Below are 566,874 nucleotides of genomic sequence, written 5' to 3'. Positions count from 1 at the left end.
GGAAGGAAAGGGCTCGCTTGTCTCCCACCCTCAGCAGCGCCCGGGGTCCTTGCTGACGGCCAGACCACACTCACAATCTCCCCGGGCCTTGTACAAAATTAAAGCAATGAAATTACAGGAACCAGGGTGCAGTGGGGTCAGTACACCTGGTCACCATGCTCTCCGCTTATGGTTTGTGCGTCCCCATCAGAGACGGCCTGTTACCTGAGCAGGTAAGCTGGTCAGCGTACCTGCCACAGGTACTGGAGAAGTCGCTGCCTGGGGAGAAACCCATCTCCTTGTAACATCCCTTTGCGTTACATTGTGCTAGACACTAATTTGGTCATTTAGGCAGAGGGGTGAGCTCCCATCTCTGGCAGGAGCCTGGCTGTTTATGAAGAAGTGCGGTTGCCCCCAGGGCGCTGACGACACGTGCGGTGCGGGAGCGGGGCCTTCATGACCTTGGCAGCGGCCCTGTGGGAGCTGGTTCGAGCCCAGCACCAGCTCCATTCCTGCCGCACGGGCGTCGTTTGCAGCCACTGCCCCCTGCATGCTCACCGCCTTTCTGCTCTGCTTACCCAACAGCCCAGAGCAGCTTCAAGACTGTGAACAGCAGCTCCACTCTAACGACGTACGAATTAACACGTAAGTGCACGCCGCCTGCAGCAGGAAGTCACTGTGACCCGGAGCAGGTCGAGCCGGGCCAGCTGGCCTGCAGTGGACCCAGTGCAAGCCAGCTGGGATTAATGGCTCTAACTTCTGGAATTCCCCTGCTCGTAACACCACCAGGGAGACAGGAAAGGAAAGTTCTAGAACCAGAGGCTGGGAAAGGGGGTGTACTGACCATCTGGTCTTCAAGTTTGGGACAGAAAGTCGGATTCAGCAAGATCTCCTCTCTGCTTCTGTCGACTTTTTTTTTTTAATGATAAAATATACATGACAGAATTTACCATTTTAACCATTTTTAAGTGTCCAGTTCAGTGGCATTAGGTAAATTTGCATTATTGTGCAGCCATCCCCACCATCCATCTCTAGAACTTTCTCATCTTCCCAAAGTGAAACGCTGTCCCCATTAAACATAACTCTCCCTCCCCTTTTCCCTCCCCCTCCCCCAGCCCCTGGCACCATCTGCTTCCTGTCTCTGTGAACTTGACTCCACTTCTACGAGTGGAATCACACCGCATGTGCCCTTCTGTGTCTGGCTCGTCTCCCTTCAGGGCTCACCCATGCCGTAGCGTGTGTACTGGTCCATCCGTGCCCCACTTCCTTATTCCTTCGTCCTCCCTTCCTCTTCAGCACGTCGTGTTGCTTCCCCATGGATTCCTAGCTAGGAGTAGGTTTCAGGAACCAGTGCAGGGCTGAGGGGCCCACAGTGGGATTCACGGCAGTGCAGAGAACTTTGTTGGAAAGGAAGGGGACAGGGAGGAGCTCGCTCTTTCCGAGGCCCTACTGTGTGCAGGCACTCTTGCAGGCTTGTCACCGCCACCCCATTCTGTCCCGCCACCACCCTGCAGGCAGCTGACCCAGCCTGGAGGGCTGGGCAGGATTCACGTGAGCCCTGTGTTGTCCCAAACATGGCTTTATCCACCAGTTGTTGCCCAGTCACCCCCTAACCCCTCACTCATGAGCCCATTTCCTCATTCTCCCGTGACCTCATTGAGGAGCAGCCAAAGAGTTAGTGGAGACCAGCTCCGGTGAGGAGGGCTCCCTCACAGCTCTCGCTCCAGGCCAGTTATGGGTTATGAAGAACGACGGGCTGGCCCAACCCTTGCATCTTGTGCACGGCCCCCTGGTTTGTCTCAGCTGACTCCCAGTGTCCCCTTCTCCTTCTGTGGACTCAGCAGCCACTCAAGCCCCGGGTTGAGACTAACAGGCCAGGCTGGTATGGGTCCCGAGGCCACTTCCAGTGGGTTCTCTGCAGGGCAGTACAGCTGCAGCAGTCCCTCTCAGCCACGTGGGCACAACCTTGTTGGCATTTCTGGGAGCGGCCGTGGGAGCACGGTTTCTGATTCATTGAACCTTCGCTGAGCTAGTAGCTTGCTAGGAGGCGAGACATACAGGCCCGGCCTGTCACCATTCACACTGTTCACCCAGGTGACCAGACAGGGGCCTCAGGAAAGCCAGCTACTGATGAAGCAATGTTAGCCAGTGGGAGAACCTTCCAGAATATTTCCTGGAAAAGTCAGCTACTTCTGGCACGTCTTTCACGCTTGGCCACCTGCCCCGTGTAATTCTATACCCGTGGCCTCACACACCCTTTCTTCCCAGGACACAGGCATTAAAAACACAAAGGATTTGGTTTGCCGAGACACATATTAAGTGCCAGGCTCTTCCTCCATCTGTTCTTACTTTTAAGGAGAGATTCTGCAGCAGAAGGCCAGCCCCCACCGCACCCTGTGGCCTACATGCTTCCACTTAGGAGAGGGCCGAGTGCAGGGCGGGGGGTCCCTGCTTCGTTGGGCGGCTGCTCATCACTGACCCGGAGACGGAGGGCAGGGGTGTGCAGGTGACATGGAGGCAGCCCCTCCCAGGCCTGTGGGAGCCCTGCCTCACTGTGCCCCCGGGAGCGTTCCCAGGGAGGGAGGTGGTCCTCACAAGCTGACCCGTGTCCGTCGCCTGCAGACCTGAAGAAGTACCGGCGCTACGAAGTGCTGCTGACGGCCTACAACATCATCGGCGAGAGCCCGGCCAGTGCGCCCGTGGAGGTCTTCGTCGGTGAGGCCGGTAAGCCCCAGCACCGCCACCCTGCAGCCGGCAGCCACGGCGAGTGGCACGGCCCAGTGCTCTCAGGGCCATGGCTCATGTGGGGTCTATGAGAGGGAGTGCTCCAGCCATGCTCTGGCATGTGGCCCTGTCTGGACACCGAGGGGGGAGGTGGTCATGTGGTGTGTTGAGGGGATCACACAGCCAGCCAGCCCAGACCTACAGACCCTGTGCTCTAGGGTTAGGACCCCGGCATCAGGGGGGCTCGGGGCACTTCAGGCAGGCGGCAGTCCCAGGAGCCAGGCTGACGTCCAGCGAAAGGACTAGGGCCTGGGAGGGAGACCAGGTGGCCCTGGGGGCCACATCGGGTCAGCCAGGTGACCATGGGCTTGAAGCCCAGCTCCCGGCTCTAGTTCTGCTTGGTTGGTTAGTTTCGTATTGTGGTAAAATACATACAACGTGACATTTGCTGTCCTCATGGTTTGTAAGTGTCCAGTACAGGGATCTTCAGCACATTCACACTGTTGTACAGCTGTCCCCACTGTCCATATCCAGAACTTTCCATCTTCCCAAACTGAAACCCATGCCCAGCAAGCAGTCTCTTTCCCCCCCTCCCCCGCCCCTGGCAGCTTCTGATGCACTTTCTGTCTGTGAATTTGCCCTGGACATTGTGTACACGTGGGCTCACGCGGTGTGTGTCCCTCTGTGTCTGGCTCCTCTCCCTCTGCATCATGTGCTCGGGTCCACACGCGCTGTGGCGGGCGTGGGCACTCCTCGTGGCTGGTTGGTGGTCCCGTGTTCCGTACACCACGTTTGTTTATTCCACTGTTGAGGGGCACTCGGTGTTCCCATCTTTGGAGTTTGTGAGTGAGGGTGGAGCAGGTCAGCTGCTGCGCTGAGCTGACCCTCAGCCCAAGTGGGGGGGGGTCTCCCCGACGTAGGACGCTGGCTTCTCCTGCTCCCTGGGCCACTCGTCTCCACCATCCTCCACAGGGGACCCTGCTCCAGCTCTTTCCTACAGGCCTGTCCTCCCAGACGTGCCCCTGCTCCCCCGGGGTGACTCACAGCCACTGTGTCCAGGTCCTTTCTAGTCCCCAGAGGGAAAGGGAGACCCTTCCCTTCATGGACAGGCTCCCAGGGCCTGTCCGACCCCAAACATGCAGGCTCCGAATAGCCAGCCACGTTGCTGATGCAGCTGAAAGGAGACGCTAAGAATCAGAGCCGAGCTGGTGCATGTGCTGGACACCCAGCGAGTGCCCTGTAGCGTCTTATGAAATTCACTTGTACACAAAGCACGTGGTGCTATTCACCATCGTCCCCGGGGTGAGTCTTGCTCGCGCTCTGGACCCAGGCCCGCTGGGGTCTCCTCCCTCGCGGCAGGCTTCCAGGTTCTGCTTTGGCACCCAGGTTCTTGGCCATTTCATGAAGACGTCTGCATGTCGCTATCAGATGGGACGGTCCTGTCTCTGTATGTCTGTCCTCCTCACTGGACCATGGCCATGCTCTCAAAACTCTCCTCATCCGGGGCTCAGGACCAAAGGGGCCCAGATGCCTTTGCCATCCTGCAGATGACAGTTTCAGAACTCTTCTGAGGACCAGGCAAGAGAGCAGCAGTGGGCAATCCGGGCCCAGGGATGTGCCTGGCACTTGGGCTGAGATAAAAGCCAAGGAATTCATGTCTCAGAGCAGGTGGTAGTCACGGGGTGACCCGGGGCCTTGGAAGGGAAGTTCAGCAGTTCAGGTCATGTGGCCGGTTTCGGGGACGGTGGCCCAGAAGAAACACTGTGTTTCACACCCCGTTGTTGCTGATGAGAAAAGTGAGGCTCAGAGGAGATGCGTCACTTTCCCAGGTTTGCACAGCGGGCAGAGCCCAGCTGGCCGGGCCAAGGTCTCCTGCCATCCGCAACTGCTCTGGCCGGCCGGCCGTGTGTCTAGAGGGCCTTCCCAAAGCACCTGGTTCTGGACTCTTCTCCATGGCTAGCGGGCAGGGGTACGCAGGGTCCCACAACTGTCCACATGCCTCTCCTCGCTCTGGTTTGCTTGGGGTCCCTGCACTCAGATCTCCTGCTCCCCACCCCTGGCCGCAGTGCCAGCCCTGCAGTTGGTCTTCTGGGCTGCTGTCAGCCTCTGCGTGTTTCTCTGTCATCTGTGTTTATACTGCAGAGAATGTTCTGGAATGAGGATGCCAGTGCTTCCAGCACTGCTGCCAGTGAGTCATTGCCACCCCAGGCTCTGCCTCTCGCAGGCCAAGCGCCCCCCTTGTAACGATTCCGTGTGACAGTGAGAGGCACTGCTAGCCAAGCCTTCAGAAAATGGTTAAATCGGGCCAGTTTCCCGTCACTCAGCTACGCACCCCAGCGTGTCACCCACCAGTCAGCTTACGTGGAAACTGAGACTGAGCTGGGAGCCAGACCAGGGATACTTTCAGCCCAGAAACTGATGAGTCTGTGCGCTACCTTACAAGTCTGGGTGTTGGCTCTACCAGTTTCCAGCTGTGTGACCATGGGCTTGTCACTTGCCCACCCTGAGCTCCGGCTTGAGGTGTTGTGGACGAGAGGGGAAGCTGGGAGCTGGGAGCTGAGAGTGAGGAAACCGGGTCCCGATGTCGTCCATCGGCTCACAGCACAAATGTCCAGAACATGCCCAGACCAGAGTGGCTGGTATTTGGTCAGCAAATGGCTGAGACCCCCCCAACTCCACTCTGCCCTCCCTCGCTCCAGACGGTCGCTGCCCTGAACTGTGGGCTCTAACCGAGTCCTCTTATTTGGGGCCAGGGGTGATGCTAGAGCCCCTGTGAACTAGGGTTGATTTCTGGGCCGGAGGGTCCCTGTCTCTCTGTCACAGGGTCGTGGGGGAGATTCAGGGAGGCTGAAGACATGTGAGGTGCTGGCACAGCGCCTGGCCTAGAGACACTCGGCCAGTTGTTAGCGGGCGTCCACCTGGACGTCAAGGGTGAGGCTGGGTGAGCCCCTGACTATGGCCACATCTGCTTCCCCTCTGAGCCTCAGCCCACTTTTAAAGGCAGAATGGACTCCCATCTAAATCCAAACGGCCCGTCTGTAGAGCCAGAATGACATGGCAGGGGAGAGGGAACCCCAACAGCCTGAGGCAGGTCTGGCCAGACCAGGGATACTTTCAGCCCAGAAAGTGACAAATCAGCCAAGCGCTGGGCCTGGACATGAACTGATGGCCCAGACACACCTGACACCAGAGGCTTCCCCTGGGGCCTGGGACCCTGGGTCTGGGTCTTAGGATGACAGGACATTCTGCATAATCAGTGTGGCTTCTATGGCCCAGGTGTGCCATTGGGTGGCCTTGCTGGGACTCCAGCTATTACTGGATGTGCAGGAAGGAGCGTATGGGGGCCAGTGGTCATGGGCGCCTGCGGGAAAGGTGGCTGCTGTCGGGGGTGGGGTGCATGTGCCTGGGCTTCATGGGGATGGGACACAACGTCGGTCTCATCCTTTAGCTTTCTGCCATGAAAAGTCATCATCTTAAAGATTCCCACCTGGGACTTCGACTGAGCACCCAGGTCACCGTTTCCAAGGGCGTGGCTGCCTGGGCAGGCGGACTCCTGCGGTCATGCCCCGTCTCTCATTAAGTCAAAGCATTCCCTCAGCCCTTTCCACACAAGCAGCAGAAGCTCCAACAGGGGCCCCCACCTGGCCCAGGACCCTCCTCCGCCTGTACGGCCCTCACTGCAGAGGCTCACCAAGTGTCACACCTGACTGCAGTGTCACTGCCTTGGACAGATGTTTCTCTGACAAGATCCAGGAGCAAAGTCCCCCCCCGCCCCCGTTCTCCCCGAAATCGTCTACTGCTTGAGTCTTTGTGGTGCACATTCATCACGTTTCAAATTCTTACACGGTCGAGTCTGACGACTCTTCTTAGTCCCATCGTCATCTGTCCTGTCCCCAAGCCTTTAATTCATATCACTTTATCGCGCATTTTTCATATTTAGTAGTGCTCGTCCTATTCTGTTCTGTTTTCTAAAACTTCTCAGACATTCTATGAACTTTACAATCATTTTGGCAAATTCTCAAAACAGCAAACTCTGCTGGGATTTGTATGGAAAGTGTATTCAATTCGAAAGTGATGGAGAAAATCTTGATGTCGTCACTGTGTCCCTACCTCCTCTCCAGGGACTGGCCTGTCTCCTGCGTGTGTGGCCGGAGTTGGTAGCTTTCCGGGCTCAGAACCGCGTGGCCTCCTGGGTCATTTCCCGCAGCCCCACTGTGCTTGTTCTGTGTGTCCCAGCACCAGGTGCCTGCTCCAGCCCCCGCGGGTCCAAGCCCGAGGCTGAGCTCCGCCTGGTTACTGAGGCACATGGAATGTCAGCCCAGCAATGAGCGGAACTTTATCGAGTCTCCAAACCAGGGAGCCGGGACTGCTCCTGTGTCCCGTGGGAGGTGCCCACAAGAGTGCAGCTCAGCAGCCAAATGTCTGGACCCATGGGCGTGGTGACAGGGAAGGGAAAACAGACCCGCAAACAGTATTGATAAGCAATCCATTGCTTTTGGTGGCATTTGGGTCGCTTTGGGCGTATGTGTTGCTTCAGAAGACAGAAAAGTATCTTGAAACCATTGGTTTGTTTTTTAAGAACGCAGGACTTATTGTAGAATGCAGGTTCTGCCTTTCTTATAAGTACTCCAAGTTTTTAATTACTGTTGGTTGAAGTGAGAAAAAAAGCACACAGCTTCTCGCTGTTTTAGCGCCCCCTAGTGACAAATAAAGCCAGGGCTGGAGCCTTTAGTGACATTGAAAGGATGCAGAACAGAGGGGGCTTGACAACGTGCGTGTAATGCAGAGTAAGTGGCAGTCGGCAGAGTAATTAGCGTGGCTGCCCTGCACGCCACACAACCATTCGGGGGGGACTCCGGGTAATTCTGAATGGAGCACACGGTCCTAAAGTTACGAAAACCTAGGCCGTTTCTTACTGTGTCAGTGGCAGTGCCCCCCCCCCCACCTCAGCCCCCTCCGGCGCAGTCAGTGCTGTGTAGGTGAGGTGTGGAATTACACCTAGGTGGTCACGAACTGTTGAATGGACGTCTGTTGACAGACTGCTGTGTGCCAGGTGGGAATAGCTGTCTCTGTTTCCCAGATGAGTAGGTGACGCTCAGAGATTCTCTGAATCTGAAGCTGAGGGCCCCTCAGGGGCTCCCTTGACGCAAACACTCTGTGAGCCAGTTGCCAAGGACTTCAGACCCGGACCCTGCAGTGGAGCCTCCACTGCGCTGTCGGTGGCCTGACCCGCGGGCAGCGCACACGTGAGAGCAGGTCTGCCGTCCCCTCGCAGCACCAGCCAGAGTTGTGGCCCTTTGCTGCCTCTGCCAGGCTCTCTCTCCAGCACCCCTTATCCCAGGACCCCCTCTCCGTGAGGCCTGCTGGGGAAGCCCTGTTGAGTTGAAAGCTCTCTACAAGCACACTTGGGGCGGGGTGCTGAGCGGGGTGAGGGGACGAGGCCTGAGGCAGGAGTGACAGGAGCGGATGCTCCAAGAACTCGGGTGCTCGCAGGGCTAAGTTCCCAGTACAGTCAGACATGTCCCCTGGGAGGCGCGAGAGAGAAAGAGAACGGCCCTGATGTGGCCTCATTAATGCTGGGACAGAAGGAGGGACAAGGGCCTCCCCCAGTGTGAGCTGAAACCCCAGCCCCTCTAGCAGAGGTTCATGGAAACCTCTAGAATCACCATCCCCACCCATCCTCACACTGCTGCCAGAGAGATTCTTCCTGTCGCTTTCTCTTTCAACCCCTCTGTGGATCCCCATTGTCTGTAGAGGGAAAAATAAAATCTGCACTCGACCCCTTCTGGGGTCACCTCCAGCCTCGCTCTGTACCCTCCCTGTGTTGTTCCAGCCACATGAGCATCCTGTCCCCAAGTCCGGCGTCCCTCTGGTGCCCTGTGTGTTCACCTGCCCCCTCATCTGGTTAATCACCTTTCCCAGCAGACATGGAAGCCAGGAAATGTGGGTCAATACATGACATTATTGATAAACTGTTTCCATCAACATAAGAAGGTTATGGAGAATATTTGGAAGGGACCCACATGTCACACAACCCAGTGTCCGAGTCCTATGCAAATCCTCTAGGGAGTCTGGTTTCCCGTACTGGCTATGGGCCAAGGGCTTGTCACGCAGCACCTAGTTGTTCAGCCTGCAGGCCCTGAAGGGGGAGAGACCCCTGAGGAGCGCACTCTGGTCATAGGGGTATGGCCTGGAATGAGACCCCAAAGGGGCTGAGCTCTCCAGGGCCAGCTCCACAGGGTGTGGGGCCTCCTGCAGAAGGCCAGGAGCTGAACTTTGCAGGATGAGCAGACAGGAATGTACAAGTCAGCTACTGCCGCATAACAAATTAGCCCAACTTAGCTGCTTAACACAACATACACTTGTGACCTCACAGTGTCTATGGAAATCAGGACACAGCTTAATTGGGCCTCTGCTTTGGGTCTGTCCCAAGGGGTCAGTGAGGGCTGCCATCTCCCTGAAGGCTGGACCAGGGAAGGGTCATTCCTAAGCTCACTGACATAGTATCTGGCAGGACTCAGTTTCCTGGGCTGTTGGACCGAGGCCTCCCTGAGTTCCTTGCCATGTGGGCCTCTCCATAGAGCATCCTGCAGCATGGCTTCCTTAGCAAGTGCGAAGGCAGGAGAGAGCCCGCTGGAGGGGGCACTACAAAGAAGGCTTGGTCTCCTGCGACCTAGTCACAGTGCTGCCACCCACCACGTTTGCCATACTCTACTGGTCAGAAGCCACTCACTTGTCTAGCCCATTCGGAGGAGGGGATTCCCCGGGGCTGTGAGTCCCAGGAGGTGGGTTGATGGAGCCCTCTCCACGATCCACGATGCCCACATCCAAGGCTGTGGCAGACAGAGTGCCCGTGCCTCCCCTTTGCTGCTCTTAGTTCATAAGGGAGCCTGTCAGCACGCAGTGATATAATTCCTTATACTCTCCATGAGTACAAGGCCCCCTGGGACTGGTGCCCACCCACCCCCCTGGGCAATTCACTGGCCAGTGAGCCCCCAACTCGTGTGCTGAACTCATCCCCTTGAGCGTCTGCTCCTTGCTCGCCACAACTCATTTCATCTCAGAAATCCTTCACCTTGGTGTTTTCTTCTCTTTAAAAACAATGAAGCTGAGGCTCAGAGCAATTGAACAGTGGCCTGAGGCCCACAGGCTGAACCCAGATCTTAGAAATTGCTGTCTAGGGCCTTTCCCAAGACCTCCCATCTACAGTGTCTATAGTCTGGAACACAAAGCATTTATTTAAAAAAAAACAAAAAAAAAAACGGTTTTTGTGACCAGTTTCCTGACTTTTCTTGTTAAGCTTCCTTAGAGTCGTTTTTGGTTCTGGCTCCACAGTGAGGTGGTGAGAGGCGAGACTGGGGGCTTGGAGCGCAAAGGAACGCACGGCAACAGGAGTGAGATGTGGTGGTCTGAGGCTGCTCCCTGAATCCACGACCATGGCCTTAAAGCCCCTGCCTGCCCCAGAATCTTGCTGTGAGGGAGGCTCTGCTGGGAGCCAGGCTGCTGGGTTGGAGTGTGAATCAAAAATCACATACTAGCTAAGTAACTTGGGCAGGTTACTTAATGCCTCTGGGCCTCAATCTTCCCGTCTGTGTAATGGAGGCAAAGACTAGCGTCCACCTTAGGGTTGTGAGGATAGTATGAACCCAGAGAATGGGTTGGAAGAGTTACCTGGTTACCTGGCATGAAGAAAGCACCCTCAATATCGTGGTCAGCACTGTCATTCACATCCCACTGGTGGGTCGCTAGGATTCCAGCAGCTGGCAAACTAGATATTACCACCACTTGCTTTTGCCTTCATAACTCCTGTAGGTTTCCAGAGAGATGGGCTTTAGCTTAGAGAAGGGTGACCATGTCCCTCAGGTTCATTACTGATTTGTCAGATATTTCTCACTCTGAACTGTCTGTTGTCAGCTCTGTTAAAAATTAGGGTCAGATTAATGGCTCATTTACAGACCCGGAGGTCCTGAGAATGGGGCTCAGGGTTGCCTGGCTGTCTGGGGTGCCTGGGCGTCAGATGTCCTGTTCGGAAGGGCAGTGACTCACTAGTCTTTCTTTCAGGGGACTGTGCGCCGGCCCAGAAGCCAGGCCTTAGTGTTTTCAGGCTCAGCTATTGAGATTCTGCCCCTCCTTGCTTTCCTGCACTGAGTCAGTGGTCGCTGTCTCCCCACTGACTTATGCCCTGCTAAGCTAAAGCCCTCTGATCCATTAAAGCTCCCGTGTGTATGGAGAAGGCCCCAGAGGCCACGTAATTACCCAGACCTGGAGTCTGCCTCCAGGTATCCTGCTTAGGGGAGCAGATGTGTTGGCAAAGTTTGCTGAGAAGGTAAATTACATTAGAGAATTCTATTTCCTGTTTACTTCAACAGGAGATCAGAAAGTGTTTGACCAGAGAAATGTTGATATAATTAAAGTGTACTGATGAATGTAGAATTTTTTTAATCATATAAAAAATATTATTTCATTATATTGAAACATAAACAATGATCCTCAGATTACTTGTTAAAAACTTGCTCTACCCAAATAATAAATCACTGGGTCACAAAAAGTGAAAGTGGAACCCTAACATGGTGTGTGTGTGGGTGCCCGGCGGGGCCTCCGTCAGCTCTGGCACCAGGACGACCACCTGTCTGATGTAACCCCACTGACATCCCGCTGGCTCACCCCTTCCCTTCCTGCCTCCTACTCTGCCCTCTCATTGTCACCTGCTACTTCTCCCGTTATTTAACCAACAGCCGGATGTACTATTTTCCGGGAAAAACCCCACATCCCCCAGCCAGAAATGACCTCTCCTGGCTCTTTGAACCCGTCCTCACATTCAACCCTGAATTGTGATTATTGTGATTTCTCTGTCATGTTAAACTTGTCTTTTACCTCTTCGTATCCACCCACCCCTCAGCCCGAAGCCTGGGGCCCTGTTGATACTCAGGAAAATTCCAGCAAAGTCATGCTGTGGCAACAGATGACTGCCGAATCCCAGTTGCTTAAACACCCAACGTGTATTTGCCCCTCACATTCCCTGTCCTGCAAGTTCAGCTACTACGTCTCTCCCGCTTCCTGTTGTCTTCTTTCCAAGACACGGACTGAGGGCCCAGCCCATGTGGGGCCCGCTGCTCTTGTGTAGTGGGAAGAGGAGGTAGCGGACCACGGAACCCTCTGGAAGCATCTGCCAGGAAGTGGCCCATGTCACTGCTGCCCACGTGTCACTACTGCTCCCCTGCTAAGGGCCAAACTAGGATGGGGGGAGGCGTGCGACTCTCCCTCAGGAGCGGGACTGTCTGCAGGTTGGATGGACGACCCTCCCACCGAGGGCAGTGGGTATTCTGAACGAGCAAGTGACGGGCTGAATGGATAAACACACACTGTCACTGCAGTTAACAAGTCCTGCAGCACAGAAAGTTTCCCACGCTCTCTCAAGCCGCTGCTTGTTTACCAGACGTCTTTATGGACATGTTTTCCTTTTCTTTCCATGGTTCGAGCGCACTGGCGCCTGTCCAGCTGCCTCACCTCATAGCAGAGGGTCTTACACTCGTGTGAGAAGGGCCACAGTGCAGGGCCCTGAGGAGGGGCCCAGGTTTGCAGGGTCATGAGACACGGAGCTGGGGGCCATGGAGGACCCTCCACTCACCAGCACAGTAAGACTGAGGCAGGCAGCCGTTGTGTGCCGACGGCTACTCAGTGACATGTGTGCTGGCCACGGCGGGGGCAGTAAACCTGTCCAGGGGGTCCAGCGACATGGACAAAGTGCTGCCCTTACTGCTATGTGGGGCTTGCCCACAAGCGACTAGCCCATAGCACCCCACTTTGCAGAATCCCAGAAGATTCCAGAAATCTCTGGAGTCCGCGAGCGCGGTCAGGCGCAGGGTGCCTGTACAAGTGCCCATAGTTTCTCTGTCCCTGCCTTGCAAGCTCTCTCCCACGACATGGCGGCGCCCGGCCAGGTGGCAGGAGTGGTCCCGCTGGGGACTGTGTGTAACCGCCATGTGACAGCATCGTCAGTGTTGACATTAGACACCCAGAGGGAATCCGCTTTGTGCCTTCACCTTTGAAGGCAGGCTGGGTATCAGCAAAGGCCAGTGATTGCTGGGCCAAATGCTTCTTAAAAATAATTTCATGCATTTTAAAAAGCATTTTTATCTGAAATTAGCGTTCTCCATACACCGCAAATGCTAAGGAAGGAAAACGAGAGATAATGGCTCATCAGACGCTCTTTCAGTTTCCAACCAAACACGCCTTACGACGGGCGAGAATTTGACCCAGGTTGTACACAGCGGTGCCTCCCTAAAAGTTCAGGCTCCTGCTGCCAGCGTAGACCCGGAGCCCAAAACAGAAGCCTTGAAACCGATATGCTTTGCTCCGTGTTTACTTATATTTTCCTCTTCCTTGCTTGTGTCATCATCAAAAAAGTCCTTGTCACCTGCAGGTTTTTTATGGCAAAAAAATGCCATGCTGCAGGATAGCTGGTGTGTACACCAAAGCATCGCAGCGTGGAGACAGCAGTGCTTGTGGCTCAGCCGCAAGGACGGGACCAGGGACTTCGCCCAGCACATGCCAAATGCAGTGCAGGGCACGTGGGCCCTGGATTCCGGGGGTGCCCCTGCCGCTCCTGGATGCCACTGGCTCCCATGGACGTGCCCGTCCGTCCGGAGCGTGTTTCTATTACAGCAGCACCTTTGAAAAGGAAACTTTGGGGTGGGGTTGGGGGACCATGCACAGACGGTTCTAACCCACTACCAGCGTAATGGCCGTGCTCAATTTTGCCTTTCACATTTTAATTGTACGACAGTAATTTTGGATAGACTTGCCGATGGCAAACATGCAAAAGACATTAACTTTATTTATGTTTTGGATTATTAATGTGGCTGTTAAAATTCCTCCAGTTAGTTTTGATTGAATTGTTTTTTTGTGTGATTCTGTTGTTTAATGGAGCGGTAAATAAGAGTTTCTGATAATGAGGCTGAGCATCTGTCACAACAACCTGGTGTGGGTTATTAGCATTTCCATTCACGGCGGGGTGGGCGGCCGTAATAGGGGAAGCACACAGTTAGAGCAAAATAAATAGTTGGTGTCAGGCCGAGTGGGTGTTAATTACTATTTTATTCTACGTTGGGGGGAGGGAGGGGAAAGTGGGGAGGGGGTGACTAAGAAGGTCATTCTCTCCAGAGAAGGCCTCCCAGAGAGCCGTGTGCTGGCCTGTCTCCCTCCATAGCGACTGTTTTATCGTTTCCATTCATGGCCTGTAAATAGACTCGAGTCAAAAGGCAGCGCTCCTGGGCCACAGGCCTGGCTGCAGGAGGTGAAGGCCCAGCTGATGCTCTGTCTGCTGCAGCCAGGCCCCCAGGACAGCCCTGATTTCAGCACAGATTTCAACAGGGAGTGCCCAGCAGGGAGGACGGAGGGGTCCCAGCAGGCAGAGCAGACTGTCTTTCGAGAGTACCCAGCGTGGAGAAATGCTCTGAAGTGCGCACATGCGTTCTCTCTCCTACGCCCCACCTCCCAGTGGCCACCTGGGGAGGCGACGGCCATGATGTCCTCGTCAGTGATATTTCACCCTTTTCATGCAGTGTGGCCCTGCTGACACCAACACAGCACCTAACAGTGTCCCCCGGGTGGAAGGGAAGGGGTAGGGACCTCACAGAGGAACGGGGATCAGCGAGGTCCGTGCTTCCGTCCCTCGTGGAGGGCCAGCCATGTGCCTGCAGACTCCTGCACTGGTGATGGAGACGCAGATGCTTCCTTCTCCCCACGCCCGTCAGAAACGTCATGCCTCCCTCAGTCTCCTGCGCGCGTGACCACGTCAGTGTCACCGCGCTCATTAGAGCAGCTCCTCAGGCTGGCTTTGTGTCTCATCACGAAGCATGTAGATGTGTGCAGCGTGCCTTTGTTTTCAGACCCTCTGCTGAGTCTCAGTATGATCAGTTTTCTTTGTAATTCTCCAAATTTTGTTTTATGCATTTAAAAACATGAGTCTGGGGAGGGTTTACAGTGTTCTCTGGCATAAGGCTGGGTGGTCCAGGCCACAGTGTCTCCATGTCAGGAGCCCCGCACGTGTCATCAGACTCCTCAGCTGCCCTCCTGTCCTGCTCTCTCCCCAGCCCCGGCCATGGCCCCGCAGAACGTGCAGGTGAGCCCGCTCACGGCCAGCCAGCTGGAGGTCACCTGGGACCCGCCGCCCCCCGAGAGCCAGAACGGGAACGTCCAGGGCTACAAGGCAATGCTCCCTCGCACGGTTTGGCTCTTTCTTCCAGGTCGCCATATGCCAGGATGAGTAGCCTGAATTCCCAGATGGAATCCAGGCCCCTCCATGCTGCCGCTCTCGGCTCACTGGGTCTTCCGGTTCCCACCACAGACACCCCACAGAGCTATGAGCCGTACTGAGAGGCTATAGCAGGCTTAGCCCAGCCTCTCCCCTTGGCCTGGAAGAGGGGGCCTGGTTCACTCTGCAGCGGCTTTGTGCCCCCTCCCTCCCAGGCCTGGCCAGGGAGCCCAGCCTCCTCCCACATCCGCTCTGGAAGTCTCCAGTATCTTTGCTGACAGTGAAACAGCACACTGAAGAAAATAGTTCCTCCATCCCAGCTCTGCCCTTGGGTCTCTATTGAACGTTGCGTGAATCTCTTGATTCAGTAGGTTCAGAGTAAGGCTCAAGAATGTGCATTTCTGACAAGTTTCCCTGGGGGTGGGGGGTTCTTAGGAACCTGACTTTGAGAAACACCACACTAAAATGTTATGATTTCACATTAGTTAAATATTCCAAAGATTCGATAAAAGAAAGGCAGCAGGCCAGACCAATAAGAGTATCAGGTGAGGAATAATCCGAGACTTGGTTTATCCCTTGCAGTGGTCTGTCTCTCAGATCAGAGCTGCAGAGTGAGCTCAGAAGCCCGTGAGATCCACTAAAACCATCCTGGAGAAAACAGCCCACTGCTATTTCATGAAAATCCCCCATCCTTCACCAGAATGAATTTCCTTGTCTGTTCTGTGGGAGCCCAAGTTGATCCGTCATCAAATTCTATGGGTTAACCCACCCTGACGACTATTGGACCAATTAAATGTCCATTTAAAAATTATTTTTGTAGGTGTTTTATGAAAATAAATACCTTCCTCCGTGGCAGGGCTGTTACAGTGATTAATGAGGTAATGGAAAGGCTCGTGAGCTCGGAGGCAAGGTGCCATTTATGTGTGTCCAAAATATGTTTTCTAATTTCCTTAATGATAAAGACACTGAACTTGGATATGGGTCTCAGGTGAGGAGGATTCGAGCAGAGGACCTCGCTTGGTCAGTTCAGAGAGCAGAGGCTGGACTGCCTCTGCCAGGTGGAAATAAGCCTCCCTCACCCAGCAGGGCAGCTCCAGCGTGTGCAACACACGCGTGTGAGAGGCAAGGAAGCTGGCGGATGCTCTGGGCACCTCTCACGCATGGGCGAGCTGCTCTGATGGCCTGGCCAGAGGGGATCCACGGATCAGGGTTGTCTTCGGGCAGCCTGGCTGGCACTGCCCGGGGCAGTGGTTCTCGGCCAGCTGATAGGGAAGCAGTTCTGGCAACTTCTGCAAACCTTCGTCCTGGACATAAAGCACATGAAAACTCAGTGAGAGGGAACGAGATCCAGGGGAAACGTGGGGCTGTCCCACCGGTGCCAAGCCCAGCGTGGTTTTTCTCCATGTTGTTTTTCCTCGTTTTAATGACCCACATTCACCAAAGACTGATGTCGGCCTTGACCCAAATGTGGGAGTTCAGGGGAAGCAGGGCGTCTGCCCGCAGGCTGGAGCAAGCTTGGACATGTGGTCTCCCCGCTCTCCAGAAGCCCGGGGAAAGGAGCAGAGGCCATGTGTGAAGGTGCCAACAGAGCTAGGTCTGCAAAAGAAAGGGGACTTTCCTAGAAGCTGAAGGGCAGTGTCACGTCCGTCCTCAGCCCTGCCCCCGAGCAGCGTTTTGTTCACTTCGGCCTTGCTCAGGCTCCACATGGACCACTCAGAGATGCGAATCGCCAGCCCCCCAAACCATATTAGCAGCCGTGGCTGTCGCTCCACCTGGCGCTGACCTCACTGCCCGCCCCCCACCCGCCACCCCTAATTCTGCAGGAGAAGGTTCCCCTCCACCCCCTCCCACCTCACAGCTCCACACATGGGCTCATCGCTCCTGGCAGCTGGGAACAGATGGGGGTGGGGGCACCCGAACCGTGGCCCGCCTGCAAGCTCCTGCTCTTTCTAACAGATTTACTACTGGGAGGCAGACAGCCAGAACGAGACGGAGAAGGTGAAGGTGCTGCTGCTGCCAGACACGGTGCTGAAGCTGAAGAACCTGACCAGCCACACCCGCTACCTGGTCAGCATCTCCGCCTTCAATGCCGCCGGGGACGGGCCCAAGAGCGGCCCCAGGCAGGGCCGCACCCATCAGGCTGGTAGGCGCCCCGGTTCCTTTTCCAAGGCCTCTGTCGCACACACTGTCTGAGAGCAGCCCCTGTTTCTCCCCATTTGCACAGCTCCTTGCTCTGCCTGCCCTGTGAGGCTCAGCCCACTGCGTCGCTGGGCACTTGTGCATAGGCAAGAATGTCCGAGTTTGCCTCACGTGGTCCCCCAGGGCCGTGCCTGGACCTGGTCCTACTCGGTAAATGTTAGCCGGGTGTGAGCAATGCACACTTTCCTCCAGAGCCCTCCCGGGTCGTGGGGGGCGGGGCAGGGACAAAGGGCTTTGCGTCTGCACCTGGGTCTCGTTCCAAACAAGCAGGACCCATTCTAGTTCCCTCCGGAACTTCTTCTTACCAGGGTTACCAGCTAGCATGCCCAGAGCCCTGGGCAGTGAGCTCCTGGTGGGCTGAGCCCAGGCCACGGTATTGGGCATTCCCCTGGGTTTGGGGGCCACAGACCACCCCTGGAAACAGCTCGCCAGCTGTCTCAAACACATGCCCACACCAGGTCCGAGAGCTGAATGGGCTATGCTGCCAGCCCTGGCGCAGCTGTGGCCTTGCTCCCATATGTAGGGCCCAGTGTATGTTCTGAGCGGGTCCCCCATTCTTCCAGTGCAGCCTGGAGGACGCTGTGAAGCTGATCAGGTATCCCAAGGAGTGGCCGCTTGGCCTGGGGTCCCGGGGCGCGCTAAGAGCTCTTAGTGGGGTCCTGGGAGTCTGGCCAGGCAAGTGAAGGTAGGGGGTCCGTGGGGTAAAGACCCACCTCACTCAGGTCTCCTTGACATTCTGTGTATTCAGCCAACTGACACCCTCCCGAATAATTCATCTCCTGTCTCCTGAGCTTCACCCTTGCCATGGATGTACCTGACCAGCGTGGGACTCGTCCAGCAGCCTGAGATGGGCCGTGTGTAGACTCTGAGCTGGAGGCACATGGGCAGGGGCCACAGCAGGGCCCGAGGGCCCCAGGACTCGAGGGAGGGCAGAGAGGGGCACAAGTGGGTACCAGTGCAGTGGTCGCTCCTGAGACCGAGAGGAGCTGGGGTGGAGGGGAGACAGTCCCCACGCAGGCCCCAACTCCCGCCCCAGCCTCGCGTGGTGCCCAGGCAGGAGCGGCAGCCTGAGCAGGGTCAGCGTGCTGCGCGGCCACAGGCCAGGCCTTCGGCGGCAGTGTTACCGTCCTCCCGCTCAGGACAGCTCCTTAGGGCCTCCCGCTCTCCAGACCACGAGAGGACACTCTGAGGCAGCAGAGTGCATGTGGGATTTCAGGTGAGGGCTGGGAAGGGGGCTCCCTCTGAGACCTCCATGCCCCCTGGGGCAGAGCCTGCCGCCATCCCAGAGCCCCCTCCCCAGACGAGGACACGCGCGTCCAGAACCCTCCAGCAGCCGCTAGAAAATGGAGCAATCTGCCTTTCATTGTCTGTTTCCATCTAGTATTCATTTTTATGCCTTTGTCATTGCGTCTCTCGGGCTCCTTTGTGTTGCCTGCGCTTCTCCAGAGGCCTGAGTTTCTGACTGAACCTGGGAAGTTCAGAGACGATCAATAAATCTCCTTTTCGTCAGACGGCAGGTAGACTTGTACCGAGTTGAAAACAGCTTCTAATGACATGTTTATTCCACAGGGGCAGAGGCGTGTGTAGATGGTCTACAAAGAGCTTTAGTGAAAGTTCCTTTATGTTCTGTTCTTGCAGCTCCTGGGATCCCCAGCTTTTTGGCGTTCTCAGAAATAACCTCCACCACACTTAATGTTTCATGGGGTGAGCCAGTGGCAGCGAACGGCATTCTACAGGGCTACCGAGTGGTGTACGAGCCCTTAGCACCTGTGCAAGGTAAGGCCAGAGCGAGCACGGGAGGGCGGCCTCACAGGTGCACAGCACTCCACAGGTACAGAGCCAGGAGCCGTCCGGAAGAGGCCTGCTGGACGGAAGCGAGCTGGGCGGGTCCAGAGCTCAGCCCCCAGCCCAGCACAGCCCTCTGTGGGCCTGGGAGGCATGTACCCCTTGGTCCAGTCTCTTTAATTCCTGAGATATCGCTGTCATGTGAGATTTTGGTCCTCGTGGGTGTGGCCAAGGCCACCTTGAGTGCCCCTTGGTGGGACCACATGCAGCAATGGCCCCCGGGGGAGGCGCTGATGGCCCACCGCATGCGTCTCATTCATTCGTTTGCTCAATGCATAAATATTAAGCCCCTGCTCTGTGCCAAGTGCAGTTCTGGATGCTGGAAACTGTGGATCTGAGAAAGCAAGGCTCTTACCTGTATGTCACGGTCCCGCTAAATCCGGTGAGGAGAGGAGCAACATACAATTAAACAAGCCAGAATCTGCTGGTGTCAGACCAGTGCTCTGAAGAAAAGAGCAGGGTCACAAGAGCACAGGGAGGAGCCGGATGACAGGAAGGAGCCAGGCGCAGGAATCGGAGGGAAGAGCTGCCTGCCCAGGTTACGCATGTGCATACCCTGAGGAGTCAGGGCCTTGGCCAGTCACAGGGGCCCAGGTGACGGGGCAGTGAGGGGCTGCCCCTGGCCAAACACCGCCCGCAATGCCATGGGACGGGAAAAGATGCGCGGATTACCTCGAAACTTCCCGGACGATCAGAAACAAAGACCCTCCAAGAAGAACAGAGAAAAGTTTAAACACAAAGAAGCCTGAGAGGAGAGACAACAAAGGCAAAAAAATGAATGAAGGGTGCAAACAGGACAGGAAATGCAGCCAGTTGGGGGATATGGGCGGCGGCCTAGCGCGGAGGCCTGGGCCCAAGGAGACCCGTGGGCACTGCTGCCCCTCCTGGGAGCTGGGGTGAGCAGTAGCCCCACTAGGGATGCGTTTGGGGGGAGGGGCCAAGGGGCTAGGCCAGGACTGGATGGGAAGTGAGAGATGGGGGCTGGGGAGTGGGGGGCACTGCTGTCATTCACGTGGCAAGTACTCGTGTCCTGCTGTATTACAGTGTCCCGGCTCTGGCATGATTTCACACATGGCCACCCTTCCTGTCTGCTTGACTCCTGGTCTGTTCACTGAGTTCACTGGGCATTTCTGTCTTGCCCACTGTGGACCAGGCATGGTGGTACCAAAGAAGGGAGACAAGCCCAGGGCAGGTTTTCCTGGTAACACACAGAGACAGGCTATAAAAATGGCAGGTGATTTAATGTCTGGGGGGGAATATAACCAGCACATCAAAACGTATCGGCTCTCACTAACAGCTATGATGAAAGTTTCCTTTTAAAGTAAGTGCAGTCAAGTAAAACAGGGAGTTGATTTGAAAAAGAAAATTTAAGCACTAGTTTTCATTTCATCGAATCTGAGATGCCACTGACTGTAAGATGCATTGTTATTTTATGAAGTGCTAAGAAAGAAAAAATGCTTCCACTAAACTGTGGCCCCGTACTTCTGTCATCAGTTCTGAGCCGCGTCCCAAATCAGAGATGTGAAAACGTGAGTGGAAAAACAGTGTCTCAGACGATCGATGCACGTTGGTAAATAACAGTGCAGGTGACGTGTGCGTGTGGTTTGTAAATGGCAGAGGGTCCGGCCCCAGCGCTGACTCAGCGCGGCCACACTCGCCTGCATTCGTTCTGGAACCGAGCGCCTGTCTGGGGACCAGGTGGCCCGGGTGTGGCCATGATGGAGAGCTCAGCAGCAGAGACCCAGAAGGGGACATGCACTGCCCTTGCTGATTCAGCAGCGAGAAAGGGCCAAGAGTTAACAGAGACCTTCCGCTTGGTATTTCTTGCACGCACGATATGCGTGCAGTCACACATGTTCCATGAGGCTGTGTCCCAAATACCTTTTCAAAGAGACTAACTAACCAGCACCACTCAAGTGAGAAAGGAGCGCCAACGCCATGCTTCTGTGCACCTGCAGAGCCCTTCTCCGTCGCAGACAGTGAGTTCTCCGCACTTCCGCAAATAAGTGGCTTATTCTGTTGGCCAGTACCTGTGTGTCAGTGGTTTGCAGAGTCCCTCTGGAAGCTCCATGGCGTGCGCCTCAGGGCCTGTCTCCTGGGCTGGTTCTCTTGTCTTGTAAGAAAGTACTTGCTCTCCAGGCGAGACCGTTGTCATGACCATTCCCCGTGGGATACGTGGGGCCTGATGTCCCCCTCTGCACGTCACTCCCCTTGGACTGTACCAGCTGGTGCAGAAGCCCCCCTGCCCCCACCTCATCTCCCAGAAGGTGACCCTGACATCTGGTTTCCCATGTCGTCAGGGCTGTGGTCACTTGTCCAGTTCACAACAACGTTGGTGCCATCCGAAGGACTGCGTTTTAGACTCATGTGCCCCGTGTGCAGCCCACACGTGGCTCTCTGCCCCTTGCAAACAGGACCCCACTAGGTGTGCCAACAATAGTGGGCAGCGTTCATCCGGCACTTACCACAAGCCAGCCATGTCCACGCATTCTCTCCAACCCTCACCACAGCCCCACGTGCAGGGGCCACGTTTATTCTCATTTTGCAGACAAAGCAACCAGGCTCAGAACCCGTAAGACGTGTGCCCAGGGCTTATAGTTCAAGAACGTTGGAGAGGGGTGAGATCTCAACCCAGGCAGTCCGGACCGAGAGCCAAGGTCTAAACCACTACGTGATGGGGAGAACATGTCTGGAGCGCGTGTGTTTCTGAAAGTATTTCAATGTGCTGCTCACTGAGTGGCGAGACGGAGCGTCAAGACCGGTCATCAGAGCGTTTCCCCGTCCTGACCCCCGGGTGCAGGTGGGGCTCGTCGCTCCCTCCAGAGACAACAGGTGGAGAGGCACTTCAGCCGCTGCCATTTTTGTGTCTTTTCACAAATAATAAGACGGTCTGTCACCACATCATCTGCCCGGCAGGAGGGGCTGGTTCTCTGACCCTGGATTTTCCCGGCTTTGGCATTGAACGCATTGTGCTGGGGAAGGTGAGCAGGAGAAAACCGGTGGCTCGTGCAGCCCTCGCAGTGCCATCTCCACACCTGGGCCCATCTCTCCCCAGCAGCCCGGACCCTCCGCTCACCCTGAGAAGCTGTTTGGTATGTATCCCCTCCCCTTCAGGTGGTTGCCAGTCCAATCCACCTGCAGGCTTTTTGAGTGGGTCTCTTGAAGAAACGCAATCCTCACCCTTCACCCCTGGGGCCGGGATCTGCAGTAGGGAACCACGAATGTTGTACCCGGCTGTCCGGACAAGTCTCACCCCTTCACTTGCCTCACAGAATCCATGCACGTCCAGAGACGTGGCTGCCAGGGGCAGGGAAAATGTCAAGCATCTTTATTCTTGGCCAGATTCTATTAACTCTGTAATAACACTGGAAGATTGCGAAGACACACTATATAGTTCATACACATACACGTGTGTGGTGAAGACAGAGAGAAGAACCACCTGGAAAACAGTATGTCCCCTGGGAGTGGCCCTCCTGGCCTTCCTCGTGCCTCCTCACCCAGGCCCGGGCAGTGGTGAGGCATGTGCTGGCTCCAGGCCAGGCCGAGGACTGCAGAACACATGTATCCGGGCACAGGACCCTGTGGTCACAGCAGTCCTGGCCCAGCCGGTGTCCTGAGGCAGGGCTTGCGCCCACCCCTGACCAGCCCCCGGTCATGGCGGGGGACACTGAGCCGTGTTCCCAGGAAGCTGATTTTGTGGCAGAGTCATTTGTATGTTTTTTAAATGTTTTAAGCTGTAGTATTTCATGTGATTGCACCCTGAGGCTTTGTGGTACAGGGCGTGGTTTAAAAATTGACTAAATAAAGAAAATTGTGGCATAACAGAGATGGGGCAGCCTCATTCTACCTCCTAGTGGGATAAAAGTCACAAAATTGGTGCATGGGTGTATCTCTCCTCTGGAGAGAAAGAAAGCACTTTTTAACCAAAAAAGGGGGCTGCTCTCCAGAATAACTTGGTCTCCAACAGAACCCCGTCCGTTCTGATGACCGTCACTGTGTGTGCAAGTTGCCACCCTCGAAACCTCTTTCTTGAGTGAAGTGAGGTGAGTGTGAGGCTCACCGGGCGGAAGTAGCCATTTCTTCACAGAAGAACTCAGACTAGGAGGACCCTCAAAAGCAGTCAGTGTTGTTCTGAAGCAATTTAGAAGAGAATAATTTAGCGGAGTTGGTGTTCCATAAAGGCAACATAGGAACACAGTGACCCAATGGGAGGCAGTTTGGAGACCTGCAGGACTGATGGCCTTAGAGGGTGGATCCACATCATGGTAAGAATGCACTTGGTGGGGCTCTTCTGCGGTCAGAGGGGTTAAAGGTGGGGGTGGCGCCGTGCCGCTGACCCCCAGGCGCCGTCCCTGTATATGGGACATGGTGGGGGCAGCTGGACCCAGGGCAGCAGTCGTGCAAGGTACAGCTCTTCTGAACAAGTGCTGGTGGCAAAGAAGTCTCCTCGGGAATGTGCACCCCCACATCCTCCTCCAGGAGACGCCCGGCAGGGTCCTGCGAGAAGCCTGCAGTCAAGAGCTTATGTGGCTTTTATTAAAACATGTCACTTTCAAACGTATTTAACCAAAGAACCCTATCTTCCCTTCTGGAAAATTCTGCATTTCTGTAATTTTGAGCATATGTCCTCCCTCGAACCGTTACATCTCGATTTCCTAATTATTATTAATAGAACCAGCAACACTTTCGCTCCGTTTACCCATTTATCAGTGAAAACTTTGTCTCTATGTCGTCGTAGTTCTCTGAATCGAGACAGCGATATTCACGGTGACAATTTTTATTCATCCTTGCTTCAAGTCTCCAGATAAAGTTGGCACGAGTTGCTTGAGGCCATTAGGCCACAGGTTGGCCAACCATGTCCGGCCGGAGACCCCTCCTGGGGGAGCCCCCCTTCTAACCACAGAGTCTTCCTGCATCTTCTCCCATGTCCTCCCCTCCCCCTATGACTCGGAGAGCCCGAGGTCACCTGTACTAGTGACACGGGCTTGGTACATTTCAGAGCCAAGTGGGAAGGGACCCGTCCAGCATGTCACCAGGAGGCCACCTGGACACAGCGATGGTGGCCTCCCGCAGTGTCCCCTGGCTGGGCGCAGCTCGTCCTGCCAATGGAAGTTGAGAACGTGGCTGCCTCCCCCATCCTGTTGTCGAGTTTGGTTCTTCCCTTTGTCAGCACCCACTTATCAAGCTTAAACTCTAATTACACTTATCTGTGCTGAAAATTGGCTGTTATCACCATTTAAGCACCTCCTAATTGTAAGAAATTCTTCCTTAGCAAACTAGGGCGGCTTTCCTCAGAATCGCAGCGCCTTCGCTCTAAACCGCGCCCTTCTTGCCTCTGCTCTTGCCGGTCTAGGGGTCAGCAAGGTGGTGACCGTGGACGTGAAGGGGGACTGGCAACGCTGGCTCAAGGTGCGCGACCTCACAAAAGGCGTGACCTACTTTTTCTGCGTCCAGGCACGAACCATCACCTACGGGCCCGAGCTGCGAGCCAATGTCACGGCCGGGCCAGCCGAGGGTGAGTGGACTCTGCCATCAGGCAGCTCCGCATCGACTGCCACTCGGGCTGTCACCTCACATCACATCGCCATTTAGGGACTATTCACACTCAGTAAGAGAAATCAATCAGTGAGTTCAGTTTTTGAAATAAGACACATAAGAAAATTTCAGTTTGTACTTGTCATAAAGGGATCATGCAGCTTCCCACTGAACAAACTGTGTTGGCCTTAAGTACTTACTAAACGGAGGACGGCAGACCAGGCTTACGCTGTGTACGGGCACAGCACTGGGTACCTTCAGTCTTCTGGGCAGCCCTGCCAGCTCAGTGTCAGCCCCCCACCCTTTTAAGGAGGGAACACCGAGCATAGGTGGGCCGGCCGCCTGGAGAACTAGAAACCCAGAGAGTGCAGGCCCCAGCCTGGGGGTGAGAAGCCCCCAAGGGCCAACGTCTACCCTTTCCTGCTTTACCCACAGGTTCCCCAGGGCCTCCTAGAGATGTTGTAGTCACCAAGTCCGCCTCTGAGCTGACCCTACAGTGGACCGAGGGGCACGCCGGCAGGGCGCCCACCACGGGCTACATCATAGAGGCCAGGCCGTCAGGTAAGGGCAGCGGGGCCCCAGAAATGGGGTCTCCGCCCAGCGAAAGTGCTGCTCTGAGGGGCTGAGGTCAGCGCTCTCAGCATTTGCCTGACAGCGCCAAGGTGGCGTGGCCACTGTGGACGTGAGAGGCTTTCTCGCCCTCCTCCTTTGGCTTTCTGTAATCATGGTGGTGCTGCTAACGGCAGCGACCGTGACCTTCTGGCCACGTTACAGCTCCCGCGGAGGACTATCATTGTCGTTCCCAGATACCTGTACGTCAGAGCTTAGGGACACTTCAGACATCGCCAACCCATCAGTAAGATCCGGAGCGTTCTCAGGGACTCGTCTCGGGGTTCTGAGTTTTGCTTCCTAGGTGGGAAGAGGCATGACCATTTCTGACCACTGTGAGCCTTCCTGTTAATGGTGAAACCCACCCACCATCTGCTCCACCTCCCTGGCTTCTGAAACCAAGGTCTCAGATCCTTTCCCTGCCCCACCCACCCTAAGAGACTTAGCCCTTCTTTCCGTTCAGCTTTAATAACTAAGGATGGATGTTAGTGGAAAATGGGCTTCTGACAGCTTGGTGCTAGGGGCTGTCACCAGATACAGAGAACGCTGTGTGTACTCACTGTGGCCCTTGGGTGTGGCACAGCTGAACAAGTATCTGAGCACGAAAATGCAGGACGTGCCGGGAACACGTCCAGAACGCAAATCAACAAAACCTGCTGCTGGGGAAAGTAGCACCCAGGGTCATCTCAGTCTGACAGGAGCTGTTAGAACAAGACGAAAGGCCCCAAAAGTTGCAGACAGCACTGTGCTAGGGACGTCCCCTACTCCCCCACCAAACTGCTTTTCTTTTTTTGTTGTTCGTTTTTTTTGTTTGTTTTTTAAAGTTTATTGGGGTGACAATTGTTAGTAAAGTTACATCGATTTCAGGTGTACAATTCTGTATTACATCATCTATATATCCCATTGTGTGTTCACCACCCAGAGTCAGTTCTCCTTCCATCACCATATATTGGTCCCCCGTTACCCTCATCTTCCACCCCCCACCCCCCTTACCCTCCGGTAACCACTAAACTATTGTCTGTGTCTATGAGTTTTTGTTTCTCATTTGTTTGTCTTGTTCTTTTGTTGTTTTGGGTTTATATACCACATATCAGTGAAATCATATGGTTCTCTGCTTTTTCTGTCTGACTTATTTCGCTTAGCATTATACTCTCAACATCTATTCATGTTGTCACAAATGGTCCTATTTCATCTTTACTTACTGCCGAATAGTATTCAATTGTGTATCTATACCACAACTTCTTTATCCATTCATCTATCGAAGGACATTTTGGTTGTTTCCATGTCTTGGCCACAGTAAATAAAGCTGCAATGAACATTGGAGCACACGTGTCTTTATGTATAAATGTGTTGAGATTTTTTGGGTAGATACCCAGGAGAGGGATTGCTGAGTCGTACGGTAATTATATTCATAATTTTTTGAGGAACCTCCACACTGCCTTCCATAGTGGCTGCACCAGTCTGCATTCCCACCAACAGTGTATGAGGGTCCTTTTTCTCCACAGCCTCTCCAACATTTGTTATTATTTGTCTTATTGATGATAGCCGTTCTGACTGGGGTGAGGTGATATCTCCTTGTGGTTTTTATTTACATTTCTCTGATGATTAATGATGTTGAGCTTTTTTTCATATGTCTATTTGCCATTTGTATGTCCTCTTTGGAGAAATGTCTCTTCAGGTCATCTGCCCATTTTTCAATGGTTGTTTTTTTGTTGTTGAGTCGCATGAGTTACTTGTATACTTTGGATATTAGCCCTTTATCGGAGGCACTGTTTGCAAAAATCTTCTCCCATTCAGTTGGTTGCCTCTTTATTTTGTCAATGGTTTCTTTTGCTATGCAGAAGCTTTTAAGTTTCATATAGTCCCATTCATTTATTTTAGCTTTTACTTCCCTTGCCTTTGGAGTCAAATTCATAAAATGCTCTTTGAACCCAAGGTCCATAAGTTTAGTACCTATGTTTTCTTCTATGCAGTTTATTGTGTCAGGTCTTATGCTTAAGTCTTTGATCCATTTTGAATTAATTTTGGTACATGGTGACAGATAGCAGTCCAGTTTCATTCTTTTGCACGTGGCTATCCAATTCTCCCAGCACCATTTATTGAAGAGACTGTCTTTTCTCCATTGTATGTTTTTAGCTTCTTTGTCAAAAATTATCTGTCCATATTTATGTGGTTTTATTTCTGGGTTCTCAATTCTATTCCATTGGTCTATGTGTCTGTTTTTCTGCCAATACCATGCTGTTTTGATTATTGTAGCCCTGTAGTACAAGCCAAAGTCAGGAAGTGTGATACCTCCAGTATTGTTCTTTTTTCTTAGGATTGCTTTGGCTATTTGGGGTCTTTTGTGGTTCCAAACAAATCTGATGATTTTTTTGTTCTACTTCTTTAAAAAATGCCATTGGGATTTTGATGGGGATTGCATTAAATCTGTATATTGCTTTGGGTAATATGGCCATTTTAACTATGTTGATTCTTCCAATCCATGAGCACGGAATGTCTTTCCATTTCTTTGTGTCTTCTTCAATTTCTTTTAAAAATGTCTTATAGTTTTCAGCATATAGGTCTCTCACATCCTTGGTTAAGTTTATTCCTAGGTATTTTATTATTTTTGCTGCAATTGCAAAAGGAATTGGTTTTGTATTGCTTTTTCTGAGATTTCATTGTTAGTATATAGGAAAGCAATGGATTTTTGTACGTTGATTTTGTAGCCGGCAACTTTACTGTATTCGTTGATTTTTTCTAATAGCTTTTTGGTGGAGTCTTTAGGGTTTTCTATATATAGCATCATGTCATCTGCAAAGATTGACAATTTAACTTCTTCATTCCCAATTTGGATGCCTTTTATTTCTTTCTCTTGCCTGATTGCTCTGGCAAGGACTTCCAACACTATGTTGAAAAACAGAGGTGATAGGGGACAGCCCTGTCGTGTTCCTGAATGTAGAGCAAAGGGCTTCAGTTTTTCACCATTAATTATGAGATTAGCTGAGGGTTTGTCATATATGGCCTTTAATATGTTAAGGTATTTTCCTTCTATACCTATTTTATTAAGTGTTTTAATCATAAACGGATATTGTATCTTGTCAAATGCTTTTTCTGCATCAATTGATATAATCATATGATTTTTGTCCTTTATTTTGTTTATGTGATGTATCACATTGATGGATTTGTGGATGTTGAACCATCCTTGTGCCCCAGGGATGAACCCCACTTGGTCGTGGTGAATAATCTTTGTAATGCATTGTTGTTTTCAATTTCCTAGAATTTTGTTTAGGTTTTTTGCATCTGTATTCATCAGAGATACTGGTCTGTAGGTTTCTTTTTTTGTGTTGTCCTTACCAGGTTTTGGTATCAGGGTAATGTTGGCCTCATAAAATGAGTTGGGGAATACTGTCTCTTCTTCAATTTTTTGGAAGAGTTTGAGCAGGATTGGTATTAGATCCTCTTTGAAGGTTTGGTAGAATTCACTAGTGAAGCCATCTGGTCCCGGACTTTTGCTTTTGGGAAGGTTTTGGATGACTGATTCAATTTTCTTACTGGTGATCGGTCTGTTTAGATTTTCCAATTCTTCATGGTTCAGCCTAGGAAGGCTATATGTTTCTAAGAACTTGTCCATTTCTTCTAAGTTATTGAATTTGGTGGCATATAGTCCTTCATAGTATTTTTGGATGATCCTTTGTATTTCTGTGGTGTCCGTGATAACTTCCCCTTTTTCATTTCTGATTTTGTTAATTAGTGTCTTCTCTCTTTTTATCTTAGTAAGTCTAGCCAAGGGTTCATCAATTTTGTTAATCTTTTCAAAGAACCAGCTCTTTGTCACATTAATTTTTTCTGTTGTCTTTCTGTTCTCTATTTAATTTAGTTCTGCTCTAATTTTTGTTATTTCCTTTCTTCTACTGACCTTGGGTTTCATTTGTTCTTCCTTTTCTAGTTCTTTAAGGTGTAACGTGAGGTTATTTATTTGAGATTTTTCTTGTTTCTTGAGATAGGCCTGTAATGATATAAATCTCCCTCTTAAAACTGCTTTCGCTGCATCCCAAAAATTTTGGTAGGATGTATTGTCATTGCATTTTGTTTCTATGTATCTTTTGATCTCTCCTCTCTAATTTCTTCTTTGACCCGGTCGTTCTTTAAAAGTATGTTGTTTAATCTCCATGTATTTGTGTTTTTTCCTTCTTTCTTTTTGCAGTTGATATCGAATTTCAAACCTTGTGATCAGAGAATATGCTTGGTATGATTTCAATCTTCTTAAATATGCGGAGGCTGATTTTATGTCCCAATATATGGTCTATCCTTGAGAATGTTCCGTGTACACTAGAAAAGAATGTATAGTCTGATGTTTTAGGATGAAGTGCTCTATATATATCAATTATGTCCATTTCATCTAATGTGTCATTTAGGGCTACTATTTCGTTATTTATTTTCTGTTTGGATGATGTATCCATAGCTGTCAATGATGTATTTAAGTCCCCTAGTATAATTGTGTTTTGGTCAATTTCTCCCTTTAGTTCTGTTAGTAGTTGCTTGGTATATTTCGGTGCTCCCTGATTGGGGGCATAAATATTGATGACTGTTATGTCTTCTTGTTGTATAGTCCCCTTTACCATTATGAAGTGTCCATCTTTGTCTCTTGTTACCTTTTTCACCCTGAAGTCTGTTTCATCTGATATCAGTGTGGCTACACCTGATTTTCTCTGGGTACCATTTGCTTGGAGTGTCAATTTCCACCCTTTCACTTTGAGTCTATGCTTGTCCTTGTAGCTGAGATGTGTCTCTTGGAGACAGCATATGGTTGGGTTTAGTTTTTTGATCCAATCTGCTACTCTGTGCCTTTTTATTGGTGAGTTCAGTCCATTTACAGTTAGGGTGATTATTGATATGCGAAGATTTCCTGTCATTACTTTTCTGGTAAGACTGTGTCTCCATTGTTTCTTTGCCTTTTTGTTGTTGTCTACTATTTCTGTGTGGTGGTATTCTATGATGTTTCGCTCTGTTTCTTCTTTTGTTACATTATATATTTCAGTTCTGGATTTTTTTTTGAGTGGTTACCCTTAAGTTTTTGTAAAAGAAAGATTGATATTTACAGTATTCCATTTTCTTCAGTACGCTCTCTTTCTCCATTCCCATATTCCAGTTCAGGCCTTTACTCTCCCCCTTTTTATGTTTCGGTTGCCACAAATTGTCCCTGTTAATGGTGGTTGAATAGCCTCATTTAGTATTTCTTGTAGTGCAGGTCGTGTATTAGAAAATTCCCTCAGCCTCTGTATGTCTGGAAAGGTCTTTATTCCTCCTTCATATCTAAAGGATATCCTTGCTGGATATATCATTCTTGGCTCATAATTTCTCTCTTTCAATAGTTTGAATATTTGATTCCACTCCCTCCTGGCTTGTAGAGTTTCTGCTGAAAAATCTGATGATAATCTAATGGGCTTTCCTTTGTAGGTTACCGTCTTCTTTTCCCTGGCTGCCTTGAGGATTCTTTCTTTGTCGTTGATTTTAGACAGCTTCAATACAATGTGCCTTGGAGAAGGCCTGTTGGGATTGAGGTAACTAGGTGTTCTATTTGTTTCTTGGATTCGAGGATCCAGTTCTGTCCACAAGTTTGGGAAGTTCTCATCGACTATATGTTTGAATATATTCTCTGTTTCCTTCTCTCTTTCTTCTCCTTCTGGTATGCCCATTTTTCTTATATTGCTCTTTCTGATGGAGTCAGAAAGTTCTTGTAGAGTTCTTTCATTTCTTTTAAGTCTCAAGTCTCTTTTTTCTTCCATCCATGTAATTTCCACGTTTCTATCTTCGATGTCACTGATTCTTTCCTCCATCTGGTCAACTCAACTACCTAAGCTGGCTATTTCATTCTTAATTTCTTCTATTGAGTTCTTAATCTCCAGAAATTCTATTTGGTTCTTTTTTAAAATTTCAATCTCTTTTGTAAAATGCTCATGTTGTTGTTTGATTGTGTTTCTGAGTTCATTAAACTGACTTTCTGTGTTTTCTTGCATCTCGTTGAGTTTTTTCAGAACTGCAATCTTGAATTTTCTGTCATTTAAGTCTCATATTTCCATATCTTTAAGTTCCTTTTCTGGCGACTCACACTTTCTTTCTGAGCTGTCTTATTGCCTTGGTTATTCATGGCAATTACTGATTTATTATTTCTCTTCCTAGACATCTACAGGAGTGGCTTCTGCAACAGGTTAATGGGAAGAGGTCTTTCTTTTGTTTTCCAGTACTTGTTGGTAGAATGCTTTATTTTCTCTCCGACTGCAGCCTTTTTTTTCTCTCTCTCACATGGTAGTGCTATGTTTTCTCTGCACTATCCCCTGTTGCCAGAGGGTCCATGACACCAAGAAAAGACTGGGAAGCCCTGCACCAGAGGGTACACAGAAGACCCTGGCCGAGTCACTTCCTTCTATCTGAATGCTTGTCTCCCCAACTAGAGTTAAAACTCCCTGTGATGTGTGTCCATATGTGGACCATGCGTGGGACCCTGGAGTGACGCAAATGCTCTGTATCTGGTATCAGTTTCCCACTTGTAATGTTCTGTAGTTTCTTACGCTGTCACCATTGGGGGGGGCCACACTGGAGAAAGGACACATGGGATCTCTGTTCTATTTCCCACCACTGCATGGAATTTACAATTAGCTCAAATTAAAAAGTTTAGCTTAAAATTAAACACACACACATCCCATGGATGGCCTCCTTAGCCTGTTCAGCGCGGTGCACAATACATCTTAGAGAGCATTTCTGTGTTGGAGCTCAGCCTGTGGGGGAGGAACACATCACCAGGCAGACGTGGGTGCACGGGCTTAGAATCCTAACACTGGTGAGCACATTTCCTGCACTTTCCGAGAAATGATAGGTATTGATCTCAGGCTTGCCTGGAGAGCCATTTAATTCCTCCTCGGGTTACCATATGCTCATCCATCCCCCTAAGGAAGGAAACGGGATGCCTATTGGTGAGAAGTACAGCTTCGGGGGCCTGGGTGGGGCTGTGAAGAAAATCAGGGCTGCAGCTCAGCTCTCACACTGAGCCCCTCACCTGGAGGGCCAAATGAAGCCCATTGGAGGAGTAAGCTGGGGGTCAGTACCAGAATGCAGAACCTCACCCACGGGGATTGAGACATAACAAGAAACAGACCTGGAAGAGCTGTCTGTTTCTATAAGCACCAAAGAATTTTCTTTCACTTCCGTTTTGCTGCTCAGCATCCGTGAGCAGTTGTCAGCGTCGCCCCTTCCAGATCAATGGCTGAACCTGCAGCTGGACGCGCCATCTTGCCATTGAAGGTTGAGAAAGTCACCCGCCCTGCTGTGACTGAGGCCAGCGGCAACGCAAGTCAAATGAAATGCTTTTATGGGATGTCAATATTTAAACACCTTGCCGGTGCCTTTCAGCTTTGGAGCTCAGCTGTCGTCTGTTACAGGCCTCATTACACAAGACATTAACCACCCTATCGTCTCATTTTCCCCACTGAAGCTCTGGCAGGACTTCCTCCTGCAGGGCGTGGTTTTCTGAGGGAACTTGCTTTGGGTAAATGGGCCCTGTGTTTCATCAGGAGGGGTTATTTTTGACAGGTGGCCATCCAGCAACCACGCAAGGGTCCCTTCACCACTGGATGTCTGGGAAGACTGAGCCACTTTGCGTTGGGTGGCCCCAGGGTGGCCCCAGGCTGTCTGCTCACCTGATATCTTTCCACCCACCCGAATCTCTGTCTTGCCCGCTTGGTGGCTGGTGTTGAGACGGTGGCCAGCAGGCGCGGGCAGCCAGGGCACATGGCAGTGCAGCCCTGCTCACCTGTGTCCTCACTTTCACCTCTGCAAATTCTACTGAGAAACCTCATTGCTGCCCTAGTGCAGAGACACAGAACTGAACAGCGGCTGATGAAATGAGCACCGAGCTTGATCACAGCCTCATCTGATACCTGGAGAAGGGGGTCAGCGAGGTGGGCCCAAGGTCGCCACCTGTGACCCCACAGGCCCACCTTGCCAAGGATTCGTCCACTGCCTCAGAACCGGGCTCGCCAGGCTCCGAGGAAGGCGGTGGACATCAGGCAGTGGACTTGCGCACACGATTTATTTACACAGATTACGGGGGCAAGTCCTGTGCAGCTCCCGAAGCCTAATTTACATATTGATACAATAGACTGGAATGGCACTAAGGACTATAAATAGATCTTCCCTCTGAAGCAACTCTGAGGTACACATTTGAATGTGCCCAGCGCAAGGTGTTGCTTTTCTCATAAATGATGTACTTACCCCAAAGGCGAGAGCTGCTTAGCTGGAGCGCAGGCCCTCACCCTGACTGGGACCCTCCCTCCTGGGATCCCCCCAGTTCCCTCCCCTCTCATCTTGTCCATTTGGGGTCTTGGGCCTTGGGATTTTCAGTTGAACAAAGAAGAAAATCGGTACTTTTCCGAAGGTATAAAAATCACAGAAGTGCCGAGTCAGCACTCAGCCAGCGGCTGCAGCCGTGGTTCTGATTGCGCCTCTGGCCTGGTCTTCGCTTCCTGTCTTTCTGGGAACCACATGTGTTGACAGCCTGTCATCCTTGCCTCCCACTGCTTTCTGGACTCGGGCTCCGTCACAGGCCATCCTTGACGTTTTGCCACTCATCTCACTTTGTGTCCTGCCTTAAACAAGGATTAGCTAAGAGGTAAATGTTTCGTCAGATCTGTTTTGCCTCATGTTTCAGCCTCGCCTGTTTCAGTTAAATTTCTGACCCAGGTTGACCATTTATGTGCAAAGAGAAATGGCAGTGTTTAGGAAACAAACAACTGACAGGCTTCCATTTGCTCAGAGCTACAGGCTGACTGTCATGTTGTGGGTTGTGTGAGTTAGTGGAACCAGAAATTTCAGGCCTTGAATGACAGTTTCATTCAGCGTGGAGACCCTGTTTAATTGTCCTTGAAATCAGACTCTGTATTGGCCTAGCATCTGCCTTCAATCCTACAACACCAGCTAGTTCTGGGCGTTCAAGGGGTAAATTGAGCTACAAATCCTCAGATGTGCCTGAGCTGGACTCTGTCTCAAGTCAGAAAAGAGGTGTTCATGTTCCCAGCTTTATCAGCGGATTGTCTGGGGACAGGTGTGCCTCCTACCTCTAGGGCAGGGGGGATGTTGGCGTTGAAAAAAAGCTGACTCATTCATTCTGTTCTCTGGAAACAAGTAGTATGTCTGGGACAGAAAACCGGCTCACACTGGAAAAGATGTCTTTCTTCGAGGCCTTCAATGGTGCCACTTCCCTGTTTTCAGTACAAATTCTGCAAAGACAGAGTTGATAGTCTTCAAAGAAAAGCCAACCAGTTGAGGACCCACACTTGTGCGTGTGGGTCCCACTCAGCCCTCCGTCTGAGGCTGGCAGGGTTTCAGGTGTGCAGTCAGAGTGTGATTTATTTAGGACTATTTCTCAGCAGTCCCCCACCCTCTCACCTTGCGTGGCATTTTTCTGACAATGTGTCAGTAGAGAGTCTGGGAAGGTGATCTCTCAGGTGTCCATTAATAGAGAGTGGACTGAGCAGACAGGCCTGGCCTGGGCTCGCTCCCCCACCATGGAACCCCCTCCCATAGACATCAAGTGGAGGACCCAGCCTGAAGGTCTCCATTACCCCCCAGGAGGTTCAGAGCCATCGTGCCAGCAGGGCTTCTCATCAGTCATCAGGGCATCAACCAACCACTCAGACATGTGGCTTTGGAAGACATGGCGACTGTTCTCTTTCAGCCAATCACGGTTTAGTAGGGTGACTTAGGAACTGCCTAAATGGGGAATGAAAGCCAGACTGGGGTCTCCTGAGCATCCCAGCAAGGCTGAGCCTCACCTGGGGCTAGAGCGCTGGCTGAATGGGATCCCAGAACCACCTTTTACAAGATACAAGGGCCCGCTCTCCTCTCGAGTGTTGGCTGAGAAGGAAATCCCAGCATGGGGATTACCCGGTGCGTGCAAAATCAGTGGCACAAATCTCATTATGGCTAATAGTTTCGTAATGTTACTTTCCCCCTAATTTGTAGATGCTTTTCTCCATCACTGATCTATGGCGATACTGAACAGCATAATACAAATGAGAAGAACGGCCCATGGCCAGGAAGCGGTGGGCTCTTTCACAGCTGCCAGTTGTTCTTACCCACTCACGACCATGGTACAAACATCAGCGTGGATAAATAGCCCCACGAACTCTAAGTGAAGTCCAAAATGCTGAGTGTGCTCGTTTTGGAAGAATTAAGCAGAATCAGAAAGTGAACATTTCCTTCTGTTGATTCAGAAGGAAAGCTCTGGTGTGACTCCTCAGCCCCGACATTCTCCAGTGTAAATGGATTGCTAAGTACATCATTCTGGGTTGAGGCTCTATCAATATTTTAAAATGTTTTTATGAAAAATGCACTCAATTCCTGTAGTTATGACAGAGTGCTTAAAATAAAATGTGGCCTTCAGGTGACAGTAGAGGAAGGGAAATAACTTTTTTCCTTCGGTAGCAGGAAAGTTTTACAGAAACATTAATGCAAAAGACATTCAGAGAAACGCCAGAGGTGCACACCTACCGAGAACAGTCTGAGAGTACCTCCCATACGCCTTGTCCCTTAATTTCAATGGTTTTAAGCAACATCCAGTTTAAGAGTCTTTAGTCCCTTTAACAGATAAAATTGTCTGTCTTTTTAGAGGAAAAATACTGCACAAATCATTCAACAGTTAAAGCCCTTAAAACAGTGATTTGCTCATAGTAAGTGCTAAATAAAATGGTGGTGGTTATTATTTACTGAAAGCCTGTTTGTGGAGGCCCTGCGAAGGGTATGGGGATACAAAGACAGGTGGATGGGAAGGAGGAAGAGAGGGAGGGAAGGAGGGAGGGAGAGAGGAAGGGGAGATGGATCATGTCAACATATATTTATTGAACTCTTGAAAACTCCGAGGCACAATGGTGTGAACACACAGGTGAAGTGTGAAGTGGCACACTGAAGCCCAGGGGCAGTCGCAGCCGTGTCTTCCGGGAGTGTAGGGGTGGGGTCAGGGTTGGCCTCCAAAGAGGAGTCAGAAAGGGTGACGTGACCTCATTGATTCCCCCCACCCCCTCCCCATAGACTAAATAGCTCACTAGGAACAGAAGTCTCGTCTGATGCCCTGTTGGGTGCAACAGAGTCTGACCAAAGAGTATGCACCTAAGTATTTGTGAAGGAAAGTGTGGGTGAATGGGGGTAGGGGAGGAAGGGACCCCAAGGCAGAGGGAGTGGCACGTGCAGAGAAAATGTTGTCCCCCGTTTGTTCTCGTGGGACATTCAGACTATGTCACACACGTGCCGAGGGTGCTCTCAGTGTTTTCAGGAGGGAAGAAGGGCTGACTCTGTGGCCTGCTGGCTTCACATCATTGGTGGTCAACGGTGTGTTGGTGGCGAATGAATGTAAGTGTGACTATTTAGAAAAAATACTCATGGTACTACCTTTCTGCTAGTACAGAGATTTGCACCTTTAAACTGCCCCCACGTCCGTCCCTTCATTAACCTGTAACTATAAGGACTTAATCGGTGCAAACGCTAAATCCTGTGCAAATATAGACTTACACACTAGCAATTTTCTTTCTGTTTACGGTTGGGCTAATCCCCTTGCTCGCATCTGGTGTTTGGAGGTGTGTGACGAGGTTGGTTTCCAGGTGACCTCAGCTCCCCGGGGGCTGCCAGCTCGTGAGCGTGCATATTCGAGCATGCTTTTTCTCCCCGGACCCTCTGCTCTTTTGAAAACAGTTCATCTGTGTGCCTAGAGGAGGAATTATAATTCGCAAAGGGTCACTACTTCAAACGAATATTCTGAGGGTTCTTTTTGCCCCTTTTTACCAACAACCTCCTTACAGGTTGGGTTTGTATTTGATTTTATGAACACTCGTGTGGTGTCGCACTGACTGTGCAGGAGGCATTGTTACAGCACTTTATAAATACTAACTTGTTTGATGCTCGCAACACACCTGGCGGTAGATGCCCTTGTCACCACCGTTCTATAGACGAGGCACAGAGAGGCTGAGTGCTGCGCCTAAGGTCACACAACCGATGTGTGCTGGGCTTCACACCGAGGCCGCCCTTCGTCAGGGCGTGTGCTGCCTCTGAGGGTCGTGAGGCCCGGCCACAGATCACACTCCCTGAGCCCCGGGGGTGGATGCTCAGAACCGGATCCATTTGCTTCCTCCATTCTCACAGCATCCAAATTTTCTGGCTTTAATTTCAATTTTAATGTTCTCCTGTATGTCAGGATTTAAGTAAATTCGATCTGTATTTTTATTGTGGTCACATACGCATACCATAAACTGTACCATTTAACCATTTTAACTGTACAATGCAGTGGCGTTAGGTACACTCACACTGTTGTGTGACCATCGTCACCGTCCATCTCCAGAACTTCCCATCTTCCCAAACTAACTCTGTCCCCATGAAACACTCACTCCCGTCCCCTCCCCCAGCCTCACCCACCTTCTACTCTCTGTCTCTGTGACTGTGACTCCCCTAGGTCCTCATGTCAGTGGGATCACACAGTGTGGCCTTTGTGACTGGCTGGTTTCATCAGCACAGTGTCCTCAGGGTCCGTCCACGCTGTAGCAGGTGTCAGTGTCCTTCCTTTTAAGGCTGAGTAATGCTCTGTGGTCCAGTGGACCCCATTTTGGCTGTCATTCACCCATCAGTGCACCCCACGGCTGCTTCCACTTGTTGGCTGCTGTGAATAGTGCTGCTGTGGACATGGGTGCAAGTCCCTGTTCAAATTCAATGTATATCTTTAATTTACATTTGTGCTTGGTAGCACCTGGGCACGGACTCAAAGCCAAGCTGGTCTCAGGAGCTGTGATGCTGCAGCTGCTCCAAAGAGCCTCCAGGGTGAGGGTGGCACTTGGCCAGTGTGGTCCTGAGGGTGAGGGAGCGCGGCCCTGGCCGGAGCCATGGAGACCCACGGTCCCAGCCTCGTAATGCCAGCTGCCACCCAACAACGCCACGTGGTACAGATGATTGAACGTGTGGGGGCACTGTGGCTACCAGCCAAGGCTGTGCAGAGACCACGTGACGGCGCCGCCACAGAGCTGGCAGCTGGCTGGTAGAAGAAGCTGCTGGTTAAAGTTGTGCTTGGCTCTTCATTTCCAGTTAGAACGGCGGTGGGACACAGTGGGAACTGGAAAGAACCAGGGCCAGGGCCCAGCGGTGGTGGCGGGTGGCTGGGTGGGCGTCATGTGGGTGGGTCAGGGAGGCACACAGCGGGGCCTGCCACCAGCAAGCGGGAGGGAGGGAGCCAGAAGTACTCCACCAGAGGAGCGATCCAGGCACAGAGCGGAGGGGAGGGCCAGGAACTGCCCCCCACCCCAGACGAATGTTCAGGAAAGTGCCCCCCACACCCCACACCCCACCCCACAGCCCTAGCAGAGCCTTGTCATGAGGGAGAGGACTCGGCTCCTGCCAGGCCCCAAACCTGTGCCGCGCACCCAGCCTCTGACACACATCACGACCATAGTGAGGGGACCGCAAGCTGACCAGCGGGCAAGTGCAGGGGCTCCCGTGTGGGGGAAAGCGGCCCTAACCTCTGCTCTCACTTCACGCCTCTTGCAGACGAAGGCCTGTGGGACATGTTTGTGAAGGACATTCCCCGGAGTGCCACCTCCTACACCGTCAGCCTGGACAGGCTCCGGCCAGGAGTGACCTACGAGTTCCGGGTGGTGGCTGTGAACCAGGTGGGCTATGGGGAGCCCAGCAGCCCCTCCACAGCCGTGTCAGGTAGGGACCCTCCCTGGATAGCTGCTTCTGAGGGAAGGGAGTATGTGACACCATCGCGGGAAGGAGGGGACCTCACCGTGCTACCTGCAGACTCTCCAGCAGCAATGGGGTTCGCCCAGCGAACACGGTGCTAGGAGGCTGGTGTGGGTAACCGGGCATCACCAGCGAGGCCTGTGTGCCCACTGGGAACAAAGGAGGGGTTGCTTTGGATAACATAACACCACCAAGTTCCTTAGGAGATGAAAGCCTGAAAGCTGGACTGTGGATTCAGACTGTTGTCATCTCGTCAGGAACCCAGAGGTGATACATGAACCAGAGCAACACCCCCCCCCCCTTGTTCCCAGTGGGCACACATTTTCGTCCATCCAGTGAGGTATTTATGGCAGGCAGCTGTGCTTTCTATCGCAGTGTCCCTGGGCCTCCCCTGTGACAGGCTTCCTGTTCATCCTGGCGTCCGGCCTCGGAGCTAGCTCCCCTGCAAGAGCATATGGGAGGTGCCGAGTGGGACCCCGGGGCCATCCGGCACCTTCCAAGAAACAATTTCCATTTCTTCTGTTCTTAGTAAGCGGAATAAAACATGAGAAGAAGCATATTCTCCTTTAAAGCAACTTTTAAATGAAACCTTTTCATTTGTCGAAAAGCACATCTAGGAATGGGGCCAGTTCCTCTCAGTTCTGCTGGAGGCATGAAATAAATAAATCACAGCCCACTTGTAGGGGACCGATGTGGTGGAGGACGCCAACAGGTAGCCAGCAACCACACCAGTGGGTGCTGCAACCAGAGGTTTCTGTGCAGGTGTGGGCGGGATCCAGGTGTGGCGCGAGCGGGAGTCAGATCGTGCAGCCTCGTGGACTTAGGCAGCACCCCACAGCTAGTGTGGGGCCTCTGAAGGCTTTTAGGGGGACCCCGTGTTTCCTTCTGAGAAAGAGCTCTCTGCTGGCAATGTGAAGAATTGGTTTGAATGGGAAAGTGGCTGTGCTGGCCAGCAGGAGATGACAAGGGCCCCGGGCAGGTGGTGGTGGTGATGGAGAGGGTGAGGACACTCGGAAGGAGGCCTGGCACTTGGAAAGAGGAGGACATCGGTCACTTCTGTCCCTTCCTCCCTCTAACCCGGACAGCATTTGTAAGCAGATGAAAGTAAGAAATCAGCGTGAAGGTAGTTTGAATGGACAAGGTCAGGACAAGCTCTGAGACAGACAAATCACCAGGGTGGGGGGCAGTGTGGGGGCCAGAGGAACCCTGAGCCTGGTTCCCATAGAAAAGCTGAAAAAGTGCTACTGCTTGATTCCTGACGAGGCCACCCAGCCGCAGTCACCTGGACCAGACAGTGGTTCCATCCTCCCTGTGACTCGGCGACCCCGTCAGAGCCTTACCCCAGCCCGGTCCATGGGCAGTTTCTATCAAATGTCTCTGTGTTCATGTCTGCCCTCAGCTCAAGTGGACACCCCGTTCTACGAGGAGTGGTGGTTCCTGCTGGTGGTGGCTCTCTCCAGCCTGATCGTCATCCTGCTGGTGGCATTTACCCTGGTCCTGCATGGGCAGAACAAGAAATACAAGAACTGTGGCACAGGTGGGCTGTCTGCCCTCGTTTCCCCCCTTCTGAGAGCGCCCTGGGCCCCCGAGCTCCAATGCTTCGTGTTTTCCCCTCCTGGATCTGCCGTGCCCATGTCCACTTTTCCATTTCACTTCCTATAGGTGACAAAACAGGTGCAACAGGCGTGTCTCTGGAGGCAGCCAGGCGTAGCCAGTCGGGAGCTCCGGACACACCTGGCTCTGCCCTCCAATTAGCCGTGTGTCTTGGGTGCGTCGTTTGGGTCCTCGGGCCTCTGAGCCCCAGTGTCCTCACCTGCACCGTTGCTCAGATGCACTAGTACTTTTGAATATGATTAGAAAGGGTAAAGCATTAAATGGGTAAAGTGTCATACGACTCGGTACCGTGAGAACAATGGGCCGAGCACTTGGCAGAGAGTCAGATGTGTCTCATGGAGGCAGAAACGGAGGGCACAGCCTGGCTCACTTGGAGTTTGTGCCTCGCCTGATGCCCCCTGTCCAACTCTGAGCCCTCTGAGAGCCAGCCACCCCGGTTCCCAGGGCAAGACCCACAATTGGTGCTCAGGGAGTGTTTGTTTCTGGATGAATCGCCATCATTAGAGAAAGGGACAAATGGACATGGGTACAGCCGGCCGGCCACAAAGGAGTACCAGAGAACAACTCTGTTGATAGGAAGATCAGGACCGGTGTTTCTGGAACACAGGACAGTGTTGCCTCTCGGTGAGAAGTATAAACAGAGAAGTTACCTGAAGGAAAAAGAACCTTCCGGGTGCTGGAAGCACTGTCCACCTTGGTGACGATGACACTCACGCCTGTAACCCCCGCGCTTAAGATTAGTGTACTTTATGCATTTCATTATCCTCAACTTTTTAAAAAATTCTCATAGTTCCCGGTAGATGACTTTTTCGCATAAACAGAATTAGCAAGCTCTGGAGCATGGCCTGCTCTCAGCCCACATTGCGGAACCAGGCTGCTGGAGCCGGGCCGCTGGAGCCCGCCAGGAGTGTGGGCAGACCCCTGGGACCCCTGGCCGGGACAGGCCCTGGCTGAGGCCGGCTCCCGCCCCTGCCCATCAGCTCGGCTGCCGTTCCTTCTTAGGAAGGCGGATCCCTGATGATGTCGCCTGCATTAGAGCTGCCACCCTAGCCCTCTGGGCCAAGGAGGGGGCCCGGTGGACCCCACCCCAGCCACCAGCACCACTGTCACTCTCCCAAAAGGGCTAATAAAATCAGGCACCCGAAATGCCTGGCCATTTGCTTTTGTAACTTTAAGCAATTCATCCCTCCAAGAAAGGATTTATTTTTTTTCTGTATAAATTCACTTCTAACAAGAGTTCCTAAATCAGATTTTATTCCTGTGCGATTTATAGTGTATGAATGGCATTTCATTTTACTGACTTCATGCTATTACAGAATCCTACGTCTGGCATGGAAAAATCTGCCCACTTTTCTGACCCTCAGCCTCACCCTGGAGTATTAATTTAACATCATAATTGAAGCCTAGGGAAAAAATACTTGTCTGTCTGCCAGAATGTCTGCCTCCCTGCGTAGAACACTCCCGCACCTGAAGCGTTGCTGCTGCTGCCGCATCCACACCCTCCTGCTTGCCCTCCCCACACGCCCGGCCTCCCGGGCTCCTCTCTGATCATGGGTTTCGCCCGCTCACCCCCCATCAACCCAGATCCCCCCTCACCAGCAACTTCATCTTTCGGTTGCCAGTTGCCGCTCTGTTCGGTTGGCTTTTTTGGTTGCACACAAACAGAGCATTAAGGCATGTTGAGGGGTGCAGGGACCCTGCAGAGGGGATTCTTGGGGCTTAGAAATGGGGATGAACTGAGCAAACAGCGTGGGGCCCTGGCAGGTGCTCAGACACTGACCTGGCGGCCGCCAGCGCAGGAGCCTAAGGGATAAAGTCCATTAGCTCTTGTTTCGCTCACAGAGCTTGTCGTCTAGTGGGGGAGACGAAGGCCAACGCTGAGAAGCAGGCAAATGTAAATGCACCAACAGTCCAGCAGGTGGGAGCCGCGTGCGAAACCACGCAGCGCGAAGGCCCTGGGAGTGAGGAGGCTGCAGGGGTGAGGCCGACCTTTGGGAGGCCCGGAAAGTTCCCTCTGGTCTCCTGACCTTTGAGCTGTGAGCTGAAGGAAGGGGGTAAGGAAGCCCGGAGGATGCCGGGGGCAGAGGGCAGACCAGCCGGAGCGTAGGCACAGCCGTGAGGACCTGGCTGTCATGCCGAGGATGTGGGAAGACATCGAAAATGTCATGTCCTTCGGCTTCTTATAGCGTTACTATTACTCATTTGCTCTGCTGATACATTTGAGCATGTGACTTCATAGGTACTTATAACGTTATTTTTTTAAAAGCGGCTTTCAGTACATGGACAGAGTTGTGTCACCATCACCACTCTCAGTTTGAGAACATTTTTATCACCCCAAAAAGAAGTCCTGTGCCCTTTGGCTGTCACCCCTCATAAATTTACTGTTTTGTTATACAAATATGAGGAGTTGTTTCGAAACTTATTAAACATTTAATTTCCCCGATTTTAAAAAAGTGTTCATCTAAGACTCTTTAATCAGAGACAGAGAAGAATCCTGGCCTTTTGTTGACAGTCAAAACAAACACAGAAATGCTAATATTGTAATTTTGCTCCAGCATTGAAATTAACATATAATTAACATATAGGAGCTTGTCTGCCCAGCTCCACTCCCGCTGTCTGGCCGGCCCTGGGTTTTACCTTCGGCAGGACTCAGTGGACACCCGTCTTGAGCCATGCTGGCTCGAAAGCTGCGGTGGGCACTTTACTAAGACGTCTGTGCTTGTTTTCCTGGCCTGACTTTAGGTAAAAGCATCTCCAACATGGAGGAGTCTGTGACCCTGGACAACGGAGGCTTTGCCGCCTTGGAGCTTAACAGCCGCCACCTCAATGTCAAGAACACCTTCTTAAAGAAGAACGGGACCAGGTAGGGACACAGCAGCTACAACCCCACGTGCCGCGTCTGCCCCGGGAACTGGGTGCTGGCCACAGACATGTCCCCTCGCCCACTGGTCCCCCCCAAACCCCAACAGGATGGCGTTGCGTCTAGGAGGGCAGGAAGGGCCAGTGGTGAGAGATCCCTAGAGATACCCAGAGGGCAGACCGCAGCTGTGCAGGAAGGGAAGTGACCTGGGAGACCTGCCAGCCCCGCGCGGATCCCCGGTCACCTGAGCACTCGCCTTAGAGAAGTGATGTGGCATTAACCTGTGGCAGGCTGGTGATTTGGGGCATCGGTTGCCAAAATGCTGTCAGAGGCTGTGGTTTTCTCTCACTCAGTCCTGACAAAGGCGGGGGGAGGGTCAGGAGGCCGGGGGCAGGTATCTTTGGCCCAGGCGGCCCTGAGCAGGTCATCGTCCCGGCCCAGGTCCCCACCCCGGCCCAGCCCTGGCGGGCTCCACTACTCAGATGAGGACGTCTGCAGCAAGTACAACGGCGCCGTGCTGACCGAGAGCATGAGCCTCCAGGACAAGTCGGCGGACGCCACGGAATCCGAGGTCAGTGCCTGCGGCCGTTCCCGCTTCCATAGTGAGCCCCCGCGTTCGCAAGAGCAGAGGCTTTGCCGCCTTGGAGCTTAACAGCCACCAGCTCATTGTCACCTTTGTAGCGCTCTCCTTTGAGTCTCACAGTGACACGTGGCTCCCGAGCTCACACCCGCAGGCCCTTCGGTCTGTCAGCTTCGACCAGAGTGGGCACTGAGACTGCTGCCACCTGTCAGCAAGTCGCTTCCTGTGTCCCGTCCCAGGCGAGAGGGAGAAACTGAGGCGGCCCCCTTGGGAGGGGCGGCTGCAGAGTGAGCTACATGCTGACCGTGCGCCCTGCAGGGCGTGCATTTGCTACTAAAAGCTTCCGCGTGCCCATCTCCTAGTCCTGGAGGTCACTGGTCCTGGGCCAGCTCTCAGTAACCTGCCCAAAGTCACTTCTCATCTGAAGGCCACGCTCGTTCCATTCGCTCTCAGAAATAAACCTAATGTGTTCTGGAGGTGACCACAGAACACGGTGGCCTCTGGACCCCAGGTGGAGAGGCAGAGGGCTTGAGCCTGCAAGACTGATAGAAACTGGGAGCCCCTCCCTGTTCCCCCACATCTGCTTTCCCTCCCACCAGCCTCCTGGTGCTGAAAAGAGGAATTTTGTCACAGCAGCTCTGGGTCACATAACAGGGTCTGGTGAGCTGCCCCTTCAGATGTGGCCTGGCCGCACTGAGCAGTTACACCAGGGAGGTCTTGCCCCAAGGGGGTATCAGCTTCCACCGTGACCCCCACCTGGTACCCATGGGCCTGTGTACTTCAGGCCGCCTTTGTGTCTAGGCATCAAGTTACAGAGCTGAGCAGCTCCCGTGGGGGCCGCGAGAAGGGGATTGGCACCCTCACCCAGGAAGTGCCTTTCCCCATAAGCGGACTGTCTCAGAATCTTACATCCATGAACAAAACCAGCTGAAACAACAACTAGAGAGGCGGTTCCCTGGGGTCAGACCTAAACTTCTGCATTTCAGATGTGCTGAGCCTTGGGAGGGGGGAAGTCACCAAGCCATTTGCTGGACATGTAGGCGTACCCCACCTCTTGGCATTAATTCTCTAAATCAATATTTAATCTAAAAAAAGTCTCACCTTCATTTTGACCTGAATTCAGGCTTATTGAGCCCTGAGGCTCAATAAAATGGCTTTTTGTAAATTGTGGTTTGTATAAGAACTCCCAGGGAGGCGGGACAGCAGGTGGGGCCAGTGTGACACCTGCTCTGCTGTGCTTCTGGGTTCTGTTTACAAAGGCCGCGGGTCCCCCTCTGGGCTGTAGCCCCAGGCCTGGTGAAAACCAGGAGCAGCACTGCAGATGTTCCAGAAGGTACATTTGTCTGAAATCGAGGGGCTGTCAAGTGAAATCCCACAAAAACTGACCCGCCGTTTTGTGATAAAGCAACAGCAGCCTTGTTCTAGCAGCTCACACCAAATGCAGCCTAGAGGAAGGACAGTCACTGCCCTCCAGCAGACGCTCTCTGTGCCAGCAGTTACACTCATTCTCACGCGCCTGCTGCCCTTAGAACGTACTGGCACCAGGATGACAGTCTCCGCGCACGTGCATTGGCAGGCTGAAATTAACACTTCAGTGTGTGCTGAGCACTAACTGAGCACCTACTATGCGCCAGGCATAGTATTGGGATTCTCATACCAGCCCAGGGCAGGGTGAGTCTCCCTGTTGTTCTGACGAAAGACCAAGGCTGGATCCTCCAGCCTTACGTGGGTCTCCAGAGCCTAGCTGACACCCGCCCCCTCCTCACCTCCTCCTCCAGCCCCCACCAGGGGTTGGTGGCCATGCCCAGTGCAGCCAGAATTGGATTCATGAATTCTGAACTATTTATTTGTAAAAGCATTCTCAAAACAGTTTAATGGGAAGCAACTGGTCTGTTTCTTCTCTCACGCATGGAGTGTTTTAAGATTCAAATTCAGCTGATTGTTGTGGAGGATTATTAAATGGACGCTGGCACTGACCGAGGCATACAAGGTCAGACAATTAAGTTCACGAACTCATCCTAAAAAAAGTGCTACATCCCTCATTGCTGAATACCACTACGATCACCTTTGAAGTTCTCCCCTTGGGAAGCTATGCACCGACTCCAGCACCTAGTCCACCCATAAAAGCAATTTTGGAACTGTTTTTCTGGTATGGCCATCAGAGCTGTCGTCATATTACCCTTGATGTCCTGAATGTCATCAAATTCTCTTCCTTTCAATATTTCCTTTATCTTCGGATAAAGAAAGTCATTGGGGGCCAGATCAGGAGAGTAGGGAGGGTGTTTCAATACAGCCAGTTATTTGTTTACTGGCTAAAAACTCCCTCACAGACGTGTCGTGAGAGCTGGTGCATTGTCACGATGCAAGAGCCATGAATTGTTGGCCAAAAGTTCAAGTTACCTAACTTTTTCATGCAGCCCTTTCAGCGCTTCCAAATAGTAAACTTGGTTAACTGTCCAGTTGTTATGAATTCATGATGAATAAACCCTTTGATATTGAAAAAGGTTAGCAACATCATTGCAACAAGTTCACGAACTTAATTATCAGACCTTGTATACAGAGGCACACGTGCACACATCCATGTACACCTAATTACAAACACACGCACAGGGATGGAGGAGGGAGGGAGGGGTGACGGGGGCAGAGAAGCAAGAAGGGAGGAGGGAAGAGGGATATGGAATCCACACAAAATCCCACAAGGATTTATATAACGAGTGAGAAAGCCAGGCTTTGTGATAGCTGCCTCCTGCCACGGCCCCATGGAGTTCAGGGTAAGTGCCTGGGTTCTCAGGTAGCAAACAAGACTTGTCTTCTTCCCAGAGTTCTTTGCTCTGTAATCTTTGCTAGGTCTCGACTCTGAACCTTATGGATTTGGGAGATTTGCTGGCACTAAATATGCATGGGATCCCAACAGAGGAACCTGGGTGATTCATCCTCCTAGAAGTGCCAACTCAGATTGAAATGTTTACTTTGAACCACATTTTTTAAACAGCTGGATTGAGATGTAATTCACATGCCACACAATTAAACCATTTGACATATTGGTTATTTAGGAGTGTGTTTTAATTTCTTCATACTTGTGAATTTTCCAAATTTTCTTCTGTAATTGATTTTTAACTTTATTCCATGTGGTCAGAGAACATACTTTGTATATTTTAAATCCTTTTCAATTTACCGAGTTTCGTTTTATGGCCCAGCATATGGTCTATGCTGGAAAAATGTTCCAAATCCATTTGAAAAGAATGTGTTATTCTGATGTTGTTATGTGGCGTGTTCTCTACGTGTCTGTTAGGTCTGGTTGATTTATAGTGTTAAGTCTTCTATATTTTTGATCTTCTGCCATCTGTTAATGTATTTCTCTCTCCAGCTTCTGTTGTTGAGTTATCTATTTCTCTCTTCATTTCTGTCAGCTTCAATTTCATGTGTTTTGGGGCTCTGTTTTTAGGCGCATATATATTTGTAATTGTTATATTGTCTTGATGGATTGACTCTTTTATCAGTATAGCAAGTCTTTCTTTGTCTCCAGTAACAATTTTTATTTTAAAGTCTATTTTGTCTGCTGTTAGTATGGCCACTCCAATTCTCTTTTGGTTACTGTTTACATGGTGTAACATTTCTATCCTTTTACTTTCAACCTATTTGAATCTTTGAATCTAAAATGTGTCTCTTGTAGGCAGTATATAGTTGGATCATGTCATTTTATTCATTCTGCCAATTTCTAACTTTTGACTACAGTGTTTAATCTCTTCACATTTAATATAATTGCAACTAAGATATAATAGAATTTACATCTGCCATTTGATATTTGCCTTCTGTATGTCGCATATCTTTATTCTTTTATTTTTCCATTACTGTCTTCTTTTTTGTGTGGCTATTTCCTAGTATACCGTTTTGATCCCCTTGTTTTTGTTTTTACTGTATTTCTTTCAATATTTTGTTACTTTAGGTTTATGCTAAATTTCAGTGACATGTAGAAACTTTAATCCTATACAGCTCTAGTCTCTCCTCCCCTTGTGTGCTATTATTAAACATGTCTATACATGTCTATACAATTCATTTTTATAGTTATCACTGTTCAGAATTGTATGTCTTTTAAAGAAGTTGAGAGAAGGAGAACAAGTATCTATTCAGAGTTTTTCATTTTACCCTACTTACTTACTCTTTCTGGTCCTCTTCATTTCTTCCTGTGGATTCAAGTTACTGTTGGGTATCACTTCCTTCCTACTGCCTCCTCTGTGCTCTTACTGTTAAATATGTTACGTTTCTATTTGTTATAGGCCTAAGAATACAATTATATACTTGTTGTTTTATGCAGTTGCTTTTTAAATCAGATAATTGAAGAAAGAAGAAATATGCAATTATACCATCTTTTATAATTACCCATGTAATTACCTTTGTTGGTACATTTTGTTTTTTCATGTGGATTTGAATTACTGTCTGGTGTCACTTGCTTTCAACCTGACAATCTTCCTTTAGTATTTCTTATCAGGCAGGTCTGCTAGCAATGAATTTTTCAATTTTTGTTTATCTCAGAATATCTTTATTTGCCTTCATTTTTCAAAGTAGTTTTGCGGAGTAGAAGATTCTTGGCCTTGATGGGGAAAAAAAAATAAGCCGCTTGGTTGACAGTTTTCTTTCATCACTTTCAATTGCCTTTTGTCCTCTTTTTTTTTTTTTTTTTTTTTTTTTGCTTGTTTCAAGAGCGTCTTTTTGTCTTTGTTCTTTCAAAATGTTGATGATAGTTTGTCTGGCTATGGATCTTGTTCCATTTCTCTTATTTGTGGTTTATTGAGCTTGTTGGGTGTATAGATTATTTTATCAAGTTTGGGGAGTTCCTTAACTCATCATTACTTCCAATATTTTTTTCTGCTTCTTTCTTTCTCTTCTCATCCTGGTTCTCTCATTACACATACGTTAATGCACTCAGTACTGTCTCACATTTATCTGGTGCTGTGTCTTTTTTTATTATTATTATTCTTTTTTTCTTGGTTTTTCAGATTGCATAATCTCCATCAGTCTATCTTCAAGTGCATTGATTCTGTCTTCTGCCAGCTCCAATCTACTGCTGAGTCCCTCTAGTGAATTTTTCATTTCACTTATTGTACTTTGCAATCCAGAACTTCTCATTTGGTTATTTTAAAACCATTTCTGTCTCTTTTTTGATAGTCTCTGCTTGGTGCGATATCGTCATCATACTTTCCTTTAATTCTTTAAACATGGTTTCCTTTACTTCTTTGAACATATTATTATAGCTGCTTTCAAACTCTTTGCTAACATTTGGGCCTCCTCAGAGGTTGCCTCTTTCTTTCCCAGTGTATGGGTCACATTTTTCTGTTGTTTTGAAAAACAGGCCGTTTTAAATAATACATTGTAACAAGTCTGAATACTGAAAGCCTCCTTGCTCCCAGGACTGTTGTTGCTGGCGTATTTGCTTATTTACGTGTTCCAGGAAGACTCAGTGTGCCCTCTGCTGTCGCCCCTCGGCAGGGCAGCCTGGGACACGCATGCGGTCTCCTGACCACCAGGGGTGACCAGACTTGGCCCCTTTTTCTCACCTGCCCTTTAAGATTCTGGATGGTCTACCACTATTGACATCACACTCAGCTGTTAACCTCCACTACTTGCTAGCTCTATTATTTTTGACAGGACCCCAGGGTATAAATTACTCCACAGTTAGTCCAGTTGAAGTCCAGTCCTTTGACTGTGGCAGGATGTTGTCAATCTTTAAATTTTGCTCTGACCCTAAGAGGGCTCTCCTTAGCGGCCTTCTCCCTGGTTCTCTCCATTAAACTTCTGACGGGTTTATTGCTTCATTTATTATAATCATAGAACTACCAGCTGCCTCTTACATTTCCCAGAAGGTCTGCACTGTTCTCGATAACAAGAGCGTGCTCAGTTGCAAACGTCCTCTTCAGCAGAGCTGGGGAGCTGTCTATTCTGGGGCACCATCCCTGCCCTGTGCAGGACCGCTCAGTCACAGCACCAAAGCTGCGGTGGGGACAGCAGCCCTCTTCTCCCATGGTGACACACCTGCTGTGCAGGGGGGTGCTGGTTTGAGATGGGAGTCCCTGGTCTTCTGGGCTTGCCCTGCCCACGTGGACTGTCTCCCCTACAAGCGAGCTGGGCTGAGGGCAACCAGGACTCAGGATTCTCGGTCTGCCACACCTGGTGTACACCATCCAGCCTATGAGTAAAGACTGGGTGATGGAAGGGTGCCCACTTCTCTTGGTCCCACCTGCCTGGACTGGAGTTCTGCAGCGTGGAGCTGAGGGCAGCACTTGTATGAGAGATGCTGGCAGCTTCCTCCCCCAGGTCAAACCAAGTTCCTAGAGAAGGAGCTGGGAGGACAGGGAGCCCGTCTTCCTGGCCACCTCTGAGTGGTGCTTTGGTCACTCTGAGCTGGGGACAGGGGAGCAGGTCATAGGTTAAGTGCCTCAACCTCTTGCTGTTCTTAGTGAAATTTTGATTTTCTGGAAAAAAGAATTCTCCATTTGCTATATGCCATTGCAACCATTTTCAGAGACTTTAAATGGTTGTTCATAAAATAATTGTCCCCAGTTAAGTCATTATTCCGCTGGGAAGAGGATCTCCTGCCCTCCTCACACAGCCTTTCTGGAGGTTTCCTCTGTACTCAGAGTTGATGGTGCTGATATTCAGAGGGGGCCTTGGATTAGGTTCTGACATTGGCTTTCCTAACGTAGCATTGACTTCTGGCCTGATCCCTTCACCCCCAATTACAGAAACAGTCAAGTTACAGGTAAGCAGGGGTCCAGGGAAAGCAGACCTGGGGGTGGCCCGCTGCAGAAGAGCCCCGGGAGCTGAAGCTCTCATTTCAAAGGGGGTGATCCATAGTGACTTAGAGCTGGATTTAGGTCCAAGATATTTATCCTCCCCTCAGACAGCAGCTTCTAGGCCTAAATACATTGTACAGGGAGAGGTTAGGGATGAAGAGTAAAGTACATTCTGAGCCCGGCTCAGTCAACGGTGTGACCCAGTGTGGACGCAGGAGTCAGGAGGGTGATGCAGTCACCAGGGGCAGAGTTCCCCGGTCCCCCCCCCCCCCCCGGAACTGGGGGAAGCACAGAATCAAAGCCCTTCCATGAAGCTGATATTTTGCTAAGAAAAGAGTGATGTCTTTTTTCTCCACGGCATCTTTTTTAACCATTTTCAGAAATACTGCTAAAGCGAATATTCTAAGAATCAGTTCACAGCTGCACAAGAACCTGCCTGATCAGAGCGGCTCTGAATTAGGCCATCAGTGTCACGTGACACAGGCTGCAGCTCTTTCTGTGTCTCCAGCTAGAACGAAGAGGGTTTGTCACCATTTTATCACCCGGCGGCTTATGAATTATATCAGGACTGCTGTTCAAATTGCATTTCCAAAACTGTTTTTGAAAACCACAGAAACAGTTCTCAAAATCTCTGCTGCTCCAACCAACTTAGACCAGCCCCTCGTACCTAATTAATTCCCTAATAATATTCGAGCCTTTCATCTTGCCAGTGTAATACCTAAAGTGTTGAGATTATCTCTATTAGCTGCTCGCCAGGCATCTGTGCGTCTTTAGAAACTCCCACAGTCGGCCTGCCACCACATCCAATCACACGCTGGCCTTCTCCGGTTTCCTAGGAAACCACACACATCTCTACTTCATATCACACGGGAAACTTTTTTAAAAATCCTGCGGCATTTCTTTTTTGTCAATAATTCTAACTCACTGAAATAGATCCCCATTAAAAAATAATAATGTCATGTAAACAATAAACAGAACGGGCAGCAGGAGGAAGAATGGCATTTTAATCCAGCACTTGCTGTGGAGCCAGTGACAGGGTCTGAGCGGGACCCAGGAGGCTGGCTTCCGTGTCACGTGGCCCCGGTAGCTCTCACTCCTCCTGCGCCCACTCTCAGTCTCCTCTCTCTCCTTCTGCACAGTGGTTTGCTTCTCCCAGAGTGGCTTTTGGAACCACGTGGGTGTATCCATGAGCCCTGGCCACTCAAGGCTCACAGCCGCCAGCTTTGTCCCCAAGTAAAGAACTCTGCTCTTCCAGGCATTGAGAGAAAAGCCCAGGGCACATTTCAATTGGTCCAGCTTATGTCGTGCGCCCACCCATTAACTAGCCAGTGCTTTCGTTCAGCCCATGGGAAAGGTGGAGAGGGCTCTCTTCCTGAACCACTCTTGACTGTCTCCTGCCAGGACCTCTTCTCAGTGCCCACATCTGTCACAGACCCCTCTGTTCATGCTATGGGACTTTGAGATCTTTGGTCTATACATATGATCTATAGCTACTGAGCAGTCTCAAATGAAACTATGTTTTATTAGCCACACAGCATGCATATGGGTGGGACATTTGGTGCCTGGGTTCTCTAAGCAGGGCTGGCATGCTGTTAGAAACGCCGGCTCCTGGGGGAACTAGAGGTCTCTCCAGCCTGCCCCTCTGTCCCACCCGGCCATCAGGAACCCGGCTTCTCTCCAGCATGGACAGCTGCAGGGACGGCTGGGTGAGGGCAGAGAGGGGGAGAGAAGTGCCCAAAGGGTCACCACCTGGGTGCTGGATGTTTTTACTGAAACGGGACCGCTAGCACAAATGACTGTGCTTTTGGTGATTTGCCTGCCATTCAGCGAGACTTGGTATGAAACCCACCCACATAAAGTGTTGCACTAACATTTTATAAAGCTGATGCAGCTGTCCCCAGAGTGTTACTGAAAGGCTTATTTCTGCTACTGTGGGCTGTGAAACCAGTGCTGGCTCTCGCCCCCACTCTGCCCCGAGCAAGTATGACCCTGAGAAGGCCACTTGCTTCTGTGGGTCTTGGTGCTTTCAGACACAAAGTGAGGGGATTGGGCCAATTGTTATCCTGACATTTTCTTCATGAGCGTCCTTGGCGGGGGGAGGGTGACTGCAGAGGCTCAGAGCCCCGGATGACGTGGCCGGAGAGGGTGCGAGGCTTGAACCTTGTATTCGGCCTCAGAGCATCGTGAGCTTGACCCGTTGTGAAACCTGGCTGTAAATTACTGTCGTCCAATCCTGGTGTTCTGTGAACTTCTCGTGAGAAAAGGGTGCAGTCGGCATGTTTCAGCTCTTCCCCCTAAGCTTCAGAAGCTTAGAACCCAAATCGGTGTCTGAAGAAGTGACAAACCCGCTCGAGGACTGAGAACAGACCCCTCCAGCTTCCCTGGATGGCCTCAGTTCCCTTTTCTCCCCGTGCAGCTTACCGCAGCCTTGTAAGCCCCCTCCAGGCCTCTGGAAAACATGATAGGAAATCCTACAGCGGCAAAGCCAGGTGCCTACCCTCCCATCTGACACCCTTAAGGCCATATGCTGCAGAATTCAGTGGATCACAGTATTTCTGCAGCAAAACCCAAGAATGTTCACACAAAACAGGCTCCCATCAGGTCAGGCTTTGCCACCCAACGAGCTGGAAAGGCAGCTTTTGGTTTCAGAGCATCGTGGGTTTGGGGTTGTCGACCCGTTTGGCTGATGGAAGGGGGCACCTGGAGTGGGGGGGCCACATCTGCTGAGGCAGCAGGAGTGTGGGGCTGCAAGGCTCAGACGTGGGCTCCCACCGCCCACGAGACCTGGGCAGCTTGCAGGTCCCTCTCTTCCTCTTGCTTCAGCCATAAAATAGCAACAGTTAACACCCACCTCTTAAGGTCACTGTGCAGTCAGACATTGTGGCCTGCTGTGCAGTAGCGACCGCTGAAAAGAAGCCGTCGTAGCCTGTAGTGCCGTCCTCATCGTCGTCACCTGATTATGGAGGAGCGGAAATTCTCTGCACCTTGGGGGCACGGGGGACATTCCGCGGCCCTGCGTCGGGGGTGGGGGGCTCTGACTCGGTGACAAGCAGAGCGACCACAGACGTGTGTAGCTGCCGACTGTTTACACTTAATACGCTGAAAAGCCCCAGATCTGTGACTTAACGTTACCTACAGGTAAATAGTCCAGTTAGAGTCAGATTTTCAGTCTGTGTGGGAAGAATCCCAGGAGACCCTGGCCCCACCTTCTATTTGAGGGATTACAGGACGAAATGCTGGCCGTCGGGGACAGTGTCAGTCCATGGATCAGAGCTTCCTGTGTGGGCAGGGGTGTGGGTCAGTCACTCTGACCATCAACTGAGGGGGAGTGGAGGCAGGCACGTCACTCACGGTGCTCTCTGCCGACTCCATGTAAAGCGGTGACAAGCAGGCAGCCTTCCCCTCTTCCCGCCCCCACCCCAGCTGCGGCTGATGAGAAATGCACATTCCCTGTCCCCACACCAGGCCCAGAATCAGGAGGGCAGGAGCTGCGCCCAGGAATCCGGGCTCTTGCCAAACTTCCCTGGTGATTCTGGACACCGTCTGGGGGTCTCTCACTCCTTTCTATTCCTCCTGACACCCTCTGGGAGGGGGGGAAGGGCAGGTGTGGCTGACCCCGCTTGGGCACGGGAGCCCAGAGAGGAGGCCAGGCCTGCGGCCCGGCAGCTGGAGTGAGAGGGACGGAGATGGACGGAGCCACAGGTTCCTGTTCCCTCCTTGAACTTTCACGCTGTCTGGCCTCCGCTGTGTCTATAGACCCATTCTTGGAATATCTGCCAGGTGCCCTGGGGCGGGAGGAGCCCACTGTGTTTCCAGGGTCTGGTGGCCTCACAGCATCCCAGCAGCTTGGTGGGCTCTGTACCCACCAGGTGGCAGGGCCCGAGGGTGAGGGTCCCAGACAGAGAGCCCTCCGTCCTCCAGGGAAACACTTCGGCCCCCACTGACCTTCAGCAGTCCTTCCAGTGACTTCTGGGTCACCCAAACCGTAAAATACAAGAAGCAGAGTTTTGCTTTACAAAAATGACCAGAAACTGTGGACTAAATGTTCTTAAAGAAACTGCAGATTTATTTTATAAGAAGAAAGGGGAAAAGTCCCTGAGGGACTAGTCTTCGCACACCAGGGGGCTGCCCAGGCCGCCCTCCAGCTGTTCTCTGCCCTGTGGTGCAGGCGGGCACTTTCAGTGCCCAGGGAGGGGGGGACACAGACAGGTGGACATCACGGGTCATTCAGGGCCCCATTTCCCGGTGACCTCCCATAGTGGCCTGCATGGGCGGGAGTCACGTGGAAATCCCTGTCCGTGGGGGACACGCCCCTCCTCACCTCCGCACCAGCTCAGGATGGGTTCCCTCCGGTCTGCAGCCGGCACCGTGGCCCCGACCTCCCCTGGCGCCCCTGCCGCCCCGTGTCCCCCAGGACCACTCTCCCTGGGGCTGCCCTCCCTGGTGCCCGCGCCCCTGCGTCCCGCTCACGCCTCCGTCTCCCGCAGGCCACCGACTCCGAGTCTGAGGACGCGCCCCCCCAGCACTCCTTCGTCAACCACTACCTGAGCGACCCCACCTACTACAACTCGTGGAAGCGCCGGGCGCCGCACAGGTACGAGGCCGTGGCGGGGGGCGAGGGCCCGCCGCTGCACACAGTGGTCACCACGCAGAGTGCGGTGTTCGCGCCCGCGGGCCCCAGCGCCCGGACTGCGCTCACCGGCTTCTCGTCCTTCGTGTGACGCGCCCGGCCAGGCCCCGCGGACCTCGGGAGTCCACTTCTGTTAAGACAATCAACTCCAATAACTGAGCTCAAGTGTTCGTTTCAAAAGGATTCTCATAGGAGATGGTTTTACCTACTTGTGGACACTACGTTTCAATTAGGGAGGTTTTTTTAATGGTTTTTTTGTAACATCACTGCAGGAAGCAGGTTTCTTTGTTTTTCTTTTCTTTTTACGAGAAGGTGTATTTCACTGGTGCAGTGGCTTGGCACCCCGGAACTCGGAAGACCTCAGATGTCCCAGGCTGGGCTTCTCCATCCTGGCGCCCAACTAGGAGGCTGGCGGGGGAGGAAGGGCGTGGGCGGCGGCCGGGGAGACCTCTGCCTGCCTCGAGCCTCGGCCTCACTCTACCTCCTGGGCCTCCAGAGGACCAGCAGCTCACCTGTGACAGCTCCGGCCGCACAGCCCCTCCCGGGGTTTGGAGAGGGAATTTCTGACCTGGGCCAAGGACTTCCTGACCCAGCTGTATCCGTCTCTGGAATGTCCTCACTCAGCAGTTTCTAGGTGGAATCAGCTTTACAGTTCCCGGCAGCCAGCAGGGCAGGAGGTCCTCAGGTGCTGTCCTCTGACCGTGATGGCTCAGAGCTTGCATTGTGTGTCATCCGCTGGTGAAATATCCGGGGCTTACTTCTTCTTTCCTTTCTTTAAACCTGGTAGTGGGGGAGCAGGAAACCACCTCAGTGGAAGCCCCCGGACAGCCCTTGCTTAGCAGACTAGCTCCTTCCCATGAACACACAGCACACGGCCAACCCGCTGACGCAGAGGGAAGACGGCGTTTTCCGAATTGCTTATTCTGTAAGAGGTGTGCATTGTTAACCAGAGTATTTTTTAAATCTTTTTATCTTTTTTTAAAATATGTCACATGAAATGAATGAGTCTCTGCTGTCTCCAGGTGCCTTTTTACTAATTGTTTGGCTTTGTACATGGGAAAGATGAAAAGCAACAGTGTCCACATAAAGCAAACGGCTCTGGGAGAACGAGGTCCCCACCACGCAGGCGGGCACAGCCCTGCTCTGAGCATGGCCTCCACAGGGCTCCCAACACCCGCTGCTGCCCACTGCTTCCTGACCACCCGGGGGCTGCTGTCCCTCCCCGCCCCGATCCCAGGCCAGCTTCTAGCCTGAATGAGTTTTCTGGATATATTTTTTTTTCCTTTGTTACAGTTTTGCTTTCATTTTTTAGCTAATGAGAATAGCATGAACTGGACTTTGGAGAGTCCAAACCACAGCTGGACGTCCAGCCATCACATTATTTTTGCAACAGGTGATGAAGTGGCTGAGGGGCAGGTAGCCCCCTCCCCACACCAGAGCCAGGTCTGGATGTCACAGGAGCGCTGCTGGTGCCAGGCTGTGTGTGCCCAGGGTCTGGGAGGGCCTCATGTCCCCACCGCACCCGCAGGAGTGTGGCACATGAAAGATGCACGGCCATTCTGTCGACACCCCCCCCCCCAAGACACAGGGGATCAAGGGTGTTGTCTTTCCAGGGGACCAGCCAGTGCTGTGAGGGTTTGGAAGGGCTGGGCCCAGCGGCTGGCCAGTGGGTCTCTACTCAGCATCTTCTCCTCCACCATGGGTGGGGGTGGGGGCGTCTTAACCCTCTGCTGTCAGAGGTGCTGGTGCGGCTCCTGGAGACCAAGGAGAGTTTTGTGTTGGGTGAAAAGCCCCTTTTCCAAACATAGAAAGTGCGGAAAGTGTCTCTCGCTCTCCTTCCTATGCCTCTTTTCCTTTCTTCCTTCCTTCCCTTCTTCCTTCTTTTTCTGAGTGGAGGGGGAAATATTCTAAACCAAAAATCCTAGATGCTCTGCCCAAAGGCACTTCTGCTGAGAATCACTCCCCACAGTTCCATGGACAGCCCCCCCCCTTGGAGCACAGCGACAGCGAAGGGGCCGGGAGCCGTCCAGGCTGCAGCCTGTTTCCTGAGAGAAACAACAGCAGAGAACACGACACACGGCCTCTCTGCCCTCTGCTGTCTAAGCTACATGGACTTCGCTTTAAATAGTGGGTGGACGTGTGGAAACATTTTAGGATGAGGACGATTTGGTTTGAGGTGTGTTTTTTGCTTTTGGGTTTTGTGACAACGTGACCCTTTTCTCAGGCTCGTTATAGTTCCTGTATTTTCTCTGCTTTTAGTAAACTTGTTTTGTACGGCATTGTCTGTCCGCGGCTGCGCTGGCCCTGTGACGGCGGATGGACCGTTCCACCCATCACTGGGGGCTCGGGCCCCTGAGGACACCTGCACCAAAGGACCAGAGCTGGGTGGCTCCACTGAGTGCTCAGCCTCCCAGAGAAACATGGGCTTGGGAAGCGTCAGTTCCTAACCTCTTGTCTTTAGGGAGGAAAGAAAAAACCACACACTAGGAAAATGGATATTGGATATTAATCTCAGCTCTAAAAGCAGGGCAAGCACCATTCCTCTAACCAAGACCAGATAAAGTGTCCCCTTCTGTGGAGATGTCAGGTGCCTCAGGACAAGTAGGAGTTGAGTCCCCACACAGGAGCCTCCAGGGGGTCATGGAGTATTTCACTGCCTTTGCTGGGTGAGGGTGATGCAGGGAAGCATCTGGGGCCATGCCCTGTGCCGGAGCGGCAGGGGCTCTGCAGGGGCCCCCTCTCCACGGGGCAGCTGGGCATAGGTTTCCACACAGGTTAGCAGCGGGGCGGGCTGTGGGCCGTCCCTGTGCCCCTCGGGCATTGAGCACATCAACTTGGCCTCCTGGGCTTCCTCCCTCTGAACAAATCGGTCCTCACTGAGCCCAGCCCCAGCCCGGCCTTCCCCTCAGCTCGTGCCATGCTTTTAAGGAGCACTCAGTTACATGTAGCGAGGGACACCGTGAAGGGGCAACGAGGGCTGGCCCTCCACCCAGGAGCCCCACATGCAGGAGGCCTGGTCATGCCTGGATGGCGCACAGCATTTGACTCGGTTCCCAGCACACTTTCCAGTTTCTCCGAGTCCTTGGCACATACTGTGTGTCTCCTCGGTCCACGTGTCCAGCTGTGGCTCTGAGTCAGCCTCCCCGTCGCATGGAGCCAGTCCGACAGGTGGGAACAATGTCGAAATCCATGAACTGCAGAGATACGCCTCATGTCTTCTCAGTGTCACCTCCTGGTCGACTGAGAGCTTGGGTCAGTCCTGAAGTTTCCCAACAGCATTTTCTGGAATTGTGTAGAAAGGCGGAACTCATTAAAAAAACAAACACAGAAACAAAAACAACATGTAGGAAGACAGGTGCTATGAGTATGATTTTTAATAAAAACGTCATTTTGTTCCTTTTGTGCTTGTGATTTTCTTCGTCAAGTTCTGATGAAACGACTCGTGGATCCCAGGGTTAGACAATGAACCTGTGCCCAGTGCCCTCCAGACCCCAGTCCTGGTGAAATGCAGGTGTGCATGGACCTCGGGGTTAAGGCCCGAGGAATGACAGCCTCCTAGGGACAGGCACAGCCCAGGGGAGCCCCGGCCACAGCCTTGGGGCCTGAGGCAGGCGGCATGGAGCCTGAGTGGACAGCAGCCATTCTCACCACCACCCCTGGCCATGCCCTGCCACAGACCTCACGGGTGACCGACGGCGTGCTGCTGCCCCCAGCTCTTAGCCATGGTGGGGGGAATGCCGGCCTGAGAGAGACTACCTCCCCTCCCCTTTCTTCCTCTCAGTGAAGGGGCGTGACAGAGCATGTGGGACAGGGCGTGTGTGACAGTATGTGGCACAGGCATGTGGGACAGGCGTGTGGGACAGGGGCGGGTGGGGCTGCAGTGCCAAGTCCACCAGGAGGGTCCCGCCAGCCTCAGAGTGTGGTTCTCAGCCATGGTGTGTTGTAGAATCACGGGGTGTTTATGAGTCTGGGTGCCCAGGCCACACCCAGACCAAAGCTCCCCCCAAGTGACTCCATGTGCAGCCACGGAGGACACAGGACACATGGGAAGAGGCAGCAGCACATCCGCAGGGAGGACAAGGGCCTGTGGTTCCAACTTCGCCTTTTTGCTCTGAAAGCAATCGCTTCCGGAGTTGCCGGAGGTAACACTTCCCTTTTCCCTCCCCACCACTGTGCCCACACATGAAGTCTACGTCTGCACGTTGCCACCGTCCCCGGTATCTCGGAAACTGCAGCTGTGTGTGGAGGCGGCTGACGGTCATTGAACCCACGCCCAGTGCCAGTGTCCTGTGCCATTGGCACCTGTGAGTCACACACACTGTGAGGCCAGTCGGCCAGGCTCCTGCTTTGCACGAGACATGCCAGAGAAGTGACACCGTCTGCCCGGTGCACAGCTGGCAACGGGTGTGTCATCCAGGGTCTCAGCTCCTGCTCCCCACATAAGAACGCAGGACATGGTGAAGCCAAAAAGGAACACCCATGGAGCCATAGATAGTGGAGTCACACCACTATAGTCTCGCTGGCGGCTGGGTTGGAGACACAGGAAGCAGGAGCCACACGATCCACAACCTGCCGTCGGCTTCTCTGTCAACCAACCCCACTTGCTAACTGCAACCCGCGTTTGCTAGTTCAGCCCTGGCAGTTATATCAGTGGTCAATGGCTAACTGGTTACAGCTGACAGCCATCTACTACCCGAGCCAGCACCTTTCCCCGTGAGGCTGAGCCTGGAAACTGCTCTCTGGGACTCTGTCCCCACAGGCAGAGACGGAGTGCAGACCTGGCAGTGGGGGCTGCCAACGGACCCCGGACCAGCCAGCACGCCCACCTTCCCCAGGCTGCCGGCCGTCACCGAGCTTTCCTCAGACCCGTGGGCAGCTCAGCCTGCGTCCTTCGGCCCCACCACAAGCTGGACCTGAGCTCAGGAGACTATTCCCCTCCTCATTCTCCGCTGTGTTAATACAGAGAAAATGTGAGTCACCGTGGCCTCATCTTTATTACCAGCATTGTTATTACTATTACTATTAAAAAGTTAATGGGAGAACTTGAAATGCAACCATTTGTCACAAAGAAAAACAGTCTTCTTGTTGGATGACAGATACCCCCACACACACAAAGAAGGAAAAAAGGGCTTAGGTGAGAACCCCAGCTGCCCCTGGTGAGTGGAGAGCAGAGGGGCCCTAGCTGTGTCCCCTGGGTTGGGGAGCCACCAGCTCGATGCCAGGCCTTCCTGGCGGAGCCTGTGCCGAGCCGAGCCCCCAAATTGTCTAAAGTGGTGTCTGCAGCAGTTCCAGTGGAGCCGCCAGGGCTGGTGGCACCTGCATCGCCACGAGTTCAGGTTTCTTCAGAAAGGAACGGGGGTCTGGGTCCTGTCCTTCACAGCCCAACCCTCGGGGGGGGGGGGAATGGGACGACCGCCCAGGTGACCGGCCGAGGGGGTAGTGCCCCAGCTCAGAATGTGGACCCAGCAGGACAAGAAGGAGCTGGAACCTCCAGGTTTCCCCTGTGGGATCGCCAGTGTCCAGAGCAGCCCTCCTTACGGCCAGTCTCCCAGTTCTGTGCCCATTCAGCGAGCTCCCGGCATCCTCTCGTTAAGTTCCTGGTGCTTAACTTAGCCTGAGATTGTTCACCTATGTGCAACGAGAGCGCGCACCTCTTGCACTGAAGGAGCCCCTCGTCCCCCTTGGCCCCTGTGGGGACAGAGCCCCAAAAAGCAGTTTCCAGGCTCTCGGCCTCACATAGAAAGGTGCTGGCTCAGGTAGTAAATGGCCATCAACTGTGACTGCATGGCCATCAGCTGTGGCTAGTTGGCCATCAGCTGTAACCAGTGAGCCATTGGCCACTAATATAACTGCTGTGGCTACGCTAGCAAAAAAATGGGGGCTAGCAAGAAGATGGTGGCTGAGCTAGCAAGAGCGGATTGCAGAGAGGCGGATGCTGCTAGTGAGAATATAGTGGTATGACTCCCCCATCTATGGCTCCGTGGGTGTTCCTTTTTGGCCTCACCTTATCCTGCGTTCTTATGTGGGGAGCGGGAGCAGAGACCCTGCAGGCTGCCCCACATGATAAATGGCCGCAGCAAGCAGGGTCTCCCTCACGACAGCCCCCCCTTCACCTCCCCACCCCCAGTCCCTCCTGGAGCCTTCACCCGCCCCCAGCACCCGCCAGCAGCAAAGCCCCAGGAGGGCGCTCTGCCTCCAGGACTCAGGGGAAATCAGCACAGCCTGGTTTCCAGCGAGAACAGACGTCCCAAATTACAGAAGATACTTGCCAGCCGGGTGAAGCCAAGGTCACAGTGTGTCACGGATGTAAGCCTCACGTGCTTCTCCACAAATGAGGCACTTCCAGGGCAAAAACACTACAATCATGAACTAATAAATATATTGTGTACCCCCAAAAATCATGCACTGCTTTTTTTTTGTTTTTAAAGATTTTATTGAGGAAGGAGAACAGAACTTATTGGGGAAGAGTAGTGTGTTTTTCCCAGGACTCATCAGCGCCATCCAAGTCAAGTTGTTGTCCTTTCAGTCTTAGTTGTGGAGGGCGCAGCTCAGCTCCAGGTCCAGTTGCCGTTGCTAGTTGCAGGGGGCACAGCCCACCATCCCTTGCGGGAGTCAGACCAGCAACCTTGTGGTTGAGAGGACGCGCTCCAACCAACTGAGCCACCTGGGAGCTCAGCTGCAGCTCATTGACTTCATTCTAGTTGCAGAGGGCACAGCTCGCTGGCCCATGTGGGAATTGACCCGGCAGCTCCGATGCCTAGAGCTCGTGCTCTAACCAACTGAGCCACCCGTCCGTCCCCAAGCACTGTTTTTAAATGGCCCCACCCTGTCAGGGGCCCTGCCCCCAACCAGAATATTGGAGGTTGACTCAGGTGAATGAGCCCTGCCTGTGCCCCTCCTCCACAGGCCTCATCCTGACCCTAACCAGGAGGGCTGTCCACTATTGGGAAAGAGGCACCAAGCGCTTCACCGCGGGGAGGATGGTTTGCGTGGAGCTGGCAGGGTGGAAAGGCGGCCCTGGCCCCCACGGCCTCCATGACATGGTTCTGGTGATTCTGCCAAGGTCCTGCTTTCCTGGTTCAGACGGAGGCATGCGACCCATCCCCCAGCGCCAAGGAAACGGCACAGCGGGCAGTGATTTTGAGGCTGGTGACAAGGCTTTACCATACTGCGCAACAAACCAAAATTCGACGTGGTGGTTGCCAATTTCTGTGACATTCACAGGTAGGCTGTCGAGGTTTGGCTTTGTCGTAAGGTGGAACCGTTGTCACACTTTATTTGGGCACCTGGGAGGCCCATGCGAACCTTCCGATTATACAGCCTGGTTTCCTGAAGTGAGTGGTTCCCCAGACCCTGTTTTAAGGTGATTTGACTGTTTCCATAGCTTTGCCTGTACAAGTACCGTGGGGTCGCCAAACCCTTTCCCTTAATGGCATGAGTCAGTTAGCAGCCAGCAGGGGCAAAAATTCCAAGCTGTTAATCTGGGGCTCTGTGCTCTTAAAACGTGCTGTTCCCCCGGATTGGACACTATTCCATGCTCATTAAGCAAACCACTATATTACGAGGGGTGGATTTCATCCAGACACAAATGTTTTAATAAAAAACTCGTATGTCTGAGTTTCTGTTTCTGTGGGAATCATCCCCCAGCAGTGGCATTGTTGGCCTGCTGACTTGGTGGGGTGGGGGGCGGGACATCCAGAGAGCCCCAGGTGCCCCGAATCGAGAACCCTGCCCAGTGGGCGGCCGAGTCTGCAGTGAGAGGCCCATGCCTCCCTCTGTCTTAGGGAACACCTTTGTGAGAACACTAAGGGCAAGAAAATTGGGGACTTGCTGCCCCAGAAGCCAGACGCAAACCCCCAGAAGTCTTCCAGGGGCATCTTTGTTGGGGAAAGGGGCCATGCAGCCTCACGGGGACCCCCAGCAAGGGGAGTCTCATCTGCCTCTCCCAGAGCCCCTCTTTCAGCATACACCTCAGTGGCACCCGGCCCCCCACAAAACCCAGAGATGAGACCTTCCTTACCCAGTGTCACCCAGTCCCCACATTGGAACCTAAGAATCAGATGGAATTACACATATGGGCACAATCTCCCCCGTACACCATTAAGTGCAAAAATAAGTATGCTGCCACTTATGTGTACATGTGTATGTGTACGTATGTGTATGTGACTGCGTACATACACACACAGCTGTGAAGAGGATGGGCCACCTCCTAGCTGTGTGGCCTTGGGAAAATCACTAACCCTCTCTGATTTTTTTCTATACTGTGATACTATACTATGACACTATGACACAGGTTATTTTGTGGCTTAAGTGAACACTCTCTGTGACCCTCTCTGTCCCCCAGAGGCACAACCTTTGCATGGCTGTCTTCCCAGCCTGTGGCTCCTCAGGAGCTAAAATCCTGCGTGAGACGCTGTCAAAACCCCAGCCGGTGTCCCTCCCAGCTGGCGCCAGCTGATCATGACTGTAGCATGTTCTATACATCATTTCCTTGCACTTCTCTGAATGAAGACGTGCCTGCATATTAATCTCTGTTTCCTGGGCCTATAGACATTCCCTTTCCATTAGGAGGTTCTAACCAGGCCAGCCATTCCCTTCAGGGAGTCGAAGAAGTGTCATGGCGGGGAGGTAAGGGGGTTCACAAAATATGTTCACTATTTCAAAAAGCCCAACAGGAAACTATGTTTCCTTACTTAGGCTATGCAGGTTTCTTTGCTTTGAGCTGACATAATCCCACAGGAGTGGCTGGCTGCACGGGGCAGGTCCCTGCTGAGGGTCCCTGCAGGGTGAGCTCCGGAGGTCCCCTCCCGGCTGCGTGACCTGGGTGACCTGGGGCAGGGTATTCATGAGGCCACGTCCAGCCTTCCCAGCTGTAAAACATGGACATTTAGAACACACAAGGCATGGTCGCTATGATCATTGTACCCGACTTTGAGAATAATAAAAAGGAAGCTGTTTTACTTAATAATCATTCCTTCATTCACCAGATCTCTGTGGAGCTCTTCACAGTGTTCCAGAACCTGGGGACACGTCAGTGAGCAAAACCAGACAAAACATGCCCTTGTGGAACGCCTTCCAAGCGAGAGGGGCCAGAAATAGACACCAGACATAATTAAGAAGTAAGTGGTGCAGGCTGCGTGGTGGTGACGCGTGTAAAAGGAACGGGCGGGGTGGCGGCACCGCAGTGATCACTTCCTGAGCTCCTTGGTGTAAGCCTGGGAAAAAGGGCCTCCCTCCACCAACAGGATTTCCCCATGCTAAGCAGAACGGTATGCAATTTAAACTTATGAATTGTTTAGTTCTGGAATTTTCCATTTAATAGTTTCAGACCACAGTTGACTGTGGGTAACTGACACTATGGAAAGTGAAATCAATAATTGGACTGAAACTGTGTGCGGGGCCCTGACTCAGGCACGGGGCAAGGATTCATCTTTCCAGAATCTTCTTGGATTGGGTAATGGTTGAGAGGGGTCCTAGAGTCCAGTGGGGGCGATGTAGACTGATGCTCTGGGTACAGAGGACACTGTGAGCCGGACACCACTGGCCCCAGGTGACCTCAAGGACACGAGTGCTCACCGTGAAGGTGGAGCAGAAGCGGCCGTTACCCTGCGGCCGACACAACCGCGTCCCAGTGTGCATGCCCGGGAGACGTGTCCTTATGAAGGCACGTTTTGTTCAAACGCTCGCACAGGAGAGCCAGTCCAGGCAGCATGTTGTGTGTGTCGGCCTGTGCTGCTCGGCTGTCACTTTGTCCGTCTAAGCAGCACATTTTAGTGCCGCTGCCCAATGTTTCCTGGTAAGAAATTTGAGGACAGGGTGATGGTATCAGACAACGTCAGTCAATATATTGATCACACTTTTATGCAGTTTAACCCCAATGTCTCTTGAAATTCACATTTTAAAAGAATCAGAAATGCCAAGGTCTCAAAATGAGAAACCAGCTTCAGATGCCATCTCTACTCCTCAAACATTCATCTGACTCTTTTTGGGGGGCGGGGGAACTCTTGCTATGGGTCAGGTGCATTGCTAGGCACAAGGGACAGAGACATATTGGCATGTCCGTCCCTCCCCCCGCCCCCGTCTCCAGGGAGCTTGTGGTTCTGCAAGAAAAAGGCATCGTTCACCAGAAAATTCAAAGTCCACAGTGCGACCATCCAGTCCTAAAGGGAACACAAAGGGAAGGCACACGGGAAAGACGGTATCTGAGTATTCCTGCCGGGTGAGGAGTTGGGCAATCAGAAGAGGAGGGGACCCATTTCTCACCCACTAGAATAACTAAAAACATCAAAGTTTGGCATCGCCACACGTGGTGAGGGTGGGGCAACCAGAGCGCTCACTCTGTTGGTGAAAGTAAACGGCCGTGGCACTTGGCACAGCCAGGGGTCTGGTCAAGTCGATCATACATGGATTTGCTCTGTAGCCCAGCTGCTCTTTACCTGGATGTTCACCCAAGAGAAATTAAAATGTGTCAGGAACAACCTGACATGCAAAGGAGGCTTTGTCGGGCAAGTGCATACATTCCATGCAGTGGAACCCCACTCAACAGTAAGAAGAAACACACCACGGATGTCCTGCAACATTGTGTCATGCAAAGGAGGCCAGACCCAAAAGAAGACACATAGCAGGACGTCATCCACAGGAAGTCCAACAACACACAGAAAACAGCTCTGTGCTGGGAGGAGTCAGAAGCTGGGTTCAGGGTGGGGAGCTGGGCTTCGAACTCATTTAACGTTGTAGGTTGTGGGCATATCGACACCTTAGGGATGGTGGTCACAGTTGTCAATGCTCTTAAAATTGAACCCTTAAGATTCCAAGTCCAGAATGAGGAAAAAACAGCCCTGGAATACCTTAGGTCCAGTAGAGACTAAATATTTCAGCATGGCTGGAGCCCACATGCTTGATAAAATGCGAGAGAGGGAGGTAGAAAGCAAGACAGTGAAAGAAAACTGATTAGGCTGCATCCTGAAACTTAAACGCTCAGATTTTTGTGTCATAGGGGGAAGCATAGGGGCTTGCGTGACAATCAAGTTCTCAGAGAGGAGATACCAGAACGCTGGGCTTGCTAACCAGGACACTTGGCTCGAGGAGTAGACTTGCCCGCTTTGCTTCCTTCTGGATCTTGGTGTCCGCCGCGGGATGTCTGAGGGCAGCAGCCCATCCGGTCACCCTGCTCCCGGTCCTCTTCACATCTGTTCTGGTGAAGGACTTGTACACCTTCTGACCAACCGAAGGGTGGGTTCCAACCACACGGTTGCCTCTCCCACTTGTGCTCCTGGCCAGAAGTGGGTTCAACCCGGGCGTTCTGCACTGGAGGTGTCCTTTCCCTCCATTGAAACCTGAAACGGGAGGTAATCGTCAGCTAATGCACTTGAAGCCCTTTGTCACGTTCATATGTTCATTGCATACTCGCGTGGCTTTGAAAATAAGGTTTAGCCCTTTGCAGTCGTGCCACCATCTCAGACGTGGACCAGTTGCCTGTGAATTTGCAGTCATTGTTGGAAAGTAAAGGCAGGTTAATGTGGAAATGACTGCACCTGATGGTGGCGTCCAAAGTAACATGATGTACCCTTTTGCTGAAGCTCAAATAGCCACATGTCAAGGCAGCTAGGTCCTGGCCGTGCACGGGTCTCCCATCCGGCCCCTGCACAGCCTCTCTCGCTTCCACTGGTCGGAATCACTAAATTTCTACCACTGGATAGTAATTTGTTGGGGTCTTTCAGGCTAAGCTCACGTTTTAAACACTTCCCGTGAAAAATGAATTCAAGGTGAGTGAAAGACAGGGAACCCAGCTTCTGAGCCTGGCCAAGCCGCAGAGAGCCCCGCTTCGAGGACAAGGGGCGGGATGAGTGTAAGTGACACTGTCCAGTCCAAACGCGCCTCTTAGAGAAATTTAAAACCCCAACCGCCACCATGAGCTTTTTTGGACAGTTTCCTATTCAATTAATAGCATCAGAAAGGAAAGGAAAGAGTCTGGACTGTCTCAGGTTTTTCTTAGCCAGAAACCAACTCAAAACCTCAGTTTGGTCTGAATGGGATGCCCCATGTGGGACTTTCTCATCCTTCAATTTTGTGTTTGCACTTGCCTTTTAGGCAAAATGGGCCAGATTGTAACAGAATAAATTTGTAGCTGAATTTGTTTTTTTGAAAAAAGGTCTTCTGGGAGTGGCATGCCCTGGCTTGTACCACCTGTGAGAGCCAGTTACGCATAGGTTGTCCGTGCTTCACGTCCAGAGCCGGTACCTCTAAACTGGGCATGGCAGGAATATTTATACCACGGACACAGGGAGACGCAGTCAGAGCTTTTCCCTTGGAGAGCCAGCTGTTAAACACTTACCAGCATGCCAACAGTACCCCTCCTTCCCAGCCACTTTCCTCTCCTGCATGGTGATTGCTTAAACTAAGGTGATCTTTAAGTCCTAGAAGGATTAATGTTTGTAGACTGGACTTACAAAAGCACAAAGATCAATTCAAGCTTCAGAATTATAAGGAGATAAACGTCTTTTTCTGGCTCAATCTAACTGATCAGACTATCTTGTCATGCAGGGTCTCAGCTCCCGCTCCCCACACAAGAACACAGGATATGGTGAGGCCAAACAGGAACACCCACGGAGCCATAGATGGGGGAGTCAGACCACTATGTTCTTGCTGGCGGCTGGGCTGGAGACAGAGGAAGCAGGAGCCACACGTGTAATCCACCGTCTGCTTCTCTGCCAACCAACGAACAACTTGCCAGTTGAAATCCACACCTCTCTTCTCTCCCAACCAACCAACACCCTAACTTAGCCACCGCAGTTATATTAGTGGCTAATGGCTAACTGGTAACAGCTGATGGCCACCCAGCCACAGCTAATGGCCATCTAATAACCAAGCCAGCACCTTTCCACATGAGGCCGAGAGCCTGGGAACTGCTCTCTGGGACTCTGTCCCCACAATCTCATGTCTCTTATTTCACCCGAATCCCCCTTTGCTTCCACCATTTGGATCAATGAGGAGTCACAGCAGACACATGCAACGGTCTTTTTCAACACCGGTTACACAGGTGACTGGATGCTGAGCGGAGGTGATGGCACTCCACGTTTCCTTTCATCCAACAAGAATGTCTGGTACAAAGCACTGGGCAGAGGCTGAGAATGAGTTCGTGAACGTAAAGGCGTGAGCGTGCCGGTCAGGGGAGAGGGTCAGCAGGTGTCCCTTTATGGCGCCAGGAATTCGAGCAAGATGGATGGAGGGGCTTTGGTCCAGGAGCCCGGGCATAAATATTCAGGATTTTCTTTCCTCCTTTTTATAGATGACAGTATGGAGCTAGACGAGCCCCATTTGCCTCCTTTCCGTCCTGCACGTTATTAGCAGGGCCTGAAAGGCCCTAGGCCCAAATGAATTTAGAGCAGGTATAAAAAATATATGAGGGTTTTACTAGAGCTAGAAATTACGACCCAAGGCCTCGGTCAGCTGCTAGCTCCACGCACCTGCAGGCCGGGCTGCGAAGCACAGAGTCCATCTAGCTGGCCTCCGTGCACAGCCTGCAAGGGACTGAAGTTCAGGGCCCAGCTCCAGCCCTGGTCCCTATTAAAATGCAAATCCCTGCTGTGTGTCACCCATCAGCTCCCTCCCCAACCAGCTCAGCATTTTAGGAAGGGTAAACATAAGGACCTGTCTTATAGGCAAAATCACAGGGAGACTAGGAAGGAATAGGGGTGCGGGGAGGGGGGTTGTGGGCGTCCTTGAGGGCGGCCAAGGGTGCAGAACCGAAAAGCCAGAGGAGCAATGACAAGTCTTCCAACCTGGAATGTGCCCAGTGCCGGCTCCGAGCTGCGGAGCAGAGAAGAGCAGGAAACCTGGATCTGCTTCATCTTCTTTCATTCGCTCAACCTCTGAGCACGTGCTGAGTGCTCGCACGGGTGTCAGGTCTCACACCACCAACCCACCGTGTTTCCTCTCTTCCGTGTGAAAAGCCTCACGAGGGAAGGTGCCAGCCCTGGCCCCCAGCCGGCCCTTTCAAAAGGGAGCATCAGTCTATCTCTGCCCACTGGACAGGGACCCTCAGGAGCTGACGGGTGCGTCCAGAAGCCGCTGCCCATGGTTTCCTGAAAGTTAAAAAAAAACAGCTGTAAACACTTCCCCCAGCTCAGCAGCCCTCAAGTACAGAGTGTTGTCTTTAGGAACTAAATAAATCCACATATTTCCAGTCTCCGAAACCCATCTTGTTCGATGAAACTTCAAGGAAAGGACAGTTTTGCTTGGGGTCCTGACGCATCTCAGAGCACTTCCCCTGCAGCCCAGGACAGATGACACATCACAGGCGTTGGTGCTGGGGACAGGGGCCGGGGGAGACAGGCCTCGCACACATGTTTTGGCAAAGGTGTGTATTTTTGCTGCAGGAAGCTGTCGTAAGGAGAAGAAAAACTCAAAGGATTAAACTTTGGTTTCCCCAGAAAGGTGGAAGGCATTTCCCCCAGTGAATTACTGGAACACGGTTCTTCTCATCGCCTGAATTGTCCTTTCTTTTTCTACTTTGGATTATTTTCAGTTATTTTGAAAACCACTTTTGAGCTATAACTCACATACAGCAACCACACAAACATGAAGTGTACAGGTCGGTAAATGTTTACACATGTTCCCATCTGAGTAACCCTCAGTGAGATCAAGATATACACCATTTCCAGCTTCCAGAAGCTTCCCTCATGCTCCATCCACCGTCGTCCACGCCCTGCCCTTGGCCTCCTGCTCGGTTGCTCCTTCTCTGTCTTTATCGTTCTAGAGGAGTTTTGCCTGTATTTGAACTTGAGACAAACACACACCAGTCGCCTTTTGTCGTTGTTCGGCCTCGTGTGCGCAGTGTGGGGTCTCTGAGACTCGCCTGTATTGCATGGTGTTGAAGCTCGTTCATTTTCACTGACATCAGTATTTCACTGTGTAGGGACAGGGCCAGGAGAGCAGTTCCCAGGCTCTCGGCCTCACGTGGAAAGGTGCTGGCTCGGGTAGTAGATGGCCGTCAACTGTAACCAGTTACCCATCATCTGTAACTAGTTGGCCATTAGCCACTACTGTTTTGTATATAACGGCCGTCCTTACGTTAGCAAGCATGGATTGCAGATTGCGGATGGTGCAGATTTTGTGGATCCTACTTCCTGTAGCTCACCTGACCGCTGGTGAGACTGAGGTGCAGAAAGACCCCTTGTTGAGGGGCTGGCGGATGTTTGCTGCCTGTGTCTCCACCAGCCACCATTGAGAATAGAACATAGTGGTATGAACCCCTATCTGTGGCTCCGTTGTTGTTCCTTTTCAGCCTCACCATATCCTGCATTCACCTGTCCGGAGCTGAGCCCCTGCATTACACACTCTGTGACTATTCTAGAATTTACTCCCTACTGCACTGTTGATGAATGAGAGTTTCCAGTTTGAGACTCTAATGATTACAACCACTACGAACATTCTTGTACATATCCTGTCATGGACAAGGCACCCATTTTTCTCAGATATCTACTAGAGGATTCATTGGGTCATAAGAGTGTGTGTGGGTGTGTGTTTAGCTTTAGTAGACACTGCATGATTGCTTTCCAAGTACCAAGTACGGTTTTGCATCACCAGAAGCAATGGCTGTGCCTTCTGCTCAGTCATCTGAGAGGGGGACGTCTGGACAGTGTCAGTAAAAAAACCACAGAACTCAATGGGGTGGCCATCCCAGGGAACACCCGTGACGAGCTCCATGTATGTTCTGCACAATGGTCCGAGCACATACTGGCCAGAGCCTGAGGACTTCCATCCTGAAAGGTAAGCAGACGGGACACCCTGATTTCCGGCAAGTCCCATCACATGTGGCTGTGTCATCACGGAATTTTTTTATGACAAAGGAACATTTCCATATAGCGAAATGCCCAGGTCATAAGTACACACTTGGATGTGCTGTGATAAACACGGGCACCTGTGCAGCCACCACACCAGTCCACACACGGGGGACTGGCATCAGCCCAGGACGCCCCCCTGGGCTCTGTCCCAGCCAGCTTGCACCCCACCAGGAGGAGCCCCTGGGACTATACATCAGCGTTGGTGGCTATTGAATTTCATGAAATGGAATCAGCCTGTATGTACTTTTTGTGTCATATGTTTCTTTTTCTTACTGACCCATCGTACGCATGTACCACAGTTTGGTTCTCCATTCTTCCAGTGACAGACATTTGAGTTGTCTCCGTTTGGGGGCTAAGACCAGTAATGCTGCTATCATTCTTGGGAACGCCTTTTGTGAGCATGTCTTCTTCTCTCTTGGGAAGGTACCTACACGTAGAAACAAGCACCATAGACTCCTTTTAAAAGCCCTTAGAAGCGCCACTTCCCGCCCAGTCCCACCCACACTGTGCTGACGCCGTTGTAAAAAAATATTCCGAATGTTCACCCAGACGCAACCAAGCCACTGTTTCCAGCCGAGGAGTTTTATAATCTTCGTTTGCGCACTGTGCTCAGAATTTAATTAACTGTATTGAGGAAAGTGACACGAGGACCAGCTTATGGTGCCTATAACACTGGGGTTTATGGCCACATATTAAAACAAAGCCATAGGGAGACTGGCTCGGAGCCAGACAAATCAGCCGCAAGAAGGGTAAAGATGTGCTGAAAATAAAATTTAATTTTCCAGCTGCACTTATGAGCAAGTCATATTCCTGCTTCACTGTGGGGTCACAGCCCAACAAACGAGACGGGCTCAAGGACGGCTTCCGGTGCCCAGGCGAGCTGCGAACCGAGGACGATTCAGCAGCCCCACGTGTGGACTGGATCAGCGACACGAGCGGCCTCAATGAAGGGTGTTAAATCTGTGTCCTTTTTTGCATAAATCCTCGTGGTCATAATCAAGAGAATCACCTGGAACCTATTTAACTAAATCGCTTCTCACAGCGGGTCAGGCATAGCAGGAGTTCATTCTGTATTCACCTGGAGTAAGAAAGTCCCCGCCCAACCAGGCCGAGCCAGGACCAGGCTTGTGTGGCCACTGCAAGTCCCGACCCGACCCCACTCCGGCCTGACTCCTGGACTCAGTATCCCCCTTCCGTTGGCTCTATAGTCCTGACCTGCCCCCATCTCATGCCTTGGCTGCTGTGCTCTGGCCGGCCTTCCCCTCCTCCCGTGACCTGAAACACCACCATTCTTTAAGTTCTGCCTGAGATGCCAAGTCCTCTACGTGCCCCTCGCCGGATCCCCCAGAGCACCCCACAGCCCCGTCTCCTGCTGCCCTCTGCCCTTGTTAGCACAGACAAGTCTTGCCCACCGTGCCCTTCTCAAGAGCAGCACCGATGTTTTATTCAAATCCATTCCCCATTGTAAGACTTCCTAGGGCTGTCGTAACAAAGTACCACCAACTGAGTGGCTTAAACATCAGAAATACCGACTCACAGGTCTAGAGGCTGGAAGTTCGAGACCAAGATGTACACTTGAAACTATAAAACATTTTTGAAAGAAATTAAAGATCTAAATACATGGAAAGAGATCCAGTAATGAAACAGAAGACAATGTTTTAAGATACCAGTGCCCCCCAAAGTGATCTATAGATTCTGCGCCATCCCCATCAAAATCCCAAGTGATTTCTTTGAAGCAAGTGACAAGCTGATTCTAAAACTCAGGTGGAAATTCAAGGAACACAGAACAGCAAAAACAATGCTGAAAAAAAAAGATGGAGAACTCACTTGTGCTGATTCCAAAGCAAGGATAAGCAGGAGCGTGTGGGATTGGCACAGAACAGACATAAAACTTAATGGGACAGAATCGAGAGTCCAGAAATACATCCACACGTCTATGTGCAGTTGAGTTTTGACAAGGGTGCCAAGACCATTCAATGGGGAAAAAAATAATCGCTTAAAAAAGAAATATATAGCCTCTTCAGTCAAAACCCTGCTAAATGGCATAGGAAAATGCAAGCAATAAGACATTGGGTTAAAAAACAAAACGAAAAAAAAACAAGATACAGAATTGAAAGTGCAGTACATGTTATTCTGAAATAAGTAATTACAGAGATATACATGCACAGGAAAATACTGCCAGGAACAGTGCTTTAGACAGTAGGCACTCAATAATATTGCAGAATATTTGGTCATGAGAACAAAACACACACTCCAAGGTAGGAACGCTGTCATTTGGGGTGATATTTGTTCTCTCCATGACTTTGCGCATTTTCCAGATTTTCTACAATCAACATAAATGATCTTTATGAGCAGAACACACGATGCTTTTTTATTTTAAATTTTAAAAGGCTGTTGAGATGGCAAGCAAAATAAAGACTGAAAACTCTCCTTGTATTGAACAAGGAGGTGGAAACAAACAGATAAAAATCCAAAAGTAGAACAGGGTTGCGGGGGTGGGGCTGGTGGACGAGAAAACAAGTCCTTTTGCGTCTTTACCCTTTAGATTTATAACAAATGAATTTAGGGTTCATTTTCAGTCCGTTGTGTCTGTGTGGAATAAAAACCAACACTATTAGCAACAACAAAAGCATTTCAATGGGTTATTTGGAATTTTTTTATTCCCAGTCCATAATTTTCTATCCCTTTCATCAGAACATGTTGTCACTCCAGGCTCAAAACAGGTGGAAAATTGTATTTGCTTTGCCAAAAGTCACAGGAGCATTTCGGAGGCAAGCACGTCCCTGGGTGGACAGCAGGCCTCTGGCCTTCGGGGAGGCCCTCTTCTCCACCTGTGAGTCGGGCTGTGCAGAATCCTGGGGTACTTCCCCTCCCCTTCTTTGGCCACCAGCATAACCACGCAAATGAACATGGAGAGTGAGAGTTTTTCACAAGGCACAAAATGACCCAAACAGAGAGTTGTTTCATTTAATCTAGTCGAACCAGCTCTAGCTCTGCCTTTTGATTATGTCACTTCACCCATTCACAGCCATGTTCTTACTGATGTGGTCGCATTTATTTCTGCCACCTTGAGTATTATTTGCTATGTATCTCAAGTGTTTATTGTTCCATTGATCTTCTTTCCTCCTTCCCGCCCCTCCCCTTTTTCTTGCATTAAGTGAATATTTTCAAACATAGCATTCTAATTTTTTTAAGTTATTTTATTGGTTTTTTCCCGGGTGCATGGAGTAGGGGCTACAGCGTCCCGCAAGAGCAGGGGTCTGTGTCTTTAAAATTGCCCCCGTTGCGCCTGCATACAATGACCACATGGTGTCCCGAGGTGTGGAACTCAGTCTGGACTCCCTGCTCCACCAAAGATCCTAGGCCCTCAAGCCTCGTTCGGAAGCAGCGAGAGAACTTCAGACTTCAAGGCTCCAGAAGAGCCAGCAATGGGTGTCTCTGTTGTCACCCATCTGTGACCCACCTGTATGCCCCACCTGCAAAACCTAGGGTCAATTTCTAGAAGAAGCGAGGGTGGAGAGTGCCATGAAAATGCCTTTTGTATTCGCACCAGCCAAGCAGGACGGGGTCTCAGAGAAAAGAATGAAGTTGATTTAAAGACGTTGAAGACAGAGGACCTTTCTGGCACACCCCAGTGTGCACTGAGCATCCCGTCCACCACACCCCCACCCCCAAACACGCCCCCACATGCACAATAATAAATAGTAAACAGAGACATTACCTTTGCAGAAGGAAGAATTTTTAGCAAATATACGAGGCTGCCAAAGCCAGGAAGTCTTACTCAGCCAAATGATTGCAGCTGGGTTTTATTTCTAAGTGTCTTTTTAGTATTATGGTGTCACCTAAAATAAGTAGTGCTTCTTGCACGAGTGGTACAAGGTCCTAATTGGCCCTGGGGAAGGGATTTTTCATTCATTTCAGGAGGAAGGATGAGCAGATATGCAGTTACACTAATGGTTTCATTTTTAAGACATTTTTTTACTACATGTTGTTTCTGTTCATATTTTATTGGGCGCAGATTAACAATTGCTCCTCCCAAGTAGGGAGCTGGTTTGGGGCCGGGTAGGGGAGGGTCCATTTCATTTACTGGTGGCTCTGAGCCTGCTCGATTGGTTTTCCTCTCCCCTGCTGAGGTCAATAACCAGCTTCAATGTGATTTCTGCTGAATCAGTTTGCTGTGATTTGTCCTCCCTCCTGACGTTAATTGTGTCTCCAAATGAGAGCTGGACTGAAGTATAGAGCTGATGGCAATAGCAGAAAAATGTATTTCTCCTTATTCAATGGTCCTTCATTTTGACTTTCAGCCCCCTCCCCACCCTGCCGAGAGGTCTGTGCTCAATAGCCACGGGCTCTGGCTCCTGTATCTGGGACGGATGGGGAGACACGTGGTCCTTCCTTGTCAGACTCAGCGTCCAGAGTTAACGTAGGGATAAAAGGACTTACTCTCCTTCCCCGCCCAGTGAAATGCACTCTCGACCCCTTCTTGTAAAGTAGCCCTCCCTCCTGGAAATCTGCTAAATTTCTCGCTTCTATCTATCTTCTGGGAATTTATATGGTTCATCTTATGGTAAGATAACTCTGCCTCCAGGTGACCAAAAGTGAAAGCCAAGTTCAAACAAATAATTTCAAAAAAAAACAACAACCTATCTCAAAGAGAAACTAATTTTTTGTTCAATTTAGAATGTGAATAGATGTCAGGTGCCTTCACCTTACCAGACCTTCAGGCCTCCATTCCACAAACCTCCTACGCGATGCTGTGAGCTCGTGGCCATATGAAAATGGGACGCTCTAGCTGCTAGCCGGGCACAAGCTTTGTCCCCCATTAATGGTCATCAGGATAAAACGAAGGCGAGTAAAAATGCTGATAAGGGACTCAGACCATGTGGGGAGGGAGGTGAGATAGGCCATCTGTTGTCTGTGGCCGTGGAGATAGAGTGGGCTGATGAAATCCACACGTGAACAGCACAAGTAGTCAAGACACGTCCCTCCCCCCCTCTTACAATCCTGTCTCCATCTTTTGAGGCCCACCTTATAAAAACTGTTAGGTGGGAGCACCCCTCAGCTATCCCCCAAACCTTCAGCCCCATAGCATCTTACCAACCTATCAGACCCTAGAAGCACCTGTGTAGATTGGCATCCCAGTAAGGACACTCTACAGAGTCACCGAGGACACCCAACACTGCTCCCAGGGGAGACACACGTTCCGGGCGAGACTCTGGTCACAGCATTCTGTAAACAGATCAATACGTCTCCTTGCTTACGTGTGTTTCTGTTTAAAGGCCCCTTGTGTAATCTACATACGTTGCTGATTCGTTCATGCTGAACTCAGGGCCCCCGGCACTGGGCCTTGGGCCGGGGCGGCGCTCACCTCCGACCGGCACATCAGAGAACCCTAAGCTCACTGAGGTCCCGGCATTTGAAACTGTCATCACCAACCAAAAGCACAAACTGCAAAACGCATGGCACCAAACGGCTGCAGAAAGGACACGTGTTCACAGGGTGGGCTTGTTCCCCCTCCACGCCCATCCGTGACTCACATCTGTCACTGCTCTGAGTAGGACCATGAGCGACCATGGAGGTGCCACAAGGAGTGATTTGGGGGTTACTGATAACTGTTAAGGAGCCGGCGAACTTGTAAACATGGAATCTGTGACTAACAAGGCTGTACCTACACACCTGTGTCCTAAACCTCTTCACACATTTCCTATCAGCATCTCTCCAGCTGTGTCCTTGAACCAGCCTTCTCGGGCCACAGACAGGGCGGCTTACACCACAGACACCTATTTCCTCACAGTCCTGGAGGCTGGACGTCCAAGACCAACGTATCGGCAGGCTGCTTCCTCCTGAGGCTTCTCTCCCTGGTCCTCACATGGCCGTCTCGCTGTGCGTGTCTGTGTCCTACTCTCTTCTTATGAGGACACCAGTCCCATGGGATCAGGGCCCACCCATCTGACCGCATTTTACCTTAATCACCTCTGTAAAGGCCCCGTCTCCAAATAGTCACGGTGTGAGATACTGGGGGGTTCAGACCATACAGTGTGGATTTGGGGGGACACAATTAAGCCCATAACAGTCCCATCCCCCGAAGTCCTACTAACTCATTTTGGGGACAGAGCCCCAAAATGCAGTTTCCAGGCTCTCAGCCTCACGCTAAAAGGTGCTGGCTCAGGTAGTAAATGGCCATCAACTGTGATTGGATGGCCGTCAGCTGTGGCTAGTTGGCCATCAGAGGTAACCAGTGAGCCATTGGCTGCTAATATAACTGCTGTGGCTACACTAGCAGAAAATGAGGGCCTAGCAAGAAGATGGTGGCTGAGCCTACAAGCAGCGGAGGGTTGTGGATCGTGTGGCTCCTGCTTCCTGTGTCTCCAACCCAGCCGCCAGCGAGAATATAGTGGTATGACTCCCCTACCTATGGCTCCGTGGGTGTTCCTTTTTGGCCTCACCATGTCCTGCATTCTTATGTGGGGAGTGGGAGTAGAGACCCCGCATGATACCTCGCACGACACATGGCGCAGCGAGCAGGGTACGGTGCCAGCCAAAGCTCTCCAAAGGACAGTGAAGCAGTTTGTGCGTATGAACACCCAGTCTCTGGAAGACCAGGAGGAGCAGCTGCCGGAGAGCTGGACCCCCGTGGAGAGGTGGGAGGACGTGGATGATTCCCCAACCAGCATAAGCTGGAGAAAGCGAAGGTCGTTGCGGCTCTGTGGACTGGGAAGTGCTTGCTGAGGCAGCCCGGATGCAGGACTTGTCCCAGGAGGAAATGCTTGCTGAGTCCTCCATGGGAAATGAGGGTGAGGTCAAGGTCATCCCTCACCCCCAGGACAGCCCTGGCGAATGACTATGGACTATGGGGAATTGCCTTCCATCCCTAATTTAATGGGCTGCTTGACTGTTTGCTTGGGAACATACCACCATGTAGTGGAACTGGGGGATATTTGCTTTTGTGTCTTAACCAGCCGCCGTGGAAAATATGTGAGAAAGACTGGCTGGGCCCAGAAAGACTAGTGGTACCTGCAAAACCCTGGCTGTGCCCAGAGAGAGTGGCAGTGCCCTGAGAGACCCTGGCTGTACCCAGGGAGACTGGTGGTACCCTAAGAAGCCCAGGAAGTCTGGCTGTGCCCAGAAGGACTGGTGGTGCCCTGAGAAACCCTGGCTGTGCCCAGAGAGCCTGGCTGTGTCCAGGATACTGCATTCACCTCCAGGCTCCTCGCACAGGGACCCTCGCGGAAGACGCTTGTCGCGTAGATTGTGAGGCGAGAGCCTGTAGGGGTTGAGTGTGGGGACACAGCCCCAAAGTGCAGTTTCCAGGCTCTCAGTCTCTCAGCACGTGGAAAGGTGCTGGCTCAGGTAGTAAATGGCCATCAACTGTGATTGGATGGCCATCAGCTGTGGCTAGTTGGCCATCAGCTGTAACCAGTGAGCCATTGGCCACTAATAATAACTGCTGTGGCTATGCTAGCAGAAAATGGGGGTTAGCAAGAAGATGGGGGCTGAGCTAGCAAGCGGCGGAGGGTTGCATATCGTGTGGTTCCTGTTTCCTGTGTCTCCAACCCAGCCGCCAGCAAGACTATAGCGGTATGACTCCCCTACCTATGGCTCCGTGGGTGTTCCTTTTGGGCCTCACCGTGTCCTGTGTTCTTATGTGGGGAGCGGGAGTAGAGACCCCGCATAACACCCCACACGACACATGGCGCAGTGAGCAGGGTACGGGGCCGGCCAAAGCTCTCCAGAGTGGTGGGGCAGTTTGTGCGTATGAACATTCAGTCTCAGGAAGACCAGGAGGAGCAGCTGCCGGAGAGCTGGACCCCCGTGGAGGGGTGGGAGGACGTGGATGGTTCCCCAACCAGCATAGGCAGGAGAAAGCAAAGGTCTTTGCAGCCCTGTAGGCTGCCCGGATGCGGGACTTGTCCCAGAAGGAAACGCTTGCTGAGTCCTCCATGGGAGCTGAGGGTGAGGTCAAGGTCGTCCCTCACCCCCAGGACAGCCCTGGCGAATGACTGTGGACTATGGGGAATGGGTTCCCTCCCTAATTTAATGGACCATTTGACTGTTTGGGAACATACCACCATGTAGTGGAACTGGTGGATGTGGGGGATATTTGCTTTTGTGTCTTGACCGGCCGCCATGGAGAATATGTAAGCACCTTGACTGTGAGGTGCTGTTGTTCCAGCACGGTGCCCTGAGAGGCCCAGAGAGAGTGGCAGTGCCCTGAGAGACCCTGGCTGTGCCCGGGGAGACAGGTGGTACCCTAAGAAGCCCAGGAAGTCTGGCTGTGCCCAGAAGGACTGGTGGTGCCCTGAGAAACCCTGGCTGTGACCAGAGAGCCTGGCTGTGTCCAGGAAATTGCATTCACCTCCAGGCTCCTCGCACAGGGCCCCTCGCGGAAGACGCTTGTCACGTAGATTGTGAGGCGAGAGCCTGTAGGGGTACCTGCAAAACCCTGGCTGTGCCCAGGAAATATGGCTGTGCCCAGAGAGACTGGCAGTGCCCTGAGAGGCCCTGGCTGTACCCAGGGAGACTGGCTATGCCCAGAAGAACCTGTAGTGCCCTGAGAAACCCTGGCTGTGTCCGGGGAGACTGGTGATACCCTAAGAAGCCCAGGAAGTCTGGTTGTGCCCAGAAGGACTGGTGGTGCCCTGAGAAATCCTGGCTGTGCCCAGAGAGCCTGGCTGTGTCCAGGATACTGCATTCACCTCCAGGCTCCTCGCACAGGGCCCCTCGCGGAAGACGCTTGTCGTGTAGATTGTGCGGCGAGAACCTGTAGGGGTTGAGTGTGGGGACAGAGCCCCAAAGTGCAGTTTCCAGGCTCTCAGTCTCTCAGCACGTGGAAAGGTGCTGGCTCAGGTAGTAAGTGGCCATCAACCGTGATTAGATGGCCGTCAGCTGTGGCTAGTTGGCCATCAGAGGTAACCAGTGAGCCATCGGCCACTAATAATAACTGCTGTGGCTATGCTAGCAGAAAATGGGGGTTAGCAAGAAGATGGGGGCTGAGCCTGCAAGTGGCGCAGTGAGGGTTGCGAACAGTGTGGCTCCTGCTTCCTGTGTCTCCAACCCAGCCGCCAGCGAGACTATAGCGGTATGACTCCCCTACCTATGGCTCCGTGGGTGTTCCTTTTGGGCCTCACCGTGTCCTGTGTTCTTATGTGGGGAGCGGGAGCTGACACCCCGCAGGCCGCCCCGCATGACAGTCATCTCTATTTGAGATGTCAGAATCTGAAATATTTCCCCTCTCAGAGCAGCTGCGTTGAATTTTAAGTGTGAATCTAAAATGTTTCCTTCTAATCGGAGTTGGGATCAGGGTAACAGCCTTCAGCTTATGAGGAAAACTAAGATCTCGAGCAAAGCAGAGTAAACACACCTCCAAGTTGGGTGTGGGTCGTCTGCTCCCAGGCAAGTCAGTTACTCCGGAGACCCGAGACGGCAGCCCCATCCACGGCCCAACCAGAACGAGGCCCCTGGACCCTGTGTCCTTGTGTGGCCTTGGAGGTGACTGGCACTCGGCTTGTCCCTGCTGACCTTTATGTGCTCTCTCCTCACTGAAGCCTCAGCACCTCAGGCTGGGGGTGCGGGCCCCTGTGGGGACACTGTCAGCCCCAGGTAGGGGCTCTGCATGCCCTGGGCCTCAGACCGTGGAGTATTCTATGAACAACGTCAGATGTCTGCCTTCCACTGTGGCTCCCAAACTAATCTAACCATTGAAAACATCAATGTTATGTGTCCCAACCGCCCCCCCCCCCCAAAAAAGATGTTGCAGTCCTGACCCCCAGAACCTGTGAACAGGACCTTATCTGGAAATAGGGTCTTTGCAAATGACCAAGTTAAAACGAGGTCACTGGGGTGAACCCTGACCCAATATGACCAGTGTCCTGATAAAAAGGGTAGCCGCGGACTCAGAGTCACGCACAGGGAGAACATCCTGTGAGGATGAAGGCAGACATTGGGGTGATCCGTCTGCGAGTTACAGATGCCAAAGACTGGCAGAAACCCCAAAAGCTCAAGGAGATGCCTGGAGCAGGTCTGCCCTCACCTTGCCAACACCTTGACCTTGGACTTCTGGCTCCAGAACTGTGAAAGCACAAATTCCTGTTGTTTAAGCCACATGGCTTGTGGTACTTCATTATGGCAGCCCTAACAAACTAGCAGACCCAGAGAAATAGTTTTTAAATCAGATCCCTCCTCTCCCTGCTTAAAACTCACCATCACACTTCAGATAAAGTTCACCCTTATTACCAAGAAAGACAAGCCCGGGGTAGTCCAGTCGTTGCTGGCGTCTACCCACTTTGTGCTTCTCCCTGAAATCCAACACACTCCAGACTCACAGGACAGCCTGCTTGTCCACAGACATGCCAGGTCCTTTGCTACTTCCGGGCCTTTGCACAGCCATCACTTTCACCTGGACTGTTTGTCCCCAAACCCTTTTGTCTTGTTGGTTTCAGTAAAAACATCACCTCCTCCAAGAGGCCTCTCTAAGGCAGAACACCCCAACACTCCAACCTGCTTCAGAGTCTCTTCCCAGGAGCAACGCTGGGAGAGTGCAAACCACAAGGACGTGACATCAGCTCTGAACACGTTCCAGCTCTGCTCTGCTGCTTTACCAGCTGTGCGATTGGCTGCAATTAAGAGAAAACTTGAATTTATTCAACAGGTTTTTTTTAAAGAGGGGATTATTTTTCTCATAGAAATCTGGAGGTAGATAGTTGCCGGCATTGATGCTTAAATAATGTCACCAGGGGCCCAGGCCATGTTAGCTCAGAGGTGCATTTTTTAATTTTTGCTTTTTTTTTTTTTTTTTTTTTTTTTGCCTCAGGGTCATAAGATGGTGCAGCAGCACCAGACATCACATCTGCTAACAGGGCACTGAGAAGGGAGGAAGCATGAAAAGTCATCTCATTTTTGTTTTCACAAAAAAGCAAAAGGTTTCCCAGAGCACCATGTAGCGGCATCCCCTTAGGTTTCATGAGTCAACTGGATCGCGTGGCTTCCCCTCGCTGCAGGAGAGGCTGGAAATCGGGAAACAGCTTTGTCATGGTTGTCTTAGATAGACGGAGCTCAGCACTGGGGGCGGGGGGCACTGCGCCTTACACTCGAGCTCTTCGCAGCGAAGAAGGGGGTGGTGAGTCCTCGGAACAACGCTAGCGACTCCACCAGGTTTAACGGCTGAGTGACGCTGAGCGTGACACTTGAGTCCCATTGGCCTCAGTTATTTATCTGTAAAGCAGAACAGTGCTGGGTTCCTGGGAATGTTCTGAGCGAAGGCGTTCTGGAAGAAAACCAGGCTGCCTCTTCTATTTGAATACATTGTGAAACGCCTAGAATGAACCTGGTGATGGGTTACATGTGGGAACACGGAAATGTTCACCATTCTGGCTCTGAGACCAGCTCTGCTTCAAAAGGAAAAAAAAACACAAAACTGGATGCTCTACAGAAATCTCTGTGCTGCAAGTCACAAGCGTGGGGGACCGCCGAGGTGAGCAGCGTGTCTGTCTCTTACTGGCCTAGAGACGCCAGATGAGGCAGAGTTATGGCCCTAACAGCATCTGCTCCCAGGTCATTTATGACCTGTGGTTACAAGGCCCAGCAGGGACACACGTGCCACAGAGGGCTCTCCTTTCATTTACTCAGTGGTCCTTAGACATTCATTTCCTGGGAGTTTTGACTTTTTTGTAGGATCATTACCTACCTCAGAGGTTTGTCTGGGTCCATTTCAGTGGCAGGGAAGCACCGACATTAGCCCATGGCAATATCCTCAAGGTTGTCCTGGGATGGCAGACAATAAGACACTGCTTCCATCTCTAAGCCACATGCATCCTCTCCGCCTTGTCTGATCTCCTTGTCGTTAATCAAGCTGATTTTCTGTCACCAGCCTAAATTGGTACTTGCTGCAGTCTCTTCGCCCTGCAGAGAAATTCCTTTCACCGCAGATCCCAAGACCAAGTCCTTGGTTCCTTCTCAGCAGAATAAAGTGACTTGTTAAACTGTTGCCTTTCAGAATGAACATGGCTACATAAGAACATTTTTCTACGTCTCCTCCTAGAAATCAAGCATAAGGAACAAGGAGAGTTTAAAATCACATAAACTCCATTTTCAGGGAAACCAGAAAATAGATCTAGTCCACAGACTTCAAAGTACGTGTACAGACTGACAAACAGCCAGGCAGGAGCAGAACTGTACGGGAGGAAAGGAAGTGATGATACAAGAGGAAACCAGGGGAGGCTGAAGGAGGCGCCAGTCAAATGCCTGTCCTGAAGAGGAGGGGTTCACCCTGAAACACAACAGATGCACCACCAATGAGTGTGGGAACGGGGGCAAGAGGCTGGTGGGAGAAGCTCGCTTAGAGCTGCTTTGGTTCAGAGAAGCAGAGGGGGCAGGGCTGCAGAGAACGGAGCCGCATCTACAAGTAGTCTGACTGGGCAGAGAAGGGCGTTAGACTCTGGGCAGATTCCCCAAACCTCAAGACCAGGCCCTGCCTGTAGTGGTCTAGGCGGTGAAGTGTGAAAACACATGTCGGGAGCCCTTGCTGCTTTTCCATGGTCCTGTCCAGAGAGCAGCATGCTCTGTGAGTTCTGCAAAATAGGAAAGGGAGAAACATCAAAGGTGGGTGACAGTGCAATGTGTTTACTGGGGAGGTTGTTGCAGAAAAAATATTTTGTTTTTCTGCACAGTTGGCACTTTCTGGGCAAATTTTTCTGAGACTTGAGATCCTGGGTTAAGAACAAGCTTTGGAAGTTAATTGGTAACTGTGTAAAGAGTGAAAGAACTCCAGAGAAATTCACCTAAGTAGGTTGGGTGAGGGGGAGGTGAGGGAGGAGACCCAGGTCCTGGAGACTCGGGGGCTTCCCTGGCCCCGGGAGAGGTCGATTTTCATACCAAAGGCCTGGAGTGGGGACTCAGGCTCAATCATTTCCATGAGCCCCTCACAGGCCCCTAAGCCTGTGATACTATTCTAGGTTTTTGTTATGACCACATCTCATTTCTGAGGGCAAATTTATATTAAGGACATGAAATATGGGATATTGGTCAAGGATATAGAAACCAATAGTTTATGTAAGAGAGAAGCTATCTTTATAACATAATAGTCCAGTGGTTCTCAACCCTGGCTGTTGGGTGGGGGTAACTCCATACTCCATGATGCCACCCAGGACCCAGGTTCCTTCCATTTTGTTGCTCCCTCATCCCCTACATTCCTGTCCACATCTAACACTGGAAGCAGCTTTGCTATGTCTGCGTTCTAGCCCGTGGAAAAGAAGGGAAAAGGGCAGAATCCCAAAACAAGGGGTTTGCCTTTAGACAAGAAGCTGTACACTTCCTTTCTGCTCACATCCCGTTGGTCCCTAGTAGTCACATAACCACGTCAAGCTGAAAGGGAGGCTAGGAGATGTAGTCTCCAGTGGGTGGCCATGTGTCTGGCTGAAACTCCATTAACATGGAAAAAGCAAAGAACTTGGGAAGACACCCAGCAATCTGCTGAGTGAGCCCTTTGCAGGACGTTCTTGATGGATGGCAGGAAGAAATGCGTCATCCTAGACTGGCTGAAAAGTGCCAGTTTCTTGCTTCTATGTGTCCCAGGCAGCTGGGTGAAGGCCCATAGCCTGGACTCCAGTTTCACTGGTCTTGAAATCAGAGCCAGTAGGCAGAGGAAAAGAGACCTCCTAAGTCTATTCTGCCACAGCAGAACAGCTGTGTCATCTCCTCCCTTGCAGCTGCTCAGCCTAACACATTGGAGACATTCCTGATGCTTCTCTTTCTCTTCCATTTCATTGTCAAACCATCAGGAATATTGTAGCCTCCACCTTGAAATTATGAACCCAGAATCTGAGTGCCCCCTATCACCTCCTCTGCTCCTGTATGCTGGATTATTGCGGGGGCCTCCAACTGGTCTCTCTCTCAGCCTTTTCCTCTTTTTCATTCATATGTTCTCATTCGTTCCATTCCAGCCTCCTTATTGTCCTTCTAATACCCCAAGGCCTCTGCACAAACAGTTTCATCTCCATGGAACACACTTCCCCTGACAGCTATATGGCTTAATGTCTCTCCTCTTTCAAATGTTTGCTCAAAGGCCACCTTCTCAGTAAGTTCTCTCTTGACCACTCATTCAAAATACCAACACCTCCCCCAAATATTCCCGATCTTTCTTATCCTGCTCTATTTTTTCCCAGAGCCCTTAACACCTTCTGTCACGCTGTGCCCTTTATTTACACACTGTGTTTGTTTATTGTCTGCCTCTCCCTGCTAGAATGTAAACTCTAGGCCAGCAGGAATTTTTATTTCCTCTGTTTCTTAAAGTATCACCCAGAAAAGTGCCTGACTTGGTGTAGGCATTCAATAAATATTTGTTGAATAAATTAGTGAAATTAAAAAAAAAGTGTTGGTTATTTCTTTCATCATAGAGTGCATTTGTTGAGATCACAAAATAAATGAAATCGTGTGATCATCAAAACATATTGTCTATGGTGCAGCATATTGAAATATAAAGATATTCAGCTCTGTTCAAATGGATGTCATTTTTTTTCATATTATCCGCTGCATTTAGCAGCCTTCCCACAGTGTAGAATGCAGTTGGTCACTTACCCTGGGGAACAGCAGCTTTTCTTTCTCGTCTGGACCAAGAGAGTAACTATCAAAGGGCACACTGAGAATATTTGAAACGCTGCTGCACGCACGCCCAAGGATAGGCAACGTTATGCGGCTGTAAGAAACAACCCCAAGATTTCAGTGGCTTAAAACAGGAAGGCTTTGTTTCCCACTCACATGCAGTCCCTGGTGGAACTCAGTGACTGTCCAGCAACTGCCGTCCATGTGCCAGCTCATTCGGGCACCTCTGTCCTGAATACGCCACCATGGCCACTTTTGGCAGGTGAAGAGAACACTGGAGCATCTTCTACAGGCAAGTGACATGTTTCACTTGTGCTTAATTTCATTGGCTGAAGCCAGTCACATGACCTCAAAGGTATATGGGCCCAAAAGAAGGGGAACTGGAAATACTGGCAAACAGCATCATATAAACCTCCATGAGGGAAGCTGAGTATCTTTTGTATATTTTTTTAACTCTTTGTTCATATCTTTTGTCAGCTTTTCTAATCAACAGTTGCTTTTTTTCTTATTAATTTGGAAGAACTCCTTATACCATCAGAGTCAATCCTTTGCTTCTGATATAAATTGCCAACATGTTCTGGCAATTTGTCTTTTGACTTTTGATTAGCTTATGGTGTTTTATGCCACTCAGAGTTTAACATTTTTAAAAACCCTCTTATTGTGAAATTAAACATGGGTGCAGAAAAACACACAAAGAGGTGCACAGCTTAATGAGTGGTTTCAAGGCAACCACCCAGGTCGGCAACACCCAAGTCAAAGTCAAGGAGAGCCTCCTCACACCCTGCCGTCTGTCTCTTCCGATGGCAGCGTCCTCTCTCTCCACAAAGTGACACGTCACTTCCTTGCCTTTCTTAATAAATTCATCACCCAGTGTGCATTCCTAGCACATTATAGTTCAGTCTTGCCCACTTTTTAAAAACTGTGCTATGTGTTTAAATCTCATTTAATCTCAAGCTAGCCCTTCCATCGTTTTTTTTTTCTTGCAATTTGTGGAAAAATCTGGGGTATTTTTGGTTGATGGCACCCCCACCGGGCCGTTCAGCGTGACACTCTGGTCTCCGAATTTTCTACAGATTGGCAACTGGACCCAGAGGCTGGCTCACCACTTGCTCCCTTTAGCAAGGTGGTGTGTCTTGTCTGCCTGCACGTGCGAGAATCTCCAGGGCACTGTTAACAGTGGTGCAAGCAGGTACCAAGGCGATGCCACTGATTGTAGTGAAAATACTTCTCGGGGATTTCCATTAAGACTGATACTGGATTTTGAGCTGGGACAGATATATTTTATCATGAATTCCTGGTGGACGAGGGAGTAGCCATCGATTCCTATTTCTTTGAGTGCTTTTTTATTAAAATTAGAATGGATATTGAAATCTTTCAAATGCCTTTTTAGCACAAAATGAAGATGATCTTTTCCTTTCCCTTTGAATTATGTTATTTTCTTAGATTTCCTCAGATTGAATTGTTCTTATATTCCTCACATAATTACCTACTGGGTCATGAAGTACTGGAAAATGTCACTGGATTTGTTCACTAATATGATATTTCATTTAGAATTTTTGCATCTATATTCATGAGTGAAGATGGCTGATAGCTTATTATTATTGTTACTATTATCAGTAGCAGTGGTGTCACGTCTAATACCACTGCAGTCTTTCAGGTATGAATACCAGGGTTATGCTCTTTTCATAAAAAGAACATGAAGCATTTCCTTCTTTTCTGGCCCCAGCTGCTTGCCTGGAGGAGACCGTCCAGTCATGGCCCAAACAAGGACTCCTGGAAGGCCGTTTCCTTAGTTCTTCCACGTTGAAAGCATTTTTTGTGGCCTTTACACTGTAAGGGTCTTTGGCTGGATGTAAAATCATGGCTCACTTCATCTTCCCATGAGAATATTGGAGGGATTTCTAATCTTTCTTGCTTGCGTTAAATGTTGCTGTGAAAGTGCCTGAGACCTGCTTGAATGTTTTTCTTCGAAGTGTCTTCCTTTCCTTGCATGGCCGCCCCTCTGCTGTAGCCATGGACAGGAGGGGGGACCTCGTGGGTGGAGGGAGACCTGTGGACATGGACTGGGAAGTTGAAGAAATTTCAAACTGGTGGCTTCTCTTTTCTCAGTGGTGAAGGGCACAAGGTCATTTTCTTACAATGAGGATGGGAGCTGGGCCGGGGTGTGGGTCTGGGGTTTGAGAAGAGATTTGAGATAACGAAGGGATAATGGACAATGGAGCTGAGGAGGGGAACCAAGAGCATGTGCTCTGAGCGTGGAGAGCCTTCCCTTCCTCGCTCGAAGCCTGGGGACGTGGTAAATCTAATTCTCATACCATCACGAAACAGGTATTTTTATCTGCATCTTAGAGATGCTTTCAGGCTCTCTGCTGCCGAGCACCCTTCTTCCCCCACAAGAGAGACCCACCTGGCAAAACTAAGGACCAGCCCAGCATTTGCTTCCGTTTAAAGCTTCCAAGGGAGTTAATAATTTCTTTCTTTGTGTTTTCCTTAAATAGTAAACATGGTTGGGGCCCTCGATTTATCACATAATTATTTGTTTATATGACTGTTTCTACACCTTGAGGCCTTACAAGCAAGGTCAATGCCTTCTTCAGATTTTTCTACCAAGCATTCCACAAAGTTGAATTATTACCTTGGTGTTTTATCAGGAGTCCAGGTATATATGCCTTTCATTAATAGGGTGAAAATGTCCCCGTGTCTTTGACAACAAGCAGGCACTTCGGGAAAGGCTCTCCCTCAGCTCTAGTTGTGGGAGAGTCATTTCTGAATGAAGAGATTCAGGCTGTGGGCCTCACAGCTGATTCCATCTCATTCTCACAATAAGCGGTGCTCTACTTTTTTTTTTTAGTTTCTTTTTATTGAGATGAAACTCACATAACATAAAGTAACCATTTTAAAGTGTACCATTCAGTGGCATTTAGTACATTCACAATGTTGTCCAACCACCACACCTCTGCCTGGTTCCTAAACACTTCATCCCCCAAAAGAAGACCCCACATCCATTACCAGTCACTTCCCACCCCCGTCTACCCACCAGACCATGGCACCCACCAGTCAGCTTTCTATCTCTCTAGATTTGCCTATTCTGGACATTTTGTGTAAATGGACCATAGAATACGTGGCCTTTTGCATCTGGCTTTTCCATTTAGCGTGATGTTTTCAAGGTCCATCCACACTGTAGCGTGTATCAGTGTTTCTTTCTGAGGCTGAATAATACTCCACTGTCTGGATGGACCACATCTTGTTCATCCATCATCCGTCGATGGGCACTTGGGTTGTTCCCACCTTCTGGCGATTGTGAATGAGTCTGCTGTGAACATGTGGACGACGCCCTGCTTCTGAGCCATCACTGGCCTGTGCTATGGTCCCGCACACCTTCCTCCTTCCTCCTCTTTCCCCACAGCCCTCGTCCTCTGCTTCTTAGATGTCTGCCACGTCTGCGAGAGGTGGGGCTCTCAAAGCCCCTCCTTCACCCTCAACCTCCACCCCATCCTTCTGCCCTCCCAGCAGTTACCACCACACCCTTGCCAGGCCCTAAGGGAAAGGAGACGGGGGTCACAGTGGCCCTGCCACCCCAAGGGGATGTTTCCAGGTCTTTTCCCATGTATTCGTACTTACAGACACAAACATGCAACTGAAGAAAACATCACGTTTGTGTGTGAGAAACATAAATGAAATTACTCTGTACCTTTCATTCTATTTGCTTCTCGTTTCCCTAATGCTGTGTACCGGTGTTCCATACCGTTGGTGTACACAGATGTACTTAATTATTTTCAGCTGCTGCAAAATAGTCCATAGCACCCATCACCACTGCTGAACTAGCTATTCTATTGATGGACACGTAGGTTTTCCATTCTTTACTATACCAAGCTATTTTGCAATGAACATTGTTTAAATGCTTCCTCATCTAAAACTGTCATTATTTCTCCTGGATTGATACTGAAAAGAGGCCTCTGTCATTGGATATGTGCCTTTTTCATTTTAATAGAAACTACCGACTGCCCCCCCCCAAAAAAAAACAAAAAACACTCACTCCAATACTCCTGCGAGGAACAGCCTGCTTCCTGTACTTCTGCCAACATTCTACATTATCCGACTTGACATTGTTGCAAACCTGATGGGAGAAACAGTATTTAATTCTTGTTTTAATCTGCATGTCCCTGATTACCAAGCACATAATTGTTTTTAGATCAGACTAAAGCAGTGGTTCTCAACTAGGGGCGATTTTGCTCCCTCAAGGAACAATTTGGCAGTGCCCGCGACATTTCTGGTTGTCATACTGGGTGAGCAGTGCTACTGGCATCTAGTGGTAGAGACCAGGGATGCTGCTGAACGCGACAGCCCTCACAACAAAGAACGTCCCCGGGGCCGGAGCTGAGAAACCCTGGACAAAAGCAATGGGTTTCTTAGAACCTAGTGCTGTAACGGCAGCGAGGTAGTAGAGATAAGGCCGCCACATGAATCGCGTGTTTATAGAGAATGGTGATAAAGAGACATTTCTCGGCAAAACCTCATCTCTCCACACCAACACTGGAGGGTTGCCCTTGAGAACGAAGTACAAGCCACACTGGCAGTGAGGACATCCTATCAGCAGTAATTAGCAGTGGGGTTGTCTCTGGGTTATTTCTCCTCTCCAGCCCCAAGTGATAGGAACTAAATAGCTGGTTTTGCAGCTCATGACCACTCATTGGTTCAATGATATTCCTTTGTCATTCCCTGTCTCTCTGTCCTTCCTGCTGGGCAGATAGCCCTCCCTGAACAACTCCAGACAACCTGCATGGTACGTGCCTCACCTTTATTGCACAAACAGGTATTCGGAAAGACCGATTAAATTATTCAACGTTTTCTGCTACATTATGAAAATGTATTCCCATCGACTTTCCCAAATCATTTTAAGAGTAAGAAGTAACTGTTTAGGAAATCAATGTTTATGCATATTATTCCTGACCTCCGCCTCACTACAAATTGTGAAGGGAAATTCTGCACCAATTTGACAACAACGAACCTTACAAACAAATTTCATTGCATGACAATCCCCAGGATTAGTGTCTGTGGGCAGGAATCTAGAAAGGGCCCCTCTGCCTCGGTTTCCTTTAATGGGATCCCACAAACAATCAAAAGGGGAAACATGAAGCAAAGAGCAACAAGCAGCCAAAATATTTGCTCCTTCACGAGCGTGTGACTAACTCCCATACATGCGCCAAAACCCATCATACAGCGATGGACAATTCCATCGATGGCCACACGGATCTAAGGTGGCTTCAGCCTTTTGCTGGCTTTGGATGCAGGAGTGAATGTTACCAGAGGACATGGTGATGTTGGCTGGAGGTGCCATTGCCCAGATGAGGTCATGCTGCATCGCTTCACGATGCGGCCGGACAATCCCAGCCAAGGTTGTAGTCAGGTGAGGACACTGAGCCCTGGGGTTCTAACCCTCCAGGTTGATTTGTGACAGTCAGTGCTCCTTTAGAAATGGGTGAGGTGAAGCCGAGGGACACATAAGCAGCTTCCCAAAATTTGGTCTCACGTGTGGGTAAATTGGCAGCTGCTGTATTCTATACAATAAATGAGGAATCTTTCTGAATCTCTTGAATGTTCTATATTTGTTGATACAATAAATATTTAAGTTCCTTGGGGTAGACTGAGTTCCTGAGATGATCTCTTCAGTCCCTGTACATCCCATCTTTGCCATGGCTTCATGGTGGGCAGAGCAGTCCCCCACCTCTGGATGCTGGGCTCTGCCATACGTCATGATTTGGCTAATAGGGTGTTCACAGGTGAGACGCAAAGGCCTAAACGTGCTCATCTGGTGGGACTAGCGCTCTTGCCTGTAGGCCATCACCATGAGAATGTGCTGTGGGTCGCCCCCTGATCCTGGAATGAGGGACACACAGAGTAGACATGAACTAAACTCACACCTGGGGCCGAGAAGAGCCAAACCCAGCCTGCCTCAGCCAAATCCAGCCAACCAGCACACACGTAGGCCAAAAACAAATGCTTGTTACTGTACACGAACATTTTGGGGGTGATTTGTTATGCAGCATTATTGTGGCAATAGCGACCAATACACTCCTCTAGCATTCTCAGACTCAGGGTGCAAAGATTTTAAAAGTTTAATAAAAGAAGGCCCCGGTGTTTAAGGAGCTCATAGTCGAGTGGGAGAGCAGACTTGAAAACAGATGGAAACACTCAGGTAGGTGCCATTACAGACATAAGAGCAGGGGCCATGGAGACCTGGAGACAGGGCCGACTGTCACTCTCATGAGGGTTTAGAAAAGGAAGTTATCAGACATGCAAGGACTCAGAAAAATAGGACTCGCGCACATGCTTTCCTTGTGAGCTCTGGAGGAAGTACGCCGGCCAAACCAGAAATTACACAGAGAGAGGAAGGCATGGATTAGCAGCTTCATGGCAGAAGGTTCATATAAAGAGATGAGAGTGACGGCTCACAGAGATTTGTTGTTTGTCAGGGGGACAGACAGGGAAGCTGGTGAGACCTCCGTTCAGCAGCAACAGGAAGCTGTTTCCACCCAGAGGGTGGAGGGACCAACAGATGAAGCCATGTCCCTGAGCGCAAAGGAAGGGCCACCAGGCGGAAGCCATACGGTGGGAAGAGACTGTGAGCAGAGTGTTCTCCTTAGGTCTGCGGTAAACACCTGGTAGTGGAAACCCGCTTACTAACTCCAATGTTGGGAGGCTGAGGGGCATGGAGAGGTGGATACGGAAGCAAAGTCATCTGACAGAGCAGAGAAGTAACGGAGACTCAAATTTAAAAATAAAACCATAGCTCTATAAGCATATTCTTTAGAGTTTTGGAGCAGATTGACCTGGGGGGAAAATGCCAAACGTTAAAAGTGGTTCTGGGTGTGTATACAAAAGGATTGAAAGTTGGAGCTCTAACAGAGGTTTGCACACTCATGTTCAAAGCAGCATTATTCACAATGGAAAAAAAGTAGAAGCAACCCAAGTGTCCATTGATGATGAAGAGACAAAATGTGGTCTCTATATTTTATATGTGGTATTTTTATAAGTATCTAGACAGTATATTCCACTTATACATAAATGGAGTATTACTCAGCCTGAAAAAGCAGTGAAATTCTGACACCTGCTATAACATGCATGGACTTTGAAAATATCATCCTAAGTGAAATAAGCCAGACACAAAAGATACATACAATACGATTCCATTTCTATGAGGACCTAGAGCTGTCAAGTTCTTAGATACAGAGAGTAGCAGGTGGGTGCCTGTGGCTGCGGGAGGGAGAGGGAGGGAGTGTTTGATGGGGACAGACTGTCAGTTTGGGAAGATGAGACAGTTCTGGAGACGGAGGGTTGTGACGGCTGCACGACAGGGTAAATGTCCCTAATGCCACTGAACTGGACATTCAAAAATGGTTAAGATGGTAAATTTTATATTACGTACATTTTACCCTAATAAAAAAAGTTAAAAGTGGTTACCTGTGAGGAGTAGGACTCATTTAGAAAATCACACACAAGTGACATCTTTTAGTTGGAAGACAAGGCAGTCTCTGTAAGACTATGAACTGTCATCTGTCCTCCACGTTTCCGATGTTGCCAGATAAGAAATAACATGCTTTTCTGCCCTGCTATCGCTGACGGAAAGTGAAGTGTTTGGGACGACTGAGTTTCTGTACCCAAGACCCTTTTCTTGTGAAAAGAGAACGTTTTGAGTTCACATTTTCAAAGCCTGTCCACAGACCTCTTCTTATTCAATATCACACCTCAGTATCATGAGCAGAAGTGCTCGTTGCCTTCGTTTTTTAAATAGGGAAACTGAACTCAGACAGATTAATTATGAGTCCTGGAGTGCGAGACTTTTCAACACGCAGCAAACGCATGCTGTGCTTCTCATTTCACAAAGTGGTAAATTTGCCAAATGTTGTTGGTCAGCTCAACAGCACAGTCGGCTCTGAAATTAATTGTCAGTTAGCAAAACTGTAAGTCTGTCTGTCTATCACCTTTGCATAATCTATGTGTCATCTATGTGTGATATATCAACTGTTTATGCACCTGTCACCTACCTAGTCGTCATCTATGCGTCTATCTACCATCACCAGGGTGACCAAACTTCCTGATTTGCCTGAGACAGTATCACTTTATATCTGTTGTCCCCGGTTAGGATTTGTCTTAGATTTCTCATTTCTAACAAGGCAGTGTTATCAGTAGCTGCCTTAGAATAGCCCTGATGGAAAGCATACTGGTGTACGCAAAGCTCTGGCCGCCATCTTGTCTGGTATGTGTGAGACATGGGAGCAGGGGACAGAGTTCTCTCCTAAATTGGAAAGCCAGTTAGCAAGTCCGCCCCCGGTTTCCTGGCCATTTCCAGCATGAACTGCTGCCCACCTTTCAACATCTCGCTGATAAGACAAAGCAGGTTGCTGGTGAAATGGAGTGAGCTCAGACAGCAGAGGCTAACCCCTTCCAGTCCTGGGGTGGGGGGTGCACTCAGGTTGACTGCCTGCACTTTCACCTGCAAAGTGTGTGAAACTGTGGGTGAGGCCCGTGAGAAACGCAGTGAAGGATACATGTATGCGTGTGAACTTATCTGAGAAGTGGAGAGCGAGGAGCCCTGCTGGTGAGCGTGGTAGAATAATCTGGATACTCCTGCTCCAGCATTGTGGGCCTTTACTGCACGGAGTAAAGCAACAATCAGTTCTGTGTTCTACCGTTTGGGAATGCCTTGTGTATTTTGCAAGAAGCCCTTACCGTAGGAAACTGAAAATGAAAAACAAAAGTACGTGTTTGATGAACAAACAAAACAGAAACAAACTCATAGATGCAGAGAACAAACTGATGAGCGGCACAGTTAGGAAGCTGGGTGAAACAGGGGAAGGGATTAAGAAGCACAAACTGGTAGTTACAAAATATTCATGGGGATGTAAAGTACAGCTTAGGGCATATAGTCCGTAGTATTGTAATAACTATGTATGGTGCCCGGTGGGTACTAGACCAATAGGGGCGGGGGGGGGGGGGTCACTGCATAAATTATGTCAATATCTAACCACTGTGCTGTACACCTGAAACTTATATAACTTTGAATGTTAACTGTAATTGAAAAATAATATATATATAAAATTTAAAAACATACTAAATTTAAAAAGTGCATGTTTAATAAAAATTAAGGATTGAATTTCTATCTCTCTAGAAAGTTGATGACAACTACCCAAGATCAACAAATTGCTTGTCAACATTTACCATCCACCTTGGGGGCCATGGTGATGGCATTCCCCACATGAAAACCAGAAAAAGTCACCCCTGCTGAAGAAGCTTCAGTATCTACTTCAAAAGTTAATTGTCACTTTAAGAAGACTGAGTTCACAGATGACAACGCAACATGAGCAGCTGCAGGAGGTGCACTTCCATCGTCCTCTGTGAAGCACGACTTTTCATTTCAATCAAATGACTGTTCTAAATTAACGTTGCCCGTTTTTACCCCAAAATTTTGTTGCACGCATACTAAAAGTGAAGCAATAGCTGTCGATTTATTAGCAGAAGAATCTCCTACAGTTAAAGGATGCCAGTTTTGTATCAAGGTCATGAGATGTTGCAAATAGAAAATCAGAAAATTCCAATAACAGTTTGGTTTTTTTCCCTCCAATTCACATTACCTAATATGAATATATCCCTTTGAAAATCCTTCCTGTTGAAGGTGAAACATCTGAAACTACTGTAAATGCTATGGGAAATTCAGTTTAAAAGTTCAACCCTGAAGATAAAATCATTTTGGGGCTGTGATAATACAATATAAATTTTGATGGAAAACTATGTCAAGGTAAAAAGAGCATTCTTACTAAATTGTAGAACCTATGGGACAAAAATGTACTTGGAACTGGTTGTGGTGCACACATAATTGTTTTCAAATATCCAGCACTATTCTACCCATAGAAACAGAAACTCTGCCTGTCACAGTTTACAGTATTTTATGTATACACTGAGTAACTGAGCTACAAAGTTATTTAAATGATGCAGATGCGAAATTTTTTTTTAATTCAATACTTTCTCTCTTTGCTTTCTATCATCGATGAATTTTAGAAATGTTTGAACCTTAGAGAAAACTATTTAAGTATTCTACAGTGTAGTGACTTTTTATATGTGTGTGTATATATATATATATATATCTTCCAAATTTTAGATGCCCTTTTTCTCAAATCACTTGGAAATTTTAATTAAAGTAATCACAAAGTACCAAGAGATTGTCAGCACTTGAAGATCTTAGCAAAATGCAATTATTGAAAATAAAGTCTGCAATCAGGAAGGTATTGAAATTTGTCCCCACAAAAGCAAGTATGGAAGTAAACAACATAAATGGTGTCAGCTCAAATCATGCACAAGATTTCATTTTAAAATTCTAAAATTGTGTTTGGGAATTTCTATGCTCGCAGGAAGAATCTTTTGATAGAGCGCCTATTTTTAATTTTGTAAATTGATACCCAGTTCTTACAATTTTCCCGCATCTTTGATTAGTTAAACACTCAAAAGAACCATAAATAGACTTAACTTATTTCACAAGTGCTGAGTCATAAAAATATTTGTCAACAGCAGGTATTCTGAATGGAAGCAAAAATACAGGATCTGTAAAAATTTGTACTGAAATATTTACACATTTTAATACAAAAATAATAGAGTTGATAATAGCCTCCATGCATCGGAGTTGTCTGAGCTTACCAGCTACCACTGTACCTGGAGACAGAAGCACTCTTACCATCTCAAATATCATGGTTGACTGAGGAGAATCGATCGAAGGTGTCAGTGATTTCAAATTCATGAAAAAACACTTGGAAGAAGATTGCAGGCAATTTTCTGAAAAATAAAATAGAACAATATTGAAAAACTTTGTTTTTCAGAAATATACCGGTGACATGGTATTAGGAGTAGATATGGCTAATAACACAGAGAAATATGTGAAGAGCTGCCAAGAATGATTATTCTTCCCATGTTATTTCTAGTATTCAGATAATTAATGTAAAGAATTTAAAATTGTATTTCCTTTAATGCAGATAGATTTGGGATTTTTAAATATTTATTATTTAAAACTAGTTTTTGAAAAGCTATTTGATAGATCCACCAATATAATGAAATCAGTTTGTCAACCAATAAAATATTTTAAAAATTATTTATATTTTAGCATCATTTTCCAATTTCAGAATTCTCTCAGTTTGGACCAAAAAAAAATTATGTGGTCACCCCGTTTTCTAACCCTTCTTGTCCCAGAAGAGATTTAAGGTAACCTAAAAAGATATGGCACGTTCCAGCTTTCACCCTCATTAAATCAGATTTGGGGAACTTAACGTCCTTTTCAGGATTTAGTCTGCTTTTAGTTAAAGTGACCAGGTTCAAGTTAGAATAATTTTAGCCTGATTAGCTTTTGCTGTAAATAAAATTAGGGTTCCCAAATACTTTTTCTTTTATGTCATACTTAATCATCTATCTGAATAGTCCTTACTACCAAGAAGCAAATGGTACTAAAAATGTCCATTTTCAGATGCCATCAGAGTCGGCTACTGGTACACATTTTCATTTGAAAGTCAGCCAACCTGGTGGTTATTCGATACCCCTTCCCAGTCTGAGGGGCAGCCGGACTTTCTGGAATGTGATGACGAGGGGAGACAAGTGTCTAACAAAGTCCTTCATCAAAACTTTTGTGTGTTTTTGTTTAGAAACATGTCTAACTTGTTCCGAGGCGTCTGAGTGTCTGAGATGAGAGCAAAAGTCTTGTGTGTGTGGCCTCTGACGTGAAGTTGTATGATGAGGACAGCGGGCCCTCCCGACGCTTCACAGAGGCGTCTGACGGGGATAAACCCCCTTCAGCAGAGCTGGTGAGTTAGACAAGCTGTTGGAAGTCTCCTGTTTGTGTCCCAGAGCTACAGCCTTCCTGTCCTCCTGGGTGCAGGGGAGGCAGCTGAGGGACAGCAGGGGTTAGAGACAATCAATGCTTCTTGCTATCAATGGAGGCTTGGCAAGCCTGGGGCATTTACAAAGGATTGCTGGAATGTTCCCCAAGACAGGTGATCGCCTGGGTTTCCCCCAAAGGCCAGCTCTGAGACAAGGATTGGGGCCCAGGTCAATTATTTGGAGGGAAATAAAAATAATAGTAATAGATAGTAAATATTAAGTAATAAGACATTTCCCTTTGCCTCTTCAGACCATCTCCAAATGAACAAACGCAAAGACAAGCAGCTCGGTGGACCACTGGGGCCCCACCCCACTGGGCGCTCTGGGAGCTTGCATAGAAATGGCCTCTGAGGGATAGTGGAGCCACAGTTATTTATCCACCAGCTTCCAGTCGTTGTTTGGGGACTGCTCTCCGGAGCTGGGGGCTGGAGTACCCAGAACGCCCAGCCTTGCTGGGCAAGAGTCAATCAGGCTCCAGTCCCAGGTGCTTACAACTGGAAGCTGGGGGTCCACACCCACAGCGACTACCACAGAGCACCCATCCTGTGGCCGTTCCGTGGGGCATCTGCCTGGCGTCCTGGGGACAGACGTTTCTGCTCTTCCCATTGTTTGCCTTTATGAACCGTGCGGCCACAGGTGTTCTAAACAAGTCCTGTGAGCATGTGGGCAAGACTTCCCCCAGGGCCTGTCCCTGACGTTGGACTGGCCGTGGCCATCATCAATGGCAATGGGTCCAGCCAGACAACTTTCCAAGGTCACTGTGCCTGTTGTCCAGTGCATGGGCGTCCCTACTGAGTCACATTCTCACCAGTGGTTCCTAGAGTCAGTCTTTCTAAATGGTGACGATCTGCTAAGTGTGGCTGCCCCTAGCCTTTCCATGATGACTCATGAGATTGGTCATCTTGTCATGTGCTTTTTGTCAATCAGATGCCTTAAAAACTGTCTGGTGTTGAGTGCAGTGTTCCTTAAGCCCATGTGTGTGGCATAGGAAGGGCTGTGTGTGTGTGTGTGTTTGGGTCCTTTGTTCACTTTGAGGATTTTTGTCTAGCAAAATTCTTTAGGCTTCTTAGGGAAGCTATTTGTGACAGTTAATAAATAGTGCTTTTTACGGAGACCCTAGTAATGACTCGAATGATGTCACTGCTAAAGGCATAAATAATAACATCCCGATAAAGAAGGTCACAGTCCCCAACAGCACCATCGCCATTTCTGCCCTTGGACTGACATTGCGTTGTGTTGTCAGCCCACATGTGGGCTCACTGATCCGTGCACGTACCCTGGAGTCTAAACAGCAGCCGTTCTACGTGGTTCCATTAGATTCCTAATAGCTGCCTTCTGCTCTGAGCACAACCCAAGGTTTTCTCATCTATGTAGCTAGCATTTCCTTGCTTAGCTCATCTACTCTTCGACTATCAACACATCGGGAAGAGCACGTCCATCTGCCCTCAATGAATCCTTAGTTTCTTCATCGAGTTCGAGAGCAAGGGAAGAGAAGCAGCTGAGCAGGAAGGAATGCCTGTCAGGGCTCTGCCTCTGTCATTCAGCCCTGGGACGAACTTCAAGTCAGGTATGGACAGCCCAGGAGAAGTTTAAAGCACAGCTTAGGTGAGTAGGTAGCCACTGGCGCAGGGGGCCTGTGCAGGAAAGGGCTGTCAGTAGGTCTGGATTGTCCAAACCCTGTACCTGAAAGGTTTGGCCCTTGACTGGGCTCCTGGGAGGTAACTTAGAGTATATTGCCTTTGTTTAGCTGGGGGCCTGCAGCCACACCAGACAGTCTAGGGCCAGTGGGACTTCTGGTGAGGGCCATTGGGTCACACAGTAACAGCCTGACCTCTGCAAGGGCTGGAGCTAAGTTTAGCCACAAGGGTGGTTAGCCATGCCTATGTAACTGACCCCCCCCATAAGAACTCTGGACACCAAGGCTTGGGTGAGCTTCCCTGGTTGGCAATGCTTCATACACATTGTCACACAGCATTGTCCTAGAAGAAATAAGTGTGGTCTGCATGGCTCAAGTGGGAGAGGACAACGGGAAACTCTGTTCCACGTCCTCCTCCCTTTGCTGACTTTCATCTGTATCCTTTTGCTGTAATAAATCGTAACTATGAGGATCACGTCTGTCCTAGTTCATGAGCCCTTCTAGTGGAGGCCCTGAGGGTAGCCTGTGACCCCCACACCACCCCAGCACGCAGTGCGTACTTACCACTGCGAACGCCAAGTTCAGGTGCCCTTAGGTCCTTTCCCTCCTACCTAACCTTTTTGTGACTGCTGCCTTAGTCAGTTCAGGCCACTATAGACTGGGGGGCTGTAAACAGCACATGTTTATTTCTCACCGTTCTGGAGGCTTCTGCCTGAGACTGGGGGTGCCAATGTGGTCAGGTTTTCGGTGACAGCCTGCTTCCTGATTTGCAGCTGGATGCCTTCTGCTGGGTTCTCACACAGCAGAAAGAGAGAGGGGGTATTAAGGAAAGCTGTCTCCTGGTCTTCTTAGAAGGGCACTAACCCCGTTCAGGGGGGCTCCATCCTCTTGACCTAGTCACCTCCCAAAGTCCTGTTCCCAAATATCATCACAGCCCAAATTTCAACATATGACTTTTGGAAGACACAAGTATTCAGTCCACAGTAACCACTAACCATGGACGTCCCTCACACTGACCCCCAAGTGCCAGGCCCTTAATCCCACGGGAGCTGGTCAAAATGTCCTAAATTTTACTTAAGAGATGCTAGAGACAACATTTACAACAATAGACTGCCTTTTGCTTCCATCAGCTCCGTTCAGTACTCTTGGTTCCCATCTCAAACTATTGTCTTAGAATTGACCCAGCCACACAGATTACATCCTTTAGAGACACATATTGTCAGCTTCTTTTCTTGCTGAATCTATTTAAATCCTCTAATTAATAACATCCTTTCAGGTACTATATTTGTATCCTGCGACCCATGTCCAAAAGGCTGTAACTTCACTAAGTTCAATAAACATAAATTGATCATTCATCCTGTTTTCTCCAACTCGGGTTAGAGATTTAATCTGAATTAGAAGAAAATTTCATGGAAAGTAGAATATATTTTTAAGTGAGAGAAACAGATCATACAAGTATATATGTAGCGTAATCCTAATTTTGTAAAAACTACACAAATATTTGCATGGAAATAAGTACAAAAGGAAAAACCCTCAGGTGTTAACGGTGGGTTCTGAGGGGAGGAGATAGAATTTGCGGCAACATTTCCTCTTTCATCTCTTTGTAGAGTTTATTGTCTGACTTTTCTACACTAAACATGGATTAATTGAGAAAATGGAGAAATATTGACAAACAAGTACATTATCTTGACGGAGAAGGTTTCTGTCCTCTGGAACTGAAACTTTTGGGAAGGTAATAGGCAATTAAATAAACAAGATCATTTTACATTGTGATATATGCTTTGAGGAAAATAAAAGAGCATAACAAGATAGAGAGTGATGCCAGAAATGCAAATATAATTCTGTCCAAAACGTAAAATAATATTTGTGGAAAACGATACCAAACACGGAGCGTTTTTCTCACGAAGCCAGTTGCCTTCTAATTGAAAGTGACAGTGTGACGTGGCCTCCCCGGGACTGCGCGCGCGTCACCACTCAGAAGGGCCCTTTCGTTCACAGTTTCCCAGGCCTCCTGCAACCTGCCTGTGAATACCGAGGACAGCATGTTTCGGGCGAGTTTCATTCTCATTATTCTTGTAAGAACACGTGTTTTGTCTCCAACAGGAGGCCTTGCTTATTGTGCAGGCTTCTTTTTGACAATTTTCTTCCAATTTGGCTTATTGATCCTGTGAAGAATTCTGGTACTTCCTTGGGGAGTTGCTTATATTGGACATTTTAAGCAGAGGGGTTGGGAATGTAAATACAAGTGTAAAAAGTAAAGGACCCACGGAGGTCAGAGCCTCTGGCCATCGATGCTCTCCCTGCATGAGGTGTGTCACTCCCTCGGGTTACGTGTTGACTTCAAGAGCCATGGCAGTGAATGCGAGGATCTTAGAGCCATAGTGACCTTACAAACCGCTCATGCAACCCCCACGTGCGGATAAAAATGCCTGATACACTTGCGTCTGGCTGGACCCAGTCGGATGTGGGGAAGCCCCTGATGATGAGAGCGCCCTGTGGGCAACCCCACTTGCTGTGTGCTCTTTCTTCTAACTGTCCATGTGTCCTGATGTTGCCTCTGGAACCACCGTCTGTTCCTCCTGCTAGGATCTCAGACTCAGATTCCCACTTCCTTCTCTTCACCATTGTCTGACAGGCTTTGAACCTTCACGTGACTGAAGAGTGGAATCCGCGACCCCCACACACACCGAGGCCTTGCTGTGCTGCTGTCTCAGTTTGTACAGCCCCATCTTCCACTCCTCAGGCCCCAAAGCGAGGTTTCAGGCGCAGGTCCCGTCCCTCTGCCCTCAAGGGCTGCAGGATGGGACCTGGACCAAGCCCCACCCCCTCCACTGGATCAGCGCTGCCTTCCTGATTCCACCCTCCGCCCTTGGAGTCTGTCTCCCGAATCCTCCACGGTCCCCAGCTGAGTGTGAAGAACAGTGTTTTACAAGACGCACCTTGACCTGGCCCATCCCTGCCTCTTACCATCGTCCCCTCCGCTTGCTCCTCTCCTGTGCGCCCGGCGCTCTGCCACCTGAGGCCCTTGCTCCAGCTGCCCCCCACTGGGAATGCTTGTCCCACAGCCATCCACGTGGCACCCTCACACATCTGTTCAAATGTCACATCATCAATAGGGTCTTCCCTGACCCTTTTATTTTAAAATTGCAACCTCACCCCACCCCCGTAATAACTATCCTGTTCCCTATTATCTGTCCCCCTTGAGGGTGGGTACTGTGTCCTGGCATCTAGAACAGCGCTGGGCACACAGTACGTGCTTCCTAGACCTGTGTTGATCTCTCCTCACTTCCTATAGATATTGAAAGGCAAATATCCTGGTCCCTCTACCTTTTATTAAACAAATATCATAAGTCCTTTCCTCCGTTTCTCATATGATACAGTTTCCAGACCCATCTGCCTACCTCATCCTCTCACCATTCTCAGCGTACCCTTTAATTTGTTAGTGTCTCCCTTGAAATGCAAGGGAGAAATTGAATACAATACTCCAAAGTTATTCTAGAAAACATACATTATACTGGTAAGATTGATTCCTCTGATGGGGAACCGACCTATTTATACATCTACTTATAGGAACTAATACTGACAGTTACACAGTACTCTGGTTCACATTTATCTGTAGTTAACTGAAGCTCAGGCCTTTTTCACAAAAAATATTGCCAAGTGGCGTCTGTGTCTTCTACACCTGTGTAGTTGGCTGCCTTTGAAGTTTTCGAAAGGCACAAGATCAAATACAGAGCCTCAGTGGTTTCCAGCAGAGCCTGCCCGGCTTCCACGCCCAGGTTAGCAGAGAGTCAAGGCTCGGCCGGGACAAGGGCTGTGGGCAGCTGAGTGAGTGTGGCTGGGCCCACACGTCTGCTTTGGCTGGTACTTCCCTGTGTGTACGTCAGTAATAGTAGCTGAGTACACCGACAGGTGTGGGGCACTCAGGATGGGGCCTGACACCTGCCCTGGGACCAGTGATCTATAAACGTTAGTGTCCTTTCTTCTCATCGACAGCAAGGCAGCCAGCTAGTCCCACATCTAAGAACCATTTGCTAAGAATGAGAACTAACGTACAAACGAGTTTTTTCATCCAATTGCGTGGATTACCAAGGAATAGAGATTCACCCCTAATTATGTCTGTGCTGTGGGCCCTGAGGTTCTGGAACAAGGGCAAACTAAATCCCTTACAAAGGAAGCAAACTACTCCATTTCATAGACTGAGAGTCCTGGTCTAAATTCACGGTCCAGGAGAGATTGGGCGGAGGCTTCAGATTTTCCATGTCATATTTCAAATCTGATTTTAGAATTGTGAGTCGATATAACTGTGTTGGTATAAAGTTATACCACACCAGTGACAGCTCAGTGGAATTTATGGACTTAGAATTTGCTTAAGAGAGAAAAATAAAAGCAGCTCGTGTGTCCCACAACTGGGCCAGAAAACGCCACCGATGATGTATGGTTTTGTCTGGGGTCCGACCTCCTAGAGTCAGGTTGTTTTCCGTATACGGGCTCACCCCACTCCACTTCCTGCTGGGCGTTCTTACACTAACAACTCCACGGAGCACTTTACACTGTGAAACTGCTGAGCAAGTGGCATCTGTGGCCTGTCAACAGGACAGACATCCAAAGACTTGTGCCCACTGCATCTGGTATCACAGTCGCCAAGAAACACACAACACTGCTCACACAGAGAAAAGCCATCTGGGGACCAGTTTCTCCGATGAGTTTCTGAGCAGCTTTGGTCGTGGGCACTGGGCTCCCATGACCAGCAGGTCTGGCCTGGCAGCTGACGCAGGACAGTCGGCCCACACACACCCTTCTGTGCCACAACAGCAGGAGCCCAGCGCTCACCCCGAAGGGACAGATAGAGCCGTGGGGTTGGCCCAGTGCCATGCGACACATACACTCAGGCGGAACACAGGAGCTGCATGGAGGCTGCAGCAGGGAAAGGTGTTTGCACAGGCTGGGCCCTCGGCGTCTCGGTTGGAGGTATTTCACGCCCAAGGCCATTCTCTTGAGACCAAGCCAGGGTCAGAACACCGCACACATGAGACTGCCTTCCCAATAGAAACATCTAGAAGTCTCTACTCTCTTCAAGACGTATGGAGAGGATGATGTTTTAAGTGGGCCTAACTGCTTCTGGACAATAAAGGAAATACGTCTTCTTGTTACTTTAGAATAGTCAAGTTCATCTCTCGGAGAGAGTAAACTGAGACTGGAGAACCCAAAGGCCCTTAGAGTTCAGAGAGGCGCTGCTCACAGGTACATTCTTACCATTTTTTAAAAATTGTTTTTCACCCGTTCGCCTTCCCACTTGAGTGTGTAGTGAGAACACGGTTAGAAATGCCTTTCATTGCTGATCACCAACGATGAGACAGAAGCATCCAGACCCCAGGGGCTAAAGTTCCGGGAAACAGAAATCAGACTCAGTTTAAAGTTTTCCAGTTAATGAGCTATTTTCAAAACTGAGGTGCTCACATAACAACAATGTGGGAAACACAGAGTCTCGTCGGTGTCATAAGGGGTGGCTGGGGCGGGTGCTGGAGGAACAGAAGCCTGCTCACACTTCCACTTCCTAATGAGATGCCATCCACTGAGAATGTGCCCCCTCCGTGTGCTTACATAAGGGCCCCATGCACAGAAATACTGCGTGTAGCCAGACGTTAGCTCTGCCTTCCCGATTGTAACGTCTGTCCCATGCCGCCTTGTACAATACAGTGGTTATTTGTGGGCATGCGCTATCTTCCCTAGGAACACGCAAAGTCCTTGAGACAGAGCTTTTCTTATAGCGTTCATTATCAGGCCTGTGAGTGTTTCCTAAAGAAATAATTGAATCTTGCTAATAAGAACTCCGTCTTAAATACCGTAACTTATGAGTCACTTGGGAAGGGGACTGTCACTTCTGTCATGAGCCCTAATGGGAGGAGGGCTGGACCCATGATGACCACCTTTGGGTGAAGACCATCAGGTCCATGAAGAGAACGTGTGCCCAGTGGCCCCAAGATGACACAAAGTCAGCACCAGGGTTCACAGCCCCATTGTCTAAATTGTTGCCTGTGACCCTGTCCCTTCTAGGTTGGGGTCGTTTCTTGCTGGAGAAACAGTGGAAGAAACAGGAGAAGTATTTGAGCAAAATGTGAACTTTGTCACAAGCCATCTAGGGACCAGTTTCTCCAATGAGTTTCGTGAATCTCCTCTAAGGAGATTCGCTCCGTGAACCTCCAGTAAGGAAAACCAAGAACTCCCAGACTTGATTTTTGCATTTTTTTCTTTTAAACAGATTTATGCGTCTTTTGTAAATCAAGGACCAAGTTAATTTCTCTTTTCTTGAGCATTCTAAGCCTTTTAAACCGTAAATATGCTAGGAAACTAATGTAATGATGTTGCATAGTCTTAGAATAAATGCAATTTTTCCAGAGTTGAATCACAAGTTGAATTTATACAACTAAATATAGACAGAGACAGAATCGGCGGCCTTTCTGAAAAGGAGAAAACTGAGCAGGTTATGACCTAGTTCTCAAGCCAACTGTCCAGAAAACCTTCTAATTGGGGAGAAAGAGCCATGAAGACCAGGTGCTCCCAACACAAAGCTGCCTGACAGCTGAACTCTCATTTTTGCTTCCTGTTTCTGAGACGTGCCCAGGATTATACCCAAGCTGAGAGGTTAGACCTTGAAAAGGCGAAAGGTCAGCATTCTTCTGGGTGGTTTGAGCCTCGTCCCAGAAAGGACTCCATTTGTGAAGGTAAAATGTGTAATTGGGGTGACATGGGCACTGCTGGAAGGTGGTGTGAGCAGGTGAGCCCCAGGTACCAGAAACTGCAAGATCCTACCGTGCCAGCGACATGGCACACCGGTGCCTGAAGGCGCCAAGGATACTTCTGTGTGGTCAGTTTGTGTGGTGTGCTACATATTCTTTAATTTTGTCCTGTTTTCAAGAACTGTGGTGGGAAAGTTCTAGAAATTATCATTGTGCATCTTTCATGAGAAAGGTACTGAACCAAGCTTCCAGGTTGGTTCTCTTTGAATGTTGGAGCATCTTCTGAAATAGAGTTTGATAGCGCATTTGAGGTGAGCTGAGTAGATGTGTTTGACACTCTGAGCAAAGACCACAAATCAGAGAAGGGAAACAGCCGTTCCTGGGGGAGACAGGAAACACCTCCTGTGCTGGACACTGAGCTGTGCCCAGGGGACGCCCCACCCCACCCCCACACAGGCGCCTCCAGCCATCAGCTCCTGCAGGGGTGGGGGCCTCAGCTGCACAGAACTCCCACCCACCCAAAGTCGTCCCTTCTGGGGCTTCTATATATGGTGACTGAGTAAGGAAAACATGGGAAGGCCCGGTCATTGCAGCCCCGGGGAGGGGCGGGGGGCGCTCTGATGGACACGCTCATTCTGGGGGAGTTGGCGGGGGCTCTGTGGGGCCTGACGGCAGCTTGACTTTCTCCTGCTCCCTAGTGATGGTCTCCAGCCACAACTCCATCTCTGGATCTAGAGCGCCCGACCCATTGGCCTGGGTGCTGGATGGAGCATTCATTCCTCTTATATCAAATCGTTCATCAGCGTCCATGCATCCACCCAGTGGTGCTTGATTTTTTTATTTTTTTTTATGTCAGAAGTGCTTTGGAGAAAAGGAAGAAAGCTACATTTCCCCCAGAAAAATGTATATAAGCACACACAGTTTTTGTCTGGAAACCCCCAGTGAAACCCTGAGAGACACGGCCCGTGTCAAAGTCTCCACCTCAACCCTCCCTCGAATAAAGTCTCATAGATTCCTCGGGTTCTGGGTGTGATGAGATGTAAGTAGTGGTTAAATTTGCTGCTTAAGGTAGATGTTTGTGGAGCTGAGATAGCCCTGAGTTCTCCTACAGGGCCCAGGACTGGTGATGACTTCTTGAACCAGGAAAAGGAATTCTTGACTTGGCTTAAGCTTTCCCAACCTTCTTGGAAAGCCCACATGTAAGAGATTTATCAACAGAGCTGGGCTCTGAACAGAAAACAGAAAGCACCTTTATTCTTCCTGCGCTGGCTCTTCAAACCCCTTTCCTTGACTAGATCCTGTTCCCCTTAATGAAATCTCAGGCAGACTGCAGAGATGTTTGCGTCACTTCCAGAAAATATAAACATAGTCTCTTTTTCAGGGATAAAGTATAAAACTTTTCTGATTTCATTAATTCTCTAATTTCTTGCCTCCATCAGCTTGGGCTGGCATAGGATTAGAAAGGAGAATGGTCCTTTGTTCCCTGTTCCTCGCTCAGCCTCCTCCACCCTCACTAGCTGGTGCCGTAGGTTCCCCAGGGTCAGGCACCATGGGACAAGAACAGGGAAGGACGAGGAAGATGGTTTGGGGGTTTGTTTTGGATTTTGGCAGCCATTTGGAAACCATTCTAAGCTCATGGATATCCAGTAGCAGGTCAGATTTGGCCAACAGGCCCCATTGCACCATAGAATGGTCACAATCATCCCATGAAGTGGGTAATATTGAAGTCATGCCTTTAAGAATGAAGAAACGGAGGCACGGAGATATTAAGTGTCTTCCTAAGGTGAAACATCCACGAATGAGAGAGCAGTGATGGCGACAGATGTGTCTACCTCTGGAGCCCACACCTTCTAATGCTCCACGAGACGGGTCTGTGGTTCCTGTACACATTGTGTTACCGATGGCTTCACCACCTTGGTGCACGATGTCATTAATTATATAAAAGTCTCTTCCAAGTGCTGAGTTTTATTTCTGATGCTTCCAAAGTTTTCTGTTACTGAACTTATTAATAATAAAGCAGTGGCTGGCAGTCAGTGGAATAGTCGATGGTTTCCTTTCACCAACCCCAGGTTGAGGGGACATTATCACTGTAATTGTTTACTTATTCACACTCTGCAATGATTTAGGTAACTAAGAGCACTAGCACCTCATAACTTAATGGGGATGTTATAAATGGGTGACATTAAATCTTTGCATATAAACTGTAAGGCCTGGGGCACGCTTTTGTGGGGTTCTTAATTTGATTTCTTTCTCTTTCCAACACTTGAACAAGAAAAATAATTCACCCCTGGGAAAAGCCAAAGGTGGCCGTGTCAGCCTTTCACGTGATGCACCTTGAGTTTCTGACAAGGTGTTGAAAACTCCCTTCCGTGAATATTTCCTCGTCATCACTCTGCTCTTTTTTAAGAAATTCAGAAAAATTTACTGGACACAGCCTTATGCTCAGGGAACTTTCAACCACTGAAGAAAGCAGTTGTAGGTGAATGTATTACTTAAGAAATGTCACTGCCAGATTTGCTTCTGTCTTAAATTTTTAGAACACATCCAGCGATGACCTGTCTCAGGACCTTTGCAGCTGCTTTCTCCTTGCTCAGAACAGTCTTTCCTTTGCACGAGGGGCTCCTTCTTATCTTCCAGGTCTTGGCTTGAGAGACCCCCCCTATGAACACCTGTAATACATATGGCATTTTCTTTTGTTGGTCTGTTTCACTGTATTGTTTCCTTCGTATGTCCATGATCTCATTGGTTTTCTAGTTCTATTTTGTTTTCCAATCTATGCACAATCTGTGATGACATGATTTACTCATGGTTTATATTTCCACATGTCTCCTCTTCTAAACTGGAAACTTTGCATGTGTGGCTTAGGCCCTCTCCTTCACTCCATCCCCAGCCAGAACAGGCCAGCATTTGTTAGTTTTACATATGGACATGAACATAATTTTTGTTTTGATTTCTAAAAAACAAAAATAACGGGGCAAACAAACAAAAAGGAAAAAACTTGGCCTTGCTGAACTAGAGAGATTATTTCACAGACCTGTGAAAGACAAGATTGGCTGGAGAAAGTGAGATCTGAATACAGACGATACACACGCACGAGAGCTACAGCGGTGAGTTTCGTGTGCTGTTGGCAGGCAGACCGAGAAGTAGGCCACTGGAGCAGAGTGGAGCATCCAGAAAGAGATCCACACAGGGCACTAACACCATCAATGACAACAGCACACTGCAATTAGTGGGGAAAGATTGGTCTTTTCAAAAAATGGTGCTGGAGCCATTGCATCCCCACATGGAAAAAATATGAATCAGGACAAATGCCTCACACCATACAAAAAATAATTCTATTTGAGGTAGGTCATGGGTCTGAATGTAAAGGTGAAACAAAAACGCTTCCAGAAGAAAACACAGGATGCTGTTTTCAGAACGTTGGAGTATGCAGCGATGTCTTAAGAGAACACAGAAAGTACTTACCATGACAGAAAATACTCAAACATTGGACCTCATTAAAATTAGAAAACTTCTACTCATCACAAAACATCATTAAGATGGGATAAGACATGGATAAGAAATTTTCAATGCAAACTGATGAAGGAGTCATATGGAAATACAAGAAGAGAAAGATAAGAAATCCAGTTAAGACGGGAAACAGATTTGGACACTTCCCAAAAGAAAATATCCAAACGCTCAATAAATATGCACACATGCTCAGCAGGGAAACGCAAATTAAAATCACCATGAGCTACAATGCCATATCCATCAAAATGGCTAAAATTTTTAAAAAGGAAAAAGAAAGAAAGATTGGCAGTGCCACGGCACGCAGAGCACCTAGAACCTTCTTACCTTGCTGGTGGGCGAGCCAATCAGCAGAACGGCTTTGGTAAATTGTGGAGTGGCAGCTACTAAATCTGGGCCCACTTAGCAAGTCCACGCTTACAGAAATGAGCGCATGTGCCCACCACTGTGTGGGCTGGGATGCTCACGGCAGCTTAGCCGCTTCCCTCATAATAGCCCCAAACGGAAAATAATCCAAATGCCCATCAAGAGGAGAATGGATAAATAAATGATGATGTATTATACAATGAAATACTATAAAGCAATTTTTTTAAATGTTAAAAATAATAACAGGGATGAAACTTACAGAAATTTCATCGAGCAGAAGCATCCAGACACAAAATAATACACAGTGTGCAGTCCTGTCCATGGGACATACAAGACAGCCAGCATCGTCTCCGGCGACAGAAATCAGGAGAGCGGTAACCTCTGTGGGTCAGGGAGGGACTGGGTAGAGGCCCCCGGGAGCCTTCTGGGAGGATGGAATGTTCTGAATTTTATGAGAGGGTACTGGACGCGCACACAAACACACACACACACACACACACACACACACACACACACACGATATCAGTATATTTCTTTGTCTATATGTGTTATACCTCAATAAAAAAGTTTTTTTTAAGGAAGGGATGAACTCAAGAAAGGTGTTAAAAATAAAAGTCAGGTTCCTGCACATTTGGATGCGGAAATCAACAGGAAAAGAAGGGTTTCGGAGCTCCATGCGTGGTGATTCCATGGGTGGAAATGTGTGATCAGGAAATGGCTGGGAAGCTGCCGGACATTCAGGACACTGTGACATTGAGACAGTGGGAGGGCCCCTGAGTAGAAATGTCCAGCAAGGGAGTGGACACCAGGTCCAGGGCTGGGTTCACAGCTGGAGACGCCAACTTTGAAGGCATCAGGGTGCAGTTATGTCCCTAATTCAGAAGAGAAAAAAATGCAGGCCATCTGGGAACTTGAGTAGAGATGGACTGCAATGGAGAGCGACTTTCACACGGAAGGAACCCGGTTTCCTCTTCTTCCTTCCTGTGTCTGTACCTTCATGGACTCTCTTCTCCTCTGTCCCCAATTATCGAAGTCCTCACTTCTGGGAAGTGTCACTGGAGTGACATCCAAAGCAGTGTCCCCTTACTCAGGCATCCAATTGTCCTTATCCATTCTGTCAATTTGTTGTGAATTTCCTTCATTCAAAATGAACTAAGACAGTTGAATGAAGTTAAAAGTAAAAAAAAAAAAAAGTTACTAGATTGGGGAATATACTTACTCTTCTGTACTAGCCTAGAGATGGGCTGAAAGGTCATTTCCAATAATTATCACCCTGATAATTGAGCAGATGGCAATTACCAAATCAAGCAGTCCCAGCCAGTCGGCATTTCTGTAGCTAATTCACCTTCATGCCTGGGCGATTTATTCTAACTAGTTTATATTTCATGAGAGCAACGGGTATTCTTTGCTTTTCAGGGTGCCCGAGAAACTGACTTCCCAGCAGGGTTGGTATTCCACAAGAAGTTACTCCCACAGAAGCTGGGAAGACTGGCTGGGGTCAGAGACCTAACGCTGGTCACTCAAGACATCATAATTCCCCCCTGTCATGTCTTTGTCATTGCTACCCATGTGCCTTTGCTTGAGCTGCATCTCTCGCCTGTGTCATCCTCTTTGCCTGCATCACAAAGGTCTGTCCTGACAGCGTCTGCCGAAGCACTACACACAGAAAATGGGTGTTCCAGCAACCTCTCTCCATGTTTGAATACACCAAAAACAGAAGGAGAAAAGCAACTCAGTCACACTCACCATTCTTCTTAATTTCTCATCCCCACAACAAAACTTTTCCCTTATCTTTTCCTGCTTTTGAGTTCCCTTCTTTTTATTAGGCCTCTACCGGAGTTACCTACCATGGAAACTCACCTCTCCCCTGGAAGCCGATCACCCACAATGGCCGCTGCTCCCTCTCTGAGTGGGTCATTACTTTTAGGCAGGGTTGTGAACAGTCCATTTACTCTGGAGAAATTAGAGGAGAGTGTGGAGGCAACAACAAATAACCACTTAATTTGGAGCAGATCCAGGATAGAGCATAAGTACCTTTGATTTAAGGTAAAAAAAAAAAAAAGCAATTAAAGGCAGTCGGCAGAAAGTTCTTCCAAGCCAATGAAGTTATTCAATCAGCCCATAAAAAATGACTAGCTTCTGAAAGCAGAATTTAATCCTAAGTGAGAAGGGGAAGGAGAAAAAGCAAAGATTGGCATCCCTGAGAAGGAAAACACTAAAACTAAACGGTAGATCATTTAAGAATGTCCATGATCTCATTGGTTTTCTAGTTCCATTTTGTTTTCCAGTTGTTCTTTCAACAACTCTGCCACTAAGTTTGCACACCCAGCATTTTAACCCCTCTGAGCATCTGACAAGGTCCCCACTTTCTTGGTGGTGATGGTTCTCATGGCCAAAACTGAAAATGCCAGAGGCCTCTTTCTCAGCCTCCCTTGCACCCCTCAGTCAGCACACCCCTCGTGTTGACCCCTGACCTAATGACATCAGAGGAAAGGGACGGGAGAGTTCTCTACCATTCTAATGGCCCAAGTGTCCTCGCCAGAGCCAGTTCTGAAGTGTGGTTAGGGGAATTTCTCCAACTTGAGATTACTAGATACCAGGGAGAGGAAGCATCAGTAAAAAAGAGGAGGCTGGTGGAAAGAGGTGGATAAAACACCAATATAATAGCAACATCACAATTTCACTTAAAGGGGACTGGGTTCAATTTATAGCAGAAGGGCCTTCGATAGAGTCAGGCCTAGGAAAAATGAGAGATTTGCATTCAGTGTGACTCTCCCATCCTTCCTTCATAGCTCCCTAAACTGCCCTGAGTTCCTAGTGCACACTTGTGGCCCGGGCTCAGCTACCAGATGCCCCCTAAATGCTGCCCACCTGAGTCCCCCAGGACCCTCTCCTTCACAGGACTTTCCTCCTTCCCCAGCTCAAAGTTGAGCACTCTGTTTATAGCTGAATTACAGCTATCTTGTGTTATATTGCCATTAGAGGGCAATGTGTTTCATCTGAAACCCTTGGGGCCAGATGTGTTTTGGAATTCAGAATTCTGCCGCTTGCAAAAGAGAATGGACTGCATATGCTTGAAATTACATTAAAAACCCCGAAGGAACCGGGGCAGGATCCCGTAATCAAACCCATTAATATTTCTGTAGGAAAATACATGAATATTCAGACAAAGTGGGGGAAATAATGATTATAAATAGCTTCTCATCAATCCAAGTCAGGTTTTGCAGCTAAAAAGAGTTCGAAAAAACTTTCAGCTTGCAGAACTTTTGAATTTTGGAGCTGCATATAAGAATTGTGGACCTGTATTACACATCTTCCTACCCTACCCAACTGAAAGCTAGGAAAGAAGATATTGGCTCCCTAGCCATCCATAAAATTTGAGGCTTCAGTACAACGTATGATGGAATAAATGATGAATGAAGTAAAAGGAAATATTGAAGCATCAAAATGCCCATTTCATTTCTGAACTTCTGCCTTCCTCAGGGTGTCTGGCTAATCTAACTGACTAGTCCAGGGCTGCATAAACTTTTTCTGGAAAGGGCCAGCTAGTCTCTTTTGCAACTACTTACTTCTGCCATTGTAATACAAAAGCAGCCTTAGATAATATGTAAATAAATGGGTGTGTCTGTGTCCTAATAGAACTTTACCTACAATACCAGATTGAGGGCCAGCCTTGGCCCACAGGCCACATTTGCTGACCCTGGAACAAATGTATGCAAATGACCAGGATTCGATGAGCAGGATTCATTCAGCAAACACTGGCACAGCTCCCATCATATTCCGGGCACCGTTCTCAGTGCTTGCAATCCAGCCATGACTGAAACACAAGTTTTTGCCCTCATTAAGCTTATGTTCTAGCTGGTTCTAGGAATTAGATTAAAGTCTTCAGATCATCTCAGCTCTGTACTTCACTTTGTCTTTATCAAAGAGGACCTTGGACATAGACCTTAACACACACCTCACCAAAGAAGATACACAGAAGACAAATAAGCCTATAAGGGATGCCCCACATTATGTCATCAAGGAAATGCAAATCAACAAGACACCACTGCACACCTATTAGAATGGACAAAATCCAGCACACTGACAACACCAAATGCTGGTGAGGACGCGGAGCAACAGGAATCTCAGTCACTGCTGGTGGGGACGCAAAATGGTGCAGCCACCGTGGGAGACTGTTTGACAGTTTCTCACAAAATTAAACATACTCCTACCACATGATCCAGTAACTGCATTCCTTGGTGTTTACTCAAAGGAGCTGAAAACTTATGTCCACACAAAACCTGCACACAGATGTTTATGGCAGATTTATTTATAACTGCCCAAACCTGGAAGTAACCGAGATATCATTCAGTAGGTGATGGAGATATTTCTGTCTTCTTGTTTGAGTTCTTATGTTATTACAAAGTGTCCTTTCTGTGGTCCATTAGTGTCGTGGTTTTTGCATTTTTGTGCTTCTTGCTGTTTAAAATGTCCCCCGACTGTAGTGCTGACGTGCTGCCTGACGTGTAAGCACCAGAGGCTGTGATGGGCATTACAGAGAGAACGTGTGTCAGATGAAGGCTTGACATGAGCTACAGTGCTGTCGGTCATGAGTTCGGTGTTAATGAATCAACAACATATCTTAAATAAGCTGTCTTTAAACAGAAACACACATAAAGCAAGGTTATGTATCGATTGGCTGATGAGAATGTCATGACCAGAGGCTGGCAGGGAACATACCCGAATTTCCCCTGGGAGCAACGGGTCAGCCTTCACTAATTCAGAGTTTGTGGTGACTTTATAAAACATACGAGTAGATGCCAGGAAAAACACAAAGATGAACTGTATTTGTTAATAGTATTATCTTTTAAATCTCAACCTCATCTGTAATTACAATTCTTTCTCTTTTTATAACATTATTTATCTGGGCTTTTTCTCTTTTTTCTTGGTCTACTTGCCTGAAATTTGTCTATATTGGTTTGTTTGGATTATTTGCAAAGAATCAACTTCTGGCTCTTTTTAAGCTTCCATTAAGGTTCTTCTCTGACCCACACGTCATTTAGCGGTTGTGCTTTTAAATCCCCAGCTAGTGAGCATTTTTTAATTTGTCTTTTTATATTAGCTTCTAACTTATTAGGGATGTGATCAGAGAACAGGGGCTGTATGAAACCTATCCTGTAAGATTTATTGAGGCCACGGTGTAACCTAGTAACTCCATGATTAATGCTTGTGGATGCTCAGGGGTCTCAGCACCTCAAGCACAGTGTGCAGGACGCCATGCGGGTCTCTTAGGCCAATGTTGTGCTCTGTACACATCTCCCATAGGCTTGCTCATTTTTCGTCTGATTAACTTATCAATAACTGAAACAGTTGTAAGAGTGGCTTTATTAATTTCCCTTGTAGTTCCATCAATTTTTAGCTTCATCTAGGCTATTTTGTTAGGTGCATCCAGATTTAGAATAGCCGTATCGCCTTGTTAAATGGAATCTGTTACCATTACGCAGAGACAGATCCATGCCTTATCATGCTTTTTAGCTTAAAGTCTACTTTGTCTAATATTTATCTAAGCACAGCAGTCTTCTGGTAGTATGTGACTGATAGGTCTTTTACTCCATCCTGTTATTTGCAACCTCTGTGTGCCTTCAGCTTTAGATGTGACTCTTAAAAACAAGAGACAGGGATGGAAAACAGTAGTTGAAAGAATAGCAATCTCCTTCCTCCCTCAGAGCAAGCTATAAATCACTGCAGACATTGCTTGGATTTAAGGAAGGAGTTCATTTCTTGCCCCCGCCCACCCTGCAGCTCCCCAGATGGAATCATAGGAGCCAGCTGGGGTGGGGGGGGGGAGCAGGTTTCACTTACACCATCAAAAGGACCAGAGGAACCCATTTGTCACACAAAGGGTAGAGGCTGTAGCTACCTTCAGCCCCCCTTTTCCTTTCTTTTCTTATGTTTTGTTTTCATTTTAGTGGCCTTCATTTTCTATGAGGTCAGACACAGGACTTGGGACCAGAGGCTGAGGGAGACTCACAGAGGAAAGAAAATCCAAGAGACCCAGTGAAAGCCACCCCATCAGGGCTCCCTTCCTGGAAACATTCATTCTACACAACCTTGTGAAATAAGGTTCACATGTAAATCACATCACAAATCCCTTATCTGCATCACAAATCCCTTTTCTTCTAAACCAGAAGAAAAGAGATTTAGAACAAAATGCATACACCCATAGAAACAAGGCAGAGAATGTAAGTGGCTGAGGAAAGCAGCCTTAATCACTTGGGAGCAGAGTTCTAGTCAAGAAGATGGAATAAGTAATAGCTGTGCTTTCCTCTTCCCACAACCACATCAAAATTATAACTAAACTACAGAACAATCATCATTGAGAATCACCTGCCATCTAGCTGAACAGAAATTCTATAACTAAGGACATACAGAAGAAGCCACATCAAGACTGGTGGGGAGGAGTGGAGACACAGCACAGAACAAGCTGGTCCCACACCCATATGTGGAGATTAAAAATCAGGAGAAATATCTCGGCTGCTGAGGTCCCCCCTGAGGAGCGAGTGGTCCCAGCCCCACACCAGGCTCCCCATCCCAGGGTTCCAGTGCCAGAGAGAGAAGTCCTCTCAACTTCTGACTGTGAAAACTAGCAGAGATTGTGGGTGGGTAAGATGGAGGACTGTTGGAGTTCCAGGCATTGCTCTTACAGGGACCATGGACAAACTTACTTGCTGACAGACTCGCTCGCTCTGAGCTCCAGTGCTGGGGCAGCCGCTCCAAAGATGCGAAGGACATAAGGGAGGAACTGAATTGCCTGGCTTCAGGACCAGGGCTGTAGGGGCAGCTTTCTACCAGACAGAAGTGCTGGCAGAAGCCATTGTTCCTTTGTTGAGCCCTCCACCCTCCCAGCTTGCAGACACAGGTAGCCACCGTATCTGGCTAACACTATTCACCCTGCCCTGGTGATTGCCTGAAACCCCTCACCACCCAACTTGCAGGCCCACCCAAGCTGCTTCCAGTGGCTTTTCCATACAAATAGCCTGTCTTATCTCATGCTGCGGACTATTCTAAAATCTCTCAAAGGTTCACAAACCCCATACAAGCAGCCTCTGGCCTCAACATGCCCTGTACCTCTTGTTAAGTATCCCCAAGCCTGGAACTAGTAGCAGCTGGTCTCAGTTCACAGCTTAGCCTCTGCCAGGTGCCTCCCAGCCCAGCACAAGTGGCAACCATCTGCAGATCACTTTGTAGCTCATACCAAGTGGCCCCGGACAGGGCACAGGCTGCAGCTAACCTTGGCCTGTAACAGAGCCCCTTCTAAAAGGCTCCAGAACCAATACACCTGGTAGCCAGCTTCAGATCACACCAGAACACCACCCAACCACCTCCACAAATGACACACCCAAAGGGCAGACTGGCAGGCACCAGACCCCCACTACAGTGAATCCTGCTCCGTAGGGTCAGCCCCTGCACACAGCTCCTCCACTGTAATCATGGCCAGTTCTCACAGCCAGTCAGCCTGAGGGTCAATCGCTCCCACTGACATGCAAACAGCAACAAAAGCTCAGCTACAACAGGAGGCCACATACAACCCACACCAAGGACACACCTGGAGCACCCAGCTCAGGTGATGAGGGAGACTGCGCCACTGGACATCTACATAAGGCCACTCTACTAAGACCGGGAGACATAGCAGCTTTACCTAGTACATAGAAACAAACACAGGAAGGCAACCAAAATGGGGAAACAAAGAAACATATCCCAAATGAAAGAACAGAACAAAGCTCCAGAAAAAGAACTAAACAAAATGGGACAAGAAATCTACCAGATGCAGAGTTCAAAACACTGGTTATAAGGATGTTAAATGATCTCAGTGAGAAGTTCAACTAAGAGAAAGGAAACATAAAAATGGAGATAGAAAACATAAAAAACAACCAGTCAAAAATGAAGAGTACAATAATTGAAATAAAGAATACATTAGAGGGAATCAACAGTAGATTAGATGAAGCAGAGGATCGAATCAGTGATTTGAAAGATAAGGTAGCATAAAACACCTAATCAGAAGAGCAAAAAGAAAAAAGAATCCAAAAAATTGAGGATAGTTTAAGGGGCCTCTGGGACAACATCAAGCGTACCAATATTCACGTCATAGGGGTACCTGAAGGAAAAGACAGAAAGGAATTGAAAACCTATTTGAAGAAATAATGATGGAATATTTCCCAAACCTGGCAAAGGAAATAGACATACAAGTGCAGGAAGTGCAGAGATTCCCAAACAAGATGAACCCAAAGAGTCCCACATCAAGACACATTATAATTAAAATGCCAAAACTTAAAGACAAAGAGAGAATATTAAAAGCAGCAAGAGAAAAGCAGTTACCTACAAGGGAGCTCCCATAAGACTGTCAGCTGATTTCTCAACAGAAACTTTTCAGGCAAGAAGGGATTGGCAGGAAATATTCCAAGTGATAAAAAGCAATGACATACAACCAAGATTGCTCTGCCCAGCAAAGCTATCATTTAGACTCCAATGACAAAGAGCTTCCCAAACAAGAAAAAGCTTCATCACCCCCAAGCCAGTATTACAAGAAATGTTAGAGCAACTTCTTTAAGAATAAAGAGGCAAGAAATAGTCAAAAATATGACTAATAAAATGACAATAACTACAGATCTATCAACAATTACTTTAAATGTAAATAGATTAAATGCTCCAATCAAAAGACATAGGGTGGCTGAATGGACAAGAAAACAAGACCCTTGCATTTGCTGTCTACAAGAGACTCACCTCAGATTGAAAGAAACACACAGACTGAAACTAAAGGGATAAGGAAGATATTTCACAAAAATTAAAGCTAACAAACAAAAAAAAGCTGAGGCAGCAATACTTATACCAGAAAAAAATAGACTTTAAAGGACAGGCTATAACAAGAGACAAAGAAGGACCCAGTAATCCCACTTCTGGGTGTTTAGCAAAGAAACCCAAAACAGTAGTTTGAAAGGACGTGTGCATCCATATGTTCATTGCAGCATTGTTTACAATGGCCAAGATAGAGACGCCTGGCTGTCCGTCAATGAATGAGTAGATAAAGGAGAAATGGTACATATGTGCACAGTGGAATAGTACTCAATCATAAAAGAGAATGAAATCTTGCCATCTGCAACAACATGGATGGACCTAGAGGGTATTGTGCTGACTGGAGTAAGTCAGACAGAGGAAAACAAATGTCATGATTTCAGTTATATGTTGAATCTAAAGAACAAAATAAAGGAACCAACAAAACAGAAACAAACTCATAGATACAGAGAACATTTTGATGGTTGCCAGACGGGAGGAGGGGGGTGGGGGTGATTCAGAAGTACAAAATGATAGTTAGTTACAAAATAGTCATGGGGAGGTAAAGTAGAGCATGGGGAATATAGTCAATAATATTGCAATAACTAATACAGTGTCAGATGGGTACTAGATGCATTGGGGGGGATCACTTCGAAAGTTATATAAATGTTTGATCACTATGCTGCACAACTGAAACCAATATAATACTGTACATCAACTATAATTTAAAAATTTTAAAAAAATTAAAAAATTTTAAATCATTGGGAGCAGTGATGACTATGTGAACAGATAGTACTGGTTCCACCTAGAGGCCAGTTTTTAGCCCGGTGGAATTACCCAGCTATTTTGAGATGTCTAGTGATTGGAAAGCAGCACTGGTTTGTTGAAAGCAATCACTATTGTGGGAATGGTGAGCTGGAAGGAGATGCATAAGGCATGCAGAGCAAGTGAGAGCCTAATAGAACCTCGAGAAAGAGAGGCAATAGCACTTTCTGTCTCGTTTTCTTTTTTTTTTTTTTTCTGCATATATATGGATGACCCCCTGGGGGCTAGAATTTAACATAGGTTAAGAAGGGATTTACAAACATTAGTTCAAAGGACCAAAATTCAACATTTTTGATTGAGTCACAAGAACATCAAGCTTTTAGAGCCAACTTATTAATTTGAAAAAATAGCCTTTGACATCGAGAGAGAGTTGGATACATTACATGTTTCAATTGTGACATGACCATCTAATCAAAATACTTAAATTTTTTTAGAGAAGGCATTAAAAATTGAACCTTTGGAAGTCAGTATAACAAATGCTTTATACAAAATTTGAGCTAAAGAGTCTATGCCTAAGAACTTCTTTTAAGATAATAAAGGGACCCACTGGACATAGGTGAATGTAGGAAGATATTAACTGCATTACTTTTTATAACAGAGAAAATCAGAAAATAACCTAAGTGACTATTGATAGAAAACTGATCAAACAAATCATGGCATATCCATGCAAAGGAATAATTTGCAGCCAGTAAAATTATGCTACCCATCAATAATTATCGATATGGAAAGATGGCCACGTTGTATTAAGTGTAAAAGGCAATATGATATTATGTTTTTTAGAAAGAAATGTGTGTACAAAAATACATGTGTCTTGAAAAATATCTGAAAAGTTATTCATCAAAATGTTAACAATGGTTATTTAAATGGTAAGATTACTGGCAATCTATTTTTGATGCTTTTTTGTATTTTGCAAGTCAATTGCAATAAAAAAATTATTACAATAACTTACAAAAATAAAGTTACTACAGAGTCCATTGATAAAGTTCTTTCAGCATTTAAGTGAATAATTGATCTATTTAGTGGTTCATGTTTACTGTAAATTATAAACTCCCAAAGAGTAAGAAGCATTTTCTGCCCTCTTTTTCTCTCCCCACAGCTCCATACACAGCACAGCATGTAATTAGAACTCCATCACGGCTGTTGACGGAGTGGGTATTTAGATGTCAAATACTAAGGAGATATTAGTGAAAATAGCTAAGAACTAAATTGCATAGCTGAGCCTGTGGCACTAGAACTTCCATAATTGAAAACTAAAACCTTGAAGTCATTTCCTTTTATAATAAATGGACCCACCTCACAAGTCCCTTTCAATTTTGAAATGCTGCCAAAGTGTTGGTTATGATCCCATCACTTGGCTAATAGGAGAGTTTTAAAAGCTGTGTAATGACATCATTATCCTGCAAATCATAATGAGAGAAGCAAAAATGAATCAGGTGTTTGAAAAAGCCATGCCTGGACCTATGATTTCTGATATGGGAGCTGGGCCCATCCAGGTAAACTTAAGGTGGTTAAATGATATTTTGCACTCCCAACTTCCTCACCAGTGTCTCTGCCTTCTGTATCAGTCAGCTATTGCTGCATAATGAACAACTGCAAAATCTCAGCCTCAACTAGCGTGTGTTTGTTGCTCTGGGCCGGGCTCATCTGGGGACGTCTTCAAGCTGGGAGTCTGGCTAGTTGGCCTCTCCCGCTTCCACCTCTAGGATTCAGACTCGGGTCTGCACCTTGTGTACCCATTTGGGGTCCAGGTTAAAAGGGCCAAGCTACTCAGAGGAAGCTCTTCTCCCATCAGTGGTAAAAGGTCAAGGTCAAGAGTGCATGCCCAAATCATACTTCAGATTCCTTCTTGTGCTGCGTCAGTCAACATCCCATTGGCTAAAACAAATGCTCAGCATCAGTGGCGCACGGAAGACCTTACACAGCAAGGGTGCGTCATAGGAAAAAGGAATTCTGACCCATGCCTGATCCAGCTGACCATACCCTCCGTTTCAACGGGTCTCCCTCACCACTTCCTCCCTTCTGAGTCATTTAATGTTTTCACGCAGCCCTTTATAATCTTCTCTCCCGCCTAAAGGAAGCATCAGCCCTGTCTGGAAACGTCCGCTGGATGTCCTTTTTGAGTAAATAAAACACTGATTTGATGTTTCTGCGACCAAGCTCTTGTTCTCTTTGAAGGTTCTTTGGAGACAAAGGGCTCTCCCCGCGTTGAGGTCATCATAGCTTTTCATCTTCGTCACCACAGCCAGAAAGGGGACAAGACAAAGGGATGTGCCAGCCACACATGCAGGAAGAGCATACAACCAAGGGCTGAGGCAAGAATGGAGTCCTTTTTACCTCCGTTCCAAGAGATCCCCGTGCAGCAGGCAGGAGGCCAAGTCAGCAGGCTGTTACAATGGACTCCAGCTGAGGAGCAATATTCGCATTTCCCTCAACTTCTGGAGTAGCAATGGCATTTACATGAATACCCTTACTTTGTCTCTAGGAAAAGCACACGCAATTCTATTTCCTAACATTGGCCATCAGGCCTCTCCTTGGGAACTGCACTGCGGACGTCAGGATGTACACGTATACAAACGGGAACAATAGGACTGTTGAAAGCAAAGAAGGTGTGGGTAAGAGGGCACTTCTGAAGCTTTTTGTGACTGACAAACTACAGGGAGGCTTTCAGCTTTTTCCTCCTAAATCTAGACACCAATTTGGCAATTTTTGTGTCAATTGTGTTCTAAATGAGGAGGGGCATACACAGCGCCCAGAGGCTTACATGAGGCTGAGAGGAAAAGAGGAAAGTCTTGTCAATAATACAAAGCAGTAAACAGCAGGATCTAGAGATAAGCGCCACAAATGAGGGGGGCTTGAAAGTAGGTGGCTCCAGGCAGGGTTCTCCATGCTGGTCACCAGACAGGCAGCAGATAGCATGGGAACTTGCTAATAATGCACATTGCGGGGCCCGCCCAAGACCTGCTGAAGCTCTGGGGACAGGACCCAGCTACCCATGTTTTAAAAAGTCCCCCAGGTGACTCAAGTTGGAGAATCACGGGTTTAGGGGACATCTCCTATCTGTGACACTTGAAAGAGGACAGTCTGCCGAGTAATCGTTGGGGTGAGAGGGAGGAGGAACCAGCATAAACAAAGGTGGGCGGGCATTGCATTACCCCCGTGCGTTAGTGTGCTGGGCTCTTATAACAAAGGACCACGGACAGGCCTCTTACAAGACAGAGACGTGTCTCACAGCTCTGGAGGGAGCATTCTGAGCTCAGGTGTGGGCAGGGTCATTTCCCTCTGGGGCTGTGAGGGAGAACCTGCCCCAGGCTCCTCCCTTGCTCCAGGTGCTTTGCTGTCAATCTTTGGCATCTTTGGCTTGTAGCTGCATCACCCCAATGCCTGCCTTCATCCTCACATGACATTCTCCCTGAAAGTCATTCCATAAAGTCTCTGTGTCCAAATGTCCTCTATTTATGAGGACACCAGTCATACTGGCCTAGGCCCACCCTAATCTTCACCTTAACTTGATCACCTGCAAAGTCCCTATTTCCAAATAAGGTCACAGTCACAGGCACCAGTGGTTAGGACTTCAACATCTTTTGGGGGGCTGGGGGGACACAATTCAATCATTGGCAATAGTGACGGATATGGAGATGGGCATGTGACCCAGTGGGAGCCAATCAGATGCAACGAGAGTGAACCAGTCCAGACGCTGAAGCTGCCCAGGCTCCCCTCGGCTGCTGAGAGAAATATCTGAACCCCTGGGATGCGTTTGCAAGCTCACCCCAGGGAAGTTCAAACCCCCTGCTGCTCAGTGTGTTCCCCGGGGCCAGCAGCACCTGTATAGCCTGAGAGCGCGTTAGAAATGCAGGTTCTCAGGTCCCGCCCCAGAATTCCTGAATCAGACCCTCTGATTGAGGGTCCCCATCAATTCAAAAGCATGTTAAGGCTCAAGAAGCCCAGCTCCAACCTAACTAATGAGCAACGTTCTGGGGGATTAAATCCCACCAGAATATGGGGTTTAACAATCAAATTGCATTTCTGCTCATTCAGTCTGATCAGATGCTGTACCTCTAAGGATTGAGATGACCAAACACCCAAGTCATCCTATGAATGTGATGTCATATAATATAAATATCAACATATTAATATATATGATAGTGTATATATAATTGAGATATATTACATAGAGTGTATATATAAATTCCACTCTGAAGTACATGAGGCCTCAGTGTTTTTATGTTCATGTTATGTCTTGATTGAATTGCACTAATAGAATTTGAAGCCAAAATGTGCCTCGAATGACGATACGATGTAACCATCAGCATTATAACTGTAACCATCAGCATTATGAACAAAAGATGCTGAGTAATAGCTCAGCTCCTAACTTCGTACATTTTCATTCACTGAGTGTCCAGAATACACGATTGGACCCTTGATCAGCACCAAAATAACGTTCCTTAGAAAGCAATATAGCTGAAATGATACTGGAAATCTGTAGCAGTTCATCTGTTACAGAAAACAAATTCTGTCTTGCTTCCTGAATTTCAGTGATTTTTTTCTGACCTTCCACTGTGTTAAAGAACTACTCAGAAAGCCTTCGGGAGTTAGTTCCCACATAATGTCATTACTTATGGCACAACCTCAGGGTAAGGCCACCAAAGCTGTGAGTGTGCCCTGGGTGCCACATTTTAGTGGGAGTGGCAACAGTATGGAAGAATATTTAGAGTCCATGGAGGACAAAATCCAAAATTAAACTTATCTTCACACATGGAAGGCTTCACAGACAAATAAAAATTACTTTTCGCCTTTTCACATCTTTGACTCTTCATATCTTTATTTTATTTAGATCAGAATGGATACCATCAAAGAATAAAACAAGACCACCAGAGCTCAAACAAAACGTACAACACTGAGTCTATTCAAACTCAGGCAGAGGCTCATGTGCCCATGAAGAAATGCACTGAGCGGAACTGGACGGTTTAAATTCTGGACGGGGCCCCTGGTGGTTGTGCTAACCAAGGGCTGACAACGACAGCTGTGGGAGCAGAGTAAACACACAGCTGTGTGCACAGCTGGTTCCTTATTGTTCGTTGGTGTGGAAAACGCCTTCAGTTTGGTCCAGTCGGGGCCTGGAGTCAGTCCAAACGCTTGGTCCTCCATCCTTTGCAGATGGCTGGAGCCAGTTGTGTGGAACACAAGAGCCAGGTATGTTATTTCCTGGACATGTGCTATACTCATACATGGAAATGTGTTGTATACAAAATAAATTCACTTAGTCAACATGTATTGATCCTCTGATATTGACCACTTCATTCTGATCTTTGCTCACATGTCACTGTGTTAGAGAGGCTTTCCTTATTGTCCTAAGGTCACACCCCATCCCCCACTCCATCACTGCCTGTTACCCTGTTATCCGTGTGCCTGTTTGCTCTGACTCACCCAGTGCTCACTGAGGCTCCACGCCTTTGGCTTCGCGCTGTGTGTTCAGCACCCAGGACAGCGCCTGGCACATTTTACGTGCTCAGTAAACGTTTCTGAGTGAAAAGTAATGCATCAGGTGCTGGAGAAAACTAGAGCTTCTGAAATAATAATAGGATTAGAAACATAAGCCAGATGCTCTATATTTTAGTGAGATGTTTTTTAAACTCTATATTAAAAGGTATAGGGAAATGGAAACACGTATACCTCAATTTGGAAGGCAATTCATCGGCGTCTGTAAACAGTTTAAATTCTCATAACCTCCAGTCCAAGAGTCTGTCTGTCTGGATCTGCACCACTGCTCGTGCACAAGACAGGCACCCAGATACTCACAGCCACTTTGTTTGTGAAAACTCGCAAACGAGTCTCAGATTCCATCAGCCGCCTGCTTCCCTTGGGTCTCATAGAGAATACAGTAAGCACCCACTGAATGCAGCCCTTCTGCCTAGCCCTCCTCTGTCAAAGCCTTTGTCATGACCATCTACATGAGTGACTAGATTTAATCAGCAACCACCATCTGTATCCGCAGTTCACAGCTCCAAAAGGGGTGTCCATGACCTGCCTGGTCTGAAAGTCCAAGCGCCCCGGCTGAGTGGAGTGGCCCTATCTGCTCACATCCCTGCATAGTCAATACTGAGCTTGGATGGCCTTAGTGGACACCACGCAGTGTTAGCTTAGCCAGGGTCAGGCGTTCAGGGGAACTCTTGTGAATGAATGACCCCAAAGAGCCAACAACTTATGTTCGCTTCAGGCAGCTGGGTGGGAGACAAAGCTTTTTTCCCCACTGATTTGCCTGGGCTTCTTTGTCAAAAATTAATTACTCATATACGTACGGCTCTATTTCTGGACTCTATTCTAGAACAGTCCATCAGAAATAGAATACAAGCTATAAAAGGAAGCTACATATGTATGTAATTTTAAATTTTTTAGCAGCCACATTTTAAAAGGTGGACAGCTACTGGACTACCATCTTAATAACCCATAATCTAGTCAATCATGACTACCTACCCACTGGTACTGTTTTCATAGTAAATGGATCTAGGCTGGCCAGTGGTGGTGGTCGTCATGAAATATGCGTCAAGTAAAATCTAACAGATTAAGTTGGTCCACAAGCTGGAGCCTCAGCTGAAAGCAGAGCCCATGAGTTTTGACTTTCACTATTAAGTCATATAATAGTTGCTAAACATTTCCTCCCACCCAAGCTATATAGGGCAAAAAGTAAGATTCTAGAGCCATAATCAATACCATCAGTAATATGACATTTATTTAACACAAAGAGGCAAGAAATTATTAAAGACTGAAATAAATCTTCAAATAAAGGCTAGTTAGAAATAACATACAATAGTCTGTGCCCAGCCTCATGGGTTAAATTTCTAAACACAACTGGACTGGACTTCATGGTTAAAAACAAAGATTTATGGGAGAAATAACAGGAGAATAAAGATCATGAATAAGTATGCCTTTATAATTGTTGATTAGTTAACAAAAACATAAACAACAGAGACATAACAAAATGATGTACAAAGAATCACTTGCTTTTGATGCCAATCCCATAAAATGGCAGCAATTATAATTTTAAAGACAATAAATCCATAATAGTACTAGACCAGAAATTTAGAAGATTTTTTGAAGTATAGAAAGCATACAGGATATGATCTATGAAAGGCAAAAACGCAACAAAAGTCCAAAACACATGCAGAAGCTGAAGTAGCCCAGGGACGCTCTAAGCCCAGAGCAGAGTCGTGACTTGAACACAGGACTCCTGGCTCTGACTGCCCACAACTGCATCTCTGCTAAACAGTTTCCTAAATAAGTGAATATTTTAAAAGTAAGCTCAAATTACAAAACTTTGGCTTTGAAAAGCCAGCAAAAAAGTCCCCCATAAAAAGTATCCCAATTCATTATCACAAACATTTCCATTTTCCTGTTGTCAAGTATAGTTTACACATGCACTGTTGTAATGGTAGCACGCGGGCAATCTTATATCCTGTTTTTCCATTTAACCTTATATAAGTACTTCCCATCTTGCCACTGAATCTTTGTAGCTATTATTTTTAACATCTACATAATACGCTTTGATTGAATGTACCATGATTTATTTTCTTCTCTCCTTTTTGACCATTTGGGTTGTTTCCAATTTGTGCTTTTATAAATAATACTGCAATTAATATCTTTAGTTCCTCAGATAAATTGAAATCTGTTCCATGAATTAAAAGCAGCTGAATTGACTTCTGTGTCATTTCTTTCTGAACGAAAATGGAACGTCCTGGTTTCATAACAAGGAGCAATCTAAATTTAGGTTACAGATAGAGCTGTGTGACAAACCAGAATAACGATGGAGCGTTCTTAAAGTATTTCGGACAATGTCTATTTAACTTACTTGTCCCTTCTTTGACAATAGAGTAAGTCCCACATTGCTTCAGCTTAAAGTGACTCTCAAGATTGGTCATTTCACCCTTCTCAGGAGTTACTGTTTTAAATAGTGTCCTTTCTGGCTGTGTTACTTTCTTCAGGTCTGCCTGCACATGACCAAGGTTAAGGTCAAGTACGACTGCATAATTTTCAAGCTATTTGCAATACAAATAGAACTGATAAGATTTCTGTTTTTTCACGAAGTATTTTGTTGCCACAGATAAAGCCAGGCCTAGAGAGAACACAGGAGATTTGAGGAAAAGAACATGAATATAGAAAAAGGACCAAGTAAGCGTCTTAGAAATTTAAAATACAATAGTTAAAATTTAGAACTCACCATATCAGATGAATAGCAGATTGGTGCAGCTAAAAATGAATTTTTCCTGAATAATCCAACCACTCCAAAAGCCATCTAATATGAATTTCAAATGCAGAGAATTGAGAAAATAGAGGAGATAAAAACATCCTAATAAAATTATCCGGAGTTAAATAGAGGCACAAATATTGGGGTTGAATGAATTAACTGAAAGTTGATCAGAATGAATGAAACAGGTAAGCACCTACAGGCACCATTGGGAAATTTCAAAACAAAAGATTACAAAGCAAAAAACAAGAGGAAAGAAAACAGATTGCCTACAAAGGGGAAAAAATCAAATTGGGTTCTGCCTTCTCATTGGCAACAATGCTAGAAAACAATAGAGCAATAACCTCTGAAGTCAGAGGATAAAAATGATTTTGAACCTAGCATTTGATATAGACAAGTGTGAGATAAATATAAAGACACTTTCAGACATACTAGGACTCAAAGAGCTTATCGTCCATAAGTCTTTTTTGAACAAATTAGTTAAGGATTTACTCTATAAAAACAAACTAAAATAATGAATTTAAGTAGACAACATAAGATGTAAGTGACCCTAATGAGAAAAAAATAACACAATCATCTCATGAGTCTCACGTGTAGAAAACTGATAGCATGCAGGGGAGAAAAAAATTACCTGTCTAAATAATTCAGAATGCATAATATTTAAAAATGTATATTGAAAACTTCAAGCTAAGAATATTCCAAGATTTCAACTTGGGCGGTGTTAGTGTGCAGAGTGGGAAGGAAGTCTGGTAGGAAATGAGGGAAATAAAATTATATGAAATGTCTTATTCAGGAGAAAATAAAAATGATTAATTCTAGACATTGAAAAAAATTAAGGGTAATTACTAGAAAAATACAAATAGGTGTATAACTTCTTAATCTCAAACTACTGGAGGAAAAAATAATAAAACAATGAAATGATCGATTCTCAAAAGAGAGAAAATAAAATATAAAATAAGATACAGTAATATATTAAAACATATTGATATTCACAATAATAAGAACTGGTTAAATTGTCCTAACAAGAGAAAAAAAATGCAGAATCTATCAAATAATGTTCAACTACATATACTTAAAACTAATTATCTGAAACTAAATGACACAGAAAGTTTCAAAATAAAGAAATGATAAGAAAATGACTTCTAGTTAACCTTTAAAAGAACAAGTAATTACTATGTTGTTTAAGCAAGATGTGCAGTAAGATGAAAATCTTTCCAATTCACAACTTAATTTAGCATCACTTAATTTTAAAAGCTGTTCAGGTTAATACAAAAAGAAAAGACAAATCAATGAGCTCAGCATTCATCTCAAGAAATTTTAAAAAACCTGCAAATTAAACTAAAGAAAATAGACAGGAAAGAAATATTAAAGAGCAGAAATTAAAAATAAAAAACAAACGTAGGCTCAAAAAGCCAAAAGTTGTGTCTTTGAATAGACTAATAAAATTAATGACTCCTGGACAAGAGAAAGAATAGGAATAAATAAATAAATAAATATCTGGAAAGAAAAAAGTAACATCTCTGCAGATATTTAGATATTAAAATGAAAACAAGGGGCTAATGTGAGCAAATTTATACTGAGGAATTTGCAAATTTAGATGAAGTTTACAAATACCTAGGAAAATACAATGCACCAAAAATGACACAAGGGGAAATAGAAAATCTGCATAGCTCTATATAACCATTCAATAAACTGAACCCATGATTTTTAAACACCCCACAAAGTAAAATCCAGGCCTAGATTGTCCTCGCCGGAAAGTTCTATTTAATACTTAGAGCATAAATACTAGTGCAAATTTTATACAAACTCATATAGAGAAACAGGAAAAGCAGGAATGCTCCAACCTCCTTCTCTGAGGCCACTACACCAAATCCTGACAAAACCAATCACACTTATGACCACAAATGCAAAATGCCTAAGCAAAGCATCCAAGTTGATTCCAGCAGTAAATGAAAAGGATAACATTTAATGACCAAGCTGGTTTATCCCAGGAACACATGTGGATTTACTATTCAAAAATCAGTGAATGACATTATAGTATCATCTCAATAAATGCAGAAAGTTTTACAAAAGTTATCATTCATTTGTGATTTGAAAAACTCTTAGCAAACTAGAAATAGAAAGGAACTCCCTCCATATGATAAAGGATATACTGTATATCAAAAAGAAAAAAAAAAAAAAGAAAAAAAAAAACTACAGCAATACCAAAGCTACACCAAATACTTAATGAATTTTGAAAGCTTTTCTTTTGACACCAAGAGCAAGAATGCCTGTGGCTACTTCTATTAAACATCGGACTGAAGATCCTGTAAGTCTAAATAGTGAAGCCAGAAGAGAAAACAAAATGCAGAGGATCATAAAGAGAGAAATACAATGGTCGTTATCCACAGGGGATATTACTGGTTTGTAGAAATCCAAAAGAATCTACAGACCATAAGTACAACCAGTAAATGAGTTTAACCAGGTTGCTGAAAACAAGGCCAATACATAAAAATCTATTTACGCATACCAGCAACAAAAAAGTAAATAAATAAAATCTGCAAAACGATACCATTTAATAACATGGAAAATTCAAACACCTAGATATGCATCTGATAAAGGTGGTATGGGACATATCTAAAGAAAACTAAAAAACATTATTGAGAAAAAGTAAAGAAAAACTGAAATATTATGTTCATGGACTGGAAAATTCAACACTGTAAAGATGATGGTTCTCCATAAATCAATGGATTCAATTTAATCCCAATCAAAATTATAATTTTTGTAGAAATTAACAATCTGCTTCTAAATTTAGGTGGAAATGCAAAGGGCTAATATTCACCATCAGGAATATTAGATCTCAAGATTGCTTTGGCTATTCAGGGTCTTTTGTGGTTCCATACAAATTTTAACCCTGTGTTTTCTACTTCTGGGGCCCAGGTACGGGGCCCTCTCAGAATCTACAGTCTAAGTTTGGTGGACTTACCTCCAGGGGCTCCCAGGCCACGGTCTGTATGTCCATTACCTGATACATAGGTGGGCATGACCCTGGCATATGGTGCCGCTGACAGGACCATGCCAGACAGAGCTGTACCCCAGCTCTCAGGGGTGAGGAGTTGCTTCTGGGTCTGCTGCTGGGACCACAGTCAGTGAGTCAGCCACCTGGGTACGAGACTTCCTTCTCAAAATGCAGTCCTGGGTTTTCAGATGGCACCAGCGTCGTGCAGTCTCCTACCTGCCTCCCACAGCTCCCACCAAAGCACTTTGTCCTAGGACGGAGGCCAGATTGCTGTTGCTGAGGGAGGGGATGGAAAAGGGATGTCTTATTCGGCAGTCTGGTTGACATCACCACCGGATTGTTTATTTCATTCATGGTTTCTAGACCCTCTCATTGTGCTGGATCCTCTTACCTGATTACACTTCAAGTTTACCTGGGATTTTTCCTCTTAGAACACTCATGTAGGCTTACACTGACAATCACAGTTTTGCCAAATCTCTCTAAGTCTTGATACGGTTACCCACGAGCGGACTTTCCCTCTCAGCATTTTGGAGGGATTTAATTCACCAGGAGGTGGGGGTGATAACCACATCTATGGGATAATGGTTTTACAGACCCCAGGAAGGGGACACAAGCACACACACACACACACCCCAAAATCAAACTTTCCCCAAATCCATTCAGTTGCTCACAAATTCCCAAAACAGATTGTTGGCGGGTTAGACTCCTACCACCCTCATAAAAGGTTCTTTGTTCACATCAGCGTCACAATTCAAACCCCAGAGAGAGCTGGGCAGGTGTAAAAAAGACCCTGGCTAGCAGGTAGATGGGTGGTCCTGGCATGGGCAGGTCTTTTCACAAGGGCGATTAAATTTCCAGGGCCAAAGCTTTGGACTCAGCAGAGGGAGGAAGATGGGGCTGAGGAGACGACAGCCACTGCCATCTTTTTGCCATGGAAACCTCATGGGGGAAGGCTTATGTTTTTTCTGTATTAAGAGATCAATGGGAGATTAATAATAACCCTGCACATTGATGCAACACTTCAAAGTTGAGTGCGTGCTCATCTATAATCTCATCTGATCCTTCTCACAGCCCCATGGGCTTGCCAAGAACATCCAACACTCTCACCCAATGAAAGGGACAAAAGGACTCACACAATTTCACTTAATGGAAAGAAAGAGGAGAGACCGAAAGGGAACAGGAGGCCCCACATTTCAGGGGAAAGCGCTGCAATACGTTCGTTTTTCCCTGCTTTCATGTGCTGTCTCTCATCCTCCCTCTGCCACGCTCTCATTCTGTGGCTGCATAGCCAGGAGGAGAGTGCTCATCTAGGAGGGCCTGGCAGCAGGAGTCAGAACCCTGGCCGGTGAAATAGAAACACAGCCTGCAAGACGTGGACAAAAATACCACCTAAGAGCTGAGCATCCAGAGGTGGCCCTCCCTGACTTGCTGATATCCTGACATCAAAGAATCAAATTGACTGACCTCAGTGGAGTCCCTACTCATTTAAAAAAAAAAGAAAATCAATCACTCACTCACTGGAGCCAGTCTTTATAATCTAGTGACTCAGAGGTAAACATTCTCTTTTCAAAAGTGAAGTGAACATACTCGTTAGGATGGCTAGTCACAAAAATAAATAAATAAATGACAAGTGTTGGCCAGGACGTAAAGAAATCGGAGCCCTTGGGCACTGTTGGTGGGAATGTAAAATGGTACAGCCATTTGGAGAGCGGTGTGGCATTATCTGGTAATGTACATAATCTACAATCCAAAAATGTTTGCAATTTTCTCCAGGAGATGTGTCAACAGTACTGTTTCAGCTTGTTAGAAGAGAAGAAAAAAAAAAAAAGGAAACTACCTAAATGTCCATCAGTAAGAAGATTTATAAATAAATCATGGAATAGTCATTCAATCGAAGAATGCTACACAGCATTTAAAATAAATAAGCTAATGTGTGGATCAAGAAGGCCGTATCTTGTAAAACATAATGTTGAATAAAAAAATCAAGCTTTAGGATGTTATGTTATGCGTAACACAGAACTTGTGTAAAAGTTTGAAATGCATAAAACTATCTCTGCAATATGGTATAGAGATAGATATTCATTGAGACCAGATGAAACCATTTTAAATAGAGTAGACAAACACATACCAAATTTATGATAATGTTGCTTCTGCTGAGAAAAATGATTGAAACTGAGGAACGCTACAAAGGGTATTTAATCTTTGTTATATTATTCTAGCTCCCTTAAATATTAAAAAACATTGATCTGAAATAAAAATGACAACATATTAGTGGTCTAAATTCTGGATTCTGAGTAATAATGGTATGGGTGCTGGTTACCTTTTCTTTATGTTTTCTGATATTTCAAAAACTCCTTCAAAACACTGAGACACCATAGTTTGTGACAAGAGATATTTTGTTCATTCTATCACTGTCCACAGGCAAATCCCACAGGCCAAACATTCAGGCAGGAAGTACCATTAGAAGATGATGTGGGCGCTTTCCACCCAAGTGGCCTGCGCCTGCAGGGGGACACCTCCCGCCCCCTTCTCTGAGAAGCCTCTCCTGACTTCCTCCTCTGAGCTCCTGGTGGCGTGTCATGAAGGTCCCTAGGGTGACAAGTGTCACAGTGATTGTACAATAATTGTGTTTCTGTGTCTCCCATTAAACTGAGAACCTTCTGATGAGGAACTGCAGTCTCTCCATTGCTGTATTCCTGGGGTCTGAGTGGACCGCGGCAGGCAGGACCACTGCTAACAAACACACGAATGAAGAAACCACCTCCACCTTGCAGACCATCTTCCTAATTCAGACGGGGCTCTTGTGTAAGTGTTTGGGTCCCCCAAAAATTCATATGTTGAAATCCTCACCCCTCATGTGATGATATAAGAAGGTGAGGCCTTTGGAAGTGACTGGGATTTGTGCCCTTAGAAAAGAGACCACAGAGAGCGCCCTCGCTCCTTCAGCCACTCAGTGTTACAGTGAGAAGACGGTCATCTATGAACCCGGAAGTGGACCCTCACCAGACACCCAATCTTGGCCATGATCTTGGATGTCCAGCCTCCAGAGCTGTGAGACATAGATTTCCGTTGTTTATGAGCCCGCCAGTCTGTGGTGTCCTGTTACGGCAGCCGGAGGTGACCGAGACAGAGGCAGAGTGCAGAGCCCACACCACTGTGTGAACAGACCAGAGTCCGTCCTCAGCACCAGCTCTTATACCATAACAGAAAGGGTCACGAGTCACATGATGTCAGCGTGCGTCACAATGAGTGGCTTGGGAGGCACTGGTAAAAATTACAAGGAAGAAAGAGTAGTCAAGTCATGTCTACAAAAGTTTTAGGGGCCTTACCCAAAGGAAGGACAAGGAAGAGTGCTCGCAGCGTCACGGCTAGAAGCGAAGAGGAAGCACGTGTGGACGCAGAAGACTCGAGAGTAGAACCACACACATAACAGGCCGCAACATGAGAGAAAGGAAACGAGCGGGAGACCAAATGTGAGCTGCTCTGATGTAATCCTAACAAATAACCAAACAGCTGTGGGCTCTGAGGGAAAGGGGAGTGATGGCTGGGGATGGGAAAATAATGGCAAATATTTCTAATATATTGATGTAAAGAATGTAGTATTTTCATATTAAGCATAGTTTTAGATTTATAATCTGAAAACTATCCCACCGAGTCTGAGTTTGGATACAGCCTTACAAAACCAGGTGACAAGCTTGCTCAGGGTCACTGTCCTTGAATAAGCGGTGATGACTGAATTTGATTTTTGATAAAGAATTTTGAGGACTTTTCTGCAGAGCCTTGGGGCTAAGTGCCGGGATTTGCAGCCCACATTTTCTGTTTCTGCATCTGACAGCAAATTCAAGCCTGAAAAGGCAGAATTAGGTAGCTTGTGACCTACCCAGTCTTCCAAATTCCAAATGAAATGCAAGGAGGGATAAATTTCACTAACAGACAGAGGTCCTCCCTACATAACCAAGTCAGTTTATCTAATTTGATGAACAATGTACCATAAAGAATCAAAGCTGTTGCTGAGACATAAACATGAAAATCACTACGACATAGGAGGAGGCAAACAAGTAAGGGATCTCTTGATTTCTATCCATTTAGCTTCCGCTAGAGAAAAGAGTTGATAAATATCTCTTCTTCCAACCATCCGCCCCAGGCTTTCTCTCCTTCCTAGACACACGTCCTGCACCATTTCTTTATCCGTTCCAGATAGTTCTCCATGGTATGGCTGAAAGAAACCCTCAACCTCCTGGGGAGGTTGTGTTTTTAATAACATTATCAGAGTCATCTGTAAGAATTTAGTGCATGCCAACTGCATATAGGACCCCAACACACGCTTCCAGGTACTGGATACAACCCAACCCCACATCACCTACTAGTCCAGGTCATGGGCTCTCCAACCACCCAATTTCCAGCTGGGAGCTCAGAGCTAAACCTTTGGAAGTTTCTCTGAAAAGGTGTATGTAAGTTTATAAATAGGACGATCAAGGTTGGGAAGAAGACCACATTTGCTGACAAACTACGGGGAAGTTTGGAGTCTATGTAACCCCACTTTTCCTGCCCACACACCCCAGCTACCTGCCAGACACCAAAAGAAGAGTCCGCTCAAGGGCCTTTCTTGTTCTGGGCAACGTGAGTGTTGTGGTGTCCCCTTAAAGATTCATCCAGGTCCTAACTCCTGCCAGCTCTGGCTGATGGCAGGTAGAATTGTTAATATCCTCGAGCTGCTACCGACCAAAGCTGGCCAGATGCCACTGGGCCCCAAGCTTTCTGGAGTTACCCCAAGAGTCGCTGGCTCTACGGCACCAGGCTCAGCTTTCAGGAGATATTTCTTTCCACTCATGACAGGACCGCTCTCTACCTTCCAAGAGCCCAAACAAGTTTCTGCAATGTGGCCATTCAAATGTGTTCTTAGAGCCTCCTCTGTTGGGCACCACGAGGGGGTTACAAAGAATTCGAGAGCTCGAATGGCAGCAAGAGGGTGACTCAATCTCAAACTCCGCAGATAAAGCATAGGCTTTCTGGATCTTCAGTATTAATATCACTCACTCAATTACTCATTAAACTAGTCAGTGAGTGCAGCACTCTACTCAAAGCTGAGACTACAGAGGGACAAAGTCCTGCCCTCACAGAATTTGCACAGAACTCATAGGTGAGTTAATAATAATTACAACAGCAGCAAAGCTGACATCTGCTGAGTTGGGTGTTACACACTATCCCATCGACCCTTGCAGAGATAGGTTGTATTATTATTCCCGAATCACCAATAAAGAAACCGGAGCACAAAGCATGTAAGGATCTGTGTGGCTCCCAGACGTGTTTTTAGTCGATGATTAATTTTTTTAACATTTGGAAACATTTGGGGACGTTATGACTTCTGATTACCCTCTTTCCTCTTGGATGTTTCTTGGCTGGATTTGACATTTCCTCCGGTGAAAGTTGGTGAGACATTAAAAGTTAAACATAGAATACTGGATAATCGCAACACGTTTCCTTCGGGGCTGCTAATAATAAATGAATAATTTTTTAAAATTAAAAATCTCACCAAGGTCACATAGCTCCTAAGGGACAGAGCCAGGCCTCAGACCCCTGCCAGTCTGCTCCAAAGCTTGTCCCCTTGACCATGACATTTGCTAAATTAATCACATCAAATCCACTCGCCTGAATTCTGCACTCACTGCGATGAGCAGATAGACTTAAAGGTGACTAGTTCGCTCTCCCCACCCGGCTGTAATGAACTGTGACAATGTTTTTCAAACACAAACTAATGCCTTTTGGTCTTGTTTTTAATTGGGGTGAAATCACATAACATAAACTTTGTAAAGGGTACGATTCCACAGCATCGGATGCCTTCCTCATGTTGCACAACCATCATCCCTATCAAATTTCAAAACCTGACTGGTGCTTTCCTCACAGCTGGTATTTCCCTCGAGCCTGTAGTGCCTCAGTGAAAGGATGGCAGAGCAGAAAGAACATGAGTCCTAGCTGTGGGCTGAATGCGGACCCCCAGAATTCACGTTGAAAGCCTAACCTCCAAAGATGATAGTGTTAGAAGCTGGGGCCTTTGGAGGCATGTGTTCTTATAAAATGGGATTGGTGTTCTTGTGAAACAGACCCCAAGAGATCCTTCCCCTTTCCACTGTGTGAGGACACAGGGAGAAGGTGCCAGCTACAAAGCAGGAAGAGGGCCTTCCCCAGAATTCAGGCATGAGGGCACCTCCATCTTGGATCTGTGATTTTACATATTGGGGGTCCACAGACCCGTTTATTTCTGAGATGCCCCTTGGCCTCCCTACTGAAGCTTCATGTTCTCTCTGCCTTCTTTGGACGAGGCAGCCTGTGCAGACGGCTGCTGTAAATGGTTTAGTTTTATTAGGTTGAGCCTTCATTTGTCTTTGTCCCGAGAGACCCTTTGGAACCATTGCACGCCCTTTAAAAATCAAACTAATTAAGCTCTAAATTAATTAAAAACATAAGGAAATTGATCTGAAAAGCAAAGTAAACTGAGAAGAGAATGAAATGAAATGGAAGTGGAGTTCTAGACGGGGCCAGAGGCCGCTCTGTCAACCGAGTCCCTGTTCTTGGGGAGGTGGCTGTTTTGGCCAGAATCCTTTGTAGGACGGCACCCTTCTTTGTGAATTCCGGCATCGTTTGCATATAAAATGTATATTAAAGTCTGAAGAGATAGCTTAGGCTCTTCAAATCTATTAAAAGATCACTTTAGAAGTGAAAATAGCCTTGGAGATAACTTCTGGAGAATTCTAATTTATCTGAGCATCAAGGCAGCTGGGCTACAGCGAAAGCGTGTGTTTGTTAATGTCAGAAGACCTGGGTAGGGATTCTAACTCCAGGTACAAGAAACGTAGTGTCTCCAAGCCTCTGGTAGCCATATTTCCTACAATATTACCAGTTGCTGTGAGAACTAAATGAGTTAGGAATTGGGAACAGGCCCAAGGATAGAAAGAACGCACAAGAAAAATAACACTTTACCAAAAAAAAAGGATAATTCATATAATAGGTACAGCTATAAAAATTGATGCTGAAGAAGAATATTTATGATGTGAAAAGACTCATAATATATTGTAGCGCGAAAAAAGGAGACCAAATTATGCTGGTGAGCACGCCACTAATTTGGTAAATACATGCACTTTGTAATTTTATACAAATATTTAATTTTGTAATTATACATAAATCATTGACAACCTGTAAGTATGTATAATTTATGTGGGCATGTGTGGGTGTGCACATATTTTTAAAACCACAAGACCATTATCAAAATATTAGCAGTGGCTATCTCTGGGGAGCAGGACACACAAGAGATACTTACTCGCTGTGTTTTTTGTGGGTCATTTTTTTAATTTATTTTTTCAATCTTTTGCATTGAGTACGCACCGTTTGTAATTAGGTAGTGAAAACGCTCGTTCCCCTAAGTCAGTATTCTTGAATCTGTGAAACCTAGTTTGCAGTTTAGTGTTCTGAATTATATATAAACTGAACAATCTGTTTGAAACTGAACAAGAAGCTTTTCTAGATTAAATCATGCTGCTGTGAAAAGTGGTGAAAACAAAACTGATAGATATTAACAGACATATACAGTCAAGGAATGGTGAGAAGTTGTCACTCACTAAGTCTGCTTTGCAGGAAGTGGCTTTTTTGGCTCGTCAGTTAGGCTCAGTCTGGCCTGACCTAGTTTGAATGAGGCCCAACGTGACAGCTCTGCCTTGACCTTGGATGTTTGACCTGACTAGCTCCATGGACATGTGGTAAATTCTCTCTGCTGAGCTGGACAGGAGGGCACCCAATAGCTGAGACACGTGCACATGTCAGCACAGTCCCGCCTGGAAGGGGATGGTACACAGGTGTGACAGCCACTGGAGAAGACCTGGGCTCAGGTGGGTGGTAAACAGGTGTGGAAGTGCCATGGAAGGTGGCCCGGATGTGGGTGGGGAGTGGACAGGTACGAAAGTGTCATGGATGGACCACAAGTAGAGGTGGGCAGGTGTGACTGACTCAGGAGAAGACCTGGGTCCAGGCAGGGGTGGGGGTACAGGTGTGGAATCGTCATGGAGGGGCCACAGGTAGGAGTGGTCAGTGTGAAAGTGTCAGGGAGGGCACACTGGGCATGGGTGGGAGCCGTGAGCACAGCGGCTCGCAGAGGACGGCCTCAGGAACTGCTCGGCCGGCACTGCCCCTGCTCCGAATCACCACGGAAGTGAGTGCAGATCAAAGGAAGCACGGGCAAGGCAGGGCCCTGAGAAACGCCAGTCTTCTGTGGTCACAGGGATGAAGTGGGACCAGCAGAGCTCAGTCAGGCGGGAGGGCACGTCAGGACTGTCTCCCAGGGGAAACCCACAGGGAATGAGGGGGAGCAGACAGAGAAGGGGAAAGAGCCCAGCGAAGGTAGGGGTGAAGCTCTGCTGGCAGCCCAGGGTGCGAACTCTTAAGACACTAAATGCATCAAATCCGGAGAGGGACCCGCCAAGCCTGTAATTGGGACCCCAAGGGATCAGCAGTGTCCATTGCAGCCTCTGCGAGGCTCCCCTCTGCCTCTGTTAAACACCTGTCCTCAAATGCCTTCATTAAAATACCCCAAGAGCAGACGAGGGTGAGTGCGAACTCCCAGGAATTGCGGGGTTCTGGTGCAAAGCAGTCACCGTGATGAGAAATGGAACAGGGAACTTTGTCTTTAAAATGGGTGGAAACTGACCATTCGCATCCATGACCCGCGTGTTCACATGAAGACGCTCCTCCAACGTGCTTCACCACCAGGTCAAGGTGGGGCTCCGAGAGTGTGCAGTGGGTTCACGCTGCGGCTGGGCGCGCCCCAGCACAGCATCACACGGCACCGTACCCCGGCTGAGAAGCAGACGGAGAGGACCCCAAGGATTAGCTCCCGCCCTGCCGTCCTGGAGCTCTGCGTGCTCGCCCATGGCTGATTTTCTCCTCTGCCACCTGAGCACGGTGCTCTGTTGTCAAAGGGCCATCTCACTGCTCTCAATGTCCATTTCTTCTGGACAGGCCAGTACCTCCCAGCAACTCCCGAATGCTTACAGCATCTCAGTGGGTCAGTAGTGTATTGTTCGTGTAAGAGCAGGACGCTACTGTGGGAAGGCACGTCTGAGGCTGCTTCCTGCTGAATGTTTCTACCCTTACGCTGCCTGGTTCCCAGGCAAGTCAGCACCTCCAATGTGCTCCCAGCTTTACACTCAAAGGCAGCCTGTCACCGAGGTCCCTCCAGGGCTGCACCTGGCACACTTGGTCATTCACTCTTCACCTGAGCTCTGTTCCATCCTAGGACACTGATTTCCACCGTCTCTCACATTCCATTTTCCTAGCAGGTTCAGGGCGAGCGCCAGATGCCAGGGGGATTTTTTTTTTTCCTTCTAATACTGCAGAAGAAAAACAGACCTTCCAAATGTGGGAGTTCTCCTGACAGTTCAGAAAATGATGGATGAGCTAGAGCCTCAATTCATCAGAATATCAAGGTACGAGGCTGACTTCTGCCACTCAGGCTTGTCATGAGTCATCCTGGAGTGTAAGAGCGTGCTCAGATCTGGAAACAGAAAGCACTCGAAGTCCCCTTGTCAGAGCTGAGTGCACATGTCCATTCATCTAAAGGTATGAGACAGGTGCCAAGGGAATGGTTAACTGGACCATTTGCTCAAGGTGAATTGAAACAGGAACTAAAAGAGGCTGTTGACAGGTGCATTTGGAAATCAGAGTCCCATTCCTGCTCTTCCCCACTGTACTTAGAGTCTGATGGCAAGGGACGTGTGGGCAAAGCTGACCTGGTACCTCACCTTCTCACTGCTTGTCATCTGACCTCCCACTCTTTCTCTTCATCTTCCCCTTCTCCGTGAGGGTAGTGAAGGGACCTGGGGATGAGTTCCCAGCCTCCAGCAGCGACCGCCCCTCTTCCTTCTGCTCACACTTCCCAGGTTGCCTCGCTCTCCTCAGAGGGTTACCCAGATCCCCAAGCTCTGCACTCTGATGAGGCAGCCCAGCCTCTCACTGCAAGATGATTGAAGACGTCCGGTCTGCATCCTCCCATGTCTCCTCTACCCCGCACCTACCCCTGTGCCTCCATCGCAACTTCTCCCTGACCCCACTAAGCTGAGCACACATCGAAGACATCTCACATACACCTACTGGATTGGGTCAAGAAGTCATTCCCGACCTTTGTCAGAACACTTTCAGGGGTGTGATGGTGGCATCAGACAGACTGTGGGAAACGGAGGAGTGAGGGAAAGGAGGAAGACGGAGCTTTGGGGGGGACGCTGGAATGGACCCGAGCTTCATTGCGGGGAAGGTCCCACAGGCTATCTGCGTTTGTCAGCAGTCATAGCACTGTACACCAAAAGGTTTAATTGCACTAGATGTAAATTAGACCTCACTGAAACTTACTTCGATATAAAATAAGTCATTCTTATGCAACAATGAGCACTTGCCTCTTCAGACAACGCCTTTTCATTCCACACATCACATTTCAGGCGCCACGAATGTAAAAGACAACGAACGTAAATATTTCTCTCCTGCTCCATTTCCACTCTCTGTTCACCAATTTTCCTCATTTTCCCTCAGCATAAAGCTTCCTCCCCTCCCTTAACAGCCCCCGTTCTGTAATTAGTCTGCTCCGATAAGTCTTTTATGCGTACGCTTTATTTCTAGAATATTCACTACCGTGGCTGCCCCATAATGCCTTTAGTTCTCAGTTCCCCAATCACCATTTTTACAATCGGACAGTGTTAATAATATTTTCTATTTCAGTAGTGCCCTTTTCACTCTTTTTGTCTGACCAACAAAAAAAAAAAAGTACTTTGCAGGCGTTTTACATGGCTGTGAGGTAGTTAAGGAAGGAAAAGTGATTTTGCAGATGGAAAAACAGAGGCACAAAATGCTGTGTGGTGTGCTGCTCACAGAACATGGCACTGAAGGTCGGCCAAAGTTCAGCTCAGGGCTTCATATCGCAAGAAAGGTGTGGCCCCACCACCACTGCACCCTCCTCTACTCCCTCCAAGCCGGGGAGAATCTAGAGTCAGCCCAAGCCGACCTGTGGGGTGGGGAACAAGACTGGGCATCAACAGGATACAAGACAATATAAAGCCTGCTGGGGCTGCCATGAGGAAGTGAATTTCTGTTGCTGAAGCGTGCGAGGGCTGCATCGTGGGGACACGTTCGTGATGGGCAAACAGGACCCACAGGGAAAGAGGGAAGCACATGTTCACATGACTGTAACCCAGCCTACCAATCAGAAGAGGCATCTCCTTCTACAAGGGGGACAGAGGAAGTCCCCCATTCAGTGTTTTTCCCTCCTGGAGACAGAGAGCCCTCCTTTCTATGGAAATACGAGGAAAGGAACAATAAGAATCACCCCACAGCATCGGAGGCTCTTTGCAGCCTGATCTTGGCTCCCCCCTTTTCCCCAAGCTCCCTAAGCTCTAACCACCTCAGGTGATTGTTATGCCCCAAAACTCCCTGCACTTTCCAGCCCCAGGACCTTTGCACATGCTGTTCCTCCACCATAAATACCTATCCTTTCTTTGTCTAATCAAAAAAATGTTATGCATCCTCTAAGACCTGATGGAAATGTTGCCTCATTTCTGGAAAATTTCCTGATACCTACTAATAAGCAGCACTGACTTTTCTCATACCTGGGGCCCTACTGTACTTTGTCACTCATGTGGGTATCCATTTCTGCCTATAGTTTGGGTATTGTACCCCAAGTATAATACATAAGACAAGGCGTGTATTCAATAAATGATTTTTCAATGAGGAAATAAATGAATGCACACATCCAGCCTGTGCTGACTTCTGCCCCCGGCAGGATTTCACACACAAAACCCCCACACACACCCATTCGCAATACCCTTCCCCCCTCTAAAGACACAGACCTCTCACTAAGCTGTAGCATTGACAGGATCCCGGCAGCCTCTCTTTATTCTCTTCTGAGAGGGAAAGCTCACATTCTCATGGGTGGCTACTCCCACATAATACAAATACTCACCTGTTCGTGGCCTAAGAAAAGCTTTTATTTAGTTTAGCTGGCAGATTCTTCAATGGAAGGCTCTAGTGCAAATGGAAGTGCAGAGCGAAAATGTCAGGGAGCTCAGGCTCTGTCTTTACTTGCGGGCACAGAACATTGTGAGCCTGCAACGTCAGAGGACTGAGCAGGGGACCAGTGAGCTCTCCGCTGGCCTCCAGAGGGAAAGCCGCAACACCCTCCCCCTGCCCGCTCCCCTGCCCGCTCCCCTGCCGGCTCCTCCTCCACTGTACTCACAATGCCCTGTGTTCACCCAGCCTTTCACTGGTTGTTCCAAAGCCTTTCAAACCGTATCTCCTGAACCTACCACACCTGAGAGGGAGGACTGCAGGTCTGGTTATCCCCTGAGTCCCGGCTGGGCCCGAGCAGCAAAGGCAAAACTGAAGTTATTCGAGCAAAAGTGGGGGCAGAGGCTGCCTCCATGCTGTGGCTGGAACCACAGACGAGGGCAAGAGAGCCACGTGGAAAAGCCACGCGCGGACGAAGGCTGCTGCCATCCGCAGATCTGAGAAAAGCCTCTCCAGGAGAGGGGACAGCCCATCCTGCTGGTGAGAATGTAAACTGGCTCATCCTTCCTAACGAGCAGCGTGCTCTGGAGCCTGTCGGAGCGGGGAACTCAGAGACCCCATGAATCAGGACCCAGACTCCCATTTCCAGTTCTGCCACTGGCCGGAGATGTGACCTTGTGCAAAGCGTCAGGTCACCCTGAGGGGCCCTGAAAGCAGGAGATGGGCACGACATCAGTGATTTTTAGCCTGTAGGGTCTCAAAGCTCATGCCATCAAAGATCAAAAAGACCCACATTCCCAAGAAAGGCATGCATGTGCAGGGTACCGTACCAACGCATTTGTGATTCTGACAAAGCATTTTATCTGGTGCCACCAGTGAAGAGGTTCTGAGCAGAAGAGCAGAGGTGCCCAAAGCTTGAGGCTTGCAATCGGGAAGACCTGGGTTCAACCCCCTACCCCCACCCCAGTGTGACCCTGGGCACATTCTTTAACCATTTCAGGCTTCAGTTTGCTTACCTGTAAAATAAGTCCACAAAACAGAGCTAATAATAGTATGTACATTAGGGCAGAGAGCGTCATGGTGAAGATTAAAGGAGATGACACATCACCAGGCATCCTGTAAGTGCTTAATAAACACAGGTAACATTACGATCCTTCACATTAACAAAACAATAAAGACAATTACTTCGAAGTTAGTTGTTTTAGCCACTAGATGCAAAAATAAAAATTGTTATATAGATAAGTGACAATTTCTTGAGCTAATCAGGAGACTAGGTTAGAACGATGTAACATAAAGGTTTAGAATGTCCCATGCAGCCTCAGCCCCATAAGGTGATAGGCTGCCACCCCAGCCTCGGTCCCTGGGACACCTCGGTCCCTGAGCAAGCTCTAGACACAGCCTGCTCGCCCTCACCTGCTCATCCCAGCCCCCCTGCCACATCCTCTCGGCTTCCCCATTTCTTAGCCAGCCTTTCATGCAGCACCAGCCCCCTGGGGCTGGGCCTGCCAGTGAGCTCCAGGCTATGAGCCTACCATCCCACAGAAACCTCGGCAGACAGGGTCTTCACGGCAGCACGAAGAAGATGGGAGTTATTTTATCTCACATTCCAATGATCCGCTTGGGAGGCTTTCCCCTTGTCAAGGCTAAGGGACCACAAACTTACATGCCTACAGCAGTAGCCAGTTGCCACACGTAAGTGAAGATACTTGGGGAAGGAAGCTGGCACCGCGTCAGCAGTTTTTCTGCTGTCGTTGACCGAGGCCGTGGGGTTGAGGGACAATCGAGGATGGCAGAATCTGAGGTTCACTGAAGACAAATGCAGATCAGATTCCATGTTATAATTTGGGGCTGAAAGCCCAATTTATTATTTCTCTGATTCTTCAGATTTTTAAGTACAATCCCCAAGCTTTAAAATATTGGCTTTTTTATTTTTATTTTTTTTTGACTGTGGGTCAAATCAAAGTACAGACCAGACTCGGCCCCTGGGCCATCATTTTGTGAGCTTCCATTGAGTCTCTTCTACCCAGTCCTCCATCACCTCCAGTGTGTGTGGACAAGACTGGAGAGTGCCCACGGCCACCAGGTGTGGTTGTCCAGGATGTGCACTGCCCAAGGATACCACATCTCAGAGGATGTTGTTTTATCACTGGCATGAGATCTGTACTATGAATTTCAACGGTTTTCCAGCAGAGGGCAGTACTGTGTCATACTCTAACAAAGTCAGCGTGTCACAAAAATGGTCAACAGATGGAAATAAAGTGTCTTAAGGCAGGGACAGCCTTTTCCTAATTCCCACAAAGATGCTATAAGAACCAGGAGCAGCCTCGTGGGTGGAGAATACTGAAGTGAGCGATCCCACCCATTCTGATTGGGTTGAAGTTATGCAGGACCCGGAATAGCTGTACTGCTGGGAGAGGTGTAACTCGGTACACCCTCCTTTGGAAAGTTTGGCAGCTCACCCTCCAAATACTCATGACCCAGCCATCCCAAGAGGTGTACACCCACCAGCGTGGACACATACACGCACCCAGAGACAGAGTCTAGTCCACCCACAGGCACACCACTGGTAACAGCCAACCCTGGGAAGAGCTCCGATGCCTGCCAGTAATCAGAAGGATAAACAAGTTGTAGTCTATTCACACAGCGAACACTAGACAGCAACGCAAACAGACAAACTGCTGCTGTGACCACAGCATGGAGGAATGTGGTAAAAGTAACATTAGGTAAATGAAGCCACCACAGAAGACAGCCCACCCGTGTGTTGTCATTTGCATGAACGTAAACAGCAGGCAAAGCTTTTCTGTGGTGCCAGAGGGCAGGCGGGATGGCAGTTTCCCTTAGGGGCATGTGGGTGGTGGCTAGAAGGGTGCAAGGGTGCTGGGTGGTTGTATCCACCTGGGTGGTGGTCACATGGGTAAGTTTACTTTGGGGAAACTGAGTGTGCGCTTTGTGCACTTGTCCACAGGCACGCTATAGCCTAATAAGTAATGTCACGGTACAGCACCCACATGAGTGGGCAGGGAAGGGCTTCGAAGGAGGAGAGGGAGAGAAACTCACCAGCTTCCTGCCTCGCACTTCCATTCCGGAGCCACCCAGAACCTTAGACATTGCGTAGCTGCAGAGGTAAACCAGCTTCCCTAAATCGGCCGTGTCAACAGACCGACCTCCCAGGATTCCTTGCTTCTGGCTGCTGCAAACATCATTGCGATTCAAAAGGATTGTTGGCCTCTTGTTTTCTGGAGGAAATGCTGCAAGTTGTCAGCACATCATTTAACAATTTATCATCACAGCGGAGCCTAATGAAGTTGACTTGTGATTCCAGCGAGACCGGCAGCTACCTATTCCACCACCACCCCTCCCCAGTTTCAAAATGGTGACACCCAGGCAGGAAAGATCATGAGGTCAAAGTCTAGACTTAGTGTTCCCCACGTCCTAGTCAGACGACTGTGAACTCCACCCGAGCTCCTCCAAGGTCCCACTCCCAATGGCTTCACCTGGAGACCTGTTTGCCTACTCACGCCGAAACTGAGGGGACCCTGGGGTTTGCATCCCCAGGTGGGCCGTTGGCCGATGACTGCAGGTGCGAGAATATGGAAGCCCAGTTACCTTGCCCAACCTGGACAAACCCTCTGGGAGACTTTGCCAAAAAACCCTGGCCTTGGCTTCTTGTTCTCCCTTGCAGAAATCTCTGGGGCACGACCTTAATAAATGAGTCGCACACAAATCTTCATCTCAGAGTTTGCTTCTAGGGCCCCTGACCTAAAACAGAAGGGAAAGTCGTTCTAGCATCTTGGAGATTTCGAAACCTGAGACGGGTCGTGGCCGGTCTCCTGCCTCCCACACACATGCCTGTGTATCAGGTTTCTGCCAGTGTGAGCAAGTGGCTTGCAACAAGCTTGCAAACGGCTGTCATCATTTCCAGGATTTGCTATTACTCAAGTTGTAATGTTTTCTTTGGGAACACAGACCTGCTCCCACAGGCGATTCACCAGGCCTCATTCCTAAGTCCCTGGCTTGGAACTCAGAATGCACTTTCCCGTAAAAACAACAGTGACCATAATATCAGTATAGTGCCATCACAGACAGAGCCCATTCCCAAAAAGGCCTTCTTAACCCATGTGTTGCCGAATTTTAAAAAGGGCTAATCTGAGTCTAGTAGTCTAAGACTTCCTCCAGTTTGAGGGGTAAAGAAGTGTTTCCTGTCCCAGAATCCAGGCTCCTCTATGGTACAGTGAAGTAAGAGTGCTCTCTCTGCAATCGAAACAGACCCAGACCTGCCACTTACCACCGCTCACCCTCAGACAGGTCGCTGGTCCTCTCTGTCCTCCAAATTTCCCAACTGTCCACTAGACACAGGAATGTCAACCTCTCAGGATCACAGTGTTATTCAAAGACAATACTAAATGGGAAATAAGCATACCAAGAGGTACCCCCCAGCATTAACCGTCAAAGAAATGCAAAGAAACATCGCCACGCAGTACCAAGTTGGGCGGCAGTAAATCTCATTGTGTGGAGGCACGACGTGGTATGACTACTTGGCAAATGTATCTGGTAGTGCCTGCTAGAGCTAAATTTACACACAGCCCAGCAAGCTCACTCATTCCCATGAGAAATAAGGGTGTGGATCCACACAACACAGGTTCAGGAATGTCCACTGCAGCTTTTCTTATGACAGGCAGAAGCTGGAAACAACCCAAACGTCTATCGACAGAGAGCGGGGTGTGTAGCGTGTGGGATACTCTGATGATGGAATGCAATACAGCCATGAAAATGAATCAACCCCCCCCCCCAAGCAACAGATGCAAAACTCACAGACAGAAGCCATACAGTGAAAGTGAATGTACTATATATTCCATTTAGATCAAGTTCAAAGACTGGCAAAACTAACTGAGTTCAGTCTGTTGTAACCAAGTACCATCAACTAAGAGGCTTATATGTAATAGAAATTTGTTTCTCAGTTCTGGATGCTGGAAGTCCAGAATCGGGGTGCTGGTATGGCAGGGTTCTGGTGACCCTTTTCCAGGCTGCGGATACCTGTACATAGAATGGCCCAGCAATTCCACTCCGAGGTATATACCCAAAGAACTGAAAACAGTTCCACCAAAAACATGTACACAGAGGTTCACAGCAGCACTGCTCACGATAGCCAAAAGGTGGAGCTCACCTGTGTCCATCATTTAATGGACGGATGAACGCGATATGGTCAATCTATACAGTAGGACATTATTCCTCCATAAAAGGAATAAAGTACTGGGACATGCTATTAATCGAATGTGGTTGAACTTGAAAATATTATGCTAAGTGTAAGAGGCCAAACACAAAAGGACATATATGATACGATTTCATTTATACAAAATACCCAGAAGCGCAAATCCATAGAGACAAAAAGCAGATTTGGGGTTTCCAGGGGCTGGGGGAGGGGAATGGGAAGTGAGTGCTTAATAAGGATGGCATTTCAGTTTGTGGGGGGGGGGGAGGGGTGCAAAAGTTCTGGAACTAACAGCGGTGATGGTAGCACAACATTGTGAATTGCTTAATGCCACTGAACTTACACTTTAAAATGGTCAAAATGATAGATTTTACATTATGTGTATTTTGCCACACACAAAAATAGTTAAAAATAGAGCTACCACATGACCCAGCAATTCCACTCCAAGTATACACCCCAAGAGAACTGAAAACATATCCACACAAAAACCTGCCCATGAATGTTCATAGCAGCATGATTCATGATAGTCCAAAGGTGGAAACAACCCAAATGTCCATCAAGTGATGAATGGATGCTTTAGTTTCCTAGGGCGGCTGAAACCACAGAAATGTATTGTCTCACTGTCCATGGAAGCTTTGGCAGGGCCACGCGCCCTCTGAAACCTGCAGGGTGGCCGGCCACCCTTAGTGTTCCTTGGCTTGTGGCTATATCACGCCTATTTCTGCGTCCGTTGTCCCACGGCTGCCTTCTCTCTGTGCTTCATATGAGGACACCAGTCATATGAAGATCACTCCACAGTGAGCCTTACTTTAGCCATTACCAACCTATTTCCAAATAAAGTCACATGCTCAGGCACTGGGGGCTAGGAGTTCAACTCATTACAATGGACAGAATGTGGCCCGCCCACCTACTGGGGTCTTACTCAGCCACAAAAGGGAAGGGGACGCTGATACATGCTCCACGCAACATGTAACACCTGAAAACGATGCTAAGTGAAAGCAGCCAAACACCAAAGGTCGCGTAGTATAAGATTCCATTCAAATGAAATACCCAGAACAGGCAAATCCTAGAGTCCGAAGGCCGTTGTAGAGGCCGGAGGGAGGAGAAGAATGGGAGTGACTGCTCGTGGGCGTGGAGTTTACTTGGGGGGGGTGGAAATGTTCAGGAATGAAATAGTGGCGACAGCTGTATGACTCTGAAGATGCTAAAAACGACTGAATTGCACACTTTAAGAGGGTGAATTTATGGTCTGCCAATTGTATCTCAATAGAAAAAAAGACCCTGTGAAAAGGATGAGAAAACAAGCTACAAACTGGGAGAAAATATTTGCAAACCATTTATTTACCAAAAGACATGTATTTAGAATACACACACACTCACACACTCACACGTGCGTGCACGCGAACTCTCACAAATCAATAGTAAAAAGACAATTTAATTAGAAAATGGGCAAATGAAGAGACATTACACTGGAAAAGATAGGCAGATGGAAAATTAATACATGAAGACTTCAAATCATTAGCCACTGGAGAAATGCAAATCGCATGATGATTCTCATTCTTGGGTTAATAAACAGTCACTGGTACCTGAAAACAAACCACACACCCTTTCTGGAAGCTAAGCTACAGGTTGGGAGAACAGATGAGTCTACACATTTGCCGTCTAAAAATCCTTCTTTGGAGATTTTGCTTGCTTATTGTTATGATGTTTCCAGAGAGAAACTTACCCTCTTAGTGTCTTAAATAAAAACAAGAGTTGTGAATAGACGTGCGCACACTTCTCCATCATGAAGGGTCTCTCCAGCATACTGAATTGCAGACTGTGGGAGATCGCTTGCACCTGGTAAGCCTTGCCCACTCAGAGGTCCAGGAGGTTTAGGCAAGTGATGAAGCCTGTTACCTAGCTGAGAGCTGGACGTACTATGGGGCACATCTGAATATGACCTAACATAGTGTTTGACAGGGAATGAAAGGGTAGCAAAGCCTTCTGGAGTTCTGGGATTTCCATCTCCCTGTCATTTTCAAAAACCTAAGTATAGCCTAACTCCACAAGGGGTGGGGTCCTAATTTTGGAGCACCCTAACACAAAAGGTGCCACGGGGGAACTGGGCAGGACAGACAGCGCTCTACTCACGTGTCACCTCTTTCTTCTTTTGCCTCAGATTCCATTTCCAGAGGAAGCAGCATCCAGTCGGGTCTGACTTGGGTCATATGACTCCCTTTGACATGGGGAGGGAGACTCCTGGCTGTAAACCCCACCCCACCTTCACTGGACTGCACCCAATGGGGACGCGAGCGGCAAGTCCTCAAGCAAAATCGGAGGAAATGGATAACTGGTGAATACATTTTTTTACTTTTAAATATATAAAATTTAAAATAGAAAAAAATCATTTGAAACTTTTTAAAAGAGAAAACCGAAGTTCCAGGGAAGTAAGGTGACACGTGACAGCACAACTGCTTTAAGATTCCCATTTCTGTGCCCGGGCGACCTCTGCGCTGAAATCAGCCTGAACAACTCTGCGCTTTTCTTGGGTCACACAAGGATCAATGGAGCATCAATGAGTTCCCAGTCTAGAGGGGAAGCAAGATACGTGACAAATCATAAAACGATTGGTAAGACCTGCTAAAAGTACCCAACCAAAGCATCATGGGAGAACAAAGAAAGGGAGTTGTTCATTTTGACCCTAAAGATCAGAGGAGGCTTCCTGGAGGAGGCGATATTTGAACAGAAGATGAAGATGAAGACGAAGATTTGGACCAAAGGATGTGGATCTTTGAACGTCACGCTGAATTTTTCTCTGGACAATGGTCTGTCATTGAAGGTTTCTGAGCACAGGGATAATAGGGTCTTGTCTCAGCAGCAATGTAGAGATTAGATTGCCCAACAGGAGAGGTTAAAGGTTAGGAAACCAGTTAAGAATGTTGTTGCAATAATTCAGACAAGAAATGATAAGGGTCCGCTTTAGAGCCCTAGAAAGCCAGGGTCATGATGAAAAACATTCCAAGGAGCAAGACTGAGCAAGTCTTGGTGACTAATTGGGTGTTGGGGTCAAAAGGAAGATAATACAAGATTTCTGTCTTGGGTGATCTGGTGACTGGTGATGCTATTAACCAATCTAGGAAACTCTGGAGCAGCGTGAAGGGGGAAGATGACAGAAGAGGCAGAGCTTGAGATGTTTCAGGGACACCCTGATGTCAGTGTCCCACAGGCAGCTGAAAATCTGTGTCAAAAACTCAGGACAAACATGGGAGTCGTTACCTCAGCACTGAATTGTGGGTAATTGTTGTTTGGTTACTGCTAGGGTCCTTAATAGGCACGGGTTCCTGTCACAGTTACAAAAAACAATGTCCTCTTTTGTAAGAAGAACGAAAGCAGGAGACAGGTGGAGATGCGGGAAACCAGGAGGACCAGACACCGCGGACCCTGAGAATGAGACACAGGGTTGGAGTCGGTTCAGTGCAGATCAACAGTACCTGGGCGGTTCCTCCTTGCCAGGCTCCTGGGGCACTGTGGCAAACAGGACAGTGACCGTGACAGATAGAGTCCCCATCTTCAGAGAGCCCCAAGGAGCAGGAAGGGGCCAAGACAGGAGGGATGAACAGATGTTGCACACTGCAAAAAAGCAAGAAAGGGCAGATTCTAGAAGTTGCAGAGCTCGACGTCTGGCTGGGCACACAAAGCTAAACTCTTGTGAGCCCCGGGAGAAGAAGGAACATATGGGTGGTCCTCAGGTCACCGCCTGGACCCACAGAGCCCATTCATACCAAAGGCAGCTCATTTCCCTTCCTGGGAGGAAAAGACTAAGAGACTGTGTGTCTGGGTTTCAGCCAAACATATGACAGAGGTCTTTGTGACGCTCCTACAGGTGGGTTAGATGGGCTGAGAGTAGTCAAGTGACAGATTTAGAAGCGTCTGAAGGACCAAATGCAAAGTTTTGATTAACGGGCTGTTGTCAGGCCAGAAAAAGTTTCTTGAGACCTCACAGTTCTCCTCTCAGCTTTCTCCTGTTTATCATTTTTTTAAAACCAGGGAAATAGCTACTGGCTCAGGATAAAGAAGAACTGCAGCCATCAAACATCTCGAAATGCCATCAAACAGCCCCTTTGTGGTGGGGACCCCTCGCTGGGCATGGCCGCCTCCCATGAACATGAAGACCAGAGTCCAGTTCTGGATGAAAGTGTGTAGTGATGTCCGACTATCCTTTCCAACTCTGAGATCCTTGGCACCTATTCGCGTCCTTTGGACATACCCACCTGGAAGTCCACCATCTTGGAAAACTCAACATGTACAACTGAGCTCATCCTCTAAAGGCAGGTGGTTCTTCTGGGGACTGCATGGGGACTTTGCAGCCAGTGATACCGGGGTTCCCATCCGCAGCCACCAGGTGCGCACATTCGAGACAAGGCACTCCTCTCTCAGCCTCAGGTCTTCATCTGTAGAAGACAGATGACACCTACCTGGCAGAACTGCGAAGGTTCCATAAGGACATACCGTGTACCTCGGTACCTGGATCCATCAGCACAAGGACAAACAGCCACTGAGCACCTACCTGTAGTGCCCAGTCCTCTCCAAGAGGCTGGTATACAGGAAAAGGATGGCAAACATACAATTACAATGGGCAGGTAAGCCAGAAAACATATAATTACAAAGTGAGGGAGAGGCCTTGGGAAAAGGAGGGTCAGAACATGCCTCTCTGAGCTAAAAAAGAAAAGAAAAGAAAAAATCATGCATGCAGAGGCTTTCAGGCCTGGCCTCTGATAAATGACGATCCCTTTTGATGCCACCAGCTATGGTTGTCAGTCTGCTCAGACTGCGATAACAAAGGACCACGGACAGGGCAGCTTAAACAACAGGAGCTGATTTTCTCAGTCCTAGAGGCTGGACGTCCCACAAAGCCCAGCAGAGTATGTTTCTGGTGTAAGTGCATTTCCTGGCTTATAGAAGGCCACCTTCTCACCATGACTCACATCACAGAGACAGACAGACAGCAAGCTGTCTTACAAGGACACTAACCCTATGGGGTCAGGGCCCCAGCCTTGGCCTTCATTTGACCTCAGTTAATTCCTCCGAGCCCCCCCCCCCCCCCAAATACAGCCACACGGAGGGTCAGGGTCCAACACAAGAACTTTGGATGGACGCAAACATTCAGTGTATAACCGGTAGGCACCTGCCTCTCACATGAGCCAGCTGCCACCCCTGGGCCTCCTTCACCAGTGCCCCCCCGCCGCCCCGTCTTCCCAGGTGGTGAACCGGCTGGCATGGCACGGCGTCCCCTCCACTATTCTCTAAGGGCCAATGGCAGCCAGGACAAGCCTTTCACCCCCGCCAGCCCCCGGATTGACAACAATTTAACTCTTAGGACCTCGACACCACACACACACCGGGACCTGGACACACTTTTTGAAGTGTGAACCATTCAAGACCCTCCGTGCCCTATCAATGAGGCTGATAAGCATAACAGCTATCATTTACTGACTAAGGGAATAGCATAACATCTAACATCAACTTTGTGCAGCTAAGTATTTTAAGGGTATTCACTCCCTCATCACTCACCAACTCCTGTGAGATGGGTCCTGTGATTCATCCCCACCCAGCGAGCACAGGCACTGATGAAGGATCCCCCACCACCAGGTCACATGGGAAGGTCATGCTGGGATCTGAATCCAGGCCGCAGGGTCCCAATGGCCCCAGGAAAGAACCCTGCCCAGCCCATCTGTCTAGCTGAGGACTGGTCAGTGATGTGCCTGAAACACCTGTCTCTTCCTAAAGCCTCAATTTGTCTTGAAGAGTTAAGGGGGAAAATTCCAATACTTTAGCCAGCAATTCAAAACATTATTTTTACGCTAAATATGCATCTAACATGGAGAAGAATGCATAATGTAAGAGCACTTTTAAGGAAATGCGGGATTTCAGCTAGATGGGCCCTGGAAGCCTTCTTTGCCTTGACCCTTGGGGTGCCGAGGTAGGGTGGCTCCGTAAGTGACAGACTTGCCCCCCCAGTCCTCTTGTCCACAGTGCACTGCTACCTGGCCCACCCTCCCCCCACCCCACTAGACCACCCCCACTCGTCCCTAGCACCCACCTTCTGTCCTTTGAACTCCCACTGTTTCCCCTGCCCTCTGGCTCTCATTTGTAAAGCACATTGCCCTGTTCTTTTCCTTCTCATGGGTGGTATCCAATCTTTCCAGTAAAATCAGTGGTTCTTTGCAGATAAGAGCCCGGCTATTGCTTGTCAGCGTGACCCAGAGCTACTTCCTGCACGTGATACACACTCAGAGAACATCTGCTGATTATTTTGAGGGCCCATCATTTGGGGCCACCCATGCAAAAAAGCTTAGGGCACTTTGAGTGACACGATGTCCTGTAAACTCTAGCTTTGATTGGCTAAGACTAGTTTGTCACCAGGGAGAAGGGGAAACTATAAGGAAACCTGTCATTTGTGCAGGCATGCATAGCTATGTTGTCATCTTAAAGTGACTAAGCATGCTTCCTGTCCAACCCGCTCTGCCAAGCTACTTATTTATCCCTTAGATCTCGCCTCCCAGATGAGGTCGAAAACCCTTCTTGTATCTATTCTGAACAGCAGGAAGCTCTCCTCGGCAGCACGGACTCACAGCTCACACGTACGAGTATTTGGGTGATGCTTAATCACCCTTCTTTTCTTTGTATGGGGTCTGTGTCCCCAGCACCTAGCAGGCTGCCTGTCACACCGCAGGCAATTAATAAATGCTAATCAAATGACTGAATGACTGCTCTCCAATTCTAGCCGATGACATGAACCTCCCACCAGTATCCATCTGAGTTGTCCTGTCAGAGGATCGCTCAGGGCGGGGTGCCGGGCTGACTGCCACTCCTGATTAATCCAGGAAACCAGAGCTCAGGCTAGGAGCTCCTGGGAGACCCCCAGGCCAGCCCTGGCCATCACAGGACTAATGGCGGTGAGTCAGGGAGGAACGGCTGTGGTTTTCCCAACTCGGTCTGGTTCAGTTCCCGTCCTGCACTGCCATCTCCAGGGCAGCAGGGCACTCTCCAGGCTGATCAAAGGGCAGCACACTTGGCTGGGAAATGCGAAACCACCCTGGTAATCAGGGCTTTTAATCCGAGAAAGGTCAGCAAGCTCGAGAAGCATTTGCTCGTCATCATATTGCCTTTGCTATGCAGGGGTGACACCCAGTGCTCATCTCCTAGGCTAGGAGCTGGCAGGACCACAGGGCTGCGACGGGGAGTGCTATAGACCAGCGCTTATCCCAGGACAATGTGCCTGGCAAGGACCCAGGAGGCTGGGTGGGGCCTGAGTGTCTGCCTGTCTAGCAACCTCCAGGTGCTGGTCCTGCTGGTCTGATGCTACCGTCGACCACGACATTCAAAATGGGGCCCCAGGACCCCATTTTTGCTACTCACGATGCAGCCTCAGCATCACCCGGGAGCTTGTCAGAAATACAGAGCCTCAGGCCCTACCTTTGGCCTCCGGGATCAGGCTCAGCCTCTGTACCAGCTCCCGGGCGACTCAGACCCAGGAAAGTCTGACACTGCTCTGGAACTCTGGTCCTCAAGCCCCTCCGCAGGTTGACACCACCTGCAGGGTCTTTAAAAATTATTGACGTGGGGGGCCGGCCTGATGGCTCAGGCAGTTGGAGCTCTGTGCTCCTAACTCCAAAGGCTGCCGGTTCGATTCCCACATGGGCCAGTGGGCTCTCAGCCACAAGGTTGCCAGTTCAACTCTTCGAGTCCCACAAGGGATGGTGGGCTCCGCCCCCTGCAACTAAGATTGAACGCGGCACCTTGAGCTGAGCTGCCTCCCGGATGGCTCAGTTGGTTGGAGCGGGTCCTCTCAACCACAAGGTTGCCGGTTCAAGTCCTGCAAGGGATGGTGGGCTGTGCCCCCTGCAACTAGTAACGGCAGCTGGACCTGGAGCTGAGCTGCGCCCTCCACAACTAAGACTGAAAGGACAACAACTTGACTTACCCAATAAAGTCCTGTTCCCCTTCCCCAATAAAATCTTTAAAAAAAAGAAATTATTGACATGGGAATCCCTAGAGACCCGATTTAGTCTGTGTTGGGTGCAACCTGCTGGTCAGGGACTTTTTAACTCCCCAGTGACCCTAATATAAAACAAAGTCTGAGAGCTTTGCTTTATGTTGGAAATCCCGTCCACAACTTGAATCCACGCTCTACCTCGTACCTGTGAAATGGGCCTGAAGGGTCGTGTGAGGAAGGTGTTCAGGTCTGTAAGGTGTCTGGAGTGTCACAGGGGCCTCACGCACGGCAGTTAGGAAGCCTCAGAGCACCCTGCCTAGCGAACTGAGTAAATCCAGTTTCACACTGCGGGATTTATCAGACGCCTCCTGTGGGCTGAGCCAGAGGGATGCTGCAAACACAGCTTCGAAGGAGAGGAACAAGGCTCAGGAGTGGGCGAGACAGACAGTAAACCATAATCTGAGCCCGTGGCGAGGGCTGTTGAGACACTAAAACAGGATCCTGAAATAGAGGGCTGCATGCTACTTTAGGAGGGATTGTTCCAGAAGGCCTCTCCGAGAGACATCTGAGCCAAAACTAGGTCATGAGGACTGTAGTCCCGAAGCCCCCTTCCATGTGACTGGAGCAAGGAGGGTAGCAAAGATGGGGGAGGGGAGGGACGCGGTCACTCAGTCCCAGGTCGTTCCACTCTGGGACCTGGGCTGAGTCACTTCGCCTTGAAGCACCATTTTCTCCATCTTTAAAAAGTGCCAAGAGCACCTGTGTAGTGATTTGAAAACATGGCTTCAAAAATCTGTGACACCCCTCCATTGAGAGGTGGGGTCTCTGTCCCCTCTCCTTGAATCTGGGCAGGTTTCTGATTACTGCAACCAACGAAGCATAAGAGAGACTCCTAGGTGGCTTCTGAGGGTAAGCCCTCAAAGGCCTGCTTCTCTTGGGAGCTGTGCTGTGTAAGAAGCCCAACCACCCTGAGGCCACCACGCTGAAGAAGCCCCAGGTGGGCACTCCCGATGACAGCCGGCATCACCTGCCAGCCAGGTAGGTGAGCCAACTTGGATGTCCAGCCCTGTGCAGACCCCAGGTGCCCGCAGCGACCACCCACATCCGATGGTACCAAGCAGGAACTGCCTAGCTGAGCCCTAAACAAACTCCTGACCATCACATTGCAAGCCAGATGAAACGATGGTTTTAAACTAGCGGGAGGGTAATTTGTTCCACAGTTAGAGTAATGGGACCACCTATCTCTCTGCCTTCATTCTGAAACCTCTGCCTTACTCACGTGCTCCCACCACCTTGACTTTTTTCTGTTCCTCAAACATTCTGGAATGGCTCTGGCCTCCAGAGAGAGGGCGTTTTGTCCTCTCTCTCTGGGGAATTCCCCCGTCCCCTACTCCCAATCTTCCACGGCTGTCTCCTTAGCAAGTGTGTCTCGGCTCAACGGTCACCCCTCAGGGAGTCTTTCAGCATCGCCTCATCTGGAGTAGATCCCCACACCCGCTTGCCATGTTTTTACAGCATTTCCACCACCTGATACTGCTGTTTGTTGACTGACTGCCCTCCGCCAGAATATTAAGTCTGTGAGAGGAGAGAGCCCTTCCCTGTTCCCATCACCTGTATATTCCCTGCTCCCTGTGTAACGCCCCCCATGTTTATTAAGTCATGAGAAGGAAACAACCATGAGAAAATGAGAGGGACAAGCATTTCTGTCAGAGGGAACAGCGAGGAAAAGCCACGAGGCAGGTGCATTCTAGGGAAGAAAGGCAGCTGGGGCTGGAGGGGTTCACAATGACACAGGCAGGGGTGAGCGAGGTCGGGGCCTTCTAGAACATGGGCGAGATAGTCAGGCCCAACCTGATGTAATGGAGGACAGGGTGACATACACATAACATACAATTCACCATTTTTAAGCGTCCAGTTCAGTGGCCCTGAACACTCATATTGCTGTGCAGCCATCACCTCTGCCGTCTCCAGAACTTTCTCATCTTCCCACACTGTGACTCCATCCCCGTTAAACACGCAGCCCCACCCCTCCCCCAGGCCCTGGCCCCCACCCTCCTGCTTTCTGTCTCTATGAACTTGACTCCTCTAGGGACCTCACAGAAGGAGTCACACAGGACTTTTCCTTCTCTCTGGATTATTTCACTCGCACCATGTCTTCCAGGGCCATCCATGTTACAGCACGTCTTGTATTGTGTTAAAATATATATAACACAAAGGTTACTTTGCAGCTGTTTAAGGCTCAATAGTATTGACACCTTGTGTAAACACACATTATTCACTCATTCATTAGCACGGGCGGACTGATGTGTTTAAAGGGTCTCCCTTCGGCGGCCAGGTGGCGACTGTCCCCAGGGGGCAGCACGGGCCTGGGCGAGCAGCTGGGGCAGGTCAGCACTTAATTTTCGCGACCACACATCTCAGCCCCAGCTCACAAGCGAGGGCCGCGGGCGCCGAGCAGCTAGGCCGCCTGCCCGGGACACGCACCCGGCACAGGACAGGCCAGGGCCGCGGCACCGCTGCCCGGCCCCCACCGGGTCTGGCTCTTCCCGGTCCCCGCCCTTCCCCAGCGGCCGCCGACCCCACCCTGGCACCGCGGCCCGCCCCGACTGCGAACGCGCAAGCGCTGCACGAGGACAGCACGGTGCATGCGCAGAAGGTGCCCGGCGCGGAAGGCTCCGCTCCCTCGGGTGTGATCCGCGATCCGGGGTTTTGGCCCCGCCGAGAACTGTTTATAAACACACCGCGAGGCCACCGGCGAGGGGTAACCCTAAAGGTAGTGGGGTCGGAGGTCAGAGGTCAGCAGGGGCGCCGGCGGGGAGACCCATCCATTCACCTTCACAAGCTGCAGACTGCGTGCCGGGCCCAACCCAGCCGTCCTACCGCGATCAGCGGTGCTGAGGGCGCCACGTGGTGCGCACGTGGTCCACTCCCGGCGCGGCGGCCTCCCCTCCCCCACGGCGCCGGCTGGCCGCAGCGCCCCCTGGCGGTGGCCTGGTGCGCCACGCTGCACGTCGCGCTTGCGCACAACGCCTCACGACGCGTCTTCCGGTTTGCATGGGAGCTGGGCGTGGGTCGGCTGCGTCCTCGTGACAGCTCGCGTCAGCCGGGTCCGGGGTCCCGGCAGGGTGGGGCGACCCGTCAAGGTCACACGAGCGGGCTGGCGGCGGCCGTAGGGCCCCAGGAGGGGCTCCCCGCAGTCCACGTGTGTCCCGAGACCGGACGTGTTCCGCGCGCGGTGGGGGGGGGGGGGATGCACCCTGAACGGATCCGCGTTCTCCGGTCGGGCCGGAGGGGCCGGGGCCTGTGGCCGCCCTCCCCAGCCTCAGTTTCAGCTTCTGTTCTTACGTCAGTGCGCCGTGAAATGCTCGGTGCATGTTTAGTAAATACGTGAGCGCGTGGTGAATCAGTTAATCGTTTAAATAGTCAAGAAGTGGTGTTTCCGGTTTTGTTTTGTTTTATTATATCACCTACTCTAGAGATAATCAGATTCTACATGAAAAACACTGCTGAGTCTGTAGTAGGTAGGGTGGCTGTTGCTTTTTTTCTCTTAGACTTTATACCATGAAGCCAAAAACGATTGGACGGTGCTTACAGAGATGAAAAAGCAAACAGACTTACCTGAGTGTTTCTGCTGTTTTATTGGAAAGGCTCACAATTGCGTTGCCACTGTTGGGTGTTCTGTAAAATTAGTGGTCCCCAGACGTTTACTCCCTTCAGCAACATTTTTTAAATACCTACTGTGTGCCAGACACTGATCCAGGCTCTAAGGGACGTGGGTCCCATCTGGGTAAGAGGACGTCTAAAAGCGGTTGAATTATGAAGGAGATCCAGGAAGTACTTACTCCAAAGACCCGGCGGTTTGACAACTGGCTGGGGGAGGAATGCACGTGTTCATACCTACATTTATTGTAGGTTTTACTGCTGCAGAGCATGTGCAGCACACTAGGTCCAAAAAAGTGAGAAAACATGCTCGCGCTTGTAAATCCCCTAGAGCCAGTCGGTTCTCAGATACCCTTACGGACTCTTTCGCTGATTTTTGTTGAACTCTTGCATCCATAGCCAACCTGATGGAAATTCAACTGCGATCTGTCAGATTGTGTTATTCCCAACCCACTGTTTTTCCAATAAATGTATTGTCATTGAATGTAGTATGTGATATGAACGTTGGTTGATAAAACCAACGAGTAAGACAAAAATGAAGCCAGAAAAGACATAGGTCTTTATTCATCAGTAATGTGAGCTCATGTGGATCCACACAGGCCCAGGTTTCAGGCCCAGGCTTGCTCTCTGTTGATTTCCTTCCCATTTTAACTCCTCTGTGCCTTGTCACCTTCCTCTCACTTCCCAAGCCTGCCCTGGCTTCTGCTGTGGTCATAGGAGCCCCACTCAGCCTGCCCAAAGTTTAGCCAAGGCTGACAGCCGTGTCCCTGTTCCCAGGACTGCATTCTTCTCCCGGCCACAGAGGCCTGCAGGCCCAGAGCCTTGGCCCCCCAGGAAAGAGCCCTCCCTGCACCCCTTCCTGGGAAGTGTACACTTCACTGGCCCTGCCCCTGGCGCCTTTGCTTTTATCTGTGAGATGTCACAAAAGAAAACAGGGGCCTTGGCCCCAGTCCCAGCCCCTAGCTAGCGCTTTGCAGGCCCAGCTGCCCCCTCTGCCTACCCCAAGGAAAGCTCCTGCTAATCACTGCCCAGTGTGCAGGCAGACGGATGTTCCCAGACCGGCTCAGGTCGTGAGGTTGGCCTGGCAAAGACGAAACCGCGCAGGCATGAGGGGTAGATTCCCAGCCAGCAGCCGTTTTCTGCTGAACAAAAGCCTGGCCGGCCCTGGAGCTCACGCTGCTGCTCTATTGAAATCTCAACGTGGTTCCCTATTAATCACTCCCTTTGGTGCCTCAGAGGCCAAAAAAGGAGTCAAACAAAACCTCTTTTCTAAGCAGGAAGAGGGTTCCAGAGGCCTGAGCAGAAAGATCCCCACAACCCCTCTCGCCAGCATAACTCTAACAAGATGCTGGGGCCTCCCAGACTCACAAGCACAAATAAGAATAGCTGCCTGGCCGCCTGGAGGGGGATTTGGAATGTGACCGGTTCCGCTGTGGGCTCCAAAGGCCCCATGCAGGAAGCAGGGCGGGTGAGAGGGGGCTCTCCTGCTTGCAGCCCTTTCTTGTTTTATTTTAGAAACCAAAGACCCAATTAAATGATGTTTTAAAAGTAGACTCATACTAGGAGGATGGGAGAGAAAAACAAAAAGCCTATTTCCCTTCCCCCTCAGACTTAACCTTGAATCTCAACTCCTTTGTCTCTCCCCCCCACCACGTTGCTAGTTCGCATTAACCGATAACTGATAGCGTATTATTCATTCATCTATAAATAGGAAATTTGGCTTGTTTTTTAAACAGAAGACACAGGCCAAAACACCAAGCCATGGTTTCCCCTGCAGGTCCTCAGCCCCCCACCCCGGGGACCAGGCCTGTTACCTGTCGGCCTGTTTGGATTGTCTTGTTAGAGAGAGAAACAGCCCTTTTATCCAGAAGCTGTGGCTCCTTCAGGCATGATTTTTACACCTCTAAGTAGAAGCCCATTCTCTCATTAAAATTTAATTTTAAAGAAAGGAAAAAAGCTGGCTTAAAGAGCATTTTCGGTGCCAACCATTCACATTGGAGAGCAGAAGTGCATCTGAAGCCAGTCAAAGCATTTACTTGGAAAATCAGAGTCATTGTAAAGGCATGGTCCTTGGCCTAGCAAGGTAGTCTTGCTTCGCAGCACGGACTTGGCCAGCCTCGGTACAGCGCTCGTCTCGTGGATCTATGAAACAGAGATGGCACAACAGGGAGGCTGGGGACCGAGTGGCATCATCACCTTAGATGACCACTACACTGCTGCCACCCAAGAGGACAGATGCTCTTCTCACAAAGGAAATAAACTTGAGAAACAAGTCATGAGACCTTATTTGTGACCGGCCTCCTTATGCCCTAAATCACCGGACCTCACCCACATTAGCTGCAGATAGTCCAGCCAGGCTTGCCGGTGACCGAACAGAGGGGTAACCCTAGCGTGGCTGTCAGGACATTCTGCAGCTTTGCTATTGGGAGGGTGTTTTTTAATTTAAAAAAAAAAAAAAAAGACACTCTAATAGGAGAGATGCTTCTAATAATGGTTCTGCAGAGCTTCCTAAGGATCCATCACACCAGTTAAGGTAGAAAATTGAAGGCACAGCTGTGATTCCAGGAAGTGCTCGGGCACTCAGTGGCTGGTCTTGAAAAGAAATGCCCCTAATCATTGGGACGTTTTGTGTTTCGCTGTATGGTTTGCAGCACAAATCAACGCACAAAACAATTCAGAGATGTTCCTCCTACACTAGCCTCAACACAGGCTTTAATTTTCCCTACTGAAGAAGAGGTTAGAACGATGTGAAACCTTTGTGCTAACTTCAAAATTCACCAAATGAGAAGAGTAAGGAAGGTTGGAGCTCGGGTTCTCAACTCACTTCCTCTCCCCTGTGATAGTCCTTCCAAAGCACAAAATTGTAGTGTTTTTCAAAGAGAAATTGCTCAATGCATGTGCTGCACAGTTATTTAAAATGATGTCCACTAAGGATTTTTAATAACATGGGGCAATACCACATAATGTGAAGTGGAAAAAAACAAGATGTGAGACAGAGGGTGTGTGTCTGAAGGAAATACACCAAACTATTAAAAGTAGTCAGTGGTGAATTATGTATGCTATTAGGTTCTTTTTTATATATATTTTCCTAATTTTATACAATGAGCGTATGTTGCATTTCTAATCAGAAGTGTAATTTTCAAAACAGAATTTAACAGAAATTGGAACAACTCTCTAATATTTTTTTCTCCTATGCTATCTTTTTTGTGATTTTTGTGGTCCATTGAAATTTCTTTTATTCACTTCTTGCTATGCTAGCTTGTTGCTTGATAACAATGATTTTTAATGATTGCTTTTCTCGTTAGTAAGGCTGCATTTGCAGAGCAATCTAGTGTGAAATAATTTCAGACCAGGGCAATAAACAAAACTATCTGACCTCAATTATCACACCTTATGAGACATGAGTACTGACACCAACTTCCCAAAACATTACATTTAATAAATGTAGTAGAAAGAATAACACCTTGAGGATTTGTGGTTCCTTGTTTTTGCTTCCACCCAGCCATAAAAATCTCTGTTTCTACCCGTGCCTGCTGGTCTCCAGAATTCTTCGCCCTGTTGTAAGAGATGTGCTTTGGCTGCCTACCTTGCAGCCCCTTTCCCACCCCTCTCCTTTCCCTGCCAAGAGGACCCAGATTTTGTCCACATATCCACTTTCTATCAGCTTCAGGAGAGGTGGACCCAGCTCCTCATAAGAGAATCATGATTGGGCTAAAAAGCATGGTGGTCTCCAACCTCTTGCCAGGAAGTGGTTGGGCAAATATGTGTATTTTGGGGCAATGAAACATAAGGGGAAGTGGGTGGGGGGTGGGGAGCTCCTGAGAAAAGTGTTTTTGTTCCTAAAAAGGGTACATGAAGCAAAAATAGTCTCCAAAGGTGGTTTGTGAAGAGGGTAGGGGGTGGCATCAGAACCCGGAAGCCACTTCAGAATCACGGGAGTCACTCCATCCAGGATGGAGGAGCCACGTGCTGGACAGAAACTGAGTCCCGATGGCGTCACTGAGGCCTAGCACAGCTTTCCCTGGTTCCTGTGTGTAAGATCATAAATCCTGTCAGGGTGGGAGCCATGCTGAGTTGGGTTTCCTTTTCTTTGCAATCAAAGCCTTCCAACTGAGCCAGTGCTAAACTTTGCATATCCTGTGACTCACAAACCTACTTCTAGATGTGTAACCTAGAACAGTGGTTCTTGAACTTTAGCACGCATCGGAATCTCCTGGAGGGTTTCTGGGCCCCACCCCCGGAGTTTGAGTCAGGGGGTCTGAGATTAGAACCTGCGTTTCTAACAAGTTCCTAGGTAACGCTGCTGCTGCTGAGCTGGGGACGACACTTCAAGAGCTGTCTGGTGAACTTTATGTACTCCAGGACACATGTACAGGAAATGTTCTTAGTGTAGAAGCTAAAAATGTCCACCAGCCATTGAATGAACTGTGGCACGTTCGTACACTGGGACACTATAAAGCATGGAAGTGAACAAACTGCCACTCGCAAAATATGGGTGCACCTCCCCAACAATTTGAATGTAAAAAGCCAGACACAATAGACTGTGTACAGTATAATTCCAATCATTAAAAGTTTAAAAACAGGTAACATCAAACCATATTGTTCAGGTTTGCACATATAGGTGATAAAAGCAAGAAAACAACACAAAAGTAGGTGTAGTGGTTTCCTCGAGGGGAAACGGAGAGTGATGTGTGTAGGGAGTGTGCTCTCTGTTATTGAAGGTATGGCCTCTCCCCTTGGCTCCAAACCCACCCTATGAATCAGCTTTCTGGTGATGGGCTGGGTGGGACCCGCACTCCACGTTTGTTTAGCCAACTGGCTCCCGTTTAGGATCTGCCAGTAGGTGGCGCTAGACAAAGCCTGCAAGGCTGGGAGAGGAAGGAAGGACTCCCTGGGTTTCTTCCCTTGGGGTCTCCACCTGCCTCGTGCTTCTGTAAGCTCTGTTCTGGCAAAGCTTCTTTACCCCTGTGCCATCAGTTCCTTTCGGTAGTAGCAGCTTCTTGTCTGCTATTTTTCTAACACAGAAACAACTCATGAACCCTCAGGTCCCCAGCACCAGCCAGCCCTCTCCTCATAAATTGGAGTTTCATTTCCTCTAAACTCCTAAGTGGCAACGTTCCAGCCTCTTCACTTTGTCCCCAGCCCCAGTCCTAGGGATAGTTTCCACTTCATTTACTTTTACCTCTTAGAGTTCTCTTTCACCCTTCAGTTACCCAGTTAACGACTTTACACCTAGTTAACAGTTCTCTATATCAAGTTCTTTCTGTTCAAATGAGTTGGTGACTCTTGTCCTTGCATGGGTTTCATGGTCACCACTAGTATTGAGCCCACATGCCATGCAGCCAGTGGGGACAGCAAAGAGAACATGGCACTTCTCAGCTGCGTCTACCCCTTTCAGAGAGCCTTCTCCCAGTCCGTTTGGGACCAAGGAGTCCCCCAGGACGTAGGATGCTCATTGCTGAAGCTGAGAAAGTCTAGGCAAACTGGGAGAGGTCATCACCCTAAGCCCTGTGACCTCTGCCTAAACACATTTAGCATAGTTAGGTCATATGACAGGCTTCATACGAAACCCTTGGCTTCAAGGAAGACTAAGAAATGTCATTTCTTAGAAATGCCATTTTTAGGCTCAATTGCATCCCAGGAAAAATCAGAGTTGTGTGAATTCAGGAGGAAGAGCAGAGTGGACGCAGGGGAGGCCGCCAGGTGTTCTGCCCTTTTAACTCCAGACCGTAGCCACTGACCGCCTTGAGAACACATGGCTGTCCCCAGAGTAGTGACCAGAAGCCAGGTCTTCTGACGGCGGTCTCCCTTAGAACCTGCTGCCTGTTTTCCTCGTTCAAACAGTGATTCCTTTTGGCAGCCTCGAGAGGAGAACCACCCCCGTCTTTAGCGTTTTCAGTCTTCGATGGCTAATTAAACTCTGCAGGTGAGGGCTTGGGCAGTAAACTTTCCCGTCCTGTGGTGGGGATTTGCTGAGTGACCCCGGAAAACCTGGCAGTGTTACGTAAGCCCCACTTGTCTTCTGTGTTTACAGTCAAGTGTGGCTCTATCTGAATGGGGATCCAGGCTTAAGTTCTGAGTTTTGAGGGGGGTCCAGGAATCTTGGGTCCTGAACTCTTTTTTCAGCTTGTATTTATTTGGTGCTTTTCTCAGACGTGAATTATCATTGTGTCCTAGGTCTCTTCTAAATATCCTTGGTACCTGCATTTACTGCTGTTGGCTTGGTAGGAAAACATTTGCCAGGGAGGGTTTCAAATCTACTAAGTCAGTATGCTGACTCACTTTACTTTCATCAGTTAACTGCTTGTCCTTTATGGAAATAATAAACATGAAAAGAGGGTGGTAAAATTATACCTTCGAGATTTAATCTTTTTGATTAACTTAAAGTCTGAAAGACTCTCTAAGCCAGTTGGTGTTTTTCCTTTGAAGAGTTAGTGCACTAAACGGTAGAAGGAATGATCGATAGGTATTGGACAACCGAGGGATGCTGGACTGTACCTCCACATGCATTTTGGGGCCTCCCCACCCTACACCACCGCTGGGGGCTGCCTATCTGCAAGGGCCACGCAGAACGGGAGCCGCAACTTGTCTGCTTCCAATTAGCCCCGCCCCTGTGTGTTTGGTACAACCATCCTTTACACAACTGGCCAAGAGTCGGGCTGGAAGCCAGGGGTTCTCAAATTCCATTTCCTCCTCTAGGGTACAAATTTCTCCATAGATGGGGGGAACTACGTTTGCCTTGTCCGTTTCTCCCACTTCAAAACAGAGACTGTGTGAATATGCACTTAGAGTCGAATGAGAAACAAGTAGTTCCTACCTACAGCATGTAATTCACTGAAGTCCAACTGTATGTTCTCCTGTTACCTTTATTTAATTCTATTTTCTTCCCCATTCTGAGCTTTGAAGATTTCTAGTTCAGCTCCTACACTTGGGTCTACTTTTTAAACTTAAGTTTGTGTATAATTTTAGGTTGAACCATATGAAATTTAGGACCATTTGTGAATAAGCAGCATCTGTTGAGAGCTTGCCTGCCTACCAGGCGCCATATCAAGCCCTTTCCACACAGGACGCTGTAAGTGCTCAATAAACGTTAACGCAAATAAATTATGGCGCAGCCATTTGTTGTTGTTGTTGTTGTTGTTGCAAAGGAAGAGCTGGGGTTGGGCAGGGAGACCTGCTTTTGGGACGAGTCTGGTTAACTCTTCACCAGGAGCTTCCCTGAGCGTGGACGAGACACTTGAAGTCTAAGAATACACCTTCTCAGCTGCCGAACCAGGATCCCCACAGTCTCTCAAACCACCTTCAAAAAAACTTTGAAAATGAGAAAAGCAAAGTATTATTATTATAAAACGTGAAGGCATGCTCCTTAAAATATATGCAGCAGGATATTTCCTGGTATGTAAATTTGTATTCTGTTCTGTCTGTATTTATTTCTGGAAGTAGCAGGGCCTCATATGCCCTCGTTTTAGGGGAGCTGGGAGTACAGCACTGAAAGCTGAAGTTTTCAGTGAGGGGGTTCTACCAGGGCCTCCGAGAGGGAGAGAGAGGGAGAAGTTCCCAGAGGGGGTGGTTCAGGCAACCACTGACTGCTTACTCCCCGGTAGTGTTCACTTTTCTACCCCTTTCTCATACACAGAGTCACACAGGATGCGGCCTTTTGTGTCTGACTTCTCTCATTAAGTACGAGGTTGGGGCTTTATCCATCGTGTCGCACGTACCCCCAGTTCATCCGTTGTCGTAGCGGATGGGGCCTGAGTGCATGATTACACCACAGTTCTTCAAAATCAATCCACTAGTCGATAGACATGGATTGTTTCCAGTTTGGGGTTTATGAATAATTCTGCTGCAAACATTCACAGACTCGTCTTTGACATGTGTTTTCATTTCTCCCGAGCGTATTCCTAGTGGAGGAATTGCTGGGTTACACGCTGAGGGGAAGTTCAACTTTTTAAAGAAATTACTAGACGATTTTCCCGAGTGAGGATTGACTGCAGATGGGCACGAAGAAACTTTTCAGGAGATGGAAATATTCTAAAACTGGATGGAGGTGATTATTGGACAACTGTATAAGGCTGTATAAAGCCGCTAAACTAGACCAAACTGTACACTAACATTGTGTGAGTTGTATAGTATGTAAATTAGAGCTCAGTCAAGTTGTTGAATATCTAAACACTGGTCAGAAATGTGAAAATATTCAGGCGTTGCTAGGATTCCCTTATAGGTGATAACATTGTGGTTATGTTTTTGAGAAAGAGCTCTTATCTTTTAGAGCTATACACACTGAATTATAGGAAATGATATAGTGCCTGAGATGTGCTTCAAAGGAATATGGGAGGATTTCGCTGGCTTATAGATGAAACAAGATTGACCATAAATGAATCATTGTTGAAGTTGGGTGATGGGTAACATGGAGGTTTGTTTTATTAGTCTTCCTTCTTTGGTGTACACTTCCATCATTTAAAGTTTAAAAAAGGAGAACTTCAGAGTCTTTAAAAAGGCTGAGTTGGCTGAGTTTTCTGCTGGTCCCTGACGAAATCTGCTTGGAATGAGGTAGTGGACATCTATTGTTCTGCCTGCTCAGTGTTCCCTCCCCTCCTGCTAACAGCAACCAGGCTCTGCTTTGAGGAACAGCCAGGCCTGAGCATGCCGTCTTCCAGGGCTGCCCCGGCGTGGCGCCTGCCCACCTTTGGCCCAGGCCTGGGCCTGGGCCCACAGCCTCTGCTAAGCCCGTCAGCTGCTCTCTCCTGGGGATTCCAGTCTCACAGAGAATGATGCAAGAAGGGGAGAAGCTTAGAGCTGATTAATCCGGGGGGGGGGGGGGGGGGCATCCTGAGACACTGGCCTTGGGGTTTTTGCTGCTGAGTCCTGAGGGCAGCTCTGACCCAGCCCTTTCTGAAACCTGGATCTCGGCGGTCTTCGGTTCTGTGAACTTCCTAATACCATGCCAATAAATTCCCTCTTTGTTTAAGTTGGCCAGAGTTGGTTCCCGTGGCCGAAAACCAAAGCACCCTGTGGCGGAGACGGCGCAGCTCAGCAAATATGCCTCGAGCCCTCTCATGTATCTGTCTCCCCAGGCTGACTCAGCTACACGCGCAGACAACCCTGGACATTAAAACTTACACGGGGTGATCTGACAACTAAAAGGAAGGGATGCATAGGACACAAAAACACCAGATTGACAGCTATGACTCCATGCTCTGCCAAAATGCAAAGTCAAAGCATCGCCACTAACACAGAAGCACCTACTGGGACAAAAAGCTCTGCCGGTGCCTAACGACCGACGGAAACGTAATGCATGGCAAAATGTGAGGCCCAGGTGTAATTTTAAATTTTCTCATGGCTACATTAAAGCAGTAAAAAGAAATAGAAATTAATTTTAGTAATACATTTTATTTAACCCAATAGACCCAAAATATTATCATTTCAAACTGTAACCCATATAAAAACTATTAATGAGATTTTGCTTTTTTTTAAAACTAGGTCTTTGAAACCCAATGTACAATGTATTTTACACTTACATTTCAATTTGGACCAGCCACTACGGCTGCATGTGGCCTCTGGCTACCATGTGGGAAAGGCAGGGGCTCTAACCTGTCTCCCCCCCCCCCCACCGCATTTCTGCCTGAGTTCTTAGAATGGTCACCGTTCTGCCCCCCTGCATCCCAGGGGCTCCCGCCCTCGGTGGGACACCCTTGATGGCTCATGGATTGTGAGCAGGTTTTGTCTGTTGGGGGACCCCACCCGGTAATGATGCCCTAGACGGGGCACTCGCAGAGCCTGACCCCAAGGGGCTGATTAAAGACAGGAAACCTGGCGCGACCCGTTAACCAGGTATGAAGGTGCCTCAGGGGGCCCATGGAACTTCTCTCGGGAGGAGCCAGCACTAGAGCTCTTAGAGAACTGAGCAGCCGTGGTGGGCAAAACCCTGTGCAGGGAAACAAATGGAGCTGCTGCATTACCACTTACAATCACGGCCAGTTTCCAGCCCTGCCTTTCTTGTCAATGGTTTCCAGTAGCTGAGAAGTCACTGCTCCCATCCACATAACCAGGAAAAAGCTGAGCAAGCTGGGAATCAACAACTCTCCTTAGATCCTTCCTTCCAAGAAGGAAGGTCACAGGGCAAGCCGCAGCCCAAACTGGGGAGAGGCGCTTCGTCATAGCGCATCACAACTTATCCAGCAGAAGCCCAGGGACGCGAAACACCAGGGAGTCTCCCCTGCACTGGACGAATTACCGAATTACCAGGGGATCACTGAGGACAAGTCTCAGAGTTAAAGCTCCTGGGGGCCCGTACTCGCGCGCCCACACTTTTGTGAGCCCTGCCAGGTTTTCACGGTGAAGATTAAAAAAAAACAGTTCCCCAGTTCCCTCGACCTTCCATCAGGGGAGGAGAGCAGCCATTTTGCAATACGTCTAGAGCATTCTATTCTTTGCAAGGCCTGCCCAGCTGAGCAGGTTTTGGAGGGTTTCTGTGGAGCTGGCCCACAGGGCCAAGAGTCTTGCTTTTGTTACTTTCAAGTCTATTCTTACAAAACACTCTGCATTTCTGGAGGTAACGTGAATAAGTTTCTCAGTGTCCATAGCCCCATTCACATCATCTCTTTTAAGCCTCCAGCAACTCTAAACCCATTTTACAGCAGACGAAACTGAGGCCCAGAGAGGCCAAATAACTTGCCCAAGGTCACACTGCTGGTTAGCAGTGGAGCGGGCTGTGCCCCTTCCACTGTACCTTATGCTGCTTTGACGGATCCTCCAGGCTCAGGGAACCTTCCAGAAGACGCAGCCCCAGCCAACATCTTGACACGACCTTGCAAGAGACCCAAAGCCAGAACCACCAGCTGAGTCACTCCCAAGGCCTTGACCCACCGAAACTATATGATGATACATGTGGATCATTGTAAGCCACAGTGTTTGGAGCCATTTGTCATACAGCCCGTCTATCTCTTTCTAAGTGCCAACAGCGGTGCATTCTATCAGGAGAAGTTCTCACCCACGCTCTAGGTGGAACAAGTTTCCCGTGGTGTCGAAGTCAGACACATCCTTTCCTGAACTGGTGTTTCAGCAATATGTCTGAGTTCTAAGTAACAGGGTGGTTGGGGGTAGGCTGTCAAACGAAAACCAGTCAGCCTGTTCCAAGTGAGCAGAGAAAACAGGGTTCATCTCGCTCAGATATTTTAGGTCTCAAATGGGTAAGGAAGTATTTTCATGGAGGATTACTCTGTGTCTGTCTGTCTGTCTCTCCCCACCTCCCACTGTCTTTTGCAGTGATGCAAATAGGCAGTCCTTTTCAGTAATTGTTACAGGTGTCATCACTGTGTGATGTGAAACCCTAGGGACTCAGTGAACAGGCAGGAAGCAGTATTGAGGACACAGGAAGGACCCGAGAAAGAGATAGCAGCAGCAGGAAGTGACATTCAGCAGACAGGAAAAGGAAGGGGATGATGCGAAGACAGAGAAGGGTCTGGGTCTCCAGTCATTCAACAAATATTTATTGAGCTCCAGGCCATCGAAGATGCTTCTGTGTGTGGATGCCCGTGTGGACCAGCAGCTTGCAGACGTAGCCGCCTGCCTTCACACTGAGGCAGGAGCAGCGCTGACAGATTTCCATGAGGATCCTGTCTTCTTGTGCGGGGCTCTGCTTTGCGGCCTTGACCATACCCACTGGGAACAAGAGAGCAGGCGAGGACCTCGGGCTCAGGGCAAGGGGGTGACCCATCAGTGCTTTGTTGTGGGTCTTGCTGCTTGGCGTGCTTCCCTGACTTGGGAAGATAAAGAGAGGAGGGGGCAGCGGTGCCCCGCCACCACCCTCAGGACAGAGCAGTCCAGCAGAGCTAACTTCCTGCAGGGACGGGGATGTCCTTACCTGCACCGCGTTGGTCATATGTGTCTCCAGGTCCAGCCCTCGAAGTGTGGCTTGTGACACTGAGGCACAGAATGCCGAATGTGATTTCATTTTAATTAGAGCATAGGTTTAAATAGCTAGGTGTAACTAGTGGCTTCTGAGTTGTATAGCATGGCTCTTAATTCTTGTTTTAGGTCTATAAACACAATCTCTCTAGAGATTTTTTAAAAATTTTAAACAAAGGTAGATTAACATAGAGTGAAATTCACTCTTTTTAATGACCAGTTCTGCTCATTAAACAAATACATAGAGTCATAGAGTCACCACCACAATCATCACCCCTCCAAAAAAGTTTCCCATATGTCATTTTTGTGGTCAATCTCTCCCCAGACCTCCAGCCCCTGGCAACCACTCCTCTGTTTCCGTCTCTATAGTTTTGCTTTTCCCAGAATGTCCCATATATGAAAGCATTCGGGATTCATTCGTGCTGCTCTGTTTATGGGTATCTTGCTCCTTTGTATGGCTGCGTAATATTCTGGCATTTGTTATCCATTCCTCAGCTGAGGTCCACTTGCTTTGTCAGGTTGTTTCCAGTTTGGAGTGATTATGAATAAATCCACTATAAATATTCATGTACAAGTTTTTGTGTTGATACATTTTCATTTCCCTTGGGAAAATACCTAGTGATCTGCTTGTGGGTCATCTGGTAAGTTAGTTGAACTTTACAGGACACTGCCAAGCTGTTTACCAAAGTGACAGAGCCACCTTACCTTCCGCAAGCAGTGGAAGAGAGCGCAGGCTGTTCTGCATTCTCAGGGGCAGTTGGTTTGTCATTTTCTTCAAGCAATTTTAATAGATATTGCATCGTGGGTTTAATTTGCTTTCTAACAATTAATGACATTGAGCAGCTTTTCGTGTTGTGAACATGTGTACTTGTTTGTCATGCATATATCTTCCTTTGTGAAGGATCTGTTCCCATGTTTTGCCTTTTATTTTTAATGGATTGTTTCTCTGGATAATTCATTGCTTCTTTTTAACACGTCTCTAATTATCACCTCCCAATACAGTATACTTTTCTTCTCAATGGTTTATTGCCTTGGAGTTAATTCTGTTCCTTTTTGTTTCTGCCGCCAGCTCTCGGGGGCTTCTGTCAGGTAAGAGACTGGGTGTCGGGGGCTCCAAAAGGTTGACTGGGTTCTCCCTGGCCAGATTTTTATTTTTCCGTTTTTGAGTGAATGCTTTGTGGAACAGCTTTAGCATGCCCTCTCGACCTGGAAAGAGTGAGACAGGAATTCAGTATCTCCTATTTTCATTCTTTAATGGCTTTTTATTGCCACTTCTCTTGCCCTCTCTGTTGAAGCTGTCAATATATTCAACTCTTGCTGTTTAGGAGAAAGGAATTGCAACCGATTAAATGGGTATCCAGACTTGGCAAGGTCATCGAGAGTCAACCCTGTGAGCTCCTGGCATTATTATCGTACAGGTTCTTGCTCCTTGGGAAAAGAACCATCTAGGCTTGTCATTTTGTGCGTAACTCTTTATATTTAATATTAAGTTAGGCCCAAGAAGCCTGGAAGCACATCTACAGTATATCTGTTGTCATCAAACAGACCTGTCACTAAAAAGTAAAAAGTCACCTCAGATGAGCCAGAAAAAAGAACCTTGGAGGTTGTATATACATCTCTCTCTCTTTATTAAAAAAAATCGTGGTTAAATACACATCACATAAAATTGACCATCTTAACTGTTTCAAGTGTACAGTTCAGGGGTGTTAACTTTATTCACATTGTGCAACCATCACCACCGTCCATCTCCAGAACTTTCTCATCTTGCAAAACTGACACTCTGTCCCGGTTAAATACTAACTCCCCATTCATTCCCCTCCCCCAGTGCTAATAACCACCCTTCTACTTTCTGTCTCTAGGAATTTGACTCCTCTAGGGGCCTCATAGGAGTGGGATCATACCGTATTTGTCTTTTTAGGACCAGTTGATTTCCCTTAGTGTAAAGTCCTGAAAGACTTTTCATCCATCTTAGAGCACGTGTCAGAATTTCCTTTCTTTTTAAGGCTGAATGATAGTCCATGGTACGGATGGATGACATCTTTTTTCTCCATTCATGTGTTGATAGACACTTGGGTTGTTCCACCTCTTGGCTATCATGAATAATGCTGCTCTGAACATGAGTGTACAAATAAGATTTCAAGACCCTGCTTTCAATTCTTACCTAGAAGTGGAAATGCTGGATCATACGGTTATTCTGTGTTTAATTTTTTGAGGAAACACCACACCGTTTTCCATAGCAGCTGCACCATTTTACATTCGCACCACCAGTGTGTATGTAAACTTCTTTGTATGAGATAAACATTGCTTGAAGTCCCCAACTTCTCTCCATGTCCCTCCTTGCCTGGTCTGCTGGCTCCTTACTAACCTCCCACAGTCACTCTGACCCCTTTCCCATCCAAGCTCCACAGGACAGTCTGTGATTCCATTTCAAATATGTGGGTCTGCATGCTGTCCTTCTGCCTAAAACCCCTTCTGCTTTTGAGATCAGACCCAAATCCTCATATGACCTAGTGTGGCCCCTGTCCTCTTTAGCCCAATCTGGTTCTGCTGAGTGGTCACTCTTCACCCACAATGACCCGTCAATCCCTGGAAGGTGCCATGCTCCCTTCCTGGGCTGGACTTCATCTCCCAACCCCAGCCCCTAACCTAATGGCTCCAACTCATCCGTGGACTTCAGTCCAAGTGTCATTCCTTAGGGACGAGATCCCTGACCCTGTGTTTACTGTCCTCCTCCCTACCTCAGGTAGGTTCTCTTGTCACAGCCTCACACAAAAATGTGTTACTTGCCTCCCAACACTTATCTCTATTTGCACCTATGCATTCAATCATGTGACAATTGATTTCAGCCCCTGGCTGGAAAGTGGGTAAGGAGACAGGCTTCCCACCCACATCTCCCACCACACCCTCGCGTCACCACATAGCAATGCCTCCCAGGACTTGTGACAGTCATAATTTGATACTTATTAGTCTGTGTGCATGTCTGCATCTCTCCCTACACTGTAAGCTCAGCCAAGGAGGTATTTTCCCATGCTCTGTGACTCAATGACAGAAGTATGGAAACACTGCCACCTTTCCTAAGGGGACCTGGCCGAATTAGGAATGCATGACCAGGACATTGAAGTGCTAAAGGGATCCCAACGATGCCCCAATTGGCCATTTCCGTGTTTGCAGCTAAGATCTCGCCCCACAGGCATCTACCTCCCCTGATTGGATTATGAGGGGTCTGAAGGGCAGGCAGTGTCCGCCTCGTTTTCACAGGTGCCTGGCTGGCATGGATCTTGGGGTATTTGATGGAGCTATAGATTGAGGGAACGGGTGACTCCAAAAAGGAACACAGGGCATCAGAGATGGCAAGCGCCTTTATGCAAATTTGTTACAGTATGAAAACTTTCAATTTGGGTGCTTAAGTATGATCGCCCTTTGAGATTGGCAGATGGAGCGGCTCGGGCCCAGTAGACTGCTGAGGTCATTGGTTCCTTTACCACAGACAGAGGATCAAAACTTGTAGACAGTTTTGGGGTTCCCCTCCTCGGGTCCCTAGGATGAAGGAAAGGACAGCTCATAGCCGGAGGCAGTGGGCGGAGGGTTAGCTCCAGGGCAAGCGAGGCGGGCCGGCCGGGTGGAGACGCCACCCCAGGGAGTCCCGGCGAGCCCCCGCGAACCCCGGCGAGCCTCGGCGGGCGGGCGGGCGGGCGGGGCCTGCGGCCTCCCGGCTCCGCTCCGCTGTGGTGAGATCCTGCCCGGGATCCCGCGCCAGCCGAAGCCCCGCGGAGCCCCGCCCCCCGCCGCCGCGCCGCCGCCGGAGGCCGCTCGGAGCTGCGCGAACATGGCCGAAGTCGGCGAGGACAGCGGGGCCCGCGCCCTGCTGGCGCTGCGCTCGGCGCCCTGCAGCCCCGTGCTGTGCGCCGCCGCCTTCCCGGCCGCCGCGGTCCCCGCGCCCCCCGGGCCCGCCGCCCCGTCGCCGCCGCCGCCCGCCCAGCCGCCGCCGCCGCCGCCGCCGCCGCCGCCGCTGCCGGGCACTATCGCCGGGAGCGCGGGGGGCGCCGGCGGCGCGATCGCGGGGGGCGCGGGGAGCGCGGGGGGCGCGGGCGAGGCCCTGGTGGCCGCGGCGGCCGCCTCGGTGCGTCGGAGTCCGGGGCCCGCGCTGGCGCGCCTCGAGGGCCGCGAGTTCGAGTTCCTCATGCGGCAGCCCAGCGTCACCATCGGCCGCAACTCGTCGCAGGGCTCGGTGGACCTGAGCATGGGCCTGTCGAGCTTCATCTCGAGGCGCCACCTGCAGCTCACCTTCCAAGAGCCGTACTTCTACCTGCGCTGCCTCGGCAAGAACGGCGTCTTCGTGGACGGGGCCTTCCAGCGGCGCGGCGCGCCCGCCCTGCAGCTGCCCAAACAGTGAGTGCGGCCGCCCGCCCCTCGGGGTGCCCCCGACCCCGGCCGTTCCCCGCCCGACCCGGACACGGCGTCGCTCCTGACCCCGCCTGGCCTGCTCCCTGAGGGTCGCCCTCGTCCCCACCCCGATCTGGGTCCCGGGGTCGCCCCCGCACGCGGTTGCGTCAGGCGGTGTCGCCCCGGGAGGTGCGGGGCTCCCCCTTGTAAGGCTGGAGCCCCCGGCAGTGGGGGCCGGGTCTGGACCCGCACGAGTGGCGCGGAGGGGACGTTCCCATCCGAGGGCAGGGGACAGGTCAGAAAGCGCCCTTTCCTCAGTGAGCCTGAACACGAAGGTCAGGAGCGCGCGGCTCCCCGTGGGGCCGTGGTACCCAGGACACAGTGAGGGGCCTGGGCAGGAGGGGACCGCGGGTCTGGGGGCAGCGCCGGGAGAAGGCGGACCCGGCTTTACCACGTCTGGTGTCCCTGCCATCCCTTCCGCTCCTCTCTCACTTTCCCCTCTTCCGGTTCCCACGTACACTTCTCTCCCCCCGAGATCCTTGCTTTCTCGAGATCTGTTGATCAGGAGAAAGCACGTCTAATTACTCATTTCCTCTTTAGACACTTTCTTTTTCTGCGCAGTAATTGCTTTTAATCCCTCACTAGTGTTTATGTCTTGAGTGTGCCTCGTGTCCCAGAGTTCGCTGTGACCGTCTAATTACGCTCTGTTATGAGCTCCCTGAGTGCAGGGAATTTTGCTGGGGTAATTCCCAGGGCCCAAAGCTTGTGTTGTAAACTTCTCCCTTTCTAGGGTCTTGGCATGTTGGGTTGTAAACACTGTATTGAATAATCTTCAAGTGCAACATCAACAGTGAGTCACTTCTGCTTAGGGAGTCTGAGGGAGAGTGTATCCTCATTGTTCAAACATGAAAGTTCTGTATTTGTGAAAATCAGGACGTGGTGAATGTCAGAGTTGTTCTACCCGGCGGTCGCTATTGCTCTGTTCTGTGTTTCTCTAACCTTCACTCCCTCTCCATTCCGGGCCATTACATGCATTTCAGGGCCAGCCACTCCTCTTGTGAGGAAGCACACAGGTAAACAGCTCCCTCCCCTCCCTGCCCTGTGGCTCTTAGAGGCCTGTTTCTGCTGATGCATTTTATATGACTCAGGTTCCGTAGCTGCCTGCGTTAAGCAAGCAGTTGTTTTCAGAGTTCCCTGCCTGCTTGTTGGATAGGTGCATGCCTGGCCAGGGCCTAGCTAACTGGATCTTGAATACACTAGTATTTTCTTTAACTCAAGGGGAAGAAATTTCAGCACGGGGAGTCTTCAGATCATCTGCTGAATAGGCCAGATGAAGTCCATTGTCCGTGAAAGGGGGTTGTGTTCACCGTGCCTTGCAGGTTTACACTCTAGGACCTGGCCTTGTTCTTAGCATCCCGGAGCTGGGGTGTAGCTGGCAGCCTGAACATTCCACCACCCTCTGACTTGGTGCTTTGCCCCACTGCGTCTGCCGGCCTGTTTGACGGCAGCTGTGCTTCTGAGCAGTATCCGTGTAGGCAGGGATGTAGTAGAATTTACAAGGACAGAGCAAGTATGCAGAAGGAGGGGCATTAAGTGGACTTCCGTGTGTGCCATCCTGGAGGGCTGTGTGCCTTTGAAAACTGCCACATCCTTTTGACAAGTATGTTTAGCAGTTTGAGCATTTTTTATTTTTTACTTTAGAAAAGTTATTATGTAGATAGAACCGGCTGTTGTAAACTTCTTTTTAGAGTTAGGTCAAGGATTGTTAGCCTGTCACATTGAAAAAAATCAAATTTTAATGAATTCAGAGCAAGGAAATTTGAATGTGTACATTTTTGTCATTCTGAAACAGGAAATTCATTACTGATTTTCAAAGAGTGGTTGTAATTATTATCTATTTCCTCTCAGGAACATGGTTTTGCCATTAATATTTGATGTTATGAATTTCTTTACTATAAATTGGAAATTCTTATTGTGTTAGAATTTTGTTGACTCGTCTGTGCTTGGGTTTCATGGGCTGCAGTTGCATGAGACCTGTGCCGTGTGTGTGTGTGTGTGTGTGTGTGTGTGTGTTGTACTGTCATGCACACCCTTTCCTGACACACCGTCACCCAGCTTCAACAATTCTCATGTTAAGGCCAAGCTTGTTTTATCTTTGTCTCCATTCATCTTTCTCTTTCCCACAGTTATTCGGAAGCAAATCACAAATGTCATATCACTCTGTCTGTAAATACTTCAATAAAAGATAAAGATTCTTTTTTTAAAAACCCAACCACAATGTCCTTATCACACTTAAAATTAACAGTAATTTCTTACTATCATCGAGCATCTAGTCAGTGTTTGGATTTCCCTTACTGTCTCATAAATTCTTTTCTTACAGTGTATTTCTTTGAATCAGGAAGCAGATCAGGTGCAGGCATTTTGATTGGTTGGTGTGTCTCTTACATCTCTTTTAATCTCTATGCTCCGTCTCGCTCAAGAACCCAGGTCATTTGTCCTGTACAGTTTCCCACAGTCTGTCTTTACAGATTGGATTCCCGTGGTGTCCATTTAGTATGTCCTCTCCTCTGTCACTCCTGTGAATTGGTTGTTGGACCTAGAGATTTGATCAGACTCAGGTTTGATTTTTTTCTTTTTTCTTTTTTTTGCCAGAACTGCCTCCTAGGCAGTGGTACGTGTGTCTGAAGGAAACAGTCTCCCATAGTGGCTTTTTGGTCATAGCCTAGGTCCGTAAATTTATTGTCACCTATACTATTGTAGTTCATTGTGGCTCATACTTTGCCGGGCTGACATACTCTATCCTCTGAAGGTCATATCGTGAATGGCAGGTGTTACAGATCACAGCTTCCACAGTGAACCAGGATAAAAAGTAATTAATTGTAACCACCAAAGCATTTCACTACATAATTGTTTTAGAACCGATGAAAATATACAGAACATAGTTTCTCATTGCTATTGCAACTGGTCACTTGAAGAAGATTGAATTAGTTACCAGCCATCATACAAGTAGTTATCAGATTGAAATTGACTGGAAAGTGACCTGCACTTGTGAGGACAGCAGGTGGTATTGGCCACATGCTCGCTCCTGGCGTCCCGGGACACAATAACTGCGGTCCTTTCCTCCTTCACCCTGGTCACTGCCTGCCCCTGGTCCTTACGTGACCTGATGCTTTGGTTATGGGGGGTTGGTCCAGGAGTTTGCACTTGGAACAAGATCAGTCTGCTTCCAGTGGCTGAAACTGGAAGATGTGAAAACAGGCTGTGCTGGCGGTTTCCACGTGGAGACAAGAGCTGTGATGAGGGAGGAAGAGTTGCTGTGCAGGGTGTGGACATGTGTGGAGCTGGAAGGGCCACGGAGACCACGTGGGAGATGGGCACTCAGGCCTGACTCATTAAGACCTGGACAGCGTGGTCCCGGGTGTGGAGAGGAAGGGATTGTGTCGAAAGCCTCTGAAGGAAGGAGTGTTCCGAGATGCTGATTGTTTGGATAGAAGACACTTTGAGTCTGGAAGCCTGGAAGCTGGAAGAGTGGTAACTGCTCCAGAATTCAGGTTGAGGGACTGGAGGCAGGAACCTGTTAGCGCAGGGAAACGAAGCATTCGATTCAGTCGTATTGTCTCTGGATGGTAGAGTCACAGTATGAATGTGGCATTTTCTCTAAAGAAATGCTTTATCCTGCTTTTCTTACTAGTTGACATTACTGCGTGTCATATATATTTATTCAAAGTTAGGCTGTCACCTTGTTCAAAATTTACTTTAAAAGCATTGCGGGGAGGGTGGCAAATTGGGAGCGAGTCCCTTGAATCTGTGTTAATAGAATGGGTGCCACTCTCTCGCATGTAGTTTACATGGAGTTCTGGGGGCTGCTCACCCATATGAGAAAATTGATGTTGTATTTTTAAAATCAGCCTATGAGAAGCATGTTATTTATCATGTAATATGTGTTGAATTTATAACACATTTATGAAAGCCTTTGTCACTGATGAAGGAACAGGCCTGGTTGGCGCTGAAAGGGTGTTGTGTGGAGTTTTAATGGTTTTCCTAGTGAATCCTTTGGAAAAAGACACTGCTATGTTTAAAATTATGTGCTGAAGCGAAACGAAAGCCTCTGGTTTGGACACACGGTAATTTACTCTTTGCTGTTTTCCCATCTCATGAATGTCAGGGGATAGACTTGCTAAATTAATGACAACTCGAATTACAGCAGTGCCTCATTTCCATAATTACCATACATTTAAAGCATTTCATATTAAAATGAGAGGATTCTATAAAATGCTTTTGCTTTGGTTTCCTGGAAATAGGCCCTTGCATTGTGACTCATTAGGAGATTTTGAAGTTAATTTTCATTGCTACTCTCATTTTTCAGGAGTTTCTAGTTTTCTGGTAAAAGGTTGCTTGTTGATTAGAAAGAAAGAACAATGGGATGTGTGTGTGTGAACCTTGTGAATGTGTAAAGGGGAGGCCAGCAGGGCGGGCTGTGAGCCTGTGGGAGCCGTGTGTCCCGGCTGGTTGGCTGGGGCCTGCCCCGCGGGCCTCACTTAGCCCACTCCTAGGACGTTGGCAGTGTGGCCTTTCCTTGGCGGTGATGAGGGTGAGCTGAGCGGGTTTAGATGTCACACTTCCCGCATTTGGTCATGAGCTGGTTGTCCGTGTGGCTTCTCTCTCCTGGGAATCATTTTCAGTAGATGCACAGAAGGGAGATGGATATTTTATACACGATTTGATTAAGAAAACTGTGCCCTTAGTCGTCTGTACCCTGTTTAACCGCGCCATTTTCCATGTATTTCCTCAGCGGGCGCTCCCCGATATGTGTGCACAGCCAAGCCCTGACCACTTGGCCGCCCTGCTCGAAATCTCTGGCTTTCCGGTAGCAGAGGCCTGAGGTTTCCAAGGTCTTCCCCTAACCTGCCCGCTGCCTTTCAAGGTGCATGGTTCCCTCCGGGCGTCCCATTCCTGTGTTTATTCCAGCCGTTCTCGAGGTGTTGGTCCAGGGCCCTTTTGTACCCACAGAGTTTTTGTTGAGGGATTTGTCTATGACTCTTACCATGTTAGAGATTAGAACTGGTAGATTAAAACATGTATATTCATTAAGCTATTCAAAAATAGCAATTATAAACCTATTTCAAAAGTAACTTTTTATGAAAGAAAATAACTATGTTTTCCAAAACAAAATAATTTAGAATGGAGGTGTTCATTTTTTGTAAAAGTCTTGAATGTCTAGCTGACTGGAAGGTAGCTGGCATCTCATAGCAGTTTCTGCTCTTAGTCCGTTGTGCTGTGTTGTTGCAGACAAGTGTGGGGAGAAAGTCAAGCCCCCCGACATTTCCGCGGCCTTTCCCGTAATGTGGGTGTTGTTTGATACCTCACCAGAACATGATGGGTGGTCGTTTCTTACAGGTTCCTTGCAGTGTGGGATCTGAAATATCACCAGCGGACTTTCTGGAGTCTGCCATGTGAACATCTATGGCTCTCGCTTGCGTTTTGAATATACCTATTGCTCATGCACGGTTTTGTAACTTCATACGTTGGTCATTGGGCAAAATATTGAGTGAGTTTTGCAGCTCTTCTAATGTTGATTTGTCTTATTATACAAAGAAAAGTATGGTTTACCCTTAAGTTCAATTGATCGTTAAATTTGTTCTCTTGAACCCAACAAATAGTGTTTTTGAAAACAAATCTTTGAAAAGATCAAGCTTGTAGATGTAGTTTAATTTTTAAATTTGCTTTAACAGCTGAGTGACACAGTATATTTTTATGGAAATAAAAAATCATATAATTTAGTCACTGACCTTGTTAGCCAGCACCTCGTATATAATTTGGCTTAAATTTAGTATTTTTTGTACGTCGGTTCTTGGTTATTTCTCATGGAACTATCCATCTTGTCAGTTATTTCTGTTATTTTCCCATAACCAGGTAGCACGCTGTGGCCTTTTCCCTCTTCTGAGCTGGTTCCTGGGTGACACCCCTGCTTTTTCACTTCGGGCACAGGTGTGGGGCCACCAAGAGAAAGGCAGAGTGGGGGTGTGAGCTTGGAACTATGTGAATCCTCAAGGGATGTCAGTGTACAGAAGTGTTTCCCTGGAAAGATTCCTCGTGTGGGATTTTTCCTGCAGTCTTTCTAAGCACGCCTCTAAAGAGTGGTGCCGCTTTTGACAAACACATTCATCCTCTCCCTCTCCAGTCTGGTATTCTTCTCATGGATGGCTTTCGCTTTCTTCCCTCCTCACAGTACATCAGTATTACACAGAGGATAAAACTGATCTTTTGTCTATTCTGAAAAAGCTTTGCTTTCTGTGATTTGTATCACTCTTTTTCCAAATGGACAGTTGTAACTTGTAATGTCGGATGTGCCCAGGTGCTTCCCTTGCCCGTCCCACAGACTCGCACTGCTGTGTCTCACAGCTACCGTGTTTCCCCGAAAATAAGACCTAGCCGGACAGTCAGCTCTAATGCGTCTTTTGGAGCAAAAATTAATATAAGACCCGGTTTTATTTTACTATAATATAAGACCCGGTCTTATTTTACTATAGTATAATAAGTAAATATACTATAGTAAAAATATACTATAGTATAAATATACTATAGTATAATAAGTACTATAGTAAAATAAGACCGGGTCTTATGTAATATAATATAATATTGGGTCTTATATTATTTTGGCTCCAAAAGATGTATTAGAGCTGATTGTCCGGCTAGGTCTTAGTTTTGGGGAAACAGGGTATTCTGGGTTTGAGGGGCAGCATGTGGGATTCAAAAATAATTTTATAGTTTACAGTGGGAAATTTGTGCCAGTCTTTATGTAAGACAGGTCATGGATCTGATGTGGGGCATCCATGGTGGTTAGCTGCTGACAACTGCAGGGAGGCTGGCAGCTGGAGGCCGATGCATGCCCGGCTCTCACGTGTGGTTTACGCTCAGACACATGAACGCGCAGTGGGTGGGGCCAGCTGTCCACAGAAAACCTTCCCAGAGGTCGCCCCTCCCCCCATGAGCTTTGGGTACCGTTGGCTGATGAAATTAAGGACCCTCCTATATGCTACCAGGAAGCTGTGACTGGAAATAGAGTTAGTGACAAATAGTCCAGAAGCCCAGGAACTCTTCTGAGCTGACTTGGAAAGGTTGTTGAAGTGAAATCTGCTGATGCTGATGACAGAGCAGACAGGTTGGAGGCTGTGAGGTTGTGTGGAAAAGAAAATTGCACAGTTGAAGTTTGTGTTGCTCCCCCTCTCCCCTTGGGGACATAAATATCCGGTCTGCTTGGCAGGTATATCCCCTGAAGCTGGGAACAGTGACTCACCACAGCTGAGGAAAACATCGTTCCTCAAGAATGTCCACCTCCCTTTGACGGGGCTCCACATTAACCAGGAACATTTATAGCCCCGACTTGGCTCCCGGCCTGCAAGGATATTCAGCTTTCTTAGCGAGGATATTGTTCTGTGAATTGTGGTGTGAACAGATTTTCTAGGCCTGCTAACTCTTGAATTGGCCCACAGAGATTCCGTGGAGAGTCTCGAACTTTCTGCAGTGATAGCCGTGGTCTGTATCTGTGCTGTCCAGTATGGCGGCCTGTTCCTGTGCGGCCACTGAGCCCTGGAAACGGGCTAATGTGACTGAAGGGCTGAGTTTTTCATTTGTTTAGGTTTTCCATTAAGTGTAAGTAGCCACATGTGCTGCCGCCTGCTGGTGTCCTTGAAGAGGTCGCAGGTCTGTGGTCCCCAGGCCCCTGTGTATGGCCACTGCCTCAGTTTACCCCGTTCACCTCCAAGGCACAAGATTGTTTCGCAGTTTGTTCCAGGTGGGAAAGACCCAGCAGGTGTGGTCTGGGCTGCGGGACCCAGGCAGACCCACTAAATAGTTGTCTGTGGTTACAGCGTGTGGGGGGGAACCTGCAGTCCAGCCCTTTCTTAAGGACTCCTTAGTGCTGACGACGTTGACCATCCTCCCCGGTTTCTGCCACTCCGGACGCAGATAAGTAAGAACACGGCTTCCATGTCCCTTGATCGCCCTAGGTCTTGAAGCCAGAAGGAAGAATTAAAGTGACCTGAAGTAAGGTGGTTCCTGTGGGTGTAGACAAAGAGAAGAGACGGATTTGCTGGTGTTGGGGGAAATTTACAAAGCTCTCCATGGCGCCCTGTAGCCCTGGGCTTAACGTGTGTACTTGTTATCTGGGGACCGCGTGGCAGCCCAGCCCCGTGACGGTAGTACTGTGGCTTATGTATGTGCTTGCAGACTTATAAAATCCTGTATAAAAAACGTGTGCATGTTGTGTGTGTCTGCCTGTCCCTGTCTGCCGTCTGCATGGACACCTATTCGTAGCACGCGGTGCTTGTCAGTGTGGCTGGTCACTCATTGGATGACAGTGTGAATATTGGACAGTGTCTGCCCCTCAGGAAGCTGAGGGCGCGGCCGAGGTCTCTCACAGCATTGGGTTCTGGTGCCAGCACGGTCTTGGCACTTGGAAGTCACTCAGCATCTGTAGAGTGAATATATACACGTGTAATCTGCTGCAGGCTGCTGGCTGTTCTAAGAGAAATCCCAACATCCTCTCATGGAAAGTCCAAGACAGGTTTCTGATCAGTGGTCAGAAAGTCCTTAATGTGGCGAATCAGGGACCCAGGCTGGCACCATCTGGTGACAGTCCCCCCACCCTGTCCCTTGTTAGCTCGACTCTCTGGGCTGCAGTGGGTCTGCACAGGCCTACGGGAGGGCCATGTGGGGGAGTGTTGATGGCAGCTCATGCTCTGCTCGTGGCGAGGGCCACTGCAGGAGAGGGCCATGTGCCCAGGGAGGACAACTAGCTGATGTCGGCCACATTTAGATCTGGTCAGCAAACTACAGTCTGTGGGCCAATCCCACCTGAGTCTTGTTTTTATAAAGTTTTATCAGAACGCAGCCATGTTTATATGCTGTCCGGCTGCTTAATTGAGACAGAGACCATGTGGCCTGAAAACCTAAAATATTTACAGAAACGGTGTGCACACCTCCATCTGGACCATACACCGCGTTCCAGGCGGGTACATGTTCCCGAGATTAATCAGTGCCTTCATATTACTGGTTTCTCTGTAGAGAGCCCTTGTATTTCTTAGTGTGTTCTGTTTAATCGTAGGTATTTTATATTATTTGTGTTCTGGGGATGGTGAATATGAATGGGATCTTTGTTTCCCTTCTTGTTTTCTATTTTCTAAATGGTCGGTGCTTACATGTAGGAAAGGTGGGCCCTGTGTGTATGTCTGTCATGTCTGCTTCTTTCTTCCTTTCTTTGTTTCTTTCTTTTTCTTTTTTTTTTGTATAGGCTTTATAAATCCTAATTCATTTTTTAAAATTTTACATTGTGAAAAAATGTCAAGCTTCCAGAAAAGTTGCAAGAGTAGTACAAATAATTCCTATACATCTTCTGTCCAGATTCATCAATTTTTAACATTCTGCCAGTCGCTTTAGTGTTTTTTCTCTGTATATGTGTATGTTATTTGAGAGTAAGTTAGGTATTGAGCCCGGTTTTCCTTAGTACTACAATACGTATTTCCTAAGAAGAATGATATTTTCTATAGCCACAGTCTTGTTAAATTCAGGGAAGTTACCATTACTGTGGTACTCTTATCTGACCTGAGGCCCGAAGACCAATTTTGTCGGTTGTCCTGATAGCGTCCTTTGTAGCAGTTCCACCCCTGCCTGGGTCCAGCCCAGGATGGAGCCCTGCATTCAGTTGTCCTGTCTCTTTAGTCTCCTCACTAACCCTGGAACAGCTCCTCAGCCTTTCTTTGTCTTGATTGACCTTGACATTTTGAAAAGAAGACAGAACAGTTATTTTATCGGATGTCTTTCGATGTATATTTGTCTCATTTGAAAAAAATCTTGATTAGATTCGGGGTCAGCATCTTTGACTGAACTGCTGCAAAGGGGATGTGCGCCCTCCTCGTGGCGTCACCAGGCGCGTGGCGTCACCAGGCGCGTGGCATCGGGTTTCAGGTGTTGCCTGGCTTCTCCACCGAATAGTTACTCTTTTTCCTTTGTAATTAAAAAGTAATTTTTGAGGTTCAGTATTGGACTAAAGTATTATTTTTTATCAAGTCACATTGACTGTTTCTAGTAAGTTTTTTAAATTTACTTCTCACACGTGTTTTCAAGATTATAATCTTCATCTGCAGATAATGGTTATTTTGTCTCTTCCACTATTCCATGTCTCATTTCTTTTTCTTGTCCTGTCAAATTGCCTAGAACCTCCAAATAACGCTGAAGAAATACCATGATAATGGGCTGCTTTCTTGTTTTTCGCCTGACCAAGAATGCTCATGAGGCATTTCAGAGCAAATACAGCTTTGCTGCTTAAAAGCCACTTTCTCCAGGAGACCTGCCGGGTGAGGTCCTGTGGGCAGCACCCCCTCAGCACCAGGGCACCAGGGCTCCCCATTGTGCCAACTCATGGTTACTCTAGTGGCTGGTAGTTGTGTTTATATGATGCACTCTGAGTGTTGTGAGGATGGCACTGTGCTTTTCTGGTTTTACTCCTGTAACCCCAGTACCTGCCTGCCAGTATGCTTGGCACATAGTGGGCTTTTCATAACTGTTGTCATAATAAACAAACAAATAGGCCAGATCTGAATGCAAAACAATCTGGCTGAAGGCAGTGATCGGACACTACAACAGCACAGTTTTGAAAGGTCTGGCTTCATCACCTCCCATCTGGGCACCCTTGGGCAAGTGACCAAACTTCAAGCTCCCATCTCCTCATCTGTAGGATGGGCACGCTGCCTGCTTCCTGGGTAATTATGAGACACGAACACACTGAAGGTGGTGTGTCGCAGCACTCACCTCCGTGCTGGTGTGCACATACACTCACACATGCCCACATCATCTCTGTCATCACTGCCGCCGTCATTCTTACCGAGTTGGAATGTGTTCGCTTCACAGGGCAGCTGGTGTCGGAGCTGAGATCCGATTCGTTGGTCTGGAAACAGTTGCAGTGCCTCGAGTGGAGCAGACGGGCCTCTGCCTCCGAGCAAGGTGCCGATGACCAACGGGTGCCGTAGAGGATGATATTTTCCTGGGCATCATCTCCAGGACCCTCCCGGCTCCTAAGGTGGTGTGATTAGAGCAGATCGTAGGGTTTGTTTTCTTGTGTTTCTCTGAACTGCTTGCCCAAAGAATGGGAGCTCAAAGTACAGGGGTTTGAAAAGACAAACTCCAGTTTTACCTTGAATCCGTTTGAATAACCTTTGTAGGGTACAGAGACTGGCTACAGCTCGGACCGGACGCTGCGAGATAAGCAGGGCAGAGGGCCTCGGTCCCATGTGCCCCCACTTTGTCAGTTGCATCACAGTGTTTTGACCACCACGAGCTGGGACACGACATTTTGCAAAGGAAAAGTTATGAGTTGGAGCTGGAAGCCCAGAACATGTTAAATAATTCATATGCATTTCAATACAGAAATTACAAAGGATAATTCACCACATACTTGTGTACCCACCAGGAAGTGATACTTGTTTACATTTTGTCATATTTTTTCAAGCCTTTTTTTTTTTTTTTTTTTTTTAAAGCAACACTTTGCAGATGATGCTGGGGCCTCCTGTGGTTCCCTTCCCACCCGTTTCTCTCACTTCTCCAGAGGCAGCAACCCTTAGGAATTTAGCTGTCCTTTCTCATACTTTCCAAACACACAGATGTCTACGAATAATACATTGTCTGCGTGTGGGGGGTGGGGGGGTGGACATAAATGGTGTCGTACAGTCTTTTCATTGTACTGTGTTGTGTGTATTTTCTACTTCTCCAAAAAGATTGCTTCACAGGTGATGCTGTCAGGCCCAGATGCTGCGGGGCCGCTTTGCTTCCTCCCAGTCCCTGTCCTCGCAGCTCTGACCACAGTGGCTTTCTTAGCACCAGGCGTGGCCTCGTGCCACATCTCAGACGGAGCCCCACTGCCCCCCACCCCAGGGCTCGCCCCCAGCCAGACCGTGCAGCAGCCGGCCTGGGAAGAGGAGCGCCTGAGCATCCCTCCCGGCTTTTGAGGACCCGGAGGTGAGATGGGCGGGCGGTTCTCAGAACCTGCACTGTACCCACTCCCAGGCCTTTCTGAAGAGCCAGCACCAGGCGTGGCTCTTCCAGGAGTGCCCAGTCCCCTCATCCCTGTGCGTGTGGCTTAGATCTCTGCCTTGTCTGGTTCTGTCATCTTCGTCTTTTATGAGTGTCATTGGCAAGTACACGGAACCCTCATAACACGTTCAGCCCATATTTGGGGATAATTTGTTCAAGTTTCTTACCTTCTGATAGATCTCTAACCTTGGAGGGATTGAGCCATAATTCCAACATTTGGGGATTCGATGCTCACGTTCATTTTCACTTTCTCTAATCAATAAATTTATTAAATTTTATCATAACTCCTTGTAGCCTGTATCTTTTAAGCTTTCATCTTCGACAATTTTCAAAATTGTGATTTCATTTTGTTCACTGTCATCCAAGAAGACAGGGAGGTCTGATGTGTTTTTAACAAGATAACTGTAAAAAAAAAAAAAAAAAAAAGGGTAAATTTTTTAAGTCAGTAACTTTTTAAAGGAGAAGAGGATTGATTATCTCTGACGAACTCGTCTATCCAAAATGACTTTTTTTTTCCAGAGGATTCCAGGTTACTAATATGGTACTTAGCAGGAAGTCACAAGTCTTGAAATCTAAAGCTTACTTGGGAGCTTATTTTATCAGTCTGCATTCTCTAATTTTCTTAAAATTCAGAAATATTCAGTGTCATTTCTTTTTGGAGGAGCCAGATTTTAAAAGAAAGCGAAAAAAGTATGCTTTAGCTTTTATATTATATATCTATAATAACCTTTGTTATTTCAGACTTTTGGTATTATAGACGCAAATCCATGCCTATAGAACATTTGGAAAACACAGAAATGGGGAAGGGAGAAAAGCCACGTGTAACTCCTCTGCACGGAGATGACCGCGGGTTTTCCTTGTCAGTTTCCTTTTTAAAAAAGAGCCGAGCAAGCACTTTGCTAAAACTGCCCATTTGGGATTTCTCAGCTGCTGGCGACTTGAGCTGTTGGTCAGGGACCTTAAGGCACCATTTTTATGTTAATGTCTGTTTAGAGGACTAGGTTAGGCTCGCCTTGCCTACCCACAGTAGGAGTTCACCGAAGTGGCACTCCTCGGGGCTGCCTGTGTCAACAGAAGGGAGGGGACACAGCAGGGCTCCACAAACACAGGTGGTCACCGGGCAGGCCGAGGGTGCTGGGCACTGACAGGTGTGGGCTCCCGCCTGATCAGTGCTTGGACTCTGTGACTCCCTCTCCTCAGGAAGCAACCTCTGCACCCGTCTTCATCATCATGGGCCCGAATTCCGTGGGCTGGATCAGAATATGCTATGCTGTCTACACACAAAATGTGATCTCTAGTGGTTTTGAATTGTGTCCAGACTGGAGACGTGTCAGAGACGTCCTGATGCACCCCGTTCAGCCAGTCGCAGGGGTGGAGTGTTGGGGAGTGTGTGAGTGAGGCTGAGGTCGTGTCGGACTGCGCGGTCGGCCTGACGCCCCACCCGACACCTCTTCTTTGCAGCCCCCGTCTTCCAGACAGCTCCTTGGCGGGGGAGGGCGGTGGCTACAGAGACTTCCCGCTGTTCTTAGCACTTCTTTTGCAGGCTCTACAAATAATTTTATTGAAGTGAACAAAGAACACAGTAGCTCGTGAAAAAAAATCTCACGAGGAGATAACTTAGCTACTTTACATCTAGGGAGCGAAGGATGGTTCCCCCTTCCGTTTCCTGGGGTGCAGTTTTTTATCACGTACACCGGCACTATGGATGGAGATGGCGCTATGCAAACGTGGAGGGAGAGAAGAGTCCTTGAGAATTTAGGGCACAAGGGCTGGTTGCCAGGGAGGGTGGGTACCGACTGCTAGAGAGTGTCTGGCTGGCTCGGTTTTTATTTCAGAGAAAACTGTCCTGATGAATAGGCCTTCGGGAGAAATCTGTGGGACTGACAGTGCAATTTACATAACAATTAAACTAGTTTAGTGTCCCAGGCGCTGCTGAAACCAGGCTTCTCCCTGCGCCATTATTCACTGTTGTTAATCTGTTTTATGACCCAGTTTCCCCAAATGGATAATTTCTTCTCCCTGGTACTAAAATACAGTCAGAGACTTGGGAATCTGTAGTAGCGAGCAGTGGTTTTAAGAGCGGTCCGTGGAATTGCTTCTTCTCCCTCCCTCTGGCTCTTTGCTTGGGAAAGGCCGCCTCGCTCTGTCTTTCCAGTTTTATGTCCCCAAGTGCCACGGTGTTTCTCTGATTTACGTGTGTGGAAGCCTGTTTTGCCCTCGGTGCTCAATTTTTCGCATATTCTTCCAATTCTGAGTGAATGGAGGAAGAGCTCGCCCCGATCGGAGGATTAGCTGAGGGCGGTCCCTCCCGCCCGCTCTGTTTTGCTTTCCTGGATGTGAGCAATGCTACTTTGAAGGGCCTGAGTCTTAAGCCAAATAAAGGCCTTTTCAAATTCTGCCTGGTGCTGATTCTGCTCTCCTGTGTTTTGTTTTGGGTTTTATCCAGGATGGCATAGAGGTCTCTAAACTGAGTCCCCAGGCTTTGTAAACATCACTTGGTTGCCAGCGATTGTCACTGCCTCCCTTGGGAAAACTGGCCACACTTCCTGGCTCTGACCCAGCTTCTGTTTTATGGATGGCGGCTAATTGGGGGAGATTAGCCTGCAGGTAAAGCGAAGTGGGAAAGACCACTCCCTTGGGACATGTTGAAGAAGTTAAAGTAGAAGCTGACCTTAAATTATCCACTGTAATTTTTTCAGTTTAGTATGGAATTTTATGTGACAGAATGAGTTAATAAATTGGTATAATAAAAACACAGCAATTTGCCCCAAATGGTATTCAGTTTGGTGTGATCTGGAAAAGACTTTTCTCCTGAGTAACTCCGTGTAAAGCCACAGCAGGCAGCGCCAGCGGACAGTGGAGGTGTGGCCGCCCCACTCCGGGCTCCTCGCCTGGGGTGGCCCCTGCTCCTCCAGGCTTCTCCTTCTTGGGGAGTGTGGGGGTAGGTGGCAGTCAAATGCTGTTTCTGGAAAAGAAGCCAGTGGGAAACATTGACTCCTGAAAGCGGCTGAGGAACACGGTGGCCGTTCACACTGGAGCCTGAGGCCCCGGCCCCTTGTTGGTGCGTGTGTGGCCTCGAATGCCCTCCCCAGGCCTTTCCTCCTGGAGAACCTTCCGGGCCTGTTTCCCAGGTCAAGCTTGGGCCCTTCCTGGGGCTGCTTACCACCTTTACTTCTCTCTCGCAGCATCGATGACACTGCTGTTTATTTGCCTCCTGGACTAGGTCGTAGGCTCTGTCTTCTAGGAGAAGCTTTCATTTTTCTTCTTAGGCCTGTGCAGGGCCAGGCACTCAACAAGCGCTTAATGACTGTTGCTGCATTGACGGCCGGCGGGCACCCAGTGGACGAGGCCGTCAGGGCAGCGCGGTGGGCTCGCCTCTGCTGGCCCCGCCCTGGTGAGCGCCAGCCCTCTCTGCCGGCGTGGGCCTTGTCCCAGAGCTTGACCCCACGCACCAGCGTGGACCTTATCCGGGAACTCAGCTTCCACCCGTGAGCACAGACCCTCTCCTGCAAAGCCTCCGGTGGTGGTGGCAGCGCGTGTGGCCTGCGAGGCATCGAAAGGGAGACGTTTCCGTATTTAACTTTGGTGAAATTGTGAACTAATTTTGCCACAATAAAGTGTAATTCGCATGATAAAAAATTTCAGATGGCGTATTATGCCCTGGGTTTGAACATTTGGGCAGTGAAATCGCACAGTGTAACAGTAACTCGAGCTGCCCTGCGCGTCCTGTCACGGCTCCGTGCGTCCACGTGGCAGGGAGTGAATGAGCTCGAGAGCGGCACGTGTGTCGGCCTGGTGCGCGGGCGCTTGCGGTGGCGGCCAGTGTGAGTCTCGTGCACGAGGAGAGAGCAACCAGCAAGAGAATGACGTTTGCAAGTTAAAGTGTGTGGTGATAAGTTGAGTCAGCAGCAGTTTTATGGTTTTTATTGTCAGGAAAAGCATAGTAAAATTCAGTTTCTTTGTTTTCTATTCTGAGTTAGGAGGTGAGAGCTGAAATAGAAGGCGTTTACTGTTTTGATGACTTTGGACAATAAATCAAAAAAGTGACTTATCGCTTCTAAGCCTCAGTTTCCTCATCTGTTAAACAATGCAGATGCCTGCTTCCTCTCTGAGATAAGGGATGCCTCACAGAAAGGGCTGGATAAAGTGAGTTTCCTGCCTTAGGATCAGCATACTTGACTGGCGTTGATTTTAAATGGCTTCAGATCCAGTGCTGTCCACCAGTCTTTTAGTTAGCGTCTGAGTTAGGGAGGGAGTGCTGGGGATTTATGTAAAGGACTGCCTTTAGTTGTCACAAAAAAATGACGGTGGGCTTCAGAGAAGTTCCTGTGGCCAGGTTTATGATCTGCTGTTTCTGCTCCAGCAGGATGTCTCGTCCTTGCTGTGGGGAGAGGGTGGCCAGCCACTCTGCGGTGGGCGGGGGCCAGGCCCTGGTGTCTGCACGCATGGTGTGGCCGGCGAGGCCACTTTTACTAGAAACTGAACTTAGAGCCTCTCATCCTCACCACTTCAATTTCTCCCATTCGTGGTCTTCACTTTATTGTTGTTACTTTCCACTGTATGTTACTCACTTCTTCCTGTTCTGCGTGGTGCTTCCTTCTTGGTAGGGATGTGCATTGGATGGTGTTACCATCGGACCACCTGTTAGGTGCTGTCCTGGCTGTTGGGGGCTCGGGAAACCAGGACATAGTTCATAAGCCTGAGAGAGCTTCAGCGCTGTGGAAGGCTCTAGAGAACTTTTAGAGCAGAAGCCGCCGAGAACCTGATGAATTGGTTACAGGTGGCAAGGCTGGGACTCCTTGCCATGTCTCTCTTCCCTTAGCCTTCATTGCTTTTTCCACTAAAACAGGATGTTTCTTCCTGGACAGTTTGTTCCAGTTCAGTTCATCCTGCAGGCACTACCAGAAACGCGGGGCAGTAAGTCCCTGCACCGGGAGGCTTTGGCACTGGGCAGCTGCAGTCAAGCAGATGTCAAGGCAGATTGCCCCGCGATGTGTCACGGTGCGATGTAGCAGTCAGCTAGGCTGTAGTAACGAGTGCACCCAGTGAACGTGCAGTGGCTCAGACACACAGGAAGTGACAGTAGCCAGCTCCTGTGGTGATGGGGGAGCAACACCTTCCCGAGGGGCCGTAGGTCAGCTGCGCCCAGCCTGTGGAGGGGGTGGGCACATGCCCTGCTTCAAAGGTTTCTGTCCCACCACTCACGTTCCCTCAGTGAGAGCTCATCTCGGGCACACGTAACTGCATGGGATGCTGGTAAATGCCAATTAGCCATGTGCCCCCAGGAAAGAGATGGATTTTGGCGAGCAGCTAGTAGTCACTTGAGCAAGAGAAAATCGACCTGGATATTGAAGAAGGTGGGACCTTGGGTAAAGGAAGATACGGTACTCTCAGTGGACCTCAGACAGCTAGGCAAGTGAAGTGGGTGGGAAGGTGTGCTTAATTCCACGGCCAGTGGGAAACCGCTGGAGGGTTTTTGAGTAGGCAAGTGGCGCCTGGCACCTCACTTTAGGGACATGAGTCAGCAGCAGCCTGCACGTGGACTGCAGTGAGGCGCCACTTTGGGAGAGAAGACCTGAGCCCACAGCGCTGCCGGGGAATGATGATGACGGTGACGGTAACTGCGTGTACTTACCGGCACTTACCGTCCCCCGCACTGTGGTGCAGTTACCGCCACAATGCCGTGAAGGAGGGGTGGTGTGACCACACCTTCCAAAGGAGGTCACACAGCTCTGGATTGCCAGGCGGGGCTAGTTCCCGCGCAGGGTCACGAGGAAGGGTAGATGTGCAGACCAGGGAGAAGTGCTGTGACCTCGGAGAGGAGGGCTCAGGGCCTGCGCACGGGGCCTTGGATGAAGTCCCACTTGGTTTAAGAAGAACTGAGGCTGGGAAAGGGGCAGGGACTCCAGGCGGTGGCCGACGGACCCTGGACACCAGGGAACAAGATGTGCGTTTGGAGGGAGGCGGGGCGCTGAGCCTGGAGCCGGAGGGCCAGTGCGAGAGGACACGAGAGGGAGGACGTTGGGGACCGGGGCAGCTCAGGAGTTCTCTTCCAGCTGAAACTGGGCATTCCGTCCTTCGCTGTTCGAGGTGGGCTGTCTGCTCTCGTTACCAGCTCCTGGGTTTACTTGCCCTTCTCCATAAGACAGGTGAGGAGAAGAGGGAGGAGGTCCAGACTTCTCACCGAGCTCCGCCTGCGTGTGCGGCCGTCACTGCTTGGTGCTCCCCGCCCCGCCAGGCCGCTCTGGCACTTGGTCCCTGTCTCAGAAACGTGGCTGCTCTCAGTGGAAATGGCAGGAGTGCTGGAAGCTGGTGGCGACTCTGCGTGTGGTGTTGACCATGGGTGGTTTTGAAGAGCCCAAACTGAGGACGGAGCCATTCCTCTGGGGAGCAGAGTGCACGCTTTCTCGCGTCGTTACCTTTTACCCCGAGACCAGTAATTGCAAAGGATGGGGGTGACATGTTTGTTTCAGCTTGGTTACTTACCATCAAGGAGTAAGTGCTCCTAAGCAGTGGTGGAAGCCATTCTGCCTCCATGCCTCCCTGGGAAAGAACGCTGGGAGTGGACAAAACCAAACCGCTGCTCTGTGGATGCTGGGTCGACTCTTGTAATCTTGAAAATGGTCCTGTCTGTGTTTGGCTTGCGTGTGCCGGCCACCTGGCTTCTCATGTTACAACCTGGGTCTTCTGTCCTCTTACCTTGCTAATCTGTTACTGTCTTAGGTGATACTAGTTGTGTGCACACTCCTGAGTGCTTTCAAAGTCATTTATGATTAAACACTGCTCAAACAGCCAGGCTGAGATGTATTGACACAGAGCAGAGCTGATGTGGACAGAGCGTCTGGTACGTGGGTTTGAGGGGGTGTGAATCATTTCTCTCTGTTCTGTTTATTTCCAGTTGACAAGAGATGACATTTATTTTTAAGTTGTGCTCAGAGCTCTGTGACTTCTGCAGAACTCCAAACAAGATTGCACTTTTCAATTATGGTGAGAAAGGGGAAAACGATGACTACTCCTGAGCAGCAGATACTCCCTGGTCCCCCTTCACTTGATAAACTTCACGTCTAGATTCATAATCAGATACCTCATTCAGGTCATTTATCCAAGTAAATTTGTAGCTTAAAAATAATATATCTCCCTGCCCCCTTAATTTGCCAGTTACTTAGATTTTTAAATGGTCAACAGAGAACGTTCATAATCATTCGTAGCCCATGTGTACGCTTAAAAAGAAAAGGGGGGATGTTTCCTTCCTGCATCATTCCGGCCCTGCTGTGTGTGCTGTGCCGAAATAAGTCAAGCCCTGGGCTTGGGAGGGTCAGGGCCCCTGCCTTCACAACGCTCCGTATACCAGGTAGACAAGGCAGAGAAAGAATCGAAGGTCAGTGGCCCATGAGAGGTTCGCTTTCCTCAACAGCGATGCTCGTAGCCACTGGCCTCTGGTTTCTTACTCATCTTTAAGATGTTTTCAGTCTTCTGTTTTTGAGCACTGAAACATGACGCCCTGATCTGTCACTTTCACGTCGTCGGGCAGGTCGGGGAGATGCGGTCATTTTTGTTACCTTTACTGTAGCTGAGGAGAAAAACTTGCCCTCGTTACCTTCTCTCTTCTGGACCGCCCAGGCTTAAAGATAAGATCCACATCTTCTTACATCATTTTCTAAAAATAGGGGTGCTTTCTTCATTTGTTTTCTTTTTTAAGGCACATCGTCAAATTTTGATTTACATATTTTCTGAAGATGTGATACCTGCCCGCATTTTAAAACTCAAAGGGTGTGAGGTCAACAGCCTTTCTCTTTCTCTCCCCCAGCTTCCCTCCCAGGTCTGCATTTCTGGTTTCTTGCACAGGAGGAGCTTAAACTTAAAAGAAGTCTCCTTTCCATCCTGACTCCATTCCTCCAGAGCCATGACCAGCGTCGTGTTTTCACACCTTCCAGGGTGTCTGTGTGCACGTGGAGCGTGATGCTGCCCCGCGTCTTCCTTTCCTTGGTGCAGAAGGAAAACCACTGCAGCAGTAGTCAGGTTTTACGTGGCGGGGAGGGTGGCTTGTCTGGTCAGCTGAGCTTCTGGTCAGGGAGTGTAGATGGAATTGTGCCGTTGGTTCGGGTGTTTCCCTTGAAGGAGAGATCCCAAGGAGTGGCTTCGATGTGCCAGCAAAGTGTGTCTTGTAGGGACGCTGTTAGTGTCAGGCTTACCTGTGACCTGGGCGAGGTGCGGAGGCCGCGGGCGGAGGCCGCGGGGCGCAGCGCCCAGGTCCAGCCTCCAGGGAGACTGTACGCTCCCGCTCTGCCTGGCCCTCCTCTTCTCCAACAGGCTGGCTGGGCCTTGGGCCTCCTCTGGCCGGTGGCACAGGCGGGAATGCCCACCGAACCTATGAGCAGCCTTCTGTTTATCAGCAGTCAGCTTTTGCCTTGAACAGAGCCAAGTTTGGAATGAATGAGTAGGATGTTTGGAAATACTCTGGAGTTGTGCAACACGAAACTTCCCAAGTTCTTTGTTTCTCACTGTAACTGACTGATGGGAACCGGTCTCGCCGAGCAGCTGTGCCCGCGCGTGTTATTAAGTTGGGCGTTCATGGCCAGCTCACAGCTATGCACTCTAAGGCTCTCTCACTGCGATCCCACCAAAAAGGGTGCTCCCACCCGCAGCTGGCTCTGCGCAGATAAAGAAAAGTAGGAAAAGCAACACAAGCAGAAACAGGCCTTGCAGTGGCTGGGCACAGGGTGGGGTTGCCAACTTCCACACAGACCCCACCATCTGGAATCCACAATTAGAGGACCAAGGTGAGGACTGGCAAAATGGGGTGCCTCTCTGCAGAGTTTGTGGGAAGCCACTGTGGTCTGTGTGTGAGTGGCGTGAAATCCTACATTCCCCGTGGAACAGGCGGGCAGTGGCCGTCCTCTTTATAAGAATGCACAGATAACCACACGCTTAGTCTAGTCGCCCTGGTTCTGATGGGGTGGGGCAGGGCAAGAGGAAGGGAGGCAGCGTCCCCCAGAGAGCCCACCGTGTCTTTGGAGCAGGGTGCTCTGCAGGCAGGGCAGGTTCCTTCTCGTCCCAGCCCAGGCCCAGCTCAGATCTGGAGAATGGGCCTGGTCCTGCAGCAGCCCCTCCGGGGGGGACCTCCAGCTCATAGATGTGGAGCTGGCTTACAAAGGTGGGTGCAGGGGATGTCTGCACGCTGGGATTCGGGGTCATTTAGGTGCAGTGGAGTCTGCACGCTGGGATTTGGGGTCATTTAGGTGCAGTGGAGTCTGCACGCTGGGATTTGGGGTCATTTAGGTGCAGTGGAGTCTGCACGTTGAGATTTGGGGTCATTTAGTCAGTGGACATCTGCACACTGTGATTTTGTGAGTCATTTGAAGCTGATTACTTGGTTTTTCTTTTTTTTTTTTTTTTATAGAAGTTCATACTGATTGTTGGTTTGTGTCAGGTTTTTTGGTGAAGCACCTCTCCAGGGGAAGGGGAGCTGCACTACACCTCACCCCACCGCCCGCTGGGCCTGGGTGGCCCCTCATCTCTCTGGGGATCTGTTTTTTCCATCTATTAAAGGAAGAATTTGAACTGTGTTTAAATACTGCTAATTCTAAAGTGATGTTATGCCACTGTATTTTTAGTTACAGCAGGCCTGTCCGTGTTCTCTATAGAATAACTAAAATTCCTAAAGGATGTGAAATTCCTTGAGTTGATAATGTGTTTGAGTTTTGATCTCAGGTTTTGTCAAGTATGCCAGAATTTTGTTTTCTGTTGTAAGTGCAGTAAACTTTTAAGCATTTTTACCTTCTCACCTTCTCTTCCTGATAAATGTCTACAGATACTGTTATGTGGATGAAGCAGCTGTAAGCTGTGCTTTTGTCTCTATGTAGTATTTCAGTTTTGAAATAAAGGAGGGTGGATGCCCCCTACACGTGTTATAGTATAAGGTGGAGTGTGGGTCACTCCCCACATGAGACCCTGTCGTTACATTGGCTTTCCACTGTGGGTTCCAGCTCCACGGCACACTTTTTATTTTGAAATAATTACAGATTCACAGAAAGTTGCAAATACATTGGGAGAGGTCCCCTATATCCTTTCCCCAGCTCCCCCCACTAGTTACATCTTAGGTGATTACAGGACAACATTAAAGCCAGGAAGCTAACATTGGTCCAACGTGTGTGGTTCTGTCTTGTTAACCACACGTGTAGATCTGTGTAACCACCATCTCCACCAGGATATGCAACTGTCCCCCCACCACAAAGCTTTCCCTCATGTTGCCCGTTGCAGTCACACCTAAGCCCCACCCAAGCCCTGGCAACCACAAGTCTGGTCTCCATCTCTATAATTTGTCATCTTGAGAATGTCGTGTAAGTGCAGTCATACATCCCTTTTGAGTTGGCTTTTTTCAGACTCAGTATCCTGCCCTCATCCAGTTGCTGTGCGCCCAGCAGTTTGCTCTGTTATACCGCTGAGGAACCAGTGCTCCACTGAGTGGAGGCCCCCCTTGGTTTAGCCTTGGATTAGCCTTCACCCAGTGGCAGACATTGTGGTTGAGCCCAGTGTGGCCTCTTACGAGTCCAGCTGCCGTGAACAGTCACGTACGGGGTTTGAGTGGACATACGTTTTCACTTCTCCAGGATAGATGCCCAGGAGCACGGTTGCTGAGTTGGATCATCAGCCTATGTTTACTTTAAGAAACTGCCATTTTCCATTTTGTGGTGTCACTGTTTCTCATTTTGGCCATTCCGATAGGTGTGTGGCAGCGGCTCAGTGGTGCCTTCACTGTGTTTCCCTGATGGCGAGTGAGGTTGCGTGTCTTTTCGTGTGTGTTGCCTCTGTGTCCTCCTCAGTGACATGCCTCTTCATGTCTTTTGTCCACTGGCTAATTGAGCTGTTTGGTTTTTCGACTATTGCGTTTTGAGAGTTCTTTCTCTAGAACTGGAATTCTTTCTCTAGCATGTTCTAGATGGGTCCTTTGTCCCACGTGCGGTTTGCACACATCTTCTTCTGGCCTGCAGCTGCTCTCCACCCACTAATAGGCTCTTTGTATCTTTGTACAGCAAGAGATTTAACAGTTGATGAAGTCCAGTTTGTTTGTTTGTTTGTTTGTTTGTTTTTCTTTTACGGATCATGCTTTTGGTCACATGTCTAAGATCTCTTCACCAAACCCTAGGTCCCAAAAATTGTTTCTGAATTTTGAACTATTTTCCTCCTTTCTCTGTGGCTGCTCTTAAGACATTTTGTTTGTCTTCAGTTTCAAAAGGTTGGCATGGATTTCCTTAGGCTTACCCTCTCTGGGGTTCACTCAGCTTCTTAAATCTGTAGGTTTAGCTTTGTTGCCAAATTTGGGACATGTTCAGCCATTTTCTTCTTTGAATACTTCTTCACCCCACCCATTTTCTAGTCTCCTTCTGGGGTGCGGATGACGTGACTGTTAGGCCTTTGCAGTGGCCCCCCGGTGCGTGGGACTCTGCGTCTTCTGGCTCTTTCCTGAGACTGCCTATTTCTTGCGATTGCTCAGTAAAGGTTTTATGGCGGCTGCTTGAAAATCTTCATCAGCAAATTCTGACGTCAGTGTCACTCTGTGTTGGGTCTGTTGGCACCTTGTCTCATTTAATTTGAGATCTTCCTCCTTCTTGGTATGAGTGGTTTAATATTGTTACCTGGACACTTGGGTATAATGTTCGAAGACTTTGGATCTTATTTAAATCTTGTGTTTTATTAACCTTCTTGACGCTGCTCTGATGGGTGCAAGGGGGACAGCCTCTGTTACTGCACGCGTGGCCTCCACGGATGCTGAAGGCTGCCCAGGCGCACACCCGTTGCTCCCACCCAGGCCGGCCTAGGACTGGGGACACACGGGCAACTGCACTGTCCGGAGTGTGGGAACAGCTTGTGCCCCCTGGTGTTTGATGGGGATGGTGTGAACCCCCTGGTCCTTGCTGCGCGTGGTGTGTTTTGCAGGGGCTGGTTCCACCGCGGGGCCGTGGCTGATTCTCAGGCCCAGCAGACGAGGCCTTGTGGATCTCCAGCCTTGCTGTCCGTCGTGCCGTCTCACCCTGTCACTTGTTTCAGTGTCCTTCTTCCCTCAACAGCCAAATGCTACCTGAGTATCTGATCAGGTCTGTCTGATAAACTGTGTGGCGTATCTTCCCGTTCAGGTAGGTCTTTTTTGTCCTTCAATTACATTTTATAGTTTTTCTCCTTAAAGGTCTTGAATATCTCTGGGACTTTCTTTTTCTCTATTGTCATCATTGCTGTTAGAGTTTTCCATTTACTTACTAACCTTTGCTAGGAAACGCCAGGTGCTGTTCACTGCTGCCGGGAGGTAGGGTTCTGCCACAGCCAGTTGTGGGTATTAGGAAGCGGGACCCTGGGTGTGGTGCAGGCTTTGTATTGTGCGTTACAGTTAAACTGGATGGAAAACCCCACCAGAATTCCCCAGCCGGCCAGCCCCTGTGGCTTTGTGGCCTCTGACAATGGTATAACCCCCTCCAACAGACTTGATGAGAAGGTGGCATTCCCTGTGACAGCCAGGCCTGTTTCCTGTAGGCAGGTGGTGGTTCTAGAAAAGGGCCGTACTCCTAACTTGAGCTGTCTGCAGTCATTCATCTGAATTACATCAAGATTTTTCTGAAACGTGGCAAGTGAGGGTAGTCCCAGCCCTCCCCCCGTGAAATCCACAGCGACGGCTCCAGGGCAGCTCCTTGTCTTGCCGTCTCCCCGGGGCTGGTGTGTCTCTCCTGTGCCAGGCCCTGGGGTGTGACAGTGAAAGGAAAGGCCTGGTGCCTGCCCTTGGAGGTGGCCATCCAGTAGGCCAGGCAGAGGTGAAAAAGATGCCCCACCACGTGCCTCAGGGAGACCGAGGTGCTGGGCGAGGGACCGCGGTCGAGGAGGCAGACCTGTCAGGGTGTCACACTGATGCCGAGTGGGCCTTGACAGAGCAGAGGTGGGCGACAGCATTCCCAGTGGGGCAGCCCTGGGGCCAGGGGGCCACGGGCGAGAGCAGGAGGGCATGGTGGGGCGGTCACGCAGGGCTCGGAAGTTTGCATTTTCTTCTAGAAGTTGTGGACCATTTTTGAGCAGAAGAAGGACCTGATTTGTCACAGAGACTGTCCTGCTGGCGTGGGGATGGAGTGGCCACAGGGCGCCCTGGGGACTATCTAGTCACCCCCGGGGGCAGAGCCTGTGGGGTGCAAGAGACACGAGAACTCCCCTTGCTTATTTTTTATTTTTGGTCTTCTCCCTTTAAAGCGTGTTTGTCATGCTTTATCACGTGTGTGTTACTGGAGCGCATGTGCGTAATTTGTAAATAAATGAGCGAATATACCTGATGCTAAGATGTCTAGTGGCGCGAAATCTTGACCCACAGGCAGACTGCGTGCTGCAGCCCAGCAGCCCATGACTGGAGGGGGGTTTGACTAAAACAAAAAAAGCCTGTAAATATTTACATGTTCCCTAAATTAGCCCTGAAAAAAAGAGAAAAAAACGTACTCAGCACTATCTTCGAGTGTTGTGAAACCTTTGCAGGGTGACTTTCCTCCGTCACTCCTGCGTCTGTGCCCAAGCTAGAATGCTTCTTGGTGTCATTTGTTGTTTCCTTTTTCTCTGACTGGTGACGGAAGCTCAATGTAATAAAGGTAATTGAGTTTAAAAGGCAACACAGCGCATCACAGCCTGTGTGGGAGAAACGGACTAGGTGATCCCCAGGATTGTTAGTGAAGGAGCCCAGCAAAGTGTGGAACAAATAAAAAGCAAGGAATATGAGATGTCCGCACAGTTTTCATTTCAAAGTTAGCCTTACATTTCAATGCAGCCCTTTATCCTGCAGGAGCCCCTGTGCCCCGGGCCCCTCCCCGGGACAGATGAGCTGTCTCTGAGCAGGGTGACCGCCCTGAGTTCGGGAGAGGCCCTGCTCTGCCCCTGTGCCCCATCCTGTGCAGAGTCCCCGTCCTTGCCTGTGGGGACCTTGATGACAAGGTGGCTTGGGCTAGGCCCCGGGTTTGGGGGGTTGGCGTGCCCGGCCCTGATTGAGTGGATGAGAGAATAGGAGGGGTGTGTGTCTTGATGACTGTTTGATGTCACTTCCATTGCTGCCTGAAGACAAACACCAGTGAGAAGGGGCTGCGCTCTGTTTCCTCTCAGCTTCCCAAGTGTCCCTGCTCCAGCGACCGTCCAGAATCTGTTCTAGAATCTCTCAAAGGATGTGCCCAGGTTGTCCTTTTAGCCTCTGGTGTTTGTTGGCGGCATTTCCTTAGCTGGAGTTCTGTACTAGGTTTCCCCTGAGGTCTTGGCCGGAGGAGGTGCGGAATGCCGTGCTGGGTGAGCGGCACCCCGTCCCGGCTGTGGGCAGACTGGCTGTTCTGTGGGGTCCGCAGACACTGCCCTGGGCTCGCTTATTGCACAGCGGTGTGCCCTCCTGCACATTCCGGAGGTTTTCTGTGGGCTGCCTCCAAAACGCGGTGGACAAGAATGGGCGGGGAACGTGGTTCGCCCGGCTTAGGGACCCCGTCCCTCTGCCCGCTGGCCACAAGCCCTCAGCCTAGCGCTCCATTGTCCCTGCGCCTTCTCCCTTTGCTTTGCGTACAGCTCTCTACCGGAGGTCGTGTGGTCGGAAGCATGGCAGTCTTTGCGTGAAGGACCCCAGAGGGGTGGCAGGCACAGGCCCCCTGAGACCGTGCGGTGTCGGCAAGAGGAGCTCTGGGTGCACACCCCTCACCCCTGCTTCTCAGCCTGCTGATGCTGAATAAAACCATACTCTCTCTCAGCCTCGTTTCCTCATCTATCAGGAGAAAGGCGGTCACAGTGGGGTCTGTGTATGGCGGCGGTGCTGTGGAAAGCCAGCGAGCTGGGGCTGAAGCACGTGAGCCCGATTCGGACAGGACGTCGGTGCTGCCCCACCCAGGTTCCGTGGAAGAGCCAACGTTGATCGTCAGCTTCATTTGTCTTCTCCAAGCTGTTCTGGTTTTGGTTTTTTGCATGTGCAGAGCTGACTCTTTTCAAGGACCGTCTTTGAATAATCTTGCCAGTTAGAAACACGCTAGAGATGGTAACACCTGTAGGCGACGGTGGCCTGTTGTTCCCTGTCCGGTGTCTGTGAATCTGCCCCTGCTCCCTGCAGACCAGGCCTTGCTGCCATGGCCACGTCACCATGGGGACAGCACACAGTGAGTTCCTGTAGGAAGCAGGAAGCATCTTCTTTCTCCTGTTCTTTCTTTCAAACAGATGTTCAAAATAATTACCATTAATTTTTAAGAAACATAGTGAGCTTGATTTTCAGATTCTTAATTTGTTGAGGGCCTTAGATATTTTGAATTGTTAATTTGTGTGAGTGAAAATGATGATGGCATTGCCAGGGTGCTCCCCGGGTGCCGAGCGAGTGGGGCTGTGCTGGTGCTTTGTTTTTCCTTCAACCGAAATAAACTTATCTCCAACTTATTTTCCTTTCTAAAGCCAAACAGTTTTGTTTTGTCCAAAATGTGTAAAGGATAAGAGTTCTGCGCCTTGGGTGGGTGGCTGTGTGTGTGTGTGTGTGTGTGCGCGCTCTCTAGGCTGCTTTGTTTCTCTGTCCCACCATTCTTAGCATGGGGCTTCCACCCTCAAGGTGACCTCCTTGTGCAGAGTGGCTGCTGCTGCACCAGTCCTCACATTTCAGCTCCAGGCGAGAAGTGGGAGGAAGGCATGACGGGCAGTAATACTCACTTGTTAGCTGTCCATCCACCTCTTCAGGGACTGCCTTCCAGGCCTGCCCGTGAGGTTCCGCTCACTTTTCATTGTTCATCCCCGACTGCCGGGGAGGCTGGGAAATGGTGTCTTTTAGCTGGGGACATGGAGGGAGGGGGAAGGGGAGTGGGTTCTGGGTGGGCGCCTGCCTGCGGTACTTCTTCCCCAGCGGAAGCTTGCCCAGGCCCACCCTCACGTGCATGCCCACTGCCCAGTGTCCCCTTCACCTGGACTCCTCCGGGAGCACCATTCACTATCTTTTCCCGTGGGCCTCGGCTCTGTGAATCGACTTCCCCCCATTTAAAGCTGGGATTCCTTTGTAAGGCGAGGGCTGCTGCTTTTAAATAATATTCCCCAGCTCCTGCCCACCGGCAGAAACACCCTGAGGAGACCCCCCCTTTCCATCTGCGGTAGCAGAGCAGGGAAGAGAGAGCGTGGCAGCAGACGTTCCTTACATCAACTCAGGGTGCGGCTGTAAGGTTGTGACGGACTGGGCTCCGGATGCTTTCACGGCTGTGCTCAGGGAAGCCCGACTCAGTTACCCCAGGAGACCAGCCGCCCTGATGAGAGAGGGCAGGGAGGACCAGGGCTTCGCTTTCTCTTTCACTCTCGGGCAGTGCAGTTAGGTTCCGACGTGTCCCGTCCTGTCCCCTCTGGGTGCGTGCAGGGCACTGGGAGCAGTCACTTGGTGGCCAGCACGCCCAGCCTCCACTGCCCCCAGGCTGGTGGTCGGTGTCCTTTAGTTTGCAAAGGTTTTCCCAACCTCTGTCAACTGTGATCACTTCCTGGGCTCTCTCGGGGTTTCAGTTCTTCAGGAAAGTGGGCTGGGTGCCACGTGTGGTTCTCAGGTACAGGGGTGCCACGTGCCCTGCCCTCCCTGGCCTCTGACTGCAGTGGGGCGTTCCGTCCAGGTTTCGGTTTGAGTCTGGTTGGAGTTTCCAAATGAGGAAGGTAAGCTGAGCTGAGCTCGGCTCGGCTCAGTGACCCAGCAGAGATGCGATTGGTCAAAGCATTCACACACTGTCCCTGTTCTGTTTTGACAAACAGAACTTTTTTTGTTTAACAGCAGAAACTAGACTGTATGTGCTTTATGGAGGTTTAGTGAGGTATGTATTGGGAGCTCCCCTGAGATGGCACCAAAGCCGGGTCTGGAAACATAACTTAGGGTTCGGACAGCTGTGCGTGCGGGGTGGGGGCCGGAGCTGCTCCTGGGCTAACCTGTTCCTGGCAGACTCACGCTTCCATTTGGAAAGGATGAGACTTGCTCCAGGCCCTCCGTTTGGGCGGTTGTGCTGGTGACGCGTGTCCACCTTTCTGGCGGCTCTTTCCGGGCTCTGCCCTCCACTTCCGAAAGCATTTCCTCAGCCAAGTTGAACAAAATTGAACCTGGGCCTTTTTGAATCACCAGAACCCAGGAAATCTCTGATGGAGCTGATTTCTGCTTTGTTTTCTTTTGTTTCTCCTCCCCCTGCGGTTCAGCAGCTGCTGTGTCCCGAGGTCTTCTCTTTGTGCCCCTCTGTTTATAGGGGGGGTGATAACAGAGCCTTTTCTGTAATAGCCTCAAAATACACACACAGCAAGGCCTCCTGTAATGTTTTGTTCAGTGTCATTTTGTGATGACGTTGATGAGATGCGGCAGGAACTTAAGTCTTGTTTATATCCGTTAGCCTAGGGTAAAACTGGTTTTGTTATATGTCATTTCACTTACAGTCACAGAACCTATTGCCAACACTAAGCGAGGACTCACTGTATTTGAATATCACTTAACAGCCCAGGGAGACAAGGTCTTTCAGGTGGTTAATGAGCCTCGCGTGCTCAGGGCACGGTTACCTGGCACACACAGTAATAACAGGTACTAGTTTTTAACTATTATTATGTTGTTATTACTGAATTTCATGTTAATTAATACTCTCTTGATTTTACAAATTGCTCTGAAGCGGAATGTCTCCCCTTGGAACCGTGTCCCAGCAGCTGACAGTGTTCTTCCCGACCAGTCCTGACTCATCAATGTCACGTGCACATCCTCTGGGTGGGGTGGGGTCCGTGACCTGAGGAAGTACATTACCAGTGCTCTCTGATAGGGTTTTTAAGTGTAAATGTGATTACTACCTATTTTATACTCATGTCCCTTCTTGCCACCCCAGATTCTGTCCTGGGCTTCCCAGCAGGCTTCTTTTCATGATCAAATGCCACATCCTCCAGGGATCGATCAGTGTTAGAACAGATTGGTCACTGCACAGACTACTCCAACCCCCCCCCCCCCGCCTCCATTTTAATGACACCTTGACCTCGTGGCAGCCTGGCCCACAGGACAGCAGAGGACTACCGCGGTTCTGCAGGTGGAAAGAGACAGTTGGGCCCAGCTCAGACATTTCCATTTTCACATGAGTCTCTCTTTTAAAAACTGGGACGTGGATTTGAGCGATTAGACCTGCAGCTCCTGGCCCTCTCTGTGTGACAGCAGTGGCACTTTCCTGCCTGCTGAGCGCCCTCCATTCTTTGCCTGATTGATTCTCCTAAACACGGAGGATCAGAGAAGTGTAATAATGTGTCTGTGGTTTGGGAAGCTCCACAGAGGCCCTCACCCCTCCGTGTTGCCATGGCATGTTGCCACGCCCCTAGCTAGAATTTCTCTCATTCTGCCTCATACCCGTTCACTGGTCTATATGCGTTTACCTCCTGATAGACTTTGTAAGTGATAGAAGGAAATACATGTAGTGACCTCTTATTCATGTGCACAAACACGCATGTGCCATGTGTGTGGACTGCCCGCCAGTCTGTGTGGGGAGAACAGACCAGCAGCAGGAGGGACCTTTACCCTTAAGGAGCTTGCAGTCTGGAGGACAAAACCTGCCCCACACGGTAACCCTGAGCTCCACACGGGGGACGAACAAGGGGATTCAAGGAAGGCTGCCTGGAGAAGGGGCCTTTGGGAACCGAATGTGGGAGAACTTACGTCCACTGGTACAAGGCTGTGTCTTGTACTTCGTGTCAGTCAGGTACCTGGTGACGAGTGGTGACTGTTAGTGTGGACTACACTGTAAGGTCTGCACATTCAGCCACCTGGACTCTGTCGTTTCTTTAAATCAGCATGGAGGGAAAAGATGAAAGACAGCTGGAATTGCTCGTCTCGTGCGAGCTCCTCTCTGCCCTGCGTCTGTCCCAAAGAGCCATCGTGTTGTTTCTGTGACCTCCGTCTGTAGAGGGTCCAGCCTTGCCGTCCACATGTAAGCGCCCAGTGCGGGCAGGCCCCCTGAGGGGCTTACCTGCTCACAGGCATTGCACTTTAGGAAGCCAGGGCATTTGGAATGGTCATTCTGACCTTTGTAGCTCCTCTACTCACGCAGCTGGATGATCTTTGGTGTTTTTCAGGCAAATCTGGAAAGTATTTGCTTTGCCACATGTATAAGACTTTCTTCCCTATTTGATTTTCCAAACTGTAAAATTTGGGAGCTTGACGTACACTTTTTTTTTTTTTTTTTGGTTTGTTTTAAATCTGCTGCGTCCCCACAGAAGGATAAAAATGTCCCTGGGAAGATGGCTTTGGGGGGGGGTGTCCCCTGTGGTCCCTGCCCCTGAATGGCCTGCAGCTCTTCAGGGACGCTCAGTGTCCACGGTCCAGGCCCTGGGCTGGCCTCCTTCATTATGGTGAGACAGATACCGCTGCTGGAGGAACCACAGTGGCACATGGGGTGGGGGGCTCATTTTACAATCGTTCCTTCTGGGGCCGGTGAGCAGAGCAGGTGTGCCAGGACGGCTGGCCCTTCACCTTGAACTTATGAGGGTCTTTGGCAGCTTCCCACATGGCGCCTGAGAGCAAGGCTTTCCGGGGTAAGCTTCTCTTGGTGAGTGCTCACTAAAGTCCCCAATCCGAGTCTTCCCCAGTCCCGATGACTCACGGTCTCTTAGCCTCGGCTGAGTGGCACCGGGGTGGTGACCTCGAATCCTCCCAGTGACACTGTAGAGGTGACCACGGGTCCTCCTCAAACCTTCTTGCTGTGTCGGTCATCTGGACTTGCGTCCCCTCGCTGTTTTGCACCACTTCTTAGCTGGTGAAGTGTCGTCTCTGCACTATAACAGACCCCCCCACAGCGGCAGCCTCCTTTGCTCATTTCTTTACGTGTTCTAGAAAAATATATTAATTTTTAATAGAAATAGAAGTTTTAGGTTAAAACATTTAAGAATCCTTTGATTTGGGGATTTGATATGTAAAAGTTTTCTTTTCAAAACCATTTCCTGAACAGTCTTATTTGTCTTTGGAGTTCTTACAAAATCGGAGTCGCTAGTGCCTCCAGGCGTTTTTAAGTTCAGACCTTACATACGTGAGAGCTGCCTGTGGCCCAGGGCCCACCCCAGGAAAGCCGCTTGATCGCAGGCCGCTGGAGGGCGGCAGGAAGGGAGGGCCGTGAAGGACTCTGCTGGCCGTCTGTGAGTCATGCTCGCTGGCTCCCCAGCCTTTCCTTCAGCATCTTAGAGGCCTGGGGAGCATTTTCTACCACTTAGGTTGGGACTGGGCCCCATGGGCTTTCTCCCTCCCTTGGAGCCGGGCCGCACAGCAGAACTGGGCCAGGTTTAACACTTACGGGGGTTCTAAAAGACGCACCCCGTAAGATATAACTACTTTTTTTTTTTCTATTCTTGAGTCTTTCATGTCTTAAAGGACATGGTAACAACATTTAAAGAACATTTTGGGAAAAAGAGAGGTCTCCGGTAACACTGCCCAGACCCTGGGGCTATTTTCATTTCCTCGTCCTGTGTTGCTTAATAACATGAACAACTGGAACACATGCCATTGCCACTTGCTGTGTGTCAGGCCTGCGCTCAGTCTGCTGTCACTGCCTCTGGGCTCCTGCTGCACGGAAGCCAGCGAGGGGCCTGAGACTCAGTGACTTGCCGCAGGCCCCACCTCCCCTCCCCGTGCTGTCCCTGCAACGCATTCTCAGACCACAGCTGTCTGACTTCAAATCCTGCGCCTTTCGCTGCGACCCGGCCCATCTGGTCTCTGCCATTTTCATGTGTCACTGCGCCATCATTTTTCACGTTCCTCCATGGACCAGTTTAGTGAGCATTTAGTGTGTTAGATACCGATACTGTGTGTGCTTCTAGTGTCTTCGCTTTGACTGTTTCATTGAATACTCACAGGAAACCTGTGAAGCATCTACTGTAATTACCCCAATTGTCCTGAGGAGGAAAACAGGGCTGATGCATTAAGAGATTTGCCCAAAGATACACAGCGCTGAGAAGTGTCCTTTTAAATGGCCGTATAATGTGCCTCCATTGGAGTATGCACCATAGTTCATTCCCCGCAGGGAGCTCTTTAGCAGTTTAGAGTTAGGATTCGGGTCTGGGTTTATAACAAAGGTCAAAATGACAAGGATGAAGTGGTTCCTTTTGCGTTTGTATTTATATCAGTGAGGAATGAATGAGCTGTTTCATTCTCTGACAGCTTCCCAGCTGGTAAGGCAAGGGGTGGGATCAGTATTTAAGGACGAGATGGAAGGGAAGGGATGTGCGCCCGAGCCCCTTAGTCTCCTTACTGGCTGAGCAGGGCCAGACCCAGCCTTTCATGTGGTGACCTCTGACCCGGGGCTGAACACCGCAGCCCCACACTGCCCGAGGCTGTACCAGTTCGGCCCCACTTCCAGGAGCCTTTGGGAAATGTCCAAGCCTGGAGCAGACCCCAGCGTGGCAGCTTTAGGGTGAGAATGTTCTTTAAAAACAGCTTACCTGAGATATGATTCACATACCCTACAACTAACCCGTCTGCATCGTTCGAGCCAGTGGTTTTTAGACTATTCTTGGAGTTGTGCAGTCACCACAGTCGATTGGAGACCGTGCGTCACCCCCGAAAGAAACCCCGCACCCGTCGGCGCTCAGTGGGTCTGCACCCCCCAGCCGCCCCCTCCCCGCCAGCCCCAGCCCATACAACCACCAACGACTTTCTGCCTAGAAATCAGGCCGAGAACTCCGTAGAGAGCTGACGGGATGGCCTTCTGAGGGCCCCGCTTGTGCCTCCCGGTGCAGGGCGGCCCCCAGCGTATGCACTCTGCCCGCCACACAGGGATTCTACGGTGAAGGCAGGTGCGTGGCTGGGGTTAGGGCGAATATGGAGCACCTTCAAGAGAACAGCTGCAATTGCAAAACATGTTCATTAAAACTGCAGCGAGGGCCCCAAACCAGAATGAAAGTCTTACAGGGAGAATAATTGGCAAAGGCTGCCGGCACCCTGGGGAGACACCTATTCAAAATTAAGTAGCTTCCTGGCGTTTTCTCCTCCTCCTAGGTAGGAGAAAGCCTGCCTCAGGATAATTTTGGAAGAGTGAGTCAGGAGACGCTTTTGAAATAGCTATTGCAATAAATAATATGACAACGTTCATTGTTGAGCCTTAATTGGAAAATTACTGTTATATAGTAGTAGGAACTGGTCCCGCTAGTACCCGTGATTGGTGGTATTGGATTTTCCTGCTGGTCTGTGCCCACAGCCCTGACCTAATGCTGCTTGATTTGACTGAAAGCTCTAACCTGTGGGCGTGTGTTATCTACGGCCTTAGTTTAGGGAACTGGAATGGACCTTAGAGAGGGTCTCTTCTGTTCAGAGCACCCCCTTTTGTCAGCTAAGACCGCAGACCCGCGAGGAGGTTCCTTCATGATAGCTGCCTGAGTGGGGAGCGCGTCCCCACGCCTCACTGCACTCACAAGTGGGGGGCTCTTAGCTAGGACTTGAAGGCAGAGGTCAGGCTAAGCCGTGCAGGGCAGGGACTAGAGACAGTCTCAGATGGCGAGCTCCCCGGCTTCTCTCCCCACGTCGCGCAAGGTCACACAGGCTGTGATGAACTGGATTTGCAGGTGCCTGGGCTGCAGCACTTCCGTCTGGATGCTGCGCGTCTTGTCTTCACCCTAAACCATTTTCTAAGATTCCCTGTCTGCCTGGTGGCCTGTGGCATAGGCTCAAAGCCACATCCTCTTTCGAGGGGCCTGGATGATAGTGGTAGGGAATGATCTCATAGTAACACAGGGACTGGAACTGTGGCCCTTTGGGCAGTTGGTAAAATGAGGCTTGTTTCGTTCATTTGCAGCAGCTGAAGGAGAGACAAATGGTAAAGAGCAATAGAAACTGTCTTTAAGTACTTGTCATTATCACTGCCTTCATGTCTAACACTGTAGCAGAGGTGTGTATGTGCGCGTACACCCCCACTGTTCATTCCGTCCTGTCGTGCAGAAGTGGAGCTCACCTTGGCCTGTCTCAGCTCACCTGTGTGGTGCCCCCAGCCAGATTCCTGGCTCCAAACTCTCCTTCCTTCTCCGGTGTGGGGACTCCTGGCCCATCCTTGGACATGAGCTGGGATGGGTGGTGGCTCCGTGACTTACCCAAAGCTGACAGGCCTTCAGGCCTGGAGAGACCATGGGCCACAGAAAGCGTCTTAGGAAAATGTGTGATGTAACTTTCTAGCCCAAATACTGATGGAGAAAAGTTCTGTTGGGTTGTGGGGAAACTGAGGAAAGTGGAAAGGACATCAGTCGTTTCACTATGCCTTACGAGAAGAAAATTGCGGAATCCTTTTGGATAGCTTTGGGTAGCCCTTTTAGCGGAACCATAGGGTGATGGGGACTGCACACTACAGCTACCCCCCCTTCTCCCGTCTCCCCAAGTCAAGACCGCAGTTTCGGAAAACAGTATCAAGATCCCTTTGTTCTGATTTTAGGTTTGGAAATATAAAGCGAGGGCCCGTAGGTCAAACTCCATCCTGCTGCTCCACGCCCACTGCCGGGCTCCACCTTTGTGACAACATGGCAGCCCCTCTGCGTGGTATCGGGAAGAATCAGTACTGGCCAGTGGAGCCAGTTTGAGTTACTGCCCTTCACTGAGACACAGGTGGCTTTCAGAGCAGGTGCATATAGTGCTGAGTCGTGTCGCGAGAAGTGGGTCTCCCTGGTGGGAAGGCGCAGGGGTGCCCGGAGGCTGGCAGGGCGCCCGTTGTCCACCTTTCCTGATCTCAGAACCTATGTGACCTATTCTTAAATCTTGTTTTTTAAATACGATTTTACTAAGAAAGAGAATTCAGATGAAGGGGGTGTTTGCCGTGTCCATGGGAGGCTGGCGGTAGACTGGCTGTTTAAACATTGCCACTGAATTTAAAAAGCGGCGGGCAGACGTGGACCAAGCAGCCTGACACTGTGAAAGGCTACAGTGCTTCTCGTGTTAAATCACTTGGCATGATCTGAACGCCTTTCTGAAACCATTAAAAGTGCGCTGAACGTGGATGTTTACGTACGGTAGTTTTTACAAAGAGCCTTTTCTAAGCAGTTGCTACAGGTACGCTGTGTCGCTCATCTCTGTGGGCAGCCTGCTTTCAAATCTGGGTTCTTGTCTTGAACTAAGTCATGCAGTTAGCAGCTGGTTGGTAATATGTCAATTCAGACTTCTGGAAGGTGTGCTGAATAAATAAGGCCTAGATTTTGTAGGTACAAGTTTCTTAGCGGTAGATGCCCTTGGGTTCACATACACACGTGATATGTGCGCTGGGTTTGTGCGTGTGCGACCATCTGCCGGCAGCAAAGGGCAGGTCTCGGCTCATAAGCCCAGAACTAATTGTGAAGCCAGCCCGTTAAACTGTGCCCCTCGTGCCATCACTCTCGAGCTCCTGGGCGTGCTGATGGGTGGCATTGCTGCTAGCTGGTCATGCACCATTTGCTCCAGATCTTCTCAGTCTTTAAACTCGCTACACAAATGGTGTTCATGGTGTCAGTTTCCCAACGAGCGCTCTCTGTGGGGCAGAGAGTCCCACAGAGTGACAGCCGTGATCACAGCAGACAGGAAGTGGCTCTGTCTGTCTGGAGCCTCTGTTGGAGATGACATCATAGGTATTTGTCTGGGGCTATTTCTGTCTCTTCTGTTCACATGCGCAGTAGAAAGAAAACTGATGTCAGTGCTCATGTCCTGACGAAAGCATAAGAAATACGATTGGAGCACGTGAACCATGGAGTGATGACGAGAGACGAGTGACGGAAGTTACTGTTCCTTGGATGGACGGGAACATTCCAGACTGACGCCTGGCTTTCTGCCCTCATTGCTTCCCGTGCCTCACACCCTGCTCTCCTCCTATTGCAGGTGCACTTTTCGGTTCCCCAGCACGGCTATCAAGATCCAGTTCACGTCGCTGTACCACCAAGAAGAGGCCCCGGCATCGCCCCTCCGGCCGCTCTACCCACAGATCTCCCCGCTGAGGATCCACATTCCGGAGCCGGACCTCCGGGGCTTGGTCAGCCCTGTCCCTTCCCCCACCGGCACCATCAGGTATGCAGCCCTGGCCCCGCCCACTAGGCGTGCTCGCCACAGGGAGCCGCTCCAAAACTGGGTCCCTGTGCTCTAGCAGTGTGTCTGACAGAGGAAAATGGCACAGATGTTCTGCGTTGTGTACAGTATTACCTATGCTTCTGGAAAATTGCATGTGAATGGAAATTTTGAAACTGTTTTGAGAGCGTCAGGGGACCTGACTCCTTAAGTGAGTCTCTGGAGACTTCTCCTGTAAAGGGAAGCGTCCTCCCCTGATTCATCACTTTGCCAGTTTGAAAGTTTGTATACGAGAGCCTTTTAAAGCAAGCACAGGCATGGTTGTTGTTGTTTTTTAAGACATCGAAAATATTTTAAAGAAATATTTTTGTATACCAGGATTTGGTGAACTTTGTTTTTCTAAACTTTGTGGAAATTCTTTGCAGAGTTTTAGAAATTAATCTAGATTTTGAAGAAAGGAAAATCCCTAAACTTTCTCATCCTTGGCATATTACAGACATGGGGGAAGGTTGCAGGGGGAAACCTGTAACCAGAGGTCCGTGTAGAGGGTGACACGTTGAGCTGTCAGCCCTCTCAGTGCCACAGGTATTTCTTGTGACAGCCATTGTCCTTCTGTCTTCTTCCCATTTTGTCATAAAGCATAGTGAAAAGACCTGTTGGAGGGTCACGATTTAATACTTTTTAAAAACAGTTTACTGCTTCACTAAGGATGTTTCAAAATGAAGCTGGCTGTCTCCCTTTCCTGCGTGTGTGACCTCAAGGGGCTGTGACCGCGAGTGCATTCGGTGCTGGAGTCTCGGTTGCTGCCGTAGCATCGGGTTGTGCATTGTCGTGCCCAGGTCAGCCCGGTGGAGAAAGCAAACCGGGTCTTACTATGGCTGTGAAAATGGCTTCGATCTCACACACCCCATGAAAGGGTCTCGGGGGTTCTTGGGCACTTCTGTGAACCCCACTCGGAAAACCCACTGCTCTAACAGCTGGAGTTTTGCAGCCCCTCCCTGTCACCAGGCACATGCCCTCGTCTTGCTCCCACCCACCCTTGGTGGCCCATGTCTCTCCCTTAGAGGTTCCCCTGTGGAGTCAAGTGCTGGTTGCTCCCTGTGTAATAACCAGGGCGTCGCCGTGCCCTTTGTTTCCTCCCGGACACGCTGGTTACACATGGGAATTGTTTGCGTTGAGTTGCTTGGAGTCGGCTTCTCCAGAGCCAGTGATGGCTGCGTCTTTGTCCTGCAGAGTGGGGACACGACAGCAGTCACAGTGGCATGGCCTAGGACACCAGTCGGGGCCTAAGTGCTGGTGCTGGGAGAGCTACCCAGGGGGCAGGTCCCTGCAGCCTCCCTGGGCCTTGTTTCCTCGTCGTGAAGCCCGCGCTCTGTTTCTCTGTGGCCAACACTCATCATTGCATCGCCGTTGTCTGTGACGATGACGATGAGTCCTAAGTGCTGAAAACCTCGTGTGTCAGTGCACACGTGACTTGACTCGGTCTCTGCAGCTTTACGAGATGGACTCTTTTCTTAAGCTCAGTTCAGATTTCTAGCAGTAGCCGTTCTAAAACCCAAAATTTAGCTTGCGATCTCATTGGTTTTTCAGACACCTAACTTGAATCTCATGTAAAACATGAGAACTCCATTTGAGTTCACGATTAAGTTGTGCTATGAAAATGCTCTTACATTTACTTATACGTGTATAACTTATACATAGGTAAAAAAAAGTTAAATGCACTAAAAGGATGTAGCCACTTTGGAAAGTAGTCTGGCAGTTCCTCCAAAGATTAAACAGAGGGTTACCACAGGAGCCGGCAGCTCACTGGTCCTAAGGTCCATGCGACTCACGTACACAGGGGTTCATCAACGTTACGCTATTCATAATGGCCACAAGTGGAAACAAGTCATGTCTGTCAGCTCATGTGGGCTGTTACAATGGAATCCTGCTCGGCCATAAAAAGTCATGAAGTACTGATACCTGCTTCAATATGGATGGTCCTTGAAAACTTGCTGAATGGAAGAAGCTAAGGCACAAAAGACCACACATTGTAGGATTTCCTCCATATGGAATGTGCAGAACAGGCACGTCTGTAGAGAAAGAAAGTGGGTGAGTGGCTGCCGGGGCTGGGGTGAGAAAAGGGCGTGACTGCTGACTGTTAGCAGGTTTCTCTGGGGTGCTGACAGTGTTCTGGAATTAGACACCTGGTGATGGTTCCACAACTCTGTGAATACACTAAAAACCACTGAGTTGTGCAATCGAAAGGGGTGCATGGTGTACCACATGAATTCTATCTCAGTGAAGCTGATAAAAACACGTACTGACACTTTATCCAGTAGCACCTTAAAGCTGCTGCAGGAACATTCGACAGTGTTTCCCGTGCTGCTGGGAGCAGCTGCTGGGAGCCGAGGGCTTGTGAGAAACATGCGCTGTGTTCTGTCGGTTGGGCAGTGAAGGGCCTTCCTTCCACATCCAGCGGAAAGCACTGGGTTGGTTATTTATTTATTTATTTATTTATTTATTTATTTACAAATTCTTTTAAGATTTTTATTGAGGAAGGGGAACAGGACTTTATTGGGTAACAGTGTGTACTTCCGGGCCTTTTTTCCAAGTCAAGTTGTTGTCCTTTCAGTCTTAGTTGTGGAGGGCGCAGCTTAGCTCCAGGTTCTATAGCCGTTGCTAGTTGCAGGGGGCACAGCCCACCATCCCTTGCGGGAGTCGAACCGGCAACCTTGTGGTTGAGAGGACGCACTCCAACCAACTGAGCCATCCGGGAGCTCAGTGGCAGCTCAGCTCAAGGTGCCATGTTCAATTTTAGTTGCAGGAGGCGCTCCCCACCATCCCTTACAGGAGTCGAGGAATTGAACTGGCAACCTTGTGGTTGAGAGGACGTGCTCCCACCAACTGAGCCATCTGGGAGGCAGCTCAGCTCAAGGTGCCGTGTTCAATCTTAGTTGCAGGGGGCGGAGCCCACCATCCCTTGTGGGACTCGAGGAGTTGAACCAGCAACCTTGCAGCTGAGAGCCCACTGGCCCATGTGGGAATCGAACCGGCAGCCTTCGGAGTTAGGAGCACAGAGCTCCAACCGCCTGAGCCACTGGGCCGGCCCCAGCACTGGATTATTAATAATCAGTTTGTAACCCAACCAAGTAGACACTTTTGAAGGGGAAAAATATTTGGGCTTGTACCTGGAGGGCTTCATAATGTAAATATATTTATTTCCCAGTCATATTCCAAATCAAAATAGTAACCAACTGGTTAAGATATTGAAGCAGAGCTCTGGGTATTGAAGTTGCTGCTGTGTTAGAAGGGAGGCCGTGGTTCTTAAAGGAGTTAAGGAGATATTTTTAAGAAAGCAGAATTAAGCTATTGCTCTGAGAGTCAGGCAGTGGTGTGACTGCTGAGGCAGCCGCTCAGCCTCGTTTATATTTAACTTGCTCTTGGGGCTGGAGTCGGTCAGGTGGGGGTGGCTCTGTCCCCTCTCTGTCCTTTTATTTGAGGGCTGCCCAGGAGGGACAGCTTCTTGTTTTAATTTGGTGAAATATTTGCGGAGAAAGTAATAACTTTGGGACAGGCTTTCTCACTTTTTGGCCTTTGTCACCAAAAGGGTTTCTGTTTACATCCGTTTATCTTAGTGCTGTGGAATGCAGCGGGGTGTTTTAGACGCCATTGAGGTTTTGCTGCCAAGATCCTTGTCGTTGTAGGGGAGGAGCCCGCCTATTTACAAACAGCCCTGGCCCGCCCTCTCTCTCCTCCCTGGGACCCTCCCCAAGAGACCGAGGCAGGCTGCGCCCCTCTCGCGTGGTGTGGGAGTGGAGCGGAACGGAGCGGCTTCCCAGAGAAGCTGGCCCTGGGGGAGGGCCCTGGCACCCTGGCAGCCGGGGCCCTTTCTAAGAATGCAGGCTGAGCCCAGGGCGCCCTCCCTCCTTCCGTCTGTTTTCCTAATTTGGTGTGACTGCGCCCGGCTGGCCCCATTGGCCAGCTCGGTCCCTGCAGTTCCGAGACCTTGGTTGGATTGATTTTTCTCCCTGGAACCGGGTTTCTCCTGCACCTTGCCCTGAGCCCCTGCCCTCTGCGAGATTTTGGGAGTGGCTGTACCTGTAGGAACCTTCTCCCCAGTAAACAGCCCCTACCCTGCCCTCCTGACCCGGCTGCCTGTTTTGCCTTTTTCGCTTCCCCTGCGTTACTAGGGTGTGTGCTTACCAGGATGTGTGCGTGTGTATGTGTGTGTGTTTGGGGTGTTTTTTTTCTTCTTTTTTTCCACCCTGAAGTACTCCACCCAGAAAATGAATGAACACTCTTTGAAATAAATTTTGCTATCTTAAGCAGTATTTTGTTGAGTTTTTGTTTGTTTTGTTTTGCAAAGAAGTGGTGTTTTTAGGAAAGAAGAAATTGGTTAATCATTTTCCGGGTATTGCAAAAACAGTCTAAAAAGTGCTGCTTTGAGTTAGTTTTAAGAAAACTGCCAAAATTAAACCAGAAAAAGACACAGTACAGAATAACTAAATTTTACTCTTAAGAGCAAGACTTTAGAAGCTATTTCTTTAGGAAGGCTTTTCTTGATTTTCTAATACAAAGATCAAAAACGAAAGTAATTTGTTTACTGAAGTTTGGCAGAGGTTAGCAGAACGTGATATAAAACAAAAAGCAACTGACTTCAAAATCTAAACCACTCTTAATCGTGACCTTCAAGCAGTGTTATTGCTAGATAAAATTCAGCCCCAGCTGTTTGTTTGGTTCTGCGATGTTAGATAGCTCTCAGTTTGGGAGGTTATCAGGTTTACATTAGAAGTGCTTTTGTTTTTCTGACGAACTCTGGATCTTTCCTTAAGAGTGATTTATCCTGCTTCAGGTGTCTAGCTGCAGCCTTTCCTCCGTTCTCAGCCTGATCTCCAGAGCAGTGTGGTTCTTTGGGGCTTTAAACTACGCACAGCAGGGCTCCTTGCTGGCTGCTGCAGGAGACTTACCACTTGTGGGTCACCTAGAGGCCCATTTTCCTTTTCCGCACCCCCTTGCCCCACCCACACCCACCTGGTCCCTTTCCTATTCTGAAAACCTTGGAGGAATAAAATTGGTTCATTCACACAGGAAGGAGGAACACGCTGCATATGGTCCCTTCTGCTCAAATCCCTACCAGGGAGTTTTTTGGCTCTCAACTGATGAGAGAAAGTTGAATGAAGCTTGTACCTAAGTTCCTGTCTCTGTTGGAGAGCTGCTGGGAGTGGCCTTTCCTGGTTCTCTGGTATATCTCAGGGGGCCCTTTGAAGGATCATGGTTAATATTTTCTTAGGTGTGCCTGCTGGGCAACACCCGGCCCGTGTGGGTACATGGTGGCCACAGAGCCCTGCCCAGATTCCACCCTCTGGGATTTGGGAAGCAGGAAGAACCTGGAGGGCAGGAGCTGAGGGGGACACCAGCCACCCCCACCACCACCACCCCCCATCTGCACAAGGGTGGGCCGCTCCGCAGAGTGAGCGTGAGCTTGGTTGCATCTGGGCTGAAGGTAGATGGGCTGCTTGCTGATTGGTTTTCACTGTTGCAAAACACATGTCAGAAACTAGTCCGTCTTTTAAAATCGCTTCCCAGGCTTTCACAGCATTGACTTTACCTGCAGGGAACACAAACTTTCTTTAAGACAAGAAACTGGCCTCTGTGAATGTTCTCTCCTTATTTTTTTTCAGATCACAGAAATACTATATATGCATTATACAGAATTCAAACATTTCAGAACATGAACTGTTCCCACAGTGACATTCTCAGAGATAAGTCCATGGGGTGCATCTTCCTCTCAACATTCTGCAGAGCTTATCAACAGGTGTCATTATCTGTTATCCACCCCGCAAAAGACCTGTGGTGTTCCCGTGGTCCCGCAGCCTCATAGTTCCCTCCTTTCACACTGTCTTGGCACCTTCCCGCGTCACTGCATCTCAGTGGCTGCAGAATGGCCTATCTCACGGCTGTGCCGTAATGTGGGTCCTACTGAGGGACGTGTGGCCACTCCCAGATCCTCCTGTCACAGTGCTGTGATCACCTTCTCACAGGTCAGTGGCACGTCAGTTGTCTGAAATGCCTTTCAGAAACGTCTAAATATTTTCTACCAAGGCTACTGAATGTTCAGATTTTGTTATATCGTTAAAAATATGCTCTTTACGTCAGGCCACAGGAATTTCAGAACAATCATAAAAATGAAAACCGTTACTGCAGTACATGCCAGGCCCGTATTGAGACTGGAAGCACAGCACATCCTTTAAGCTCTGCATTCACCCTGCGAGGCGTGGGCATTGCCGTCCCCACTTTACAGATGAGGAAACTGAGGCACCCAGAGAATAAGACTGCCAGCAGACTGCAGAATGGTGGAGTGCTGTTTAGGTGGTGCCCGCAGGGATCCTGGCAGTACTGATTTATTTCATTCATGTTTTGTAAAAGCTTATTTTTATCAAAGCAATACGTGCACATGGTGTAAGAATTCAGACGGTCCTGACGGTAGAATAGCAGCGCCCTGGCCACGTCCCTGTCAGTCACGGCCCGCCCAAGACAGTCCCCCTGTCTCGATTTCTTACACAACTCTCAGTTTCTCCGGTTTGGACATGTTGTAGATTGACTTCCATTGCGGAAGTTAAGGATTTAACCTTTCCTCCCTACCCCAGCCTCCCAGTAAGATTCCATCAGAAGTGTTGCTTTAATTCAAGTTGCATTTTCCTCAGCATAACTGTCTAGTGTACTAAGAACTGTTGGTTTAGTTACTGTTGCGTTTTCCTCAGTGTAACAGTGTAGCAGGAACTGTTGGTTTAATTACTGTTACATTTCCTCAGTAAAGTTCTAATAGTTACAGCCTTTTCCCTTCTGGTGCTTTCCCTCGCTGGTCCTCCCCAGGACTTGTATGGTGCCCTTTCTGAGCTTGCTTGGATCTCCATGTACCCGGGATCGGCGCCCATCCCACCCTCAGCCCAGTGTCAGTGTCCGTCGCTCACACCTTCACTGAAAGACCTTGCTCTGGAGCCCAGTCCCACCTCCACCCCCCCCACCAACCCAGGTCGGGGCACCTCTGACTCTGACGTGATCTTCCCGTCATCTTGGGAAGTCCCTCTTCCCTGACTGTCTCCCTTTCCCCATCTCCTGCTTCATTTTAGTGGCGAGATGTCCTCTAGTCACTTCCTGGAAGAGGGGACAGGAGAGGTAAATTAATAACAAAAAAGTCTCCCATGCCTGAAAATTATTGTTCTCCATTTACACCAGATGGTTTCACTGTGCATAGAAGTCTAGATTGGAAACATCTTTTCCCCGAATTTCTGTTGCAGAGGTTGAAGGATACTGTGTATCCAGCCTCAGCACAGTCCTGGCGTGTATAGCAGTAAGTTTCCGTTTTATTACTGCTCCTAATCGCTCCGAGCGTTGCTGTTAACGCGCTTCTGACTCTGTCCTTTCACGCACGGTGTCCCCGGACGTGCTTGGCTCTCCGCGTGTCTGCAGCCCACTGCTCGCGAGGGCTTGTTTCCATCCGCTGGGCTGGATGTGTAGTGGAGCCTTTTAACGTGAAGACTCATTCCTACAACTCTAGGAAATGTTTTCACTACTTCTGTCATTTTTTCCCCTGCATGTCCTTGTTCTTTTGTCCCCTTTTCTCTCCTGTTCTCTCTTTTACCCGCTTTCAGGGCGATTTCCTCGTGTCTCTCCTTCCACCCTTCATTAAACTTTTATTTGTCCTCTTTTTAAATAAAGCTGAAGAGCATGTATTTCCTGGTTCTCTGAATGTGCTTCTAGTAGTGTCCTCACCATCTCCTGCACAGTCCTCCTCCTTCTCTGGGGTGTTAACCCTGTTCTCTTCTGCTTTGCCATCTTCGCCCTGGCCCGTCCTGTCTCCTGTCTCCGGAGCCCTTCTCCGTGTCTTCTTGGGCTCTGTGTCCTGTCTGGTAGCCCAGCCCCTCACACAGCAGGTGTCCCTCGGCCAGCTGTTACTACTCAGGATGAGCAACTATACACCTCCAGGAAGCTGGAAAGAGTTAGGGGGTGAACCTGTAAGTTTACTTAATTGGTGTTTTGAATAAGAAATCCTGTATACTTTAGTTGAAGCATCTGTTTTCTAGAATTAAAAAATTCCTAATTTTCAAAAATCTTCAAAAGGCATTAATGAAAAGCAGAATTACCACTTACCGCTGTATTCATTAAAAGTGTGACCTTCCACCTGAGAAGTCTCTATCAGCTCAACGGCTGTCCTATCAAGGAGCTAATTATATTTTTAAACTAAAAATTAATAACCTAAAATCTCTGTACCCTTCAAAAAAAACCAACCAGCTGAGGTGCTAGAAAGCTGCTTGGAGGGTGTCTGAAATGTTAATGTGGGCCTGGGCTCCGGGAGTCTGAGTGGCCCCTCCTGTGGATCCTGCCAGGACGACTTTGGGGGGCAGGGATGGGAGTCGTGGAGCACAGAGACCCCGCCCCCACACCGCCTTCCGGGTAGATGTTTAGGGTGTAGTTCAGGGTGTAGACTTGGCCTTGGCCTGTTCCCGTAGCACCTCCCTCCCCAGGAGTCCGCAGGCCCCCTCCATCCTGATGTGCAGGGCGGAGCGGACCTGGGTGCGTCTGACAGTCTTCAGCCTGGACTTTTCTCTCTGGCAACACTGCACCCACAGCTGGGCGGCCCCACATTCCCATGAGAGTTTCAGAGCTGTGAGGTTGTCGTGCGGGGCAGCCTGCGGGGTCTCTGCTCCCACTCCCCACATAAGAACCAGGATATGGTGAGGCCAAAAAGGAACACCCACGGAGCCATAGATAGGGGAGTCACACCACTATACTCTCGCTGGCGGCTGGGTTGGAGACACAGGAAGCAGGAGCCACACAATCCGCTACCCACAGTCCATTTGTCTCTGCCAACAAACCTCGCTAGCTAGCTGCAATCCGCCCTGCTAACTGCAATCCGCTGCTCTGGCTAGCTCAGCCCCCATCTTCTTGCTAGCCCCCATTTTCTCCTAGCGTAGCCAAGGCAGTTGTATTAGTGGCCAATGGCTCACTGGTTACAGCTGACGGCCAACTAGCCACAGCTGATGGCCATCCGATCACAGTTGATGGCCATTTACTACCTGAGCCAGCACCTTTCCACATGAGGGTGAGAGCCTGGAAACTGCACTCGGCTCTGTCCCCACAGAGGTCCATATCCCAGGAGGCTGGCCTGGGAGGACCTGCCACCTGCACAGTTTTCCTGCAGCTCCCGGGTGCTTTCCAGCTCCAGCTCACAGTTCCAGGCAGAGCCAGCAGGTGTGTGAGTCCATGTCGTGGGCCTGTTGAGAATTGGGGTACCACAGAGAAGGTTCATTGCTGGTTCCAGGGGTGGACATCTGTTGGCTGGTCCCAGCAGTGGCTTTGGGCCTTTTGTCAAATTTGCTTTTCTCAGCTTGAATTCTTATCACCATAGTAAGACCTGGAAACACTTTCTCCTGTCATGCTGTCCATTTTTTTCCAATATTGTAAACAAAGGATGTAAACATTGCCAGGTTTGTCTCATATGGTCACAGAAGTCACGTGTTAGACCTGGGTTGTCACGGGGCCAGTGTGGGTTTGTCCTGGCGAGACAGTGGCCCAAGTCCAGAGCAGCTGCTGGCATGACAGGCCAACCTCGAGGAGTCACCACTCTAACTCTACCTGAAATGGAAATTCAGTTCGGAATTGTTTTCCATCAAAGGGGACTCGGTGACTGACAATCTGAAGTGCTTGTTCAGCTCCATGTCCACCTTTAGTCTGAAGTTGGGAGACATGCGCTCTGTCAGGTGACATCTGGTGATGCTTTACCGTACCCCGAATTCAGACTTCCCACACACCTGGGCTATTGGGGGAGCCAATGAAGTGAGCGGGTCTTTGCCTAAGCCTGGCGTCCCAGGGAGGCCCAGCATGTCTTCTCTCTCCCATCCCCTCAAGAAATACACGTGTGTGTTTGTACTTTAAGATAATTGTTGTCAGGTTTTGCTAATTGACAGGGAGCTTTTCAGTGGAGTAGGATCAAGTTCTCATGTTGGACACTGACTGTCTTGGTCAGTGTCCCCAGAGCCCAGTGCCCCCATCCCTTGGCCCATCTCCCCTGAGGCCAGCTCTGAACTGAGCATTTTACAGCCCTGCCTCGCTCCCCTTACGTGGCACTTCGCCTGTCCCTCCCCCTCAGGAGCTGTGATGTCAGGGTGCCCGGGTACCAGGCGCAGCCCTCGGGGGAGGCCAGCCTGTGGGGACAGCTGAATGGGGCTCATTGAGACGCTAGCGGCTCTGAGGCCGGAAAGGCCGTGTGTGCAAACGCACGTTCCCCCGGCTCAGCCTGCTGGGCGGGCTCTGGGGATCGGGCAGGAACTGCCCAGCTGTCCCTGTTTACAAAAGCTTCGCCAGAGACGGTCTGTCAGCACAAGCCGCGCAGCAGTCCAGTGTGGGGCAGAGGCTGGCCTGTTCCTATGAGTGACAGCTTTGACTGCCTGTCACTCCATTTGAAGTCGTTCTGTGGGGAAGCACAGCCACCGCTCTGGGTTTTGCCTCTGAGGTTAGATGTAACTTCCCTGTGATCCTTTATAAACTAGTATCTGCAACAGGCAGCATGGCCCACGTGCCTAAGCCCAGGAGTTGCTGTGTCCCCTCCACTGGTAAGGGTGCCCTGTCCATCTCACGCAGGGTCACAGCTGCCTGCCACCAGGTTGGACACAAGTCTCTCTCCAGGAGGGTGGTGTGTTTCTGACAGTTCTCCGCCCCGTGGTCCAGAGTAAGGCCTCGTGTTTGGGTGCAAGGGAGCAGTCCGCAGTGCCTGGCAGAAGGCAGCCCAGAGAATCTTCAGGAAAAGCCCCCACGTCAGGCTGCGTGTCCACCAAGCGCTTGGTTCCCAGGTGGACACATTTGAAAAGCCTGGTTTTGAGTGTGTGATATCACTAGTACGATCCTTTCTTTCCCCCTCCTGCCTAACTTTATAAGCTTGGGTTTTGTGTGTTTGGTTCAGAATTAAATTCAAAAACTGCCTTTGTCCTTGCTTCCTGCCTCTAAAAAGCTCATTCACTGTTGTTGGGTAAAGTTTCTGTCCTCACAGCACGTGCCTGTCTCTGCCATATTTGGGGACTCCGGTAGAGAAGAGACCAAGAATCTCCAAATAAGGGTCCTTACAATTGTATTTGGCTTACCTGGCAGATTCATTACCAGGTGGGGATACTGACCGTACTTGAATTTATCGTCATATCAGTCGCCAAGCAGTTCTCAGTCGCAGCGTTTTATTCTTTTGTTCACCCTTCCTCCCTCAGTAGCGATTTCTTGAGCTCTCCCACCTGCCATGTGCCAGACAGCCCCCTCCCCCCCTGAGAGAGGCACATATGTAAACCGGGGTCACCTTGGACCTGTGAGAGGAGGAAGGTTCCAGCGTCCCGGAAAGAGGGCGGGGGTAACATTTAAGCTGCAGCTGTGGGGGGTTGGGCAGTATCTTGTTTGGACATGTTGGGGGGCAGACACGGAGGGCACACAAGCGCATGGGCCGTGCCCTGGGTGGGGCACTGGCCTTGGGGACATTTGTGTAGGCAGGGCCTCCTGGCCCCATGATTGATAAGTGGGAGGAGGGGGACCTGTGGTTCCATGGAGGCAGGTGACCGTGGGACTCTGGCCAGCTCCCAGCAGGGGCACTTTTTACCTGGGTTTGTTACCCACTTTTAGTGAGTTCATTGGTTTTCTCTGAATATTTTGTAACAGAATTTTCCGAATCAATATTTTGGCGTGGTTTGATAAGCAAAATCCACGGTGTAACTAAGAAGAAATAGCCCTAAGCCTGTGGCTGGGGAGCGAAACGGGCGGGCTGGCTGCAGGGGTGCCAGGACTGGGCTCCAGATGGGCACGGCCTCGGAGGGGGAGCCCAACAGGTTTCCAGCCACGTGTTTGGTTGCACTTTCCACCTACTTTGTCACTGCAGCCTGGGAGAGAGTCCTGTGGCCCCGAGGGTCCCGGAGGGCCCGGGAGGCTTTCATCCAGCAGGTACACGTCCCGGCGCCTCCGCTGAAGTCAGGGTTCCCTGCCCCTGCTCACAGCGCCATCGTGTGGGCCGTCCTGCGGTCATACGCCTGCCTGCCGGGCCCGCAGCGCCCTCTGCCGGCAGTCCTGGTCGTGGACACGGTAGTGTGACTGGCTGCACTTGGCTGTCCTTTCTCAAGTGTTGGTGCCGTGTCATGGTAACATAGTGTCGCGAATTTCTGTACCCCCGCCCCAGTCATCCAGGGAGGTGCCAAGTCCTGTTTCCTACATGAAGTCCTCCTGAGGATCGTGAACTTAGGACGTGTCCTTTCTCTCCACAGTGTCCCCAACTCCTGCCCAGCCAGCCCCCGCGGAGCTGGGTCCTCCGGCTACCGCTTTGTGCAGAACGTGACCTCGGACCTGCAGCTGGCGGCAGAGTTTGCTGCGAAGGCCGCCTCGGAGCAGCAGGCCGACGCGTCCGGAGGGGACAGCCCCAAGGTCTCAGCGGGCGGGGCGCGGGGCGGGGGCTCAGTGACGCTGTGGGGGCCACTGCCCTTCGCGGCCCACGTCGTGCACTTTGCTCATGTGCTGGCGCCACGGACCGCGCTCCCTCCCGTTTCCTGTCCCACCCAATGTTGACGGAACAGTCTGAGAAAAACAACAGGGTTTTTTTGCCCTACAACATTACATGTTAGTTCATTCCCATCTGATAACTTTTAACATCAATTTGTAGAGGAGGTAAGAAATTCCAGGGTAAATGATGAGGAAAACCTAATTTTTCCTTCCCTGAGGTGGGAAAGGCTCTTCCTAGACTGAAGCAAGCACGTTGGTGGAACAGGCTCAGGTTTCTGGGGCTGGTCCCAGGAGACACGCTGTCGACCTCCTGTCCCTTCCAGAAGGTCCTCTCCACTCCGAGGTGACAGGTGCGTCAGTTGGACTTGGGAACACTCCTCGGGCTCACCCCGTGCTGTCTCTTTCCCTCAGGATGAGTCGAAGCCGCCGTATTCCTATGCCCAGCTCATCGTGCAAGCCATCTCCTCCGCGCAGGACAGGCAGCTGACGCTCAGCGGCATCTACGCCCACATCACCAAGCATTATCCGTACTACCGGACGGCCGACAAGGGCTGGCAGGTGAGGCCTGAGCCAGCTTTCTCAGAACCGGAACTCTTCCAGAGAAGCAGGAGGGGACAGGGATGCTGTCCTTGGGGACCCGCAGTGTAGCGACAAGACTCGCACCCCAGTGAGTCCAGGACAGGCTTCCCTCCCTCTGAGGTCCAGACACGTGGAGATCGGTGCATCTGCCGTTATTTGTGTGCTGTATGCATTACAGTCCTGTGCTAACTTGGAACGATACCGTACACGTTACTTAACAGCCATCCATGTGTATAAATTGTGTTTTTCTTTGTGTGGGACCATAAGAGCTTTGTCTACACTGGGCATGACCACCATGTCACACTTCTTTATATTTCTCCATAGTTGTCTTTCCCGTTTGCTAGTGGATTCAGTACGAGTGTTGACCCCGGCTTACCTTTCTGTCTTGCTTTTTCTATAAAGCACAGTCATGACACTGTGCTGAATTTTCATGGGAAAAACTCCCTGTGCCTTTCTTTGCACATGTTTCATGCCTTCCCTATGAAACAGTTACCAGGCTGCTGTCAGCTGTGGTCTCGCGTGTGTCGGTTCTCAGGTGGGCAGGTCGGGGCCCGTTTCCTGACCCACTGCTGAGGCCGACTCTCTGCTCTGCCTGCAGAACTCCATCCGGCACAACCTCTCCCTGAACCGCTACTTCATCAAAGTCCCGCGTTCCCAGGAGGAGCCTGGGAAGGGCTCTTTTTGGCGAATAGACCCTGCCTCGGAAGCCAAGCTCGTGGAACAGGCCTTCCGGAAACGGAGGCAAAGGGGCGTCTCCTGCTTCCGCACCCCCTTTGGGCCTCTGTCGTCCAGGTGAGCCTCTGCTCTGCTGTGTCGGGAGCCCAGCTTCCCCAGGGGTTCATGTTCACATTGGTATTTGGGGCACTTGAAAACCATCACGTGTTCTTTTTCTGAGAGAGAATATCTCGGGCCAGTGAAACCTGTTTTAAAGTCACTGAACTGCTCATTGCACATGTAATGTGTCAGTTCTCAGAAGCTGAGCTGTGCACAGCGGTGGGAATGGCATCTGAAAATGGCGGGGGGGGGGGGGCTGCAGTGGTGCTCGGCTTTTCTGTTGGAGGGAAACGGTGAACCACCACCCTCTTCACTGATGGACGGAGCGCTGCGTCCTAAGAAGGACAGACGGAAGCAGAGCTCAGGCAGACTGTCAGCAGGAAAGCAGATGTAAGGTTGGGGCCCCTGTCTCCCTCGGCCTGTCCCCAGGCCCAGGCATGTCCTGCTGCACCTGTGCGTGGCCAGCACGGTCCAGAGGGGCACAGGCTGGTGTAGACAGGCCCATGATCTTGCAGTGATCACCAGTCCGGGAAAAGTGTGGGCAAAGAGATGGAGAGGCTCACAGAAATTCTCACATGGAAGGAAATATTATCATCTGATGCTTTCCATTTCAAGATTGTATTTCAAACATGAGTATACGGAAAACTGCTTCAATATTCAGAAATTAATTTCTGGTACAGGGTCTGTCATCATTTTCACTTGTCTTATCAAAGTAGAAATTGGACAAAGGTGAGTTGGTCATATAGGTAAGGTAGGGATTAAACATTTGGGATGTTTCAGCTGAGCTCAGATTTTCCAAAGCACCACATTGCTTAACTAGCTAGGAATGTGGAGAATTTTACCTGTTAGTTTCCTGGGGCTGCCACAACAAAGTACCACAAATCTGACAGCTTAAACAGCAGAAATTTAATCTCTCCCAGGTCTGGAGGCTGAGGTGTGAGGTCAGGTGTGGGCAGGGCTGGTTCCCTCTGAGGCTGGGAGGGGGTCCTGCTCCGGGCCTGCCCAGCTCCTGGGGGTTTGCTGGCCATCTGTGGTGTTCTGTGGCTGAGGGCGCATCACCCCGACCTCTGCCTTCATCCTCACATCGTGTTCCCCTTTGGATGGGGACTCTGGTCACTGGATTAGGGCCCACCCTCCGGACCTCAGCTAACCTGATCACCTCTGTGAGGAGCCCCTGTAAAACCCCTGTCTCCAGGAAGGCCCCCTTCCGAGGCACTAGAGGTTAGGACCCCCACATATCTTTTGGGGGACAGTTCAAACCATAGCAGTGCTGGCAGTTTTTCCCTTGTAGATCAGCCCATGACCAGCTAGGGGAATCCTTCCTGGGGCTTCTTTGTGTGCCTGGCACTGCTCAGGAAACCCTGTATAAGGAGCATCTATCCAGGTGGACCCGTCATCGAGGTCACACTGCACGCTGGGGACCCCCGAGCTCATGTAGGACTTGCACAGGGAATCGAGGAGGGGGACCTTTGGTGCAGGAGGATGGGGCAACAGAAGCTTTGGTGGGGGCTGTGGCCTAGATGTGTGTTGACGGCAGAGGGCTGGCAGGAAACGGGATTAGCTTGGTGGAGGAAAGGCCAATCAGAGGGACCCAACAGGAGTTTGTAACAATGAGTGCCATCACAGACTCGAGGGAGGGAGTGACCCGGTCACTCCCAGCCTGAGCGTGGGAATCCTCAGACAAGGACCCCACTCCTGGGTGGAGCACAGACCAGCGAGCTGAGGGAGGTGGGAAAAGCAACGGGCTGGACTGGAGGAGAGAGAGGGAGCTGGGTCTCTGCCTGTGGGGACCGTGAAGACGCAGTACCCCCTTGTCATTGGGAAGACAGGGGTGTGTATACACGGGTCATAGATGCAAAATGAAAGCCGTTCCCCCGGGCACGTCTAGGGAGCCCCAGCTTCCTTCCTCTGTGGGTTTGTATTGCTCCCATGCGTGTTCGGGGGCACAGGGGACCCATGTGCCCTTGTGTTACTCGTGCTTATCTGACAGTTCCCTGAGCAGAAAGGCCCAATGCTGCACAGCTTGTCCTGGGCAAGCGCCAGCTGGTGGGAGTGGGCGAGGACGAGCAGTGCCGGGGCGGCAGGCTTCCACCGGGAGCTCCTCCTGGGGCAGCGTGCTTTGTTCTGTCCATTGTAGACGTGTTCTGCTGGGGAATTTGTGCCTGTCTCACAAAGCTGATGTTTATAGCAGAAGAGAGAGCCATGGTCCCAGGAGACCAGCTCGTCTCTTATGGATTAGGCTTTTGCTGGAGCTGGAAACAGTGCAGTCCCCTCCATGTGCTGGGCTTTTGGTGCCGGGCTGCTGTCACGACTGTCAGGTGGCAGGTTGTCACTGCAGGAGTGTTAGTGTTGGAAATGCCTGTGAGCTGAGAAGCTGGGCCCGGGCAGACGTGGGTGGGGGTGTGCCCGTGTCATGCTTTGCTGAGGAGCCTGTCCTGTCTCATCGTGTTTGCTTGCTTACCACCGCGGTCCCCTCTCCCCTGTTTCTAGGAGTGCTCCAGCTTCACCCACTCACCCGGGGCTCATGTCCCCTCGTTCCAGCGGACTGCAGACTCCAGAGTGCCTGTCTCGGGAGGGCTCCCCCATTCCACACGACCCTGACTTTGGTTCAAAGTTAGCTTCTGTTCCCGAGTACCGGTATTCCCAAAGTGCACCCGGTAAGAGCAGGTTTGTCCTTCGTCTGCTGTGGCAGCACCAGAATCAGGCCCCGGTGGGGCGTGTCCGGCGTGCGTGCTGACCTCGTGTCCCCTGTCTGTGCAGGCTCCCCTGTCAGTGCCCAGCCCGTGATCATGGCCGTGCCTTCCCGACCTCCCAGTTTAGTGGCCAAGCCCGTGGCCTACATGCCAGCATCCATAGTGACGGCACAGCAGCCCTCCGGCCACGCAATCCACGTCGTACAGCAGGCTCCCCCTGTCACCATGCTCAGGGTGGTCACCTCCTCCGCCAGCTCTGCCAACGGGTACATCCTCGCCAGCCAGGCCTCAGCAGGGGGCGCCCACGAAGCGGCGGGCACAGCTGTGTTGGACCTGGGCAGTGAAGCAAGAGGTAACGTAGCCATGTGGTCACTTGCTAAGTCTCCAGCAGGTCTAGCCGGCAGCCTGGGCCTCGGGACCTGGGCCCCAGTGTTGGGGGGGGGCTCGCAGGCAGCTGCTCCTCTCCCCTCCATGTGATTTTCAGGGAGTATGTCCTTCTAAATCAACTCTAGTCGTTCTCCAGAATGTGTTCGTCCTCATGTGACACTGCCTTGGGGTGCACGGAGCCCCGGGGCTGCCCGAAACTGGAACCTGGAGGACAAGTGCACTCAAGCCCCCAGGGAGGACCCCTTGGAAGTCACTTAAAGTAAAAAGTAGTGACAATGTTCTGGGTTAGAAACCTGGATCCGGGGAACTGATGGGGCAAATAGTGAGGATGCAGCCGGGACCTGGAAAGGCCCTTGCAGGTGTCGCTGGGGGCGAGGCAGCGTCCCCCGACCTCATACAGGTGATCTCAGCGGCACTGTTCCTAGCACTGTCACGTGACAGACGCACCTGATAAAGAATGCTAAGTTACGGCTCCGCATGCAAATCACTTCATTTCAGGGAATCCATTTTCCTTCTTAGATTACGTTGGGGTTGGTTAAAGTTCAAGGCATTTACATTTTTTTCTAAAACCCTGTTAATTGTTTTTCTTTTGTTTCAAATCTTACCTCATCAGTAGGATTTTTCTTTTGAGAACCACTTTTTTCCTCAGTGTCAGTGCCTCAAAACCACAACGCACTTTCCCCAGTAGTGGCTGTCCTGCTGCGGCAGACATGAAAACGGATGGCGACGTGGGTGCTCACGTACTTTCTTCCCGCAGGCTTGGAAGAGAAGCCCACCATTGCATTTGCCACCATCCCTGCTGCTAGCCGGGTCATCCAGACGGTGGCCAGCCAAATGGCCCCAGGGGTCCCCGGACACACGGTCACCATCCTGCAGCCAGCCACCCCGGTGACCATTGGGCAGCACCACCTTCCTGTCCGGGCCGTCACTCAGAATGGAAAGCACGCGGTTCCCACCAATAGCTTAGCCAGCAGTGCTTACGGTGAGTCAGCCCTGCCGACCTCCGAGCCCCTGTCTTAAGCTCGTGGTTTAGTCTATAGTCAGTGCATCCAGAGAACGTTTTTCCAGTTAGTCCAGTCGGCCAGTCGGTGTAGTCAGTTTTTTGAGCATCTGTTATGCTCAGGCACTGTGATGACACTAAGGAATGGAGTCCCCACGTCACAGAGCTCATACGCTGCTGGGCGAGACAGAGGTCCAGGCGGGACGTCAGGCAGACAGCACCTATCGGGGGCAGGGCTGGGGGTGGTTTCAATTTTCAGCCAGATGGTTCAGGGCAGGTGGCATTTGTTACTGGAGGTGAGGGCATGAGGCTTCGGGGTATTTAGAAGGTTCCACACTGAGCAGTAAGAATGAGCGGAGGACGCTGAAAGGGACCAGGGACAGTATGCCCCTTGGGTGGAGAGGGGACAGAGTCAGAGAGGGAATGGCTCACGGGAGTCCAGCCGGGGAGAGAAAGCTGGCTGAGGTAGGGGCTGGCGGGGACTGGCACCCCAGGGCTGCTGGTTGCTTTTGTCAGAGGTACCAAGGGTGTGGGGGTTGGTTCCTGTGTGATTACTTAGTCCTGGCAGAGCGACTTGGTCCTGCTGGTCCTGATCAGTTTCCAATGTCAATCTCTCTTCCTCCACTCCCAGCCCTCACGAGCCCCCTGCAGCTCCTCGCCGCCCAGGCTAGCTCGTCCACTCCAGTGGTGGTCACCCGGCTGTGCGAGGTGGGGCCCGAGGAGCCAGCAGCAGCCACCAGCACTGCCACCCCAGCCACCGCTGCCCCTGCTGCCACCTCTGCCTCTTCCACTGGGGAGCCCGAAGTCAAAAGGTCCCGGTTGGAGGAGCCCAGTGGGACTGTCACCACGCAGGCCGGGGTGATCACAGCGGCCGGCCCACAGGGGCCTGGAACCGGGGAGTGAAGTCGCCCGCGTGGAGGTGGAGTGGAACGCACACCGAAGGGAACTCGGCGCTGGCATCGCCGCCACTCGGGCCGCGATGACAAAGCTTCACGCTGAGCGAAGCGCGGTGCCAAACGGACAGGACAGCATCTGCCTGCGCCTGGACACGCTCATCCTGCTTGTCCTTTACCTCCCGCCCCTGCTTTCGTTAAGACAGACACACGTCAACAGGCTCAGACAGCTGACTGTAAGATTCCGGGAATTGTTTGTTTTTATTTCCTTCTTCCTTTGCACCATCTTTTCTCCCCAGGCCTTTTGTCAAGGGCACGAGAGAGAAGGTTGTGGCCCAGCGTCTCAAGGACTGGATCCCAGGCAGACCCGGCCATGAGCAAAAACCAGGCTCCCAGAGCAGCCTTCATGCCCGGGAGGACTGGACAGAAACGCAGCCTAGGACACAGGCCTTCCGAGGGACGGGACGAGGACGGATGCATTCCTGCTTGTCGTCCATTGGGAATAGTCAAGAGAGAGGCAAGAACTGCCACATTGTGGACTGTGCGATGATGTTTTCTCCGTACAGTGGTGACACAGAAAGTACAAGAGTGGCATTAATTGGGGAGGGGAGGGGTCCGGTTTGGCTTTGGATCCCAAATAGTTCCTGTTTTGTTGAAACGTGGAATTCCGGCTTAATCATAAATCTGAGACAGACACAAGAGGATCATCTGTGAGGTTTCATCTGTAGATGGTGTCACAATTGCAGCCCCTGGAAGAGGAAACCTGCCACCACATCTCTACCTTCAGGAGAGGCCGTCGGCTTCCTGGATTGGTTTTGGAGGCATAAAGCTGTGTGGGTGACAGGTCAGAGCCAGTGGACTGCAGCGTCCTGCCCATGCTGCTGGCTGCACCTGCCTCGCAGGGCCTGGAAAAATCGGGGCAGCTGGGGCTCCAGGTGGAAGGAGGTCACCAACTGGACAGATGGACGTTCACGGACATGTTGCTCCAAAAACCAATGGCGAGCCCTGTTTCTCTGTGGTTCTGATGCCCCGGCACCCAGCGGCACATGCAGCACTGAGTATAGCCACTCAGTGCTTCTTCACCGAGTTCTCGCTCCATCCCAAGGCTTAGCTGCTCTTCTAAATCGGAACTGTCTCTTCTGCCCACACCTGTAGGAACTGTGGGTTCACTCAGCCACTGGGCCCAGCTCTTGCTGACTCGGTTAGTCTTGTGTGTGACACGGTGAGTGCCGAGGGCAGTACGCTCCAGCAGGTGGCACCGGCTCCCCTGAGAGGGACCCCTGTACTTGCAGACACCCTGCACCAGCTTGGAGCTGTCACTGGAGCAGGAAGTGAGCCTGAGCTGCCCGCCCTATCCCAGCCCGGTGTGGGGTCAGACTGTAGTCCTTCAGCTTCTCTTAGAGAACAGTCTCAGGAAACGGTAAGCGCGTCCCTGTGCAAAGTGACTTTTGAAGTCCTCTAGACCCCCGGTGTTGGTTCTTCTGGTGGTGGACAGCTGGAAACAACCAACTGCATGGAGCTGCACAGGCCCTGCCAAAACGGTTTTTCCCCACACGCAGCCTATCCTCAGCATTAGTCCTTCAGAAGCAAAGCTGCCTGCTCTTCCCTGAGCCCTGATGGCAGTGCCACCAAGAGACTCACAGCTTCTGTGGTCAGCGAGAGCAAGAGCGGCCGTCTTCCAGGCCTGGGACCTGGCTGGACAGGAGCTGGCTCAGAAAGAAGGGGAAACGTGGGATGTGATTCTGAGGCAGTGCAGGCAAGGTTGGCTTACATGCTGAGCTGAGCTGGCTGGAGGGCAGCGTGGAAGTGACCAGCTCCGTCTCACTGCTACCACTGTCCCCACGCGCAGCCACCCTCGTCAGTCACTGGGGACAAGTGCAGAGCCTCCTCCAGCCCCTCTCCTCCTGCCTGGACTGGGGAAGTACCTGTTCTATGTTCTCTAAGCCCCAAACTGGTTGTTTTTATGGCACTAAACGTTAAATGGGAAATAAGCTCTTTGTGAAGTCCGCACCTCTTGCCTTCGGGGAGATTTCACAGGAAGGGGTGGGACGAAAGCAGCAGGTGTGCCGTCCTCAGATGCAGTCGCCGTCAGTGATGAGAAATCACGCTGCATTCCACATAGACATTGTTATTTTATGTGAACTTGGTCTTTACAAAGTGTCTGGTGTGTGCATGGGTGGGAGTGAGTGAGCGAGCTGGGCTGAAGCAGGTCTCACGTCTCCTACCCCCAGGCCTCACCATCGAGGGTCTGTAACGAGGGACTTTTGAGGTCACGTGTTGCTTCTTTCCCTTCCTTCATTATCGTGTGCTATGCTCCAGAGGAGGAGCGTTTGCTCGTGGCCCAGCATGACCGCACAGGCTGCCCCTTGGGAAAGCGGCGGCGTCTGCCCAGACAGGACAGTTGGCCACAGGATGCTGTCAGGTTTTACCCAATCTGATGGGTCCTGCTCAGACCCTTCTCCTGACTTTGGAGGTGTTTCGGTTTTCTGTCCGTTTTCAGTGATGATCCCACCGCACGGGCTGAGGGTCAAGGAGAAGGGAGTGGAGAGGTGGGTGACTGGAACAGGGAGCGGGAGAGGACAGAAGGTTAATCAGTGACATTCTGCCACCTAGAGAGCTCGTGCCTTTTTAGCTCCTGCTGGAACTGAGAAGAAGGGACCCTGCGGGGTCAGCTGAGACTCCAGGCAGGGCCGGGAGAGGAGGGCGGGGCCTTGGGGGACTGCCACTGGGCTCACAGACAGTTCTGGATGGGCTTTCGGTCACTGGCCAGGCTGCATGCCGGCCCCATGCCAGCCCTTGGCTTAGGACTGGTAGCCAGAGGCCGAGGAGAGCCAGCCTCCCCGGGAGGTGCACGTTGCAGCTGGAAAGGTCCCCCGGTACCCTCAGAGCTGACCAAGCAATGGTATTCCCCAGACTCGTCCCTGGAATCAGGAGTGCCAGGCTGGAAGTGGCTGGTGAACGGTGGTCCTCAGTCTGGCAGCTGGTGACCCGCCACAGCCTGGATTGTAGAGGGTGGGCCAACCCAAGCAAGGTTGGGGAAAGTGAAAATAAGTCAATTCTGGCATGATCCTGGTGTCACTGCAGCCTCAGGGGTCCGAGAACCTTTTTATTTTTGTCCCCTGGGGTCTTGAGTCCACCTAAAGAGGTGAACCAGGCCGAAGGGGCACTGGCTTTGGGCAAGGCCCATGGGCCCTGCTGTTACAGCTCCCTCCATCCGTGCCCTGCCTAACCTGTCCTCACACTTACCAGCACCCAGTGCAGAAACCACACTATCTGCATGGGAAGGAAGTCACAAAAATAACTATTTTTCAGTAGTTGAGCGTTTTCCACCAAGACAGTTTAGTATAACGTTGGAAATGAGAAGCGTTGTGCCGAGAGCTCACCCCTCCTAGGACCGCCGATACCACGCACGCAGGGGGCACAGCTCCTGCCACCGCCACGAGCTCTGCAGCTTCCTCCACACCAAAGCTCTCCCAGCTAACGGTTGGTAGTTGGTAGTGTTTGGCCACAGTTAAAGGCAGACAGTCTGCAGCACAGCTCCTCTGAGACTCACACCACCCCTTTTCCCCTTCTGGCGGGCCGCTCGGGCACCCATGGTCCTGCCTGCAGATTGCCTCCCGGAGTCTGGCTTGTTCATGTTTGGGATTTGCTGTTTATTTGTGTTTTCTTTTTCCTCTGTGTAAGAACCAAGCCAAATGAAAAAGGTGAGAACAGATTTCTGAGTCGCCAAAATGAGGCTTCAGGATTCTCAGCTGGGAAGAAATGGGTTTGCTGGAGCTTTGCCGTGGCCAGAGGGTGGAGGCCTCCCTGCCCCCCAAGCCACCTGTGTATCGGCCACTCGGCTCCTGGTCCCTTTTCTCTACCTCCCTGGTCCTGGAGAAAGATTGGTTTGAGATCACAGGTATCGTTCAGCTGATGCTCTTATTTCCCCTAAAAAAAAAAGGTCTGCAGAGGGCCTGCTGTGAGATCTGTGTGGACCGAAACCCCTTGTTGGTAATGCAGAGTCCAAACAGAGGCGAAAGCTTTTCTTTGGCTTTGGGGTCAGTGTCTTACTTTCTAGAGAAAAAGAGCCATCCTAACTTAAAAAATGTAAACAAAGTGGAATGTGAGAATGTGTCAGAGACGAAGAAAGGATTTTTCCCAGAGCTTTTAGTGTAGAAATAAATACAGTGGATGCAGGCGAGTGACCTGTTTTTCTCCAAAACCCTCAAATTCTGCTTGCCCTGGAGCGACGTCAGCAATGGACTGTCACGGTCTCGGGGTCCACACCGCTGCCCAGCCTGAGAGAACACAGCACCCGGGGAGGGCGCCTGGGCACCCTGCACACTTGCTGCCTCTGTTTCCATGCTGGGTAGACTGCACTACTTGTTCTAGAATCATTTGCCAAAAACGACGGTGAGGCTCTGTCTGTAAAGAGAGCCCTGTCCACTCCTGGCTGCACATCGGCCACAGGTCAGGGTCAGGGCCCTCGTCTGGGCCGCCGAGCGGCTGGCGTGCTCCCGGTGGCCCACAGCCTCTCTGCCTCCTTCACGATACCTCTGCCCAGAAGCAATGTTATTTAATAGAATAACTTAAATTATTCACATGTGCTGCTATGAAGATGGGATTGACCTTCAGACGGGCCGACATGACGGCAGCTCTGAGGCAAGGGCAGGATTTACCCACAACGATGGTCTCTTGCTCAGTTTCTGTCCGTTATTTTCAGATCATGTTCCTATGTTTTCCAAAATCCTTTCATTTTATAAATTCCTTTCTTGAGGTCTTGTTTTCCACGTTAGGGTTTTAAAAGCGCTCAGGACGCGGCTTTCCACCCGCATGCTCACAGCCCCAAGGTTAGTGCTGCACTTCTGCTACTTGCCTTTTCACACCAAAAGCTGCTACCTTCAGTATCCAAGAGAGGGCCTGGAATCGGTGCTTGTGGCACGTCTTGGTGGCACCGCAGCCCCTGCGTGGTGTCAAGCCGCACTGTCCCCCTTGGCCTATGGGTTGGGGTCTGCCTGGTTGTGCGGGCATTCGGTTTGCGTGAGGGTCCAGAGCACCGCCGTCCTGCTCGGAACTGCTGTTTCCTCTGTCATCCCTGTCACCCGGCCCTGGGAGTTACAGCTGCTGCATAGCGTGGGATTTGGGGATACAACCCTGAGCGTTTCCTCCAAACTAAGAAATAAGCCCGTTTCACTGACTGTGGTGAGGGAAAATAGTTTTATGTTAAAAAGAGAGGAAGGTCACTTGCTGAGCTGTCCTTATCCTGCAGGCTTTGCAGGCCTGTTTGGGGGTGTCTTTCCGGGCCAGTCCTAGCCCCCGTCTCCCAGGTTCGGGCCCCAGCTCAGCTCTGCTGCTGGAGGCCATTCCTCCTCCATCTGCCTGCAGAACTGTGTCTGGAAGAAGGTCAGCATGGAGGGGCCAGGAGCCAGGCTGCCACCTGACTGGCCAAGCCAGCTGAGTGCAGTCACCGGGCATAACCCAAGGTGCTGCCTGCTGTGGGGTTGTGCTGGCTTCCTCCAGGGGTGGTGAGAAGGTTGGGGGGCGCAAGGTAACTCAATAGGTGAGAGGGCAGCAGGATTCATTAAGTCTGACGAACCTCAGCATGCCTCCGTCCTATCAGTGAACATCTGTAGCAGCTTCTTGTGGGAGGCCAAGCTCCTGGGTGGAAAATGTCCCCAGGATATCCAGCCCCAGCAGGTCCATGACAGGAGGCCCTCCTGCAGGGGGACGTTATCAGGAAGGGCTAAGCATTCACCAGGGGCAAGCGTCTGCATAGCACTTTTACACAGGACTGAAATGAAGGTCTGAATTCACGAGCCGTGGGCGGGGGGTGTCATCCGAGTGGCTGGTTTGGTCTGTTCATGGTTTTAGAAGAGAGTTAAGGGAGCGGTCGCTTTAGTTCTGGGCATTTTTCTCCCCAGGGAGAAACCCCTCTCAAAGGATTTCATTCATTCTTGGCCACCTGCTTGTCCTGGTAGCAACTGGGAAAATGAGAAGAAAACTTCTGGGGCCAGCGGGAAGGAGCAAACATGTTTCTTTGGTTGACCAGGTGAATGCTGGCTGCCCTGGACCCTGACAGCCCCCGCCAGACCCCCTTAACTGGCGTCTTCAGGTCACATTCTCCAGGTTTTAGTCACCCAGTTGCCTCCAAGGGTGAGAAGGGTTACTGTCACCTCTCTGCCCAAAGAGAATTGGAAGAATTCTGGCTCATTCTTTATGCGGGAATCTTGTTCTGGAATAGTTTGCTGATTTGGCGCATCCAAATGTTCATTGGTTTACTCTGTGTCAGGAACAATAAAGTGTTGGGGAGGCCAGGCTCGAGAGGAGCGTGGCCACTTAGCCCTTCAGCATGGCCCAGTCGGTGTTTAAGTGGTTCCCAGAGTCATGGCCTGTCCCCTGAACCATGTGGCTAAGCCGGAATGAGGTCTGTGGCTCTGCAGTGGATTTTGTCCCCTAACATGGCCTAAAGGATATTAAACTGAGCCTGTGGCCTCTTACGTTCTACGTTTAGGGGTTAACTGGTCTAGATATTTGTTTTTAATCAGTAAAAATGGGATTGAAAGTCAAACATTTTAAGCCTTGCCCTTCCCTTCTTCCTGGTACACCTTAATTTACATGCTCAGGTTCTGTCAGGATGGAAGGTGGGGGTGAGGGGAGGGGTGGACAGATCCTCTCCCAGATTCTCACTCAGATCAGCAGAGTTCAGACCTAGCGGCTCAGTGCACATGAGGGAGGATTGAACCCAATACTGAGAGTTTTTTTTTCTTATCTGACCCATGATTCTCCTGTAAAGATAATTGGGGGTGGGTGGGTGCTGTTGGGGGTGTGTGTATGTATGTGTGTGTGAGCGAGTGTGGAATTTTTTTTACAGTGGCTGTCTAAAGTGTTTTTTACAATATGTTCCATAATCAGTGCTTTAAAAAGCAGTGGTATCCTACAAAGTGGAAATTTAGGTTCTAGAGCCTTGGATGTGAAATGGAGGTCATATTGCAGTGTTTCACCACCTATAAGTAAAATGTAGTGTGGGAAACCCAGGAAGGCTTGCAGACACCCCGGCCTGGTGGTAGGAAGGCGAGACCCACGGCAGCAGGGCCGACCTGCGTTTCCATTTCAAATGGGATACAGTATTTTTTTAATAAGGAGCCATACTTTTTTTTAAAAGTTTGAGATCTGAATGTGATTTCTAATTGTATCAGACGTTAATGTTTTAAAGCTATAACAAAGTTTAAAATTTCTACTTTTTGTTTTTTCATTTATTTTAACTGTCCTTTTATCTATTAAATTGTTGTATGTGGATGGGGAAGTTTTGTTTCTCCTCTTAGCATTTGTTTCTATAACCAGAAATAAAATTATATATTAAAGAAATGACACCAGGACTCTTTCTGGTCCTTGTAGATGAGTGGCTGCTGCGGGACAGACAGACGCATGGGCAGATGGGGTGGTTACTGGAGGGCGAGAAGCTCCATTTCACGTGCAGAATGGGCACCCTCACCTCACAGAACGTTCTGTGGATTCAGTGACATAGTGCATGTCAGCTGCAGTGAAATCAGCCTCTTTTCAGTGCCTGCCAGATTCACAATTAAATCACTGTAAGATGCTTGAGTGTTTTTCCTGCAGACTACCTCTGATTTGGGATTTAATAAAAATGAGTGTCACAAATACACCATTTGCCAAGGTTCTCAGCAGGGCTTGAAACTTAACCTCTGCGTCTCTGTCTGAGACACCACCTTCTTAGGTTTCTTCCCACTTCTCTGGCCAGTCCTCAGCTGGCAGTGGACGGCGTAGCTACAGACATTGACCTGCAATCCACCTGTGGGATCAGATCCCTCCTCCATGTACAGGGTGTGCCCTTGGGCACCCTAACCAGTTTTTCAGCTTCAGACACTCATCCTTCACATAGTGGCACTGACACTCCTCAGAGTTGTCCCTCAGGTTAGCTGAGACCACTGATGTCCAGAGCTCAGCACGCAGCAGGCTTTCTATAAAGACTGCCTGGAACTGGGCTGCCTTTGCTTGCTTCCTTCCAGTGGCTGCTCAGGGGTCTGGGGGTGCCCACTCACTCACTATGCTCCCTGGGTAACACTCTGCCCCCCCCCCACTGGCTCCCACCTCCTCATCCTCAGCACCAGTCGCCCTCAGCATCTCCACATGGACACCATAAGGGCATCTCAAAACCACCAAGTTCAGAATTCACACACATGAAAGCCTAGTCCATGCGCTTCTGTCCCTCCATTGAGGTGTCTTGTCACTGCTTATCCCTCCCAGGCCTCCCTGACCCACCCTATGCAAAGGACATCCAACTTTCCCACTGCACAATTATCTGTCTGTTTCATCTTCCCATTCCTAGCATTTCTCACTACCAGACATATGTATATGTTTGTATATTTGATGATTGTCTTTGTTGGCTGTAAATTCCATGAGGGCAGGGACTTGGCCTCTCCCGTTCACTATTCCCCAGAACCAAAAACGCTGCCTGACACAACCTGGGGACTCAATCATTGTTTGTTCGTTGCATGAATGAGTCCACAAACGGCCTCGTCCCCTCCTGCCCCAATGCCAAGTGAAGGGCAACACTTGGTAAACCAGAACCCTGCCGTTGCCTTTGATTTTTCCCTGTCCCTCCTCCCGCCTCCAAATCCATCAATCCCCAGGTCCTAGAAATCCTACCCCTGAGTGGTTACTGAATTACCCACTTCTCCATCCTCGTGGCCTTTACCAGCTCAGACAACCTCCGTCTCTCCTGGACCACGGACTGCACAGCCAGTGTCTTCTCCGCCTTCCCCCAACCCCTCTTCACCATCCATTCTCATCCTGCTGCCAGACCTCAGGTTCAAGCCACAGGACACCGTCAGCACCTGCAGCTGGTCCTTCCGCTCGCTCGCCTTGGTCTGACACGCTCTGGGCTCGTCTTAGGCTCCAGAAGCCTCCCTTCTATAGGACCTGCCGAGTTTAGGCTGTCACGGCATCTATCACCCTGGATCGTCACTGCCGGGACTGTGCCCCACGCAGTCTGCAGGGTGGAAACACTGGCCGAAACAGCCTTTAGAATGACTAGAAATTGACTTTCTCTCTGAGCCTGTTGTCTCATCTGTAAAATAGAGATACCGACAGCCTGTGGTTATGGTGGGGATTGAAGAAGATGTTTAACATCTGCACGTACAGCCTATGATAGGTGCTAAACAAATGGAAGCTTAAAAAAGAAAAAAACTGCCAAGAGCCGCAGCTGTTTCTTGCCAACCGCTGGACACACATCCAACGGCGTTGTGTTTATGAAACAACCCTGAACTAGAGCAACGGCGCCGCGGCGCCCGGGTCCCGGGTCCCGGGAGGCCGAGGTGCCAAATCCCGGGCTCCCCAGCCCGCGAAGGCGCCCGGGAGCCGATCCGGACCCGCGGCTCCAACGCAGACGGCTCCGCCCCCAGAAGCTCCGCCAAAGCTCATTGGTCGGCGGTCCCTGCGTGACGCGGCACGTGACGCGACCCGGAAGCCGGCGGTGCCGCGGACCTGGGCTGCCCGGAGGTGCGAGCGCCTGGCGCGCGCCGGCGGCGGCGGGATGTTCACGGCGGGGGCGGAGAGGCTGCTCCGCCAGGCCAGGTGCCCGCGCCTTTGCTTCCGAGGGCCCGGTGGTGGGGCTCAGCGCGGGGCCTGGGCCGGCGGCTTGGCGGAGCCGGTCTAGACCCGCGTTAGAGGCGGGGGGACGGGGAGGCCACGCCGCCAGGCCCGGGGAGAGTGGAGCTGGTCCACGGAGGAGGATGAGTGGAACGTGGGATGGGCCCCCGCTGCCTGTGTGGCCAAAGGCTTGGCGGTGAGACCCCCACGGCCGGCCGGAGGGGGGTGGCCAGAAGCTGTCAGTTGCTCCAGGGTCAAGAGCGCAAAGCCACAGAGGCCAGACAGCCCGTTGGTATCGGGTGAGCCATGGCGACTCGGGAGTGGATGCCGTCTGAGGACGTGGGGCAGCCTGCATGTTGTGATTTAGAAAGATGGCACCTCCTACGTGATTGGGTGGGTTGAGAAATTACCCACCGTCTTCTGGCCTCAAACGGGCTCTGGACTCCCACTAAGTGGTCGGTAGCCCCTTCCTCACCAGCTAACCAGTCATGGGAGAAAGCAGAATGTAGGCCGGGACTGAAACCCCACCGTCCGTCAGGTAGTCTAAGACTCGATGCTACGTGTTTAAAAGAAGAAAACGCAATCCGAACCACAAGCTCATGGTAAACTTAAAAAAACGAAAACCTGGAATCTGAGCTGGGCCACTTGGGAAAGATTAGGGTGGTTGAGGCTGCTGTGATTAAGGTGAAGCATGACCTTGAGTGCAGGTTAGGTTCTAACGCCTGTGAACAGGACAAAAATAGATGGTCAAAATAACCCTTGAAAATCTACAAGGCAGTGCTTCATGGGTTTGCAGCACCATCTCCCAATAAGTCCAGAAGAGCCTGTATTTCCTTCAATATTGGACAGATATCCCAATATCCTCATTCAAGTTCTAATATTCTAATTCAAGTTCACTTGAATTTAGGGGCTGTACTAAATGATAATAGATATCTTTAAATAGTAGCATTTCACTCAACATGTTCACCCCGAAGGTCTTGCTGAGAGACATGGCAGAGGTGAGACCCACTCAGAACGTCGTTGGTTTACCTCTGCAACTCACCTTATACTTAAGGTCATTAATTCGTGGACTGAACAGCAGAAGGAATAGCCCTCACTATTTAAGTTCATGTTTCTCCATCTCTCTGTCTTGGGTGGGCGGGAGGATTGAGGGCAATGTATGCTGAAATAGCCGTAAGTAAAATGTGTGAGTTGTACAATTCCTCGCGGCTAGAATTTGAGGAAAGTGAATAACTATCAGTGAGGTCGTGCTAACTTTCACTATATGTTTTACTTTAATTAACACTGTGATTTTTGGTGGCACTTTATATTGCTAAGAGTTGGGAGTCAGGATTTGGAGTGAATTTTACTTTTCAAATTTTTCAGAAATGGAAAGCAAGAGTGAAAAAAGTTATCAAAGACTTCTCTTGTAAGCTGAAGAAGAGGTGAAGAAAGTGGGATTCGGATGGGGGGGTGGATGGATGGGTGGGTGCAGCAAGGTCAGGGAAGCAGAAGAACAAGACACCTGATCAGCAGCTCAGAGTGAGTGAGGAGTTAACCAGCAAGGGAAGAAGTCAAGAGTCTTTCAGGTAGAGGGCCTGTGCGAAGGGTCAGGAGCAAGAGAAAACGACTCGAGGCTCTGGGGGAGCAGGGCGGTGTTAGGGCCTGTGTGCACTGTTCACGTCTGTAGGAGTTTGGGTGTGACAGCACTGGGGAGCTAGGGAAAGGTCTGAGCAGATTGGCCTTTTGGAAAGAATCCTGTGATGTGGAGAATATATGGGAAGGGGTTCGTCTGGGATGAGGAGTACCACCGCCTGTGGATTGCTGAGTCCCGAGGAGAAGAACCAGGTCCAGCTGATTTGTCACGAGAGGCGCATCGTGGGTGGTGTAATCACCTTCTTCCCTTGAGACCCAGGGTTCTCTGCTCAGTCGGGAGTGTCCCTGCATCTGCACGAGTCATCCTGTTGCAGCTCCCAGCTCAGGGCAGCATTTCTGGGTCCCTTGACAAGGTCTGTCGATGCCAGGCTGCTGACAACGTCTTCTTTGTTTAGGGAGATCCAGGACGAGGAACTGAAAAAGTTCTGTTCCCGGGTCAGTAAGCTGCTGCAGAAGGAGGACTTAGGGCCCGATGCCGCCGACGCCCTCCGGCGGCTTTTCCTCATCGTCTCGGCCACAAAATATAACAGGAAGTGAGTGAAGTCAGCTTTGGGTATGGCAGGCCGGGGCCGGGCCCCCACAGGTGCAAAACCTTTGGCGTTTGACCTGTGTCCACTTAAACCAGTGCTAAAGGTCCTCAAATATAAAAGTTCTGTCCACTTGCCCAAGGGACCCGGGCCACCTCTCTGGGGTGGGAGGCGAGTGACCGAGCTCTGGGAGCCAGGCACTCTTGTGGCGGCCTGACATGCCACCCGCCCGCTGTGGTCTTGCCGTCCCAGGCTGGAGAAGACGTGTGTGGACCTGCTACAGACAACCCTGTGTCTGCCCACGTGCCCTGAGCAGCTCCAGCTTCTCTGTGCCGCCATCCTGAGAGAGATGTCACCCTGTGACAGCCTGAGCCTCTGCTGTGACCACATCCAGAATACGCGGCAGCTGAGCCTGGTGGCCTCTGTGCTCTTGGCCCAGGTAGCACAACTGTCACCACTCAGGTTGGCCACCCTGCCCTTAGTGCCCCTGGGGCCCCGAGAGAAGCAGCAGGCCGGCGTGCAGTCCCTGAGCGCAGGCTCAGCTTGGCTTCCCTCCATGCACCAGTTTCTATGGCTGCCTCAGGTGTGCCAGCACTTGGATGCATCTGGAGCGGGCAGAAACACCTGCCCCCTGCCTCTCCCCATCTTCCCTTCTTCCCCCTGTTCCTAAGGAAGTAGCCAGGACTCCGTGCAGGCTAATTAGGCTGCAGGGCTCGGGCTGCTCTGGCGACATTCCTAGGTGCCCATAAGCGGTGGCACGATGGAATCAATGGTGCTAAAAGAGTGGCAGCCTTCAGAATTTGACAGTCCCCTTTCCAGATGTCTTCAGACAAAATGACTTGTCGTCAGGCACTTGGGCAAGTCAGCTTTCATGTTCCACTTGTGACTTGTGTTTGATTTGCAGGGTGACAAAAAGCAAGAGGTCAGAAATGTGGGCCTGCGTGTCTTCAAAGTCCTTGAGAGCCGGCAGCCCGAGGGGCCCAGCCTGCGGCCCCTCCTCCCAGTCCTGTCCAAGGTCACCAGCCTCGCCCCGGGCACCCTCCACCAAGGTACCCACCCTTCCTGAGAGGCCTGTGCCGCCAGCACAGAATAGAGATGAGCCCACCCTGGGAAGAAGGTGGGACAGGACGTCGCTGCGTCTGTGTGGGTGTCAGGTGGCCTGAGAGCCTGGGGCTGTCGGGAGCTGCTTATTTTCCAGAAAGACCCACCAGTGCCCTGTGCAGCCTGAGTGTGGGGTTTAACTCGTTTCCCACAGCGTTGTCCCCACCCCCTCTGCAGACCAGACCAACGTGCTCAATAAGAGGCTGGTGGACTGGCTCCGCTACGCCAGTGTCCAGCAGGGCCTTGTACATTCTTCCGGAGGCTTCTTCTCCACCCCCAGGGCCCGGCAGGTGAGGCTGGACAGACTCGCAGAACCTCCCTGTGTCTGGGCCACCTCGACCAGCCTTGCCTGCAGGGTCCCGTTGTGTCTTCCTGTCCTCCCGCCTGCCCTGCTTCCATAATGATCCCTCTTTCCTGTCTCCACTCGGTGGTGGGGAGGGAAACTTTGGGTCATGAACACTCAGCCCGTGACGCTCTGTGCCCCCAGAACCTGCTGGGGGTTACTCATCTGGTGAAGGGCCGTGTTCTTACCTCCAGTGCCAGTGTTTATACATCTGACGAAGGGTGGGCCCCTCTAGTTCTAGAAGAGTGTGGATGAGCCCGTTGGCCTTTCCCAGTGCCAGCCCCCACCCGCCACAGCCCCGCGGACCCTGCAGAGCTGCCTGTCCTTCCTTGCCTCCCACAGCCAGGTCCTGTCACCGAGGTGGACGGGGCTGTGGCCACAGACTTCTTCACAGTGCTGTCCACGGGCCAGCACTTCACAGAGGACCAATGGCTGAACGTGCAGGCCTTCTCCATGCTTCGGGCGTGGCTGCTGCACAGCAGCCCCGAGGGCACAGGCCCCGCGGACACAGGTGGGACATGGTGGGACGTGCTGTGCCCTGGGAGACTTGGCCGCCTTGGCTGAGCCTCGGTGACACCCGCAGGCCCTTCCCAGACACTGGGGCACACGGTTGCAGGATTGTCCAGGCCTCCTCACTGAACTTGTCCTCGGCACGCTGAGGACTTCCCGGGGAGAACCAAGTACACTGAGGGTGGCCAGTGAGGGGGAAGGTGGCTGGGGCGAGACTGGGCATCTGGCCCAGGGCCTTGGGCGTCTGCAGTGGCGGCTCTTCACACCCTCTGGACAGACAGCAGCCACATATGGAGTCGACTCGTCCCATTGCGCCCATCCGTCCTCTCTTCCAGATGACAGATCAGAGCTGGAGGGCTCCACCCTGTCTGTGCTCTCTGCCGCCACCTCCACCAGCCGCCTGCTGCCCCCCCAGGAGCGGCTGAGGGACAAGGCCTTCGAGTACTGCCAGCGCCTCATCGAGCAGAGTAACCGGCGTGAGTGCCCTGGGCGCTGGCCCCCTCCCGCAGTGTCATGCCTCGGGCTGCTCCTTTTTCCCAGGGGGCTTTTGGTTTTCAGGCATCACCCCCAGGGAGCTGAGCACTGACAGAACCTACCCCAGGCTCTTCAGGGCTGCGTGTGCCAGCCTGAGTCCCCACCTCACGTCTGCCCTGGGGGGCAGCTCTCTGCCAAGCTCTGCCCTGTCCCTCCGCCCACTCCTTGAGCTTCCAGAACACAGCGCGCCTTCTCGTTTGGCTGTCTTGATGCTGGCACAGAGACCAGCTGACTGCCTTCCTTCCCCAGGAGCCCTGAGGAAGGGGGACGCAGACCTGCAGAAAGCTGTGAGTGCCCGGCGGGGCCGGGGGGGCAGCTGGGGGCTCACGTTCTCCATCTGAGCGCGCCTTGGGTCTCCACAGTGCCTGGTGGAGGCCGTGCTGGTGCTGGACGTGCTCTGCAGGCAGGACCCCTCCTTCCTGTACCGCACCCTCTCCTGCCTGAAGGGCCTGCATGCACGGCTGTGCGGGGACCCCACCAGCGTGCGAGCGCTGCTGCCCCTCGCCCAGTTCTTCCTGAACCACGGTGAGCTCCATCTCACACATGGTCTCCAGGGCTGCGGGTGCTCAGTGGGGCCCTGAGGGAGAGCAGTCCCTTCCTGGTCAAGGGCTTTGCTCTTCCTGCTGCCCTCCTTCTTTGCTTGAATGATGTCATTGCGCCAATGGACTATGAGCACTAGATGGCGGTAGTTTGTAACAGATTTACGTAGCAAATTAAAATGTTCCCGACTTGCTGTCGCTCTTAGAACTCCCTTTGCCATGAGCGTTTATGAGAGCTTCATGGAAGGTGCCCTGAAATCAGCAGCTTCCAAAGAATGTTCCACCTCAGTTACTCAGCGGGCTTGGTCTGTGGCCAGAGCCACTTGGGAAGAGCTGAATACAGCTCAGCCAGTTTTCCTCGTGCACAATGGATAGCCCAGAGCCTTTGGTGTCCTCGGGACCCGTGTGGCCATGGAGACTTAGTCTGAGACTCTGAGGGGCCCTAGCCCGCAACAGAGGTGTTCCCACAATGAGGTGTAGACGCTTCTGCCGGGCCGTCAGCCCTCATGGACCTTGTACCTTTCAGGGGAGGCAGTTGCAGTGGACTCGGAAGCCGTGTGCCAGCACCTGTTCACCAGGACCCCTTCTGAGCTCTTCCACAGCCCGACACTGGCCTTCGAGTTCATCCAGTTCTGCAGAGACAACCTCCCCCAGTTTGGCAGAAACCTCAGCGTTCTCAAATTGAGCTTCCCCAACCTCTTTAAGGCATGCTCGCTGGTGCCTGGGCCAGAGTGGGGGGCTGGGTGCCTGAGCAGGGCGGCACAGAGTCCCCAGGCTCTCCCTTCTGCCATGGGGCCCTTGGGCGCGTCCTGGCCGTGATCACAGGGCTCGGGGCCGGTGGCCTGGGGTGCAGGGCAGAGGGCGAGGTGGGGTGTCCTGGGGTTTCCACATGCCACAGATAAACAGCTTCACTGTCAGGCAAAGCCTTGTTCTGACCCTCTTGGGAAGGCCTGACTGTGTGGTTTTGTGGTTTTCACATAATTTGTACAGATCTTCGCCTCCATCCTGGCAGCCTTGCCTGGTGTGTTCAGTCCTTTGGTGCCATTGCCTTTGGATGTGTCTTCTGTAACTGGCAGTCACTGCATGGCCTTTTCAAAGTCAGCTGGAGACTTAGGCCTTTAATTAGAGAAAAAGACAACGTGACAAGTGGCAAGTGGTTTAATTGTTGGTACAAAAGTGAATGTAGAAGAAAAAAGAATAGTGAGAGAAAAGTTGGAGGGAGTTTTCAGAGCTCTGGGTCACAGTGATGTATGGGAAGGTGAGGGGACCAATGCAGACAGCCCTGCCCAATGGCAGCACGTCAGTGGCAGCAGTGACGAGGTCCTGGCCTGCTTTGTGGTGCCCTGTGGGCTCCCAGCCGCTGGCCCCACTACTAGGCTTCGAGACCCACACGCAGCTTCCTGGTTCCCGTCTGAGCCGCCCTGCTTGTCCCTGCAGTTCCTGGCCTGGAACAGCCCGCCCCTGACCTCTGAGTTTGTGGCGTTCCTCCCGTCGCTGGTCGATGCCAGCACGGCCGTGGAGATGCTCCATGCACTGTTGGACCTGCCGTGTCTGACCGCGGCCTTGGACCTGCAGCTCAGGTAAGCCTGAGGGGTGCCACCTGGTCACGCATGCCCGGCCCGTCTCCTTGCGGTCCCCACCGTGCCCCTGTCCCTCCAGCATGGGACCCTCCTCTGGGGTCCATTCTTCCCTGACTGCCCTGTGCTCTGCAAAGTGAGCTGCCTGTGAGGCACAGCTCCTTCTGTGCTCCGGCCACACACACACTGATGGCAGCCCAGGGCCCTCAGCCTACCTTCCACTCAGCCCTGGAGCTGCCCCTGCTCCCGCCAGGGCCGCTGCGCCCCCTGCACATGCCGGGCCGCCAGGCCCTTTCTGTTCACCCTGAGGCTCATCACAGCCAGGACACTGTGATGTCTCCCTGACCAGTGGGTGCCTGTGAGGGCTGGGGCTGTCGGGTCTCGATTAGCCTGTGCCCAGAGCCCATGTCTGAGCCCGGCCTTGGGCGGGTGACCACGCACAGGTCATCGCCAGCTGCATCCGAGAGACCGCTCTGGGACACCTCCCTCCGGACCCCCAGCTGCCTGGAGGCCTTCCGGGACCCGCAGTTCCAGGGTCTCTTCCAGTACCTGCTGCGTGCCAAAGCCAGCGGAACCACAGAGAGGTAGGGGTCCCTCAGGCTGGGGAGCCACTGGGACAGGGCTATGTGTGGCAGCAGCCCAGTCCCAGGGCAGCTGGGCCCTGGCGGCCACCCCCAGGCCTAGCACCTTCTGACCTGAAGAGGTAGCTGCCATCACCCCCACCACAGCAGGCACCAGCCACGGCACCCAGTGCTCGGCTCCTTCAGGTCTGCAAGTCAGTCCTCGTAACCCTGCGAGGTAGGCACTGTGGTGACTCCATTCTACAGATGGAGAAACTGAGGCTTAGCACCCCCTAGGAGCAGGAGGCCCAGGACTAGAACGAGACCTCCTCACCCCAGACACCTTGACCCAGCCCCACACCAGCCCTCCCTGGATTCCGTGGGAGCAGGGCCATCCTGAGGAGTGAGTGTCTGACAGGAGTGGGACTTGAGAGCACAGATGTGCATGGTGACAGGGTGACAGTGACCTCCTTTGATGAGGGCAGTGCAGGTGGTTTCAGAACTTGGTTAAGGCCACAGCACTCGGACCCTCCTCTCTTCTCACAGGCGTTGGTCTGTGGGGTTATAAGGCGTGTCTTCGGGCCCCAGGTAGGGTGGGGGTGCGGGCAGCACTCAGTGGGCCACGCCGTGTGTCCCCTAGGTTGGCACCACTCCACCAGCTGCTGCAGCCCATGGCCAGCTGCGCCCGGGTGGTCCAGTGCGCCGAGGCTGTGCCCACCCTGCTCCGGGTGTTCTTCTCAGCAGTGAGCCAGGTGAGCCTGCTGCCCGGGTCCCCACTGCCATGGGCCTCACGCACCCAGGGCACAGGCTGGCCTGGACAATGGCCTGCCCTTGCCCTTTGCAGAGCTTCAGCTGAGGATCAGTGTGTCATAGAGGAAAGGCCAGCACTTCTAGCCCCAGCCAGGGTGCTGTCCCTCCCACCCAGCCCGTCCTCCCCAGGACAGAGGACACTCGAGTGGCCCCCAGGCCACAGAAACAGCTTGGGAGGTGGGACTGAGTCTGTCTCTTGCACTTGACCCCCAGTTTACCGACAAGGCGCTGACCAACCAGCTGGCACTGCTGCTCCTAGAGAGAAGTGACTCGCTTTACCAGGTCCCAGGGTACGAAGCCAGCGTGCACAGGTGGGTCCTTCCTGTCGGTCACCTGTGAGGCTTCACCCCTCCTGGTTTCACTGACCCCTTACACTTAGCTTGTCACAGCTGCCATCCCCCACTTACCGCCCTGGCTGCTCCAGCACTGCCACTGCCGTCATCATCCTCAGGCCCAGCCCAGGTGCTGCACAGACCCCTCCATCCCAAATCCAGAATGTTCCCACGTCCTCCCCTTCCGCGAGCCTGTTATCTTTAGCGCTGGCCCAAGTCCCTCTTGCGCAGGGCCTTCCAGACCATCTGTCCTTGTCCCCTGTCTGAAGGCCTGATACTTGCAGGCTTGGCCGCACTCCACTCCCAAGCCCAGGCCCGAGGACAGAGCCGGTCCCAGCGTCCTCCCCAGTGGGGCGACAGGTCCACCTGGTGCTCAGCGCTCTCCTGTCTGCCTCCTGGCCCTTGTTCGGGATGGGGACTGTGGGTCTGGGGTCGCGAGGGGCGTGCAGCAGCCTGCGAGCGTCCTTTCCGAGCAGGGTGCTGAGCTCCGAGTTCCTGGCCCTGTGCGCGCGGCACCCCTCCCTGGTGGTCGAGCTGGCGAAAGAGCTCCTGGAATTCCTGGGCGGCACCGGCGGCTTACGCAGCGGTGCACGCATGCTCAGCTCCGTGGTAAGCCAGGCCGTGCCCGTCCCCCTGCTGGCGTGGGGGAGCCTGGGCGTGCGCTGAGGCGCTGTCCCCGCCTAGGTGTGGGCCGTCGGCGAGTACCTGTCGGTGTGCTGGGACCGGCGCTGCACCGTGGAACAGATCAACAAGCTCTTCGAAGCCCTGGAAGCCCTGCTGTTCGAGCTCGCGCAGTCCCGCCCCTCTGCCACGCTTCCCAAGTGCCCTCCTCAGGTCGTCACCACACTGATGACCACACTGACCAAGCTGGCCTCCCGGAGCCAAGACCTGATCCCCAGGTACTGGGTAGGAGTGGGCAGAGGGGACCTGAGGGGCAGCGGGGAGGAAGGAAAGGGGCTTTGGAGGCCGGGACACAGCGACAGCAGCACGAGGGTTTGGGTCGCTGCAGGCGGTATGCAATATGGCAGCTGACACCACTTCTCCGAGCTACAGCCACACTAGCTGGGTGACTCTGGCTGGGTCGCCTCCCCTAGGCTCCTGGCCATGTGAGGCCTGTGTCTGCAGCTGACTGGCCAGGTCCCCTTGTCCCCAGGGTCTCTCTGTTCCTGTCAAAGATGAGGACCCTGGCCCTGAGCCCAGCCGCGAGCTCCGTGCACTGTGAGGAGGGCGTGGGAGCCGTGCGCAGGCGGGCCACCGAGCTGCTGCACCTGTTAAAGATGCCCAGCGTGGCCCAGTTTGTGTTCACACCCAGCGTGGACGTGTCCGAGCCCCGCTATCACCGCGACACCAACACGGCCCTGCCCCTGGCACTGTGCATGGTCAGTCGGCTGGTGGAGAAAGAGGCGGGCCTCCTGCCAGGGTGAAGGGACAGTGACCAGGTGGACGCCAGCCGGGGCGCAGATTAAGAGCCTGGTATTAGGGCCAAGCCCAGGCTTTAGAGGTCAGAACGGACATCAGGAGGGGCCTGGCTCCTGGGAGGGGGGTCCCGGTGGGTCTCGGTCTCTCAGGGCTGGTCAGGGCTGTCGCAGTCCCACCCTGCGGGGCTTGTCTCTAAACCCCCTCCCCGTGACCATCCTGAGGTGCATGGTGAAGCAGCTCTGATTTGTGCCTCTAGCCCCCTTGGGGGCTGGATCGGAGCTGCTTGGTCAGTGCCCTGCTGTTCCTTTTTGGGGGTAGTTTGGGGCAAGAAGAGATTCAGCAAAAATAAACTTCCGTTGAAAGTTTCTGCGTGAACAAGGCAGGGTTGTTCCCTTTCCGTGCACGCAGGGAAGAGGATCATGTACAGGGAGCCCTGCTTCTGAGCCCAAGGGCACTTTCCAGTGCTGCTGGGCTGGGAGAGCTGGCCCTGGGGATGGAAGGGCCCCACCTGGCCGGGCCAGGCACCTGGGCTGTTCCTTCCCACTTCTTCCCAATGTGTAAGGGCCAAGTGCTACTCAGCTCCAATGTCACAGGTGCCCCAGGATAACATCAGATACACGCAGTCAGGAAGGAAGAGGTGCGACGCTTCCAGAGGTGGTAGCAGCCCCTGGAGAAACGCGTTTGGTCTGGGTGCGTTTCCAGTGCATCTTCTTATGCTCCTGAATCACTTAAAGATGCTGAGGCTGGGGCGCCCAGGCCTCTGCCGGGTGGGCTGGAGGTGCTGTCGCCTTTACAGGCCTGCAGCCTCTTGCCATTACAGGGGAGAGCAGTGCCCTCCAAGGTGGGGTCTCCCAGCAGCAGGGCGCCCAGTGACCCTGACACCTGCTGCCGGGAGCCTTATCCCAAGCAGGGAGTGTGGTGGGGCAAGAAACGTCCCCCAGCCCCAGCACTTCCCACCATTCTGTTGAACTCAGCAGCCCGGCCTATGGACCAGCTCCCGGGCCACCAGGTGACGCTGCTGCTCCGCGAACCTGGAGGCCGCCCCGTCCCTCCTCGGCGGTTCCGGCCACGCCCATTGATCCCGCATTTGGGGAGCGGGCGGTGGGCTGCCGTCTTCAGGCTAGCAGATGGGTCTTGCAGCCGCGAGGCCGGGCCAGCTGCACCTGCGCTTCTCTCCTGCGTTCGCCAGGGGGCGGCGTAGAGCGAACGAGGCCCACGGCTTGGGACCTACCAAGGACACCGTTCTTGGGTTCTTGCGGCCCCCTCCATCGGACCCCTTTCCACGTGAGGGCTGTGTCTGCAGCTGACTGGCCGGGTCCCCTTGTCCCCATGGTCTCTCTGTTCCTGTTAACGATGAGGACCCTGGTCCAGAGCCTGGCTATGGGTTCCCTGCACTGTGAGGACACAGCTACCAAGCTGCTGAAGATGGCCAGCCGTGTGGAGGTGTCCCAGCCCCCCTACACCACAACGCCCTGCTCCTGGCACTGTGCATGGTCAGTCGGCTGGTGGAGCAGGAGGCGGGCCTCCTTCCAGGGTGAAGGGACAGTGACCAGGTGGCCACCAGCCGGGGCGCAGATTAAGAGCCTGGTATTAGGGCCAAGCCCAGGCTTTAGTGATCAGAACAGAAATCCGGTGGGACCTGGGTCCCTGGGGTACAGGCCCGGGTACCAGGGTGGGTCAACTCACTGTATCACCTTCTGGGGGGCCTAGACCCTTTCTTGGGGGTTATGCTGAGCATGTGGTGACCAGGAGCAACCTGCTCTGATTGGCGGCTCTAGCCTTTCCCTGGGGGTGAGGGCTGCCCCGCGTGCCCGTCACTCCTTGTTTCTGGGCAGGGTGGAGGGCAGTCCAAGAGTTAGTTAAAACCATTCCACCATCACCATTCACCCCCGCCCCATCCCCTCAGGGTCTCTCACACTGGTGGGGAGGGGGGCATTGGGTCCTGTGGAGCTCCCAGCAGCCCCCTGGGTCCCGGGGGAGCCTAGAACGGCGCCTACCCTGACTCCACACACTTCCACTCTCCAAGAATACGAAAGATAGTTTACTGAATCTATACGTCTCCATTCAAATCTTCAAACATAAAAGCTCTGTAACAAACATCACAGCTTAGTGTTATCTGTCATAAATAAAATATACACTAAGTACATTATCCACAGGGGGAGGTGTGGCCAGTGTCCTGGGAGCAGTGTGGCCAACCTCAGGGCTAGGTCCCCGGCATCCTTCCCGCCTCCTAGGGAGGGGGCGAGCGGAAGCGGATCTTCTTGGCTGTTTCCACGTCAGACTTGGCAACCAGAAACCGCATCTTCTTTCCCCCATGTCGGATTAGGTCCACGGCTCTGAAACCCAGGCGGGGGGTGAGGACGGCATGACCAGCTTGCACAGTGACGGTGACGACTCACTGCCACCCATCCACAGGGTGGGCGGGGCTTCCAGGAGGTGCCCAGGAGGGGGGCCCAAGCCTTCACCCCCAGGGCTCCCCCAATGGACGGGGCTGTGTGATGGCCTGGCTATGAGGCAGCACCTGGGCTCACGCTACCCACCCCACCCTGGAGGTGCTCAACCCCTGGTGGGGCTGGTGGTCATCAGAGGTCACACGAGGGAGGGTAGGGTGGAGGTGACCACAGGCAGCTGGGCTGAGGGGCTGAGCCTCCACTTCCTCATCTCTAAAGTGGGCTGATGACAGGACCTGGTCGGTCAGAGGATCGGCGTGAGCGAGGCTTGTCCTGCAGGTGGGCCTGGCTCACACAGGCAGGGGTGTGTGTGTGTTTGGGGGTGCGGGGGATGGGGTACCTCAGGTAGCTGACGCCCAGCAGACTGCTGCCGTTCACCTCCAGGATTTGGTCTCCTAACGACAGCCGGCCGTCAGCCGCTGCAGGGCTGCCGGGGAGCAGGGTCTGGATGTAGAGGCCAGGGGTGCCCAGGGGTGTGTGCTGGGGGGAGGGGGGACGCAGAGGCCTCAGGGCTCTGTGGGCCGCAACACTCAGGTGGCCCTAGCAAAGGCCACCTCAGCACCACCCTCAGCCAAGATGCCCGGCCTGGCCCAGGTCATCATTGTGTCTGCGAGGACAGCAGTAGATACCAACACTGTCCCCACAGGCCCAGGACAGATGCCCCAAGTCTGAGGACAGAAATGACAGCAGGTCGGGGAGGTGGCTCCTGTACGAGGCCCTTTCATTTCTCTCAAATTCCAGACATGCCCCCACCAAGCCCCTTGGCCTAAGCCCTTGCTGGGCCAACCCGACCTCTTCCCCCGGTGACCACACACGCTGTACTGTGGGCCCATCTTTGGTAAACAGGACACTGGCACTGAACAGAAGTTGCCCAGGGGCCACTCACCATCCCATCGATCAGGCCCATCCCCAGCCCAGAGGGGCCTCGTTCCAGTTCCACCAGGAAGACATAGCAGAAGTCGTCAGTGCTGGAGCTTTGGCTGGAGGGGGCCGGAGGGGGCTGGTCCTCCGGGGCCACACAGTCTCCTAGGAGGGCAAGAGAAGGTGCAAGTACCTGTCTCCAGAGTCCAGGACCCAGGGATGTTGGCTCGGCTGCTTCTCCAGAGGACAAGTGCTCCCGGAGCTCCAGCGAGATGCCGTTTGGAAAGACCATGAACAGTAAGTGCCCAACCTCCTCCAGGAAGACAGAGATCTGGGCCCATCTGTGTTCGACACCCCCGTGTGCCCGGAAGGGGCACCTGGGGCCTCCCCGTGGCTGCCCCAGGACACTGGCCGGCTGTTCCAGGGCACTGAGAAGGGCGCTCTGCTCAGGCTCATGCCCAAGTCCCCTCTCCCTCAGCCCTCCCTCCTCACTCCACAGGACCCCCCTGAGCCCCCTTTCCTCTCCCACTGCGCCTCTAAGTGGTGACTACCTCTGTCCCTCCCAAGCATCTGACCCTGCTAATGGACGGCTCCCTGCTCCTGGGGCCCAGCCCAGCACGAGGTCCCCAGGGAGCCTGCCCCCCTCCAGAGCTAGGGTTCTTCTCATCTTTGCAGCCTCCCCTCCCCACCCTGAGGGTCCCGTGCTTTCTCCACGAGGTCAGTTGTGGTGCCCACCTGTTCCCCCCACACACAGGTGACTGGCCTCAGGAACAGCAGGGGCCCAGGGGACCCCTGCCCTCAAGGCACACTCCATACTCCACAGGAGACTGAGGACTCAGGTCGGCACTGCTGAGCTCCCGCCTGGGGCCGGGCTGGGGCCGCTCTGCCCTTCCAGCCCGTCCAGTCACGTGCATCCAGGTGCACACCCCCCCACACACACGCCTTGCCTCCCTGCCCCCCTCCCCCCTCCTCCCCGTCCTCCGATCCCTGCTGCTGAGCACACATCACCTGAGCCACCCCTTCCTATGTGACTCTCTTAGTCCCCCAGAAGGCTACCCCTGGCCCGGCTGCCCTGTGCCTTGGCCCTCCCCGTCTGCCCCTGGAGCCTGCAGGCGTTCATGGGCAGGTCCTGAAAGCCCAGGTCCCTGTAGGTGGAATGACCCAAAGGGACCTGCCCAGGTACCAGCGGGGCCTGGGGGCTGAAGTGCAGGCGTGAACAGGCCTCACCTTCTGGAGTTGCCCCCCGGGGGCCACTTGGTCCATTCCTCTTCCCTTCCAGGAATGCTTTCCCACAGGGCCCGCCAGGGTCGGGCCAGTCAGGAACAGTGGGCTCGAGGGGGGTGCTGGGAGGGGTGAGCAGGCAGGAGGAGTCTGTGTGCAGAGAGCCGGCCTGGGGGCCCCCGCGGCTCCCGCGGCCAGCCTGCCTTCCTGAAGGGCCCAGTGCCCGGGGAGCCCCCGCGGAAGGAAGAGCGTGTGCTGGGCCAGCTTCACGAATTCCCCTGCTGGGGTCCCTGGGAGCCAGGGGACAGCTCTGGCCCTCGGGGTGTCCCTCAGGGGTGGGGTGGTTTGGGCCCTGGAGGAGAGAGAAAGCGCTCAGGCACCAAGCTCCTGCCGCGGTGGGAGAACCAAGGGGGGCCCAGCTCTCACTCCCACTCTTCCCCAGGGCCAGCAGCCAGGCGCTGTATCCACCCCGCTGTCAAAGCCAGAGCCACGGACCAGTGACTCGCAGGTACCTCGAGGCCCTCAGGCTGGGGGGGGCCACCACTAGGGCTGGGCTTGCTCCGCAGGCCCCACAGGAAGTGGCGCACGTAGAGAAGGTGCTGGTAGATGCTGTCATCGAGGCTGTCTGCCTCCAAGTCCACTTGGAAGCCCTCACTTGGCAAAACGATGGGTGGGGGGTTCTCGTAGGACTCCAGGACGTCCTCTGCGGGCGGGGCAAGGACTGCTTGACCTCCTGGCCAGGAGGAGGCTGCCCTCCCCTCCCGACACTGGGGGACCCAGGGACAAGCAGACTGACCTGCCAAGGACAATGGAGAGGGTGGAGCCAGGCCAGGTTGACCAGCCCAAACTGCACTCTGGTCCCTTTTAGATCCCTGTGACCACCCAGGATGAAGAAGAGGGCAGGAGCTGTCCCCACCCCCAGCGCCTGCCTGCGCCCACTGCCTGCCCACACTGGGAGCTGAGCCTGGTCAGCCCAAGTCTGCAGCCCTGAGCTGATGCCTCCCATGGCACCCGGGACCCTGACGGCCCGTTTGCGTGTTGGTCTAGAACATGATGAGCACCTTGCAGTCGGCAGGGAGGCTCCACTCCCCACACAGAGCCCGCCCTCTGAGACCGCAGCAGTGAGCAAGTAAGTGGGAGGGGCAAATGCTGTCCATTTGCAGCCTGGAGTCCTGCTCAGAGCTGGTCTCTGTCCAGGCCTAGCCCCTAGGTGACAAGGGCGTGGGCGGATGGTGTTGAAAGCCCTACTGTATCTGTATGAGGACACAGATTTCTGATTTTGTTTGTTATACGTACTGTCTGATCTATAAAAGGTACGTACTTGCGTGCGTACATATCCGTATGTATGTTGTGTGTGCACATGCGTGTACATACATGGCACGGGTGTGCCCAACAGGCAGCACAGTGGCGCCCAGCGTGGAGTCCCTGCTCTCTGCCTGGTGGGCTGTGCACCAGCCAAGACCCCATCCTCAGGCTCCCTGAGGGCCAGGGCGGATCTGACTTGCGCCCGAAGCTTGGAACTTGGCCATTGACCGTGGGCTCCTTGACTCCCAACTGTGGAGGTCCCCAGGGGTGCACAGGGCAGGGTACCGAGGAAGAAGACGGCCCAGGGTGGAGGTGCCAGATGCTGTGCAGGCTCCTCCAGGGAAGGCCCTCCCAGGAGCTCCCCTGCCCCCAGCACAGCCCACAGGGCCCCTCAGACCTGCCCAGGGACGGTGCTTACCTGACTTGAAGGCGTCAGGGCAGTCCTGGGCGACCGGCTCCCAGGCACTCATGGGGCCAATGGCCGAGGCCAGCTGGTACTGAGTCAGCAGCCGGTGCAGCTGCGCGGGGCTCAGGGCGGGGAAGGCGGCCCGCAGGTTCGCCCAGCTCATCTGGGTGACAAGAACAAGCTCAAGGTCAAGGCCGCAGGATTGCACAGCCCATCCCCAGGGAGGGTCTGCCTTCTGAGTGCTCTGGGGGCAGAGGCAGAGGGCCAGGGCTCCTGGCCACACGTCCCAAGCCAGCACGCAGACCCCCGCTGTCCATGCGGGATGGCGAGGTCAGTGGGGGCAGGGTCACAGGCCGGCGCAGCATGGCCGCCCCACAGTGGGCAGCTCACCCCAAGCTGCCTCGTGGGCACCCAGGCTGAGAGCCGAGTGGGTGGCCATTCCCAGAGAGGCCCGTGCCTGGTCCACTGAACATGCCCATCATCACACGATCACTGGGAAACGGGAAAATGAAATAGGGTCCCTGTGTCATACGACATAAAAGAATTCAAGCAGGAGAAAGACAGGCATAAAAGCCCAAGCGACATCATTCAAGTGACACACGAGACCAGCTTTATGAGCTCGGGTAGGGCAAGCTCCCTTAAACAAGACAAACGGCACAGGCCCAGAGGACAGGGCTGGATTCGTCTCACGAAACAACCTTCGCACTCCCCATAAGCCCTTTGTCCCCTTCATTGTGGAGCCCCTCTCCTTTCCTGGTTCCTGGAACCCCTTTCCTCTGCTCGCCCGGCTACCCGTCGTTTCTGAGACAGATCTTCTCGTAGCTCCCAAAAAAGGCTGCACTGGGGAAACATGGTTGGCCTGGCCCAGCGGCAAGTGTCTTTCCTGTACTTTCACACGATAGTAGTTTGGCTGCTCTGTGGCTCCGCTGTCCTCTAGCTGCCCGCGCTGCTCTTGAGACATTGGAAAGCACTCTGGGGACCAGTCTTCGCGTGTGTCATTTTCATTCCTCTTGGTTTGTCTGTGCCCACTGTTCTGTGGGTCTGGGTGTGAGGCTGCTTCAGCACTGTGCTGTTTTATCTGCTGGCCACACTTTCAGTCTAGAAACTCACCGCCGTGGGATATGGGTGTTGTCTTGGTTTATCTTTACTCCCCTGCTGTTTTCCCTGCTCTTTCTGGACTCCCGTTTGGACATTGGTCCTTTAATTTTTCTTTTTCCTGTATTTCTTTCTCGCGTTGTCAAATTTATCAACATAAAGTTGGTTATAATAGCCTCTTACTATTCATCTTTTAAAAATCTCCCCAGTTTTACTGAGATATTATTACTATCAATTTTAATGTGTTATCTGACTGGTGCTATCCTATTCATTTTTGATGTTGTCAATTTGCATTTCCCCACTTTCATTAAACTTTTCAAAGAATCAATTCCTCACCCTATTGCTTTTGGTTTTATTAAACATTTATTCAACTGTTCAAATAACTTTTCAAAGAACGAAGTCTTGACTTTTTGCTTTTCTTATTACATGCGTACCTACTGTTCCATTGATTTTGGCTCATCTCTAGTATTCCCTTCCTTCCACTTTCTTTGGGTTTGATTTGCTGTTCTTTTCCTTGCTTCACAATCATTCTCAGCTTCCCTTGTTTTCTAACATATACACTTAAAGCTATAACTTTGCCCCTTAGCACTGCTTTAACTGCATCCACGGGTTTGCTTTGTGTATTTTCATTGTCACTGACCATCCTGACCTAGTGGGGGTCAAACTTCCATCAATTCCACTCTGCTTTTCAGAGCTTTTTGCTTAGTTTTAAAGCCCTTCCCATCCCACATCCTGAAGCTTCAGGATTTTGTCAAATGTCATGAGGGGGAAAACACCAAGTATGTCAGGCCCCTCAAGTATCTTATGTTTGTCTCCCTAGCCTGTGAGATGGCCGAGGCTGTTTGAGTCACTCTTCCCAGCTCTGGCCCCCTGCCTGGATGAAGCCTGGACTCTTGGCTTTACACAGATCCTGCTCCCAGATGAGGCAAATGCCCCCAGAGGAAAAGCTGCAGTGGAACAGTTCTGGGGTTCCCCCTCTGTGGATCTGTTTTCCCTCAGTCCGCATTGCTTCAGGAGCTCTCTGGTGCCTTTAAACAGATGCTTTTGTGTGTTGTTCTCAGCACAAGGTAGGCTTACCCCAAGCTACTGCATCCACTGGACAGACCATGCTGTTCTTCCTCCATCTTTACTCAGCTTCCAGAGGCACTGGTGCCAGCAGTTTCAGAGCCTGTTGATGGCTTCATGGTGAACTGGATTGCTTCTCAGGAGTCAGCTTTCTCAGCTCTGCTAAGGTGGTTGCTACTCACCTTCCGCTTTCCTGCTTCCAAAATGTTTTCATCTCCTCTACATTTTCTTTCTCTTTATGGGCTTAGGCCATTGAAAAGCATCGCTTGGCTTTTGTTCAGTGATATTTTGGGAGGAAAGAAACTAAATTCACATGTTCAATCTGCAATCCATACCCAGATATCCCCGTTTTCTGAATTTTCTCAAGTGAATCTATGCTTCACTTTTATAATAAAAGAATTAAATAACTTTTAGAAAAGATTCTTAAGACATACAGTTCCTAATGTGGGAGGTTCTCAGTATCTGGTGAATGATCAGTGGCCCCCAGAACTGGCATGGAGTCTCGGCTCGATGATGTACTGGCTGTGTGACCTCAGCCTGGCCTCATGAAGCAGTCACAGCCAGGCCTCCTGCAGAGGTGTGCTGCGAGGCCGGCATAAATGGCATAAATGAGGGGCACATGCACAGCTGTCCACACTTCACAGATGCTCTCAACAGGCAGCAGCTAGTAACAGTGGTGACGGATGCACACATGAGATTTTCTGGGTTTTCATCCTTGGGTAGACGTGGATTACTCCTTTTTTAATATCAAACTGAAAGGTCCACTGTCCCCTCACGAGCATCATGCTACACTGTCTATGCTGGAGTCAGCTCAGGGCTTTGCCTGGAGATGACAAAGCAGCCACATTACCCACTTGGTGCAAACAGTTCCCTCCCCAGACTGCCCTGGCGACTCTCGCCATCATTGCTGGGGCACCTTCGGGGTTTATGCCAGGCAGGAAGGGAGCACCATTGGTCTGCTTTCACTGATTATCTGTGACAACTGTCAGGCAGCTGGGGAAGGAAGGGGGAGGTGGTGTATTAGTCTCTGGTTGTTGTTGTAACAGATGACCACACACACAGCAGAGCAACACAATGTCCACTCTTACAGATCAGGGGTCAGACATCGAGCAGTCGCACTAAGCTAAGATCCAGGTGTCAGTAGGGCTGTTTCCTTCTGGAGGCTCCAGGCCAGGGTCCGTCTCCTTGCTCATCTGAGTTGTCAGAATTCGCTTCCTTGCAGGTGTAGGGCCGAGGTCCCCGTTTCCGTGCTGGCCTTGGGTGAGGGCGGTCCTGGGCTCCTGGAGGCCTCTGCACTGCTTGGCCCGTGGCCCCTCCCTCGATCTTCAGAGCCAGCAATGGCGGGTCGAGTCCCTCTTTTCCATTCTGTCCTGTCTCTCTGACCCTCTCTTCCACCTCTCTCTCCCACTGTGAAGGACTCATGTGATTAGATTGGGCCACAGGATAACGCAGGGCAATCTCCCCATCGTAGAGTCCTTAGCCTTAATCACCTCTGCAGAGCCCCCTCTGCCATATGGGGTCACATAGTTGCCAGCCAGGGACCAGACACAGACATCTTTGGGGCCATTATCCTGCCTACAGGTGGGAACAGTTGTGGAACTGAAGCAACTCTGCCAGGTCCGTGGCCCTCGGCTTGGTCTGTTGTCGGTGACCCAAGAGTGACAACACATGGTCCCCACCCCACCCCTCCTACCTGGATGAGCTGGGCACGGGGAGTGGCCAGCAGGTTGAGTGTGCAGGAAAGCTTCCGGAAGAAGCGTTCTCCGGCCTCCCCAAAGCCGGCGCTCCGCGTCCACTCCAGGAGCTGCTGCAGGCGGGCACAGGCCTGGACGCCTCTGGGCCAGTGGAAGCAACTCAGAGAGGGGCCTGGGGAGGGAGGGAGGAAAGGTGAGGCCCCGGGCCCTCCCTCCCCAGGGGAGTCAGGCCCCAGCTGGCCCCCTGTGTCTGTCCTTGCCCCACTCCAGGCTTCAGAGGACAGAGGTAAGACCTTATACCGGTTTCCAAGGCAACTAACCTGCTTGTGGGCCCCTCTCTGGGAGGGGCTAGGGTGAGCAGGGATGGGCTGTGACAGCCACTGAATCCCAAGTACAAAGGGACGTACAGTGAGACCCCTTGCTCCCAACCCCAATCCTGCCTTTTGGACCCCACACCAGCCTGGGAAATCCACACTGGTGACACCCGTGTGCTGGGGACTCGTCCCTGTGCTCATGTCCCTGTGTCCCGGCAGTGCCCCTGAGCCCTGGGCAGGGCGACAGAGGAACGTCTGCAGTGAGGAGTTTGGGTAGCAGGGAGGCAGGATCAAAGGTCACATCACTTCCCTGAGCCTGTTCCCTCTGTCACAGAGGCTGTGGCCCTGTGTGGGAATAAAGGGAACCAGGAAAGGCCTGAGGGGCCCTGTGCAGGCCACAACCCCCCTTTTCCCGGGGCCTCTCTGCAGCTACTGACAGGCTCCTGCTCCTATGGGGACACGCTCTGTAACATCTCCTACTCTCCTGGGCTTCTACCTGCCGCCCCCACAGCACCAGCCTGGACCCCCATGGATCAAGACGCCCCGACCATGGCACAATGTCCTCAGGAGCCGTCTCCAGGGCCCAGCCCGGCCCCTCACCCTTGTCCAGGAGCTGATTGAAGAGCAGAGTGCTGGAGAAGAAGAAGAGGTAGGCCAGCACCTGGGCAGCAATCTCAGGGTGCACCTGGGACTGCCGCAGCAGGTCCAGGGCGGCCTGGTACACAGACACCACGCGGCGCAGCTCCTCGGGCAGCTGGGGGGCCGAGCACCAGCTGTCCCGGCACTCCGTCTGGAAAGGGGGGCACTCCAGCAGGGCCGGCAGGCAGACGTATAGGGACTGGGGGCGAGAGGAAGACACCACAGCCGTTGGCAGGGGCCTCTGGCCTAACGAGCTCCTGCCTCAGCAAACGGCCCTTGTGACGTACAGCCCGGGGGGTTTCAGCTGTGCAGTGAGTAATGGTCTCCCACAGGGGCTGCCTGGTGGTGCGGGGGTCAGTACAAGCTCCTGTTAAAGGTGCCGACGGCACTGGGAGGCACCCAGGGGCTCCAGCAAAGGGGCTGCAGCCACCCTGAGGGTCTTGAGGGGGCAAAAGCTCAGCCCTCTTGTTTTATCAAAAGTTTCACTGGATGGAAGAGTGGCAGGTAGGGGCACCTGAAGGGGGTTCCCACAATTGGGGGACTCTCTTTAGAATGTACGGTAACAGTCCCATTTGGCCCCTGAATAGACTGGACAAGCGGGCGCTCCCTAGTGATGGCTGAACTGGTGGATGTGTGCTCTGGGCCACTGGACTGCATCCCTTGGACCCTCAACCTGCTTGGCCAAGGACACAGCAGAACCCTGTTGTCCCGAGGGAACCAGGCCTCAGAAAGGCCAAAGCCAAGGTCAGGAGGCTGCAGAGGTACCAGACGTGCCTGGCTCGCATCCAGGACTGAGCCTCTGCTCAGCTTGGAGACTCCTGACGCCGGGGCAATGGGCAGACAGGTCTGGGGCCACAAGCTGCTGACCACCCCTCAGACTGCTGGGACAGCATGTCCGGGGAGGAGCCAGGGCCCCTGCAGCCTGGCACCACCACACACCCATTCCACCTTTCAAATGGTTTCCCCAGAGCAGCCGCCCCTCTGCCTCCCACACTGCACTGCTGGCCTCCAGAGTTGGGCCTGGATGGTTCATGGGACAAGAGTGACACTGAGCGAGGAGGGAGAGGAACTGGAAGCTGGCACTCAGGTTGGGAGTGGCTGCCAGTTAGAGCTCAAAATGCTTGGGCTCTAAGCCTTTTCCCGTGACAGGTGGGAAAAGCAGACAACTCCTTTCAGGTTCCCCGAAATAGCCGCTCGGAGAGCCGGAGGACGCAGCGCTCCCCCTGCGGGCGCTGCGGGCTCACCTTGGAGACATAGTACACACACTGCTGGAACACGTACAGGATGACCTCTTCCAGGACTGCCATGGCCTCCTCGCTGGCCGAGAGCGCACAGGAGAACAGTGACTCCTTCGAGCCTGCAGTGACATAGCAGTGCAGGGGTGACTGAGTAGGGACGGCTGCGCCTCAGCGCATGTGCAGGAACCTTCCAGAATGGCAGCGACTTCAGACGTCCACCCTCCTCCTGAGTGCACTTGCCCAACGCTCCCATCTTAGGTTTGGAAAATGTGATAAGCCAAAGGCACAGAGGCAGCCAGGCCAACCTTAGCCCTGCCTGCCACCCCTCCCCACAGCCCCAAGGGGTCCCCAGATGCGGGAGGGGCCACAGGGAAGCCACTGGTGTCTTTAACCTCAGGGAGGGAGAGCGAGGCACTTGGAACCACCCCTGGGTAGGCCTCCCCAGGCGGGGGCAGTAGCGGGGGCCTGGTCAGGGGACCTGCCCAGCAGGGGCAGAGAGGGTGCCAGCGGATGCCAGGGGATTCCTTCCTTCTGGGGAGGGGTTCCTGGAAAGGCAAGAGGCCAAACTGGCAACAGTGTCCCCAAAACCAGAGGCCCTAACAGGGGTTCCTAACAGGAACCTTCCAGAATGTGGGGAGGCATGTGGTGTCACAGCACCTGTGTCCTACCAGCATTTGGGGCAAATAGACACTGGACCCCCATCTGTCCTGCACTCTCTGCGATCCTCACTTCTGTATGAGAAGCTGCAGGCCAGCGGCTATGGTGTTGTATCCAGTGCCAACGGGACCGAGCCACAGCCCAGCCAGCCCAGCGGCTCTCCTCACTGCCCGGTCACCCACGGTGGCCCTCTGATTACCCGATTGCCACACAGCGGGGCCCCACTGCCGGAAGTCTCCACCAGGGCTGGAGGGTGGCACCGGTCTACTGGAGCCAAGAATCACCCCCAGCACGAAGCTGGCCTCCCAGGAGCACAGGGATGGGGCCGTCCTGCTGCTGGACATGGCGGGAAGCAGCGTGCCGGCCATCAGAGGCCCACCCCTGCCACATCTGGACGCTGCTGTCACTGAGGTTTTGCTGCTCATGGTGCTTCTCCTTCAAGTGCCCGGCTCTCCTGCCCCTCGGCCCACAGAGCCCCCAAGGGCTCACCTCCCAGGAACCAGAGGTCTGCCACACAGCCACCCAGGGCCTGGCTGCGGGGTCTCCTGGCAGAGTCTGGATGCTCCCTGAAGCCTCACTGGGGCCCTACGTCTAGGGGAGCAAGAGGCTCTTAACAGGCTGCCAGCTGCAACACAGCTTTCTTCCAGAAGGCTCCAGGCCTACAGAAGCACACAGGCTTCCTGGAGGCCCAGGACAGAGGCCGTCCTCTGGGCACCTGAGAACCCTCCCCACCCGCAGTCTATAGGCACTGAGGCAGAGCCACAAGACTTACAGGACCGTTTTACATGAATAAAATAACGCCACCCCCCTCGAGGGGCTACTCTTTCATCTGCCTGTGCAGATGAGGCCGCCTGGATAAGAGCTTCAGACAATAAAGACTGTTTGGGGGATGAAAAGGCAATTTTTCCAGCTTTCAGGACATGACATCTCTGTTGTTAGAATTCTTCCCACAGATCCTTCTGCCAAAGGTCAGGAGGCCGAGGCACCGGCTGTAACCTCTGCTGATGCTGTTTTTCCTCTGAGCTCTCCAGCGCCTGCACCGCCCAGGACACTGTCTCTGGTTTTGCTGTGGCTTCCCCAGCAGAGGCGGGGCTTTGGGCCGCCCACGTGCTCACACCCACTACACAACATCCAGGCCCCAACCAAAACTACCTTCCTCCTAAGACTGGAGGCAGCAGCGAGGCAGAGGTGCTCCGGTCGCCCCCAAGCAGCTTTTCCCGTGAAAACCAGCCAGACGCAGGTCCCTCCCAGCCTGGGCGGGGCCGGCCCAGAGGGGCCCCCGGAACTGCAGCCTCAATAAGGCGACAAGAAGGCATCAGTGGGACTTGTCACTGAACGCTGTGCCTAAAGGTCAGGGGGGCGGGGGGCTGTCCCAGCTGACTCCTGCTAGAGCCAGAATAAATGGGGCTCCCTGTGAACACACCCCAGCTCCTGGCATTGCACAGAAGGACAACGTGCTCTTGGAGACAGGCCAGAGGCCCAGATGCTTGCTGGCCAACACCAAGCCCAGTAGAGCCTCCCCACTCAGATCCCACTGTGGTCCTGGGTGGCCAGAAGCCTCCGAGGAGACTAGTGGGGCTTGGGGGGAGAGGTGACCACAAGCCTTGCAGGCAAGATAGGGCCAGGTCTGTGGACAGAGAGGGCAGCGGCCCGTCCTGGGAGGTCTAACAGTGTCCACCCAAGGGGACTAAGGCACGGAGGCAGCAGGCCAGCAGCCCTGGAATGCCCTCTGGGATGCACATGGATCCAGCACTTCCCTCCACATACCCATGGAAGCCCAGACGCCGAGGCCCTGGGAGCCCGGCCCCTCCACGCGCTGGGCCTGGCCAGGCTTCCCAGCCGCGGCTCTCAGGCCAGCCCATGTCCACAGCCCAGCTCCTGGCCGCCGCCTCCACACAGGCCTCACGAAGCACAGAGTGGGACAGTTGGCACCTCACCGGGTGAGGTCCAGGGTATTTATTCAGGCTCTTTCCCGTGGAGCCCATGGCCCCTCCCAGGAGACATGGCTGCGCACATGGAGACGTACAGCGTCCGGCAGACCCTGCCAGACCACGTCCTGCCTGCCGGGCCCCCTCCCACCTCCCAGCGCACCTCCCACTACTGCAGCCTGGGCCCCAGAGGCTGCCAGCCAGGCCTGCTCCGGACCCCTGCAGCTTCTGGTACAGTCCGGGAACAGGCCAAAGTCCTACAGACCGGACCTGAGCGGCTTTGTTTTCGACACAGCTCTGCAGGCTAAACCAAGCTCATCCACATGAGGCTGTCTCCTCAGCCCCTGGGTGCCCAGCTGTCACATCCTGTCCAGCAAAGTATGGTCCTGCTGCTCCTTCTCTGCTCCATCCCAGGACCCATCATGCCTCTCCAGGCCCCACATAGTCCTCGTCAGACATACACCAGCTGGAATCCCACGCCGGCCTCAGGGTGCAGCCAAATGCCATCTCCCCCATGAAGCCTTCCCAGACTGCCCCGTCAGAGTCGCTCTCTCAGTTAGTGTTTTCTGCACTTTACACAAATGCTAAGATGCACATTGTCCCACATTTCAGTCTCTGAAATTGACGTGCATTATACAATTCTACAACAGTCACTGGCGACATGCCTCACTTCTGAAATAGTGGAGCATCTCGTAAGGGACGATGGCTTGGGGCCCGTGTACTGCAGTCCTTCCACCTGTGCATGCTGAGTGCCCTGTATCCCCCTGGGCCTTCCCCAGGCAGAACACAGCGGGACAACAGATGAAACGACGAGGACAGTGTGCCAACGTGCCGTGGACGAGAGGTGCCAGATTAGGCCAGCTGTTAGCGTCCCTTCCATCTCAGGGGATCCGTCTCTGTTCTAGTGGCCAGCCCTACGTGGAGATGGCACAGTGACACCACGCTGACCATGCTCACCTGGCCTGGGAGCGCCAGCACGAACCCTACCTGTGACATCCAGCTCCTCTTCCAAGCTCTGCATGTACAGTGGGCACTTCTGCTGGATAAAGTACAGGAGCTCGATGGAGTTGGACATCCAGAAAAGAAGGTGCTGCAGGCCGGGAAGCAGGCCGGCCAGGGTACTGCTGGCTGAGGAGATGGGCTCCTGGCTACCAAGACAGAAAGACGGAGAATGACACTTGGACCATCACTGCACATACAGACGTTCGTTTCAATGGGACACTAACAAAAACTATGATTTGTCAACCTCCCAAGGTCAGGCTGGGAAATGAGATATAGGTACATAACCTGTTTAACACTTGACAGCCAGACGCACATCTACAAACCTCAGTAGGAAGCCAGTGACCACAGCCGTTGGTAAAGGACTCTGGTAAATAAACCATTTTCCTGTCTTCTCCTTTGGAATTAGACAGTTAGGTAGCTGTGAATGTCAGTGTGTGTGTATGTGTGTCTGTGTGCCTGGGGTCGGGGGAGATGGTCTTTAATCCTGCCTGTTGTACCCAGAGCAGCTCAGGGACTCGCGGGTATCAGCGTGACCCAGCGGTCCTGGAGAATCAGGCCCACGGGAAAGCCACCGGGGCCGTATCTGTGACAGGGCCCCTGGGGAAGTGTCGGGGGAGAGCTGAGGCTGTCTTCCTCCGTGTCTGTCCCTGCTGAGCAGCCAACGTGGGCTGAAGGGCGACCTCAGGCTCCCTTCCCCACGTTCCTCTTGTGCTGGCAGTTTTGCTCTCTCTGCTGTCACTTCACTTTTGTCCACAGTGTGACCTTCTGTCCTCCTCCTGGGGAGTGAAGGGACCGGCTTCAGACCCGTCTCCTGTGTTTACGGCTGAGCAGGCCTGCGCTTGTCTTGCGTACCTCAAAGTCCTGCTCCTTTCCGTCCCTTCTGGTTTGAATGACACACGTATGTGCACACAGCATCGAGTTCATGTCATTAACAAAGGATTCGTCTGGCTCTTCAGAGTCTAATTCCATTTTGTTTTCAACATTTATTGCCCTTCTCAATTTCACCCAGAACTCAAAGGCACAGATAGGCCTCTCCTGAAAACTAAACCACCAGGATTGCCAGCTGGAGTTTCGGGGTCAATCCCAGCGAGGTCAACATGAGTGCAGCCCCGGCCACACACTGTGGGGCACAAACAAGGTGCAGGTGAGCACGGAGTGGGGACACGATTTCATGGGTCTGACACCAAAGGCACAGGCCGCAAAAGCAAAACCAGACAAGGGGGACTACGCAGACTGAAAGCTTCTGCTCGGCAAAGGGAACAGCAGAGTGGAAAGGCACTTACGGAGCGGCAAAAGGATTTGCAAACCACATAGCAGATAAGGGGTTCATTTCCAAAACATAAAGGAACTCCTACAACTCAAAAGCAAAAAAAACGAATAACCCAATTCAAAAATGGGCAGGGGAAAAAACAATGGGCAGAGGACCTGAGTAGACGTCTCCAAAGAGGACACACAGATGGCTCCCGGGATGTGAAAAGGTGCTCAGCACCACTAATCACCAGGGAAATGCAAATCAAAACCACGATGCGATGTCACCTGTCACCTGTCAGAAGGAAGACCATCAAGACAAGGGTACCAAGTGCTGGTGAGGACATGGAGAAAAGGGAGCCCTCATGCCCTGCTGGTGGGAATGTGAACTGGCGCAACTGCTGTGGAAATCAGTATGGAGGGGCCTCAAAAATTAAAAATAAAACTACCATATGATCCAGCTATCCCATTTATGGGTATTTATCCAAAAGAATTGAAATCAAGAGCTTCAAGAGATATAAGCACCCCATGTTCACTGCAGCACTATTCACAACAGCCAAGAGGAGGAATCAAACTAAACGTCCATCCACAGGTGACTGGATGAAGCAAGTCTGGCATAGGATACAGTGCAGTATTATTCAGTCTTAAAACCACAAGGAAATCCTGCAATACTCGACAACAGGGACAAACCCTGAAGACACGATGCCAGTAACCGCAATGAGCCCCTGCAGGAGGACAATCCCTGCAGGATCGAGCTCCCAGCCCCTGGTGCTGTGCACGTGTGGAAATGGCGCTCTCTGTGGAGGCTGACGTTGGACAGTGGAGACGTGCTGCCCTCTGTACGTTTTCCTAGAGAAGTCAGCTCGCTCCGACAGAGTGGGAGGCAGGAGAAGGCATCCGAGGGTCTTGCCCTCTCACTCTGTGGACAGCGTTCTAGAAATCTTCCACAGAGCTTCCCAGGGTGGTGATTAAAGAAATAAAAACAGCCACTCTGAGCTGTAAGGACTGTTTGACGGAAGCACAGAGCTGACCCCAGAGGCGTTGGGGGGCCCCCTTGGGTCCCGCTGCCACGGGAAGTGGAGGTCTCTGGGGAACTAGCTGCCCAGGGGCGGGTACAATGACAGAAATACTTACAGGTGCGTCTGCTGCTCTGCCAGTTCTTTGGTTTTCTCCTACAATTATAAAGGAAAACAAACAAGCATGAGGAAAACAGGATACCAGGCATGTGTTCAATGACAACACGACCAAATACATGTGACACCACCTAGGTAAACACGTGCCGTCGCTGATGCAGACATGCCGCACTCTGCTGACGAGCCACTCCAAGCTATGTGGGAAAGGACATTTTTCCATTTGATTTGGTCGCTTCCCAGTCCATTATTGAATATGAACTGCATACTTCCTACATCGGAAATATTTCACACCCATCCAGCTTCCATAACAACTGGCCATTTCAGAAGGAGTAAAGACAGGCCACATGTCCCACAAACACCAGAACAAAGTTCTAACACTCTTCTTGTTAAGCTTAATATGTACACTTTTAAATGTCAGCCACATCGTGATGATAAACAGATGAAGGTACTTAAGTATTTACAATGTATTTAAACTTCCCCACTGGGACTTTTTTGGGGAGGGTGCTAGCGGCATGAAGTGTGGGGGGGACAAGGGGGCAGGGATGCTGCTGGACATCCTGCAGTGCCCAGGTCAGCCCCATGGCTCAGAATTCTGCCAAACATGCTTGGTGCCATGGTCTAGGGACTCAGTCCTGGAGGGGTTTTCCATGTACCTAAGTTGACCGGTCCTGTGTCCCCACCACCAAGTTGACAAGGGCTCTGCAGTGGGTGTTGGCAGGGGCTCAACTCGCTGGGCGGGTGGGACACAGGACACGCAGGCTTGGGGCTACAGGCACCACATTCCCAGGCCTGTAGCAGGGCTGGGCCGAGGGGAGGACACAGGACCAGAGCTCATGAGACATGACCGTCCCCACGAGGGTGAAGTGCCACAGCGGATGCGCCAGGCTGGGCGGTGTGGACGGGCAGAGAAGGCTGGCCTTCGGCCTGAGGAGGTACCCAGGACTTCCACCCTGTGGCCACAGCGCCCCCAAGCTCCACCACGGCCCCAGGGCCCAGACAGCCAAGCTCCTGGCTGGCAGAGACTGACCCAGACTGTGTCACGGATTATCCTGGCCATCTTGAGCAGGAGCTGCCCGAACGAGCCCGGCTCCAGGCGGGTGGCCGAGTGCTGGACACAGAGGCAGAGGAGGAAGGCGGGGGTCAGCTTGTGGTCATCGCCGCCCGGCTCGATCAGCGTCATGATACGCTGCAGCAGTGTGTCCTCCACGGCAGGCTCGAACTCCAGGTAGAGCGGGCGCGGCCGGGGGAGGGCGGCGGCTGTGGAGGCGGCGGTGCCCCGGGCCGCCGGGAGCAGGGCCCCACACAACCTGCAGCTGTGCGGCACGGCCCGCAGGCGAGCCAGGGCCTGGGCAGGCAGGGGCTGGGCCTGTGCCGGGTCCTTGAACAGCAGCAAGTAGTAGAGGCCCAGGGACAGCAGGTCCCCATGACGCAGCACCACGGTCCGGCCCCCCACCTCTGAGAAGTTGACCGCGACGGGCGCCCCAGGGATTGGCTCCAGGACCAGCCGACTGCCCGCCCGCTCTGGGCCCGAGGGCTGGCACTGGCGGAGGGTGCAGTGCAGGGGCAGGATGTCAGGGGCCGACAGGCTGATGCTGGGCTTGCTGGAGGGCGTCCTCTGGCCCACCGTGTGCCGCTCCCTGTTGAGCACGTATACCAGGCTGTCCTGAAACGCAAACGCCAGACCTCAGGGGCCAGCGCAGTGTCCCTGTCCATGGTCCCTAAGAGTGTGGGCGGGAATGCTGTACTGGGCAACAGAAGTGGTGGGAAATGCTGGCTCTGGGGGTTGGGGGCGACAGGCGGCCTTTCGCTGTGTCCCCCAGAGAATGCAGCCCTGCAGCACATGGAGGCCATGTGAGCCGTTCACCAGGCCTCTGCCATCACCTGGAGGACACTGCGCACCTGTGCCCTGGTCACCTGCCTGTGTCCTTCCCCAAAGCCAGGGCAGGAAGAGGCCTGAGACGCAGTCTGAAAGCTGGTAGACAGTCCCGTGCTGGGCACCTGGTACCACACTGGGGTCAGTAAGTGAGGAGCTGGGCGACCCTCCTCGCAGGGCCCTCTCCCCTGCTGCTCCTCCTGTAACCTGGGCAGAGAATGCCCTGGAAGCAGAGGACAGGGGGCCTCACCCACCCCCAGAGTCTAGGATGGGTCCAATGTGGTGGTCCCTACCCACCCACCCCATTCCTACAGCCCTGTCACGGTCGGCGCGACTGCAGTCGCAGGACTGACGGCTGACTTAGCTAACGGCAGGGCAGCCCGCGGGGCTGGCGGCTCACGTGCTGCTGGCTGTAGCCCTGCAGAAGCAGCAGGTGCGGGGACTCGTAGAGGGAGCAGCGCATGGCGTTGCGGCCCGGCTCCTCAGGGCCCTGGGTGGCAGCAGGGCTCAGGCTGGTCTCGCTCACTGTGCGGCGCAGCCGGGCTGGGGGGGGGCTCCAGGAGCCCCCCGAGGCCAGGGCTGGGGTCCCCTTGGCGCGGTTCCGCTGCAGCCTCCGGGCTTGGGCGTTTATCCCTGAAACAGAAGCCACACAGGGTAACCAGGCAGCGCCGTGGAGGCCCCTCCAGGCCCTTCTCACGAACCACTGCTCCTAACACCGGCCCCTGCGCTGCAGGACCATCTGGAGGAGGCTAAGGACTCCGCCCACTGACCATATCCTCGCCAGGCCAGGCACCTCCGGGGCCTCCCCTCAGGAGGCCAAACCCACCTGGGTCACCAAGGGGGTCCTGTGGGGCACCTCCCCACTCCAAAGCTCTGCCATCCACCTGTCCTGTCCTGCCAGCCCACCTGTGCGTGCATGTGTGCTGACTGAAGAGATGGGAACCGCTTATCTTCCCCCCAAATTTACAAGCAGGAAACAGCCAACTTGCCCACATCACCCAACCCTCTGGGCCAGCTGGTCTCCTAGGACAGCATGGCTGCTCCTTCCCCAGTCTGCTCCCACACCCCAGGTCAGAGCGTGCACGTACACACACACACACACACACACACACACATACACACCTACATGTGCACACAAACAGTCTTACACATCCAGAAAGGGCCCTTTTAAACTAATGCTGTCGATAAGCTGAGAAGCCACATGGAACCCGGACACACCAGTCTCCTATCACCAGGGCCCCTGCCAATCCCAGCACTTTCTTCCTGAGCCCCCTCCATCAGCCCCCATACGCAGCAACCCTTCCAAAAACCACTCCAAACCAAACCAGACAAAGCCAGCGGAAGTGTGGCAGGTGGGGGAGCGAGCTGGGGCCAAGGGCGCTTTCTTACCGGAGCTGAAGCCAAGCGTACTGACCGCCCTGCCCTTCCAGAAGGAAGCCTGCTCCTCCGCAGCCCGCAGGGGGCCGGGGCTGCAGGAGGGGAGGGGAGAGGACGGGAGGGGAGGGGAGAGGACGGGAGGGGAGGGGAGGCAAGGCTGCAGAGCCAAGCCCAGCCACTGCGCAGTGCGAGGCTGTCAGCGCTCCCGACAGCAGCAGAGCTAAGCCAGCGACTGGCAGGAAGGGAGCAGGCCTGGGCAGGAGGGCACAGGGAAGGGGGTGGGCAGGAGGGGCAGGGGGAGCAGGCAGGAGGAGGGCACAGGAGGAGTAGGTGGGGGCCGGGGGAGCAGGTAGGGGCAGCCCTGTCCCACTTCCACTCTCCTATGAATGCCAGACCCCAGGGCTTGTGACATCATTGCACAAACGTGGGACCACACCTGAAAGAAGAAAATGTTAAAAACCAGTCCAAAATGACGTTCTAGCGCCCGAGCTTTTCCTCCCTCTAGGACGGGACTGCAGGAGAGGGTGTGCCTCAGAACCAACTTCCAGAAGTCCTGGGGCTCCCAGGCAGCCACAGACCCCGAGACGGCCCCTGTGCCAGTGTGAAAGGCCAGGGCTGGGGAGCTCTGGCTCCCTGCACTGCCAGGGGTGAAGCAGCAACAGCTCCTGACCACGGCCCTGGACCCCCAAGGTCAGCATGGCCAGTGTACAGAGCAATCCACATAGTCGAGCAGACACGACCCCATGCACACGCGCTTGGCAGTACGTCCAGGTGGACCCTCACACAAGCATGGACATTTGTGCAAGGCGGTCTCCGAACCCGCCACAGGACCCTCATGGGGCTGGGCCCTGATGGACACAGTAATTATATTAGAAACTTCTCTGCAAAAGAACGTAAAGGCGAACAGCAAAGTGCAAAGAGATGTTTGCAGGACCATCAGAATCCATGTGGAAAAGGCAGACACCCAGTTTCTGCTTTTGCTGTGCTTGATGCGTTTCGAAATGAAGACGAGGAAGCAGTGAGAGACAGGCACAGAGGGGAGCGATGAAGCTGTTTAGCCTCACAAACACTGAAGGAGACACAAACTAAAGCAAAGAGATATGTTTCTCCCCTGTCAAATGGTCAGATGTTTGTGTGTTTTTTTAAAGAGGGCGCAGGTCACAGCGGCGCAGGTCACAGATACCATGTGGGTATCGAACCGGCAACCTTGGTGTTATTAGTACGATGCTCTAACCAACTGAGCTAACCGGTCACCCCAAATTATCAGATTTTTAATGACAGTATCATATGATAGCAAGGCTAAGGAGAGACAAACATTCTCAGAAACTGCTGGTGGGAATATAAACTGGCCCTGATCCTCCCAAATTTTAAAAATAGCTATCCAGATATTGCCAACCACATCAAATTAGATATAAATATGTCTATGTCTAAAACTGTGTCCATCCTTCCACAAAGGAATTCCACTTTTAAGTAGCTATCCTGCAGAAATAATCAGAAAGGAATCAAACATTTCAGTACAAGAATGTTTATATAAGCATTACTTACAAACAGAAAAGGGGAAACCGTCTAAAAATCCAACAGGGACACGGTTAGGCACGGAGTCACCCACTGGCACTACAAACGACATTCCTCACAATATGAGGAGATAAGCAATAAGTTAAAAAACAGAGGATATATAACTATGTACATAGATAGGTTGATTTCAATTACTTAAGAAAATAAACGCAATACTGAGAAGAGAGTGGAATAAAAGGCACTAGGCAGGGCCTTTGCAGATGATTTTTATTCTCTTCTTTATACTTTCCCTTATTTTCCAACTTTTCAACAACGGATAGGTCTTGTTATTTAACGTGGGGAGAAATTACATTTTAAAGTACCAAGGAGCCAAAAAAAAAATGTGAAGGGGAATAAAAGGTCCAAATTGCCAGATATACAAGTAAGCCACGGGGATGTACGTACAGCACGGGGAACATAGTCAATAATATTGTGACAGTGGGACGGTGTCAGATGGTTGCTGGACTTATGGTGAGCACTTCTTTAGGTACATAAAGGCTGAACAACTATGGTGTACATTTGAAACTAATATAATATTGTATGTTAGCCATATTTTAATTTTTAAAATTTTAAAGAAAAAAAATACTAACGAGTATTTTTCCATGGTAAAACTTGGGACTTCTCATACTAATTAGAGGCTTGATCAGGGAATCGCATCCCCTCTCTAGAAGGAACTAGGTAATAACCTAATTAAGATAATGGGTAACTGAGTAGATAAAATGCTTAAGCCATTTGTTAGCCACAGTGGAAATGGAGCCTTCCAGAGCTGTGCCAGAGAGAGAGCAGTGTGGCATAAGCAGGAATTCTCTGTAGCTGAAACCGAAGGCCATGTCTGATCCCTGAGATGACTCTAAACCCTTTCTCACAGAGGATCATGGAAACACAGGAACAATGAACAGGCCTGGTGGCGCTCCTACAGACACTAACCACCTATCACCACGAGGACCGTTTTCATCGCTGACGCCACCAGATGTGCGTTCCCTGGACCCAGTGGGAGAACCAGCTCCTCTGTCCCAGAGCCGACCGATTCTCCACCTTTTCGTAAGCGGCTTGGCTCCCCGCCCACCCCTGCCCTGTGCTGCGTCTGCATCCAGACGACATCCTGACGACGCTCACACCACAGTTCACATCCCACTGTTCTGAGAGGAGCGCCCCACGCCCATCTCAGGTCAGGAGGGAGAGTTGAGGAAATTGCCTTGGAAGTAGAGCAAAAAGACAAAAAAGAGAAACTAGGAGACAGAAAAATCAGACACCATGTGGTCAGTCAAAAAGAGCCCGGAGAAATCATCAAAGGAATAATAACAATTTTTCAGAACTGAAAAACAAGAGTTTCAGAATAAAATGGTCCATTAAAAGTCTAACACACCATAGAGGTTAAAAATGCATAAAGGGTGTAACTATGCAAATGGATATATTTTAATGACCGCAATAAAATAGAATTATGGAAGACATAAATACATTAATGGATACAACCATAATTTTTTTAATAAAAAAGTGAAAGCCTAACACTAGGGTGAAAACACACCAAGACACATATCGTGAATTTTCAGAATGAGGCGGGGAGGAAAAAGAGTGAAGAAGCCAGGTGTGTTTCCAGAGGGAGAAGAAAGAGATTTAGTACAAACAGGACAGACAGAATGCGTTGCAAGTTCTCACAGGGGTGCTGGAAGTTACAAGAAATGGATCCACGCCTTCAAAATTCTAGGAAAGAAAATTCTTTTCATTCGAATACCCAGCTAAATGACTAATCCAGCGTTCAAGTAGAATCCATATCTTTTTAGACACACAGTACTTTAAGCAATTTTAGCTCTCAGGTACACTTTCTCAGGAAGCCCGTGGAGGAGATACTCCACCAAAATGAGGGCATAACCTGGAACAAGAAAGAGGGAACAAGAGCGAGAAATGGGGGACTACTCAGGGCGATTCAAAGGGAATGACAGCTAAGAGCAGCTTTGAGAGCAGCCAGCTGACGGAAGCAGGCAGAAGGCTCCAAAACACTGAAGTTGATAAAAGACACCATGTATCTCTTGAAAAGAGGTAAGGTAATTGGCAGAGAGTTGGGGAATACTGAATTAGTGAAAAGTGCCAAGAAAAAGAGTGAGCAAATAATCTGACAAGAATTAATTTCAAAGAAACTGAAAGTTGGACAAGAAGTGTAACCTTTGTATATACTAGTCTTGAGTTGTGAAAAGCTATCCCCGGTCATAAAAATGTAACCTTACCAAAACTATGACCACTGGGAGGACAGGGCAATGGGGGCTGGGCGTTTTAAAAGAGGGAGGGACGGTGAAAAGAGCTACTACATCCTCAGCTTCATGGAAGGACATCACTAGATAATGCCTGAAATTTGAAAAAGCAAGTAGTAGCAGGATAAATGTTATTTTAAGATGTGGAATGAAATGCCAAAAAAGAAACAGTTCACAATTGAAAGTGATTTCCTCTGGGGAGTACAAAATCGGGAAGAGGGAAGGCTGACGCAGGGAGCCAGGGCTGTGCTTTGTTTGTTTTTGCTTTTAATTAGCGTTAAGAAAATATAGCTTTGCCTGTGCACATATATAACTTTGGTGAAAATAAGTTAGTTTTTAAATGTACACACTTTTCAATCTACTGAATGAATGAATGAAAGCACACATTTGTGGTGTATATTTCATCAATCTTAGACACACTATTTTTCACATTTTAACAGATTTGAAACTGGAAAGCATCTTATATTCATGTAGAATGTCAGCCAGGCAGCAGCTGAGATGTGAGACGTTGGCTGTTATTGGGGCGGCAGGGAGAGTGGGGGGAAGATTCTGCAATATTTCAGTCATTTAAGGACCATTTGAAGATGAATGTGAGTTCTGGTTTTTGTGTGCAAACTTGCAGAATTTCATGCCAGCAGCGTGGAAGAAAATCCCAGAGATGACAGTGGAACGCTCCTTTTAGAAATGCTGCATCACAGGTGTTCTTGAGGGCACAGAAAACAATGGTGTGAGTTGTCCAAACTGACGGCTCCGAGATGAGAAGAATTAGACTTTGATTTTTTTCACTCATACTTACCTTTTTACGCGCACAACTCCAATACAGGGGAATGAGGGACGCCTGTTGGAGGCTGGGGGAGGAGGGTGCTGCTTGTGGAGCAGACCGCTCACTGGAGGCGCCCTGCAGCCCCTTCAGGATGAACCTGGACTCAGCTGGGGAGAGCTCTGAGCAGCTGCCTGGTTTCTTGCTGCCTGCAGTGGGATGCAGTACCTACCCTGTGTCCCCGAAAATAAGACCTAGCCGGACAATCAGCTCTAATGCATCTTGTGGAGCAAAAATTAACATAAGGGAGGCTCAGAGCCCGAGGGCGCCCGCCGGGAGTGTGTTCCCGGGGCCTGAAACTTAACCAGAGGCCCACCCGGGTGAGTCTGGCTGGAGTTGAAAGTAGCCTTGGCCCAACGACTCCTTCTCACCACCTGTTTCCCCTTTCGACCAGAATGTCTGTGACCGTCATCTGTGCTGCCCACCACTGCATGCTGGGAGCTGGGCAGACATGCTGTCCCTGGGTCGGCGGCCCACAGGTGGAGGAGAGGACTGTGCCCTCCACTGTGGAGCTGCACAGACTCAGGGGCCCCTCCACACCTGACCTACATGATTTGGACGACGAGGTTTTGGACTTGAACTGACCCTCCAATGGGATGAGACTCGGGAACCTGCAGACAGGTTAGCGCATTTTGCATGTGGGTGCAGCTGTGACCCATGGGCCCGGAGAGCGGGCTGTGCTGTGCGGGCCGGGGTTCTAAGATGCCCCGGTGACCTGGCCCTCGTACAGTCCCCTCCCGGAGTGCACGTGGGCCCTGGGAATGGGTGTGAGAGCCCTCGCCGTGATTGTGTTCTGTTATATGGCAAAGGGGCTCTTGCAGATATAATTAATTTTACTCATCGGCGCACTTTGGGCTCGCCACTATCCAGGTGGGCCTAATCTAAACAGACGAACAAACAGGAAGTCTGATTCTAAGCACCAGTGCGTAGTGACGCAGCGCTGCCGGCCTGGAGGTGCAGGGGCCACGAGAAGGAAGGGGAGCAGTAGCCCCAAGACGGCAGCCAGCAGGGGACGGGAACCTAAGTCCTATGACCGCAAGGAACTGCAGTCTGCCAACAGCAAGGGTGAGCAGGGACCTGGATCCTTCCCCAGCGCCTCCTGACTAGAACTCGGCCTGGCTGACATCTTGGTTTCAACCCCGTGAGACCCTGAGATTCCAGCCACAACACGCCGGACTTCTGACGCGCAGAACTGTAAGTTAATGGATGTGCTTTTAAGCGGCTAAATTTGTGCTAGTTGGTTATGTAGCAACAGAGAACTAATGCAGGCGCGGAGGAGGAGGAGTCAGCACTGATGTGGGAGGCAGGAGGATTCCGTGATAACTGAGTTCCTATCATGGGAACCCATTTATGTTCATTCAGTGTCAGCAGGGAGAGAGGTGGCCCATCCCTAAGACATGGTGGTCCAGCCAGGACTAATCAGTCGACTTTGGACAAGGCCAAGCTCACTGATGACAACTGAAACTGGTTGGGGGGAGGCATGAACAACAGAGAACGAAACTGTTAGGCCACAGTCAAGACAAAGACCCCAGAGGTAGGAGTATGTTGAGCATTTCTGGCCTGAAAACGTTGGCTGGTTCTGGGGAAAAATAGTGGTGTTGACAGAAGTCAAGCCCTGGGCTTCCCCACGTTGGAGAAGCTAAAGGAGACCCTCGCCACACAGAGAGGAAAGCGCAGAAGAGAATGTGAAGCAGACGTAGCCCCACCCCCACCCCAGGGGCTGTGGGAAGAGCTGCTTTGGCACCAACCACAGTGGGGGAGGGGAGAGTGCGTGCATCCGTCGTATGGAGAACAGCAGGCACGTTGTTACGGTCAGGATGTCGGCTTAGCTCTGGAAGAGAGACAGGGATGACGGCAGAGGGGCTTCTGGCCGGCTGGTTGTGCGTCCTCTGGGCCCAGTGGCATTCCTCAGGGGTTTGCTCTGTACCGGTTTGATCAACGTTCATATACATGTTATACCCTATTCTACAAACAGGGAAATGGTTTGTTGTGGTCTAATGCGAGATGGGATTTCAGTGACCTCTTTTCTCTCTATTTTTATGTGTGGTTCAAGTTCCTTAAGATGAACATATACTGTTATATAACCAGGAGAGAGAGTGACAACGCTATTCTGGTGTGGGCGGCAGAGCTGTCCCCGGCTTCCGCCGTGAATTCTCTCTAGTGACAGTGTCCCCAGCCCTGCCTTGATCCCAGTCCATGAGCTCCAGGCTCCCCCTCCAACTCTCCTCAGCAGCTACACTTCCTGAAAAATTGTCTGTCCACATACTTCTGACCCTCTTGGCTCCTGCTCACCCTTCAGTATAGCTATGAGACATTCCGGGCACATACAAGGGTACAAACCAGACAAAATAATGAGTGTGAATGTACCCACTCCCCAGCCGGGGAAGTAAGAAAATTTTACAGATATGGATGAGCACTGTCTCCTACCCAGAAAAAAACAGTGATGCTGATTTGGGGTCCTAATTCCCCATCTATTTATATTTTTATCATATGGTAAGGATGGCTAGTATATCCACACATTAAGTATCTCTGAAAAATATCTTTTCATTTTGCAATTGTTTTAAAACTTTAATGACATGGTTGCACGTGATATGTATCCTTATCTGGCTTGCTTTTTTCCCTCAGCATCACATTAGTGGGATCCACCCATTTGCTATGTGTTTCTCTGGCTCATCCCTTTTCACGGCTGTATGGTATTGCATCGTAATATGTTAAAATGTACCCATTTTTCCTGTTGATCGATGAGGAAGTCAGTCTCCAGGTTGGCCCCTAATGACCCCATGTCCTGGTTGTCAAGCCCCTGTATAGTCTCCCCCACACTCCCCCCAGTGAATGGAGCCAGTTTAACCACAAGAACATCATGGGAAGGGTGATGCGTGACGTCCATGGTTAGTCAGGAAAGACGCTGTGGCTGGCGCTTTGCTATCCCAGGGTGCAGCCGGCAGCCGCGTCGTGAGCACACTCAGCCAGCCCCCAGGAGGGGAGCTGAGGCCTCCTGCCAGCACCCAACTTGCTTGCCAGCCAACATCTCAGGTGATAAAGCACGCTAGCATTCCAGGGATTCCTCCAGCCTGGTCGTGAGGTGGCCTACATACATTTCTGGTTTGGTTTTCATACCTGCATTCATAAGTGAATTTGGCTGATGATTCTTTATTATACTTCCCCTCTCTGGTTCTGGTATTAAGATTATATTTGTTTCCTAAGATGTGTCTTCTTTTTCTGTTCTCTGGAACAGTCTGATGTGTAATAATGGAATAATCATGTCCTAGAATATTAGAAAGAATTGGCCCATACAACCTTCTTAGTCTATGTGTTTGTGGTTTTACTTTGGTTTTGGTGGGTACATTTTCAACCTACTCATGCACTTTCTTTCAAGGTTATAAGTCTATTCAATTCTTGAGTGCGTTTTGGGAGGTTATCTTTTTCTAGGAGATTATCCATTTCATTGATAAAAGTGAACTGGCATCTTACGATGCTTAACCATAGAGCTGGGAGGATTATAGGTGGAGCTGGGCCCCTTGCTAACTCTCTAGTGTTGACTTCCTATTGAACTCTGTGGTGACCTCCAGGGAAGGGATGTGAATAAAGAGGGTGCCATGTTGGGCTTTTAACCTTTTTCCCACGTGGGTGGCCAGTGGGCAGACGGGCTGGCAAGTGTGCACGCACTCCTTGGTCGTTCTGTTTCTTTTTGTTTTCCCAAATAAACTGTTTTCTTTTGGTGGATTATCTGGAGTGGCCAGTCGATATCTAAGTTTTCAAATTTACTGGCATCAAGCTATCTATAAGATCCTTTAAAAAAAATCTCTACTGTATTTGCAGCTATATCCCCTTTTAAATTCCTAATTGTCTATGTACCATCTTTATTTTCCCTCAACAATCTTCCCAGTTTTGACTATTTTATTAGTCTCTTCAAAGACCCTCCTCTTCCCCTTATTGCTCCTCCTACTGCACATTTATTTTCCATTTCTTTACTTCCTGAACTATATTATTTCTTTTCTTCTGTCGTTGGATTTATTGTATTCTTTTTTTACCTAATTATGTAGACAGGTAGCTCATTGATTTCCAGTCTTTATTATTTTCTAGTACACACATTTAAAGTTATGACCCTCCTCCTAATTCCACATTAGCTGCACCTCTCTCCCCTCAAACACACACACACACGTTGCATTTTCATTACTGTTCTGTTCTGATTCACCTCATTAAAGTCTCTTTTTTGACCCCTGAGTTATTTGGAAATGTGTGAACATGTAAATATGAGTGCTGTGTTAAGACACTGCTATCACTGCCTTTCAATATCCATTCTCTCCTTCTTCCTAATGGCATGATGGTGAGGAATGATGTAATGTATCCAGCTGATTAAAAAGTGCATTTGCCAGTCTCACAGTCACATGACTAAGTTCCGGTCAGTGAAAGATGAGGGAATGTCACTGCTGGGACTTCTAAGAAAGCTCCAGGGAAGGACGACATAGTTTGCAGGGATACCTTTCCCCTCCCCCTTCCTCTCCCTTCCTCCCTTCTTCCTGCCTTAAATGGAGATGTGATGGCAGTGGCCCCACAATCATCCTGCACCTTGAGGTGACCTTGAAAATGGAAGGCATGAACTAGAATGATGGGGCTGCAGGTGGAAGCAGCCTGGGTCCCTGGGGACCAGGAAGGCCACCCTATCAGCCTGACCTTACTACCTCTGTAATGTGAAAGAAAATTTGCCTGTATTGTATCCTGGCCAAATGTGATTCCTAACTGATAAACGGGTTTTTAAGATATCACTTTGGTGTTGAGTTGTTTAATTATAAAGTATTTCACACATATGAACCACTTGGAACTCAGACTAAGGATAACACGACCACCGTTTCATCTACCACCCAACCTGAAAAAAGTGGGTTATTTCCAGTCTCGCTGCGTTCTCACAGCCACCCTCCCGCCCCCTACCCCCCACCCACCCCACCAAAGGGAAATGCTATTCTGGATTCTGTGTTTCACATCCCCTTGTTTTTCACTTTCAGTTATACGACTCATTTTTATAACCCTCAATTATACTGTCCTACTTTGCTTGTTCTTAAACCCTACATAAATTATATCACACTGTGTGGTTCTCTGCCATTTTCTTGTTCCCTCAACATTACAAGATGGATCTACATTGATGCACGTAGCTATGGTCCATTTAATCTCACAGCTTCGTATTATTTACTGCATGAACACACCACGATCTATCCGTTCCCCCATTTACGGATATGTGGCTCACTTCGAGCTTTAGGCTATTACAGAACACTGCTACAAACATCGATGTACTTGTCTCCTGGTGACCCAAGGAACAAAGTCTCTTCCTGACTTTTCTGACACAATGACATATAGAGAGAATTATGATAATGACATGGCCCTGGACATAAACTAGAAGGTGTGTGGCGTTCTGCACACGGCTGTATAGGTGACCCACAGACTCTGGCCACCTGGAGGGATAAAGCAACCAATTACATCAAGCACATCACTGCCCCACAGCATGGTGGCAGAGACCTGCAAGTAGAATAAATGAACACACGGTGTGGGCATGTCAACATTGCTAGAAAAGACCGAACTGTCTCCCAAAGGGACCAAAACAGTGTGCACTCTAAACGGCTCTGTATTAGCGCTCCCATCCTCCCGACCTGATTATTGTTATACTTTATTTTTGAAAAAAATACCTCTGCGGCCTTAATTCCTAGTCTCCGTACTACTAACGAGGTCGAGCGTCTTTTCCTGTTCGTTGCCCATTCCTAGTTCCTCTGCTGTGAAATGCCCTTCTTTTTCCCATTTTGTGTTGGGTGTGTGATCTTTCTACACAGGCTGCTTTTGTCACCCTTAACATAGTCTGGAGAGCAGTCATGTCAGTTTTACGTGTTATGAAATCTTCTCCCCACTTACGACCTGTTTTCCATTTTCACCTTTCACTATGCATTATTTAATACAATTAAGCGCTTTTGTCCATCAATCTCTCTCTATGGTTTGGGCTTCTTTGTATCTTCTTTAGGCAATTCTTCCCTATGCTATTTGTTACTGATTTCTAACTCACTGTTCCGTAGTCAGAGAACATGCTCTATGCACCGGATACTTCGACATGTTGTCTTACTTTCTGACCCACCATGGGGTTAATTTGTGTACATGCCCAATGCTTATTTAAGAAAATACACATTTTCTAATTGCTGGGTGAAGGGTTCTACAATAAATGTCTAACACGTCAGGGCTGACAAACACCAGCTGGGAGGGATGGGTGACAAATCCAACCCTGGCCATCTGTTTCCGTATTGTCTAGGGCTGCTTTCACTCCACAAGGGCACTTAAGTAGTAAAGACAGAGACGCTATAGCCTCACAAAGCAGAAAGTATTCACTATCTGGCCCTTTATAGAAACAGTCTGCCAACCCCTGTTGTGCTCCAAACTGTTTCCCTTCTATTTTTTGTCTTTTTGGTATCATGAATGAAAAAGCTGTTTTAAACTCTTCTACGACAATGACAATTTGGGCAATTTCTTTTCATCTTTGCTTTGTTATTTTATGTTGAGACTAGGTGCAAACCAGTTTTAAATTGTTTCATTTTCCTGGTGCATTATTTCTTCAATTAGTATTGCAGTGGTCCCTTTCGTTCCTAGAAATTATTTTTGCTTTGAAATCTGTTTGGATGATCTTGTTACATAACAGCTTCCTTTCATTAGTGTATCTTTTTTCCGTTCTTTTATGTCTTACATTTTGAGTGTGTCTCTCATAAATAAAATAGCATACAGCTGCACTTAGTTTTTCTATGGAATCTGACAATCTCTGTCTTTTAGTCAGGAAGTTTGGTCCATTTATTATATATAGTGACAGATATATTTGGTTTCATTTCCACCATCTTAGATTGTATTTTCTTTTACATGGTATTTTCTATGCTTTACCCTCCCTTCTTTCTTTCCTGCCTTCTTTTGGATTAGATTTTTTAACTCCACTGTTTTACCTTTATTGATTTGAAGTTTCAACCTTTCATATTTTCTCCTAATGTAACATGAATTCTAAATTTAACAAAGTCAAAAAGTTCATCAGTGTCTTTACCCTCCTCCAGAACAATGGAAGAACATCTGAACTGTTAATGTCAGATTTAAATCCCTTTGCTTACTTCTTTACTGTTTGTTTTTATTGTGTTTTTAGTGGAGAAATACATATGTTTTCAAAATAGTGTTTGAAAAATACAGAGTACAGATATTACAAAACAAAGCAAGCTCCATTCAGGAGACACTTCATACATCATGTGAAAAAAATTCTGATATTCAGGTAATAAAAACTAGAATTAAAAAGTTCCAAGTTTCCAGCTTAGTAAAACAAGTACAGTAACACAAAACATTTAATAAACTAATTTTCCCCAATGACAAGACTAAATTTATGCCTGGCAATTTCAACCTGACACCACAGCTACTGGAGATTCACAGGTACTGTGTACACGTCACCTGATTTATGACTGTGGTGGAAGGGTAAGGTGATTGCACAGGGAAAAGATGTGGGAAACAGGAACTTGTGTACTAGACATCAGAAAGTAATGATGGAAAAGTCAATTACTGCATAGCCCCAAAGGAAAATGGTTATATTCCAACTTTGGGGAAATTAATCTGGAAGTATAGAGAAGGGATTTAAGAAATTATAGTTTAGCATGAAAAATGCACATGTGGTAGAAAGGAACACAGTTGGGGGAGGGGAGGAATCAGAACCCCACTAACTGGAAAACCTGTTAGGTTTGCTGTGTCCAGATTTAAAAAGACTTTTTCATTCATTTACATCATGGTTAAGAAAACATTAGCATTCACATTTTAAGAAACATGCATATACCTTGTGCATACAAGCAAAGAGAAGAGGTGGGGAGACAAAAAGCTTTTTTGTTTTAGGACAAATGATTAAGAACATGAGAATATGGAGCTTTGTTAGCTCCAAGACAATGTCTGCTCTTTGATCGTGATCGTATGCACTATAAAACATTCTACCGATAAAACCATATGCCATTTCTTAATCACGTCCCATCAAAACCAAAGGATTACTAATTATTGTTTCAATGAGTTGACATTTCATTTTGAAGAGTTATGGCTACCTCACGGGGACTGAGCTAGGTGTACTTTTACGCTTTTTCTGAAGTAGAGTGCACCACTGCACAATGGTATCCAATTTGAAGCTTAATAATGAAGAAAACGCTTCAGGAAAAAAAACAAAATTCATCAAGCTGGAAACTCTAAAATGAGTTCTACTTTTCTAATAATAATACTACACATAAAGTGCAGCATCAATATAAGGAGATCTGATACCAATTTGTGCTGCCAATTTCCCCCAATAGTGCATCAAACATAACTCCAGTCCAGATGTGAGTCATGGGTACCAACATAATGGGAGGCTTTTTTCTCCCGTTTTCTCTGTAAGTCGTCCTTTGAAATACTTAATACAGTGGTTGTGGACATTAATAATCTGATATGAATAACAGTACTTCTAGCCTCTTGTACTAACCTGGACTTCTGTTCAAGATTAGCCCAGTAAAAGACGTTACCAAATAAGCCTACGTATTTTGAGTTGTGTCTCGTTTGGTACCTTTATTCTCCTCCTTTAGCATCTGACGACAACAGACTGAGTTGGCAGACATTATTTATGGACCCTTAAGTTTGTTTTTATCAAGTCCATCTGTTTTATTGAATTCTTGATAACAGGAATAGGATTTCCAGGGAGAGCAGGGATATTGGAAAGGTCTGCACTGGATGTTTCCCGTGAGGCCAACAGAGAAGCTGCTGTCTGACTAGTTCCTGAGTTGTACCCGTCTCTTTTGAGGTTGTCTGTTCCTCTTCTGTTTTGGCTTCCTTGGTCCCTTCTTCTGTATGAGGTGACAATTGTCCTCTAGACTCCTACTATAGGATTAGCTATGTTTGTTGCTGTGCTCCCTGAAGGCCTGGGTGGATGATTTACCAAAAGTGTTGAAGAAACAACTCTGGTGATGGTGGGCTTTGGTGGCAGAGACTTGGCTGGCTGTGAGACAGTCTGAGAGATGCTTTCCCTTGACGCACCCCCTGAGCTTTCACCGGGGTTCACTTGTTGTGAGGAAACTTCAGTAATCTGCACGTTGGTCACAGATGCTGCCATTACAGCTGGGGCAGGACTGTTTCTGCCCTGAGCGTTGCCAGTCACTGGGCCAGTCTTCACAGCCCTAGCAGGTGAAGGCACAGACATGCCATTTTCAATGTCTGCAGACAAGTCGAGGCTGCCATCATTCAAAGTTGTCAATCTGACATCCTCTGTTGAATGTGTTTTCTTTGTCTGAAGCACATGATTAGGTAGTAGCTGATGAAGTTCCTTTCTTCTTAAATGCACTGCAGCAATTTTCATGTCCATCTCAAACATCTTACTATTTATTGCTTGCCTATAAACTGTATCTTTGAAAGACTGGATATCATAGGTGAGATCAATACTGAGAACTTCAGAATCTTCTGGCTTTTTTAACACTAACCCAATGACCCACATTGTACGAAATTCTTCCTTGTCAGGATTCTCTCTGGGTGCTGGAAATGACTGAGGATTCACATGTGCCAGTGTAATAAATTCATTCTTCTCCAAGCTTCCGACCAGGATTCGGATTTTTGATTCCACCAAGCCTACCCATTCCAGATGTTGTTTTTCTGTTGGTGCACTTGCTAGAAGTACAATATAATGCTTGTATTTTTGAAAGAAGCTTGGAGCTTCAAAAAGTTTGGGCCACTCTGCCTTACTCAGCAAAATCTCATGTGTGATAGCAAGCCCTTGTTTAAACTCCTCGATCATGACCATCCTTGTTGAGACAGACACGTTGTAGGTGGAGTTCTGCTGTGGGTATGCTGGTGTAATTATAGGCATAAGATGGTATCTATCACTGGGATTTACTCTTGGGTCCCATACAGGCAAATTAAGGTTTCGTTCTTCAGGCTCTTTCAGTAGTACTGGATTTGGCCATTCCCATTCAGAAAATACCAAGAAAAACTTACGTACAAGAGTTGACGCAACTGCATTTGGATAAAGCTGGCAAGTTCTTGCTACTAGCATAGCCCAGGAAACACCTCCTAGGAAACCTAATATATTGGAATAGATATTGTGGCACTTAGCCCACAATCTGATAGCTCTGAGAGTTAACCTGAAGTTGTCAATGTTTGGTACTAGATGTAAGATTTCATCGGTTACCCGGCAACCGTTAAGGCTTCTTATGCATCTAATATCTAAATTTTTAAGCAGACTGTCATCTCTTAGGTCCAAATCTTCTGGAATAGTCTGCAGTGCTAATCTTGCAAACAAAATATCAATCTCTATACCCCCAAAACACAGTTTGATAACTGGTACAAATGCCTCCTCAACAGCCCTTAAATCTTTTACTTCTTCATGTAGTTTCAGTTTTTCATAGAAGGAGGTGAAAAAGTCGCTTCGGTCGACGTGTCTTGGTGCAACGCACAAGGCATCTATGTCCGTACCTTTCGTGTGCACGCCTAACCTGTAGGAGCCGAATGTAAAGATTTTGCCTCCAACATTTTCAATTACAGCTGGTGGAAGACTCTTGCTTTCACTGATTTCTCGTATCCATTCCTTTACCAGATTATTTAATTTTTCCAAAATTAAAATCCTGCGCTGCAGTTCTTCCTCTTCCAAAACCCCAAAGGGCTTCAGGGTTTCAATTAATTTCTGAGTAAGTATGCAGTCTGTCTCCTTGGGGGCTGCTAAACTGATAGAGGAGGAGATGCCACAGTGCTTGGGTGGCGACGGGGTCTGTTGTGTTCCTGGGGTTGTCACCGGCAATGGCATCATCTCTAGCGCTGGCCCCGCCAAGCCACGTACCCCGCCACCGCGACCTCCGTGACCACCGCCCAGGTCATGATCCGCTGAGGTGGGAGGGGCGGGGCTCCTACCAGCCCAGGTCTGACCCTTTCCCGCGTCTCTCCCGCCGCTTCAAGCGCCTCTCCACTGTCCCCTGGGCCCCAACATGGCGCCCGGGCCCTGGCGCTGACGTTCTAGAACCACGCGCGCCGCACACGTCAGGGCGCATGCGCGCTGCGCAGGGCCTCACGGGGATTGTAGTTTCCAGGCGTCCACTGCGGGCTTCAGGCTGGTAGGTGTGGGCCTTGGTTTGGGGCCTTGTTTTTCACTGTTGTATACGTTTACCCTGACTTACCATCTGTTTCCTTGCTCGCCATTTCTTCTTACATCTCAGATCTACTTCCTCTCCAGGGGCATCTTCAGGTGGCCTTCCACCTAAGACCCATTCTTTAAAAATCCCTTTACAGTAAGGGTCTGCGGTGGGAAGCAGCGCCCGCTGGGTCCTTCGTGGCCCAGTGCCTGGATGATGCTTTAGTCAGGACTGCAACTCCAGGCTGACGGTTCTGTTTTCTTAATACTTTAAAGGGCCTGTTTGCTGTGTGCTGGTTTCTACGGTTCCTGTTAAGAAGTCTTCAGTCAGGCTAACCTGCTGCTTGCCTGTCTTTCCTTTTTGGCAGCTGTAAAAATCATGTCTGTCCTAGTGTCCTGTATCAACATTAAAAATAAAATAGCCAGTTATTTTACCAGCAACAATGAGTTCATTCAGGAATGGCAGAGGAATTACAATTCCGGACATGCAAGCTATGGCACACCACACGCAAATCTGGAGAACAAAGAAGGGGAACTTTAGGAGAGAAAAAGGAGCGAGTTGGGAGGGAATGTTATAAGCAAAATGTCCACTGGAGGAAACCAGGAAGGAGTTCAGGAGCTGGAAGTGTAGTGGCTTCCCATTGGCTGAGTCATGGCAGTTTCTCATTGGCTGGGTCTGTTGCTAGCCAAGGAGAAAAATCTTCCTTCGCCCTGCTGGAGTAGCAAAGTAAGCTTCTTGCTGTCCAGATGTGTAAGGGAAGCTTCTTTCTGTTGTAGGCTGTAAAATATGGTGAGTGGTAGTGGGGTAGAGCCCACTTCAGGGCTTCCCAACTCCATTTTAAATGAGCTTTCCTTTATTTTCACACCTGCAATACCACCACTAGGGGTAAATTCCTTTTTATCTTACACAGGATACCCTGTGATTCCTAAATCTCATGCTTTTCATTTCATGACTTCCAGAAGAGTCTCAGGCATATTCTTGCAATATGTGTTCCCCACCATTCTCTCGATTCTCTTCATGTAGACATGTGATAGACCTTCTCATTCTGTTCTCCGTGTCTCAAACCTTGTTTCTTTCTAGGTGATGACAGATCCACCTCTCAGTTCTCTAATTCTCTCTTCACTGGCATTCAGTCTGCTGTCTAAGCCATCACTAAAGTGTCCATTGAAATGCTTATATTTTTATTATTATACTAGAAGCATTATCTTGTTCTTTTCCAAATCTTCCCTGCCTTTTTGGATGACATTCTGTTCTTACCTGTTTTCTTTCTGCCTTTTATATTGCTTTAAACATTTTAAACATATTTACTCAACATTCTATAACAAATGGTCTTAATTCCTAATGTTCTTGAGGATCTGATTCTACATCTTGTTTCCTACTGGCTCATTTAGAGTGGCATCACTTCATGTGTCTTGTAATTTTGGGTTGTGAGCTCATCTCTGGTAAGGCTTGGGATGCATGTGTGAAGGGCGTGTCCTTCCAAAGAGGATTTGTTTTGTTTCTCTCAGTTGTCCTTGGACACTGTCAAATTATGTACACTGTAACGTCTTATCCAGGGACTATCCAGACCATATAAGTAGTGCAGTTTTCAACCCCAAACACATGAGAGGATGAGTGGTTTTCAATTCTAAGCAAGAGTCTTTAGTTTTCCCCAGCAGAGCCCAGGTAAAGAAAGATAAGTCTTTGTCAGCTCCTTTTACCAGGTGGCAGATTCCATCTTTTCATTCAATGCATCACACTTCAAGAGTTCCAACTATATTTGGGGGAAGTGGGTCTCAGTTCCAACTTCCTACCTCTACAGGTCCAAGGCTCTATGTCTCTTTCTTGGGCAGAAACTTAAACTTAAGTTTCTTGGTTACAAAGACCAGAAAATGCCTCCAGTTACGCTCTCTCCCTGTGTTTTCTGTGTTAAGCACTGAGCATCTCCCTTCAGAGGCTCCTTCATATACCATGACCGGAAGTCTCCCAAGAGTGGGGAGGCCGCAGGTGGGCACCACCAGCTCAAGAGAATAGGCTATTTTTTTTTTCAATCTAAGCAGTGAGTCAAAGGATGAAACTGGCTGTGAGCAACTAATCATTCAACTTTGTCCTCTTTGAATTAAAAATCCTCAAAAATTCATTTTCAGTTCAATTTTCTAGTTTTAGACTGATGAAAAATAGTTGGGGTTGTTTTACCTTTTACCAAACTACATAAAATAAACATATCCCACAATGATTCTATCATTGAGAATATGCTCAAAGGAAGTCTCACTCAAGACTCAGGAGGCAGTTACAATCCAGATAAAAACCCAGATCTCCTCCTCCATCCTGAGATAAGAGTTATTAAAAATCAGATTCATAGTGGAAGAAAACAATGCCAAAAGAAAACGACCACAGCGAGGTTAAAGGACGTGAGGCCAGGATTTGAGTCACACAACTTGCAGGTGGAGCCCGATCATCCCTCTGTCACCAGGTGTTCAGGCCCCGTCTGCCTGTCCATGGGCGACAAGGTGGGAAGACGACACACAGCCTGGGGTGCTCAGAAATAACGCATCTGCCACTGCTGGCCACTCCAGCTGGGCTTGGAGGAGAGGAGGAGCTGGCACGTCGCGCTGGCAGGTAGCAGAGCCGCGCATTCCTAATCGCTGAAGCCACCACTTGCACAAGTAGACAGTGTGCCGTCGGCATACCACCCTCCCACCTCCCTGTCCCCATTCCCTCTGCAAAGAAAATGGACTGCAGCTCTGGAGTCCTGCATGACAGGGAAGCCGGGACATAACAGAGGAGCTTACTCCTCTAACCTGCATCAGTCCCTCACCAGACATTTAACGAGCACCTACTGTATGCCAGATGCCGCACAGACACTTGAAGGGCAGTGAGTCACAGCCCAAAGGCTCATGCAGAGAGGTCTCTGCCTGGCCTGCAGCGAGAACCAGAAGTTGCAGTGGCTTTAAAAATGGCTTTAGAAATGCTCTAAGCTGCCCCTTCTCTAAAGAGGGGACCCAAAGCAAAGCAGGCCCTGCTTCCCAGGAGCAGACCGTGCCTCGCCTCTGAGGGCCACGAAGGCCACATAGAAAGGCGTCCACAGGCCCAAAAGGAAGCTCCACTCGTCACCCTCCTCAAGACACTGGCTTTTCGTGGTATCTCAAGTCCCTCAGAATGCCCCAGGAGAGGCAATGTCACCTAATAGTCACAGGGCACACAGCCACTGGTCCCAACAGTGAGGTGCTGGCTGTGACTGATAAACTGAGCTCAACCAAACTGAGTCCAGGCTGCTAAGTCCATTCCGTGGTTCCCAATCCAGGGCCAGTTTGCCCCCAGGGCACTGGCAGTGCCCACAGACACTTCTGGTTACCACAGCTGGTAGGGGTGCGACTAACATCTAGTAGGTGGAAGTCCAGGACGCTGCTAAATACCCTATACCACTATCGGCCCAAAATGTCCATGGAACTGAGGTTGAGAAATCAGCTGAATCCACTTTTCCATCCTGGAAACACAAACAAACCTTTCTCTTGCCTTTCCCAAGCCGTTGACAAAAACCACATGGCCCGGCAGCAGCCCTCCCCAAAGGGAGCATAAGTGATTATTGTCTCTATCTCAGTGACAGGACCCAGAGCCCTCTCCACGTGGCACTGGTCCTAAATACCAGCCTGCTGGCAAAATACAGCGAGAGCCGCTTTGCAGCCCCACCTACACCAGCCGCCTCGCTCCCAGAACTGATACGCAATATTTTGATACTCTGGAAATCAGGGGGAAGCTGGCAGCTGTGAAAGGCAGTATTTATGGAAAACAAAACGCCAGAGTGCCCGAGCACATTACTATGGGTGCGTGACAGTGGCCCAGTAGTGAAGAAGGAGGGGTGGATTCTGATTTCAGTACCCTCAGGGAAGCGTCTGGCACACCTACTGTCCCTACTTGAGTCCCTGGGGAATCCCAGTGAATGTGCAGGAGACCAGCCTGGGGTGAGCTCCCAGCACGCATGCCCACGCCCAGCAGATGTGCGCTGTGGCTCTGGGTAAGGGCTCACTCTGAAACCATCACAGCCAGGGAGCCCAACTCACTAGCAAGCAGGTGAGTCTTTCACTGTGCGGTGAATAACTGGGCGCGTGGACATCCCTGGGATGGTGTTCAGGAGCCTGACGCCCGGGAAGGCCAGCATTAATTCCATGCACACACACAGGCAGTCCCTTCTCTTTCCCACCACTTTTTCCAGAAGATGTAGACTGTGTGCTCACTGAGGGAGGAGGACGACCCCACCTGTTCTTTGGGGAAAGAATGAAGGGACTTGGGTGCCTGGAGCAGGTTACGTACTCAGCGCTCTCAACACTGAAGCCCCCACCTCCACAGCCATTGGTTCCACCACAGCAAAAGCCACTGCACAGCCTCATGGTGACACACAGGCCGGTGCTGGGCGCCCCTTTCTAGAGGACAGGCAGGCACTGTGGCACCATCAGCATCCTGGGAGCTCATCACAGGAAGGCGGTAAGGAGCCTCCTTCCCCTCCCTGGAGGTATGTGAGGCAGTGGACGTGAGCAGAGGGCAGACAGATGACCCCAGGATCCTCTCATCAAACTTAACGTGCAGTCACCAACCATCGACCGACACCCCTTCCTTCCTCACTTCTGAGTCCCAGCCCCTTTGAGTCTCTCCATGGTTCCCACTGTTGGTGAGGACGGCAGGGGAGACTCTGGGCCACTTCGTCGGCCACCAAGCAGGTCTCAGGAAGCGTGGACAGGTCACACTGAGGAGAGGTGGTGAGACGATCTCAGAAGTGGGGTAAAGGGCTGTGAGGGAGGCCACCTGCAGGTCCACAGACACGCAGCAGTCTGCACAGGCGAGCAGCTCAGTGTGTGCGCGTGTGGGAGTGTGCATACACTTCTGTGTCCACAGACCCATGCGTCATCAGAATGACCAAGCCAAGACGCTAACTCAAAGGTTCTGGTCTCTGGTCAGCTTTGGAGCAGGCCTCTCCGAGCCGTGTGCGTCTGTCCCCGGGCCGCCCTCAGCTGGCCCCTTCATGTTTCTAACAACAGAAGCAAGTGTGCCTGCCTGGGACACCGTCATGATGGTCAGTGTCGCCAGTGAGGCAGACAACAAGGCCGGGGGCACAGAGTGCTCAAACCTCACCCAAAGTGGGAGGCCTGCAAGGAAGGCTGCCTCCCTGGGGTCCGGGAAGCCTGCTCCGGGCAGGTAACACAAGCCACTTCCCGCCAGAGAAGTGTGTCAGTGAGACCAGCTGGTTCAATAGGCTCTTTATTGGGAAGATTTCGCAAAACCTCCACCAAGTTGAATAGGCTGTGCACAACGGGCCTTCTCTTGCCTCAACTACTGTAAAAGCAACGGGTCTAAAAGGGGCTGGTAAACAGAAGACAGTCTCACTTCCCATAGGTGGCATCTGGCCCCCACGGTCCCCCTCCAGGCATCACCGGTGCGACACAGAGCAGGCTTTCCAGGGCTCAGGGACCTTCAGGACAGGCAGGGCTGGCCCCCAGCCCAAGTGCTTTTTGCTCCCATTCAGCAAAGAAAACAATGAACAGAACAAAAGCCTTAAGCTTCACCCACACCCGGGCCCCTTACAAGTGGGCCTGGCCTCAGGGACATCTTCTAGAACGAGGAGAGGAAGGGCCCAGAGTCCCCTGGGGCATGGCCAGGAGGGTCAGGAGGAGACACCAAAGCCCTGAAGCGGGGCCGGGGAGTGGGGGACGCAGGGGCGCTGGGCCGAGGAGACTCAACAACAGCAACTTCACTACACATTGGCCTGCTTTTTGTTGCCCCAGGTTCCAGCCCTAACAACGTGAGTGACAAACCCAGCTCCATGTCCAAGGACGCTCCGCACCCCGTCCTGGGCGCACCCCTGGCTGCTCATGTACAGGAAGTGGTCATCGTAATAATAATACCGCACAGCCGGGATTTCCTGAGCACCGTGCCAGCTCTGTGCTAAGTGCGGCGTACACATCATGTCCTGAACCCCCGTGACTGGGAGAGTCGTGCCCCCATTCTCCAGATGTGGGAACTGAAGCCCAAAGAGCTGAAGCAATTTGCCTAAAGCAACAGAGGTTTGCTGCCGCCCAATGCCCACCTTGACACCACTGTCACTGTGAGACACGGAGGTCCCGCTCAGGCCCAAGGGACCCCAACGCCTGGGAGTTCCACCCCTCCCCCGAAACCACCTACTTCACACACCAAAGGTGCAAGGTGGGCTCCCCGGGGATGCACACAACTCATCTGCAAGGGCTCCAAGGCCCCTCCCACCCTGGGCCACATAAGATAAAGTTCATGTAAAGCCATGTAAAGCCATGTAAAGTTCATGTAAAGCCACGGTTTTCTACAGGAAACTATGACAAAGTCAAATATGATCTTCTGAGCTACATTTAAGTCTTTTGACATTTAGAAAAAACTTATGTTTTGTTTCACTTGCCTATTAAGATAATCAGTTCTTCCCACCAATTGAATCATAGGCAACCACAGAGCAGTGTCCCACAGGCCACGGAGCCCCCAGCCCTAGGGCAGGGGCTCGGAGCTGCCCGCTGCTCCTGGCAGTCCTCAGGTGGACAATAACCTTCTCGGCGGGGCCGTCACCAGCATGGCCTCCTGCTGCCCAGAGCCCCCAGCCTGTGCATCCCCAAACACACCTGCACCTCTGCAGACACAGCTTCCTTCACCTCTCCAGTGCATCGCGCCTCGGGCACACGGGGCTCCCGTAATGCGCCTGCGCCTGCACTGGACACATTGCTCTCTGCAGCTAATGACACGATGGCCAGAGACGTGGACAACGGTCCTCACACAAAAGGAAGACTCTGTCATCCCAACACTGTGCGACTGCCCAGGAGCCACAGAGAAGCCGGCAGGCGTCCTGCAGTCTGAAGACGGCCACAGTGAAAGGGGTGGATTTAAGAGGAAGTCCTCAGACGTGTGCCAGAGGCTATTCCTGTCCTCCTCCAGAGCAAACACACCTTCCCATTTGTCCCCCGGGAAGAGCCTGCCTCTTGCCTTTCCATCGTCTCTCGCTAGCCCGCCCCCTGCTTCTCCTCATCGCCCCCCTCCTCACCTGCCGTCATAGTGTCCACGTCCTTGGCTGCCAGCTCTTCCACGTCCGACCTCTTTCTCAGCTCAAATCTCCGGGACAAGCCTTCTCGGGGTTTCCATAATTCCTGGATCAAAAGGGGTTTCTCGTTGTCCCCAAACACCCGAAAGCATTCGGCCTGCCACTGCTGCCCGTGGCCACTGGCCTGGCCCACCACGTCGCACAGCACGTACTGGCTGGCGCACTCGGGGCTCAGAGCATAGCGTTCCAGGGCCTCTTTCACCAGCTCGTGGGCGCTGGACGTGCCGGTAGCCAGGACACTCTTGTAGTGGGTGCCCGTGCAGACGCTGTCCCCAAACACCTTCAGGACCCCAGGTGCTGAGAGCTGGGTGGAGAGCTCCGCGGGGTCGTCGCTGGCGCCCAGGTTGGCGAAGGTGGTGTCCAGGTCACGGTACTTGTGGCTCAGCGTCCGGGACAGCACGCTGGACAGCAGCTGGCTCTGCCGCTTCAGCTTGCTCTTGGTGGGTGGAGACATGACGAAGTGGGTCCCATAAAACATGGTGGGCCAGTCTTCATGGGCGAGGACTGCAGGCTCAGCCAGCGGTGAGGAAAAGGCCGTCTCCTGAGAGGAAATGGCAGGTGGATCAGCACTGGCCATCAGGAGCCGCCAGCACCAATGAGGCGCACATGACCGTTAGCAGACTTCATAGACCATCTAGGGCCAGTGCCCCAACAGAGGCAGCAGGCATGCCACCCTCTGCTGAGTCCCCACAGAGCACCTGAGTGAGGATATGGCTGAAGCCGGTGGGGACCACAGAGGACAAAGCAGGTGTGAATGGGCTAAAGTGCCCTTCAAGGAAAGCCACCACTAGGAAACATGATGCAGTCACCAAAAGGTAAGACACACTCTACTGCAGGGTTCCGACGTGTGGGAAGCGCTGGGCACAGGCAGGCCGCGGTGGGCAGCCAAGAGACAAACAGTGGTGGCCCGTGGGCACGAGCTGCACTTGCAGGGCGGGACTTGTAGGCTCCTTCGCCACATCGCACCCAAAGAAAAGTAACAAACAATGGAGAGTACAACGTGCCAATCTCCCTGACCGCAATCGCTTCTGCACCACAGCCTGTGACACGGGAAATTCAGCGCAAACAAGTGGAACGAGGAAAGCGGGCCAAGTTGCAGCCCCATGAACAGTGAAAAGCGGCCAGACATTCCAAACAGAAACCCCCAGCACTCTGCTCCTAGGTCACCGCGCCTGGCTTGGAGGAGCTGTGTCCCTCGGACGGCAGCACTACAGTGTCCACACAACCATAGTGGACACAACAGGGCTCTTCCAGAACCGGGGAGGCATGACTGGAATGTATGCATTCCGCCCACCGCGTCCTGCCTGGTATTCGGGCCCTGTCCAGGCCACAGACGCCGTCTTGGTGGGGAAATTAGGGAACAGCTCCCAGACGCTTCAGGGTGTCATACAATCATCATTCTAGTGCTCTTGGTGCTCCGAGCACCCAGATTCTAAAGAGACAGTTTATCAGGCACCCCCAGATTCTGTGGGAGCAGGAGGGCATGGCCAAGGGAAGGTGTCTCTGCTTCTTAAACACGGAAACTCTACACCAAGTTGACTGAGGGCTAAAAACTGCACACATTGCCTATGGCACCCCACTTCTATGCTTGCGTCTTCACCAGAGACAAAAGCAGACAGACCAAAGAAGACAAGCCCATTTTTTAGAAGCCTCTGGAAACAATGCCCAGGTCCCAGTGAGGACCTGGCAGCACTGGACACCTGCCACTGTGACAAATGTCAGCACTAAACTCAGCTGACGTCAACACTTTCAGTCGCGACTCCCTTGTGGCTCCGCAGGCACTGAAAAAGGCTTTCTGGGGAGTGAAGGTGACTGCTGAAGGCAGGAGAAGGCAATTAGGGAGCCCCCAGAGAATAGGGCCCACACTGAACCCAAGGCACCCAAACAGTGAAATCATCCAGGCTGCCCGCACTGACACTGACCTGTGTTTCCTTCTAGAAATCTACCCAGGCCTAGTCGTATCCTCTCAAGTCTCTCACTCCCTCCAAGGCTGTCACGACCGAAGCTTGAAAAGCAGACCCGCCCTTCAATTCCTCTAGAACCAGCTCTCGTCTGTCAGAGGACCCTAAACTCTTCCAAACGCTTCTGATAGCTTCACGCACCAGACTGGGTTCTGAACACTGACCTTTGCCTTTTTGGGGGTGGGGACATCCCCCCTGTTCCGACTGCTCATGCCTTACCACTGCAAAGCCTTTATTGTCAACCGGCTTTCTGGAGACCTGAAGTGTCCTAAGCAGAACGAGGCTCTCTTTGGCCTCAAGTGAGGGAAACTGTAAAGGAGTTAATATGTCAAAGACTTCATTTCTCCACCACTGAGGCATGTGTGACAAGTCTCCGTGTCAAAATCCTAGGGAGGCCAGAGCTGGCTATGGCTTCCCCTGGTGGGCCGTGGACAGAAAGGCCTCGATTTAATTTACAGCAAAGCATTTCAGAGAGTAGGCCCATGACAAGTGCAGGCCTCGCACACCACACCAGCCGCTTCAAACCACTGCCAGTTCCAACCCGAGCCTTCTGAAAGGCACACAGCCTTCCTCTGAAACTGCCAACATGTGCTTCTCAGGACACCCCTCGCTCAGAGGACCCGCCCCACCATAAATGCTCCCCTTACCTTGCCTCCTTCAAGCAGAGCCCCAGGGTCCCGACCCAAACCCAAAGTGGCAGGCAGCTGTGGCTCAGAAGCCTCTGCCTTTCAAGATGATGTCTGAATGCAAATTTAAATACGACACGGAAAACTGCGGAATCCGTATCTAAGCAGAAAAACCCCATGTCACAGAAAAGCCATGAAGCAAACACAGGGGCCTAAAATGCCCCAGATACATTGGGAAGTGAATTGCTATTTTGCACCCAGGGTGAGTCCAGGTCTGTAAGGTCTGAAGCTTATACAACTCGGCTCTAATAAAAAAAAATTACAAATGCACAACTGCTAGTCCCCTCCCAGGGCCTGAGCAGTGAGTTCCCCTCCGTCCTCGCCAGCAGTCCCTGGTGTTGGATTGAGGCAAAGTTAGCAACGTCAACAGGAGGGCAGAAAACAAGGGGGGAATAACGTGATTTGTGCCTTCTTAAGTCCCAAGAAGTCCCAGTAAACACTGACCCTGATCTGTTTCACCAGGAAGCTTTTTTTCTCCTTATGGTCATTCTCTCTGTGACCATTTTGAGAGGGTAACCACTGACAGTCACTTGTTCACTCGTCACCTTCCTTCACAAGGCAGAGTACAGCCTGTTTGTCAAAATGGGACAGACTCGTTTTTAGAATGGGCAAGCGTGCAGGACTATCCTACAGAGCGGGGCATGCCCTGGGTAACCAGACCTGGTTTGGAGGAGGCAGGACCCGCCTTTCCCTTTTCTGCTCAGTTCTCTCCTCTTTCACACAAATATTTGGGGGAACACGGTCCCAAGGGTGTAGGACGCTGGCTGTTGCTCCTCTTAGAGAATGTTTTTCTCTTGTTCTCAGGGAAGAGTCCAAGTTCTGATGAAAACAAGCTCAAGTCACACCAGTGAGTGCAGTGAGTGAGGTCAGTGTGAGGCTGACAAAATGGGCGGAGGACATGGCCATTCCAGCACTGCAATGTGGAATCCATTCGAGTTTCCACCAGGACAGGAAAGGAAGAGGGTAGACTCACAGGCTCTGCTTTATTCCATCCTATCTTGATAGCTCCAGCCAGAGCCATGCTTTTAAATACAAAATAATTTAATCAGACTTAATTCTGACATGCCAGCTTCTTGAGAGGGGACTGACTTTTTCTGCCAATGGGATTAAGGACTGGCTCCTCTCTGGAATGCACAAGAGGTGGCCCGTGCTAACAGGAGACACCTGTAATCACTGGCGACTTGGAAAATTCTTTTCGGCAATTCAGATTAACCAAACACTTGGCAGGGTGCTGGGGCCTGTGCCAGCGGGTCTGCAGCTCCAAAGGGCCCCACCAACCGGCTCCCTGATGGGAAATAAGCCAGTTTCTTGCTCCGACTCCCCAGGAGCTCCAGCTCAGCATCTGTTTTCTTAGATGCAGTATTTGTCTAGGGGCTGGAAGTGGTACAGAAATAGCTGGGAGACAATGCTTTTCAGCTGGCATGAGTGGGGAAGGAGCTGCTGTGTGAACAGGAAAACCCGGACGGGCTGTGGGCGGGGTGGGGGGATGTCACGCCGACACTGGAAGGAGGGTGTGGACCCCTGCGCACTGCTTTCCCGCGGCGCCCCCGCTGCCAGACACCCTCCAAGGGGAACACCAGGGAGTCTAAGGCCCGGGGATCCCCTGGATTGGAGGGCCAAGGTCCAAGGGTCGCAGGAGACAGTGGCCGCACTCGACACCCTGGAACGCGAAGGCTGGATTGCCCTCGCTCGCGTGGCTACCCTTCGGGTCCCGCCCCCCCAGGGCCACGTCGGGGCCCCTAAAGCTGGCCGGTTTCCATGGCAACCAGAATAACCTGGCCTGGGCAGCCCGGGTGATGCCCCGTGAGGGCCCCGCTGTCCGAGCGCGCGTCCTGCGGCCTCCACGCCCCGGAGCCCCGGCCACCGCCGAGCAGCCCCCGCCTCCGCCGCCTCTCCTCGCGCACCCTGAACTCACCTCCAGCCCAGCCCGCCGCCGTCGTCGCTCCCACCGCCGCCGCCGCCGCCACAGCAGCGTTCGCGCGCGCCTCCGACACCCGCCGTTAGCCTGAGCCCCAGCAGATGACCCGCGAGCGCCGAGCTCTGCGGCGCCTCCTGCCGGCAGCTTAACGGATGGGGCGGGACCTCCAGGGGGCGGGGCTTAGGTGGGCACAGCCTCTTGGAGGGCAGGCGGCGAAAAGAGGAGGGCAGGGCGCCGGTTCTTCCTGCAGGCCACCCAATGGACAGGGCCCAGACTCGAGTGGGCGGGGCCTCAAGGGAAAGGGCGGAGCCGGTGACGGGTTGGGCTGAGTGCCGGCGACCCCTGCTGGCCAATTAATAGATGTGGGTGTGGCCTTGAAGTCAGGGGGTGCGCTCCAGGGCTGGGGCGGGGCTGGTGGCAGAGAGGCAGAGCTAAGCAGCACTCCCCCAGCGCAGCTCAAGGGGCGGGGCCTCGGCAGGAGGGGCGGGTCCAGTGCTAAACTAGGGTACCAAGTGCTGGCCTCAGGCTCTGGGGGACAAGTGAGCTGTGTTTTGTCTCCACCTATTAGTTCTACAGTGGACAGGACTAAGGAAAGAAGGGAGCAGGCTCAAGCAAGCGCTTACTGGAAGTGGGAGACCAGATATATGAACATCTGAGACATGGAAAGGGGATGAGGATGGCAGGTTTCAATTCCCCTACAATCTGTTGCCCACCCAGCAGCCAGAGTTTTAAGTGACATATCAGATCATGGCACTCTTCTTGTTAAAACGATGCAAAACCGGGCCAGGTCAGCTCTGGAGCTCGGGCCTAACCGCCTTCCTTGGATAACATGTTTTAAAAGAAGCTTAGAGCTCAGTTTGGCACCAGTCCCCCGGCTGGGGTTTCACCTTGGAGAAAGGCTTCTCACAGACAGGTAGGTCCCTTTGTATCACACAGTTCACATCTAGACCTGGGGGAGTCACATGGCCTCGGATATAAAGATGCAGAATTCTGACCCTGGGAGTGAACCTGTTGGTTGATAGCTATTGCAGTATGAACCCCATATTTGCCAATGGGAAGAGGGAACAGACATTTACGGATCACTTACTACATGCCAGACCCTGTGCTAGGAGCTCTACCTAGGTCATCTCATTTACAGTTCACATCAACTCTTGCGAGGTAGATATTACTACCACTTTTCGAATGAGGAAATATAGAGGCTCAGAGAGGTCAGAAAGCTAGAGCTAGAGGCCGGGACTGTGTGATTAAATAATTCTTTTTATAGGACACCCCACATACACATAGGAACCTTTACAGGGCTCCCCATAGCTATATACAACCTCCCCTCACCTTGACCCTGAAAAGCCAAATATCAGGGCCAGAAGGAGATCCTGGGTTTAGGCCTATGTTTTTTTTGTAAGGTATTTCCCACTCCTTCCCACTCCCCTCTTTAGCAGGGGTTGGCAAACTACAGCCTTTCGGCCAAATCTGATCTGCTGTTTTTATAAAGTTTTATTGGAGCACAGCTACATCTATTTGTTTACACATTGTCTATAACTTTTTTCATACAACAGAGACCTGACAGCCCAAAAAGCTTAAAATATTTACTATTAGGCCCTTTACAGACAAACTTTGCGGGCGCCCCTCTTCAGGATCTGGGAATGCCAACTATTTGGTGCCACCACACTGTTTCACACCTCTACGCCTTTGCCCAGCCAGTGCCTTGCCCTGAAACTCCTTTCCCAACTGTATTAGTCTGTTCAGGCTGCCGTAACGAAATTCCACAGACTGGGTGGCTTAAACAACAGAAATTTAGTGTTTCACAGTCTTGGAAGCTAGAAGTTCAAGATCAAGGTGCCAGCAGGTTTGGTTTCTTCTTAGGCCTTTCTCCTTGTCTTGTAGATGTCCATCTTCTCCCTGTGTCCTTGCATGGCCGTCCCTCTGTGCATACCTGTGCCCTAACCTCCTCTTCTTATAAGGACACAAGTTATATTGGATTAGGGCTATCCCAGTGACCTCAGTTTTAACTTAATTCTCTCTTTAAAGGCCCTATCTCCAAAAAAAGTCACATTCCGAGGTCCGAGGGGTTAGGACTTCGACATACGAATTTTAGGTAGACACAGTTCAGCCCATCACACCAACTTCATCATCTGGCCAATTTTTACTCATCCTGTAAGACTCAGATTAAGTGTTACTTACGTGGTAGGCAACCTCGAAGGTGGTCCCCATGGTACACACCTTCTGATTTTCATGCACCTGTGGGGTCCCCTCCCATGTTAAATAGGGCTGATCTATGCAACCAATAAGATGTTGCCAAAAGACAGTGTGACTTCCAGAGCTAAATTATAAAAGACATAGCTTCGCCCTTGCTCTCTGTTGGATGGCTAGCTCTGGGAGAATCTACTCACCCCCAGAGAGAAAGCAAAGCCTCCCGCCAACAGCCAGCACCAACTGGCCATCCCTGCAAGCCAGCCATGTTCTTTATTCATCTAGGCCACTACGTTTGGGGGTGGTTTGTTATACAACGATAGCTAATACACCTTATCCAGGAAGTTCTCCCTGACTCCAGACTTGGCTCCACACCTCTCCCATGGGCTGCCACAGCCTTTTATCTTTTTATTGAACCAAGTCTACATTACAGCAAACTATGTTCCTTCAATACAAAGCAGATGTTGTCACCCCTCACCTATAATCCTCTAACAACCCCCGTTTGCACTCAGAATAAAGTAGAGCTTGCAAAACCCTATCCCATCTGGCCCCTGCTGACCGCTCCAACTGCTCTCTGCCTCTACCATGGATCTCCAGCCCCTGGACTTCTGTTTTCAAACTTTCTAAGCTCATCCCTTCCTCTGAAACCGTTCCCCTTACCGTCTCCTCTTCCTAAAATGCTCTTCCTGTCGTGTTTGCATGTGGCATCTTCCTCTCATTAAAACAGCCCACTACTGTCTCCGGACCATTATCTGGACGGTCACCCCAGCAGTCATTCCCTATCTCATTACCTGTTTTATTTACTGATAGGCATTTATCACCGTTTGTGTTTTTAACAAGGGTTTGTGTTCCATAAAGGCAGGCGCCTCATCTGCTTTCTTCACTGTTGTGCTTGGTACCAAGCCGGTGCTCGGTAAATATTTGTTCAATGAGTAAACAAAGGAATAGATTTCCACCCATCTCACCTCTCACCCTCTCTCTCAACTGGAAGCTTCTCAAGGGCAAGAAGTGAATTGTATGCATCTTGGTATCCAACACCTGGCTCATGGGCAGAAGCAAAACAAGTTTTTGAACTTCTGGGTTGAGTATCTTTGGAAATACGCGGGGCAAAGGTGGAGTGTTGAGCTACCCTCTGTGGCCACCAGAGGGCGGCAGAGTCCTGAGATTCAATAACGGAAAGGCCCAAATGAGCCCACAGGAAAAGCATCTCCATAAGGTCAAAGTGCAGGTTCCCAAGGGATGGCTGGTCCAAGGGCAGAAAGATGGGGCTTTGGGGGGCCAAAAGAGAGGAAGGGCGGGTGGTGGCAGGCACAGGGACAGCTTTAGATCCTAGCCTTTCTTTTAGAGATTGTTACATCTGCATCATTAGAAGGGGCTGGCAAAACAAGTGATTTAATCCTCAGGATTCCATTCTGGATGAACTCAGCACAGCCTATAAATAGCAGTGCTTTGGGTTTGGTTGTTCCGTGTGGACTTATCAGCCAAAAACAGCAATTGTTATTTTTCTTCCTGCACCATATGCTGAGCAACTTTCAGTCAACAATTTAGTACTTCCTGGTGCTGGTAACGTGTGGGGACCAGAGTGAGACCAGCAGGACGACAGTGATGATATCTGACATCCTTCAGTCTGACGTTTCTGTTCTGTAGATACCCAGTAGGAAATGGGCTGTAGGGATCTGGAGTTCAGGTGAGACATTTCACTGGAAAAGACTAATTCAAAGCCATTACTCGCATGTAGACAGGAAATGAAGCTGGGGAAGTGGACTTGTTCAATTGAAAGAAAGAAACAAAGGTTTCAATACCATTAAAATAGAGCACGTGAAATTACTGTACTCTTGAGTATTTGGTCCGTTCTAAAGAAATTTGAGCCATATTTACTTAACTGTCAAATCTGTAGGCTGCGTGGGACTTAAGAAATTACCTAACCCGCTGGTCATTAAACTATTTGTGTGCTGAAGCCTCTGGAAATTGTAGTGCTCTCGGGACTGGGAACATGTTGAAAAGTTGTATTTCAACCCTTGTAGGAATGAGGATCAACTTCATCGGCCTAAAATATGACCGTGTGATATGGTCACAACATAAAGTCCCAAACAGGAACACATGGCCTCAGGAAAACATACAGTTGAAGAACCAAATATCCTTGGGTGGGTCTGACATTGCCGTTACTATTAATTTTTTTATTTGTTTACTGATTTGTTGCCTGTGAGCATTTGTCAGTACCATTTGGTGTATGATGTATATATGAGAAAAATAATAAAGATTGAGAAAATACTATGTATTAACTTTTTTTTAAAACTGAGAATTGGGAACAAGTGGCCATTTTTCAAATTTGGGGTGAAAGGCTTTGTCCAGCTGGAGATCTTCTTTCTAGTTTGAAAAGAAAGGAATGTGTGAGAGCCCCTAGTTTAACCCGGTGTCTTGCCCATGATCACAGAATGTCCTTAATGACAGATTACCTCTTTTGTAAAACCACATTTAGAAAGATGTGCAAGCAGCATAGATAAAGAATATTAACAGTGATTATTTCTGAGTGATGGAGTTCTTGGCAGATTACAATTTCCAAAAATAGCCACATCAATACATGTTCCATCCCACACGCTCTTCTCCCACTGTCACACAGTCTCCCTTCCATCAGGTGGGGAGGACGTCTGCACGCCCTCTCCTTGACCTTGGGAGGACCTCTTTAGCTGTGTTGAACATCACAATGTGGCAGAAGTGATGATGCATGACTTCTGTGTCTCCTGCCTGGTTCTCTGTTTCTCTTGGGACCCAGCCACCATGTTGTAAGGAAGCCAATGCCACATGGGGAAGTCACGTGTGGGTGTGTTTTAAGCCCGTCTTTTCTTCTGATGTTTTGTCATCTGGGGCCTTACCAAGCATGGGGAGACTGCCCCTCCCAGGGTCAGCCAATTCTTGCAAAGGGTAAACAATGCACCTGTGAGCTCACCCATCATATGCAAACCAACCAATCTGGAGACCATCACTCCCCACCTCTGTGGGCTCTTATACTCCAGGCCACTATCACCCTGCCCTCGTCACCCAGGGCAGGATGCCAGACAACTAGGAACAGCCCCTGTGCCCCAGAGCCCACTGAACTTATTCAAGCAGCCAGTCCTAAGCCTGCTCACCCTGCCTCGCCCGCTCCCACCACAGAAACCACAGTAATGGCTCGTGTCCCTGTTCTCCTCCCTCTGCCTCCTAAGGACCCAGGAGCTTCCCCGTGTGGCCCCGTGTGACACCCGCGCCCCCTCCTCTTGGGAACTGTGAGTAACAAACTGTCTTTTCAATGGCAATCATCTCATCTGCTGGCCTCACCAAACCTGAAGAACAATAAAATTGACATTTTAAAATAGGGTGTTTGGCCAACCCCCCCCGGGGGGGGGCGGGGGGGGGCCTAGCCAGCTGCCAGCATCAGCCACCAGACACGTGAGTGGACGTGGCTTCACATCCGCCCGCTGAGGCCCAGGCTCTGAATTCCTGACCAACAGAAGCTGCGAGAGACAATGGTTACTGCTGTTTTACATCGCTGTATTTTAGGATAATTTGTTATACAGCAGGAGACAAGGTTTTAATTTACTTTGTGCTTTTCTAAATATCCCAAGTTTTCTACAATGAACAGAGATTGCTTTTATAAAAAGAATTGCCAAGTGTTATTTTTAAAAAGACAACTGAGCAAGAGTGAGGCATCTTGAATTTTTATTTATTTAAGTTCTTCCTACTCCACTGGAGACAATAACATTTACTGGCAGGACTATTCTTAATACAAATGTTTATCAAATACTGTGTTAATACAAAATAGCAATTTCACAAACACAGAAAGGGTCCAATACCAGCAGGACATTTTTTTTAAAACGCATGCCACAAATGCCATTCTCAAGCATTGTAGACATGACAGGTCTATAAAAGTGAATACGAAAGACAATCAGAGCCCATTTCCCCCCAGAAAAAGGCCTTCACAAGCACCCTGTGCGTGGGAGTGGGCAGATTCCCGGTGAGACCTGGCAGTGGGAACAGGACTGGCTGCCATTGGCGTGGCACAGTCAGAGCCTGAAATCTGACAAAGCACATTGAGGCACAGCAGCCCTCCCAAAACTGGGCCCGCTCCTTTTTCGAATTGGCCCACTCTCTCCCTCCTGCCTTCCCAGCCCACCCGAATGGTAGCCAGTATGGCCATCCAGCCCCAAGGCCCCCGGAACATGGGGCCATCACCAGCACAAGAGACGTACAAATCTGGTCTTGTATTCCTCTCAGCGGGGTCAGGGTTCTGAGTAAACAGATCCTCAGAAGCTCTGAACTTCTTTCTCAACTGTCCCCATATGGCTTTAGGGCACCCAGGCTCATGAGGGATGGCACCATGCTGACCTCTGCCAATCAATAGGCACTAAGCACCTAGTACCAATGACCATGGGTTCCTAGAAGAATACAAGAGCAGTTTCCAGAACTGAAGGTTCAGACCCACCTGCAGGTCATAAAATCAATTTAGGGGTTGCAACCAGCAACTTGAAAACATGACCTAGATCAGGATAGGATAAGGTAGAATAGGATGGATAGGGTCAGGCTGAAATCTCACAGTGCAGCACACAGTAGGTCCTATCTCAGTGATGGATATAGAGACTGGAATCACAGTATAAAGTGTATTTCCTATGATGGCTATTAATCAAACAGGTTTGGAAAACACTGACAAATACATCCACCATGGCCAATCTCACACTACCGGTGGTTTAACAACTTGCCCAGTTCTGGAATATTCATGATCGGTCTCCAGGATGTCAGAAGCGTGCACAGCCCACAGATACCCTCATCGACATCTCATCTCCCACCCGCAGTGGACAGCCTCAGACAGGGTGAGGTCCTGTCATCACAGAAGACCCTCACAGCTATGCCTCCAGCAGCGTTTCTCCCACAACTGCACCTGGCTTGTCTACCTGTCAACCAACCAGACCACCTGTAGAACAGGCACACAGCCCCTCCTCCCTACAGCTCATGCCTCAAGCTGGGGTTGCCTTCCTAAATCTTCCAGATTAACCAGCTCTTTGGCAGTGCCCAGGCATTAGGTTCCTGGATGCCCAGACTCCCCCAGGGATGGGGTCAGTCCAACGACGGCAGGCAGAATGGCAGCCATGACTCGGTGGCAGAGACCGCATGAGGCAGGTTTCATCTAACTTCTTAATGTGGCCTAAAGAAAGTGCATGAGATTTGGGGGGAAAGTTTATGTCGCAAGATCCTCACCACAGGTATGTCTCGCCTGTGAATTAAAAGAATGGTTAAATAAATTGTGGTATATCCACTTAAGGTAGACTTGTAAAATAATGTTTACAAGGGGTTTGAAATAATGAGGGGAAATACTTGAAAAGTGAAAACAGTAGGATGCGAAAGTGTGTATGGCAAGAGAAGAAAACAGCAAGGTAAAAAACTGTGCACTGAGTAGGGGAGACACAGAAAGAAAGCCACTAAAAGAGTAAGAGTGGTTCTTTGAGGCAGAGAAATTGTGTTTTGTATTTTCTACCTTCCTAGTATTTTCTGAAATTTTTATAAGAAGCAAATATTAATGAAAAATGTCTTTCTATTTAAGAACACAACCACCCACCCCCGTCCCAGTGGATGAGTTCTCCCTCAACCCACAGATGAGCCTTGCTGAGTCTCAGGGCCCCTCCTCAGAGGTCACTGCGTGACACTCACCGCCACCCCGAGCTTGTTGGTCTCACCCGGGGCGCTGTCTCCTTCGTCCTGTAACTCCAGGCTGGCAGACCCACTCAGGGCAGACTCAAGGTTGTTCACTACAAACCTGAGTTGGGAAAATCTAGCCTGGGAGCCTCCGTTAGCACTCTGACTTGTCTTCCAACGTTCAGAGTCTCCCAGAGCAAAGGCCAGGGCCGTGCCCACGCAGACCATGGCTATGAACTTGCCTCTTTTGACCCGGATACAAAGGGGCCAGCCCTTACACAAGGCTCCCTGGCCAAGCCTTCCCACCCTCCTCAGCTCACCCACAGACTTGTATGAGCACCTACTAAGTGCCAGCACTGTGCTGGGCACTGGGGATTGACAATGACCAATAGAGACACAGGGCTTGCCCTCAACATCGAAAGTGTCCCCCAGACACTTTCACACCCTCCTACCTCCGTGTGCTGCCCACGTTTCCAGGGTCGGCCAAATGGGCTAATGGCATGTTGCCAGCTACCAAATGAAGGGAACACTCTAGATCAGTGGTTCTCAGCAACATTTGGTCTGGGCCCCCAGGGACCCCCAAGACCCCTCTGAGGCATTCCTGATGTCAAACTGGTCTCATAATAATCCTACGACATTTGTCTTTTTCCCTCTCAGTCTTTCCTGTAGTTTTCCAGAGGCTACATGACAGAGATGTCACAAATAGGCCTCCCGCCTCTGTGCCAATCAAGCTTGGACCTATGGAAACTGGAACTAATCAATGGAGTGAGCGTGTATCAAGCCAGGAGCACAGAGACCAGCCCCAGGAGGAGCTCCACACGGGAGCCTCTGCCGCCCCAGCTTCCTGCTCCTTTCCCTCCCACCTGCTACACACCTGTGCGTATCCCTGCATCGTGTGCTCACCTGCAGGTGGCTGCTGGGATTGTCACGGGCTCTCTCAGGACCCCATGATGCTGTCTCCGGGGCCTGCACTGCAGCATCTCGGTGCACAGTATGTTGTGGCAAATTTGACAAGTGCCTTTTTGACTAAGTCACTACGTATACCCATCTCCCAGCCCTTTCACCTCTCCCTGCCCTCTTAGCACCTGTGGTGCAGGAAGCCAGTGTGGGGACACCCCCCACTTCCCAACAGAGGTCTGAGCCCTGAGATATCCTGGACTGTACCAGAACTAAGCATACGGCATCCTGTCTTTGCCCACTGACTCTGGTGGGGAGTCACAGACTGAGGCTCATCTAACTTGATATTGAGCCTTGATCCAGAGACCCTGTGATTCCAGTTCGGACCCGGGAGCTGGGCCTGGGTTCTTCCCCTGTAAATGTCTGTGTGCCGGCCCAGCCTGGATGGGGCTGAAGACAGGCCCCAAAAGCCTTGCCCCGGGCCTACTAGGTGCTCCAGAGGTCAGGATGTTGTGGACACGGCCCAGGGCCCCATCCAATGAGCGAGGCCTTCCCTCTGGGCAGCATGTGAGGAGCCTCTCAGGGCCAGTGACTGGCGCCAAGTGAGAGCGGAATGTTGGCATCGTAAACCCCATGCCTGGTCAGGCACACAAGCTCCCAGGATCTGCTTGCCCTGCAATGAACGGCTCTCAGACTCTCTCTGGAGTTTTTGGCATGAGAGGAAATGGCCAAGTAACAGCTTCCCCACCCCCCACTGCTCTCTCCTCTCTGCCATTCCAGGAGCTTCCCCAAAAGGGACAAGAGAGAGGCAGTGGCGATAAACATGCTCCCTCACATAGAGGCATTTAACCCGACTGCTCACATTCCCACCCCAGGGCACACCGCACGTGAAGCAAAGAGGTGCCATCAGGAGTGCTAAGCCGATTGGTGGTGGCTGCCCAGAGCACCGGCTTCAGAATTCTGATACCACCCATGCAGCAGTTGATTGGTGATGTCGGCCATGGTCACGGATATCCACCATGCCTGATCTACAATCCAGGTGACTTTCCCTGAACAGGGGTCCATTCCCCAGCCAGGACTTTGGTCGCAGAGAAGGAGGCCCTGGCCACATGGTAGAAGCAACTCACTGGACTCCTTGCTGGGTTTCTCAGGACCTTAAGAAGCACGTATTGGCCCATCATTCCCCACTTTGCCAGGACAATGTCCGCTCCCTTTTCTGAAGATGTTAATGTCGGTTGTATTAGGAAACACTTGTCTAGAATAGAAATGCATTACAGGGTTAATTTCTCCTCTGTAACAATGACCAAATGCTTTCTTTCTCACCTGGGATCCAAGGGACGGTCTGGCTGTCACCAGAAGTAACCTCGGATCCATCAAAAGCTCTGCCGGTGGGAGGGCAGACAGGCCTGGGCGCTGTGCTCTGGGCTAAAGTTCACAGAAACACTTCCCATGATGCTCTGCTCCAACAGCCCAAATGTCCGTGCAGTCTGGGCCACCTCATTTGGACACCTTGGCCTGCAGGGTGCTGGGAAGATAGAGGTACCTCCAGATGGCATAGTAGTGGGTACCAGCACCAAATGCCACAAAGAGATGCCAGATGGCGTGGGCAAAGGGGATCTTCCCGTCACTCTTGAAGAACACCGTCCCCAAACAGTAGAAGGCCCCGCCGGCCACCAGCTCCCAGAGGCCCTCGGTGTTGGGCTGTCAGCAAGGACAAGGGTGGGGCACAGGTCAGAGGAGTGGCCAGTAAAGTCACGAGCGTCCGGCCAGTCCCCCACCACCCCAAAAGAAAAGACCCATGGATGGTGAGCCAGCCCAAACTCCCGGGTCGGGCGTCTCACCACCCTGATGCTGCCAGTTCTCCCCACATTAATCCTCACACATAACACATTTCTATCAAAATCGCAAAGAATGTTTTACAGCTTTTTATCTTTTCTAAAAAGCAATCCATCTGGTTCTATACCCAAAAGAAGTGAAAGCAGGGACTCAGACAAGTACTGCTCTACCTAGGTTTGCAGCAGCGCTAGTCACAACAGCCCGAAGTGGAGGCAACCCAAGCATCCATCGGTGGACGAATGAATGGATAAACAAAATGTTATTCCTGCTATTTCATACAATGGAATATTATTCAGCCTTAAAAAGGAAGGAAACTCTGACACATGCTATTACATGGATAGACTGTGAGAACATTATGCTCAGTGAAATAAGCCAGTCACAGCTGGACAAATGCTGTGTGATTCCACTTCTATGAGGTCCCTAGAAGAGTCAAATTCATTGAGACAGAAAGCAGAATAGAAATTACGAGGGGCTGGGAAGAAGGATGGTGAGTTAGTGTGTAATGAGGACTGAGTTTCAATTTGGGAAGGTGAGAAAGTTCTGGAGACGGATGGTGGTGATGATTGCACAATGTGCATATACTTAATGTCACTGATTGGACACTTAAAAACGCTTAAAATCATAAATTTATGTACATTTTGTCACAAGTTTGGAAAAGTCATACGTGCCCATGACAAAAAAATCTTAGAGAAAAAACACAAAAACTAGTAAGAAAAAAGTAGTGGTGCTGGCCCTCGGAGATGAGGGCCACTTGAGTGGTTGTTTATTAAAGGGACTCAAGTGGACTGAGGAGTTAGAAGAACCTGCTGTGCTGTCCCCCCATCTCCGGGGCCCACTTCCTACAGGTAACCGCCATTAACAGTGTTTTACAGTATCCTTCCAGAAGTTGCCTCTATATGCATATAACATGCACATGTGCATTGGAACTGACACTGGAGACCAGTGGGCTCACACGATGCCATAGCCGGCAACTTCATCTTCCACTAGCTGGGCTGATGGAGCTCAGAGCACAGTCCCACCAGGAGACCCACCTTGGTCCTTTGAACAACTACAAAGTATTTCATCGTCTTCATCGGTCCTCAGGAGTATAATGCGTGGATATTAATTACATGATAATACAATGAAGAATGCCTAGTACTCCTTAGCACTTCCTATGTGCCAGGCACTGTGTTAGGGCCTTACAGGAATCACCTGAGGCCATTTTCATGCCAACCTTATGAGGCAGGTATTACTCTAAGTGACAGTCATGGAAACACGCCTACCCATCATGCAAAGTGAGGACAAGCATGTTGCAGAATGGGACATGGAGTGCGATCTCATTTTTGTAAAAGAAAAACCAACAAGTCACTATGTCTGCACATCCACATAGACTTGCATGTAAGTAAAGGAATGGAAAAGACACACAACAAACAACGAACGGTGGTTGCAGCCGAGGTATTGTATTAGGGTGAAGGAAACTGCTGTTCTTTTATACACTTTCAGACGTGACTTATTTTTTGCACTGAGTAGTACTTAAATATACATTTATAATATTTAAGTACACATATGTACTATTAATATATAATATTTAAATAGAATATGTAACTTGGTGGATATTATATAATTTAATAGATTTAACTTAAATATACATATTTAATTGTGTTAATTAAATATTAATATGCATATTAATTAATATACATATTCATTAATGTGCATATTCATTAATGTGCATATTTAATTAAAAATAAACTTGGGGAAAAGGTAACCTGTAAAAATGAAGATAGATCATGGAGAAAATGTTGAGCAGGAAAGACTAATGGGATAAGACTTCACTGCCAAGTATTAAAATTCAATTAATACAACAATAAGTAAAACAGTTTGGTACTAGTAGTATAAAAACAGACCAATCAATGAAACAGAATTGAAATCTCAGAAACAGACCCACATCTTATATGTATAAATGAATTTAACATGATAAAAGGAGCATTTTAAATGGTAGAAAAATGAAATAACTGGCTAATCATTTGGGGAGGAATCACCACATACAAGAGAAACTGCAGTGGGAATAAAGAGTTAAAAATCAGAAGTTAAACCATAAAATAAACAGAAGAAAATAGAGGTAAATACATAAACTTGGGAAAGGGAAGAACTTCCTAACCATAACTCTTAAGTTAAAAGCCATAAAATTAAAAGAAAAAAAACAACTGTTAGATCTGAATACATAAAATTGTAATACCTCCCAATAATAATAATTTAAAAATAATACTGTTCTCTGGCCTAGGGAGACACTGAGTTACTGTGTCCATTTGACAGATGAGGCAACTGAGGCTCAGAGAAGAGTGGCCCTCAGGATTAACCTGCCTATTCTACTGCCTTTTTAGGCAAGTCACGCTGACACACTGGGCCTCAGTTTCCCCTTCTCTCAGAGGAGACGGTTCGACTTGACAATCTCGAGGGTCAGTGTGGGTCCTCTCCAGCCAGAAATGAGGCCCCACGCCAGGTGGGTGGGACTTACCATTGAAAGGATGACCAGGGCAGGGAAAAAGCCCATGACGACGTAGCACAGCAGCTCCACAAGCTTGTACCTGGCAGGAAGACAAGCCACCTTGGCCTCAGGACAGCTCCTTGTTCTGGGCAGAAGACACCCTGACCGGAAGAGTGGGAACACTCCTGGGCTCACAGGTCACCCTACTACACCCAACAGGTACTGGCAAAGTTGGGTGACCGTGGGCAGGTCTCCTTCCCTCTCTGAGACTCGGTTTCCACATCCGTGAAATGACATTCGAGGATTGCAAATGCTGGGCACAGCATGTGTATGGGCACTCCCCACGCTCAAGCCCAGGGCAGACCTGACTATTCGATCCCAACACTTTTGCCCACAGGGCCCAAGCAGCCATTCTCCATGGATCTGAGTGGACGCATGAACTGACATCTATTGCTGAGTCTGTCATTCCTTTTTGCTTCTATAGCCCTGTTCTTTCCCCACTTAATTATTCCCATCCCCTCACTCAGCAGGCCAGTGGGCTCAGAGCCTTCCCCCTTATCTGCTAACAAAGCTTACAAAGGCAGGTAACACATGACACAGTTCAGTGGGTCTAAGAACCCACAAGGTCTTTTTTAAAATCTCTTTAGACTGACCCTATGGGCTGTGGACCTGGTGGCCATCCAAGGGCCTCGATACAGACACGCCAGGCAGAGCTGTGCCCTCATACTTCAGGGTCCTCCTGGGGCCTCATCTCACCAGGGGAAGGGAGGACACCGCCCACCTGAGCCCCCCAGCCCTGGCTCACCGCTCATGGAAGAAGAAGACATAGACGGTACCGACCGAGGCCATGATCCAGACCAGCCAACGCATGTGGGAGGCCCAGGGGCCTAGTTCCCGAAGGTTCAGCCTGGGAGAGAGAGCCGAGGGCACAGCCTGAGAGGGGCCCCCAGGGACAGAGCCCTCCATGGCTGCTCCGTCACAGGAAATTGACCCCAGAGAAGCCCTGTCCCCTGTGGCTGCACAGGTGGGACATGGGCTCTCATGAGAAGACACATGGAGAGACAAAAAGAGAAACAGACACAATAAGCAATCACTAGAGGAAAATTAGCAAAACCAATAAAGCCCCAGCACGAAGGGGAGGGGCATCTGACTAGCAGGAGTCTAATGAGGTAAGCCTGTTAGGAGGGCAGTCTGGCAGTTTATCAGCTTTGAAGGGCTCACCTCCGGTGACCCAGCCGTTCCAGTCCCAGGGCCCAGCCAGAGCAATACCTTCTGTGCATACACAGTCTTTTTCTACTGTCCCAGAGTCTTTCAACCTTTAAACCATACAACGCCCTTTCTTTACGTCAAGATTTTATGCAGGAAACTTATATGTAAGTCAAAAATATAAGCACAAACCAACAAATGGGGCTTTTCTGATTGAGGCAGGGAGGGGGAGCATAGTCATCCACACGCCCCCTCCCCAGTCCCCGGGACCCTCCAGGCTCTTCAGAAAACAGCTGGAAAACCAGAGCAGTACAAAGAAAGATCAATCTATACCACTTGTCCTATGTCCCCTTTTCACCATGCACCCAGGCGTCCAACCAGGAAGCTGACCACCACCGAGCTCCTCTGTCTGTCTGTCATCCCCCCACATACAATCAGCCCCGAGTTCTGCTAACGCTTCCTCCTAAGGAGCTCACACACCAGGCCACATCTCCCCGTCTCGGCTTCATACCTCTCTTCATGGCCCTAACCGCAGCTGCGTGTCAGCATTGCGACAGTCAATAGCTGTGGTCCCTGTGATACCTCCAGGTCCTGTAAGGAGAGCCTCTGCCTGTGTTTACGGCCGTATCCTCAGACACCAGCAGGGGACGGTACAGAGCCACTGCTCGGGCACAGACAGGAAGAAAGACTAGAAACCCAGGCTTCAAATCAGCAAAGGGGAGACAGATAGTCAGAAGATTATTCTAGAAATCTGTCCAGATAGCTACTGCCACTGAGTCCAAAACTTAGCTTGAGTCTTCCCGTCAACATCCAGGAAGAAACCTGAGATTACCGGTCTGCTGACCGCGGCACATGCTGCCTGCAGCGCTTGGGGCCAACAAAAAAGGCTGGTGGAGTGGGCCCCTTCCATGGCCACCCACCTACCACTCAAGCTGCACCCCTCACCCAGGACCTACGCTTATGCTAGAAGACTCTGTATGCCTGTCTACCTGACATCTGACACCATGAAGCACGCGGGTTTTCGGGAGAGCAGCAAGTCCCATCTTTGCTCAAAGCCCAGGCTGGGCTCAGTCTGAGGACGCCCAGGCAAACAGCGCAGGGCGACTTCCCGGCGGTCACTGATTTCCAGGGAAAGCCACCATCTCCCGGGGACCCTGCCATTCCCCTTCTTCAGTCAGTCACAGTCCACTCCATTTCCTGTAAATATCTTTTCTATACAAACTCTCCTCTTGACCTCCATGGCTACTAGTGGGACCAGGCTACCCTTTCTCCCCTGGGTTCTTGCATCAGCCTCCTCCACACCTCCCTGCTCCCAGGCAGCCACCCTTCAGTCCACAAAAACAATGTGAATATCCTGCTCCAAATCCCATCCACTCCTAAGTGTAGACCCAACAAACTCCCACCTGTACAAGAATGTCCAGCGGACCATGGATCCATAATCACCCCACAACTGGAAACCATGCCAACATCTGTCACAGGAGCATGGATGCCTGAGGTACCTTCCCCCAGGACACCGTCCAGCAAGGAGAATAGATGGACAACTCCTGCAACACGACTCCGTGATCCTCACCAGACATAACGTTTCATGAAAGAAGCAAGACCCAAAAGAACGATGCCATTACTACGAAGGTCAATGTCGGCCAAACTGTAATGTGAAGACAGACATCAGGACTGTGGTTACCACTGGGGGTGGTGACTGGAGAGGGGGTGTGGGACATGAGGAGGCTACTCTGTTGCTCCACCTGGTGCTGGCTGCAGGGTGTGAAAAGTCACTGAGAAAAGTCACGCTTATGACTGTGCATATTCTCCAGGAATGGTACACCTCCACAAAACGTGTTTAAAAAGCAATCGCCTTCACGTATACAAATGAAACCCATTTATTGGCTGATATAATAAAAGGAAGGCCCCATTTAGAATAGCCAAAACTCGGAATTCCCTAGGCAAAGAAATAAACCTTCTGTGGCTCCCCACTCCTCAGAGGCCAGCGTGCAGATTCTCAGAGCAGCACGCCTCCTCCAGGCAGCCCTCCAGAAGCCCCACACCAGGGCAGTGCCTCCTTCATCTCCCATGACTGAGTGCACACAGGCCCGTCTCGCCGAGCCATCACTGTCCTGTCACAGACCCTCACCCACTGACAGAACCTCAGCATCCCGACCCCCAGCACCACCCAGCCACGGAGTGAGTAAACAGTCAACAAATATGAGTGGAACGGTCCTCCTCACCTTGCAGGGCTGTGCAGGCTCCCCAGGCTTTCAGCGTGTGACCTGAAGCTTAGTGTTTCATTTCAGAACTTTCGAAAACCCTGAGTGACTTGCTGGGGGAGGTTAAACTGATACAATCTGCGGACAGCGACTTGGCAACAATTAGCCAAATTACTAAAGCCCACTCCCTGCCACCCAGAAGCCTAATGAATCTTGGAATTTATCCCACAAAGGTCAGGCTCGACCTTCTGAAGCTGCTGTTTCCATTAAAAAAGGCTGCCTCTTAGCAATTTCATCAATAGATCCACACACATGGGCCAAATGATAAATAAATGGATATTCACAGCGGTGCTATTTATGATAGCAAAGGAATGGAGTGTCCCAGTGTCATAAATATCCATAAATGCAGGGTGGCCCGGGATATTATGCTGCTGTAAAAAAGAATGGGGAACTCTTCAATGGACTAACACGGAAAGATGTCCCAGCTACACTACTGAGAGAGAGAACAAAAGCAAACTGCAGAACACTTGGTATATAGTATCCTTCCTGTTGTATTAAATGTAGGAAGAAAGCACATGTACAAATAGATATTCATATACGTATATGTTTACACACACACATTTGCTCTTTCGTGCATAAAACAACTCTGGAAAGATAAAAGCAACTGGTACTAAGTGCTAGTTGCTTCTAGGAAGGAGAAGAGTGGAGGACGTCTTTTTGTGCCAAGTTAGCGTATTACCCAGCCCATTACAAAAAGAAGGGAAGCCAGCCCCTGCCTGGGGACCACTCGGGTACTCACCAGGGCGCGTACGAGGCCGCTATGAAGAAGTAGATGACCATGCGGTCGAACATGTGCAGGCAATGCTCCACCATCCTGGGGCAGAGAGGGCGCGTTACGGCCTTGCTGGCCCTGGGACACGGCTTTCCCACAGCTGGGGAGAACCTGGGACTGGGCTGACCCGCCTCTGTCCAGCCGTGACCCATCGGGCTTCAGTCTCTCCATATGTAAGTGACCAGAGCAGTGGTTTTCAAACCAAGCCCACTATCACTCTACGGGTTGAATGGAAATGCCTCGGAGGTCCCACTGAGGACCACCCTCTCCTTTCTTCTGCATTTCTACTTCATACACTGGGCTTTGCAGAAGATTTCAAATGATGAAATAACTCTGTGACTACCAAAAAAGGTACAAAAACTATTAAACTATGTGCCCCTGAAGACCTGCTGAGTTCCGGCATTGTGGTTCAGGTCCAGGCTCTGGAACCAGAGGCCTGGGTTCGAGTCCCAGCCCCAACACTTAGGGACGATGACCCTGAATAAGTTCCTTCCCCTCGCTAGGCCTCAGTCCCCTCATCTGTAAAATGGGGAGGATATCAGCAAGTATCACAGGGTCGCTGTGCAGACTGGGTTAGTACTCAGCCCAGTGCAGGGCAGAAAGTGCTCAACAAACGTTAGCTGTTGGCCGAGTATTCCGCGGCAAACTCCGCATCCTGCCTCATCACTCGGCCCTGGTCCCCCCGCCCGGCACACCTCCCCCTCCCATGAGCTGGGCAACAGGTACCTAAGATGGCTCTTCTTCCAGGAGATTGTGTGAAACACGGTGGACACCACGAAGAGCCCACAGAGGCCGAGGCCGTAGATCCAGGCAGAAATGGTCTCCCAGTCATCGTCCGATAGGAAGTAGAGGTTGGAGCTGCCGAGGATGCTGGGAATGATCCAGAGCTGGAAGCAGGGAGGGGCCAGGAGCTGCAGGGCCAGCCTCTGGCGTGGGGTCCAGGGCAGTGCAGAGCCCCTGGGCTTCCCCGGCACATCGCCCTCCCTTTTCTCCAGACCCCCGCGATCCAACAGAACTTCCCACCATGGTGGGAATGTCCTGAAGTGTGTTGTCCAATCTGGGAGCCGCGAGGCACATGTGGCTATTGAGCACTTGACATTTTCATTAATTCTCATCTTAACTAATTTCAATTTCAGTGTCAACAGCCACACGAGGCCAGGGGCTACCATATTGACGGATGCCATCCTAGAGAACGTGGGGGTAAAACAGGAAGCCCAGACCCCTGCCTCCAAGGAGCAGCTCTGGCCACTCCCCCCACCCTTCATGTCCACCAATAGCCCTGGCCTGGAGGTCCCCAGGCACACCGTGCTGCGTCATGTCTCTGATTTGCTGCACGTGTGGTTCCCTCTGAAAAAATCGTCCCTCCCACCCCTTGGTTTATCCATTGTTCCCCGAGAATCCGAGAACTCCCACAGGGAGGCGTGCTCAGCACCACAGTCGTTTGCCCCAGTGGCCCTCCCTCAGGCGCCCACTCGCTCTTCCGAGGGCCACCAAAGACTTGAAGAACAGGCCAGCGGGGACATCGTGGTGGGACGAATCTCTCCAAGGGCGAAGAGGCTGCCTCCCCCAGCCCCAACCTGAAGTGTCCCCCTCTCAGCTCCCAGGCTCCCAGGAGTCAACTCACAGCATGGGTGGCACAGTTGGCAGCATGTTCGTACTCTGTGGGCTGGTACCTCTTGTGAGCGGGCACTCGGTGGTTCATGAACCTGAAACAAGAGGCACAATTCCTGGAAACTCAGTCACAGAATTCCCAGATGTCCTGAAGGCCTCAGCCCCTACAGGTGGGAAGAGAAGGATCCTCCCCGCCCTTCTCCCCTCCCTCTCTCTGATACGTTTTTTTGGACTATCCAATATTTTGTGCCTAATCCCCAGTGTGGTTACAGAACTTTGCTAAATATTAGGATGTAGCATTCTCTTCATTTCCTTTTTCTTAATTTTCTTTACACATCACTGACACACAGTATAGTGCCCCAAGGGTACAGCTTGATGAATTTTGATACATGTACACATCCACGTGACCAGCACCCAGGGAGCCAGAGTTCATTTCTCAGCACCCAGAAAGTGCCCTTATGCCCCTTCCCAGTGGGTACCTTCCCCCAAGGAAACCACCCTCTGACGCTGGCATCACAGAAGTTCTTGACCTTCACGTCAATGGGATCACACAGCACACACCCTTCCATGTCTGGCGTCTTTGGCTCGGTGTGACTGTTGTGAGATTCCTTCATGTTGGAGGCAGCGATTGGTCGTTGTCATCAGAGTATAGTATTCTACCAGGCGAGCACATCACAATCCATTCATCCAATCTACAGGAGGAGGACGGTCCAGCTCAGGGCTACCATGGACACTCACTTATGCTCAGCGTGGAGGCACACCTGGAATTGCCAGTGACTGTCTTAACGATACACATTCCTGATGCTTTGGTGTCTTTGGGGACTCTCCCAAGCCCCATCCCCTCTGTTCTCTCATTCTCTCATTTAATCCTGTGGACTGGAGCTCCACAGGCACAGGGAGCTATCACCACGCTGGTTTTACGGATGGGGAGCTACAGTGCAGAGGTGAGGACCCCACACCGCCCAGTGGTTCCGGACTCGGCCACACCTGATGGGAAGGACTCTGTGCAGGGGATTTAAATCAGGCTGGGAGGGTACGCCTGGCTGGGCAGACAGCGGGTGAGATCAGCACACACCTGGCTCTTGGACCAGCAGGCAGGATCACACTGGCTCAGAATCAGGTACATGGACAGTTCACCTAGGACTTTGCCGAGAATCATCCACCAGATGCGGTTAAACTCCACTGAAACACCAAAAACTTTCTCCTCCAAGGTCCCAATTATTACCATGAAGACCTACAAAAATGAGTGAGTGCATGGTCCTGAGCAAAGGGCTCGAAGCCATACAGTGCACAGAGCACTCATTAAGCGCCTTCTGTATGCAGGCCCCATGTTGATACAGTGCAAGAGCATTTATTGAGTGCCTCTGTATGCTGGTGTCATGCCAGTACAGTTGACCGAAAATTTGTTGAGCATTTTCAGTATTCTTTCAGGGAACGTTTATGAGCCCCTACCACGTGCTGGGTAGTGGCAGTGCTCTTGGAGTTCAGACAGCTGGGCTCCATCTCCCACAGGGTCTGAGCATCCATACAGGGGCAGATGATCCCAGAGAAGATGGAGGACCCACCTCTGGGGGTGGGAACCTCACAGAAGCACAGCCTCCCTGCAGCCCAAAACAACCAGCCCATCCTCCCTCCTTCTTCACAGGTGGTCCAGGAGGAAGTTGTTGGTGGCTTATTAAAGAATATGTTATGACAACAAAAATAGTGTTATGGGTTGGGCTGTGTCCTCCCAAAAATTCTTATGTCAAAGTCCGAACCCCCAGAACCAGAGAATGTGGCCTTATGTGGAATCAGAGTTGTTGCAGGTGTAATTCATGAAGATGAGGTCATCCTGGAGGGGATGGGCCCTAATCCAATATGACTGGGGCCCTTATAGAAAAGGGAAGACACAGAGAAGAAGGCTGTGTGATGAGAAAGCAGATCTTGGACTGGTGTAGCCACAAGCCAAGGAACGCCAGGGCTGCTGGCGGCCACCAGAAGTGGGACAGGCCTGGAGCTACCTGTCCCTGAGCCTCCAGCAGGAGCCGCCCTGCCCACACCTTGATCTTGGCCTCCGGCCTCCAGACTGGGAGAGATTCAACTTCTGTTGTGTTAGGCCACTGAGTATGTGTGGTCATTTGTTACCACAGCCCTAGAGACACTAGCACAGGTACACACACAGTGTTCAGATTCTGCCCCAAAGCCCTGGAGGGCGGCTCTGCCAATCTATGCTCCCTCCAGCTGGGCTGGGATGCAATTAATGCCTTCCTCCAAGGTGGGAACCCAGTCTCTGACCAGGAACCCTCCACTATTGCCAGACTCAGTCTGACTGCGCTCTCTCCTTCTGCTCCTTTAACAAATACCATACGCCACCCTCAGTGCCAGACACATGGGTTCGAGGGTGATATCACGGTTGCCATGGCAACTCAGGATGGGCAATTGTTCATTTATTTCTGGGCTCTACAAAACTTTCCTTGTCTCTTACCCATGCGGTGGCAGCTACTGAACGTCCGGGAGAGACAAAGGCCAGCGAGAGAAAGCAAGACTGGGAGACAGGGCCCTGGGGCCAGAGGCAAACGCCCAAGAAATCGAGTTCCCACAGCCTGCAAGAACCAACAGCTTCTCATTAACTCCTTGTGGCCTAATTTCTTTCTTCACAAACCTCTATGCAGGCATTTTAAGAGGACAGTGAATTAATTATGTTTTCATTTTCCTTTTAATTTACATATAGTAAAATTCCTTTTTTGCTACAGTTTTATGAGTTTTGCAAATGGAGAGAGTTGTGTAACCATCACCACAGCCACGCTGTTCTCCTTCCCTATGGTTCTGCCTTTTCCAGAATGTCACATAGTAAATGGAGTCACACAGCACTCCTAAGCCTTTTTCTAAAGTCTGAAGAGAACTTATTGTATGAAGTCCAAGTGCATTCTTAGGTGAAAAGAAACTGCTTTCAATGCCACACAGGGATTTTCTTATTTTCTATTCAAAACGTATCGAAGACAAACTTGTTTTATACAAGAAGAAAATAGACCTTCCTAAATGTGACATTACCAATCTTGGCAATTATTCTCAAGCCTTCCATCCTCTTTCTTTCTATCTTTTTTTCTTTCTTTTTCTTTTTTTCTGTGCGGCCCTCTGGCTTCTTTCACTCGGCACACTGCATGTGAGGTTCATCTGTGCTGTATATTGTCAGAATATCCCATTGTGAGGACATAGAACGACCTGTTTATCCAGTCCCCAGCAGAGGGACAATGGAGTCATTTTTAACAGCTGAAATGCATAGATGAAATTTAAAATGTTCTAAAACAGAGCTGTCAGTCAGATAGGCAGCCTTCAAGACTGTGGGAAATTTCTCCTAAAAGTGCTGCCATTTCTAGCAGGCCGTTGCTGGTTAACAGCGGGCCAACAGGCCTCTCCGCCTCCTCTCTGGAGAACAGAATCCCAATTCTATGGCCAGCCTCTGCTTATTAGATGACCATGTGGCCACAGCATTTGATGGGGGCAGGAGGGCAACTCCGTGCAGAGGGCTCCCAAACTTAGCTGGGACCCGGAGCCAGATGGTGGCACGGAGACAAGGACAGGAGGGTGAACCCCCAAAGCAGGGGCTTTGGAGCAAGGCACAACTGGGTGGAAAAATCCCTACATGGTCAGTTACCTGCTGTGTGACCTACAAGAAATTGCTTAACATCTCTGAGCTGCAGCTTCCTTCTGTGTAAGTCCACAGTGGGGTGCGTGACACACAGCAGCACTTAAAGGATGGGCACTCTTTTCACCGATCCCCGGAGTGCTCCCCCAAAGAACCCAGGTACCGTGTTCTTACTGGTGCTTAACCCACCCAGGTACTTCACATAGAGCGTCCCATTTTAAGGCCAAACAGTCTTGCAATGTAGATATTATTATTCCAATGTGAAGATGAGGCTACAGGAGGTTAGGCCTGTGGTTCTCAATCTTGGTTGCACATTAAGAATCACGTGGGAAGCAGATGGATGAATTGACTAAACATAGTCCATCCAGACAATAGGATATTATTTGCCACAGGACCCCAGGACCCCAAAATGGACACCAGGCTCAGCAGGGGCAGCAAACAGGATTCAACTCACATGCCAGTTCGATCGGGTGGTAGAGGCTGCCTGGAGTGCTGTGTTGCAAAGGATCCTGTGAGTGAATCTAGGCCTGTCGGGGAATGAATACGGTGATGAATTTGCAATGTCTGCCATGGGCACTGGGCCGGCAAGAGGAAGCTTCCCCAGTTTAAGAGTTACCCAGAAGCTTTCGCTGCCCGCCTCCTCTCAGACTCTCACGACGACGCTGCAACGTGAGCAGGGCCGAGACGATGAATGTCATTGTATACAGGGGTTCAGAGAAGTGAAGCCACAAACCAGGAAGGGATGCAGCGAAGATTGGAACCCAGACCGTCTGACTCCTGGTTTAGACTTCCCACGGTTCCCACTTCCCCTTCAGCCCTGTCCGTGGTTCTGACGGGAAAAGCCCTGCCATCAGTCTTTTACACCATAGTATAACGAGTGTATCGGGGCATCCGCTCCAGGATGGAGAACTGGTTGTGGATCTGGAGGCAAAGGAAGAGACAGAGCTCTATCCCAGCTCCTGAAATCACCACCTCATTGGCCAACGGTCAGCATAGACCTGACCACAAGTTGCCCATAATCCTAGTCCCCCTGAACCCTGACTCAGTCAGTCCCTCCACCTTGGAAAGTCCACACCAAGAATCCCACGTCTCGCAGGCCAAGGCAAAGCCCTGGGAGACCCAGAGCACAAGTGCCTGTGCCGAGGCCAAGAACAAAAATACCCTGCAGCTTTGCACGGGCTACGCAATCCTGTGTTCCAGGGGACCTGCCTCTTCGGCTTCCAACCCGATTCAGACGACGCAACTTGTCCTCACCCCAGGAAAACTCTCCCCAAGGCCCACAGACATCATGCCTTTGGGCCTTCCACACATCTCTTCTCCTGCTTAAAAGTCCCTTTTCCCTCTTCTCCAGCTGAAGAACTCCTATTCAGCCTTCAAAGCCCAGGTCAAAAGGTCCCTCCTCTGAAAGGCTTCCTTGCTCCCTCCCCTCACACCCCCATGCAGACTGGATCATAAAGTGCCTCCTCTCACCTCTAGGCCACGGCACAGCTGTGGCCTGGCTGGAATCTCATCCCTCTTTTCTCCCCCGGAGTGCTCCTCAGCAGAGAGCGTTCCCTCTCTTGGACTCCCACCACAGCCTATGTAACCCCTGTCACACAACACACGATATGTCCTTGGGTGTTCTGGGTCCACCTCCACCCCTAGACTGCAAACCAGGTAACTGGCCCTCATTCGTCTTCATCTTCCTGATACAAATGCAGAGCCAGGTGTGCCACAGGTAATGCCTGGTAAATAAGCAAACAATCCATCATCTTGGAGCATTTATTAAGTCGTTCAGACTGCACATAACAAGTAAGGAACAGTCCAGCCTTTTAAACACTTCCAAATTTCTGGAGTCAACAGACTCCTGAGAAATGGGTTATCCAGCCAGGAGCGTGGCTATCCTGGGAGCGGAGGCAGAGACTGGAGGAAACATGCAGGGGTTTCTAGGAACTGGCAACACCAAGTGTCTTGATCAGGGTTCTGGTTCATCAAGTGTGTTGAGTTTGAGAGCTATAACAGAAAGGCACTCTCTCCTGGACGTTACACAGGAGCAAAAGGTTAAAGACGGAGCAGGCCCAGGCTCCTGCCAGCCTAGGTCTGGGTGGGGTCTGTAAAGGTGTGTTTTCTAAAGCACTGCCCTGGGGTCCCTACAGACAGCCGCTGCAGCACTTCTGCCCCAGGCAGGGCCCAGCCTTGCTGACCCCACCTGTCTATCCCTGTCCTCACCCCCTGGGCCTCCCTCTGGGCCTGGGCTCAGTGCACCCCAGCTGCTCTCCCCTCCCACTCCCTCCTTCAGCCTGGAGCAGCCAGGCCCAGCCTCAGAGCTTCTGCAATTTCTCCCTCTCCTCTGGCTTGGGCCTGGCCAGGATCTGGAGCCCCCAGAGAGAAGCAGGCTGCCTATCCTAGATGAGCCCAGGCCCAGGAAGGCTGCTGCAGCCGCTGGTGCCTGGCAGTGACAGCAGCCCTGTATCCCCAGGACAGAGGGCTAAAGAGAGTTGTGCAGACAAAGGGGGTCTAGTGTCTGTGTCACAGAGGCAAGGACAGCCCGGACAGAGCTGGCCCCAGCGCTCAGAGCCTCCCCCATCTCCAGCTTGGCCCCAGGGTACTCTTGGTGTCCATTCATGAATTCACGGCTCCTGGAAGGCAGACAGCGTCTTGGCTCAGTCTTTGGGAAACAGAGTGGGAGGAAAAACAGTCCTTGGGCTGGTGCCACCTTGGAATGGCTGTGTGATCAAAATCCCAGGGGAGACAGAGCCAGGAACAGGAAGGGGAAACTGAGCAAGGGGTGGGAAGAGCAGAGGCTGGACGGGGTGCCAGGTCTGAGGAATGCGGGCATGGTCTGCAGGAGAGAACACAGCCTCCAACCATGTTGCACGTGGCGCTCCATGTGAAAGGCGCCCCCTGGAGGTGTGCACCTGGTAGTACTAACTCAGCCCGGCACCCTCCCTGGGGCTCCCTGGGGCACCTCTTCTCACTGTGATAATGAGGGTCCACATCTCTAAAGCAGGAGCCACCCCATCCTCCCAGCCTCACCGGAAGCTAACAGTTAAGAAGGTTCACAGGAACCCAGACCTTCTGAACCAGAAACCCTGGGGTGGGGCCCCACTTCCACAATCTTTGTACCCAGAGATTACAAAGGGACCAGAGCCAGCATCCTCCTTACCCCCAGTCTGAGCCCCAGCCTAACCAACTCTTTCCTAGGCATCCCGCACTTCCCCCTCCAAGCCCTCACCCACACTCTGCCCTTCCCTCTCCCACACTCACCAGCCTCCCTGAAGAACTCCTGTTCATCCTGAAGGACCCATCCAAATGCCTAACCTCTCCATGGCTTCTCCTGTCCTTGGTGGGTACCAGTGGTTTTTGCCTGCCCAGCATCTATCCCCCACTCAATCTTATAACAGCATCCACTTTCACTTTTGGCCACCCCTTTCCTCCTCTCACTCCATTAGGTACAGGCGAAGCTGCACCCCACCCCCAGCCCAAGCTGCCTGATTCCCAAAACCCAAGCTCCAAAGGAGGGGTGGTGATGGACCTGGCTGTCTTTCCTGTGACACTGCTCACAGGTCCAAGGATGGGCATGTAATTCCAGGACTGTGATGATCCCGCATGGGAACCCCATCCACAAGGGCTGTGCGCAGTCCAGATGGAGAGAGAGAGCCCTGGTCCTCTTTGAGACCCTGGAGCCAGCTGTACCTGAACCCGCAGGCTGTTCATGTCTGAACACCAGCAATATTGTTTTTTCCTTTCCTTGTCCTCGTCCTGCTTCTTTTCTTTCCTCTCCTCCTCCTCCTCTCTCTCTCCTCTTCTCACCCTTCTTTCTTGCCTCTCCCTCTCCCTGTCCTCTCCCTCCCTGTCTTTCTTTTTGCTTTAAGCTAGGTCAAGTTGAGGCTTGTAACTGAGAGTCCCCAATGCACCCTCACTCAACCCCTCCTCACCCAGGCACACAAGCAGAAACCATACCCACGTTTCCAGCATATTTATCGATATCTCAGTTATGCATTGGTTCCCATGGCTCAGCTATTAACAAACTGAGTTCTCCCCTAAACTTTGAGCTGCTGGAGGGGAATGAGCAGGCTCGGCCTATGATTCATTTTGGCACTGCAGCCCCTGGCTCTCCGCAAAGGTTTTGAATGAACCAACTAACCAACTGTGGTTGCCCACCCAGCAGACAAGTCTGGCGTGCCTACCACATGCCGATCTTGCTGGCCCCTCGGGGGACACAGAGGCTTTGAACAGCCCCCAGCCCACCACTGCTCCAAACGGCTTTTGGTCTGGCTGGGGAATGGTGAGCAAAGATACAGGAACCGCCGTGCTCGCCCCTGCTCAACTCCAGGGACTTGGGACAAACCTGGAAGGGTAGACTGTGTCTGGATGAATCTCTAGGTGCGTTTCTGCTCTGCTGCTGAAGTGGGGCTTCTGTATAAATCTCATGTCCTGTTTCTCCTGCATATCTGTCAGCTCAGGTTTGCAGTCAAGGAGAGCAACAAGCTGAGACCTGCCTGGTGCTGAAAGGACAGCTCCCCAGGGCATCGCGGATGCCCAGCCACAAGTGTCCCATCCTGCACTGGATCAGCCCATCACTTAATTGGCACCCACTGGATGCCAGTGTACATGCATTTCCTCACATCATCCTCCAAACAATCCTAGAAGGAAAGCATCATTTCCCCCATTTCGCCTAATCCTTCACCTCACGCCCTCACCTGGCCGTATCAGCAGCTGAAGTCCTATCATATAATTATCCATTTGTTGACTGTTTCTCACACTAGGATGCAAGCTCCCTGAGGGCAGGAAATTTGTCTTGGGCACTGTACTCCCAGCACCTAGGACACATCACAGGCCCGGGGCCATTACTGACTGAATTAATGAACGAATGGAATATGGATTTAAATCTGGAGCAGCCAAGGGTCCATGGTGAGGGAATGGATGTTTGCTTGGTTATCCTCACGGTGATCAGACAGCACACTGGCCACAGCCCCCACCTCTCTCCTCTCCCTCTCCTGCCTGAGTCCCAACTAATGACTTCAACCAAAGCAGTAATTATTAAAATCAGAGCCACAGAATCCTCCAAGCCCCTCTGGACTTCCAGTGCTCCTGCCAATTGATTGGTGAGATCTGCCCACATGACAGAGCTGCAGGACGTTTCCTGATAAGCAGGACCTGAGGGCACAAGGACTTAGCCCCAAGATAAGTCCTTCACTTGCTATGATCCTAAGGACAGTGGGTCTGCAATGACTCTGCTTCATTCAGAGTTCTTCACTGTCCATTCTGTGACCACCAGGCCCCCTGTGGGCCAAAGGGACACATCCCACACTCTGGTAAGTGCATGAACCTGGTCCATCCCTCATGCAGCAATGAAGGGAAGGACCCAGTGCCCAGGGAAGCTAGGTAACTAGCTCAAGGTGCCCCCACAGGGGCCGGGACAGACAGTGCACTATTGGAGCACTCACCATGCCAGGATGTGGGCGAAGCACTTGGATCCTCTACACAATTCTTATTCTGTCCATTTTATTCCGTCCATTTTACAGAGTAGGAAACTGAGGCTCAGAGATTCAATCAACCCAGGGAGGTTAGTACTACTATTATTTCCCATTTTCCAGGAGAGGAAACCAAGGCCCAGAGAGGCCATGTAACATGCCCGAGATCACACAGCCAATGCGTGGGGGCTGAGGCCAACCCAGGTGGTCTGACAGCAGAAGCCACACTCGATGCAACTCTACTTCCCAGTCCTAAAGTATCTGTTATGCGCCGTCCACTTCCAGGTAATGCAGAGAAGACACACCTGTTCTCCCCACTGCCCCCAGGTTTGTGGAGGGACAAGCCACTGGGGCCATTAAAATACAGTGGAACAGGATGGAGATGGCAAGCCACAGAGATGAAGGAACTGAGGTTCTGATAAAGCAGAAACTATGAGGCGGCCGCAAGAAGGAGGCAGAGAAAAGCAACAGAGACAAAGGGGAAGTTAGATGGCGAAAGCGAGAATGGGATAAGCACCGAGTCACTGAGGCATGCCAACGGCAACCCACACGGGCAGAGCCTCCAGCTCCAGGCCCCACGGAGCCCTAAACGCACTAAAGTCTAAATTCTGTAAGGGGGGCAGGTGCTCTGCTGTTTAAGGAGTGACTTCCCTTAGCCAGGGTGAGGCCTGTCCACACTCATACGTCCTGTGACCTAAGCCATCACACACTCTGCGGTGTAGCTGAGGGACGCTGCAAGGTCAGCAACTTCATACCGCTCCTGAACTTGCATTTGTGCAGGGCTAGACCAACCTTGCATAAGACATGATTCCTATTCTTTCCGTTGGCATCTAGGTGGACTTTAAACGCTAGAAGTCAGCCAGCGCTTTCGTTTTCATAAAATAAGATTCAATCACATTTGCAAAAAAAAAATCAAATAAAAATAAAACCATTTGGTTTTACTTAAATACTTCTTGACTTTAAATTTTATACTTACTCATCTTAATTCGTATTTTGCCTTTTAAATTTAATAGAAAATTTTGGGCATTTTAAAATACAAATAATTTTATTTTTTCCAATTTTTTTACATTTGCTTTAATTTACATTTGTGGGGTTTTTTTAAATTACATTGTTCATTTTCATCCTTTAGACTACAGCTCTTTAAGAGAATTTTCTGCAATTATGGAAATGTTATATATCTATGTTGTCCAATGCGGTCGCCCCCAGCCGTATGTGGCTACTGCGCACTGGAAATGTGGCTAGTGTGACCGGGGGACAAGCTTTTTCATTTTATTTTATTTTAATGAATTTAAATTTAAATAGCCACAGGTGGCTAGTGCTGCAGTCCTGGACAATACAGCTTTAGATTATTAGTGTTAACAGAACCCAAATTTAGGTGAAAACTCTTGAGTATAAGTAACATAATTAATGATTCACTGCAATGAAGTCAAAAAAATAAACTGTATGATATACATAATAATTAATAACTTATGTCCGTATTTTATCACTCATCCAAGCATTGCTGTCACAGCAACAAGTGCCAAGACACATGTAAAAAAACAACTAAACTCAGCCATCTTTGATACCTGCCAGTCTTGAATTCTATGATGCCGCCATTTTACCATGTTCAGTTATGTCACCGTAGAAGTATATTTGTCGAGAAGCAGGACAGAGCCCATTTTGTTGAAAGCTTATTAGCCTGACTTTTAACTTTAAATATTCAGACATGTGGTATGTGGGCTTCGGCTGGGACACTTGCTCTGGCCCCACAAATGTTTGGGGTGGGCGTACCAGTGATTGGATGAAGGATGCTGAGGTGCAGATGGCACGTTCTGAGAGCCCTGCCAGTCCCTGCGAGGCGTGGGCAGCAGGGATGGCTCAGAATGCTAATCACCACGACCGGTGGGGAGCAGAGAATGGCATGAGATCTGGTTTGGGAGACACTTAGGTTGCACCTGTAGGTAACTGTGATTATTATTATTCCCACGGTTGTGCGGGAGGCAGAAAAGCAGAGTCCAGACAACCCTAGGTGTGAATCCCAGCATTTGCTCTACAGCCTTGAGCAAACCCAGTAGGGATAACTGTCCGTACTCACCAGCCTGCCAAGGATTAGATGAGATGATGCATGGAAAGTGCTTCGCACAAAGCCTGATGCGTGGTTTGGGGTCATCTCCCCCAACTCCATGAAGCCCTGTGCCGGCCTGGCCCACAGGAGGCCAGCCAGGCAGAAGCACCCGTGAACCCCACCTCCCCACCATCCCTTCTTCATCCACACAGACCTACTGAAGTCAGAGAAAGCCTTGGCAAGATGGAAGGATTTCTCCGACAGCCCCACGCATCTTAAGAAACTAACTTTTTACAGACTGCTCGAGTCCTCTCTGGAAAGAGACAGACTATAAATCACAATAACTGTGACATTAACAGCCACCACTTTGCAGCGCCAACTGTATACCTGTGTTAGATGCCTCACACACAGTATCTTAACCACTTTAAGAATAAAAAATATTTACGGAACATGTAACCTTCAGAATTTCAGAGTCCTGGCTAGAGTAGGGCTGGTTCTGAGTGGCGTTGCAGGAACAGCGGGTAGTAGGACAGGACGTAAATTGAAAGAAGGACTACCAGGGCCGTCTGTGCATTACTACCCCCATATTAGCCTCGTTTACAGGGAGGAAAACGGCTTGGTGAATACATCACTCACCCAAGAGAACACAACAAAGAGGAGGGCAGAATCAAAGCACAAGCTCCAAGCTACTGACACTTCCCGAGGATGCCTGCCGCCCACGTGGAATGAGCTGGGACCCAACCTTTTTGTGGCCTGAAGAGCAACTCCAAGCACCATGGCAAGACGGCACTATGGGGGCCATTCCCAGTGGGAGCCCTTTGACCTGGTCTTTGTAAACTGGGCAGTCAGTGAGAGGTACACGGACCTTTGACCCATGGGACTTGGCCAATGCCCAGAACCAACAAAGGATCAGGTATGTGTCCACACAGAGAATTCCCTGAATGCTGGTGTCTTGATGTCCCTGCAGTGTTAGTTACAGAAGTGGAATCTGGGAAATAGCCTAAGTAAGTGTCCCAAAGTGGGAAATAGTAAAATAAAGCAGGGTGCAATGATGAGATAGAATATTAGGTGCACATTAAACTGACGTTGCAAATAATTATGAAAGACAAGGGAAACAGGATTACAGCAGGTCAGGGTTTTTTTAAATTAGGATAAAGAGCTACCTACAGAGTATAGGAAAAAGACAGGAAGAAAACAGACCAACACATTTAACAGTGGTGATTTCAAGAGGGTGGTGACTGTTTCTTGCATTTTTATACCTATTTCCCATGATTTAAAAAATGTTCTCCAAGGAACACGGGCTGCATTTATAACCATAATGTTTTATAATGATCCTTGTCTAAAGTAACATTGTATTAAGCAAGAGAAGGGACCAATGTCTTTAGAAGTTAACTCACTTGTCCAAAGTCACACAGCCCGTACTCATTCAACAGATTTGGACTGGTACCTACTCAGATGCCAATAGCTAGTGGACACAGATGGCTGGACTACACTTCCCAACCTCCCTTTCAGGGAGGTGTGGCCACACGAGTAGGTCTCACCCAGGGAAGGTGAGACTGTGCTATCTTCTAGGGCACATAGAATTCAGCTTGTTTTTCCTCCCAAGTCAAGAATTAGAACATTTCCAGGTCCCAGAAGCACCCTATGTATCCTTCCCAATCTTCTTCCCTCCCTCCCTCAGAGGTAACCAGTAACCTGATTTTGCAATAACCTTTTTACGTACCTTCCCCTGCATTCCTAAACAATACAGTTGGTTTGTCCGTTTTTGAGTGTTACATTATTGGAGTCATACTTTCTTTTATGTTTTGCTATCACTCAACACATCTATGAGATGTATCCATATGGTTGTCTGCAACGGGAGGCCATTTTCATTGTGGGATACTACTCCGTCGTGTGTATACACACCATTCTAGCAATAACGGACATCTTGGGTGTCTCCAGCTCTTGCCTGCCTTGAGCAAAGCTCAAGAAGATCCTTGTCTGTTTCCCCTTGCACACCTGTGCAGTTTCTCTAGGGTAGCCGCCCAGAAGAGACTAGCCATATCTTAGGATGTGCACGTGTCCAAGTTTACATAACTGCTGTTTTCCAAAGTACTTATAATAATATTGTTATACTTCTCATATAGTGAATATGAGAATGGTATCCCACTGTGCCCTTATTTTGCATTTCCTTGATACCAATGAAAGCATGTTTACTGCTCATTTGTGTTCTTTCTTCTGCAAAATGACTGTCTTTTTGCATTTTCTATTGAGTTATTTGTCTTTTTCTTTATATATTCTGAATATTAATTACTCACTGGCTAAATGTGTTGCAAATACGTCCTTTAACTCTGTGACTTTTCTTCTACTTTCTTCATGGCATTTTTTGATGGATGGAAATTCTTAATTTTAATGTAGTCTAGTTTATCCATCGTTTCTTTTATGGTTTATATTTTGTGTGCCTTCAGTAATCTTTACCTACCATAGAGTCCAAAATATATTCTTTTATTATGTTCTAAAAGTTTTCAAGTTTTTTTAATTTCACTTTTAAATCTTTAGTCCATCTAGTTAAAATACAGAACTGGGTTATACTATTAAATTCACTAAATCACAAAGCCTTTATCAAGGACCTAATTTGTGATCTGCATGGTTTTACGGGCCCCACAATAAAGAGGGGGATGGGAGTAGTTCTCATCAAGGCGTTCCATTTTCTCACTGGTCTCCCCACTCACAGAAGGAGCTTGAATAAAGGAGCTCATGGTACAGCCCCCAGCCCAGCTGGAGAGAGCCCTATTCCAGTTACAGAGGGGGCAGCACCAGTGTCCACATCTAGAGGTCACTTAGATCAACCCTCCTGTCTTTACAGATCAACTAGCTGAGGTCCAGAGACATTGAGACACCTACCCAAGATCACACAGCTGGTGTGGGCAGGCAAAGGCTCCTGGTAGAGGCTCCTTAGATCCTTCCCTGCCTGTCTTACCTGTAGCAATAAGCCCGTGGCTTCTCTCTTCCCTTTGGGTGAACACTCCAAAAACTCACATTTCAAAACAGCACACACGACCCTTGAGAACTTGGAAAGCCCAAGTGACCACACCTTAGAAGACCCCACGGATTTGTGCAGCTAGCCCCCACCCCCTTCAGACCAACAGAAAATCTGCAAAAACTCATCCTCACATCCTTCCCCCAGTGTCCCCTTTCCTCATGGGACTCCCCAACTTTAGGAAAAAGACACTCAGAATGCCCCGACCCCCGCTGCCGGAATGGAGAGGGGGCCTGAGAGGGAAGGGCCAGTCCTGCCTCCCGCCTCAGTGCCCTCATGCCAGGCCACACTCAGTCAGGGCCTCTGGGGTCAGCTGTGTCCAGTGTGATCAGGACTTGTAGAAACTTCGGGGCACCAGGGACCCTCAACAATGAGCCACATGGATGTGGATATCAAAGGTGACACCGACGGGCTCAAACTCACCACCTGCCACTCTCCCGGGAGAAGAGCCTTGAGGGGGAGGGTAAGAGGTGAGGGGGGCAGGGCAGGCCTGGTGCCCCCTCCCTGCCTGGCAGGAGGAGAGGCCCAGGCTGCACCCCAGGACTGAGGTGCAACGTCAGGAAAGGGTTTTCACGCCAGCTTTCAAGCAAGCCCACCCCTCAGATTCTTAGAGGAACTTAGTAATTGTTACCCCCTTACCCCTGTCTCCCTTTAATTAGGAAACAAAGCAACAGGAGTTTGGCTTCCCGCTCAGCAACTCCATGGGAGTATCTGTCATCACCATTTTAGGAGAAGAAAGTGAGACTCAGGGGATCGCAGACCTCACACTGTGAAAAGGCCAACATGCACAGGCAGTTCTTCCTGGACCCTAAGCCTCAGTTTCCCCACCTGAACAGAGCACCTACCCACTCCTCCGCGTGCTATGAAGGAGATCAGGGATGGTAAAGGGTGGTGGGGGGACGGGCAGTGCGCGCTGGGGGGTGGGGGGAGTGGGGACGGGCCAACGCCTATTATCATTAACGAAAGCTCCAGATCAGACATTGAGCGACTGCTCTGCTCCAGGCGCCGTGCAAAGTGCTTTCCAGGGATCATCATCGCGGGGACCACAAGGGTGGGAATTCTCATCCCCGACTCCAGACCTGGAAATTGAGGTTCGGACAAATGAAGCGACTCAGGGCACCCCGCTAAGAGAGGGGCGCCCGGAACCCACTCTCTTCGGGTCCAGGACGCAAGCCCAGAGCGGAGACGCTGACAAAGACCGTGGTGTCTGGTTTCTGGTTTCTGCCGGCGGTTTGGGGTCCCTTCATCCACTGGAATGCTCTAGGCGGCGGGGGCAGAAACAGAGCCGCGGCCGCGCGCCCCACGCACCCCCCACGCCCTCCGCGCTCCTGCTCACCTCGCGTACTTGGTCTTCTGGAAATCGAGTAGCCGGGGGGCGAACATTGCGGCGGTTCCATCGGCGTCCAGCGGGCGTTCAGACAACCGGAACTTGGCCGCCCGCGGGGGCTTCGGGGAGACGAGCACCGGGCTCCAACGCAGCAGGTAGGCGGGGGGCGCGGGGCCCGAACCGGAGCTGGAGCCCAGGCGCCTGGAGCCGCCGACGTAAATCCCGAGCAGATGGTGGCGGGGCGGGGCTGGGGGCTCCGGGCCAATCGCCTTGGTCCCCGAGGCCCCAGCGCCCTCCCTGTGCGGGGTGGACCCCTCCTGCTCTCGCCCGGGTCGGGCGGGGGGCGGGGGGAGGTCTCCTGAATCTACCCTCTTCTTTCTCTCCTGTGTCTCCTCCGCCCGTAGGTTTTAGAGCGAGAAGGCGGCTGGCCCTGAGCTGGAAGAGAGCGGGCACTGCCTGCGTACCCGCCCTCGGCCCCTGCGTGGCTGGCCCCCGAGTGGACTTGTACCTCGCGCTTCCCCACCTCCATCGCCGCCTGCCTGGTCCCTTTGAGGCGCGACGGCCCCAAAAGATCCGCCCCGACTGGCCGCAGTCTCTGGGAAACGCCCCCTCTCACTCCAGAGACCATCAGGACCCCGAGACAGAGGCACACGCATTTGGTCGCAGGATTCCAGGGTACCCAGTACCTGCCCACGCCCTCTGTGTCCTCTACAAAATCCAGCTTTCTCCTTTAGGAGACCTTGGCCGGGATTCTGGGCTGTGGGAGGCCACCTACGGGAAGGGGTGACACCGTTGGGGGCTGCTAGAGGCAGAACAGCCTTCACCGTGGAAGGAAGGGTAGGCCCCTCCTTTCCAGGAACGCACCGCACCCTTCTCCCCTCCCGTCTGGTGGGTTCCCAAGCCCCAGCTCCCTGCCACTTTTTATAACAACGCTTTATTTGAGCTCCTACTGCACATTCAGAAAATCATCCCACTCACACCCTCTGCCCTAAATGCTGGAACAAGATGGAGAAAGACAAAGAGACTCCATTTAACTCATCTGTGCTCGCCAAGTGCTGGGCACCTGTGGGCACACACACCTGTTATTGGTGAGGACCAGAGGGGTTGCAGATAGATGCAATCAGAGACCACTGCAGGGCTGGGGGTGTGGCGGGGGAGGGCCGGATGGAGGTGGAGACCGGAGAACGGATCCAGGGATGTTTACAGGTAAAACCCACCAGCCCCTGTTGGTGGATTAGAAATGAAGGATGAAGAGCACAGAAGACGCTAGGTGACCCCTGGCCCTGCCAGGTGGGTACTGGTGCCACTTGGGGGAGTGGGACGAGACTAGAGGAGGAGCAGCTGGGAGGCGAGGGAAGATGTGACTTGGGCTTTGGCCAGGTGAACTTGAGGTTGAGGTTGGCATAAGTGGAAGGCCAAGGGATAGAGTGTTGTGGGCCAGAGGGTTGGCAGGACGAGAAGCCCGTCGGTGAGCAGGGGCTGAAGGGCTGAGCTGAAAGGATCGCTCCGAGCCAGGGGTTTCAAATTGCCCATCTGGACCTAGTAGAGCTGCAACTTGCAATTCAACAGCCACCAGCTTCATGCGCCTTCTACGTTAAGCAAAATGGAATTAAGTTTGCAGTGCAGTTTCTCGGTCCCATGAGCCACATTTCAAGTGCTCAATGACCACATACGGCCAGTGGCTATCGCATGGGACTGTTTCCAACATCGCAGGAGGTTCTGTGGGACGGCGCTGCACCAGCAGATCATGCAGTCACATTCAGGAACTTTTGTTTCAGATGTTTATGTACCTTTTGTGCTTGGTTAGGATGGAAAATGTATTTCTTACTGGGAGTCATGTCCCCTAGTACGGAGGAGGGAAAATGAGGGGCAGGACCTGCCCTGGAGCCCAGCTTTCAGGGCTCTGAGCCCGTGGCCCACACACAACTCCTGTTCTAATGGTTTCTCAGACCTCCACAGGTCAAAGTGAAACTGAAGCAGGGAAGGCCTGTGTTTCATGGCTTCTTCCCTGACCTTGACCTCTGTAGCCATTGCTCTGACCTCCCACCCTACCTCAGGCCTCAGCGTCAGCGCTGCAGCAGGAGATACCTGTGCCCAGGTGCCAGCCATGCCTCCTGCTCAGCCCTCAACCTCAATTCCCGAAAAGGTCCCTGCTGGCTTTGCAAAGGTGAAAGCCCCCAGAGGCCTGACGTACAGTGGCCCCCTCTTCCCAGGGCGTCCATGGGGAACCACAGCTTCCCAGAGGCTGAGGGAGGCACAGGTTTGGGACTGGGCCTCCCCAGGCTCCTGGCCCTGCCTGTGATAGACCTGCAAGCAGGCCCTGGCAGTGGGCTCAGCAGGGCTCCAGAGGAGACCCTGAAAGGAAACACAAGCCTAGAAATCGGTTTTCTTTTTCTCCGAGAGCGCCTAAGAAGTTGAATAAGAAATAACTTACTATTTTTACTGCCGGGATCCAGTTGTTATGGCAACCGAGGGCCTGACTCCTGAGGCTGGAGTCAGGGTTGGACTGTGTGTGCATGGGAGGAGATGAAGTGGGCGCCTGGGGCTCCCGCCTATGGGGCTTTCACAGGGCACAGGTCTGCCTCCGGGTTAGAAGTCCACCGCTGCTCACCGCTGAACCCCTTGCCCTGTGAGTGGTCCTGGAAGATTTCTCCCTTTAGTGTAAGCCAGCCTCCTGCTAGCTCTGTGGTCTCAGGCCCGACATTGTTACTGAAACATGGTTTCCCCTTGAATCTGCTCCATAACATGGTAGGTGTTGCTGTTTTTAACTTACAGACCAGGAAACATGACCGGAAAGCCACACTGCTGGACTGGAAATCACACCTATGTCTGTCTAACCCTGAAGCCCCTGCATTATTGAGCAGACACTGAGTAAGCCTTAGTGAGTTCCCGGCTCTGCAGAGGGGCCGAATGGGAAGCAGGCAGGTGAGATCTAGTGCTCCCCACCACCCAGGCTTCTCTCCCCCTCCCTGGAACCCTGACCACGTCACCAGCCTCCGCCCCACGAGGCCAGCCTCCGCTGCCTGTCTATCCCTGGGACCCCACTGCACCCTCTGACCTGATTCCCCTCCTCCTCTCTCTCTTGGTGACTTTAGCCTCCTATCAGTTGCTATGAGCTGGGCACCTACTATGTGCCTCGCAGTGTCTCGGAGCTGGAAGGGACCTAGAAGGCACAGTCCTGGCCACCTAGAGCTTAGGGTCTGTATGACAGAAGGGATACGAGACAATTGCAGATCATTTTTCGTTCACTCAGCGAATTTGAGTAAATGCCACATGCCTGACTCTTCACATCCATCATCTCATGAATCCTTCCAACAACCAGAAAAATTATTCCCATTCGGCCAACTGACAAGCAAGCAGAGACTTGGAGAGGCAGCTGGTGACAGGTAGAAAGGGCTGGGGCGGAGTCTCGAACCCAGGCTGACCTCACTCCTAAGCCCCTGCTCTTTTCCAGAATTTATCTTTAAGTGTCTCAGCCTCCTTGCTTGGGGCACACAAGTGGATGGGGGAGGCCATACCTGGTGAAGCAACAACCAAGGGGCAGGCCAGGTCTTGCGGGGGGCAGGCAGGGGAAGCCACTTTGCCTGGGGGACCGGGATGGGAGGAAGACAGGGAGGCCTTCTCAGCTGAAGCTTGTAAGATGGCTAGAAGTTAGCCAGAGGACAGGAGGCAGCCCAGTGAGAAAGTGCCTTCCAGGCAGAGGGAACAGCATCTGGAAAGGCTCAGTGGCATGGAGCAGCAGGGTGTGACTGAGGTCTGCTGGTTCCTGAGACCTGAGTGGGGGGGTCTGGACTCTATCGTCTAGACATCGATGGAAGAAGCAAATAGTTGTAATCAAGGGAGTGAGTGAGTACACGCCACAGCTCAGGAGGGTGTGACATTGGTACTCATAGAAGAGGGGCTATCATTTAGGGCAGGGACAGGGAGACCCAGCTGAGCTGAGGGAACAGAGAATAGAAATTCTGTGAGGCAGAACCCACATGTCTTCAAGAGGAAATGGGGGGAGGGTAGTCATTGGGGCGGTGCCCCAGTTTCTGGCTGAGCCCCAGCTTCTTCACAACAATGCCATATTCATCAAAGTGAAGCTAGCATCCACTATAAGGTGCACTTTTACATACTACTAAGAAACACAAATTACTGGCAATTAATTTTGCCAACATGTTTTTGAACTTCTTCAAGGATGCAGAAAAGTTCAGAGAATTGTACAGTGAACATATATACCCACCACCCAGAACGTACCGCTAACCTCTTGTCCCATCATGTGTCTATTCCTCAATGCATCTTTTTTCTTCTGATGCATTTCAAAGGAGCTTGCAGACATCCTGATAGACACTTCAGCATGCTTGTCATTAACTAGGGTTGAATATATGTCTATGGTCCTTTTTTGAGGGGAAATTTACAAAGAGTGAGTCATACAAATCTCAAGCAAACACTTGCTAATGTTTGGTAAATGCCTACATGTGTGTAAGCCAAACCCCTTTCAAGATATAGAACTCCAGAAAGTTCCTTCATGCCCTGTGCCAGTCAGTCCCCACCCCACTCCCAGAGGCAACCACTGATTGGTTTTGCCTGTTCTAGAACTTCCTATAAATGGAACCAGACGGTCTGTAATCAAGACAATGCCTTTGGTTTGATATCCTCTGATGTTCAGGAGAATGCCTGTGAGGTCCAGCCAAGTTGTTGCGTGTATCAGCAGTTCATTCCGATGTATTGCCGAGGTGTTTTGGGTGAAACGTGGTTTGTCTGGTGTTCAAAAGGAGGAAACTGAGGGTACTAAAGAGGTTAAAATTGCTTACCTCAAGTCAACCAGCAAACAGAGAAGTCAGGAGTCAAACCAAGGGAGTCTGGGTCTGGAGGCCAGTGCTCAGCCACTGAGGCACCCACCCTGGAGGTGAGGGTGGGGCTGCACAGTGTGCCTGAGTGAGCAATGTGTAAATCCTCCATCACCCTTTCTCACCAGTAGGGGTGTGGCAGGTATCTTGAATGCAAACATATTTGAGAGCTCAGATATATACACTGAGGCGGCCTTTTGCTTTCAACCTCGAGTTTATCCAAGTGGGTCTCAATACTTAGTTGGGGTGAGAATTACAATACAGGGTGAGTGTGTTGCTGTACTCTGTGGGTGATTGAAAGGATTTTTAGGGATAATCTTAGCCACATGTTACATTGGCCTTCTAGGCTCCCAGTGAGGCACTGAAGTATATTATAAAGCCAATGTTAGAGGTAAGGAAACCAAGGCTTGGAGAGGCTGGTTGACTTACTCAGGGACACATGGCTAATAAACATGGAGCTGGGCTTTGAACCCAGATCATCTGCCCTCAGAACCCAAGCTCACAACCACTTCCAGCTTCATAAGCATAAATAAAGGTTCTTGGCCCACCACCCTCAGAACAACCAACCATAGAGGCTTAAAACATGAACGAATCCATTTCTTCTTGATTCCAGTTATTATACTTTTCAGTTCTAAAATTTCTGTGTGGTTCTTTGTTGTGTTTCCATTTCTCTGCTGAGTCACTTTTCTGTTCAGTAATCACTTTTTTCAGTTCTTGAACATTTACAATCACTGTTTTCAAGTCCTTGTCTGCTGATTGCAACATCTGGGTCACTTTGGTTTGATTTCTATTGACTTTTTTTTTTTCTTGTAATGGGTCACATTTTCCTATTTCTTTGCAAACCTAGTGACTTTTTTTTTTATTGGATCCTGGATATTATAAATGTTACATTGTAGACATTCTGAATTTTGTTATGTTCCTCTGAAGAGAGTTGACTTTTTGTTTTAGCAGGAAGTTAACTCGACTCAAAACTTTGCCTCCTCAGTAGTTGAAATCTCTACTCAGTTTAGTGGACAGCCAAGGTTTAGGTGGATTTCATATGCAGGTTCTACAGCTCAACCCTTCTGTGGCTCCTTCCCTTCCAAAATCACCCCCCCACCAAAAAAACTTTCTGGATCTTTTGTCAGCTTTTGAAGTGGCTGAGCACTTCAACCTCTGACACTCCAAACCAGAAATGCTATAGGATTTGGGGAATGTCCTCATGCACAGAGCCACAAACTTTCAAATGTCAGTCTTTCAAGAGTCACTCCCGTTTCTGTCTGCTCCTGTCACTCTCCTGCACCTTCAAATAGTATCTATATCTATACCTATATCTTATCTACATATGTGTGGGTATGTATATATACACACGTACATGTTAAAAATAGTTTATATGTATACATATATATCTCAGATTTTATAACATATATATTCCAGGTTTTGTGACCTATGTAGTCCCGATTTTATTTTATATATGTGTATATATAACTGCTGGGGAGGTGGTCCAACCAGGCTCCACTGCCCTCTGTCCTCACCAAGAGCCGGACTCCAAAGCTTCATGCTTTGCTCAGCCTGCAGTGTGCTGGGTCCTGGCCTGATGGACCAGGCCTTGTCCAGTCGCTGCCCAGCCAGGGAAGCCATGGGAGGCTCCTTCCTTCTTCCAGGCTTGACCCACCCCACCCCCCTCCCCAGCCAGTTTCAGGTCTTCCCAGGAAGGAGAGAAGCAGCTCCCAGGAAGGAGCTTGTCACTGGCTGGGTTCCCAGGAAGCAGGCTGTGAGATGAGATTAGCATGAGAAGATTTATTAAGGGGCTATTCTTGGGGTCACAGCAGGGGCAGGGGGGAAGGGGAAGGCAGGAAGAGGCAGAGGGAGAGGCTGGGCTCCAGGGCTCTCTTGACAGTGGTCTCAATGAGTCTTGAAGGGGAGTTCTGAAGCTGGGGAGACACTTCAAAGGTTCCCCAGGGGTTAGTGAATTGGGCCTTTATATCCCCTTCCATCAGTCAGTGGTTCAGCTGCAGGAATGGGATCCCAGGAAGGCGAGGAATCCACTGAAGGGCTGACAGTCTAGAGGGACGCCCATCATTCCTGATCAGAGCTTCCGCTGATGTGGACCTTACTGCTCTGAAATGCCTGGCCGGCTCTACCTGGGTCCCTTTGACTCTCTTTCCAGCCTCCCACCTCTTCCTCCAAACAAAAGGCCCTTCTCACCTCTGCTCCTCTCCTCACTTAGCCGGGAATCCAAACCCTGAACTTCCAGAGCAGCAGAGAGCAGGAAGTAAACTGGGTGAGGAGGTGTGTGAGGTCAGGTCGTGGGTCCTTTGGTTTTTGTCTTCTAGACACCGCTTATTTCAGAACTGCGTGCTCAGGAGTTGCTGTCCAAACCCTGGAGCTGGAGAGACTGGTATCACGTCTGCGTTCACCAAGTGCCCACAGACAACATTCAGATCAAAACAGTCTCGTTCTCAAAGGGGACATTGGAGCTAGAGAGACTTTCTTAGAGGATGAAGCCAAGTTCAAATCCAGGTTCTCCACTTGGGAGCTTAGATTTAAAAAACGAAAACAAAAAAGCAGGCAGGTGGTATCAGTAGGAACCTGACTTGTCATAAGAAGACTACCAAACATCTTGCCAGAGGATAAGGTGACTTCTTCACATTGGAAAAATCCTCCAGATTTTTATTTAAAATTTCACGTGGGGCAAAGACAAAAATATCATGCTCAAAATATTTATAAAAACTGGTGTGATATGGTAAGTAGGTTTCAAAACTTTTGGTTTTGTTTCATACGTTTAAGAAACACAAAATGTAAAGTTTATCTAGATGGGTACTGCTGGATAATGCTTTTCTAGAGTGTGATTTTCTCAACATTTACGACTGTGGAACAACTGATCCTTAATTTTTCCCAACCCAGGAAGCACTTGGATGGAGAAGCAGGAGGTGAGGGCCTGGGGCTGGTCCAGCCTGACAGTTGTGTTATCTCAGACAACTCACACTCTCTCACTGGGCCTCAGGTTTTTCATTTCTAAAATGAAGGTAGCCAGCTCTAAAATTGTAAAATTGAAATACAACAATACCAAAAGAGGAACAAAGTTGGAGTAATCATACTCCACCAGCTCTGACATTCAGCCCTTCTCTCACAGGCCCAGCCCCTCGTCCTCCCTTGCCCATTTGCCCCACGTACCCACCTCCTGATTACTGGACACCCCTGATCCCGGCACCCTCAAGAGAGGAACCGAAGCCCAGGATCCAGCCTTGAAGGGTCCCCATGGGTCCAATGTGCTGGGTCTTGCTGGCCTCTTGTGGCCAGAAGTAGAATTACCACAAGTTAAAAATACCATAATCTGGGAGTCAGTTCTGATGGGGCTGAAGGTGGAGAACCCGCATGCTCGTCCATGGGGGGCAGGGAGAGCGATTAATGTAAATCAGAATAACCTACTTGTCAAAATTTTAAATGCATATGCCCTTTGACTCATCGACTTCACCTCTGGGAATCACAGATGAAGTCCTGCCAAAACCTATTTCCTCTAGTTCTAAGTAAAAGAGGTAAGAGGAACATTCTTTTTCTGTTGTTGTTTTAAATTTTATTTTTAATTATAGTTGACATACAACATACAATATTGTATTAGTCTCAAGTGTGCAACATACTGATTTAACATTCATATACCTTACAGAGTCAGCACTACAATAAATCTAGTAACCATCTGTCACCGTACATAGTTATTACGATATTATTGACTTTCTTACCTGTAAGAGGAACATTCTTATCTTCGTGTTAAATAAAACCACAGGAAAGTAATTAGCCAAACCCAGAACGTGGGGCCACCCGCAGGACAACTGACCTAGCCTCTTCAACAAATACCTGGCATAAAAGCAGGGAGTAGGGAGACTCTTGATTAAAAAGAGATTTTCAACCCATACAATGCGGAGCTGTTGTCCAAAGGGATCGACTGTAAAAAGATTTTCCTGACCCTCAGGAGAAATGAATCCCCGAGGGTGTATTAGATGATATTGAGGAATAATCGTTCATTTTGGGAGGTGAAATAACGGCATTATGGCCATATTAAATGGTGTCTGGAATTTACTTCTCAAACATTCCCACCAGATGTCAGGGAGCATGACTGGAAGAAGAACAGCAAAATGCTGACCACCACTGAAGCTGGCTGACGGGTGCAGAGACGTTTGTGCTTTTGTCTCTGCTTTTGGTGTGTTTGAAAATACATATAATTTTAAAAATTAAGTGCTAAAATGGAAACCAAGAAGACAGCTGGATGGAGACTTTGCTGACTGATAGTCAGGGAGGTTGGTTGGCCTTGGTCCCAAGGGGTTCCATTCAAACCAAGACCTGAAAGATGGGAGGTGGGGGTGGGAGCAGATGCTAAGCAAAGGGAAAGTCTTCAAGGCAGGAAAGAGAGATTGGAAGAATAAAGGGGCTGGAGAGAGGTGGTAGAGGGCAGGTGGTCCCAGGTGAGATGGAACAGGTGAGTAGGGGTTGCACAGAACAGGTCCTTGGTAGACCATGGTGAGGAATCGGATTTTATTGGGAAGTGGGGTGGGAGGAGTCCATGATCCCACTGCCTTTTAGGGTTCCTCTTGATGGAGGAGGAAACTCAGCAGTCCCTCTCTCCAGCAAAACAATTTAACTGGTGAAAATATTCAAAAACAATCATTCAGAATCTCTGGAAGTGCATACAATAAGGGCATACAGTAAATAGAAAACAAAAACATTCATTCAAGAAAACCGACTAAATCTGAAAAAGCAGCCTTCTGTGCTTTTGAGCCCCGACCCTGCATTCCCCCAGCTCTCAGCACCTTTGTCTCTGTCCTGTCCTCCTGGGAATCATTATGCATAAGCTTGTACCTCTGATGTGTCCCATGGCTCTCAGAACATCTGTTCATTTTCTTCGATCATTTTTATCTCTGCTCCTCAGACTGGAAATTTTCAATTGACCTGTTTTTAAATTTGCTGATTCTTTCTTCTGCCAACTCAAATGTGCTGTTGAGCCCATCTAGTGAATTTTTCATTTTGGTTATTGTATCTTTCACCTCCAGCTATCCGTTAGGTACTTTATGATTTCTATCTCTTTGTGGAGGTTCTCTCTTTGGTGAGACAGTCTTATCATACCCTTCCTTTTTTTCTGTAAATATGGTTTTTTAGTTCTTTTAACATATTTATAGTAGATGCTTTCAAACTTTTGTCCACTAATCCACTATCTGGTCCCCTTTAAAAGTAGTTCCTTTCCTTCCTGTGTTAGAACCATGCTTTTCTGTTTCTGTGTGTCTCATGTGTTTCTGCTGAAAACTTGACATTTAAAATAATATAATACAGCAGCTTTGGAAATCAGATTCCCCTTCCCACCCTGGGGTTTGATGTTCCTATTTTTTGTTTGTTTAGTGAGTTTTGTGGACTAATTCTGTAAAGTCTGTACTCTTTGTCGTGGGCAACCACTGAAGTGTTTGTTCAGTCATCTTAGTGGTCAGCTAATAACGGGACGGAGGAATGCTTTGGGGTATGCTTCAACATTCCAGCAGGATTTTGCAACTCTGCTTTGGTCTTCACTTCCTACTTATTCAGGGCCTCAAAGTCTGCCAGAGGTGAGATTTTAGGGTCTTCTCAGGAATTTCTTGGGCAGGTGCACAGTCTTGTACATACACATAGCCCTCTAGATTCTCAGGAATATGCTAGGAACTTTTCAAAGCCTCTTATGGCTATCTCATTCCATTGCTAGTCCTTTTATCTCATTCTCTAGTTAGTCCTTTTAAGATTTTGTTTTGTTTTGTTTTGTTTTTTGTTTTGTTTTGTTTTGTTTTGATGAGTTTCTTGTTAGCCCCACCTGGTAAGCCTGCCTCAGGCAGTTGCAATATTAAACAATTGCTACTGATTGTTTTGGACAAATGTCTTGGGGATAGGGTTACCCACAAAGATATTGGGAAACTCTTAGATCAAATAAAGACAACTTTTCAGACTGGAGTTTTTCAGCAAACTGCCAGACAGGTCAAATAGTGACCATTCTCTAGGGATGGGGCTTTTGGGAAACTCCAAGGCCATTACGCCCCTTCCAGTGGCTGCTAGGCTGCTTGTTTTCACATCTATCACAGATGCAAGGCTGCTGGTTTTCAAGGCTACCACAGATCTTGAAGAGAGTGATGGGATTAGGGCAAACTAAAATGCCACAGAGCTCAGTTTTTATTGAGATTTAGCTATTTTACTTGGAAACTGCTTCTCAGATTGCTGCAAGCCTTTAGTTAATTTCCGTAGTTCTGACACAATTGATTTTGATAATTTTTGTCCTTGTTCTCTGCTTTCATGGAGGAATGGTTTTCAGAGATTCTTGCTCCACTATCCTAGAAGTACTTCCTCCCATCCATTCAATCTTCATTCTCAGGAGGTGAGTTATTTTAGCCCTTGTTATTATGGAGGAAACTGATGCTCAGAGAGGTTAGGGGATTTATCTAAGAACACATACCTTGTGAGAATCTGAGCCAGGATTTGAACCTTAATAAGCCCATCCGATTTCAGTGTTCCCTGTATTCCGACCTCTTCCCTACTGCCTCACCTCATGCAAAGTACAATCCTCCACCCTTTCGCTCCAGTCCTGAGTTCCTTCCTCCATGCCATTTATCCCACGAGTTTATTTAGGAATTTGCCTGTGGGAGGATTGCTCATCTCTGAATGTTGTACATAAGAAGAATGCTTGAGGAATGTTCTAAGTACTTGCAAATGATGGCTCTGCTCAGACGTTATAAGGAGGAAGGGAAGCTCTTCTCTCTGGCATTAGCATCAGGCCATCACGTGGAGGAATTCTGAAGTGATGATAAAAGAATGCTCCTGAGCATTCTTCCTGCACCGCACACCATCAGGAGTATGAGCTCAGATTGTCCTCAAGGTGGCCTGGGACACAAGGATGCATTACTGAGTCACACACAGGTCAAGTTCTCTGGCACAAATCCAGCCTACTCGCCAACAACACTTGTCTATGGTTTCTAATAAAACCCTAATAATAAAGCAGTGAAACAAAAACTGGATGAGTGGGCAGCAGCAGGCCTCAGCCCCAGTCCATCTGGCCACCAAGAATGGAGGCCCAGAGTTCTGTTCTTCAGGCACCAAGTTCTCATCATTCAAGTTAATGGGAAAACAGACAAAAATCCTCCCTTCATGGAGCTTGTGTTATAGTTGGGAGGGGACATTATATGGTCTATTGGAAGGTGATAGGTAGAAATATAAAGCAAGAAAAGGGATAGAGGAAGTGTGGAGGTTACCATTTTCAATAGGGTTATCCAGGTGTCCATACCAATTCTCTTCTGACCAAAAATTTACATTAAGGTGAAGGACGTTTGCCAATGGGCTCATGCCCTTGGAATTCGCCATCCTTAGCATATGCTCTGTTACCCATAGAGATGGTAGAATGGCCTGCTGAAGACTCAGTTGTGATACCAGCTAAGAGATCACACCCTGTGAGGTTGGGGTGTTATTAGACGATAGACAGTACATGCCTACAAACTAGAAGTGGAAGTGGTAGTGTTTTCCTTTCATATTACATCTAATAATCCACTTAAGAAATTTTTGTTTCTATCCACACAACCCTAGGTTGACTGGATTTTGAGATTCTAGTACCCAAAGGGTCCCCTGTTACGCCAGGGAAGAGTCGTGGTCTGGTAAGTTGGAAACTCAGTCTACCCTTTGGCTATTTCGGTATCTTCATTTGCTAAACCAATAGAGAGAAGCAGTTACTATCCTAGCGGAATAATAGACTCTGATGAACAAGAGCAAATTGGGTGGCTTTTCAAAAGGAAGTCAAGGAGTGTGCCTAGAACCCAGGGGATTGACTCAGGCACCTCTTCGTGTGCCTCTGCTCAATAACAACAGTCCATAGGAACATGTGCCAGCGGATAGAATCACGAAAGACACGGCCCTTGTCCGGTGTCTTGATTTCAGTGGTTGGCTATCCAGGCATTTACATTTGTATATTTATACATTTATATGAGACTCCACATATCCTTCTCTGACTGCACAGTCCCTGTCCCTTCATTTAGGTTAAGTGATCTCATTATGTTCTCCTGGTCTCCCGCCTTTGTCACTGTGTTTAAGTATCTCACCACCGTAACTTCCGAGGGAAAGGAGGCCCATTCTGCTCACATTGCAGGTGCTTCCTAAATATTAGCGAACAAATGAATAAATGTTAGGTGGACTCCTCTCCTAGCGACCCAGAAAGCGTGAGCCTTGGAGAAACAGTGTTTCCCTTTTCAGATCTAACACTCGGTAGGATTTGAGCCTCAATTTTCAAATCTGTAAAATTAGTGTGCAATATTCTCCGCATAGGCTTACGATAGCATCAAATAAGATAATGCCCGTGAGTATTTTGAATAATGCTCGGCACATAGCCGACCTTTTTAATATTAATAAAATGTTGGGGGGGGGGTCCCCGAGCGCCTACTCTTTCCCTTGCGCATGCGCGGCGCTCGACGAGCCCGCAAACCCTGCCCATCACGCCCCCGCGCGTCCCCACGCGTGCGCGTGCGCAACCGGAACTCTAGTCCGGGCCAGAGGTGAAGGGGCGGGACCTCCGCAGGACGCCTGCGCCGTGAGAGGCCGTGTGCCGAAGGGGTGGGCTGCGCAGGCGCGCGGGGAGCCCCGGCTCCGGAGCATAAACAAGAGCGGGGTCGGGATGAGGCGGCGGTTGATCCTCCGGCGGCGAGCTGCGGTGGCCCCGGCGGCGAGCGGGAACCGGCGCCGACCCTGAGCGCACGCGACCCTCTTCCCGCGCGCGAGCCCCAGGTCGGGCTCAGCCGCCCGCCGCGCGACCACCATGAACCTGGCGAGTCAGAGCGGCGAGGCCGGCGCCGGCCAGCTGCTCTTCGCCAACTTCAACCAGGACATCACGTAAGGCCTGGCCGGGGGTCGGGGCCGGGGGTCGGGGCCGGGGGTGAGGGCCGGGGTCGGGAGCAGGGCGGGCGGGCGCGTCCCCAGCGTGGGCCGGGGCGTAGAGGAAGGGGCGCCCTCCCTAGGGACCCTCTGGGCGCTGCCCTGGAGTGACGCTCCCGGGCGGGGACAGGGATGGAGACGAGGCGTGTCACCCACCGACTGGAAAGCTTTCTGGTTCTGACCCCACTTCTCACCAAGTTGGCCTGAACTTTGTGGCGTGACCTGTTGTCGCGGCCCCGCTAGCGCCGTGGGAGTGGGTTTCTGCCTTATGTTCTGCCTCCATTCGTCCTCAGCTCTCTTACCCCAGCCTTTTCTTAAGGCCCTTCTCCTGTCTCATCACCTGGGGACCCCTTTCCCCGTTTTCCTTTCTTCATGTCTTGCTGTTCTTTTTGTCAGGAAACTTTGATGTCCTCCCTGGACGAGAAACAGACTTAGCACTAATCCTGGCCTCCGACCTGGGCAGAAACTGAGCCAAAGGGGCTGTGACAGAGAAATGCCTGAGGAGTCTTGGTGCTTCGGGGCACGGGCCGTCCTTAGGGGCCGAGGGGCCGTTGATGCCGCCCCACGGGTTGGGAACGCAGTTGGCAAAACACCAGTTTGCAGCCAACTCTTCAGAGGCGGTTTGGTGACCTGTGAGGATAGTTACTAGATGAGGTTTCTGGAGCAAGGATGAGTTGTGGGACTGGAAGGGAGCAGAGCCATCTTGGGAAGTGAGTAAGAGGAAGTGATGTCAGAGGAGGCGGCCTGGGTCCCTGGCTTCCCACTGGAGTTGGTGGAGTTGGTGCAGGCTAAATGGAATCAGCACCGCAGAAAAATGAGGTGTTTCAAAATGAAAACTTGGGTGTAGAACGGCACAGCCCGGGTGGGTGGCGAGCAGCGGGAGCTCGGTGGCACCTTCCCACAGTGAGACGACCAGTGCAGATGGCCCCGCAGTGGGACGGTGTTGGGCGCTGGAAGAGGGCAGGTCCCCATTCCAACTGCAGATGAGGAGAGCGAACTGCACAAAGGTTCAGAGCTGTGCCTGGATCTCACAGTCAGTTAATGGCGTGGGGGCAGCACTAGAACCTGTTTCCTGAATTCTCTCCACTCTGCCACGCTGTTTCTCCTACCTACGGAGTAGGATTTTCAGGGAAGTGAACTTAGAAATCATACTGTAGCAGTACGACTTGAAGATTACATCAACCAAATACCATAAGTGGTCTATGTGAACAAAGGCTGGTACAGCAACAACAATTTGGACAACCTGTTGCAGCTGGTTATAATTGGGATGGACTGTATTATGTTAATCCAGGTAGAGAATAGCATATTTCAAACCAACCGAGATTTAGTTTTTAAGCCCTTAGTATTTTGAGACCAGTAAGAAATGGTAGCTTGATGGGGTTTTATGTTTCATATAAATTAGAGAATTTCCAAAACATTTTCTACCGTTCTTTCAGGTTTTCACTTTTCATCATTTAGTTGAAAGGAAATCAAATGAGAAAGCATTCTCTTTTGCTGTTATTTCAAATGGACTACCAAATTCCCTGTGTAATAGAAGAATGTTCCTCTGTCTGGCCTGGAAAAAATACCTTTTCACACTTGGAAATCATGTGCTTCCCCACTCCTCTGTGAGTCCTGAAGTTATTAGGTCAAGAGAAGATTTCTGTGTCGTAATTTTGACTTGCCAAAGAGACCTTGAAGAGACCTTGATATAACATGAACATAAATTGTAAGGAATACTAAGTTAGGATTGCACTAAAAGTTTATTAATTAAAATGACCATAATTTGTTTAAAATCTATACTTGAAAGAAATACCGAAGTTCCTGGAAAAAGGGTTGACAGTTTACACCTTTTCCTCCCTTGCCCATCTCCAGAATTTATTTTAGTAGAGGAACACAGTTTTTCGCCAAAGAATATTGGTGTAGGATCAATATTCACTGTACTTAAGTGAGAAAGCCTGGAAGCCGTTTCAGTTAATAGCATACATGTACATTATACAGTCATGCTTAACAACAGAATATTCCTTGCGTGCCAAACTCTCTCAGTCCTGCCTTTCTTTTTTACTAGTAATGGTTTCAAATATCGTATTTTTTTCTGTGATTCTTAATCCTAAGAGTATGAATAAGGTTTATTTTTTACCGTTTGTTTTTGTTTTGTTTTGTTCTGTTTTTTTTAACTAGAGCAGTGAAAAAGTCACCAAGAACAGCTGATCTCGGTCATCTTGCTCTTGCCTGGTTAGTTCCAATCCTAGTTTCTGAAAGTAACACTTTGGAAGGCTTATACTGGAGGAATTTTTGGTGTTTTTGAAATTGAAGGTAACATACTAATAAGTCCCAGCGTATTGCTTGCACCTCAAATGGAAATATCAGGAACTGAATTTTTCCAGTGGATACCAGTCAGCTTATGGGAAGTGATTTGGCAAAGTCTATTTAAGCTACGTTTCTAAAAGGGACGGAATAAAGAAAGGGACTTGATTTTCCAAGACTTCTGTTTGTAGAATTGATGTGAGTGTCCAGAAAAGCGATGGGTATAGAGACAATAAAGAGACACTTGTCTGAATTTACTGCTTTCTTCAACTGAGTTTCTTCTAGGTGACAGGAATTGTTCTGGGAAGGTCACTTCTCTCCTTTTCCTCATCGGTAAATTCAGGGGTTTGGGAATAGATGGTTTTTAAGGACCTTCCGACCTTAAAGATTGAGGCCATTGTGCCTGCTGTGTAGCGGGTGTTTGAGGAGGCTGTTGTGCAACAGCCTTGGCCAGTGGGAAGGAGACTGGTTAGTGGTCAGGACTTGGTGTGACCCGTGGGATCCATGATCAGAGAAGGATTCGGTTTAGGGGCAAATGATGAGTTCTGGGTTGGATACCAGTTGAGTGTGAAAGGCCCTGGGGACCCCCCCCCCCCACCCCCCCGGAAGCTGGGTTGGCCATGAGTGAGCTGGAGGGAAGGGTCTGTTGTGGCCATGAACTTACTAAGTAGGACTCCAGGTCTACCAGGCTGATTGTTTTTATGGGTGTGGCTGTCTCCACTTAACCCTACAATTTCTAACCTCTTTAATGAGGAAGGTAATAAAAAGGGAAAAGCCTTTAAGATTGATCATTGGCAAGAGAGTAAAGAAAAGTGAGTTAAAAAGATCTGATTCACATTTTTGCTTTTTTTCCCCCCAGTAGAAATCACTGTCTTTCAGATATTGAACACTTCAGTTTAAATTCAGTGACAGAGACTTGCAGTTAAAGGTGGTGGATCAGACACAAGCATTTTACTTTGGCTCCCTCCCAGAAGCCTAATAAAATGTTAATCAATAAAATATCAAAACGATGTTTTAAAGGGCTCAAACCCATAGGATGGGAGGATGAGAAAGACGAGGGACACGCAACAAAATTTTGGAAACTAGCAAGTGGTAAAGGAAGTGGATCCTGAATTGCCAGTGGAGAAAACAGGACTGACCAACTTTGTTTAAACCACAGAGTCCCCAGAAGGCTCAGGATTGGCAGTCCAGGGAAGCTCTAGCAGTGGAATAAAGGGGGGTGTGCAGTGAAAATAAAGAGGATTGGCTCCAAGTACGTTTCAGAAGCAGTCACTCTCTGCCACCCCAGGAAACACTTAGGCCTGCCTCCACAGGGTACGACAGGGTCTCTGCATTTTTGACCCCGGACATTGAAGGCAGGAGTGTGGTAGTAAAATGAGGGATTAAGTAAGTGTATCCTTTGTTCTGTTATGGTTTGCTAGTTTTTCCTTTGTTAGTAAAAGATTTTCATTGTATTATCTTTAAAAAACTTACCACATGAACATTTGTTGGAGAATAAGATTATTAGTGGAATCTCATACTTAACCTGTTACTGTACCTCTCCCATTAAAATGCCATTGTATGGTCAGGCGAATCATGAGAAATTATTAAAAGCAGAGTCTCTAAAGAGGGGTGTGTGAACCTGATTGTTGATTTTGAGCTGAGACTATTAAACCTGTTTATATTTAATATCACCCTTTAAAAATGTCTGCCTTTATTGGTAAAATATGTACTCATACTCTACCATATACACATATCAAAAATAATTGCAAGATTTTTGTTTACATTTCCTACTGATTGGGGTATACAATCAGTTTTGTAAAACACGCAGTTAAAATTCTAGCTAAGGTATTTAATATCCTAAAGGAGTTTCTGAATATCTGAAAGAACATCAAAGTTCTGATGTTTGATCAACAAAGCCCAGTTTTAACAAATTCTGCCTTTTTGAAGCACATCTGAAACCTGGGTATATCAGCATCCAGGTTCTCATTAATTAATTAAAGCTCATTATTTTGCCCATGGAGGAAGCCCCCTCTAGACATACTAATAAGCTTGGTGATTTGGTTTTGAAGTCAGCAAGAAGAAAGGGAGAGGGGCTGTTGATGATAGGATCACAAAGAAAAGTGACAACTGTCAGCAAAACAAAAGGTGCAAAATACTTTTATAAGCTCAGTACTACAGCCTAGCCATTTGATAGGGGTCCACAAAACCCAGAACTTGTGGTCTGAGAGGGTTACTGTTTTATGATAGTATAGTAAGTTGTTGAATGATGCGAGTTTAGGAAAATGTTAAGAATTTGCCATCCCCTTGTGTTAACACAGGAAAGCATATCATGTAATACAAGAATGATTTTTTTCTTAATCATAAATGGTGGGGGGAAAGGTTTTGGTGCTTAAACTAGCAACCCTTAGTTAATTGGAAAACATTTTCCTGAACACCGATTTCCCAAAAGTTACGGATCGCTGAGATTTTGTTCTATTTTTAGCCTTCCTAGGTATTCTTGTATTTTTGTTGGTTCCCTTATTACTTTTCAAAATATTTACAAGCAAAAATACCTAATCACTTCATTGATATAATTAATTCAACATAGTGAAGTATTTTTGCACAGAAAAATGATATGAGCTGGTAGAGTTTTGTTTCTGTTTATACTTCTAAGATAAACCAATTGCAATTTAAATATTTAAGGGTGCTTACAGCAGCTCTGTTCTTGGAATGCAGTTGACCCTTGAACAACACAGGTTTGAACTATGCAGGTCCATTTATGCGGATTTTTTTCAACACAGTAAGTACACACTCGGCCCTCTGTATCCCTGGATTTCCCACCCACGGACTCAAACACCCGTGGATATGTGCATTGTTATTCTAGGCCATTTTATATACAGGGCTTGAGCATCGTGGATTTTGATATCTGTGGGGTGGAGCTGGAACCAATCCCCCCCCCCATTACTGAGGGACAACTGAGTTTTTGGAGAGTCTGAAGTTATATACAGATTTTTGAGTGTGCAGGGGTGGGTTCCCCTAACCCCCACATTGTTCAAGGGTCAACGGTCTATTCTACGTATGTGTGAAAGAGAGGTTGAGAATCTCAAGTCTTTAATAGATGAAATGGTCATTAAAATAGCCCTAATTTTTGTCTTGGTGTGCTAATATTCATGATAGAAAATGTCAGTCTTCATTATTTCTAGTCTTCTGGTTTATCTTCTGCCTCCACCTGTTTTCGTGCCTTCCCAGACATGAAATACAAAAATGATCCCAGTATCTGATTCTTTGCATGTCCTACCTCTTCCTCCTTCAGTCTCATCCTGTTTCTGAAAGTTGTGTTTTCGTCTTATTTTCTCCCTTGGTCAGTCATGTTCTGGAGAGTAGTGACCTTCTGATGAGGAAATACTTTGTTTCGTGCCACAGCTTTCCTGTGCGAGGGGATCTGGAGAGCTCTTGAGGCCCCTCCAAGCTCTTATCAAAAGCTGCAGTGTTGGTGTGGAGTGGTGAACGCGGAATTTATGGATGAGGCTCTGAAAACGGAGCCTTTGCTTTCTCCTTCTAGGCCAGCTGTGGAGTCCCCCGATTCCAGGCCCTCCGTTAGCTTTTTGATCTGGTCCGTTTTATTTCCATCCCATGGCTCAGCCATAGCCTAAATGATTGAGCGGCATGTGTTACAGCCTTACTGAAACGCAGAGATGTCATCATCCACGTAGGCTGTAAATACCGTGTTTCCCCGAAAATAAGACGTAGCCGGACAATCAGCTCTGATGTGTCTTTGGAGTAAAAATTAATACAAGACACAGCCTTATTTTACTGTAATACAAGACCGGGTCTATAATATAAAATAATACATAATATAATATATAATAAAATAATATAATACCGGGTCTTATATTGATTTTTGCTCCAAAAGACGCATTAGAGCTGATTGTCTGGCTAGGTCTTATTTTCAGGGAAACGGTAGCTGTTTATACGTACATATCTGTTTAATCAGAAAGTGAGCTCACTTTTGGACTCGCACATATATCAAATCACCTGAGAAACCCCTTTTTCTGAAGGGATCATTAATTTAGGGCTGGTTACTTTCATTTACATGTCAAACTTATCTTTAAAGTTTTAAGTTTTAAATAAAAATATTGTCTATTTTGTTGACCTTCACCTTTTGCTGTCTGTGGGGTGTGTCATCTTCCTTGCCACCTTCTCTTTTCTGCTCAGCCACCGCTCACCTGGTACAAACGACGTGTAATTATTTGTGCTAATTTTTGTAGAGAAGATGGTTACTGTTTGGTAACATGGAGCTAGTTTGTGCATTATCACTGTCTACATGTATCAGCTCTTATTTCTGAATTTGGCTTTTTTGCAGGTCCCTAGCTGTTGGTAGTAAGTCCGGTTATAAATTTTTCTCCCTTTCTTCTGTGGATAAGCTGGAACAGATCTATGAATGCAGTAAGTGTTTGCTTTATTTTTCCCCCTTCTTAAAAAAAAAAAAAAAAAGAGACAAGTTATACTTGAATTGAAATGCATCCTTAAACTCGACACTGTGATTAAAGCCCAGATGCCCCTTTACCAATATTCTTCTTTCACCTTAGTCTACTGAGAGGCGACAACTGAATGATTTGTGAGTGTCCTCCCAGGTCTTTTTATTTTCATACTTACAAGTGTACCTACAGAAATACTTGTTTGATGGGTGGTTTTTTTAATACACGGTATCATACTGTGTTTATTACTCTGTGATTTCTCCCCCTTTTCAATGCCATTTAAACCATTTAGGTTTCTGTCATGAAGGGCTTCCAGAAAATTGAAATTTTTACAGCCCCGTAGGAATGATTTATTTCCTTCGGTTGTCATTTTCTGGAATTTGAGTAACCGACATCTCAAGGGCAATGCAGAATTGCAGAGGGTCAGCTCTGACTTCTCGCTCAGTCACTTACTGTGTGACTTTAGTTAGATTGCTGCGTCTCTGGTCCTCACTGTCTTTGGTTTCCTTTTGTGTATGTACATAGTATCTGCTGGATAAATAGGAGTAGATGCAGCACCACCCCCACAGCCCAGTGAAAATGTGATGGAAAACTCTGCCCTCTTCCCACACGCATAACATTTGTTTAACGTGAATAGACTTCTCATACCCGTTCTTGGCTCCATTCACTCCATAAATGTTTATTGAGGACCTGCTGTGTCCCAGCCCTGTTTTGGTTGTGGAGATGCAGTAGTGACAAAGTTCCTGCTCTCTTGACACATTTAAATGGAGGACGACAAAGAACAAGTAAATATATTGGTGTCCAATCTTAGGCAGGGGGACACAAAGACAAGCAAACACAGACATAAATACCAGCCCCCACCCCACTACCATTAACATAAGATGAAGACAACCGGAAAAAAGTAGATTCTTTGTGCCAGTTGTTTGAAATGGTAGAGTTCTCGTGACCCACCAGGAAGGCGATCACAGGCTTCCATACTCCCTCCCAGGCCCTGGCCTGCTCTCTCCAGGTGAGCCCTCAGGTGCCCCCTCACCGCCATCAGGAAGTATGTCTGCTTTCCCCAGCAAGTCCCTTGTTTGCTGCTTCCCCCGAAGGCAGGCACCCAGGCCCTTTATAGGGAGACAGCAGGGAGGCAGGATTCTTACAGTGTCCCTGACTGGTGGTTCCTGCTGGCTGCCTTAGCTGTTACTCTGTGGTCCTCACACTTGCCCCTGATGCTTGCTAACTCGTCTAAAAAAAGCCTTTGTTCTAGTGTGATCTGGGTGATAAAATAGCTGTGAACTAGTGTGCTCGCTCACGTCAAGTGGGTGTCAGTGTTTCTGGAATTCTCCAAACCGGCTGCTTTCACTTGACTCTGCACAGGATTGCTCCCTGTAGGGGATTTTTTCAGAGAGGGGTAGCCCAGTCTCTGGACTTTTACAGTGACTGAACATTTATTACGTCTGCACCCAGACGAGGGCCTGGAGTGTGCTCTGAAGTTGTTGCTGTGGAGGCTAGAGTCATCTGTTTGGAAAGCCACAGAATCCCCCACACACACACCGTTTGGAGATCCAGAGCTTAGAAAGGGTATAAGAATACACCCCTTCAATTACTGTTCCTCAATTGAATCAATTTAATGGCTGTTTCCTTGAAACTTATGTACTGGTTTTTGGCATCTCATTTTTCACAGGTTTTGATGGAACAAAATGTGATATCTTGATAGCATTGTTAAAAGGGTGGGTATTTACTGACCATCATGGTGAGGTGGTATGTAGATTTATTTGTTCTTCATGAACTTTGGTCCTTAAAAAGTAGGTCATGAACTGAACATAGAACTTTTTGAGGGTTAATACTTTAAACCAAAGCTATGAACTTTTTTTGCTCCTAGAGCTTTATCCACCTTTCTTTCCCATACTTGTATTGACCTAGAGAAAAGATTGTTTTCTGGCATTTTTCTACAGGTAGAGCAAAGAATAGTACTTTATGCCTCAGAATTGAGCCCAAGCTCAGTATTGGCTCATGCCTCACAACTCAACCATCCATCATAAAATCAGACCTTTGCACTTAGTCACTTGCTGTTACAGAAAGAATGAGCCAGAGCTGGTCGTGGGAAAAACAAGACTGACATCTGCTTGTTCTTCTTTTGTTTATTTAAACAGAAAAACCTTTGCCCAGCAGCAGTGGAAGTCTTTTTTGTTTGTTTAACTATATTGTTGTAATTTCAAACTTAAGGGAAAGTTGCAAGAACTCCCATGGATCTTTGCCCATTGTTTGTGTGTGCCCGTTTGTCGTTCTCTTTTTCTCTGTCTGTCCTTTGTTGGTTTGAAGATAAATAATAGGTAAATATGTGATCTCTTGTCCCTGAAGTATTACTGCAATGAAATCCTACCCTGTTAGGCAAAATAAAGGATGTAGATTTATTATTGGTGAAATATCACAGAAGCTTAGAGGGAAAAGTTGGCTTTTTCATTTCCACATTGTGTAGCCTTGTATTTTGTAAGTTTCTGAGCTGGGAAACATGTCTCGTGAAGCACGAAATTCTGAAATTAAACATAAGTGGACACTTCCTTGCCTCAGCAAAAGTGACCAGAGCCTACTTCCCTGATAGAAATGCCTCCATAGACATAGAGCACCTTTTATCAAGAAACTAACCGCCATTGCCTTTACAAGCCATCATCTGCATCGTAAGGTTTGAGAAATGGTACTTTCTGACATCGTTTTGATTTGGCAGACCATGCACTGGATGGAATATTAGTTTCAGTGAGATTTACCATAATGGGTCACGCAGGGGAGAAACTCCAGTAGCCTCTCTCTGCCTAAATCTGATGTAATGGACGATCAGGCTCTTAACATGGATCTCTTTAGCGCTCCAGGCATCTGATAGATAGGCCTCTGTTGGAAGTGGGCTCTATCAGTTACTTAATAGCTTTGTTCTTCCCTCTTCCCGCCATGGAGGTTTTAGCATCGTCAGCTCTACACAGTGCTGGCAGAAGCAAAGCACCTTCTTTCTTAAATCAGGTAATTAGTTTCTGAAATTCAGTATTGAAGAGGTAACCTCTAGAAGAAAGTTTTGCAGAAACTGGCAGAGGCCACCTCAAATGGGCTGGGAAAGCAAGGCCATGGACACTTGAGGTCCCTGCAGTTTCCATTCAGACGTTCTGAGTGTCTTGGTGACGGACCATCTTGAATGATTACACGTGTGCAGCCTCGTTTGTCTTTCTTTTCATTTGATGCCAGTACCCTGCAGTCATCAGCCTGATTCATCGTGCACCATTTTTTCATGGGAGGGCTGAGTTGTGTGTCCTTCGTTTTAGGGGGAAGTGACTACTCTGGAAATGTGGGTTCTATGTATGTTCATGCGTTTAAAAGTTCCCTTGGGAGTGAGGTGTAAGAAAAATGTGAAAGAGCTTAAAATAATGAGTAGAAAGATAATGGACCTAAGCCGCTACCAGTGTGTAAAGACAGGCTGCTTTATGAAAGGTGTGTTCCTAAAAAGATCTCGGCGCATTGGTGCGGAGGACTGGGGAACTCTGAAGGAATCCTTTTGTGTTGTTACTTTCTGAGTAGTGACAAAAGTGTGTTAGCTGCAGGTGACAATGGCTCTGGCCTTTTTCTGGTTCCTGGCTCCTTTGGAAAGCTGATGGACGTCACAGGTGGTTCCCCTAGTATATAATCTGGGCAGTTGCAGTTGAAGCGACCCCTTGAAGCCAGTGTGTGTCTAGGATCCAGGGCCGCGTGGTCCCTCGTGGTCCCGTGAGGCTCTGCCTTGACACCTCACTTCCGCCCCTGTGTCTGTCGCCCATTTTCTCCCAGGGGTTCAACTTGGTATTTAAAGTCCCTGCTGCCTATTCTTAACATCACATTTTTGCAATAACCTGCCTGTGGGGGTTTTTTAAGCAGCTTTTTGAGACATACTTTATGTGCTGTAAAATCACCTGTTTAAAGTGTACTAGTCAGTGGGTTTTAGTATATTTACGAAGTCATACACACAGCCTACCATAATCTAATATTAAAACACATTTGTCATTCCCCAAAAGAAGCCCTGAGTCCATTAGCAGTCACTCCCCATTTCCCCACCCGCCTCAGCCCTGGGCAAGCTCTAATCTACCTTCTGCCATTGTAGATTGTGGCTCTGGACACTGCAGATAAATGGAACCATATGTGACTGGCTTCTCTCACTGAGCACGTCTCAGGGTCCATCCGTGTTGGAGCGCGTATCAGCATTTCGTTTGTTTTTATTGCTCAATATTTCATTGTTTTGTTGACCACCATTTGGGTTGTTTCCACTTTGGGCCATTATTGTGAGTAGTGCTGCTGTGAGCGTTCGCCTACAAGTTACGGTGTGGACGCACGTTTCCATTTCCCTTGAGTAGACAGCTACCTGTGGGAGTGGGATTGCTGGGGAGCAGCTTTGTTTTCCCCACATGAGTACAGCTGTTGGAGAGAGAAGCAACAGGTAGAAAAGCATTTTAAAGGTGGTAGATAATGCCAAGGGGCCCTTAAAAGAGGTAGTACTAACCTGTTTTTATTAACGGGATGGGCACCTGTCTTCCTTACTTCCTACAACACTAGGCATTATTAAACATTTTAATACTTGCGAGACCAGTGTGAGATTTTAAAAAATGTGTTTGTTTCCTTTTTTACATTTTTTAACTCATAACTGAAATGGAACTCTTTTTTTTAATGTAGTCATTTGCTTTTTTCCTTTCTTTTTTTTAATTAATTTTATTGGAGTATATTGCAGTACAGTGTTTCTCCACAGCCCATCAGCTCCAGGTTGTCCTTCAATCTAGTTGTGGAGGGCGCAGCTCAGCTCCACATCCAGTCGCCGTGTTCAATCTTTGGTTGCAGGGGGCGCAGCCCACCATCCCATGTGGGAATTGAACCAGCAACCTTGTCGAGAGCTCGCGCTCTAACCATCTGGTTGCCCCTCTGGAAGATCAGTGACAGTTCATTGTCTTTAGTCTAGTTGTGGAGGGCGCAGCTCACTGGCCCATGTGGGAATCGAACCAGCAACTCTGTTCTTCATAGCTTGTGCTCTAACCAGCTGAGCCATCCGGCTACCCCTGTAGTCATTTGTTTTTTAACAACTTGTTTCCTTCCTTTGCCTGCTCTTCTATTGAATTATTTGTCTCTTACTAATTTAAAGCAAATTAGTCATTTGACACGGGTTGCAAATATTTCTTCTGGATTGTCGTTGGCTTTCTGACCTTCCTATGTTTTTTTTTGTCCTCCTAAAGTCTTGAATTTTTGCATGTTTAAATGTATTTATCTTCTCTTGTAAGGCTTCTGAGCACTAGAAAGGCTCGTCCTGTCCCTGGCCTGCACGGGACAGTCTCCTGTGTCATCTTCTAGTTCCTTGGTGTTTTACATGAAATACTTGATTCACGTGGAACTTACTGTGATGTAAGGTATCTTCCGCTTTTAGTCACAGGCTGGAAAATATTTTTCGTATGTTCTTATTTGTTTAGAGGGGCTTAACTGATGTACTTGTGGGTGAAATGTCAGGATGAGGAGCTTCTCTTTGAACCTCAGACAAAAAAATTAGTTGAAGCTAAAAGGCAGAAAGTTCGTATTTGTTAAATTTAGGTGGTGGGTATATGGAGGTCCTCTGATGAATATTTGCAGTTTAGCCTTGCTGTCTCCACACACACCTACTGTTGTTTTTAAAATTCTAAAAGAGATCTCATCTGCTTTTTTTCATTAAAATTTCAGAAAATTTTTTCAAACGTGTACTTGGGTGGGAGAGATACCCAAACACCCTGACCCATTAGTTCTCTGCTTTACATCAGTAGATACTCCCTTAAATTCTTCAGCATGATTGTTGCTAACTAGAGTTCAAGGTTTTAGTTTTTTCTTTTGAGGTAATATTTGCATACAGTGGAATGTACAGCTCTTAAGTAAACATTCCGTGGGTTTTGACAAATGCATACGTCTATATAACCTGAACTCTATCGGGGTTTACCATCACTCCAGAAAGTTCCGTCATACCAGCCCCCAGTCAGCCCTGACTCCCTTCCACCCCCTGAGAGGCAAGCAGCTCTCTGGGCTTTCTCTGCTATGGATTGAGTCTGCCTGGCACAGAACATATCAAAATGCAGCATGCGCTCTTTTCTAAGGTTTCTTGCAGTGTGAGGTTTTCAGATTTATCCATATTGTTACATGTGGCAGGCGACCCTTGAACAATGCGGGTTTGAACTGTGCGGGTCCCATGTATACGCAGGTTTTTTTCAGTAAATACCTGTGCTGTTTTCTGTCTGCGGTTGGGGGTCCGCAGATGCAGAGGGCCGACTGTGTGCATAGATCTCGCCATTTTATATAGGAGACTTGAGTATCTGAGGACTTTGGGGGGGTCCTGGAGCCAATCCCCCGTGGATACCAAGGGTAGTTAAGTTTTTAGAGAGTCAAAAGTAAATATGAGGATTTTCAACGACGAGGTGGATCAGCACCTCATTCAAGGGTCAGATGTATATGAATATATGACAGTTTGGCCATTCCCTGTTGGTGGACATCTGGGCTTGTTCCAGTTTTTAGTTAGTATGAATAAAGCTGCTGTGAACGTTCTTGTACAACTCTTTGTGGATATGTACCGGGGGTGCCAAAAAAAATGTATACACATGGACACTGGTCAACGTTGCTCAAGCAGTTCACCGTCATCAGAAGTGTCTGGACGCTGATGGGAACCACTTTGAGCACCTCTTGTAATTGCAGAAGTCAAACGTGACTTGTATTCATCTTTTGTTATTGGTAAATATTGAGTATTACAATTTTAATACAGTTTTCCTTTCTTAAAATGTGTATACATTTTTTTGACACCCTCCGTATTTTCATTTCTCTAGGTAAATACCTAGGGATAGAACATGTTTCATTTTATAAGAAATTACCAGTGGGGAGGACGGATGGCTCAGTTTGTTAGAGCGCGAGCTCTCAACAAGGTTGCCGGTTCAATTCCCACATGGGATAGTGGGCTGTGCCCCCTGCAACTAAGATTGGAAACAGCATCTGGACTTGGAGCTGAGCTGCGCCCTCCACGTCTAGATTGAAGGACCACTTGGAGCTGATGGGCCCTGGAAAAACACACTGTTCCCCAATATTCCCCAATGTAAAAAAAAAAAAAAAAAAAAAAAAAAAAAGAATCAACAGAGCCAAAACTCTTTAAAAATTTAAAAAAAAAGAAATTACCAGATGCTCCTAAATGGCTATCCCATTTCATGTCCCCTCTGATGCTGTGTGACAGTCTGGTTGCTTTCCATCCTCACCACCACTTGGTGTTGTCAGTCTTTTTAATATTAGCCGTTCTGGTGCATGTATGTATAATGATACCTCGTGGTGGGTTTTTTTGTTATTGTTTTTGTTTGTTTGTTTGTTTGTTTTTTAAAGTAATTGCAGTTTTTGTAATTTTTAACCTTTTGTTTATACTTATTCCCTCCTTTCTGCCGCCTCCCCACCACACACACTCCAGTTCAAGCCGTTGTTTCTCAGTCTAGTTGTGTAGGACACAGCTCCCTGGCCCATGCTGGTCTTATGAGCCTTGCGCTCCCCCTGGGCTGAGGCAGTCGGTCGGTGGTCGGCAGCTCACGGCAGCTCTCGCTGGCTGCCAGCCGCTCACACTGGCTGCGGGTCACTGGCCGCTCCTGGCAGCACACAGCAGCCCACGCTGCCTGCCAGGTGGAAGCTCACACCAGCCTCCAGCTGCTCATGGCAGCCCAGCTCCAGGGAGAGCCATTGTTCACAATCTTAGCTGTGGAGGGTATAGCTCACTGGCCTGTGTGGGAATCGAACCGACAACTTCAGCGTTAGGAGTACGGCGCTCCAACCACCTGAGCCACTGGGCTGGCCCTCGTGGTGCTTTTAATCTGAATTTCCCTGGTGACTAATGTTGGGCACTTTTATGTCTTTGCTGGCTGTTTGTAGGTCTTCTGTGAGATGCCTGTTTGTATCTTTTGTCCCTTTTTAAACTTGACTATTCGTCTTCTATTATTGAGTTGTCAGAGTTCTAGATACACTGGATACGAACCAGTCCTTTGTCAGATAATGTCTTGTGAATGTTTTTTTCCCTGTCTGTGGCTTGTCCTGTCTTTTGAGCAAATATGTTGAATTTTGATGAAGTCTGATTTATCCTTTTTTTTTTTTTTTTCATTTATGGTTTTGCTTTCTGTGCCCTTTCTGAGAAACTTTTGCCTATCATGAAGTCACAAAAATATATTCCACTGTGTTTTTTTTTGGTTTTTTTTGAAAACTTTATAGTTTTAGCTTTTATGTTCAGTTTAGTGATCCATCTGAAATTAATTTTGGTGTGTGGTGTGAGGTCTGAGTCAAGGCTAATTTTTTTCTTAATGGATTCCTGTTGTTCCACCATTTTCGAAAAAATTATTCTTCCCTCACTGGATTGCTTTGTTGCTTAAAAACAATCCTATAAGTGTGGGTCTATTTCTGCTCTTTGTTGTTTTCCACTGGTTGTCAGTCTTTCTGTCAGTAACACACTGTCTGGTTTACTATAGGTTTCTTTATACACCAAGTTTTGAAGTCACATGTGTAAGCCCTTCAGCTTTGTTCTTTTTCAAGGTAGCCTTGGATATTCTATTCTAGATCGTTTGCTCTCTGATTTTAAAGAGTCGGCTAGGATTATGCTTGGGATTGCATTGATCAAGAGATCAATTTGAAGAGAAGAATGAATGAATGAATTAACTAATACATGTTTGAAGCACCTGGCACAGCTGTACTTCCTGTAGCTCGGGTAGACAGGCTGCATATAGAAACGATCTAGATTCTTGCTCTGCGATTTAACTACATTCCAGAATTCTCTTTGCTTCTAGATCTGAACTTACCCCAGGTAATTACTGATAAAACAAAGGAGGAATAAGGAGCGATTGGGGTGTAGGGTAGTCAGTAGGAATGGGGGTGAAGTAATATTTGTGGAGGATCCACTGTATCTGCTACTTTCTGTGTAAGATGCTGTCTGCACTTGGTGTTTAGTCCAGTCTTTGAGTAGGGAGCGTCCCCTCTGTAAGTGGGGCGCAGGGAGCTAAGGGGGATACAGCCCCGACTCTGAGCTGGTGTCTGCCATTCCCTCTTAATACGGTGGTACCATGTAGAGTAGTTGATCCCCACTTCACATATGAGGAAACGAGACTTAGAAAGATTGCGTCATTCAAAGACTATGTGGGGGCCCATCGTATGTCAGGTACCGTTGAAATGGCCAGGGAGACGGCTGTGGGCAGGAAATACAGCCTCTGTCCTCATGGAGCTTACCCTCCAGAGTGTGTACAAGGAGGACCAGTGGGTGGATGCACAGGCGACTACAGGCGATTGCCAGGAAGGACGTGAACAGGATAACGTGAGAGAGGAGCTGGGAGACGTCTCTTTGGCAGAGTGGGGGGTGGGGGTCGGGCCTCTAAGGAGGTGGCATTTGAGCTGAGGGTGGGCCCCCCTGCAGAATGCAGGGGCCTTCCTGGCAGGGAGATGCTGAGAGTGGTTGTCTGTGGCTCCTAAGTGATGAGTGTAACCCTGGTCTGTCTGCCCCAGAACTCATCGTCACACTTCCTGTGCTGCTCTGGGACTGTCCCTGTAGCCCAGCCCCCTCACTAGGCGCCCACCATCGTAGCCCCATACTGCTCTGCTTTACATATGTCTACACGTACACACGTGCTTGTGTGTGAGCAGATTATGCCTATTGACCTGGATCCATATTTTCTTCTTTCAGCTGATACTGAAGACGTGTGCATCGTAGAAAGATTGTTCTCAAGCAGCCTCGTGGCCATCGTCAGCCTCAAAGCTCCTAGGAAGCTAAAAGTTTGCCACTTTAAGAAAGGAACTGAGATCTGCAACTATAGCTACTCCAACACGATCCTGGCTGTGAAGTTGAACAGGCAGGTAAGTGACACTCTTAATTGGAATCAGACTGTCAAGTGTGCCCTGTCCCATGTCTTGGGTTTTCAGTATGGCTTTGATGGTCACTGCCATCGCAGTATCCTCCAGTGCCTCTCAGACAAAGCCAGTGGGCTTTAGCTGTCATTTCTGGTTCCTCAGCCATCTGGTCCATGCCGCTGCTCGCCGCAGCCCACCACCCTGCCCGACCCGGTTTTCTCAGCAGCGTTGCTCTAACCCTCCGTTCCTGATGCCCCTGCTCTGTGCCAGATTGTTTTGCTCATCCTTCCAAGACCTGAATTCAAGGGCACAACAGGCCCTTGAACATGGCCTCATGTGGGTGGGCTGCGGTAGGAACTTAACTCTGTCGCTGTCCAATAGCCTGGGGTAGAATGGGTTTCGTGTCTGATGTTTGTGTGATGTTGCAGTTTCCAAGAACCTGTTGGCGATGTCACGTGAGGACTCACTGCGTCCTTAGAGTTGAATAGTTGAATCACAGCTTCTTTTGCTTCTATAAATGCTCCTTTTAAAAATCTGTTAGCATCTTCTTTTTCCTATTTTAAACTTTTAATTTAACTTTTTAGGATGAAGGACTTAGTGCTTTTTAAACCTTGCCCCAACTCACAGAGTGGACCAGTTAACTAGCACTTGCGTTGACCTCACAGCAACCTCGTGCTTTGCTCACTCACAAGTCCAGCACTGTCCTCCGGCCCTTGAGCACTTGTGTTTACAGTGAAGTACTCTGTACGGGAAAGGCTGGGAAAGCAGCCAGACGTGGAACGGATCCTGACATGGGGCTGAAACTGGGAATTGGTCCGTTAACTGAAAACATTGGTTAAAATGGGAATTCTAAGACCTAACATGTTGACCTGTTTTAAACTTAAAACATACATGTGTACGTTCATGTAGCAGCTCATGTGGAGCGTGTGCGTGCCAAGTTGTCCTTCCTGCGTAAATCCTCCCCTCGCTGCGTCAGCTGCAGCTACATCCATCTTTCAAATGCAGCAGACACTTAGACACCTGCAAAAGAAGCTGAGTGTACAGTGGACTTTTACACGTCTCAGAAATGCCTAGGCCTTCACTTTGATGTTGCCATGCCTAATTCAACACCAGTATTTTAGTTACCAAACCCACCAAGGGGAGGGTGAGAGCCGAAGAAAAACAAAACACGCTTTTCTTGGCTGTGGTTGACCAGTTTCTGTGATACGGGTTAAATGGAATAGTTGGAAGTCCTAGAACAAGCGACAGAAATAGTCTCGGGCACACTGGCTCAGATGAGGGGCGTGGTGCTCGGGAAGGCCGCCTGTGATGGCCGGCGGCGTCCGCCACGGGTAGCCCGTCTCGTCTGCACGGTGTCGTAGAGCTAGAAGGAAGGCTGAACGGCCTAATGCAGCTGTGCTGAGCAAAGATGAGTGCACAGCGTGGCTCTTTCTTTATGCTGGTTCTCTCTGTCCCCGGGTCTCCTAGAGGCTCATCGTGTGCCTGGAGGAGTCTCTGTACATACACAACATCCGGGACATGAAGGTTCTGCACACCATCAGGGAGACGCCCCCGAACCCGGCAGGTAAGTTAATGGGTTTTCTCGTTCTGCCTTTTGAAGATGACTGGGGTTTTCCTCTGCATAGGTTCCACAGATACAGCCAGGTTTCAAACGTGTTGACCTTAAACCAAGCTCCCTTCCTTCTAATGTTGCTGGTCTTGTGACCACATAAATCATCGGTTTAGTCAGCTTCCGGTTTGGAGGTTGCTAATCACTTCCCACCAGAGGCCTTGAATCCGTTTCTACAATTCCGCTGTCACCTGAGGCGGCGGTTTGGAAAGGAGAACCTAGAAACCCCACCGTGCAGGGCCCGAGGTGGCTCAGCTCTCTGACTGACATGCTCTCTGTTAAGTAAATGCTCTGTTAGCAAAGGACTGCGAAGGCAGCCCTCGGGCTTAACACTGCGCGTCCTCCTGTGTCCGCGCAGGCCTGTGTGCACTGTCCATCAACAACGACAACTGCTACCTGGCGTACCCCGGCAGCGCCACCATCGGCGAGGTGCAGGTCTTCGACACCATTAACTTGGTGAGACTCCTCCTGTGCGGCACGGCTCTCCCCAGGGGGCTTCGTTCTCGAGTGGGTGCCATGGGCCTCTGACACCCACAGTCCTTGGTCCAGCAGCACAGTTCTCGCTGCTGCTTCTGATGGCAGAGCAGGTCTCGGGGAGTTGCCCCCACATACGGCACTGTGCTCATCCCCAATGTGTGCGCCGGAGAATAGGGGGGCGCCCACACTCTCGGATGAACTGCTCTGCTTAAGGTTCCGAGCAGTATCCCTTGGCCCCGCCCCCAGTAAGTCGGCGGCCTTGGTGTGGGTATTACCTGGAAGGCTGCTCGTTGGCATGTTGAGCCCAATGACCAGTAGCACAGCGTAGCCCGGCTGCGTGGCAGTCACGTTTGCCTGCTTTACCTTCCAGAGAGCTGCAAACATGATCCCGGCTCACGACAGTCCTTTAGCCGCGCTGGCTTTCGACGCCAGTGGAACCAAGCTTGCCACCGCTTCCGAAAAGGTAAGTCTGCTGTACCCAGTGGAAGACTAGTTCAGCGGTTTCAGCAAACTTTTCAGTTCCGTTCACAGTCAAGTTACCAAACGGTTTCTGTATCGACCAGCTCACAGAGAAACATTGACAGACACCCACCTGTCGGGCTGTGAGATGTGCTGCCGGGAGCCGGCTCTCACCTGACAGTTGTGACAGCAGACAGATTAGAGCGAAAGTGCCGTCATACCCATGCATTCACCCAGTGCGCTTTAACATGACGACACCGCCGTGTGCTGGGGTGGAGGGCTGAGAAGATGATAAACAGTGTGAAAGGCAAAGAGGCAGTTGTGTCCGGAGCTGATCTGAACACATTTGAATGTATTTCCTTTCATTCCTTTTCTATTTATTGAACAAGGTTGTGATCGTACTATATGTATGATTTCTCCTTTTTTCCATTCTGCATAATACTGTATTTCTCTAAGTTACAACACTTTTAATGGCTGTGTAGTGTTCAGTTTTGATTTACTTAAACTTCCTTTTGGGACATTGATATTGTTTCTATATTTAGAACATATTAGAATAATATATTAATGACATATAAACATGTGTTAGCTAATATTTAGACTCTAATAATGTATGTAATTCATACGCACATCTTTTATACACGTCTCTAATGATGAAAAGAGTCAGTGAGGAGGATCTCGGGGATAAGGGATGTGGCCTTTCCTAAAGCTCTCTCTGCGTAGGACAGAATGGCTTAGGCAGCGCCTTCCATTTGAACCTCCTCGGCCTCCATGGCACTCAGGGTCCTCATTCTCTTCCTCGTGTGGACTATTGCTGCTGCTGCTTAAAATTCTGTTCTGTCTTCTTTCTCTTGGCGGGGCTGGAGAGGGTCTGACTTGTTCTCCTGCTCTGCTCCTCTCCTCTGAGCTCTGGTATCTACCCTTCAGTTGCTTGCTGCCTGGTTTTACTTGGATGCTTTCTCTGAAAACCTGAAATAGCCTCCCCTCCTAAGTCGCCTCTTCCATTGAGCCAGCCAACCAAGTAAGATACGGAAAGTTAGCTACCTGCTTTAACCTGTCCTGCGTGAGTCTTTACTACTGACTCTCATACGCAGTTTCTATAATGATGATGCTACCATTTATAGACCACTTACATCATGCATTAATACTAGACCCTTTGTATTCATTACCTCACTTGATCCCCTCAGCGAGGTAAATGTTTTTCTGTTTTATATTGAGAGCTCAGAGGTTATGCCCAGGGTCACACAGCCTGGCAGAAACAGAGATTGGACTCGAAGCCCGACTTTGCTTTTGAACCCTGCTGGACTCTGATGATATCACCTTGTTCTTCTCCCTTGGGAGCATCGAAATGGCCTATTACCTCTTGATTAATTAAAGTCTTATCTTAATGATTTTTATTATGTCTTAGAAGGGCGCTAAAGCACTTTATGGAATACCAAAGCCAGTAAAAATAGAAGTGTTTTTCTGGGCTCTAAAGAGCAACTCTTGATTTACTTTTAAACAGAATCCTCTTAGTTTGGGGGATTAGACCAGCAGTGACCTTGGCCCTGCTGTGTACTAGGTGCTTAGGTGCTGCGGTCACAGCAAGGCAACGATGCATGGGGCGTAATCCTGCTGTCGGGGACCTGCAGCCAGGCTGTGACCAACAACTACTTAATTAATACTACTCAGTGGCAGTGCCACTAAGTAAGGAAATATACCAGGGGTGCCGAATGTAGACACATTTTCAGAGCTGTTACCTATGTGTTACTTTCGAAGTTGAACTGAATTACATAGCAATGTGTAGCGTGACGTATGCTCAAAAGATGGCGTTAATCAGATGAATGCCAGTGTCATTCATCATATTACAATTTTAATACAGCTTTTTTCTTTCACAAAATGTGTATACATTTTTTTTGGCAACCTCTGTATATATAAATAAAAGTTTAGGCTACAAAAGACAACATTTTTGCCATGGTTATTTTTATATATGAATGCATTATTTTAGCCCCCTAATTCTCAAGAATTACAAACTCAATTGGTGTCCTTCCATACAGGGAGAATTGCTGTCTTTAAAAAAACATCTCAAAACGGGACCCATGTTATCTACAACCTGATCTCATCCCATGTTCTATCAGTCTGTTTCTTGTGCTATTTTATTACAATAGTTTGCTGGTATTCTTTTAATGTCTACTTGGTGAAAGCACTGTTGAGTTTCACTTTCTTGGCTGATTTCTCTTTCTTATTCTCCCAGATGTTCGGGTTCTGTCTTGTCTACCCACAGACCCCTGTGAATGTTTGAGGAGGTGGGAAATAGAGGGGTGGTGGGGAAACTGACATCCTTAGAAAATTTTATTTCTAAGCAGGGAGGTGCTGTAGCTTACCATTTATTCGTGTTTCCTTTCATCTTAGTACAAGTTTTATAGGTCTTACCATTTTGTGAGTTTGGACCTATTCCTTTTTAGGCAGTTAAGTAACATTTCCAGTTAATCAATTCCCTTGATCAGTAACTCAAAGTGGCAAGAAAGGACGTCAGTGGGGCCTGACACTTCTTCAGACCATCGGGGTAGGGAGTCCTTCCCAAGGTGGGGTACATGCTTTAAAAGGGATTTGATTTAATCATTTAAACTTCAAATGACTTAGGAAAAAAGAAAAAAAAAAACGATTATATTCCACATTTGACTTCTAGGCTGTTAGTGTTTAGAATAAGTAGTAAGTTGACGTAGAGATTTAGTAGTGAGCGAATGGGGTGTTGTGGTGTGCTCGTGGCAGAAAGTGTGAAGGTGGTTGTGCAAAGGGCCGCTGGGCAGTGGGCCGGGAGAGGGTCTCCGACACCGCGTACCGGCCTGCTGCACGCTGCCACTGAACGACGTGCCCTATGTTTCATTTATAGTCTGAAGGGAAAGAAATAGAAAAAGTCTATTTTTACTCCGCTGAAATTCTCTTTTCTTCCCTTTTTTCCCTGTCACAGGGGACCGTGATTAGGGTATTTTCCATTCCAGAGGGACAGAAACTCTTTGAGTTCCGGAGAGGAGTTAAGAGGTAAAGTACATAAATCTCCAAATTGATTCTGGAGCCTGTTTGGATTTCTGTTTCACATTCTCTCTGACCAAAAAGTGGAGACGTAAACACTGGGCATCCCGGTAAATGACAGGCATTTTCCCGGCCCAGCTGGATGGTCGTGGGAGATAAAGGGACATTTTTATACAGCACACTGGATTTTATTGGTCCGTGATCCCACCTGAACGTAGAGCGATGGCCAGATGGCCCCAGAGCGTGGAGGAACGCACAGCATCGGGCCCCTGTGCTGTGCGGCTCCTCGGCCTGCTCTGAGGTGGCAGGCTCAGAACTTGTGACCTGGTGAGCTGATGCCTGTCCTTATTCTCTCCTCTGACAACCTGTCACCAGCTCCCACATCTCCCCTCTCACCCCAACAAATGGCTTTGGTGTTGTCTTTAAAAAAATAAGCCGCAGTATGGAGCTCCCTCCACGCCCCATCCGTCTGCAAACCTTGCTGGGTCGCACTTGACCCTCCCTCCCATGACCCGCTCTGGAGGAAGGAGCAGCCGTCCTCTTCGTCCTGAACCCTCTGTCGCAGGGCTCTGGGGCCAAATTCCAAGGGCCCACTTGTAGCTGTGTGACCTTGCTCAGCTGACTTGACCTCTGGGGCTCTGATTCCCACCCCAGTTGGGCATCTGCTAGAAACCACCTCCCCAAGGTCGGGAATTGGACCAGGAAGTGCTGGTACTTGGGAAGTATTCCAGAACTTGTAGCTGTGTGCGTCCATCCCATTTCCCATCCCTATCCCCCAGTGCAGGTCCTGTCCCCCCAACCCTGCACTGTCATTGCTCCCTCTCCGTGGGGTCATTCCCACAGATACGCGATGAGCTTTAATGTCCTATCTCCAAAGCCAGAGGCCCAGCCCCTCCCCCTTACCTCGTCCTTATGTTTCTTTCCCTTTTCTCCCTTGGTTTTCCCGACAACACACCTTTCTAGACTTTTCCTCTTTGGCTGCTCCTGCTCCGTTTACTCCTATATCTGTTTCTGCCTGGAACCTCTTCTCACCCCTTCTAAACCTATCGCCACACATCCTTCTAAACCATGTTGTCTGCCTGCGTGCTGATGGACATGTAGCCAGGCTGCTTTCCTGAGGTTCCCTATGTGTCTCCTGCCCACTGGATGCTGGGCACAACCAGCCCGAGTGTGCCCCCATCTGCTCATATGTCTCGGTAAATATTACCACCATCCCTCCACCCGGGGCCAAGCCAGGGGGCCTAGGGACACCTGCTTAGGCAGCAGGCATGCGGCTCTCCCAGGTCGGTCCCACCAGACCCTCTGTCCCCTTGTGTCCCGTCCCCCCCGCTCCTCCCTCCCGCCCCCCCATTCAGATCGCCCTCTGACTTTGCGCTCACCTTGGTCTCTGCCCTTGGCCCCTTTAGTCCTTTCTTCAGACTTCAGCCCAGGCTGTTCTTTGAGGATGTGAATATAATTAGAGCACATCTGGAACCTTCACTGCGTCCTTTTGCCTGTAGATTAACTTCAAGCTCCTCCGGCCCTTCCTTTGCAGCTGTTTTATTTCTCTTCCCTTGTCGCGCCCAGTCCCAGCCATATTATACATTCAGTCCCCAGAAGAGTCCTCTGTCTCCACGGGGGTCTTGCATATGCTGTCTCCTGCGCTTGGGCTGTCGTGGTAGTGACCCAGCACCTTCTGAATCCTTTGAGTCTGCGTCCGGCTCCCTTGAGGAGGCTTCTCCCTGACCCCCCCAGTGGAAGTAGCCGTTTGGTCTGTGCTTCTGTGGCCCTGGCACCCCTTTGTTGGCCACTAGTGTAGTACTTGCACTCAGACCTCACTGAGCGCTCCAGAACAGCAGGAGCCTTCCGGGGCTTGTGCCGGAGCTTACAGGGCTGGGAGCACGGAGCCTCCGTAAAGCGCCTGAATTGACTGGGACCCTTCCTGCTGACAGGCTACTGCCTTTCTGGGGTTGGAGGAAATGCAGGTGTGTTTCATGGCTTTAGGGTTTTTACAGTGATCTTTAAGACATACTGTAGAGCGTGCTGAATGTGGGAAGCTTTACCCTTAAACATTGTCAGAGTTGCCAGTTTACCCTCTTGCATGTTAAGAATGGCTGTAATTTAAATTCAATTGGCTATAAAGGAATATTAAAGAATTGCTCTTGTTATCTTTCAAACATATTTCTCTCAAGAAAGTTTTTGAGAAGATGTTTCAAAGGGACGAGAATGATGCAAGTATGCCTGTTGTGCGAACTTTTCCTCTCTGTGGTTTAGTTACAAGTCCTCCAGGGTTTCGGGGTGATGGCATAACGTGGGCCCCTTCACCTGTCCCCTAGGTGTGTGAGCATCTGCTCCTTGGCCTTCAGCATGGACGGCATGTTCCTCTCCGCCTCCAGCAACACTGAGACTGTGCACATCTTCAAACTTGAGACTGTGAAAGAAAAGTGAGTTCAGAGATACATTTGTTTCCGAAACTACAAAGCACTTTCTCTGCTTACTGACTGGATGAAAACGTGAACAGACACTGTCCTGCCTTCCGACATTTTTGCCAGTGAAGACCCTGGCACTGGCTTGAGAATAAATGTCACCAAATTTAGACTCAGCAGCAGAAGGGATTTATCCCCGTCAGATGGTCTTCTAGCATGGAGCGTGCGCTCAGGGCAAGGTGCAGCGTGAGGGTGAAGGTGGTGGTCTTTCGGTTAGTACATACAGCCGCCTCTCAGCACGCTCCTTAGGCACAGGAGCGTGTCTGAAGCACTGCCCGTTGGCGCGCACACGTGTCTCCCACCTGCCCATCGGTGCTTTTCATCTTTAAAGCAGTTGATTGAAATTAGGTATTACTGTAATGGATATGCATGATGAAGGGGTGCTTCTTCCCTTTCCTTAAAATATAAAAACATAGCCCACCAGGATTGGTATTGTTTAGTTTATACTGTCTTATTCAGAGTATTGAAGGTAACTTAAAAATATGTACCAGCAATTTGAAGTTTGTGCTTACAAGGTTCTGAGAGACTTTCTGTTAAAAAGATGAGGGTGAATCGTGGATTTGGCCTGGTACGTCCTTCGTTTGCTCCCAGTTGTGTGCCGTCATCTAACGTGGCCACTGGGAAGGAGCGCAACTCTTCCAGGCTCAGTGACCCGGAAGGCCCCTTTCTCTGACCCTTCACACTCTGTTAATGTCCCCGGGGTCTCAGGAGGTCATGGTTTTCTGCACCCCTTTTTTCCTCAAGTATGGGAAATCTCTCTTTCAAGTTTCAGGGCTGATCCTCGTCTCTGTGCGGGTGGGACGTAGCCATTTGTCTGTGAAGAAGCGTGTGTCTGATGCCTCCCCTCCTTCTAGACCTCAGGAGGAGCCCACCACCTGGACGGGGTACTTCGGGAAGGTGCTCATGGCGTCCACCAGCTACTTGCCCTCCCAAGTGACAGAAATGTTCAACCAGGGCAGAGCCTTTGCCACAGTCCGCCTGCCTTTCTGCGGCCACAAAAACATCTGCTCCCTGGCCACGTGAGTAGGGTGGCAGCAGCTTCCCTCTGCTCTGCCCCACATACATCCGAGACGGTGGCTGGTGTGGTCCCGTTCAGTTCCTCCTCACCCGACTCATCTGCAGACTTAGACCTTTGACTGAGTGACAGTTACCTGGAAATGGAGGGAAGCGTAAAGCTCCCCTTCGTTGTCGGTAGACCTGAATGCTTTTTCTGCAGTGCTCTCATTCCACACATCTCCCTCTTTCAGTTTTTGTTGAGAGTATTTAGAGTATTAGTGAACAAATGGCATTAACTCAAAACCAGGGGAGATTGGCAGTATTTAACCCACTGGGCCTACAGAACTGGCAGTTTCACAGTTCCAGGCTCTGCACTTAGCCCTGGACGGCAGCTGCAGGACACACGGGCCTCTGTGAACTGCACTGGCATCGTGCAGAGTTTAGCTCTGCAGGGGGAGAGCGCTGTGGATGGTCCTGTGAATGTTAGAAACAGTGGCTTCCATCCTTTTATCCAACTAGCATAGTAGCTGAGAAGGTTTTATGAAAATACCTCCAGTTTTGCAGTCAGAAACCATGGACTGGCTCTGCTCCCATGCCCGCGCCCAGGCTTTAGTCACACCGTGCAGCCTTGGCCTTGAGGCAGTATTTTACCCTCCTGTACACCACATACCATGTCGAGTACGGGAAGTAGTGTGCTCGTTCGGAGGGGTCTTCCCTGGCTGTGCCAAAGGCCGGGCTGCTCACTTCCTAAGAGCTTCGTGTGAAGGAGTGGTCCTAGAATGGAGCTGTGTTTTGTTTTCACTAGGATTCAAAAGATCCCCCGATTGCTGGTGGGCGCTTCCGACGGGTATTTGTACATGTACAACCTGGACCCCCAGGAGGGGGGCGAGTGTACCCTGATGAAGCAGCACAAGTAAGTCGCCCCCACCTGCCGCCCCCTCCCTGGACCTTCCACAGGCGGGCAGTCTGCGGTTGGGCCCCTGTTGTGTGTCTGCATTTCAGTGTGGCCCATGCTATTTAGGAGCTGTGCTTCCCCTGGATGTGGGCACAGACTCCCATTCCCCCACCCCCTGCCAGGGCCCCAGTCAGTAATAGGGCGAGGTGGATGTAGGAGAGGCCGGGTGCTACACCTGCCCTTCCTGTGGGGGGAGAGGGTCCAGGCCCTCCCCCTAGGGATTGTCTCAGGATGAAGCTTAGCATTTACAAGAAAGGGCTGACGCACCCAGTGCCATCCAGCGAGTGCCGCGTTTTGAGAGCCTGCTGTCTCACTGTGAGATACAGATTGTCTCTTTGAAAAGAAGGAATTATTTGTTAATTGGGAAGTAGTGCAGTTTAATGTTCTGTTTTTGCTTTTTTTATTATCCAAAAGTTATATAACAGCGATACTACAATACTCTCATAATCCGGGTGGAAATGAGGGGTGATGTTTTTATAACGAATTCTATTTATGATCCTCAAACATAAAAATGAAATATTGTCTCCCTAGGTATAACATTTTTCCATTAGACTTTCCATGTAAAAGTCCGAGTGAACAGATAGATACACAGGAGTTATTTAAAGTCACCGTAGTGTTACAGATGCATACGAGTGGCCTCTGGCCTTTGTTGCTGCAGGTCTGGCCCTACAGACCCGTGAGTCCCTGCGCCCGGCTGTCCTCACTGTTGTGGTTTTTCTCCGCTTCTCCCAGGCTGGATGGCAGTATGGAGACAACCAATGAAATCTTAGACTCCGCCTCTCACGACTGCCCCTTGGTGACTCAGACCTACAGCACAGCTGTAGCCAAAGGTACTCACGTGCCTGCGTCCCCGACAAGACTTGGTAAGGGCTGTGACACAAACCTAGAAGGTAAATGATGCCAGAACCTCCCGCTCTGCTTCTCATGCTCTGCTTTTCACCCTTCGCCTTGCCCACCACCACTTTCCATTGGGCAGGGGAGTGACAGGGCCCAGGCAGAGGCAAGCTGTCGTGAGTTGGGCTGTGCCTGGCCTCTCACGGCCAGATTTACTTTCTTCTTCCTTTTGAAGAAGAGTAATCGTGGCTAAGGCCGGCTGGCTTGCTGCGTCTCGGCTAAAATACGACCCTGCCCCGACCCTGCCCCGCCACTGCCAGTGTTTGTCCTGGGTCCTTACCCTCCCCCGTGTCTGATCGTCCAGCAAGCATGCAGGGGCCACCCTTGGCCAGGGCCCTGCGAGGGGGGCGGGCTGCGGCATTCAGGGGGCCTGCTGCAGAAGCTGGCCAGTCAGCCTCCTTCTGAGCACCCCCCACCCCCAAAAAGTGGCTTGACCTCAAGTGGGCGGTCCTGTAGTTGCTCACATGTCACGTTGTCCTTGCTCGCCGGTACGCTTTGAGTTAGATGAAGCACCGAGCAGCTCGTGTCGTTTTTGAGCACCCCACATAACCAGTTCAAGAAGTACCTCCATTCTCCCTGCTCGCTAAGGAGAATTCACAGCATGTCCATCGGGAAGCCCCTCTGTGTATACATGCAGGCAGCTTTTTGACACTTAGGAATTTTGGAAAATACATGACTTCATCTTGAGCTGCCTAAGGCTGCAGAAAGCTTGTTAGTCAGAAGAGAGATTAAAATTCAGAGTGTTCGTGTGGGCTGCCATTTATAAACACCCTCGTGTACCCCAAGTCCAGCCTCTGGCCTGGCTGCCGGACTGCCTGCTCCGCTCCCAGCCCCTGAGGTGACCCGCTGTCTCTTTGCAGCCTACACAGATGAGCTGGGTGCAGCAGGTGGCACTTGCCTGGAAAATGAAGCCAGCGCCCTGCGGCTGGAGGAGGACAGCGAGCACCCTCCCATGATTCTTCGGACGGACTGACTTGACCTGTGAACTCTGACCCCAAAGCAGAGAACACTGGCTTGACAGAGGACTTTGTGTTATGCTGCTATGAACTTGGACCTGAGTTGGGGGAGAGGATGGCAGAGACTTAAAAAGAAAAAAAAAAAAAAGATTGTAGCTGTAGTCTCATTCCCTACTGTTGAGAAATACATGGTTTTCACTTCAGTGGCTTTTAATTCTGCTTATGAATTTTAGCTTTTCGTTTGTTTCCTCTTTTTGCCAAAACTAACTGTTTGGTGAAGCCCTTGAAACCTCCTTGCTTTGCATGCGTTAATGTGCCAAGGCAGCATAGGACAGCTAGGAGCCACTTCCTAACACGCTGCGTTCGCCTGGTTTTTACAATCTGTATATAATGAGCGCATGGCGGTGCAGAGCTGGTCTGCCTGCAGACAGGTCCGGGGCCCCCAGGGCTGGGCCGGCAGCGGCCTGGTGGAGGGGTCCTCTCCCAGAGCCCCGCCCACCTGGGCTATGTTCTCCGCTTTATTTTGTTAATTAAATTCTTTCCAAATTGGACTATTCTGGGATTTCTTCCGTGGTGGATTTGTTTTCCATGTGGGTATTGACAGAGGTTCTTTCTGATATTAAAACCCTTTCCTTCTGACAGCAAGTGAACTTGAAATCGGAATATCGGAGCGGACAGTGTTCTCCTTTGTATAATTAAATTGTCTGGTCTCTACTTAGTCTTCCTGTTGAATAACTGTTATTTTATTTTATTTTATTTTTTATTTTGAAAGGGTTGTAGCTATTTCTGTGCCCACATGGCACAGAATTAAAATGTGATGGGTCCCTACTTGTTGTTTTACCTTGAGCTCCACTGTCTGTCCCGGGCTCTTCGTACTTGTCAGGAGTAGTCGAGATAGGTGGAAACACAAGAGCGAAGTCGGCTGTGAACCCCGCCTTCATGGGGTGATGACATGTGCCTTTCCTATTTAGTCTTGTGAAATTGTTCAGCAAAGTGATGAGAGAGTGTGCTCACAAACCCAGTATTTGCCTGGCTTCCCTTGTCATTTTTACAGAATTTAAACCTCCAGTACCTCAAACTCTACGTTCCAAACCAAGACACATGCACGTCATGTTTAAAGGGAATTTGAGGGGCATTAATGGCATGAAAGACTGTTCTCAAGTCTTTGGGATGTGACAGTTAAGGTTAGAGGTGAAAAAGCAAAAATATTGTATTTGCCCTCCTTTATTTTGTCAGGTTTCTGGACAGAAGAGGGGTCAGGTGTCTGTTTCAGGTTGTGTTTGTATCTTGGACGCGGCAGTTGAGTGGCCCTTAGGAGGGAAAGAAAGGGACTTGGTTGACCTTAGCGCTAAGTGCCCAACTGCCAGGTCCGGCCCTGCGCCTCAGGCTGCATATGCAGTGGTGGCTTTAAGGTGACAGCCTAAATTTAAGAGGTGCCTTGAGTGAGTTCTGACCGTGCCAGAAATCTCTAGAAACGCCGGTTATGGCAGCAACATGAAGTGCTGTTAGAGGTGAAGGTGAGATGTACTCAACTTTTCCTTTAAAATCTCTGGCACGTCTGTCCTGGATCCCTGATGAGATGTGATCCACAGTGACAGATCTGACAGGACGACCGTCTGCTGGGCCCAGAGCAAGGATGGTCCTTTGCCCGAGGAGTTAGCGTGCCCAAGCCTACCTGTGTCAGACCTGGAAAGTTCTCTTACTTGTCTTCGCCTAGAACAAGGCCTTGGGCTCTCTTTGGTGGCACATTTGTCCAGAGTGAGTGTTTATGGGGAAAAGTGTCAAAGGTGTCCGTGCCGATGCGGGGCCCTATGCTGGAGTTTCTTAGTAACCGAAGGGAACTGCCTTTCCTGGATCATGTTGAATATTCCTGATCTCGGTGCCTGCTTGTTGACTCCCACACGTGTGGTGACTTGGGGAGTCATGTTTGCCGGTTTCTCGTGGTCAAGGGCGTGTGATTTCGTCTGCCTTTGGGGTTGGTAGTCCTAGCAGATGTGGGGATTCTCTTCCCTCCTTCAGCCTCAGTTTCCTCAACTTTAAGAGGGGCGGTTAGAAAAGAAAGGTCGCCCCTGGGGCCCCACAGGGCTGGCCAGTCCTTCTCTCCCCAGTCGGGGAAGCTCTTTGCTGCCCGCGTCCCAGGGAGGGAGGGAGGACCAAGGGAGAAAAACGAGAAGGATGTACATGTGTTTGAGGATTACCCACCCTCCGTGACTCCTTTGCCTGTCTCATTGCCACGAGCACGTCTTCCTTTGTGCTCGTGTCGCGGGTGGGCTGGAGGCCCGTCCACGGAGGAGGAAACGGAAGCTCCTGAGGTGGTTGCACCTTCCTGCCATGTGGAAGCTCGGCTGGAGGGGACTCCAGCTGAACCCAGCAGAACACGTGTACTGATTTGCTGAACTCCAAACTAGACACCAATGTTAGTTTTTTATTATGGCATATTTTTCCAAACCTCAAAAAAAGACTATTTTGAAAGAGGATAGGAAACCAAACCCAGAAACTTACTTAAAGGACTCATGTGGATTGGGACCAAACCTTTTGTATTTTCTAAACAGTGGAACCAAGATTTGGATTGAAGCTGCAGTTAAAAACACCTGAATCCAGTTCCCGATTCTACCACGTTATGGGCGGCGTGGCCGGCACAGGTCACCTGGGAGCCTCAGTTTCCTGGAATGATCCCTCCCTCCCTCCCAGGGTCGTCGTTAGCGTACCAGGATGTGTGGACTGCGGGTGCCCAGCTCAGCACCCAGAAAACGCTGAAACAAACTGGTCTTACAGATTAAACCCTTGATTTGTATTCAGTTCTGATTCCTGAGTACAGACAGAGCTGGTGGGAAAGGTGAAGTAAGAATGACGACAAGTATAATTCCCATTCAGGGTTATACGTGGCCCCCTTTCATCCCTGCCTTTTCCTCCTCTTGCGTTCTAAAAACAGTGGCAGGCATGTGCATCCAGTCTGGGGATGGGGGGAACTTGCCCTGGCTGGCGGACTGCAGTCATCCAGATAACGCACACCCTCATCCCACAGCAGATCCCCGCTGGCAGGGATAAGACACGAGCTCACCCTGAGCAGTCGGCCCTGCCCTGCCCTGCCCTGCCCTGCCCTGCCTGGGGCCCCAGGACCTTTGCAGCTGCGGTTCCCAGCAAGGAGCGAGTTGCACGCTCTGCCTGCTCGCAGGTTCGTCAGGAGGAGAGAAGGGGAAGGCCCTTGTCTTCCCCACGGCCAACAGTGGGCCACACATAGAAAAGACTAGAAGTGCTCAGGTCGCAGCAAGAAAAACGAGACAATCAGTGATGGGAAGTGTGTTCCTGGCTCATCCCCACTGTTTGTGGTTTTGTGACTGCGTCAGCGGATGGAAGCCATGCTTGTTTTGTTCTATTTCTCCCCTGCCCTAAATCTCTGTAGACCTGTCCTTTGCATGTGGGGAGTGACGGGATCCCTTGTATAAAGTGTATGTAACACTAGCACAGCTGAGAATCCAAATACATTCTTTTACAAGTGTACTTAATTCTCAAACTCAAGACGGACAGGTTGAACATTTGGTTTGGGTTCTGCGGCGTCACAGATGTGAGAAGCAGTGTGCTCAGACCAGTATTCTGTTTGGAATTATATCTATATTATAATAATTCTCTCTCTGAGGGGCTTAGCTTCTTATTGAAAATATATGATAGTTACTGTCAAGCAGACGGATTTCACTGATGTATATTTTCGTTTTTACCTGGGTCATAATTCTTGGCCCATGTTGTACCTTTTCATTCTGTGGATTTTGTGAAGCACACACATAAAAACGATATTGAGGTACAGCCAGCCCTTCTTATGTATCCCTGGTATTTGACCAGGAAAGTCTTTAATTTGGAAAAATTAAATCTTTTTAACACTCAGAATTGAAAGGGACTGTTTTGATTCCTCAGCCCCGTATTGTTTTGTTTTTTTACTGAGTTGTCACTTAATTGCATTCCTCACCACGTTTCCTTACGGGGTGAAGCTGTCGGATGCGCCGTCAGCATGGGTTGTGTGAGTGTCTGTGGCTCGGCTGTGGCAGTGTTTCCTGACTTCGTCCTGGACCAAATCAGACTGGAAAGCCCATCTCTGTTAGCATTTTGTAACCACATTAAGACATTAAAACCTGTGTTGTTCTATGTTTTTCATTGATTCATTCCCTACTCACAGGCCATCCGTCTCATTTACACCATTGCTTAAATGCAATATTAAGAGTCCCACAGCCTGACTGCAATCTTACAAAGGTTTCCATCCAGAATTAGTTTTTGTCCTTTGTGAAACAGATTATGCACTTGTTTCTACTTGACTTCTTGGCCTCATCTGAAATATTGTAGAACTGGACCCCATGGGACAGGTAGGATGAAGTCGAGAGTGCACTGGTGTCCCCGAGGCAGGTGGCGGGCCTGCTGGCTGTGCTAGCTCGGCTGCTTTGAGAAGCACGTTCTGCACGCGCCGTTGCTTTGTCACAAATTGCCCTCTACGTTGGAAAATTTGTTCCTCAGTATCAAGTCGGTTTTATGTTCTCCCCAATAAGGCATGAGTGACACCAGCAGGTGAGCTTCTGACAGGGTCAGTCGTCGCTGTTTGAGTCGCATCCCTACCTGTGACCTCAGACCCACTGTCGGTTCCCAGTGTTTCGTAGCTACCGTCCTGCTTGAGGAGACCCTGGTGCAACAGTTAGGTCAGGGAAACGCACAAGACTCCCTAAATGTGTATGTGACATTTTCTGCTGACTTTGGTTCGTTTTATAAAAAGCGTTTGTGATTTTTTTTCCTACTGTTTGTTTGTTTGTTTGTTTTTGTAGTGGATTAATATGTACTTGAGTTTCTTTAGAACAGCCAAGCTGTTTTTCTCATGGGAGCATGAAGAGCAGTGTGGCTTTCATGGTGTCCCCTGGCCTCCCTCACTGTTGACCTTCCCCGATGTAGCTGGTGCGGGAAGGTTCAGACACGAGTCCTCAAGGTGGGGCCTTGGCTCATGGGCGCACGCTGAGCCACATCTGTGTGGGACCACGCAGGGATTAAGGACCAGGAACGTGATGAGCAAGGCCAAGTGCAGAGAGTGTTACAAACCACCCACCTTTGGAAGCCATGCCCTTGGCATGTCCTATTCAAATCAGCTTCGCAGAGAACCCTAAAGCAAGTTATAAAGGAGTCCTTGAAGTTCCTGCCCGCCTGCCCTTGTCACTGCCAGGCCTGCCGTGATGGCAGTGGCTTTTGCATCCCAGTTACAAGACTTCCGTGTTGCTGCTGGTCACCAGCTTTCCTTGGGCTTGTCTCACTCATCTCGTGGCCTTACGGGAGGAGATGCCAGGGCATATTGGTATTGTCACTAGGTCCTGAGAGGGAACCGGGATTTTGGAGGTCGTGACCTCAAAGGAAGGGCAGGCAATACCTGAAGCAGTACAAGGAATGCTGCTGATGTGGGCATGTCACTCGGTGGGGCTCTGCCACCGCTGGTGGTGCTTTCCGAGGGGACCTTCCTTCACGTCCGTTCCATCGAGACACAGGCAGGCGGCGTCCCCATCCCTTGGGTAATGTCCCTGACGTCAGGCAGATCCCCAGGGTTGTCGGGGCTGACGGGTCGTCGTAAGGGGCACGTCTGCTGTTTGTCGTCCTCCTACCTCAGGCCGCATGGGACTTTCTCTCTCTGACCACCCCCTGCCGTACGTCCCCTGCGTCCCTCCGCTCAGGTGGTTCAACTCGCAGGCTGCAGTTTCCTTGACAGGATATTTTATTTGTGATCCATAAATATTTCATAGAATCCATGAGTGGATGAAAAGAATTAAAAGGCTTTTTGTTGAGTTTTGCAGACATAGTCACACTATCCCAGAGGATATCTTTAGTATATGACAGCTAAATACATTTTTCCCTTGGGTTTTATAGAAATAATATAATTCCTATTATAGGAATTATACAAGGTTGGACAATTAAGTTTGTTAATCCTAAGAAAAGTTAATCCTAGAAAAAGTGCTACGTACGTCATTGCTGAATGTCACTATGGTCACCTTTGAAGTACTCCCCTTGGGAAGCTATGCACTGACGCCAGCGCCTAGTCCACCCTTCAAAGCAATGTTGGAACTTTCTCTGGAATGGCCATCAGAGCTGTCATCGTATTACCCTTGATGTCCTGAATGTCATCAAAATGAGTTCAGTATTTCCTTTCTCTGGGTAAAGAAAGAAGTCATTGGGGGCCAGATCAGGTGAGGAGGGAGGGTGTTCCAATACAGTTATTTGTTTACTGGCTAAAAACTCCCTCACAGACAGTGCTGTGTGAGCTGGTGCATTGTCGTGATGCAAGAGCCATGAATTGTTGGCCAAAAGTTCGGGTCGTCTAACTTCTTCACGCAGCCTTTTCAGCACTGCCAAATAATAAACTTGGTTAACTGCTTGTCCAATTGGTACAAATTCATCATGAATAATCCCTCTGATACCAAAATAGGTTAGCAACATCATTGCAACAAGTTCAAGTTCGCGAACTTAATTGTCAGACCTTGTATTCCTATAACCTGACACATAGAACCTTATAAACTCTCAATCTGCTTTTCTTCTTGCCTTTCAAAGACTGACCTTATCCAGTGCTGTCTCACTTCTCTTCTGACTGGGGCCATTTGTTTTATTTTGAACAGTCATTTCCCAGGGACCCTGGCAATTTTCTGCATTTTCCATTTAGGCTGACATCTTCCTTATTTTGGAGATAGGGGGACACTGGGTCCTCATGGGTCCCCTCCTGTGCTCTGCAGTCTCACTGTTTAGCCAAATCATAGGGACCACATCTGAATAGAGTTTTTTTTCACATTATTTCCTTATTCTCACCTATCAGCTCCACCAAATACACGCCCAGGGAGGCTGGATCGGACCTCCACCCCACCTGTGCCCCCTAAACTTTCTGAGCCTGGGATATCCAAGCAGGGAGGTAATAGTTACATAAATGGTGACTACAGTGACATTTTCATGCTGCTGGATACCGGCCAACGCTCAGTGAGACTCAAGGTCACCCAAGGTGTCCATGGCCCCGCTCGGCAGCTGCCCACACTCACAGATGGCTCCCTTCTCCTGTCCATGTCCTATTTCTCCTGTAAATGACATCCCCGCAGGAAAGCTGAGCCTTGCTAAGCTCAGACAGGTGAATGTCAACAAGGGGCCAGGAAAATTGAGCATGGCCTGTGTGTCGCTGGTGAGGATAACTCTCAGGCCAGCTCCCAGGTGTCCTGGAAGGACGGCGATCAAAGCAGCCAGGAGGAAAGAGACGTACTCCCAAGTGTCCGTCAACGGATGGCTGGACAAACAGCACGTGGTCTCCTTATGCACATACTATTCGTATTCAGCCGTAAAGGAAGGAAGGCAGACACCTGCCACAGTGTGGATGAACCTTGAAAACACTGCTCAGAGAAAGAAGCCAGACACCGCAGGCCCCATATTGTACGGTCCCATTTATAGGAAGTGTCCAGAATAGGCAGACCCACACAGACCAAGCACATCAGTGGCTGTCCAGGGGTGGGGGGTAGTGGGGTGACAGCTAAAGGGTACAGGGTTTCTTTCTGAGATGACACATATGCTCTTAAGCCCACTGTGGTGGTAGTGGCAGATGTCTGTGAATATGCTAGAAACCACTGAATGGCAGCCTCATGGGAGCAGTGTGTGCTGGGTGAATTCTGTCTCAGTACGGCTGTTCTAAGAGCGAGCTCAAGGGTGCACTTCAGCCTGGCCCATTGGAGGGGGTTGGCTTCGAGCCGGGCAGAGCGAGGCCACTCACTCTGTGCTCTGAGTCCGCAGAAGATGCCCCGGGTGCAGCCCACCGGCTTTCAGGTGGAGGGGGCGGGCCGTCCTGCCCCATGGCTCCTGCCCAGGTGCCCTGGAGTAAAAGTGTGCCAGAACCTGGATGCTTCCATGCCATGGCCGTGGTGGGGCATGGTGGCTACAGGGACCTGAGTCACTGGCGATGGGATGTCCAGGCTCCTCCCTTTCACGTGGTGGCTTGGGCCTCCTCCCAGCATGGCAGTCTCCTGGCAGTCAGATGTCTTACATGGCAGCCGACTTCCAAAGACTGAAAGCAGAAGCTGCCAGGTTTCTTTACAAAAGACGGAACTGGCACCATGTCACCTTGACTTCATTGTCTTGGCCAAAACAGCTGAGAAGGTCAGGGCAGGTTTAAGGGAGGGAAATGGACCCCACCTCTTGATGGGGAGGCAGTGATTGCCGTCGTCTTCGGAGACAACCCCGGGCTGTACCCACTCACTTCTGCTTGCAGCGTGTGAGGGTTTTCATGGACTCGTGTCTCCCGCAGCCTCGTGCTACGATGAACATCTTCAGCACATTCATGTTTTTGAAGAGCAAGAAAAGGAGCACCCACAGGGCCCTTACGTCCAAAGGGACGCGCCAGCCCCGCCCGACCCCCGGCCCGAGCTCCCTGACGGCCGAGAAACCCAGAACCCTGACCGTGGAGTGTGCTGCCTCTGTCACTTGCAGTTGCGTGGGCGCTGCCTTCTGGGGGACTTGTATTTGCATAAGAGCTTGGCTGAGAAAGAACTCGGAGCCAAGATTCCAAATAGCAGCACAAATGCTCTGAAGTGTTTAAAATAAAACCTGGTACAGAAACAGGCCAGTTAAGAGACGATGTGATTGCCCAGCCTTCATTTAAAATTCATGTTTGCCCCTCACATCCTCTTGTTTGCCTGGCTTTATGTTGAAACTGGTCATGGCATAGATACAGTATTCACTTTCCCAAAGAGACACCCCAGAGCCAGCTCAGGTCTGGGGCAGGTAGGCATGTCGGAAAGACCGCTGTGGGAGGCGTGTCCGCTGTGGGCCAGTAGGATCTTGGCAACAGGAATGAACCTGGTGGACACACACATGGCTATAAACGCAAATGCATAATGAGCTCAAAAGAAAGAAGGAGAAATTCTCCAACGTGAGAAACTCAAAGCCAAAGCAGCGAGATTGGCTCACGGCACAGGGGCCCGGGGTTGGAGCCCAGACGCAGACCCCTCTTGGGGCTGGACCTTGACTCAGGTGAGGAGCTGGAGCAGACCCCTCCCAACACAAGTGCCCAAGTTGCTGCCCAGTGAAAAGGGTCAAGGTAGCCCTGTCCCCCAGGCCTGAAGAAGACCCACTGGCCATGTCTAGGGGCCTGGGGTGGGTGCCAGGGCAGGGGAGGGACTGGGAGACAGAGTCTCTGGAATAATGAAAAAGTTCTGGAAATAGATGGGTGGTGTTTACACAGTAGCAAATGTACTTAACGCCGCTGACCTGTACACTGAAAAATGGTGAAAATAGGCAATTGTATGTTATGTATATTTTATTCCAAAAATAAAAAAATATCGGAGAAGAGGCAGAATTATCATTATCTGCAAACAATTTGACTGTCTACTCGAGAAACCCTAGAAAACCCATGGGGATGCATTAGGACCAATAAGAATGCTCCCTTAGGTGTCTGGTTAGGAAAGTGATCTTCACGAATCAATAGTTTCTCCATTCAGTTAGACCACACAGTGGTGAAGGAACACCCTTCTCATAGTAGCAGAAGTAAAGACATAAACACTGGGTAATTAACTTAATGAAATGACTGGGATTCACGTGACAAAGGCTGCAACGTCTGGAGCTGCCCGAGAAATACTTGTTGAATGAGTAATTACAAATTTTTCCACGGGATATAAAAGAAACAAGAATAAAAGAAAAGAGGTATCCTGTTAAAAAACAAAAACAAAAAGCAGTAATAATGACTTGTCTGGGATGGTTAAAAATGCTGTGTACCTAATAATAAAACCCTGGGCATCAATTTTTAAAGATGAGAATAAGGGTGGAGGGTCTATAGGTGTTCGCTGTACCGTTCTTTCAACCATTTTGTAAGATTGACATTTTTCAAAATAAAAAGTTGGAAAATTCATAAAATGGTTGGGAAAATTTGAGCATTGATTAGACACGCTGAACTTAAATCACCTCGAGGCCAGGTTGGTCACTCCTGCCCTGCACACCTCGGCCCATGCCCAGCTTGGCAAGAATTCAAGTCAGTTTGGACAAAATGTCCATGTGCTTCCAGAAAGAGAGGCTTTCCTGTAGAATCCTCCGCCTGCCGAGGCAGCTGGACACTCTGCCAGAACTCAGCGTGGTGTCTTGCGGTGTACACAGCCCAGATGTCTGTGGCATCCTCGGACCGCCACGCGAGAGCCGGGCCCCAGTGCAGGGCTCCCCAAAATTCTAGGGGTGCTTCCTGCAGAGCCCAGTCCTGAGCAATGGCTCCTCTTGCTGATGCACCAGGATCCTTCGAGCCTGTGACCCCTCTGTGACCTCACATTTCAGCTCGAGAACATGGACAAGGCTTTGCCTTTGTGGCAAATCAGAAAATGTGTTAACGGTCACCCCATCCACACTGACGTGTGTGTGTGCGTGCGTGTGTTTGCATGTGTTTATGTGGGTGCCTCTGTACGTGTGTGGGTATATATGTGACTGTGTGTGGCTTGTGTGTGTTGGCATGTCTGAGTATGTGTCACATGCATACATATGTCTGTGTCACTGTGTTGTCACTGAGTGTCACTGTGTGTGGCCTCAGCTAAAGATTACTGTTTCAAGTGACATCAGGCTGAGTGAGTGGATGACGCTGTATTACAGCTCCAAAGCTCCAACTTGCTTGTAAATGTCCTTGAAGAGGCAGAGGACAGACACATGGCTGCAGCCAGAGAGGAGGGGACCGGGCAGCAGCCAGACAGGCAGCGCCCAGCGGCGGAAATGAAGTCACAGAACAATGCAGAGCAGCCCCCTCCGTCAGTGCCTGGGCCAGTGTCCCCCACCCCTGGAGGCACCACAGTTCCCCTGAGGACACCCGTGCCCCACGACAGCCACTGAGAACGCAGCCACTGGGGAGGACTCAGTGATAAAAATACAAACTTGGCTGCTTACAAAACTCACTCACAGCTTAAAAGCGCTCATCTCGTAGTCATGGAATTGACAATACTGATAAGGATCAAAGGGACCAGAATAGACTCGAAGGCTTGTTTCCCACTTAACTCTTAGAGTCTTGTTTTCCCTAAACCTCAGGCTCTCTACTCTCTTTGAAGAATATTCTAGATGCACCAGTGCAACCCCCATTACTCTGAATGTTGTCACCCTCTTCCATCCTGGAACAGCACCTCCTTCTTGGGAAGAGTCCCCCTACAGCCCTTCCAGCCACCGGGCAGCCATGTGACCCAAGCTGGCCCAATCAAATATCTTCCCTGGGACTTTTCACATTGGGGTGAAGAGAAGGATCAGGCCCTCTTGGGAGATGAAGGTGGTGGCTGTGCGCCAGGAGCTGTGGGTGGCCTGTTCTGCTGGGAGAAGAGCGGTCATTAACCGTGGCTGTAGCCCAGAAGGGGAGTGAACCTCACACGCATGTGCGCACAGCTTAGGTGGGTAAGTACATCCCTGGTTGACGATTCTGTGCAGAGAATCATGCCTGCCACCTACTCTGGCCCTCGTCTCATGGAGGTGATAACCAAGGCCCAGTGCAGAGGTGTAGCTTCCCCAAAGTAAGGCGGCTGGGGTGCTGGCAGTGAAGCCTCGAACGGACAGCCTGCGTGTAGCGTCCCCTCATTTCCTGGGTCAAGGTGGAGAAACCCGAGTGCCCTCAGCTCCTAGGGGTGTGGGGCAGCAGCCATACCATTAGTTATTAAACCTCTAAAAACCCAAGAAAACAGAGGGGACTGGATTAGAAGCCAGATAACCCACAGCGTTTGGCCAAAAAGGGAACATCCAATCTGGGGGCGTGAACCCACAAATCACAAGAGCCAAGAATAAGGTTTTGCAAACCACGAAGGGGTTTCGAGGTAAATTGGGTCCCTGAGCATTATAATGTGGAGATTATTTTATTCCTCTACAATCTTTCTTTTTGACAACTTCCCTTCTCCCTCTTTTCTTTCTCACTGAACCTTTTCTCCCAACCCATCCACCCCTCAGTGGGGTCATCTGCAAATTCTTGGCCATTCCTCCATCAAAGTTAGAGTCCCGGTCCCGTCCCTGTGAGCCTGGGCGGGCCTCTGTGACGGCTGCAACGAACACAGCGTGATAACAGCCACGGAGACGGCACCACAAGGCCCGCGTGCTTCTCCCAGTGTCTCTTGGGCAACGGCTCTGTGAGCACTGTAGTGTCCTGTCTGAGTTTCCTGTGGCTGCTGTAACAAAGTACCACAAACTGGGTGACTTAACAGAGCTGAACTGTTGAACAAATGCATATGTTGAAGTCCTAGCCCCCAGGACCTTAGGATGTGACTATAGTTGGACACAGGGCCTCTAAAGAAAGGATTAAGGTAAAATAGGGTTGTTAGGGTGGGCTCCAATCCCACATATGACTGGTGCCTCTTAGGAAAAGGAGATTAGGACACAGACACGTATAGAGGGACGACCACTGAGGACGCAGGGAGAAGACGGCTGTCTACATCCCAAGGCCCAAGGAGGGAGGCCTCAGGAGGAACCAGCCCTGCCAGCACCTGATCTTGAACTTCCAGGTTCCAGCACTGGCCTCCTGCTTGATGGCTCACACCCTTATCTTCCCCCACCCCCTGGGGCAGATGGAGTGAGACACTCCAAACCCACGGCTTACGGCACAGTCCACCCCTAGACAGACACATCTCAGGGGCCACAGAGCACACCAACCCCTTTCCTTTACTGTGGAAGAGCAGAGCTCAGAGCAAGGTCACCCAGGCACTCCAGAACAAGGTGGTGAGGCTTCTCTTGGACAGCCGGAAGCCTATTAAATCCTTAACCAGCATTAAGAGACGCACAGAGTTTCTTTAATCCTCCAAAAGGATTAGGGGAATTCAGCCAAGATAAGCTCCTTTCAGGGAGCAAATAACCGCCAACATCAGGCTCCTCCTGCGCGGGAAACGGCCCCACAGCACGCAGCCTGCGCCTGGACACGGGCCCCATTTCGTGATGCCACAGCCCATCATTATGACAACCACCAAAGTGGCTGGTGTTCTGACAGCTCAGGAGGGCTTCCAAGGGGACAATGTTCTGGGCAGACGAAACCCCAGAACCAAAGTATCGAGTTTGGAACTTGGGGTCAGGCTGACCCCTGAATTTGCAGGGCCTGGGGCAAGGGTCAAGTGGTCAAAGGCCCACACCCCGCAGGTCTAAACCATCAAGAGTTATATAGTTCAAGCCAACACTGTTACACGAATGTGCCCCGTCTGAGAGCTGAAGGGTCCCGAGTGGGTGGCAGTCCTCTGCCTCCCTCCCTCCATCTATCTCTGTCTATTATCTACCTCTCTCACTCTGTCTCTCTCTCCATCTCCGTACCTCTCTCTCTAATGTCTGTCATCTCTATCTCCCTCTCAATCTCTGAAATATCGCAGTCAACCATCTCACCCATTCACAGACCCCAGACATGGCAAGCTGCTCAGAGAGACTTCCAGACAGATGCTCTCCACCCGAGGAAATGTGTGTCTCACTCGGTTTACCGTTCTGTGTCACAAATTTCTGGACTGGTGAATTATCACTTATAAAGCTATTTCCAGCTTGGGAACAAATGAGTACAGTGGTAACTAAAACCCCAAAGCTGGACTGTCGTGTCCTCTTGCCCCCTCCTCCCACCCCATTGGCATGTCTGGGAGGGGCTTGGTCTGGGAGCCCGGAGAGAGGAGCAGGAGGAAAGCAGAGGCAGGTAGGGAGCGTTATGGACTCACAAGGGCTGGACAGGCCCCCTGAGGCCCAGAGAGGGCAAGCGCCCTGCTGGGGACACACAGCCTGTGGTGCCAGTCAGCACTCTGCAGCCCCGCCGGGCTGGGTGGCTCCTGCGACTGCTCCAGTGTTTTCTCAGCACTTGGGAACAGATGGCTCCAGCTCCCACCCACGGAAGCCAAACATTTTCCCTGGTTACCCTGCTAATTTGCTCACAAGCCTCCTCTTGTAAATAGAGAGTACAAAGGCTCCTTCGCACAGCGTGCCTGACGAGAAAAATCTGACTGCCCGGGAGAGGCTGCAGACGGAGAACAGGAAACCCCAGGTAAGGCCCAGGTGTGGCCGTGAGCTTCGGAAGCTAACCTGTCAGAGGAAGGGCGCTGGTTTGGGGTCCAGACAGGCCTGGGCTCCAGCCTTGACTCTGCCACGCCCTTGGAGCCTGGCTGGGAAGCCTTGGGCCAGGCCCTTCTGCTCGCTGGCATCTGTTTTCTCACCTGTGAAATGGGCGTGCTATTTCCGGAGCAGTAGAATATGAGCTGCTGTTGGGCGCTCTGGGAACTGGGGTATCTGTGAGAGTCTGGGCACTCTTCCCCACTTCGACTGTGGACAGCACAGTGAGGGCCAGACCATGGGCTGGCATCACTCTGCCCCGTCGCTCACCCAGCCCCTTTCACTTACCCAGCCCTCCTCGGGGCCTGGGCAAGTGCCTTTGCCTCTCTGGGCCTCGTCCTCATCTGCAAAATGGGGTGTCGTGGAGCGTCCCTCAGATGATGCCTGATACCCTGTGAGTACTCAGGGCCATCCCTACCAGCAGCCAGGGGAGGCTCCCTGGAGGAGGGGACTATGGCACTGAGACTTCACGGATGAGTAGGAGGTGGTGAGGTGGAGGGAGTGTGTGCGCTGACAGGCAGCCCTCCAGGTGGAGGGAACCACATGGGTAAAAGCTTGGGAAGTAGTCCTCTCATGGCGGGGGAGGGGAGAGCTGTAGGCAATGGGGTGTGGCTGCTACCTCTAGGGAGAGGCAAGGAGGGTGGGTGGGGAGACACCAGAGGGCAGAGGGTGGTCCAGGGTCCAGGGTGGGCAGGAGCACGGAAGGGTTTGGAGCAGGTGGGGAGAGAGGAGGTCAGGGCTCCAGGGGCAGCAGCTGGTACCTGTCCCCAAGGATCCCGTCCCCCCAACCGCATCCACAGAAGAGTTCTTCTTCCCTAATGAAGAGCTCTTCCTGCTAAAAGCAACTGCCTTTTTCCTGGCTAGCCTCCAGCAGCTGGGGGCCTTTATGCCCCCTCCTGGCTGGGCTGGGTGTGTTGAGGGGTGGGGCCCAGAAGGCCACATATGGGCCCCCAGTTCTGGAAGCCTGGCCTAGGGTGTGATTCCCCCTGATCTCCAGGCTTGGGGACTGGCGTTTCCAGCGCCAGCATAACCCACAGGACAGACAGGCTGGCTGAGGCGGGGCCAGTATTGCTTGGCCACGCCCTGTGACTCGGGCAAGCCCTCCCACGTCTCCAAGCCTCAGCTGCCTCTGTAATCCTTTCCCCGCAGAGTCACTGTGTGGTTTGAGCAGCCTGGGCACTTGGCCCAGAGCCCGCTCCTAGCTGGTGCCCGTGGCGCCAACCCCCACCCCGTCCTGCTCAGCACCACACGGGCGTCCTTGCCCCTCTTAGGAGAGGGTCATGGGCTTTGTTTGTTCATTCATTCTGCCTTTTGGCCCAGATAGCTAGGTCTCATTTTCTCCCGAGTCTGACGATGCTCGAATGGAAGGACAGCGGGCAGTGAGCTGAGCTGCACGAGCAGACGGGGGCTGACGGCTTCCTGAGGAGGGGCCTTCTCTCTGGGCCTGGGCTTGTCCAGCTCCAGGAGCCTTTCTGTTCAGGTCAGGAGCACAGGCTTTCACCAGGGGAGACTGAGGCCTTAGAGACTGTCGCCCTCCACGATCCCTGAGGCCCGGCCCCACCCAGCGTGTCCAGCTGGCTGGCCCTGCACAGTGCCCCATGGCAGCGTCCTCCTTCCGCCCTGCGGAGACCTCCGCACCCAGCGAGCCTGCTCCCTTTCCCTCCCCGCTGGGTCCTGAGCAGGCCTCCTCACTCCTGTCTCTGTCTGGCTCTTGGCTGCATGTACAGGTTGATTGGAAGATTATAATTGGCTTTAAGTTAATAAGTCAGGAATAATTAGGTTTGAGCTCCGCAGGAAGCAGATGGCACAGCCGCCATGGCCGGCAATAGCCCCATTGGAGCAGCAGGGAACCCGGGGGCAGGGGTGGGGGGCACTGCTCGCACCTCTTTATTCTTCTTTCTCTCTAACATTTTGTTATGAGAATTGTCACATAAAGGACAGTCGAAAGACTTGTGCAGTGCACACCCACGTGCCCACTGGGTGCATGTTGCTCTGCTTACTTTCTGAGAGGGCCCCATCCACCTACCCATCCATCTCACCTTTCTCAGTGCAGTTCAAAGTCAGTTGCAGACATCAGTACACTTCAGCCCCAAACGTGGCTGTCATTAGCTGGAGGTCAATATTGGCTTTCGGTTTTGTTGTTTTTGGGGGGCAAAATTTACCAACAGTGAAACACACAAATCTAAAGGGACCATTGCTGAGTTTTGACAGATGGACACATCCCGCAAAGCAAACCTCTGTCAAGATATAGAGCATGACCATCATCCCAGATGGTTCCCACATGCCCCCCACCCTCCTCAAGGGGATCACCATCTTGCCCAGTCTAGAACTTCCTTTGAATGGAGCCACACAAAGAGTGGTGAATAACTTTTGTGTCTGTCTTTTTCATTCAGTGCATTTGAGATTCACCCTCGCTGCTACATCTGTAGTGTGTTCCTTTTTAGTGCTGAGTGGTACTCTGTGGTTGGATGGACCGGTCTGATTAACCATGGCCTCTTGATAGGTACCTGGGCTGTTTCCAGGTTTTTACTACGAGGAACAAAATGTGTATATGTCTTTTTGCGGACAATTAATTTCTTTTTAAGCTTATCTTGAGTCCCTCTTTTCCCATAAACAAAACAAGCCCATTCTATAGCTGAAAGGGACAAGAAAATGCCTCAATGCACTCATTTGTCTTGGAGTGGGCACATCTCCCCAAACTGAGTCGCTTTGGCAGGCCATGCTGGTCCATGGTGGTCTGGGGTGGCCCCTGTTCCTTGAAAGGGATGGACACAGGTGGACAGCTGGTGGTGGTTGTTACTGCAGTGGTGGGAGCTATTCTAGAAAATTCAGCTTGGGCCCAAAGTGTCTCCCTTGCGATTCATGCACAAGGCCACACACTGGGGGTTTGTTGGGTGGGCCACCAGGAACAACAAACCCAAGAGCCCCCCAGGAAATGATTCACCCCAAGGCAAAGATCAAACATAGAATATTGCCAATACAACATGGTCTTAGGTTGAGCAAAATCTCAAGGTGCCACTGTTAGGAGTAAAAGAAGTGGTTAAGGCAGTGATTAACACTCTCTCAGCTAGATGAAAAAACTTCTCAGAATCTCAAAAGCGGACATCTTAGACTCTCTCAGCTAAAATAGAGAGCTTTAACATTCTTTAAGGGCCTTGCCTCACAGCCCAAAACAGAGAGAGGATGTCTCAAAGAGATCCGCGGGTGCAGTTTTGACTTAAGGTTAATCTGATACACAGGAAGCCCACAACGTTTTTAAAGAAATGACATCAGCGTGGGCTGAACAGAGTGAGCTGAATCCCGCTGGTGGGGCCCAAGGCACCACCGTTACTGCCCACTCCTCGAAAATGAGTGTGTGGAAGGAAATGGGGGAACTCCTGGGCTTTGGCTTAGCCCTGCCAGCACTCAGGTATCACGGGGGCAAGTTAACAGGAGAAGGACACCTTTCAGAAAGCTCACTCTGCCTGCCTTGGGGGGTGGGTTGGAGGGCACAGTGGGGGAAGCTGAGAGACCACGGGGGAGGCCCTGGTGGCCATCCTACCCAAAGGTGCTTTGGGGCGAGGGCGTCTGAAGCCATTTAGAACAGCATGAGACCCTTGCCAAGTGAGGACAAAGCAGTGTCCAGGCCCTGGCGGCAGCAGCCCTCTGCTCACTCTGTCTGTGAGTGAGCCTCTCCCTGTACCAACCTGGATGCCTTCACGAGCCCCACTGACAGAACAGGCATGGCTTCAGGGCCCTCCCTCTGTCCTTGCCACAGCCTGTCACTGGCTCATTACATGGGGCCTTAATTGGCTGCATTTTTTATCCTGGCAGATGGCTTTTTTCCCAAGGAGGGTTGCTAACAGGGGTGGCAGGGCACACATTGATGAGCAGAGTCCTGTAGCTGTCAGTGAGGCCTGGCCCCGCGCCTCGCCCGCCCGGCACCCCCACAGAAAACCCTTTCCTGGCTCCGCCTCTGGGTCACCCCCAACAGAGACCTCTGATGTGACTAGTGGAAAACACACAGGATGCAGAGCCCCAAGACTCAGCTTTGACCTACCAGCTAGAGACCTGTCTCCACACACAAATACATTTTTAGTGCTTCACGCTAAACGTGTGCATGGAGAAAAGCATTGCAAACAAGCTGATGTGGGCTTGCTGTAGAAAAAGAGAAAGGAAGATGATGCCTCTCCAGCCCCCACATTCAATGATGACCACTGTTTAATATTTTGCTACATTTCCTTCTAGTCTTTTTCTCTATGCAGAGTGAACGTACAGTAGGCATAGTTGTGTATCCTGCCTGTACCACTTAATGTTAAAAATCCAGAGAGTGCAATAGGCTACAGTAAAAATCAGTGTCCCTTCCCTGACCCCAACCCCCAAACTCTTCTCAGACTCAATCACTGTTCCCTTCCAAAAGCAGCTGTGTGCAGGCAAGCACACTCACATATGCTCATGTTTTTTAACACTAATGGTTTCATGCTATACACACCGATTCAGTCAGGGTCTCCAGAGAAACAGAACCTATTGCGTATTGCTTGTGTGTGTGTGTGTGTGTGTGTGTCCCAACCAAGTTGACACACAAAATTAGGCATCACACGCATTTTTCTGCACCTTGCTTGTTTGAAAAACTAGACAATGTATCTTGTAAATCATTCCACGTTAGTAGGAGTGGAGCTGCCTGATTCTTCTTATAATTATTGCATTTTGTGCTGCTGAACATTTGTTTCTAATATTTTACTGTTACAAAAATGCAACAAATATCCCTAGGATATAGATTTCAATAGATATGCAAGTGTAATGTATGAATTCTTTAAAACAGAATGAATGAAACAAACGAAGTGTGCATTTAAAATTTTTGATTGACGTGCCAAATTTCCTTCCACAGAAGCTGTATAAACTTCCCCTCCCACCACAATGCCTGGGAGGGCCTCATGCCCTCACCTTGCCCGGACTGACTTCACACATTTTGGATTTGCCGATATTCTAGGAGAAAAATGGCCTCTCAGTGTAGTTTTAATCTGTACTTTTCTTATTAGATGTAGAGTTGGGCAATTTTTCATATGTTGAAGCCACTGTTTCCGTCTTTTGTAAATTATCATCTCTTGTACTTGAATCATCTTTTCTATTGGTAGTTGGTTTTTTTCTCTTTGATTTGTAGGTGCTCTTTACATATTAAGGAAGTAAGCCCACTCCCTGACTGTGTGGGGCAAATATTTCCCCACCTTGGCATCATGTCTTCCATTTCATTTATGATGGGTTTTTCCATGAATGAATTTTCTATTTTTATGAAACAGTCAAATTTAGTGGTCTTTTCATTGGTGGCTTGTAAGTTTTATGTCTTGCTTAAAAAGAACTTTCTACAAGATTATTAAAAACTGAAATCTGGATTTTTTTTGCTGTTATTTTTTGTTTTTGTTATTTTGGGTTTCAGTTTTGGTATAAGGAATGAGGTAGAGATCCAATTTTATTTTATTTTCAGATTGTCACCTAATGGTGCAAACATCATTTACAGAATAATCCATCTTTCTCCCACTAATATGAAAGCTACCATTATTTTTTTTTTTTTAAAAGAAAAGCTACCATTATCAGTGCATGCGTTTGGGTTGACCTCTGGAACTACATCCGGTGCCCTCGATTGGTTCATCTCGTCAAATCTAGCAAATGCTGCTGTAAACACGGAAGCTTTGTTCATACTCTGTATCTAGCAAGTTAGACTCTCCTCCTTCCTCGTCTTCTTTCAGTATTTTCTTGGTTCATTCTTGCAAATTCATTTTCCCATGTGAATTTCAGAATCAGTTTATCTACTTCCAAAGGAAGGACATCTTGCTGGTGATTTTACTGGGATGGTGTTAGATAAGGGAACTAATTTAGTAAGAAATAACCTCTTGGTCACACTTGTAGTAAGAAATGACGTCCTGTGGAAGAACAGGCTGTGCCTGTCTCCCCACTTCTCTTCCTTTGGGCCCCTCACAAAGGGGTTTTTCTAATGTCCTTTTAAATCTTGTTTTCATACGGACATCGAACATTTCTAATTAAGAATATTCCAGGGAATTTTATCTATTTTGTTGCCATTGTATAGTAATCTTTTCTTTCATTACATTTTTCTAATTGTCATGTCCAAGTAGGAAGACTGTGGAAATGTATTAAAAGGGTTTCATGTGGGTGGCTGGGATCTTTTAGCTGTATAATCCTATCACCTACAAATAATAATAATTTAACTCCTCTTTTCATTTTTATAGATTTTATTTCTTTCCTTTGTCTAATAATGTCAGCTAGGACTCCAAAGGCGGGAGGAGGAGAAGGTTAAATAACAGAGTTGAGAGCAGACATCCAAGTCTTGCGTCTGTGTTTAAAGAGATGTGCCTTTTGACTAGCAGTACACAAAAAAGTCCACTGACTCATCTTTGGCTGTTTTTGTAAAAATTCAGAATGGATGGTGTATTTTATCAAATGCCTTTTTAGTATCTAAGTAGATGGCTGTATGATTTTTCCTTTGACCAATTAATATGATGAATTATATTAATAGCATTTTTACATGAGGCAATCTAGGATTTAGAGTGTTGTAGGATATTTTTATTTTAATGCGCTAGTGGGTTCTGCTAATATTTTATTCAGGACTTTATACTGAAATTCACAGGTGAGACTGGTCTGTTATTTTCTTAGAAAAATCTTTGTTGGGTTTAGGAAATTCTCTCTCCTTTTTTCCTGTGCTCTAGAATACTTAAGTTACACTATGGCTCTCTCTTTAAAAGTTTGGTAGAATTCTGTAATCCTGTAAAACTGCCTAAGACTGGGTTTTGAGCAGAGAAGTATTTCTTCAACAAATTTCTCTATTTCCTCTCCAGTAATTGCTCTATTTAGATTTCTTTTTCATCTAATAACAGTTTGACTGGTCATTTGTATTTTCCCAGAAAATTATTTTACCACTTTTTTTCCAATTTTTTTTGGATGCAAAGTATCTTTTGTATTTCCTTTCATTTCCTGTTCCTGTGTCACTTAACACCCGCACAGCCAGTTTTCCACATTATTATAAATACTTCAAAACCATATACCCTTGTGGTGACTTCAGATTTCTCTGTGTGGTTACATATCATCCCACTGGTTTTCTTGAGTTTTTCTAAGATAACAGTGTCGTCCGTCCCCCACCATGATGAATGTTACCCACTCTTCTTGGGAGACAGGGCTGTTTGTAATGTTTGGCTCTTACGATGAACATTTTTGTATATAAAACCTTTTCTGTATTTAGAATTATTTCCTTGGGCTAGATTTTCTGGATCAAAGAGTAAGCATGTTTTTTAGGCCAATTTACTTTCCAGAAGGGTTGCTTCAATTTGCATTCCCACCAGCCGCCTAGGTTTCCAAACCTAGGTCACAGCATGCTCCCTCCTCCGATGAAAACACTCCAGGGACCCCAGCGCCTCTCCACTGCCAACAAGACCCCCTTGGGCTGGCCTGCCCACCACTCGACCTCATCTCTCACCAGATAAGTTCCCCCTTCCTCTGTCTCCCTACACTGGTCTTCTTTCTGTCCTTGAATATAATGAGACTTTTCTGGTCTCAGGACTTGGTTCTGGCTGCTCTCTCTACCCAGAACACCCCCGTCACAAACCTCTCCACAACAGGTGCCTTTCCATATCAGGTCTCTCAGCTCAAGTGTCACCTTCCCAGGGCGGCCTTCCCTGACCACCAGGTAATATCCACCACCTTGCCCACAGCCACACACCATGGTCTGTTCCATCACTCTGTCTTACTGTCTTCCCGGCATCTGACGCTTCCTGAAATGACTGTACTTGTATACTGCCAGTGTCCCCCATTGGACTGAAACCCCATAGGGGCAGGGACCCCAATGTGTTCCCTGCATCTAGAACCGTGTGTCACACACACTGAATAAGTTCTATTCACACCCAGGACAGCTCGGCATGGCTTCCCGCATAGGCCCTTTCAAAGGTCCAGGCCCATGAACCATCAGGCTGAGTAAGATTAATGACATGGATCAACTGGCCATGTCCCCTGGCCCAAATGACAACAGAAGAAAGGCAGGGGGACACATCCCACCCCTGAGGGCACATCTATACCATCTCAGTACTTCACTCAACACAGATTTTCTCAGCACCCAGTTCAATCCACCCTTCATACACGCATTTGGCTCCTGCTGTATGCCAGGTACTCCATTGAGCACTGAGGATCCAGAGAGAAATAAAGCAGGTCTTTGCTCTCAGGGAGCGTCCAGTCTTTTTTTTTTTTTTTTTAAATTGGGGAAGGGGAACAGGACTTTATTGGGGAACAGTGTGTACTTCCAGGATTTTTCCAAGTCAAGTTGTTGTCCTTTCAATCTTAGTTGTGGAGGGCGCAGATCAGCTTAAGGTGCCGTGTTCAACCGTAGTTGCCCACTATCCCTTGTGGGAGTTGAGCCGGCAGCCTTGTGGTTGAAAGCCCGCGCTCCAGCCAACTGAGCCATCTGGCCACCCGGGAGCTCAGCAGTAGCTCATTGACTTCATTCTAGTTGTGGAGGGCACAGCTCGCTGGCCCATGTGGGAATCGAACCGGCAGCCCCATTGCCCAGAGCTCGCATTCTAACCAACTGAGCCACCCGTCCGCCCCGCGTCCAGTCTTTTAGAAGTTATGGGAAAAGGTGCCGGCCACAGCTGTGGGCAGAAGTAGCTCTGCAGCCTCCTGGTTGATGCCCAAGAGGGTCTCAAGGCAGGAAGAGCCAGTGTGGTGGAAAGTGAGGGGAGGGCCTCCAGGTAGGAGCCCGCACATGCTCTGACGGATGTCTGTGTTGCTCCCACCCTGGTGACTCAGTACTGGGTGGGAAGGGGACTTGCCTGATTCGCACGGACAGGCCCTGGCCCAGGGACTGGGGCACAGGGGGGGACCCAGGCAAGGGAGCTGCGCAGCCCCTGGACCTGGCCGGAACCCGCATGATCTCCAGCTCATGGACTCCTGCTCATCCTTCAAAACTGAGTCTGGTTACCCGAAAGACTTGTCCCACCCACAAGCCAGCATGGCACCTTAAGCCTCCTCCCAGAGGACCCAGGGTGATGGGGAGACGAGGGTAGTATAGGCCTGGGGAACAAGGCGGAGGTTAGGGTATTTGGGGGTGGCGGGCTAGATCAGCTGCAGGTCACCTCAGGGTCTCCGGGGCCACTATGCCCGCCTTGGGGTGTTTCGGCCACGACTTCTGCCGGGGTCTCGCCCTCGCCCCAGCCTCTGCGGAGGTAGCCGGATCGGGGGGGATGGGGGAAATGGGAGGAGGAGGGCAGGCGAGCGGGGCGGGGCTCCGCGCGGGGGGCGGAGCGCGGTGGCCCTGGTTGTGCTCGCCGCTGCCGCTGCGCCCCCAGGACGCGCTCGCCGACCCGGGGGCCAGCGGACCCGGACCCACGGAGGACGCCAGCGGCACCCGGCCCAGGGCGGGGCGCGGGGTGGGGAGCGCAGGGCTCAGCGGGCCGGAACGTGGGCGCCCAGGGGTCCCGGCGCGGGGGTTGCAGGCACGGACGGGCTAGGGCGCGCCGAGGACCCCCGGCCCGGGCGGGGCAGAGGTAAGTAGTCATCGCGGAGGTGGTGGGCGGGGGCGGAAACGGGACGAGATGCGGGGACCTGTCGGAGCCTTTGTCTGCGGCGCGCGCGCGGCCCCACTCCGCGCCGGCTCGGGCCGACCGAGTCCAGGGGCGCGGGCACGTGACCCTAGGGACCCCGAGCCCCCCCACCCCACCCCTGTCCCGGGAAGAGGGGACTCCCACCCACGACGCTTCCAGCATCCGGACCGGGCCAGCCCTTCACCAGCCCATCTGCGAGCACTGGACTTACACCCAGGAAGATGCACGGGGCTTGGCCCCGCTCCTCCCCAGCGTCCTAAGGGTCCTGCCACCTGAAGTTCCTCCCTGGAACTCCCTCCACCCCATCTCATGCCTTCCCCCAGCAAGCCCCCTCCTGGCTCCTGGAAAAGCCGCTGGACAGACAAGGCGGGGCCTGTGCCCAGGGGGGTCACCGCAGGGTAAACCCTAGAGTCTGTCCCTGGCCTAGGAGCTCAGGCCTGGGAACCAACTTTGGTCCGGGCAGGCAGAAGGGGTTGGGGGGTCGGGGGAAGGCAGGCTGAAAGCATCTGGAAGCTGCGGGAACCAAGACTGGGAGGGTGACCCAGCTGCCCCAGCCAGTCAGGCAGTGCCTGTGGCCAGTGCATCCAGTGTCCTCCCGGACTCCAGAAAGGGGTTAGCTGGAGGGTCTTGAAACGCACTTTCTGGTGGGCAGAACCAACCAGGAGGTGTTGGGGCAGTCTAGAAGGCTTGGCTATGGAAAGAGCAGCAGAGAACTTGTAAGCTGGCCTAGGCACCTAGGCACAGGGGCCTGGGGCCATCCGAGAGCGTTCAGCTGGCCAGGGCCCTGGCCCACCAGGAGTGTGAGGTATCAGGAAGGCCAGCAGGCTGGATTTCCACATAGAATTTAGGTTCCTTTGTCCCCTCTGCAGGGGCGCAGTCTGGAGATGGAGCACAGCCCCTGAGGGGTCAGCCTGGCCTTGAGGTCCAGATGCCCAGCACCTCCACAGTGCCCTAAGGGGCACATTCAGAACAAATGTCCACTCGGTTACAGCTGAAATAAGGGGAGCCAAAGGTGGTCAACCTGGCCGGGGCTCCAATATGAGCCGTGTGACCCCTAGACTTGGCTCTCTGTGCCTCAGTTGCCCTTTCTGCAAAGTGGGGACATTAGCTGGTTTTCAGGACTGCTGGGGTTGGGGGACCTCTTCGTCCCCAGCAGTGCCCTGAAGTGGTGGCATGTGTGACTGCTGAGCACTTCCTGTGTGCAGACTTCCCTAACTATCACCCCGTTTGTAAGGTACTCGCTCACCCTCCTCGTCCACAACAGGGAGATGGGGGAACTGAGGCCCAGGGGCTGACCTGTGGGCCAAAGAAATGTGCTGTGTCTTTTCAGCTGCTCCCCAGGATGGGCACCGAGGGGTCCTGGCAGGGTGGGAGGGGGAGAAGAGAGCCCAGAACACGCAGGTCTTTAAGAACATGTGCATGTCCTTAAATTTTAATTAAAGGGAGATACCATAGGAGGAGGGGTAGGCTGTGGGGGGGCGATCTGAGGCTCTGTGCTGCTGGTGTGGAGCATGAGGGGTCTGGGGAGGAACATGGGGGTGACTCCTGAGTGCACACCCCTGCCCCACCATTTTGTGTGGCCTGGCCTCTGTTCAGGCCAGTGACATCTGGGGGCCATGAGGCCGTGGCAGGGGGAGCCAGAGCCCCCACCTCCAGGAGGGAGCCTGGAGGAGCACATGGGGACAGTGGCTGGAGTGGCTGCTGTGGGCGGCAGCTGCCTGCCTCATCACTGAGCTGGAGGGAGCGGTGGGGCTACCTCCTGGCTGCATGCTGAGCACGTCCGCCGCCTGGGTGGCGTGGCCTCTCAGCTCGCTGGAAACCTCACATGGAGGCCAGGCATATCTGGGCGCTGTGTCTCCAGAGCCTTTGCTGAACACAGGCCCAGGGAGTCGGGGTGCAGATGTCCTCCAGGGCTGGGCTCCCATTCCCATCCTGAGCAGGTCATGAGGAGGAGCGGTCCATTGTTGTAGTGCCCCTCGTATATGCAGACAGAGGGAGGCTGGATGGGCCACCCGAGGGTCTCCAAGCGTCCAAGGCCACTGTCATTCAAATCCAGGCCAAGCTCTGTCCCAAGTCCTACTCTGTCCCCCAGCTCCAGATGTAGGAGGCCGGGGCTGGGGGCTCAGAGGAAGAGCACTGAGACTGAAAGGGGGGTTATGTTCTGGCTTCCCAGGAGAATCCCCCATCTCTTCACTGCTCATGGGTGCCCACCAACTGGTCAGCCCCCAGCTGGCAGAGGCAGAATTTCCCAAGTCTGCAGGACCAGCCTGGAAGCAGGGACGGCTCTGCGCTCACAGGTTCCAATAAAAAGTCTGTGGAGAGCCAGGAAAGGAGGAAACACAGGGCTGGGGGAAGTGCTCAGTAACCTGCTGGAGGCGGGGAGTGGGTAAACTGAGGCAGGAGGGCTGGAGGAAATGAGATGCAACAAGCAGGCAGAAGAGGGGCGAGAGCACAGCTGTGGCCCAACCTCAGAGAAAATCAGAGGAACCCCGGGCATGTGGGGTCCTCCCCCGGCTTCTTCCATGGGTTGTCCCACACATCCTTGTGCGGGGGCCGGGGATGCAGAGATGCCACACTTGGCGCCCATTGCCACAGTGTCCCAGCTCTGTGTCTCAGATTCTCTACAGTGAGCATGTATCCTTTTTGCAATCAGACAAATGAATAAGGTCGTTAGAAAAACAAATTGATAAATGTTTTAGGGAAAAAAACACACATAGAAACACACAGGGTTACCCACACAGTAGTGGTGTTTGTTCATCACGGAGCAATTAACTCCTTCCTTTCCAAAGAGAAGGGCTAACCAATTTGAATTGAAGCAAGAGAAACTGAGGCAAGACCAAAGGAAGGACTTGCTGTCCCTGAAGATGGTTGGCCCCCAAACGGGGCCTTGGTGGCTCAGTGTGTCCACAGGCCTGGGTTTGGGTAGGGGCTCCACTGCTTACTGCCTGTGAGACCGGGGTGACGGGGCAAGGGGCTTGTTCACCCTCTAACCCTCGCTCTCCTGGGCTGTAAGATGAGTGAATATTGGCCCCTCCTCCCAGAGGGAAATGGTGTGTGGGACACTTGGACACAGCGCTGGCACAGAGAGTGTTCAGTAGTGTCATCTGTTGTGACTGCTCACCGAGTCCTGGCATTCTGCCTCCACAATATCCCTCCGCTCCGTCTCTCTCTGTCCATGCCCACTGCCGCCACCCTCACGCAGGCCTCTGGCACTGCTTGCCACTGCAGCGAGGGCAAGCGTCTTCAGACACAAATCATGGGACATCACTCGTCCGCTTAGGCTTGTGTGCTCCATCACGCTGTTTCAAAACGAGTGGCGTGAATCGCGAGGACGCTCTGCAGGCATGCAGGCTTGGCAGCGTGGCAGTGGGGTGGGGGTCCCCTTTTTGCTCCCTCAGCCTGCCTCCTCTCTCCACAGCACAGGCTGCCATGGGCTCCGTGGGCAGCCAGCGCCTCAAGGAGCCCAGCGTGGCGGGCACGCCGGACAGGAGCATGATGACAAGCTTCAGCTTTGACAGCTGCCAGCTGGAGGAAGAGCAGGCGGCAGCGAGGGCAGCTCTGGGCCAGGGCGGCAGGGCCAGGGGTGCCCCGATTTTCACAGACTGTGGTGAGTGAGGGTGCGGTTGAGGTACGTGTCTGGCCCTTGGGAGCCGTGGGTGGTTGTTGAGCAGGGGTCCGGGCCATTGGTCAAGGGAGGCAGCGTGTGTCAGGATCGATTAGGTCTGAGGCAGGTAACAACCAAGCTCACCACCTCAGCGCCGTCAGCCTAAGGCCGCGTATCCAGTACAGGTCACAGGGCCAGGCTGAGGAGGCGCCCTCTGAACGAATGCTTCTGTGACTCCTGGGCAGGTGGAAGGCACATGGTGACTCATGCACTGACCCGTGCATAAAACTTCTATCTGAGGTGACACAGGTCGCTTTGGTCACATTCATTGGCCACAGCAAGCCATGCCTCGCTTCAGTGGAGACGGGAAAGTACCTGAAAGGAGGGGGACTGATGTGAGGTTCAAAGGTTTGGTTTTTGTCCCAGCTCTGTGACCTTGGGCGAGTGTTTCAACCTCTCTGAGCCTCAGTTTCCCCACATTGAGGAAATAGCCAATTGCCTGTGAGATCAGATTTGCAGGGTGGGCAGCATATAGGGCTGGGGTCCGGCAGATTTGGGTTCAACCCCAGCTCCCATTCCTTTGCTCAGGGGCCTCAGGCAAGCCATTGTCTCTGGGCCCTGGTCACTTCATCCTGGTGCCACTCTCAATGCAGTTGCAACAGAATCCACAAAACATCGCTTAGGACTGTCCCCGGCACTCACCCCCCACCCCACCCCCCAGAGTGATAGCTCATTTGGGGGTGGTTCTGGTTTATACTAGTACCACTTCAGGCTCAGAAATAGGGTCTTACTCTCAGGTTCCGACCCTCTCGTTGCACATGGGGAGTGGAGTTCTGCTGTGGGGTTGGGATAACCTCCCTGCCACCATGTTCATGGACGTGCCAGCCCTGAGCCCATCCCCATGGTGCCAGACTTCTGCCAGGTGTGGCAGTAGAGATCATGGGGCAGTGGCCCTGGCAGCCATGGCTATAGACATAGATGGTGGCCCTGGTGATTTTAACTGTAATGGCCATGGTGATGGTGGCTGTGATGCTGGTGGTGGTTGTAGTGGCTGTGAAGGTGAGGGCAGTGGCTATGGCAGTGATGATAATGGCTGTGATGCCGTGGCATAGACAACCATGGCTGTGAGGAGGGATGGAAGCCAGAGTCACGGCAGCCATGATGCTGGTGGGTACAGTGGAATGGCCACGGTGACAATGGACCATGGATATGTGATGGTGGTCATGATGATGAGTGCTATGGTGACAGTGACCATAGTGTCTGGTGACTTTTGATGATGGCTTTTGTGGTTTGGAAATGGTGGCGGTGGCCAGCTGATGGTGGCCATGGTGGCAGTGGTTCTGGTGGCTGTGACAGGTGAATGGTGGCATGGGAGGTGGGACGCAATGTCTGTGGTGCGGATGACAGCCAGAGTGGCTGTGGCTGTGGTGCTCATGACGGTAGGTGCCATGGTGGACTGCAGCCCTGGTGCGGTGGCCGTGGCCATGACAGGTTGCCCACTTCTCCCCTGGTGTCTCGGGTTGAGCAGCGGAGGAGCCAGTGCCCGACGACCGCTACCACGCCATCTACTTTGCGATGCTGCTGGCTGGCGTGGGCTTCCTGCTGCCGTACAACAGCTTCATCACCGACGTGGACTACCTGCATCACAAGTTCCCAGGTGGGTCCCCCACAGTCACACTCTGCCATCAGTGGCTTCCCTGCACGCTCAGCACTGGCCTCCACCTTCCAGAAACGCTGTAGGCAGGACCTTGCTCGGGGATCCCATTTTATTCAAATCCTGGCTCAGCTGTGATTTGCTGAGTGACCTCAGGGCAGACAGTCACCCTCTCTGGGCCATCAGTGTGACAGTAGAGATCATGGGGCTGTAGCCCTGGCAGCCATAGCCCTAGAAGTGAATGGTGGCCCTGGTGATTTTAACTGTAGTGGCCTTGGTGACGGTGGCTGGCTCAGCCAAGGTTCAACGTGAGGAGGCAGCACGTGGTGGGGTAGTAGAGGGTGGGGGTTTCCCCTGAGCACCTGCTGCTGGCTGGCCCCCCACAGGGACCTCAATTGTGTTCGACATGAGCCTCACATACATCTTGGTGGCCCTGGTGGCTGTGCTGCTGAACAACGCGTTGGTGGAGAGGCTGAGCCTGCATACCAGGATCACCACGGGTACACCGCCCCCAGCCACCCCCCGCTTCCCTGCCCCTCACTCCCTTTGTCTGTAGAATGGGGACACCTTCTAGGAATGTTACGGGGTTCAATGTGTGAAAGTAGGGTCAGGCCCATGGTGGCTGCACCACACGCTAGCATGTTATCTGCCCCTGGGCAGGCTTTTGTGTGTCCCACATTATTCCAGGACCCAAGCTCTTCCCTCAGCCTAGTCTGCTCTCCATTTCCCACTCCTCTCTATTGCGAAATCCAGCTTCAAGGCCCAGCTCAAACAGCGCCTCCTCCAGGAAGCCTTCCAGATGCCCTCTTAGACCCCTAAGGTAGCCCCAGCTTTCCAAGGATTAAGGAGGATGGCAGAGAGTGGGCACCCCAGACCTGGCTGTATGAGGGGGGTAGATGAGTGGGAGCCCCAGCCCACCACTCACTGTCCCCCCTGGTCTGTCCCCCCACAGGCTACCTCTTGGCCTTGGGTCCCCTCCTCTTTATCAGCATCTGTGATGTGTGGCTTCAGCTCTTCTCTCGGGACCAGGCTTACGCCATCAATCTGATTGCTGTGGGCACCGTGGCCTTTGGCTGCACAGGTAGAGACAGGGCGGGGGTGGGGGGCATGCTGAGCCCCTAAGTGCCCACGGTGCTCATACCACCCAAGCCCTGTTCACCTGCGTGGGGCATATTACATGAGACGAGCCGGGCTTGGTGCTGTCCTTTCCCACTCCTCTCCATGGTGATATCCAGCCCTAACAGCACCTCCTCCAGGAAGCCTTTTGGTATAAATGAAATCAAGGCTTCCTGAAATAACAGCCTCAATCCAGACAGTGTATTCAGGTCTGTTCTGTTCTATTTTGTTAAAAAAACAAATGCTGGTAGGGACCAGGAAACCCAAGTGTGCCAACCCTGCTCAGGGTCGACATCTAGGCAGGGACTTGCTCGACGGTGGGCTGTGAGCAGTGCATGCTGATTTTCCCTGGATGTGTCTGTGTGGGTGAGGATGAGAGAGGTTATGCTGCAGTAACAAATGAGCCCAGAAATCTCAGTGGCTTCAAAAAACAAGACTTATTTCTGGCTCTTGGCTTTGTGTCCATGCATTGATGGGACTCCACACAGTCACTCAGGGACTCAGGCTGCTAGCGGCCCCATCTGTGTAATAATACATGGTCTCTTCAGTCACTGCCACTGGGTAAAAGAAAGTCCCTGCGGCCTTTGCTCCACCTCGTCCAGAAGTGACATGTGTCAGTTTTGGTCATGTTTCATGGGCCAGAACTAGTCAGGGTGCCTGGCTGGCCCCAAGGCGGGCACGTGGAAGGCAGTACATGCACCATTTGGTAGTCAGTGCTGTTTCCACCACGCTCTGCAGGGTGGTTGGACCCAGTCCCTCTGCCCCTGGTGGTATTAACGTCTGTGGTGTTAACACAGTGTTCTCCAAGTTTGGAATTTCGTTCCCAGTGGATAGGTGATGCGTTGTCACAGTTACTCCTCTCTTCTCTCAAGTGCAGCAATCCAGCTTCTACGGGTACACGGGGATGCTGCCCAAGAGGTACACCCAGGGGGTGATGACGGGGGAGAGTGAGTATCTGCAGACCCCGGGGCGGGGGGGCGGGGCTACCTGGGCTCTTCCTGGGGAACCCCATGACGTGCCCCAGATTAAGGCTGAGCTCATAAGCTCTGGGCCTGGCTGGTTGGCGACGGCGACCTTTGTGATATGAGCAGCACGTGCCTCTGAGCATGGGTCTGGTGTCTTGGCTGGCCCTCTGCCTGCGTGTGGTGTGCATTTCGTGTGTCTGTGTGCGAGTGGGAGGGGTAAGCCCACCTATACTCATAATGTCAGTGCCATATCCCAATACCAAGCTCTCCTTGGATTGCCAGACCCAGGAGCCACCCCTGCCCGGCACACCCATGTGGCTTCTCACTTCCCAAAGCCCACCCGCCCCTGCTCAGTGAATGGTACCCTGTGCTCAAACCGAAAACTTACCCAGCAGCCTTGGACTTGCCCTCCAGGCTGATTCTTTGCTCTAGCCCCTGGTCTAGGGGGCCGACTACCCCTCGTGCCCTCCCACCCCCTCTGACCTGGGGCAGCACCACCATTAGCCCGGCCGTATGCATGAGGGCCCTACTCCTTGAAGCACCTGCGTCTAGATGTCCCCAATCTTCCTTCCATGCCTGGACGGGCCAGGGTCAGGAGTGCTGCCCAGGCAGCCCACCCCCACCTTCCTTTCAGCTCCTCAAACAGGGGCACACAGAGCTCCTTCCCACCCCTGCCAGGATGCTTGTCCCCCGGGGGGACAGTCTCTGCTGCCCCTGCCATCATGCACTGTGGCCGGGGTTTCTCTCACTTGTTTGCATCCTCTCCCCACTGAGCCCCAAGAAGGCAGGGCCCACACAATCACCTTCACTGTGTCCTCAGCAGGCACCCAATAAATGCTCCCAGGGGGAGTGAGCAGCAGCAGTGCCAGGGAGGGGTGGTCTGGGTGGGCATATTCCGTGTTGCGTGTTGGGGGCTGGGCGGGGCTGAGTGGGGTCCCCAGGCCCACCGCCCGCCCCTCGCAGGCACGGCGGGCGTGATGGTCTCCCTGAGCCGCATCCTCACCAAGCTGCTGCTGCCCGACGAGCACGCCAGCACGCTCATCTTCTTCCTGGTCTCCGCTGGCCTCGAGCTGCTCTGCTTCCTGCTGCATCTGCTGGTTCGGCGCAGCCGCTTCGTGCTCTACCACACCGTGCGGCCCCGCGATAGCCGCCACGGCCACAGGGCCGGCTACCGCGTGCACCATGATGTCACCGCCGGGGACGTCCACTTCGTAAGTCCCCACCTGTGTCCTTGCCATAACATCAGGGAAGGAGCCGGGGCCCCACCTTTCCTGGTCCCAGCTGAGCTCTCCCAGAGTGGCCCCCTCGGGCTGTGGTCTCGGGCTCCTTCCCACAGGGCCACCTTCATTCTGCGGACCAAGGTTTCATCCCTTGGTAGCAACATACGTCTGTAGCCTGAGTCCCACCTGGCTGGGATGGCCCATATCTGTAGCCTAAGCCTCAGCTGGCTGTGACGGTCCCTAAATGTGGCCTGAGCCCCATGGGCCATCACAGCCCCAGCTGGCCTGAGGCCCCACCTGGCCTGAGCACACCCTCTAGCCCTCCTGGTGCCATCCTGGGGAGCTGGGCGCCCTCTGGTGGCGGCAGGGCCACATAGCCCCAGAGAGCCCAGGGATGGCAAGTGTGGGCAGTCCTGAGGGCACCTGCAGATGAGGCTCATGAGGGCTGGGCCATGTGAAGGGCAGGGCAGGGAGAGCCAGATAGTCTCACAGACGTTGATCCAGCGAGTCACCCAGGCCCTCGGCTGGTGACACTGCAGTGAACCAGAGAAACCGTCCTTGGTGCCCAAAGACCCGGAGACCGGCAAGGGGCGGCATGCTGTGACAAGGCCCACACTGGGAAAGGACAGAAACTGGGGGCCCCCTTACTGATCAGGGAGATTTCCCAAGGCGTGGCTTCTGGGCGGATACCTGACCCATGAGGAGGGGGAATGTGAACATGCACAGAAGGCCGTGTGGGGCAGGGAACAGCTGCAAAGCCTGAGTCTGGGTGGGGCTTCTGTCTGTGCTTGAGAGACAGTGAGGAGGCAAGGGAGGGCAGGGGGCCGTGCAGGGCCCCCTACCTAACCCCATTCCGCTGCGTCCTCCCTCCAGGAGAACCAAGGCCCAGCCCTGGCCAACAGCAGGTCCCCAAAGGACAGCCCAGCCCACGAGGTGGTCACCAGTGGCAGGGGAGTCTACACGCGCTTTGATGTGCCTCAGCCACGAGTCAAGCGGAGCTGGCCCTCCTTCAGAGGTGGGCGGGCTGGGCCCCGAGCTCACAGCAGTGCCACAGGCACCCCTGCACCCCACGGGCCCCAGTCGTCCCGTCTGCACATGGGGGTGCTCAGGCTGGCAGTTGGCAGAGGCTCTGCAGGGTTCTGCCCCTGACCTCCAGCCCGCCGCCCACAGCCCTGCTGCTGCACCGCTACGTGGTGGCCCGTGTCATCTGGGCTGACATGCTGTCCATCGCTGTGACCTACTTTATCACGCTGTGCCTGTTCCCGGGTCTTGAGTCCGAGATTCGCCACTGTGTCCTGGGCGAGTGGCTGCCCATCCTCATCATGGCCGTGTTCAACCTCTCTGACTTCGTGGGCAAGGTGGGCTGCCGTTCCGCCCCTGTTTCGGGGTGGGGGGAGAGGACACTATAGGTGGGCGCCGCAGCCCACTATAGGAGCTGTGGGCGGAGGGGGTGCAGGGAGGGGCAGGCCCTGAGCTGAGGAATTGCGTGGCTCCTGGGTGCGGAGGGCGGAAGCCAAGCAGTTGAGACCACAGCTGTGGAGAGTGGCCCTGATAGACTCCCCAGGCCAGCCCTAGAGTATCGGCTGTGTCTGTGAGGCCCATGCCATTGGTTAATGGGTCTCTGACAGCACAGGTGCAAGCAGTGAAGTACCCCAAAGAGGCAAAGGCGCCTAGAAATGGCTCAAGGGGCCACAAGAATCCGGGCAGAGAGTCTTGTGCTATGAGTACAGGGTGGGGTCAGGTCAGCGCTGGAGGAAGATCAAAGCTGTCAGTCTGGGGCAGTCCTGCCATGGGCCTTGTCTAGGTGAATGGAGAACGTGAGGCTCAGAGAGGGGAAGCCATTTGCCTGAGCTCACACAGCTGAGAGGTCCGAGAAACTTGAGTGTATGCTTTGAGAGGAAGCAAGTGGGCTCAACACCCGATCCTTCTACTTCCTGCTGTGTGAGTAGGTGTGAGGGGCCCTGACCCTCTGGGCCTCGGCGTCCTTGTTTCTCAGAGCCCACCCGTGAGGGTCCTGTGAGGATTGAATGGGGCCGTGCCGCGTTCCAATGGGTGTTGGGCACACAGCAGTACTTGGTTTGGTGGGTTTTTGTGGACAAAGCTGGGAAAGGACATCCACAGCCTGAGGTGGCCTGAGTCAGGACTGTCCTGGAACAGGGTGTGCATCTGGAGGCTGCAGTGGAGATGCGAAGGGCGTGGGCGTGGGGGAGGTGAGGGCCCACGTGCCTGGCTCCTGCCCACAGATCCTGGCGGCCCTGCCCGTGGACTGGCGGGGCACGCACCTGCTGGTCTGCTCCTGCCTGCGTGTCGTCTTCATCCCTCTCTTCATCCTGTGCGTCTACCCCAGCGGGACGCCCGCCCTCCGCCACCCAGCCTGGCCCTGCATCTTCTCCCTGCTCATGGGCATCAGTAACGGCTACTTCGGCAGTGTGCCCATGATCCTGGCAGCCGGCAAAGTGGGCCCCAAGCAGCGGGAGCTGGCAGGTAAGCCCTGCTCGGCCAGCGCCCAGCCTGCCCAGTGGACTCCTCAGGACCATCAGTGCTGCACTGCCAGGCAGGGAAACCGAGGCCCATAGCAGGCAAGGCCACACAGCCAGAAGGCACATTTGGGTTCCAGGGGCCAAGTCAACCTCAGGGAGTGCGGAGGTGTGAGGACGTTCATCAGTCACTTACTCCTTCATTCCTCAACTACCTGGTAAGGCCCTGCTGTGTGCCAGGTGTTGTACTAGGTGCTGGGGACACAGTGGTGACAAAACAATGATCCCTGTGCTTCTGGGGCTGACAGTCCAGAGGTGACAGACAAATAACAAAGAATAACAGAGAAAAATAAAGCAGAGAAATGGGGTGGGGGAGTCAAGGTGGGGGGTTCACAATGTAAGCAGAGCAGCCTGGAAGGAAGGCTTCACTGAGGAGGTGACTTCAGCAAAGATCTGGAGGTGGTCGAGAGGGGCCCATGACAGTGCAAGGGAAGAGCATGTGTCAAGGCCCTGGGGCAGAAGCAGCAGTGGGGGCCGTGGAGGTGGGAGGGGGCCTGGAAGAAGGCGCTAGATTCTCAATCTGTTTTGAGGGTAGAGCCCTCAGGGCCCACTGACACACTAGGGGATGGGAAAGGCCCAGGGCGTCAAGGAGGACTCCCAACTCTGGGGCCTGCCACTCAGAGCAAGAAGGTTGGATTGCCATCAGCTGAGATGGGGAGGGGGCCGCCCAGAGTTGGGTTCCAGACACAGTAGGCTCCAGAAGCCCCTTAGACATCCCAAGTTGTCCACGACAATGAAGCAGTTGGAGACGGGAGACTGGAGATAAAGAGAAGCAGGCAGAGCCTGGGATGCCCTGCGCGTAACAGTCCTTGGACAGCTGGCACCTGTTACCCACTTCACATCTGGGAAGCCAAGACTTCAGCTCCAGCCCTTTGTCAAGGGGCCACCGGGTTCATCCTCGTGGATTCCGGGTTTGTCCAGGTGGATGTGGCTGCTGTGGTCCTGTGAGGGCTGCTTGCTGTCCATGCTCCCCCCCCCCCCAGCTCAGATCTCGTCTTGTCCGCAGGGAACACCATGACCGTGTCCTACATGACAGGGCTGACGCTGGGCTCCGCCGTGGCCTACTGCACCTACAGCCTCACCCGGGACACGCACAGCAGCTGCTTCCACACCTCCACCACCAACACTTCCTTCTCTGCCGGCCTCTGAGCCAGCCGGCCCCGGCCTGCCCAGGAAGGGCTGCTGAGGTCCACAGCAGGGGCCCCAAGGCCTGAGGCCCCCTTCCCACCCCTGCCTGCAGTGCCTGTGGAGCCCTGGCCTGCTCATGTCAATAACACCACCATTTCTAGGTCCAACCGCCCGTCACTGTGGCCCCAGGGTTCTGCCGAGTTCGAGTTCATGGAGGCCTGGGGGATGTTGCTGCCACCTGGGGCTGCGCCCAGCACTGTGCTCTTCGTCCTGTCTCACACCTACTCCTCGCCCTGTCTGTGCCCGGTGGTCCCAGCTCTAGCCAAGCCAGTGCTCTGTGAGGTCACTCAGCCATCCCCACCCAGGAGAGCAGACCACCAGCCGTGTCCCTTCTAGCGACCTCTATCCTCAGGTCAGCTTTGAAGGTCCTGTGGTCCCACTCACACTGTGCACAGCTCCTGACCCAGCCCATCTTTACAAGCCTCAGAGGAGAGGGCCAGCCCCAGCCTTGTCACCCCGTAGGCCTCTCCCCTCCCCCCCAGCCTTAAACAAAACACATTTGCTCTGGAGGAATTGTAGCCCTGGGTCTGAATGGTGTCAGACCACAGTCTGTGCTGGCATGGGCATATCCACCCCACGCCCAGACACCCTCACACACCCTGCACCCATCTGATGCCACAGGCCTGACCCAGGCCCCCCGTCACATTTCTGGCTTCTCTACCTGCCTGTGGTCCAGAAAGAGGACAGTTTGTGGCCCTCACCTCCTACTTTGCAGCCCCCATAGTCCTGATTGAAATCAACTCTTGACCTGTGTCTTGATCCTCATCCATCAAGGCCCGAGGGGGCGTGAGTCCCTGACAAGTAGGGTAGGGGGTCTCACCCCAGCCTGGACCCTCCAGTGCTCCAGGTTGGCCGAGCTGAGGGGTCCCGAGTGTCCTGCCAAAGATGGGCTTTTCCAGGGGAGGATGGTCTGCCCCTTCACACCCAGCACAGCTGTGACTGCCCGCCCCTCTGTGTCCCATCCACCGTCTGTCCACTATACCGCACTGGCCATTAAAAGATGAAGGCAGAAAACTGACCCCTGGCTGCCTCTGAATAATGTCTGCAGGTAGGGGCTGCTGCCCCTTGTCAGCCACTAGGATTGGGGGGTGGGGCTCCCACAGGACAAGGGCCACCCGCAGAGCTGGGAACCCAGTCTTCCCATCTGGAAAGTGGCCCTGCCTGCACCCAGGCCTGAAGTTTCTAGGGGGGTGGGTCAGGATAGTTCAGGTAGCAAGGGGGTCTCCACACACCTGGCAGGCCTGGGACGGGTTTGTGGGGAGGGGGTGGGTGGTGGAGGTGGGGACTGGAAGCATTTGGAGTTGGAAGGCTCTCAAGTCAGGGAGAGTGACTGCATCCCACTCACTTGAAGGGGGAGAAACACAAGAGAGGCACCTTGCCCCCTGCCCCCAGGGACTCAGAGTCAAGCCCTGATGCTGAGTGTCCTGGGCTCAAGGCCCCGCCCTATTATTGACTTGTGTGATCCCCACAAATTCCCACTGTTCTGTGACTCAGTTTCCCCAAGGAGTGGGGTTGGTCCACTCTTGGATGTGGGTCCCTTGGAGGAGGGTTGGGGAGGTGGGCTGGCCGACCAAGGGGTCGCCTGTGGTTCCAGGCCTGCAGCCTTGGGGGCCCACCCACAGGAGACCCAGGCAAATGCCAGAACAGCTAAGGGGGCGAAGTCCGCGCAGGGCGATGCCAGCGGGAGACACCAGGTGGCGCGGGCGCGCTGCTGCTCCCGCGGCTCCCGGTGTAGGAGGGCCGCCCACCTCCGCGTGACTCTGTCTATGAAACCGGAGGACCTTCCGAGCCCTTCCTCTGGCCAGACGCTGCCTTCTTTGAATTTACCCTTCTATTCGCCACGCTGTTCCCTCTACCCGCATCCATGACACAGCAAAGCCCAGAATCTCATCTGCACTGGGTGTTTGGGAGGGTACCCATGGGATCAGGATGAGAGCTGAGCTCAGGGAGGAGGGTGGCAGCGCCAGGTCCAGGGCCCAGCCTCCCCAAACCACTACAGGGGTGCCCACCTTCCAGCTCCAGCTCTGCACGGGCTCAGGGCCCCTCAGATGCTCCGTCGCCGTCGACTTCAGGTGTGGGCGAGGCTGGGAGCGCTCAGCCCCACACAGTAAAGGAAGGAAAAGGCGAGGCACGCCCTCCAGCCCCGCTTTGGCTGAGAGAACTTTCTGCACTCGGGACAGGATCTATATACCTTGGGTGCCCAGTGCAGTAGACTCGCTCTGCTGACCCATCGGAAATACGGCTGGTGCAACCCACAAGCTTTTCCTTCCCTTTCATTTAAATTAGCTCGAATTTAAGTAGCCACATATGGCCAGTGGCACCCAGCTTCTGTGCTGGGAAATGTCAGCAGCCCCCACTCCCCCCACCCACATTCTGAAACCATGCCCACCGCAGCCCCTGAAATGAACCACTCCAGACAACAGTACTTTCCAATTATAGCTTTTTCTTTTCTTTTTATGAAAAAGATCACACAGAATTCGCCAACAAACAAAATTCCAAAAGAAACTTTAAAAAAAAAAAAAAAGGAAAACAATAATTCCCCCAAAAAACAAAACCGAAGTCTGGCTTTTCCTTCCCTTAAGATTGTCTGGACGAGGCCTCCCATCTCTCTGGAGGGCTCGGGGCTGGTAAGTGCTTTCGTGAGCAGAGGGCCCACAGCGCTCGGCAGGCCCTCGTCTCGGCCTCTGCTCTCCCTAACTCTTTCTCCATCTGGGGGTGAGTACAGTACACCTGGGCCAGGGCGGCGGGCGGGTGGGGTGTGCTTGGGACAAGGGGGGCCCGTGAAGCTGGGTGCTAGACACTCACAATCTAACAGGAAATAAAAAATAATATTCTGCACGTCAGAATGTGTTCGCTTTTTTTTATAATTTCATAGCTATTTTTTCACAGTTTTAAAAAGTTTATATTTATATATATTTATATATATTTATCTTTATATATATAATTAAAAAGTTGACTCCATTTAAAGGCGTATGATACAGGGAGAAGTGTCTTGGTACAATAAAACTGTACAGGTTAAGAACTGCCGCCTCCCTCCGGGCGTGGCCGGGACGAGGATTTCAGCACCATTGGGGTTGTCTGTAGTGTGAGGGTCTGGACCGTGTGGGCGGGCCCTGGCCAGGGCCTCAGGGCACGCAGTCCCCTCCACCTGGCACATGGCTGATGCTGCCGGGCTCCCCTCACCTGGCTCTGTTCCCCAAGTCCAGGCCATCCTGAGAGGGCAGAGGCTGGGCCCCTGGCAGGTGCCCATGAGGCTGGTGGGCATCGGGCCATCCCAGTCCTGTGGCGGGCGGCTTAGGGTGGGCTCCATGCTGAGGGGGCCGGGTACTGGGATCCCAGGGAGGACCCACAAGCAGCAGGAACCCCAGAGCAAGCGTCAGTTTGGTTCCTCAGAAAACTCCTCTGTCCGCATCAGCCAGGAGGCATGAGTCCGGGGGCACAGCCTGCCCAAGTGCTTACAAGGTGCTGGAGGGGAGGCTTGAGGGGGCCGGGCAGAGCCATACCCTGATAGCTGAGAGGAGCTCCCTTCTTGGGAGGCACCGAGGGAGTTGGAAAGGGGGGCTAGAGACGTGTGCACATGTGTGCACACACGTGCATGCATACAGGGCACACACATGTACACACTCACGTGCCAGGGCGTCCACGGGCACACTTGCATGCACACAACCAACGCACGGCCCCGAAGCCGTGGCAGTGATGCGGAGGCCCCGACAGCCGCAGGCGCTCAGCAGAGTACGGGCACACCGTCGGTGGAGAAGATCATGCCCGTGGTGGGCTCGTAGGTGCCAGCGAGGTAGTACAGGCCCTCGCTGTCCTGGTGCTTCTTGGTCTTCAGCATCTGCTCGTACTGCTCCAGGCCCACCACCAGGCACTTGTGAGACACAGTCTGCACGTCGTTCTCGTCCACGTGGGAGGACTGGTACAGGGCACGCTGCAGACGGGCAGGTGGGCAGTGTCAGGGCTGGGCAGGCAGGCAGGGAGAGGGGACCCCGCTTCTGGCCCAGAGGACCAGGGAAGTTGGGGGCAGAGACCCAGAGACGCAGAGAGGGTCTGAGGACAAGGGTGGGCAGAGACTGAGAGAGAGAGACTGAGGGAGACCCAGGGACAGAGACACAGACTATGACAGGTCAAGAGACAGACTGAGAGACAGGAGACAGAGACCAAAAGAGACAGAGCCCGGGCGACAGCAGCTCAGAGCCCCTGCAGGCTGCATGGGGAGGGCTTGAGGAGCCCACAGCCCTCCTACCTCCATGAAGTCCTTCCTCTGGCTGGAGGCCCGCAGGGCGGCTGGGAGGCTACGGCCAGACTTCTGGTCCCAGTGCTGTGTGCACAGGGAGGGCAGTGGTGAGCCCAGGCCAGCCTCTACCTCCCGCTGTGCCCACCCAGCTGGCCGCAGGCTCACCTGGCCCTCATGGAGGCGCTTGCCCGGGCTGGTCTCCTCGGGGTGGTAGAACCACTTGACACGCACCACCATGTTGCTGCCCCAGGACTCCCACATGCTCTGGATGCGGCCGATGTAGGGCAGGTTGGGGCGGCCGGCCGACAGGAACACTGCGCAGTCCCCGATGCGGATCATCTCCTTGCCGCGCACGATGGCCTTGTAGAAGAGTTTGCGGGCCTTGCCTTTCATGCCGCGGCGCTGTGGGGCAAGGTGGGACAGGCGGGGCGGGTCAGGGCGAGGCCCGCAGCCCCTCCCCAAACTGGGGTGGAGGGGCTCTGCAGGGTGCGGGGTGGGAGACAGGGAGCTCCCGCAGCTCTAATGGGGTGCCCTCTCTCATCCCTTTGGCATACAGACTGAGTGTCCAAGGGAACTTATTTAAACGAAGCGTGCTGCTGCTAAGAGGGTGACAACTGCCCACTCTATAGCAGTGCTGGCAAATGGTGCCCAGAGCCCCGCAGGCACCCACGTCCTCTGTGGACCCAACCGTATCCTGGCTCCTCTCACTGGTCCTGACACCAGCCTTCGAGGCACTGCCGGCCCCCGGCTGACCCCCAATTTCCAGACAGGAACAGTGAGGCGCAAGGAGACGTGGGAGGTGAAGCTCTGGACAGAGCACGGTCACTCGGCCAGCACAGCTGTCTCACAAGCAGGGAGGTGGCCCCCCACCCTGGGGTCACAGAGCTCAGTCACTCCCTGCACAGCTTCAGGACGAGTCATCCCCTCCCGCCAGCAGCCTGAGCAGGGGTGAGACTGGGGTGTGGGCTGTCCCTGGAACACCACCAACCCGCAGGCATGGCCGACTCCCTCCAGGTGGCTCAAAGACAATTTTTTTTTTTTTTCCTAAATCAGACAAACCTATATGCTAATTTCCTCCCTTATCTAGCGGTCCTTTTTCTACTTTCAATTTACTGGATCCCTGGTGGTGACCATCTTTTTGATGTCCCTGTCACTCATTTCTTGTGTTCTATAAACAGCTCAAGTTCTTTTCAGCTCAAGGCATGGTGTGAGTCAACTCAAGGTGAGATGGTCAGCTAAGACTGCTAAACTGAATCGCTTTGACCTCAGTTGTTTGGGGCATCCAGTGGCTAACACCCCTTCCTACACACCCCTCTCCTTGGTCCCTGGGGCTCCCCAGTGGGGCCGATCCCACCCCTGTGGCAGGCACAAGGCTTGGTCTAGCCAATCTGAACACCCGTCCTCCTCTTGGCCTTTGTAATGAGCTCGGGGGTGGGCTCAGGACCCAAGCCAGACATTCCACCAACTTCAGCTTGAACCCCTGGGAGAAAGACACGTCCTTCCTCCTGTCACTTCTAAGCTGGTAGAACGTAGGCTGAAGGCTACTAGGGCTTCCTGTCCCCGAGGGAAGGAAGAGAGAAACAGACTGAAGTCTGGAGCATGGACTTGAGAGTGTGTCTGCAGACACCCTTCAAGCCCCGCCTAGATCCAGCTGTACCAACGCCAGTCACCCCTGGACTTTTTCTGTTAGAGGCCAGCAAGCTTGGCCCTGTGCTCTGTAGCAGTAATAGCAGTGAAACTAAGTGACACTAACAAAGGAACCTGCAAATGACTGATGCTAAAATAAGGAACAGGCCAGTCACAGTGAAGGCAGGACAGTGAAGACGTGCCTGTCCTTGGCTCAGAAGCTGTCACTCCTGGACAGTCCGTGGGATCAGAGCTCCAGGGAGCCTTTAATGTCTAGGTGCGGCTATCAGAATCTACACACTCCCGTCTGCTGTCCCTTTCAGCCAAGGGCCAGCCATCAGGCAGATAACCTGTGCCCTGCAGGGTCGCAGGAGCAGGTCTGGGGCCCCAGATTCCAGTTAGTGCCTAAGGACAGCAAGAGCTGAAGAGGGGCGGGGGGGGGGGGGGGAGCCTCCTGACTTCTTGCTCTGCACCCCTTGCCCAGCAGAAAGGGAAATCCCGTTCTAAACTGCCTCTAGGTGACAGGGTGGGGGGAGGGTGGCTAAAAGGCTGCTGCTAAGACAGAAACCCACAGGCTGGAGTCTTGATTCAGAACATTCCCCAACTTCTCCAGCCAGCTGACTCACCCCGGGGAGCAGATGCAAATATGCCAGGACTTCCCAAGTTCTTATCTTAAGAGGTGCACTGGAGAGCCTGCCAGCTCTCCAGCGTCACTCCAAGCCCTCACTCTGCCCATCTGTTCTGGCAGGACTCAGCTTTGGAGAGGCAGACCCGCCAGTGTCAGGTGTGGCCTCAGAGGACCCTGGACCAGGGAGCTGGATGCTGTGTCCAAACCTGGCTGGCGGCACCCATGGACAAGCAGCCTCTGGACAGGAGACGGCTCTTCCTGACCAGGGTCATGGGATGGGCTGTTGACCATGGGGGCCATTCCCCTTCTGCTCATGGAAGCTTCATGTGTGCAGCTGTGTGCATGTGTGTAGTGCAATGTGTATGTATGTGTGAGTATATGTATGCCCATAAGTATGTGCACGTGTGTACTGTGTGTGTATGTGTGTGCTACATGTCCGTGTATGCAGATGGTAGGCAGGCACAGGGCAGGCAGGGGGTGCTCCTTGTGGAGGACCAACTGCCCTCTACTATCGGGGTGGCCGTGACCCGGAACCGGCCGACCAGAACGCTTGGCCTTCTGGGCCACACTGATTAGCTCGGGGGTGGGCACGTGATCCAGCCAAGCACGGGACAACCCTGGCGGCCGGCAGGCAAATAAGGGAAAGAAGTGCCTTTTGCTGGGACTGCTAAACTGGCCAGCCGGAAGCCTTGCGCCTTCTGCCGCATGGAGTTCAAGAGTAGCTGAGAATGCGCTAATGCCAAGAGAATCAGGCTGTTTAGCCAACAGGCTTTGAGAGACCCTGTTGCATGTGGCGAGACACCTGCTAAGGGGTCTGTGTTGGTCCTTGCACGTTTGCTGGGTTGGGTTCGCAGAGGGGTGGGTCTGGGTCCCAGGGACTAGGGGGCGGTGCTGAGACTCAGTGTACCTATCTATGAAATGAGTCACCCCTATGCTGCCCCCAACCCTCCACTGTGGGGCTGCTGGGGAGGACAGGAGGGAAGGAAAGGGCCGGCACAGAGCAGAGACTTCTGCAGACCCCGCGCCCTGGCTACCTGGGTGGGCTTCCCGAACCACTTCCAGAGCTGTCGGGCGGGCAGGAAGGCGGCGATCTTGGGCCGGTTCTCCACGGACGGCAGGCGCTGCCGCTTGGCCAGCTCCTTGGTGGTGGGGAGGTGGACGCCTTCTCTCTTTTTGGGTCGGCTCTTGGCCCCAGCCCCAGCCCCGGCCTGAGCCTTGGGCTGCAGGGGCTGTGGGGGCTGCGGTGGGGGGGCCTGGGGCTGGGGGGCCGGTGCCTTCTTGCTGGGGGAGTGGGCCGAGGAGAGCGCCTTGCCAGCCTGCTTGGGCGCCTTGCTGGGGAGGACTGCCGGGGCCGAGGGACCGGCCACGGAGCCAGGCGCTGCGTCCTCGTCAGAGCTGCAGGAAGAATCATCTGTGGTAGAGGACGACGACGAGGACGAGGAGGAGGACGAGGAGGATGAGGAGGACGAGGAGGAGGACGAGGAGGAGGAAGACGAGGAAGAGGACGAGGAAGAGGACGACGACGATGACGAGGATGAGGACGAGGACGATGAGGACGAGGACGAGGACGAGGACGAGGACGACGCCCTCGAGCTGGAGGCGGTGCAGCCCCGGCCCCCGCCGGCCTGGCCTTCCTCCTCCCCGTCTGTCTCTGAGCTGCTGCTGCTGCCACTGTCACTGCTGCCGCCGCTCCCCGACTCCTCGGCCCCGTCCTGCTCGGCCTGGCCCTTGTCTGGGCTCTTGGAGTTGCCTGAGTCCTCAAACATGAGCCCGGCCCCGGGCTCCTGGGCCAGGTGGCCGTCCCCGGCCTTGGGCCGGGCCGCCTTGGGCTCCTGCCAGCCCCCAGCCCCGGGGTCCTCCCGCAGAAGCAGGGCCTCCTTGGCCTTCTTGCTTTTGGGTGATGTGACGCCCTCGTGGTCCAGCTTGACGAGCAGCTCAGCCTCCTCCCCGGGCCTCCGGGTGCCCTTGCTGGCTGGCTCCTCGGCAGCCCGAGCCTTCTTGGGCTTAGGGCGGGTGGCGGGCATGGTGATGGGCATGGTAACAAGGGGGGCGGGCGCCAGGGCTGGGGCGGGCGCCGGCAGCTCGCCGAAGGGCTCGGGAGCGGGGCAGCTGGCGAAGGTGGATGGGGCTGGGCTGGGCTGGGGCGGCGCTGGGCGAGCTTTGGGGGTTTTGGCCCGTTTGTCCACAGGTTCTGGGGGGCTCTTCTTGGAACTTGGGGTGCTGATGGGCTCTAGAGCCAGAGGGGCACTGGGGATCTCATCTGTTGAGCCCCCTTCCTCCAGGACAGCAGCTCTGTCTAGAAGAGAGAAGGAAGAAGCAAAGGTGGGGCAGGGCCAGGGCTTCCTGAGCCAGAAAGCCCGTCACAGCCCCGCTCAGCACCCTCTCTGGGCCTCAGTCCCACGTATGTGGACCCCAAAGTGGTCTTCAGTAGCCTGGGCCCTTAGACCGGAGCACTTTTCTCTGAGTTCTGGAGAAAACACACCCTGGCTGAGTCGCATCTGGACCTCTGACAGATCTGCCTCCTGAGCCTCAGTTTCCTTATCTGTCAAATGGTCCGAAGAGCAGCACAGTCCCCACCAAGGTGGGGAGACCAGAGCACATAGCGGGCCCTGCCCACGCCCGCCCCTACCCTTGAGCCTCAGTGAGGCAGGGCTCAGGCCAACGTACCACCCTTGGCTTTGGTGCTAGGTTTCCGCCCGCGTCCTCGTGCCTTGGCACCGGGCTCCTCGGACCCTGGCGCACCCCCATCTTTGCCGTCCCCGGTGTCTTTGCTGGTCTTCCGGCTGCGGCGCTTGGCACTTGGCACCAGGAGGGCTGGGGATGGCTCAGCACCTGCAGCAGGACAGACAGGGGTCGGGCCCTGGCCTCTACTCTCCCAGCCTCCCAGGCAGGGCTGAGGAGGCACCGAGGACACTGCATAACTGATGCTGCTCGGCCGGATGGACGGCGGCAGGGACAGTGCTCAGGTGTCTGCACACACAAGAAGCCCAATGGGGGATCCTCCAATCAACGGACTGGGCGGGGATGAGCAAAGACACTGACTTGTGTGGTTTTGCTGATCCACTTGGAGGGTGCTACAAACCATGGAGGTTCCGGACCCCTGGACATCAGGCAGCCCTGGGTTGGAGTCCTGGCTCTGGCTCTACCTAGTTGTGGGACCCTGGATAAGCCATTCCCCCTCTTAGAGCCTGAGTTTCGCATTGGTTGGTCAAAGGGGATGGTATTTCCAGACACAAGGACTGAGGCAAGAACTCAGCGCTATCACGGACAGAGTGTGAAACTGTCAACAATTACTGAGCAGCCTCCCACACCTGGGCTGCCTGGCTTGTGGCTGCCCTCATGCGCCTCAGGACACAGAAGCTGGGGGCCCCTGGCATCCCCTTTCCCAAGCCTGTTCTGGGAGCCCCTGCCCATGGTTTTTGCCATTTCCATCCCCGCTGGGTGCGAGTGGTCCAAATCGCAGACAGGACCTAGAGGTGGGGTCGGAAGGGAGCTGGGCGAGGGCCCGGGGGTCGGCCTGGCCAGGGTGCAGGCCCAGCACTTACACTGGATCTTATAGTCGGGAGGCAGGAGGCGGATGTGTGAGAGGGGTATCCTCCCCGTGTCTCCATCGTCGAACTCCACGGTGATGAGGTCCCCGTCATCCTCGAGGCCCAGCAAGCCTGTTGGAAGACGAGCAGGGTCAGGGGAGGCCCGGGGCCAGCAGGCAGCTGGTGGTACAGAATGTGGGCCTCAGAGCCATGCAGTCCCAGGGGGAGCACTGGCTCCCCTGACTTCCAGGGACACAGGTCTGTGTACACTCACTCCCAAGACCCTCCCCAAAGTAACATAAAGGAACAGCAAGGACGGTCAAGCACAAAGGGGTGGGCAGGTAGATGGCAGCTGGTGACAGTGCCACCATTTTGGAGGAGGACATCTGCATGGACTTGCGGCAAGAGACTGTGGTCTCGGCTTTCCCTGCTCTGTCAGGGGCCTGGAAGGAGGCGATGCCTCCCCCGCAAAACAGTCCTGCCTGCCACTGTCACAAGGCCCTCGCCATGCACAGAGCGGCTGGTCCCCTTGCTGAGGACTGAAAGGATGGCCTCTAACGTAAGACAGACACATAACTGAGAGGTAAGGGAGCTCAAAGAAGGAACACAGAATCCACAAAGAGGAGGGGAAGGGGAACACAGAAAGAAAGGGAGGTAAAGAAATCTAAAACAGAATCAAAGTATCCTCGCAGAATGGGAAGCCGGATGGCTCAATTGGTTAGAGCACGAGCTCTGAACAACAGGGCTGTCAGTTCGATTCCCACATGGGCCAGTGAGCTGCGCCCTCCACAACTAGAGTGAAGGACAATGACTTGGAGCTGATGGGCCCTGGAGAAACACACTGTTCCCCAATATTCTCCAATAAAATTAAAAAAAATAAAAATAAAAAAGATATCCTTGCAGAAATTAAAAAACGATGTGTCCGCAAAACAGAAAGTTACTTTTAAAAAGAAATATTTAGAGAATAAGAAAAAACTCTTAGGAATTTTTAAAACGAGAGCACTGAACTTCTCAGACAACACTGGAAGCTAAAGTGGAAAAATGACTGTGAAAATTATTTCCAACCTAGAATTTATACTCAGCTCAATTATCTCTAAAGACTAGGACAGATGAGAGATTTGGGGCACGTACGTACTTCAGGATTTACTTCCCACGAGCCTTTCTCAGAAGCTACAGAAAGAGCCTGCAGTGAAACGAGGGGCTGAGACAAGGAAGGGAAAGAGGGGATGCAACACAGGACAGAAGAATGGAACTCTCAGAACGATGGCAAGGGGCAGTCCCAAGGGTGACACCCACGAGGCAGGCCTGGAAAACAGCTGCCCACCATGGTTCTGGGGGACAGAAAGCTCTGGGACACTTGAACCAACATGAACTTTTACTGTAGTAAGAGGACTTCAGGTAGCCAAGGGATGGCCTATATTTGGCATGAGTTTTGTTTGTTTTTTGATGTAACAAACATCCCTATTCCCACCTCCTGGATATACTAGTTTTGCAGTAGCTAAGGAGTCCACTGTTTGAGTACCTGCCGTTTTTGCCGGACATCCATCCTACGTCTTCTGGGCTACCTGTTATTTTTGTCTGCCCAGCTTCCAATCTCTCTTATTCTGCTAACAATGCCCCAACTTTCCTGGGGAACCACCTTCCCAGCTCCCTCTGGCCTCGCGTAAAATTAGAAAGCCAACCTCACTCATTAGCTTCAGAGCCCACAGTGATCAGTGACCCAAGCCAGATCAGTTGGACTCCATCCTGGGACTTATATTTGAAAAGTGAGCTGTTCTCTGATGATAGGATTTAAGATGGTGAAAGATGGTCCACAAGGGGCTGGGTATGAAGCCAGCACAGGTGAGAGCACTGTAGACAGACCCTGAAGGCCTGAGTTCTAATGACACCGTGTGAACAGTACCCGGATCCAACCCACCGACAGGCCCTATATAACTTTTCAGTTATATGAGCCAATACAATTCTTTATGCTTAAGCCAGTTAGGTTGGGTTCATGGACCAAAGGATTCCATGCTGATATGTTAGGAAATGGGGGTTGGGGGGGTTGCTGGGGAAGGTGTCGGGGGCGGGGAGTGTCCCACCTCGGACCACGGTGCCCGGGTAGAGGCACCGGTACTGCTGGCTCCAATAGGCTGCGATCCTGGTCCCTTGTGGCAAGAAGCGCGTGGAGGCCGGCCTCACGTCGATGATCTGGGAAGGCAAAAGACTGAGCACCAGGCAGTGACCAGGGCCTGCCGGCTCCCCATCCTCCCTGCCTCCCCTCCCCCTCACCGCCTCCTGCAGCAGCTGCTCCAGGCAGTAGATGTGGGGCCGGTTCCCACGTTCGCCCTCCACCACCACTCGGTATCTGCAAGGCCAAGGCAAGAGTGGCGTGAGGTGGCAGAGGCTGGGCTGCCCCACAGCGACCCCTGTGCCCAGCCTCCCGGCCCACCAGTGCCAGCTCTACCTTCCAGACCACCAACACGGGATGTCGGCACTCAAGGGTTACTGACTTGCTGTATAAACTTGGGGCCAAGTCTCTCCCCTCTGGGCCTCAGTTTCCTCATCTGTACAACTAGGTGTTGCAGACCCTAGAGGCCAGCATGCTATCTCCTGACCCTTCCCACTGAGCCCTCAGGGACCCCCTCAGAGCGGACAGCCTTCCGGAGTCCTCTGAACCTACAGGAACCCTGCCAGGCAGGCACCATTCACCCAGTTCTATGGGGAGGGGGCCACCTACCCAGAGGACCCATAAGGCACCCTGGGTGCAGGACTGGACGAAGCCTGTGGGCTCTGGGCCTGGGGCTGCGCCCCACCCGGCCCCCAGCCCCCACTCACATGTCTGGCGAGTGCACCGTCTGCACATGCCCAGCGTACAGCAGCTTGTCGTCCATGGGGATGAGCACACGCAAGCCGTCTTTCAGCTCGTCCTTGTCGATGATGCAGGAGCGTGGGGCTGCAGGAGGGGGGCAGCATGGCGGGGCTAGAGCTGGGGCCGCAGGGGACCTCCTTCCCTCCCTCCTGGCACCTCCCTTCTCCCAGGCCTGCCCTTCTGAGAACAGGTGCCTGGGAGAGCCTGCATGGCACATGGGTGCTCGTGCGTGTGGCAAGACCGGCCTTGTGCAGGGACACGCATGCATGTAGCAGTGTGCACACACGGGGGTCCACGTCTGGAAAGATCCCAGGTGGGTGTGAACTGGGTAACAGCCGACACATGCTGCCCCTCCCCCATCCCAAAGACCACTACCCTCGGAGGCTGGCATGAGGCTCTGGGTCAACAGTGCCCACTGCTGCCACCTCAGCCACACCTGTGGGACTTAGCCACCCTGGAATGCTGTTTGTTCTGGTGGAAACCAACCCCCACAGCCAAACTTCCCATCAAAAGGCCTGGAGAGACCTCATCCGTCTCTACTCTCCCTCTCGAGCTCCTGGCAGCATGGCCCTGAGACCACGCCTGGCTAGCCCACCGGTCCGGGGGATGGATGGCCATGGAGCAGAGCGGCCCATGCATCAGCGGAACCCTAGCCATCCCGTTAACGTGGGAGCAAGCCCAGCTGAGGTCAGCCCTGCCGCCCAGCTGACCCACCTACCCCACCAATACCCGTGGCACCCTTTCCCTCCTCACCTGCCCTCTCACCTACTCTTCCCTCCTCGTGCATTCACACCCGTCCCCATCCACCTCTCTGCTGCCCCCAGCATAACTGGATCCTGGGCAATGGCCTCCCAAGCAGACTCCCTGCCCACCCTGAAGCCCCTCCAGTTCATTCTATACACAGCAGTCAGAGAGCTTGCTTCAAAATCAATCTGACCACATGGATCTCCCACTTAAAACCTCTGACAGCTTCTTGTTTTCCTTAGACAAAAGACTAAACTCCTCACCAAGGCCCTCAAGAGTCTGCGTGATCTGCCTCTGACCCGTCCCCAGCCCAAGGCAGTCTCTCCCTAACCCGGCCCAGCTTACTAAGCCAAAGACAAATTGGCCTCTGTCAATTTAGCCCAGGGACTACGTCTCACCCAGCCTCAGGGCCTCTGCACACGCCATTTCCCCATCACTGTCCCTCTCATTGCCCACCCCCCTGTGCTAGCTCAGCCCCTGCCCATCTCAGACCACGGTGACTTCCCCAGGGGAACTCCTGCGGCCCACATCCAGGCCTGAGCCCACACACCATCGCAGGCACACACCTGGTGTTAGTGGCCGCTCCACAGCTGCACCACGTGGCAGGTGCTCATCCTCGGAGAAGCTGGAGTCTTGGTTGGGTTCAAAGTCCTCCTCAGCAGCCATACTCTCCATCAGTTTGCTCACAGCTCCCCCTTTCCCCCGGTTCTGGGGACAGAACACAGCAGACCAATGGCTTAAGACATGGCAAGTACTTCCTACCTGGCTAGGGACCCTCCTTGGAAACCCAGGGTCCGTGAGGCCATAGTGGGCGTCGGCCACATGTGCAGTGGGGGGTCCGAGCTGGGTTCACCCCGGAGGCCCGAGGGAGGACAAGGTGGGCTCATCACGCTCCTGGCCAGGGCCTGCACATGCTCAGTACTGTACTTATATTCGTCACCATGGCAGGTGCCTTGGTTCCCTCCTTGGAGAAACTGAGGCAGAACCTCTAGCTACACCCAATGCATTTAAGGAAAAATAGTGTGGCCAGAGGCTAGCCAGCATGGTGGGGGGGTCATACCCAGCCGCAAACCATCTGCCAACTAGATGAAGAAATCCACCCAAGCCTGGGGGACCCTGTGGGGACCCTATAGGGACCCGACTCATTTGGGCGCGGCGAGCCTCACCTCCTTCTTCACCTCCTTCCCTTTGGCCTTGGCCTTGCTCCTCTTGGCAGAGGCCGGGGAGCTGGTGTGAGGGGCCCGGGCCTCCGGGGGTAGGGTGGGCGCACGGGGTGGGGGCAGCGCGGCTCCTGATCCCGCCTCCTTCCCCTTCTTCTTCTAGGGAGGAAGCAACAGAGGTGCCATCAGAGGCGAGCAGGCCTGGCCTCCGAGTCCTCCCGAGAACACCCCTCCCTCCCTCCCTCCTCCCCCACACAACGACTTTTAGTTTCAATCTTGTTTTATTATGACTACATATTACTTGTAAAAAAGAAAAAGAAAAAGGCAACACCTAAGTGTATATAAAGCATGTCTGTGTGTGAGTCCCTCTCCAATGATCCTATTGACTGCAACACAGTGTGCCCTTCCAGAACCTTCCACATGCACATACAAACATGTGAACATGAAAGCTGTACAGACACATCTGTGCACGCACAGTATTTTTCTAAACACGGTATTTGTTTGAAACACATGGGAATTTACTGAAAGTCCCACTTTGCAACTTTGTGCCCCCCGGGGTGTCTGATCTACACAGAGGGAGCCTCTTTTGTTACTTTCAATAGCTGCCCAATGTGCCACACGGAACCACAGTTCATTCAACCACCCCCCAGTGGTGCCTCCATTTTTTTGCTCTTCCAAACGATGTCACCTAAACAGACAGTACCGGTTCGTTCTGCAGGCATGTTGCCAGAAGGAGCATTTAAAACCATTCGGCTGCTGCCTGACTTGCTTCCAGAAGGCGAGGGCAGTGCCACATCCATCCCAGCTCGAAGCCCCCAGTGTGTGACACGGGGCAGCTCCCCCTGGCTGGTGGAAGGGAAACCAGTCCAAGGGCATGGGGACCGTGCACGGCTTCACTGAACAAAGAACTGGGAACAACCTAGATGTCCAGCAACCGGTTAGAGATGCTGGTGCATCAAGAGATACAGCTCCAGCTTTTATTACGCAGGCGAGAGTCCTGTTCCAAGGCAGAGGCACGGTCGTGGGCCAACGGGAATGATGAGACTTTTTGCAAAAAAGCAGGCTTGAACTGCAGTCAGTGTGATCCAGAGGTGATGGGTAGTGGGCCGTGGGGGTGAGGGGGGGTCACTTTCTGCTTTTAAAAGAGACATGCCTACAATGAAACGACCAAGTCAAGGGACCAGAGCAGGTGGAAGATGAAGAAACAGAAAAAGATAACACTGGGCAAATGTTACCATGACAACAGCAGAAGTCGCAGCTTCCATATCACATGAGTGAAATGCAAAGCAAACAGCGTTAAAAGGGACAAAATAGGAAGTGTTCTAGGGATAAAAGGTACTCAGTTTAATCCCCATTTGGGGCGAATACACATATGTATATGGATATACATACACATTATGTTTTCTTGTGTCTGATGTATGTTTTAATCCTGTTCTCATGTCTGAAATCAGATGGCATCTTGGGGGTCGCCTACATCCCTTGGAATTTCCTGGGTCTTAGGAGCGTCTTTTGTTCTAATGAGGTGACTGTTGGTCCTTCGGAGAGGAGAGTTAGTGATCAATCATGCCTACGTGCTGAAGCCTCCATAAAAACCCCTCAACGATGGGGTCTGGAGAGCCCCCAGGTTGGTGAACACAGGCCTGTGCTCAGAGGGTGGCACGCTGGAGAGGGCATGGCAGCTCTGGCTCCTGCCCCCAGACCCTGCCCTGTCTATTCCACTGGCTCTTCCTGAGTTGTGTCCTTTATAGTAAACCGGTTAATTTAAGTAAAGTGTTTTCCCAAGTTTTGTTGAGTCATTCTAGTGACTATCAAACCTGAGGAGGAGGTCATGGGAGCCCCGATTTATAGCCAGTTGGTCAAAGTGCAGGAGGCCTTGACTTGTGACTGGCCTCTGAAGGGAGGGGCAGTCTCATGGGGCTGAAAGCCCTTCCCCTGTGGTCTTTCCAGGAGCTGGTGTGAAACATGTTGGGAGTAGAGGGAACAAACTCTCCTTTATAAATAAAGTATACGTGGTAAAGTGTTTAGAACATGCCTGGGCCCCACCACGGGTCACCCGGTACGGTGGTCATCATTATCATTATTATTAAATATTCCAGCACCTTCTCTCCAAGGCCCACAAAAACCTTCAGCAAACAAGAGGTGAGCACAAATCAAGGTACCTGTGGGTAACATTCAAATGCGGCCCCTTCCTCAGCACCACCCGTTATCAGGAAAGCAATGCCGATAAAAGGGAACAGGAAAGCTCATCCCTTTTTGTGACTTTCTCTAGAATGTCACGTCATTTGAGGTTGATCCTCCATTAAGGACATGGGGTGGAGAGGCCTGAGGCAGAGACCACCGTCAAGAGCTGGCTGTGAGGTTTGAATGCAACTACCCAAAGGAGGAGCAACTGGCCACTAGCTTCCTAATGGCCAGTGCAAAAAGGGTAATAGGTGTAATCATCACAGAGTTCTCCAAGCAAGTTTTCTCAACCTGGGTGTGTCTATGAAAGAATTTGGGGAAGGGAGAAAAGAAAACTCATCTCTACTCTCACCAACCTCTGAAGAAATGAGGCTTTCCTTCAGGTGTGAGTGGAGGCCACAAATCACAATAGGAACAGCAGTGCTTATGACTTTGTCACCAACAGAAATCACTGTCATGTAGCACATGACAGTTACCGCAGAGACATTAAAATATCACTTGTGCTCATCACTTCAAATTGATGGCACTCACGATGCCCGCTGCGGGCTCCTTATCAGAGACATGCACGAAGCAGCGCTCGGAAGTGTGGCATTCCAGTATTCCGATAACTGCATTTCAGTGTCACTGTTGTCCTTTGGGGTCTGTGCACTTCACTCATGTTTAGAATTCTGAGACAAGAGGCAGAAGGGCCTCGGTAAGGGAGGGGAGGCCCGGCTCTTCCTGACAGGAGGTCTGAACGCCCCTCCGGGCAGCACTGACCCCAGGGCCCTGTGGTGGACACTGGAGCCTCCTCCCCAGGCTGGAGGAGCCGAGCATGGCGTTTGGAAGGGCACGCCCCTCCCCGCGGAGCCACCCCTGCTCAGAGCCCCTACCTTCCTGGGGTCCTTTCTGTCCTTGGCACGGCCGGCTTCTTTCCGCGGGCTCAGCGGGCCGCTCTTGGTGCAACGGCCCGACTTGGTGGGCACGGGCGCTGCGCTGCTGGGCGCGGGGGCGGCGGCGGAGGCGTCGTGCAGGAAGATGCGCTCGCTGCGCCGCCGAGCCCACAGGTCGTCGTCACTGGCCTCTGGCCCCGCCTCCAAGCCGGGCTCCCGGGGTCCCCGAGGCTTGCGGGCCTTGCGCCCCTTCTCCGCCGCCAGCTTGGCCTTGTCGGGCCCGGTGGGGCCAGAGCCCCGGGCGCCGGGCACGGGAGCAGCCAGGGAGGGGCCTGGCTCCCCCAGCCCCTTCTTCGGCCGCAGCAGCCCTGCAGGTGACCGCTTCCGCACCTTGACCTCACTCTCCGAGTCAGTGTAGTCGAACTCCGTGCCTGGACGTGGAAAGAGGGAGGGGGCTGTGGACAGGGGCTCGTGGGGCTCCCACTTCCCACCCACCCAGCCGCCCTGGCCACCAGCACAAGGTCACACAGGGGACCCCGCTGCCTGTGGGAGCCTTCTCCCCATTTCCAGGGGAGGATCCTGAGGTCCAGAAGAGGAGACTCACCTGGCCACATGCCTGTGAGTGGCCGGTCTTGCCGGGCCCCACTCTTGTCCCCAACCTGCCGTGGCCCCCCAGACTCTGCTCCCTACCCTCTCCCCAAGGATATCATCTGGAAGGTGGAGACTCCTGCCTGGGCCTCAGAGCTTCTCCTCTGCCTCCTGCGTGCCCCGTGGGAATCCCAGAAGCCAGGTGAGCAGGAAGGGCCCACACCTATGGGGCAGCAGCTCTAAGCAAGGTGGGTGGGAAAACCCAGCTGAAATCCCCCAGCCCCAGGGCTTCTCCTCTGCTGCCTGGTGCTGTCTCAGAGCTGGGAGGTCCCTGGCACCTGCTCCCCTTTACAGGGGGGAGCCTCACTTAAACCTACACCACCCTGGGGCCCAGCCCCTCCTCTAGCCCTGAGACCCACCCCTTCGCTTCCGACAGCCAATGGGCCAGCTTCCTTCTGCCACAGGGCAGCCCTGACCCAAACCCTCAAGGCAGGCCTGGGCCCTGAACACACAACATCTGACTGCAGGGCTAGTGAGCTCACCAACACCCAGCTGCCTCCCATCTTTTCAAACCTCCAGGCCTTTGCTTCTGGTCCCTCTGCCCGGAGCACCACCTGACCTCTACCTGGAGAACTGCAGCCTCCTTTCTGAGAAGACGCACTCGTCACCCTGGGGAGTCCTCTGTCCACACCTCCCTCACCACAGGCACACATCACACTGGAGGGCTCCCATCCATCCCACTCCACCTGCTTTCCCCAGGAAGCAGATCCCCCGAGTTCTCCCGGAGCCCCCAATGTTGTGCAGCTCAGAGCCTGTCCCAGAGCTGGTGGCCAGGGAAAGCATCTAAATGGGGGGTAAGATGGCACTTCTCCCTGGGGATGGGGGCTTTAAGATTTATTCCTCCTCCAGGCAGACCCCAGGGACGAGATATGTGTGACAGCCCCTGGGATCACCACCCCAGAGGAGGACTTGCCCTGAGTCCCACTGCACATGAGTCGAGAAGCCAGGGCCAAACCCCAGGCCTCCTGACCCCTGGGCAGCCAGCAGCCTGCCCACAAGGGCTCCTGTGGGAGGCCAGGCCCCGTGGCCCTGACAGATGCAGCCGCAGTAACAGGCACAGGGAAGGCGGAGGGGGCACACTCCGTGGGAAGGAGACTCTTGCAAAGCTTAATGATCCCATTAATTAATCTTTTGTTAACGGACTTCCCGCTGCACAGGGAGGCAGCTGGGGGCTTTCATGGCTGATTAGAGTGTGGGCCATAAAACGGAGGCTGCAGAGTTCTACTGTGAGGATAAGGGAATGAGACCCCACCTGATGACAGCCCTCCTGCAGAAAACCACCAGAAAATCCAGATGCACAGAAAACTCTGCAGTGCACTGCGTAGGGAGGGGCTCTGGAGAGTGGACATACGCTTGGAAGAGGGCAGGATGGAGCTACACGAGTAAGATTGGGTTGGAGGATAAATACTTATGAGACCAATGGGGCAGCATGAACGGTGCCTGGGACAGAGGAAGTGGTCTCTGTGAGGGCGATGAGGGGGTGAGGGTGGACAAGATGAAGCTGAAAGACAGGGAAGGATTTGCCCAGGCCTCACCCAGCCATCAGTGCTGGAGCAGGGAGCAGAACCCACATCCTGACCAGCATCCTGTGCTCCTGCCTCCGCCCCAAAAATAAGGCAGTAAAGGAGGAACACAGGAACAGCAACGATAAAAATAGACAAAAAATAAAAAACAAAAGGGTAAGACACAAAAGATGCAAAGTCAACGGATGAGGAAGACATACCATGCAAACAGTAACCAAAAGAGAGCTGGACTGGCCATGCTGATATTGGACAAAACAGACTTAAAGATAAAAATTGTTACTGGAGACATAAAAGGACATTTTGAAATGATTAAACAGTTCACCCATCAGGAAGACATAACAATTATAAAGGTATAAAAGAATATACATCATGACCAAGTGGGATTTATCCCAGGAGTGCGAGGTTGGTCAGTATAATAAACCATATCGATAGAATAAAGGACAAAAACACACGAACACCTCAACAGACAGAAAAAGAAAGAAGACAGTCCATGTTCACAGATAGGGAGATATGATACGATCAAGAGGTCAGCTCTCCTCAACTTAATCTATAAATTCAACGCAATGTCCATCAAAATCCCAACAAGCTGTCTCGTGGATAGCAACATACTAATTCTAAAGTTTACATGGAGAGGAAGCAAGAGACCCAGAATCGCCAGCGCAATACTGACGGAAAAGAACTAAGTCAGGGGACTAACACCACCACCTGGACTTCAAGACTTACTATAAAGCTACAGTAATCAGGATGGTGCGGTATTGGCAAAAGAACAGGCAAGCAGGTCAATGGAAAAGAATAGAGAGCCCAGAAATAGACGCCCATAAATATAGTTAAATGATCTTTGACAAAGGAGCAAAGGCAACACAATGGAGCAAAAGATAGTCTTTTCAACAAATGGTGCTGGAACAACTGGGCCGTCACAGGCAAAAGAAAAAAAAAAAAGAACCTAGACACAGACCTTACTCCCTTCACAAAAATTAACTCAAAATTGATCACAGGCCTGTATGTGAAATGCAAAACTACAAAACTTCTAGAAAATAACAAAGGAGAAAAAAATAGATGACCTTAGTTTTGCAGGGAAATTTTAGATACAACACGAAAGGCACAATCCATGCAAGAAAGAACTGATAAACTGGACTTCATTAAAATTAAAAATTTCAGCTTTGCAAAAATCACCGTCACGAGAATGAAAGGACAAGCCATAGACAGGGAGAAAATATTTGCGAGACACATCTGACAAAGGACTGTTATCCAAAACATACCCCAAACGCTTTAAACTCAACATTAAGAAAACAAATAACCGGATTAAAAAAGGGGCCCAAAACCTCCACAGACACTTCATGGGAGGTACGCAGATGGCAAATAATCATGCGAAAAGATGTTCCACATCTTATGTCATCAGGGAAATGCAAATTACAACAACGAAATACTACTACACACCTATCAGAAGAGCTGAAATCCAAAACACTAACACCAGTGCTGGCGAGGACGTGGACAGCAGGAATCTCAGTAACTGCCGGTGGGGACGCAAATGATGCAGCCACTTTGGAGAGTTTGGTGTTTTCTTAGAAAACTAAACACACTCTTACCATATGATCCAGCAACCATACTCCCTGGTATTTACCCAAAGGAGCTGAAAACTTACGTCCACTCAAAACCTGCATTCAGTTGTTGACAGCAGTATTTATAATTGCCCAAACTTGGATGCCACCAGGATGTCCTGGGGGGCCCTTCAGTAGGTAGATGGATAAACAGACTGCGGTCTATCCAGACAGTGGAATATTACTGACTGCTAAAAAGAAGTAAGCTATCGAGCCATGAAAAGTGGGATGGCAAGCCTGGCTAAGGGAGACACAGCACCTGAGAACCCCCACTTCAGGCCCAGCCCCAGGCTGCAGCTCTGTGTGGCCTGTTCCCTCTGCCTGCACCCGTTGCTCCCGTGTGCTTGGCCGGCTCCCACTCGGTAGCTCCCACTTAGCCATCTCTCTCATGGGTCAGCCTGCGTGTCACCAACCTGCAGTGGACTCCTTGACTCCCCAAGCTGGGTCAGGGACCTCTCTTGGGCTCCTGCACCCCCCAGGGTGCAGATTTGAGGCCTCTGCTTCCCAGAATAGCCCGACATCGGGCACCTGAAGGGGCAGGCAGGTCAGGCCATGTTTGTTTGAAGGTTACTCTGCATAGTCTTGGAGACCCCTCCTTGGGCACAGCAGGCCAGGGCCCATATCACCAGCTCTCCGTTCAGTGCGGGGCCAGCTCCCAGCTCTGCTCCCACCCTTCTCTGAGCCTCAGTTTCCTCACCTGCAGGATGGGGCAGTGGAGCCACCTCCCAGAAGCACACCTGCCAGTACTTACCCATCAGGCTCTGCCGTTCCTCTTTCTTCCGGGCCTTCTGCTTCGCCTCCAGCTGCACCACTGACAGGGAAGGCCCCACTGTGGGGCTGGGGAGGGCGCTGGCTGCAAAGCGGGCCAGCAGGCCCAGACCGCTCTCCTCCAGGCCTGGTGACAGGGCCCGCTCCCGGGCCCCTAGCCTATAGCTGCCGTCGGCCTCATCCTCTTCTTCCTCCAGCTCATCTTCCTCGTCCTCGTCCTCCTCGGAGCTCTCATCTGGCGTGCAGAAAACAGGAGGCGAGTCAGAGCCTTGGCCGGGCGTGTACCGCCCCCCCCCACCCTCCCCTAGGCTGGAGCGCCAGCCTAGCTCCTCACCAGCTGGGGATGGATCCTGCCTCCTCCAGAACCAGCCCACGAACCCCCCGATGGCCCAGGACCCCATCAAAGCGAGCCCACGCCTTGGGCATCCTGGACAGCCCAGAGGTGAGCAACGGCTTTGGGAATCACAGTGGGTTTCTGTCAGGGGGACACCAACATGCACCTGTGCTGTGGGGAGGGGGACACACAGACAGGACTGGAGACAGCTCTCTCTACGGTCTCACGAGCACACACACCCCGACACACAACATGAAGGCTGAGGAAGGAGCAAGGAGAGGAGAGAAGGAAAGAGACGGCTGAGGGAGGGAGGAGAGGGCCTGGGCGCTCAGGTTGGGTTCCAGGCATAGGCGCCTAGGGGAGGTTTTGGCAGCTGGAGGCCTGTGGGCTGATGGCAGGAGAAGGTGGAGTCTGGTCTCTTCTTGGTGGAGAGGGGAGGGGACACACACGGTTGAAGCACCTAGCAGTCTCTGGGGTCCAAAGTTGGCACCTAGTAACACCCTCTCTCTGGGGCACCTGGGGCAAGTCCCTGGCCCTCCCAGAACCCTATTTTCTCATCTGTGGCACAGCGTTACCCTCTCAGCCCACCCCCAGCTAAGGGAGGGTCCAAACAAGATCTCACATACGTAGGAGAGAGCGCTTTGCAGGAGTGAAGAGGATTAAACATGCACAGAGCCACCCTGTTCTGTGAAAAGAAACCGCTGTCCCCACCACTGAGGAAGCCACAGGCTGGCTATGCCTCTGGACCTGTGGGGAGCGGGAAACGGTAAGGGCTGGCTGGCCCACTCTGCACCAGGAGGTCCAGGCCCGGGGCTCAAGCCTCAGGCAGCACAACAGGACTCGAACCCAGGGCTAGCTGGCTGTCCTGTCGCCCACGATCTAGTGGAAACAGACTCTAAAGAAGCCCCACCTGTCTCTTGTTGGTGACTAGAGACATGCCTCTCCCCAGCACCTGGCCCTGCCACTCCAGTCACAGAGACGAAGGTGGGACGGGTGGCGGTGCTGGCGGAGAGAGCAGGGAGGACCGTGCTCCCACATATGAACCAAGCCCTCCACCAAGAGAGTCAGTCTATAGGTACAGGCTTGCTCTGACCTTCCCCGAGAGGAGGCCACCTAAGCCCACAAGGGCTGGCCGGCAGGATAGCATCAGGGGCTGCATCTGCCCATGAGACGTCACAGCCAAGGAGCCCAAGGGTGCCTGTCTACCCAGAGCATTGGAAATGTGAAGGTGGCTCTGGGGGCCAATGACTAAGGCTGGGCCAGGCAAGGCTGGAGAGAGATGTGACCAGGACAGGGACGGTCTGGGCTCGGGGAGGAGCAGACGGCCAACTCCACGTTCTCCTGCCAATGCCCCAAGCTGCCTGGTTGCTTAAGTGCAAAATCTGTGGCCAAAAGTGGTGACCGGGGTGCCGATGAGAGTAGAGGCTCTTTCTGTCCACCCACTTATCACAAGGAACCCGGTTTCTGCTGAGTGACCCTTGGTGAGGGAAGCAGTGATGAGCTTAAGGAATCTCTAAAGGGAGTCGACAGAGGAAGGAGGCAGAGAGAGGGGGTTACTAAGGGGAGAGAAGAGGAGGCCCGGCCCCCAGAGCGATGGATGAAGCGGGATGGCGGCCAGCGGGGCAGGCGGGTGGGCAGGCGGGCGGGCGGCAGGCAGGCAATGCACACTTGCGATCCATTCACACTGCGGACGTCACATGGTCCGTCTCCGCCCCAGTGGGCCACAGCGGCAAAGCAGGCTAAGTGTAGGCAGACTTTCGACAGCGCCTGGGTCCCCTGCATCAGGACCCCTGGGGTCGGCCAATTTGAGCAGGGTGGCGGGCAGGGGCTGGCTGGGGTAGGGGCACAGGGTTGGACGTGTGGCCAGCTTTCCCTTCTAGAGATAGCCTTCCCGGGGCTACTCAGGTGTGGAGACTTCCAGAACTCTCTCCCACCCAGGAGGATTGCTGGATTTCTGGATGTCAGAATGTCCGCATCAGATCCCAGAAAACCAGCAGCAGCCCCACCCCAGCACCCTGAGATGGAAGAGTGTTTGAAGGCAAAAGCCAAAAAAAGGGGGTACGCCTGCCACAAAGTGCAACCGCAGATTATCTTGGTCTCCCAGGACCCTCCCACCTCCCACTCCGAGCCTGACAAGCCCGCCCCAGCTGCCTCCCACGGTGGCTTGGCAGCTCTGCCAGGCCAGGGTCCGCAGGGCAGGGGGAGCAGGGGCGGGGGGCGGTCTGAGGACCAAGAAAGCCTTTCTGGAGTTGTCCACACCTGAGGCAACAGAGCTTGCCAAGGGCAGGGGGAGAAAAAGTCCCAACAAAGAAACCCAAGGAAATGCAGAGGAACTTCTATACAAAAACTCTTGGCTCAGTATGTGGGGTTGGCTGTTGTAATTCGGTTTGGTTTGATTTTCCAAAACCCGATCGGTAAGTGCCAAAGCGACCCGCTGCTGCCATAGCCGATGGGGGCAGCCCCGAGGAGGGGAGGTGCAGGGGGACACAAAGAAAAGGTGTGCCTACCTAGGGACCAGCGAGCCAGGCTCCACCCCAGCTCAGTGACCCGCTGCGCCGTCTGCCCTACTCCCAGCCTTCACTTTGCGTCCAAGTGCAGCGTGAGAGCAAATGCAAGAGACCAAAACAGACATTCAAAGCATCATGGGTAGGGGTCAAGGGTGAAGGTATGGTCAAGCTGCTGGGAGGAGAAAGCAGACACACTAGAAAAGCCAAGCCAATTAGGTGTTTTAGTATCAGATGTCAGTAAGGCCCTATTACCCAAATATCCCTTCTGAGACCTGACCAACTGTCTGTGTGCAGTGGGGGCCCTTTCTCTTACCCCCTGCACTACCCTATCTGGACTCTGTCCACTGCTGCTTCCAGCCCTTGTGTGAGGGCCCCCCACTCCCTCTGCCCACTAGGGCAAATGACCCTTGCTAGGCGATCTGGGGGACTGCCTGCTTCTCTACAGGGTCTGAGCTGAGGAAGGAAAGCCCCAAAATTTGGAAGCTGGAACCCTGTCTTTAAGGGGAAGGGGAGGAAAGTGGGCAGGAGACATGGGGGTCCAGCCCAAGGGAGCGGAGGGGAGGACGGCAAACCAGCCAAACTGGTCCTCGAAAGCCTGGGATAGGGGAGGCCTCGGGAAACCAGGCTGGCTGGCAATCTGCCCAGGAGAACATGAGCCCCACAGGCACCCGGCTCTGTGCTGTGCCATCTCTTAGTCACCCAATATGGATCTCGGCCATCAGGAAGGGATGTGTGGAAGGCAGAAGGCAGACCAGGAACGTGACAGCAAGGCTGGAATTGGGGTAGCGTTCCTGTCCAGGTGGCCCCTGGCATGCCTGGGCTTCACTCAGGGAGCACAGGGATCTTGGCTCTCTGCAAAGGGTCCACTTTGAAGCAAATCCTAAACCAGGGCAGGAAACATTTTAGGATCTGCTGGCCAGGGGTCACTGAATTGGACCCTCTTTTTATAAATGAGGCAAATGAGGCCCCGGGCTGAGCTGAGGCAGCCTGGGCCTCTGGACTCACGGGCCAGGGCTCTCTGCCAGCACTGTGCTTTGCCCCTCAACTCGCCAATGGAGCCCATGCTTTCAAATCTCACAACCGAATCGGGGGCAGCAAATGGTCTTGACCCTGCACTGCCTACATGCCCTTCAAAACAGAAATGTGTGTTAGAAACAACGTGTTTGTAAATACTTTTAAAGCACTATTGCATAGGAATAGAGCATTAAGAAAATAAAAGACAAACAGGCAACTAAAAAAAAAAAAAGAAAAAAAAAGATGATGCTGGAGGTGAAAGCAGTTGACTTTAAACCTGAAAAATGAAATGCATGCCAACAGCTCCCAGGGATATTTGAATAATAGAGAAAAGCAGCAGACGGCATTATCCCATCTCTACCCCTTCTGGGGTGGGGGTGGGGGGGAGGGGAAGGAGGAACAAAATGAGAGAAGCGGCAACCTGATGGTCTAGTCAGGACACAGCAAGAGAGACAAGGCACACGGGTTTAGTTAAAAATGAACTCGATTTGTTTAATAAAGCTTGGTATTACCAAAATCGCGGTACAAACATCAAGTCACACGCCCACACGACAGAATTCCATTTACAAAACGTCCCTCGGGAGGCCCCTGCCGAGAGACCCCCCCACCCCGGCCTGCGGTCTGGGGGGCAGAGGAGTTAAGAAGTTGGGTGGGGGCAGAGTGGGGAGAGTGGAGGAAAGTGAAGACTAAAACCAGTCCGTATAAAAGCTCAAAAAGAGCTGGTATTATCACAATGATACAGGTACAAATAAAACCCAAATTCAAAGGCGGATACAGCAGGCTACGCTGCCAAGAACCAAGACGGCCGCCCCAGCGGCGCCATCGCTCCTGTGCGCTCGCACGCGCTCGCTCTCTCGCTCTCACTCACTCTCTCGCTATAAAACATGGAAGGTATTGTGTGTTTGGAGCTAGTAACCTTGGTCAAACGAGTCCTCCGAAGAATCGCTGAAGGAGGAACGGGCCTCGACCTCTTGAAGCAGCAAACAAAATGGCTGCTTCCTGCTGGCGGCCGGCTTGGGTTTCAGAGTCCGGGCGGCCGCCAGGCCCCTCTTGGTCAGCTTGGGGCCCCCAGCCGGCTTGCTGTTCTTTGCCACCATGCCACAGAGGATGGGAGATGCCAGTTTGGAGCTGGAGGGGCCCTGGGCAGACCACTCGTTCAGGAGCTCTTCCTCTTCCTCTGAGTCGGTATCTGCAGTCAAAGTAGTTTTTAATAAAGATAAGTCATAGACTGGGGGAGGGAAGAGGCTGGTGTCTGTCTTTCCTTATTAACTGGTTATGAGAACACCCTGGTACGTGCCACAACAGAGAGGTCCAAATGCCTGCTGACCGTGGAAGAAGCCGTCAAGTTAACATACACCTCCTCCTGCCAGGCCGGCACCTCTCGTGTCTTACCTGGGAGGCCTCCCAGCCGTGGGCATCACACAGCTCCTCTTTCCTGGGCTTGGACCCAGGCCCTGTCTAGGCTGACTGCTGCCGGTATCACCCACCACACAGCTGCCTGGGCAAACAGCCTTTCTAAGCCCTGGGGAGGGAGGAGCCCTGCTCTCAGGAAGGTCTCTGCCCTGGTCATAGAGGTCACTGCTGGGCCCCCTCTATCCCACAGGGCTGCCCTCAGCCTGGGATCCTTCTGGGGAGGGACAAGGCCTAGGAGGGGAAGGGCTCAGGTAAAGCTCTTCTCCCCCAAAACACCCGCTTCCAACGGTGTGCTGAGCTGCCATGTGCAGACTCAATTGTGCACACTTCGTCCCAACTCCACACTCAGCTATGTCACAAAGACAGCTTGAAATAGGTCACGGCGCAGTAGTTATACCAAGAAAACTGGCAAATGACGTTACAACTCGGGGCTTCCCCAGCTGTGTGTCTGCCTATTCGAGGCGAGTTATCAGCGCACTGCTGCTGGCTTCCCACAAGTCTCGGCCTGACTACATGGGTGAAGCCTGGGTTCTCAAGCTTTCCTGGGGGAGATCAAGGATCACCCAGCTTTGGGAAGAGCGGCTGTCAAGTGGGCACAACTCTGGCCCTTTCCAACCTACCCCAAACATATTCACACTGTTCTGATCAGTTTTACATATGGAGAGTGTCAGGTTTCAGTGGAAGGGCACCTCAGCCGAAGACTATAATCCCGACCTGATAAAATCCACTTGGAATTGAGGCACTTTAATAAATGTGGCTACAGCTGTGACAACACCTGCCATCTTCAAGTCCAAGAGAAAGTGTGTGTGTTCAGGGTGGAGGCAGGGGAGGGGGTTCTCTGGCCGCCTCCTCTAACATCTACGCTTTTCACTCCTACCAAGAACCCAACTGCAGGATGGGTTGGACAAGAGCAAGACCCACCAGGCGCATGGCCACAGGGCTCCTTCCTGTGTGCTCCATCCCACCCTTCCTGAGGCCACATCCTAAACTGGAGATGCCCATGGGTGACGACTGATTTGACTTCCCACCAGAAGCCACCAGGCAGACCACCCAACCCCTACGACCCTAAGTAACAAAGCAAGAGGGCAGTATTCTCACTTCCCATCTCCTACTGGGATGGCATCGCTCTGCTAGAAAACACCCTTGACCTCTTGTGACTGCACTCTCATCACCTTAGAACTGCAGCAGAGCTAATAAAAAACAGAGAGGAGCTCTCTCCACAGCCAGCTGCGTATCATAGGCAGCACCTAGTCAGAGACAGGCCTTCTGACTTCTTTGTTGCAATGTTAACCCATTTCCCTCACCTGGCCAGTGGAGTTTTAGCCACAATCATAACAGTTAGAATTTCAACTTGAATGTGGCTTTGCACTTATGCTACATTGGACTCTCCACTGAGAGCACCCCAAAGACCTCAGGGATCAAGCTTATCTCTGGCTACAGCTATACCCCATCCACATCCACCTGAAAGTGGAAGATGTGGGGGTTCCTCCAGGAACAGGCCAGGCACATCCATCCACCACTCTCCCTTGAAAGACAAAAGGAGCAGCAATCTTCTTCGCCCCCTCTTCTTTCATTCCAAATCGGACAGAGAAAGAGCAGGGATAAGTAAGCCCTTCTCTCCTCCTTCAGAGCTATGAGTCTTTGAAAGTGGCCCTGTCTACTTGGACCCACAGTGGTCGGGGGCCTGGGCAATGCTGCTGGGATCAACCCATCTGAATCGAAGGACCACAACAGCTATGGCATTCGTGCATGTCCTCAGCACAAAGCAGCTGCTCGCCCCACACCCATCTGAACATCAGTCCTGGAGACCCACCGGTCCTAGGCAACCAAAAACACACGTTTGTTAAAAAAACAACAGCAGCTCAATCATGTGCAAGGCACCACATCCAGTTCTTTACCAACATGAGCTCAACTTTAAAACTCATGTCTGCTCTGGGAGGCAGGTGATCTTAACTCCCAAGTCCATAAAAACTTTATTTCCTTAAGAAAACACACATTATAATGCTAAACGAGTCCATTTTTGTACTTGACATTGAAACTCCCCCACCTCCCCCAATGAACCAGGGAGAGCCAATCAGAAGCCCAGACGCACAGATCCTGAGAGTCACCAGTGAAAAAGCACTGCACCCCAACTAAAGCAGGGGACTTCCAGAACAAACCCACTGACTGGTACCAGGAGCCAAGAAGCCCTTCCTGGCCTTCCTGTAGCAGCCGTACACTTAGCACCCATTCGTCCTGGCCATTAGATATTATTCTGCCTCCAAATACTTACAGAGCACCTACGATATGCCAGACAGCAGACTCTGGGCCACCAGAGGCCACGGAGAGCCAGCCGGAGCTGACCCGAGAATGCCTAGCTCAAGAAAACCACTCCCCGAGCCCCCAGTGAAGGAGCTCCAATGTGGCAGTTTACAGTTAATGGATTAAAACTCAGTCCCAGTCCCACTAGCTACATTCCAAGGGCTCAATAGTCACAGGTGACTAACAGTGACTGTCCCGGGAGGCGCAGAGACCACATCCATCGTGGCAGGAAGTCCTGGGCAGCTAAGTCCGACAAGCTAGGCCTCACCCTGGCCCGACTCCCCCGTACGGCACAGCCAACCTCACTCAACCTGAGTAATCTATCCTCAGGAAAAAAAGGGCAGTCGCCCGGAGGGCTGTCATAAAGATAAAACGAAACACTGCCCTTACAGCCTTTAGTCCAGTGCCCAGCATGGCGTACACTCAATAGATGCTATTCTTACTAACACTCGGCCCAAGGGCTGAGAGCAGCCTGTGGGCAGGGGACGTGGGACCATCTCTACGGTCCTCATGAGCGACCATTCTAGGCAGAGCAGCGGAAAACCCTGTGGCACAAGGCCTCCGCACTGACGGCTTTGGCTTTCTGGCAAACAGCAGAAGGAGAGCAGGAGAGGGCACGTGGACTTCCGCCCCCACCCACCAATCACAGGGGCCCAGTGATCACAGGCGCCTGCCCAACATGGCAGCGGCCAGTGCAGGCACTTCCGCTTCAGGTGGGCCCATGTCCGGCCTGGAGCCAGTGCACAGGCAGAAATGAGACCTTCGAGCACCCAAGACATACAGAAAGAGGCAGAGGAGAAGAGAGGCAAGAAGCGACGGCCTGGAGGCAGCGCGGCATCCGCTACTTACTGTAGGAGTAGCTGCTCACTTCCGAGGCGAACGGGGAGGGGGCCGCCTTGGGCTGGCCTCTGGCCTTGAACCCCGCCTCCAGCTTCCTGGCTTTGGCAGCCCTTTTGTGTTTACCTTCTCTGGACGATTTCAGAGACAGGCTGAGGCCTTTGGCCAGCGCCTTCCTGTCCTTGCCCAGCAGACTGTCATAAGGCGTCAAATACCTGCTGCAGCCCCCATTCGTTTTTGATTTCCCCCCAGTACTGTCCGAGAACTTGAAGGGTGACTTCAATTTGTCCTGCTTTGTGAGGGAGAGGGCCTTGTCCAGCTTGCTTGCCAATTGCTCCTGGTCACTGGCCATCTTCTTCTTCTTAATCTTTAGCTGGAGAGGGAAGTTGGAAGTCACAGGTTACGACATGTGACAAAACAGGACAGTGGGTCTCAGTGCAAAAGCTCTGACAAACCTGAACTCCAGTCCTTCTCCCTGCCTCTGGCTTTTGTCAAATTGCTTAACTCCTTTTAGCCTCAATTCTTCTACTCTGTAAAATGGGGAGAATTATGTATGGGAATCACAACGTTGCTCTGAAGAACTGAGATAAAATATTTACTGATAGCTGTTACTATGGTTACAGTTATCACTGGCACTGGCATTTCCACTCTGGCTCTCCATGGTGCTGTCTGGTGCCTCCTAGGGAAGCACTTTAAGCAAACAGTGCAGGAGAAGCCAGCTGGATTAAGGGAGGACGAAGGCAACCAATGCTGAAAACCCAGATCAGAGCCCGGCTGAGCTGCTTATCTCAACTACCTAGAGCAGCTCATGAAGACTGCCACACAGCCTAAATCAGCCCATCCAACGACACGGGCCAAAGCTGCCAAGAAAATGCCTCAGGCATGCCAGAAGCAGAAAAAACAATTAGAGATTTCAAAGATTAGATCCCTGCCTGCACTCTCATGCGCTGTAGTCATTTGTTGTTGAAGTGAAATGTGCAGTTTCAAAGCTATTAATGCCCCTCATTTGAACATTTTATCTCTATTTTCTTTCATCAGGTAACATTTCCTAAGGGAAAAAAAGCTAGGATGGTGTCATTTAAACAATTAAAAGAGTATCCTTCCCAATTTGAGAGTTTAAAGGATCCCGATGTACTAACTGGCTCTCTTCCCTCCTGGATTGTCTCCCTTACGTGAGTACCTCCCTCTGATGGCCAAGTCCGCCGAAACTGCCCCCTCGCGCAGGGCTCGACAAGGAGGAATGACAAGGTGCATCAGTATTTAGAGACAAGGGCCTTAAGTGTGTGATTTCAATGCTCCGCAGAAGTAAGAAAAATCAAGGAGTTGGCTCTCACCCCATTGCCCTTGGAGAGTTCACAGAGGAAATTACAATGGCATCAAGCCCTTGTTTCTTAGAACTACAAAGTGAAGCTGCTTCTTAAACAATTACACTGCATTATCTGGTTAAGAACTTGCAGTTTCTCTTCTTGGCTTCAGCACAGGGTCCTGGAGGACACACAGGGGATGTGGCTTTCGGTCTCAGGTGCACCCGAGGCTTACTTGGTAAGTCTCTGACCTCCTCTGGGCCATAATTTCCCTTTCCTTACAAGAAGGAAGATTGGAGAAGTCACCCTGGCACGAAGGCACCCATTTCTACAATTTCTGTATAGCTGTAGGGCCAACAGACCCGCAAAGGGAATGTGAACTCCACACCCTGCGGACCTTCTGCCCGACATGATAGCACAGCTGGAAGACGGGGCTACTGACCTGACTCATGAAGTCCGATGAGCCTTCGTGCTCGTCCCAAGGCTGGCTCCTGCCCCGAGCTCTCCCCGCTCCAATGAGGGCATCGTGCTCCTCCTCAGGCCCCTTGTGTCTCTTCCTCATCCCTGCTCCCAGCTCGTAGGCATCCGACGTCAGCAGGGGCTTGCTGCTCAGCCTGCAACCAGAGGCAACATTGGTCAGCACCCTGGCCAGGCAGTACTCAGACTGGGGTCCGCCCTCGTGGGCCTGAAGGGTGGGCTCTGGATGCTGAAGCACAGACAGTGATGACAGTGACGAATCTGGGGAGATGGATCTTGTTGAAACTATGGTGCTGGGATTCTGGGATATTTGTGAATGAGGCAGAATGAGAGTTTAATGGGAAAGAAGAAGAATTTCTCCAAGGCAGTATCCTCTGCTGGCCTCTTTCTTTCTTGTGCTCCTTCACACACACACACGCACACACACACACACACACACACACACACACAGCTCTGCATGGTCAGACACCTCTTACCAAAATGTGCCAAGAACGAGGATCAGAAATGCCCAGGAAGCCCACCAGGATGGCAGGGGCACTAAGATCCAGAGCTTATATGAAGAGCCACTGGCCGGTCTCCTGCAGCCTGGGGAGTATCAGCCATCGGGACATGGGCCTGTTTAAGGCTTCTCTTGCCTGCTCTATTGCTAATCCAACCCTTATAAGTACTAATAACAAAAGCAGCTCATTTTCACCGGGTGCTTACTGTGTGTCTTGTCCCATGTTAGTGCTTTGTATTTGAGCCACAAAACAACGCTTTGTTCTATGTACTATTTTTATAGATCAGGAAACTGAAAAGCTCACACCGGGCCCGAGGTCACAGCAAGAGTTGGGGCAGGGACGCAAAAGCAGGAAGTGCAACGGCCTCCAGGGTCTGCATTCCTAACCAGTGGGCTTACATGCCACGGGTCCCAGACTCTGCTGTCTTCTCCAGGGCCTGCTTTCCCTACCCCTCTGTGGCTCGCCTCTCTCTGCGCTCTCCTCATTCAGGAACATCCAAGGATGTTAAATGCACGATGCGGGCGCCCCTGCGGTTCTCCTGAGAAGAACTGGGGCCAACCCACTGCCTCCCGTTCCTCCTGAAAGCACACCATGGTCCCCTCTGCTTTCTCAAGGCAAGCACTAGGCCACGCACCTGGCATCACCTGCTCTGATGTTGAGGCTAAAAGACACTCCACCCCAGTCCTCTGATGGGCCCCATTCTCCTTAGACCTCATTGTCCCCACACCCAGGGAAGACCACAACGTCTTTCCCATCCATATCGGCCTGGAGAAAAAGCTCTCAATCCAGCCAGCAGTCAGGAAAACCTCCAGAGGTAGCTTCTGCTGCCACCCAAGGAGCTTGTCCCCAGAGTACACACACGAAGGAGACGGCCCTGGGTCGCAGGGTACAAACTCAGGCATGATGAGCCAGCAGGTCAGGCCAGCAGGACGAGAATGACACTGTCCAGCATGGAAAGAACTAAGTGACAGCACGAGTCAGAGCCCATCCCGTGGGGCTGGGAGCTCAGTGGCCCCTCCACAGGGAGGAGGAGTGTGGAGAGGAGGGAGAATTAGTCCCTAGCCACAGAGGAAGTAGGCGTGGCAGGATGATGGGTGAAGCACTAGGGTGACGGCCCAGAAACTCTCACTGGGGTCACCGGTCGCTCAGTCCTGGCGGGATGAGTCTGCCTGTCCGTTCCGCCACTCGCCTGGCTTACCCTCCTGGCTCAGGCAGCGCGCCATGCTCCCTGAGAGCTACCAAACCAGGTGGGTCAAAATCCAAGGGACTCGAGGTCCCCAGCGCCCAGACGCAGGCCCTGTGTGGGCCCGCACGCCTCCCCTCCGAGCTCTGTGCCAGTCCCCGACCCACCGAGGGGCCAGCCTTACTTTCCGCTACTGTTGCGGCTCTTCCCTCTCTTGCGGGGGGGCGACAGGGCGCTCAGGGCGTGGGTCCGTTTCCTCGGCCTGCCAGGGCCTCTGCGTGCCAAGCTTCTATGGGGTTCCTCGCGCCTGTCCCTTAAAAAGAATCACACGCTTGGCTGTGAACCTGGGGGGTGGAGGGGGCGCAGAGAAGGGACACACGATGCGCCCACATCACTCGGGTCCACACACACCTCTGATGGCCTACCACAGCAGACCTACTGAGCGCCAGCGCCTACGAGAGCCCGACCAGGGCGCCGCTGCGGGCCTGGGCCCGGGGGTGTGGCGGGGAGCTCACTCACTCGGACTCGCGGCGTCTCTGCAGCTTCACCAGCTCCCGCTGCTTCTCCTTATACTGCCGCTGGACCTCGGCCAGCCGCATGCGGAAGTCCAGCTCCATGGCGTCCATGTTCTCCAAGGAGGACTTCATGGCATACATCTGGGGGGAGACGAGGGGTGAGGACACCGACGCCCACGTCTCCCACAGGCTTGTCAGGCATCCAGTCAGACAAGGGATGGCGGGCAAGGCTTCAGGTCAACAACCAGGGGCCCAGCTCAAATCCCATTTCTGCCACCTACTAGCTGTGGCCTTGGGCAAAACACAGACACCTCATCTGCGTGCCAGGGACCAAAACACCAACTTGGCCGGGCTCCGTCAGGGCCACATCGACCTTAACAAGTGCTCCCGCAGTGCTGGCTACATGTGGACACACAGGGAGGTGAGGCCACTTGCCCCAGGCCCACAGGCCACAATGGGCACAGCCAGGTCTGCTCTTCCCAACCCATCAAGCTGCCGCCAACATGCTCTTGACATGTTATCAAATGGGTAAACTGAGGCCCAGAAAGGGGAACTGACTTGCCTGGGACTGAAAAGCAAATTGGTGGCAGAAGGTGGACTTGAATCAGGCCCTTCCAACTCCAAAGCCAGCCACACCCCAGGCAAGGTGGCCTCTGGGTGGGGGTGGGGGAGAGAGACCCGTCTCCACCCCACCCTATAGGCCACAGGCAGGAAATATAACATCTCACCCGCTCCTCCTTCTTCTGCATCCAGCTGTACTTCTTGTTGGGGTTCAGCTCCCGTGGAAGCCGCAGGTTCTTGAGCGGGTCCACAAAGGGGCTGTCCAGTACGTCCTTCAGCACGTGGCTGCTGGCCGCCAGCAGGCTCTCCAGGGAGGGCCGCACCGCCAGGCCCCGCTCTGCACCTACAGGCAGGAGGCGGTGAGCCCAGGCTGCTGTGCCCGCCGGCAGGACTGACAGGTGATGCAGTCTACCCCCCCCCCAGGACCCCACACGGAGTAGAAGGGGGCCCAGAGTGAGCTCCAGACATGCCCGAGGCCACACGGCCCCCAGGATGCTGAGTGGACTGCACAGCCCTTCTGAGACGCAGGAACTGAGCTAAGTAAGGACGTCACGGGACAGGCATCCTGGTCCTGCTCCTCAAAACCTTTGCTCATCTCATACACAGAAGAACGTGTGGCAGTCACCGAAGGCTGGCACAGGTTCTTTCTAGCACTGTGGCTCTCTTTGGATCTGTCCTTAAAATTTCCCATGAGGAATGTGCATGTTTTTTATCACCAGAAAAGAAGAGCCCAAAATTAAGTTTTGTAAACAGTAACATACGCACACGATAAAAAACAAACCAAGTCCCTCCCTGGGGATGCTACTGCTGACGGTTTCTGGTAGATGGTTCCAGAAACGTTCGTGCACATTCAAACATACGGAATATATGTGGGCACCCTTTATAAATATAAAAATGCCATCAATCAATACATAACGTATCATGCTTTGCTTTTTTCTACTTAACATCTTTCCACATCAGCATATAATAAAGATCTATCTTCTTATGTCTAGCTTGAATCTTATAAAAACCATTTCTATAGGTCAAAAATACTAGAATGTCAGCAATTTATATGGCCAATCTTAATAGCAACAGCCAGCGGTCTGTTGCATTGATGAGCTTTAATTTATCTATATAATCCTCACCGGTGGCATTTCGGTCGTGTCTGACATGTTTGTCTTTTTTGCAGTGGACAGATAAGCACACAGCAAGGACACGTGTCAAGAAAATTCCTACCCATGTGATTACTGTGATCCAGGTGTGTGTGTTTATCTCTGATAAGTATTCCGAGTGCCCTTCGGAAAGGAGCAGCAACTCACAACCTCAGCAGCGGTACACAGGGGCCAGCTTCCCCACCATCTCTCTACCAAATTAACATGAGTCTTAATTTTTTTTATTGATGTCTTCTTTGTGATCTAATATATGCTTGATCTTCGTGAATGTTCCATGTGTGCTTGAGGAAAAAGGTGTATTCTTTCCTGCCATGAAATCGACCTTAGTCGCACAGGTCAGGGCTTCTCCACCCTGACCAGAGCCAGGCCTGTTCCCGCAGCTGGCTCTCTGCTGTGGGGGCGGCTGTCCCAGCATTTGTGGCAGGATGCTTAGCACATCCTGTCTTTACCCACTAGATGTCAGCAGTACTCCCCACTAGTTGTAACACCAGCCGTGTCACTGCCAGTTGGGAACCACTGGCTTTGCTCTTTGTCCTGATGGAAACTGAGGCCACACAGTGGTGAACCCCATCAGTTCCCAGAGGTGGTATTAGATCGAAGCACATGTCCAGCCTGAGGTGACGCCTGCGCACCACCCTGCCCCTTCAAGGTCCTCGTAAGTCTTAGTTGTTGGTACAGAGGAGGGGACACCAAAGTGTGGCTTGGTCACCTCCTTCACCCTCCAAGAAACCAGTCTTGCTGGGCCTCTCAGAACTGACAGCCCAGGGCAGCCTGAATGACTCTAGTTCCAGCTACTATGGGTTGAACTGTGTCCCCCCAAATCCATATGTTGAAGTCCGAACCCCAGTACGTCAGAATGGGGCCTTATTTGGAGATGATCTTCAAGGAGGTGAGCACGTTAAAGTGAAGTCAGTGCGGTGGGCCTAATGCAATACACCCTCGTCCTTTTAAGAGGTTCGGACACAGACACACACAGAAGGACGACCATGTGAAGGCACAGGGAGAAGACGGCCGTCTACCCCCCCCAGGAGAGAGGCCTCATGGAGGCAGCCCTGTGTGCACCTGGATCTCAGACTTCCCGCCTCCAGGCTGTGAGAAGATGTCTTTCTGTTATCTAAGCCGCCCCGCCTGTGGCGTTAGTTACGGCACACCTTGCTGACTGATGGCAGCCTGTGGCGTTACCAAGGCAGAGGAGTCCCGGGAACAGGAGCCCAATGTGCACCAGAGTCCCCAGGACCCTGCGTCAGTCACAGGGGAGCAGGTAGGAAGGGCAGCACACCAGGCCGCCCTGTTCACTCACGTGTAGGTAGCCGCACGGGGGAGGAGGGGAAAGTGGGAGGGCTGACGGCTCCAAGAAGTGGCCCAGGAGCCTTGGACACCTGCTCTGCACTGCCCAGAAGAAACTGCAGAGGACTAATGCTCAGTATTCCACCAGTGACTAAGAAGGCCACAGGGACCGCAGTACCTCTCAGCCCTGCCTCCAAGTGCACTCTTCCCCGAGCCAGAGCCTGAGACCAGCGCGGAGCCACACCCCCACTGCACAGTGCTACACCCCAGCATTAGTGTCAGTGTCAGACCAACTGCTGATCTTTCCCCAACACCTGCTCCCCCACCACTTTCCCAGCTCAGACACTGGCAAAATAACTCTCCAGCAGCTCAGGCCAAACGCCTAGAATGGTCCCTCCACACCCATATCCGGTCTGTCAGCAGAGCCTGCTGGCTCCCCCAGAACCCACCTGCTCCTCCCCTCTGCACCCCACCACTGAGGGCCTGGAAGGAGACGGGAGCCTCCCCATGGCTCTCCCCTCCTCCTGCCTCAGCTCTCCACACAGTCCCACAGCGGCCCTGCTTACGTCCAATCCTTCTACTCCAGCTCAAAACCCTCTCCCAACGGCGCTCCATTTCACTGGAAGTAAAAGACCCCTGGAGCTGCTCCTGCCTTATCCCCCCGACCTCCTCACCACCACTCCCCCCCCCTCCCACTCCCCTTCAGTCCCTGGCCTCCTTGTTCTTGTTCCAAAGTAACATACACTGTCACCTCAGGGCCTTTGCACTTGCTGTTCCTTTAGCCTGGAAAAGTTTTCTGTAGAAGAGCCTTCCTCCCTTTCCTTCCTCGGGACCCCTTATGAAGAGGAGCTTCCCTGGCCATCCCCTAAAAGACCACCCTTCCCAGCGTTTCCACCCACTCTCTGTCACCACCTGACAGTGCTGAGGGCTGCACTGGATGGTGTATACATAGACGGCCTGTTTACTGCGGGGCCCCAGCAGTCGAAACCACGCCGGGAACAGAGTAGGCACTTAATAACTATTTGTTGAATGAGGGTATGTAAGGTCCCCAAACAGAAAATGAGGCAGGAGTGCAAGAAGGGGCAAGGGTGGGCAGCAGACAAACTGGGGGACCCACGCTCAGCCCCTACTCAGATGCCCCTGGCCCTCTGCAGTCCCCTCAGAAAACCCACCAACAGTTGGTAGATCAAGAGGGTTTTCATTTTCCTCTGCAGAAAGTAATTTTTTTTTATAGCAAACCATATAAATGAAAGAAAAGAAGCAATGAACTTAGAACAACAAAACAACAGACACCTGGGGGGGGGGGGAATGTTACTTGTCCAAGTTTCCTGGGGGGCCGTTTGACCATAACGTGAAAAAGCTTGCAAATGTGGCCTTTTGACTCAACAATTCTACCCCTGGGAATCCATCCCCAGGAAAATCAGAAGCAGGGGCAAAGATTTCTCTTCAAGGGTAATCATCACATTATTTACAACAGCAAAAAAAAGAAAGACAAAAAGAAAAAAAGGTAAACTAAAATGCCTGACAATCTCAGATTGGGTCATCAAAGGATGGGGCCTCCACTGGGCAAAAAACTGGGTAGTCCCTAAAATAATATTTTTAAAAGACACAAATGTTTTAAATCTAAAACATTTACAATGTTTTAAGAAAATCTGAAAAATGTTTAGTAAAGAATACACTAAGTGAAAAGGGCAGGTTACAGAACAGTTTACAAAACAGTCTTAATTTTAGAAACGTGTGTAGCAACAATTCCAGAGGAAACACACGCAAACATTGGCAGTGCTATTAGCTCCTCAGCAGCCATGCCTCGGTCCTTCCTCCAGATGTTCTGGGCCACATGGGGTGTGAGGCTACACCTGGCCCACAGCCCTTTCCTTGGTCACACATTTCTTGGAGCACCCCAATTTTCCATGTTGAACATCAGGGATTTTGTGCCCAGCCCAGATTTCACTGGCCCTTCTGCTTAAGACGCCCCATTTCCTCCGGAGGCCCACTGTTCCGTGCATTCCAGAGGTGACAGCCCATTAAGAGTGGTGCATGATCAGCCTGGTCCATCCCATCTTCTGGGCCACAGGATTTGCTTGTGCAAAAAGCATGAACCCCAGAGAGCTAATGAGGATGAACTGTACCATCTTTGCCAGAGCTCCCTGGGAGTCTGCTGAGCTAGGTAGGCCCATGGGCATGTAAAAAGTACTGAGGACCCCCCCACCACCACCACCATGAGAACAGTGGGCCTGTCTTGAATGAAGCCAACAGAGAAAAGTGGAGCAAGGGAAGAGAGAGGGACCAGGAAGAGGGCTGGGAAGAAACGCAACTACTGATGACTTGGTTAGGACGCCTGGATTAAGCCATACCTGAAACTACCTAATTACTGCTGTACTTTGGTTCTGTGAGCCAATACATTTCCTGACTTTTCTAAGCCAATTAAAAATCAGAGTTTCTGTCCCTTGCAACCCAAAGAATCCTGCTAATACAAAACTCACCACTGACAAAACGGGGAGAAATTTCACCACTAAGAAACCCCATAGATCAGTTGCGCATGTGAAAGTCCATAACCTACTGAACTGGTCACAATGGTAAGTTTCATGTTACGTGTGTTTTACGACAATTCTTAAAAAGTGACTATGAAAAAGCCATATCCTGGGGGTTTTTGAAATTTTTAAACCTTCTAAAAAAAACTTTTTAAAAACCAAACCATAGAAACGCCCCGCCCCGCGTGGCTCACCTCCCACTTCCTGGCTCCGCTTCTCCAGCTCCAGCTCTGCGATCTCGCTCAGCAGGGTGATGCCGTGCAGGAAAGTCTGCTCCAACACCAGGCTCTGAGCGGCCTCCAGCTTCTCCAGGGCCTGGGCTCCAGTGCCCGGGGAGGGCAGAGGCCTGGCCTGGGGCAGCTCTGCGGCGGCAGCCAGGGCGTTCATGCCAGCCAGCGGGTCCTCCAGGCCAGGCAGGAACTGGCCGGAGCCCTCCTCTTCCAGGAAGCAGGCGCTGCCCAGCACAGGTGCAGCCTCCCGGGCCTCCGGACTCAGGCACTCTCCCTCCCTGGCTGGCACGTCACAGTCTATTGATTCCAGGCTGGGCCGGGGCTCACTCGGGGCCGCTTGGGCCAGGCCTTCCTCGGGCACCGCCTCTGCCACGGGCATGGCCACAGCCACGTCCACAGGCACCTCCACAGGCTCCTCCTTAGCCTCGACCAGTGTCTCGGGGGTCAGCCGCCCCCCCAGATCCGAAGCGGCCGTGCAGGATACTGTTCGGCCCGGCGAGTCAACCCCTGCTTCAGCCCCCTCGGCAAAGTCTGGGCACCCAGAGGGCTCCACAGCACCCTGCCCGCTGGCGCCCAGCGCCTGGGCCTCCAGCAGGCCACCTCCACAGCCTCCCGTGGGGCTCGGGGCCACCATGGCTTCCTCAGGGCGCAGTGTCAGCGGTGACTCGAGGGAGGGCAGCTCCTGGGGGCCTTCGTCCATGTCCTCCACCTCTGCCTTCACCTCCCGCTCCACCAGGGGCTCTGCGTCCGGGCCCTCCCGCAGCGGCTCTGGGATCTTGGAGGGGGATAAGCGGATGGGCTTGTCCTCGGGCGAGAGCGCCAGGCGCTCAGGCCCGTCAGCCGGGAGCGGTACATCAGGGGCCAGGCCGTCGGCGTCAGCGGCCGCGGTGGGCTGCAGCAGGAACGGGTAGGGCCTCCCGTAGTGTGGTGGCAGGGCTTGAAACGGGTACCTGGGTGGGACATCTGCCAAGGACATTGCAAGTCAGCAGGGCTTCTTCTCCTGCCATGTGTCACATCCCTGGGTCCCCATCAACGCCCACCCACCAGCCAGGACAGAGGCCCATGGCCCCCTCTCTGCTCACTGGGATCTCTTCCAAGCAGCATCAGAGGAACCCCGGGGCCACTATCCTGTCCCCAAGAGTCTTCAGACTCAAAGGCAGAAACCACAGTCGGCGCTTTCTCTAGCCCCTCCCTGCTTAGTACCCAGCGCAAGGCTGGACTAGAAGCAAATACTTCTTTAATAAGACCCCAAATAGTCCCCACCCAGTCAGTGCCATCGCTGGCCTCCATTTCACAAGAATTGCCTGCCACACCCCATTAAAGCAAAGTTGGGGCATCCATGTTGTGAAAAAAATGATAATAAGTAATACAGGGCTGCCCCCCCCCCCACTCTTTCACTCCCAACTCCCTCCCGCCCCCGAGTGAAATCTCCCTGACAGCAGGGTAGTGTGTGCCTGAATCTGTGCAGTGTTCCCAGGGCCAGCCCTCAGCTGTGCAAGTGGCAGGTACTTAAAAGGAACCCAACCAGGGGAGATAGATGCATGGAACAGCCCCTGGGGCCAGGCATGTGCTTGGCACTGGACATTAGCGTGGCATGGAATCTCCCCAGAGACTGGCAGCCACTTGCCCAAAATCACACAGCTTTCTGGTGGCAGAATCTGAATTCAAACTCCAGTGGTCCCATGTGCACTCTTACCATCACCAGGGAGGAAGAACACAAGCCTCAGGCCCCATCCAGGCCACCTGCTGCATGTCCCCACTGATACAAGACAGGGGGATGGGGGTACAGCCCAGAATGTGTGTCCCTGTACTGCTATCAACGTGACAACTTAGCACCTACTATGCGCCAGGCATGGTGCTGAGTGTCCTATGGGTCCTTACTTTGCTCAATGCTCAGAATGAGTCCTTCTGAAATATGTTCTGCTATTGTGCCCATTACCCCTGACACTACCACTGAGGGGCCAGAGAGAGATTCTGTCCTACTGTGTGCTGTTCATGCATTCATTCCAGAGCCTGGCAGTGGGCCCGGTACATGACAGGCACTCGGCAGACAGAAGGAATGAAGGAATAAAGGAATAAATGACTAAATGAACACATGGGGGCAAGTTTTCTCGGCAGCAGACAGCTGCCTGGGTCTCAGCCATGCTCCTACCTGAGAACAAGGCCTGGAAGGGGCTTGGGGCTTCCTTCTCCAGCTCCAAGTCCTTCTTCTCGACAACATTCTCAGGCGCCTCCTCCTTGCGGGTGATGCCAGGTGTGGGTGGCGGGGAGGCAGGTGGTGGGCTGGTGGGGTGGGAGCTGGGCGTGGCAGGGTAGGCATAGGTGGGTGGCGGTTTGGTCACATCCTCCAGCTTCTGAATGACCTTAGCCTTCAGGGCAGCCACAGGGGAAGCTCGGGGAGACGGCGGTGGGCTCATGGCCTTGCCATAGGTGCCCGTGGAGCCAGCAGCCAGGCCGGGGGGCTTCCGAGGCAGCAGCCCAGGGCCCGCGGCAGCCAGGCTGGCCTTGCCCGCAGCCTCCAGGCTCCGCTTGTTCACTTTCTCCTCCATCTCTGCCCGATGCTCCTGGGCCTTCAGCCGCTCCTGCTGGGGAGGAGGCCAGCAGGCAGGGTCAGCTTGGCAGGACTCATCACCCAGCACCTTCCCTGTCCCCAAGGATTGCCACCTCAGCCCACAGAGAACCTCAGACAGGATCCGGGGTACCGGCTGCCCACCCCCCAGCCTGAGATGGACATTCCGTCACAGCATGCGTGTAACAAACATGGCATTCCTTGTAGAACCCCAGCAGATGAGGTTGCAGGGACCTCCAGTCTGGACCCTGGCCCCACTGGGACCCTCACAGTCAGGGCGAGGGAGGCCAGGACAGAGGCATGAGGGTCCTGAAGATTAAGGAGCCACCCTGCTCCCGCACCTTCACGGCATTAGGATAGCTACCTGCACAGAGAACTTACTACCTGTCTTATCTCAAAACCTCTCAGGGCAGGCAGGGGGAGTCTTCCTGTCTTTGCTGACTTCTGAGAACAGCAGGGAGCTGGCTCAAAGACAGCCAGTGCTTGCGGGGGGCCAGGCAGTCCACACACAAAACACACTGGAGAAATGCTCCCCACACCAGCCACTCATAATTACTCAATCTCACTGACACCTGATAATGTAGGAATTACTAGCATCTCCCTTTTCCAGCAGAGGAAACTTGAAGCACAGAAAGGTGACGTTACTTCCCCAAGGGCACACAGCCACGTATAGCAGAGCTAAGGTTCAAACCCAGGACGCTGTTTGCTGTATGTGCCAGCTCTGCCGACTCCTCCTGAGTGGCTGCTGCACCAGGGAGGGGGGACAAAGCCGAGCAGAGGACAGACATCCCAGAATACCTTCAAGGAGATAGGAGGACGGTGGCCTTTGTGGAGCCCACCCACATGGGGGACTCCTCATGTCTCCTGTCCTATGGGATCAGGCAACATGGGTGTCAGGCCAGGCCCAGCCTGAGAGGAGAACCCAGGGCCACCAAGTGGACAGCCGGGCCAGTCTGGGCACAGGATACAGCACAGGATCCCGTCATTGTCCCATCCAAACTACCCCAGTTCACAAGGCCACCTCTCCTGCCTCAGTCTCCCCACTGCTCCCTGTACCCCGCCCCTGCCAGGCTCCGTCCGCCTCTGGGCCTTGCTCACACTATCCCCTCTGCCTGGAGGGCTCCTCCATGATTGACTCCTTCAGGTCTCTGGGTAGATGTCACCCCAGGAGGCCCTCCCAGACCTCTAGCCTCATACTCCATAACTGTTTGCAGTTTCTGCTGGTGGGCCTGTGTGCCTTGCCATTGATAGGAGCGGTCTCACTGCACCCCTCCCCACCACCCTGTGACTGCCCCACCCCACTCACCACGAGCTGGGCGCTCCTCTGCAACTCCAGGGCCTGGGCTGCCTGCTGCTGCAGGTACAAGAATTCCTGCTGTCGCAGGAAGTGCTGCTGGGAGAAGAGCTGCAGCTGCTGGGCGTGGTGCAGGGAGCTGCGGCCTGGTGGATACAGGGCAGGCCAGAGGGGCGGCACTGCGGCCCGCTCCATCAGCTCCGCTGGGGGTGAGACAGACAGTGAGGCTGCACCCACAGCCTGACACTCCGCACCCCCCTCCATTGTGCAGATGGGAAAGCTGAGGCCAGAGAAAGGACATTCAAGAGGGGCGGAGCTGGACTTGACTGGACTCCTGAATGCTCCCCCCTTGCTACGGGCAGCCACATCCCAGGCCCAGGGCACAGAGCCTGTCCACAACCCACCTGGGACGTCCCCAAGGCCTCACAGCTGTAGCGTACTGACAGGACTCCTAGCTCATTCCCCCACTGCACCCAGTGGTCTGCAAAGTAGATCCCTGGGGGATGGGGTGCCAATGCAGGGGGTCCACGCCTCACCAGGGCAGCCCTGCTTTGGTTCTCTGCATGGTGTTTGGGTAGGAGCTTATCACAACAAGGACCCTTGTGGCTTTATCACACATGGAAACCATGGATGGACGTTAGAACATCCTCTCTGAGCCCCAGCCATCCATTTGCTGAGAGGACCCTCTCTCCGCCACCGCCAGCAAGAGGCGCTAGGTATTTAGGACAGACTTGCTGGGCGAGGCCACCGAACCCCTTGTCCCCCACCACATGGCCACCACTTACCAAAGTGAGGCAGATGATCGCTGGGAATGACCACTAGCTGGCCAGACTGGGGGTCCCTGACAAACTGGTAGGCTGATGGCAGGGAGCCCCCCAGGCCAGGTGGGAAGGCGGGTGCCATGCCCTGGTGCAGAGAGGGGGGACCCAAGCCTAGAAGAGACCCAAGCCCAAGTCAGTGCTGGGAACCCCAAGCCCAGCCCCTAATCTGCCCACTCCCCAGCTCCCCACCTCCTGGGACCTCAGTGCAGGAAGCCAAGGGGTAAGGGCTGCACACAAGCCCACAACTACCCACCCCTGGGCACCATCCCTAAACAGGCTGAGCAGAGAAACGCCATGAGGCCGATGCCATAATCATGACCATCCTGCACAATGTGGGAGAGGGAGCATGGCAGAGGGGCAGAGGCTGCCCTGACAAAGGCAGGCAGCAGCCAGCTCTGAGGATGGGTCCTGGCTGCCCTCCACCCACAGTCCTGTCCTACCTTAAACCAGCCACCAGAGCTGGGCTCCAGCAAGAATCACATGGGGCCTCCTCTAGCCCCACATACCACCACCACCCCCACCAAATAAGGGAGAAATAGTCCCACACTCACCATAGGGGTGTCCGGCAAGCCACATGGATGTGCTACCTGAGCGGGGCAGCCAGGGGTGAGTGGCCAGGTGGGCCGCAGGGTCTGCGGACCAGCGACCTGAGCCTGCCAGTGCTGGGCCCCCAGTTACCATGAGGTTGGGGTTTAGGCCGTTAGCAGCACAGCTGGTGGGGTGTAGGCGGGCCAGGTCGGCCAGCTCCTTACTTTCTCTGGAAGGGAACAGAAATATCAACAATAGTCTGGACGGCAGCCGGGACATCGCCCCAAGTAACCAGTAGACAACAGGCCACTGTCAGGACAGCACTGCACCCAGAGAACAGAGGCATGCGCTCAGGTCAGAAAGGGCCCCAGGCCTTGCCCAAGAGAGGGGCTGTGGGTCCCCTGGCCCAGGATCAGGGTCCTGGGCTGGGGTAGCTCCCACTGTCAGCACCATGGCCCCATGGTCAAGGGGCCATGCCCATCTAGGGTCATTCCAGTCGCCCATGGGGGATGCTCCCAGACGCCCCAGGCCCCCTCTGTTCCCCTCACCTGAGCAGCTTCTCTTGGTCCCGGTCCAGTCTCGCCCCCAGCAGCCGATCCTCCCGGTGGCGGCCCCGCTCGTCCCCACAGTCCTCGTCAGCCCGGCCATGCCCTGTGAGGAGTGGGCAGTGAGCCCCAGTCCAGGCCCCCACCCGCCCCCCTCAAGCCCTCCATGTCTATGCAGCTCCTTCCCCCTGGAGAGCCTGCCCTCCAATGCACCTACACCTCCAAACGCCGCCAGGCGTCTTCTGTGCCGGGAAGCCTCCCTCTGTCACCCCCAAGAGCTTCTATAGAACTCGCACAAGTGACTGGACAGCACAGTAAAACATCCGAAAACCAAGAGCGTAATAATGTGACATGAGGCCACACAGTGTTCACTACCACTTCTCACTACTTCAGTGCCAGCGGGGCAGGTCCCAGGGGGTACGAAGAAACCACAACCCAAAACGGGCTGCCGCTCAGCACAGCCAGAGCCAGGTCACCGCAATCGGCCACCACACTGAGGTCCCGCCACATGTTGCAGACCTGTGGCTAATCTTTTAAAAATCAAGTCAGAGAAGTAAAACCAGAGGCCACTGTCCACGTGGGTGAGTGGAAGGTGTGGAAGCTGCCACCCGGCCACCTGGCCCTGCTGTGGTGCTCAGGAGGTGCCTCCCCACCCGTGGCCGGTCCAGCTGCACCTCCCCTGAACTCCCCGCCCGCCCACAGCAGAGAAGGCGGGACCCCAAGTTCAGCTCGGCACACAGGGAGGAGTGGAGGGGGCAGGAGCCTCTGGAGGGTCCCCACCATCTGTCCTCCTCACCTGACACCTCTGCCAGCCCCTGCCCCAGCCCCCTCATCCTGGTGTTCTCTACACCGTGAGGCAGAAATTGGTGCATGTGTGAAAGCCCCGGGCAGGCCAGGGCATGGGAGGCAGCGGTCACTTGCAGCAGAGGCTACACCGTGAGCGGCTAAGGGTGTCTTAAAGGAGAAATCTGCGGAGGCTGAACTAACGACTTCCCTCAGGGTCGGGCCCCCCAGGGCTGGTGTCCTCCCACCTACCCAGGGTTGCCGAGGGTGGCAGATGGGCGCTAGTCCAGGACCCCACCAACAGGGCACACCCACCTGCCCTGGGGACCCTGTGAACCTCGGGCAGCCCTGGCCCCCAAGACCCACTGTCTCTGGTGGTGCGATGAGGGAACGAGGCTGCCTCGCCCCTGGCTCACACATTGTCACTCTGCTGGAGACAAGTTTCTGGGCCCCTCGCCAGGATCCAGCAGCAATCCCACATTCATGACCCTCGTGGGCAAGGATCCCATTTGCAATGCTGCCATGAGTCGTCTCCCCCTCGTTTCTCCTCCCTGCACCCACAAAACCAGGAGCTACCAAAGAATAGAGCCCTCGGGAGAGGCTTCAGGAAGGTGGGAACCCTCCAGCCCCAGAACAAAGGAGAGGAGCCAGGAGAGGGCACAGCAATGTGTCCAATGGACGAAGCACGCGAGGGGACAGCCAGGCAGCCTCGCATCGGGGAGGGGGCGTGTGCATAGAGGCAGCTGGACACCTGGGGGGGCCTGGGAGGCTGCCCTGAATGTTCTGGAAGTTCTGGGAAGTTCCCAGCCCAGGACAACTAGGAAGTGCAGTGCAAGTTTAAGCAGAGAAAAGCCAGCAAGTTGGGGCAGGAGTGAGGGCAGACAAGGGGGCCGTCTGTCCTCTATCTTCCCGACTTCTTGACTTGCTCCTGCAAGGTGCATCCCTGGCTGCCTGCTACGTCATTTCACGCAGACCTCGCTTAGCAAAGGCGCCAAGCAGACACCCCATCCATGCCAGCGCAAAGTTACCCCACTGTTCCCAGCACGTGGTGAGCAGGCGAGGAGGCACAGGGAAGAGGCTGACGGTGGGAGGACAATGCCACCCAGTTTGGGGCGAGACCCACCCAGGGTGTCTTTGTCTTCCAACATCATTGTGGTTCCCAAGCTCCCAGTCTGTGAAGCTGGGAGAGTCACAGATTTTCCTTCCCAGGGCTGCTGGGAGGAGATGGTGACTGGTTCTACGTAAAGGCAAAGCGTTCTTAATAAGGGTAACAACAGAGAGTTCGTATGGGGCTGCCTGCACACAGGGCTGCCTGCACTTGTCTGCTGGGCGCGGGGGACTGTTGTTTGGGGCTCACAGCTGTAAATAACACCTGTCCTTAGTCCATCTCAGGGTCCAAGACCCCCGTGAAGCCAGCCCAGACCCTGTGTGAGCAGTCAGGGGCATTTATCCGGAAGGATCTAGGGCTCCTAGACATTGTCAGAAGCTTTAAGATCCTAATGCCCTGAATGTGAGCAGAGAAAAAGCAGGCCTGTTTACGAAGTACCTACTATGCACCTGTCAGCCCACCTGGTATCAAGGAAGGAGGCAGCCCTCGCTATAGCCATGTGGTAAATGTGGAAACGGGGGCCCAGAGGGCACAGGCCTCTTGGTCAAGGTCATGCAGCTGCAAGAGGCAGAGCCTGGATTTGACCCCACCGACAGGCAGAGGGCTCACACCACCAAGTGGGAGATGGAGAAGAGACCAGGAGACTGGGGGTCGATGACCACTTGGCTGGGGTACCCCCCAACTCCTCCCTCCTTCAAAAGTGCCCAGATTGGGAAGAAACCACCATTTCTTATGAGAATTTTGTTTTAAGAAGGGGAACAATCCAGCCACCTACTTTTCAACTGTCAGTAGCAACAGAGAAAGGCAGCTTCAGGCTCATCCCTGAAGGTCTCATCCCAAACCTGTTACATCTCCCCTCTGCCCCACACTCTCCGTCACATACACACTACCTGTCACACTTACACACACATTCTCTCACACACACACAACCCAATGGACACAGGTGCCTTGGACACAGGCAGGTACTCTGGGCTCCAGGGTGCGCTCTGGGGACTGTAAGCCCCCAACAGGGGTGCCAAACTGTGTCACATGAGCATTCTTTAAGGGAAAGGACCCGAAAAGATCTTCTGCCTCCCAGAGGGGTCCACAGCCCCAAACCTCTGACCCTAGTGGGAGGGCTTGTCCACCACCAAGCTGACCACCCCCAAGCCAAAAGCTATTGCCCACTCCTTCAATCCCAGACTAAGGCAGGGCCTGGTGCAAACCCCCCAGGGTAAGACGATGGGCTCCCCTGGCTGGGGGAAAAGGGTTCCACACAGAACAATGGGCTCAATTAGTCATTCAACAAACATTCCCTGAGCATCACTCACTCTGAGCCACCTAGGCCAGATGACAATCCTCTGCAGCCACAGTGTGCGTGCAGATGGGCAGGGCCAGTGTGAGGCTCAGGCTCAGGGCGGTCTGGGCCTTACTGGGCTCATCTGGGAGAGCAGGACTGAGACAGCAGGTTCAAGAGGAAGCTGTGACAGGACACAGCAGTAGTCGCTCACCGTGAACGAGGATGAAGCCCAGGAGTCAATTAGGGAAGGCACAGTGGGGGCCAGGCCCAGGGAGGGATGGGGACCCACAGACGTGCACCCAAGACGCCTACGTAGTCCTATGGAGTAAAATCTGGCAGATGCAGGGAGGCGGCTATATGGGTGTCACGGACAGGGGCCAGGGATGAGGGCCTGAGCTGGTGGGTACAGGGAGTAAGCGAGGGCTGGGGACGGAGGCACAGGGAAGAAACTGAGTCCAACTGTTGAGAAGTCGCATAGGCAAGGAGCAGAGAGACAGTTTTCTGAGGCCGTTACCCCCAGCCTGCCAACCCCACCCCGCAGGGCCCTAACCACAGCCCAGGTCAGGGTGGTGGGGTAGCCTCACTGCCCAACCTGCAGGCAGGCCCCTGGCTCAACAGTGGGCTCTCTTCTGGGAAGACCAAGTCCAAGGTCCCAACAAAAATGCCACAAATATCAACTCTCCAAAATCCCAGGAAGGGTTCCAACAGTAAAATATGCAAGGGACAAAAAGAAACACAAACAATCCAAGTTCTGGAAAAACATTCAACTCCACTAGTAATGAAAAGAAATGCACCAGTCTTCTCTACCAAACTTAGCAGCAGTTGTTTTTTTTAATAATACTAAAATACAATTCTGAGGAGTTTAAAATGAACTCATATACTGCTAACAGGCATATAAAACCCCTAACTACCTAAGAAGTCACTGAGGTAGTGAATTCAAGACCCATAAGAATGCCGGGACCCTAATTCTGTCACACTCAGTCACTCATTCACTTATCACTTATCAAACACCTACTACGTGCCAGGCCCCAATCTAGGCACTGGGGACACTGAACGAGGTAAGGCACGGTTATCTCCCAAGAACTTAGAACTGAAAGCTTAAAGCTAGTCTACTACTAGGAACATATTCTTGGAAGACGGCTCAAAACACCATGAAGGTGCAATGCACAAAAATATTCAATGCAATGTTCTATACACAGAAAACAAACAGCTTAAACAGAGTGGGGGTGGGGGGGGAGGCAGAAGAAAGGCGGGGAAGATAAGAAAGGGAAAACTAAAATGCCCACAAGGGGAATGGCTAGCTGAACTATGGTGCGTGCTCTCAATGGAATAGTAAAGGCCAATAAAAAAATGACAGTTGTAAAAAGTTTGCAATAGCGAGAGGAGACAACCCACACTGCAACGTGGGAAAAACGCAGAGGTCCAAGATCTGACATGCGCTAGAACCACTGCAGGTAGAAGCAAATCGCACAAGAATGAACCCCAGATAAGATCTGAAAGTGTTCAGGGGATTGGAAAATATAATGGTCCTTTCTCCTTTTCTCCTGCATTTTAAATCTTTTACTACATGTATGATAGAAAAAGCAATAAACTTTAAATAGCAGTTGCAGCCCTGGGGTAAAGGACAAATGGGACCAGGGAGGTGGGGAGAATAGGGGGTGAAAGAAGGCTAGGATACAGGTAAAAATGCAAACCAAAGGTGGAAGAGGTAGAAAGGGGACAAAAGGTGAGGGTGGGATCCAGGACCCACCTTTGACGTTGCTCAGTGACAGGGAGCGCTCCTGGTCCGCCAGCCCAGACCCCAGCCGGCCACTGCCACCACTGTCTTTCTGCCGGGCCACTGCAACTGCAATGCCCACAGGCGGGTGTCGCACCTCTGCTTCACCCTGGGCACCCGAGCCCTCGCGCCCAAAGGCCTTGGCACTTTCAGGCCTCTCCGGATCTCGCTTCAGCTGCCTGCCCCCAGCTGGCGCAGGGCCCCCAGTGTGCGGGAGGCGGGTCTGAGCGCGTGGGGCTCCCGTGGTGGTAGGGGCGGGCTCGGGTTTCATGGTGCCCAGGCCTCCAAAGGGGCTCTTCTTGCCACAGCCTCCGGGGCGCACCGCCACGGCCTCACGGGCAAAGCTGCCACTGTACTTGATGAGGCTCTGCATGGCAGAGGCCTCTCCTGCCCCGTGGGCCGCAGCATGCAGGTCGGCTCCGGGCCTGGCGCAGGTGGCCGCAGCGCGGGGCAGCGCGCCCCCGGGGTCCAGGTAGGCCTTCTTGGAGACCGCAGCGGCCTCCTCCTCGGCGCGGCTGGCGTGGTGGTGCTGCGCAGCCAGCACCGCCATCTGCGTGGTGGCGAAGTTGCCCAGCTCGAAAGGTTTCCACTTGTGTTCAGGACCCGCGGGAGGGGGCGGTCGCGCAGGCTCCAGGCCAAACAGCTTGGCGGCCTGCTGGGAGGCGGGGGGCCCGCGGGGAGCGCGCTCACAAGGCCGAGGTTCCATCTCCGGCTTGAGCAGCTCCTTAGCAGGGAGGTAGGCCCGGGGGTCCGGGGAGGCGCGCGTGGCCCTCGCTGGAGGTGCCTCGGCTGGCGGTGGCCGCTTGAGCGAGCGGATCACGGAGCTCTTCTCACGGAGCCCCTCGGACCTGTCCGGGGGTGGCCGCGGGGACCCTGGCGGCCCCTGCAGAACGCCGGGCCTACCCACGTCGCGCTCCCGGGCTCGGGCGTCCCGCGCCTGTGACGCGATCTGGATGGGCCCCGGGCGCTCGTCGAAGGCCTCCACTGAAGGCACGAAGGTGGGCGCCACCACGCGGTGCTCGCGGCCCGGCTCACGTGCCGTCGGTGCCGTGGGGAAGATGGTGTAAACGCCGGCGGGGCCGGTCTGTGAAGCGAAAGCGCTGGCCGAGGTGGGTGGAGGCGCGGGCGGACCCTTGCCTCCTGGCAGCGGTGGCAGCGGCGAGGGGCAGGGGCACGGCCCCGGCAGCAGGGCCTCTGCGCGCCGCAGCCGCGTGCTCTCTTCCTGGCGTGTAGCCTCCTTGGTGCCACGGGCCCCATCGGCCACGAGCGCAGGGAGCCCTGTGTCCCCCGCACCGTTGCAGAGGCTCAGGGTCGATGTTGGCAGCGGGTTCTTGCCCTTGGACTCAGTGGTGGCCACACCTAGTGTCCGCGGTGGCCCTGGCTCAGCCAGAAAAGGCGACAGGCGCTCAGTGAGGCGCGGGTGTCCGCGGTCCTGGCGGCCCTCCACCCGCGCCTCCTGGGTCAGGTCCACCACGCCGCGAGGCCCGGCAGCCTCCTCGCGGGACCGAGGGTCCTTCTTGCCGAACAGCGGGGGCGGCTCCCCGCCGCGGCCCGCTCGCTCCTTGGCTGTACCTTCCCGCGAGCCTTTGGACGGGGCGCCGGAAGAGTGGCTTCCTGGGGTCCTGGAGGAGGGCGCATGAGAATGCAGGACGCCCGGAGCCCCTGGGGCAGGTAGATAGAAGCCGTCTGCGGAGAAGACAGAGCGCAGCTGTGATGCAGCGCCCCCCTCTGCCGGACTAAGGCAAAAGGGGGCCCCTGAAGGGTGTCAAAGGGTGCCCTGCAAGCCCAAGGTAAGGAGGGCCATGCACAGCGCAGCCCTTGGGAGGGCAGGCTCTGAAAATGGATAGAACCAAGTTTAAATCTTGCCTTATCCACCTAGTAACCTTTCTGGGCCCCCGTTTCCTCATCTGTGAAAGGAGAGGCCAGGGCTCTTTTAAGAGCTGGAGGGCCTAAGAGGATAACAGGGCAGAGCAAACCAGAAGGCTCCAGAAGGTTGTGGGGGTCCTTGGATGCTGCTTGGAACGCTGAGTAGCGGGGGGGTGGGGGGGGTGGCACACGAAAGTCCTTCAGAAGTTACCCCCAACCACAGACCCCCCCAGTCTCCCCACTTTCCTCCTGACCTTTCTGGGTATCGAAAATGCTGGGCTGGCCCAGCTGGCTGAGGAGGGGGCTCCCACTGCTGGGGGGCTCCAGGTGGTTCAGGTGGAGGTAGGATGGGTACAGCCCGCTGGGCAGGTGGGAGAAGCCTGGAAGAGAGAGAAGAGAAGCGGGGCTGGACCACCTCATTCCTCCCACTTTTCCTTGGAGCTTCCTTCTGGCACTCTTTTCTCTGGAAATAAACTATTTTGGCCGGCAGCCGCCACCCCCCACCCCCACCCCTTCAAGGAGCCTGAGGTTTAACACCAGCTTCCCAGGGTAATGCTTGCCCCCATCCCAACCCTGGCGCTTCAGGCCTCCCTCCCTCTAGGCCCAGGCAGACCCCAGGAACTTGGGCTCTCAAATCCGCCAGAAAGAGGATCAGAATGGATCCAACTAAGAGGACAGTGATGAGGATGGCAGCTCTCCAATCACAGGCCAAGCACTGTCAACTGCTTTGCCTTTGTTTTTCTCATTTATACCTCAAAAACAAACAAACACACAAAAAACCCTGTGAGGCAGAATTACTCTTAATATCCCTGTTTATAGATGAGAAAAATGAGGCTCAGAGAGGCCCCTTGCCCAAGTTCTCACAGCAGAGGAGCCTGGCTTTGAACCCAGGTCATCCAGACTCAATCTCAGCTCAACACAGACCAGGTTTAAGGGTTTCATGGGTCCCTTTCCTGCTGTGGAACCCCAAGCAGTCATTCACCATCTCTGAACCTCAGCTCACTGACCATCTCTGGCTACCCAGACAGGTGCTACCAAGAAAGAAGTCCTCCTGCCAAGGGTCCTCCCAGCCTCCCACAAAGCCCTACCAGTGATGCCCAGAATCAGAGCCTTGCAGGGACAAAGAAGATAGGAAAGGGTAGCCTCAGACAGAGAAATAAGACGCCTAAGAGGGCACACAGGGAATGGAGGCTCAAGAGCCACTCGGCAGGGCCCAGAAAGCCAGGCAGAAGGGCAATGGGCACAGGGGAGGGTCCTGACACTCTGCCTGGTCTGTGGGTCCTACTGGAGATCCCTGAGGGACCTGGGACCCCATGCCCCCAGTCGCTCCCTCTGAGGCCAGGGATGCAGGACTGTCCCTGGCCACACGGGGCCCATGGCTTCTCCCACAGCACCACCTGATAATGACATTAACAACAATCACAAAACAATAAAGACCATCTGATACACATTATCTCATTTAGTCACTGAAACAGCGCTCCTGTGTAGGCCATCGGGTCCCTCAACTTTCTCATCTGTAAAATGGGCATAATAGTCTCTACATCCCAGCTTGTTCCAAGGATAAAGTGAGTTCAAGTGTGCAGTGCCTGGTACATAGTAAACACCCTGTGTTTGTTGTCATTACTATTATTGCTAGTATTTGCTGGCAAAGGAGAAAATGGAGTGTCAGGGAGGGCAAAGGAGCTGATGGCATACAGGCCGGAAAGGCAGGCAGCCTCTGCTTCAGGCCCCTCCAGCTCCCTCTACTCTGGGGGCTCAAGCAGGAGGCTCAGATGGGACCCCAGCCCCAAAGGCCCACCATCCCCGGCCTAGAGCCAATACCACCCTTTTTGTGCGGGGCACACACAATGGGGGATGATGGCAGGAGCACAGAGAAGGAAATGGGGAGACCATGGGCTCAGCCTGCAGTGGGTGTTCCTAGGACCCTAATCTTCCCGAACAAGGAGCACCACAGGACACCTGGGTGGCAGGAGAAGGGAGCTAGCACCCAGCATCAAAAATCCACCAGAGCCAGAGGGGGGAAGGAGCGCAGGGTCCCCCAGGCCCATCCTTTCAATGACAGAGGGGAAACTGAGGCTCCAAAGAGGTCCAGGATTTGCTCTGAGCCAGGAGGAAGCCAGGCCCTCAGATCCCCATATTTAGGGGCATCACTGTAGAACTACAACCGAAGAGACTTATGGCCCCTGGTCCCATTGCTGCCACAATTAATAAAGAGCTAGGGCCGGCCCGGTGGCTCAGGCAGTTAGAGCTCCATGCTCCTAACTCCGAAGGCTGCCGGTTCAATTCCCACATGGGCCAGAGGGCTCTCAACCACAAGGCTGCCAGTTTAATTCCTCGAGTCCTGCAAGGGGTGGTGGGCTGCGCCCCCTGCAACTAGAAAACGGCAACTGGACCTGGAGCTGAGCTGCGCCCTCCACAACTAAGACTGAAAGGACAACAACTTGAAGCTGAACGGCACCCTCCACAACTAAGATTGAAAGGACAACAGCTTGACGTGGAAAAAAGGCCTGAAAGTACACACTGTTCCCCAATAAAGTCCTGTTCCCCTTCCCCAATAAAATCTTTAAAAAATAAAAATTAAAAAAATAAAGCGCTGACTGCATGCCAGGGAGACAGTGTCAAGCCAAACAAAGTAGGCCCTGCCCTCAGAGCTCTCTGGTAGGAAAATGGGTATTTCACAAATAAACACACAAATAAATCCACTGTCACAAATGAGAGGGGGGGGGGTTTGAGTCAAGCCCTGAAAGATGAACAGGAGAGAGCCAGTGGGGTGAGGTGAGGGGCTGCAAGCAGAGGGAACAGCTCGTGCAAAGGCCCTGTAACAGTGACAAGAAGAAGCACTGAGCATTTGAACGGAGGCCCAGGGACGGGGCTGGGCCCCACCAGCCACAGCAGGGAGGGGTGACTGTGGAGGGGAGTGGGCAGACGAGAAGTGCTGGGGACAGCCATCGACCTGGCCTGGCAGCCCTCACCCCACCCGCCTGGCACACTCCTTACCTTCATGGGCATGGGCGGCCCACAGCTGCACCATGGGCAGGTTGCTGGGGGTGGGGGAGCGGAAGGAGAGGTCAGAGGGCAGGGGCACTGGGCTCCCATGGGATGAGGCTGAGGGCCCCATCCCGCTGGCCACAAAGCTGCCCAAGAAGGCCTCGCCTGCAGAGAGAAGGGGGGCTGTCAGGCAGCCACCAGGCCACCGCCACCTGGCCCACCACCCTGAAATCCTGACTCTCCCTGTGTCTCCCCACTGTGAGGAGCTGACACTGGCGGGGACACCAAAAAAACCTCCCACCCCACCCCAGGCCCTTAGTCTCAGAACAGGCCTGGGTCAACTCAAATAGACCCAGCACTTGAGAAAGTGGTGAGACCCCAGGGGACAAGGCAGAAGGAAGCCAGCACAGTAGACCTTCACTTGGGGCACCCAGCACTCTTGGCAGGAGGCCAGGCCCAAGCCCAGCCCCCTGGGGAGGTCTGGTTCTCCCCATCCACCGCTGAAAGCTGAGGCTCAGTGAGGGGCAGGGGCCTCCCTCCCTAGGCCACAGAATGAGGATGTGGAGGGGGACTCATGGTCTGAACCCCTGCTCTGGGCTGCTGGACCAGGGAAGATACCCATGAGTTGGGGAATTACCTCCCTGAGAACCGCACAGCAGTCCTGGACAGGCCCAGACCCACCGAGAACTCAGCTGGCCCTGTGCACCCATTTAACGGACAAGCAAGCTGAAGCTCAGAGATGGGAAGTGCCCGGTCCCACAGCCTGGGAGAAGTGACTCAATGCACGCCCAGCAGCAGGTTCCAGAACTACAGTGACTCAGTGAATGAAATCAGTGAATGGATGAGAGCTGTGAGCACGGCAGCTGATACAGGGCCAGCAAGCCCTGTTCCAGGGGGCCGTCCCTCCAGAAAACAGAACCCCCCACCCAGGGTCCCTCAAACGGGGGGTGTGGTGACTGAGTGCTACTTGGAAGGACAGCCAGCTGGGGCCTGGGTAGGAACCACACACCCCTGCCACGCCCCATTTCGCCAGGTCCACCCCCTACCCTCCAGGGGAAGACCCTGGCAGACCTCCTGGTCACAGGCCAGAGGGAGTCTGCAAGACTTGGGCAAGGGCCTTCCCTTACCTGGCCTCAGTTTGCTCAGAAGCACATGGGGATAATAATGCGTCCCTTGAGAATTGTAGTGAAGGAGGCATGTATTTAATAGTGACGACAACGGCGATGATGCCCCTTCACTGGAAGCACCAGGCCTAGGGCTTGTGACCCTCCCGCAGCGCCCTCAGGAGGAGGGGCGGTGGCGTACACACACACAGCTGGGCACGAGTCACCAGGCACCCAGCAGGGGTCCGAGCAAAGGGCTTCCAGTGTGCCCCCTCAGTTAGCCTCTCCAAGGCCCTGTGAGGGGGCACTGTTTGTGACAGCCCAGTAGTGAAGTGACCGCAGGGGGCAGGCAGACACTGTGTGACTCAGGTGCCCAGGTGGCCCCAGTCCGGCCCCACCACCTCTGGGTCCGCAGCAGCCCTGCAGGCAGGAAGGGCCTGCACACCACAGCTGCTCACTCACCACTTCCCGGGGACACAGGCCCAAGCGTCCACCCAGTCCCTTTAGGGTACACATAGGGAAAGTGGGGCTGCAAGGGGCAGGGCCTCCACCTTGGTAACCCAGAGTGGTGACGGCAGCAGGCTGAGCAATGGGAAGACAACTTCTGGCCACATGCGCCATCAACACCACCACCCCGCGTCCGGGCCCCCAGACTCCAGCCCAGCCCCGTGCAGCCCCCTCACCGGACTCCAGCGCTGAGTCCTCGGGACCCAGGGCCATGGTAGCCGGTTAGTCCACCCATGCAGCCCAAGTCTGGGCATCAGGGCCTCTGGGCCCCGCCAGGCCCCAGGCTTCCGCCTTGGCTGGCAGGCAGGCGGCTGGAAGGCTCCGGAAGCCGGCAGCCAGAGGTTTGCGCAAGGGCTTACATCAGCCGCCAGCTCTTCCTGCCTCAGGCCACGCGGAAGCCCGGTGGCCCAGGCCTGCCCCTGCCCAGGCTTGTGAAACCGCCCAGCAGCAACCCCAGGCCCGGATGCCACCAACGGCTCTCGCCTGCCACAGGGGTTCAACGGTGCCCAAACTCCCTCCCTGGGGCCCGGCTGGGGGAACTGGTGCCCTGGTGGGATCTCAGGCAGCTCGGTGAAATGGGCACGCCATCCCCATCTCGGGAGGACAGCAAGCAGGATAGTGGTATTTATTTGCATATATTCACTGCCCCCACCCCCGAAATTATCCTCCTGAAGCAGCCAAGTGAGGGATCTGTGACCCAAATTCGATAACGTTCCGACTGCTAGAACCAGGGTGCCTGCCTCCCTTTCCACATGGCCCTCCAGCGCCAGCCCCCAGGCCTCCTTGCGCTCCCTCCTCACTCATTCCTCCTTGGGGCCTCCATGTGCTTCGGAAGCTCGGCTCTCCGGGCCAAACCCTGGCTCTGCCCAGGATAACTTGGAAGCGTAGATCTGTTTCCCCACGAGCGGGCTCCCTCCCTGTGGGTGGGGACTGTCAGCCTCACTCCCCACCACCTCCAGCGCCAGGACCTGGCACAGAGCAAGCGTCAACGGTTGGATCACATGCGCATCGTGTCTCACCTCTCAGGACAGAAGCAGACAGGCAGGCTTAGGAGAGAAGGGAGGCAGAGCCCCTGATCCCGAGGACACCACATGCCACCCGGGCCATCTGCCTGGTCTCCCGAGGCTGTAGCACAGGTACCTGACCCCACCCCTTATCACCAACACCTCAAGACTGCTTCCTGAGCCCCACCAGCATACCTGTCAGTCTTCTCGCCACCTAGGTATGCCTCCCCCCGCCCCAGCCCCCGCACACCCACCCATGGAGACCCAGCAGTGGCCACCTGGGGTCACCAAGTGTGTAGACCTCAGGGCTTTGGCAGCAGTGACAGTCAATCCAGAGCTCACCGGCCTCTCCCTAGACTTTGCTGGAAATCTTCCAGCACAGCCTGGGGTGGGAGGGGTCTTCCTCCCTCCCACCACTTGTTGAGCCCAAGGCTTAGCCCCCCACCCTGCATCCCAGGCCACCCCCTGGTGGCTAGAGGCCTCCGTGTCACCTGCTCACCCACATATGCATCTCACTCGACGACGCTTTGGAAGCTAAGACCGATGACTGTGGAAACCCACAACACATGCGTGTAACCATAATCGATTATCTTCATTCACGGTAATGGCCAACGCTGCCCAGCCCACAGGGGCACTGGACCCCGTGGGTACTTCACCGCCTCACCTTCACGGTCACTCATGGAATCTTCGCAGCCCTTCATGGGGCACAGAAGACGACAATCCCAAGTCACAGGGCACAGGGACAGGGCTGGGCCAGTTCCAACACTTAACAATCCAGACCTACACCCATTGTAAGAGACAGTCTCGCTCGGGCCACCAAGAGACCCTGAGAGAGTGTTCCCACTGTCCTGCCTGCCATCCCGAGCAGACCAGGCACTGTAACCAACAGGGTCCAACGCATGTTCCAGATCCGCAATGGACACTGCAGGAGCCACTGGCCACTTGTGGCTACTGAGCACTTGAACTGTGGCTGGTGAGACTGAGGAACCACATCTCTCAGTTTATTAAATTTTCATTAATTTAGATTTAATTTAGCCACCGTCTGGGCTGAAGGCTCTTCCCTGCTGGAAACTGGACTGGAACCAAGGACAGGCTCTCTGACAGGCAAGTCCCCTACCATGGGGAAGGATTTGACAGAGGGGTCTCCCGGGGGATGACGAAGAGACAAACCCTGGCTCCGTGACTTTGGGCAAGTTCCTTAATTTCCCCAGGCTGCATGAAATGGATGCTACAGGGACATCGACCCCTGCAGGTGCACGTGCAAATTAAGAGTTCATATTTTTAAAATACTTTCATGAAGTACCATGCAATGTCGGCTGTCATTATTACTATTATTCTCGTTATTTATAATTACGAAACCTAGGGCTCGGAGAAGCCAAACCACGGCTCAAGGTCAGGGTCTGAGTGGGACCACTTCCTGTACCCAAATTCCATCATCTGTCCTTCCTTAAAGTCAAACTTTAGTTTTGAAAGAAGAAAGAGCTGGTGGTGGCCCATTATGAATATACTATCATAAATACCACTGAAACGCACACTTTCAAAGGGTAAATTGCACGTTATGTGAATTTCAGCCCGATTTTTAAAAAATGCAACAAGTAATATCTGCTCTCTGCCTCCAAATCTAGCTTCCCCTGCTGGGCCAGTGGACCAGCCTCACTGCCCAGGGCCCAGAGCAAAGCAGGTCCCACAGGCACAGTTATTCCTGGGCTGGCACCTTCCCATTCTGGCTCATCTTCCCACAGCCCTGGTAGTGAGAGATTCTCATTACCTACCTGCTGTAATTTTACAGACTACGAAACTGAGGCTCGGAGAGGTTGCCCAGGTTACTGAGCCTGGTGACCAAGTTGCTAACCCAGCGCTACAAGGACACTGCCATACCCAGCCCCAGCTCAGAAACGCCACCATCACGTCCTTAGCTCCAGTCTGGCCACGGTCCCTCGGTCCCTGAGCAAGGAAAGCTCTCCCCCACCCCACCCCCACCTCCACACAGGTCCTGGCCCTTGGAGGTACTTAGAAAATTGTCTTCTTCTCTGGTCCTCAGTGCCCAGTGAGAGGAGGAGGATGCCACAGGGGCAAGAAAGGCGGCACTGAGGCCAGGCTATGGGACAATGTGCTCTCCACCCGCTATTGCCTGGAGGAGGGGTCCAGGGTCCCTCTGGGAGCGTAAGCAGCAGCGAGCTGGGCACAGATGCCTTCGGCCCCCTCTGTGCAACCTCTGCACTAAGCTAACAGATCCTACCCTGGCTGGGACCCCCCAATAGCCCAAGCCCTCACATCCCACATGCTGCTGGCCATGGACAAGCTCCTCGGGAGCCAACAGAGACTGTGAGTTTGGGGGTGAGGGCAGCCTGTCTCAGCCATCACGACCCCCCTCACCAACGCTCAGAACACAGGAAGGGCTTCAGGGGTCTGCAGGATCGGAGACTGGCCCAAGTCACCAGAAGGTGCACCCTTCCTTTCCACCCTCCCCACCTCCTCCTTCTTTCTTTCCTTCCTTCCTTCCTTCATTCATTCCCTCATGCTACGGGCTGGGGCATGACCCACTCTGTAAGAGGCTGTGCTGTGCCATCTGCTGGCAGGTTCCCACAGAGAGTAATGGTGAGGCCACCTCGGCTTGCCAGTGGAATCTTGCCCCTGTAATGGATGTAGTCACTGGGGACCCTTCTGGGCACCTGAAGTCCTTGCTGGTGGGAGCAGGGAGGGGGACCTGATGAGATCATGATGAGTACAAAGGTTTGGTAAACAGTGAAGGGCTCAGAGTTTATCGCGGTCAAGGGCCTGGGCTGGAATATGGAACAGCACAGCCCCCCAAAGGGACTTTGCATCTCAGCCTGGACTCTATTCCTCCCCCTCCAGACACAGCCACTTATATGTATACACCTCACTCCCTTCTCTTTCAGCTCAAGTGACACGGAGTGAATGTGGCCTCCCTAACCACCCCACCCCCACACCCTTCCCTGGATTATTTTTCTCCACCATGCTTATCACCGTTTATCATCCCATATACACATTAGTTCCTTCTTTATTGCACTTCCTTGTTTATTGTTCCTCTCCACCCACTGGAACAGGAGTCGGCAAGCTTTGTCTTGAAAGGACCAGATAATACTTTAAGCATTGCAGGCCTATTCTGCCTGCTGCAGCAAAAGCAGCCACAGACAATACTCAAACAATGAGGCTTCGTTCCAATAAACTTTATTTATAAAAATTGGAGGTCGACCAGATTTGGCCCTTGTTTGCAGACCCCTGGATTACAATGTGGGTTTCCTCCATCCCAAGTGCCCTACACAATGCAGATAGTAGGTGCTCAATTAATAGTTATGGGCAAGATCAAGATCGGCTAGGGCTGAGGAAGGAGGAAGAGGGGGCCTTTCCTGGGGCCCTACTTAACAGCCAGCGTGGGGTTTGCTAGAGGCTTCAAGACATCCATAGGGAATATAGTCAATAGCACTGTAATAACTATGGTTTCAGATGGGGACTAGACTTATCGGGGAAATCACTGTGTAAGATATATAAATGTCTGATCACTATGCTGTACACCTGAAACTAATATAATACCGTGTGTCAACTGTAATTGAAATTATTTAGTATTCTTTTAAAAAAGGTCTCAAGGCTTCGCTTCATTCTGTCTCCCCACCTCCCTCAACTCTGGGAGGGTGGTTTCTTGTCCTTTTTACAGATCAGGAAACTGAGGCTGATTCCAAAATCTACCACTTTTTCACTCTGCCCCACCACCCAGACACCAGACCCTATTTTCATATTTTCACTCGCAAAGTCCCCTGCTTAACCAAACACAGAACAAATATATTTTCCCTTTCTATTTTAAAATATTTTGGCCTCGCAAGCAAAAGGACTGCATCTGTTAAGAAGTCACCAGAGGCTGTCATCAGAGTATCTGATCAGCAAGATCAAATCAGGGTTATCTCACCCAGAAAAAAGCTCATTCCAGCCCAGAGCATGTGACTTAGGCGTTTCTATGACAGCAGGTGAAAATAGCATGAGGACCTTCTTGATAAAACAACCTTCAGACTCCTTGTGACCCCACTGGGTTTCGGTTTGAAGAGGTCTGTACTATCTACGCCAAAAAATGGGTTAAAGCCCTGGCTGCAGAAAGAATCTTATCCCTCAGTCAGACGCCAATGAAGTTACAAAGAAAGAACGATGGTAAATGCCGAATTTAGGGAAAAGTTAACTGTCCGTTAGTATCACAATGGACTATCAAAACAGGGTGATGTCACTTTCATCCATCAAATTAGCATGTTTGGTTTGGTTAGAGGGGAGGGCAGGGCGGGACACCGGGAGGGTATGGGCAAAGCCAGCCCATCCTCAGCTTTTGGAAAGCAAATCACTTAAGGCTTATCAGGCCCAGGAAGGCATGGACACACTTCTGGGGGTTCCTCCCAGGGAAATCACCAGACTTGTGGGCAAAGATGTCCTTACTAGGATGCTCAGGGCAGCCAGTCATCTCCAGATTCAGTACAACCCCAGTCAAATTCCAGAGGAACAAGATACTGTGTGACTCCACTTATGTGAGGAACTAGAGAAGCCAAGTTCAAAAAGACAGAAAGTAGGAGGGGGTCTGGGGGAGGGGAAAGAGTTGTTGTTTCATAGGCACAGGGTTTCAATTTGGAAAGATGGAAACATTCTGGAGATGGATGGTGGTGACTGTCACACAACAAACAACGTGAATGTGCTTGATGCCACAGAAAAAAAATGGTTAAAATGGTAAATTTGTTATGTGTATTTTACCAGTTTAAAAAAAGTTATATAGAAACACAAAGGATCAAGAATAGCCAAGGTAACCTTGAAAATGAAGTACCAGATGAATACCAAAACATCTACACGTGGGCCAGCCTGGTGGTTCAGGTGGTTGGAGCGCTGTATTCCTAACGCAGAGGTCGCCAGTTTCCCACATGGGCCAGTGAACTGCGCCCTCTACAGCTAAGGCTGTGAACAACTGCTCTCCCTGGAGCTGGGCAGCAGTGGGCTGCCATGAGCAGCCGGACATCGGCGTGAGCTGCTGTGTGCTGCCATGGGCTACCATCTGCCACCACGAGCGGCCAGTAGCCAGCGAAAGCGGCCGGCAGCCAGCATTGAGTGGCCGGCAGCCATCGTGAGCAGCCAGCAAGAGCTGCCGTGAGCTGCTGTGAGCGGTGGACTGACTGCCTCAGCCAGGGGGAGAGCAGGGCTCAGAATACCAGCATGGGCCAGGGAGCTGTGTTCTACACAACTAGACTGAGAAACAACAGCTTGAACCAGAGTGGGGGGGGTGGGGAGGGGAGGCGGAAGAAAGGGGGGGGAAATCTACACGTACAATAATGAAGCTGGTGGGCATAAGCACAAATTCCATGAACAGACCTATTGAACGGGACCGTCCAGAAACAGTCCCACAGGTGCACATGGTGGAGAAAGGATGGTTTTGTAATCTACGCTTGGATCTGGTCAGCTTGGATCTCCATATGGGAAAAGCCATGAATGTTGACCCCCTACTTCACACCACACATAAAAATCAATTCCAGGTGGATTGCAGATCTCCATGTGAAACGCAAAATAAGAAAGCGTCTAGAAGAAAACCCTGGATGATGGCAGGCAACAGTTTCTCAAAGACCATGTAAAAAGCAGTAGCCATAAAGCTAAGACTGACATACTGGATTACATTAAAACTAGGAGCTTCTATCCATCATCACACGACACCATTAGGAGAAAGATGAACCACCGCGTGGAGAAAGACCTGTATAGTATGAGTATGTCACCAGTGAAGGGCTTGCATCCAGAATATATAAAGAGCTTCTGCAAATCAATAAGACAAAGACAGACAACTCAATGTAAAGACGAGTGAAAGACTTGACAGGAGGATCACGAATAAAAATGTCCAAATGCCCAATAAACTCATGACAAGGTACTCAGCCTCTTACACCATGGAGGAAATGTACATTAAAACTACTACACACCCACCAGAAGGGTTAAAATGAAAACAGGAGAGATAGACAATACTAATACACAACCAGCGGGAGCGTAAATTAGCACAACCACTCTCAAAGAGTTTGGCAGAACCTGCCAATCTTTCTGACCCAGCCATGCCCTCACAAGTAAGTGTAGAAATGCACATAGCAAGTCGGACTTCAAGAATCTTTCCACCAACAATGGCCTAACTTGGAAAACAAACCAAATGTCCATCAACAGCTGGATAAACAAATTGCAATATTATCATACAATAGCACACCTTCAGCAAGTAGATTTACAACCACACAAAATACAACATGATAAATCTCAGGACCTCACACAAAGGAGAACACACCATGTGCTTCCATCAATATGATGTGTACAAACAGGTCAAGATAGAGGTCACGTGGGGAAGGGGCAGTGATGGAATGGTGCGTCTGGGTTTCTTTGTTAATCTGGTTGATGGTTACACCGGAGGGTTCAGTTTGTAAAAAAAAATAATGGAGCTGTATACATTTATGATCTGTGCTCATTTCTCTGTGAATCTTAAATCCCAGTAAAAAATATCCTTTAAAAAGAGATCAATGGATAGGGGAGGGGCAATCTAAATATAAGCACGGTAAACATTACATTTAGAGTAATTTTCATGGAAAACTCACATTGACAAAATTTGCAAAAACCACAGCTAGTAAATAAAGTGAGCCAAGAAAGGAAAAAGGAAAGAGAAAGAAAAATTCCTATCAATATGCCTCCTCTCCCTGGCCCCTGACTTTCTTGCACAGTTCAGGCTGTGCTCCTAGATCCTTTACATCCCCGCTGTGTGACCTTGGGGAGGAAACAACCTCTCAGTGCCTTACTTTCCTCGAAAGTAAAATGAAAGCGGCAAGAAAAGAAAAAAGCTGTGATGGGTCACGCCTGTCCTCTGCTTCGTGGCAATCCACTGTCCTGGAGGAAGGTGCCACGTGACAGACAAGCCCAGCAGGGGTAGCGGACAGGGGGCTTACCCTGCATAATCTTTCTGCTGTGGCTAGGTCACAGGACCGATGGCCACTGCCACCGTCCCCAAGCTCCCATCAGTGCAGCAGAAGTGGCTGAGCGCTTTGAACTGCAAAGGTTCCTCTAAGCCAAACAGATGCTCAGGAGCCACTGAGCCACTGAGCCAGACAGATCCACCAGCTCCTGCCCCACCCGGTCAGGAGGGCAGGGGTCCAGTGGGGCCCGGGGACTGGCCCAGCCTCCCCACCCCATCCTGCCCAGATACAGGGCTTTGTTCCTGCAGCTCCCTCACTCGGTGCTCCCTCCCCTCCAGCTGAACCCCCTCACCCAAGGGGTCAGATCCCAGCAGGCATCTTTTAGCATCCCACAGCACCCAGCGCCTCCCCACAAAAGGGCAATCTGGGTTAAACTCCATCCCTCCCTATCCTGGAATTTGGGCCTGCGGTGGGCTGGAACTTTGACTTGCCCCAACCAGATGCCCAACCCACAAAGTAGGTGCTCAAATCCCAAGGCCACCCAGGCCCAGGGCGGTCAAGGCCGTAGTCCTGACAAAGATATGCAAATGCTTCCACCCCAGTCTCGCCCCAGGGCTCCAGACAGTCTCTCAATTCTAAAGCAATTACAGAGGATTTCCCCATTGATTTTTATTCCCCCTAACAGAGACCTGGGCCTAGAGGAAGAAGCGGTAGGGACAGAGGGAAGGCCTTAGGCACTCCTGCTTCTCCCGAGGTGAGTGGGGAGGACAGTGACAGGAGTCAGGTCTCCCAGGCACGTGGGCCAAGGGAAGGAGAGCGGGCTGATCCTAGGAGAGGTGGCACAGAGTTCTATCAAGACAAATCCCTTCCCAAATGCCAGAACCTCATGAAAATGACAGGAATGGTGTTTAAAAAGGAGAGAACACAAGAGAGGAATGAACGGGAGACTACTTCCACAACATTTGGAAACGGGAAAACAGGTACAAGAGGTTGGCAGGATGGGGAGTGGGGAAACTGACGCCTAAGCTTGGAAACGGGAGCCATCAAGAAACGGAATCTAACACCACAGACCTCGCAGCACTAAAGACCAAGGTGCAGAGAGGAGCAAAGGAAGAACTGAGAACTCCCCCACTCCCAGGAGCCTCCTTGTTTACTAGGGAAATAAGCAGGACTGGTGCTGGATTCTCAGGACTAGGGTGGAACCAAAACGAAAATGAGGTCTCAGCGAAAATCCTCATCTTCAAAAGGTACACTCGGCTCTTGGAAGAGGAGCAGCCAGGTTTAAACTTCCTGCACGGGATTCCTGCCTGGGAGACTGACAAAATCAGAAAGGAAAGACTGACAGACACATTCAGGAATTCCAGATTGCTAACAAGTCCCATCCCTGGATCTGAGTCCAGTCAGCTTGTTAGTGCCTCTTACATAACAAGAGACACCAGGGAGTCAATCACCGAGTCTCCAACATGAAAGACAAGAAGAAAAAGACCCAGCGGAACAGAGACAATGTATGACAGAAGAAAACTCCAGAAAGAAAAAAAAATACAATTAATCCCCTCAGTAATGAAAAATGTGTCCATGAAACAAGAACAGGATGCTATTAAAAAAGAGGAGCAGCCAGATTATATGAGCTCCTAGAAGTTTAATATATGACGACAGCCTAATTAAAAATCAACCTGAAAGGTCAGAAGAAGACACAGTTGAGAACATATCCTAGAAAGCAGAAAAAACAAAGAGATAGAAAATCGCAAAGAAAGTTTAAGAAAAGAAGAGCAGTCCAGGAGAGCCAATATCTAATAGGAGTACTAGAGAGAACAGCAAAAAAGGTGGGAAGAAAATTATAAAACACTAGTAAAATTCATAGTCATTCAAAAAAATTCAGACTGGAGGCTTTCTTTCCAAATTGATCTGGCTTATGGAGCACCCAAACAGCAAAGGCAGAAGGACCCAGAATGAGGCACGTCAACATGAAATTTCAGAATGCCAAAGATAAAAGAATAACGACAGTAATAACATTGATGAGGTTTACTTTGTGCCAAGCAATGTTCCAGGAATTTATGTACATAATTTCATTTAGTCCTCATACAAACCATAAAAGGTAAGCCCTATTACTCATTTTACAAAAGAGAAAACAGAAGCACAAAGGGTCAGGTAATGTGTCCAAGGCCATCCAGCGAGTGTGTGGAAAATAACGTATATGAATTTGAGAGCCCATGATCTTAATTATGACATGGTTCCAACAAATCTTAAGCATTTGGAAAAGGGGAAAGAAGTTCACATACAAGGATCAAGAATCAAAAGACCGTGTTTCCCTGAAAATAAGACTTAGCTGAACCATCAGATCTAATGCATCTTTTGGAGCAAAAATTAATATAAGACCCGGTCTTATTTTAATATAAGACTGGGTATAGTATAATATAATACCAGGTCTTATATTAATTTTTGCTCCAAAAAAACACATTAAAGCTGATGGTCCGGCTAGGTCTTTTTTTTTGGGAAAACACGGTAGTATCACACTCCTCAAAAGTTACACTGGAATATAGAAGGTTATGTTGCAATTCTTTCAAAACACTAAGGGAAATTATTTCCAAAATGCCAGTGAAGTGTGAAGGTAGTAGAAAGGCATTTCAGGCATGCTGAAATAGGCCTGAAAGACATTGTCTTCCATATACTTTCACAGAAAGCTACTGCAAGATGTGCTCCACCAAAACAAAAAAGTAAAGCAGGGGGCCGGCCTGGTGGCTCAGGCAGTTAGAGCTCCATGCTCCTAACTCCGAAGGCTGCCTGTTTGATTCCCACATGGGCCAGTGGGCTCTCAACCACAAGGTTACCAGTTCAATTCCTCAAGTCCCACAAGGGAGGGTGGGCAGCGCCCCTTGCAACTAAGATTGAACACGGCACCTTGAGCTGAGCTGCCGAGCTCCTGGATGGCTCAGTTGGTTGGAGCGAGTCCTCTCAACCACAAGGTTGCCGGCTCGACTCCGGCAAGGGATGGTGGGCTGCGCCCCCTGCAACTAGCAACTAACAACGGTAACTGGACATGGAGCTGAGCTGCACCCTCCACAACTAAGATTGAAAGGACAACAACTTGACTTGGGGAAGAAAAAAAAAAGTCCTGGAAGTACACACTGCTCCCCAATAAAGTCCTATTCCCCTTCCCCAATAAAATCTTTATATAAAAAAAAAAATGTAAAGCAGGAAAAAGGAAGGCATGGGAATCAGGAAACAGGAGATCTAACACAACAGAGGCAAAGGGAGTTTGAAGGATTACCGCCCCACCACAGGCCCAAGCACCAGGCAAAACAGACTAGAACAGGAAGACGTAAAATTCCAGCAAGGAACTCTCCAAGAAAAGAAACAGGCAGCTCATCCAATAGATTTGACCAAGAGACTGGAAGACAGAGATTCTAAGAAATCCCAGCAAATGGGGGGAAGAGGCAATTAATAACTCCAGGAAATAAAGAAATAAACTCTAGTATACCGCATGGTTCAAATGTATATATTCACAAAGCCAAAGCCATAATAATAAAACTAGTTTAAACAAAACTGTATTTCACATATATAGGGATGATGATAGAAGTAAATATTGGGGGGGGGGTGATATAATAACAATAAACATTTACTAAGTGTTTATTATATTTCATACTACTCTAAATGCTTTACATGTCTTAACTCTTAAATCTTCACAATAATCTCAGGAAGCAGGTGTTTTTATTATCCCCCATTTTACAGATGAGAAAACCAAGGTACAAGAGGTAAAGAAACTTGCCCACAGTCCCCTTGCCCACTAATAAACAGACAGGAGAGTCAGGAATCAGATTCAGGCAGTCTGCAAAATACTCACCTTCCACGAAAGTCAATAGAAAAATCTCAAAAACTGAAATATAACTAGCAATTGAAGCAAATTATTACTTAGAAATATGGATAAAAATGCCAAAAGACTTAAAAGTGGGAATCAGGAATGAGAAGACATGAGGCAGGCAATTGCTGATTTTCTTTAGATCCTTTCCAATGCTACTTGACTTCTTAAATGACGTGTGACTTTTATTCTAAAGTTTATATTAAGGATAAAGCAGAACTGTACACTTTCAATGGGTAGATTTTATGGCATGCAAAGTATCCTCAATAAAATTTACAAAAATTAAATTAGGAAAAACATTTAAAATGCACACACAATCAAACACTACTACATACTCGCCAGAATGTACGTACATAACACCATAAAAAGGAGAAATATAAAATAAAAATGATAAGTTCAGATTGGGGCCCTGGAGTCTAAAGAACCCATGGACCATCCAATTCCAAAGTCCCTGTGCAAGGTCTGGACTAAGGCAAGGGATACACAAGCAAGGAGTTAATGGTCATTGTAATGACAGCAATCACCTTTGCTGTAACTTTTGCAGAAGGCTGTAACTGTGTTAGGCACTGGGCTTGTACTTGCTCATTCAAACTTCACAACAACCAAATGAACTCAGTACCACTAATGGATCCATCTGATAGATGAGAAAATCAAGGCTTACAGAATCACCACATAGCCAGTAAACAGAAGAGCAAGATCTAAACCCCAGCATTCTGACCTTAGCCTCCAGGCCATCCTGCCCCATCTGACGCAGGAGTTCTTTATCTGGAGCCTGAAGGCAGGATGGGAACCTTGGCTGACTCATGAAAGCCCAGAATGTATAAAACTGGTAGTGAGTGTGTAAAGAGAGCTTTTGGTTCCAGGCTGAGGGTCCATCACTTTCATCAGCTCATAAAGGAACCTCAGATGCAGGTAGTGGGTGCATTCATGTCCTGCAGAGGTGGCGAGGAGCTTTGGTGGTTCCCACCTACCGTGTTTCTCCGAAAATAAGACCTAGCTGGACCATCAGCTCTAATGCGTCTTTTGGAGCAAAAATTAATATAAGACCAGGTATCATATCATATTATATTATACCCAGCATTATATTATATTATGTTATATCATACCCACTCTACCCACTCTTATATTAAAATAAGACTGGGTCTTATATTAATTTTTGTTCCAAAAGACACATTATAGCTGATGGTCCGGCTCGGTCTTATTTTCAAGGAAACACAGTAATAGCCCTGACTTCCTCCAAAGTCAGATGCCAGGCCTCTGTGGGTTGCTTGTCTGGTACAGACCCAAGCCTGGGGGGCCAAGACTGACTGCTCACCAGAACTCCCAGCAGCCCCTAGGGAGGCCCAAACCCTATCCTGACAGCAGCTCCCATTGGTCCCCTCAAAATCTGGGCTGGGAAGTAAAGGACGGGGGTACCACTGGGTGGAAGACCGGGCCACACATGACCAGGTAGGAGTTATGTCAGACTGCAGATGGGTCCACACAGGAAGTTAAGAGCGTCCCAAGCTGGCCACATCCAGATCAAGAATGCCCAATCACAACCTCTCCCCAAATCTGGTCCTCCCCATTCCTCCAAAAGTAGCACTTTCCAAAAATCCAGGCGTTGTCCCCATTCACTGCCTGTCCATATCTCTTAGCAGCGCAACCTCCACAAGGCTCCAAACGCTGGTCACCTCCAGGCTCCATCCCTGGTCACTATTCACCTCCCTAAAGCCTCTTTGCAACTGACTGGTCACCTGCTTCTGTCCCCATCTACCAAACAGTCTCCAGCCAGAAATCTACACTCATGTTCCTCAAATGCTTATTTTGAAATAATTTCAAACTCAGGGAAAAGTATGAAATAGTGCAACAAACTGCCATATGACCTTTCCCCGGTCCCGCAATTGTGAACTGCTTTCTCACCCCGTGTACTACTTGATGTCATTAGGTGTATCATTATTTCCCATATAGTACATAAATTACACTGTTTTTTTCTCTTCCTGAACCATTCCCCAGTAAGTTGTAGCCATCACGTCCCCTGCCCCTAAACATTTTAGTGTTCTTCCTTCCTAAAAGCAAGGGCATTCTCTTACATAAACACAACACAGTTATCAACTTCATGAAACAATATTGACTTTATACTATCAGCTAATCTACAGTCCATATTCCAATTTCGCCAATTGCCCCAATGATGTCCTTTAGAGCAATTTCTTCCCTGCTCCAAGATCCCATCGAGGGCCATACATGGCCTTCAGCTGTCACAATTTTTTTTAAGTCTCTTTTAATCAGGAACAGTTCTTGGCCTTCCTTTGCCTTGCATGCCACTGACATTTTTTAAGAGTCCAGACCAGTTCTGTAAAATGTCCCTCAATTTGAGTCACTCCTTCCACTGCTTTTTCAGTCCTGTTTCAAATTCCAAGACCTCATTACAGGTCCCACCCTCCTCCTACCACCTTCCTTGCCCGTCCCAGCTCCCCCCACCCCCAGCCATTCTCAGACTCACAGCCCCTCACCACTCAGGCCAAAACAGACCCTCAGCATTCTCTGTCCATCAAAGCCTGCATCTCTACTTAAAATGATTTTGTTCCCTGATTTGCGTGTTTATTGCCTGGCCCCCATACTAGGATGGGACCTCCAATAAAAGCAAAGATTTTTGTCTGTTTGGTCACTGCTGGATCCCCATGCCCAGAGCAGCGCCTGGCGTGCAGGAGGCACTTGGAAATCATTTGCTGAGTAAAGAACAAGCCAGGAGAGAAAGTGCTGGCGGGTAGAGCCAGGGGGCCTGGAGGCCCTTCCAGATTCCAGAACCTCCCCCAGGCCTCCCTGTGCCTCTGACCAGAGGAAGAAGCACCCAGCAAATCTCCCTTATCTTTGGGATCACATCACTCCACCAGCTAGTCCACTGATTAATCGTTTTAAATCAATCCCAGTAGGCTGACTGGCTGAATTCCACAGATACAGATGATGAACCCTGAGAAGGCTGTGACCCCCAGTGTCCACCGGCCAATCCAAAGTGCAAGGCTCCCATCCTGATCCTTGGTTCCCACCCCTCATTCACGTATCCTCCAGGATTGGGGGGCAGGTAGAATCAACATCCAAGTACAAAATACTGCTAATAGCTCTTTAATTGCAACTGAGGAGGGCTGGGTCCTGGCCTCCCAACTCCAAAGCAGAAAGGCAAGCTTTCCAATTCCAGTTGCTTGTCATTTACTTGTATGCTTCACCAGTGGCTGTGAACATTTAGGGCTCACATATATATCTATACTCAAGGTTATGGGAAAGCTAAACCACCACCCTTTCTCCCAAACCCCATTTATTCTGGACTTCACCTCCTCTTCTTCAAAGGAAAGAGCCGAACTCATCCGCCTACAACCATGATGCAGAAGGCAGCTTCTCCTGCAGACCCTCCCCACAGCAACCCTCCTGTCAATAGCTCTCTGGATAGGGTCCCAGCATCCCCCCAGCCAGGGTCCCTCCCACCCTGAGCTCTCCCAGGGCAGCTCCCTCTGCCGAGGAGGGTTCAGTGGATCAACCAGGACCCCGCCCACGCTGGAGTCCAGAGGTAACAGGGATGGCCCCTCATTCCCTCACTGTGTGACCCGGGGCAAATGGCTCAGCCTCTCCGGGCTTCCCAGTACAAAAATAAACAAAGATGGGGTTGATAACGCTGGCCAGACCCAAGAAGCTGACAGCCAAGAAGGCGAGGCCGTTGAAAGAGAAATTTTAGCACCTGCACCCCATAAAAAAGCGGGGGAGGAGTGCTGGGTTGAGAGATTTGTAATCCAGCCCCACCCAAGCTGTGAATGGGGAGCAGCTCCCCACCTCCTGGCTAATGGGATTAGTTAGCACAGGGCTCAGTTAGCTGGGCGTTGGCCTGGGGTTGAGGTCTCTGTGAGACCACTCAAGGTCGGGGCAGCGCCAGCCCCCCACCCTTCCCTCCCGGTGCAGCACAGGGCCGAAGGGCGGCTTCGGTGGCTTTTCCCCTGCAGCGTTTCCCGAGCCCGCCTGCTATTTCCTCCATGACCTCAGCCGCCGAGTACGCAGTTAGGCAGCTCCTAACGCGGGAGCGGGAGGCGCCAAGGCAGGCCTCTGCGGCCAACTCCGGCTGTACTTCCTCGTCCTGCCGGCCTCCGGTCAAGTCGCTTCCCCGTTTCCCGCCTCAACCTCCTCATCTACCTAATGGGCGTTGGGCGGTCTGACTGCTGCGGTTAGGTCAGGCGCAGCTCTGGCACGGTGCGCGCACGCCCAGGCGCCCCAGGAGTAGTGACTTGTTTTCACTGCTTCGGATTAGGGCACTTGGCCTCTGCCCGCCAGACTCCGATGTGAGACCGGGAGTCCGCGGGGCCCCTCGCTGACTCTCAGACAGCGAGCGAAGGCCCTACCAGCCAGGGAGACCCCAGGACCGATTCCCAGGACGCTGACCCCCTGCCCACCACCGCGGGCTGGAACGAGACCCGATGAGCTCAAAAGACACGCAAACAAAAATTACCGCGGCCTCTGGGGGCGTACAAAAGGGGACGTCCCAAGGGGCCCTTTGTACCCCGGGGCCTCCCACAACCCTTCCTCTAGGGTCTCCAGCGCTCTTCTTACGCCGTCCTCGCGGCCCCCCGGGGCGGAATGCAGCCCCCAGGGGGAGACGCGCGCCCTGGTCCTCGCACCCCCGCCGACGGGGGATCTCTGCGCTCGCAGCCCCCGCGCGGCCCCTCCCCCGCCCAGCGCCTCACAAAGGCCCTTTGTCTCGCTGAGTCCCGGGACTCTGGTTCCTGAAAAGTTCCAGGAGGAAAACCAAAGAGAGACAAAAACGGCGAGCGCGGCAAAGTGGGCAGGGTCGGTGGGACAGGGCCAAGGCGGCGCAACGGCCAGAGGTGTCCCCTCCAAGACCCCAAGGCCTAGGAGAGCACGGGGGCTCCCCGAGAAATCACAAGAGCCCTAGACTACTTCGGAGCGGGAGAGGTGGGTTTTCCAAAAGTCGAGGCGTGAGACGCCAGGCACAAACTGGAGGCAGCCCGGGAGGAGGGACCAGATCTCGTGCAGCGGCGGGAGGCAAGTGTGGAGGGCCCCGCGACTCCCTTCCCACGGCGCCCGACTGAAGCGGCCGCGGCTCGCCGGGACAAGCTTCTGCCTCCCCGTCGCTGTCCCCACCGAACCTGGGCAGCCCCTCTCGAGAAATGGCGAAGGCCGCTGGGCCTTCTCCAACTCCTCCCGCGGTTGGATGTCAGGCGCAAGGTTTACCCAACGCCGCTCGAGCCCGGCTGCTCCGCTCTCGCGCCGCTTCCATCCCCCAGCTTCGGGGCGGCGGGGGCCCAGTTTCTGCGTCTCCGTCGCGCTCCCCTTCCCTCCAGAGTACAAAGGGCCCCAGGGGCCGGGGTCGCTGCTCTCCTACCAGGATGTGGGTTCCGGGAACGCTGTTCTCCCAGAGGGCGAGGGGCTCCCGAGGGCCGACGCCCGCCGCCGGAGACCAAGGTCCCAGGACTGGGGTTTCCGTCCTCCCCACACCCCCAGGCATTCGGGGCTGGCTGGAGACCCCGCACCGCTCGAATGGAGAAGCTAGGAATTAGTGGAGAAGCTAGGAATGGAACTGGGGCCCACCCGCGCTGGCAAAGCCGTTTATCAAGAATAGATTCGAGCTCCGGGAGTGAATGTCTCAAAGAATGTAGGACTGGTTTCTCGCCCAGATTTTGAAAACTCCAGCCCAGCGTCAGCCGCAGGGGCTCGGGGGTTGCATTCGCCCCAGATGGCTCCAATTTCCGCAGACTGGTGAGAAACCGCGCGCCCGGGGAGGCAGCGGAGCAGCGCGCCCCTGTCCGCGGGCGCCACCCGATCGGCCTCTGCCCTGGGCCCAGGGGTCTCCCCGCCCCGAGAGCCGAGACTGCTCGCACCCCCGTGGACAGGCCGAGAGGGAGGCGCCGCGCCACCGTCGCGAACGCTGGGGAACAAACCCAGATGTATTTCCGGGGCCTCCCTCCTTGGATCTGGGGGGGGGAGCGGGGGCTGACACGGCGCAGAGTACTTACCAGGGTGCGGGTGGAGGTTGAGGCCGGCCATGTACTTCCCAGGCGGCAGCGGGCCCTGCAAACCCGAAGCGGGCAGGCGTCCGGCCGTGGCCGCACCCACGCGGTGGCTGTCCATCGCCAGGCCGGACAGCAGCGGCGGCGGGGGGCCGTGCACGGACCGCGGAGGCCCAAAGTCTCGGCCATCCATCCTCCGCGGGAGTGCCGCGGCCAGCCCCCCACCCGGCCCGCTGGCCTCGTTCAGCGGGACCTAAAAGTTCGGCCTCAGCGTAGTCCCAGAGTCCTCGGGTAGCGGGGGCTCCGCGGCGTGCATGGCGGCGGCGGGCCCGCGGCCCAGGACGCACAGGCGGCCGGAGGTGGGGCCCCTCCCGGCGACCAGGCAGAGCTGAGCGAGGCGGCGCACACGGCGTCTTGGCGGGGAGAGGAGAAAGGCCGCGGAATAAACAGGGGAGAAAAGGAAAAAGGGGAAGAAAAAAACAAGTTTCAGAAAGTCGTCTCGCCGTTCGGTGTCAGGGGCTGCCGATGTGGTGGCCAGAACGAAATCGGGAATAGCCCATTTTCCATAAAAAGTAAAAATCCATTTTCTTTCCTCCGGTGGCTTCCGGCGCCGCGGCCGGGGCTCGGAAAGTGACGGGTAGCCCGCTGCGCCCCAGCCCGGACTCTGCCTGGGCGGCTCACGGGCCCTCCCGCACTGAGCAAGTCCCCTCGGCCGCGCCCGGACGGCGCAAATACAAACCTTCGAAGTGTGTTTGATTCCTGGGCGTCACATGCTCCAGGGTTTCAAACCGTGAAACCTTTCCAAGAGCAGTTCGCAATGTCTCTCTAAACACTGTCACTATCTGACCCGGAAAGTTTAATATTTAATCTTTAGGGGCCCTCGCCTGAGTTTGGTTTCCCTGAGGTCGTCCCGAGCCGCCCAACTCATGGTTTTTTCGTGAGAAAGGGTGCAAAGCGGCTTTACTATTTTTAAAGAGACTCGCCGCCCCCCTCCCTCGGGCCACTGTGAGTCGCTGAATCGGAGTCCGAGCCGAGGACCCGAGACGTGGCATTCTCGCCCGAGGACTGAAACGAATCCTTCCCAACAAGCTTTGGTTTCATTTTCCAACGCCCTGGCCTGGGAATCCTACGGCCTGAGACGTAGCCTGGCGCGGGTATTTGAGGGGCGTCAGAAGGGAAAGAAGGGGCTCAAGGGTCTCGCTCCTACCCTAGCTTCCCCCAACCCCAAAATAACCTACAAAGAAAATCCTCGAACCGCGCGGGCCGACCGAAGGGCGCCTCCCCCAGCACTGGGAAAATCCCCCTGTAGTTCCAGTTTAAAGCTGTTTGTTTAAAAGATTTGTGTTGGCCGATTCCCGTGGGGGCGGGAGAGGGTCTTGGAGCCAGCCCTGCCCTCGCTCTCCGTCTGACTACAGGAGCTTGTATTCCTGATTCCGGAGGCCGGAGCGCTCCTAGAGCCGCAGATCACGCCAAAGCCACCGGCTCCCAGGTGCCCGCCCTGCGTCCCGCGCAGCGAGCGCGGTGCAGACCCCTCGACCGCCAACCCCCCGGCCTCCTTTTCCAGCCTCCCTCCACAACTTTGTTAAAGGTGCTCATTTTAACCCGGTTTTGGTTACAACCACCTCCTCCTCCCTCTCTCCCTCCTTCCCATCAATCTCTGGTTACCAGATCCGCGTTTACTTTGGAAAAATCTAAGATCGCCACATCCGAGGATACATGTCTTAAGAAGGCGATGAGCTTTCCGTGATTTTTTAAAAAATGTTCTTTGTGTAGCTTTTCTAAAAGCCAGAGCTTCAGGGCATGCCCCGGCGCCCCACTTTGGAGAAGTCGGGCTGAAGCCCCCTGGAAAACCCTCGCTCTGGTAGAGAAGCTGGCTCAGCCATCTGCGGGCTCCGCTGCGTTCTCCCTACTTTTTTCTCCCTTTTAAATGCAGTTAAAATGGCTGAATTCCGGCTTTTAATTAAAAACAGCCTATAATCGAAAGCGTTTAGGCGTCCCTGGCTCCCCCGCCGCCTGCCGGGAACCGAGAAGAGAACCGACGCCCCTCGGCCCAGCTGGGCAGGTTGTAGAGGGGCTGGGGGCTCAGGTGGGTGCTCCGGGCGCAGCGGCTCGCCCCCACCCTTCCCAGGGCGCCCCCACCTCGCCGGCCCTTGTCCCCATTCCATTCTCGGGGGCTGGAAAGCTGCGGGGATCCCCCGGAGCACCCCGAGTGGGAGGCGGGTTGGGGGGGCAGCTGGAGAAGTTTGGAGACCATCGCGCTTGGCCAGGGGCGGGCGGGCGACCCGGCGGCGTACCTGGCGCGGCGGGGCTCCCGGCTCCGGGCTCCGGCGACAGCGACTCCGGTGGCAGCCCCGGCTCCCGGCGCGGCTAGGCGCCCTTGCAGCCCGCCATCCCGCGGCCGCAGCTCCCCTTCGCCACCCGCAGCCTCCTCACACTTTTTGCCCGCCTTTCCTTTTTTTGGTAGAAAACCGCTCCCCGGGCCGAGGGCTCGGCGCGCCAACTCCTCCGCCCTCCCGCTGCCGGGTTCCCGCAGCCCCCGGAAAAGCCAGCTTTCCTCCCGCCGAGCTCCCCGCTTTTTAATAAAATCCAGGTAGCGCCGGTTTAAAGAATCCCAAATCTCCATATACAGCCCGGGATTGGAAAAGGTACATTACACAACCCCCCTTTCAAGTTCCTCTCGTTGGATCTAAAAAAAAAAAAAAAAAAAAAAAAAACCAGCGGGGGGGAGGGGGTGACTGGGGGAGGGGAGCACTCTCCGCCGAAGAAACACGCATTGTTCCCGGGTGCCCGCCTCCCCCCCAGGCCGGCCCCCAGCTGCCACCCATTGGCCGCGCGCGCCGCCAATCCCGCTCATGTAAACACCTTGGCCCTCAGCCATTCCTATAAAACCAATTACGGACCAAGGGGCTCCAGCAGTTTCCAGGCTCCCCTCGGCGGGGCTGAATGATCAAAACTGGTGGTGAGAATTTTTCCGGGCCGTTTCTAGGCAGCCCTCCCCCTCCACCAGCTCAGCCCCCCCCCTTCCTCCTTCTCCTCCCTTTTCCTCCCCTCCCTCCCAGCGTCTGGGCTGAGTGATCAAAATAGAGGAAGATGGTTGTCGCCGCAATCCAGGGCTTTGCAAGGCGCGGTTTAATAGGCTGCCTGTCAGCTTCCTGCTCGCAGGAGAAGGTGACAAGCCGAGCGAGCCGAGAAGAGCCTGGGGCCCCGGGGGCTGCACCCCGCGCCTGGCCCCGGCCCCCAACCTCCCGTGGGGCGCGCCTTCTAGAACGCGCGGTGGCGACTCCAAAACAGACAAGGGCTGCTTTTTCCTCCCCCCTCAACCCGCCTTCAAAACAAAGCAGCGATTCATTCCCTTTCCCCCAGCAGCGCGGTTGGGTGGGATGGGCAGGCGAGAAGGCCGTTTTTCTAGCCCCGGCCTGCAGGTCCCTCCCTGAAATGCGGTGTCAGGTGGTTACTGATTAATATTTTGGAGAGGCCGCGACGGCGGGCAGCGGGTGAGTCTCTAATCTTCTAAAAGGGGTTCCTATAGAAACGCGGGTCGGGGCGCGCCCCCCGCTCAGCCCCGACCGGAGCTGCGGCGCTTTGCACCGCGCGCTCCTCCCCAAAGCCTCTCTTGGCGTGGGCGCACCTCACCCTTCCCTCCTCCCCAAAGAAAGCAGAAAAAAGGATTAGATCGGCTGAGCGCGAACTGATTCCCTCTCGATTCTGACATTTCAGCCTATTAGCATTTCTCCACGGGGCCTTCTGAAACCTATTAAAGTGTAATATTAAAAACCTCTTGGCTGGGGGCCTCTCTCGCCTTCCATCCGCCGCGCCCCCTCCAGAGAGGACGAGACCCGGGGAAAAAATCTGTTGAGCTCAGAGGAAGCAGCAGCCAAGCCCAAAAAGTGCTTGGCTGGCCGTGGTGGCCGGAGGGGGAGGGAAGACTCAATCCCCCAGACTTCGTACTTTTATTTTGCGCTTTCAGCAAAATCCTTTCTGGGTTGACTCGCTGGGAGCTGCCTGCGGCAACGTACTTGGCTGCGGGCGCAAGAAGTGCGGACGCAGTCGAAGGGGCCGCCCTGGCGGCCCCCGCACCTTCTCTTCGCAGCCCCGCAGGGACCTATGCCCAGCTGGGCATTACGTACTCTCAAAAGGAAGCTTGGAAGGGCAAAAATCCTTGCCGATCCTGCCTCGGAGAGCCACCGCGGTGACTGGATTTTAATTAAAACAAGAGGAGCCGGCTCTTTCGCCCTGCGCTGCGGACTCAGCGTTTTCGCATAGCTGTATTTTTTTAAATCCATTTTTTAAGGCAACTTTTCTGGAGGGGTTAAAAATGAGCTAGTTAGCGCCCATTCGTTCTATTTTCTTTTATCCACTTTTAGAAAAAAAAGGGGGGTAGGCTTGGAGAGCGAACTGGGGGTGTCTAATTCCAGTATAAATTTGAGGAAAAAAGTTCAGCCTCTTGAGGGCAGTTTCAAGTTGCCCTTGCAGAAGCCTCCTGCGTTGGTTTCTAGGCTGCCCTCTTTTGGAAGCTGGAGATCCGCTGGGGGAGGAGGGAGGAGTGAGAAGGAAAGAAAGGAACGAAAATAGCCGGATCCGAAGGGCACTAGCAGCGGTGTCCATGCTTGCAGCAGGGCGCTCAAGTCTCAGTGGCGGCCGGGGCGGCGGGAGGCTCCCGTGGCAGCCCGGGACAGCCAGGAGCAAAGACGGAGAGGAGAGGGGGGTTAGAAAAAGGTATTGTGCCTGTGTGCCTTGGGGGAGGGGGTGACTAAAGAAAAAAATAGACGCAGTTGAGCTGCGATGGGTTGCTGGAGGCCACCGCAAGGGAAGGGGCTGTGCGTGGGGGCGCAGCCCCGGTGGGCGCCGAGCGTCCTCGAGTCTTATCCAGAGGCCTTTGTGGATTCCTAGTAAACCCTCCCACGCCCGGGCCCCCTTCGCTTCCCCCGCCCCGTTGCCCTTCAATATTTGGAGCCAGACCCTGATCCCCCACCCCGTTATCCCCGCCCTAGATCTGGAATGTTTTTCTTTATTTTAATATAGCTCAAGGAAAAAAAAAAACTATCTTGAGAAAGCTAGGGTGGGGAATACAAAGGGCTTGCAGGGTGGAAAATAACAAAAGCCTATTTTTATAAATGTTTAATGTTTTCACCCCTGGATGCTCCAAGACGCCGTAATTGTGACGGCGGGGTATGTGTGCCATAAATCATTTAGTTGCTAATAAAAATTCTGCCTGTTTGCCCTGGATTTGCCAATGGCGTTTAGCATTTCCAAGTGTGCGCTGCGTCGGCGTGGCGAACCGAGCCTGCATTTCATTAGGGCTGCAGTTCGGTGCAGGCGAGACCCCCCTCCCCCGGCCTTTGTGAGCCCCAACCCCCTTGTGCCGCCCTCCCTGCACACACACCCGCACCCGGAGCGCAGGGCTTGGGGACGCGGAGGCGGTGGCTCCCGGTTCCCGGCCGCAGGGCGGGACGACAGGACAGACCCTGGCCGCGCCGGTTCTCCGAGCTGCTACGTGCGTGGGGACACTAGCAGGCCACGCCGAGGAGCCGGTCGCTCTGATCTTTGTCCCCTCACCGGCCCTGTGCCCTGGTGGCCCCGCAGTCGCTGGGTAAACAGCGGCTGGGAGCCATCTTAGGGCGGAGGACGGATCCCAAACAGAGTGGTAGGCGCCGCCCGGGCTCCTTCAGAGACCCTCGCCACTCGTAGGGGCCTCTGGGGCATCCCTCACCCGGCTTCGGGCTCTGGGGAGGTGTATTCACTGCTCTGGCGGGTCACACTGAAATGTAAAAACCAGGCCTGGGCGCCCAGAGGGGAGCGGGTGACAGCCGCGCAGTCCAGCCGCCATCTTCCGTCCCCTCCCCCCACATACTTCTGCCTACCCGGTGGGAGCCCCGGCCAAAAAGTGTTGACGCAGAGTGAGTGTGTGTGAGTGTGTGTGTGTGTTTTGTACTGACTGGGTGGAAAATCGGCTGGAGGGAGGACCTCGAAACCTCAAACCACAGTTCGCGGAGAACCCGCCCAGGCCAGCGCTGTTGTCCGTGGACAGCCTGGGCGTCCAGAGCCGAGGCCTTTTGTATGTTCCCAGGTCGCCGGTTTCGGTTCCGTAACGGCCCGACTGACAAAATTCTTCCCCTTCGTTTTAAAACCAAAGGACAGGACAATCTTGAGTCCAGTTCTTCCTGGCTGCGCCTTTGTCCGGCCGGCTCAGCCCCCCTATTCAGGGACAAACCCGGCGCTTCCTGGAACCCTGGGGTTGCTGGCCGATGGGCACGATTTTCCCTTACCCTTTCCCCCCCCCAAAAAAAAAACGCACCCTTTAGTAGGCATGGACACTTGAGCCATTTCCACCCGTTCCCCTGAGCCGCCTTTCCCGGTGGAGCCCGAAGTCCCCGCGCTCCGCCAGACTCTCAGCGCAGGTACCTAGCATTCGCCGGCCTCTCGCTCGTGAAGCTCTGGCCCGGTCTTTTAAGCGCCAGTGTCCAGGTCCCAGGTCCCGCAACCAGGGAGCTCCCGGCCCGGACGCTGCTAAAACCTGGAGAGGCCGCGCCGGGGAAAGTCAAGCTCGCCATCCCCGTGCTGGGACTGGCCCAGCCAGGATTTGGTGCTAAGCCAAGGTTCGGCCAGCGCAGCCGAGAGCAACCCCGACCCACCAGAAAGACCAAGAACGCGGCGCCAGACCCCCGCACGCCGTCGGGACCAAGGCGCACGGCTGACAGAGCTGGAGCTGAAGGTCCAAGCCGGGCCCCGGCGGGTCCGGGTGCCTCTCGGCTCCGCCTCCGGCCCTGGCTTCTTCCCCGGCCCGGGTCAGGTCTTCCACTCCACTGTTTGGCTGGTAGAGGACGGAGACGCGCTCAGTGCGCAGGGGGCCGGCTGTGGCCATAAATCTCCTCGCCGGCCCTCCTTCTAGCAGCTCAGGCGCGAGGGCTCTCGGCTGGCCTTGCGTCCCAGGCCGCGCTGGGCTCCCTGATCTAGTCACGGTCTCGGGAGTCCATAGACCACGAGGAGTCAAGCCAGGAGCTTCCCCCTTCGCCAAAGAGAGGGAACCGCCTCGCCTTCTCGGTGCCACCACATCCATCCCCGCAGTCGCTGGACCCAGAGGCGGTTCGGACCTCACCGGATCGCCGCCTGGGGTCAGGGCGCCCCGGCTGGGCACGTAATCCAAGGAAGGCTCGGTGAGGGTAGGATGAGGTCGAAGCCACCCGCAACATCGAGGGGCAACGCGAGTCAGCGTCAGAATGGCATTTAGAACTCAGCCTGCCATCCCTCTTCGTAGACCCTGCTTTAATCCCGAGTCGTCGTTCTGCCCTTGGAGCCTTCTGCTGGCGCAGGACGCGGGAAAGTGGGCTTTTTTTGTTTTTTTCCAGAGCAAGGACCAAGCAGGTTGTTTGCGAGCGCTGTGCCTGGAGGCCAGGGCTCATCTGGTTCCCCAGTCCGCGACAGCCCATCTTCCCCGCCATGCCGGAGATACCCCGGGCTTTTCTCCACCCGGCCCGGAATTGGTGCCCTCGTTGGCCTCCCGCTTTGGTGCAAATAGCTGAACTATCGGGGAAGCAGGAATCGGTCGGGCGATGGTAGCAGCCTAGTAGGGGAGGTAGACTTTCTATCCGAAGAGTAAAGGGAGGCCCAGAGAGGGTGCATTTGCAATAATAACGCTTAATGTCACCAGCATTGTTTCTTTGCCAGAGAGTCGGGGAACAGGCCTGCATGCTGGTGTCCTGCATCAGCCTAGCAGGCCATGCGCCTGACCAGGGACCACCACCTCTGAACAGTCTTTGTTCTGGACTGTGGACGGGGACAGCCTCAGAAGAGGGAGGTATTCATCCCTTCCTGGGTGCCTCCCGAGAGCCTCACATTGAGCACCAGCGGCCCGTGGCAGATGCCAGAGGCGGAGGGTTTGGAACCTCGCTTTCAAAGATGCTCACCCTGGCAGCTTCGGTTCCTTACTAGAATGTCTAGAAGCACATTTGGAGAGACCGAGGCCTTCCCGCGGGGCCCCCAAAATTTGAGCACTCGCCCCAGCGGCGGGATTGCAGCCCGAGTGGAAAGGCACCGAGCCACATTCCGACTGTGCCTCCCCCCCCCAGTCCAGCCCCGCTGCGGCGCCCCAGGAAGCGCCTCCGAAAACAAAGCGCTGCGGTTTCAGCCCAAGGTTAAAGTCCGCCGCGAGCGTTCCCCCCCCCCCCCCCCATCTAAGAGCGATAGCATTTCTCCAAATAAACCGCCAATAAATCAGCTCCTGGGCCGCCTACTGAAGCACTCTGCTGACCTTGGGGAATGGTTTTCCTGCTAGACCCGTTGGAGGACAGGCATGGGGAGGGGGAACCGATGCCAGCCGTGCCCCCTCCGGAGAGGCAGGAGAGGGGATGGCCAAGGGCACTCGTAGGAGTTTACTGTGGTACTTGTGTGCCCAGAGGGGAGGGGGGAAGGTTTGGAGTGTCTGGAGGGGGGAGACTGGTCATTGGGGGAGACTATCAGTGCCCAGTTGTGGGCGCCTTTTATGGGAGATAGCTGCTTTGGGGAGGCTGACCACGTGTTCACCGATGGCTTGCACTGTTCTAGGCACTGGCGAAGAGACACCAGGGACAAACAAGTCCTCTCTGGGGGCCTCCTTCTTTGTCTGGGTGTGCCTGGGTGTGTTGTGCAGGCGAGTTTGTGCGGGTGTGACTAATGGGATTTATGTATGTCAGTGCCAGGGTGACTAATGGAGGGCTTGGCAGCACGTGTGTTGGGGGAGGGGTTTGCCTGCAGGGGAGGGGTACTGCACCTAAGTGGGGAGTCAGTGCCCCAGGAGGGACTTCCTGGGCTCCCAGAGGTCTGCTTCTCCTTCTGTTGCCTGCTGGCAGCGATTTGGGGGCCTCTGAAGCTGTCCGTGGCAGGCCTGTGCATGCTGAGAGTTCTGGAGCAAATTCCCCCACCAGCCTCGTCCCCAGAGGCTCCCCCTGTCCTTTCCCACTGCCCTGACACACATGGCCCCTGCCAATCCAGCTTGTCCCACCCCCTTCCGTGCAGAATCCTCCCAGTTTCCTCTTTTATAGTCTGAAATTCCTTTTGTGCAAACTGGCCCGTTTTCAGCCAGCTTTGATGAACCTCTGACTTTGATATTGTCCTGCAGTTTCACAGAGGAGAAACCCAAGGTGCAGAAAGAAGACACACACAGCTAAGATGTGGTAGCAAGCACACTCACCTAGACCAGGTGGAGTGCTGGAGATACAGACATGGAGCCCCAGCACCCCTGGAAGCCCCCAGCCCAACCCAGACTAGCTTAGAGAAGATAAATGGCCCAGCACTAACCCACTCTCCACCCTGCCACCCCCTTTACTGCCCTTTCCCATCAATCCTGTACCTTCTACTGGGGCCTCTCTACTGTTTTAGCTTGGGGGGAGGTGACAGAGGTCATAGGTCAATGAGATTCCATTTGGTCTGGGGCCGGGTGAGGTCAGGCTGACTCAGGGTACATTCCTGGCTGCAGGGGGCTGTGGTCAAGAGTTCAGGAGGCCTGGCCTAGGAGCCCAGGGCAGGCATTTCCATACCTGACCTCCATCCCCCTTAGGCCACACCTGAAGGATCCCGTTTCCCATCTACCTTTGGGTCTTCTGGTTTCACACACACACACACACACACACACACACACACACACACACGCACAATCCCTGGGTGTTTCTGTATTCTTTTTGCCACTTGCACACAAGTTCTGTCCCGTGCATCTATGCCCATTGTGGACACACCTCAAAATGGTCCTTGCCACCCAGAGAAGTGGGTGACCTTCCTAAAGTCACCAGGCCTGGGTGGCAGCAAGCAAGCCAGACAGGTTTCTGCCCAGTCCTCCATCTTCTGTGCTCTCTGTTGGGGCACTGTGCTCATGGTGGCATCTCAAGGGAGGGGACTACAGGGCCTGCCTCTTCTTCCCCGGGCCACTGGGAGCCTCTCCCACCACAGGCTCCCAAGATGTCTCTCTCTCTCTCTCTCTCTCTCTCTCTCTCTCTCTCTCTCTCTTTCTCTCATATACACACACTCTGTCTCTCTCTTCACCTCCTTCCTTTTTATTGTTTTTTGATCTTTCTTTGGCATTTTCTTTCAAGCAGAAAATAAAAACATTTCCCATGGCTATAGTTTTGAAAGCTTCCCTCTCCTTTCTGCCTCTCTCACCCCCACCCCCATGGCAGTCCATTTCCAGAGTCAGCATAAAGTCAAAAACAAACACGCAAAGATCAAACCTGACAGGCCCCCCTTCCTGCATCCCTCCACTTTCTCTGCGTGTTTTGGTCTGTCTCCACCTGGAGATGAGCAGGAGGCAGCCCCCCACCCCTCCAACACATGCCCTCATACATCTTCTGTAGCCACAGGGAGTCTTTTAAGAACCTTCTAGAACCTGCCCTGCCAGAAAGCAAATGTCTGTGTTCTCCCTTACACTCCCCTTTCTAGCTGGGCTCACCTGGCCCAGCTCCCACAGACCCTCCTCTAGGAGGCCATCTGCTATGGATTGAAAACCCTCAAATTCCTATATCCAGGTCCTCACCGCCAGTACCTCGGAATGTGACCTTTTTTGGAAATAGGGTCATTGTAGATGTAATCAGTTAAGATGAGGTCTACTAGAGGAGGGCGGGTCCCAAATCCAATATGACTGGTGTCCTTATAAAAAGGGGGCACAGGCAGATATGGAGGGAAGACTGAGAAGACAAAGAGGAGATGGCCATCTACGAGGCAAAGGGACAGGCCTCGAGCAGGTCCTCCCTCCCAGTCCTCGGAAGGAACCAACTGCTGACACCTTGACCTATGGCTTCTGGCCTTCAGACCTGAGAGACAATAAAGTTCTGTTGTCTAAGCCACTCACTTTGTGGTCCTTTGTTATGGCTGCCCTAGCAAACCAATAATACACCATCCCAAATTTAAGCACCCACACAAGTCAGGAGGGAAACAGGTAAGCTGAAGTGGGAGGCTATCTAGAGGGCACAACTTGTAGACTCATCACAGCCCCGGCCAACAATCCCCAGGAGGCCAGGTCTGCTGTTGTTCATGGTGTATCAGTTAGAATGGGCTAGGTTATGCTGCAGTGACAAAGATCCCAACATCTCAGTGGCTTAATACAACATATAAAAATGTATTCTCTCCGACACATTGTATGCTCTGAGCCTGGGCGACCTTCCAGGGCAGCTGGCTTCCCCGTGGTGGCTCCTTGGCACTATTTTTAACATTATGATGACCAAAATAAAACACATGGGTAGGGCACCTGCTGGTCCCATTTGCAACCCTTGTGTAGATTCTGCTCAGACCACCCCATCCACTTCACATACTCCTGACGGTTAATGTCTTCCTGAGGCCACACACTCATTTCTTGGCATTGATCCACTCGTGTTTAACAAATACTGACCAGGTCAGGCCCTGTGCTAGGCCCCGACGATAAAGTGGTGACCAGAGTGGACCACAGTCCTGTCCTCATGGAGCTTATAGTCCAGGGAGTGGGACAGTTGGTCAACAAAGAACTGAAAGTGTGGTAAACACTGCCAAGGTGGACAGGGCTCAGGAGAGATGGGAGGGGCCAGGTGGCACAGGGCCACGTTCTGGGCGAGGGAAGAGATGCTGTAAGTGGTTGGTACTCCACTCTCTTAAATAAAAGGAATCTGAGGTCCCACAACACAGTGTAACACCTTCACGTATGGAAGGACATAGCCCTCTTTCCCCCGCCCCCCTTCCCACTCAATTTTCCTTCCTTTTCCATTGGTCCCATTCTCTCCTTCAAACACCAGTTTCCTCCATGTGGTGGGATATGACCAACCTCAGATTTGCAGCAAGAAAGACGCAATTCCCCAAAGAGATAGGGGAGAGTTGGTACTAAAAAGAGTGAAACGGGACAGAAAACAGATGGCAAATGTACTCTTTACCCAGCAAGCTCTTCTCTGAGGGCAATATCATCAGACCTGATGCTGATGTGATCAGACCCGAGGAATGACTGATGGATGAGACTTATCACAGGCCCTGCCCGAGAGGCCACATTCCATCCCAGGACTTGCACTGGCCACAAACCTTGTGTAAGTTTGCTTCCCCCTCCCCTCCTCCTCCTTCCTTTCTCTCTCTCTCTCTCTGTCTCTCTGTCTCTCAACACCCTGCCCACACCAGCACACCAGGTCACAATTCCAATTCCAGACAATAAATTGCCACACAATAGGGCATGGCTTCCCAAACGGCTGTCATGATACGTTGTATCCTCTGAGGATAGACACACAATGTCCCCCTTCTACAATGTGACCTTGACATTCCTCCCATTGGTGGTGGAACCTTGTGTCTTATAACCAGATACAGGGCAGTGACATTGTGTGACTTCCCTTCCAAGGCGTGGTCAGAAAAGGAGACAAAACATCACCCTGTGAGCTAGGACACTCACGTGTGGAACCTGAACCATCCGGTGAGAAGCTGGACTACCTGAGGCCACCATGCTTTAAAGAAGCTCTGGCCACTTGCAGAGGCCACTAGTAGGTGTTCCAGCCAACAGACAGCCCCAGCAAGGTCCCCATCTCAGCCAGCACCAACCACCAGAAGTGTGAGAACACCAGAAGTGTGAGGACAAAGAAGTAACTTCTCAGAGCTGCAGGAAAGAGGCTCGGCGGCTCAGTGACTGCCCCGGTCACACAGCATGACTAGGCTGCCCTTGTTGGTGGGTGCTGACTGAATGACCACAGAAGGGAATGGGCTAGACTGTGGAGCCAGCCAGCGTGGCTTCCAATCCTGGTCTGCCACCCACTTGATGTGTGACATTTGCAAAGCCACTCTCTGAGCCTCAGTTTACCTATCTGTAAAGTGGGGCTGGACCGATCTTTCCTGGGATCAAGTGAGGGTGCATGTGCCTATATTGGGCGTGCAGATGGTGGCAGAAATGCTCACCTTTCTAAACATCGGGAGGTGTTGGGGGAAACAAGAAGCCCAGGAGCCCATGCCCCAGGGTGACCACCACCTTTCTCCCTCCACTAGTGAGGGCTAGGTACCAAGCAGGTACTCAGGAAAGGATGGTTTCCCCACTGGTCAGCCTAGTCCCCAAGCCACTGCCCCAAAGCTTCCTGACCAGGAATGGACCGAAGCCAAGTGTATGGTTTTCCTGGGTCTGCCATAACAAATGGTCACAAACTGGGTGGCTTTAGACAACAAAAACTTACTCTCTCACAATTTAGGAGGCCAGAAGTTCAAAGTCAAGGTGTTGGCAGGGTTGGTTCCTTCTTGGGGGCTGTGATGGAGAATCCGCTCCACGTCTTTCTCCCAGCTTCTAGCGATGGCTGGCAACCTTTGGGGTTCCTTGACTAGAAGCTGCATCACTTGAGTCTCTGGAGTGACGGCCATCTTCACATGGTCTTCTCCTCTCTGTACGGGCTGGTCACTGTGTCTGTAACCATCCTCTTCTAGGACGGACCCCAGGCATGTTGGGTAAAGGCCCACCCTACTCTAGTGTGACCTCATCTTCAACGACTACATCCGCAACGACCCTGTTTCCAAATAAGGCCACATTCTGGGGTTCCAGAGGTCAGGACTTCAACACTATTAGGGGCACACAATTCCACCTGCAACACCAACCGTGGACCCTTGCCCCTTGCCTATCCCAGAGCCGGGACACAACCGGAGGCCGTCCCTCTGGCACAAAGCTCTTCCCTCCTGCACAGCATTTAGTGGCCTGTCTAGGTGTGGGGTGGGCCCACCGCTATGTCACAGGCCTTGCACCCAGGCCGCTGCCTCTCCATTTCAAGGGCAGAAGGGTGGCTGGAGCCTGGGAACTCCAAGAAAGGGGTCTTGTTAGGATGTGGAAACGGAGGCCCAGACGGGGAAACTGACTTGTCGGTGGCTGAATGGTGATGGAGGAGACTTGAATTCAGATCCTTCTGGCTGTTTGTTCTCTCCCAATGGCCTGCATTACCCCTCTTATCATTGTCACCTATGGCTTTGACACCCCTACAGGCCTACGAGGCTGTATTAGTCGGCTCAGGCTGCCATAACAGACAATGCAGCTTAAACAACAGAAACTTACTTCTCACAGTTCTGGAGACTGGGAAGTCCGAGGTCAAGGTACTAACAGGCTCTGTGATTGGTGGGGGCCCACTTGCTGGTTTATAATGTCAGGGTTGTTTGTTTGTATTTGTTTGTTTGTTTGTTTGCTGAGTCCTCATGTGATAGAAGCCAGGGGGGACCTCTCTGGGATCTCTGTTATAAGGACGCTAATCCCGTTTGTGAGGGCTCCAACCACATGACTTAATTAACTCCCAAAGCCCTACCTCCTAATACCCTCACATTGAGGGCTAGGATCTCAACACATGAATTTGGGGGTTCCACAAGCCTTCAGTGTGTAATACAGCCCACGTCGGAGGCTCTGTGCTTAGTATCACCCTCTCACCCATGGCCAGCCCAGCAGACTTCAGTGAATGTCCACTCAATGAATGAATAAGATACCATCACTTCAGTAGGGCTTTCATGAATGCATAGAAGTTTGCTAGGCAGGGAAGGGATTGCCGGCTTAAAGAACAGCCTGTGCTAAGGCCTGCCTGGCTCACAGGTGGCATGCTGGGCCTGGGGAGTAGAGAGAACCAGGCAAGGCCTTCCATCCCAGGTGACATCCCTAGGCTGCCCACTACAGCCCTGCTGACCTCCCACCCATGAGCCGTGGCCTGTCCAGCCTCCACAAGGAACAAGGCCCCAGCACCTCTCCCACTGCAGCCCAGCTCAGATGGTTTAAGGTATCGCTTTTCCCCTTCACGCTTGGATGGGCTGAGTGGTATTTATTCAAACTTTCATTTTATTGGTGTTTTTGTTGAAAGCACAGGAATTATTCATAGCTGGTTTCGGTTCTCTTCTGGCAATGACGGCATCTTTGTACTCAAGGTACAAATTACATGTCAACTCAATTCACCGTCAATCAGAGGCAGCTTTGGAGGCTCAGAATGCTCTGGAAGCCATGTCTGGCTGGAGAAAGCAGGGGCCTGAATGGGTCATGGTCTCCAAAATCACTAGGGACAGGGATACAAGGGGTGTGACCAGGAAACATTTCCCACCTCTGTCCCTTCCCCTTTGTGATTCTGGTCAGGCTCAGTCTTCTCATCTGTGAAATGGGCATCAATGTGAGTGTTGGGCATGGGGTACCATGCATCACCTTCCACTGGTGCTGTCACCCACCAGGCTGCCCTCCCATGACTGCTGTCCAGGACTCTCAACTCCTAGCTGTGCCAGACCAACGTCCAAGGGCAGGGATGCGGGTAGGGTGGAAGCAGAGCTGTCCTCCCTGCATGGGGCCCGCCAAAAGCAGATCACAGAGCCACCTGCATTGTCATCGCTGTCTTCCACCAGCTGTCCTTCTCACCAGCCTTCTCAAGGCCAAGTACTTTCCAGGCTGCCCTGTGGGACATGGCACTCCCCTGCCAGAGTGCCAGGAGCTGTGCCAGGGCTCGAAGCTCCTGCCCAGCCCTGCCTGGTCCTCTGTGAGCCACCAAGACCCAACACCCAGCTCTTGTATATTTGGATGTGGGGATGATGGGGCTTGGGGACCCAGCTCTCTCACTGGGGACTAGGACTTCAAGTCATTCCGGGCCCTTCCCATCTCCAGCTTCCATCGGACAATTTCAAATCATGTGCCTGGCCTAGGTCACTGGAGACACACAGGTGCATACCCTAGCCCCTGCCCTCGGGGAGCCACCAGTTGGGGGGAGACAGACCTGAGGCACACTACGCAATGATACAGAGAAGGCTAGCTGGTCTGAGGGGTCTGTGGGGAAAACCCCAAACAAAACCTGCTGACAAGGAGGGTGTCCCAGAGGAGTGGGAGGCAGAACGGAGGGTTTTCAAATTGTGTTCATTTTCAATTACGAGCATCATCGTGCGAAAGCTTCCACCAGGAGCACGTATAATTAGGTGGGCAGTCAGGTCTGCACTGGTCACAATGCAGCCCTTGCTGCTCGTGCTCCCGGCCTGGGCCTCCTGGCACGTTCTGTACATGACGAGTCTCCCAGAGAGGGAAGAGCATCTTCACCAGTACAGGTCCACCCCATTTTTCCCCCAACACCCCTGTCTGAGTCAGCTTGGGCTGCTCTAATGAATACCACAGACGGGGCGGCGTAAACGACAGACATGTATGTTCTCATAGTCCTGGACCAACAGCTGTTCCTTCTGAGGCCTCCCTTCTTGGGGTGTAGACGACCCTCTTCTCCCTGTGTCCTCACATGGCCGTCCCTCTGTGCATGTCTGTGTCCTAATCTCTTCTTATAAGGACACCAGTGCTATGGGATTAGGGCCCACCTATCTGACCGCATTTTACTTTAATCACCTCTATAAAGGCCCTGTCTCCAACTATAGTCCCATTCTGAGGTCCTGGGGGTTAGGATTCCAACATATACATTTTAGGGGGGAGCAGCTCAGCCCATCACACCCCCTGAGCCAAGGTGTGAGTGGCACAAGAAAGCAGCTGCAGAGAACACACAGGGAGAGGGCTCTCTGGGTAGAGGACCGGCCTGAGCAAATGTCCAACAGTTTGGCCGAGCCAAGCCTGATCATTATGTCACCTGCTTCTCAGACTTATGTCACTTGGCCCTGACTGAAGAGCCAGGAAACCGAGGATTCTCAAGTGAAATGACTTGGCAGGGAAAATGTCAGATGTTACTGAGGTGGGGGCAGGGCTCTTCAAAAACCTACAGTCAGAAAGCAGATCGGTTGTCTCCCGGGGACCATGAGGCAGAAGAAGGGACACCTCAGCCCCTCGGCTGAGTAGCACCCCTCCCCCCAAATTCATGTCTGTGGAACCTCAGAATGTGACCTTATTCTGAAATCAGGTCTTTGTGGATGTCATTAAGATGCTTACAATTAAGAGATAGCTAAGATGAGGTCATTCTGGGGTTTTTTAGGGTGGGCCCTACTCCAGGGACTGATGTCCTCATAAAAACTGGGGGATTTTCACACAGGCACTCACACTGAGGAAGACAGGTATGTGATGATAGAGGCAGAGGTTGGAGCGACGCGTCCACAAGCCAAGGAACGTCAAGGGTTGCTGGCCACCGCCAGAAACTGGGCGATGCCGGGAGCTGATTCTCCCCTGGAGCCTTCAGAGGGAGCCGGCCCTGCCGACACCTCGATTTTGGACTTCTGGCCTATGGAATTGGGAGAGAATAAATTTCTCATTTTAAGCCACCTACTTTGTGGTAATTTGTTGGGCCATCCTAGGAAACAAGGACAGAGCCAATTCCAGCTGGACCAGCCTCTGGGACCCGCTTGCCCTCCTCCTAGTCAGATTCACCCAGCGCCTCCTCCCTCGGTCACTGGACCATCCACCAGGAGGGGCCTGGAGTCTGTCCGGGAGGTAGGCAGGGATCCAGCCAACCGAAGAAGGGTGGCCGGTGCAGATGACCATTAATACATGGGGTAGACATTCTTCTTGGCCACTGGCAGTTTTAAGACATGCCCCCACATTCTTTACACACCCCTGTCAAGTGGGGGCATCTGAGTCCCCTCCCTTTGAACCAGGGCAGCAATGTGACAGCTTTGCCAAAAGAATAGGAAGTGTTACATCAGACGTCAACCGTCAACCGCCGAGGCTGGGTCATAAAACACCATGCAGCCTCCACGCAGCTCTCTGCTCACTCAGGCTGGGGCAGGCCAGTCCCCAGTGAGTAACCCCAGTAGCCTGGGACCACCATGCGGCGAGGAAGCCCTGGGTACATGGCAAGTCCACAGGAAGTGTCCCGGGTGACAGCACCCCCTCCGTGAGCTGCTCACCTGCGGGCCCCACAAGGCTTCCTGGATCTAGGCCTGCCGAGCTCTCGGATAACTGCAGTGCCCTGCGGACATCTGACTAAACGGTCCCTGGGCCCAGTGTGACATGATGCTTAAAATGGGGTGGGGGGCTGCCTGCCAGACCAGGCCAGGCTGAATGCCTTCCACCTGCCTGCCCCCTGCTGGGAGAACCCACGCCAGTCTGACTTTCTGGAAAGAAAGCCAGCCGCGGGCCGACAGTCCCCGGCAGGGCCTCCGCAGGAGCCAGGGGGTATGTGGGCAAGTTACCACCTCTGGACTCTCTCCACACATGCCGACTGCTGCCACACCAAATACCCGCCCAGCCCACAGTGTCTCAGACGTAGAGTGGAGGGGCCAAGACAGGCTGGCCAGGGGCCCTGGTTTAAAATAGCAGCCACCAGGCCTTAATTTTGTCTGCACTGCAGCCCCGTCCGCCTGGCTCCTCTCAGGCTGCCTTGATGTCGGTAAACACCTGTGCCGAGAACCCGAGCCTTCGCAAAGCACAGCGGAGACCCAGGCGTGCAGACGGGCCTGTGCACACACACACACCTCCCCCAGGAAGCCCAGGGAGATTGCCCCAGGCTCCAGAGCAGCCCTTGCCTGGCCCACCCTCCACAGCTGGGTTTGTGTCCTGGGGAAACCAAGTCCTGCACACTGGGCGGCTAAAAACAACAGCCCAGAGACCAGAAGTCCAAGATCGGGTGACAGCAGGGCTGTGCTCTCTCTGAGCGCCTCCTTATCCCTTGGGATGCGTTCAGCTACAAGTCACAGAAAACTTGACTAACAATGTCTTGAGCAAAAAATGGTACTGACGGTCCTCACACAGCCAGGAGCCTGGGCCGGGAGCTGAGACAGCATAACTCAGCCGCTTACTCACCTCAGGTTTTCAGACTTGTCCCTGGGCCACTGCCTCACAGTCAGAAAACTGGTCCTAAGGCTCCCAACATTCCGTCCCGTGTCCCTTTGTCTGCGTCATTTCGGTGTGCGTGGCCCAGCTGACCGCCGATGGCCAGCACAAGCACTTCTTTATCTGCGGGCTTTCTCAGCACCCTGAATGCCACTTTCAAGGTGGGTGGGCAGTCCTCAACTGTTTGGAGTTGGTGGGTCAATTCCCCAGCCCCCTGGCCCTTTGGTGGCAGAACTCAGAGCTGTGCGCTCTTCGCTGTCTCCCAAGGGGCCCCAGTGGGCTCGAGCTCTAGTTGCCCAGTGGTCACCTGATCACTACCCACCTTTTCTGGGCTGCTTTCATTCCTGCCTCATGTCCCACTTCCCCTCAAGGGTTTCCTCCTTGGCCCTCAAATCCTCAGAGCCTGCCTCTCAGGAGCCCAAGTTAAAACCACAATATCTAACACGGTGTGGGGGCGGGGGGACTACGTGTACACCAGCCACAGGTAGACTCCATGACTCTCTCCTTCGGTCGTGGCCCAGTCCCGGACCTGAAGAATTGCTGCCGCTGCGGCTGCCTTTGGACAATTCAATCGGCCACAGTCGGCAAGCAGTCCCTGCGAACGACAGCGGGGCCTGCAAGAGGAGCACTGGGCCTGCCATGGCTCCCTTGGGACTTGGTTTCCATTCCTGCAAAATGGGCTGAAGATATTATCACCTCGAGAGGCAATGTCCCATAGGGGACCTGCAGGAAATGTGGCTGAAATGAGGTCATTCAGTGGGGAGATGTGACCCACACCAGCCTCTCAGCCATCAGTCTGCCCTTCCCTCCCTCAACCTCCTCTCTGAGAGCGTATTGGGAACTGGGGGACAGTGAGAGCTTAAGAGGGTGGCATGAGCCAGGATGGAAACAGACACACACTGGCTCCTCTTGCATGCGGGCTCCGGCAGGCCGTGGATCCTGGGAAGCTCATCAAATACCGCCCCCCCAGCCACTGCAGGGCCCACGGCCGGCCAGCTCTGGGATGAAGGACTGAGCCTGGCGGGGAGGAAGCAGCTTGCGCGGCAGACCCAGGTCTGTGTGGCCTCACCTCCACCCCACCCCCACCCAGAGGAGCAGAGACCAGACTGAACAAGGTCCAGAATTCTGCAGCTTAAAACACGGCCTCCCAGATCGAAAACCAGAGGATTCAAAGGGCCTCCTCGGCCTGGGAGAAAGGCCTCCTGCTGGAGGGGCCGGCAGGGAGGGGAGCGGGCGCCAGGCTGAAGTAAGGTGGGGGTGCAGAGGGCTGATGACAGGGCCAGGGTGTGCAGAAGGACCTGCTGCCCTGGGCGGCACCAGCGTCTCCTCCTCCTTCCCCTCTAAAAATGCCTTCCAGCTGCCCCCTCATGCCTGACATTCCACCCTCAGCTCCACCCTGGGGCCTAAAGTTCCGGCTGGGTGAAGAGCCATGTGGTGCCAGGGCTGCAGGCGGCACGGGTCTCGCTTAAGTCACCGCTTCGCCTAGGGCAGGTCACTCTACATCCCTGGGCCTCAGTGGCCCTGTCTGTAAAGTGGAGAAGAGAAGGAGAGCCCCAGGGAATAAAGGAAACCCCAAAGTCAGCCCCACACTCCCGTGTCCCTCCCCGCACTGGGTCATGGTCTGCAGGTCAGGGGGCAGGTGTCTCTATGGAAGCCTGATGCCCCGCCCTGCGCCTTGAGTGCTCCCCACACGCCACCCCCTGCCCAGGACAGAGACACAGCTTCCAGATATGACGTCCATCCCCTGCCCTGAGAGCTGTAAAGCCCCCACCCTGTTTTCCCTCGGGAGCCCCCGGAGGGCAGACTGCCCCTCACCCCTGGCCTGTCCCACAGGGTTGCAATAGGGCCAGGCTTGTTCCTGCAGGAAGCCGGCTGCCTGGAAAGGGCACTGTGGGGAGTTTCATTTGGTTCTTTTCCTCCTGGAACCAGGTTGTCCCTGGAGACGGATCCCTTCTGGGGATTTAAAACCAGCCGACTTGCCAAGGAAGAGGCCAGCTCCTGGCCCAAGGTGATGCCAGCTTCCCATTTTAATTAAGAGCGTTTTTAGCCCTGGGTAGGAGGTTCCCTAAGGCCCCAGGCATCTCCCACGGTGCCCACAGGAACGATGGATGCGTGCCCACCCTGTGCCCAGGGCCGCCATTCCCCATCTCTATGCTCCCACGTCCCCACTGGCTTCCCAGCCTACAGGCAGGGCATGGGGCGCCCTCGACCCCGGCAGGTGAGTGGTGCAGCATCCTAGAGGAGCCCACCACTGATTATATAGGACCTAAAATCAAAGACACCCCCCCACTCAATACCGGTGTGACCGACCAGTCCCACTGACCCAAGACTGTCCCACTTTTCTCGCTGACCATCTCATGTCCTGGCAACCTCTTAGCCCCCTGCCACCCATAGCCAAGTGGTATAGTGGGTTGAGTGGTGTCCCCCACAAAGATATGTCCCCCTGGAACCTCAGAATGTGACCTTGTTTGGCAATAGGGTCTTGGCAGGTGTGATAGGTAAGGATCTCAAGATGAGATCATCCTGGATTAGAGCGGGCCTTACATCCAATGAGTATCCTTATGAGACAAGACCACACACACACACACACACACACACACACACACACACAAACACACACACACAGGGCATGTGTGAAGACAGAGGCAGAGATTGGAGGGAAACATCCTCAAGCCAAGAAACACCAAGGATTGCCAGCCGCCAACAGAAGTGGGAGACGCCTGGAGCACATGGCCCCCTCAGACCCTCCAGAAAGAGCCGACCCTTAGCCTCGTACTTCTGGCCTCCATGGTGGAGGAGAATACATTTCAAGCCCAACCCTGGGGCCCACTCCTGCGACCGGTGAGAGGACATGGGGAAGGGGTCCTAGTGCCACCTCCTATCCCAGCCAAGGGCTACAGAGGGCTAAGCTCCCCAGGCTCAGCCAGCACTGGGCACAGAATCTGTTTTCCATAAACACTCTTTTGAACTGAATTTCATTTTTCTCACCCAAGGAAAGTCTGGAAGAAAACACCCAGACTTTTAGGGCAGAGTGTTGGGGGAGGAGAGGTGTTTTGTGGTTTGTTGAAGGTTTTTTCTTTTTTTCTGTCATTATCTGTCCTTCCTGATTTTCCTGTAATGAACTTGGGGCAATGGACTCTGCAAGTGGGTTCGTGCCCCCAGGGGGTTCTGAGATGGAGATGGGGCAAGGATGGAGAGGGAAGGCTGCAGGTTCCGCAGGCCCAGTGGGCAGGAGGTGGTGCCCTGAGTCTAGGCCTCCCCAGGATCCCGCCCAGCCTGTCCACTGAGCTCCTTTCCCCAGCCAGAGCCTGGCCGGGAGGGGGCCTCCCTAGGGTATCCTGGGAACAAATCACAGGAGCCCCATTTCCAAAACCAAACTGCCTTTCCAGAGCTCCAAGCTGCGCTGCCTGCCCAGTGCGGGGCTCCTGGCCTCCTGGCCCAGAGCTGTCCCTTCTGTGTGTTCCCAGGGGACTGGTGTCACACTGTGGTCCCTCCACTCTGCTGCAGAGGAAAGAGCTCAGAGAGGGACAGGCGGTGGGACTGCCTGGTCCCCCCCCGAGGGGGCTTTGTGGACCGTCCACTCCTACACAGCACCCTGCCCACCACCACCCAGTGCCTTTCCATCCACGGCCCAGCTCACTGGCACTCTGCAACCAGCACGTTGTTGGCAGGTCTACCCTGTACCCTTCCTCTTAGAAGGTCCCCTCTGTGAGGGCCTGCTCATTCCTCTTGGTGACATGAGCCAACTCAGCCCCCTGGTGTGACAGATATGGTTGGTGTCCCTCCCAAAAGCCCTTGCCAACAGCTGCACCTTCTCTTGCTTCTGTGAGTTTTGGCAGCTAACACCTCACAGCTGCCCCTTCTCCAAAAATTGCCCTCGGCTGAGGGGAGCTGGCTTTCCTGAGAGGTTACAGAGCCCTACGCTCCACCCCTGAGCTGCGGCAGCCCAGAGCCAATGTTGTGGGTTGAATTGTGCCCCCCGCCACAGCAAAAGACATGCAGAAATCCTAACCCTGGATACCTGTGGATGTGACCTTATTTGGAAATTAGGAGCATCGCAGAGAAATGAAGTTAAGATGAGGTCACTAGGATGAACCCTAATCCTACATGACTGTCCTCATGAGAAGAGGAAGAAGCCAGGTGACGATGGGTGATGTAGCTGCAAGCCAAGGAAAGCCAAGGATGGCTGGCCACAAGCAGACGCTGGGAGAGAGGCAGGAAGGATTCTCCCAGACAGGTTTCAGAGGGAGCTGCTGGCACCTTGATTTCAGACTTCTAGCTCCAGAACTGAGAGACAAATTTCTGTTGTGTTGAGCCACTCTGTTTGTGGCACTTTGTTACAGCGGCCCCAGGAAACTCCGACAGCCAGTGGTGGATTAATACAGGGTTTCAAAGGGCTGGCCCCCAGCCTCAAGGCAGTGACGATTCTGGGTGCTATTCACACTACAAAGCTCCGAGCTGAAGACAGACAGCTCCAGACAAAGTCACGTTCTACTGAGCTTTCCCCCTGCCCTGCCCTGCTTCCCTCACTCCCTGCAGGGTTTACCTGAGAGCTCTCCCTCAGTGGAGCCCTTGCACAAAAGCCCTGCCTCAGGGCAGACGGGTGGCTCAGTTGGTTAGAGTGCGAGCTCTGGGCAACAGGACTCCCGGTTCGATTCCCACATGGGCCAGTGAGCTGCGCCCTCCACAACTAGAATGAGTCAATGAGCTGCCGCTCAGCTCCCCGGTGGCTCAGTTGTTTGGAGCATGTCCTCTCAACCACAAGGTTGCCGGTTCGACTCCCACAAGGGATGGTGGGCTGCACCCCCTGCAACTAACAACGGCAACTGGACCTGGAGCTGAGCTGCGCCCTCCACAGCTAGGATTGAAAGGACAACAACTTGACTTGGACGGAGCTGATGAGTCCTGGGAAAAACACACTACTCTTCCCCAATAAAGTCCTGTTCCCCTTCCCCCGCCAAAAAAAAAGTATTAAAGAAAAAAAAAAGAAAGCCCTGCCTCAGTCTCTGCCCTAAGACAGTAGATGTCCCTAAGACAGCAGATGTCAGTTGGATGGGTGTATGGGTGGATGATGGATGGATGACTTGATGTGTAGATGGATGATGGATGATGGATGGGTGGGTGGGTGGGTGGATGGATGGGTGGACGGACGGATGGATGGATGGATGGATGATGGAGGGGTGGACCAGTCTTTTCTGCCTCTGGCCTGGCCTGCAAGCACTTTCTCAATTGGGTGGAGCCATAGGGCACCAGGACACCTGCCTCAGACCACCGCCCATCCCTGGCAGGAGACAGATGAGAGCCTGAGTCGTCTTCTCTCTCTCAGCCTCCCTGAGACATATCTGCCCCAATGGGGAGCTTTATGGGGGGCTCCCTCCAATCACTACATGTTTCAACTTGCTGAAAGCAGAGAGGAGAAACTCTGCTGCTTCAGCCCAGCTTTGTAGGAGCGTCCTCGGCCAGCTAAAGGGATCAGGAGTGGGGGAGGAGACCTTGCGAGAAGCCCCTGGGCATCCACCCACCTCACCCAACACCGTGGCCCCATCCACCATCCAGGGCCTCCCAGAACGAGCCTGGGAGGATGTGCCCAGAAGCAGAGCAGAGGTGGGTGTAGCGATGTCTGTCCCCTTTCTTATTTCTACGTTTTCCAACATTTCTACAGTGAAAGCAATTGCTTTTATAATCAGGAAATATAGTCTTAGAGACACGGTCTGTGCCCTTGAGAGGCCGACACCCGCAGAGAGACAGGCACATGGCTAGTCCCCTGTTGTGAGCTGGGCACGGAATGGTCGGGGCTCTGGCATAGACTCCTGCCTGCCATGGCCAGAGAGGCCTTGGGAGGAAAAGTATGCCTAGAGGGGCACACGCAGGGAGTAGGGTGGGGCCGGGGGGAGGCCCGCTCCAGGCAGGTGACGGGTAGAAGCCTGGGGCCCGAGGCTGTCAGCCCTTCCATGTGGCAGGGGAAGGAGGACGTTCTCCATCCTCCAAGGCTAGAGATCTAGAAGTTGAACCACTGACCATGAGCCTGGGCCTCCTTGCCCCAGGTGGGCCCCAGGGGCCATGGAGGCCAGCAGGCTAGGTGCACCCACCTGGACAGGTACAGGGACTTGGTGGAAGCCCCCACCCACTCAAACCCGGCTCCTCCACAGCCTCATCAATTTACTTCTGCAGAAATAAGCGAACGGAGGCAGTGGAGACTTTGTTTAGGAAAGAGCAGGATTCAGCATTTCCCAGCACTGGCGACATTCAGGGAGGAGGAGAGAGAGCCCTATGGATTCAACTCGTTCCTGCACGGACTCGCTCCCTGGCTGCTCCCTCCACCACTCACCTGAGGCCAGCCTGCCTCAGTTTCCCCAGCTCTCAGTCACATGGCCTGAAGTCCTGTGGCCCAGATAGGGGAAGGGGAGGGGTTCCTAGGGCCCCTCTCACAGAGCCTCTGGGCCAGGAACCCACCTGAGGCTCAGAGAGGGGCACAGCAGGGGGTTCCTGCCTCCTGGGGCCTCGGGGACCATTCTGTGCGATGGGATTAGTGGTTCACGGCGGCTTGGCGTGAAATGCACACTGTGCCTCTGTGTGGGCCGTCCACGTGCATGTGTAGGAGTGTGTGTGCCTTGCTTCCTATGGCAAAGCCTGACCCAGAGATGCTTCCGGCCTGAGGGGGAAACAAGGGCACGACCTCTTACAGGGCCCCTGCTCCAGACAAGCCTTCGAGCACCCTCTGTGGCACTCATGTGGGGAAACTAAGGCTCAGAGAGAGTGGTGTCTGCCCCAGGTGCCTCAGTGGCAGAGCCGGTTCTCATTGGCCTACCATAGGGAGAAACTCCTCCAGGATCCCCTCACAGGCTCATTCCAGGGTCCTGCTACCCTGGTTGTGCACCTCATAGCAATGGTGGGGCAGCTGCCCCAGGCTCTGAGGGCCCTGCTGGGACTAGCAGGGTTCAAGAGGGTCCCTCATGGCACAGCAGGAGGAGGGCCCAGGAGAGGGGCTGCGGGTGCCCCCCACCCAGCCACACCTGCTCTTATAGGTTCTTCAGGCTCTGCTGACACCTGCTGGCCATGCATCCCATCACCATAGCAACCTGGGTGGACCTAGCAGCCCCCTAGCAAGAGGCAGCTGGGGTGGGGTCGCCTGGGGCAGATGGGGATGTGGATACATGGGTGGGGCCCACCAGCAACATGCCACTTCTGGGAACAGCTCCCATTACTCCCATTAAACCCTGTGCCCCCACGCCCACCTGCCTCATTCATCTGTCCTCACCCCACATCCAACACCTGTGTCTCCCATTCAAGCCACCTCCCACTCCTGCAGCCCCTGTCTGATGCCTCCCCACCCCACCCCCGTCCTTACCACAGGCCCCTACTCAGAAGATCCAGCTGAATCCTTATCATACCTGTCTTCCAGGCTTCCCATGTCAGGCACAGTGACCCCTGCCACTCATTTGAATGCCCAGAAGGTGGGGGTCCTCCCATCCACCCCAGCTCCTCTGGGTCCCCCCCTCCTTCACACCTCTGGCTTGTTACCACTTCACTCCATCTCTTCTATTCCCTGACATGGGCCCATCACCCCTCACCTGGGCAGCTGACACCTCTCACCCAAACAGCTGTCACCTCTCACTGGGGTGGCTGACACCCCTCTCCTGGGAAACTGTCACAGCCCAGCCCTGGCCCCAGCTTCCCTGTGGCCCTGTTCAGCACCCTGCGTGCGCCCTACAGGGAAAGGCCCAGACCCTCAGGCCAGGCCACGTGGCCTGCTGGTTCCACCTGGGGGCCCTGAGCATACTTTTCCCAGCTTCCTCTGTATCCAGCAAACCCTTCTAGAACATCCCACCAGCTGTGATCTCCCAGGCCCTGCTGTCACCTGGGGACTGTCTCCCCCACCAAGGTGCCCCCACGGCACTGCCATGATTGTAGATCCCTGCTGTGCCTGGGCTGAGCAGTGGGAGGCCCTCACCCCTTTCCAGTTGAGGTACTGCCTTCTCCAGGCCCCTCCCCCTGCTCCAGGGGTCTCCCTGGGACTGGGGCCCATATCTCATGGGATGACAGGGAGACTCAATCCAGCTAGACAGCTGGACACGTGCCCGGCAGTTCTGACCAGGCCCACTGTCCCTGGAGCCTTGCACTGGACCTCAATACACAAAAAGAGGGAGAGTGAGAGACCTTTCTGGAGACCCCCTGACATGGCTCCTCAGAGTGGTGGGGGCTGGTTATAGACATTGAACCACCTCCCCTATTGGGCCCTCGGGAGAGGGTGGTGGGCCATCGGTGGCTGCAGGGAAGGGGCCACGCTCAGGAGCCCCAAGGAGGACCAGGGTCTTGGGCTGGCCCCCGCCTCCAGGGCCTCAGCTTCCCCTTCTGCCCTCTTCAGCTTGGGCTCTTCTGATTCCAACAACTTGGCAATGCCTGGCCAGACCCTGGTGGCCGAGGGGACACCCGTCCTTCCTCTGACGCCCACCACACCCTGGGTACCATGGCGTACTGCTGCAGCCCAGCTGCCCTCCAGGTCTGGTCCAGCAACTGTCCCCAGCCTCACACCCGGCAGCCTGGTGCCCTGAAAGTCCCGAAAGCCTCCATTTCAGTTGGCCCCAAAGGGGAGGCTGGTCCATGGAGGGAAGGGAGGGGCTAGAATTTGCCCTCCTCTCCCATCCCCCCACCACGGCACAGACTAGCCCCAACCATCACTCAGATGGCAGCACTGAGTACCTGCTGGTCCTCCCCATCCAAACAGGCACTGAGAATGTCAGGGGAGCTTGGCCAAGTCAGCCACAGCCATGACGTGTTCACAGCAGCCCCAGGTCAGGCTGGGAGAGGCTCTGCGCACTGGCCAGCAGCCGAACCCGGCCTCCCAGGCACCCCTTCTCACCTTCTCTTTCCCTATGGGCCCCTCTTCCTCCTCTCTCCACCCCATTAACCTGTTAATATCATTTCTCTCTGTCTCGTTCTCTATCTCTCTGTGTCTGTCTGTCTGTCTGTCTGTCTGTCTGTCTCTCTCTCTCCTTCTCCAGCATTCCAGGAGAGGCAACAGCCTGTGAAAAGGCTTGTGCTGGGGTACAGAGCATCAGAAGACGTGAAAGGAGACAGGCCCGGCAGAGGAGAGCATACAGAGGGGAGGGCGTGAGATGGGGCGGGAACGGCACTGAGCACTGAACAAGAGTTGTCCCCTCGAAGAACACACAGACTTGCAGGCTGACGACGATCCACAACAGTCCTCACACTTGTGTGTCAGGAAAGGATTTAGAGGATGCTGTGTGCTCCTCAAAATCCAATCTGTCCCACCCCCATTCTGTAGTAGCCCCATGTTTTGGTGGGTGTTGGCTGGTCTAAGCAAATCAGGGTGTGCTCATCTCCCAGTCATAGAGATTGCTTCAGGGGTGAGAATAAACAAGGAATCCCACAGCCAGTTGGCCAGTGACTATTCCCAACTGAGCCCTTAAAGACACTGCGCTGCTGGATTGATCCTGACCTGAAGTCCACCCATACCATTTCTTCATCCCCTCTGTAAATCCCCTCTGTTGTTCAACTGTTTTGAGCTAAGTTATCTGTTATTTGCTCCCGTACACATTCTGAGGCAGGAGGTGGAATGGAGTTCACCCCGAGACATCAAGGTAGAAATGAGGTCCCCTCAGAAGCCAGACAGAACCGTTTCAGGAGGCAATAGAGCAAGGGATGCCTCTCCAGCTTCGGGGAGGATCAAGCTCTATTTTGACACTGGCCTGGGAAATTTAGCTCTTGGGTAGCAAAGGCTTACGATGCCTCAAGTGGCAGGATGGGAGGCATCGGTCGCTGGCCTGGGGACAGGGTCAGGCCCCTTGTTCACCAGATCTCCAGGCCTCATCCCGGCAGAATGCCACCCCAGCCTCTGCGCCGGGCTGGCCCGCGCCCACAGCCCGCCATCCAATTCCCTCAGCGAGTGTGCCGCCAGCTTCCGCACCACTGAGCTGCACTGGAAAATTGCCCACAAGTTAAAAGAGATTTCTTTCCAGCAGATATCGCTCCGGTGGATCCGAGCCTTATCTTCCCCTTCCAGAATGAGTGTTGTTCATTTCACTTCCTAAAATAAAATTTAAAAACCTAAACCACAAACTGAAAAACAGGTGGGGCCATTTCAGAATTTGGCTGGAGCTTGTCTGAGAGCTGATAAGGAGCAGCCAGTTGCCGGGCAACACAGCAGAGAGCCCCCTGGGAGAAATGCCCAGCATTTCCAGGACATCCCCACTGCCCCCCAACAGGACAGCCGGGCATGAGCAGGCCCAGGGCTCCCCAAGGCCTTTCTCATTGTACAGGAGTTTCACCCCTAAGGATGTGGGCCCAAGAGGGACAGGGAGCAGAAGAGGGGAGCCAGCCTTTGCAGAAATAGTGAAACATCTCAACGGAGCAGAAATGCCAACACTGCCTGCTCCGAGGTGGGCAGGCAGGCACTTTGACAGCATTCATGAGCAAATGCACGTCTGACATGGGAGACCACAGCGGGGCCAGGCTTTTCCTAGGGGCTGCTGATGGACGTCCTGGAGACAGGTCTGCAGAGGTGGACCACCAGGCTCTGCCTCGGTCCAGGTTTGGTCCACTAAACAATTGGCACGAGGGCATAGAAGTTGCTTGATCAAATGTACAGCTGGCCCCAAAAGGCAGGAGAGGCCAAAACCATTTAGTTTTACCATCACCCCAAACAAATCCTAACCTTCAGGGCACTCAATGTCGTGTGGGGGCCCCTACCCTGACCCCCATCAGCAAATGTGTTTGTAACGGGCTCAAAGTCCTGACAGCAGGGTCTGGCCCAATCTGATGGCTGAGGCACCTGGCCTGTCATCCCACTAGCCCTGTCCCTGCCGGCTGCACCCCCCTTCCTCCACAAAGGCTTTTTCCTCTCCTTTTTCCCTCACCGTATTTTCTTTTTCTTCTTTGGAAGCAGCACTATTCTGAGATAATAGTGCTTCTGGGAAACTGGGCTAAGAGTCTTGTTTGTTCAAAGAAAATATTTTTCTTCTACACACAAGTGGTATGTTTATGCCATAAATCGCCCCTTCTGCTTTTGTCCTCCACCCACCTTTCTTCTGGCATCTGTCCCCACCTCCTGAGTTGGGCGCAGTCAGTGGGAGGCAGAAAGCAGAGCCTGGCTGGGGCTCCAGGAGGGAGTCAAGGAAGGGGCCCTTTGTGTGCTGACAAGTGCACGGCGTCAGCAGGACCTGTGGGCTGGGCATGTGAGCCCCCAGCCCAGCCGGCCTGGTGTGGGCCTTGGTTTCCCCATCTCTAACGGGCATCACAACACTTGGCTCTGGGTCATTCTGAGGAGAGCACACACACGTAAAGTGCCCACAGCACAACTTTACCAGCTCCAACCGCACACAATTACTCAGGACCTACTGTACGTGAGGCCTGGAAGACACAGAAGAACGAACTGAGACTGCAAGCTAAGGAGAGGGGCCTGGGAGGGGTCAGGAGCCTGGAGAGCCTACTGCCTGCCTGCCCAGTGGCCTCACCTGGCCCTGCACCAGGCCTGCCCTCTGCCCAGAATAACCCACCACCGTGTAAAGGCGGGCCATGTGTGTAAGAGCAGCTGCATTCCTGCTTCCGTGGTTTGCTGTCATTGTTGTTGGTTGGTTGGTTTTAACATTTAGAATTTTAAACACATTTTAGGAATAAAAATCCCTAGCATCAGATTTGTTTTTCCAGACACGAGTGTTGCACAGAGACTGACATGAGCCAAATTAGATTGAAGGGACTCTCTCCTCCCTCCCTCTTTGATTGATTCCATGTCCCCAAACATTCAGCGACCAGCCCCAGCCCATGCCCAGCCTGGGCTCTGGGACAGGAAAGACTGGTCAGCACCTTCCCTGGGGCAATCTGACCATGGGGGAGGGAACAGATGAGCCAACGGGGCCACCTGACACGAAGCCATGCTCCTACTCACTACTGGGGGACGGTGCCTGTTCTTTCTGGGGGTGAGCACACCAGTGTGCACTGACACTTCAACTCCTACAGAACTCTGGACCTTGACATTTTATTTCTAAGAATGCTTTCTGTTCTGAAGGAAAATGGTGCACAAATATTAAGTTTGTAAGAACACTTGCTGCCACTCTGTTTATAAAAGCAAAAAGCTTAGAAACCACCTAAATGTCCAACCACTGGGGATCAGTTAAACAACTCATGAAAAATTAAAGCTGTCACAAATCATGGTGTAGAAAAGTGTGTGAGGTAGAAACACATGCCCCACATAAACAACACATAAAGGGCACGGGGCAAAGTTGCTTGTAGGGCATATCTCACTTTAACTTTTCATTATCTCCACACACACATAAAGAAGTCCAAAGATACACTCTGGACTATTAACATTGAGACTAAATTATTTTTCCTTTTGTTTATCTATATTCTCTATGTTTTATCTATATTCTCTGTGTTTTTTCAAATGAGGATCATTATTTTATTAGGAAAAAAAAAATGATTGGAAAGCCGAATTCAGTAGGATAATGGAAATTAGCAGTGAAAGTCTGAACAAGGCACAGAAGTAACACACAGAGGGCGTTCTGTTTGGAAGGCCCGGGACAAAGCGGGGAGAGCTCCTGGAAGGCTACTGTCAAAGTCCTCTGGATTTGGGGGGACACAGTAAAGATTGCTGAAGTCACAAGAGGAGAAGGGCAACCCTAGCGGAGGGCAAAGCGTATCCAACCGACAGACCACTGGTACCTGTGTGTGTCCTGAGCCTGACTCATCAGACAGCCAAGGCCCCCAGGAGGGCCCAGGGCCCTGGCCTCCCCCCAAGGGCAGAGCAGCCCGTGTGGAGCTGAGAGAATCTGTGACGTCCGAGGTCTCCAGGTCCTTGGGAGCAAGGTGTGTAAGAAAGGTGGGGAAGCACACATTTACTTATATAAAAATAAAGGCCCTCGTCTCACTAATATTGAGAGAGCCTGGAAATCAATTTAAAAAAAAAAAAACAGAAAAAGGAAAATCCTCATGACTTTTAAATATATAAAAAGATGCTCAACTTTATTCATAAAAGAAATGGTTGGTAAAATTATACTGAGATACTATTTTTCACCCATCAAATTGGCAAAATACAAAAGTTAGAGAACACCCTCTATTGGCAAGACTGGGAAACAGATACTCTTGTACATTGTTCGTGGGACGTAAATTGGTCCCACCGGCCACCACGGAAGACAATCCGGGCAGCATCTATCTAAATTACAAATGCATGGAGCCTTTGGCCCAGCAATTCCACTTCTAGAAATTCATTTTATGGACACTTGCACTTGTGCAAAATGACAGATATTCAAGTTGTTCATTTGCAGTGTTGTACGGAATCACAAAAGACTGAGGACAATCTCAGTGCCCAAGCACAGGGCAGGCTAACAAGTCCACGTCCATCCATCCAGTGGAATGTCACACAGCTGTCAAAATGGACTGCAGAGGTGGGAGGGACAAAAGTGGCTGAGGAAAAACCTTTGAAAATTCACCCTTCCAGAAAAGCAACAGGAAAAACTGGCAAAAATGGTCAGAATCAAGTTTTTCAGAACTCTGGAAATTAATCAGAAGCTTGCAGCAACTAGGAATTGTTTATTCAAGAAAAACGACTGAATCCCTGAATCTTGGTAGAACAGCAGGCGAACCAGGAGAGTGAGGGGCAGGAGAGGAGTAAGAAAGGGCTTCTTACTCGGAATCTGCTGATACTTCTTCATTGTGAATCACACGAATGTACTCCTATCCCCAAAATTACACTTAAAACAAAATCAGTTAAAAAAAAAAAGAATATTGTTTAAAAATTGAACCCAAAGGTCCAACTGAACCCAAGGATTGAACCCAAACCTCTGCATCCAGCTGCCAATTTACCGGGAATACAGACGTGTTGGACGGCATCACGGGATGCAATTAGCAGACTCCAGACGTGGGCAATTCCCCGGGCCAACAAAAAAGAAAGGGATGGACAGGAACCGCTGAACAAGACTTAAAAGATGCAGCAAACTATGAATAACAGAAAGGAGCTGAGAATGAAGATTGAGAGAGAGAGAGATCTTGGGGGGGGGGAAAAGATACAGCAAACTAAAACGCGCAAGACCGAGTGGCAGCGGCGTAGGGAACGGTGGGTAAAGCGGCACAGCGCCGGGGTCACTCGGACAGGCGGGGGACTGGCTACTTCAGGAGGGAGCGGGGGAGGCTGTCATCACAGGACCGAGGGTGAGTGGCAAAATCTGCTTCTCAACATTTTACGGTAACTCATCAAATGGTTTGTTTTGTGTGATTTTTTTATATTGGTGTTTTATTTTTTTAAAACAGAGAAGGTTAAAAGAAATGCAGGCCTTCCACTCCTCGCCAGGCAAGGGAGGGCTGCTTTGTGCCTTGGAGATGCACTGAGTGTCCACTGGCATGGGGCCTGGGGCGGGTGCCAGTGGGCAGGTCATGGCTATCGGGGGAGGAGACCTGAGCCTCTCACGAAGCTCAGGGCTTTTTTTCTGGCTCCCCATTTCCTATACGGGGGCGGGGGGGGTCGCCTGGACCCACCCAAGGGCTGGCTCTGGGCTCTCTTCATCCCAATTTAAGGAGGGCCGTCTCCACCCCCAGCATGGGTCTGAACAGCCCAAACTTTGCCCCTCACCAGCTCCCAAGAGCCTGCGTCAGCCTCATGCTGGAAGCCCGCTTCCGCCAAGACCCCCCCAATAATGGACGGCCAGTGCACAAACATCCTGATGGCATGTTTTTCCTCACCAAAACAGGTCATCATGTCTTGTATGAGTCCTGCAACTTGCCTTGGGGATCAAGACACTCCAGGACAACGCTTGTTTTACTAGCTATGGACGTGGCCTGGTCTCATTCCCAGTTCCACACTATCATGTGTTTTCAATGAAGTTATTCTATTCATTTTATTTTTATATGTGTTTTGTTTTGTTTACATCTCAGAATGAGTTCATCCATGCCTATTGTAGAAAATCTGGAAAAAAACAGAAGAGAAAAAGAAGTCAGCAGAACACCTTCCATTCAGGAGAAATGGTGGCTGTTTCCTTCTGGTCATTCTTTCGTGCCCAGCTGTTTTTCTCCCTCACTTTGCTGGAGGGCTAGAGTGCAGGAAGGATGGGAGAGGCAGAGGAGCCTCTGCCGGTCTATTTGTTTCCTATTGCTAATAGTGTGTCAATTACCACAATTTAGTGGCTTAAAACAACACGGGTTAATTCCTCACAGTTGGACACCAGAAATCTGACATGAGTCTCTCAGGGCTAAAGTCACGGAGTCATCTGGGCTCCAGGGAGAATCCGTTTCCTTGCCCTTTCCAGCTTCTAGAGGCACCCACGTTCCTTGGCTCATGGCCCCTTCCTCTAGCAACGCTGGGCTGAGTCCTGATGCGGCCATCTGTGCTTTCCTCTCTCCTGTTCCCTCTGCTCTTTTCAAGGCCCCTCGTGATTGATTACACATGGCCCACAATGATAACCCGCCCATCTCAGAGTCTGCTGGTTAGCAAACTTAATTCCCCTTTGCCGCGTAAGCTTGTCGTGGGGGGTGGGGATCAGGGTGTGGACATCTTTGGGGGCCCTATCCTACCTCCTCAGATAGCCTGGTGTGACACCGCCAGGACCCAGGCGCGAGGCCTGCGTAAGAGGTGAGTGGGAGGGAGCCGTCTGGGCTCTGCCTGAGACCACAGTCCTCTGATGGCATAGCCAGCTGGAGCTTGCTGGCCCCGGGACACAAACTTGGGGACTGTGGGGACTCACCACTGGGTAGGATTGACATCATCTGAAGTCGATGAATTTCAGTTTACCTGCATTTGTTAATTTATAAGCCTTAATAATCCTTTATGTCCTGGGCAACTAGTACATTTGAAAGCAGGGAAGTAAGTCTGCAGTTGGGAGGTGACCTCCGCGTTCTGAAGCCAGGGATGAAGGTGCGGGCCAGCCCATCCTACCCAAAGAGGCTAAGCCCACTCCCGCGCTGTCACGCAGCTCCTACAGCCTCCTGAAAGCTCTTCCATCCCAGCCTTAAAAAATCCATCCTTAGACCAGACATTTCACAAACGAGTCTCTCCCAAAGAAATAACTCCAAATATAGAAAAACGCTCCAACACACGGATGTCTGGAGTAGCCTTCCTGGAAGAATAACTAATCAGAGACAACCTAATCGTCTGACAGCAGGGGTGGCCAGCGGGCAGGTGACAGCAAAGCCACATCATTAAAACGAGTGTGCAAGAACACAAGGTGCTTTCACTGTGGTGGCTGTAAACCAGGCCCCTAAGTTGAATGGTCACAGCTATAGAAGATTTTTAAAAGCATGACACGAGGACTCGAAGGACGCAAGTAAAACGCCAGCAGAGGTTCTCTGGCTGGTGAGGATGTGGGTGATTTCTTCTGCCCTGGATTCTCCTTCTCTGGTTTTCAGATTTCCTGGGATGAACATAATGGAAAAGTTTACCTTTAATTGAATTGGTTATGTAAACTCACTGGTGTGTAAAATTAAGTCGGTCCCTTTGTGGAAGCGTGTGCATGTTACATTAGTGAGCAAACGCCTATGAGTGTGACTATAGGAATATCTCTCGTACATGCGAGAGAGCAATGGGCAATGAGTATGGGAACACTGTGCGTGTCCTGTACGAACGTGTAAGAGTGGTGTGTGCACGTGACTGAATGTCAAGTGTGTATATGTACGAGTGTGTGTGAGGGTGTCTGAATCTGAGTGTGCAGGTGTGAATGAGTGTGCAGGCAAACGTGAATACGTGTGAATGCTGGGCATGTGTGTTGTGAGTGTGGAGGCCCCTGAGCATGACTGACGGCATGTCTTTAAAGGGGCAGCGGTGGCACCCAGCTCCCCACGGACAGGCCCTCCCTGCAGGTTTGGCTTAGAGCCCAGCCCAGCAGCAGTCACTGAGGGACAGCTGGGACCTAGCGCCCCGTCTGTGCTGGCTGTGTGCTCACACACCCGTCCAGCCATCCCGTCCAGCCATCCCGTCCCCCAGGAGAGAGAGGAAGCCCGTGATCGGCCCAGAGCAGCCGCAGGAGCCAAAGCTAGTGGCCCTGTGACAAGTGTGATGCTGAGCAATGAAGCAGAAACCACCAGGAAGGGCCGACCTCAGTCACGTGCCTCAGCATCACCAGTCCTGAAGCAGAGGATGCCGGCCTTCCACGGGGGCACAAAGGCAAGAGACGCCACACAAGAGGTGTCGGGCCATTTTGGAGAGAAAGGCCCATCTGAGAAGAGGGACCTGGCCCTTCCACATGCTGATCCCCAGCCCGACTGTGGCCCTTTCCCCTCTCTCAGCCCGGTCCCCTCCTGGGTGGCATTTACCTCAGCCTAGAACTTGGCTCAGGTGGGCATCTAGTACCTGAGAGAGCCAGCCCTGGCCCCTGCTCCTCCTCCCCCCACCCCCGCCCCAGGCCTGCATGGTGCCGAGCAAACCGTGGGGCTCCCAGGCCGAGGGCTGACTTTTGTAGGACCCTCCTGCTCCTCCCTCAAGGGGCAGGTGGTCTGTCCTCCTTTTGACCAACTCTCACTGGCTGCACTGTGTGCTGCCTCGAAAGTGGGGGAGGAGAGGCCAAACACATCTAGCAACTTCTCCATGGGGCTCCGGCCGCGGATCTGCCAGAAGCGTGGAGGGGATGAGCTATCCTTGAACCCGGCTGTCTTCAGGCCTGGGCTCTGTGGCCGAGACAGACAACTAACTAACTAGCTAACTAACTAACTAACTAACTAACTGGTGCGTAGACCCTCGGGCCTCAGTCCCTCCAGCTCTGAAAGGTCAGGAATCCACAGTGCTGTCCTCTGCCATCAGGAAAGGGAAACACTGACAATAAATAAATCCTGTGCAAAGCCCCTGGTGACAAAGCTTTTTGTTCTTGCCGTCTGTCCCTCCTCCAGCCTTGACTCCCAGGCTTCTAAGCAAACCCTCGGCTTGGAACGCACGGCTCCTGGCTTTTTCATCTTTGCTTCAAAGAATGGCTTTACTTGGGGTCAGTGTGATTTTTTTGAGGCTCAGCCTATTGACTCAGGCCACGCTCCTTCACACACTCAGTCAACTCCAAGTGCAGGCCCTTGGCCTTTCCGGGGCCCTCCCCAAGCACAGTGCTGCCCCCATCCCCAGCAAGGCCATGGGCTGAGCTGGCAGGGCGAGACGCACAGCCCCAGCCTTACTCGGCGGCTCTCCCCACTGGGACGCACTTGCTAAACCTCCTGTTTCACCTGCAATGAGACCTTAGTAGGCCTCCTGACAGGTGGGGGTCTGTGTCCCCTGCCCTGTGTGACTGCCTCGGTCAACAGTGCATAATGGGGATGCTATGGGATGTCCAAGGCGAGAGCACACCCTCTGGGTCTTCCTGGGACCCAGCTGACATGCTGTGAGGAAGCCCAACTTCCCACATGGACAGACCACACAGAGAAGCCACGCACAGGCGTTCCAGCCACAGGCCCAGCTGAGGGCCATGTTGACGGCCAGCATCAACTACCAGACACTTGAGTACAGATGCTTCCAGATTCCATCCCCCGGCAGAGGCTCTAGACACCATGAACAGAGGCAAGGCATCGTGCTGTGCCCTGTCCAAACACCTGCCCATGGAAGCCGTGAGCCCCTCCAAAGGGCTCTTCCACACCCCGATGTTAGCTGATTTGCTGTACCACACAGGTGGCACATTCCGCGTTTGTCAGCCTTGGCTGCTCCTCCCACTTACCTGTCGCCCTCATGAGCGAGTCACACCTGTGTCTGAAGTAAAGGCTGTACTCACACTCCCATCTTTCCCCCTGCTGTCAAGTTTGGCTTCAGCAGTGCAGAGGGTCAGTCCTGCCAAGGGGGAAGGTCAGTCCTGACCCCTTGAGGATGGCCCTCAGTGTTCTCCCTGGCTCCAGGCCAGAAGTGAGCCATCATGGGGAGGCCGTGGACGCATGCCAAGCATGGGTGACTGGCTCAGGTACAACCAGGAAGGTTCAGGTGACTCTCACCTTGAGGACCAACCCAGGAGCTGGGGAGGCATCACCTCCTGTGTCCACGTGACGGTCCCCGTCCTGTCCTGCAGCATTCCTGGAGCCCACCCTCTCCCCTGGCCCCTCCCCACCTGCCCTGATCTCCCGGCCTCACGCACCACCTCCCCTCCCCCTCTGTGCTACGGCCAGAGCCCCTTCTTCAAGCCCCAGGTCTGGAGAAGGAAATTTCTGCCTAAAACTGGTGCTGCCAATAAGCCCCTCACAAAAGGACCAATGCTGCAGGATTCCGCTCAGATGAGTCTCCTGGACGAGTCCAATTATTAGAGGCAGAAAGTAGAAGGTGGTGCCAGGGGCTGGGGGAGGGGCTGCGAGTGTTTAATGGGGACAGAGCGTCAGTTTGGGAAGATGGAAACGTTCTGAAGACGGATGGTTGTGACGACTGCACAACAGTGTGAGTGCCACTGATCAGGACACTTACAAATGGTTCAGACAGTAAATTTTGTATGTGTCTGTGACCACAATTAAAATAGAGAGCTGTATTAAACGAAAACAAAACTGACTCGGTGCCCATGGCCCTCGCATAATGCCGACACTGCCTCGGGCCCTGCCTGCCTTCAGCCAGTCACGAGGCGCTAGCGGTGCCGGGGACGTGCCAGGCCACATGCAGTCCGTGCACAGCCCGGGCCTGGCCTTGCCTCCTCAGCCCTTCTGCCTCCCCAGCTGCACAGGCCGACCCAGCAGTCACCTACAGGTGGTCGCAGGCAGCGTGTGGTCCCCTCTTGGGGTCTCAGGTCCACCCAGGTACCCACGACCCAGCCGAGCACAGCGTGTCCTCCGCGAGGCATAGCAGTGGGTGACCGCAGTGCATCTGCCCCGTCCGGGACTGGCGAGGGGGTCCCAGGGGAAAGGTCGGGAGTATCCCTACTGGAAGGACCACACAGCGACCTGGTTTCTAAATCAAGTCCACTTTATTTGAAACTTTCCACATGCCACAAATTTACATGAAAATACCCTTCAAAATGTAGTTTGAACACAAAATTCAGGAGTGGGTATCACCACATGGACGAGGTCTGTCATCAGAAGGCAGGTGACACGTATTCGGTCATTTAGCACCTAGGTCCCACACATACCACAAGATCCCTGGCCAACTCACCCCCACGGCCTTACAAACATGCGGAGCTTGATTGTCTCCCGTCAGTCACATGCAGATGGGCAATGGTCAGAGGGACAGCGGGTGCTGGGGCTAGAAACACCACGGCAGCAGGGCGTGTCATGTGTCCACACCCACACCCACACCCACACCCACAGTGGGCACAGCAGGGGGACCTCCACTCCGCCCAACCAGGGTTCCACAGAAAGTCCCTCCCTTGCCAGGTTCAGCACAGCAGCAGCTTCTGCCCCGACCCGCTCAGCCAGGCCCTGCACACAGCCCACAAGCAGCCCGTGGTCACCGCATCCCCGGGTGGGCCAGTCCTGAAACGGGGCACGGTAGGTGCCCTGACGCTGTGATATTCACAGAAAGCCCCATGCTTCAGTGGTTCTGGAAAGAGCTTTAGAAAGTGGGGTCATTTAGACAACATTTAGATGACATTGGTTGGCTGGTGTCAAACCCACATTTGGGGTTTTTTTTAACTTTTGTGGGAATTTGTTCACCATGCCCAGCAGACTCTGGACACTTGTAATTAGAATCCTGCGCCCCCAATGTACATGGGACCAGTGACCATCACAAGGGGTACCCGAGCCCCTCCCACACAATCCTATGCCTTTCCTGTCAAAGGGGCTGGGGGGGCAATCAGGGCAAGGCGACAAGAACATGGGCACCCACGTCCCCCTCCCTGTCCCACGTCTCCCTCACCTCGGGCTTTATGGCTGCAACTGCTGGGACCCACTGCCAACCGCCATGCTCGTCACCCTCATCCACTAATTTATTATTTTCTCACAAGGTCTCCACAATTTTCAAATCCTAACGAAGCAGGTAATGAGTACGAGAGGAAGTGGGAGGCCACCGCTGCCCAGCACCACCCAGAGGACCTGCAGATGCCCAGGGGCAGGGTCCCTCCTGCAACCGGGCATCGGCGCGATCAGGGTGCAGCATGTTGCTTTCAGACCCTCCTGCAGCCCTGCTCCTCCACCATGGCTTTCCCAGCCCAGGCCTCCACCAAGCTTCTGTCCCGTCAGCCGCCCCCGCCAAGTGCTCTGCAGCTCTGGGTCCCAGCACAGGGGGCGATTAAGGGAGTTTCGCCCTCAGTGCCGAGCCCACTGCCAGGGCCTGTCCTGGGCTGCAATCCCGGGCCTGAACAGAGAGCACCTTCCCACCGCGGACACACACGGTGGCCTCAGGGGCCTGGTGGAGACAGGGATAAAATTCCTCCATTGTATGAGTGATGTGTTCCCAATGCAGCCTCCTTGGTCTTGGAACAGAAATACTTGCAGTGAAAATGAGCAAAGCCACTGAAAGCAGGGAGGGAGCCTGTGGTCTCTGCTTCCCTCAGGCTCAAGCGCCTCCCTGGGGGCACCTGCAGACCTGCACGGCCTGGTGGACAGCCCAGGAAGGAGGGGAGGCCAAGGGGGGCAGGGGACCCTTTGAACAAGGGATAAATGCCCTGATCCCTCCTTGCTTACTCCCTCTCCCCCAGGGTCTCTCACGCACACACGAGTGTGCATCCACACACAGACACAGCATGCACACATACATGTGTAGACATACACGCACACCATGCACATGCACGCACACACGTGTACACACACAGGCGCCAGTGCTGACCAGCCCCCTCTCAGCAGGCAGCATATGGTCTGCCGCTTAACAGCCCTGTTCTGCCAATTGGGGACCATTAGGGTGGGTTCTTTTCCCAGCGTAAAATGCTGCAGAATATAAATTGCAATTAACACCGGTGCCAAAATAGCACTTAGCGAGAATAAGCACATTATTAACATCTGGTGAGTCCTGTCTTGGGTGTAGAAGCAGCGGAAATTCTTGCTCTAAGTAAAAGGATGGTTGCAGGGGACACAGAATACAAGGTCTACTGTTTGGGGGCTCCTTCCCAAGGCAGCTTGCGCCCCAGCCTCCCATGAATGGCCCCTCCCAGCTGTCTACTGGCACAAATGATGGTACTGGGTAAAACTGCTTGCTCATGACAACAGCCATCCAGGCGAGAGCGAGAAAACACAACCGCAGCCTCTGTACAAATTCCCGGTGAGAAGGTCACTCTTGTACCTGAGCCCAGGTGGCTCTGGATAAAAGGAGAAGGGCACCGAGAGCCATCCAGGGTCCAGGGGGTGGGCCGAGCCTGGTCCATGAGGGTCCTGGAGTTGGCCAGGCCACCTGCCTCCGTCCTGGGCTGTGTCCCCCTTGCCTGTCAAGCTGTCACCAGCCACACCCTTGCTTTGAGGACAGGAAGTGGTCAGTCCCCACACCACCCTTCCTCATCACGCTCGCCTGGTGGTCTCTAGGCGCCATCTGAAAGAAATGCCCAGAAATCTGGGAGGGGGGCCCTCCCACACCTCTCAGACCCTCGCCTACAGCTGTGTGGCCCTATCAGGGACCTTGGCCCTACCTCTGGGGACCAGGGCAGCCTTTCCTGTGCCTGTGAGGTCAGAAGAGACGGATCCAGGTTGTGGCTCTCAGGTGAAGGTAAAGGCTGGAGTCTGGTGGAGGCAGAGAGCCACCAGCTGCAGACCAGGACGGGGGCAGAAGAAATGACTGCACCCATGGCAAGAAAAGCAGGGTGAAGGGGAGTTATGATCAGCCCAGCTCCCCCGTGCAAACACCGTCCACTCGTCAGGGGACGCGGAGCAAAACCGGAGTTGCTGGGCGCTAAGGAAGATGATGTCCCCAGGCCGGAGTGCCCACGTCCTGTGGCCACCGTCGAAAGGCTTCCTGGACCCCTCCGCCTTGGGGCGTGGGGGCTGCTGAACTGTTGGCTCCTCAAGAACCCAGGGAAGGGCAGGCAAAGGAATGCCCAGGGGCCAAGTCCCTGGTCCTTTCATAGCAGGTAAACTGCAGGACATGCTAGAGAATGGGGGTGACCGTCACCATGGAAACAGAGTACAAAGATGGCCAGGCTGGAGGCCACAGATCATGGGCAGCAGCAGTGTGAGCAGGGCCTGGTGGGCTTTGCACCCCCAGCCCAGAGGGAGAGGGAGGCAGGCATGAAGGTCCTGGGGGGGCAGCCCTGTGGAGATGAGGCGCCCTGGCCGGAAGCCGCCCCGTGTCCCGAGTGTCAGGGGCCCCCAGCCACGGACGCCAGGTCTGGGGAGGGTCTTGCAGTGGAGAAGGCAGAGGCGGCAGCTGGGCACACGGGGAGCCCCTGGACACTGGAGGTTGGTCCTCATTTCTGGAATAGCTGCGCTGAATGTTTTTAAAGTGCTAAATAAAGCCATCTGAAATGGGGTAATCTGCTCACTACTCAGCCTTAAACCTCCTTTCAAGTTTTTCTAATGAAGCCTTGTGCTTCTGTATTTCCCCAGAAATACAGATATTCCAGGGGGGCTCCAGCCTCCGAAGCCGACTCCCCACCCTGGCAGCCCCCGCCCCAGGGGTCCCTGCCCGCACTGGCCCTGCCTCGTCCGACATCACCTGGCTATAAACACACCGGAGACATAACTGGGTGAAAACGTGTCTCTCTGAGGAGAGCGCCGAGCTGCATCACACTCAAAGCCGACCCGAGGCGGGGCCCCCGGGCCCACGGTCACTGGCCTGGCCATCGAGGACGGCAGTGTGAACACTTCACAGGGTGAGCGTATCCACACACACGCACGGTCATCCCCAGGCCACCCCTCATGTAGCCCGGTGACAGGTGACCAGGAACACATGAGCAGAGGGACACTCCTGGGGGTTGAAGCGAGGGGAGCAGCATTGGGGCCGTGCAGCGCCCTTGGGACCTGGTCAGGGCCCCAAGGAATCAGCACGCATGTTCCATGTCTCAGGTGAAGGACGCCCACAGCTGGGCCCGAGTGGCCCACAGCTGATTCTTCCCGCCTATGCTCTTCACTCCATCTCAACCCGAACTTCACAGGGAGATGAGTCCTCACAGGAAAAAGCAAGAGGAAGCATCAGAAGCCCCAGGGAAAGGATGGGTGTGCAGGATGGCCGGGGCAGAGGGCTCCCTTCCTCGGCCAGGAGTCCGGTGTCCGGCAGGCTCCCCGGGGGTCTGTGGACACGCAACGTGCATCAGTGACACTGCGGCCAGAGGCCACACGCCCGTCCAGGCAGTCCTGCTTCCTCGGCCACGGAGACGACAGACGGCAGGTGGGGAGGCTCGGGCGATGGAAGCAACTTCGCCCAGGCTAGCCGTCCCTGTCACCACCACAGGTTGGGCGGCTCCTCGGCCACTCTGCTTTTAAATAAGGTGATCTCGTCCAGGTGTACCATGGGGACGTCCCGGATGACATCGGTCAGGCCCTCGTGCAGCAGGGGGAAGATGACAACGTTCAGCGCGGGCCGCTCGGCCTGGAAACTGAACCAGAGGCAAAGCCATTAGCAGGGCCCGGAGGGCCGCCCGAGGGGGGGGCACTGCGTGGGCTCCGGGCTCCAGCGTCTCCCTACTGGGGTTGGGCTGTCAAGCTTCTGTCCAGACACAGAGGAGGCGCCCACAGGGTGCCAGGCAGAGGAATGGAGACCCAGGCAGCCAGCCTGAAGCAGGAGAGAGGCCCCTGAGTTCCTGGGCAGTGGGAGGGCGGGGTGTCCCCGGATAGAGGGACACCAGGGAGCTGCAGAACAAGCATAGCACCTGCAGGGGGCGTAGAGAAGGGACAGGGCCAAACCTGCACACCCACAGGCCACTCTGGAGAGGTACAGACTCCCAAGTCAGGTGAGGCAGCGACTCTGCCAGGAGAGGAAACCAAGGCAGCCGCTGGGGGCCAGGAGCCATCATCTGAACACGTGACAAACGGTTGTCGGATTACCTCCCCACCAACACACCCACAGGGTCCCCCTCCGTGCAGTGGACACGAAGCATGAGTGTGCAGTTTCCACAGGCTTCTGCAGGCCAGACACTGCACTAGGCGCCAAGAGACGTTACCTCACGTCACCCTCCCTGAGACACCACAAAGGGGGCCGGCAGTGACCACCCTCTTCCCTAAGGAAGTGGGGCTTGGGAAGGTGACAAGGCCACAGCAGGTCCCTAAGCCAGTCAGAAGCAGAATGGGGCCCCTCCCTCCCTGGCCAGACGGGGACAGGTCCACCCCATGTGGTGGCCATAAGACAAAACCAAGTGCCTCCCCAGGAGCTCGAGGACGGGGGGCACTCAGTGGTCCCCACAGAGCAAGACAGGTGTCCAGAACCCAGAGCGACTCTGTTCATCGGAGAAACGTCTGTCCCATGGCTCTCAGCGGGCAAGAGGCGTAAAGGTGCCACACAATAGGGAACCCGGGCATCTGCCAAAACTAAAGCAAGTGCCCCCATGCAGCGCCTGCTTACAGGAAGGAGGAAACCCCGTCGCAGCCTCTCCCCGTGGCCCCAGCGCTGGATTAATGACACATGCAAAGTAGATGCCAGAAAGGCGCTCATAAAACTTGATGTTTTGGCAATAAAGGTGCTGAGGAAATATGCCTCCAGTCTGTGCGCGGTGCTCTGCTCGCGGCAGCGATGCCTGTGACCGTGAACCTCACAGGCAAGTCCCTGCCTGCACACCCGCCACGCCACCGACTTGACTTGAAACAAAATATTCTCAGATGTGGGATGTGCGTGCAAAGGCGCCTCCCTCCCTCCCTCCCCAGGCTTAACAAGCTGCTGTCAATTTGCTGAAGGGGACGGATTTCTCAGCAAAGCCAGGAATGCGAGGCTGCAGGTCTGCTCCTCTACCAGCCCCAGGCGGCTGCAGCTGCCCAGGTGGCCCCGGAACAGCACCTGGGAGGCTGCACAGAAGGGCCCCGGGCAGCGGGTGGAGGTGCCGCCACCAGAAGTAATCCCACTTCCTCCTGACGGCTTTCCCTTCAGGTCGCACCTGCATTACCCTGGGCCAGGACAGAGCTCCAGCCAGCACACCCAGGCGTCTTTCTTTGTAAAGCCCCGCCCGGTCCTCACGGAGCCTGGAGCCTGCCACACTCTCGCTGGACCCTCACTGTCCCCACACAGAGGTGGGCCTCGCCCAGAGCGAAGCCTGGAGTCAGTGACAAGAAAGTGGGGAAGACGGAAAAAGCAGAGGAAAAACTCCCTCACTCCCAAGCGCAGGCTTGGAGGAGGGCAGGGCCCATGGTGGAGGCTTTCTCCTGTCCGGGCCGGGCGCCTGTGGGCCATGAGCTCCCTGTATTCTGCTGTGTAACCTGCACATGTGTTATAATGTTCTGTGCTTTTGTGTGATTGAAATATATCCAGAGGTTTAAGTAAATAAATGTGATGAAATAAAACAAAACTCCTTCCAGCTATCCGCGTTTAGAAGCCAGGTTGGGCTGGTGACTGATCGCAGGACAGGTCACCCCTTGGGATCCCTCCGCTGACGGGCTAATGGCATCACTAATGGCCTCTGGCCTGGAGTCACCAGGACAAAGGCCCGGCCTGTGCAGTGACAGGTCGGCCTCCAGGCGCTGGCGTGCAGCGCTCACAGCGGCCCCCTGATGCACTCCCCAGGCCTGGCTCTGCCCTTGACTATGCCCCATGATGTCGTGGGCAGCGGCGCTGGTTTGGGACGTGTGTCCTGCAGCAGAGGATTAGAGCCCTGGCCTCCCTGGGACTGTGCTCGCCGGGGCTGTCACTTAGGGACCAAAGAGGCAAGACCGACAGAGACCAGGCACAAAGCCCACGTGGGCACAGGGTCTGCTCACTTGTTCTGAAACCCAGCAGCCGCACACTCGGCCGCCTGGCTCCCACATGAGGCAGCAAGAAGTGACCGCGAGAGGCGAGAGGAGATCGTGAGGAACGAATCCCCACGTGGTCACCGTGGATCTGGACAGAAAGGCCAGCCCCTCAAGGCGGGTCTCAGGGCATTCACTCAGGGCTTTCAAAAAGACAGCTTAAGACAAGTTAGACCAACTCTCTGCCATTTGCAATGGCTGGAAGGGATGCACTGCACTAAAGAAAAAGTCCTACCCGAGACCCTTAAACACACACCAAGGATATTTAAAGACTCACCTATCCAATGCCTCTCTGAGCATTTCAGGAGGCAGAAAAGATTTTTTTACCTAAGAAACACCTGCTGGGGGTTTTTCTTTGCCTGAAAAACCAGAAACAAAATTAAAGTTGACAGCCTCTTCCCCCAAAATAAAGGTCTTAAAGAAAAGCCAAAGTAGTAAGATATTTTATAAAAGCCACCCGCAATGCAACAACCATGCTCAAGAGACACCAAGGAGATGGCGGCCGAGGATGACAGCCAACCTGGAGCTGACGTGGGAACGTCCACCAAAGGTTCACAGAACTCCGACGCTGATCTGGGGGTACCCAGAGCCAAGCTGGATTCAGCCGGCCCAGCTTCTGCCCCACAATCCGCCCTCACAGCCCGCAGGGGCCTCGCACAGGGGACAGGGGCAGGAAGGACCCGGGCTCTGAAATGCTGTGTCGGCCGTTCGCACAGTCCCCAGATCCCACTTGGAAGGAAGAGATTATAAATCCACGGGCCCTGGACCATTGGAGCCAGTAACGTGAGTGAGAGGCTTTGGGACCAGAAAGGCCTGACCAATAAGTACGCCTCCCAAACAAACCAGAACACAGAGGAGTCGGTCTGGGGCGTCCCTTGGCTTCCTTCTCTTTCCCTCCCCAAAAGGGGCAACAGATTTCTCAGCTCCTTCCAGAAACCCTTCATGCAGATAAAAGCAAAGAAATATATTACACCCCCACTTTGTTTTAAACACACCTTGCTTTTTCACACTTGAAAGACACCCCCGTGGAAGACATCAAGAGCTTGCTCGTAGCACCTCACTGACTGGATGCTTCATGATTTCTTTCCCAGTCTCCTGCTGACGGACATCTGGGTTGTTTTCTATGTTTTGCTAAAACCAACAGCACAGCCATGCAGAACTGTACAAACCACGTGAATGTGCTCGTGTGTAGAGCCAGATCCTAGAGGCTGGACGCGTGTGGGTCAAAGGTGGCTGGCTCAGCCTCCAGAGAGGTAGCCCACCCACCGTGGAGGACAGGGCCTGTCCCTCCTGCCACTACACAGAGTGGTTTTTGCCAGATGGGGTGCTGCCGTTGACCCCACACTGAAGTGTGACGTGCGCAGTGAATGTCACAGACGGAGCACACCAGTGTGACCAGCACCCACCGCTAGACAGACACCAGCCGCACCCAGGAGCCCCTCGGGCGGCCCCCACTCACCGTCCCCAAAGGCAGTCACGCAACTTCTGCCCGAGTGGACCAGCACCTGCTTGTGAATGTCCCAGGAACAGAATCGTTCTCAGTGGGGTCTCAGGGAAGTGCGAGTCACGTTTTTCTTATGGGTGAGGCTGAGTGTTTTCTCCTGGGGCCGGGAGTCCCCTGAAGCCCCCATATGGTGCCCTCGGACCCTCTGCCTGCTCTGAATGCCTGCTCCTCACTGAGCTGGAGGCTGTTGACAGAATCAGACCTTTGCCTGTGATATAACTCACAGATCTTTTCTTTCCTAGTTTCTCATTTTCTATAAACTTTTAAAACATGCAGATATTCAACTTCACTCACAAAAAATATAAACTAAAAATAGTAAGTATCCATCAACAGATGAATGGACAAACAAAATCGGTCTATCCGTATAATGAAATATTATTCAACCATAAGAAAAGGACATTGTGACACTCGCTACAGCACGGATGGACCTTGAGGACATTACGCTAAGTGAAATAAGCGAGTCCCAACAGGACAAACACTGTGTGGATCCCCTTTTGTGAGGTCCCTAGAGGAGTCAAGTTTGTAGAGACAGAAAGCAGGAGGGTGGCTGTGGGGACTGGGGGAGGACAAGGGGACGTATTGTTTAATGCACGTGGAGTTTGTTTTGGGGACAAAGAGGTTTTGGGTGTGGATTGTGCTGATGGGTACAAAACATTTAATGCCACTGAGTTATACATTTACGAATGGTTAAAATGGTAACTACTACATTACAAGTGTTTTACCACAATGAAAATTTTAAAAAGAGCAGAACCTGCCTGCAGAGATGTTCCCGAGAAAAGACTTTGCCGCGCTCAGACCCGACGCCCCTCAGACTGACAGACTGACAGCGGTCAGCAACCAGGAGGGACAAGGCCCCCCTGAGGGGGCCCCGGAAATGTGCTCACTGTCAGAACCAGCACACCCTCACCTCAGACGGCTCCAGCCACAGGCAGAGAAATGTCAGAGACAAGCCTCTTCTGTCCTACCATCCACTTGCCTCAAGTCAGGGCCTCTGCCACTGGGACAGGGCACTGGGGGTTATGTCAGGAGGCAGCAGAGGTGGTGGGTGGCCACGCCGGCATCCAATGCCTGCTCGGTCACTTACTTGTAGGACAACTACGGCAATCCACACACCTCACAAAGCTGGGCTGCCTCATCTGCAAAGTGTGGAGAAGGCACTACCACAACGCGATTGCTGGGAGACCCCATGCATCGTTCACCAGGGCAGGTGCAGAGTCGGGGGGCCCCATGCATCATTCACCGGGGCGGGCACAGAGAGGCGGCGGTGATGTCACCACCAGAAGGCTACAGCAGAGCTGGGAGGCAGGGACAATACTGCTACTTTATAGACAGGAAGCTCGGCTCAGAGAGGGAAGTGACCTGCTTAGTCACAGAACCAGTAGGTGAAGAGGCCAGAACGCGAACTTGGGTCATGCCAGCTGAGGGCGTAAGGTGGGTCTGACCTCAGCAGGATGCCACATGGACCAAAGCTAACTGCTGTCACTCCATGTAGGAGATCGAGAGAGAACTGGCGTGCTGACACTGCCCTCACCCAACCCCAGATGCCACTAGGCTTTGTAGGAAGCTTTCAGGAGGGGGAGAGTCAAAGGAAACTGGAAAAGCCGTGAAATGCCCTCAGGAGGGCTCTCTTCGCCAACGGCAACGTCTGGGGGAAAGTGGACAGCGGAAGGGTGGCTCAGGGCACAGCATGGAGAAGAATCAAAGAGCAGTCCCACGACAGAGGCCACACAGCCCCCTCGGTGGGCAGGCCCAGCAGGGGGGCCGTGTGCTATGAACTTGGCTGGAACAGGACGACTCGGTTTCTAGGAGACGGGGAACGAAACAGAGGCTGGCTCTGGCCACTGGGCAGCTTGTTCCCGAGGACGGAGGGAGGTGTGGGCAAACACTCCAACCCAATGCATGTGGGGTGTGGAGTCTCCAGTGCCCACGAGGAGTCACTGCTCTCCGTGGCACTGCCCCAAACTCTCAATCCAAACCCAGCACCAGGGCCACCAGAAGGGCCCGAAGTGGGGGAAGATGCAGAAAAAAGCCGCCCCAAAACCTGGTGAAGGTTAACTGCCACAAGAAGTCAGAGAAAGGTCTGAAATTTAAAATTTTAAACGTGAAAGAGCAAAGTCAAGACACGGGAGATAAACAAAGAGCATGAACGTCAGTCAGGGCGCTGTGCTTGGTACTGGACACGCACCTCCCACCGCCAGGCGACCTGACATCCGAGGAAGCAGCCACCTGAGGCCAGAGCTTCGCAAGAGGCAGAGACTCAAACCCAGGTCCCGGCAGAGCCAGAGCCGCAGGTCCCGGTGCCAAACGTGCAAAGGGCACAGCCACAAGGAGAGATGACGGCAACGACACCCATTGGGATGCTGAGACGTGGCCACATGTAGGTCAGACATGAAAAGAAGCGACTTTTGCCAGCGACAGGACTGCAGACGTGACATGAGCCCCACGGGCTGAGTCACAGAGAACTAGGTGACACCTCAACAGCAGGCAGGTGAGCGGGTAGGTGAGTGGCAGCTGGCAGTCGGTGCTTCCTCCCACTCAGTAATTCTCTGAGCTTGAAGCAGGGAAAAGGGTGAGAAAAAAGAAAGGCATCAGAAGAAGTGATGACAAACTCCAGCCTCTTCCTTTTCCCGCTTTCCATTTGGTGGCCCGCAGTCCTGGAGAAGACAACCTAGCTGCTCTGCGTTAAGCACTGGTTACCGCGAGCCATGGCGCCATCTGCTGGGACCTCGCAGAAAAGCAGCTGGAACCCCATGGCACAGCAGCAAGGCCTTAACCAGGGGCCACAGGTCCTTCCTAAGGCCCCAGCTGCCCGGAGCCACGCTGCACTGCCCTCCAGCCATGAAAGGCTTCTGCAGGCCATGCTGGATGGCCCGGACCTGTGGCAGGGGCCGCACCGTAGAGGCCTGGGCAGCAGAGGCCACCAGATGTACGCCAAGGGGCCTTTCCTTCTGACTCGTGCTGCGTCTCAGCCCTGCTGCCGGCAGCAAGGCTGGAGGAGAGAGGCTCCAGCATACCTGGGTCTCAACATAGCTCTGGTGAGCATGGAAGATTCTGCAGCTTGTGGACCTGTCAGGACCGTGCAGCACCCAGCATAGCCCCTGGAGGGTGTGGGTGCTCTACTCCCCTCTGGACATAAACGACCATCCTTCCAGTGCTTGGGTCCTGGCTGCACTACTCGCCTGTCTTTCGGAGCCTCGGTTTCCCCATCTGTACACTGGGGAAAGGGCACGTACCTCACAGGGCTTTTGTGACGTCTGAACGACAGAGGCAGTACACAGTGCTAGCACAGAGGGAGTGCTCGGTGCAGAGAAGCTAGCCTGACCCCCCCGAACCCAGGGTAGGGCCCAGAGCAGAGGCTGGGAGCACATAAGGGGGCCACACTGGGATCATGCCGGCTCTCGGCACCATGGGCCAGAGAGCACCCCCAGTGCCCCTCAGCCAGCACTAGGTGCTCAGTGGGTCCCTGCCATGGGCCTGGGTCTGTGCCAGGCGCTGGGACACAGGACAGAGAGACTGGTGCAGCTTCCACCCAGGACATCCACTTACCCAGGGCCAACATCGGGTAACCTGGTCTCACATACGCCAAGCATCAGCAATCGACAGCCCTCCAAGTATCAGCCGTGACCAGCACCTACCGGGGCCGCCAGCAACCCAGCCCTGGGCCTGGTTTGTGCTCAGGGTATAGAGACAAGTAAGGAAGAGCTATTGTGTGCCAGCCCTCAAAAACCTCAGTACCTGAAGGGGGACGCAGAGAGCACCATATCGGGGGAAAGTGCTATGTGCTCTAAGAAAGGGACAGGTGGTGCGCAGTCCAGGAGGATGGAGGAGGGAGCTCACAGCCCATGGGGGGGGGGGGCGTACTTGCGCGGGCCATGAGGACAGGCCACAAGGACAGGAGCAGGCTATAGGCAAGGAGAGGTGTGACCAATAGGGACCTTGCAGATAGAACTAAGAGTGAGAAAGAGAAGCCTGGGGCAGGGACTGGCATCCAGTGCCCAGTCCGACCGACGGGCCGAGAGCTCGGTGTTGAGAAGGATTCTGAGGACAAAGCAGCTTCATCAGTGAGCAAGGCCCACGAGCAGAGGGAGATGTTCGGACCCTCTCGTGTCACAAGCACAGCTCCCCTGAACTGCTTAGTGACCTCGGACGTTCTCCGCTTTGGAGAAGACTCCCATGTGCACAGACAACGGGACAACCAGCAACGACCAAGTCTGGTCCCCATCCCTGCAGGAAGACCCCCTCAGGGGGGATGTGGCAGAATCCCACAGGGTCTCAGAGCCCAGGCCCTCGACCACAGGAGGGAGCTGCCCGGCTCCTTCAACAGAACACTCCTCCAGGGAGCTGTCAGCCCCCCAAAGCTGGAGCCCCATGACTCAGGGTCCTACTGAATGGGCCGTATGGTGACGAAGAACCAACGCTCTTCCCAGCAGCAGAACTGGGCATGGTGGCATTTCATCGCCACACCCGAAAAAGACATCCTTTGTCTCCTATGCCAGCCACCAGCCCAGCGGGCAAAAAGGTGGACTGGCCACACCACCTGTCCTGCACCCCCCTTCCCACAGTCCCCTGAAAACTGAGCCCCCCAGCGGGCATTGGCTCCATCGCACAGAACAGGCCGCCGGGGGGCCGCTGAGGGGCACGGACACGATGTGAGCAGCAGGTGTGTCTCCCAACAGCCAGCCTCTGCCGAGGTTCCACAGCTGGAAGACCAAGGTCTAACGTGAAGGAAAGTCACTGATCCAGAGTCAGCGAGGCCGGCTACAGAAACCAGCGTGACTGCCACATAATGGATACCAAACAGCATTAAAAAAAACCATTTGCAGCTTTAACTTACTGACACCAAATAAATCCGTGACGCAGTGTTAAATCAAAGCATCACCACGCAGCCATATGACAGCTCCAGCCCGGGCTGGGGCCGCAGTGACCTCTGCTTGCTGGAGCCATGGGGAGCTTTCACTTAAAAATAGCTCAATGCATAGTCTAAATTTTCAGAAATATTATAGACACATCATTTTTACAACCAGGGAGGGGAGGGGAAAACCTTAGCTAGGATTTCTTCTGGGAAATTCAGCAGCAACCCACAAAGACAACAGACCAACATGCAGCGTGCCGGCTGTGATAGGGCCATGATTCTGGAGACTTCCTGGCTGGTGGCTCTTCTCCAAATTTTGAGAACAGCTGGGGCCTCCTCCTTGTCACCTCCCCCACCAGCAAAGACACAGAAAGCTGGGAGAGGAAGCTGTGACCCTCTCAGGATGCTGAAACGAGGGCATCCACTCAAACCTCCATCAGGGGGCACCGTGGCATTTCCTCAGGAGAGGTATCTAAACGCCTCACTCCCAAACCTGCGCGGGTACTAGTCTTCCCAGGAAGCATTCCTCTTGACCCGCATTCAAATTCTGGTGCTCACCTAGATTCCAACTCCAGGAAGGCAACCCTCACTAGGGGAAGCTGGGCCCCGGTTTCCAAGAAGCGCAGGCAGAGAACGCACACTTTCCACAAAGGCCTCGACAGGGGACAAGGAGGGGAAATGCTGCCCTGGGAGGGAGGGTTGTCTGTAAATCTACCGCCAAGTAACCACTGCTCCTAAATCTAAATAAAGTGCAGGGGCACAAACATTTTAGAATTCAAAGATCTTTGCACCAATTCATAGAACCAGAAAGTGGAACAGAAGTTCCAAGGCGCTGGCCGAGGCGGGTGGGGATGAGTGTGTATGTAATAGGGACAGAGTCTCCGTTTGGGAAGATGAGGAAGTGCTGGAGACGCACGGTGGGGATGGTTGCTCACCAGTGTGAACGCACTGAAAGCCACCGCACACTTAAAAACAGTTAAGATGGTAAATTTTGTTATATGTATCACAATAAAAAAAGAATGCAGAGCTGTAAAAAGAATGAGCAAAAGCTGTATGAACTGATAAGGAATGGTTTCCAAGATGTATTAGGTGAATAAGCAAAGCGCATATGAGGAGGGGCATAGGAGAAAATATTCACGTACGTGCTTCTCTGTGCAAAAGGCATACACAGCACACGCAGCGGTTCCAGGTTCAGACCTCCTGCAGACACAGATGCCATTCATGTATTAACTGAACAAGTTGCCAGATAACTTTGGTCAAGTATGTGTTTACTGTCTCTGCAGCAGCAGATGGTGAGCTCGGTTTTGCCTACGATTTGTGGGAGGCAATGAAGTAAGGCCATGTCCAAAGGATAACAGAGAATGGTGAAACCGGTGACTCTGGGGTGGGTGCTATGAGGTGGGGAGAGAGGTGGGACGGCAGGAGGGATAGGGGCGGACTTCACCAGGCACCCCCTTTTACAGAGCTGACTGAGAACCACAGCAAAGCTTCGCACACCGAAACAAAACCAAAAACCAAAGAAACAAACTAATCAGGATGTGGGGTGAACGCGAAACGGAATGTTACACAGCAAGACACGTGCCTGACTGCGTGACGGGACCACACTGAAGGAGGCGGGAAGCAAGGAACAACCCTGCCCACTTGGGAGAGCGGTGTTCTGCCTGGACGGCGCGAAGCTAAGACAAAGCGTGTGCACAAACACTGGCCTCCAGGTAGCAGCTCTGTCTCTCACAGAGCAGGGAGTCAGGAATTCTGGAAGTGCTCATGCATCTGCCAGGACTGAACAAATCAGCGGACAGACTGTGGATAATGACAGCGGGCTGTTCGCTGCTGGAGGGAGAAGTTACAAGTCAGGAAGGGACAGGCCACAAGGAACACTGTGATGCTGGGTTGGAATCAGAGGTGTCAGTGTGAACTGGTTTTCAACATAAAGGAAAACGGATAATACGGAAATAAAGATAGGCATGTGTGGGTGAATGTGTGGCATACACAGATCAGTTTTCTACTCCATCCAGGAGAGGGCCTAGAGGTGATGACACCCCAGTAGCAATGAGCATACTTCACGCCATGACTTTGGTTCTAAATACTACTCTCTCATACAAGGAACCAGGGCTCCTTAGAGAAACGGTTGGTCCCAGTGCTGGGATAGGAAAAATACAAGATGAGCCTGGAATGTCCTGTAGTGACAAAGTACAGAAGTGCTCAAAAAAGGAAGGGGCATGTTGAAAGGTACAGGACCCTATCTGAGAGAAGACCCTCCCGGCCGGATCTGCAACAATCTGAGTGACATGAACCCACTGAATGAAACAAACATCCATGAGCCCACACTGATGTAAGTAAATAACTGAATGAATACAGAAATAAATGGGAGAAGGGACAGGTCTTTCTTCCAATGAAGTTCCCAGTAACAAACGTAGAAGGGAGGAAGGAAGCAGGAAACCATCACTGGGCAAACATCAAAGTATAAACTGTTATTAGCTCCACCAATCGATGCTACAATTAGTCTGAGAAACAGGGTATCTGAAGACTCTCGAAGAATCTCCCCACGTTTATTAATCAGAAAGGGAGCAACAGTGCCTTTACAGGAAACACCTGGCAGACACCACCTTAACCAAGCGATCAAGGTTCACCTCACAAGTGATGAGACATGGGGACACCATGTGTCTCTGACGGGCTACACTGAGAAGCACACAGTGTCACCTCGGGTTTGCCGGCCAAAAAGGACATCAGACAAACCCAAGCTGATGCACATTCTACCAAATACCCAGCCAAGGCTCTCCAAAAGTGTCAGGGCCCCAAAAAACCAGGAAGGACCGAGACAGTCACAAACTGAAGGCTAAGGAGGCCCAACAGCTGAGCCTGACAAGCGTTCTGCATCGAATCCTGAACAGGACTAGTGAGGAAACGGTGAAATTCCCAGGTCCCAGGTGGACTCACTGTACAGCATCATTCACCCATCATTTTGATGACTATGCTGCAGGGACACGAGGTCACATTATGGGAAACGGGAAGATGAAAATACTTTTGTAGTCAGGGGCAAGGGGGCTTCAGCTGCACAGAAAGTTGACCACATGGCACAGAGAGAACTCCCAGGGGGATGAGCTTGCGCTGTGAATGGAAACCAACCCTGTGTTCTCACTCCTTCTCTGCCCTGCCCGGCAGTTTTCAATTCCAGGAAATAACTGTCAGGCATTCAACGGAGCCTGAGAGAGAAACAGCACCCAGGACCTCTTTGGGGACGGTGCCGCTGCCGAGGCCTCGGCCACCCCCAGCGCCACCGGGCCCACGCCCACTCACCTTCGGAGGAGGGACTGCTGCAGGCTCTTGCAGGTGGCGAGAGACTCCCCAGTGAACACGTGGCACACGACGACATGCAGGCAGCGGGCCATGAAGCCCAGCACGGCATCGGGCTGCAGGGTGCCACTGCGGGAGACGAGGCACAGCCGCTGAAGCGCAGAGCACTGGCTCAACGCCTGGAAGAACTGGGCATTGGCGCTGAAGTAGGGCTGCTCCAGCCTGCGGAGAGAGGGCAGTGTGAGTCCTGCGCCCTGCTGCTCCTGGACAATGCGATGGTGCGCAGTGAGGGGGGCTTCCTGGTCCAGGGCCCCCAAGCACAGTGGGGACCCGCCTTCCCTAGCAAGCAAGCAGACCCTGAGACCAGGTTGCAGCCCCAGCTGTGGGGACACTGCCACGTGCTGGCTGGGGTGATGCTGTTCTCTTCCCGGGACGCTCCGAGTCTCCCCGTGTCCAGCCAAGCAAATCTATCTAGCCACCCCACTCCCCAAGGCCCAGGTACTATGCAAATCACTCCCCGTGGAAACACTGCATCAGACCTGGCCCCATGGGTCTCTCTGGGCCATGGCCCTGCCCACGGAGCAGACGCACATACCGAGGTGTGCCAGGACAGCCAGCAAGACCTCTGTCTGTGTGCGAGACCTGCAGGGAACCCCGAGAGGCCAGTTTCTCACCGTAAACTGACAAGGCCAGGTTGGTGACTTTCTGGGACGACCCTGAGAAGGTGATTTGTGGCTGTGGACTTTCACCATAAAAGGAGAGAAGCTTCCAGAGTGAGCAAGGAATGCCCACACCTAGCCCCAAAAGGCAGCAGGTCTACTCTGGGGCCAGTGTCCTCTTCCAGGACCCCATGAGTCCCCAGGTGGAGCCCAAGTGCTAAACACAGTGACACCCTGAGAGAGGCTGACCCAACCAGGACACGGGGAAGGGGCAGTCAACAGGGGCCCTCCAGCCCTCAGCCCCAAACAAGAGCCACATGGGCCCTGTTCTCCAGTCTCCATCGCCCTGACACCCGGGGACACTAACCAGTCACAGGACAAGAAAAGGGACTTTAAAATCAGGCCTGTGAGGGAAAAAGATCATGGTTGTCGAGAGCAGTCAGCCAACAGAAGCTCCCAGGCTGTCTATTCTGAGTCCTCCGTCTGGGAGCCAGTCACCGAAATGTGGCTAGTGAGACTGGGTTTGAATTTTATTTTAATGAAATGTAAGTAAAACTCTAGAAAGCTCCTGATGCTAACATTGTGGGAGAAACGCGGCTCCTTCTGGGGTGCGATTTTGAAAAGCCTCACGTTCACTTCCCACCAACAGCACCAGCACGCAGGAAGGAAGCCCCCGGCAGGGATATCTGGGCACAAACACTGGGAAAGAACTGCCCGAGCAGCCACAGCCGTCAGAGGGGACATGCAGCCAATGCCCCACGTCACATACAGCATAAGCCTCAGTGGACTCCACTGAATGTTTCACCCTGGAAGAACCGGGGGTTCAGTCATAAGTGCAGAGCAGTGCCTGAGAGGCAAAGGCGGCCGTGTAGGGCTCCAATTCACCCCAACCAGGGATAAGGCCACGGAGAGGAAGCAAGTGTCCGCTCCACTACGGCTGGGGAGTTTTTCATTTTGCTCAAGAAAATGATTAGGGGCCGGCCCGGTGGCTCAGGCGGTTAGAGCTCCGTGCTCCTAACTCCGAAGGCTGCCAGTTCGATTCCCACATGGGCCAGTGGGCTCTCAACCACAAGGTTGCCAGTTCAATTCCTCGAGTCCCGCAAGGGATGGTGGGCTGCGCCCCCTGCAACTAGCAATGGCAACTGGACCTGGAGCTGAACTGCGCCCTCCACAACTAAGACTGAAAGAACAACAACTTGAAGCTGAACAGAACCCTCCACAACTAAGATTGAAAGGACAACAACATGACTTGGAAAAAAGTCCTGAAAGTGCACACTGTTCCCCAATAAAGTCCTGTTCCCCTTCCCCAATAAAAAAAAAAAAAAATGATTAAACACACTATCTCACCCTTTTAAAAACAATTTTTTAAATAATCCTAACATAAGCATCCCTTTATAGACCTGAAAAGTGGAAAAATTGGAGGGGGGCAAAAAGTCCAGAAACGGGGCTGCTGAGCTGCAAAGTGAGGAGGCTGTGACAGAGACGAGCAGCAGGGACAGGCCTGTGGCACCTCAGTCACTAGGTGGCGATACAGGTCTGCGCTACCTACCAAAAGACATGCCAGCCTCCTGGGTTACAAGCCAAGTAGGCAGAGGGCGAGCAAGCACCTTGTGTACGTACACTTTGGAACATGTTTCCAACCGGCCAGCCACTTCCAGATTCCCCCACCCTGAAGGAAGCCACCTGTCACAGGTGTTCGGGACGGGGGCGGGCCTGGTGGGACTGTCCTGTCCACTCCACCAGCTGTCTGGGCAGGTGGGGCTGGCACAACCACACCTCCCCTCTGCTTGTCCAAGTGGGGGGCTGGCAGAACAGACCGTCAGGATCTGTGGTTAGGGTAAGGAATGAGAAAAAGGTCTCCCCGTGGTTGGCCTTGCCTTGGGGGCCGGGGGGGTGGCGCGTGCCCTTCTCCCTCCCAGCCAGGCCTCAACCTCCCAACCAGTAAAGATCTGGCCTCCAAAGCCCACTCCCTAAGAGGTGGCTTGGTCTCCCTGAGGCTCTGAGGGCATAGGCAGGGGCTTGAGGCTGCCCTTCTCATTTGCCCACCTACCTCTCAGGGCCTCACTTTTCCACCCAGGCCTCTGGGACGATCTTGGGACAGCCTCCAGGGCTTGGCTCCAAAAGGCCATCTCGCTTCTGCCCAGACACTGCCCTGGTTCCGAAGTGACCGGCAGCTCAGGGTGACTCAGGGTAACGCTCCTCCCTCCCCCTCCAGAAGGCAGGGCTTAATCAGTCTCAGGAAAGAAGGTGCCCTTCTCTGTCCAACTTGTAATCCTCTCACTGCCGAGGTGTGCCTTGAATCTGGAGCGGGCAAGGCCCCAGCAGGACGTGTCCCCACACCACCTCCCCACAGGAGCGGCCCTGGCTGCACAGAGGCAGCTCCCAGCCTGAGGCTCTGGCTGGCACAAAGCTCAAAATTCATGGGCCTCATGGGTGTGAACAGCGGTGGCAGCGGCTGGCCAGCCTGGGATCCCCAGGGCTGCCACCTCAGGGACATTCCACCGGAAGTGCAGGAGCTGCCCGCATGCCAGCCTCTCCTGAGTGTGGAAACCATCTCTTTTCTGCAGCTCCTGCCCACGCAGACAGCACCACCTGCTCCTTTCACTCCAGGCCCCGCCAACACACGCACACACAAGGCAGGGATCCAGAGGAACGGGGCCACTTGGCTGCGTTCTAGAGACCAGTGTTTGTTCTGAACAGGCAGTACTGGCCCCGATCAGACGTGGTTCTCAGCGACCGGCGTGCAGAGAGACCATTATGAGCTGCGGTCAGATGCTTGGGCCAGCCTACAAAACCCATTTATCCGTGTCCCGCAGGCCTTCCAGCCACATAACTTAGGCTGCGTGCACAGCCCGACTCCTGGGCAAGACCCTGGCCACAAGGATCACGTCCTGGCCCCAGAAACTACTTGGTGACCACTAAATGCTGCTACATTACCCAGTTCAATGCCCAGTGGTCCATGAGGCAGGGAACACTCCCAACTGTCATGTGGGCAAGTTCATTAACCTCCGGGCCTCACTTTCCTCATCTGCAAAATGGGTCAATGAAATCTACACTACTGGGGTTGGTGAAGAGGGGTCAATACCTGTAAGCACAGGAATAGCACCTGGCAGCCAACACATGTGCACCAACCAGCAGCCGCTACCATCTCTTCCTCTAGCTTCTGGAACACCTGCTCCTCTTTTCCTCTGGCTCCTGCTCAGTCACCTGTGCTGATTCTTCCCCCTCCTCCTGCCTAAATCTTGTCCCCAGTCTGTGGTCTCTCCAGGCCCACGTGTTGGCTAGGAGGCGGCTCCTCTACCGGGGTCCAGGGCACCTGGAGCAGGATGAGGCCTGCAAAGGTCCCTGGGATGGGAACGGCAACTCTGCCTGCACAGTTGTGGTTTTTTTTAATTGGGAAATATTGGGGAACAGTGTGTTTTTCCAGGATGTCAAGTCGTTTTTCAATCTAGTTGTGGGGGGCACAGCTCAGCCCCAAGTCAAGTCGTTGTTTTCAATCTAGTTGTGGAGGGCACAGCTCACTGGCCCAGGTGGGACTTGAACCGGAGACCTTGGTGTTATGAACACCACGCTGCAACCACTGAGCCAAACAGCTGGGCCGCCCACCGGCGGCTCAACTCCAAGCTCAGCCGTTGTTTCTCACTGGCCCATGTGGGACTCGAACCGGAGACCTTGGTGTCATGAGTACGCCTACGAGTGCTCTAACCACTGAGCCAAACAGCCGGAGGTTCAGCAACAAGCTCAAGCTGTTGTTTTCAATCTAGTTGCGGAGGGTGCAGTTCACTGGTCCATGTGAGAACTGAACCAGCAACTTTGTTGTTAAGAGCTCAGCGCTCTAACCAGCTGAGCTATCAGGCCCTGCACATGCTTCACTGTCTCATCTTACAGCCCCTCCCAGCAAGATCCCAAAGTGGCTGGGAGGCCACACCCAGTACCCGTATTTGTGGGTACACACAGCTACAATACACATGGCTATTCAACAAACGGGGCTCACAACTTGCATTAAGTTAACTTTGACTCAGATTTCTAAACCAGGGGAATCTGAAAACGGCATTCCAGTTCTCAGAGCAAGTGTACTTGGGGTGCACAGGACGCAGCATAAGTGATGGCCCCCTCCTGACACGGGGCTCTGCGGACGCTTAGGCTGAGAACCGAAGCTGCAAACCCAGGGCGTGTTGACCCAACACGGCAGGAAAACCCTGAGGCTCATGCGACCTGCTCTGCCACTGGAAGGCCAGGGTGGTGCCTGCTATGCCCGCATGGGCAGTGGAGGGAGGGCGGCACACGGCCTGGCAGAGGAGCTCTGAGCAGCAAAGCACTCTGAGGGCTCCAGCTCAAATCCGGTTCATTTCCTGTCATGCGATGCCTTCCGAGGGGAAGAGCGGAGCTCTGCATTTTCATGATTCAGGGTGAAGGTCAAGCCCTGGAGTAGACTGACCTGGGTGGACCTCAGCTCCTCCCCTGAGCCTCCACGGCGTCGTCATCAAACGGGAATGATGACAGGCCCTGACTCATGGCTGCTGTAGGGATTTACCCAGACAGCGCCGGAAAGCCCTTGGCTCTGGCCCTCAGTGACGCCACAAAGTGAGCGCTAAGCACTGTGGGGATAATGACACACAAGTCTCAGTGTCCTACCGGCGCCGGCCTCTCCAGCCAGCTAACTGACCTAAGCCCGTCACCACCTCCTCCCCGAACCCAAAGCCCTAGTAGGGCTGAGGTCTGCTGCCTCCACTACACTTGGGTAATTTCTGGGAAATGATGCAATATTTTAAGATCGGGTCTGTCAAGATGTTCAAATATGTCTCCAGTTAACGAAAACCTACCCTTTAAAGTAAAGGCTGGGCCCTCACGAGAATACTCTTCACTCCATAGCATGATTTTGTGGGACCCACGTCATGCCAATGGCCGCATGTCATCAGCCTGGGGTGGGTTCTGCCTCCTCCCACTCTCGGATCAGCCCTACCAGGGGGCCCCAAGCCGCCGTCACCTCTCAGTAGAGTGTGGTCCCACTCTGGGCCCAGCACTCTACCTCTTCCATCCTGGCCCCTCCAGTCCAGGTGGGATGCCTGGAAATCAGGTCCCTCCCTCTGCCAACTGAAGATTACGTACGCAGCACATCGTATCGTATGGTGCAATCACTCAAACAGCCACAAAAATGAGGACGGTGGGCGATCTCAGACATCACAGCCTCCTGCACACCCTCCCCAGGCACTGCCAACCACACCTCCCTGAGCCCCGTCACTGCACAGTCCCTTGTCAAGCCCCCACGCCAAGACTCTCAGCCCCTGGAGGGCAGGCCTGCATCTGGTTCGTCTGGGCAGGCACACAGCAGGGATGCCAACACTTGCCAAAGAGAGGCTGCACTACTCACTTCCAGCACCGCAAACACTGCAAAGGGCTGGGCGAGGCCGGAGGAGTGGCCAGGGCGCCCTCACCTGAGGTCCTTCAGCCGCTTGCAATGCTTCAGCATGTCCGAGAGGGCAGACATGTAGACCACCTTCCCCATCATGCCCAGGTTGGCCAGCGACAGGGACTGGAGCTGCTGGCACTGTAGGCCGATGCTGACCAGACCGGAGCCCGTCAGAATGCTGGGCAGCTGGGCCAGCGTCAGGTGCCGCAGGAAGGCCAGCTGACCAATGGCAGCCACCTCCGAGTCCCCGACGCTCTGTGCCCGGCTGCAGGGAGGCAGGGAGTTGCGGATGGCGGGCTCATTGCGCGGCATGGCGGAGGAGAAGTTGGACCCGATCAGCTCGAGGCGTTCCAGGAAGGGCACGTCCTTCAGCAGAGACCAGAACACGGAGGAAGGCTGGGGGCCCGCCTGCCCCGAGAAGGGGCTGGGAAACGTCTGCACGCCGACTCGGACCTTCTTGCCAAAGCCGCAGGGCACGGCGTGCATGGCAGGCTGGGCGGGCGCGCGGTCGGCACGTGGCGCCGAGTCAGCGATGGAGCAGACGGGCAGGGAAAGGGAGCGCAGGTGGCGCAGCCGGGCCAGCAGCTGGCACAGGTGCCTGCCCGGGCCCTCGGCGCTGTGGTGGTGGGCAGCTGAGAGGTTGAGGTGCCGCAGGTTGCTGCAGGCCGTCACCAGCGTCTCCAGGATGCCGCTGTCGATGTCGTCCTCTGCCTTGCGCAGCAGGGAGTCTGGGGACAGGCAGTGGACACAGCCGCTGAGGTTCAGGCTCGCCAGGCTGCGGAGGTCCTTCCCTCCGTCAATGACGCGCTGGATCAGGTGGCCGCCGGACAGGGCGCAGCGGCTGAAGCTGAAGTAGAAGGGGCTGTTGAACTTCATGTGCTGCAGCAGAGACGAGCCGTTGAGCCAGGACTTGGGCAACTGCAGGGCATCCAGCGCCACGTTGCGGGCCATGGAGTCCAGGAGGTTCTTGGTTGCCCCGCTCTCAGCGAAGCTGCCGGGGACAGAGATGAGGAAGGCGTGCAGGTTTTCGGGCGTGCGGTCGCTGAGCACCGCCAGGTACAGCCGCACCACCTCCTGGTTGATGTAGCCGGGAGCCAGGCGGGCGTAGAAGACGCGCAGGTGCTGGTAGTGGGGCACGTTGCTCTGGCCCACCATGAGCTGGCCGGACAGGATGGCGCCCTCGCGCGTGCGGTCCAGGATCTCGAAGTACAGCAGCAGCTTCTCGAGGCTGGTGCAGCAGGGCACGACGCCGTAGGAGGGCGTGAACAGCGTCTGCTTGAGCTCCTGCACGCGGCTCAGCGTGGCCTTGCACTCACCGCTCAGCTGGCTGGCATCGAAGCCGGGGCTCACGTCGATCGCCAGCGAGCGCAGGTGCTGCAGCGCCGACAGCATCTTGGAGAGGCGCAGGGAGGTCAGGGGGCAGCCCGAGAGGTTCACCTTCACCAGGCTGCGGCAGCGGGCCACGTGCTCGATGGTGGCGCCCGGCAGCCAGTAGCAGCCGGCCAGGTTCAGCTGCTGGATCTCCCGGCCGATCTCCTTCACCAGCTGCCTCACCTTATCCTCGCTCACCTGCAGGACAGGGTGGGGTGGGGAGAGCAAGGAAAGGGGCTGCAGGCACCCAGGTGTCTCCGTCACCTTCTCCCCTCGGGTCACCCTCGCCCCAGACAATCAGGGAGCGTGACGGCCTGCGGGAGGAGGGGCCCTGCGGGGACAGGAGCTCGGCCTCCTTTCCCTCCCCACACGCTTACCTTCAGCCTGCAGGCAAGAGTCCCCCAGCTGGGTGGAATGTAAAACAGTGTGGCGCTGTGGAAAAGTATGCTAAAACACAGAGTTACCATGTGACAACCCAGTAACTGCACTCCTAGGTGTGCACCCAAGGGACCTGAAAACCGGGTCTCAAACAGATACTTGCACCCCCATATTCATAGCAGCACTGTTCGCAATCGCCAAAAGGTGGAAGCAACCAAGCGTCTGTCAGCGGACAAATAATGAACAAAATGGGGTCCATCTATACAACGGAATACTATTCAGCCACAGAAAGGAAGGAAACTGTCACATGCTACAACATAGATGATCCTTGGGGACATAATGTTAAGTGAAAGAAGCCAGTCACAAAAGATCACATATTGTAGGACTCCACTTGCATGAAATATCCAGAAAAGGTAACATCACAAACGGAAAACAGAACAGAGATTACCAGGGGTTGGGGAAAAGAGGAATGGGAAATTAGTGCTTAAATGGCTCCAGGGTGTCCGTTCAGGGCGAGGAAAAAGATTTGCAAATAGTGGTGGTGACTGCACGACACTGTGCTCGTACTTCACGCTACGAAACTGTACACTCAATGGACGAGGTGGCACATTTCACGTTCTGTGTGCCATCGTCAAGCACACAGTGGAATCACGCCCTGGAAGCTTGTTTTGGCTGCTGCTTTCCTTCATAACACACACATTTTCACAGCATTAAATATTCCTCAGAAACCCGGCTTGGCCTGCTCAGGGGCCCAGTGACCGGTCGCCAACAGCTGGACACTGTGCTGTTGCCAGCCAAGGCCCTCGGACCACAGGGCATCAAGCATCCATGTCCATAACGCTCGGGCATGTGACCATTTCTCTAAGGTAAATGTTCACACCTGGAACTGTGCAGGTGAGGGCCACACATAGTTGAAACCTCTAAGTCACCTATGCTGCAGCCCGTGCTGGAGCACCTGCCCCTCCCTCCACAGGAAAGAGCCCTCATGGGCAGGAAGCCCAACCGGTCTCTGGGAGTGAGCGCAGCCTTCCATGCCCCCACCGGGAGGAGACGGCATGCTCTCGCAGCTCCTGTGACTCACTAAGAAAAAGGGAGGCCATCATAAACGGGCAAAAGCCGTGCACAGTCACTTCTGAAAAGAAGATGTACAAATGGCCCGTACACGTGATGAAAACATAATCGACAGCAGCCTTCGTCACAGAAATGCAAGTTAAAACCACAGTGAGTTACCACGTCCCATCCATAAAAATGGCTAAAACTTAAAAGTCTGAAAACACCAAGTGTTGACGAGGATGCAGAGCAACCAGAACCCACGGACACTGCTGGGGGTGTCGAATGGTGCCCTGCCCCACCCCCGTGCCACTGGAGAGCCAGATGTCTAACTTTACTGGAAAGTCCCACACCTTTCACGGGACCTGGCCACTCCATGCGTGGGAACTACCCAAAAGTGAGGTGGCCGCTGCCTGTGTTTTCGGCCCCTAGCTTCTGTCACATAATGCATCTTGGAGCCTGACCCTGGCAGGACTCCGAGTGCCCGCCCACCTTCTCGGCCACCCTGTGCCGCCGGGCATCCTGGGTGCCCATCTACTGCCCCCACACACGAGTGCCAGCCCCCAACGCGCCCTCACCTCGTAGTCCGTCTGCAGCAGCACAGTGTGCGTGAGGCTCTTGTCCAGACACAGCTCTGCGAGCTTCCGGCAGGTGCGCCGGACGTTCAGAACCAAGTCTGTGCTGGGGACGTGGCTCAGGATGTGCAGGAGGATCTCATCGGAGAAGCCCAGCAGGTGGGCACCGCCTGCCACCGCGACTGCAGCAGGGGGCGCGTCGCCATCACTAGCCATGTCCTGAAAACAGGGGGGCACCAAATTCCGATGGGATCCCAAGGGCGGCCCTCAGCCCAGCCTCCCCAGACAGAGAACACCAAGAAAAGCCCTCACCACAGTCCAGGGGTCAGAAGGTGCTTTCACCAAAAACCTTAACTACAGAGCAAGAACCCATGACATTCTTCAAAAGCCCCTTTTCAATCTGCACACCAGGATCTCTCGCCAAAAGCAAAAGTTTCTAATTAAGAGATTTCCTTCCTGCTCATGGTCTCTGGTCAAGTCTGGCATGTTTCACACTCAACTTATGAACCATTAGCCAAGGTTCTCCGTTTGTGAAAGCTGCTACCCCGACCCCTTTCTATCCCAAATGTCAAGCTGCATTCTTACAACCCTTGGGTAGGAGAGTTCTATCAAGAAACAACACTAACTGGGGACAGTGACGGGGTCTTCACCTCACAGAGCGGACAAACGAGTCACTGCCTATCAACCCTCAGAACGCTGTTGGACCGCAGCTCTTTTCTGCGCTGTCATTAAGGGCAAGTAAAACGAGAAGAACCGCCACTGAGAAAGAAACTCTCAAGTCCTTACAAATAAGGAACAGCGCCGACTAGACCAGTGGCATTTTTAAATCTTAAGATTAGTAATAAATAATAGGGGCCGCACCATTTATCACACATCTGGTCATAAACCTGCGTTGCCGTTTCCAATGGTGTCCACATTTCATGTTGCTTTTGTAGACAGCTGCAAAAGGTTTTCCTCCCTAATGTGGGCCTTCCGTCCTACTGGTCCCACCAAGAGGGAGAAGGGCTCGACCTCGGTTAGCGTGACACGAAATCCCCAAATCAAGGCCAAGGGAATTCGGACGCTCTAAGGGGAGCCCCTGGGGGGGAGTAATCCCAACACCTGTATCTCCCGACGCATCTCAAAGGGATCCTCCTGAAACGTCCTCACAGAGGGGCCCTCTCTGACCTCTCCTCCCAGCAGAGTGCCCAGAATTACTGCTACTGCCTTTTCCAGTGAGTCTGCCTACAAGCCCCTCCTCCTCCAGCCTGCATCTTTCCATCCATATTTTTCATGGATTGAAGCATTGAGGTTTGGAAAGCCCTTCTGCTGCCATGGCAACTGTGACGTCTGGGCAGGAAGAGCCTGCCTCACCCCCACGCAGAGTTCCCAGGAACTCTGACTGTGACACCTCTCTACCCTGTCCTGACAGGCTCTGCATCCGGCCAAGCCCTTGCCAGGCTGGGAAAGGGTTCCCATGAATATTCCCACCCGCTCACCAGCACCAGCCCTTCCCACATTCCCTTCTTCCTCAGAGGCAGCAGCCAGGCCAGACGTGCCTTCACTCCCCTTTCTATTTGACCAGCCCCAAATCCTGTCTTCCTACTCCCACCATTTACAAGGGCAGAAGACAGCCAGCAGACCCAAGTTCACAGCAGCCCTGGGTCACTGTATTCTGGGTCCAGTGTTTCAGGCCATACGTGACCTTACTTAGAAATGTCCCAGACCAATCACCTGGGATCACCCAGGCACCTGCTGAAAACCTGATTCCTAGACCCCACCCTAGGCCTCGGGACTCCATCCCCGGGAGAGGAGCCAACAGAGATAGTCCTTAGCAGGCAAGCTTGGCAAGCAGGGCTCTGGCACTGGAGAGGGCCTGGGGACAAGAGGGAGAGGCCTGAGGCTTACCCCTCCTGACCCCCAATCTGCATATTTACCAAAGTAAATGCCATTGCAGAGTGAGGAGAATATAGGGCAAAACGCTACAGAAAATTCCAAATCATATAATTTCCAGCCACACTACTAATACTCAATTTCTTAAAACCACCTAGAAATTACAAGAATTAAAAAAAAAAAGTCAATAATTGAGCCTGGCTCCCTCTGTCCAGTCGCAGCAGCCCCCAAGATGGCTTTCTCCACATGCTGTGCCCCTAATGCTGGGGTGGGCCTGGCGGAGGAGGAGCTGCCCAGGCAGCGGGTCATATTGGCAGGACACTGGGAGGCAGCAGCTGAGTTTGCAACCACTGAGTCTTTTTCCTGGAATTAAGGCTTCCTGAGACAAGGTTCCCATCGTGTGTAAGTCAGTGCGTGGTTCCCCAGGAAAGGCAGCAGCTTTGGAGAGGCAACGGCAAACCAGAGGTGACCTCCAGGAGGGAGTGGGGAGACCTCCAAGTGTCTTCATTTGTGACATAAAAATGTGGCCCAGGGAATGCCCACCTCCACACACACCGAAATACACTTACACTTGCTTCCCTCCGCCACTGAAGACAATGTGTTCTCAGCTACTGGGGAAACAGAGGCAAATCCATTCTCCATCTTTAAAAAGTAGTCCACGGTCAGAGGCAAGTAATATGTAGGGCAGAGCTGAGTGGAACCTGCCCTTCCCTCCACCACCAGAAATGGGCTGATGGGCTTCCTGAAAGATCGCGGCCAGGCACTTCCTAGAGTCAGGTGAGCTTTGCCAGGCACATATGGGAGCCAGGTAATGACAACTGGAACGGGGTTAAAGGGTTTAGCTACTCATTAAACTCTGTGTTTTATGTACTTTTCAGAATGAATAATATTTCACTTTTTTTTTTTTTTTAGTTCCTTGGGTGGCTAATTTTTTTTTAATTTATTGGGGTGACAATTGTTAGTAAAATTACATAGATTTCAGGTGTACAATTCTGTATTACATCATCTATAAATCCCATTGTGTGTTCACCACCCAGTGTCAGTTCTCCTTCCATCACCATATATTTGACCCCCCCTTACCTTCATCTCCCATCCCCCCGACTTTTTTTTTTTTAAGTGAAGCAAAATTAAATACTGAAACCTCAGTACCTGCCCAATAAAGATCCCCCTCCCACATGTTGACCATCTGACTGTTTACCAGTCAGGCACCCAAAGTAGTCACAGGATTCACGAATGAACAGATGAGATTCTGGGATGTGATCTAAATAATGGGGGCAAGGGGGAATGGGAGAGACAGAGGAAACAAGACTGATCACGTGCTCACAACTATGAAACTGGGCAGTGGGCACACAGAGGCTCATGACATCATTCTTTTGTGAGTGTGTGGAATTTCACATTATAAAAATTTTTTAAATCACAGGAACAATCTGAAAGGACACAATTTTAAGGTCGCCACTCTTTTTACTCTCCACTCTTTACTTCCTCTCAGGTCTTTGCTTGTCTAGTTGGCATCTTCTGGAATGTCCCCTAATACACAGCATTCAATCCTCCAAACCTTTGCAAAAGCTGTTCCCTCCACCAGACATGCCACCACCCAAGGGAAACTGCTCCTCTCAGAACTTCAGTTCAAATGCTCCCTCGCCAGTGAAGCCCTCCCAGCATCCACCCCCCAAAACATACACACACAACTCACCCCCTCCCTCCAGACCCCAATCTCATCAGATGAACTGCAATGGTTTGCTTGTTTGCTTATCTCCTCACTGGGCCAGGAATGGCTCATGAACAGGGATTACTTTTTAATGCCCAAGAGCAAGGCACTGAACCATGTGAGTCAACGGACCATCTGCTTCAGAATCCTTTGAAATGCTCTTAAAAACGGAGCCCTACTCCTCAGAAACTCTGGGAGGAGTCCTGGGTACCTGCACTTTAAAGCCAGCAATGACTTTCAAAATCAGATTACCCCACTCTGGAATCAGATAGTGGGGATGATTGCACAACCTTGTGAATGTATTTTTTAAAACCACTGAATTGTACACTTTAAAAGTGTGACTTATAGTATGTGAACTGTATCTCCATCAATAAAAAAAAAATTGGACCATCCCGAAAAAAGGGACCTTGATCTCCACAGCCAGGGTGGAAAAAGACTCCCCTCTCTCCTCTCAACCCAAGAGATGCCCACAACGCCACAAGAGGCCTCATTGGCCAGGTCCCCAACAGGTGCTTCAAGGAACAGGGGGCCCTTGTGCCAGGACCCCATAAGACCAGGGAACCAGAATCTGCTAACGTAGCCAGGCTACCCCAGGACTCTTCCTCAGGGGAGCTGTGCCTTTCTGGCCCTTCCACATACCACCAGTCAATAGGTGGGTCCCACAACCTCTGCCTCAATCCAGGAGCCACAGGGGCCACTTCTGAGCCAAATTCACTTTGAATGAAGAGGAGCTGTCAGCAACCCCAGCCACCTTCCACATACCCCATTCCATCCATTCCTGTTCCCCAGCCACCGGCAAGCCCCTCAGCCAGGCTCTGAGTCCTGGATGCCAGATGTAAACACAGGTACCAATAAAGGTACGCGGGAAGCAACGATAGAGAAGACACCAGTCAGAGTCCAGATTCCCCCACACCCTGGTCTGCAGAGAAAATACCTTGTACTACTTTACAGGGAGGGTGGGATTCTCTACGGAACCCAGGTTTGTGGAGGTTGGGGAAGGAATTCCAGGGGAAGTCCTAAGTCCCGCAGGTGAAATGTCTTTCCCCCCCAAGTCACACAACAAGCAGGCTCAGAGAAAAGTGGGCTGGACTTAAACGGAACATTCAGAGATGGAGGACGGGGTGTGAAGTGGTCACGGAGGGGGACCGCCTCAGAGGCACAGGGAAAAGGGCCTGGGGGGCCTAGAGGAGCCTGGAAACTGGAGGCGAAGAGGCGGGGAAGACCTCTAGCGACCTGGAATGTAGGGCTGAGAAAGGCATGGAAAACCGAATGGGGAGAGAGCTTGTGCCTTCACAGGTCAGGGTGAAGGCCGGGGGTGGGGGGGAGGGGAGAATGAGGCAAGGCCAGGGTCATGATACGATAGACGTGGCCAGGCCCAGGCCAGGGTCGGACCAGGAAAGACCAAAGCCCGGCCGATGCCACGGTCGGGGTGGCAAGGACCACGCGGGGCCGGGAAGGACGGAACAGGTAGGAGATGGGATGAAAAGGACGCAGGAGGACCAGAGTCGGGATGGGAAAGAAAGCGGGGCCGGGGTCGCCGGGCAGGTAGGAGAGCGGAGAGAGGCGCCGCCGTACCTCTCCGGAGCTGGCCATGTCCAAGGACGGCAGAGCCGCGGGCGCGGGAGCCGCAGCGCCAGGGCCTCCCGCCTAGCCCGCCAGGGATGCTCAAAGCCAGCGCGTCCGCGGCTCCACAGAGACCCCGGCAGGGGGCGGGGCCTCCCATAACTTCCGGCGCCCTCCGACACGCGTTTCCGCTCGCTCGCGGGCTTGCTCTGTGCGGCAGCCATGTTGGGTGTGGCGCCGCCAATAAGGCCCCGCTGAGGCCTGTAGTGAGCCTGAGAGCACCTCCTAAGGGTTCCCGCTTGCTCTCTAAACTCATCTCTTAATTAATTCATTTAAATAGCCACATGTAGCTAGTGGCCCCCCATGGGGACAGTGCAGCAAGAGTGAAGCTCCACGAGGGCAGGGACAATGTCTCCATGTTACTGCCGTACCCCCAGCCACCGTGTGGCTGCTCAAGATACAAGGTGAAGATGAATGAGTGAAGGAAGCACCAGCCCTGGCAGGGGTCTCTGAGTCCAGACCCTGTGTCCCGTGGGTGATTCCAAAGCAGAACGTGTTGGAATCCTGAAGCCTGGGGAGCTGTCTTACCCGCCAGGACTCAGGTGCCCCACTAGAAAGATGACCGCCCTGCATCCGTGTGACCATGAACAGCCTCCCTGAGTCCTCACCACCAGGCTCTAGGAAAGTGTCTGGATGTATGGAATGACCCTGGGACTAGCCAGGACTCCCCTCCACTCGGAGAGGCTTGTGGGGATGCAGTTCTGTCCAGGCTGGGCTGCTTTGCAGAGGAGAGAGAATCCAGCAAGAAGGATCTCAGCTCATTTAAAAAGGTGCACCTCGGGGCGGCTAGATGGCTGAATTGGTTGGAGAGCGAGCTCTCAACAAGGTTGCTGGTTCAATAGCAGCAAGGGATGGTGGGCTGCACCTCCTGCAACTAAGATTGAAAATGGCGACTGGACTTGGAGCTGAGCTGCACCCTCCACAACGCGATTGAAGGATAAAGACTTGGAGCTGATGGGCCCTGGAGAAACACACTGTTCCCCAATACTCCCCAATTGGAAAATAAAAAAGAATTCCTAAGTTGTTTTGGTTTTTTTTGTGTTTTTTTTTAAAGTGCACCTGAGGTGATCAGAGCTGCCTCATGGGGGAGCTAGCCACCTGAGAAAGAGGTTACCAACACAGGGCAGAGGAAGCCGCAGTGTTTAGAAGGCGAGTCCCTATTTCTATAAAACAGAACAGTAATGTAGACATAAACCTTGGTGTATCTGGTGTGTTGATCTGTCCGGAAAGGCTATGAAGCAGGCAGTGATCATACTTGATAGGAGTTAGTGTCAAAGTCCAGCTTCCTCACTTATAAAGTGTATGACCCAGGGCAGCCACCTGTCCTCTCTATGAGCCTCATTTTCTTAACCTGTAATATGTGTGCCAAGAGGAAGAGTCAGTCTCGAGTAGCCTGGCTTGATTAGGGGTGATGCTGGGCCTTTGCTCCAAGCCAGGCATCAGGTAGGTGGTCAGCCCAGCTGCAGACCTAGGAGGGAAGGAGCGAGCCTAAAGGACTCAAATTCAAATGTGTGTCTCAGCTGCACTTCTGGAGCTTTTCAAAAGAAAAGATCGATGGAGCACCTGCTCACAACCACCCTTCCAGTTGTTACTGATGGTCCCATTTTTCCAGTGACTTGACTTCCAGAGGTGTCTGTCCCCAACCACCTCCCAGTCTCCTCTGAGGGTTGTGTCCTCAGTCCCTGAGCCTGTCCCCAGTCAATCCAGACCTCTGTCTGAGACACACGTGCCCACTAATCCACCTGCCCAGGTGACGCCGTCTGGCCTCTTGTGCCAACTCAGGCATCCTTCCCACAGGAAGCCTATGAGGGAGAGTAACAGCTCCCCACCCACCAGTCATTTGGATTTATGATCCATTATTACCTTTCCTGTTGTTCAAAAAAGGCAAAATGATTGTTTTCATTTTTTTCCACTTTGTTGAGGTACAATTTGATTATGTCTATGCCTGTGACACCATCACCACAATTGACACAATGACCATCCTATCACCTTGATCTTTCTCCCCCAGAGCCGCTGCTGCACTCTTCATTATCACAACTGGTAATTGTATGTTCATTTCTTTGCCTACATATTTATTATGTCTCCCCTCCTTCAACTGGGCACCTCATGAGGTCAGGAAACACTGGCTTTTTTCTCCACTGCACCCATCCCTGGCACCACGCCTGGTAGTGGTTGGAACAAGGAAGTCTCGCTTTCCAGACTGACAGCTCCTCCAGGGGAGGGTCTGTGTCCAGGCCATCTCAGTAGCCTCAGGCTCAGCAATACTGGGCCCTCAATGAAAAAATGTCCACGGAATGATTAAGTGGCCCAAGGTAGAAACTTACTTGTAGCCGAGCCCAGGGCACACTACCACCCCTGAATTGGCTCAAAGAGCAGGAACTGGCCCAGGAGACTACCTTTCACAGACCCGCTTCTGGGGCCTCTAAGAATGCATGGGGTTGGGGGACAGAGCCAAAAGTATCCTGGGTGCTCTGTGCTCCTACCACTGGGCCCACGGGAACTGGACCCATTTTGGAGAACTCATCACTTTGTATCTGCTGCGGTGTTTTAGGTACTAAACTTAGAAAGCCTTCCTGGGTGAACTAGGGGACCAGAGGCTCCCGTTTGGTTTTGGAAGCCTGGTTTTAGAAGCCATCACAAGGTCTTAGAACAGTCTCCCTCCCACCACCATCGACTATCACATTGCGCTAAGTAAAATGACTTGTCCCTCCAGTCCTGGAGTCAAGCCTCAAATCTGGATTGTTTTGGAGATCGTTTCTCTACCTCACTCCCTCTGGAGAAATGGGGCATCACTCATGGGGTGGGGGGCTCACCTGCTTTCTCTCCCTTATTCTTTGCTGGTAGCAGCAGCAGCTGGAGGTGGAGGTTAAAGTCTCAGAACTAGGATAAGCCTGCACTTGAGGATGCAAAGGGATCCACCCTGGAGTCACAGGCAGAACCCAAACTCCCCAGAGCCAAATAAGAGCCATCTCTGCCAACCTGACATCTCCTCACCCCCAGCCCTGGACATAGGATGCCAGGCTACAGGTCCCTAGAAAAGTCCCTTTTTCGCTGTGCAGGGAGTTATCACTGCAGGTGAGCTGACAGGATTGTGACACTGTCCTCAACCTGAGCCCCAAGTCCAGGGACTGTGTAGCTTCAGGCAACTCCCAACCCGAGGCACCAAGCTCAGACCCTATGAGGGAGCAGAGCCCCCACTGACAGGTGGTACAAAGGTGCTCACTCAATCCCATGAGGTGGTACCTGGAACACCTGACTCCTCTAACAGCCCAGCCTCCTCCCTCTTAAATCATCTGTACCTCACAACCCACCAAGAAAAAAAAATGGATACTTGGAGGACAAGTGCAAGGGCCAAGTCAGGTAATTCATTTAAAGTAAGGTCTTGAGGCCAGGATCCTTAAACTCCTCCCATGAGTCCTCACTGTTCTTTGTCAGGGTTAAGAACACTTCAACCCCCACTTACTGATAGGGATGGCAGGGCACCCACAGCCCCACCCTTCTCCCAGCTACACTGTTGCCCAAAACCCATCCACGCCATGAAGCCACGTTTCTTTATGGTGTGCACTTTATTGAACTGGTCTCAAGTCAGTGTACAGGTAAGCCCTGGCTGCTTCCACACCTCAACCCACTCCCAGGGAGACCAAAAGCCTTCATACATCAAGTTGGGGGACAAAAAGGGAGGCCATGATGCCTGACCATTCAAATAAAACAAAACAAAAAAACAAGTATTAAGGCGAAGATTAAAAAAATTTGGATTACATAATTTACACAAAAGCAATGCTATCACCCTCCTGTGTGGACTCGGGCAAGGACTGGCCCTTCTTAGGGAGAAGTGGGGCGGCTTTTGGGCAGGCAAGGGACTTCCTGTAACAATGCATCTCATGGTATTTGGAATGACTATTAAAAAAAAGAACAATGTACAATCAAAGTTCTCAGCCACATTGCAGAACTTTGGGGATGCTCGCTCCAACCGACTGCTGTCACCTTCACCGTTCCAGTTTTTAAATCCTGAGTCAAGCGCCAAAAAAAAAAAAAAAAAAAAAAAAAAAAAAAAAATTCAAAAAAACAAAACAAAAAAAAACAAATAAAGCCATGCCAATCTCATCTCGTTTTCTGCGCAAGTTAGGTTGTCAAGAAAGGGTGTAACCAACTAAGTAACAGTCCGCCTAGAAGCATTTGCGGTGGACGATGGAGGGGCCGGACTCGTCGTACTCCTGCTTGCTGATCCACATCTGCTGGAAGGTGGACAGCGAGGCCAGGATAGAGCCACCGATCCACACCGAGTACTTGCGCTCAGGGGGCGCAATGATCTGGGAGAGAACAGGACAGTTAGCATAAGGACCCTGATGGAACCGTCCCAAGGGCTGTGCGTTACCCCAGGAAGGTTGCCTCGACAACCACAGGTGAATACATCCTACAGTAAGGTCAGAATGGGGGCTCTGTACCGGTCCATGTGACCAGGCCAGCACAGGCTGGGCGGACACTCACCTTAATCTTCATCGTGCTGGGAGCCAGGGCGGTGATCTCCTTCTGCATCCTGTCGGCGATACCTGGGTACATGGTGGTCCCACCAGACAGCACTGTGTTGGCATAGAGGTCCTTGCGGATGTCGACATCACACTTCATGATGGAGTTGAAGGTAGTTTCATGGATGCCACAGGATTCCATGCCTGAGGGGAACAGAGGCCAGACTTAGCTTCCAGTGTGGCCACAAGGGTGACCATTGTGTGGTGGCAAGGTCAAAGCCTTACTCACCCAGGAAGGAAGGCTGGAAAAGCGCCTCGGGGCAGCGGAACCGCTCATTGCCAATGGTGATGACCTGGCCGTCAGGCAACTCGTAGCTCTTCTCCAGAGAAGAGCTGGAGGCTGCGGTGGCCATCTCCTGCTCGAAGTCCAGGGCGACATAGCACAGCTTCTCCTTGATGTCACGCACAATTTCCCGTTCAGCTGTGGTGGTGAAGCTGTAGCCACGCTCTGTGAGGATCTTCATGAGGTAGTCCGTCAGGTCCCGGCCAGCCAGGTCCAGACGCAGGATGGCGTGGGGGAGGGCGTACCCCTCGTAGATGGGCACAGTGTGGGTGACCCCATCACCGGAGTCCATCACAATGCCAGTGGTGCGGCCAGAGGCATACAGGGACAGCACAGCCTGGATGGCCACGTACATGGCTGGAGTGTTGAAGGTCTCGAACATGATCTGTAGAGAAAGATGGGCCACTTCACACTCAGGAAGCCATCAGACAGTCAGGCCAAACTAGGAACATGCAGAGTGCAAGGAACACTGCTAAGTGTGCTGGGGACCCCAAGATGGGGATTTTCAGATCTACTGTGCACCTACTGAATACACACTCCCAGGCCACTTCACACCATCCTCATTGGGTTTGCCACATGAGCCAGTGTTAGTACCTACACCCACAGCACTTTACACTTTAAACACCTAGTCAGAAAACCAAACACGAAAAAGATTCCATCTGGAAAAAAGCAAATAGAACCTGCAGAGTTCCAAAGGAGACTCAGGTCAGAGAAGAAAATCCTAGGAGAATGGCAGAAGAAAGAACAAGTGAGAAAAGGCGTGGCACAGAAGGGCCAGAAAAGATGAGGTGGCTTCCCAAGGAAGGCCAGTAGGGCACTGACCTGGGTCATCTTCTCACGGTTGGCCTTGGGGTTCAGGGGGGCCTCAGTCAACAGCACAGGGTGCTCCTCAGGAGCCACACGCAGCTCATTGTAGAAGGTGTGATGCCAGATCTTCTCCATATCGTCCCAGTTGGTGACGATACCGTGCTCGATAGGATACTTCAGGGTCAGGATGCCTCTCTTACTCTGGGCCTCATCGCCCACGTAGGAGTCCTTCTGGCCCATGCCCACCATCACACCCTGCGGAGGGAGGAGCAAGGCGCCCTCAGCATGGGCACGACCCAACCCAGAAAGCCAAAGGCCTCCCCTGCGAGGAGCCGACTTCATCTTCCGCGCGCTCGGAGACCCCACCTAACAAGTGAGACCCGAGGCTGGCGTCCTACCTGGTGCCGGGGGCGCCCCACGATGGAGGGGAAGACAGCCCGGGGGGCATCGTCGCCCGCGAAGCCGGCCTTGCACATGCCGGAGCCGTTGTCGACCACGAGCGCAGCGATATCGTCATCCATGGCGAGCTGCGGGGAAAGCGGGACCATGAGCCTGCGTCGGGTGGGGCGGCCCCCGCCCTGCCCACTTCCGGCAAAACGCGCCTTCGAGCCGCCAGAGGGCGCCGGCGCGCGCCGAGATTGGGGACAAAGGAAGCCGGGCCGGCCGCGTTATTACCATAAAAGGCAAACGCTGGTTAGAGGCGGCCCCGCGGCGCGCGGCACGAAGCCAGGCCTCCAGCCCCTCCCCGGCCGCCGGCCCCGCCCCTACCCCGTTCAAAAAGCGCCGGCCGACCAGGCGCGCGGAGGCCACACCCGCGGGAGCCGACGGCGCGGCAAAGAAATGTACGCATGCGCCTTGGCGCCGCGGCGACCCACCCCTTCCGGCCGACCGCGGCGGCCAGCCCTAAAGCGCACGCGCATGATCAGTGGTGTCCCCAGCCCCCACCCGGCCAGCGGCCCCGCCGCGCCCACCCACCCACCCTACCAGCCGGTGGCCCAACGGAGCTAGCTGTCCGTTCCGGCAAAGGCCCGCGCCCCCGACGGTAGCACCCTGGGAGCACGCCGCGGGCGCAGCCCGGCCCCGACCTGGGAGCTCACGAGCCCCACTCCCCAAGCTCAAGTGCTGTCCTCGGGGCCGAGGCGAGAGGCGCTGTCTGCCCGGGGGAGGCCGGGGCCCGGCGCCAGTCAGTTCGCCCTGCCGGCTTGGGGCCTTACCTGGAGGTTGTGTAGACTGGCAGCGGCGGCGGAGCGGCGAAGGCGAGAGGCCTGTGTTGGCGGGTGGACGCGGACTCGGCAGTGGCTGCGCGTCGCGCCGCCGGGTTTTATAGGGCGGCGCCGCGGCCGCTCGAGCCATAAAAGGCAACTTTCGGAACGGCGAGCGCTGATTGGCCCCGCGCCGCTCACTCACCGGCCTCGCCGCACAGTGCAGCATTTTTTCACCCCCTCTCCCCTCCTTTTACAAAAAAAAAAAAAAAAGAGATGGACTGGGAGCGAGAGCGAGATTGAGGAAGAGGAGGAGGGAGAGAGTTTTGGCGTTGGCCGCTCTTAGGAGCTGGGCCCGCGGATGAAAGGTGCAAGCCGTGGGCCACCGCCCCGCTGGGCAGTGCTCAGTCCGGCCATGCGTAGACAGGCCTGGACTCGGCCTGCCGGTCTCTCCGTGTCCCCCACCTCGGGACCCTCCGGGTGTGGATGTCACATGTGCCGTGAGCTCCCCGCTCCCCCGTGGGCACAAGAGTCAACATAGATGCGAGGGTCCCTGGTTGCTGTGGACGCATGCTTAAGGAGCAGTTGTGGGGGAGGGGTGGTTAGGGAGTCACCATCCACTCTTCCCAACATTGGCTCAACTATCCAGAAAGCCTGGGTTAGGGTACCTCTGGCCCGGGGTGCTCACCTTGCTAAATGGGGATCGTTTCTACTCGGAGACCTGGAGCTGTGAAATATGATATGGCGTGGGGGAGTCAAGGGGCTTGTAGCTACTTAACAAGGGCCTCAGGGCCACAGTCCCCAGGGACAGGGCAGGCCCCCAGGAGCCAGTGGCTGGAAGTTAGTTGCCTGTGAAAAGGCCTCCAAGGCTTCCCTGCTGCAGGCCTGGGAAGAGGTGGGTTCTCTAGGGCACAGACACTTGTTCCCAAGGAGCCAGGCTACCTCTCAGGGCTGCCTGGTCACACCCAGACAAGGCCAGGCCTGGGAGGTTAGGCCGGTGTCCAGGGCAGCTGCCACACACTGGTGGGCACTGTCAGGCAGGCAGGACTGCTCAGCACAGCTCTAGAGCCCACCAGCCATCCTCTGTCATGTGTAGCCACAGCTGAACTGCCCTCCTGGACCCTCTGGAGGTCCCCGAAGCCTGGGGAAAGACACTCAATGAGCCGGAGATGAGTTAGGGTTGGGGGGGGCGTGGCAGAAGGGACAGTGGCTGCAGGCCAGCTGCCTTCAGAGGAGACCCTCTCCTTGTCACTCTTTACTACCCTGAGACATTCCAGATAACTAGGCAAGACTTGGGTGTCCTGTTCTGGGTGGTTCCCTGCTTTGAGAGCTGCCAGTTAGGCAGGCAGAGCCTGTATCCAGATGGTGGCCAACAGTGCTCAGGGCATGGCAGACAGAAGCCCAGGGGCCGTGGGACCCCAGAGGGACATCTATGTGGCTCCGCCTAGAGGAGCATGCACCTTCTCAGAGGTGGTGACAAGAAGCTGCATTGTCACATGAATGAGAATGGGAAAGGTGGTTTAGGTGGGGGCACTGACCTGTCCCCACTGGTCTGTCTCCAGCCAGGCCTGCCCAGGGCTTTGCAGCACATAATAGGTGCTCACTGAGAGTGTGTTGAAACCAGTAACCAATTAGTCCATATATGGAAGTGGAATGTGTGTCCAGGGAAGAGGTGGCTTGGTCCAGCCCACTGCCTAGGAGACTGGTGGCAGGTCTCTGAAGGTTATGGAGGCCACAACCAGGTGGGAAGGGTGACCATCACCTAGTACACAGCAGAGCCCACAGGCTCAGAGCCACATGCTAGCATTCCCAGATAACTGCCAAGAAACTCCCTGCAGCTGCCCTGTCACCACCCCAGCCCTGGGTGGACGTTCCCAGCCCGTCCACTCCCGGCTTCCCAAGGACTAGACTGCTCTGTCCCTGGCCTGTGTCTCTCAGTCACAGGCATCTGGCCAGCCACCTTGGGACCTGCCAACCCTGTGATTCAGGGACTAGGGGGTGACCCTTTCTGCTGCCTGTTGATGAGGCTACTTCTGGCTGTTCGCTGAGCCTGGAGGGGTGCTGGGTAGGCTGGGACCAGGGCTGCAGGGCATGGGAGGGGAGACTCTGGGGTGGCTCCAGGAAGCTACATGAGGTGGAGAGCAGGCCTGGTCCCCAAGCAGGACTTGTGCTGCCACCTCACCTCTTCTCAACCAGGGGCTGGCCAAGGGGCTGGAGCACCAGCCCCACCTGACCTGAGACTGGAACAATCCTGGCCGTCTGTAGCAGCCATTTCCGGGTGCTCTCCTATGCATCCTTCAAGGCCCAGCCTAGAAGGTCCCTCCTCA

General features: G+C 51.8%; 12 protein-coding genes and 2 long non-coding RNA genes across 40 annotated transcripts in view; 8 read left to right on the top strand and 6 right to left on the bottom strand.

Moving 5' to 3' along the window:
* SDK1 (sidekick cell adhesion molecule 1) overlaps positions 1 to 58,777 on the top strand; it is a 687,292-nt gene extending 628,515 nt beyond the window's left edge. Inside the window, exons 34-45 of the mRNA XM_088798792.1 lie at positions 565 to 624; positions 2,602 to 2,703; positions 14,799 to 14,914; positions 16,916 to 17,102; positions 18,797 to 18,934; positions 24,357 to 24,518; positions 24,974 to 25,099; positions 38,705 to 38,869; positions 40,302 to 40,439; positions 43,259 to 43,379; positions 43,818 to 43,947; positions 55,235 to 58,777. Coding sequence (XP_088654918.1) covers positions 565 to 624; positions 2,602 to 2,703; positions 14,799 to 14,914; positions 16,916 to 17,102; positions 18,797 to 18,934; positions 24,357 to 24,518; positions 24,974 to 25,099; positions 38,705 to 38,869; positions 40,302 to 40,439; positions 43,259 to 43,379; positions 43,818 to 43,947; positions 55,235 to 55,468 — 1,679 coding nt within the window. The 3' untranslated portion in view covers positions 55,469 to 58,777. The remainder of the gene's footprint in view (positions 1 to 564; positions 625 to 2,601; positions 2,704 to 14,798; positions 14,915 to 16,915; positions 17,103 to 18,796; positions 18,935 to 24,356; positions 24,519 to 24,973; positions 25,100 to 38,704; positions 38,870 to 40,301; positions 40,440 to 43,258; positions 43,380 to 43,817; positions 43,948 to 55,234) is intronic.
* A 116,666-nt stretch (positions 58,778 to 175,443) lies between these two features.
* Positions 175,444 to 239,283, top strand: FOXK1 (forkhead box K1). The gene is made up of 9 exons (XM_019753637.3): positions 175,444 to 176,034; positions 212,921 to 213,106; positions 225,376 to 225,532; positions 226,019 to 226,165; positions 226,785 to 226,978; positions 229,451 to 229,617; positions 229,721 to 230,005; positions 230,798 to 231,022; positions 231,672 to 239,283. Exons 1-9 carry the CDS (start codon positions 175,472 to 175,474, stop codon positions 231,941 to 231,943), a joined length of 2,196 nt encoding a protein of 731 aa, XP_019609196.3. The 5' UTR covers positions 175,444 to 175,471; the 3' UTR covers positions 231,944 to 239,283.
* A 2,078-nt stretch (positions 239,284 to 241,361) lies between these two features.
* AP5Z1 (adaptor related protein complex 5 subunit zeta 1) lies at positions 241,362 to 251,778 on the top strand. Of its 3 annotated transcripts, none has more exons than XM_019753632.3 (17): positions 241,362 to 241,509; positions 243,555 to 243,692; positions 243,939 to 244,125; positions 244,591 to 244,735; positions 244,965 to 245,077; positions 245,473 to 245,641; positions 245,976 to 246,116; positions 246,424 to 246,461; positions 246,537 to 246,699; positions 247,240 to 247,418; positions 248,151 to 248,293; positions 248,734 to 248,874; positions 249,491 to 249,602; positions 249,874 to 249,971; positions 250,469 to 250,601; positions 250,677 to 250,891; positions 251,146 to 251,778. In XM_019753632.3, the coding sequence occupies exons 1-17, from the start codon at positions 241,469 to 241,471 to the stop codon at positions 251,414 to 251,416; spliced, it is 2,427 nt and encodes an 808-aa protein (XP_019609191.3). In that variant the 5' UTR covers positions 241,362 to 241,468; the 3' UTR covers positions 251,417 to 251,778. The 3 variants fall into 3 exon arrangements, with proteins under 3 accessions (XP_019609191.3, XP_074170079.2, XP_088654915.1); XM_074313978.2 differs by having other exon boundaries at positions 241,416 to 241,823; XM_088798789.1 differs by lacking the exon at positions 241,362 to 241,509 and adding an exon at positions 241,998 to 242,029.
* A 1,653-nt stretch (positions 251,779 to 253,431) lies between these two features.
* Positions 253,432 to 300,503, bottom strand: RADIL (Rap associating with DIL domain). The gene is made up of 15 exons (XM_019753631.3): positions 300,298 to 300,503; positions 295,679 to 296,276; positions 271,941 to 272,173; positions 270,695 to 271,330; positions 269,669 to 269,706; positions 267,272 to 267,432; positions 263,706 to 263,818; positions 262,423 to 262,660; positions 261,508 to 261,680; positions 257,667 to 257,817; positions 256,456 to 256,646; positions 255,950 to 256,295; positions 254,748 to 254,887; positions 254,202 to 254,341; positions 253,432 to 253,747 (listed from the first exon to the last, which is right to left on the bottom strand). The coding sequence occupies exons 2-15, from the start codon at positions 296,211 to 296,213 to the stop codon at positions 253,642 to 253,644; spliced, it is 3,201 nt and encodes a 1,066-aa protein (XP_019609190.3). The 5' UTR covers positions 296,214 to 296,276; positions 300,298 to 300,503; the 3' UTR covers positions 253,432 to 253,641.
* LOC109459287 (uncharacterized) lies at positions 254,883 to 268,822 on the top strand. Of its 3 annotated transcripts, XR_016021405.1 has the most exons (6): positions 254,883 to 255,901; positions 256,386 to 256,451; positions 256,812 to 257,072; positions 262,334 to 262,471; positions 263,638 to 267,653; positions 268,043 to 268,822. It is a non-coding gene; the product is annotated as an uncharacterized LOC109459287 (long non-coding RNA). The 3 variants fall into 3 exon arrangements; XR_016021404.1 differs by lacking the exons at positions 263,638 to 267,653; positions 268,043 to 268,822 and having other exon boundaries at positions 254,883 to 255,640; positions 262,334 to 262,451; XR_016021406.1 differs by lacking the exons at positions 262,334 to 262,471; positions 263,638 to 267,653; positions 268,043 to 268,822 and adding an exon at positions 259,570 to 260,463.
* PAPOLB (poly(A) polymerase beta) lies at positions 284,484 to 295,650 on the bottom strand. The gene has a single exon (XM_074313980.2). The coding sequence runs from the start codon at positions 288,330 to 288,332 to the stop codon at positions 286,407 to 286,409; it is 1,926 nt and encodes a 641-aa protein (XP_074170081.2). The 5' UTR covers positions 288,333 to 295,650; the 3' UTR covers positions 284,484 to 286,406.
* Positions 300,504 to 306,166: 5,663 nt separating the features above from the next.
* MMD2 (monocyte to macrophage differentiation associated 2) lies at positions 306,167 to 334,814 on the bottom strand. 7 transcript variants are annotated; one of them, XR_012489926.2, is made up of 10 exons: positions 334,679 to 334,814; positions 320,274 to 320,432; positions 319,760 to 319,959; positions 319,212 to 319,293; positions 318,314 to 318,474; positions 317,555 to 317,629; positions 314,154 to 314,255; positions 313,379 to 313,448; positions 310,372 to 310,749; positions 306,167 to 310,303 (listed from the first exon to the last, which is right to left on the bottom strand). XR_012489926.2 is itself a non-coding variant. In XM_019753657.3 (9 exons), exons 3-9 carry the CDS (start codon positions 319,810 to 319,812, stop codon positions 310,546 to 310,548), a joined length of 747 nt encoding a protein of 248 aa, XP_019609216.2. In that variant the 5' UTR covers positions 319,813 to 319,959; positions 320,274 to 320,432; positions 334,679 to 334,814; the 3' UTR covers positions 306,167 to 310,545. The 7 variants fall into 7 exon arrangements, 5 of the variants coding, with proteins under 5 accessions (XP_019609216.2, XP_088654917.1, XP_019609215.2 ...); XM_019753657.3 differs by having other exon boundaries at positions 306,167 to 310,749; XR_012489927.2 differs by lacking the exons at positions 319,760 to 319,959; positions 320,274 to 320,432 and having other exon boundaries at positions 334,679 to 334,810.
* On the top strand, positions 334,015 to 343,214 carry LOC148758307 (uncharacterized). Its single transcript, XM_088798790.1, has 2 exons — positions 334,015 to 334,824; positions 335,074 to 343,214. Exons 1-2 carry the CDS (start codon positions 334,221 to 334,223, stop codon positions 335,454 to 335,456), a joined length of 987 nt encoding a protein of 328 aa, XP_088654916.1. The 5' UTR covers positions 334,015 to 334,220; the 3' UTR covers positions 335,457 to 343,214.
* A 4,851-nt stretch (positions 343,215 to 348,065) lies between these two features.
* Positions 348,066 to 377,501, top strand: WIPI2 (WD repeat domain, phosphoinositide interacting 2). Of its 4 annotated transcripts, none has more exons than XM_019753650.3 (12): positions 348,066 to 348,354; positions 355,007 to 355,089; positions 364,804 to 364,973; positions 366,435 to 366,531; positions 366,935 to 367,032; positions 367,424 to 367,516; positions 370,460 to 370,530; positions 372,837 to 372,944; positions 373,841 to 374,005; positions 374,788 to 374,895; positions 375,670 to 375,767; positions 376,692 to 377,501. In XM_019753650.3, exons 1-12 carry the CDS (start codon positions 348,281 to 348,283, stop codon positions 376,802 to 376,804), a joined length of 1,278 nt encoding a protein of 425 aa, XP_019609209.1. In that variant the 5' UTR covers positions 348,066 to 348,280; the 3' UTR covers positions 376,805 to 377,501. The 4 variants fall into 4 exon arrangements, with proteins under 4 accessions (XP_019609209.1, XP_019609207.1, XP_019609208.1 ...); XM_019753648.3 differs by having other exon boundaries at positions 348,075 to 348,354; positions 375,670 to 375,827; XM_019753649.3 differs by having other exon boundaries at positions 348,076 to 348,354; positions 375,670 to 375,800.
* Positions 377,502 to 390,654: 13,153 nt separating this feature from the next.
* SLC29A4 (solute carrier family 29 member 4) lies at positions 390,655 to 413,707 on the top strand. 2 transcript variants are annotated; one of them, XM_074313975.2, is made up of 11 exons: positions 390,655 to 390,762; positions 403,824 to 404,012; positions 405,538 to 405,666; positions 406,050 to 406,163; positions 406,616 to 406,744; positions 407,652 to 407,726; positions 408,708 to 408,955; positions 409,838 to 409,979; positions 410,135 to 410,322; positions 411,208 to 411,448; positions 412,508 to 413,707. In XM_074313975.2, exons 2-11 carry the CDS (start codon positions 403,835 to 403,837, stop codon positions 412,648 to 412,650), a joined length of 1,587 nt encoding a protein of 528 aa, XP_074170076.2. In that variant the 5' UTR covers positions 390,655 to 390,762; positions 403,824 to 403,834; the 3' UTR covers positions 412,651 to 413,707. The 2 variants fall into 2 exon arrangements, with proteins under 2 accessions (XP_074170076.2, XP_074170074.2); XM_074313973.2 differs by lacking the exon at positions 390,655 to 390,762 and adding an exon at positions 400,112 to 400,348.
* A 1,408-nt stretch (positions 413,708 to 415,115) lies between these two features.
* TNRC18 (trinucleotide repeat containing 18) lies at positions 415,116 to 490,747 on the bottom strand. 8 transcript variants are annotated; one of them, XM_019753620.3, is made up of 30 exons: positions 490,421 to 490,747; positions 488,133 to 488,539; positions 468,768 to 468,923; positions 466,025 to 466,150; positions 463,878 to 465,590; positions 458,961 to 459,063; positions 458,436 to 458,641; positions 457,849 to 457,995; positions 457,076 to 457,266; positions 455,353 to 455,785; positions 453,165 to 454,163; positions 448,169 to 448,344; positions 447,445 to 447,581; positions 447,110 to 447,238; positions 445,208 to 445,379; positions 443,474 to 443,834; positions 439,827 to 440,099; positions 435,039 to 435,290; positions 430,519 to 430,949; positions 427,472 to 427,624; positions 426,872 to 427,013; positions 425,528 to 425,645; positions 424,982 to 425,057; positions 424,792 to 424,900; positions 422,726 to 422,842; positions 421,848 to 422,012; positions 420,215 to 421,476; positions 417,092 to 417,328; positions 416,936 to 417,010; positions 415,116 to 416,620 (listed from the first exon to the last, which is right to left on the bottom strand). In XM_019753620.3, exons 2-30 carry the CDS (start codon positions 488,317 to 488,319, stop codon positions 416,414 to 416,416), a joined length of 8,853 nt encoding a protein of 2,950 aa, XP_019609179.3. In that variant the 5' UTR covers positions 488,320 to 488,539; positions 490,421 to 490,747; the 3' UTR covers positions 415,116 to 416,413. The 8 variants fall into 8 exon arrangements, with proteins under 8 accessions (XP_019609179.3, XP_088654913.1, XP_074170070.2 ...); XM_088798787.1 differs by lacking the exon at positions 490,421 to 490,747 and adding an exon at positions 489,807 to 489,960; XM_074313969.2 differs by lacking the exon at positions 490,421 to 490,747 and adding an exon at positions 489,365 to 489,678.
* A 161-nt stretch (positions 490,748 to 490,908) lies between these two features.
* On the top strand, positions 490,909 to 493,352 carry LOC141567323 (uncharacterized). Its single transcript, XR_012489925.2, has 2 exons — positions 490,909 to 491,620; positions 492,094 to 493,352. It is a non-coding gene; the product is annotated as an uncharacterized LOC141567323 (long non-coding RNA).
* Positions 493,353 to 519,793: 26,441 nt separating this feature from the next.
* On the bottom strand, positions 519,794 to 557,839 carry FBXL18 (F-box and leucine rich repeat protein 18). 6 transcript variants are annotated; one of them, XM_074313962.2, is made up of 5 exons: positions 557,682 to 557,839; positions 552,530 to 552,745; positions 549,178 to 550,721; positions 543,087 to 543,305; positions 519,794 to 521,677 (listed from the first exon to the last, which is right to left on the bottom strand). In XM_074313962.2, the coding sequence occupies exons 1-5, from the start codon at positions 557,697 to 557,699 to the stop codon at positions 521,605 to 521,607; spliced, it is 2,070 nt and encodes a 689-aa protein (XP_074170063.1). In that variant the 5' UTR covers positions 557,700 to 557,839; the 3' UTR covers positions 519,794 to 521,604. The 6 variants fall into 6 exon arrangements, with proteins under 6 accessions (XP_074170063.1, XP_019609210.2, XP_074170065.1 ...); XM_019753651.3 differs by lacking the exon at positions 519,794 to 521,677 and adding an exon at positions 526,592 to 531,098; XM_074313964.2 differs by lacking the exons at positions 519,794 to 521,677; positions 557,682 to 557,839 and adding exons at positions 526,592 to 531,098; positions 551,350 to 551,519 and having other exon boundaries at positions 552,530 to 552,639.
* Positions 557,840 to 561,276: 3,437 nt separating this feature from the next.
* ACTB (actin beta) lies at positions 561,277 to 564,711 on the bottom strand. The gene is made up of 6 exons (XM_019753643.3): positions 564,560 to 564,711; positions 563,744 to 563,872; positions 563,361 to 563,600; positions 562,485 to 562,923; positions 562,218 to 562,399; positions 561,277 to 562,039 (listed from the first exon to the last, which is right to left on the bottom strand). The coding sequence occupies exons 2-6, from the start codon at positions 563,864 to 563,866 to the stop codon at positions 561,896 to 561,898; spliced, it is 1,128 nt and encodes a 375-aa protein (XP_019609202.1). The 5' UTR covers positions 563,867 to 563,872; positions 564,560 to 564,711; the 3' UTR covers positions 561,277 to 561,895.
* Between the last annotated feature and the right edge of the window lie 2,163 nt (positions 564,712 to 566,874).

The sequence above is a fragment of the Rhinolophus sinicus genome, chromosome 5, assembly GCF_057876585.1.
Source record: "Rhinolophus sinicus isolate RSI-liver-muscle chromosome 5, RSI-T2T, whole genome shotgun sequence".
NCBI classification, from domain to species: domain Eukaryota; kingdom Metazoa; phylum Chordata; class Mammalia; order Chiroptera; family Rhinolophidae; genus Rhinolophus; species Rhinolophus sinicus.
This window is presented reverse-complemented; position numbering and strand designations above follow the sequence as displayed.

Bases quoted from the DNA above. Each gene is read 5' to 3' on its own strand.
- FBXL18 (XM_019753651.3), bottom strand. The intron at 550,722-552,529 runs GTGAGGGCGCGT...CCTGTCCTGCAG, and splicing joins TGCTGCAGACGGACTACGAG to GTGAGCGAGGATAAGGTGAG. The intron at 543,306-549,177 runs GTGAGGGCGCCC...CTCTCTCCGCAG, and splicing joins AAGCGGCTGAAGGACCTCAG to GCTGGAGCAGCCCTACTTCA.
- MMD2 (XM_019753657.3), bottom strand. From the start codon at position 319,812: ATGAAGGAATCTCACAACAGTCACACCGAGCCAAAGACGCCAGACATG. The intron at 319,294-319,759 runs GTGTGTGCTGTG...CTCTTGTTTCAG, and splicing joins AAGACGCCAGACATGGAAGG to GTTCATGAACCACCGAGTGC. The intron at 314,256-317,554 runs GTGAGTACCCGA...TCTCTCTCCCAG, and splicing joins GCGGCCTCGTACGCGCCCTG to GCTGAACCTTCGGGAACTAG.
- SLC29A4 (XM_074313975.2), top strand. From the start codon at position 403,835: ATGGGCTCCGTGGGCAGCCAGCGCCTCAAGGAGCCCAGCGTGGCGGGC. The intron at 406,164-406,615 runs GTACACCGCCCC...GTCCCCCCACAG, and splicing joins GCATACCAGGATCACCACGG to GCTACCTCTTGGCCTTGGGT. The intron at 409,980-410,134 runs GTGGGCGGGCTG...CGCCGCCCACAG, and splicing joins GAGCTGGCCCTCCTTCAGAG to CCCTGCTGCTGCACCGCTAC.
- ACTB (XM_019753643.3), bottom strand. From the start codon at position 563,866: ATGGATGACGATATCGCTGCGCTCGTGGTCGACAACGGCTCCGGCATG. The intron at 562,924-563,360 runs GTCAGTGCCCTA...CTTTCTCTACAG, and splicing joins ACCGTGAGAAGATGACCCAG to ATCATGTTCGAGACCTTCAA. The intron at 562,400-562,484 runs GTGAGTAAGGCT...TGTTCCCCTCAG, and splicing joins TTTCCAGCCTTCCTTCCTGG to GCATGGAATCCTGTGGCATC.
- LOC148758307 (XM_088798790.1), top strand. From the start codon at position 334,221: ATGGTAAAGGGTGGTGGGGGGACGGGCAGTGCGCGCTGGGGGGTGGGG. The intron at 334,825-335,073 runs GTAGGCGGGGGG...CTCCGCCCGTAG, and splicing joins ACCGGGCTCCAACGCAGCAG to GTTTTAGAGCGAGAAGGCGG.
- FOXK1 (XM_019753637.3), top strand. From the start codon at position 175,472: ATGGCCGAAGTCGGCGAGGACAGCGGGGCCCGCGCCCTGCTGGCGCTG. The intron at 213,107-225,375 runs GTATGCAGCCCT...TTCTCTCCACAG, and splicing joins TCCCCCACCGGCACCATCAG to TGTCCCCAACTCCTGCCCAG. The intron at 231,023-231,671 runs GTGAGTCAGCCC...CTCCACTCCCAG, and splicing joins CTTAGCCAGCAGTGCTTACG to CCCTCACGAGCCCCCTGCAG.
- AP5Z1 (XM_074313978.2), top strand. From the start codon at position 241,684: ATGGGCCCCCGCTGCCTGTGTGGCCAAAGGCTTGGCGGTGAGACCCCC. The intron at 241,824-243,554 runs GTGAGCCATGGC...TTCTTTGTTTAG, and splicing joins AGACAGCCCGTTGGTATCGG to GGAGATCCAGGACGAGGAAC. The intron at 249,603-249,873 runs GTGAGCCTGCTG...CTTGACCCCCAG, and splicing joins TCTTCTCAGCAGTGAGCCAG to TTTACCGACAAGGCGCTGAC.
- TNRC18 (XM_074313967.2), bottom strand. From the start codon at position 487,624: ATGCCTGGGGGTGTGGGGAGGACGGAAACCCCAGTCCTGGGACCTTGG. The intron at 466,151-468,767 runs GTAAGGAGTGTG...TCTCTCTTCCAG, and splicing joins GGCCGCCCATGCCCATGAAG to GCTTCTCCCACCTGCCCAGC. The intron at 455,786-457,075 runs GTGAGTGGGGTG...CCTCCTCCCCAG, and splicing joins AGAGGAGCGCCCAGCTCGTG to CAGGAGCGGCTGAAGGCCCA.
- WIPI2 (XM_019753648.3), top strand. From the start codon at position 348,281: ATGAACCTGGCGAGTCAGAGCGGCGAGGCCGGCGCCGGCCAGCTGCTC. The intron at 348,355-355,006 runs GTAAGGCCTGGC...GCTTTTTTGCAG, and splicing joins AACTTCAACCAGGACATCAC to GTCCCTAGCTGTTGGTAGTA. The intron at 367,517-370,459 runs GTAAGTCTGCTG...TCCCTGTCACAG, and splicing joins TTGCCACCGCTTCCGAAAAG to GGGACCGTGATTAGGGTATT.
- PAPOLB (XM_074313980.2), bottom strand. From the start codon at position 288,332: ATGATGCCATTGCCGGTGACAACCCCAGGAACACAACAGACCCCGTCG.
- RADIL (XM_019753631.3), bottom strand. From the start codon at position 296,213: ATGTTTTATGGGACCCACTTCGTCATGTCTCCACCCACCAAGAGCAAG. The intron at 257,818-261,507 runs GTAGGAGGGGTG...CTTGTCACCCAG, and splicing joins CCCGTGCCCAGCTCATCCAG to ATGAGCTGGGCGAACCTGCG. The intron at 256,296-256,455 runs GTACCTGCGAGT...TCTCTCCTCCAG, and splicing joins CCCAGCCTGAGGGCCTCGAG to GGCCCAAACCACCCCACCCC.